The 458,262-nt window shown below is 43.8% G+C and overlaps 5 protein-coding genes, 3 long non-coding RNA genes and 1 other non-coding gene across 21 annotated transcripts; 5 read left to right on the top strand and 4 right to left on the bottom strand.

Moving 5' to 3' along the window:
• Positions 1-59,826: 59,826 nt before the first annotated feature.
• NPAS2 (neuronal PAS domain protein 2) lies at positions 59,827-233,937 on the top strand. Of its 9 annotated transcripts, none has more exons than XM_072742972.1 (22): positions 59,827-60,023; positions 72,575-72,658; positions 147,743-147,796; positions 169,359-169,507; positions 176,071-176,162; positions 180,924-181,013; positions 191,400-191,520; positions 192,540-192,653; positions 203,372-203,490; positions 204,187-204,269; positions 205,027-205,133; positions 207,450-207,597; positions 209,760-209,844; positions 212,964-213,105; positions 213,603-213,712; positions 215,866-215,955; positions 219,532-219,678; positions 224,990-225,187; positions 227,174-227,364; positions 227,650-227,742; positions 230,539-230,713; positions 232,542-233,937. In XM_072742972.1, exons 3-22 carry the CDS (start codon positions 147,765-147,767, stop codon positions 232,710-232,712), a joined length of 2,457 nt encoding a protein of 818 aa, XP_072599073.1. In that variant the 5' UTR covers positions 59,827-60,023; positions 72,575-72,658; positions 147,743-147,764; the 3' UTR covers positions 232,713-233,937. The 9 variants fall into 9 exon arrangements, 7 of the variants coding, with proteins under 7 accessions (XP_072599073.1, XP_072599071.1, XP_072599070.1 ...); XM_072742970.1 differs by lacking the exons at positions 59,827-60,023; positions 72,575-72,658 and adding exons at positions 75,081-75,196; positions 75,381-75,440; XR_011998034.1 differs by lacking the exons at positions 59,827-60,023; positions 72,575-72,658 and adding an exon at positions 75,589-76,205 and having other exon boundaries at positions 232,542-232,972; positions 233,214-233,937.
• On the bottom strand, positions 230,989-238,281 carry LOC112915153 (uncharacterized). Its single transcript, XR_003234010.2, has 2 exons — positions 237,896-238,281; positions 230,989-233,140 (listed from the first exon to the last, which is right to left on the bottom strand). It is a non-coding gene; the product is annotated as an uncharacterized lncRNA (long non-coding RNA).
• Positions 238,282-238,316: 35 nt separating this feature from the next.
• On the top strand, positions 238,317-246,893 carry RPL31 (ribosomal protein L31). 2 transcript variants are annotated; one of them, XM_025992432.2, is made up of 5 exons: positions 238,317-238,424; positions 238,834-238,940; positions 244,930-245,055; positions 246,410-246,522; positions 246,824-246,893. In XM_025992432.2, exons 2-5 carry the CDS (start codon positions 238,834-238,836, stop codon positions 246,853-246,855), a joined length of 378 nt encoding a protein of 125 aa, XP_025848217.1. In that variant the 5' UTR covers positions 238,317-238,424; the 3' UTR covers positions 246,856-246,893. The 2 variants fall into 2 exon arrangements, with proteins under 2 accessions (XP_025848217.1, XP_072599075.1); XM_072742974.1 differs by having other exon boundaries at positions 238,399-238,596.
• A 932-nt stretch (positions 246,894-247,825) lies between these two features.
• Positions 247,826-360,548, bottom strand: TBC1D8 (TBC1 domain family member 8). Of its 3 annotated transcripts, none has more exons than XM_072742964.1 (20): positions 360,283-360,548; positions 317,713-317,868; positions 298,024-298,142; positions 293,251-293,479; positions 290,502-290,742; positions 280,879-281,086; positions 279,117-279,311; positions 277,919-278,095; positions 276,372-276,522; positions 273,846-274,060; positions 272,747-272,864; positions 269,986-270,271; positions 269,093-269,222; positions 268,848-268,946; positions 268,101-268,169; positions 261,894-262,134; positions 261,039-261,104; positions 250,835-250,924; positions 250,346-250,443; positions 247,826-248,923 (listed from the first exon to the last, which is right to left on the bottom strand). In XM_072742964.1, exons 1-20 carry the CDS (start codon positions 360,407-360,409, stop codon positions 248,462-248,464), a joined length of 3,477 nt encoding a protein of 1,158 aa, XP_072599065.1. In that variant the 5' UTR covers positions 360,410-360,548; the 3' UTR covers positions 247,826-248,461. The 3 variants fall into 3 exon arrangements, with proteins under 3 accessions (XP_072599065.1, XP_072599066.1, XP_072599067.1); XM_072742965.1 differs by having other exon boundaries at positions 317,758-317,868; XM_072742966.1 differs by lacking the exon at positions 317,713-317,868 and having other exon boundaries at positions 360,283-360,547.
• LOC140596014 (uncharacterized) lies at positions 254,846-270,628 on the top strand. The gene is made up of 2 exons (XR_011998037.1): positions 254,846-255,591; positions 267,173-270,628. It is a non-coding gene; the product is annotated as an uncharacterized lncRNA (long non-coding RNA).
• Positions 360,549-360,665: 117 nt separating the features above from the next.
• On the top strand, positions 360,666-408,305 carry LOC112915324 (uncharacterized). Of its 2 annotated transcripts, XR_003234043.2 has the most exons (5): positions 360,666-362,209; positions 363,982-364,041; positions 364,211-364,322; positions 378,017-378,816; positions 406,822-408,305. It is a non-coding gene; the product is annotated as an uncharacterized lncRNA (long non-coding RNA). The 2 variants fall into 2 exon arrangements; XR_011997785.1 differs by having other exon boundaries at positions 363,982-364,322.
• Positions 408,306-412,191: 3,886 nt separating this feature from the next.
• Positions 412,192-427,562, top strand: CNOT11 (CCR4-NOT transcription complex subunit 11). Its single transcript, XM_025992431.2, has 7 exons — positions 412,192-412,909; positions 415,520-415,684; positions 421,826-421,978; positions 423,538-423,740; positions 424,596-424,798; positions 426,295-426,391; positions 426,479-427,562. Exons 1-7 carry the CDS (start codon positions 412,387-412,389, stop codon positions 426,674-426,676), a joined length of 1,542 nt encoding a protein of 513 aa, XP_025848216.2. The 5' UTR covers positions 412,192-412,386; the 3' UTR covers positions 426,677-427,562.
• RNF149 (ring finger protein 149) lies at positions 426,118-457,982 on the bottom strand. Its single transcript, XM_025992766.2, has 10 exons — positions 457,409-457,982; positions 445,945-446,195; positions 444,781-444,849; positions 440,991-441,073; positions 438,789-438,885; positions 435,402-435,597; positions 432,009-433,360; positions 431,072-431,216; positions 428,668-428,807; positions 426,118-426,653 (listed from the first exon to the last, which is right to left on the bottom strand). Exons 1-7 carry the CDS (start codon positions 457,863-457,865, stop codon positions 433,317-433,319), a joined length of 1,197 nt encoding a protein of 398 aa, XP_025848551.2. The 5' UTR covers positions 457,866-457,982; the 3' UTR covers positions 426,118-426,653; positions 428,668-428,807; positions 431,072-431,216; positions 432,009-433,316.
• Positions 430,880-430,994, bottom strand: LOC112915427 (small nucleolar RNA SNORD89). The gene has a single exon (XR_003234066.2). It is a non-coding gene; the product is annotated as a small nucleolar RNA SNORD89 (small nucleolar RNA).
• Positions 457,983-458,262: the final 280 nt, after the last annotated feature.

Below are 458,262 nucleotides of genomic sequence, written 5' to 3'. Positions count from 1 at the left end.
ATACCATGCAAACACTAATTATAAGAAATCTGGAGTGGTTCTATTAATGTCATACAAAGCAGACTTCTGAATAAGGCACACAATCGATGAAAGGGAATATTTCAAAAGGATAAAAGACTCATTTTACCTAATAGCCTTTAATACTAAAGAAGATTTAACAACACTAAACATGTTTGTACTCAGAGATTTGGAACTGTACTGGACATATCTTCCTGCATGAGACAACATGAAAAGTTGGATAAAATATATGAAACAGTGGTCTTCAAGGCAGGCAACAAAGGACAGTAGTTTCCTGAGAGACAGGAAACAAATAGGGTAAACCCCATAACTGCCTCATCTACAGACCTTGGTGCAGGGATAGGGAGGACAGGTGGAGCCTGGTGGCTCACTGAATGGAGGACACAGAGCTGATGGTCCAGAGAGATGAAAGCAGCTGGAGATTACAGGACAGAATGCCAGAGAAGAGAGATTGTATGAAGAGAGAACTCCAGAGATCACAGAGCTATCCATATGTCAAAACTTTAAAAACTGTACCCTTGGGAGCCTTGTGGCACCCCTCCCTGCTCGGCAGGGAGTCTACTTCTCTCTCTCTCCCTCTGCCTCTCACCCCACTCATGTTTTCTCTTTCTCTCTCTCTCAAATAAATATTTAAAAAAATAAAAAACTGTACACTTTATATGCACAATTACTGCATGTTAATTGTAGCTCAATAAAGCCCTTTCTTAAAAAAAGATAAGGACATATGTGAGCAATTTCATGCCAATAAATTCAAACAGCATAGATGAAGTGGACAAATTTCTTGAAAAACACAAATATCAAAACTGTCTCCAGAAGAGACAACTGAACAATTGTATATGTATTTAAGTAATTACAATTGCATAATTGCTGCATTTGCACAAAGAAAATTATAGGCACAGATGACTTCACTGGAAAACTTTCTGAAACTTTTAAGGAAGAAATACCCCAATTCTACCCAATTTTTTTTCCAGAAATTAGAGGAAGACATACTTCCCAACTCATTCATGAGCCCAGCATTACCCTGATACCAAAACCATACAAAGGCATTACAAGAAAAGAAAATGCGGACAAACATCATTCATGAATATGGATTCAAAAATTCTTAAGGAATCTTAGAAAATCAATTCCAGCAAAATATAAAAATAATAACACATCATGCATGACCAATTGGGTTTATCCCAGGAATGCGTGTTTCCTTTAACATTGGAAAATCCATTAATGTAACTCACTATATCAACAAACTAAAAAATTAATGAAACCAAATAGATTTAGGAAAATCAGTTGACAAAATTTAAAACCCACTTATGAAAAGTCTCTCAGCAAGGTAGAAATAGAAGAGAACTTCCTCAACCTTATAAAATGCATCTCTGAAAAACTTGAAACAACTAATACCATCTTGAGAGTAATGATGGGTAAAGAGTCTGCTTTTCTCCTAAGTTCAGAAATCTGATAGTGTACCCTTGTGCACTGCTTTTATTCAACATCATACTGGAGGTCATATTCAACGTAATAAGGCAAAGCAAAAAAAGATACAAAAGGCATATCAGATTGGAAAGGAGGAAATATAACTCTCATTATTTGGAGACAATATATTTGTGTACAAAGAAAATCACTAGAATCTGCCAAAGGAAAAAAAAAAGCTATTAGAACTGAATAACTGATTTTAGCAAAAGCAAAGGATGAAATTCACAGGTCAATAAACAAAGTGAATTGTATTTCCATATACTAGCAACAAACAATTGAAAATTGAAATTTTAAAACAATACGTTTAGAGTATCACCAAGAAACAGACATAGTTAGGGATAAATTTAAGTAAAATATGTTAAAGAAATATACAGTGTACACTATAAAACGTTGCTGACAGAAATTAAAGAACACCCAAATTAATGGATAGTTGTGCCATATCCATGGGAAAAGATTCAGTATTATTAAGATGTCAATTCTTAAATTGATCTATAGACTCAAAACAATCCCAATCAAATTCTCAACAGACTTCTTTTGTAAAAATTAGGTAATGTTGAAATTCATATAGAAAATGCAAAGAATCTAGATTATCCCAAGAATTTTGAAAAGGAATACCAAAGTTAGAGTACTTAATATTACCCAATTTAAAGACTTATAAAATGTACAGTGATCAAGACAATGTGGGTATTGGTGCAAGAATAGTTATATGGGCCAGTAGAGCCAAAAAATGAGTAGATATAGACCCACATGTCAATGGATTTTTAACAAAGGGGCCAGGATAATTCAATAGGAAAAAGAGTTTTTTTCAACATACAGTATTAGAACAACTGGATATTCATATTGGAGGGAGGGGAAAGCTCATCACCTTCCTCCCAGCATAAACATATAAACTCAAAATAAAACTCAAAATGTATTGCAAACCTAAATATAAAAACTAAAACCATAGAGCTTTTAGAAGAAAATATTGGAGCATATCTTACTCATTGGGAGAAGATAGTGATTTCATAGACAGAACAATATCTATAAAAGGGAAAAATTATACATTACACTTAATCAAAATCTAAAAATTTTCATCAAAAGTGACCAGTAAGAAAATAAATAGGCAAACTGCAGATTATGATAAAATCTTAACCTTTATCTGAAAAAATACTTATATCCAAAATAAATGAAAAACTCCTGCAATTCAGAAATAAAAATAATTCAATTTTAAAGAGTGGGATTAAAAGATACGAATATACATTTTATAGAAAAGATACACAGAGGTGCCTAGGTGCCATAGTTGGTTAAGCATCTGACTCTTGGTTTCGGCTCAAGTCATGATCTTGTCATGAGATCAAGCCCCACACTGGGCTCTGTGCTCAGTGTGGAGTCAGCCTAAGACTCTCACTCCCTCTTCCTCTGCCCCTACTTCCTGCATTCTCTGTCTCTCTCTCTCAAATAAATAAATAAATCTTTTTTAAAAATCCAAATAGCTAGTAAGCTTATGAAAAGATGTTCAACATATCAGTAATCAGGGAAATATATCACAGTGATAGAGCAATACACATCCACTAGAAAGGCTAAAATAAAATAAAAAAAAGATTGATAATACCAAATGTTACAAGGATGTGGAGTGTGGCAGACAGACTCTAACATGGCCCTCAGTGATCCCTGGTTCCTGATGTTCATGCCCTTATATAATCCCCTCCCTTTAAATGTGGGTGAGACTTATATGGGTGAGCAAGGGAACGTGGCAAAAGTGATGTGATATCACTTTTGTGTTTGCTTTATAGATTATAGCTTCTATCTTGCTAGCCAACTATCTCAAATGGCTATCTCCCTTGCTATATTTGATGAAGTAAGCTGCTATATGAAGAGGCCGATGGGGCAAAGAACTGAATGTGGCCACTGGCCAACATCCAACAGTTGCTGAAGCCTGACAGCCCACAAGGAAATGATTCCTGCCAACAGCCATATGAATTTGGAAATGGATCCTTACCCAGTTGTGCCTCTGATGAACCACAGCTCTGGCAACACCTTGATTGCAGCCTCACAAGAGACCCTGAAACAAAGGACTCAGCTAAATGATGCCAAAATTCTTGAACTGCATCAACTGTATGATAATAAATATGTGTTGTTTTAACCCTCTACATTTGTAGTGAGTTTTTATGCATCAATAGATAACCAATAGATGGACTGGAATTGTCACACAGTATGGTGGGAGTGTAAAATGGCATAACCATCTTGTAAAATAGTTTGATAAATATGCACTATGCTTACCCCAAGACCCAGCAATTGCACTCTAGGTATTTCCCCATGAAAATAAAACTATGTGTCCAAACAAAGGCTTGTACTTGAATACTCATAGCAGCTTTACACATACTAGCCCACAACTAGAAACGATCCAAATGCCCATCCATAGATGAATGAACAAAATGTGGAATATCCATACAGTGGAATACTACTCAGTAGTAAAGGGGGATGAACTAATACATGGAACAACATTGATGAATCTCAAAACATCATGTTGAGACAAAGAGGCTAGACATAAAAGAATATATTATAAGGCTCACAAGACTGCCTTAGAGGGATGATTACCATATTCTATATCTTGGTTACAATGAGTTGTCAGAATTCATTGAGTTGTTCACTTAAAATTGGCATGTTAATTGTATATAAATGATTCCCCTGTGAAATTGATTTTTTAAAAATAGAACTCAAAATGGATTAAAGACTTACACATCAGACCTGAAACTTTAAAACTCCTAGAAGAGGAGCAAAACTTCATGACATTGGCCTTGGCAATAATTTATTGGATATGACACTAAAAGCACTGGCAAAAAAGCCAAATATAGACAAGTGTTATTGCACCAGACTAAAAAGTTTCTGCACAGCAAAATGAATAATTAACAGAGGAAAAAACAACCTACAGAATGGGAGAAAATATGTGAGAACCATGTATCTGAAAAAGGATTAATATCCAGATTAAGGAATTCCTAAATAGCAAAACAACCAAATAAACCAATTTTTTAAGTGAACAAAGGATTTAAATGGACATTTCCCTAAAGAAAATGTACAAATGGCAAATAAGTGTATGAAAAGATGCTCAACATCATTAATCTTCAAACACCTGTTAGGATGGCTATTATTTTTTTAAAAAGTGATCATGAGGATGTGGAGAAACTGGAACCCTTGTGTACTGTTGGTGAGGATGTAGGATGGTGCAGCTACTATTGAAAACAGTATAAAGGTTTCCCAAAAAATTAAAAATTGAAATGCCATATGACCCAGCAATCCTACATCTGGGTGTTTATCCACAAGAATTGAAATCAGGAATCTTGAAGAGATATTTGCACTTGTATTCATTGCAGCCTTACAATAGCCAAGATATGGAAACAACTTGAATGTCCACAGATAGGTGAATGGACAAATAAAATATATATATATATATATATATATATATATATATATATGCACAATGGAGTATTATTCAACCTTTAAGGAAAAAGAAAAGGAAATCTAATAATCTGCTACAAAATGGATAAACCTTGAGGATATTGTGCTAAGTGAAATAAGCTGTTCACAGAAGGACAAGATACTGCATGATTCCACTTATAGGAGGTATCTAAAGTAGTTAGATTCATAGAAGCAGAAAATAAAATGGTGGTTGCCAGGGGCTTATGTAGGAGGGGGAAATGGAGATTTGACCAATAGGTTTAAAGTTTCAGTTATGCAAGATGAATAAATTCTAGAGATCTGCTGTACAACATCGTTCCTATCTTTAACAAAACTGTATTGTAGCCTCAAAGATTTTTAAGAGCGTATTTATATTAATTGTTTTTACCATAATTTTTTTAAAAAAATAAGTCTTAAAACAGGCCATTTGCCCAAGCTATGACCATAGACTGGTTAGATGTGCCTTGGCTGTGCAAGCCTGGGACCCTGGATTTCTTTCTCCACAGCACTTTTCACACGTTTGTGTCATGGATTTTCAGTTGTGAGTCTTCTGCTCTATAACATAAGCTCTCTAAGCTCAGGGATCTCCTTGGTTGACTTACACAGTGCCTGGCCCAGAGCAGGCATTTGTGGAATAAATATACAGATTTTTTAAAAATTTTGTGGAGTTAATTGAAACTGTATGAAGTTCTGCCATTGTGTGGGCTCAGTCTGAACCAAGGTATTATGTGGTCTTCATAAAATTCTCCATTGAAGACTATGCATTCTGCTCTGAGTTGCCCACAGACACGTTTCTGTGCCAAGTTCACTTTGATGGACAAGTGTGATCAAAGTGTGATGCCAGAAGTGGCTTAAACTAAGTTAAGAAAACCATCTCCTCAGTTTACTTCTGTCTGGGCAGGCCACTCATCACACTTGATAAGTCCCAGCCCTGATTAAGAACAGCTGGACTGAGCTTCTTTTCACATTTCAATTTTAGGGAATTGAGAGAGGTTCTCACAGTTTTCCCAGGAAGAATTAGTAATCCCTTCTTCTGTGACCTCCCCCTGCTCCCCACCCTGAGCTTTTTGTTCTTTCTTCTATTCTAACATTCAGACTATTAGAGTGTCATTATTGCTTGTATATCTGACTCTGTAGTCAAGTCTGATCTCTGTAAAGGAAGAGTGAAAATCATCTTTTTAGCACTCATTTTTTCATGCATTTCAACATTTCTGAGTGTCTGCTGATTGGCTTGCATTGAATGGACATATGCCTAGTACAGTTTATTGATTGCATAGTGGACCTTCAATAAACACATGCTCTATTCGTCTCTGTGTCTCTGGTGTTAGTTTTCCCCAGTCCATTGGAAATCAAGGTCGGTAACTTTCAGAACAACAGTGTCTCCTGGCCTGCCCAACGTGCCCGTACAACTAAATATAATGCAGTGATTTTTTTTAAAAGATTTATTTATCCATTTGAGAGAGAGAGTGTGTGAGTGAGGGGGCAGGGAGGAGGGAGAGAATCTTCAAGCAGACTCCCTGCTGAGCATGGAGCCTGAGGCAGGGCTCAATCTCAAGACCCATGAGATCATGACCCGTGAGAACATGACCTGAGCCAAAAACAAGAGTTGCACACCCAACTGACTGAGCTACCTGGGCGCCCCTGCAGTGATTTTTAAATGATGCAAAGGAAGACCCTGTAGCAGCAACACCTAGCTGCTTTCTGAAAATCTTCCTCTCCTTCTTGTAATGGAACCCAGATTTTCACTAGGGCACATTACCACCTATCTGAAAGGCTATATTTTCCTCAGACTCCCTTGAAGCTACATTTAGCCATGTGATTAAATTTTGACAAATGAAATGTAAACAAAATTTTTATGCCAATTTCAAGATCTCTTTTTTCCTATTTATGTTAATTATATTTTTAAGTCATTTTAATTCCAGTTAGTTAACATACTGTATAATATTAGTTTCAGCTGTACAACATAGTAATTCAACACTTCCATACATCACCTTGTGCTCATCACAAGTGCCCTCCTTAATCCTCATCACCTATTTCACCCATCGTCCCACCCACCTCCTCTTTGATAACCATCAGTTTGTTCTTTTTAGTCCAGAGTCTCTTTCTTGATTTCTCTCTCTCTCTTATTTTTTTCTTTGTTGTATGTTTTGTTTCTTAAATTCCACATGTGAGTGAAATCATATATTTGTCTTTCTCTGACATTTCATTTAGCATAACACTCTCTAGCTCTATCCATGTCATTGTAAATGGCAAAGTTTCATTCTTTTTTCTGTCTGAATAATATTCCAGTGTGTGTGTGTGTGTGTGTGTGTGTGTGTGTGTGTGTGTGTATTCCTTATCCATTCATCAATTAATGGACACCTAGGTAGAAAATTTATTTTAGGAAATAATAGCTGAAAAATTACCTAATCTGGGGAAGAAAACAGATCCAGGAGGCACAAAGAACTCCCATCAAAATCAACATAAGCAGACCCATACCAAGACATATTATTATTAAACTTGCAAAATATAGTGATAAAGGAAAAATTTCAAGATCTCCTTAAAGGAGAAATTTCAAAAAATTTCAAGAAATCATGAAATTTCAAGATTTCCTTAAAAGGAATGAGCATTCCCTTCTCCACTCTTGTCTAGCTGCTACCTGGAATAAAGATGTGATCATTGAAGTTTTAGCAGCATTTCTAGACCATGAAGATAGACATCAAACTTTGAAAATAATCGACTGATGATCTGGAGGTAGCCTGGTTTCTGAGGACTTAGTGAAACTCTCATGCCAACCTTGGACATGCCATGTCCAGCCTTTTTTTCATATTAGATGACAATAAACTTCTGTAATTGTTGTAACCATTATTATTCGATATTTCTAAAAGGACAGCACCCAGCCAGGAATGATGCCTATATTACACCTTTAGACCTTTTCTCTTTGACTTAAGAATCATGTTTTTAAGTAAATGCACTACAGAGGCTTGTGATCAAGTCTGGAAGGTTCCCTGCAACCTGAAGTATGTGTAAATGAGGGAAAAAAATTCTCAGATGGCAGAATAAAGAGACATACATTATGACAGGCTGACATCTATTCTTTTTCTTACAACATGATATTTCATTTATTTTCTTTTTTAAATTTATTTTTTATTTTAAATTCAATTAGCCAACATATAGTTATATATTTAATATATATTATAATATATATTGTATGTATATAACATTAGTTTCAGATATAGAGTTCAGTAATTCATCAGTTGCATATAACACTCAGTGCTTATCACATCATGTGCCCTCTTTAATGCCTGTCACCCAGTTACCCCCTCCCCCACAACCCACCTCCTCTCCAGCAACCCTCAGTTTCTTCCCTTCCCCAGTTTCCCTTCCCTTCCCCTATGATCCTCTGCACTGTTTCTTATTATCTTATATGAGTGAAATCATGTAATTGTCTTTCTCTGATTGACTTATTTCACTCAGCATAATATACTCAGTTCCATCTGCATCGATATAAATGGTAAGATCTCATCCTTTCTGATGGCTGAATAATAGTCCATTAATATATATATATGGTATATATGTGTGTGTGTATTTATATTTATACACACCACATCTTCTTTATCCATTCATACATCATTGGACATCTCAGCTCCTTCCACAGTTTGGCTATTGTGGACATTGCTGCTATGAACATTGGGGTGCAGGTACCCCTTCAGAGCACTACATTTATATCTTTGGGGTAAATACCCAGTAGTGCAATAGCTGGGTCATAGGGTAGTTCTATTATCTAGCTTCTTGAGGAACCTCCACACTATTTTCCAGAGTACCTATACCAGCTTGCATTCCCACCACCAGTGTAAGAAGGTTCCCCTTTCTGCACATCTTCACCTACATTAGTTGTTTCCTGACTTGTTAATTTTAGCCATTCTGACCAGTGTGAGGTGGTATCTCATTGTGGTTTTGGTTTGTATTTCCCTGATGCTGAGTGATGTTGAACATTTTTTTATGTATCTATTGGCCACCTGTGACATCTAACTATTGCTGTAAATGTCATCCTGTTATGCTTAGGGCACAATCCTCCTTCACCAGAACCACAAAGCTCTACATGATCAGCTCCCTGCCTTTCTCCAGTATCCTCTCATTGTTCACATGGCTCCTGCCACATTAGCTCCCTTGCACATGTTCCCTCTCTCTCTCTCTCTCTCTCTCTCTCTCTCACACACACACACACACACGCATAATGCTTCAAACCCAGTCCCACCTCAGGACCTTTGCACTGGGTATCCCAAAGCCTGGAGTGCTCTTAGAGTCCTCAGATCTTCACATGACTGGCTCCTCCTTGTCATTCAGACTTCAGCTTTACATGTCACCTTCTTAGAAAGGGCTTCCTTGATGTGTAAAATAGCCCTACATGATATTTTCTAATTTATGTACTTATTTATTGTTTACCCGTCACACTAACTGAACAGAATTTTGACAAGTCACTTTATTTACAGTATTCACCATTGTATCCAAGAACCTCAAACAATGCACATGCCTATTTGTTGACCACTTGTTGACTGAGCAATACTGAACATGAAGGGCCTTCTCCCTGGAGCAGCTGCTGCTCTGCTTTTGCTCATCCCTACTTGGCTTTCTGTTTTAACACATCCTTTTCTACATCTCAAAAAAAGTACTTTGTGCCAAATGGAGCAATTTCTTTTAGGCCTAATTTGCATAAACCAATCATTCTGTAAAACCTGTATCTAGACACTAGCTTATATAGTACTTTGAACTGTCATAAATTATTTAAACGGCAATAATAATCCATTTATAAGATTCTTTCCTGAGACTAGTTTTTAAAGAGTGGGGGATAGATAGAATATGAGAGCCTTGGTTATCTAAGGGGAAGTAGCACCACCAAGGGGAGAAAATACACAGAAAGAGGAGACTGAGGTACATAAAGTTTCACTTAGAACCTACGGCTTCACATAGTCTTTTAGCTGAGGTAAAGGTTCAGGAGTATAGGACAGAGATCCCAAATATAGTGGCCTAAATAAATCTGATTTGATTGATAGTTCTGCTCTGCCAAGGCATGGGCGACCCAGCCTCCTTCTACATTGTTGTTCTGCTATCCCTAGCACATTGCCCCCACTGCTAGGGTCCATGATGACTCATCACCAATTCAGCCCATGGGAAGATGAAGAGGGTAGGCCAGAGGGCACTCCCTGCAAAATGCTCATACTACCTCCACTGACATCCCATTGGCCAGAACCTGGTCACGTGGCCATCCCCTGTTGCAAAGGAGGCTGGGAAGCTAATCTCTTTTTTTGAACAGCTGTAAGCCAGACACAAATCAGGGGTTCTACTAAAATAGAGGGAGGAAAGGAATACTGAGGGATTACTGGCAGCTCAGCCCCACACAGTATGTCTTGGTTGGAAGGGTTTTTATGAACAGCCCACATAAGCAGGCTTATAAAAATGGCACATAAAATAAACCCATTCACATTTTTCTACCAGTCCATGCTTTCCTGGGAAATCCAAGTGTGGCAAAATAAAGAAAAGCTAACTGCTTTTCCACTCCCCCAGCTCCTTACTGTTCACATTGGCCAAGTAATGGAGCAGCACATTGTCAGGCTTTCCCCAGGTATTTCTGGATATAGATGACCAGGTATGGCAATTTGAATGTCCATTCATCCACAAATCCTAAAGTTACAGGTGAATGGAGAAGCATGAATTAATGATCTAATGTTTTATTTTCAATACAGTATGAAAGTTTAAAATTAATATAAATATTAATCACATGTGTGTTTTAAATGGTTAAATAAGATAGACATCTTCCCCATTTTCATCTGATCCCGGAGCAGCAGCACCACATGGCTGGTTGGCCCCTTCCTCATTCTAGGCTGGAATGTTAAGTTTCTTTCAGATACATCCATATATTTTCTTCTTCTCTGTTTTTAGAGCACAGTAAGGATAAAAGCTGCTTCAGGGGTGCCACAGGTCTGTGTGGCTCCAGCCTGGGAGCAAAAAGGCAGCTAAGTGAGGATGTGAAGGTCGATGGGGAGCCCAGGAACAAACACTGCCATCATGTTAAATGATCCTTCTTCCTTCCTTGGGTTGTCAGTTGGAACAGCCTTGGTGCCTGTAAGCAACCACACTGGATCCAGTCATGCCTCACACATTTTTAATAAATGCTGAAAATCTCTCCCAGAGCTTAATTCAGGTCAAAATGTGTTTGCTTCCATCTACCATAAGGGGACCAGACTGGGGCTCAGTTTCCTGGCCAAAAACGTATTTTTCTTTGAGTTGTTACTTGACTCCCTTAATCTGCAAGACACATTCCACCTTTGTAGAACTCAGGATAAAGGAGGGGATCACTTGAGGCTCCTGAAAACTGAAAACTGAAAAGCCTTTGCTGGGACTCACTAGACCCAACAAGCAGATGGTTAAGCAGCTGTCAAAATCAGCGTCAACTGGAACGCAATGATCTCTTTTTTCTTTTCATCCTCACATTCGTTAGGCAGCTATTCTGTGCCAGGCATTATGCCAAGCACTGCTGAGACCACAGAGGACTGACAGACCCAATCTTGCCCTCAAGAAGCTTAATAATAGGTTTTCAAAGTCAAACTCTACCCACCTCCACTCCCATTCAATTCAAATTTGACTGAATTGAGACTAACCCCTTTGTTCTTGGTTATAACCCAGCCCCACAGGCCTGTGAAACTGGCTGCTCTGTTCCTTGACCCCCAAAATGGTTGTCCTCCAAATAGCCCAGAACTGAGAAGTTTCCCAAGATGCAAGACTTTTAGTCCTCAAAGCAGAACGACCAGGCAAACCAGCTGTGTTGGTCACCCTAGTTCAAAATGAAACTTCACTTATAAGGAAGGAAAGTAGAAGTATAGAAACTCAAAGCAGCTTCTTACCTGGCCTACCATACAATTCACACAAATAGGACTTTCCTCCCACCATAGCTGTGTTCACACACAAACATAATAGAATGCAATTTTGTAAGCTGTAATCCAGATAAAATAGACTTCTGGTGATGGCTGTAGACTGACCACTTTCCCACTACTGGTCCAGCACACAGTATGTCCTGGTGGCCTGACCCACATGCCCCTACCCCCGGTTCCCCTCAATGTTACTTCTGTCCACCCTCCACACCATTTTAGTCCCAGGGCTGTAAGATCATTCCAGACCTCCAGAGAGTTGTTTAAATGGTGTCCTCTGCCTGTCCTGCCAGCTTTTTTTCAGACATCGAGTTCATTTCTGTTCCTGCCTTTCCCACTTCATCTGCTTCCATCACTATATCCACTGCCCCTGGGAGACACTAGGGGGCAGTGGTTAAGAGCACAGGGTGTAGGAGTTAGATTCTTGGAGTTTTCTATATTGCTTCTTTCCAGTGGGCAGTTGGGCAAATTAGGTTCTTCAGGCCTCAATTTCCTCATCTGGAAAATGAGAATAATGACATCTATCTAACAGGTGAGACGATCCATCTACATAGAGAGTGACACAGGTAATCAAGCCCTTAACTGGTGTCAACACTCTAGTATATCCATCCATTCGTTTACAAGCCTTTATCCTTTTGTTCTTATATCCTTAGTGCCTGGCACTGAGATGTTTGTTGAATGAATGAAGTGTGCTAAAAAGATGAGGGTTTGAGTTCTTCTAGAATTGGCTTTTGAGAACATTCTCTTGGTAACTTAGGGAATCTGTAGAAGTGAACAGGTTGTGCCCTTTTCAGCTCAGAGGGGTGAGTGACAAGGACATTCTCATGCTCTGTACATCTAAAAATGAAAAGCAGTTTGGAGCATGCATAAAAAAGCTCTTCAAAATAGTCACTTCAGCAGTTGTACTTCTAGGAATTTACCCCAAGGAAATTATCAGAGATTTATACAAACATTTACACAAGTTTTAATCACAGGTTGTTAATAACAGTGTTGCTCATCAGAGTGAGAATTATAAATAGCCTAACTACCCATAGTGGTTGGTAATTAAATAAATATGCCCATGAAGAGGAGCTATATAGTAGAGTGATTGAGAACCCAGGTCCTGAAGCCAGACTGCTTGGGCTCCCTTCTGGTCCTGCTACTTACCAGCTTTGCTATCCTGAGTATGTAATTAACATTTCTGTGCCATACATCCTCATCTGTAGAGTGGGGCTAAAATGCGGAATATAGGTCTGGTATGTATTAGGTCTTTTTTTATTAAGATTTTATTTATTTATTCATGAGAGACACACAGAGAGAGAGAGAGAGAGAGAGAGAGGTAGAGACACAGGCAGAGGGAGAAGCAGGCTCCATGCAGGGAGCCCGACATGGGCCTCGATCCCAGGTCTCCAGGATCAGGCCCTGGGCTGAAGGCAGCGCTAAACCACTGAGCCACCAAGGCTGCCCTGTATTAGGTCTTTGATTCAGGTTAACTCCATGATTATTTTTCTACTATGGAAATTCATATTTTAGAAGGTTCATGACGTAAGAAAATTTTCACATATACACAATTTTTCTAAAACAGAATACAAAAGAAAATATTAAGCATAACCCAAATTTAAATTCTAGACTGTAGCTTTTAGAACCAGGGTAATATATATGGTAACCAACAACAGTTATCTCTGGGCTACAGAGTTATAAGTAACTTTTTCTTTTCTTTTACTGCTTTTCTGTGTTTTCTGCTTTCTGCAATAAATAGTTTCTGGCCACATTCATACTAAAATTATGAGGTGGGTAGCATAGTGACCCTCAGGAAACCTTGAGCTAGGGAAGAGTACCTAAGTCCTAGTCCATGCTCCATCAGCCAAACCAAGCACCAGAGTATTACTGCAAATGCTCAGAAAATGTAACTCACTAGGAACACGCCCTTTACAAGTAGGCCAATATCCATGCTAAATCTAAAGAGATGACTGCCTAGTAAAATGTAAGATGTAAATAGGAACCAGAGTCACCTAACATAAAAGACAAAATGTCCAGAATATGATAGAATTATCACCCATCATATCAAGAACCAGTAAAATCTCAACTTGAGAAAGAAAAGACAATGATCTGGTGCCAACCTCAAGATGAATCAGATGTTGGAATTATCTGACAAAAATGTTAAAGCAGCCTTCATAAAAATGCTTCAACAACCAATTACAAACTTTCTGGAAACAAATGGAAAAAACTTAAAAGCTCCAGGGAGAAAAAACTGTTAAAAAATAACCAATGGAGATTATGCTACAGGAAAATACAGTAACAGATATAAAAAAGTTTCTAGGTGGCCTCAAGAAGAAAGTGGAGGGGATGGCAGATTAAATCAGTGAACTTGAGGACCAATCAATAGAATTCATTAATCTGAACAACAGAGAAAACACTGAAGAAAACATACATGAAAGAGCCTCAGGGAGATGTAGAGTAGTAACAAAATATCCAACATTTGTATCACTGGACCCCCAGAAGGAAAAAAGAAATTGAATGGGAGAAAGAATGTTCAAAGGAGTAATAGCTAAAAACTTCCCAAATTTGTTGAAAGACATTAACTGACAGATTCAAGAAGCTGAGACATCTCAAAGTAGGATAAATCTAAAGAAATCCATGCCAAGACACATGACAATTTAATTGCTGAAAAGTAAAGAGAAATTAAAACATCTTGAAAGCAGCTAGAGAGAAATGACAGATTACTTACTGGAGAGCACCAGTTTGAATTTTGTATTGAACTGTGGAGGCCAGAAGGGAATGTCACAACATTTTCCAAGTGCTGAAAGGGAAAAGCTATCAATCATGAATTTCATATCTGGTAAAACTATCCTTCAGTAAGTTTAGTAAGAAAGAGGAAATAAAGACATTCTCAAAGGAAAACGAAGAGAATCTGTCACTAGCACACCTACACTTTAAGATTGAATAATGGAAGTTCTGCAAACAAAATGATAAAAGGAATCCTAGCACATTAAGATGGGGGAAAAGAACGATGGAAATCACATAAATATGGGTATATGCTATATGCAATAAGCTATCCTTCTCCTTATGAGTTTATAAATCATATTTGATGATTGAAACAAAAATAACATTTGATGCTCAAGACAATGATATTTAAAAGTGCAGAAGGTAAAAAAAAAAAAGTGCAGAAGGTGGGGCAGCCCTGGTGGCTCAGTGGTTTAGCTCCACCTTTGGCCCAGGGCATGATCCTGGAGACCCGGGACCCGGGATCGAGTCCCACGTCGGGCTCCCTGCGTGGAGCCTGCTTCTCCCTCTGCCTGTGTCTCTGTCCCTCTCTCTCTTTCTGTGTGTGTGTGTGTGTGTGTGTGTGTGTGTCTCAGAATAAATAATAAAATCTTTAAAAAAAACTGCAAAAGGTAAAAGGAGTCTAAAAGGGAGTAAGATTTCCTCATTTCACCTGAAGTGGGTAAATGTTAGTACAATAACCACAAAGACCACTATGAAAACAATACAAAGAGATACACTAAAAAATGCAATAAAACCAAATCAACATAGAATCTGTAAAAAAAGTTCAAGTGATCAAACATGAAATCCATTAAAAATCCTGGTGATGACAGGAAAGAAAGAAAGAAAAAACAGAGGAACAAGAACCAGAGAAAACAAATAGAAAACAAATAATAAAATGGCAGAGTTAAGTGCTAACATGTCAATGATTAGCTAAAATGTAAATAATCTAAATGTACTGATCAAGACAGATTGGCAAAGTGGACAAAAAGTCATGACTCAATTATGTACAGCTGATAAGAAATTCACTTTAAATTCAGCATAGGAGGAAACAAAGTTGAGAGTATGGAAGGGACTTGCTTTGAGTCACACAGCCAGTTGGTGGCAGAGTAGGGAGTAGGATCTGGGTCTCTTTGCCTCAACCCCCTAACCCAGCTCAAAGCCCCTGATCAGTTCACCCTTTTGTCTTTTTGTTTTGTTTTGTTTTGTTTTGTTTTGTTTTGTTTTGTTTTTGAGAGAGAGTGCATAAGCAGGAGCAGGGAACAGGCAGAAGGAGAGGGAGAGAGAGAATCTTAAGCAGACTCCACACCCATGTGGAGCTTGACTCAGGTCTCTTTCTCATGACCCTGAGATCACGACCTGAGACAAAATCAAGAATCTGACACTTAACTTACTGAGCACCCAGGTGCCTCCACCTTGTCAATTCTTGAGGCACACTTCCCTGGAATATATAGCATGGGTGGGGCATGGGAGATGGTCCTTTACCTTTAATGAGAATTGAAGTAGAGGAATGTCATGCATGAGTAACCTGGCTGTAGCTCTCTGGGATCATCCTGGAGGTATCATACTGCTGTTGGATTCATACCCTCCTTTAGCCCCTAACTCTGCCCCTATAATCCCTAGATCACTTCAAGGGTGATGGTCCTAAGGTGATAGTCTCCAAATCGAAGCAGATGACCATCTTTCTGACTGCTAAAATTGCACCTCATTGTGTGATGTTGACAAGGTGTCACCACCACCTCTCATACAGGTTGCAGGGGAGATGTGGAATTCCAATTTCCTGGTCTTGCCCTCCCTGTATGGTTACAGGGAGAGTTTTGCCAGGGAGAAGAACTGGAGATGAAAGAGCTATTTTTAGGAGAAAGTTGTAGGCAGCCAGCAAGTATGAGGTTTACAGAAGCTTCCAGGTGAATAATCACATGCCTAAAAGTGTAGGCAGTGGACCTGGTAGGTGGCAGCTTCTTAAGATACTGCAGGCTAAGAAGGTGGAAAAGAACTTTCTGGAGTTCCTTGGACTCTTAGCAGCTTCCAGGTGATCTCCTGAGAAGCTCTGGCTCCAAAGCTGCAGTCTGAGACCTTTGAGAGTAGTTTTTCTGTCCTCTTCTAACTCTTCCACTAATTGTAAAAGCCCCAATTCTGTACTAAAACTCTTCATTTTTGCATCTGTGACTTCTGCTTTTCTGAACTATGGACTACTGGTTCCATTCACTAAGTGTTTCCTTATTTCTTCCTTTTTGACTCAAGGAAGTATTCCATAGCCATGCAATATGTGTTGTTCATTCAAACGTAAGGAAAAGTGATATGGAACCTCTAAGAAGAAGCTTTAAGAAGCACTGCACCATTCACCATGTTCCTTTCCCTGTGCATGCCCTGATGGAGTCTGTGTCATCCACACCTCCACCACTGACCATCATTGGATATGCAGCACAAGTCAGAAGTAAATGTGATATATCACTGAGGTGTGTCCACAACATAACCTTACCTCTCCTGATTGATATAGAGATAAGCCTAGACCATAGTGCAGACATTTCACTTCACTGTATGGTTATACTATTTGAATATGGCATATCATTTCAAACTATAGCTTGAATGAAAAAACTAAAAGGGAGTCTACATCTGCTAAAAACAACAGCAACCAAAACAAAAACACAGTTTCTCAACTGTCTACATTTGAAAGATTGGAAGTTTCAGATTTGTGAACCTTTTTCCTCCATTCATTCAAAAAGTATTTCTTATGTGACACTTGTGAGTCAGGTAGAAGGGTAGATGCAAGGAATAGAAAGATGAATAAGATATAGCTCCTATTCTTAAAGGCCTTGTTATCCAGCTCTGCAGATGATGTACAATCAAGTCAAAGACAATTTGATTAACATGGAAGGAAAAATATTCATTCATTTCTCTGGCATCTGTTATACACTAGCTCTATGTGAGCCATTTTATGTACTTTATCTCATTTAATCCTCACCATAGCCCCATTAGTTGGGGTTATGATCTGAGTATTAGACTTGAGGAAATCAAGGCTGAGAGAGGGTAAGCAACTCATCTAAAATTACCCAGTTAGTAAGTGTTAAATTCAAGCACAGTTGCCTAAGCTCTTTTCAACACTCATGGCATGGTAAGTGTTAGAACAGAGACATGGCCGTGGTACCAAAGAAGCCAAGAATGGTTATATTGCTATTCTGTATTTTGGGGAATGTCAGATCAGAATGCTCTTCCCTCAAACTAGCTACAAATAGCCTTGGTACAAGAGAAAACCTTTTCTCCTTAGGATTCCCAGAGGTTCCCAACCCTTCAAGGATGAGTACCTGGGATACTAGTTCCTCCTCCAGGGCCATGTGTGTCTAGCAGGAAGGAAGAATGTAGAGAGTGGTCCATACTCCTGAGCAAGTACAAAGAACATCTTGTCTGCATTATGCTTACTAATGCTCCAAGGCAGTCAGGGCAGGGTTATCCTCATTTGCAGCCAAGGAGAGTTTGCATAAGATCAGTGAAATGACTTGCCCCTGCACCTCTGCCCCCAGGCTTAAACCAGAAACTGCTCAAAATAAAGTTTCCATCATGGTATATACAAAGCACAGAGGGTCCTTTGCTGGGCTTCTGTGTTTTCTTGGATCCTTCAGGCATTATCTGTTAGTATTTAGCTAAAGAATCAGAAATGTGCATCATTTTCACCAGAGAGAGGGCCACAAGACTCATGGCTTCCCATTTTCAAGTCCTTGGGATAAATTAGTGAGTTGTAATGCCCACGTGTTGCATGGTCCAGATGAATGATGGCAGCCTCCAAAACTCTTTTAAGGCCAAAAGGAGGGGGAAGCTTGTGCTGTGGAAAAACCTACTTATGCCTATATTGTAAGCAACTTTCAGGGTCCTTTGTAATGAAAATAGTCTTTCAGATATTTGGGATATGGTTGTTGCAGCATGATTCCAATGTCAGTAGATTTGCTTAGCAATGCTATCATATTTGCTTTTCTTTTCTGTTTGTCAAGAAGCTGAAGAGGAGGAGAGTTCTCCTCTACTGACCTAGGGATTTCTCCAGAGATAGTTTGGCAGCCCCTTTTATTAAAGGTTGTTAACTGATTTTAAAACAAAACAAAGCAAATAAAAAATAAAACCTAGGTTGTTAACATTTGGTAATCCCCAGTCTCCAATCCCAAGAGTAGCCTCCATTTATTTTTCTTGTTCTGGTCTTATGATTTTTCTATTTTTACTATGCCCTGTGAAAATAAAACACACTGGAGTTTTAACAAGACATCAGTTTCCAGTATATAGTATTGGTGTGAAGTTTTACTTCATGGTTCTTTGTATTTTCTCTTGGTTTTCCTAATATCTCTTACAGCACCATATGGACTGCATTTATCACCTTTTCTATCTGTTGTCTCTGATATTTTAATTCATAATCAGCAAGCTCTGCAAAAAGAAAAAAAATGTCAATTTATAAAAGTTGTTTTATCCAAGTCTATTTTAATTTAGTTAAGTATCATCCTTTCCAGTTTTCTCAGATATTCTCATCTAGGAATTATAAGAAAGGGCTAAATGGAGTATAATTTTATATTTGTGAGTACATACCATGTGCTAGGCACTATAGCAATAAAGATGCTTTCAATTGCAATAATAGAAAACTCAACTCTAAATGGCATAAACAATAAAGAATGCTTACTATCTCCAATCATAGAAGTCCTAAAGTAGGATACTTGAAGTTAGCCAATTTAAGGATTCAATGACATCAAAGCCATCCTCCCTCTTTCCCATCCTCCCCCCCCCTTGCAGTCATAATATAACGGGCTTGTTCTCAAGAGGGCAACACCCAATAGAAAAAGAGATTGACTCTTCCTTTGAAGCTGTTCTTATGAACAAGGAAGCCTCTCCAACAATATCCCAAGCAGATATTCCCTAATACACATCAGCCACAATTCACTTCCAAGCCTACACCCATCATCAGCAAGAGTGGGACTAGCCACTTATCCTGGGGTGGTCCTGGCCTCCTAAAGTCAAAAGATTAGCAGCTGAATCAGGAGGAAGAGAAATATATGTGAAGGAACAATCTGGAAGGACTGCTATACAACCTATTTCACTTTGTCCCCACAATAATCCTATGAGCTAGCTATCATCATCCCCAGTATACAGATGGGAAACTGAAGCCTAGGAATTTCAAATTCTTTGCCTGATTATCCATACATAGAATATAATGGACCCAGTGAGCAAGAATTTTCCTCCCAGTGAATTCAAACTCAGTTGGAACCATTTCACATTCCAACTTAGGGTGACAATGATTCTCTGTTTTGGATAAGACAAATTTAGTTTCTACAGGTAGAAAGCTTACAGTGCAAAACCCAAAACCTACAGAACTTTTGGGTTGAGAAGGATTTTTCATATTCCATCTACAGGGTTCAAATAAGTGGTTTTGACCATCCACCCTGTGTGACCCACCACCTTGAAAGCTGCTAGATACGCCAAGATGAATAAGATGTTGCCTCCACCAGCAGGACTCACGGCCTAATAGGAAGGAGAAAAGTATACAAATAACAATGCCATATGATAGAATTATGGTGAATGCCAAGAGAGAAGTACCCAAAGCATTAAGGGAGTGTTCAAAAAAATTGAAAAAGGAAAGAAGGAAGAAATATCTACCATAAAAGATTGTCATGAAAAAGGTTGGGTTCTAGCAAGGTGCCTTATAGATAACGTTCCAACAAGGGTAGGTGGAAGAGAAGTGGATCACAGGATGGTGCCCTGTGCTGGATCAGTAAACTGCAGGCCATCTGGACAAAACATCAGGAAGTTATATTTGATTGGAAGATAGGAAACAAGTTACTTTTTAAAGCAAGCTTGATCTTGAATCAAAGAGGTTTTTTGTTTGTTTGTTTGTTTACAGAGTTTTAAAAAATGATAGTTTTTGATCAGATGTGGCATGATCAAAATTGCATTTTATAAAGACTAATTTGGCAATAGTGTACATAGGATGTTTTGTGTATCTGTAGGGATGCTTGGTGTGCAAACAATAGAAAACCAAACTCAATATGACCTTTCAACAAGGAATTTGTTATCTCATTTAAAAGATGCCTAGAAAGTTTGGTTGTTCCAGGGTTGGTTATTTTAGCAGCTTTCCAGCCAGCTGCTCTCCCATTCTCAGGATACCAACACTGTACCCAGGCAGGGTAGCTCTCCTTGAGAAAGGGGCTGCAACCATTCACAATCATATATAATAACATCCAGAGGAAGAAGAGACAATCCCTTCTTGCTGTTCCTCTCAGGAAAGAAGGAACCACTCTCTGAAGTCTTTCTCTTTCATCTCCTGATATGGAAAATGGGACCACCATGACTGGTTTTACCCAATTATTAAATACCGCTGGGACATAAGGAAAGATATCTCCCCAAAACAATTAGGAATTTGTAAATACGGATGAAGGGAGGAATGGATGCTAGGGAGACAATAAATAGGGCCTAACACATGTTCCATAGGGAGGAATCTGAAGCAAAAGACCAGCTGGAAGGCTATGGCCCCATTCTAACTAGAAATAATAACTGCTTAAACTGAAAGTCCTTTTGTTCTTGTATGACATATGATCCCTGGATTTATCATATTCTCTGCTAGATCATCTTCAGAGATAGAGACCTCTCAACCTCCCGAGGCTATCACATTCCATTATTTAACAACCATTGGTGTTGAGCCAAAACTCCTGGCTCTTTTTCAGAGGAATGGTTTCCAAGTCAAGAATTCCCCTTATTGTATTTATGCAACTGAGGTTTGTTTTTTTTTTTTTAATCTTAAATGATCTTTACTTCTGTCTTCATAAAATGTAGTATCGTTGGTTTCAGTACAACATTCCAGCCTGATCTTTCAACAACTACTCCATTGTATATAGGCATTGCAGTAGGCACTAGGGATAGACAGATAACTAAGGAGCTCACAGCCTCGTGGGGAAGTGGGTATAGAACAAGTAATTACACACCTACTATGACAACGCTATGATATGAAGCAGGGTTACACAAACTGGAGACTCTAGACCTCCTACCTCAGAATCCTATGGGCATTTGTTAAAATCACATATTCTTGCCTTTCCCACTGTACTAGGCATGGAATCTAGACAGGCAGTATTTAAAACAGCATTCTGATTGATTCTTATGCATGTTATGCTGGATACCTACTAAGAGATTGCTTGAACAAAGAGACACAAAGGGAGGATGTGAATGTCTGGGACTCTTTGAATAGTGAGTCTGTCCTCCAATCATGACTCATCTTTCCTGGCTTATGAAATTTGCAAAAAGAGTAAACAAACTTTCACACCATCTCTCAAGTCCCCAAGGAGAGCGTTGACTAGGATAGACCTGCAGTGAGCCCCTCAGGATGTCACAGAGCCATAAATCAACGCTCTAGTAGAGTGGTCCAAGCAGCAGCAAATGCACCTAACTGTATGATTATTCAGACTGCAGTTTACCATGTTATTGTGAAAGGAGCCACAGGAAAGAGTGTTAGCTATCTGAAGCCAAGACTGATGTCCCATCACTTTTTGTGCCTCAGACACTCTGCTTTTGATTCTATGAAAAAGAACCTTCTTTTGGATTTTCCCTGACCCTCCTTGACACTTCTTGGTTAAGTAGAGACTCTGACTAATACCAGAAAACTAATTTCTTTGGCCTTCACATTGGATATTGGGCTGGGGAGATGAAAATCCAGTATTTGGGCTAATAAAAAAATCTACTGTTTGAACTAAAGAGAAACAATATTGCTACTATCCTGGTCCATCTGGCATCTGTCACCCGTACAGCCACGTCACCTCCTAACATCTGTCCACCCTCACCCCTATCATCAATTATCTGTCAGTGGTCAGAAATGGCTCAGTGTGAAGGCCCCCAATAACTTTCCATTGCAAGCATAAAAAAAGTCAGACCTTTGAGATACCTTCAGGGTTCATCTGGCCTCTATCCATTCTCTCACCTCATTTCCAACCACTCTCACCCTCAGTCACTAAGCTCTAGCCACACTGACCTCTCTACACTTTCATCTAGGGTCTTTGCACTCTCTACTGCCCTACTCAGAACATACTCCCCCAGATCTTGGCATGGCTGGCTGCCTCCTTCTCATTGCTCATGGCTCAGTTCTCACCTCTTTGGCCTTCCCAGATCCCCTAGCTCTGACAGCACCTGGCATATAGGAAGCCTGCAGTATGCATGCTGAATAAATGAGTGTAAGAATTACTATATAAGCACAGGTATGGGGATCCCTGGGTGGCGCAGCGGTTTGGTGCCTGCCTTTGGCCCAGGGCGCGATCCTGGAGACCCGGGATCGAATCCCACATCAGGCTCCCGGTGCATGGAGCCTGCTTCTCCCTCCGCCTGTGTTTCTGCCTCTCTCTCTCTCTCTGTGACTATCATAAATAAATAAAAAATTTAAAAAAAAAAAAAAAAGCACAGGTATGTTTGGAGACATATGGTAATCCTTTCTAGAGTTTGTTAAAAAGATGACTTGCTGATGATATATGAATAGAGGGGCCATATACTTTCCTCTTCATACCTAGTTATTCAAGAGTGAAAGGAAGATATCTTTATGCCAGACCACAGCAATAAACCAGGACTGTCCCAAGCAAATGGAGATATATGGCCACCCTAAATTATAGATAATTATGAGTTCAAACAGTGCCTTTCTTCCCTACTGGATGATAAACCACATGAGGGCCAGGGGTAAGCACAGTGTGTGGCACATGATAAGTACACAAGAAATATGTTGAATGAATTGAATGAATGAATTAATGTATGAATGAATGTAGTATTATGCAATCTTAAAAGGAAGGAAATTCTGACACATGCTACAACTTGGATGAACATTGCAGATATTACATTAAGTGAAATACATCGAATACAAAAGGACAAATACTGTATGATTCCACTTACATGAGGAACCTAGAGTAGTCAAAACCATAGAGACAGAGAGTAGAAGAGCGGGGTTGGGGTAGGGTGGGGGGTAATTATTGTTTAATAGTTACAGAGCTTCATGTTAGGAGACAGAACAAGTTGTGGAAATGAATAGCAGTGATGGTTGCCCAACAACGTGCGTGCATTTGCCACCACTGAATTGTACGCTCAAAAACAGGTTAAAATGGTAAGTTTCACATTAGGTACGTTTTACTGCAATAAAAAAAAAAATAGGGAAAAATGTACTTTGTGTTGGCTGCCTTTCCTAGATCACTCCCTCCCCACAGAAAGTTTACACTCAAACCCTAGTCTCTCAAAACAAACAAACAAACAAACCCTAGTCTCAGTGCCTGCTTTCCAGGGAAGCCAACCTATGACAAGGCTCATAAACTACAGAGCTTGGATGAGAATCCTAAACTTCAAACCCAAGGCTTCAGTCACCAAACTCCATGATCTTTAGCTCTCCCCTGTACAGCATCAATAAAATAAGCTCTATCAACTAGAAGTCAGCATTTGAAGATTTTTTTTCCCTTGGCAGCCCTTATTCTTTGCAGCACCCTTACAAATTGTAAAATGAATCTCTTTGTGTAGTAGAAAATAAAGACATAACATACACGTTTTATTACCAGAACCTAGTTTGCAACCACAGAGTTCCATGTGACCCTTTGTCTGTAGCTGACTACTCTTCCTGGAATATGCTAGGAAGAAAAGGATGTTTATTTACTTTTTTTATTGGAGTTCAATTCACCAACATATAGCATAACACCCAGTGCTCATCCCGTCAGGTGCCCCCCTCAGTGCCCATCACCCAGTCACCCCCATCCCCTGCCCACCTCCCCTTCCCACTACCCCTTGTTCGTTTCCCAGAGTTAGGAGTCTCTCATGTTCTGTCTCCCTTTCTGTTATTTCCCACTCATTTTTTCTCCTTTCCCCTTTATTCCCTTTCACTATTTTTTATATTCCCCAAATGAATGAGACCATATAATGTTTGTCCTTCTCCGATTGACTTATTTCACTCAGCATAATACTCTCCAGTTGCATCCACGTCAAAGCAAATGGTGGGTATTTGTCGTTTCTAATGGCTGAGTAATATTCCATTGTATACATAAACCACATCTTCTTTATCCATTCATCAAGAAAAGGATGTTTAAAAAGGTTCAGAGACAAGAATTTTACCCAAGCTGTGTGTGGATTTTGAACTTTGTTTCTTAAATTTATTTCAGAAGCATTTAAATTCTAAGCATTGCAAAACTATCTCCAGGCTTCCTTGAGAGAAACATAGTATCTGTTACTTTCTCCCCAGAGATGAGGCAGTCCCTTGGCCATTTCTACCCTTATACCTTCTGATGTAAACCAAAAAAAGCCTGGAGAAAAAATATCACTCATTCAGTCTCATGGGTTCTGACTGAGAACAGCAATGTGCAAGCACACCTTCTTTATTATCCTTGGAATCCTCTACAGATCACCTATTTTGAGATTTTAAATCTGTGGTCTTCAAATCACGAGTACCAACTCATGAGTAAATCATCATATCATTTCTTTTAGTGAAATGGAAGAAAATAGAATGGGAAGCATCAGGGTATACAGTGCTGTAACATGAAACTTGCCTCATTTACGTATGCATTGTAATTGGACTGTTATAAAATCTATTTCTTATTGTAGGTTTTGAGAGGGAAAGGAATTGAAAGTCACTGTTAAAAAGTAAACCCTTTAGCTCCATTAAAAAAAAACTTTCTACATCATTTACTCTGAGTATCAAGTATTTTCACCTATCTCTGGATCCCCTCAGTTTCTCCTCAGCTTTTTGGCCCTACATTGCCATCATTTCTTTCCAAAAAGAGTGTAACTGTGCTCCAGCTGCCCTTCCCAGCCTTCCTAGATTGTGTCCACTTCCAAAACAATGAGTCATTGACTCAAAAAGCAGCCTATTATTTCAGCCATGCATATAAACAAACGCCACTACCAACACCCAGCTCACTGGTTCAGTGTTTTCATCTTTCAGGCATTTGTTTGGCAAGATGTTGATATAGCCACCATTCCCTGCCACCAAATAAATGAACTGAGAGGTCAAATTACATATGCCATCAACCATAATATATTAAATGAAACATCATATAGAGATGAGTCTCCTCACCTCTCAGAAAAAGTTCATTTCCATATAAGTGTGGAATAAAATAAAACACAAGCACTTAGGGAGCCATAGCCCAGAGAATTGGGACAAATTTTGAGGTCAGCCTCTTGCAATGCCATTTCTTTGAAAGATGAGCTTTTGAGAATCACTCTTCCTACAAGGGGTCACATAGCACTTAGCAACCGCCTTGGCCATCCTCCCCCATCTAACCCCTCAGCCCCTGCAAACCCCACTTCTTCTTCTCTAGGTTAAAATAACCACTTGTACTGAGTGGTTGTCTGCTCCCTACAAAGTAAAGTGAACATGAAGTTGCTCAGTGTCATTTCAGCAATTTGGGCCTGACTTCAGCCTAGCCTGTGTGTCAACACTGACTGAATCAGCCAGCTAACAGGTGCATCTGTTTTAACTCCAGGCATTGTGGTCACAGTCATCAGTGCAGTACAATTCCAAAGAGAATTAGGGTGGGGATTGAGGGATGGGATGCTGTTCCATCATTCTTAAGACTACTATAGCACTCTTTGTAATGTTATCATTATTGGACATGTCACATTCCCTCTACTATCTTTGAACTCCTTGAAGTTTACTTTACTCCTTTTACTTTAGCAACTGGTACATTTAGCAGGTGAGCATTCTGCTTGGCAGTGAATATCTTATCATTCCCTTGATCCTGAGAAGATTGAGGCCCTTTACTATAGATTCTTGCAGGTTCCTTCCTTTCTACCTCAAAAGACATCCATATCTCTACCACTGTCACCTTGTCACCTTGACAACCACCTGCATTTAATGGCTTTAAGTGCCCATCTTTCCTTCCCTTGACTGCATTCTCAAAAATCATACATATCCTACAAACTATTTCCAGTAGTCTCTGCACAATGCTCTTCTGACTGAACTTCCTGGTGTTATTTTAACATCAGTGTACACTCCTCCCACTTAAAACTACAGCTTCTTGTCTCTGAAGCACTTGGATTTCTGGATTTTCTTCCTCCCTCTAGAAATGCTTCTTTTCCCTTCCCTGGCTCCCTCTCTGCCTTTGCCTAGGATATAGCCATTTCTCACATTCTCTTCTAGACACTGTTTACCCCCCATATTCATTTCATAATTTCATTCATTCCCATAGTCTAGAACAAAGGTCAAGAGACTATATCCGAGGCACCTGGGAGGCTTAGTGATTGAGCATCTGCCTTTGGCTCAGGGCATGATCCCAGGATCCTGGAATCGAGTCCAACATCAGGCTCCCCACAGGGAGGCTGCTTCTCCCTCTGCCTATGTCTCTGCCTCTCTCTGTGTGTCTCTCATGAATAAATAAATAAAATCTTTAAAAAAAGAGAGAGAGAGAGACTACATCACTCTAGCCAAATTTTACCCTCTCTTAAATTCCCTCAACTCCTACTCCAACTCCAGTTTTTAAAATAAAGTCTTATTGGAACATAGCCATCTTACCCATTTACATGTTGTCTAAGCTATTTCTGCATTACAATGGCAGAGCTGCTACAGTGACCCTATGGTCTACAAGCCTAAAATATTTACTCTCTGGCCCTTTACAGTAAAACCTTGCCAACCCATGCCCTAGACGCTGAACCATGTCCAAATCCACTTTGTTCCCTGGTCTTTACTCATGCTCTCCAGACTCCTATTTCAATTGCCTGCTGCACCCTTCCATGGGATTCCCACTAACATCTCTAATCCAAGTCCCACACTCTTCCTCACCAAACCCATTTCTGCACTAATTTGTTCCAATTGGTGGCCTCATCTAGGACTTACCTGTGGTGAAACTGAACCTTTGCAGCCAATTTATGGCCTTAGGGCTACGGAGCTATGAAGAGCTCCCAAGTTAAGTTTCAATAGTATCGATCATAGGCATTGAATTGGTTTTACATTTAAAAATCAGTATGACAGGGATCCCTGGGTGGCGCAGGGGTTTAGCGCCTGCCTTTGGCCCAGGGCGCGATCCTGGAGACCTGGGATCGAATCCCACGTCGGGCTCCCGGTGCATGGAGCCTGCTTCTCCCTCTGCCTATGTCTCTGCCTTTCTCTCTCTCTCTCTCTCTCTGTGACTATCATAAATAAATAAAAATTTTTAAAAAACTTAAAAAAAATCAGTATGACGCTCAGCATAATACACTCCAGTTCTATCCAAGTTGAAGCAAATGCTGGGTATTCGTCATTTCTAATGGCTGAGTAATATTCCATTGTATACATAGACCACGTCTTCTTTATCCATTCATCTTTCGATGGAGATAAGTCAATCAGAAAAGGACAATCATTATATGGTCTCATTCATTCGGGGAATATAAAAAGTAGTGAAAGGGATTAAAGGGGAAAGGAGAAAAAATGAGTGGGAAATATCAGAGAGGGTGACGGAACATGAGAGACTCCTAACTCTGGGAAACGAACAAGGGGTAGTGGAAGGGGAGGTGGGCGGGGGGATGGGGTGACTGGGTGACGGGCACTGAGGGGGGGCACTTGATGGGATGAGCACTAGGTGTTATACTGTATGTTGGCAAATTGAACTCCAATAAAAAAATATACAAAAAAAAGAAAAAAAAGAAAAATCAGTATGACATTAGCAAAACAACCCCCCCAAGCAACAACAACAACAAAAACAACAAAAAACACTTGAATTCAGTTCCCTTTTCCTTTCAAATCTGGCTCTCAATTATAGTGCTGGCATACTCACTTTAAAGTGGTGTCTCATCTCCATGACAATACAGGAGGCAAAATTCCATAAACATGACACTCTGTTCTCTCCATTGACCCAAACGCAATCAGTCATTCTGCCAACATTTAAGTGCTACTTTCCTAACTTCTGTTTAAGTAGCTGTAAGACTGAATTAGATATTACTGAAGAAAATATAAAGACCAATATGTAAACAGTATCACAGTCAATTTTGTTGTATATTTCACTTTTTCTATCCCCCAGCTCCCCACAAGAATAACCTTCTCAATTTATAACTTCTGAAGTTATTGGAACAGAATAGAAATGTTTGGCCTATTAAATTCTGCAAACATACCAAGTGAACCTACCAAGATCTCCTTGGCAGTGTTCGGAGTTCTCTGTAAAAACTCTTTGAACTTTGCTGGCTCTTTAGCAAAAAGGATGTAGAAGACTTTGTAAGCATTAGCAAAGACAAAGAGAAACAGTTGCTTGCTGTTTGATTTGTCCTTTCATCTGTCAGATTCCTGGGCATCTGCTATTTGTCAGACATGTGTGCTGGGTGCTGGGGATGCCAAACGAATGACACCATGGAGCCTCCCCACACCTTTAAAAGTGTGATAGAGGGCTCAGTGAGTCTGCTCACTTTGTCAAATGCATGGGGCCACAGAGCAAGTGATTCATAATATTTAAGGAATGTGTCAAGGTAGGAATGACATTCCCTGGATACAATCTCCCATCAGTTACAGAAGGAAGGAGGTGACTTTTCAAATGCGCGAGGTAGGACATATGCTGCATTATTTCTCAGTCTATAGAGTATAGGCTGGATAAAATCCCAAGTCTTGTCAAAGAATGATAATATTCAAGAAAGGGGTTTAATAATCAGATTTCTACACACAGGGACTATATCATCTATATTATACTATGGCAACAGTCTTTAGCTCCAACAAGCTCTAGTTTATATTTGAATGGTTGTAGTTTCAAAAATGGTCATAGTTTCAAAGCACTATAAAATATGTCATATCTTTTTTTGAGAGAGAGAGCATGTGAGCTAAGTGGGGACAGGCAGAGAGAAAAGAAAAAAGAGAATCTTTTTTTTTTTTTTAAGATTTTATTTGTTCATGAGAGACACAGAGAAGAGAGGCAGAGACAGGCAGAGAGAGAAAAGCAGACTCCCTGTGGGGAGCCTGATCCGGAAAGAGTCAGTCCCAGGACCCCAGGATCATGACCTGAGCCAAAGGCAGACACTCAGCCACTGAGCCACCCAGGCATCCCAGAAAGAAAGAATCTTAAGGAGGCTCCACACCCAGCACAGAGCCTGACATGGGGCTCCATCTTACCACCCTGAGATCATGAGCTGAGCTGAAATCAAGAGTTAGACCCTTAACTGACTCAGCCACCCAGATGCCCCTGTCATATCTTTCTTCCATTCAATAAAGCTGTGGACCATGTATTTTCATCTCCATTGTGTAGCTAACTAAACTAGCCACTGGGAAGTTTAGATGAATAGGAGTATACCTCTGCCCCTGTGTCCATAAACCTTGTAACCTGAATTCTCCAAGGCCCCACAGAGTTTATGAGTGAGCAGGGAGCTGCAGTCCTCATTTCTGGCCCAGGGTGCTGCTGGATTATTCTAGAGTCAGCACTTTCTCTCTGACTTTTAAACTTTGAGAGAAGTACATTAAAAAGTAAACAAAAGAGACCTCTTGATCCCATAGGAAACTCATTCTCTGTTGCTGGTCAGCGGGTGCTAGAAGGCAGAGGAGAATGGAAAGGAAATAATAGAAGAGTTAAGCAGCCACCAAAGCTCCAGCATTGGGCTCCTTCAGGGAAGAGAGCTTCAGAAGAGGCTGATGTTTGCACCTCAGCACATCTTGGCCAGAGAACAATGGGCAGGAAGCCCTTCAGCTCATAACTCAGGCACAGGCTGGGGACCATGCAGGCAGCTCCCAACAGCCTTACTCTTGGCTTCCTATTCCCTCTCTTCCCAAAGGCAGTCCATTCTTTGGCCTTTTTAACCTTACCCCAATTTAACATGTTGTCCCAGAATCCAACCCCCTACTTCCCTGCATAGAACAATCAGAGGACCCTCCAACCACAAAGCTCAGTGAGGACCCAACAGCCCTGCCTATCTGACTGTGGCCATGTCTACCCAAGGTTGAACACACCAGGGTCAGCTGCCCAGCCATCTTTCTTGGCTAAATTGGCTGACCCACACACTAAACTGGGAACTTTCCTGAAAGTGGAAAACCACTTCATCAAAGATAAATGACAAAGAACCTTGTCTTTGTGGTGCAGACCTCTGCCAGAAGAGAAAGAGCAAGCAGTGATGAACGTCTCCCATGGGCAGCCTATTGGCCAGCACTGTGGATGGGTCTCTTGGATTTTCCATGCATACAAATAAGAAGCCTGCTCAATGAACTGGTCACTTAAGTAGGTTTTTCTGTCTGTGGAGTTTCAGTTTAAAACACCAACAAAGCCATCTTCAGAAAAGGTTCTCTTGTATTTATCTTTTCCAATTCACTTAAATTAATTAATCTGCAATTGTCCTCACAGCTGTGTGATGGGGGAGAGTTTCTAAGAATTGAGTTTCTTCTAAGAACATGAGCTTGCTTGCTTATTTGACTTGCCAAATGCAGCAAGGGAGTATTTTCTCTACACTTTCCCAAGATATATTACAGGGCTACTAATTTATTCTCTGTTAAATTAGGCATCTCTAACTTGAGAAAGTTGTTACAAAATGAATAGAAGAGAGAAGCTTGTGATCATACTCTGTGACCAGAGTTCATTTGAACTGTTTGAAACTTTTAACAAGATCCACCAGAATTTTAAAAATAGGAATAAGCGAATGATAGAGATGGAACAGGAGATGATTCTGCTCCCAAAAGAGTGGGGTTTTTTTTTTTCCCCACTTTCAGGGACAATCAGTAAACAGATTCCACCTTACAACACTCCACCAGGCAGAGTCAAGTTCACTAATTCACATGGAAGGAGAAAATAAGAAGGTAAGATCCTGGCTGAACCAATGCCAAGCCACATTATCAATGGTTCTGTAAGACTGGAGCTGTTGTGTCAAGTCCCCTCCACAGAGGAAAGTAGTTAAGAGCAGGGGCCCCAGAGCCAGGCTGACAGGATTCAAGTCCCAGTTCCACTATTTAACTTACCTCTTTGTAATTCAGTTTCCTCCTTGGAAAATTAAGATAGTAACAGTATCACTCCCAAGATTATTGTAAAGACCTCTTGAGTTAATATATGTGAAGCTGTTAGAAAATGGCCAGTAAACCATGTATGTATTTGCTAGTATTCTATGTACATAGTAACAGAATAAGATAATCAAGTATCTGCTAAGAAGGGGTATTCTGAGCCTCTTGTGCATGTCCATGCAGACATGACACTGCTATTTTAGAGTTTTAGTTATTTTTTTTGAGTATTTAGAAACAATTTTATTTTTTAAAGAAGAATAGTCATTGAATTGGTTTGGGTATAAATTTACTTTATTAATTCTGTCCCTTCATAAAAAGTATGAGGAATTTTCAAAAGGTTTAAATCATCTGGGTCTAAATAATAGAAAAATTTTAGGTTCCCATTTTACCTAATTTTTCTATTTTATTTGGCTTACATGTGAGAAAATATTTTGAAGCATATACTCCACAAATTAGTATCAAGTCTGGGATCTTTTTACATGGCATAGCTTATTGATTTTATTTTCATTAGAACAGCATATCGGTCCACTAGAGAAAATGTAGAAAACTCAGATAAGTAGGTAATAGAAAAGAAAAAAAATAAGCTTTAGTACCAGCTTCCAAAACAATTACCATAAATATTATATCTCCTGCCAATATTTTTCCATATATAGAATTGATAACTTTTATTGTTTTTACACAAGAATTATAGTAAATGTAAGATTTACCATATTCCTCTTTTTCTTTAACCTTAGAGCATAGCATTTTTGCATACCAGTACCCTGCTTCAAATCCTGTCTCATAACTCAGGATTTAGTGGTGTCTGTTCTATTTCTGCACGGAGATCTCATCTTTCCTTTAGTCATGAACAGGCAGCCCAGCTCCATCCTCTAGATGTGTATAGGGGGAAACATGCAGGCTTAGGTATAATAAAACTAGGTTAATAAAATGTTATCTTTAGAGTTCTCAGCACCATAATGCATTTATTAACATCTCAATATATGAGTTCAATTATAAACATTCATGCTGTTTTTAACCAACTGTGATAGTACTAATGTCCCAAGTGGGTCAATCCCAGTGGAGGATTATATTGATTAGCTCTGACTGCCATAGCAAAGTACCACAAACTAAATGACTTAAAACAATAGAAATTTATTTCCTCACAGTTCTGGAGGCTAGAAGTCCAAGACCAACATGTCAGCAGGTTTGATTGTTCCTGAGGCCTCTCTCTTTGGGCTTGTAGATGGCTATCTTTTCCCTGAGTCTTCACATGGTCTTTCTTCTGGGTGTGACTGTATCCTGATCTCCTTTCTTTATTAAAAACAAACAAAAACCAGTCATATTGAATTAGGGCCCATCTTATGATATTATTTTAACCTAATTACCTTTTTAAAGACCCTATCTCCAAATAGTCATATTCTAAAGTACTAGGGGTTAGAACTTCACCATATGAATTTGCAGGAGGGACACAATCCACCTATAACAAAGATATATTAGATCACACTATTGCAACTATGTGTTTGTTTTAACAGAGGCATACATTGCTTTTTAGTGATATCAAGTGAGATCTAGAACAACTGAGAGCTGAGACTGTGTCTTAAGTAACTTTTGGCTGCTAAGATCTCACCACAGTGTTTGGCACTTAATAGGTAACAAAAGGGAGAAGTAAAGTGGGGAAGAAATTAAGTGCACAGACTAAACACTTTATCAGTCTGCTCAGGCCTTCAAAGAGGAGGGAAGCTAAAATTCCATTTATTTATTTTCTAATTCAGCACCTAACTTTATCCCCAGCTATGAAAATGAACAGTGACTTATTCCTCCAGAGTTAGGGTGAACTAAAACATATTAGATCTTTTTTCAGTTTGAGAGAATATTTACTCTCTTTATATGTACATTCAAAGACATTTTCTTACATGAGGTTAGTTTTTACAAAAAGCAGGGAAGGAAGGAAGGAAGGAAGGAAGGAAGGAAGGAAGGAAGGAAGGAAGGAAGGAAGGAAGGGAGAGAGAGAAAATGAAAAAGGAAAAAACCCAAAAGAGTTATTTTCTTTTATAGGTTTCCCCCACACACACTCTTGTGACTGTTAAGAGTGTAAGTATAAGGTTCACACATATTATTCCATTTAATTCCACCAATAGCCTAGTTGGATAAATGCTATTCTCAACATTTTGCCCTAGAGGAGCCAAGGTTCAAAGAGGTGAAGGTATTTGAACAAATCGCACAATTATTAGTGGCAGAATCAGATCTGAACTTTCATCTTCCAAACCCAAGTCCAATACTAATTCAACTCTATTCTTGGTGCTCTACCCCAAGTAGAGATTCACATGTTGGGTTCCCTTACATCATACCTTGAAGAACAGTAGGAAGTTGGGGAAGAATACTAAAATACAGGATATGAGAATTGGGCCCTACATCAAATTAACTATGTTACTCTGAACACATTAATTTCCTGTTACCCTGAGTTCTCATCTGAAAGAGGATGTGTTGCACAATGTTATTTTTAAAGTCCCATTGGTTATGTAAAATCATATGATGGGCAAAAAGGGATTTTGCATAGTGCTGGTGGAGTAGTACCCTGAAATATGCTTGATAATTCTTTCAATTAACTTCCAACAGATGTGTGGGCCTTTTGCTATCTTTGATGTGGCTATCACCACATCAAAGATAAGCTTTGCCTATTTGATATTTTTGCCTCCATTCTTATGGATCTTTGTGAAGGAACTTGATATAGACTTTGAATGGACCTGCCTGTAGTTTTAAAGAATTCTCTCCACTATTAATTTAACAAACACTTATTGCACACCTGCTATAGGCCCATACTGGACCAAATAGGGAATATAAAATCATGGTTGAAAAATTATTCTAGCCTTTAAACCTTGCCATTTAGTAGAGAAATAGAAACAGCTATGTAAAGAAATAACAGATAATCTTGACTTCTGGAATGTCAAACTGAAGAACTCAGTAAATGTGCATATCCATCAAAACAACTCAAATACTCTTCAAAGTGGTTAAAATAAACTACTTTAGAACTGTAAACATAAACCAAAGGCTCAGGATGCCTGGGTGGCTCAGAGGTTAAGTGTCTGCCTTTGATCCTGGAGTCCCAGGACTGAGTCCCATATCAGGCTCCCTGCATAAAGCCTGCTTCTCCATCTGCCTCTGTCTCTGCCTCTCTCTGTGTTTTTCATGAATAAATGAATAAAATATTTAAAAAAAATTTTTAAAAACCCAAAGGCTTATAACAACCTGGGAAGCATTCGTTCAGGAAAAAAACGCTGATGAACTTCAGTAAGAACAGCAGTGTGTTGTTGACCTATTCCCATTCTTTCCTTGACCTGCTCCCATCCTTCCTGCCCCAGCTCTGTGATGACCCTAAAAACTAGCAGCTTCACAACTTCAGGAGCTGTGAAAACCAGCAACCTTGTAGCGACCAGAAGGAGCAGACCATGTTTGGAGCATGTCAAAAGTTTAATTCTTAGAGCATTGTCACTATTTGATCTCTTTCAGTGTTCTGGAAGAAACTCGTTTATAGTGGTTGTTTTTTCATTATCTGACCTAATATACACTTTGTTCTGTGGTAAAAGCATTTGTTGAAAATAATCAGCAGCAATTGTTTAACATTGCAGCTGCCTGAGGCTTCTAAGCCATTTGTAGCAAATAAGAGCTGGGTAAAAATTTAAAAGGAAGATCTGGAGCAGGATGTCTTAGAGGGGGTTGAAAAGTTGTGAGAGGTATGAGGCATTCTATTCTTGGAGATCTAGAAGCCTGCACACATACCTGGGTCTGTGTACATGACAAGGGAAGACCTGCATTGGTCCCAGTCTCTCAGCACTGGGTGACCTAGAGTTCTTACACAGAAGGAAGTAAAGAGTAAGGCAGAGTATTAAACAATATGAATATTAAAGGCATGCCCCATCGCACACACAGCCTCTTAGTAAAGTGTAGAAAACATAATAGTTCAAAGCACTTAAGGGAATTTCCCATCAATCTTTGGCTGACCATGAAGCTAAGCAAGCAGAGACTTCAGTGACCAGACACTAGAGAGAATACAGACTTTAAATAATTATTCTAAGAAAGTCACTACAAATATAAACAGTAACAACAACTGCAAACAATATCAACAACGATAATAAAACCTAGGGAGGGGAGTAACCTGATTTCCAGAGTCATCAAATTGTATTATCTAAAATGTCCAGTTTTTCAATGAAAGATTATAAAACATAAAAGGAGATAGAATATGGACCGTGCATGGGGTGGAGGGTAGGGGTGAAGAAGTCAATAGAAGTGGACCCTGAGGGATCCCTGGGTGGCGCAGCGGTTTGGCGCCTGCCTTTGGCCCAGGGCGCGATCCTGGAGACCCGGGATCGAATCCCATGTCGGGTTCCCGGTGCATGGAGCCTGCTTCTCCCTCTGCCTGTGTCTCTGCCTCTCTCCCTCTCTCTCTGTGTGACTATCATAAATAAAGAAAAAAATTAAAAAATATATATTTAAAAAAAAAAGAAGTGGACCCTGAAGAGACCCAGATGTTGCATTTACTAGTCAAAGACTTTAAATTAGCTATTATAAATATGTTCAAGAACTAAATGAAACATGTCTAAAGAATTAAGGGAAAGCAAGCCAATTATGTTTTACCAAATAAAGAACAGCAATAAAGGGATAGAAATTATTCTAATTCTGGAGTTCAAAAGTACAATAATTGGAAATGTCAAATTCACTAGAGGGGTTCAACAACACATTTGAGTTGACAGAAGAAAGAATCAGTGAACTTGAATAAAGGTCAACTGAAATGATCCAGTCAGAAAGAAAAAATAATGAAGAAAAATGAGCACAGCCTCAAAAACATATGACACGCCATTAAGTACTTTCATATATGTATAATGAGAGACCTAAAAGAGAGAGAGAGAAAAAGGAAACAGAATACTTGAAGAAATAATGGCCTAAAACTTCCTAAATATGATGAATACACAAATCTGTTCAAGCAAGAAGCTCAATGAACTCCAACAAAACAAAGTCAAAAAGATCCACATCTAGACACATTATAATCATACCACTGAAAGACAGAGAATCTTGGAAATACCAAGGAAAAACTGATTAATAATGAGGACAAGAGATCCTCAATAAGATTAATAGCTAACTTCTCATTGGAGACCATGGAAGCCTAAAGCATTAGATGACACATTCAAAATGCTGAGGATGGGGAGGAAGGAGGAGAACTGTGAGTCAAGAATTCTGTATTTGGCAAAACTATCCTTTAAAAATAAAAAAGAAGTTAAGAAACTCCAAAATGAACAAAAGCAGAGAAATTCATTGCTAGTAGACCTTCCCTGTAAGAAATAGTAAAGAGAGTCCTTCAGGCTGAAATAAAGCATAGTAACTGGTTATTTGAATCCACACAAAGATATAAGGAACACTGGTAAGGGTAACTGCAAGGTAAATATAAAAGAGAGAATGAAGTATTTTGTATCTCTTTTCTCCTCTTATCTGATTTTAAAAACAGCGCCATAAAATAATAATTACAAAACTGTGTTGGTGGGGCATTTGGGTGGCTCAGTCAGTTAAGTGTCTGCTTTCAGCTCAGGTTATAATCCTGGACTCTGGGGATCAAGCCCCACATCGGGTTCCCTACTCGGCAGGGAGTCTGCTTCTCCCTCTCCCTGTGCTCCTTCTCTCTCTCTGTCTGTCTCCCACTCACTCTGTCAAATACATAAATGAAAGGTTTTAAAAATCTTTTATAAAATAAAAAAGCCAAAACTGTGTTGATGAGCTTAAAATACATAAACATGTAATGTGTATGGCAATAATACCACAGGAGATGAGGAGTAGAATGGAGCAAAACTTCTGGATACTATTAAGATTAAGTTAATAGTAATATGAACTAGATTATTTTTTAAGTTAAGATGCTAATTCTAATGCTCTGGGCAACAATTAAGAAAATAACCTAACAAAGATTATCAGAAACAGTAAGTGAACTAAAATGGTACACTAGAAAATATATAACTATTTAACACAAAAGAAGGCAGAAATAGAATAATAGAGGAAACAAGGCATTAGAAATAAAACACATACCAAATGATAGCTGCAAATCCCTCTTATCAATAATTACAGTACATTTAAATATCTTTTTAAAAAGGCAGATTGGGAGAATGGATAAAATAACAGGGTACAACTATGCCCTGTTTATAAGAGACACACTTTAGATTCAAAGACACAATTAGATTAAAGTAAAAGGATAGAACACATGCAAATAGTAACCGAAAAGATATGAAAAAGGTGGGTTGGAAGCACTAATACTAGGTAAAATAGACCTTAAGACAAAAATTGTTATTAAAGACAAAGAGGGACATTATAAAATGATAAATTGTCAATTCATTAGGAAGATTATAAGTAATTATAAATGTATATACACCTAAGAACAGAAAGGAAGAGACTGCAACAAATGATAATTGAGAGAGACTCCACTTTCAGTCATGAATACAGCAATTAGCCAGAGGTACACAACAAAATAGAAGACATGAAGAACACAATAAACCTACTAGACCGAACAGATATCTATATAGCAATTTAAAGTATACATGGGACATTCTCCAAAATGGACCATATTCTAGGCTGTAAAACAATCCTCAAAAACTTATAAAGACTGAAACCATACAATGTATATTCTCCCACCATGTAGTGGTGAATTTTATGCATCAACTTGACAGAGCTAAGTGATGCTCACTAATAGCCTATAAAACATTATTTCTGAATATGTCTGTAAAGGTGTTTCCAGAAGAGATCAGCATCAGCAGACTGAGTAAAGAAGATCACTTTCATCAATGTGGGTGGTATAATCTGACCCTAATCCATTAAGGGTCAGAATTAGAACAAAAAGGTGAAGGAAAAGCACATTCTCTCTTTTTTTCCCTCTTCAACTGGGGTTTGTCCATTTTCTCTTGCTTGCAGACATTGGAGCTCCTGGTTCTCAGGCCTTTAGACTTGAACTGAATCATATCACCAGCTTTCCTGGTTCTCCAGCTTGCAGATCACATATTGTGGCATATCTCAGCCTCCATAATTGCATGAGCCAGCTCCCATAACAAATCTCTTATTTATCTATTATATCTATGTATTGATCTACCTATTTAGATACATCCTTCTCAGGAGAACCCTGACTAACATGCACTGTAATGGAATTAAATTATAAATAAGTAACAAAAGGAAAATTGGGAAATTCACAAATAATGTGGAAATCAAGCATACTCCTACATATATTCCCAAGAGGAATGTAAACATAAAGCCACACAAAAATTATATATGAATGTTCACAGCTATATTATTTATAATAGCTAAAAAGGTGAATCATCTTTAGCCAACAACAATAGCCCAATGTTCATCAACTAATAAATGGATAAGTAAAATACGTATATCCATACAATGGAATGTGATTCAACAATAGAAAAGAATGAAGTACTAATCCATGCTACGGCACATATGATCCTTGAAAACATCATGCTAGGTGAAAGAAACCAGACACAAAAGACCACATTAAATGACTCCATACCTATGAAATATCTAGAATAAGCAGACCTATTGGGAAAGAAAGCAAATCAGTGGCTGTCTAGGACTAGGGATGGGGAAACGGGGAATGACTGCTAATGGGTGTGAAGTTTTTTTTGTTTGGGGGGTGGATATAATAAATATATTCTATAATTGTGGTGATGGTTTCCCAGCTTTGTGACTATACTGAAAGCCATGAACTTATATTATACCTTAAATGGGTGAATTTATGACATAAAATTACATTTCAATAAAGCTGCTAATAAGGGAAGGAAAAGAGACCAGCAGTCTCTGTGATAAGAATGAAAAGGTGAGGAGAAGCTAGAGACAATATTTGACTTTCTGCACAATTTTGCCTTGGGCCAGCCTGGCTTGGAATTCTATGTCAACTGTCTCCCTGCCTTCATATCTACATCATGTCATCCCCATCCTGGGTGGGGGGGAGACTTCTTTCCTTTTCCAGAGGAAAAAAAGGAACTTGTCTCCTTTTCCAGAGGAAAAGAGAAGTAGTTGAGGTTAGAGCTGGTTGGAAACCAGCAGGAAAGGCATTCCAGGCAAAGAAAGGAGCCATATTGATCAGTGGATGGAGCCAGGAGTAGAGTGTGTCTGAGAGAAGGAAGAAGGATGGAAGTATGGCCAGGAGCAGGAAGAGGAGAACTTGCAGAGAGAAAGAGCCCTGGAGGCCCCCTGAGATGTGCTGAGGAGACACCGTTGTATCCTGGTTTCCGGGAAGTCAGCACTGGGTCTTAACAAGAGCATCAGATCTGGTTTTTGAAAGCTCATCTGGGCTTCAGCATAGCTGACAGAGCAGAAGGGTGGAGGGGTGGAGAGACAGGAATAAGGGAGTCTTGCTAGAAGCCAGATGCAATGACCCAGGAGGAGAGAAAGTGGCTGGTCTATCCTAATGAAAAGGCAGCATGAGAAAAATTCATTCTTTTAATACAGGCATCCATGTATAATCTAAAAGACTGGGGCTCTGGCTGTCAAAAGGTGGTGTTCAATCCTGTTACCCAAAGAGTGCATCATTCCTCTGATAAAAAGATTCGAGAGTGGAAGCTGTAATAGGAACATAACGAGCTGAGAGAGAATGCACTTCTCCAAATCCCCTGAGTCATATTTCACTGGATACATTTAAAAGTTCTATCATTAAAAGAAGTTTAAATTCTGTGATGGAAAGAAATGTCATTTTCATCACTGCTTTAATGGAAAGGCTCATCTTAGAGGTGGGGAGATGCTCAGACAAATGGAGGAAGGAGCCTTGGCATCCATAATTAGGGGGGTGGGGATGAATTCCTATAGGCCTGACAGCTCTAGAAGGCTGTGGTGTGTGTTCCTGTGGAACTGCTTCATTTCTTTTGCATTTGCTACATGTTAAGTAGATCATGGACACTTGGCAGTGAATTAAGTAGCATTGTGAGAGTTAATGAACTTCCGTTGGTCAAACAGATAGCATTGGGGTCAAAAAATAAAAGACATTATCATCCTTTATGAAAGAGTTCCAGAGAAATTGTAAATTCATTCTCAAGAGCCCCAATGGGAATTAACAGAAGCACTCTACCTGAAGTTAAGCACAAAGATGGAGTTCTGATGACTTTGAAAAAAGGCAATCAGCTGTCAGGAAACAAATACTGCTAAATGGACTGTATGCTTTCTTTCCAGGTGAGGTCGCAGGACACTGGAAGTTGACGCATTGGGAACTATGATTTCCCTATAAGAATCCTTCCAAAGAGGATCATCCATCATAACCACATTTTTATTTGTTATGGCCAGAAACAGAGAGCCATTAGAATGACTTTAAGAAATAGAGGAGTTATGAAAATATCATAATACCATCTAAACTATTTTAAGATGCTTGCCATGTGCCAGAAACTGTGTGAAGCCCTGTAGGACACCATTAAGGCCTTACAATGATGCCAAGAAGTTGACAGCATTACTCTATCCCACAGCTGGGGAGATTAAAGTTCAGAGAGGTTAAGGGGCTTGCCTCATCACTTTGACTCATCCCTGCCTGCCCTCACCCAGAATCACTACAGCCCCACTGCTAGCCTGCCCTGTCTCTTAGGGCCCAATTCCAAATTCCTGTGAAGAGAATCTTCTAGGTCCAGCTCATCTCATCCTTTCAAGCCAGGATCACAGGTCAGAACCCCCTGGCCAGTCAGTGCTAATCTGCCCTTGTGGCAACTGCTCTAGTCCAGTCAGTGAGGCCAAAGTGGGGCCCCATGGAGCAGAACGTTGCCACCTAAGCAGCCACAGCAAGGCAGGCATCCACAGTAGGGTAGGACGGACACCCCGTAAAGCAGAGAGTGGGCAGGGCAAGCAGAGATTAGCTTCTGGGGAGCACACCTGAAGGGCGGAGCATTCCTCATCAGGACCTACTTGGCAGATCCAGGCTCCTCCTCAAGAAGGCACAAGGACTGAGAAACCACATGATCTGTTGATGAGCCAGTGGCCCAATGACCCAGGAACAGTGCTATTGAGGAGAATCTATCACCAGTCCTTTAACCCAAACTCAGCAACTCCATTCTATTACATCTTTTCCTCCATTTACTCAGACCTACAACTGCAAGTCTCCTTCTTCCTGGGCCTCCAAGGCTAATCATGTCTATTTTTCAATTCTTCCCAATAAGTATCTCTGGATTCCATACTTAATCACAAATCCAGGCCTGTATCTCAAGCTGCATCCCTTGAACATAGAGTGTAGAGTAGTACCACAGCCATCACAACAACTACAGAGTTGTGAGGAAGGACTATTAGAACCCCCTTATTGCAGATAAGAAAACTGAGGCCATGAGAGGTGAGGGAGCTTGTCCAAGTCACAGTTCAGTAGCAGTAGACCAGCCCTCCCAGCAGATGCTCCTGTGCTCTCAAACACCCACCTGAGAGCTTACTGTGCACAAGTGCTTGGTAGAGTGAGGGACATGGTAGATGGGGCCTTGTCCCCCTAGTAAGAGACACAGAGATAAAGTTCTAATTACAAATTGTATGGAACAGGGGTTCACCAAGCAGGCCTGAGGTTGCTCTGCATGGAAAGCCCACTTGCAAGCTTGGGCCTTGGCTGACCTTTGAGGTCTCGGCTCCAGGAGTATCCCTAGTCAACAGTTAGCTGCTAAGGGTGGCTCCCTGTACCTCCTCTGTTTGTGCAAACAATGCAGTTTATGCACCTGCTTTCCTCCTGGGGGTCTGGAATTTTAGTAGGTGCTAGGCAGAGGATGCACATGTGATCAGGCCTCAGAAAAAATCTCGGGTGCCGAGCCTGTAATGGATTTCCCTGAGCAGAAGCATTACACACATATTGCTGCATTTTTGCTGCTAGGGGAGGTTGTGCTCCGTGTGGCCCTCATCGTTGGGAGAGAGTGGGAGGAAGCCTACATACAGGCTCCTCCAGATTGTACTTGTGTCTTCTCCCCTATGACCCACGTGTGTATCCTTACTCTGTCACTGTTATAAGTCTTAGCCATGGGCACAACTATGTGGTAGGTCCTGTGGGTTCTTCTAGCAAATCTCCAAATGTAGGGAGAGCCAACACACCAACTATGACACCTGCTATGAAGACAGAACACAGGTGACCTGGGAGACAGCAGAGCCCAGTTGATATGGGGGCTCTGGAAAGACGCCCCCACTCCCACCCCATGGGTGTTCTCTTTCAGCAGGCAAAGAGCAGGAGGAACAAGCTCCAGACAGAGGAGGAGGGGCTGAACAAGGTCCATCATGGCGCAGCCCCATGAACCAGGAGGGCTGGTGAGATCAGAGCCACAGAGACTGCTGGAGTGGCCCTTGGGTCCAGGTGCTAGACTCCATGCCAGGCCTGCTGGCAAGTGACTGCCAGATGTTAGCAGGTGAGACACACAATCAAGTCCCTTTTTTCAAAAATCATTCTGGCTGCCACGTGGACAATAGATCGTTAAACTTAAGTGGTGGAAGCAGGGAGAGCAGCCAGGAGGCCACTCACCATCCTGGTGACACAGGATGACTCGTAGCCAGGGACTGAAGATGGGCTCAAGGAGCATTTTACAACAGTTGTGGCCCGCTCCCTGTCTCCCCAATACCCCGGGCTTAGCCCAGGCCAGGTCCCTGCCTGCCTGAGACCTCCTGTTGAATCCCCACCCCCCAACAATCCCCTCGGCTTTCCGTAACCCACCAGCACGTGATACAAGGTTACTGGCTGTTGCTTCTCAAAAGTATTGTCCTTTATTCTGACATTTTGTTCTTTCTATATTTTTTTGAAGGGTGTTACAATATCTTTTCATTATAAAAGCACAAGAATAATTGATGGGAATAGTGTGTGAGAGTGTGCGCACATGCACGGATACACATGCACATCCTTCCATGGCAAAATAAAGTTGGTAGCCTGCTTTCCTTCCCATCTTAGCCATACTGTAAGAAAAGAAGTGGTCTGTGAAATCCAGAGGTCTCTGGTGACCACTTCATTGGGGGCCAAGTCCAAACAGCCCTGCAGGGGGCTCTCCACAACCTACCCCAAACCCACATTTACCTTCCAGCTCCTGTCTTCCGGCTCCCCTGCCCACCATTCCAGCTCCCCAAGGCTGTCCCACCAACCCCTCCTTGCCAGGCTGCCTGAGCCCTCAGCAATCTCCTTCTCCTACCTCCTTCCTCTGACGGATGCCCTTCTCCTCCCATTGGACTTTTTTTTTTTTAATTTTTTTTATTGGAGTTCAGTTTGCCAACATTTAGCATAATACCCAGTGCTCATCCCACCAAGTGCCCCCCTCAGTGCCCATCACCCAGTCACCTCACCCCCCCCCCCCGCCATCCACCTCCCTTTCCATTGGGCCAGTTTAACCTGTCCTGCATTTCTACCTGCTGCGAAACCTCGAACCCTCCCCTCCTCAAGGCTGGGACCCAGACTCTCTGCCCAGCCCTCAGTGTGAGCTGAGGCATGCCTGGGCCTGGCCGGGCGGATCGCAGGGGGTGGGCGGCCTCGGACCCCTCTCTGCTGGCTCTGCCTCATGCTGTCTGGGTTGTAGTTGTCTTGCCCTTGGTTAAAGCCAGGAGAAGAAATGAATTCAAAGCTTTAAAAGCAGTATTCCCAGGCTTTGAACGGTAAGGCAAGCAGTAATCACTCCTCTTTGTTATCTGAGTGCATGATCCTAGAACCAAGAGGCCCCTTGCAGAATTACAGGGAAGTCGGTGCACAGCAATGAGGAGAGGATACCACGGACCGACTCTACCTCTCACCGAGCTCTCAGAACACAGCTGCAATGATTCTAGGCCAGTAGAAATAGTTCTTTGACATAACTGTAGTTATGCAAGCTATAATAATGATACATTTCCTTAAAAACTCAGATTTCAGGGTATAAATAGATTGCTTTCAGGGGATTAGAAAAAAGCTTCCCACATAGGGACTACCTGCTCCCCAAACAAAGTATATCTTGGGAGCTCCAATCTTCTCAAGTGCTACGTCATTGTCCTAAGCAAAAAGTTGTAAAAGGTCGGGGGGGATGGGCAAAATAGGGGCAGGAGATTAAGAGGTACAAGCTTCCCATCGTAAAATAAAGTCACAGGGATAAGTAGAGCATAGGGAATATGGTCGATAACGTAATAACACTGTCTGGGGACAGATGGTGACTGCACTTACCGCGATGAGCATTGTGTAATGTTGTGTATGCTGTACACCTGAAACTAACGTAACCTTGTACACCAACTGTACTTCAGTAAAAATAAATAAATAAGCAAATAATCGAGCCATCAACAAGCCAGCGCCAGGTTGTATGCTGCAGAAATATGGATTGACTTGTAGTTGAGGAGAGAATAAAATAATAGTAAACCATGTAAAACTAAATATTCTTAAATTATTCTGCAGAACTGATGAGGGAGGAAGATACTGCCTTGTAAAAAGAATTTCCATCTAAATAGGAACCACAGGATAGAAAATGAAGAAGTTCATGGGGCACTTGGGTGGGTCAGTCATGTAAGCCTCCAACTCTTGATTTCAGCTCAGGTCATGATCTCAGGGTCATGGGATGGAGCCCCTCATTGGGCTCCCTGTTCAGCAGGAAGCCTCCTTCTCCCTCTCCCTCTGCCCTTCTGCCTGCTGGTGCCCTCTCTCTCTCTCTCTCTCTCTCACTCACTCTACACTCTGTCTCAAATAAATAAATAAAATATTTTCTAAAAAGTTATGCCAAAAATCCACACAAAACAAATGTGCAATTAAATGGATTAACAGAGGATGAACACCTGGAAACCTTCACCCTACTCCTTCCCATCTCCCCACCCTGGGGAAGGGGTAACTCTCTCTAGAAACACAGGCCTCTTTCCTCATTCTGCTCTCTGCCTCAGACCCTGCAGCCAGCCTTGAGCCTGTTGTTTCCACCTCCCATGACCACACTCTAATGAATGCTCAGCCCCTCAGGCCTTCAAGCTCTCCTCATTATTGAGCCCTGCAGGCTGTTCAGGGGGGGCTCCAGGGCCATGTCTCCCACCTGGATTCAGCCAGTGGGAGATGGGGAGAGGAGAGCAGGGACATGTCTTCGGCATAGTTAGGGGTCTGTGGCAGTAGCCATTTCTTCCATGCTCTTGCTCCCTAAGAACGGGCCTGCTGGGCCCCCAGACTCAGTGATACCACCTTCTCCTTTCCCTCTCCATATGGGAATGGTAGTGGCTTCCCACCTCCCCACCTGGTTTGCCTCCTCAGCTCCTCTTTGGCTCCTGTAATCGATCTCAGCACCCACCCCACTCTCTGTTGCTGATGGATACGATGGACCCGCACCTCTGCCCACTCTTGGCCTCAAGGGTTGCTTCACTCCCGCCTCTCAAACAGAGGTAGGTAAACATCCATCTGGTTTGACTGGGACAATGATACTTTGTACACTGGCCCTGAATACTTATTCACAGAAGCCTCATCATCCTCAAAACTATCCTGGTAATTGATGTGTACTTCATTTTCCCTATAGCAGCCAGAGGGATCCTTTAAAAATACAAACCAGGTCATGCCACGGCCCACTGCTCAGAAGCCTCCAAAACACACCCATTAGGATAGCTGCTATTAAACACAGACACAGACACACACACACACACATACACACAAAAGGAAAGTAACAAGTGTTGGTGAGTATGTGGTAGAGAGTAGAATGGTGGTTGCCAAGGGCTGGGAGAGAGGGGAGTCAGAGTGCAATGGGTACAGTTCCAGTTTTGCAAGATGAAAGAGTTCTGGAAATGGATGGTGGTGATGGTTGCATAACAATGTGAATGCACCTAATGCCACTGTCTTAAATTTGACTAAAATGGTACATTTTATTATGTGTATATTTCATCACAATAATAATAGAAAAAAAACTTTCAAAAGGCTTTCATCAAAAATTAAATAAAATCCAAGAGCAAAACTGAGGCCTGCAGGGCTTGCCTAGCCAAGCATAGTCCTACCCACCCCTCCTGCTGTAGGCCATCCTCATGTCGGTCTCCTCTTCCTGGATCTCACACCTATCACATCTTTCCTCACACCCCTCAGTCTCTGCAGAGACATAGCCTCCTCAGAGAGGCCTTCCTGAATCACCCTCCCCTCTTTCTTGCTTCATTTTTTTCTGAGTTGTGTAAGATAAATGATAGGTGTTAAAGGAGTTTAGGGATAGGTGAGGTGGTCAAGGGCAGCTGAGCCTGTCATGGGGATCTCCCCACACATGTCCAGGGTGAGGTGGTAGAAAGAAAGAATGAGAGTCAGAGGGAGCAGCTGGGAGGCTGTGGGGCATGTGGTCACTGACCTGCCTCAGTTGAGACTAAAAAAATCACTTAGAACATAACAGACACCACTCTATGGGTTGTCCATCTGGCTTCATGATCTGGTTTCTCCATATAGCCTGCCACAACCTGCTAAATAAACAGCTTTAAGTCCTATAGCCAAAAATGTCCCCCCCTCCTCCCAGTGAGCATGTGTACCCTTATAGGCTCGATTCTTGGAGGAAGGAAAGGGAGAGGGAGAGAAGCTGATATCCTAATAAGAAGAGGTCTGGGACATAGACCCAGGAAAGGTTGGAAGGATCTGGATCACAAGGAGCCCATGGCAGCTCTTCAGGAAGCCATGATTTCTGGCAAAAGTGAGCATCTGTTCACTACCATTCTCTCTCACACTGGAGTATTGCCAAGAGACCACGTACCCTCATTGTCAAGGTCAGGCCAGCCATACCCTCTGAGCTACTCAACTCCAAGGACAGTAAGTTTTGATCATCCCCCAACTGACATCTATCAATGTGGTCCTCTGGAGTCAGCCTCCCTTCAGATCTAATGACTAATTTGAACCACAAAGAAAATAAGAGGGGAACCTCATATTGAGCCAGGTGATGTTTGCTTAACATCCAGAGGTACAAACAGCTCGACTACCAAACACCGAAAAGCAAGCTGAAAAAGAACAATCACAACCACCACTGCTAAGCCTTCCATTGTGTGCCAGCCACTTTATATCCAGGTTCTCTAAATTGTGCGAAACCTTGAGATGTGAGGATCATCGATGCTTCTTTACAGATGAAGATACCGAGGCTCCCAGGGGCTCATGATCCCGCTTGACGTCTTTCTCCAGGGCCTTTTTTCCTTGCTCTTGCTCATCTACTGGTCTCATGATGAAGGCCACTTTATTAAATCACGTGCCCAACCTGTGGGTTAATCATATCCACTAAAGCCCCAGCGTTGAATATAAAGAGTGACACCCTCCACCCTGCTGCTTTAGAAATACAGATGTTGAGTGTGCTTGGCTGGCATAATCTTGTCAGGTTATTCAGAAACTATTCTGCGTGTGTCCTCTTGATGTCTGTTTTTGCTTACAAACTGCATACAGTCATTAGGACAAATTATTTTACGGCCCTTGTAAGTAAATGACATATTCCCAGTAATGAGAAGTAATCTGCTGTCATCACTACAATGCAGCACTCCTCCCTGTGATCTTGGTCCCTTCTTCCTGTCTTAAACTGTTCAGCTATAGAAAGATTCTTCTTCAGCTTCAAAAAAAAAAAAAATCAAGTTGATATTTTGCCGAATTTGAATAGCAACCAGAAAAGAAGGTCAAGTTTTAAAAGAAGCAACACGGGAGGGGATTGTAATTAAATCTGCTCTGGGCTGGGTACAGATGATTCATTTCAAGTACATAGCATTCTGGAAAGCACGTGACCAAAGGTATTTTTCTAAATAACCTCAAGTGCTAGTCGAGTTATTCTTTAAATTGCATGCCAGCGACATCTCCTAACTGGTATTTCACTTGGCAGGCGCTGAGCCACCGCCACAGCCTGGATTTTCCTGCAGGCAGAGCCCGACCTTGTTTTGACAGTCATTTCTGCTGCTTTCTGCTTCTGCCTGGAAGGATCACATAGTTGCAGAGGTCTGGGGAGGGATGCGCTTGGTGGGTTCCAAACTGTCAAAGGTACTGCTTGGGTACAGAGTTCTTCTCTGTGGCCCAAGAAGCTGGCCCAGGGCCCTTGGGGTGAACACTGCAAAGCTTTAGGTTTTCTCCAAACAGTGGCATCAGTGAAATTACATCTCTTCCAGGAAGCTTCCATCAAGACAATTAGGAGACCCCCAGGCCGCTGTCTTTTGGAAACCTCATTCCAACAACAACAGTTTGCCACCCACCCCACCACTTCCAACATCCAAATGGTTCCCAAAGCTGCAGTCAGTTAAGCACACTGTGACTCTGCTCTTGGGAGAGGCTAGATCCTGGCATGATGATGTGACCCAAGTTCAGCCCATCAGAGCCCTTTCAAAGCCAGGCTCTCTATCTTGTGATCCACATAAATCGGGAAGCTCACCAAGAAGACAGAGAGAATTAATAAAATTTGTAAAGAGGAGGAAGACTCAGGTCAACTCAAGAGAGAGTTCTGATGGTGTTCTGGTCCCCAGTCTCAATTTTCCTTGAAACCCAGCTACCCTTAAATTCTCCAAGACATCAGAATAGCCTTAAAATTAATTTCTAGGAGCCTGGGTGATTCAGTTGATTAAGCATCTGCCTTCAGCCCAACTCCTGATCTCGGGGTCCTGGGATCAAGCCCTAGTCAGGCTACCTGCTCTGGAAGGAGTCTGCTTCTCCCTCTACCTCTGCCCCTCATCCCTGCTCATGCTTGTGCTCTCTCTCTCTCTCTCTTTCACTGTCTCCCCCTCCTTGATCAAATAAATAAATAAATAATCTGAAAAAATTTTAATTTCCTTTGCCCTCAGACTAGTTTAAGTGGGGCTTCTGTCACATGCAACCAATGTCACCTGACTCCCTTCACTCACTGTGAGGTATGGAATCTCTGTAACTGCATTTGGTCTACCTGGATCAGCATCTTGTTTACAGGTGGGCTCACTTTAAGAATGCTTGATTTATTAGAATGCAAGTAATGAAGTCTGAAAAATTAGTAAGTATTAATACCCCTAAAAGAATTACAAAATTTATAAAAACTTACTTGAAGGGATTCTTTCTTTTAAAAAAAAAGTTCTTATTTATTTATTTGAGAGCGAGCACAAGAGAGCATGAGCAGAGGAGAGAGATAGAGGGAGAAGCAGACTCCCTGCTGAGCAGGGAGCCCAATCCCAAGACCTTGCGACCATGACCTGAGCCAAAGGCAGACACTTAACCAACTGAGCTACCCAGGCACCTTGGAAAGGATTCTTTTGATTGCAGTTTGCCTACTGCATTAAAAACATTCTTCTGGAAACAAAGTGTCCATCAAAAGGACTAGCAAAATAAGTGTTGATGCACCATATGTGATAGTTTGTAGGGCCACCATAATAAAATACCATAGTCGAGGTATTCTTAAATAATAGAAATTTATTGTCTCATCGTTCTGGAGGCTAGAAGTTCAAGATGAAAGCATTGGCAGGGTTGTTTCTTTCTGAGAGCCACAGGGGAAGGAATTCTTCTAGGCCTCTGTTCTTGGTTTATAAATGGCTATCTTCTCCCTGTACCTCTGAATAACATCCTTCCTCCATGTGTGTCTGTCTCTATGTTCAAATCTCTCTCTTTTACCAGGACAACAGTTATTTTTGTCCCTAATGATCTCATTTTTACTCCATTATCTCTATAAAGCCCCCATCTCCAAATAAGGTCACATTCTGAAGAAGAACTAGAGGTTAGGACTCCAACCTACTTTTTTGTGTGTTATGGGAGGAGAGGACATAATTCAACCCATAAGCCCACACAATGGAATACTACATAGGCAGGAGGTGTGCCTGCATGTTCCAAGAGCAGAAATCTCCACATGTTATATGAAAAAGCCAGTCTTTACATCTGTATATTCTGATGCCCCTGTGAACTATGCATGTGTGTGAGTGTGTATGCATTGATGTGAACAGTTACATACATAGAGGTGTTATCTTTAATTTATGGAAGACATCAAGAAAAGTTCATGAAGGTTACTGTTTTGAAGAGAGATGTGAAAAAAGGAGAAAGACTTTCACTTTCCATTTGTGCTTTAGGGACTATTTCTGTATTGTCTGAATCTCATGTATGTATAAATACATAAATATGTTTGTGTAAACATATATGTATCTATATATACACATATATACACACTGTATATATACACCATATATACACACTTCCTTTCTTTCTTATACTTTTCTGTATTCTGTTAACCATGTAAGCTATTTCTTGTCTTAAAGATATAAGTTGATTTATACCCCAGTTCTTAGGAATAGATTTTATATGACAAACAAGACCTACATTCTGTGTATCTGTCTGTACTTTTAAGCTCTTAAAAGGTTATGTTTGTTCTTACCCACATTTGTGGTGCTTTGCACAATTGGCTGGGAAATCAAATGTTTTAGAGGCAGTGGTGGAGAGAGTGATGGTGATGATGATGGAGAAGAAAACAAGATTAGTCATGGCTTGGAGGTTGGCTAGAACTTCTTCCTTAGACAAGGAAAGACTTTTGCTTATATACCAGAGAGTCATCAGGCAAGACCTTGGACACACCATGGACTTTTACTGCATTCTGTTACCTGTGGTGGTTTTGTAGGTCCAAGAAAAAATGTCCTTGGAAGAAATGAGAAAGTTGGGATCCACTGCCCTACTTTTGCTTTTAGAGCCCTCTCTTTTGATCAGTTTTTAAAAACCCCACTTCCAGAAGAAAAGTAAGCCCTAAAGTCCTGAATATAAATAATGCCTTTCTCCCCTGTGCACCTAGAATGGTCCTAGATAGGTACTGCTCTTGAAAACACTGAAGGCACTCCCCTTGTGCTCTGTAGGGCTTAATTCTCTTGTAGAACTTGGTTGAAATTCTCTTGCAGAACTCCGCTGCCTCCTCTCAGTGACCCCACCCCACGTAATTACATATCTTCTAAGAAGGAGCCAGGACTCACTGTGGCCAATATAACAAATAACAGCCAGGCCAGACCATCTGGAGAGTTCCAGCCTCATCCAGAAGGTAGGTAGGTACCGCCTGGCACATCAGTTCTGGGACCTAGAATCTAGCCTCTGCTGCCCCAAATGGTAGCCATATGGCTATTTGCACTTAAATTTAAATAAAATTTAAAATCAGTTTCTGAGTCACCCTAGCACGTTTCAAGTTTTGGGTAGTCACCATACTGAACAGCACAGCCTGGAAAACATTTCTATCATCACAGGAAAGCACAGTGGTTGTCATATGGGCCCAGAAGTATACCTGGAGGAGGTCCTTGCTCCAAACTCCTCCAGTCCATACAGGGAATACCTGAGAACATCTAAGAGCACACCACGGGATGAGAGCTACATACAACCTATTCAGAAATAAACAAGTAGTTCAACAAGTTTTTGAAGCTCTAACAAGACCTTTTTTGGTGAAACATAAAATACTTTGGAAGACATGAGTAGAAGGCAAAGATATTCATTCACTCACTGATTCACTCATTCATTCATTTGTTCATTTTTGGAGTTCAGTTGCAAAGGGTTGAGTTAATTATATTCCTCAGTTCATGGAGCATTGCCACCACTGCCTAGAAGAGGTGCCACTCTTGTTTATCTTATTAATTCTCTTTCATCACTTTTCCACTAACCTTACATGACCATTCTATTTAAAATGTGTGCATTCTGTGGAGTGCAGTCCGTTGAGCATGTGACTCTTGATCTCAGAGTTGTAAGTTCAAGCCCCATGTTGGGTGTAAGATTATGTAAAAATAAAATCTTTTCTAAAAATGTGCATACTTTGTTTGCAGGGGCACCTGAAGGCCAGGCATATTTTGTGTGTTTTGTGTGCATGTGTTCTATGATGCTGTTGTTTCTCTCATTCCGTTTGTTTTTTCACTCATCACTCTATGGTAGAAGATACGTATGGACAGGCCAGTGAAGAACAGAACTTCCCTGAGGATGCAAGGGTGAGTCTGAGAGCAGAAGCAGGTGCCTGAGCTTCACTTCTTTCCATGGTTCTCTTCCACCTGGGACCTAGCCTCCCAGGCACACAACACAAGTGCTCACCTGTCTATGAGCATGCGTGGATTGTTGGGCCAGTGATGATTTAGGTCAGGTTATTGTACAGCTTTTATCAACCCCCCTTCCCATTTTGGTATTTGGTTTCCTCATCTTGTTTTTTTTTTCTTCCTGAAGAGAATTGTCCCCCAAGCCTGTCCCATGCTATGCCTGTCCCATCCCAGGTTCAGGAACAATCCTCCTAATCCTGCTCTGATTCTGTGACCCAGGCTTTGGAATGGAGTTACTGATTTATATAAGTGCTTCTACCACTGACTGGCTCCACTGCAGTCAACTGAATTACTGTTTACCAACATTAGGTGTCCCTACCTGAGAGAAGGTGATATTTCCCTGCTCTGTTGGGCTCAGGCCCTGCTGTGTGACAGTGGCCAGTAAAATGTGAGCAAAAGTGGCATATGTTATTTTGGAGCACAGGCTATAAAAGCCACCAAGCTCTTTGCCAGGTAGTCCTTTTTCCTCTGCTTTGATCTCAGAGTAAAGATGACACAGTAGAGCCACTGCCAACACATGATGGACATGGGTGGAAAATAGACGTTTGTTATTGTAAGGTACTGAGGTTCAGGGCTGTTTGTTACTGCAGCATATCCTTGTCTAGCCTGTCTGGTACAACTTCCAAATCTGAGTTCTTACCTTCACAGCCATGCAAGTGCTATTGTTGCTGCTATTGCTAATAGGTAATGTTCACTGAGCACCTGTTAGGCCCCTTATATCGGACTAGGCTCGGCTCTTTAAACACATTGTCATGTTCAGTGCCAGCTCATATTTTATGACCACTTCACAAGCGAGGAAATGAAATATTAGTTTGCTTAAGTAAATTGCCCAAGGTCACAAACATAGCAGAACTGGTTTTGAACATAGATCTGACTCTAGAGCCCATGTTCTTAAAACTATAAGTTATGCTACTCAAATTTCTTTCAAGACTGACAACATATCTTTCTTTCACCAGTTTTCACCATCATCCCAAGGCATCTGATTCACACCTCCTAGCAGCAGCCATGCCTGGGTACCAACCCCTCCTCCAACCCTGCTTTCAGACAACCGTGGGATACTAGGACTCTTAGGCTCTGCCACCCTGTCCTCCCTGTCATTTCTGCATCTAGGTCTCTCCTCAAGCCCCGTCTTTCCCTGCACTTGCACAACTTCAGCTGGGTTGTCCGGCTGCTGACCAACACCAGCCTTCACACTGCCCCACCTTGTTTCTCTCCCCCAGCTCTCCTTCCTCAACCATCTCCTACATGCGAATAGTTTCCATATTCTGTTCTGTGCCAAACCCACCTCTTTTCTCTGTGTAGAGTGTCACAGAAATTCCACGAGATTCCATTATTTCAACTATTGTTTCCATGTGAATGCCTCCTAAACTGGCATTCCACCCTGACCTCACTCCTAAGCCCCAGTTTTGCTTTGCTGCCTCCTGGAGTCATTTTTCTGGAGGCATAAGATCAGTATCTCCAAAAGGAAGCTCACACCATACACCCACTCCCTCTCCACTCCTGTCGTCTTCAGTTCTAGTAAGGTTTCTGCATTGTCTCCATTATTGTTCATTCATTTGCCAAGCATCTACTGAGCACGCACATTCTCTGAGCCCAGGGAGAGGCTCTCCTTGGTCCCTCTCCCATCCCTCACAGCCTGCCTGCCACCAGGTCCTGCTGCATCCAGCCACTGCCTTCAGACCACACCTCCTAATCTTTGATCATTCTGTTCTTTTAAAAGGAATGCTGTCCACATGTGCAAACAAAATAATTTCGGCTCCCCCTTTCAAAAGGGAAAATCTGAAGTCAGAAGTACAAGTCTCTGCTGAAGAAGGAAATTAACTTTAAATTAAAGGGAAATCATGAGATAAGTCACTTAAACTGAAAAGCACCTTATTTGTTTGGATGCTGTGCTAAAGTTTCTTTAGCTTACTTTTGAGGAAGTCGTATGTACAACCTAGTGATTCACAGAGCTTTGTTTAGCCAAGTAAGCAGTTTGAAACAGAGGACTTCAGATCAGATTAAATGCTCTATTCACCATCATGAGTGACAGATTTTCTTCTGTTGTATATTTTTCCCCACTCAACATCAAGTGATAAGGACTATCTCACAATTGTTCTTTACGACCCCATGTTTACCTGCCTGAATCAGAAATCCTATTGCTATAGATGTAAAAATTCATGAGACATGCTTTAGTTAACCATGAAAAGTCATAAAAGGCAATTTACTAATTTTTTTCTCTTCCCCTATACCTGAACTTAAAACAAACCTACTGCATATTTTTTTTCTTTTTCTTGCCTAGGGCTCATACTGTTATCCTTTTATTTGCTAAAATCTTCAATTTGATTTCCAACATTTGAAACTGCCCCTTTGCTCTCTTCACTGTGCTTGGGCACAACTAAAAGCCCCCTTGCTGTTGTCGTGGGCAGAATGGTGTCCCCTAAAAAGATATGTGGAAGCACTAACTCCCAGTACCTGTGAATGTGACCTCATTTGGGAGGGTCATTGCAGTTGCAATCAAGTTAAAATGAAGTCATGCTGGATTAGGATGGGCCTAATCCAGAGACTGGTGTCTTTATGCAAGAAGAGAGCGATTTGGACACAGAGATACTGGAGAGAATGCCAGAAGACAGCAGAGGCAGAGATTGAGCCGATGCTTCTACAAACAAAAGAGCTCCAAGGATTGCTGGCAGCCACCAGAAGCTGGAAGGAGCAAGGAAGGATCCTCTGCAAGTGTATCAGAGGGAACATGGCCCTGTTGACACCTCAGTTGTGGACCTTGGGCCCCCAGAACTGTGAGAGAACCAATGTCTGCTGTTTTCAGCTCCCTTCCCCCACCTCCCTTGTGCTAATTTACTATAACAGCTCTGGGAAACTCACACCGGTAGTTGATTAACTAATACACTAACCTAATGTGCCACACAAAGGGTTCTTAGACACTTCCACCCACCCTGCCCCAGCTCTCCAAATCCCACCTGACTTTCCAGACTCCGCATAAGACCTGCCTGTCTCCTGGCAGTCGTCCAAGTTTGCTTTGCGTTCTGGGCAATCAGGGATTTGTCAACTTGAGTCATTTCCCCAGATGCCTCAAACAGATGAGAACGGTGATCCTATGTTTCTGCCACCTTTCCTGGGCAGTGGGAAAAGATACACCCTCCTCCTGACCACCACCTGGGGGTGGGGACCACACCCCAGGGCCAGCAAGCAGCATTTTGCACCGGGCCGGGCTGTCAGGTGGCCTTCTTTTTGACTGGCTTCCCCAGGGGGCCTCGGAGCCTGTGGTTCTAGTGTCCATCTCTCCCGTGGAACAATGCCACATCCTCCTCAGGAGCAGAGAGGAGCAGGGTGGAGCGGAGGGTCAGGGGAGAATCCTTGCAGAAGGGTGGGGGGATGTGGCATGGGGAGCCAGCCACTGCTGGGCACACTTCCCTCGGGGCACAGCACGGTGGGCCAGGATGTCAGGGTGATGACTGAGGGACAGGGAACCCTTGGTAATGGTCGGGAGGAAACATCCTGCATCTCACACTGTGTTCACTGTTTTTCTCTCACTCGCATTAATACAATCTACTCCTGGCCTGCAACCATCATTATTGAAATACAGAGTGCTGGGATGCAGAGCAGAGCAGAGAGAAGGAGTCCGAGTCCAAGTACTCTGAGCTTTAGAGATTGTCGCTTGAAAATGATCATCGACCTGCTTTCTGCCTCCCGAAACTGTGCGGGCGAAACCAGACACTGCAGGTGAAAAACGCTTCGTAGGTGTAGGATGCTCTACGCAGGTTCGCAGTTATTTATGATCAGTGTTGCTATCCATCTGTTAATTAGCTGAAGCTCCTCAAAAGCAGGAATAGTTTGCTAGGGGCGCAGTGCAGGGCCTGGCATTCAATACGGAGGATGCTGCACAAATGAGTGAATTTTGCTCAAGGATCAACTTCTCCAACTCCCATCACACAGCCTCTCACCATGCCCCCCAGCTGAACCTTCTCTTTCTGCACTTGGCCCCTCTCCTAGGAGCCTGGCCCTTCTCAGGAGCCTTTGTCCTAGCTAACGTCCGGCCCTCTGAGGACAGCAATACAGGATGTAGATCCACCCAGGGCCACCCACCCGCTAGCAGACCTTGGGCAAGCCTCACTGTCCTCTTCTTCATTTTATTCACCCATTCCATGAGGGGACAGGCAGGAATCCCAGCCCAGGCTGAGGGCTGGCATAGGCAATGTCAGGGAATATTCATTCTCCCAGACAGATGCTTCATAGCGTCTGACCTCGTCGTGGGCCAATCAGTGTGTTTGCAAGTTCCCTGGAGCGTCAACTCTCTATAGGCATCTTGCCAATTGGCCCCATGTGGCAAATAAAAAGCATGTGTGCAATCCTGGCCTGATTCTTCCAGCTACCCTGGCTTTGTTAAGGTAGAACAATGGAATAACAATGCCGAGTTGTAAGATCTCAATTGAAAAATGCAACATCTTACCAGCCACACACTGTAGTTGAATTAACGCATATGAATTTATGTAAAAATGCATAAAATCTGCATGATCCCTTCCCACAGGCGCGCACACACATGTACATATATCCCTCACCTCACCTCCATTCACTCTTGTTCATATCTTTGTGCCAGGAGAATTCGATACGTGGGAAGAGAACCTCCAACTCAAGAGTCACAAGACCAGAGTTGGGCTCTGTGCTGCTCTGTTCCTTTAAACACGTCACTTTACCTCTCTGGGCTTCAGTTTCCACCTATAAATTCCATCTATAAACCTATGAATTTCCATCTATATGTTGACAGTAATCAGATCTAACTCACAGGATGGTTATATATGTATTACAGATGCAAAAGCATAGTAAAAATATATCACCATTATCATTTGTCTCTTTCAAACATATTCATAATTCTTTAAAACCTGGTGATTTTTTTTAACCCTGTTGATTTTTATGAAAATAAAGATAAGTAAAGAAACCATGAAAATAAGTAAAGAAACCATGAAAGGAAGAGCTATACCATCACAATATGGCTCTCTCAAGCTCTACATGGAAACAAACAAGACGATCTCGTATGTTCTACTTGAGACCCTGAGGCGGCACAAACATGGCTCCAAGCTTGGAGGAGAAGCAGCTGCTACCTCCCCAGAGCCAAGACCACGCAGAGGAGAAAATGAAGAGAAGGGCACTCCAGAAGCCTCCAGATCCCTTGGGAAGGGGAGAAAGGCCCTCTCCAGACAGAAGACTCTACGGTCAAGCTGTCCTCTGACCTCCCTGCAGCACTGCTTGTGAGGTCGGCCTGCAAGGACACTGGGTGGCTAGGGAGGCGCTGGGCTAGTTAGACTCCTTCAGGCTGCCGTGACCACTGACCAATCTCGGCTTCTCCACCAACCAGTTTATACTGAGCTCTCCAAGCTAGGGTCTATGTGCTGCCAAACGGAGCTGAAAGTTGTTTCATTTGGCTCATCCCCCCCCTTCCCGCCCACCCGCCCCACTGTATTCTGGTCTGTTTCACACGTGGTAGCTACTCAACCTCCATCCCTACCCTATTCTAACGCGTCTCCCTGCAGGGAAGGAGCTGGAAAGCAACAGTTTACATATCCCACGCTCATTGGCAGCCGGGTGTCGGGGTGAGACTTGGTACCTCCACATCAACTGGGGGCGCAGGCACTCGGATTCTGAATGGAGGTACGCGGAGAGAAGGTACACCCACTTGCAAGTACCAGGCGAGGCAAAGGTGGCCTGGCTCTGGCCGAGGCAGCATCTCCCTGGCCAGGAGAAAGGCATCCGCCTCCTCGGCAGCCTGACCTTGCGGTGTGATTTTGGACATTCTTCCTGGGAGATTATTGTGTAGCCTTTCTGCGTCTGTCCCCAAATTCTGAAGGCAAGTTTTATCCCTATGTAAATATTGTTCTGCTTCAACGGAGTAGGTTCTGTTATCTACAACTGAGAGAGCCTGGACCAAGGCAGTCAGTCACATTTTGCTGTTCCCTGAGATAAAACACACCCTTCGGCGTGCCAGGGAAGTTCTTGCTTAGAGAACCATCCTAGGAATGTTTCCGTGAAAGCGATTTTCTTATAACCTGGCATCAGCAGGTTGATACATTGACATGTCTAGTGCCCAATGTAAATAAATATAACCAAACCCTAAAAAAAAAAAATTTAAAAAGCATCATTTTGCCTCAGCCCTCAAGCCCTCCAGAGTTTAATTGGTGGAGACAAATAGGGAAGCAAAGATCACTGAAGGGAAGGGTTGCACAAAAGTGACATCTGAAAAGGCAGGTTTTCATTTACCTTTTACCTTAGGTAGTCATTCAGGCTCTGACACATGTATCGTCACTGCCTTTTACAAATGAAAACTCACAATCCTAATGGGGAGGAGGTTGCAAATCATTTTAGGCATTCATGTCAAACATCATCCGCATTTGGGTTGTTTCCAGAGCTAATACCGTTCTTAGGATCATCTGTATTATTTCTATTAGGTCCATAAATATAACTCCTCCTATGAATACCACCCACGGGAGTGGAAAAAAAACAAGTGATACTAAATAATTTTGGTAAGATTCTTCTTTGATATTTTTAGGAAAAGACATTTTGAATTTTTAAGTTGTGTGAGACAGCCTGTTGTCGGGCAGGGAAGAGAGCCTGTTTGCATGAGAGTCATCTCTGCATGGAAAACAGGGTTTCTATCCCAGGCCTGGCTGCATCTACCCTGGCAACGCTGACGCACAGAATGTTATTGGAATTGGAAAAGGTAACTTGGGGAAACTCAGTGCTGGCGTCTCTGAACCACGAGAATGACAGGCCCATTGGGTGCCCTTGCATCCATGTCCTCAGCTCCCCAGGAACCCAAAGCCGCATTCGAAGAGACGAGGTAACCATGGGGTTGGGCACAGAGACATGTCTTTTCAATATGAATAAAGAGGAAAGAAATAATGGCTTCCTCTCTGAAAACTTAACTGGTCTTATGGATTGAAAACTGGACCAAATTCTGCTGACCGTTAGGAATTTCATCTTAAAAATTGCCAAGCCACTAACAATCATAACAGAAAATTACCATATGGAAAAGTTATCAACATGTCCTTTTTGGAAGCAGAAAATCACTGCAATGTTTTTAAGTATCAAAAAAAAAAAAACCATTCAACATGTTTCTGGGCATTTTTCCTCCCATTGGGGTGAGAACAGCATTCCCATTAACAGCAGAGTGAACTATTCATGTTCTCAGAAGTGGCAATGGGCTAATTGCAGATGAAGGACATAAATTCTGCTCAAGAGCCCAGGCACGGCTCCCACGCCCACGCAGCGGCCCGCTCCTTTGGTTCAGGCACTCGGATGGGAGCATTACTTTTTTATTCCGGAAGCCCTAGTGGGTAGTCCAGGCCCCACACACGAAGGGTCTGGATAACTATTATTTTCCAGCACTTACTGCAGCCTTCTCCTCGATCCAACTGTGAGGGAGTGGGAGGTGCAGGCAGTTGTAGGGTGTGTGTCAGGATTTGAGTCGAACTTTATTTATTTTTTTTAATTGGCCTTTTTCTCCTCTTTCTATGGCTACAGCACCCTGCAGATTGCTTTGATCTATCTTTGCAGCTATCATAGATTGAGAGTCAAAGTGTGCTACTGAGGGATGTCAGTCAGAAGAGCGATGCCGGCTGTGATGACAGGCCTGGTGATGAAGGCACAGCCCCCAGGCCCCACCCTCTACACAGAATCCCAGCGAACAGGTGGGTGTTCCAGCATCTCTGTGGGGATGTGGCCATGACAGCCAGGGGCCGCAGCTCTGCTCCTCTTGTTCCTGCATGAGTCCCCATTTCAGTTGTGTGGAAATGAACGTGTGCAAGATTCCCCTGTTCTTCCCCCCTCGGGGCTACAAATATAGCTGGGAGAGAGGGGCGTGGGGCAGATCTGGAGGCCAAAGCCACAGTGGGGCTCCAAGCTGAAAAGCTCTTCCACTGGTAGCTCAGAGCAGACAGCAGATAACTGGTGTCTGCTGGCAAAGTCCTGCCCCAAAAGTGAGTGTCTCAACCCCAGGTACCAGCTAGGGGCTGCTGTGCTGGGAGCCAAGAACAAAGCCTGGGCTGCAGTCCATCCAAGAACACCACTTCCCGGGGCCAGGAAATCCTGTCTTCCCTGCAGCCCACACAAACTTCTGCCGTTCTAGGTCAGTGATTCCTTAACCGTAGTGCTCAAGGATTCTCTGAGCTTGAAACGGGCAGCTCTTGCCCTTTATTTCTTTCTGGTGAGAATTCAGCATCTATTTTATGGGGGGACAAAAGGAGAAAGGGGGAAAGGAGGGGTAGGAAGAAGAAAGAAAAAGAGAAAAAAACGGAAAAAAAAAAGAAATGAAATGAAATGCAAACATTTGCTGCTGTTATAGGAATATTAAACATACGTCCCCAGGATGAAACCACTGTCTTCTGGGATAAGAGCCAGAAGTCATTCCCTTCTCAGAGCTCTTCTTGACACCTCACTCCAGAGAAACATCCAACCCTACTCCCTGCTTCCCCTAGCCACTAGCACCTGTCCCCTGCTTTATCACAGGTTGAGTCCCCTGTGCACTTTAGCTGTGGACCAGCAGTGACTCCTCTAGTCTCGTCACTTCCGAGCAGATGGAAGAATTCACATCTCTCTGCCCACAGCAATCCAAGGAGACTGCCACAAAGAAATCAAGGAAACTAAAAGACAGTGTTCAGCATTGATTTTAAAAATATGTGTGCAACACCCACTAGGATGGCTATTATTAAAAACAACAACAACAAGTGTTGATGAGGATGTGGAGAAATGAGAGCCCTTGCACATGGCTGGTGGGAATGTAAAATGGTACAGCCTCTGTGGAAAACAGGATGGTAGCTCCTCAAAAAACTAACCTTAGCATTGCCAGATGATCCAGCGATCCCACTTTGGGGTTTGTACTCAAAAGAAGGGAAAACAAGGTCACAAAGAGATACTTGTACATCGGGTTCATAGCAGCATTCTTCACAACAGCCAAAAGGTGAAAGCAACCCAAGTGTCCATTGATGGATGAATGGATAAATAAAATATGGTCTATCCATACAATGGAATATTATTCAGCTCTAAAAAGGAAAGAATTCTGAACACATGCTACAACTTGGACGAACCATGAAGACATCACGATAAGTGAAATAAGCCAGCCACAAAAGGATGAATACTGTGTGATTTCACTTATACAAGACAGCTACAATTGTCAGCTAGACCGGTGGATACCAGGAGCCAGGGGGAGGGAGGGAGAAGGAGTTGTTCAATGGCGACAGAGTTTCAGTTCGGGAAGATGGAAAGCGTTCTGGAGCTAGATGGTGGTGATGGTTGCACATTAATGCCACTGAACACTTAAAAATGGTTAAATTGGTATGCTCTGTGTTATGCATGTTTTACCATAATAAGAAAATATGTATATATGAATATATGCATTTGCATTTGGATTTGGGTGGTGAGAAATCTTTAGCTGGGTCACTGAGCAGGAGGAATGGAAGAAAGCAGGAAACCAGAGGCCTGACAACCAGCCCAGGGGGCCACCCCCCCCACAGACAGAGCATAAAGGAAGAATTTCCCCATCCTCTCTTTATAGACTCAGGGAAGTTAAGTCACCACCCAGATGAGCCAGGTACTAAGTGATGATATGGTGACAATAGGACCTGAAGCCAGGCTGGCTTGCTTCTAAAGCTCTTGATCCTGCCATAGGCTATACTTGTCCCCTCCTGCAAAATAGATCACCTCTTCTGAATCTTCTTGCAAAATGTACTCAGTCTTCGACATTTGCATCATCTCCCTAAGGGCTTCCTGAGTTCAACTGCATTTTTACTGAATCAGTAGTCTGTGTGACTACAGGCCCCAAGCTGTGCAGTGCACAACCTGCACAGCTGAATGCCAGACCTTTTGTTAACATTGTACGATACTTAAGAAAAGTAATAGAATAGTTCAGCAACATGTTAACAGGATTCCTTTACTGCAGAAACTTCTCTGGTAGAAAACAGGACCTGTTTTAAATGGCTTAGACTTAGGACAGGCAAGCTTGGATGACAAGGGTCAGAAGGAAGGTTTGAGGAGATGCCCGAACAAGCAATGCCACTGTGCGTGTCTACACAGATGTGCTGCACAGTAATGGAATGCTCCTTGGCATCCATGCATACATTTAGATTTGGCATGAAATGCTTCAAGTAGCCTCTTGTACCCCTTTGTCCTACTCACACCCTCCACTTGCTTTTCTTTTACTCAATAATAAAAGCAGGATTTAAGTGCTGCTTCAGGGATGTGTGAGTACATTCATTGGATCTCAACACAATCTCCAAAAATTCACAATCTGCCTCTATCCAAATCCTAGCATTAGCAAATCTGCATATGGATGGCCTCCACGATGCCAAATGACCCTAGCAGTGACCTCTGTGGAACCAGACATGAAAGGGACATTGGACCACAGCTCCTCTTAAAAGGAAAATGAACCTCCCTGGAGACAAATAAAGGAATAGATGTCATGCAGAGGTTCATGGGCTGGAAGGATCAGGTGGGCTGATGCTCTCAAGCCCCCCCACCCCCCAACTACAGGGGCCTGAGAGGAGAAAGGAGTGAGCGGTCTGGAGTAGGGAAGTTGTCCCTGCGGGAAATCAGGGAGCAGAACTTGCAAGGGGTGGGAGGGGGCAGTGGAGACTAAGCCAGGTACACCTCATGATACCTCCTGGTCTACTGAGTACATAGTGGATGACACTGAGAGTATCACTTAGCCTCCCGGAGCCAGTTTCCTCATTAAAAAAATGGAGCAATATGTGCCTCAGAAGGTTGTTCAGTGAGCGTTCAGTGAAAATGTACGTAACCCCAGCGCATCATAAGAACTCAGTAGTTCCTAAAATGGGCTCCAGGTCTCCTTCACTCAGACAATAATCATGTGTGCAGTACTCAGGTCTGTGTACTGAGTACTGTGCTACAGAGGGAGTATAGCCCGCTATGTGTCTGCCCCTGAGGATGCTGGAAGAGCGTGTTTAAACTGAACAAACCCTAGAATCCTAGCTCAGTGTCTGGGATATAAAATGTAAGCTCTGGTCCACTCAGAAGGCCCTGGAGAACACGGACTGTTTCCCTCTTCTTCCAACAGGGCATTGACTTATACACAAAGTGTCCTTTCTAACTGGTTCAGGAAAGCTAAAATGGTCAATACTTTTTTTTTTTTTTAAAGGAAGTTGTTAAATAAAATGTTTCACTTCGAGACATAGTATAGCTTACAACCCAAAGCACATGAGGTTTAATTTAAGACCAGACATTTAAGTAGAAGGTACAGCAGGGAAAGGCTGTGAATTTTGCATGTGTTGGATGCCTCTCTCCCACTGCTTAAGTTAGGACTCAGGAAGTTCCCTTTGCCAAGTAGGCAAATGGGGTATATGAGGCTGGAGTCACCCACCAGGCGGCCAGTGGCTGATGGGGTGGGACCAGGACTCAGAGTCATGAGGCTGTGTGGTAGTCACAGGGGGAGATGTGAGGTCCAAGCCCTGCAAGCAGAGTTGATTTCTGTTCCTACATCCAAAATAACCTTACATTGATACACCAGCTTTAAGGTATGATGCCATATAAATTGAAGAAAGAATACATTCAATTATACAATTATATGTAGAAAATGATGCATCCATAAAATATACATATGCATATACAGATATGTATGTGTATAGAGAGAGACAGAGGCATAACAGCGAGGAAGGAAAGATCACTTCTGGCAGAAGGATGCTGGGGCAACTTCTTGAGAGTGGTAACATATGAGCAAGGCTCTGCGGGGGTTGGGGGAGAGGATTTCAGCAGACAGAGCAGGAAGGGAAAAGCAAAAGCAAAAATTTGATGTTGGGATAGTGTAAGTCCCATACAAGGAATGCACGGTAGGAGTCAAGGAAAATAGACCAGAAAGCTAGGTTATGGTCAGATTAAGATGGATCCTGAGAATGCCAAGGAGTGTGAATTTGATTTGGTGACCACTGGAAAAGCTCCTAAGTTGAGACCAGGGTAGTTATAGAGTCAGAGCCAAGGGATAGCATAGCTACCGGCAGGGTTTCTAATCACTCTCAGGGAGTCATGGGGGAGCAGCAGGGCTGTGAGGGGCAGTCAGGGGGCTCAAGATGGTGGCTATTTACCAGTCAGCACAGAAACATTTTAGTATTTCAACCACTGTGTGGCTGTACCAGTAGTGTACACTGGCTTAGTATCAGGCCTGTCAAGGGGCTCTCTAAACCCACTGCCTTGGGCGTATGTTTCAATTTCCCCAAGATGACCTGTTTCATTAATGCATGGAAGCCTTTCTTTCCAGGCCCTTGGGTTTCATCTTCTTTTGTTCAAGTCCCTTGTGAAATCCACTTAATGAAGTTCATAGCAGGGAGTTGTGAAGTCCTTCCTTACATTGCAACTCTGCATTCTTTTGCTTCCACAGTTCATATCCTGTGGTTAGGTATGGCCAGTTAGAATGCTAGTGACCATCTCTAGTTACGGCTGAACTGCAGAAGAGAGAGACCGTGGAATGGGAAGGAAGGGATGAGTGCAAGCAACGTTAGGAAGCAAGGATCCAATAGGATTCAGTCACTGAATGACAAGGGAAGATGAGATAGAGAGAGTTCAGAGTTCAGCTATTAAGCTCAGGTAACTGGAAGAAAAGTAGCAGCATTAATAGGATTAGGAAAGATGGGAGAATGAGCTGGGGTGAGGGAAAAGGGAGGAGGGATTAGATTTGATTTAATTTAAATCAAATTAGTTTTAAACAAGTTAAGTTGGAGGCATCCAAATGGAAATACCAGCAGGCAGTTGGGAATGTGGAAGAGAGGTGGGAGAAGCTGTCAGAACCAGAGATAAAGATTTGAAAGACGTTGGAATGAAAACCAAAGGACTGGATTTGTGCAGGAAAGAGGAAGCCAAGCAAGAGGCTGAAGATAGTATCTGGGGGACCTGCTCACTTAGGACGTAGCAGGAAGGAGTGAAGGAAGAAGGAAAGGGGAAGGGTATGGTAAGGAGAGGAGGTAGGTCAGGGCCTTGGCATGACGGAAGCATGATGCTGAATGAATGAATGAGGCTCCAAAAGGGAAGAACTGGGCAGATATAATACTATTAGTGGGGGTTTCTTTTTCTCATTTTTTGTTGATGTCACTCGGGCATAACCGACATATAATTAACCCATCCGTAGTACACTATTCAATGGTTTCTAGTGTGTTCCCAGAGTTATACAGTCATCACTACAACCAATTTTAGAGCATTTTCATCACTCCAAAAAACCCTGTACTCTATCCATCACATCCAAACCACCATGCTCCCCATTGTAGGCAACTATAATCTACTTTCTGGGCTTCATATCTTCAGTTACTGGTCTTTTTTGACTGCCTTCTTTCATTCACATGATGCTTTCAAAGTTCAACCATGTGGTAGCATGTAGCAGTACTTCATTCCTTGTTATGGCCAAATAATATTCCATAGTGTGAATATGTCCCATTTTGTGTAGTCCATTCATCAGTTGATGGACATGGGTGTTGTTCCCGATTTCGGCTCTCATGAATCATGCCACTATAAACATTCATATACAAGCTTTTGTGTGCACATTTGCTTTCATTTCTCTTGGATATATACTAAGCAGGGGAATTGCTGGATCGAATGGTAACTCTATTTTTTACTTTTATAAGGAACTGCTGGTCTGTTTTCCAAAGTGACTGCATCATTTTACATTCCCACCCACCAGCAGTATATGAGGGTTCCAATTTCTCCACATCCTCACCAACACTTGTTATTTTCATTTTTTTGTTTTGCTTTTTTTTTTTTTTTTTAACTCTAGCCAGCCTAGTGAACGTGGTAAGGCATCTCGTGGTGGCTTTAATTTGCATTTTCTTAATGACTCCTTATGTTAAGTATCTTTTTGTGTGCTTTTTGGTCATGCATATATCTTCTTTGGGGAAGAATCTATTCAGATCCGTTGCCTATTTTAAAAAGATTTTATTTATTTATCTATTTATTTGAGATTGAGAGAGCACAAACAGGGGGAGTGACAAAGGAAGATGGGAACCAGGCTCTCAGCTGAGCAGGGAGCCTGAGGCAGGACTCCATCCCAGGACTCTGGCATCATGACCTGAGCCAAAGGCAGATGCTTAACTGACTAAGCCACCCGGGGTGCCCCTCCTTTTCCTTTTTTAAAAAATTGGTTTACTTGTCTTCTATTATTGAGTTGTAAGAATTCTTTATATACTCCAGATAGAAGTCCCTTACCAGATATAGGACTTGCAAATATTTTCCCCCATTCTGTGGGGTGTGTTTTCACTTTTTTGAAAGTGTCATCACAAATTTTTACTTCTGATGAAGTCCAGTTGATCTATTTCCCCCCTTTGGTTGCTTGTGCTTTTGGTGTCATATTTAAGAACCGTTTGCCAAATCCAAGGTCATGATGATTTACCCCTGTTTTCTTCTAAGAATTTTATAGTTTTAACTTTTACCTTTATGCATTTGATCCATTTTAAGTTAATATTTTATATAATGTGAGGTAGGGGTCCAGCTTCATCTTTTGGTGTGTCTCGGTGCCATCTGCTGAAAAGACTGTTCTTTCCTTCATTGAATTGTCTTGGCATCCTCCTCAAAATCAGTTGACTATAGATGTGAGGGTTTATTTATAAGCTCTCATTTCTATTTTCTTAATGTTTTATACTTGTCATCCATGTACTATTCTAGTATTTGTATTTTTATGTTAGAGTACAAATGACCTGTTGACCAAGGTCAGTGTCGTTTTCCTTAGACTACTAGCTACCCTGCAAACAATGCTGACCAAACCCACCTTGTGGCCTTTTAACTTAATGTCCATCCCTGCCAGCTTCCTCTTATGTGAAGGCCACAGTTAGGCCAACTGGCTCCCCACACAGCTGAAATCACCAGATTTTGGCTCAGTGCTATCATTTGCCCTTGGCCAACCTGGACTCTGATGAAGAGAGAAATGAGAACAAGTTAAAAGATAGGATGATAACATTTTATAGCGGTTCATTTCCATGGAGCAGGGCAAGTGGGGAGTAGGGGAGAGAGATGGAGAGCAAGAGAGAGGAAAAAGGACTAGAAGGCACTGAGAAGAGGAGAAGGAATAAAAGGACAATGGGGAGAAGAATTGAGGAAGGTAGGTTATTAAAGTTCTTATCAATCATTTGTCTGAGTGTGCCCACAAGTCAGCATCAGTGTGGGGTAGTCAAGGTGCAGACTTGGGCAGCAGAAAGATTAACGTCTCAAGAAAAAAAAAAAAAGAAAGAAAGAAAGACTCATGTCTCCATCCTTACTCTGCTCCCTGCTAGCAGTGAGAGCCGTACAAGTACTTTAACACCATTAGGCCCCCATTCCAAGATCTGTCTGTCGAAGGGGACAGTAGGAAACTGCCTTTGGAGGGAGCCTGCAAAGATAAAACAAATTCCTGCATGCTTGCTCTTAGCCTAGGACCTGGCACAGGAGGAGCAATAGCATTAGCTCAAATCATATGAAAGTTGAAGTACCTCCAACCTACATCATCACCAACTGTCTAAATCAGTGGTTTTCAAACATAAGTATATTAGAATCTCCTGAAGGGCCTGTTAACAGGTTGCTAGTGCTCATCTCTAGAGTTTCTGATTCAGCAGGTCTGGGTGGGGCTTGACAATTTCCAGTTCTAAGAGGTATCCAGGTGATGCCAATGCTGAGGCCTGAGGAACACACACTGAAAACCACTGGTCTCAATTTTTGAGGGTCAAGAAAACAAAATGCTATCCATTGGCGTCTATAATTCTCAAGTGAAAAAGGCTTTTAAAAAAGGCCCAGGTAGTCAGTCCCAGACATAGACTCTGTGAACCATTTGAACCTCACTAATATCATCAAAAGGAAAAGTGACTTTAATTACAAATTTCTGGAATGTAAGAATACAGTCAAGCCCAGTTGCTATTGTGAAAGAATCTCTTTCACTTGAAGGATAACCCCTCATTTGCTTCGAAAGGAAGAACGCTGCAGTGATAAGTAGCAGCACATGTGTGCTAATAACATCAAGACAAGTTGTCTGGATTATAGAATCACGTTCACTGTCAATGAAAGTGTTACCCTGGAGCCATTGAGAAAAGCTTCTTTATCACCCAAACCTCACAACAAAGCATGCTAATAAAATAATTCTTGCCGATATGGGAAATGCGTAGTCTGTTGCCTTCTTGGGAGGAGCTATAAATAGCTCCTTGGAAAATGTTTTTCCATAATTAGCTTTTCACTTCAAGTGAACTATGTGTGATGAATTTCATATCACTAAATGTTCTTCCTGGGCAAAGTACACAGTAGGTTATGCATTTGCTAGTCTAGAAACAACTAATCAAATAGCATTTGAGCAGAAGTCCGAGCGCTCAAAAAAAAAAAAAAAAGAGAGAGAATTGGAAACCACTTTGGGGATGCCTATTTGAGGGCCATGTGCTCTTACTAACAGACACATGTAGACACAGTAAATTGCCTCTTCTTAGCTGTTACAGGGGACATGAGCTAAGAACAGCCAAAGACAATGGCCACTTGTGTGTCAACCCAGCTGTCTTTCTGCCCTGTGCTTAAAGCATGCTTCTCGCATTCATTGGAGAGGCGCATGTCTCAACAGCTTGCCTCCTGTGCCTTCGTGAATGCAGCTAGGAGCAAACACCTTACAGAGCTGACGTGATTTCTTCTACACTGTATGTGTTTTCACTCTGACTCGAAAATTGCTTTCAAATCCTCTCAACTAATTGCAGGAGCTGAAAAAACCCCTCCCATCCTTCTGGCAAATTTACAGCTCACCCATATTTGCATCCCTGGAACCTTCCCCTCCACCCCCAGCTCCCAGAACCCCGTACACAAAAGACTTCCATTCCAGTTTTCTAGTGCAGGGAGTGCACAACACCAGTGTTTCTTCCACATTCCACAGCTCACCCAAGATGGCTGTTAGTTTAAGGTGGAGTGGTTTGAATACTTCCTTGGAGCACTCACAATCTGAGCTGAGTATTGCCCCCCCCCCCCAAATAATCTGGTTCCAATGAGAAAGACTAACACCCCCAGCTACTACATTAACCAGAAGCGTGACAGAGATATGAGCTTCCTCGCTGGGTGGAAGGTGGGGGGGGGGTGCTGCACTGGTCCCACTCTCATGGGCCAAGAGGGGGGGCGGCGTGACCAGCACCCAGACTTTCCTTTTCTCCACAGGAGCTGGTTCCCTTTCCCAACCCCAGAGCCTAGAGCTGGTTTGAACATAACATAAGTTTACAAAAGGACACTCCCATCCCACTATCACTAAAGTCCAAACAGTGCCCTTGGCGGGGTGCCAATAAGCCAATAACACACATATTGACCCACTGACTTTATTTCCTTCTATGAATTGTCAGGACCAAGCGTTGCTCTTTTGCCAACTCCAATTCTTCATCCTGGAGTGCTATTTCGAGCACTTGGAAGATAGCCACCTCAGAACGGAATAAAGATATTAGTAACTGGGGTACTGAGAGGGCCAGAGAAAATGGAGACAAGAAGTATGAGGACATGGCGGGCCATATGCTTTAGCATCAGTTCTTATCCAGCAAGAGCACAGGAAAGTGAAGGATGCCTCCCATGCCTCTGATGCCTCCAATAGCTTTGTGTCGTTGGCATCAGGCACAGCTGAGGGCTGGAGTGGGCGGGAGGGAGCATGGACTTGGCAGTCTTTGAGGATCAGACCCTGCTCTGCCATGTATTTGCCAAGTGACTGAGGGCACCTTGAGCCTCCCTCAGTCAGATTCCCTGTTACCTGGAAATCATAAATCTTTTTTTTTTTTTTTTTTACAGGGCGGTACAAAGATGAGATGAGGTAATGCAAATAGCTGGCATGTAAATATTAGATGAATGTTACCTTCTAGTACTGCAAACATGATTTACTAAAATACCATTTTTTAAAAAAAAACCTCTTATGCAGACAATGGAATGTTATTCAGTGCTAAAAAGAGATGAGCTATGGAGCCATAAAAAGACATGGAGGAAACTCAACTGCTTCTTACTAAGTGAAAGAAGCCAATCTGAAAGGCTGCCTACTATGTGACTATATGACATTCTGGAAAAGGCAAAACTATGGAGACAGTAAGGAGATCGGTAACTGGCAGGGGTCCGTGGGGAGGATGAATAGGTGGAGCATAGAGGATTTTTAGGGCAGTGGAAAATACTCTGTATGATACCTAATGGTAGATGCAGGTCCTTATGCACTGTCCAAACCCACTGACTGCACAACACCAAGAGTGAACCCTAATGTAAATTACGGGCTTTGGGTGATAATGATGTGTCAGTGGAGGTTCAATGATTGTAACAAATGTCCTAATCTGTTGGGGGACGTTGATGGTCTGGGAGGCTGGGGAGAGGGAATCAGGGAATATATGCCAACTTGGTACTTCCTGACCTATTTTATTGTGAACATAAAACTGCTCTAAAAAATAAAGATTTGTGTTTTTTTTTTTAAGATTCTCTTTAGAAGACAAAGAAATAGGACCTAAAATCAAAATTCATTATTAGAGGAAATGTACATAAAGGGCCTTCCTCAGGGAGCTTAAAGGAAAGATTATTCTCAAGTGCCCATATCGTCAAGTCTTACCACATCTGTTTCAGATGTGTGTGTGTGTGTGTGTGTGTGTGTATACTGCATGTGTTTCAATGCATGCACATTCACATGTATTATTTTCTCCTATGGTTCCAGAAGCAATGCTACTAACTGGTGGGAACTGGCTGAGGCTTTGGGGCTTTGTCACCTCCAGACTGCTCCAGCCCACACTTCCTCCCCGGGTCCTCCACACCAATTTTGTAAGGAAATCTTACTTCATTCTTTGGTTTTCCAACCACATGATCTAATAGGCACAGGTGCCAAGTCTTCACCCTACCAGGCGGGCGGGCTACACAAGGCGTTGATTGTCTCCTGGTAACATCCTCAGGCCCGCAAGGGAGCCTGCCACAGTGAACTAATCACTGCGAATCACCACCCTGCACTTTCACCCTGTGGAACTTCTGCAGAAACAAAGTGTTCAAATTCCAACCTGATATTTCAATCACAAGGTGGATATTCTTGAATCTTCCTTCTATAGGCGGCCATTAGTCCTGGACTCTGAGTCATTTGGTCTCTGGTTACCAGGCTCTGAGGCCTCTTCTTCATCTTTATACTGACCCCTCTTGCCCTTCTGTCTCAGTTGCAACGGTTCTCTTCCCTAATATGATGTTACCCTACTTAATGGTGCCTGCCTAGTCTTGTGTTTTCTTTCTTTTTTTTTTTTTTTTTAAGATTTTCTTTACTTATTTATGAGAGACATAGAGAGAGAGGTAGAGACATAGGCAGAGGGAGAAGCAGGCTCCCCATGGGGAGCCTGATGTGGGACTCGATCCCAGGACCTGGGGATCATGACTTGAGCCAGAGGCAGACACTGAACCACTGAGCCACCCAGGTGCCCCTCTTTTTCTTTTAACTGGAAAGTGAAAACTGCTACTTAGAGTTAAAAATCCATAAAGGAGCTTCTGGACACCCCTTTAAAAAAGAAAGAAGGCCCTCTATCCTATGATTATTCAGAAAAACTGTGATGATGTCATCTGGCACAGAATTGTTCTTGTTGTCTATCCTAAAGTTTCTATTTCATTTACTGACTATACATACCTAATATGGGCCCCACGCCTTGAGCTAGTGCTGTAATAATTGGAATAGCCCACACATTCTTGCCTGTATGTAGCACCACATATGGACACCTATAGTGTATGTATTTTGAGACTTTAATTGGCTAAATGTTTTAAATTAGGGTAGGCCACAGATTCAACTTTTGTGATGGAAAAGAACTCCCAGTTAGGTTGCAAAACTGAATTGTTTTGTTGATCTTCAAAGATCAGTATAATTGCAATTTAAAATTTTGATCTTCCTCTCCATAAATTTTGATTCTTTAAAAAATATCTGAGGTCCCTGGATACACCATTGCAGCATTCAATGAGTAAAGCCAAGTTCTTTTAAAGTACTGACTACACGAAACTTGAGAATTTCCCCAAATTGGCAATGTAATTTTGAAATGGTTCTTTGCCCATGCTGCCCATTTCAAATATTGTGGAGCTTATGATCTAGTTTGACTTTGTTATCTAGTTGATGAAAAACTCTAGCATCAATGTCATCTCCTTCAAGAAGCCCACCCTGATTCCTTCCTTTGAACCCGCATGGCATTTTTGTCCTTTGCCACTAGCCCTATTTGGCCACATTTTATCATTGCCTCTACCCTGTAAATCCTTCTGGTACTGAAACTACCATAAACTTTCCCTTGATCCCTCACAGGCCAAGCCCAGCCTGACTCACGGAAGCCATCAACAAATGCCAATAAAAGGAACTGAACTGTCAAATGCATTGAAGGAACAGAAGGTAAACTTTCCACTTTGACTCTCTACATTTTGGAGGGAAAGGCACATTCTTCTGAGGACCCCGCCTCCCCGAGTCCTGATTGGATTCCATGCTGCAGACTCCACTTCCCATTCTGGTCAGACAGATGTCCTACCCAGTAGGATTAACACTAGGAGATGACATGGAGTCTGGAATGAGTGCAACAACCATATATATACATATACACAACCATATATACATATATCTACATCATCTCCATTATCAAAAGACAGAGACCACACATTTGGTAGGATATCCTCTGAGCAACAGGTAAAAACAGTAGCAAAAACATTTGTTGCTCTGCAGAACTACTTGATGCATTATTACTGTAGGTCACTACAAATAGATCACTTAAGAATTGTTCAACTAGTTCCCAAAAGGGAGGAGGAGGGAGTTGGGATCTCTTTCAAAGCAAGAAAGGAAGGGAGGTGGCTTTAAAGTCCACACTGAATCAGGTTAAAAGCACATAACTTTATTCTTTAGTAGATATTGGGACCATGCTTTAAGAGCAGGGCAAAGCCTTCTTGCCTGAAAAAAAAACAAAGCCAATAAATAAATAAATAACGTAATTAATTAAAGTAACTCTTTTTCCCCCCTTTTGGAAAGGGAGGGACTTCAGAACCATCACGTGCCAAATGCCTCCTCCTCCTTGAAAAGCCCTCCAAGTCAGAAAAGCAAGCCTAAGAATAACGGCTTCTCTTAGGATGCTCAAAGTTCCTTGCAGCTGATTATTTTTCAGGAGGAGAATTAGACAAAAATAATACAAGTGGGAAATAAAGAGAATGACCTACTTTAGTGGGGGGGGGGGGAAGGAGCTCCGTGTGAGCGTTTTGATCTAATTGACGGTGTGGGGTTGCATGCCCAAATAAGGCGCTGTTGGTCGGGTCTGCGCGGGAAGAGGGCCTATCTTGAACTCGAGCGGGGAGAGGATAAAGCGAGGGCCCTGGAACTGAGCGGGCAGCGAACCCCGGCGCACTGGCCCGGCTGGTGTTCGGGGGAAGCGCCCTAGGAGATTCCTTCTGGCCACAAAACCAAGTATGATGGACAAGGACTGGCGGGGGCGCCTTCCCTTCCAGGGCCACTTGCTGGCATGTGCGAGGGACCGAGGGTCCTCTGAAAGGGCTGCCGGGGCTCAGCCCTGCGCCAGGCGCTGTACCAGGGGGATGTTAGGGAAAGGGTGACTTCCCGGGGGCGGGCGGGGGCGGGGGCCCGCTCCCCTCCTCTGGGCCTCCCTCCGGGCGCCTCCACGCGGTGGCGGGAGGTCTGCGAGCCCAGGGCATCCCGGTCACCGCGTCGGGCCTCGGCGGGACACAGGCCCCGGGCCCTTCCCCCCGCGCTGTCTCGGGGCCCCGCCGAGTGCCAGACCGCGGCTCCCGGCCCCGGGCCCCCGGCCCCCGGCCCCCGGCCCCCGGGGACGGCGTCGGTGCTTCTGTCTCGGTTCGGCGTCGGTTGCGGGTTGCGGGAGCCTCACCGAAAGCCTCCCTGTTTGCTCGCGCGCGCGCCGCTCCAGCTTCTCCTTTTCTTGGATTCTCGCCTGTCTCCTCCCACAGAGGAAAAAAAAAAAAAAAAGGTCACGTATGTTTGGAAAAATATGTAGGTCAGTGGAACATTTCCTGCACTGGTGCAAAAGGAGAGGAGGGCAGCGGGGGAGGGGAGGGGGAGGCCGCGCGGAGCTCCGAGGGCGCGCTCCCGGCCGCAGCCCCCTCCCCGCGCGCCGCTGCCGGGGGCGGTGGGCGCTCCGCCGAGCCTCTCCATCCTTGACCCATTTTCCCGGCCGGCTACGTTCTCCTTGGCGGCAGCGCGGATTATTCCTCCCCAGCAGGCGCTGCGGTGCCCCCCGAGCAGCGCTCTCCGGCTTCTCCCCAGCCCCAGGGGCCCGGCCGCGCCCGCTCCTGGGGCATCTCGGGGGTCGCAGCGCGGAGGCGCGCCTGTGCCGGGGCTCGCAGTCCGCGCGCAGACCTGCCCCGCCGGGCGGCGTGGAGGGCACGGCCGTCGTGTGCTCGCCCCCCCCCCCCCACGGGGCCGCGGGGTGGCAGCGGGCCCGGCGGGGGTCTGTCCTGGCCGCCCCCGGCGACAACTTGAACGGGACTTCGGCCGGCGGCCCCGCGCCCGCCCGCGCCCGCCCGCGGCCAGTTCCCCTCCAAGCACGCACACCCGCCGCCCGCCGCCCGACCCCGCGCCCCCCGCCGGGCCCCGACCCCGCGGCCCCGCGGCCCAGCAGAGGCGGCGGCCGCCCGCGCCGCCCAGGGGAGCTGGGGTCCGGGGCCGCAGCGCGCGAGTCCCAGGCCGGGTCGGGCCGAGGCCCGGCGTGCGCCCGGGAGAGACCCGGCAGCAGGAGCGGAGGGAAGGAGGAGGCGGCGAGGGAGGAGGAGGCGGCGGCGGGCGGGAGGCGGGAGGCGGGAGGAGGGCGGGGGAGGAGGAAGAGGCGGCGGCGGCTCTCCCCACCGGCTCTGCGTGCGGAAGAGTTTGCCGCGCGAGCAGCCGGCCTCCCGCAGGAGCCGAGGGACCCGCGCGCCGGCGGCCGGGCAGCAGCGGCCGCGCAGCTCCGAGACCCGCGGCCGCGGTGGCGGCGGCGGCGGCGGCGGCGGCAGCGAGAGCAGCGCCTCCCGCCGCCGCCCGGGAGGAGCTCGCCGCGCCCGCTCGCCGCCTCGGCTCCCAGCGGCGGCGGCGGCGGCGGCGGCGGCGGCGGCGGCGGCGGCGGGAGGCGCGTCTCCCCGGCCCAGTCCGCGCCCGGCCCCGCGGGGTCGCCCCGGCCAGCTCCGAGGTAAGGGGCCGCGCCCGGGGACGCGGGGGGCCCGCGGCGGGAGTCCGCGCGCGCGGGTTCGCGGGACCCGGTCACCTGCTGGCCGGCGCGGCGGACGCGCGGGGCCGCGGGGGGGGGGGGGGCTCAGGCGCGGGGCTGCGCGGCGCGGGGTCAGGGGCGCGGGATGCGGGTCCCCGCCCCCCCGGGGCCCGCCGCCCGGGACGCCGCAGCTGGCGGGACTGCAGGGGCGGCCGGGCTGGTGTCTCCGTGCGCGTCGCGCCGTAGGCAGCGGAGGACGAGGCACCCCGAACCTCAGCCTTTGGGGAGCTCAGAGGGTGCCGTCGGGGCGGCTAGAGGCCACGCCGAGGTAGCAGCCTGGAGGGCCGCCCGTGGCCTCCCCGAGCCGCAGCGCTCGCCCTGTCCAAGAGCGGGGAGCGGGGAAGCCCCGGAGGTGCGGCGTGCGCGCCCCGGGCCCGCGACCCCCACCCCCCGGGTCCCTGGGTCGGATTTGGCTCCGGGCCCGACCGGGAACCCAGTCTGCCCCCTGCACGTTTGGAGGGCGCGCAGCCCGGCTCCTCGCTTCGCCTGGCCGCCGCTCCCCAGCTTGGATGCCAGCGCGCTGTTTTGCCAGGAGGCGTGCCCCCTCCCCGGGGCCGCCCAGGGAGCCCGACCTTTGACCTTTCCGTGGAGCTGCGCGGGGTCGTGCACCAGGGGGAGCGGGGACAGGTGCCAGGGAGCTAAATTAAAAACCCCGCGCCTCTGCCTGCGGCTCCTTGACTGCTCGAGGTAAGAAAGTTTGTTTTCAGCCCTGTGATTCATAAATAATCAGTAACCAGCTTTGGAGATTAAGCAAGATGGAAACCTTAAAAATACACACACACTTCCAGAAAGTCTAAAAACTACCATGATTGTATCCGGGAGGCTTTAGTTCAAAAAGTTTAGAGCCCTGGGATTCAACAGGTGTTCAGAAGGGGTCCAAGAGGGGAGAGCTCTACGTGTTTGTCTTCAGTACCTGCTGCTTTGGTATAGTGCCCCAAATTCATTAAATTGGTTGGCCTGTTTCTTTACAGGTAAAATATTGAGTAGTTGTTAACGTAATCGGCAGAGAGGAACTGGTCATTTGTGATCATTTAGAAACCAAACCTTCTTTTCCTTAATAGGAGGGTTTTCCCTGTTTGGACTTTCCAGATAATTGGCTCAAAAGCAGTTCCTGGCAAGATGTAGCACTGTCCACGCCTCTGTCCTAAGACTAACTTAGTACCTGACCAGTGAATTGACCAACTGATTATGGCTTGCATGAAAGCAGAGCTGCCCTTCTTGGGTGGGAAGTGCCAGTTCAAAATTCAAGGGCAAGTACTAGGTCTTTCTGTCACAAAGATTTCCTTAAAGAGAAAGCTTAGCAAAAATAATCCCAAAATGTATTTTAAGATAACCCCCAAATAAATATAGCGTTTAAAGGTGTTATTCTGACTAGGGCCACTATTTTTTGCAAAAGCAGAAAATAAATTTTTTAAAATCTGTGTTACATTACACAGCTAAGCCAGGACCCATAGAAGTATTGGCATTTCTCAGCAGTCTTCTTAAACACTTAGTTAGAAATAAAGTGTGCAACATAAAGACATTCAATACTTGTCTTCCATCTCCCAGAGCTATGCGGGAGTGTGGCTTAGAAGAATTGTAATTGTGCTGCTTTTAGCCATTTTCGTCTTGGAAATCGATGCTTCTATTTATTTGCTGATCTGTCCCACTGTGTGCAACAGCAGAATTGGTTATATCCTTACTACTCCCCAGAGTGACTCCTGCGGAGGTGAGAGAAGGGACTTCATTCTGGAGGAAATAACGTTGTTAATAAAACGTTGCCCCCCAAAGAGTTAAACGTGCCAAGAAAAGAACCAAGTGTGGCTTTATTAATTAGTGTGATGAAAAAAATTCCCTGATATGATGAGAGTGTTCAGATGGTGACAAAGAATTCATCTCTGTGTAGGAAACAATTATTGTTTTTAAGCACATTTGGTTCTTTTAGGAGTTTGGGTCCTTTTTCAACTATTTCTGGCTGCCTAATAATGAAAATGATAAAAGTAATGAAAACGTTAAAAAAAAAAAAAAACAATGACCCACATCATGTGATGCATGCCATTATTAAGTTGAATTTATCGTATTTTTTAAACTATCTTAACTCTTGGTAGTCTTTATAGCTGGCTCTTCACCCTGCCACTTGTTTCAAGTCACAAATTAGTGATTTGTTTAGATTAAAATAACACTATATGCATATCTTTTTGATATCATCACCTGTATATGTTCATTTTTTTGAAGTCTTGCTTTTGAACCTTAAGAACCTGAAGAGCTAAAGTCCTTTTACTTAACTGTTATTACTGCTATGTATCTTGTCCTTCACTTGAAAAGTCAGTTTCTCCATTGTGATCGGGACACTGATTGTCCCATGCGGATCCCATGTAAGCAGTGACATCTCTTTCCCAAGAGAGGTCAAATTACAAGGTGTTGAAAATAGCCCAGTGACTCAGTATTCTTGGCTGCTTTACGCCGATGGATTAATTGGCTGCATCGTAGAAGCATCTAATTGAGTTTCACATTTAAATAGTGGAAATGATATTTGATGCATTATTTGCTTACACAAATGTTTCATTAGCATGTTCCTGATTATCATTCTATTTGTAGCAAAGATGGGAGGTCAGGGACTGCCACGTTCATATTCCCCACCTCATCTCAGCCCTGTGAGGCTTTGTTCATAATAGATGCTCAACAAAGAGTGTAGGAAGTGAGCTGAGTTGTCGATGAGAGTTATCCAGAGGTTAGAAATTCGTGAATGCTAATGGAGTACTTAACTATGAGTAACTCAAGTTTAAATCTGATGATGGTGAATAATACCTTACAGCACTAAGTAAGGACTTACTGAATGTGAACACTTATTAACAAGAATTTCTAAATGCAGGCATTAGCTAAGGCACTACTGTTGCTCGCTGAATTCTTGGACATTGGTGACCACTTGGCATTGTAAGCGAAGTCATCTTCTCGGCAAATTGCCTCCAAGATCACTTGAACTTCTATGGATCATAAAACAATGTGCATCTGATGATGCAGAATAGAAAGGAGAGAGCTTAGCTTCTATGCTGGTGTGAAAAAACGTGTATTAAAGAAGGTGAAGATGCCAAAGATTGTGTCTCAAACTTCACAGTGCATGTGATTTCCTGGGGACCTTCCTAAATGCACAGGCTTACTCAGCACATCTGGGTTGGGAGCCAATATTCTGCATTTCTCACAAGCTCCTGATGCTGTGAAATGCCAGCAAAGTTCTGGAATACACTTCATTCCGTTTAGCCTTTGTTTGCTGAGCACCTACTACATGATAGGCCCAGGTAATAGGAAAATAAAGAACATGGATCCTCTCTGCCCTTAAGGAGCGGACAAGATATGGAAGAGAGAGAGAGAGAGAGAGAGACTTTCTAGTCTGAAAATGAGTTCCTTGACCAGAGAAGGGCCCAGGAAAGGAGATTTTCTGGTAGGGCTTCCACATTACTGACCTTGACCTCTAGCTAGTCTCTTTTGAATGGAAAGCTTTGTGATTTTGCAGAATGTAAAATGTGGATATTGAAATCAGACAGACCCGGCGTAGCAACTGGCACCCTGCTCGGCTACTGTGTGACTTGGAGCAACTTTTTTAATCTCTTTGAGCCTCAGCGCCCTGGTCAGAAAAATAGTGGGAATGCTGCTTACCTGGTCAAGGTGGGAGGATTCCCAGTAAAGGACACATGTTAAGCTTAACAAAAGTGATTGTTTTTATTACTGTCGATGGGAAAGAGGGGGCTGGTAGGCAAGAGAAAGAAGAGGTTCCTAAAATATTTTTTCATGTAGCTCACCAAGTAGACACTCGATTTGGCTCACCAACAAACCCAAGGCGCACAGTAGAGAACCAGGCTGGGGCTGGAGGGTGAGCAGCTGCATAAGTTAATCAGATGCAAGACGGAATTATCCAGAGCATGCACATCTCCACCCTTCTCCTGCAGTGCCCTGGCTTCTGTTCAGCCATGGTGATAACCCTTCAAGCGGCATATTTACCTGAGGCTGTTCCTGGTGCTTAGCCTGTAGTTTCCACAGTTCAAAACCAACTGGTATTCGTGCAATCAGTCACTCCTTAAAAATATGGTTCAGAGGGAAGGGCAAGTACTTTCCTCTCTGAGAGGGGCCTTGGTGCATTCCGTGGCAAGGCACTTTTAAGGAAGGATTAAGCCATCAGTGAGTCCTTTCCAGGAGTTACCTGAAATTAGTGCTGGATGTCAGAAATCATCAGGCAGGCGTTTTATACTTGATGCTCTGAGATGATTGTTTCCTCTTGACATCTGGGGAAGGTGGCTATTCCATAGCAGTGGTCTCTATCGCTCTGATCTTCAGAAGGGTCATCTGGGTGACACAAAATACTCCAACATTGCTCTACTTTCATATATATATATGAAATATATATGAAATTCCATTTATTATTTGCAAAGGAGACTTTACTGCTACCATTCCTGCTCCGTGCCTCCCTGCCTAAAATAAACCTTGAAAACCAAGTTGTCAGGGAATGCCAATGGGCGTTTTATGTGCGGGGGAAAGAAAAGTAGAGGAAAGATTGGAGCCAAGGAAGCCCTTGGAGGGGTGGAGGGGTAACAAGGGAGAGAAAAGAGGGCAGCAAGCATCCAGAATAGAGGTCAGAGCAGTGGCAGGGCCAGAGGGTGCGAGGTGGGAGCCAGGGACCCAACTTTGTGGACTGCTGCCTTGTGGAAGGCCATAGAGGATTTTGTTCTTGGGTCTTTGAGGGTTAGCCAGACTTCCAGTAGGCACAAGCCTAAAGGAAGGCAAGTGACAGAGCTGAGAAGCCTCATTCTTCCCTCTTCTGAACCAAAAATGGCACTGCACAATTTCACAAAGGGTATTTGGGCCCCTTGAAAGTCAAACTATGGGAGAACAGGAGAATATATTTTAAACTATTATTTTTCTGTTACAAAAGTATATTTAATTATTGGAAAACATAGAACAAAATGAAGAACATAAAGATTACCTGCAAATCTCAAGGTGTATTTCCTTTTAGTCTTTTTTCTGTGCATTACATATCTGTTTAATGTTAGATCTAAAAAATCTCAAGTGCCTGGCTGGCTGTCAGTTAGGTGTCTGACTTCTGCTCAGGTCATGATCTCAGGGGATCTAGCCCCAAGTCTGACTCCTGCTCAGTGGGGAGTCTGCTCATCCCTCTCCCCCTTCCCAATACCTCTCCTTCCCCACCCCCAAAGCGAATGCTCACTGTCTCTCAAATAAAATATTTTAAAAATATGATCTTGTAAAAAAATATACATGATCTTGTAAATATTCAAATAATCTAGGCTATCTCTAGTAAAAAGATGCCCCTTGCAGCCTGTGCCCTGGTTGTGCCTGGCAGAAACCTGGTTTTGCTCCAGAGTCTACTGGGTTCCCACCTGTCTCGGGGCTAAATCCTGATTGGCCAAAGCTACCATGGCGGGCCAACTGTCCTCACCAGTGATGGCTCAGAGTGAGCATGTGGACTTCGTCCTGACCAATAAAGCATGATGGTGGGCCACTGGGAAGCTTCCCGGGCCCTTCAAATGAGGCAAGGTGGGGGAGGCAGCCTTCTTCTCCTGGTGGTGCAGTACCTGCACGTGGGCAGCGGTCAGCCCCCAGGGCAGGCGAGATTGGGTCCCAGCTGACCTGCCAAAGAATGTAAAGGTGAAGAATTGGCCCCCACAGTGCTCTTGACCTTCTGAATTAGGCAACAAGGAGTCTCTGCTTTGGGGTGTTTGGAAGATCCTGAAACTTTCCTGATCACTTAAAGCAGGTCAAGTTAGGTTTCTGTTAGTTGTAGCCAAAGGCATCCTAATTGACATACCCCATAGCTCTTGATGCTTCTCAGGAGATGAACCATCGGGGAGTAGTCTGCTAGTCATTTTCCCGTGCACTCACATATATACCCATATATGTAGAGTTTTTTTATAAACAGAACTTACTCCATGCATTTTACATGGGACTTTTTTGGGGTGTCATTTCTTACAGCCACTTTATTCTTTTTAAAGGCTACGTAGTCATACACAAATGTACAATTTATTTAACCCATTGTTAAACATTTATTGTGCTGTTTCCACTTCCTTCATATTATAGTCCATGTCTTAACTTCCTTGTTTATATATCTTCAGGTACAGACCAAGTTTTTCTAAGTCAAGCATGAGTAGGAGGAAATTCCTGAGTAAAGGGGCACACCTGTTGGTTGGGTAGATGTCACCAAATGGCGGACTCTGATCGCAGTCTCCATGCCCCTTCCCACCTGCCCACCCATGTCTGAACCAGCACCATACATTACCAGTCTCTTGAATCTCTTTTCTGTGTTTTCACATGCCTGATGTCATACCATTTATACTCTTCCATTCTGGTTGTGTTTGCCTTACTCTAAACATAGGCATTGCCCTGTGTCATTAAACATTCCATGTAAACATAATTTTAATGGCTACATGATAGTTCATGATCATTCCTGGAGTGTGGTTTGTGAGGACACAAGAGAGAATAATTGAAGTTGAGGCTCTCTGTGAAAACTGGGTAGACATCATCAACCTTGCAGTCATCTTGAAAGAGTCCTGAAAATGGTATTAGGAGACATACCCCTTCAGTGATCTATTTTCAGGAAAACTCTGAGGACATGGCCTTCCAAACCCTCTCATCCAGTCAGATGGCAGGCTGCCCCAAGCATTTCTAAGAAGCTTTACTCTTTCTGGGATCTGTAGGGTTTATACCTTGACAGACATTCAGTCTCTGAATACACAGGAATCACTTAAATATTTTGTGAGAGGTACCAGGATAGCTCAGTCAGTTAAGCGCCCGACTCTTAGTTTCAGCTCAGGTTGTGATTTCAGGGTCATGAGATCAAGCCCCGCATCAGGCTCCACACTTAGCACAGAATCTGCTTGAGATTCTCTCTCCCTCTTCCTCTGTCTATGCCCCTCTTGCTCATGCTCTCTCTTTCTAAAATAAACAAATCTTTAAAAAAAACAAATATTTTTTTCATTGCCTGACATATAGCTGAAATGTAAGTTTGTTGTAGTCTTTCTAATTTTCCAGGCCTGCCAGAGAAGACAGGAAAGCAAATGGGATACGTGAAACTCATAAAAGATCTTCATCACATTTTTTTTTCTCCTTAATTCAGAGAAGAAAATCTAACGTCTCTAAGAAGTTCTCCGGGAATGGGATAATTCCATTTCCAGTCTGGGGCCTGATCATTAGTCCTCTCTGTGGGCCTGTAGTCCTTTTGGGGTAGTTTCACTAATAGCCCATCGCAGTGAGATTCAGATCTGTTGTCAGTGGATAGAAAAGTCCAGTATTTTTTTTGATTTCAGAGTGATATAGCTTCACTTTTCCCCTGTTCTGTTGTGCAAAGTTAAGAGCTCTTTAGAAATAGCACGATAGGTATACATATGGCAGTGTGATGCTCAGCCTGCCTGTTGACAGCCGTGGGGGGTGGCTGGAGAAGTGTTTCTGAGGAGGTGGGTGGAGGACAGGGAGGAGCCCATCCAAATTGCGCCTTTGCCACATCAACACTTTCCTTTGTGCCGTCTATGAAAGACGCAGCCTGCAGTGCAGTTGTTGCCAAAGATGCCTGTTTTCTGAAGATCATGACCTAATGAAACTGAGAATTGTAAAACCCCGTTTTGGTGTGTGCTGGGGCCTGGAGTGGGGGCAGGCGTGTCATATGGAACGTTACTGAGAACGGGACCACCTCAAGATCCAGAACAGAGATCACTGCTGAGCTCACCAAGGCTTTCGTGGTCAGGGAGGATTTGATTTTTCTGGCTTCTCCTCCCTTCCCCTTCACAGCGATTGTCGGAGGGAGAGATGCCTGCACAGCAGATTTGCATGGCAGTTTTGAAGAGGTTTTATGATCTCTCAAGTTAGAGAACTTGTTTCTATTTCCAATCCTGTGTAGCCCTTGGCTGATGATCATCTCTTGGATTTATGGCTCAGGACAAACGGGTTTCATTTGAGGTAAGAAAGCTGCTTGTTTGGGAGCTGCTTCTGGGACTTTCCCACACGCTTACACTCTCGGCCTCTGACTCGCAGCTCCCTATCCTGAGTGGCCAGGTGGCTGCAGTCCACCTGGTCCTGGGATGACAGGAGCACTTGTCACACTTGTCGCAGAAGTGCTTCTGGAATTGATGGCTCACTCCCACACATGAGGTCTACCAACCAGAGGAGCTGGAGCTCGGTGTCTGCGGGTGGCAGGGAGAGACACAGCTCATAAAAAACCCTCCACCCGTAGACTTTTCTTCTTTACTTTCATCGCCACCACTTTTGGAGAGGTGTCTGGGGAAGCACAGAACCCCTTGATTTAGAGTTCTACGGGGCCTTGATGAACACAGCCCTCTCCCTTACTTTATACATCCCATTCTTCCACCTTCTTTGCTGTCATTAACCACCACCCCTGCCAAGCGAGCCGACTCTTAGCTCCTGGCACCCTGCGTCCCCCACTTGATCTCGAGTGAGCCATGGGGTATGCCTTGACAGGGCCCCAGCTGCCACTCTGTGTCGGTCCGGTCTTGGACATGGACACCAGAATCTCTGCCCTTGTTCACGTGTGTGTGTCACTCTCACAGCGAAGCCCAGGCTCAGGCTGTGTCCGTGAGCGCCCCTGTATCCCTGGCACCCCGGGGGGGCAGGTGCATAAGTGTGCAAAACCTGCTGTGGAAGGGATGATGCAGGAACCTGTACCTGCTCCCTGCTGCCACACAACAGATGTGACCCCCTCAACAGTGTCTAAGGAAACATGACAGCGCCCAGCTCCCTCCTCAGGGCCTCAGAGCAACGTGTGTCTGCCTCCCCACCTGAGGACTGCTCCTCAGTGATCTTGGCCTCCGAGTTCTTTAGAAACCTGCTCCAGACACTCACCTGGGAGGTTTCCTGGCACTTGCTCCTCCTCAGCCAGGGCCTGCTGTGGTGGCCACACAACTCTGGGGGTGCCATTCATTCCCCCCCCAATCCATGTGCTGTGAAAGCAGCCAAGCTCGGCAGCCAGGTGCCTGGCTCTACTTTGTGCCACATGCGTTTGGATTCAGGCTGTTTGGTGTATGTGGAGTTATGCAGCAGGGAGAGTCACAGACTCTTCCAACTGTCCGGTGGGTTTCTTCTCTCTTTTATCTCCCGGGGACCGGGCGAGTGGCATTCTCTAAGCACACAATGGGACTGTTGTAGCTAACCCGCTCCGGAGACCTGCGGTGGCCCCTTACTGGCAAAGACCCGGGAAATAGTGGGGGTGCCTAACGAAAGAGAGAACATGCTTAAATTTTTAAAAGAAGAACGGTTCCTTTTGTGTTCCCAGTTTCTGTGAAGTTGTGCTGTGTTTGCAGGAGTTAGCTGCTCCGCACGGGCAGCCGTTTAACCCCCTGCACAAGATCTCCTGTTTCTGCCTTGCCGTGTGTCTAAGTATGTTGCTCTGTTAGGCCGCGGAGTCTCATTTCTCGGTTTGTGCTGCTGGGGCTGGTATCATTAGGATGAACTTACTTGGGGCTATGTTTGTGTTTTCTAGCAGCTTGGGTTTGGCGGCTCTTGTGTATATTGGAGCCTGTTTATATGAGATAGCTGTAAAAACACTCAGCCGCTTCCTCCGGTAGGGCAGCGTTGACCTATGACCTGACTTTAAATCATAGTATGTGATGTGCCAACAAGCATTTTAAATGGTTTGATGAAGACAGCTTGTGGCCTGTAGCAGGAAGCCCTGGCACCCTGACATGGTCGCCATGGCCAAGTGACCTTGGCAAGTCACAGACACCCCAAAACTGAGTCTCTTCAACCATAAAAGAGAGGTATTAATACTAAGCAGTGAAAATTGAGAGGAAAGACTGTCCCTTACAATGAAAAGTACTGCCACTATTTTTATCACTCACTGCTGGGACTAGCTCATCCTCAGACTCCCCACACAGCCACCATTTCCACCAGTAAATGCCAGCCTCAAGGTGATTTCTTTTTGAATGAAGTACCCGCTTTTTTTCTGACAAAGCGCATGCTAGCAATTAAAGACACAATATATCCCAGCATTCTCTTGAAAGCTAACATCATGGGAAAAAGTGAAATACTCAAGCTATAGAAGCCAAACCCTTACAATGTCTTGGCTGATGCTTGGGGTTGCACACTTTGCTTTCAAAAGCTTTTGCCATTTACGGGAACAAAGTAGCCTGATAACCTTTTGTGTCTGAAAATTCAATCTAAATCTAATAGACTCTGGTTATTCCCATGGATTCTGAAATTTTATGGGATGTATGGGGCGTCTCACTGTGATAAGTGTGACATGTGCTATTTCTTACGACCTCTCATTTTTTCTAAAGAGGGTTGGCCTACGGAATTAGGGCTCAGCTCTGACCACCCTGGAAGGATCCTGTCACTTTGCTCCTACATCACAGTCCCCTAAGGAGCAAGAAACACCTGACTTTCAGTGGAAATAGGAGTTTATTCTTTGAATTGCACATACACACACACACACACACACATACCCTGATTCTGGTTAATAAGTTGCTTTTGCGATAGAAGGAAAGGACATGCAATGGACTGTATATTTGTGTCCTCTTAAAAATCATATGTTGAAACCCTAATCCCAATGTGATGGTATTAGGAGTTTGGGCCTTTGGGAGGTGATTAGGTCATGAGGGTGGAGTCCTCATGAATGGGAGTCGTGTCCTTACAGGAAGAGGTTGGAGAGCTAGCTAGCCCTGTCTCTGCCGTGTGAGGACACAAGAGGAGGCCCCCATCTGCAACCAGGAGGAAGATCCTCACCAGGACAGTGCTGGCACCCTGTTCTTGGACTTCCAGCCTCCAGAACCGGGGGAAATAAATGTGTTGTTGAAGCCACTCGGTCTGTGGTAATTTGTTACAGTAGCCAGAACAGACAAAGATGGGACCTCAGTGATCACCCGGGACGGCATGGCTCATGTTTTCCAAATGAAAATGAGAGGTTCTGAGAGCCAAGGGGCCTCTCCCCGCTCCCAGAACCCGCAGGTCCTGCAGCCAGGCAGGACTGGGGCCCATTCCCGAAGGTTCAGGGCTTTTCTTTCTCTACTGAGACCTGAGCATGTTGCCTCTCAGACTGCAATCCAGCCACTCTGCAAGAATGAGGCTCCCCCTGGCCTCAGCCAGTGCACTCACCACCCAGAAATCCTGGGAGGGAACACTGTGGTCCAAACGGCCAGCTACCCCCACGCACACGCCATTGTCTTATCTTGCTGCGTGTGCTGCTCAGCTGCTCTTGGACATGAGCACAATAAGATAAGGAAGCCAGCGCCCAGGGGCAGCCAGGAACAGGGAGAAACAAGCACAAGGCTGGACACAGACTGTCCACTTTCACTTCTGGAACCCACTCACTCTTGTAGGCACTGACACCCGACTTTCAGATAAACAGAATGAAAGCACAGAACTCACTCGTGTGTGATGAAGAATGAAATGCCTGCGTATTTGAACAGCTTCTGTGGGGCTTCTCATGCGTGGGGGCAGAGGCCACAGTGGGACTTCCCCACACATCTGTTGTCCTCTAGCTTTGTCACTGCCATCACTCCTTGGCCATCCCGTTGTCATTTTTCCATAATAAATTAGGGCACAGGAAACATCTTTAGGTCTAGGGGTCAAGGAGGGGCTGCACTCACCTGGCACTGTCAGGCACCTTAGCTCATTTGATTCGACAGCAACCTCCGGAGGGAGCATTTTGGTTCCCATTTTACGTACAAGATACCAAGGCTCAGAGACGTTAAGGGACATGCATGGGGACACTCCGAGCAAGAACTTGATGAATGTAGCCCTTTAAAGAAGGACCAAAAATAGAACAGCTAGTTTTTGTTTACTTTTTCTGAAACGCCGCTTCCAAGAAGATAGGATGTGTATAAAGCAGAGTGAGCATCTGAACATGACTTCTGTAGCTTCTGCGCCGTCTCGAGCCGGGGTTACTGTGCGGGGCCTGGGTTCGTGCTGGGGTGAGAAAGCGGCCCCGATTTGGTGTCTGTTTTTAACGCAGCCCTCAGGAGGAGGAGGCTGCGTGTCAAAGGCCGCAAGAGAGGCAAGCTGGCAGGAAAATCATTTTTAGGGCAAAATCATTATTCTGTTCCTTGCCGTCTTTTAGTAGCTAACCTGCTTTTCAAAATTATTTCTTTAGCTGTAATAAGGACTGTTAAATCAGGACACTCCTTACGTCTCTCCTCATTTTCTCTATAGTCAGATATATCTTTCTTCAGCTGAGAGCACCAGAGAAGTCAGCGAGGGGGGGTGCGGGGGTGGGGGAGGTGGGCGCCATGTAGCACCACACTTGTGAAATATCGGTTCACCTGAGTGTCGTCAGCCCCTGAGACCTACAAAACCAGCAGCTGACTAGTTTCTGGAGAAGCCTCCCAGAAGTCAGCCGGGTTCACCTGAAGTGTGTTGTCCCACCTCCTTCCCCTCCACACACAAGTGCAAACGTCAGCACTCAGTATACATCAAGGAAAACACGTGCAGGCAAGGTCTTGAAGAGTTTTGAATCACGGGGTTTGACTCCTGGGGAGGTGTGTGCCAAGTGGCCCCCCTCCCTCCACCAGCTTGGGACCTCTGTGGGCCGAGCTGCTGGGCTGTCTTGGGGGTGAAGCCTCGAGGGGCCCTGTTAGATCACTTGTGTCTTTGTCCCGCTGCTCCCACCTCTGATGGAAACAGAAGCAGAACCCCAAATGAACATCAGCAAGACGATGTGATCTGCCCGGTGGCTGGCAGACACAGGCACACACACACACACACACACACACACACACGAAATCAGATTTGTTCTAGCACATGGCTCAGGTTGGTACCACACCCACACCAAAGAGGTAGGATTAGCCATCCAGCACCTTCTCAGAATGAGTGTTACACTGACCCAATACATCTTTTTTTTTTTTTTTCTGTAGAATCCTTGAATAATGCCTCTCTTAATTATTCTGGGCTGCATATTGTTTCAAAGAGTTCTAAACATGAACTGATTTCAGGACAGTTTTCCAGCTATGGCGACTTATATTTGTGCCTTGGACGACGATGATGAGGGATGATGGGGTTGGGATTGCTCGTTTTTTTGTGGCCGACCATGAATTTCTATGGGCAGGAATTAACTATGATTCAAGGGGCACTTGAATTCTGATTATGCAGATAGGCTGTCCCGGGTTAATTCCCGTCTTGTTCCGGTCCACACACCGCAGAATGAGCATGTTTTCCTGGTTCTTCAGGCTTGCATTTTGCTCCTAGCATGAAAGCGTGCCCCCAGGCTACAGGAGTAGTGCCAGGGTTTGGGAGGAATGGTACTGCCCAACTTTCTCAGATGGGGAGAAGTGTGGTTGGAAATATGGAAGAACTTTGGAAAGAATATGAGGGGAGGTCTATAAATCATGAAATGTGGTGCTCCTCTTAGTTCTGGGGCAGATTTTTCAGGAGCCAGAATTAAAACCAACAGTTCCTTTGAGGACCTTAGTGCAGTTTGATTGGTGGTGCCATTTGTATTGCTAATTCTAATAAATTATGATGCTCGCAGATACCAGAGTCATTCAGCTAGTCCCTATCCTTCCAGAACTTATTACTGTTCAGGGCAAACCTCATATCCCAAGATTTTTTCTAATCAACATAGAAGCCTGAATTAACTTGAATTCAGGCAGAGTAGATCATTGATTCTGATAGCTTGGGCCCATAGTGGATCTATTTTATATTCTGTCTAAAAGGCTGTCAAATGCCATATTTTACCAAAGTCCTGTTCTTTTTATTATACCTAACTACGGATTGCCATTCTTAAGATAAAAAATTTACATTTTCCTTTTGCAGTTTCCTCTTTTGATAACTATCAAGAAACTTCTGGGGAATATTTGGGGTTAGCTTCCAATCTGATTAAAGACAGATCCTCAGCTTTGATTCTTAGGCCGAGTCTCCCCAGGATGTGTCCCCCGGAGGAGAGTCAATGCTGTGGAGCTGGAAGAGAGCTCAGAGGTCAGGCCACCAGAGCCATCATTTCACAGAAGAGGAAACTGAGGCTTGCTGGAGGCAGAGCTGGGCACAGAAACATGTCTTCAGCCTCCCGGCACGAGGTCATCATACACCCTTCCCCATGCCTCCCCTTACCTGTCTTTTGATGTAGGTGCTGATCATTTTACAAACAGGAGCAGGACTGTAGTTGTGAATTAAAGGACAAACACTGTGTATTTCAAGTCCCCAGATGGCCACCATTGGCTTAGCTTATTTTTATGATTCCCATAAGGTGGAACAATAAACATTGAAAATTTGCTTTTCCTGATCATATGCACTGATTTCACTTCTTTTCCTTGAAGATGAATTTGCATAGTCAGTGGGTTGAGATGGAGAGACCAGTGGCACCAGGACCGAGGGACCCCTGGTCTAGCCCCTTTCAGCCATGACAAAGTACCTGACCTCTCTGCGTCCCCTAGGAAATTGAGAATACAAGACCCGCCTTCCAAAAGGCATTTGTGTTATGATCAAATGAGATAATTGAGGGTGAACATATTCTGAAAACTATTAGTGCCTATAAGAAGTGCAAGGGGACAAGTGACAAATGACAGTCTGATTCCATTGTAGTTTTAAAAATGGATAAATGAAAGGACTGATCTGTCAAATCGGGGGCCTGGAGTTCGGCTCCTGCTCTACTCCTTCCCAACTGTGGAGCTTAGGAAAGTTGCTGAAACCTGGGGCTTCCCCATCCTCCGCTGTCAGCCAGGGGTCTGGTCATGCCTGCTTCGTGCTGCTGCCCTGAGAATTCACCAACAGTGCACGCAAAGCCCCTAAGATTGTGCCTGATACTCGGTAAGCAAGCAGGGTCTGTTCCTTATCATGGTTAGGTTTTCTTCCATGAACGTTTATATTCCTGCCAATTATACCCAACCAAGAAAATTGTGGAGAAAGTGTTAAAAGTTAAGAGAAGGAAAGCAAATACATCCCTGGGTGGCTGGGATGGTGCTGTGGGGCTGCGTAGGGGGATGGCCAGCACCAGTGACCAGCTGCTACGTCCATTGATTGAAGGTTAGAACGTTCCATAGCCAGACTGATCCTGCAGAAACACAGACACACACACATACACACAGTTAAGCCCCAGATGCCAGGGAGACTGGAGTGCCCTCTGCTTAGGTCTGTACTGTACAAAGGGAGAAAGCCTAGGCCTTGGACACCTGTCTAAGTTGTAAAAACCCAGACACATGGGACTCTCTGACTCTTGGAGCAATTTTACGTTCAAAAAGATCAAGGTTAGAAGCCAGGGTCCTTTCCATCCCATCTCCAAGGAGCAAAAGTCGCTCTTCCTCCTTTCTGGATGAAGAGAGAGAGATACAGCTACTCCTGTCCTGTGCATAAGCAGAGAAAATCCTTTGTTTTCCATCCCTCATCTTCGAGGTGTAGGCAGCACTCATGTAGAAAGTCCCCATAGGCTCTCATCACCTTGCCCCAGGTCTGGGTGTGGGGGCCAATGGGGCAGCGTCACTGGCTGTTGGTCTGGTGTGAGTGCCAGTAACAGAGCTGCCTCGTGTTTTTGCAGCATTCACATGCGTAAAGTACATAACCGTGCAAGCAGGCAACATCCAGACCCTGCATGGTTTGACAAACTGGCCATGTAGCTGAGCACATCATGGTGCCCAGAGAAACCCATGTCCCATCTCTGTGACAGGGAACAAGGGAGCAAGGTTGACGACACAGCCCATGAGGGACATTGGCAGGACCAGGAAGCTCCAGGCAGCCTTATCCAGTGCTCCTTCTTTTAGCAAAGACCCCCCAAACATGAATAAACAGCTAATTTTTACAAATTGTAGCTGGAAAAAAAACAAACAAACAAATTGTAGCTGGATCCTTTTACAGAAGCGTACACTCCTAATGAAAGGACTCTGTCCCAAGCTGTTCCTGAAAGAAATGGAGAATGTTGGCGTCTCCTGGCATTTCCGCTTCTGATCAGCCTCATCTGAGAATTTAATCCATTTTCTGATCAAAGTCCAAAGTCTCTGTTTTGCTTGAGCTTTAATCATTGGCTGTAAAGACTCCCTGCTATTGCACACACATATTAAAATCAGGTTACAGCCAAACAGTGATTTGGTTCTGAGGGCTGGGGGGTTGGGTAAGGAATACACATCTGAATCGGCAATGGGTACTCCCAGGTCTCAGGTAAAAGTTAACAATGTTTTCAGCATATTGGGAATATTTTATCCTATATGCTGAATTTTCTGTAGGCTGAATGCTATATGTGAATTGTTGAAATGGCCCTGACCTGTGTTTTCTGTTATTTTTTTTTAACACTTAAGCAAAAGAAGAAAAATAATTTAAATTCAGATGCTTTCCAAACTCCAGTATGAACTTTCACTTCTTTTTGATTAAAAAAAAAAAAGTTTCCATTTCCTTTAAGGAAGTAGATGATATTTGTGAGGCTGACTGAAGGATCTATCTCTTTATAAGGGAAGTCAGTGAGGTTTTGAAAAGGACTTATGTATGAAGGAAGCCTGCTCAGGACTTCACCTGTAAGTGAATTGTTCAGAGGGATTAAAAGATGAGAAGATGCTGGGTGACATCCCATACTAGAACTAAGGAATTCCAGGCCCTGTGTGCCCCCTGTGCCCCCCACACCCCCAGGTGCCGGATGCCACTGAGGGCCGGATGCCAGGGGAGGGAGCTGGTGCTTAGAGGGGCCGCAAGGCCTTTTGCCTGGGATGTTTGGGACTCAGGAGCTCAGAGCAGCCACCATTTGGATGATTCTCCTTAACCATGTATTTCATACTCAGAGCACCAATTTTCAGAAAATGAGAAGGATACATAAACATAAGGATACATACATAAGGATACATAAACTCTACCGAAAAGTTCACGTTTCTTTTCTCCCAGCCACGCAGAGGAGCCTGTGATTATGAAGTGATTTCCACATAATTCCCCTTTGGCTCTACAAGTGTAGAAGGTGTAGGGTATAAGGCTGACATGCATGGGCTGAGGGTGCCTTTTGAAACAATCCTTAATAACATATTGCCTCTCCATTGAGCTGTTAGATTGATGAGTATAGGGGAACTTTCGGCTGTTCCAGATCCAGATCAGTGAGTATTCACTATTGATGCTGTCCAGGCAAGTCATGTATGCTAATTGAAAGTAAGAAGAATGCTTTGTAATTGTAAATGCACAATGTAATTGTGCACATTGGTCTTGTGTAGGTCTACCTTTTCCCAGAGCAGTGGTTGATTCTTTCAACAAAGATAATTTTCTAAAGATTTTATTTATTTATTCGAGAGAGAGAGAGAGAGAGAGAGCAGAGACACAGGCAGAGGGAGAAGCAGGCTCCATGCAGGAAGCCTGATGTGGGACTCAATCCCGGGACCCCAGAATCATGCCCTGGGCCAAAGGCAGATGCTCAACCACTGGGCCACCCAGGTGTCCCCAAAGGTAATTTTCTTCAGACCACTCTAGCTCAGGAAGGAGATAGAGGCAAGGATGAGGAAGGCATGAGCAACACAGGACTGTGGAAATAAATGAAGGCCAGCCAGAAGAGAACCAGTAAAGGCTATTTATGCAGAGCTGACTGTAACGAGGGAGTCGGCCATCATCTCTTGCGTTTTGGTGGAGGCTCAGAGGCAAGCAGAGGAGAGGTGAAGCTGTACAGTGGAAGGGGGGAGGCCCCCAGTGTGCCCTAATTGGAGACTGTCAGCATGGGGAAGTTGGAGGTGAGCTCAAGAATGAGGAGCATCTGTGATCGGTTAAGGGCATATGCTCAGCTTTCTCTAGTAGTTCCTAAGTTAGTAGTGGGGGGGTGTTGGAAATTCGGGACGTTATCCATTTTTACTCAAGTTCTGGCCATTTGGGGCTGATTGTTACCAAGGTTGTTGGTTGGCATTTTGGATTCTTGCCAGTGGTGGTGGCCTGACGTCCTGCAGGCATGAGATAGCAGGCTGGCTTCCTGGGCTGGTTACTGTAGATAGCACTTGGCTTCCCGGCCAGGTTGCAGTCAGAGTTCTGTTTCTGCATATTCTCTGGCCACTGCTTGTTTGTACATTTAGTGTCTCAGTACCAACATAGCGCTGGCCGAGAATAAACAACAGACTCAGCACCTGTCAGCCTGGGAGCTACTCAGGCTGTGTTGCTCCCCATCAGGTGGCGGGCATTGAGAGTGCTCCGGTGGTCGCTGGCAGGGCCCACCCTGCCACCGTCCGTTTTCAGCTGCGCACTTGGTCATGAGGCGCACAGGCACTGCAGCATTTGGGTGCAGAGAGCTCCTGATGCCTTCCTCCAACTTGGCACATTAGCACTTGTTCACATTAGTGAACTCCTGGTCTGAGGGGCATACTGTTTTATTGGGCAGGGAAGCCCATCCTGGGTTTTAGTCCCATTTTTGGTAGTGACTGGCTGTCTTCATCGCCCAAGGGCTTCCTGACAGTGGAAGGTTCTCATCCGTCTCATGTCGCCCCTGCTCCCTGCCTTGACATGGCAGAGGGTTTCCTGGCCAGGAATGGAAGATTTCCCAATTGCTCTGAAATTTCTGTGGTAATGTCCTTCTTCAGTCATTTTCTTGACACCCACCGGAAGTTTGATGTCACAGCCTCCCTGCCCCGGGCACTGTGTCTGGCATGAGGCAGTGTTTGTGGCAGCCTGGTGCCCATCACTGTGGTCCTGGCAGCCCCCTGGGGGTTCTTCTGAAGGTGGTCCCCACCCCCGCCATGCCCTAGTTTATTATTTATGTGTCTATTGTGCGTTTAACATCATTGATAGTCAGAGGAGACACTGGAATCTTTTATTTTTCTAGAATTCAAGAAAAAAGTTTTCAGAGTTTAAACATTAAGTTTTACACAAAACGTGTCTAAAGTATCTAAGTTTATAAATAAACTCTAAAAATATTATGTAGGGTTTTGAAAGACATCTGCAAGTTTTGAAGAGGGGATGGTTTTAAACAGGCATTTCTTCTCTTGCCTTTGTGTGTGTTTGCACTTTTAAATTAAATGACATCCTCTGAGTGTAGGAGTTAAGTCAAAGCTGTCAAGATTTTTTTTCCATCCTAATAACAACCCTTGTGCCATTGACTACCAAGAATAACAATGAGCCTTTTTTTAAGCTAAAAAAGAGTATTTATTTTCGTCACTGAAAGAACAATTATTCGTGTCCTTAAGTTTTTTAAGGTATTTTTATGAATTCTAAGAATAAGCCAGTTTGAAGTTCAACCACACAAAATAAAAATGCCTCATTACTGAGCTTTCCACCTGAAGTATTTAGGTTGGTGGGTCTTGGCCTTTCAATAATAACAGATAATATTTAGTGATGACTTTTGTGTGTCTTATGCTGTTGGAAATGCAATAACTATATTAACCCATTTACTTGTCACATTATCCTCACTTTATAGCTTGCACACTGAGGCCTAAAAAGTTTTAACCCCTTGCTCAAGGCCGCACAGCCATGATTTGGACCTGGATCATCAGATAGCCACCTTTGGCCTATATTGACTCTAGAAGGTTCCACTTGCATACTGGTTGAGGCATTCAGTTTCTCTCTTATTTCCTCCTAAAACAAATGCTTGGAAAGAATGAGAAACATTTACTATATGTTTTTATCTCAGAACCCTTCAGGCTTCTGGAGTATAACATACAATGATGATCATAAGGCTCTTCCCCAGACTGTGGCCTAAGCTGTTGCGGATAAGGCCAGCCACTGCTGCTGATCTGCTCTGCATAGTGCTAACTCGAGAAAAGACAAGAGGAAAAATAGGAGGAGGATGGTGGTAAAAGTAATTTATGATTATCTTCTGATCTTGTTTTTGTTTTTTTTTTAATCTTTTGGTTAAATCTGTTTTTAGCAGACTTACTTTTTTTTTTATTGCAGTAAAATATTTAACACCGCTGAGCTGTCCACTTAAAGATGGTTAAAATGGTCAGGTTTATGTTATATGAATTTTACCGATCAATTGATAGGAAGAAAAAAAATTTATTTATTTATTTATTTATTTATTTATTTATTTTTAAGATTTTATTTGTTTATTCATAGAGACACAGAGAGAAAGAGAGAGAGGTAGAGACAGAGACAGAGAGAGAAGCAGGCTCCATGCAGGGAGCCCAACATGGGACTCGATCCCGGGTCTCCAGGATCACACCCCGGGCTGCAGGCAGCGCTAAACTGCTGCACCACCAAGGCTGCCCGAAAAAAATTTTTAAATCCAAGGAGCTGATGGGCAACTCCACAGCAAGGCATGAGGCCCATAGGATGCGCGGGTCTCGTTGGCAGGAACAGAGTGAGACTTTCCCTAAAGTGTTCACATTCTGCATTGATCTCACAAGGAATCAGAAGGCCTCAGCAGGATATGAAGACCTTCAGAAAGAAGCCAAGAATAGTGTGGAAGTGCCTCCTTTTGGTGCAAGTAGTGGCTGATTTCGTGACTTCAAGGACCACTTTGGTTCCTGCTGTGTTTGGGGAGTGACAACTGTAGATGAAAACGCTGTGAGGATAGGCCCTCCTGTGCTGGAGAGGAGAAAACATAGGATTGATGAAGAAGGGGGTCCCTGATGCATATTTTTAAGTTTGATGGCTCTAGTCTCTTTTAGAAGTGAGTGTCCTCAAGGACTTCTCTCTGCAAGGAGGAAGCACAAGCCCAGAGAAAAAGTTGCACAGCACTGAGAGCTGAGATGCATGACTAGGCCCAGGAAGATTTAGCCGGGTTCATGTTTTTAGGAGGATTATCATGGATTTTGCAAGAATCCTGGTGACAAAGTCCTGTGGGTTCTTGGATCCCAATTTTTTTTTCCCACAAGCCCTTTTTTTTAGGGCTGTAGTTTTTAAGGATATTCTAATGTTCTAGAAGAAATACCTGCATCAAGGGGTGCCTGAGTGGCTCATTTGATTAAGCATCTGCCTTCAGCTCAGGTCATGATTCCAAGGTCCTGGGATGGAGTCCTGCATCGGGCTCCCTGCTCAGTGGGAAGTCTGCTTCTCCCTCTCCTTTTGCCTGCAGCCCCTCCTGCTGCTGTGCATGCTCTAGTTTTCTCTCCCTCTCTTTCTCTCTCTCTCTCTCTCTCTCACTCACATAAATAAATAAAATATTTATAAAGAAGAAGAAGAAGAAGAAGAAGAAGAAGAAGAAGAAGAAGAAGAAGAAGAAAGAAATGCCTGCATCATGCTTAGGAGGTAATGCTCTGAAGAGTTCTTATAGCAACAGGGACGGGTCAATATCTGGATCAGAACTTGAGTTTTTGCCACTCTGGGCTCCAAGGGAACTCAAAACGGATTTAAAGAAGGAAGAGATGGACAGTCAAAAGGGAATTCGCAGAACCTCAAAAGCCCTGCACAATTTGGCATAGAGCTCAGCCAGACCACCATAACGTGGTCACCTCTGTGTCTAAAGCCTAGACTCTTTCTCAGAACCATCCTATTGAATGACAGGAAGAGACACATGTCATCACAGGTGGAAAAGTGATGCTTCTGCTTCCATGTGTGGGTGTTTAAGAGGTTACCTGCATGATCAGAAACTACGGAGCTGGAGATACCTAAAGAGGACATTTCTCTCTAGTCAGAATACACAGATCTAGAGCTGGAAATTATTTTAGATTTGACATTTACGTTGTCAAGAAACTTTCCCATATGTCCAACAAGACTTTCCGTTTAACTTCAGACTGGTAAAAATAGTTCTATTTGAGGGAAAAGCTCCTGTTGTTACTGTCTGTCCCGAACTGCCCTGACACTTGTTCTCTGCCTTGAGCTGCTTTGCCATGAGTCCCCAACCCCCTGGCATGGGGTCCAGCCCGTGTATGGCCAAGACACGTAAGTACACAGGGCCCACTGTGGCGTGTCACCTGACAGCGTTGTCTGCATTGCAGTCTCAGGAGCATGGGATTCTTGTATGTTTGAATCTAAGTGTAACCTGAGTTGAGAGACTCAGTGGAGAGAGGAAGGTAGTCTGTTTCCTTCTCCAAGTACTGTTCCTTGAGCAAGATGCACTTTTTCCAAACAATTCTAGAAGCATTTATTTTAGCCAATGTGGCAGCTCAGCTTAAGGCCAGCTCTCCTTCCTCTGGTTTAGATGGTAGTTGGGTATGGGAATGAAAGTGGTTAGGAGACCCTAAATAAACTAACACTTCCTTGCTTAATTATGACCACTTATCAATCCTGGAAAGGAAAGGATGGTGGCCAAGGGGAAAGGAGAAGGAACACAGTTGCCAGTGGAGACCAGGTAAGAATCCCAGCTCTGTTGCCCATTAGCTATAGGAATTTGGGCACCTGGTTTCATGACTCTTAGTTTCAGTTTGTTTCCTCACAGGGGATTGAAATTAAAATTGTTGAATTCTTTTTTTAAAAGACTTTATTTATTTATTTGAGAGAGAGCATGAGCAGGGGGGCAGAGGCAGAGGGAGAAGTAGACTTCCCACTGATCAGGGAGCCCAATGCAGGGCTCGATCCCAGGACCCTGGGATCATGACTTGGGCCAAAGGCAGACATTTAACCAACTGAGCCACCCAAATGCCCCTAAAATTGTTGAATCTTTAACTTTGCTGTAAAGCCACATTGTGGAAGTCTTCAGGTAGCAGAAGTTTTCTCAAAGCTAAAGTTGGTGACAGAGATTTTGAAAAGCTGGAGAGAGGTAGGAGGGAAGGAGAAGAGAGAACATGGCATAGATCTGCCCCCAAGGCCCCACTATCTGTAAGAATTTGATGTAAGCTAAAAGAGGCCCCAAAAGTTGCTGACAGAGGGAGACATTACACTGTAGTGTTGGGGAAGAGTTGTAGTGTATAGTGTAGTTAGCCATTTTGAAAAACAAAATCTAAAATTTTACATTTCACTTGATCCTAGAAAGCCAGCTCAAATTCCAGATAGATTTAACAGTGATTTCTTTTAAAGTAGAAAATAGAGAAAGAAACATTTGTGAAACTTTACTCTTAAGAATTTTCTGTAGAAGAACAAAAGTTGCAAAAGAAAACACTGACAGATTTGACGTAAACTTCTGTGCTTCATAAAAAGGCCATCAAAATGTAAAGACTCTCCACCTGGAGAGGATATTTGCTGAAAAGAATGAAATCTTCAATGTAAGGAGAACTCTAGAAATGGTCTTTATAACTAAGGCTCTAATCCAGAATTTCTCCAATTCTGGCCCAAGAATCACTTGCATCAGAATTAGTTAAAAAGGTAGATCCCCATCCTTCACTGAACATTTCCACCAATTCTTCAGCACACTGATGGCTGGGATCCATTGACCCACTCTGGCAGAGAGCATTCCTTCCTGTAAAGGTGCAAAAGAGAAATGACATACAGTTAGCAGGAAAAATGATTGGTCTCCTGAGAAGTTGAGGTGATGCAAATACACATGATGAAATAATTTTTCATTAATCAAGTTATCAAAAAAATCTTAAATGGTAACTCCTAGGGATGTGAAACGTGCTTTCCATGGCATTTATGGTGGTATGTATGAGGAAAGCCTTTTGTAGTAGATGTCAAGAGCCCTTGACATCTTCATTCTCAGAGCCCCATAATTCTACTTTCAGGAACTCTCCTATAGGAATAAGCCCAACTGCTAACCACAGTGTTTGTATTAGCAAAAAGTTGGAAACAGCAGTGTCTGAAATGCTTGATGTGGTCAAATAAACCCTGAGCAGCCACTGGCTGGAATAATCTATAGTTCTTAAAAGTGTTATTTCTAGAGACTACAGAGTAACACAGGAAAATGCATATAACATTGATTGAAAGAAGGGCCATGCAGAGTTGTATCCACAGCATGACTTCAACTACATATAACGCACTGTACTTAGGAAAGGGAACACAAAATGTAAGGGATGGTTGTCTTGGGTCATGAATCCATGGAAGATTTTAAAGGTTTTTATTTAAATTTTTTTTAACTTATCTGAGTCCTCCAGGTTTTTGAATGACTATTCTAATTTATATCGGGGAGGTGGGAACATACTCAAAAATGATCTTCAGTGAGGGAAAAGAAAAGAAAATGATGTCCTGCTGCAGGTAGGTTCTGGGGGAGGAGACTCAGGGAGTCCTGCATTATGTCCGGTGGTACTGGCTAGGTGGGTCTGGTTGTGCTCCCAATTTTGAAGAATTGGGCAGGGTGGATAATTTGCCTTGGGTTCCTCAGCAAGGAAGAATTTTTGGAAACCCTGGGAATGAGTACCCTGGCCATTTTGAGGCAAGAATTTTTCCCATGGGACTCTACCCAGCAGTCTTAAAGCAGGGCCTAATTTGACCAATGTTTGCAACTTCAGCTGACCTAGGGCGACCCATTTAGACCCACAAACCTGTCCTCTTGCTGGAATAAGGAAGAAGGGACAGTGTGATGGGACAGTTTGAAGAGGGCACCCAAACTGGTATGGTTGCAGAGAGATGGGAAAGGCTGCTCCCTACCTGAGGGCTCCGCACTCTTCTTGGCAGCCGAAGTAGGATAATGAGCAAAAGGCAGGAACAAATCTCTGTGGTCTGCACTCTCCAGAAGCGTCAGACCTGATGGGTTCGCATTAGTTTCCTGGCAAGGGAGTTAGTTAGTTAGTGGGTAAAAAAAAAAAAAAAAAAAAAAGAAAGAAAGAAAAAAAGAAACCACTAATGTCTCAATATGAATTTCACTCATTATTTTTCCATATCACTTAAAAGATTAAGCACACTGAAGCATTAATTAGCACGCTGAACTTCCTAAGAGGAGCAAGAATCATTTGAGCTGTGAATTTTAATTACCTATCTTGTAAACTCCTTCGAGGTAAAGAAGCCCTGTCTACTTCCCCACAGACTTTCAAGGGGACTCCTTCAGGTTTCATAAGACTACCCATTAGGACTACAGTGGGCATTCTCTCTCTCTCTCTCTCTCTCTCTCTCTCTCTCAAATAAATTTTTTTTAAAAAAAAGTGAGAAGGGGGATAGCATCTGGGTGACTCAGTCAGTTAAGCATCTGCTTTCTGCTCAGCTCATGATCCCAATGTCCTGGGATTGAGCCCCATATCAGGCTCCCTGTCCAGCCAGGAGCCTGCTTCTCCCTCTCCCCACTTGTGCTTTCTCTCACTAGCTCTCACTCTCTCTCAAATAAATAAATAAAATCTTAAAAAAAAAAAAAAAAGATGACAATGAGTACATTGTTGTGGGAATATACCAATCTACAGGCACCTGAAGGGACCGCTCTCAGTGTCTGTCTGGAACTTGCTCAGGTGAAACCAAGACCGAAGCTTGGGGCAGAATTGATTAAGTACTTCACTTAATGATGAATCTTCAGTTTTTGTTTTTTTAAAAAATTACATAGAATGTAAATTTAAGTTTACATTTATCAGCATTCTCTCAGTCCATCATTCTCTATGATGGGGTCTGGGATGGGTTCGGCTTTATTTACACAGTCTTCCAAGGGGGTGCTCAGCAGGGCCCTAGGTAGCCCTGTCCTAGGTAAACATGTGCACTGTCATGCTGGGAAGATCCGTGCAGATTCCACACATATGCAGAGGCCATGATTGTCATCTTGGCGTTTATGACCTCAGGCCTGGAACAGTGTCCTTTTGTGCTTGGTTGCTTCTAAAAGGTCAGTGCTTCAGAATAGGTCTTTCATACATTTCAGAAGGAGGCCAGGGAGACCCTGTAGTGCCAAGACAAACTCGTGGCACCATTCTGCTTCTCCAGGCAAGATGCATGAAAGGGGAAATGGAGTAAGACAGTAGACACATGGGGAGAACAAAAGGGGAACCACAGGCTCCAGCAGCAAGGTGGGGCAGCTCACCTTTCTGGCACACATCCGTCCCCCAGATGGTGGGGTGAGGGCAAAGATCTGAAAAGCTAGTGGTGACCTGAGGAGGGAGCAAAAGCTAACACAGCACAGAAGAAATTTAAAAGCTGCAAGCCCTGCCTTTTGGGGATGGCCAGTGGGCCCTCTGCGGCCTGGTAGGCCGTCTCGGAGACAGCCCTGAGGCATGTCATGGGAGAGCGTGGCAGTGGGCTAGGCTTGTGGCTTGGATGAAATCATGACTCTGTCTAACACAACTCAGATTAGCCTAAGCAAATCAGAGAACATACTGGGAGAATATTGAATAGATGCGGCATCCACGGAAGAGGGATCCACACCAGGGCCTCAGGGCTTGGGGCTAGGGTTTTCCTTTGCTGCATGGTCCCATCCTGAAATAAGCTCTCCCTGTGATGGGAAGAGCCCCCAGATCACACCCTGACACCCCGAGGGGAAAGAGAAAGCCTTTTTCCCTGGCCTCTCTAAAGCAGTCCTAGGGCAGGATTCTGACTGGCCTTAGTTGATCACTGCTGTCCTCTTGGGCTACTGCAGTGGCATGAGTAACGTTTGGGAGGCCAGAGTCACGTGCTCACGCTGGGAGTCAGGTGACAGGCACTATGAGTGACAGCCCTGTTAATGTGACAGGAACCCAGAGGAAAGAAGAATAGGCTAGAATAACTGAAGCCCACAAAGAGGTGCACTCCAGACCTACTGCTGCCTTGATGAAGCTCATTGTGAGGACGTTCACTGTCAGTGCTTCCAGGCCTGTGCCGATGGGGTATGGCCAGTGGCCGCCCGTGGCGGCCAAGAGCCTGAAACGTGTGGAGTCCAAAAGAGGTGTGCTGTAGCTGAACTTCAAGATGTAATAGAAAAAAAAAAAAGAATGTAAATTATCCTACGAATAATTTTTAAAACTGTATTACGTGTTGAAATGATCATATTTTGTATACATCCGTTTCGACCACATATATTGTCAAAATTACCTTTATCATTTTACCTTCTTTTTAAAGATTTTATTTATTTATTCATGAGAGACACACACACGGCGGGGGGCGGGGGGAGAGGGACAGAGACACAGGCAGAGGGAGAAGCAGGCTCCATGCAGGGAACCTGACGTGGGACTTGATCCCGGGTCTCCAGGATCATGCCTTGGGCTGAAGGCGGCGGTAAACCGTTGAACCACCCAGGCATCCCCATTTTACCTTTTTTAAAGTGCCTTCTAGACATTTAAAATTACATATGCAGCTCACATTTTATTTCTCTTGATGGTACAGTTGTAAACTGGGTTCGTATTTCTATCTTGGGGGTATTCACATAGCAAAATACCAGTTGATCCTTAAGTTTACTAAGCCAATGGATCATGTAGTTTTATTTTCCTTGAAACTGTCTCCTGAAACTTCATTGTGTGTTCCTTGTTTGAATGTAGGGGGACTTTAGGGAGTAAGTCATTATTTTCCCTTTGTGATTTTGAGACAGAAATCTAGTTCGTGGGTGCCTGGGTGATGGGCACAAAGGAGGGCACTCAATGGGCTGAGCACTGGGTCTTATATGTTGGCAAATTGAATTTAAATAAAAAAAAAAAAACTAGCTCATCTAAAAAGGCCCAGTCTTGGGGAGCCTGCGTGATTCAGTCAGTTAAGCATCTGACTCTTGGTTTCGGATCAGGTCATGATCTCATGGGTCATGATCTTAATGGTCAGGACATCCAACGGCATGAGCCCTATGTGGGGTTCTGTGGGGTTCCATGCTCTGCAGGGAGTCTACCTGAGATGCTCTCCCTCTGCTCCTCCCTCTACTCGCACATGTATGCATGCTCTCTCTTTCTTAAAATAATCTTAAAAAGAAAATTGCTAGCGTTCTGAGTTACTTTGTTTTAGCTTACAAATTATTTCTGTACCTCCTTTGTTGACTCACCAAGCAATCCAGATGTGAGAAAATGTTTCAGAGCTTAATCAAAGTGGGAGCTCTTTGCCCACCTATGGTCCCATGCTTACCTCCCTCCATCCTTCCATTCTTCCATCCCTCTATTCAACAAGTGGTTACAGCCTCTGGTATGTGCTATGCACTGGGCTGGGGGTTCCTGGGAATGAAGCAGTGAGCCAGCCAGGCTGTTCCCCAAACTGGTGGACCTGGCAGTCAGTAGCAGCAGCTTCCGCTTGCCTGAACATCTGGTGAATCTGTGGGTCTAAACCAATTTCCCCAAAAACTCTTGCAGGAAAAGCACAAGGCCTAGTATGGAGAGTCTGGGGATAGTTCAACTTGAATGGAGAAGGTGAGGACACCAGCAGGGTCCCCTCTCAAAGGGCTCTCTGAAAACCCCTGTTAAATCACCCTCCTCTTTCCAAACATGCTTTAGTTATTATGTCTTCCAGTAATACATTTTGATTAGCTGGATTACAGCTAAGATCCCTACTTAATCAAGCAAAATTAAGGAGCTTTTCCTGAAATTGACATATTGAGAGAAATACATCCAAAACCAAACCAAAAGAAAACAACAAACAACAACAACAAAAAATGGGTCCAGCTCTGTCTGGCTCCTCAGGAATGCTTTCTCTAGGTCAGGCATTAGGCTTCAGGTAAATCTCCCCATGACGTGCAAATACCCAGTAAAAATGAGGCAAGACTGGAAATTAGTTCATTTGGTTGGGTGATGAGAATGGTTTCATTAAGCTGTTGCCCACTTACATGAGCAAAAGCTCCCAATGCTGTCTGCCCTTAATGGAACTAAATTAGTGAAGACTTGAGGTGTAGGAGAAAACAAAGAAAGAAAACATTTCCCCTCTCTTCTCCTTCAAGACCATGTGAAATTGACTTTTTAAAACTCCATGTTTTTGAGAGGAAAAAATTAAAAATAATAATACTCAGCAGAATTGAAACCACTTAGCATGCTCTGAGTACAGCTCAGTGTGGTTCCTACTTGCTCAACAGCTAGGAAATCAGAAGCTACAAAGAGAAAATGTATACGTGTGGGGGGAGGGATGTTCAGAATCATAAATAATATGAATCAAAAGGAAGCCTCCGTGTGGTCAGGGGAGGACCGAGCCCTAAGGAGAGGGAGACATTCTGTCTGGCGGTTGGATGATTGAACCCTCCCCTTTTTGGTTTAGTTATAAATCATTAAAAATTTCAAAGTGGGCAGTAAGAAGATGCCTGGTTGCAGAGCAGAGCCAGTGCTGGAGAGTGATGGGGTGCATTGTTGCTGGACTTACGGTGACCTGGGTGGAAAGGACAGGGTCATTCCTGGAAGTCCCCTTGAGCTTCTGCTCATTGGAGACATTCGCTAAGCCTGACCGTGTACTAAGTGGCACAGACCTAGAGATGAAAAGCTCAGCCCGTCTTCCCAACAAACTGGCTGATGAGAGAGGCAGCCAGAGGGCCATCACTTGGTGTGACAGCTGCCCTGGGATGCGGCCAGTGGGCTTCCTGGCCTCATGCTTGCCAAGGTAGGACAGGCCAGAGCAGGCCACAGGGGTAGGTTGGTAAACTGCAGGCGGAGGTCCCTGGGCTTTAGTTTCAGGGTGGGTTCTAGTATTGGGAGCCCGCTGCCTCCCCGGTGGAAGCTGGCCAAGTCAGATATGATCATGTGCTCTTGAGTGCCCGGGTCGGAGGCCACTCAAATGTTCCTGGCACCTGACATCTGCTACAGGTGGGTCATGCTTCACTCTGCAATGTGTTTTTCCTTCAGTATTTTCCAGGTTTCTTTACTTTGTGCCATTGAACAACCACTCATGCATATTTTCTTATCTATAACATGTGGTGTCCCTTACACCGTTTTTTTTTTTTTTTTTTTTTTAGAACTCAAGCTGCCTTTCTCTCTGTGTTAAAGTATAAGCATGTTGCCCTAATGCAGTCTATTTAGCTGTTAGCGGTTACAGGTGAACTGGAAAGCTGGTTCTGAAATGTCCTTCCCTTTGGGAATCTGGAAGAAAAAGTTGGTACTCAAAGGAGGAAATGATGCCATTTTTAAGGACATGTGACTTGTTCAGTGTTGATATGTTGGCACAGTGGGCCTAGAAAGAGGTGGGTATTAGGTTACCTCCAACTTGCCTCCAATCGAGGTTTTTTTGCAACCGACAGTACTTGTCGCCATAAAAGCCACAGATCCCCTGACTCAGCCTCTGGGTCAGTGCTGTCCACATTTAAAGACTATGACCTAGGGACACCTAGGTGGCTCAGTAGTTGAGTGTCTGCCTTTGGCCCAGGTCGTGATCCCAGGAGCCCTGAGATCTAGTCTCACATTGGGCTCCCCACAGGGAGGCTGCTTCTCCCTCTGCCTGTGTCTCTGCCTCTCTCTGTGTGTGTCTTATAATTTTTTTAAAAATAAGACTCCAAAAAAAAAAAAAAAAAAAAAAAGACTGCAGCCTAGGGAAAGCGAGACCTAGAGAACACAATTTGCCAGGTATTAAGCAGTAGCATAGCAGTGGTTATACTTGAACGTGGATCTTGTCTTCACTGAATATGGTCTTTCTCCCTTTTGTCCTCTGCTTTGTACCTTTAAAGACTGCAGAGAAAAACACAACTTCCACGAAGCTCTCCTGCTTGTATTAATTACTTTAATTTCCTCTCTGAGCAAAGCAGGCTCTGTCAAACCAAAGTGTAGTTATGTGGGTATCTATTTCCGGTTCTTTGCATCTCCCCTTTCTTTACAGAAAAGGCTGGATGGAGGCTGTAGGGGGTATGGAAGAGTCAGGTGTGCTGGTCAAGGAGCAGTTGGGGAGAATGTGGTGGGGAGCCGCCAAGATTGCACATAAAAATTAATCACAGAAAAAGACATCATCCACAGCAGAGCTCACAGAAGGTCCCAGGGTGACTATTATGTGAAATTAATTAGTACTTATTTAACTTTTTTTAATCACCTTCTTGGAGCTATGAAAATCATCCTAATTACCTCCATCACTTGTTTTAAGTCATTACGGGTCATTATTTTACATGTCAGTGCGCTCATTCGGTCCTGTGCGTGTGGATTTGAATATTGCAGTCCCTTCACCTCTGTGGTAGTTTTTTGGCATGGTGACATGTTGAGAAGAAGGAAATAAGGTTGGCAAAATCAAGGTCTCCTGGAAAGGAAGATGCTGGAGTGAAATAGTTGTCAGTTATGCTGAGACCAGCTCACCAGAGACGGTTGCTTTTTTTTTTTTTTTTTAAGATTTTATTTATTTATTCATGAGAGACACAGAGAGAGGCAGAGACATAGGCAGAGGGAGAAGCAGGCTCCCTGAGGGGAGGACCCCAGGATCACGCCCTGAGCTGAAGGCAGATGCTCAACCACTGAGCCACTTAAGTGTCCCCAATGTTGCTTTTTAGTAGCATTTGTCCTCCGGATAATGGGAAGACAACGAAGGTGTGTCTATTTAAGCTTTTTATTCTAAGCATTTCAAACTTGGAGGAAAGTTGCGAGAACAGTACAGCTAGCTTTTGTATACCCTTCACTAAGAATTCCTGTTCATATTTTATCACCCTTGCCTCATCACACTCTATTTATATCCATATTACTATTTATTTTACCAACGCATTTGAAGATAAGTTGCTGATATGGTGCTGAAGGACCCTTTCCTGTATATCCAGACTGGGCAGTCATCAAAATCAGGCAGTTAACCTTGGTGCAGGCTTTCCTTCTAATCCTCAGGGCCTTTAAAATGTTGCAGATTTTCCCTCTAATGTCCCTGATGAGTCTAGAGTCTAGTTGTCTCTCCCATCCGGGACATTTCCTCCTTTTTCATGACCTAGACATTGTGGAAGATCACATGCCTTTTACTTTATAGAATGACCCTTCATTGGGGTTTGCTGATATGTGCTAATGATTAGATTCAGATTGTGTAGCTTTGGCAGGAACACACCGTGATGTAACATATCAAGACCATGCTGTTGATGAGTCCTATTACTAATGATGTTAACTTTGATCACTTGGTTAAAGCAGTGTTGCCAGCTTTCTCCACTGAACTGTTCTTTTCCTCTTAATAAGTATTAAAAGATATTTTGAGGCAAGATAAGTATATTGTTTCTCATCAAGCATTCACTCACTGGTAGATGCTCACTCACTAGATGCTTCTTGCTTAAAATACTCATTACTCTGGTGGTAGCCAAATGCTAAGGATGGAGTTCCTTCATCCCTTACACATGTATTAGTTGGCCATCTACTTGAAGGAGGAGCTTTCCTTCTCTACCATTCCTTCCTTCCTTCCTTCCTTCCTTCCTTCCTTCCTTCCTTCCTTCCTTCCTTCCTTCTTTCCTTTCTTCCTTTGGATCAGTTTGAGTCACAGATTCCTCATTTATTCCATAGGTTATAATTATATTTTTGGCACTCAGACTGACCCAAGAGTCCGTTTGAGCTGGTTTTTGACATGTTCCCATTACTCTTTGAGCACATGTTACTTCTGTCACAATACTTTCTGTCCAGGCTCATCCTGTCCTTTCCCTGCTCCAGCCCTGGAATCAGAGCAGTAGATAAAAGAGCCCTGAGCTAGAGAGTAGCCTGATCTGATTGACATTTTTAAAATATTTCTGTGGCTGCCCTTGAGAGCATTGAAGGGAGAGGCAAGAGCTGAGTCAGGGAGGCCGTTTCCCATCCCATGCAGATGAGAGGTGAGGGTGCATTGAAGGTGGATTTTGAAGCTGGATTTGAGTGTAATGGTGGGATGTAGGGGGGCCGAGAGGGAGAATGGAGGTGTCCTTTCCTAAAATAAGGAAGGCAGGGGAGGGGATGAGCAGCCCTTGGCAGGATAATCACAGGTCCAGTTTGGGTCTGTGAATTCGGGAGTTCTGGGTCAGCCCAGCAGCAAAGACAGGTAGACACAGGAGTCTGGAACTCAGGAGAGAGGTCTGGCTGGAGATCCCTGAGAATTATGAGGTTGCACCACACATTGGAGGGCCTCTTCTACAGGTTTCGAATCCAGCCCTATGGCTAAAATAGCTTGTTCTGCTTACTTGCATCCTGCCTTGTTTTCATTTTGCAGCTCTTGGCAAGCACTTGGCATTTTCACACATATTTCAAAGCTTCGGGGCAAGTTTTCTGAACTGGCCCTTGATCCATTATCAAGAAGGAGGCATGTAAACAGATTTCCTCTCTGCAGTACCCCACAACCACCCAGCCCCAGTAGACCAGGGAAGGTGTCAGCAGTAATTGCCACACATTTTTTGGGTTAAGGGGTTTGTCCTACACTACGCATATGTTAAGAAAAGAAGAAAGAATATGTGTGTCTTTACATGTACATATACATGTGTGTGTAGATATACGTATATAGTACTTAAAATGTCTGCTGTTAAAAAATACATTATCACAACGTTAAGATTGACAAGGGAATTTTGAAAACAGAATGTAGATTAAAAAAATACATGATAAGGAGAACGTAGTCCTGGCATTGCCACAGCCCATCAGATGGGTAAAAGGAACAGATTAGAAGAACACATACCAACCAAGGACGGCCAGTCAGAACTGCTGCCAAGTAGATGCTTGCACACAAACGCACAGTGCTTTTGTCACCCAAGACTTGCTCCTCAGACAGACCATAAACAAGGGATCTGGCTTTTGTGCGTTAAGTTCAAACATCTTAGTAGATATGGATGTCGTTTGTTTTGGCATTTTTGCTAATGCTTTTGGAGTTATTTTTGCCTCTAAATCAAAAACAGCTGCTTTTACTGATGTTAATGGGGCTGCTTTTAACTTTTGCTTTTGTCTGAAAAGCCAAGTTGGGAGCTTTCAGTGCCTCTGCCTTTCATTTTGATTTTAAATCTAGGACTGGCACTAACCATGACCTGGCATTGGGGGGTGGGGGGGAAGAAAGCCAAAGCCATGCCTGGTGGTGCTGTCCAAGGGGCGTATGCAACACATGGCAGTGGAGGGGCCATGGTGATGTAGTGTTCACCTCACCAACTACTGTCCCGATGCTTCCCTTATTATAACCTTCTTGGATCCTCGGTAGACTTGAGGAGGAGGCTTTAGGGTTCGCTTTCCTCCAATGTTTTACAGTTCCCATAGGCATATTTTTTCCATTTTGGTTTTTGATTTTTTTTTTAAAGGTGTTTTTATGTAGTCAGTTTGGCTGGAAGATCTATGGAGAAAGGTACAGACAGTGCTCAACTCTTTTTTTTTCTTTATTGAAGTAGAGTTGACATACAATGTTATATTGGTTTTGGGTATATAATACAGTGATTGGACACTTCTATACATTACTCAGTGTTCACCAGGATAAGTGTGGTTACCATCTGCCACCAGACAATGTTATTACAATATTATCGACTATATTATCTGTGTTACTTTTCATCTCCATGACTTACCTATCTTAGCACTGGAAATTTGTACCTCTTAAACCCCTTCATCTATTTGGTCCATTCTCCTACACACTCCCTTCTGGCAACCACTAGTTTGTTCCTTGTATTAATGATTTCTGTTTGCTTTTTCTCTGTTAGTTTTGTTTTTTTAGATTTTACATATAAGTGAAATATGGCAGTCATTTTGGTCTAACATTTCATTTAGCATAATATCCTCTAGTTCCATCCATGTTGTCGAAGATGGCCAGGTCTCACTCTTTTTATGGCAAAGTAATATTCCATTGCATATGTGTGTGTGTGTGTATATACATATATATATACACACACACACACATATGCAATGGAATATTACTTAGTGTATATATATATATGTATATACACACACACACACCACATCTTCTTTATCCATTCATCTATCAAAGGACACTTGGGTTCCTGTCATATCTTGGCTATTGTAAATAGTGCTGCAGTAAACATAGGGGTGCATATATCCTTTTGAATTAGTATTTTTGTTTGCTTTGGGCAGATACCCAGTAGTAGAATTACTAGTCATATAGTATTTCTATTTTAAATTTTTTGAGGAAACTCCATGCTGTTTTCCACAGTGGCCATACCAATTTACATTCTCACCAATAGTGCGTGAAGGAAAAAAAAATAGTGCATGAGGGTTCCTCTTTCTCCACATCTTTGCTAACTGTTGTTATTTCTTACCTTTTTGGAACTATTCTTTACAGGGCATACCCATGCACAGATCCCATTTTGTGTCCTCACCATACTAAAAATGGCAGCTGTATGGGACTCATGAGACTCTCTCCTTACACTACCTTTCATTAGCATTAGTAACAGCTGCTTGTGGAGTTGTGAGTAAAGCGGCGTCATAGGGTCACAAAGGAGTAAGCCCAGCCTTGTTTTGGGGTGGCATCCTCTCCAATAAAGAAGAATGTGTGTTCACATCTCTGTCGGGGACCGTAGCTCGTGCAGAACAGTGTAAAAATAGCAGCCAGAGGTCTGTCTAATAATGCCTCCGAAAGCCTACCTTGAAAAAATGTCGCCCAAAACAAGAGAGAGAGAAGAAGGGCTAGTTTGGAGCTAATAAACACTCACCACAGTGAATGTTTATCCCACGTGTTTGAGTGCCACACATAGGCAATGCAATTTTGCTGGTCAGTCACACTAGTTTTATGCAAGCAGAACGGACCACAGCTGCCAGACGAGGCTCTCTTTTCCACATTTGGTTGGTCGATTGGTTGATTGGTTGGTGGTTGGATGAGAGGCCCATGTGGTTACCCACCAACCCCTTCCTGCATTACTGATTGTGTCTCAGAGGGAGAGACTCTGGTAGATAGACAGAAGCTCTTATCAATGTTGTGCTGCCTGAGGGCCCACACACCTATATTTCCTGTTCAGCGGGTTGTTCACCTTTTTCAATGTCCTCAAGGGATGTGAAGCCCAGCAATAAGCTTCGAATGGGGGAAATATATCTGATGGGTCAGAATTGCATGTGAAGGACTTTAAATAGCTTTTCTTTCCCCTCCTAGTCTAAACACAGGAACGGGAAATTGTGGACACCAGAGAGTTGCATATTTAAATACAGCTGGACTATTTTTGCACAATGGTGAAGAAATGGTTTTTCGTGCAAATGTTTTATATCTTTGCCATTTTGACCATTCTTATTTTATCTCTTCCATCTGTGAGCTCTAATAGCTCCTATTATGTATATAATTCATATAGAGCTCCCTAGACTTCATTTTGGAGTGTGATTATTGCTGTACATTTCTCCCTTATACACTATATGCTCCTTGAAGGCAAGCTTTGGACCTAAAGCACATCTTAATTTTTCCACACTGCCTAACCTGAGCTGACCACGATTTACCACTGAAGAATTCCATGAAATGAATGAACGAAAACATTTCTACATCAACTCTGGTCTATTGTGAAAATGGTATAGTGAGATGTCAAGATGGGATATGCATTGCATCTTGAAATATCAGAAGCTAGATGCTTAGTGGGAATTCAGTTGACATAGAGTATTACGATTTAGCATTATATTTCTTTGGAAGTTATGAATAATTCAGAGCACATAGGGGATACCTTTTATCTTTTCTGGCTTGTTGATTTTTGTGTAGTTATTGTGCTTAATAAAATATGAAAAAGAGGACAGAGGGCTCATCTGAATGTCAGCTCAACATTCTGTGGTTATTGTTTTAGTAACTAGTAAGTTACCTTAAATCCTAGGCCCATTCGGCCATTGTGGTAAAATATTAGGAGTATATCTAAACTGCTTATAAATTTCTTTGATATTTTCTAAAATATTGTGGTATAATAAGATTTTCTGCTTCCTAAGAAGATATAAATAAAACCTCTACAGCACATAATGGTGATGAGTTGGAAGTTAAGCTCCCCTCTGATCAACCAATGTTTCCCTAGAACAAATAACTCCAGGAGAACCCAGCTTTAGAACACATGTGGGAAATGTCTGGCTTTAAAATTATGGAGCCATTTGTGAAGCATAAGGCAAATGACATTGAAAAAAGGTTGCTGGGGCACCTGGGTGGCTCAGTGGTTGAGCATCTGCCTTTGGCTTAGGTCATGATCCCTGGGTCCTGGGATCGAGCCCCATGTCGGGCTCCCTGTTCAGTGGAGAGCCTGCTTCTCCCTCTTCCTCTGCCTGCCACTCCTCTTGCTTGTGCTCTCACTCTCTCTCTCTCTGTGTCAAATACATACATACATACATACATACATACATACATACATGTATAAACAAACAAATAAAATCTTTAAAAAATTATTTTTAGTTTTTAAAAAAGAAAGAAAAATGGTTGCCAAGTCATTTATACTTGTTTGCACATCTATTCAGCAAAAAAAAAAAAAAAAATGGGGCACAGCACTCCCTTATTTTTTAAAGTGACCATGAAGTGTTTCAGGGCTTGTCCCCAAGGATATGGTAAAAATATGGAACAGTTATTCGCAAACTTTATGATCTCAGGATCCCTTTACATTCTTAAAAACTAGTGAGAATTGCAAAATTTTTGTTTACATGGCTTGTATTTATGGATATTTACCACTGTAGAAATTAAAACCGAGGAAAATTTAAAATACTTATTAGTTCACTTGAAAATAACAGCAATAAACACATTGCATTTTACCCTAAAAACAGTTACCTATGTTTCCCCAAACAATACAACTTAGTGAGAAGAGTGGCATTGTTTGAACTTTTGCAATTCTTTTTAATATCTGGCTGAATAGAAGGCAGATAAAACATGTTAGCATTGCCTAGGAAACTCCACTGTATATTCTTGAGAAAATAAGATTTTAAAAAGACAAATAACATCTTGGTATTACTGTGAAAATAATTTTGGCTCTGTGGACTGGCTGAAAAGGTTATGAGCACCCCTGGGGTCATCAGGCCACATTTTGAAAACCGCTAATACAGACTAATTAGTTGAATCAGGATATTCTTGGACATAAGACCCTGAACCCAGCTAAGAATCTATTCTCTGTGCCAGGACATTGGCAGTCCCTGGTGAAGAAGTGTGTTTTCTGTCTGTCCAAGCTGACGGGATCCTTTGGACAGACTTTCAACCTTCCCTCTGTATTAGGGACAAAACCTGGCCTCCTGTCTGCCTGGGGTATCTTAAGAAGGCTCCACTTACCTGCTGTTGTGTTCACACATACTTTCTTCTATACTTTCCTCCCCTTGTCGTGCTTTGGGAAACTCATCTGATTCACCTGGTTCTGTGACCACTGACTACTGACATGTTCTGCTTTGAATGACACCTTGGTTCAACCTGGGTAACCTGGTACACTGATCAGTACCATGACACTAAAATAAGAAGGCAAGCTCTAGGACAAACAGGACCCTAGTAAAACCCAATCTGTTGATACTGTGTCAGAGAAGAATTTAGGAAAGGGGAATTTCCTAGTGCTTTGTGCTATTGACTGAATCCTCAACCCAAAAGCAGGAGGTCATGCTTCCACTAGACTTAGAAACAGAAGCTGCTCTGTCTGGGAAGGACAACTGCTGACTCTGGAGACTCCTGCTTAGACCAAGACTAGGTAAGTTCTAGAAGACCAGACCTGGAGCAGTGCTACAGAAGGAGACCTTGAGCTGTCTCTAGTTAAAACTCAACATTCTAAGTGCTTGCCTAGATGTGACCCTAATTTCAGCTTATTCCTGCCTCTTCACTGACTGCCTCCAGCCTGTGACACAACCCCCAACCCGACTCCCTGGTGTAGTCCTCCACCCCCTCATTGGTGTTCATATTCAGCTCTTCCCCTTATGAATGGACAGTTTCCTTCCTCTTTGCCTGGCACTGATCTCTGCTGTGTAACCACAAATTCACCTGGAGACTAGCTGTGCCATTAGTCAGGGCTGAAACATTGGAACTAGAGTGAACAGTGTGACAGGTTGGGACCAGAAGGAAGAGAGAACAGTTGATCAGTACAAAGGACTCCTGGCCATCTTCTGCCTTTTTTCTTGGACACTCCTGACATAGTTTGTCAAGAGCAGGCCACTCATGAGTCACTTGTTTACTGTGGAATATCATTCCCCTCCCTATAAGAAAACTACCAGGGAAGTAGAACTGAGTTGATTTTCCTTTTATCCGGCCCCCTTCTGCTTTTCCCAGCAGGCTTTATCCTTATCAGCAGGCCCAGATATTTCCATCAAGGCATCTCTTTGTCAGCAGTTTCAGATAGAGTTAACCTGGCATGTCAAGGTTAACACAGATGCTGTGTGCTTTTTTTCTGAAATATCATGTCCCAGCCTGAATGAGGATGGTTAGGGGACTCTACCAAACAGAATAGACACTACAAAATATTCAGAATTATTACAATGCCACAAATAAAGGCAAGAGAACATCTCATAGCAGTGTATCATCTTTGTTTATTTATGCATCCCATCATTTACAAATATTTATTGAGTGTTGTTATGTGCCAGACATTGATTGATAGAGCTGTAAACAAAACAAAACAAAGATTCTTACTCTCGTTATACTTACATTCTACCCAGTAACCAGTCATCATTTGTCCAAAATTTTGGAAGAAATAAATCTTTTCTCTAGATTCTCAGTGGTCATATATAGGTTGATGTAGTTTCTTGTTTTCTGTTGGGGAGATGTCCAGGAAGTTGAAGTGAATGAGGAAACAGTGCTTGTTCTCCTTGGTGACATAAGGCACACCAGTCTAAAGGCAAATCATTTACAGATTATTTTGTAATCAATGTAATACCTGGTCACTTAACAACAGTTGGATTTGAAATGGTTGTTCCAATCTTTTGTTAGGAGCATTGAAAAATAGCGTACTCTGACCTAAAATAACAACTTATTAGTAAATATTTGCTTGCTGTGTGCTTGAAAAGATTGTTTATTCTTCCGTTATTGGTTGCAATATTCCATATATGTTCATTATACTGTGCTGTTCAATTTTATATTTCATAACTAATTGTGTTATTTCATTTATGAAGTAATATTTCATTTATGAAGTAAGATTTTTCAGAAATTTCTGATTGTGAAAGACAAGCTGTTAGTTTCCCTTCATTGTTCAGGACATTTCTTGCTCTATATATTTTGAGGCTGTATTGTTAAGTGCATACAAGTTTAAGATTATGTTCTCTTCCAGGTGAACTGAAACTTTTATACACATTTTGTGACCCTCTCTTATTTCTAGTTATGCTTATTGCCTTAAAATCTACCTGTGTGACATTAATAGAGGTACACCTGATTTCTTTTTTTTTTAAGATTTTATTTATTTATTCATGAGAGACAGAGAGAGAGAGAGAGAGAGAGAGGCAGAGACACAGGCAGAGGGAGGAGCAGGCTCCTTGCAGGGAGCCTGATGCAGGACTTGATCCCAGGACTCCAGGATCATGCCCTGGGCTGAAGGCAGGCACTGAACCGCTGAGCCACCCAGGGATCCCCCACCAGATTGTTAGTATTCAGCTGGTATTTGCTTTTCCTCCTTTGATTTTTAAGTTTTCTGTTCTTACATTTTAGATATGTCTCTTATAAACATAATTTGCTAGATTTTTATTTTTTTATTTTTTATTTTTAAAGATTTCATTTATTTATTCATGAAAGATATATATAGAGAGAGAAGCAGAGACACAGGCAGAGGGAGAAGCAGGCTCCACGCAGGGAGCCCAACGTGGGACTTGATCCCGGGACTCCAGGATTACGCCCTGGGCCGAAGGCAGGCGCTGAACCGCTGAGCCACCCAGAGGTCCCCTAGATTTTTTAATATTACATCTGATCATTTTTTTTAAACTGGAGAGATTAGTCCATACATTTATTATGGTTACTGTAATACTCTAATTTATTTTTAATCATTTTATATTATACTTAGTATTTGTCATACTTTTTAGTTCCCTTTTTTCTGCCCTTCTGCCTTTCTTTGGATTCTTCTTTTTCTCTTGCTTATATTTTCCCCAAATCTGAATTTACAATTTTTTTTCAAAGATTGTTTTACGTACTTCTACACCCAGTGTGGGGCTCAAAATCACAATCCCGAGATCAAGAGTTGCTTGCTCTATAGACTGAACCAGACAGGCGCCCCTGAATTTATTATAATCATTATGTCTCTTGATTACCCTAGTATTTTAACATGAACATGTAACAGAGTTCTATAGTAATATTTTTCTTCTTCTCCCAAAACTCAGGGAACTTAGAATGATTTATTACTTACATACTATCGTTAACTAGTCTTTTGGTTCCATCTTTTTTGCACCCTCAATTAGTCATTAGTATTGTTTTGTAAAGTGCAGTATCTATTTTACCATATCTTCTCAGAACTCCCATCTGGAATAATTTCCCTTTGTCTGAATGATATCATTTAGAATTTAGTTTAGTGGGAGTTTGTTAATAGAAATTCCTTTTCTTCCTTCATCTGAAATGTCTCTATCTTAATTCTTAAAAGATATTCTTATGGGGTATATCATTCTAGGATGATGGTTAAGTTCCCTCAGGACATTGAAGTTATTATTTTCCTGTCATCTGGCTTCCATTGTTATGTTTGCAACGTCTGGAGCTAATCCAGTTGCTGTTCTTTTTTTTAGGTGATCAATATTTTCTCTGTCTGGGTATATTTAAGATTATCTCTTTGTTGGGGTACCTGGCTGGCTCAGTTAGTGGAGCATGTGACTCTTGGGTTGTGAGTTTGAACCCCATGTTGGATGTAGAGATTACTTTTAAAAAATCATCTCTTTTTCTTTGATAATCCCCAATTTCATAGCAATTGTCTGTAGGAGTGGATACATTTTTATTTATTCTGCTTGCGGTTGTTGGGCTTCCTGAATTTAAAGATTCATATTTCTCATAAACTTTGGAAATTTTTCTTTTGAATATTTCCTATTCCCCATTCTCTTCAGTATCTCTTACTGGGACTCCAGTTTGATATGTCTTAGATCTCTGTTAGACTATACTCTGTCCTCTGTGTCTCTCACAGTCCCTTACTTATATTTTCTATCTTCTTGTCTATTTTGCAATCTGGGTAGTTCTTCAGGTCTTCTTAAGCTTTACTGATTCTTGCTTTATTTGTGTCTCACCTTAATTTTAACAAGTCTATTGAGTTTTAAAATTTAACTGATTATATGCTTGTTTCCTGTCAAAATGTCAAAATTGGTCTTTAAAAAAACAATTCCTTGTTAATTTGAAGCACCTTATTTATATCTTTAAACATATTAAACATACTTATTTTATGATTTATGTGTGATCTTTCCAGTATCTGAAATCACTGTGAATCTGATTTCTCTCTATATTGTTTCTGCTAGATCTAGTTCATAGTGTCCTTTTTTTGCACATTTTGTGAATTCTGACTGGGCTTCTATTCCTTGGAACTTGATCTGTAAAAATTTTTGAAGCCTGGATTAAGGTTACTTTCCTCTAAGTAGGATTGGTATTTTCTGCTGTGTACCTGAGTACTCTCAACCTGAAATCATTTTAAATTCTCTCTCATTCTCTCTCAAACCACACAGGTAGAATTTGGGCCTGAAATCTGTGTGAAGACCATCTTGTGGTTTTGACTATATGGGGGAGACAGTTTTTCTCCTTGGGTTGAAAAAGTCACATTCCTTCCTGTTCCTTCTGTGTGAGCAGGTTTGCTTCTTAGTCCCATTTCCACCGAACATAGCCCTCCTTTGAGATCTCAGCTTTACGAAAGGGTCCCCTATGGGACTCCCCATGAGGGACAAGGTTTATCTCTTCTTTCCGCCTCTTCCCACACAGCATCCTATCAAAGTTTAGAGTCACCAGAGTTCGCCTCCTAGGAAAATCCAGCTCCATCTTGCTTACTCTTATCTTAGGACCTCTACTTCCACTCTGTGTTTGGCCTTTGCAAACTAACCAGCTCAGGAGCAATTCAAGTGTTTTCTATTCTTTTATCTTTCACTTTTAGTTGACTTCATTAGTAGGTTGTCTAGGGTATCTGGAAGTAGAACCAGATGCAGTTAATTAAATGGTCTGTAGGCTAGAACATTTGACGGCCAATGGACCTCATTTTATTTCTAGCAGATGCCACCATCTCTGTTCAGCTCCTCAACCAGGGATAGTATGGATAGGCCTCATCTTCTTCCTTGTCCTTTGTGGTCCACAAACACCCCCAACTAGCACTATCATGTGAAGGGCTATACAGATTCCAACAAGTGTCGTTGTGGCAAAAGCTGATGTTTCAGATGTCTCCAGGTGACAATTCTCATGAGGAGTTGGCCCTTCCCCTTTTTGCCTTTGAATTGAGCTGTGTGGCCTTTAGTGGCACCTTGGACTTTCTAAGAGTCACATCCTGTATCATTCAGGCCTGAGGTCAATGACTCTTGAACTCTCTTCCAGCAACCATCTCCCTGCTATGTCTGGGTGTCCTACCACATTGCCTCAAGCATCCTGTTGCCTCCTCTCAGCACCATGCTCTAAGGCAGGGACCAACAAACTACAGCCTGTGGGTTACATCTCACCCATGGCCTGTTTCTGTAAATAAAGTTTTATTAAAACACAGCCATGCCCATTTGTATTTCTTTGGCTTTTTTTTTTGTTTGTTTTTAATGTCACGATAACCTACCCAACAAACTGAAAATATTTACCATCTGGCCCTTTCAACAGTTTTTTCAGCTCTGCTCTGTGGCCCTACACTAGGCTGCTCACCCCTACTTTGACTCCTCCATACAATATCCTATATCCATATGTTCCCCCCTCATTAGCCGCACTCATAACCTTACCAGCTCTGGCCTTGCTTCACTGACAGTTCCTTTCTTTCCTCAGCTTGGTTAGCATTTAATCTTTGAAACATAAAAATGTAGCTATGATGTTTAAAGAGAATAACTTGTCCTAAGAAACCCTCACTTAATTAAGTTATACACTTAGACAGTCACTGCTTTATTAGGAACGTTCCTCCACCCTGGAGTAGGTCTTCAATGCCAGACTTTTGGGGGGAAGACAGGTATCTTGCCTCATCCATTTACATGTTCACTGCAAATACACATTTCAAGAAGCAGACATAGTTTTGTAAATAAAACAACAAACATTTAAAACCACATTTTAGTGAAGTTAAATAGCATTTAATGGCATCAGACTTCTTCTAAAGCAGTATCTTTAACAGTGAAGAATTAATTTCTACTCAACATTGTCACCACCAAGCATGTCTGTCTTGCAAAAGAGGTTCATCAATATGCTTTCTCTAGCTGAAGGACCATGGCCTCATGGTCAGGAGTGTGGACTGTGGAGCTAGACTGCTTAGGTGGCATTCCACACTCTCCCACTAACTGGTGATCCTGGGAAAGTCACTTGGTTTTTCCACACCTTGGTTTCCTCATCTGGATAAATAGGCCATTGGGTTACTAACATAATACCATGAGATAAAATATTTTAAAGTACCTAGAACAATGCCTGGAGCCTAAGAAGCCTTCATGTTATTTAATCTTTTGACCTTATTTCCTCATCTGTAAAATGGAAACCAAAATAACAAACTTTTATTTTGTGTGAGGAGTAACCACAATAGATTTAAAGCACCAAAACAGGACACACCATAGAAGCTTAAAAAAATGGTAGATAGATGCCATTTTCTGGGGTTTCATTAACATTTAGTACATATTTCCCTTTCCCTGATGAGGCTCTCTACAAATTCCTTTTTTAAATGAAATGGTTTCTGGAAATATCTAGAACCTAGTGGCCATCCAGGATGGCGGGCCTTCCATGACTGTTTTAGGCTTGTTCTGCTGCTAAACACTTGATGAGAACTCAGAGAGGCTTGTGAGTATTCTCTTGTCTAGCAACTCTACTTAACCTAATACTCAACCACCACTTCCAGGAAGCCTTCCCTAATCCCTAATCTCTACCACCTTGGTACTTCTATGGCTCCCTATAAGAACTGTCTACTGAGACAGGGAAGGAGTTATTCATCTGCATATCTGTTTTGACTGACAGGTTATATTCCATTAGGTTCTAAAGACCTACTGGATCAGTGCATAAAAAAATTAATAAACAGAGGCATTTACAATCTCTTTGAACACACACAATAAAGATATCTATCTTAAGAATTTTGCAGTATGGTTCATTTTCTCAACACAATATTAAATCCCATAAGAGTACTGCATAAATATATCCCCCCTTTTTTTAAACATGTCTCCAAATTGCAGAGTTAATGGAAACATGCGCACAAAATAACACCCGCGATATATGCCAGCTCAGCTATGTTGGCCTTTAAGAACTCTATCTTCTCCTATTCTTTATATTTTGTTCAAACACCATTTTCCTTTTGAATGCCATCTCTAAAAATATTTTAGAATTATGATACAATAAGATGTTTAATATAATAATTCAGTGGATATTTGTTTGATGAGTGGATTTGGTCTAATAAGCAAGGCTGCCGGACCTATGCAATGGAGTGCAAATTAGCTCAGAAACCTCCCCCAGGGCAGCCCAGGTGGCTCAGCGGTTTAGCTCTGCCTTTGGTCCAGGGAGTGATCCTGGGGATCTGGGATCGAGTCCCACGTCAGGCTCCCTGCGTGGAGCCTGCTTCTCCCTCTGCCTGTGTATCTGTCTTTCTCTCTCCCATGAATAATAATAATAAAATCTTAAAGAAGGCCTTAAAGGCAGATAATGGCTTCACATTTCAATGAATCTGAAAAATGGAAGAGGCTTCTGGTGGCTTTTTTTCAGAGAGCAGTTTTAAATACATAATCGACTCTCAATTGTCAAGCAAGAAGAGACGAGTCATGGAATAAGACCCACCAGTGGAATTAACGAAGATTAATTATATTTGAATTTGCAATGTACTCAGCAACCTGCATTGCCTTGCACAGGCCAGAGGTATGGTCTCTGCTTCAGCAGAGAAACTCAGAATTCTTCGACAGTAATTATGATCTTAAAAGAAAAAAAAAAAAAAAAGAAGGAAGACATGGGTTTTCTGCAAGCTTTCTTGCAGCCCTGGGCTATGATCAGGGCAGGACATGATGGGAACTCAAGTGCTTTTCACCACAGGGTTTCTCCTGTCTTCTGATGTGGGGTGCTGGGATGCCGGGTTTCAAGCCATAACTCGGAGAAGGGAAGGTGGGCCCTTGCAACCATGTTGTGGACCTCCCAATAGATCATTTGTCTATTAGATTTGCATGTATTGAAAATGAGTGTGGGATCCTAGCCTTTTCAGCAAGTTGAAGGGATTTTTTTCATCGTTTTTAGAATCAAAAGCTTAAGGACATGTGCTGTATACATAACTAGAATATTACTCAGCCATCAAAAGGAAGAAATTTCTGACAGATGCTACAACACGGATGAAACTTGAAGATAGTATGCTAAGTAAAGGAAGCCAGACTCAAAAGGACAAATATTACATGATGTCCACTGATAATAAGGTCCCGAAGGTGGTCATATTCATAGAGACAGAAGGTAGAATTGTGGTTGCCAGGGGTCCGGTGGAGGGGAGATGAGGAGATAATATTTAATAGGCAGAGGGTTTCAGTTTGAGAAGATGGAAAAGTTCTGGAGATAGATAGTGGTAATGGTTGCACAACATTGAAAATGTCCTTAAAGCCAGTGAACTGTTCATTAAAGATGATTAAGATGGTAAAATATTTTGGTGGTAATGTATATTTTACCACAACTTAAAAAAAAAAAAGCTTAAGCACATGCATGACAGTAAGGGATCATGCAGATGTAATTGTGAAACCTTATTATGTGGGTTCTCGGGGGTGGGGGAACAGGACAGCCCCTTCCCTGAGGTCAGACAGGCTCAGACCCTGGTGGATCCTGGAAGCAGACAGCTGGTTGAGACTTGAAGCAGGCAGGGCTGCTTTCTGCTGGTTTTGCAGACTGGAAGTCATTTACTCTGGCATTTTTAAAAATTCCTTTTTAGTTTTTATTTTTTAATTTTTATTTATTTTGAGAGACAGAGAGAGAGAGAGCACATGAGCAGGGTTGGTTGTGGGGGAGGAGCGGAGCGAAGAGGAGAGAGAATCTCAAGCAGACTCCCCACTGAGCACGGACCCACCCCCCCAACATGGGGCTCCATCTCGCAACCCTGGGATCATGACCTGAGCTGAAATCAGGAGTCAGACGCTTAACCGCCTGAGCCATCCAGGTGCCCCTACTTTGGCACTTGTAACACAGACTTAAAGCTTATGAAATCTGCCAGTGGGCCTGGTCTCAAGGCCCAGATTAAGCAGCATGTACTTTTTTACTTAAATGCAGAACAATAGCAGACAGCATAAAAGCTTTCCCAGGGCTGTTTCTCCCCTGAAGTAACAAAAAGGAAGATGGATGGGGGAAAGCTCCCACATGGAATCAGATACCACAGAAAGCACATTTCAAACCGCGTGATATGAGTGCACAGGGAAATGGAGTCAGGTGAAAACCGTGTAAAGGGCAGAGAGTTCTGAAGTAAGGGCTCTTATGCTATTTTTAGTATCAAAAATGCTGTGAGTCCTGTTACTCCATTACACTCCAGCGAATCAAATTGTTTGCCTTTCTCTACATTTACCACTACTAATTGTTGTGTCTTATTAAATCAGAGCAGGCCTGCCTGTGAGGCAGTGGGCATCAGTGGACGGCCCTACTGTGGGGTTAAATGGGCACCACCCCCCTCGTTCTTTTATACCTCCCGCATCCCTGGCATTTGGAGCGACACACTGGAATGACAAATGCATTTCAGCATTTCTCCAGGGTAGACAGGACAGTTGCACATGTTGAACCGGAGCACTTGGCGGTGCTGTTTTGAGGGACCAGATGCATTGCATCAGCCATGGCTTGGCCCTCAGGCCTGCGGTGAGGGGCACCTTCCATTGCTCTCCAGATGCATTCAGTGTGGTCTCGGTGCTGCCTTCATGTCTACTAGGCCCCCCAAGAGAACCTGAAATCGGGTTTCAGTCTCTTGCTTCCGGACCTGGCCTTCCCAACAAGGCTGTGTGTCACAATCTCTGAGGGGCCCAGGGGTCTGTATTTTAGTGGCCCTCCAACTAATTCTGCGGCCCAGCCAGATTTGAGAAGCACAGCCTTAACCAGTTATTTTCCATCAGTGGTAGAGAAAAAAGAGCTCAAATGTGAGCCTGATGCATGGTGAATGAAGAGGGAGGAAGCTCGAAGCTGGACTGCTGTCACTGTTAGCAGTCGTTGTGTGCATGCTGGCACCAGTAGCCCTGGTCTTTTAGGAAAGCTGCACCTCACTAAAATCCATTTCTCTGGCTATTTCATCTGCCTGGAAAAACAGAGCAAAAAAGGGTCACAGAGCATTGCATGCTGAGCTCTTAAGAAGGCAGAGAGTCCAGTGGGCCCCTCACCTGCCCTGACTCTTACCCCAGACATGCAGGTGGAGGTGGTCCCTTCCTCTCAGGTCCTCAGGGGAGAAGTGCTGTGAAGAGTGGGAACTGTAGCAGCCTGAGAGGCAGGTGACCCCGGTGACCAGAGAAAGGACAGACAAAGGAGAGAAAGCTGATGGAAGAACCAAAGAGGTCTGGTGTTCCAGGGGCACTTGACTTTGTACACTGTCCACTCATCAGAAGTCCTGTCCCTGGACCTCACTGATCATGCTCATCAGGGTGAGTCTGAGCCATCAGGAAGAGGTCATGTTCACTCTGTTGAGGCCGTCAGGGAGGTGCTAGATCCAAATAAGAGTAGCTTGATCCAAAATGGGTAAAATAAAATAAGAAAACTCTCTGGAACAGTTTGTTTCTGGGAAGAATTTGCTTTCCTACAGGGCTGAGTACTTAAGGACTGGCCCAACAACATGTCTGGTGTTCACCAGCCTCCCCTTCCCTTAGTTGGGCTCTGCAGCAACCCCCACCATGGTTCCATGGGGACTCTTTCATTTGAGAATGCCTGTGAGTATTGTCACACCCGTTTTATGCAGCCCCACACACTCATTTTCTGATACTTTTGCATCCTGCAATTATCATCCCAACCTTCAGTGGCAAATTAAATATGACACAAGTCTTGGTTTAAGCAGCTCTTCCTGACATACTTTCTTAGGGAGCCCCATCAGTTTGCTATGCAGCTTTATCTTCAACTAATGAACTCTTTTGATTTCATTCCATGAAGCACCTTGTAAGAACCGTACAAGACCAGGGATGAAGAAAACTAAAATTCTTATATGCATGGCTGACACAAAGTAGAATATATTAAAAACTCTTAGCAGACTAATGATTTCAGTATTTATAAATTCCTTGTACTATAGCCAAACCAAGAATACTGTGTGCTTGTAGGCCCTCTGGACTCCTCCATTAATTGCAAGAAGTGAAGAGAAATCACAGTTACCCAATGTCCATGAAAGGTTCTTTGGCAGCGGCTGAGCTGGGCTGCCTGTGGCAGAAGACTGCCTCCAGGAACTGGGTCAGTGCATGTGGCCAGGCAAGGGTCAGTGGCCACCTGGCTCCAGCCCCCAGGGTAGGCTGGACAGGAGGAAGAGGAATGTATAAGAGTGTTCCAGGAGCTCAGTAAAGAGATCTGAGCAAAGGAGATGGGATTCCCTGATCTCCATGTCTCATCAAGAAGGCTACAGGCCAAGAGGAGACAGGATCACCCCTAACAGAATGGGCATACTTTGGAATAGCTGAGAACCTAGAAAGCCAGCAGGTCATCTTTCCAAAGTTGGATAAAAGCATGAGAACATTCCACAGCAACAAGCTAGAGAAAAACAGCTACCTGTAAAACTGAAAGAAGAAAGGCATAGAGTATTTTGGCTGCCTTGTTTGTTCTTTAAAACAAAAGATGAGGGGATCTTCAGTGGCTCAGTCAGTTAAGTGCCTTCAGCTGAGGTCAGGATCTCATGGTCCTGGGATCGAGCTCCACGTCTGGCTGCCTACTACTGTAGGCAGTACATACAGTACAGTCACTACTGTACTAACACTACATTTACCAGCAACTTAAGCATTTTTGGGATAAATTCAGCTCTGCCTACTCCACAGGGAGTCTACTGCTGCCTCACCCTCTTCCCTCCCCCCTCTTGTGTGCATGCTCTATCTCTCAGATAAATAAATAAAATATTTTTATCTTTCGATGGACACCGAGGCTCCTTCCACAGTTTGGCTATTATGGACATTGCTGCTAGAATCATCGGGGTGCAGGTGTCCCGGAGTTTCATTGCATCTGTATCTTTGGGGTAAATCCCCAGCAGTGCAATTGCTGGGTGGTAGGGCAGGTCTATTTTTAACTCTTTGAGGGAATAGAGGGGAAGGGAGAAGAAATGGGTAGGAAATATCAGAAAGGGAGACAGAACATGAAGACTCCTAACTCTGGGAAACGAACTAGGGGTGGTGGAAGGGGAGGAGCAGGGGGTGGGGGTGACTGGGTGGCGGGCACTGAGGGGGGCACTTGACGGGATGAGCACTGGGTGTTATTCTGTATGTGGGCAAATTGAACACCCATAAAAAATAAATTTATTAAAAAAAAGAACAAATATACTGAAAAAAATAAAAATAAAAACTTAATGAAAATTAGGAAAATTTAAAAAAATAAAATAAAATATTTTTAAAATAAATAAACAAATAAATCAAAAGATAGCTTTAGCCTCATCTGCAATGGCCTTGTGTGGTCATTAGGCCCAATAAGAATATTCACTCTCAGTTATCTGCCAACCAAATCAAGGTCAATTCCCTGTTTTCTTTGCAAGAAAAGTTGGCTAATTTTGTTGATGTTGATTTTGTAGATTCTCGTTGATACCCAGCTGCAAGGGAGTGATGTTTACTTGTTTGAAATTTATCCAAGTTCAAATAATATAACCTAGGCTTTAAATGTTACCACTGATTTTTTTAAGCTATCTGGGGATATTTAGAGGAAAATGCCTTCTAAATCTTTTCATGAAAGTGCAGTGGAAACTATCTCTGGGGCACATATGGGTAGATATGAATAATTTGCTTCACATAATATTTAAATATTCAAGACTCAGTGGATCACATTTTCCCTTTTCTTCCAAATGTCTTAGATTTAGAGGTGACCCACTGGAAGGCATTCGACCTCAAATCCGAGGCTGTAATTATGTTCTTGGAATCAGCTTTCTCTGACCCTCTTCTCTCCCAAATTCAGTATGGCCTGGCTACAGTGAGCACCTACCTCCAGAAATGCAGGACCCACACGAAAAAGAACAAGACTATCATGCTTCATGTGACGTTGAACGCTTTGCAAAAAGCATTTATATTTTTTAGGTTAAAAATAATCATAAATACAGAGCAAGGTGTGTGCTACTACAGCAGCTTAGGACGAGAGGCCACAGACCATATGCCTGAGTGAGCCACTGACCACCTGTGCTCACCAGGTCTAGTCTGGCCACAGCAGGCACACCCCGCTCACTTCCAAAGACGGCGTTTCAAGGAGGCTCCTTAACGATCAAGTGGAGGGAGCAACTGAGGATATTTGGCCTTAAAAAGACATGTCTTTGGGGGGACAAGATCACCCTTCTCTGATACTTGAGGGCTGATTTCATCCCTACATTGGCTTTAATAAAAAGAAAAAAATTTTAATGGAAAGTAACAAGACTATGGAGAGATTGGAACTCTCGTATATTGTAAACTGATACAGCTGCTGTGGAAAAGTCTGGTGGTTCCTCAAACTGTTAGATGTGGAGTTAGCATATGACCCAGCAACTCCTCACCCAGGAGAAATGAGAACATGTGTCCAGCATTGTTCACAACAGCCAAAAGGTGGAAGCAGCTGAAGTGTCCATGAATGGATGAATGAATCAACAAAATGTGGTGTAACACAAAATGGAATAGTATGAACCCTTAAAAGGGAAGGGAACTCTGAAACACGCCCGCATGAACGAGCCTTGAAAACATTTCATCTATGGGAGAAGCCTGAGACCAAAGGTCACGTGTTGCATGATTCCGTTTATTTAATTTATCCAGAACAGGCAAATCCATCGAGATGGAAAGGGGATTGAGGGGAATGGAGAGCAATGAGTTAGTGGGTACCAGGGATTTCTCCAAGGTGATGGAAAAGTTTTGAACCTAGAGACAGGTGGTGGTTGCACAACCTTGCGAATGCAGTTAACACCGCTGAATTGTACACTTTAAAATGGTTAATTACATGTTCAGTGAACTGCACTTCAATTTTTAAAACGATCAATAATCTGATAGGTTTTTAAAATATTTTATTTATTTGAGAGAGAGCACTAGCGGGAGCAGGGGGAAGGGGCAGCGCTGAGCAGGGAGCCCGATGCAGGGCTCGATCCCAGGACCCCGAGATCATGACCTAGCCAAAGGCAGATGTTTAACTGACTGAGCCACCCAGGTGCCCCTAAAAATTGCAATAATCTAATCTGAGCGCTGTCGTTTTGGACAGCCCCTGAACACAGCAAGAAGAAATGAATAGAAGCCTCAGGTGGGGATGGGGGGGAAAGTGGTATTTTGGCTCAGTAGGAATAATTTTCTAATGAGTTCAACTAACAGGAAGTAGAAGAGGCTGCTGGAGACCGTGGCATGTCCCCTCTCCCCTCTGCATGGAGGAGACTTGGCCAGCACTGGATGGGGTGTCGTGGGTGGCATACAAGCCTATGGCAGTGCTTCTCCACCCTGGGTACCTCCAGAAAAAGGCTCCCGGGTGTCCATCTGCCTCAGGTGGAAGCGGTGCCTCTGGTATCCCCCCCGCCAGCCCTGCACCCCAACAGGCACTTCTGTCTATGACAGTGGTGCCCTGCACGCCCCGCCATCCTCACTGCCCAGTGTGAGCGGTGCACCCACAGCTTCCGAGTCTCCCGGGCGCTGGTTAGCAATGCAGGATCTCAGCCCCTCCCCAGACCTACCAAATCAGAATCCGCCCTTTAGCAAGATCTCTGGGTGACTCATACATTTGAGGGTGCCAAACACAGCTGTAGACCTTGCTTTACAAAACACTTTGAACTGCTTCTTTCATTCTATCTCCTGAACAATCGGGAGTCACTACCAGGGCAGGTGACACATTGTCGCTGTTTGCCAGGAAAGGAAGTTGAGGCCCAGAAGGCTTCACTCCAGATACGGCTGGCAGTGCCAGTCTCGGGGTGCCTAATCCAGGGCCCCCTCCACCGGGCCCCGAGGCTGTTTCCTTCATGTCTGACTGCCTCCCCACCTCCCTCCTGCCTTGCACACAGCCCAGGTGGAGTCAGTATTCGATATGCTGAGGCGGGAGAGACGAAGGATGGTGGAAATGCAGGGCCCCCTTTGCTGTGCAAATTCTCAGTTGCCAGACCCACCTGAGCTTCCCCGGGCACGCTTTTGTTTCCTGATCTCACTTCAGATTCTACACGGTGTTCTATGCTGTGATTGTGGAAACCCCACGGAAGTAGGTACTGGGGAGTGTGGGAAGGAGGTTGAATATACATGGTGGCTCCCCCGAGGTCAGGAAGGGTGGAGACAGCACAGGGATGTACAAGGGAAGGAGCCCTTGGATGGGGGGATGGAAGAGCCTGTTGTTTCTGGGGAGCAAAGGGACAGGTCCAGCAGGCCGCCGTCTAAGTACCAATACTCCTGGTTTTGGAAGTATTGTTACTAGCATGACCAGCCAACACCAATGAAACATTTTTTAGGCTGTGTGACCTTCTTAACCTTTCTCTGCTCTGGATTCCTCATTAGTAAAGTGGGGACCTGTCCTGTGGAGCCCAAAATGGAAGAGAAGAACTCTCCCACAGCCTGGGTGATGGGCCAGCAGAGTGCCCGGGGTCTCTTTCCTGCAGGAGCTCACTGAAAATCTCTATGGCCCTACAGAGCCACACCTTTCACGTAGTGAAATGTGAGAGGAAAGTATGGCTGGTAGAGGGAAGGTCTGGGAGAGAGCCATGCTGGCCACTGAGGGCACCATGCTTCTCCTATATGCGCCTTACACTTAAAGTGCTTTGCCCCAAACATGTGAATTTGCAGCAGGGCTTATTTGCCAAGTTATCCTTTGGAAGTCTACAGGCCCTGGGTGTTGCAATGCTTGGTAAAACCAGGAGCTGGAAGATCAATCAATAGAATAAGCAGTGAAGAACAGGCAGGGTCTGAAATCTCAGAATCCTGGCTTTCTCCTCCCCATGTTGGTGGCATCCAGGATCAACAAGCAGGGACAGAATGGGGTCTCATTTGTCCACTGCTGGGAGGTGTGGGTACAGGGTACTTCCCCAGGTTGAACCTACTGGTGGGGGGGAACAGAGACAGCGGAAGACCCATCCTGGCCTTGGGGTTTATGCTGGGTGGTTCCTCACTGCTCAATGCCCTTACTGCCATTTGCTGGCCCCTTTAGAAAGAAATTTTATTTTGCAATAATTATAGATTCAAAGGAAGTTGCAAAGCAGACTGTATTCCATGAACCCAGTTCCCCCAGTGCTTACATCTTAGCACCAGGAAGTTGATACTGGTACAATGAGTGTGTATAGTGCTGTCATTTTACCACACGTATAGCTGTGACCAGCATCACCTGTTCCCTTGAATTTTTTTTTTAAATAGCTCTGAGATCCTCACCAGCTCCATCAGGGCTGATTCCCTGGTGCTTCCCTGATGTCAGGAAGGAGCTACCGTGCATCTCAAATGGTTGACATGTATGCTAGAGCCGTGTGACACGGTGACCCTCTATCTCGCCTGTACGAAGTCTCACACACGCACACAGACTCTCAGACTTTCTCTATGGAAACTTTGAAGTGTTGAGCACACAGTTCCTATGGCCCATTCCCTCCTGGCTGGGAAACGGGAGGAGCCTGTTCTGTTACCTGAATTCCTTTTTAAAGGAGGAATCAGCATGAAGTCAGACCATCTTGGAGTAGAAGTTGCTGTCATCTGTAAGAAAAAGAAACTGAGGGAACCCTGGGTGGCGCAGCGGTTTAGCGCCTGTCTTTGGCCCAGGGCGTGATCCTGGAGACCCGGGATCGAATCCCACGTCGGGCTCCCGGTGCATGGAGCCTGCTTCTCCCTCTGCCTGTGTCTCTGCCTCTCTCTCTCTCTCTGTGTGACTATCATAAATAAATAAAAATTAAAAAAAAAAAGATTTAAAAAAAAAAGAAAGAAAAAGAAACTGAGCTAAGCAATGGGCCATGGCTCAGAGTCATGAGTGCCCTATACTTGCAAGCATAGATATGCATCCTGCAGGACACCACAGTCAACAGTGGACTGGAATCAAAACAATTAGAAGAATTTGCATCCAGAATCCACAGCACAGACAATCCACAAGTATTGTCATTTTACTTCTTTAATATTAACTTTTGGAATAGAAGGGTTAATTTTTTTTTTATAACTGACCCCAGTCCAAAAAAAACAAAGGACTGCTGGGGTCCATCAGGACTGGATGTTGTCACCACTGACTGTGTTTATGCCAGGCTATCAGCAAACTTGGTCACGGGCAGTGCCAAGCAAGGTCCTACAGGGTCAAGAAGGGTTCATATTCTAGTCATCCCCAGCTGAGAACATCAGCACCTGACAGAGACTGGAAGTCATGTCTCTGCAGAGAGGCAGGTCAGAGCCACACGCAGTAGCAGCATCAACCTGAACTTCAGGTAGCCACACGTTCTAGGACATTAAGGAATTAGGTACCCATGGTTAAGATAGCACAAATGGCCCTGATTTGTCACCATGGCACAGTCACAGATGGACAATGCTGTGTTGTAACCAGGGTTTCTCCTCCAATGGGTTCTTACCACCTTTCTTCACCCTGCCTCCCTATCACATGTATGGACACCTGTGCATGTGGTTCTCACCTAGAAAAGAAGATGGGTTAAGGTAACCGTATTTGAATAGTTGTAAGATCTCATTTTTATATGACATTTCATCATTCACAATGTTATTTCTTATTTTAACCAAAGGAAGAAGCCACAGTCCCAAAACAATAGTGATTCTCAAAGTCACCCAGCTGGCCAGTGACAGAGTGAACGCTGCAGTTCACATCTTCGGATTGCACCTTCCCGCTGATTAGGCCCCATCACACAGAGCAGTCTTCCTGTCTCACCCCCGGAGGGTGATGTGCAGCCCTGAGGCATTTTGTGAATTTGTGGAAAGAAGAGCATCTCCTAGCACAGGGAGCCCAGCTCTGGCCTCCTAACTCATCATCCTGACCCTTAAAAGTCCCCCAAGGGCAGGGCAGGTGCTTGAGAGAACTTGATCCTGGTTCTGAGTTCTGGTTTCCAAACCTAGATCTGTGGCTACAGCTCCATGGGTCATTATTCAAGCTGCTTGCTTGTACCTGAGACCACTCTATTTTTCAGTGTTTTAAAGTTTCTATGAAGCTGTTCTTCCTGAATTAAATTCTTTTCCTTTGTCTAAACCCAAGTCACACTCTCAGTCTTTTTGTGGCCATACAAGGGCACGTAGGAATTTAGCAGAAAGTAAACCAAGATAAGAGACAAAAGAGACAACAGTAAGAGGACACCTCTAATGTGGAGGTGTTCTCCTTGCCCCTGGGATTCTTGGTCCCATAGAGGTGTAAATCTTACACCTGTGTTGACATCTTACCATGTTGCCATGCAACAACATATGGGAAGGTCATGTGCGTGAACATGCACACGTGTGCACGCACACACATACATACACACATGCATTGTTAAAACCTCACTTGTGATCATGGCTAAGAAAGGCTGTAGTGTTGTTAATTTAATTTTTTATAACCTCCAAATATTTGCAAACTTAGGGCCAGAGACAGACCTCTCCCCAGAGGGAGCCGACCCAGTGTCATTCTTACATAGTAGTGAACTTGGCTTCTACTCTGGAGCAAGGCATAATAAACACTTTCAACCACATGAAGGAGAAAAAAATCTCAAGTGAATAATGAGAGCATAGGTAAAGAAGAGAGAAAATATTTCTAGGAGAAAGATGGAGGACTTAATACTTCTTATTGCCATTTTATTTTTAAATCATATATATTTAATTTTATGTATATACATATACATATCATACATGTGATAAAGGGCTTGACTTTACTTAATGAAAAGTGGTCTAAGATCCTTTTATCTTTTTATTCTTAAGGAAGGAAGGAATGAATTGCAATGAATATACATTGCTTCTCCCTCAGAAAACAATGATAACATTTGTAAATGTTTTCATTCAAACTAGACATCTCTCTTTGTTTTATTTATTTGTCTGTTGGCTTCCTTTTGCTTCAAACAAGTTTTCAGAAATGAAATTTATGTGTTTACGTTCACAACATCCAAAAATGTTAGTGTGACCTTGGAATGATTATTTAGTTTTGTTCTAAAGAATCTGGTAACTTTTTCTTAGACTAAAAAATTTAGCATAGTCTGGGGATTGAAAACTGCACGATTTAATTTAGGTAAAGATAAGAATGTAACACCACTAAATATATAAAATTACTTAGTTATCTAAGCAAGTAAATCAGACATGCTTTGAGATGCTGTGGCTGCCTTGAATTAATAATGCATTGAAGAGTAGATTTGACTAATGTGCACTCAACATATTTTAACATTTCACTTTCAACCTTGTTAAATGTGGCTAAAAATGTAAAATTAATTATTTAAAACCGTAGAAGGAATCCAACCTTTCCCCAATTTTACCCCAAATTACAAAGTTTAAAAAAAATTGCAGTTAGTTGTGGCCTAATGGAAAGCAGGTGTATGATACTCTGTTAAGCAGACTAATTGGTGGTGATGAGCTTTGCATTGCAGAAGGATCATTAGTGAGGGTGGGATGCTGCACTCCTCCAGCGCGTGGGCCCTGAGCCACTCACACATTTAAAGTATGATTCAGTTCACAGAAATGTTGTTTATCACCAGCTCTTCAGGAAAATACTGTTATGCAAGCTGAAGTCCCTTAGTACAGGAACCTTTTGGATTGCAAGGGACGTTTAAAAGGACTTGCTTTGTGGGTTTCCTGGTAGCTGGTAAATACCTTTGCAATTTAAAAATAAAGCTAATTGATGTCCATAATTAGTATCTGTTATTTAAATGCGGAATAGCACCTTTTGAATGGCTCCTAGGATTGACAGCAATAACAACCACCGGAGCTAACATTCCCTGAGCCCACATTTGAAGTGTTTTACAGGTGCTGTGTCCTTAGGTCTCAGCGGCTCTGGGAAGGTGAGAGCCCCTGGCAGAGAGAGGTCTAGTAACTTGCCTGAGGTCACTCAGCTGGTGAAATAGCAAAGCCGCATTTTGAACGCAGGATCTTCCTGCACTGTTGTTGCCTCTTTGCCAGCGGATCCTCATCTCTGGTTTTGGCTCCCAGGGCACAGCTCCGTGCTAAGTGAATGTGTGAATGAAGCCTTGAGGGCCAGGAGGAGGAATAAAGGAAGGAAGGTCTGACTTGCAAAGGCTGAGGGATGCTCTTGCTGCTTTTTTGTTCTTGAAAATGCTAAAGAGAACATTTTTCAGATAAGGTTGTTTCTGAAAGAGGATGGGTGAACATTCCCAAAGCCGTGCGTTTTTAGATCTGAATGTTTCTAAAAGGTTTATTGACAACAGCCTGCGATACCTTTGTCACAGAACTTAAATAAAGGGGCACCTGGGTGGCTCAGTGTTTGAGCGTCTGCCTTTGGCTCAAAGTCGTGATCCGGGGGGCCTGGGATTGAGTCCCACATTGGGCTTTCCGCAGGGTGCCTGCTTCTCCCTCTGCCTGTGTGTCTCTCTCTGTCTCTCATGAATAAATAAATAAAATTATTTTTTTTTTAAAGATTTTATTTATTTATTCATGAGAGAGAGAGAGAGAGAGGCAGAGACACAGGCAGAGGGAGAAGCAGGCTCCATGCACCGGGAGCCCGACGTGGGATTCGATCCCGGGTCTCCAGGATCGCGCCCTGGGCCAAAGGCAGGCGCTAAACCGCTGCGCCACCCAGGGATCCCCCAAATAAAATTATTTTTAAAAGAACTGAAATAAAGAGGAAACAATGTTGAGCATTTTAGAAAAAAAGCCCTTTAAAAATCATACATATCTGCATTACAGATTGTCCCCCGCGGCCTGGCCTGGGACATAACGCCTATGCTCTGTTGAGAAACTTCTCTGGGATCACGCCCTGTCCCCCATCACCCCCTGCTCCGGGGGCACCAGTGAGCTATTTGAGGTTTGAGCTAGGGGTCCTGTCCCTCCTGGGAGTCCCAGGTAGCAGGACCTGTCCCCCTGGGTACCCCGCATCATCCTCTAGGTTGGTGCTAGGCCCTCCTAAGAAAACCAGATTTCAGACATCAGCTCCTGGAAGTAGGTTAGATCACCTGGGCCTCGGGGGAATTTCCCTCCTCGTACCTGGTACTTTGTCCAGCTTCTGAGCCCAAGAGGCCCAGGGGGGTGGTTTTTCTGTCTGGACAGCTGGAGGCTGGACCAAACATGGGGAAAATAGGAACAGTACAGTGCCTCCCCTCCAGGATGAGGTCCTGGGCCTACGGGTCCTGGCCTCACTCACCCAAATCTGCTTGTGCCCCCAGCAAGCATCCTGTGATCACGGGGAGCCATGGACGTGTTGGGGGAAGAGACGTCAGGTGGAGAAAGCCCCCGGGCCAGGTGGCAGCGCCACCATTGTCCACAGTGTTCTCGAAAATTGTCAGGGCAGGGCACCTGTGCAGGTGAAACAGCTTATTTCCCCGCAATAAAGACATGAATTGATTTGTCTTTGAAGGCAGGTAAGTGCCAGTGGGTGTCAGTCCACACTGTTCTTTTTTATGCAGCTTTTTTTTTTAAGAACCAACTCTCCAGCTTTCTTTGAATTTTCCTCATTACCTGGGTCCCCTGGCTGCCCCCTGGAGGCTGGCCCGAGCCACCCAGCCTGGGCTGTGAGCCGGCACGCCCCTCTCTCCTCGGACAGCACATCAGTAGCTCATCACTGTGCTCGGTGCTGCTGAGCTGACCTACTTTTCCTGTTTGCCCACAGCAGGCTAAGCCTGTTTAGCGTTGTCCAGAGGGGCTGGGCCGAGCAAGGAGCTTTCTGAGTCGTACAGATGGCAGTCTTCTGGGTGAATGTGGTTTAATCTGTTTGCCCTGTTTTCCATTAGTCTAAAGGGTTAGGGCCCAGCACCTAAGGTGACACGGGGACAGGGTCCAAGTGCAGGGCATCCTGTGTCCCAATTCAGCCTGTCTCCTGGAGATCCTGCGGCGTGGTGAATTATTGCTGGGATCCAAGGCTTCTCTCCAAACTTTAAAAACAGATTTCTAAATGGAAGCTCTTTGGCCATGTACTTCCTTACTGGGAATGTGTACTTAGCCCCAGGAACCTCTGCTTCTGAGATGTAGAGGGGATGGGAACTATGCTTGCCCTCCTCAAGGGGGAGGAATCTTCTAGTGTGTTGGGGAGGTGTGGGAGGCAGGGGTGACCAGCTAAGGCCAAGGCACCACAGAAATAAACAGAGCTTATGATGAGGTGAGGATGGCAGAGGTGAGGATGGGAGTGGAACCTTGGATGGGACCAGAGCTCCAGAGCTGGAGGGATGAAGAAGATGGTGTTGCCAGTGTAGATGTCAGGGGATGGGGATGGAGGAGGGGGCAATGTGACTGGGGTAGCAGCTCATCAATCCAGGGCTGAGCATGGCTGACATACTCAGGAACATGGAGTATGCCCTCTGAGCCCCTCTGAGCTACTGGTGCACAATCTCCCCAAAACGCACACATACATTTACTGCTTTTAGTCTTTGCTGAGATATTGCTGCATTGCTATTTGTGGGCGTAGGATAGTGTCTGTTAGAGTTGTTCAGGGAAAAAAATCGTGGGATCAGATAGGCATGATTAAATAAGCTGACATATGAGAAAGCCAGAAGCTAGCGCTTTATCTTTTTCTTAACTCCTGTATTTGTGCATAGCAAAATGCCTCACGAAAGGTGTCCTGGGCCTGCCCTTCCTAACAGCAAAGACCTGATGGAACCGTCCTCACCGTGGGGCTTGTGTCTGAAACTCTCCTGGACACCCCAAAGCCACCACCTCCCAGGGGAGAGTCAGGCTAGTGTGCAAATTGTGCATTTCCTGGGGTCACTTCATTAGATATGCATAAGAGGCAAGAACTCAGTCTTTGTTTTAAAAAAGAAAAAATAGACTTCTCCTACTTTCTCTTGCAGTTTCTTCAGTGTTATCAGGCCAGATGGGAGGAGAGAGATATTCCAAAATACCTTTAATTTACAACATGAATATCTGAATGTACAAAATGTGGAAACCAGAGATTTCTAGTCCTGCCAGGGCAAAACCCAATTGGCCTTTGAATGGCATGAAAGTCAGGCCTTTTTGGACCAGCTGACAGCTTTCCGCTTGCTTGGTGAGCAAGACTGTCGCAGGCAGTGATTGTCCCACTGCCGGCCAAGGTCTTCCTGGGGGAAGTGCTTCGCGTCCCCTCTCTCAGGTGGGCTGGGGGCTTCCTGGTCTGTGCTTGTGTCTCCTCTTCCCGTGTAGGGAAGACCTCCCAAAGGAGGCAGGCCTTTCTTCAGACTCTGCACATTCCAGGTGCTGTGTGTTTCTGGAAGAGAAGATGGAAGGTGGGCATCTAGTTAGAGAGGGAAGGACACTAGTCTATGTTGGAAATCGCCCTCCAACCAAAGCTGGTGGGGCATCCAGAAATGGGACTGTTTCTACAGAACATTCCTGTAGTGGCTGCCTTATGTCTCATGGATGGAGCTTGTGCACTAGAGGGCACCCCCCCCCCATCCGTCTGCCCTCCCTAGTCAGGACTGCTTTCCACTGGCGGGCAGGGGCTGGACCTCCCCTTGGGATGCCCCCTTGCTAGGCCCCTGATGACATCAGAGACTGTGGCTCATCTGTGCGCTGCCTGCCCGCAGAAGCACACGCGGGGCACAGCACCCATGAGAGGAGCAGGGACCTCGAGTGGGCAGAGAGACCCTGCCCGAGACACGAGGCCACCCTCTGCTCAGACAGCTCTGGGTGTCAGTGGTCAAGGCCTGTTTCTCTACCCTGGGCATCAGATACCACCAGACTCATGTCAGGGGGCGGGGGGCAGGCCTGTCCAGGTGACTTGGATGGACCTGGCAATGCTCCTCACGCCAGAGGAAGGCCCCCCAGGCCAGCACCCGCCTCCCCTGGGTTGGGGGGATTACCTCAGCCCAGCTGGACCACAGAGAGCCAACGGCAGGAACTCAGCGCTCTGGCTTCACGGATACCTGTGAAGAGTGAACACGGTCAGCACAGTCACCAGAGGGTCTCACAGCACAGAGGGTGCCCCCGGGGCCTCTGGCAGCCCTCGAGCTGGGCCGGGGCCCGCGGCCCCAGCACGGGGGGTGCCATCAGCCCCTGGCTCTCCGCAGCCAGCGGACTGAAGCAGTCTATGTTCTTATTCACCATTATTTGAAGCCCTGATACGAAACCCCAAATCTCCCAGCCCGGATGTCCAAAACAAGCCTGACTCTTCCTATTTCGAGGACTTCTTTTTCTTTGGCTCTCCTTGCAAGCTGGAGCACAATGAGGATGAGTATCCCCAGGCCAGAAGGAGCGTTAGGACCGGTTACGTGCTGGGGAGCTGCTGGCTGGAGCAGAGTTTCATGGATTCATTTTGGTTTGTCTGTGGCAGCTGATGAGCGGTTCTCAACAAAGGCTTTCACTGACTCAGCTCTGGGCATGACTCATAAATCTCTTCCCCTCTTGCTGATTTTTATAGGGATCTATTGTCCACACCCTGACCACACACTGTCCCCCCTCCATCACATTTTCTAGTTGACTCAGGTTTTCACTGTGAAGCCTAAACTCTATAAAGCGGCCCTCCAAAGGGAATCTTGAGTGCTTGGAACATAACAAAGGTTGCAAGAATAATATGCCATGTGAGGCTGACCCTAACCTCCAGGTATCGAGACGATTTTTATTTTGGAAGCTCTTTGCTGACCAAACGATGTCATTGTCTATTTAATAACGAAGTTTCTAACTTTCTCTAGCCCCTCCTTCATTGCTATGGCCCTGTTCCCCTGAATAATGAATCATCAGACCCTTGCAAGGGGGACTCATGATTGTAACCAGCAGATAGAGCCTCAGTGCTGACCATTGGAGGAGCTTCTGGTATGATTTTCGTGCATTCATGGCAGGTCACTGAGGTGGGGGGCTCATCTTGGTGATTTCTGGGAACTGGGCCCAGTGAGGCCCCCAGCAAGGTTCAGGAGGCCTTGCTGCCAGGGTGCCAGGGGGCGGGGACTTGCCAGAGTGGCCAGGGTGAAGGAGGGACCTGTCCACCTTGCATTTCCCAAGTCGATGATGTGCCAGGATGTGGCGAGCATTTCTCAGTTGGAGGGGAATTGGGACTGCAGGAGCGGGCGGCGCTCGCATTTTCACTGCCCGTTTCCTTTAGAAAAGCTATTTTTTTCCCCCAGCAAATGATTCATTGCAACCAAAACAACATTCCCGGGAGAGGAAGAATTAAAATGTGGAAGTCATTTCCTAGCCTCCCCCAAAGGACAAAGGGACACCAGTAAGCATGGCAGTTCATCAGTGGCTATTTTTCAAAGCCTTTCTGTTTCTTAAGTATAATGAGGAAAAATCGTTACCAAGTTCTCACGTACAAGATAAAGATGCTAATCCCAAACGACATGAGGTTCCCTCACCAGGGGCTGACTGGGAAGACAGGAAAGAACCCCCATCGAGGGGAAATGCATGTGCTTGCTGTTGCCCCTTTTGATTTCAACAAATTCTTGGTTTTAATGCTTTCTCTTTGTGATGAGCTAAATTCACCAGCTTTGGTCAGTATGGTGGAGAGAAATACTAGGATTCTCCAGCTAACGTGGGTCCAAGACTCAAGCCATTTCTCAGCCGGTTTGAAAGTGTCATGATTTCATTATGTAAAAACAATGGCCTTGCCACCCAACAGGCTTATAATAGTCACTTGGAAGAAAATTCAAGATGATATGGAATTGGCTGTACAAAAAGTTAAAAAGTGGGGATCCCTGGGTGGCTCAGCGGTTTAGCTCCTGCCTTCAGCCCAGGGCCTGATCCTGGGGTCCCAGGATCGAGTCCCACGTCGGGCTTCCGGCATGGAGCCTGCTTCTCCCTCTGCCTGTGTCCCTGCCTCTCCTCTCTCTCTCTATGCCTATCATGAATAAATAAATAAAAATCTTTAAAAAAAAAAAAAAAGTTAAAAAGTAAGACCCTGAAGAGGAAGGCTGAGTAGTGATTCTTTCTGGCTCCCAACCTGTTTCTGCAAATAAAGTTTTATTGGAACACAACCACACCCATTCATTTACATATCATCTATAACAGCAGAGTTGAGTAGCTGCAGCAGAGACGGTTTGGTCCGCCTCTAAAATATTTACTAGGCAGCTCTTTACAGAAAGAGCACTGCCAACCCTTGCGTTAGTAGAATAACATACTTCCCATGTATATTGCATGAAGCCTTCTCTGGAGACCCAGTCCTTGGGGGTGTCTCTGTCACCTAAGGGTGTATGATTCCTTCGTCTCCTGTCTCACTGCTGACACACGGTGGGACCCGGGGCAGACATGCCATGAGAAAACAGCCAGGCTGCCGTTTGCTGATCCCTGTTCACCAAGGGCCAGAGTTGCAGTCCGTTGTATAGCAGTAAGTGGCTGTGAGAAAGAATGTTCCAGAACCCTTAGGGTAGAAATTTCACCAAGGTAATGAAAATGTCACTTGCACACTTCACTTCTGTTCTCCGGTTCGATTAAGGTCAATAGCTATTTCTTGAGGACATCCTCGGGCATTCTGTTTGTTCCATTCCCTTCTCTCCCTCCCACCCAGCCTGACAACAACCTAAGTCTCTGCTGAGTTACACTGGATGGCTGGGGCAGGCTCACCACTCCAGGCAGTGTGTGTGCAAGTCTGTCTGTCTTTCTGCTGTGCCTACACACACACACACACACACACACACAATGACTGGTAGACACAAGAACAATAATCCCACTCTACTCAAAGGCATTTTATTTATTTTTTAAAGATATTTATTTATTTATTTATTTATTTATTTATTTATTTATGATAGAAAGACAGAGAGAGGCAGAGACACAGGCAGAGGGAGAAGCAGGCTCCATGCCGGGAGCCCAACGTGGGACTCGATCCCGGGATGTCCATGATCCTGCCCTGGGCCAAAGGCAGGCGCCAAACCGCTGAGCCACCCAGGGATCCCCTGCTCAAAGACATTTTATAGGCTTAAGTACCAGTTTCTACGGCTAGCTGCTGAGCTGGTTATCATTACTGAGAGTGTGATTAACAGTAGCTAGACATTTCTGAGGACTTATGTGTGCCCAGGGCCTGTGCTGGGGGTTTCTCACTGATGCTCTCATTGTCTTCTTGTCCCCGCACGATGAAGGAGGCCCTGCGGGCTTCCCCACCTCACAGGAGGGGCACTGGGGCTAGCAGCACGCCTACCTGCCAACGGTCACAAAGAGCTACAAAGGGCAGAAGCAGGGTTTCAGCCTGGGCCTGACAAGTGCAGGCCTCCGCTGCCTTTGCCCCCTCCCGGAGGCAGATGCTAACCCCTGTGTGTCCCACTAGCCTGCCTGCTGTGGCAGCGGGTGTGGCTCTCGGCTCCGTCCCTGGGGGCTTCCCGAGCCCAGCCAGGGCTCACTGGCCTCGCGTGCTTACATCCTCCAGCTGGGCTGCTTCCTGGGTCCAGCCCAAGCTGCTTTACCCACCGCATCCTGCATGTTGGTCTCCACAGTCCTGCTTACCGGCAGCCACAGGTGGTCTCCGGAGGTGCGACAGGGGCACCCATCCGTGGGTGCCTCTTGGCTGGTAAAATAGTCTCCCCATCAATACAGCCCTTCCTTTCTCTGGTCAGGAGCACCTCTCAGAAATGTTAGGCCTGTGTGGCCCCATTCACCCTGCAGTGACCTTCCTGCTGTGCAGAGACCATGTTCACAGAACAGTAAGGCAGAGAAGAAGAAAGGATGGGCCTGGAGTCAGCTGCCTTAGCAGAGGCTCAGGCCCCCAGTGGGAACGTAAAGGCTAGGACAGTTAGGGGAGGCCAGCATGTGATGGAGAGGACCCCCCTGGAGGCCTGAGCTGCTGGCAGCACGCTGGGCCCTGCCTGCACACGTGCCTGCTGACATCCTTCTCCTTTATGGCCCACGCCATCTCTGCCTGATGGATGCCAGCCCCACTTTAGCAATGAGGGAAACAGAAACTCTCACCTGTGCCAATGTAATTCTTTCGAGAATTGCCACTGTCCTCTGAGGAACTCTCTGTCGCCTCTCTGATCAGAACCTCCAGTGCCTTCCCATTCACTCAGAGCAAAAGCCAAACTTTGTCCAGTCTCCCTGGTATGTATCCCCATGGCTCCTTCCCTCAGGTCATATCTCAAACATGGTCTTACTAGGGAGGCCTTCTGTGACTCCCTAAAATAGCAAGAGTAAGTAAGACTCCAGCCAGCCCAGTACAGCACTCCCTACCCCTGCCCCCACCCCGCATCAACTCTCCTTTATTTTTCTCCACAGAAGTTATAAGCAGTTGACAGTGTTTGCTTATTTATTTGCTTGTGACTTGCCCCCACTCCCCTACCCAACCCCCACCCTCTAAGCACCATGAGAGCAGGGGCTTTGCAGGTTGCCCTAGCACTCAGGGAATACCCATTGAATCACTGAACATCATGTTAGTGCTTCAAGGAAGCCACTCCATTACCTCTTCACAGAGAGAAGCCGAGTACATGGATCAGAGACCTCAACATGGTTACGACTCAGTTTTTCCCAAATTAGATTCTACACAATCTAGATTCAACACAATCCCAATCAAGGTTGCAGCAGGCATTTTTATAGAAATTGACAATGTAAATTCCAAAATTTGCAAGGAAATGCAAAGACCTAGAATAGCCAAGAATCTTAAATAAGAAGCACAAAATTGGAAAGCTCACACAACATTGCTACCAAGAATCTCTATAAAGCCAGAGGAGTTGAGATAGTGTGGAACTGACATAAAGATAGACAAATCCAAGATGCCACAGAGTTGGGAAACAGAATAAGTTTCCCTAAACAGCAGGTTAGCTGTCTTCAGATAATATGCTCAATATGTTTCCAGGTGAAGTGCCTCTAAGTTTGAAGCAATGGCTCCGATTGTCAATCTGATAAAAGCTCAATAATTATGTATCCAACTCTAAAAACAGAGAAGATAGCATATTCATTGTACTTTTTTGAGATTGATAATTGGATCTACCACTTTAAATTTAGCAATTCTTCATTTGGAAAAGGACTATATGAAAATTGAAGAAAAATATTGCACATGCCATGTGTAAATGTAACTAACATGCAGTTTAAAGATAAGTTTAAGGTACCTGGGTGGCTCATTCGGTTGAGCATCTGCTTTCACCTCAGGTCATGATCTCAGGATCCTGGGATCGAGCCCCACATCAGGCTCCCTGGTCAGTGAGGGAGTCTGTTTCTCCTTCTGCCCCTCCCCCCACTCGTGTTTTCCATCTCTCTCTCTCTCTCTCTTTCTCAAATAAATATTAAAAAAAATAATAAAGCTAAGTTTGGCACTACCTTAGCCAGGTAGTTAAGGCCAATGTTATAGGGATAGATGCTGTTAACACCCTTGACATGATGTGATAAGAATGGCACTTTACCCCTGTAGGCTTCCTCCTAAAAACCCATATGCTCAATCTGACCATGAGAAAAAACATCAGACAAACCCAAACTGAGGGAAATTCTACAAATCCTAAACAAGGAGAGTCTGAGAAACTCTCACATCTATGAGATGCCTAAGGAGACACGATGACTAAGTGTAATGTGGTACTCTAGATGAGATATTGGGACAGAAAAAGGACATTAGGTAGAAACTAATAAATATTAATAAAGTGTGGACTTTATTTAATGATGTGTCAATGATGTTCATTAATTGTGACAAATGTACCATACCAATGTGAGGTGTTTATAATAAGGGATACTGGGTGCAGGATATGTAGGAACTCTCTGTAGTGCCTTTGCATTTTCTGTAAATGCAAAATAATTCTAGTTTATTTCAAAAAATATTTATCCTGTATATCTGCATGCTGCCGAGACCCTATAGATAGATGGACCTGAATAAAGATTCTGTAAATATATGTATAGGATCACAGGAGACATCTGACAAAAATGCCAATACAATTCAACAGGGAAAGAAATGTCTTTTCAATAAATGACCCTGAAGTAACTGAATGTCCAGATTGGAGCAAGGAAAAAAAAATGATCCTTGACCATTGTTTTACACCACACATAAAATTTAATTTGCGATGGACTATAGATCTAAATGTAAAAGCTAAATTAATAAAGCTTTTAGAAGGAAACAGGAGAATTCTTCATGACACTGAGGTGGCAGAGATTTCTGAGGACACAAAATCACTAACCATGAAATTAAAAATTTATAAACTGGACTTTATCTGTTCACCAAGAGATACCATCAAGAAAGTGCAAAGGCCAGCCACAGACTGGGAGAAAATGTTCACAAATTGATCTCTAGATCTGGCAAAGTTCCATGGGCAGAAGAGAGAAACCTCTACAAACCAGTACAAGGAAGACAAATGGCCCAATTTTTAAGAAAAAAAGAAAAATAATGGGCAAAAAAACTTGGACATCTCACTGAAAAAGCTATCTTGGTGGTCAGTAAGCACATGAAAAGATACTCAGTGTCATCAATCATGAGGGAAATGCAAATTCAAATCCCAGTGAGATCCCACAACACACCCGCTAGAATGACTAAAAGTAAGAAACCAATACCAAGTGTTGGCAAGAATGTGGAACCGCGGGAACTCTCACATGCTCCTGGTGCAAATGTAAAATTGTGCGGTCACTTTGGAAAACAGTTGGCAGTTTTTGATAAACTAAGCATATGGCCACCCTATAATATAGCAATTACACTCCTACCTGGGTATAAACACCCAAGAGAATGAGCACTTATTTCCACCAAAAGACTTAGGTCTAACTTACACTGGTGATGTTAATTTTGACCCCTAGGGAAGGTAGTGTCTGCCAACCGCCCCCAGTTATAAAGTTACCATTCTTCTTTGTAGTTAATAAATATATTGAAGGAGATACTTTATGCAGATATCCTGAGTCTTCTCAAACTTTTGCATATTAATTTCAACATCCATCAATGGATCTTGCCTGCAAAAATTATTACTATGGGGTACTGATGTGATTTTCTATTTCCTATATTCCTTTTACCTTTATGAATTGGAGTTGTTCTGTAAGGGAGATCTGTCCCCCTCCCCAACTGCCCATTGATTTATCCGGTTAATGATTTGTATCCCTATGGACTCAAGAAGTTTCTTCTGTAGGTTACAGTCTATCATTACCGACTTTGTGACTTAAATAGTTCCAAGAATCTTCTCTGCTAGTCTCCCTTTCCTCAGCCTCTAATCACGATTGTGTTATTATTTCTTGAGTGTTTAGTTCCTAGATGCAGATGCTTATACTTCAAATTTGGGGAAATGTAAAAGGTTTCGAAAGGTTCCAAATAGTTTGTGTTCCAGAAAATCCAAGAAACCCAGAACTGGAGGAGCCTCTCATAAATGAACATTACTGAGTATCCTTCCTGTTCCACTTCACACCTTTCCACCCTCCTCTGTACCCGGGGCTCCCCCATACGGATGATATCATGGGCCCCCTGCCTCACCCTTCTGGGTGGTGTATCCAATAGGCAACACCAGCGGGACAGGATGGGCAGAGAGTGAGGTGAGGTATTTATTCCCTTGACTCCCCTCTTAAAAGGTTTCTTCAGGCTGGCTGCATCCTTCCACCAAATGCCCCCTACCCTATAGGACACACTCCTTCCAGATTTGGGAAACTATTTCCTTTTGATCCATTCACTCTCAGGGGGGTTAACAGCTCAACTGATACTAACCCTAGGTAGCCACACCATCCCTGTTGGTTACCCTAAACCCCACCCACACCTTTCTATCGAAGTCCTGTCTCCTGTTGGGACTTTGACTAATAGATCTTAGAATATGTGGTTGTCCAGGGGGGAGGTTCTATAGTATCCCTCCATTATTCACTCTGGGGGTTAATCACATCAGCAGTTATCTTCTCACATCCATACAGAATCTTCTCTGCCTTCACTTAAGCTCCATGTTCTCTTCCCTGGTTCTGTGTGATCATGAAAAAAAAATTTTTTTTTGCTCAAAATCCTATGCAATCGAGAGGAATAGGTGCCGTCTCTTAAACTTCTCTACTGTTCCTTTAACCAGACCTCACAAGAAAGATTTTCTTCCCTTTCTTTTGTGCTTTTGGGCCCTAACTTCTCCACATCATGAAATAAAAGGATGGCTCAAAAATGAGGGTAGGGGGTACAGCCACGTTCCTAGCAGCACTACTGGTGGTAGTCAAAAGGTGGAAGCCACTCAGAGTGCATGGACAGATGACGGGATAAATAAAAAGTGGTATAAACACACAATGGAAGATTATTCAGTCTTTTTTTAAAGATTTATTTATTTTATTTATTTATGATAGACACACACACAGAGAGAGAGGCAGAGACACAGGAGGAGGGAGAAGTAGGCTCCACTCTGGGAGCCCGACACGGGACTCGATCCCGGGACTCCATCCTGGGACTCCAGGGTCGCGCCCTGGGCACTAAACCACTGAGCCACCTAGGGATCCCCAAGATTATTCAGTATTAAAAAGGAAGAAAATCCCCATACACGCTATGATGTGATAAATCTTAAGGACGTTATGCTAAAAGTGAAATCAGCTTGCCACAAAAGGACAACAGTAGTTGTCCTGTATGATTCCACCTGTGTGACAAATGTAGAATAGTCAGATCCATAGAGACAGAGAGAGTGGTGATGGCAATGTCTAGGGGAGAGAGAATGGGGAGTCAGTGAAGGATGGACAGAGTTGCAGTTTTGCACGAAGAGAAGAGTCCCTCAGATGGTGGTGATGGTTGCACAAGAGCAATGCACTTAATGCCTTGAACTGTCCACTTAAAAGTGATACGTTTTATGTAATGTGTATTTCACCACAGTTGTTTTAGTATTAAAAAAAAAAGATGGAGGAGCCTGTGGGTGGCTCTGAGGTCATCTCAGGGTCCTGGGATTGAGTCCTACTTTGGGCTCCCTGCTCAGCAGAGAGTCTGCTTCTCTCTCTCCCTCTGCCTCTTTCCCCCTCCTTATGCTTGCTCTCTCTCTCTCTCTCTCTCTCTCTCTCTCAAATAAATAAAATCTTAAAAAAAGGCCCATGAGGAGGGCATGGGAGACAATAGGCTCAGTGACAAGACAGTAAGGATCTGAGTGTGGAGCCCCTGTGGCAGGTACTCCTGGGGAACTTGGCTTAGGTGTCTTCTCATCACACACCTGCCATTGAGCAGAATGATGTAGACAGGGGTCAGGTGACAGGAATCAGGCAAGGGAACGGGAGGGATAGGGGAGAAGAGGAAGTGGGTATAGGTCATCAAGGTTTCATGGATTCAGGAAATGTTTAAGGACAAATATAAAACAGAGAAGACGTGGCTGATAAAGAACAGCTATTAGTCACTTGTAAATTTTCATTTATGACTAAGCAATCCCAGTAATCCCAGTAATTGCAGGATTCCAGAACCTCAGGAAAGCAGAGTGAAGTCCTCATCCCTCCCTCAAACATGCTCTGCCCAGGGGCACCTGGCGAAGGCCTTGGTTCGGCTGGGTGCTCGCTCACGTCCTGCTCACATGGGCAGCCAGCACGTCCCTGGGAGCACAGATCTGGGGTTGTGCATCACTAAAGAAGGTGACACCACTTTTTTCGCATCTTAAAACTGAACAGATTCCACCTGGAAAGCATTAAGCACAGGCCTTTGTGCAGATGAATTAAAACCCCATTTAAATTACGCTGCAAGCCTCAACTCGGGATGGCCGTGCCTCCCGAACCTATCACTAAAGCGAGGCTGTGGGTGACTGAATGGAGCAGGGTGTGCGCACGCTGAGTGTGCGCGTGTGGAGCTGCAGAATTCTCCCTCCTTGTCGGGCTCCCACCCATCCCTATGCACCTGTCGGACCCACATCACAAAACCAGTTCATCTTAGACAGAGATACGTGTGCCCCATTAAAAAGTATCTGCTACTTGAAGTTTCGAGGGTGTCGGTGCGGTCGCAGAGTGTTGGTTTGGGCCTCCTGACTTCAGACCCTCTGGGAAGAGAAGTGTGTGGGCACTGGTGACTCAGCTCTTCCGGGGTCCCCACCCTGATCCCACTCACTCTGCCCCCTCGGCCACCACGGCCTTCACCTCCAGTTCCCCCCGCAGGCTCTGGCCTTGTGGGCCACCCTCAGAGTGTTTCTGCTCCCAGTGCTGCCTGGAGGGGGCGTACCCCAGACACGCGGGACTGTGGGACACGTGTGAATGAAATAAGGAGTCAGAGCCATGGCTCTGAGGCGTGAAGACACAGGCCTGCGTGTGGCAGAGGAACCCGCATCTGTGGGCCTTAAGACATCCAGCCAGCCGCCCGGGAGAGTACAGGCTCTGGGCAGTGAGGGAGTCTCTGATGCCTTTGGGCTGCGAGAACATTCCTGGATTGTTATTTAATTTTTCGCATTTGTGTGCCTTGACTGTCTAGGGAAGTGTAAATGCCTTGAAGGACTATGGATTGTCATATTTTGGGGCCCCGTTTCTTCCTGGCTGCATGTAAGCGGGGTTTGTGTATTTGAGTGAACAGATGTATAAATGCGGTCCTTCGTAATGTCATAGGCACCTTGCAGGTTAAGGTCTGAGATAAACAGACACTTCACTGAGCTGGATCTAGACAACAGTTGTCCAAGTGTGATCTGGGGATCCCTGGGGGGTCCAGGAGGTCAAAACAACTTTCCTAATATTAACACATTCTTTGCCTTTTTTGCTCTCGTGAATATAGTGAACTTTTCTAGAAGCTCCTTGACATCTGATGATTGTACGGCCCTGATACCTAATGGAATGAAGGCTCGCATATTTAAGATTTCTCACTTTAACCCACATACACAAGAACTCTTTGATGTCCTCAGTAATTTTTGAGAGAGTAAAGGGTTTTACCGGAACCAGAAAGTTTGAGAACCTCTAGGCTAAGTCTGGGGCGGGGAGGAGGAGGGGGGCGTTAGATAGGACCAAAATGATGACACCTGGATAGACCTAAGAAAGGTCTAGAAGCAGACAGTAATCCTCTGTTTTTTTTTTTTTTTTTTGCAGGAAAAACTGCATAGAAAATCTAATGGATGAAGATGAGAAAGACAGGGCAAAGAGGTAAGAAGGAGCGGCTTTCCTGCCTCGGTGTGTTCCATGTGGTCTGCCAGGGTCACACGTGCTTGTCCTCACTCAGCGTGGATGAGAACACCAGCAAGACAGGCCATTGGGGAACATGCTTTTGGTATCCGCCATCCATGAAGTATAGCAGTGCTCTACTAAAAAAAAAATAATAATAATGTAGACCAGCTCCCTCAATTTTCTTCCTTATCCTGAAATTCCTCATTGTCTGGGACTTGCCAAGTGGCTTATATTTTTCACATGTTTGTATATTAACCTTGGTGACCTGGGTCTCCTTTCAGAGGCCACTGAAGTTTACTGCTTTTCCAGCACAGAGACTGCTTGGTAAGGCAGCCTGACTGGAGCCAGGCATGACTGGTTTCAAATCCCAGCCCCACTGTGGCAGCTGCCTGGCTTTGGACAATAATAGGAATCCTCTTTCCCATACATTGAACACATAGTAATCATCCCCGTGCGATAAGCACTTCCATGTACCCTGCCTCAGTTTCTTCATCTGTACTTGGAGATCCCACCCCTTACGCCATTGTGGTGTTGGCCAGAAATACTAGCTCGGTAGCTGGCGTGTCAGAGCTGTTTAACCCAATCCTTGCTTATTCCTTCACTGGGCACCTACTGAATACCTACTGTGTGTAAAGTGGAGTCATGAAGTTGATAGTTTGAAGGTAAAGAGCCGTAGAATATTATCAACATCACACAATTCACCCCTGTGGGCAGTTATTGTGCTAGGCTTCAGGGAAATAAAGGCGACATGAGGAGGACACAGGTGAAGGGAGGTGGTTGGTAGGTGACTACGGACCATCAGGCTGCAGGTGACAGGCCCAGCAACAGAGTGTGCTCTCTGGGGAAAGCCTTCACTCACAGGCCCAAGGACGAGCCTTCTTCCTCCATATGATCTCTGCTTCTGCCACTGTGTGTGTGTGTGTGTGTGTGTGTGTGTGTGTGTGTGTGTGTGACAGGACCCTCAGTCCTCTGCAACGGGCCCTCAGACGGCTGCAGAACTGAAGGGTTTGCCCACTTCCCTTCACAGCACCTACTGCCTGGTTGTCGCTTACAGAATCATCCACTTGCAAATGGAGAGGCCCTCAGAGGTCCCCCAGTTCGGTGTCTGCCTTTCATGTCACCTGTTGGGGGGAAAGGGTGGCAGGCATGAGAACAAATCCCCAGCCACTCCAGGCCTGCTGGATGTAAATCTGTGGGGCACAGCAGGAGTCTGAACTGCTTGTTAACTCCCCAAGTATTTCCTTAAAGAAAAGTCAGGGAGCAGGGTAGATGGCCAGAGGTGTGGGTGAAACAGGTCAGCCAGGAGCAAGGGTTGTTAACACTGGAGGGTCAGCACTGGGGGTTCATCAGACGCTTATCTCTACCTGTCCATGTTTTAAAATTTTCTCAGGGCCTGGGTAGTGCCATCGGTTGAGCATCTGACTCTTCATTTTGGCTCAGGTCATGATCTCAGGGCCATGAGATCGAGCCCCACGTGGGGCTCTGAGCTCAGTATGGAGTCTGCTTGAGATTCTCTCTCCCTCCCTCTCTCCCTCTGCACTTCCCCACAAAAAGAAAAGAATTTTCTCTGATAAAAATCTAAATAGGCAACAATTCAAATAACACCCCCAATTTATTTGGAAGTAACATGCCCTTCCCTTGGCAGTGGGAAACGGGGCTCCCCACAGTGGTGCTCTCAGACGTTAAACCACAACCTCTAAGGGTTGCAAAATCCACGTGGTCCCAAGTAACAAGTGGGTGAACAAGACTAGCCCAGACCAGACGAGGTTGGAATCTTCCTGCCCTCTCTCATGGGCAGGCGGACTTCCAGTTCTTTCCTCTGGGTGTTTGGCCTCTTGGTCTCCTCGCAGGTAGCTGTGGAGTGGGTGCAGGGGCAACACCAGCCCAGTTGCAGCTCGTGAATTCCAACAGACCCTTCCCACTGTCACCTTCCACTTCCTCACCTGTAACACCACACAGCCATTTCTGTCCTGCCCTCCTCCAGGGTTATTTTGGGAATCAGCCACAACATACACAAAGAAGCTCCTATGTGTGTGTGTGTGTGTGTGTGTGTGTGTGTGTGTGTGTGTGTGTGTGTGAATTGTTACATGTATGTAAAAATGTAGGACACAGGGCCCTGGATGGTTCAGTTGGTTAAGTGTCTGCCTTTAGCTCAGGTTGTGATCCCAGGGTCTGGGGATTGAGCCCTGCGTTGGGCTCCCCGCTCAGCAGGGAGTCTGCTTCTCCCTCTCCCCCCTGCTCATGATCTCCTTCTCTCACACACATTCTCTCTCTCTCAAATAAATAAAATCTTTAAAAAAAAAAAAAGGAAAATGCAAGACACTAATATATTGACAGGGTATTCTCATTCTCGGCAACATGAAAAGATCAGCGGCTGTGCGGCCTCTGAGCCCTAATCCTTTGATGCTATGTTCTTTTCTCTGCATTATCACATATCATCCCAACATCCCTCTGAAGTGTATTTCACTATTATTCCCATTCTACAGATGAGGAGAGGAAGGCTTAGTAACTCATAAAACATCATAAAGCTCTAACAAGTGGCAAGTGGAAGTTAAATAAAGGCTTCCTGACTTCAGACTGTGCTTACTCCCAGACCATAAGCACACCCCTTCACGTAGGGACTGACCAGTCTCTCTGGCAAGCCCAGGTGGACAGCTATGTCGTGCTGTGATTTTGGAGTCAGTGGGAGTCTGCTGCTACCATCCTCATCTTCAGGTCACCTCTCTGCCCCCCAGTCCTAGCCCTGCCTCTACTGCACTGCTTACCTCAAAATCCAGAGATGAAATGCTACAACACTCAGGGGTCACCAGATAGAGACATCCCAACAAAATCTCTGCTAAAAGTCCTTAGAAATAAATCAGGTCATACCCAGTTTCTTTCCATTCATTCCCACCCCTGTTTGCTCTGAGCTGTGGGTACCCACAGCCCCACATTGCCTATTCGGGATGTGTGCCCACATCTGGGATAGTGAGGCTGCTGGCCAGCCCTCACCCCCTCTTGACCTCAGATAGGGAAACAGGTCTAGAATGTTTGGTAATACCCAGATCTGTTGCCAGAATACCAGCAATAATGCAGTAGCCTTCATAACACTTGGGGAGAAACCAGGACAAAATGACCCACTATCCTAAGATTATATCCTTTTTGAAGCCTCTAACTCTAGCAGGTTTGGTAGCAGCATGGGAGGCCCTTCCCCTAATCCCACCTAGAGGCCTGATAGGAATAGTTTTCACTCACATGATGGTCTTTTTTTTTTTTTTTTTTTTGATGAGATTAGAAATGCTCGGCTTCAGCTCAAAAACCCTCATTGTCTCCAGAAAACACGCGCTGTGTTGGGCAAGGTTTCCAAAGCTTTAGGGAATTCATGGTTTGTTTGGATTGTTTGATCGAGTATTCTGAACCAGGACACAGTTCCACTTCTGTGAATTTCCGTGTAAATCCAGTGAGTATTGAGTGCCCATTGTGTGTCAGGACTATTTGCTGTTTTCTTTGGGGAAGATGCAAAAAACATGGTCCTTGAACTCAAAAAAGGAAACAGTTTGAAGGAGAGACATTTGGAATCCCTAGATAATGAGGTTCACAGCTGACCATTTTGGGGTCCAGTCATACATACACATGTGTTTCTAATTCTGGCGTGACATAGTTTTTGTGTGTGTGTGTGGGTGGGGGGGTCATCCAGGAAGCGGTGCAGTGGGCAGGAAGTACATAGCTTAGAATGAGACAGGCCTGGCTTAGACTCCTGACACTTACACTTTCTGTCCTCAGATGAGCTACTGCACTTCTCTTAGCTTCAGTTTCTTCCTCTGCCAAATGGGGGTGATAATAGTAGCAACTTCTTTGTAGGGTTATGGCTGGAACTAAATGCAGCTGTTTGTAAGCCCCCAGCACACTGCAGAGGACACAGCAACACCAAGGTGCCTGGAGCACTCGCTGTGGGCCTGCAGCATTTTACATGCATGAACTCTGTGATCATCACAGCAGCTCTGCAACCTAGGGTTTTGGGTTTTTTTTTAAGATTTTATTTACTTATTCATAAGAGACAGAGAGAGAGGCAGAGACATAGGCAGAGGGAGAAGCAGGCTCAATGCAGGGAGCCCGATGCGGAACTTGATCCCAGGACCCCTGGATCAGACCTGAGCCAAAGGCAGACACTCAACCACTGAGCCACCCAGGTGCCCCTAAAGTTGAACTTCAGTGGGAATCCCAGCACTACAACCGAGAAGCCTATACGTGTATGAACCTTTGAGGAAGCAAGCATTGCAAAAGGAAAAGCTTTAGCCATTGGGAGGCTGCTCCTTTCTCCTGGTTCCCCCAGGGGTAGTTTATCAATGTGGACCAATGACTGAGACCATTCAGTCGCCCTCCCATCAATATTTGTTAACTAAGTCAGGTACTAAGCAAGTGGAAGAGAAAGAGGAGGGTACATAGCATTACTGTGCCCTCAGAGGGCTTTGGGCAAGTTAGAGAGGCATTCTGGAAAACAAGCATAAAGGAGGAAGCACATCCTGCAGGGTCTGTGTTGAGCAGAGCCGGGATGCTGATCAGGATTCATAAGCTCTATTTCTCAGCCACATGCTCTTTGGTGGAGAGGAATATGGTGAAGAGGAGGAGACTGACCTCATCTTATTATTTCATTTCTCTGGTTGTAAATTCTGTAGCTCTGAAAGGAAAAGCTGGTCCGATCCATTGAGGAGGACTCCAGTTCCGTGCACACTCCCTGATGCCCCTGGGTGCGGGCTCGGTGCCGAACGAGAAGGCTGGCCTTGGTCTTGATATGTCGATGTTTCCAGCTAGAGCCGATAGTGCTAATTCTGCTGGGATTTTCTTTCATAGGCTCTTGACTGGGAGTTATGCACATCATTGTAAGCCCCGACGCAGGGAAAATATGGCAGTAAAAAAATGTTGAGACTTCCTTTCTGCTTGTTTTATTTGGTGATTAAGGCAGCAGCAGGCATTACAAGAGCATAGAGGTATCAGGACACACGATTCATTTATATTACCCCGTAATTTCCAGATGAGTGATTCTGTATTCCAAACAAAGGGAAAAAGTAGAACCGTACTCGCAAGCAGAATGCTAATTCCTACTGTGGCCCAGTAAACAGCAGAATGGAAAAGAGGCCTCCCTCTCTTCGAGGCTCTTGGCTTCTACCCTGGTGGGGTACTTTGGTCGGCTAAGAATTGTCAGAAGGAGAATTGTGTGCCTGGTAGGCTTAGAAACTTGGGAAAGTCTTAGCTCAGGGACACCCAGAGAAGTCTGGAACCTCTCTGGGAGCATCTGAGGCGAAGAGGAATTCACCAAAAGCCCTTTCAGTAATTTCACTAAATTTTGAAAAAGGAAGGTCAGAAGTCCACCATTTTGAAAAAGCTTCTTTTCTGCAGGAAAAGCTAAATATCCCTTTGAGAATTTCAGTGACAAGTTGCTAAGGCTTGCGCTCCCGTGAAATTCTCCCTGTGTGACTGTTAAGTAAGGCTCACTAGAAAATGAGGCCAGCTTCCCATTTGGCCTCGACATTTTCTGATAACTCTGGTTAAGAGTAAAGATGTCCCGGTTACATCTCAGAAGAAAAGAAATCACTGGCCGAGCTCAGCCATCCCACAAATGCTTCGCCAAGTCTCTGCATTAGAAAACATACTCCAAAATTCTCTGTGAGATGAGGGCAGCACCAGCCTGACCCATCTGGCTCCACGGGGGGTGGCTTTTCTCTCCGGCATTCTCTCCTTGAATCGAGCCCCTGAGCTCAGAGGTGTCTCTAGCCCCCACCATCTGGGTATGCAGGAGGCTGCCCGGCTTATGGACATGAGGAGGTGTACACCTGTCTCGAGGACCCAGGCCTGGGCACAGCAGGGGACAGCTGATCTTAAATGGACTTTGCTTTATGCCTTAAAGGGAAAAATCTGAGGAAATGCCCCCCCCCCAAACAAGTTTGGGCCATGCTCTTTACTTTTTCTCCCTTTCGGAGAGTTTCAGGGCTCCTTAGCACATTAAAAGTGCTAAGATGGCGATTAGCAAATAGCCCAAAATCTGTTCCATTTTATGGAACTGTGAATTTAGAAAATTATCTGGGGGAAAAAAAACCAAAATCAGTAACAACAAAAAATAACCTTCTCTGGCCATAGTCCTTTTTTCTCTAAGTAACTCTTCACGACTTTCCATGAAGACCTTTTGCCCAATACTGTCTTATATCAACTTTACTTGCATCATTTTTGTGCATTTTCTTACATATGAAAAAGCACCAAAATAACATTTGAAAAATACTGAAAGGTATAAAGAAATCAACAAAGCTCATTTATAATCATCACTACCTAGATGTAGGCACTGTTCATATTTTGGCATATTTCCCATCTCATTTTTCTACCACACCCATCAAACTTTAACAGGAATACTCCCACAGGGTCCCTGTTAATGTGGCTGACCAGACTCCCAATTTATTCCTCATGGAAGTTCACCTTTCACGGATGGGACTGTCTTAATGTGGAAGATATTTAAAATTTATGTCATGCCCGTGAGCATTGCCTTGTTAGAGTTGCCTCTCTGGATGTCGACAGTGAGCACCTACTTGATCTCTTTCAATTCTACAAGAAACTCTGAGTTCCTTTGTCAACCACTCCATCTGTTGCAGGTACCCTGAAGACTTTTGTGAAAATTTCACAAAAAGTGCTAATCCTGATAAGCACTCTCAGACAGGTTCATTTTGCCTGGTTTATAAGACTCAGGTTTGAGAGGCCTGGTCTGCATGCTGATCGGTTTCTGTCCCATCCTATAATGTGGAACTAGTTAGCTGGGTTTAGACACACCAGAATTTCTGCTCTAGAAGAAATCTTGGGCATCGCTGAGTCTTTGCCGTAGGCACTAACTCTCCTGGGTTGTCTGTTGCTGTGTAATGAGCCTCTCCAAAATGTACAGGATAAAAGTGACATCATTCATTTGCCCGTGGATCTTCAACTTGGGTGGGGCCTGACAGGGAATGCCTGTCCCTGTTCCCTGTGGTCTCAGCAAGAGCAGCTCAAAGATGGTGGCCTGGGTGGGGGCACCTGGGTGACTCAGTCAGCTGAGCATCCACTCTTACTTTCTGCTGGGGCTCTGATCACGTGGGTGATCAGATCAAGCGTGCCTTGGGCTCTGCGCTCAGCAAGGAGTCTGCTTGAGATTCTATCCCCCTCCCCCTTCCCCCACACGCATGAACACACGTGCTCTCTTTCTCTAAGATAAATAAATCTTTAAAAAAAATGGTGGTCTGGAACCACCTGAAGACATGCTTACTCCCATTAGTGGCTAGTGGTTGATGGAGGCTGTCAGGGAGACTGTGGCTTTCCACATGGAGATGTGATGGCGACCTCACAACACATGACTGGGTTCCAGGGCAAACATTCATGGGCGAGAGAGCCAGAGGGGAGCTGCACTGTCCTCTTACTACCTGACGTTGGAAGTCAAGCAGTTCCTTGTGCTGCATTTTATCCCCCAGATGCAAGTCACCAAGGCCAGACAGCCCATACTCAAGGAGGCTGGGAGGTGGGAGGTGGAGGTGGGGATTAGAACTCATCTTTCAATGGGGGGAGTTTCGGAAAAATTTTAATTCTCTCGTTTGAAATCACCATGTCAATGTCCTCACTGTTTTATTAGAGGAAACAGGCCTGTGGAGGTTGGTGTACTTGCCTATTCTCTCCTGGCATAGGTAGCAGAACCAATATGAGAACTTCTGGAGATTTGTCTAATGCCCCTTAAGCTAAGCTGTACCATTCTGATTCTCTGCTACCCCAACCACTCTTCTTCCAGGGGTGACTGTAAGTGTGAAAGTAATATGCCTCATGAAATGCCTTAGCTCCTCACCGTGGAGACTCTCTGTAGGAAAAAGTTACTCTACATAGAACTGAATACTTACAGACCTATTGTTATACCTATTACTCAAAAATTTGGCTGCTCTAGGTAGCAAGGGCAGCCCACTAGTGCTTCTATCACCAGTTCTAGCCACTGGTTTCCAATTCTATTGGTTAGCTTTTGATTTTTTCAGCTTTTACTCCATTTGGCCAACTAAAGGCGATTCAGAGAACATCTTCTGTTTTCCCTCATCAGCATGTTCCATCTACTCAGTTAACAAAACTAGACTTCTTGGGGCCAGTTTAAAAGATGGCAACCTCAGAATTCAACATCAGGTAGAGATCCTAGTATGGAAGTGTGTCAGATGTTATGGGTAGCATCTCACTGGATGCTTGAAGGGCTTACACAGAAGGCACCACCAGCCCAACCTGTCTGCACATGAAGTAGATTTTTTAAAAGATTTTATTTGTTTATTCATGAGAAGGAGGCAAAGACATAAGCAGGGGGAGAAGCAAACATCCCTCAGGGAGCCTGATATGGGACTTGAACCCAGGACCCCGGGATCATGATCTGAGCCAAAGGCAGATACTCAACCACTGAGCCACCCAGGTGCCCCTGCACATGAAGTAGATTAAAAGTAGATTAAAAGAGTCCACTCATGATGATAGTATTTTTTTCCTCCTTTCACTGACTTTATTTTTATTCCTGATCTAGTTCACAGATCAGGAGTTCTGATACAGTGATTTTTCATTTTTTCCATTTGGGAAACAGGATTTTTGGTGACATATAAAATTCACCTGCATCACTGTTGTGTGCCTTTGTGAATTTACAGAGGACTGAGGACACAAACCTACAGGAACACATCTACATTCACTTGCATGCTCAAATTCCCCATTCTGGCCATGAGGCCTCTCCTAGGAGGATGCAAGATCAATGTCTTCTTTCCTGGTCTGTGCCATAAGCTTCTCAGAAGGACCTGCTCCCCATCCAGCTACAGCTCTCCCTCATCAGTAGCTAAGTGTAAAGCCCAGTCTTGCACACTCAGTATGCCCACCTGTGATCATCTATCTCCTCACCAAGAAGGACGGGAGAGAAGCATTGAGCATAGTTTATATAACATGCCTCATGAAATCCCCCAACAGAAGGGCCTTCAAAATTCCACCTATAGGAGAAATGAAAGAGGGGTGTGTTTTTGTGTACCTGTGTACATATGTGTGTTCCTCTTCTGCAACACTTGACTTTGAAACCATGGTCCTCTCCGACACCCTTTCTGCAGTGTCTCCTTCCTTGAGTTCTCTTGATAAGCAGGGTCACCTCATAAGAATGCCAGCTGCGGAGCTAAATCTCACTTAAATTCTAAACTACAAGTACAGTATTCCTGTGGAATTCCAGGGCTCTGGGAGCCTACACCTCTGCCCCTCACCGCATGTGCCCCAGCTAGGCAATATGGGTCCCCAAGTTACCCTCAATGGGCAGGAAGAGTAGTTTTATTGGCTTAGTAAATTCTATGTTGAGATGCGCTATAGTTTCCTTTTGATGCTTCTTTAATGCTAGCTCATTAAAGTGATACAGTCATGCCAAAGGAAGGAGGACCTGCCTAATTCATCTGTAATCCTCCTTGTTTCCCAAGAGCCACCCAGAAAAATGCTTCCTTAAGAATCTATCATTAACTATTGTCTAGCTCTCCCCTATATACTTCCCTGTATAAGGGATCCTGCCATCAGGGCTTCAGAATTTATGTTCCTCCTTTTTGATTCCTATGGGTCTTTTACACACTCACTAAAAAAAGGTATGAAAAGATATATTGATGTTCTGGAATTGGGTAAGATGGAGTCAGCCTACTCCATCCTGTCCACCACACTGAATAGAGTTATAAATGGGCAGATTATATGTAATAGCTATTTGAGAACCCTGGAGAGTATATAGTAGGAGGCAGACTAGAAAAGCATCAGAATTTGAAGTACCACTGAACTGGTATTTTCTTCCTTCCAGTAATCCCTAACCTTGACTCAATGCAGCTAAAACCACAAGTAGAAATCTGTGCTGATAGAGAGAGGACCCAGAGAAGCCCTCTAGTCCTGCATTGGGAGTAGGAGCAGATTGAACAAGGGGAATCTGCCCTCTTTTGTTCTTTTCTCCATGTACTTGTACACTGTAAGCAATCATGTGATAGCAGGAGCAACAGCAACATCAGGGATCCATAAGAAACTTGAAATGTTGAGGGAAAGGAACTTATCTCTCTGAATGGAGGAACTATTGTTCTAAGAGGGTGGGATGAAACTCATGCTTCCTTCTTCCTATCTTTCTACTACATGGCCCCAAATGAAGGTGTAGATGTAAAAAGTGTGAGACAAAGCAGAATAAAACAAAGAACCAGCTTTCTGGCCAGAGGAACAAAAATGGGGCATGGAAACCAGAAAGTACTAGGCAGAGATCTGAGAGGAAGGAGCTCAGGAAAGAGACCAAATAAAGAAGGTTATGAGATCCTGAGCCTACCACCAAACTGAATATGCATGAATCTGACCTTAAATTGCATCCCATAGACTTTCAGATCTGAACTGTGGGGTAAACCACCACCCAAGGTCCAAGACCAGCCACATGGGACAAATCTAAGTAGCACCATGGATTTCTTATCAGAAACCATGGAAGCCGGGATGCCTGGGTGGCTCAGCGGTTCAGCATCTGCCTTTGGCATGATCCCGGGATGCCAGGATCAAGTCCCACATCGAGCTTCCTGCATGGAGCCTGTTTCTCCCTCTGCCTCTCTCTCTGTGTGTCTCTTACGAATAAATAAATAAATCTTAAAAAAAAAAAAAAAACCTTGGAAGCCATCTGGTGATGACACAGCATCTTTTTAAAGTTGAAAGAAAAGAACCATTAGCACAGAATTCTAGATTCAGTAAAAATATCCATCAGAAATGAAGGTAAGTGAAGACATTCTCAAATGAAAACAACAACAACAAAACAAAAAACCTAAGAAAGTTTTTTTTATCAGTAGACCTGCTCTGAAAGAATTGCTAAAGGAAGTTTTTCTAACAGAAAGGAAATGATACCAGATGGAAACTTGAGATAAGAGATATAATGGAAGAGTAACAGAAATGGTAAATACCTGGCTACATAGAATAGATAGTCTGACATTTGGGAAAAAATAACATAAGCTTATCTGATTCAGTGCGTGTAGATGTAGTGCATAAGATAACTGCAACATAAAGGGGGAGAGAATATAGGGAATTAAATGGAATAGAGTTTCTACATCCCACTTGAAATAATAAAATATTCTAAGTTTTTATATTATAACCCTTTGAGTAATTACTAAGCATTATACAAGGTACTGTAGTAAATAAAAACACAATTGATAAATTAAAATGAAATGCCAAAAAAATATTTTAACAACCCAAAAGAAGGCAAGATAGAAAAAATAGGAACAACAAAAAGAATAAAAAAAAAAAAAACCCAGATGGTACAATGATATACCTAAACCTAAACATATAATTACATTAAATGTAAGCATTCTAAATATGCCAACTAAAAGTGATTGTCAGAATGAATTTTTTTTAAGATTTATTTATTTTATTTATTTATGATAGACATAGAGAGAGAGAGAGGAGAGAGAGAGAGAGGCAGAAAACATAGGAGGAGGGAGAAGCAGGCTCCATGCGGGGAGCCCGACATGGGACTCGATCCCCAGACTCCAGGATTGCGCCCTGGGCCAAAGGCAGGTGCTAAACCGCTGAGCCACCCAGGGATCCCCTGAATGAATTTTTTAAATGACTTAACTATATGCTGTTCACAAAGTATTCACTTAAAATATGATGATATAAGTAGGCTCAAAGTAAAATTGTGGGTGATGACATACCACACAAACAGTAATGAAAAGAAAGCCAGAGTAACTATATTAATACAAAATAAGGTAGATTTCAGAGCAAAGAAGATTACCAGAAATAAGGAATGACATTATATAATGAAAATGAGTCAATTTACCAAGAACACATAACAATTCTAAATGTGTATACACCTAACAACAGAACTTCAGAATGCATGAAGCACAACCTAAAGAACTGCAATGAGTCTTTAATATGCTTATCACAGTAATAGAACTAGTCAGATAGAAATTTAGCAAGGATATAGAAGAACTGAAAAAACCATCAACCAAAAGGATCTGCTGAACATTTATAGAACACTCCGCCCAACAATGGCAGAATGCACACTGTTTTCAAGGACCCATTGAACATTCACTAACCAAATCCTGCTTCATAAAATAAATGTAATGAAATCTAACTGAACTGAAATTAAATTGCAAACAGAAAAATGGCAGCAACAATATCTCTAAAACTGGAAATTAACAGTATGGCTTCTAAGTAACTCAAAGTTTAAAGAGGAAGTCTCATGGAATTTTAGAAAATATTTTGAACTGAACAAAAATTAAAATACAACATATCAAAATTTGTGGGTTGTATCTAAAGCAGTGCTTAGTGGGAAATCTACAACATTAAATGGGTACACTGGGGAAGAAAAGGTCTCAAATCAATATCTAAGCCTTCACCTGAAGAAACTATAAACCATAGAGCAAAATAAATTCAAAGCAAAAAGAATGAAAATATTAAGAGCATAAATCAATAAGAGAAATCTCACAGAGGAAGACATGGACATGGCCAACAAGCACATGAGAAAATGCTCTGCATCACTTGCCATCAGGGAAATACAAATCAAAACCACAATGAGATACCACCTCACACCAGTGAGAATGGGGAAAATTAACAAGGCAGGAAACCACAAATGTTGGAGAGGATGCGGAGAAAAGGGAACCCTCTTACACTGTTGGTGGGAATGTGAACTGGTGCAGCCACTCTGGAAAACTGTGTGGAGGTTCCTCAAAGAGTTAAAAATAGACCTGCCCTACGACCCAGCAATTGCACTGTTGGGGATTTACCCCAAAGATTCAGATGCAATGAAACGTCGGGACACCTGCACCCCGATGTTTCTATCAGCAATGGCCACAATAGCCAAACTGTGGAAGGAGCCTCGGTGTCCATCGAAAGATGAATGGATAAAGAAGATGTGGTTTATGTATACAATGGAATATTACTCAGCAATTAGAAACGACAAATACCCACCATTTGCTTCAACGTGGATGGAACTGGAGGGTATTATGCTGAGTGAAATAAGTCAGTCGGAGAAGGACAAACAGTGTATGTTCTCATTCATTTGGGGAATATGAATAATAGTGAAAGGGAATATAAAGGAAGGGAGAAGAAATGTTGGGAAATATCAGGAAGGGAGACAGAACATAAAGACTCCTAACTCGGGGAAACGAACTAGGGGTGGTGGAGGGGGAGGAGGGCGGGTGTTGGAGGGGAATGGGTGACGGGCACTGAGGTGGACACTTGACGGGATGAGCACTGGGTGTTTTTCTGTATGTTGGTAAATTGAACACCAATAAAAATTAATTAAAAAAAAAAAAAAGAGTGAAAACAGAAAAATTATAGTGAAAAACCAAAACATGATTTTTTAAAAAATCAATAAAATTGATAAGCCTTTTGCAAGAATGACCCCAAAAATACATAAATTACCAATAGCAGGAATAAAAAGGGAAGTATTATTACACACCCTTCACACATTAAAGGACCATAAGGGAATACTCTAAACAACTGTATCCACATAAATTTGACAACCTAGATGAGAGGTACCAATTACTCAAAAAACATAAGGTACCAAAACTCCTGCAAGATGAACTAGAAAGCCTAAAGTGTCCTATAACTAATAAGGAAATTGAATTTATAATTTAAAATCTTCTGAAAAAAAATCTCAGACCCAAATGGTTCCACTGATGAATTCTGCCAAACATTAAAAGAAAAAATATCACCAATTCTATACAGTCCTTCCCAGAAAGTTAAGAGGAGGAAACACTTCCCAACTTATTTTCTGAGACCAGCATTACCCAGAAAATACACAGTACAAGAAACGAAAATATATACATACATCATATGTACCTATGTGTAAAATACATCAAAACCCCTGGAGTTTTTATCCAGGGGTTGTAAGGGTGTTCAGCATTCAAAAACCAGTCATTGTAATCCATCAAGGTAGCAGGATAAAGAAGAAAAACCAAAACCACATGATCATATTCAAGGAAGCAGAAAAGGTGTTTGACAGAATTCAACTTGTATTTTTGATATAAACTCTCAGCAAATTAGGAATCAGAGAGAATTTCCTTAACTTGGTAAAGAGTATCTGTAGAGGAATCCCTGGGTGGCTCAGCGGTTTAGCGCTGCCTGCAGCCCAGGGCGTGATCCTGGAGACCCGGGATTGAGTCCCGTCAGGCTCCTTGCCTGGAGCCTGCTTCTCCCTCTGCCTGTGTCTCTGCCTCTCTCTTTCTCTCTCTCTCTGTGTCTCTCATGAATAAATAACTAAAATCTTTTTAAAAAGGGCATATCTATATAAAACCTATAGCTGATACACTTACTGACAAAAGACTGTTTTCCCTTCTAAGATGGGAAATAAGACAAAGGTATCTGCTGTCATCACTCTGTTCAATGTCATACTGCATGTCTTAGCCAGAGCAATAGGAGTAAAAGAAACCAAATGCATGTTGATTGGAAAAAAAGAAATAATGATTCCCTTATTAACAGACGACATGTTTGTATATATAGGCCCTCCCAAGACACTTAGCAAAACAAACAAATAAAAAACTCCTGTAACTAACAAGTGAATTTAACAAGGTCACAGGATACAAGGTCAACACACAAATCAATCATCTTTCTGTAGGCTAATGTGAACTATTAAAAACTGATATTAAAAATGCAATGCCACTTTTATAATCAATCCAAAAGAATGAAATACTTAGGTATAAATCTAATAAAACATGTGAGACACCTACTAGAAAATTGCAAAATAGTAGAAATCAGTGATGACCTAAATAAATGGAAAGATTGTGTTTATGATTGGAAGACTCAACAGAATAAAGATATCAAATTTCCCCCAAATTGGTCCATAGATTTAAAGCAATTCCAATCAAAATCCCAGCAGAACTCTGTAGGAATAGACAAGTTGGTGGTAAAATGTAATGGAAAGGCAGAGAAACTAGAATAGTCAAAAATAATTTTGAAAAAGAAGAATAAAGTTGGAGGGTTCACATTATCCAGTTTTAAGACTTATTATAAAGCTATATGGTACTGGTGGAGGAATAGATCCACTGGTCAATGAGACAAAATAGAAAATAGAGAACCAGAAACTGACCCACATAAATATGACCAACTCATTCTTTACAAAAGTAATCCCATGTAGAGATGCCTTTTCTTTAGTGATATTGCAAAAATTGGACAACCCTATACAAACAAATAAACTTCAACCTAAACCTTACTTATTATAAAAATAACTAACTCAAAGTGGATCATGAAATGTAAAATGTGTAGAACTCCTGGAAGAAAACACAGGAGAAAATTGTGGCCTGTGATTGGGCAGAGGATTCCCAGACCTGACACCAACAGCACAATCCACAAAAGAAAAAAATTGCTAACCTGGACTTCTACACAATGAGAAACTTTGACCCTGTGAAAAACACTATTAAGAGAATAGAAAGGCGAGCTGTGAGAAAATACTGACAAATCATATGTCAGACAAAGGACTTGTGTCAGAATATGTAAAGGATGCTCAACACTCAACAGTAAGGAAACAAAACCCCAACTTCAAAATGGGCAAAAGACATGAACAGATGCTTCACCAAAGAAGATATACAGATGGCAAAAAAGAGAACATCATTAGCCATTAGATAAATGCAAATTTAAGCCCCAGTGAGATAATACTGCACATCTCTTAGATTAGCTAAAATGAAAAGTACTGACAATATTAACTCCCCTTGAGGAGAAAGAACATCTGGATCGCTCCTACATGGCTGGTGAGGGGGTAAGATGGTAAAGCCACTCTGGAAAACAGTTTGGCAGTTTCTTATGCAGCTAAACATACATTTTCCATATGACCCAGGTTACTCATTTCAGAGAGCTGAAAACTTGTGCTTACACACACACAAAAGTTGTACACAAATGTCTACAACAGGTCTCTTCATGACCACAAAAAAAAAAAAAGGAAAACTTGAAATTTCTTCACAGATGATTGGATAAACCACCTGTGGGACATCCATACGATAGAAAACCAGTGTTCAGCACTAAGACGAGGAGGGTACTGATAGGCACAGCGACCTGAATGAGTCTCAAAGGCCTTCTGTGGGTGGAAGAAATCAGGCTTGGGGGTTATGTGCTGTGTGATTGTGTTTATATGACATTCTCCAAAAGAGAGGGCACAGTGATGGAGAACAGGTGGGGGGTTGCCAGGGGCTACAGGTGTGGAGAGAATGAAGAAGATTTTTAGAGGGAATTCTTCTGTCTTTTAGTTGTGATCATGGTTACATGAATTTCTTCATGTGTGAAAATTTCTAGAACTGTGCCCCAAAGAAAAAGTCAAGTTTACTGTGTGTTCATTTTGAGAGTAAAAATTTTAAAGGTCTATATTGTCAGCATTACTTGTCCTTTGACCAATGAAATTCAAGTGAGGCTCCTTTGCCTCTGATTCCCAACTTTCTCTCCTGTGCTCCTCACAATGAGTTTGGTTAGTACTGAGCTGAGGAGCACAGCCCCTAGCCATGCAGGGCACTGTGGTCCTGTGCCCGACCACCCTCACTCCTCCTTCCAGTCTCTGCTCACTTCCCCCTGCGTTGGGTCCCTCTCCTCTTTTTCCTGAAGTCCTTACCCTTTCCCTCCCTGAGACTGCCCATCAGCACCCTGTCCTGGATTCATCCAAAAGCCAGGACCAGACCACCTGTACTGGCATTTGAGACTCTCTTCTTCTTGTCCTCTCTCTCTCCCCTTACTTTCCCGCATGTTCCCAGCTGTCCTGTCACACCTGACCACTCGGCTCTTCCTTGGCTCATCCCCCCCCCCCACTTGCCCACCCACCCCTCCAGGCCACCTTGCCTCAGCCCCTTCCCTGAAGGCTTCCTGGACTACCTCGCATGGCTGATCTCCTCCCCTTGTGAACTCTCCAGCAATTTGTCTCAACTTGTCACCTAACCCTTATCACATTGCACCTGATGTAGGAATTGCATTTCTTCCTCTAAACCCTAAGCTTCTTTTTTTTTAAGATTTTATTTATTTATTCATGAGAGAGAGGGAGAGACACAGGCTTCCCTGTGGGGAGCCTGATGCGGAACTCGATCCCAGGACCCCAGGATCACACCCTGAGCCGAAGGCAGACGCTCAACCACTGAGTCACCCAGGTGTCCCTGACTCTAAGGTTCTTTTAGTTGGCCTTTTTTAGTTGATTTTCTGCAGTATTTTTCCCTGAGCACAAATACCATCATCCTGTTAGCATGCAATGCCATTTTTTTCCTGCAGAATGTGTTCAGTTTCTATGCTGTCACCTCAAGCAGCCAGATTTGTCATTCTTAGTCCTGTGTTCCCAGAGCGCTGGTGCACAGCTCCATAACAGATACCTCATGATGGTTCTGAGGGAGCTGCAGGAGACAGGAGAGCACACTGCCTCCCGGTACGGGCGCCCAAGCCAGCCTGCTCTACCACTTCCCAGTCATTTGACTTCAGGGAGTCATACATCTCAGTGCCTCAGCTGCTTCATCTGTGAAATGGGAGTAGTAGTATCTTAAAGGGTCATTGGGAAGATTAAAGTAATTAATATATACATAAAACATTCACAATAGTGCCTGTTACATAGTAAGTACCAGGCAAATGTTATCTCTGTGACCAATGTCCCTTGAGGAACACTAGAAAAGATCCCCTGGGGCTTTTCAGCCCTGCGTTCAAAACCAAAGGGTCAAGCTTGTATCAATCTGTATTTAAAACATACACACAGACACAGACACACACAGACACCCCTTCCCTCCCAGCCCTCCTCTCTTTCTCTCTGCCTCCCCCTCTCTCTCCAATTCAATAAGAAGACAAACAACGCAGTTGAAAAATGGGCAGAAGATTGGAGTAGACATTTTATAAAAGAAAATATATGAAATAGTAGTAAACACGTGAAGGGGTGTCCAACATCATTAATCATCAGAAAGAGGCAAATTGAAACCACAATGAGAAACATCGCAGTGCCTAAAGTGAGAAGAGACTGATGGTACCACGTGTTGACAAGCATGTGGAGCAACACAAACCCTCATAGGTGGCCGGTGGACATGCAGACACGGGACAGCCACCTGGCATAACAGCATGGCAGTATCTAACCATGGTGAACATATACTTAGAGTATGAGTCAGCAATTTCACGCCTGTGTATTTGCCCAAGAGAAATGTGTTCCTGTGTCTACCCAAAGACACGGATGTGAATACTCAGAGTAGCATTATTCTCAATACCCCTGCACTGGAAACAACCCAGGGAACACTAGTCAGCCGTCAAAAGGATGTTAATACATGCAGCAATGTAGATGCATCTCCAAAACTTAATCCAATGTACGTTAAAGACTATATGCTGTCCGATTCTATTTATATGAAATTCTAAAAATGTCAAAACTACAGTGACAGCAGATCATTGGTTTCCTGTGGCTGTCATTGACGGTTGATCAACAGCAAAGATGCAGGAGACTACCTTTCAGGATGAGGGAACTGTTTCATCTCTGGCTGTGGTGGTGGTGACACAATTACCAAAATCCATCAAACTGCACACTTAAAATGGATGAACTTGTCCAAATGTAAATAGTGATGTAACAGAAAAATCAAACCCAGAGGCTGATTAAGTGTCTTTCAGCTGGTTGTCCCGGTGCCTTCTGTGTGGTGTCTCCCCGCCTGCCAAGACGACCTCCTCATTGGAAATAAGGTCATTTGAGGCTCATTTTCTTTCTCTTGCCTCAGAGCTGCAGATCCAGCTGACATTGACCGATTTCCAGTGGGCACCATAGTGTGTCCCAGGCGGAGGCTGATGGAAACAAGCTTGTGTTTCTGTCACTAATGATATGAGCCTTCATCGTATCCTCTGCCAGGCCATGTTGGTTGTCATTACACCCATTGAAGAAGAGAACAGAGTAATAATGAGCTGGGTGTTATCGGCTCACAAATAATTTATAATGGGCAAACTAGGACAGGAACAGAGCTTTTTTTGGCTAAGGAGGCTGCATGTCACTCTTTAAAATCTAGGCCAAAAAATTATTTATAATGCATAGACAGTCACTCAGAAAGTTAAAAGGTTCCTTTCTTCTCTCCTGTGTGTTTGAACATGATGCTTTTTACCCTCGATTCACAAAAGGCACCTTAGCATCTTCCTTGGACACCTGCATTTCAGTCCATGACTCTGAGAGCACATATATGAGGGTGATTACTTGGCTAGGAATGAGGCCCTTGTAGAAACCCCTTAAGGGTGTCAGGTCCTCAGGGGTGCCTGGATGGCTCAGTGGTTGAGTGTCTGCCTTCAGCTCAGGTTGTGGTTCCGGGGTCCTGGGATCAAATCCTGCATCAGGCTCCCCACAGGGAGCCTGCTTCTCCCTCTGCCTGTGTCTCTGCCTCACTCTCTGTGTCTCTTATGAGTAAATAAATAAAATCTTTTTTTAAAAAGTGTGTCAGGTCCTCCCCCAAATCCAAGAAGGTTAGAAATGAGCAGAAAGTCAGGAAAAGGAAGAGATCTTGACTGTGGGGAGTGACCACACACTTGAGGTAAGCTTTGAAAAATTGCCTTGGGTATTATCAGGAAGGAGCCCAAACCGAGATATAATCAGCAAAGGATGGCTCTTCAACAAGTGTGTTGAAATAAAGGCAGGTCATGTGTCCTTAGGCAGAGGCAAGCAAAGTGGTTATGACCACCATGGCATCTAAGAAGAGAGTATTTGCATTGTGACCCTTGTTTGCAGGGGCTGTTTGGGGAAGCAGAATCCTTATTGACACCGATACCTGTAGATATGGATACCTACCCCAAGGGAGGTGAAGCCCTCTGAGTTATCTTAAGCCACCAGCACCCTGTCCTGACTACACATTGGCCAATAGCCTCCTGATAAGTGATTGGCTGCCCCGGCTACCTTGATGCCAGGCCCCAGCGTACCTAGAGCAGTAGGTAGACCACATTCAATGGGCCCCACAGCTGTGGCTCCTGCTCTCTCAATGAGCTGATGTGGAAAAAGTCCATCCTGGGTGAAATGAGAAAGGTGAGTCAGCTCTTGATCACTTTTGACTAAGATGACTGTTGATAGGGACACCTGGGTGGCTCAGTGGTTGAGCATCTGCCTTGGGCTCAGGTTGTGATCCCGGGGTCCCAGGATCGAGTCCCGCATTGGGCTCCCCACAGGGAGCCTGCTTCTCTCTCTGCCTCTCTCTGTGTGACTCTCATGAATAAATAAATAAAATCTTTTTTTAAAAAAAAAAAAGATGACTGTTGATAAGGGGCTTGTCCCGTGGAGCTCAGAGCCAGCCCCCAGGGTCTGTGGTGTGTCATTAAAGATCAAGACCTCTAGAGTGGTGCTGCTTCCCAGAGCTCCTCAGGCTGAGGGCAGGCTTCCTGCGATGCCTGCCCCTTGTTGGGCTATCTAGTAGAGAGGCCTGTGTAGCCGTGTGCTCCTGTTCTGGTTCCCAAGGATCCCAGGCTTCCTCAGAGGTCTCCTCCCCGCAAGCCAAGCAGCTCTACTTTGAGCTCTGTATAGATGTGCGGTGTAGTGTGTCGTATTTTAAATAGACTTTACTTTTTTTAGAGTACTTGTAGGTTTACAGAAAAACAGCAGAAGGTACAGAGATTTCCCATCTATCCCCTGTCCCTATGTACGGATGGCCTCCCTGTTATTAACAATGAACCTACATCAACACATCATCATCACCCAGAGTCCATAGTTTACGTTAGCACTCACTCTTGGTGTAAATCTATAGGTTTGGACAAATGTAAAATGATGTGAACCCACCAATATAATATACAGAGGAGTATGACTGCCCTAAAAATCCTCTGTACCCCACCTATTCATCCATCCCCACTTCAGTCCCTGGCAGCCACTGATCTTTTCACTGTCTCCATAGTTTCGCCTTTTCCAGAATGTCATATAGTTGGAATCATGCAGTATGTAGCCTTTTCAGATTGGCTTCTTCCACTTAGTAATATGCATTTAAGGCTCCTCTATGTCATCTTTAAAAGGGTTCATCTGCTCTTAGCAGCTTGACAACCATACGCCTCCCCTGTCATACGTTGGCCCTGGGTCGAGCACGGCTTGCAGACGGTTTTTTATCGGGTGTGCCTTGTCTTCCCAGAGGATGATGAGCTCCAGGGCTGGGGCCAGGACATATGCCCTGTGTGACACTGGCTCTCTGCCAGACACTCCAGGTACCTGGTTTCCCCTTGTAACTTGATACCAAAGGCTGAGTGCTCTGGGTTGGAGGGGACGTGGTTAGAGCCTAAGGAAGGGCTATCAGAGCAAAGCCCTCTGGGCTGCAGGCATGTACGCAGCATGTCATTTGCTCTCTGAAGGTTAAAGCTCCGTAAAGTCAGAGTGAGCAGCATCTGGCAATGGAGCTAATCTGTGTAAGATTTTGCATCTGAGTCAGAACTTACTTATTAACACTGTCTGTCTTTGTGGCCAAGAGTCTAGCAAAACATTTTTCTGTCCCCATTATTCAACTCTGAAATGTGGTGAATGTTACTTTCCCTGAAAGAGTTCTGATAAGATGATCACAACAGAGCACAGTCTGATAGCAAATACTTCCATTTCACAAAAAGCCTTTATGAAGTGGAATATTCTAGTAACCTGTGTGTTCCGTGTTTACAGAGCTTCTCGAAACAAGTCTGAGAAGAAGCGTCGGGACCAGTTCAATGTTCTCATCAAAGAGCTTAGCTCCATGCTCCCTGGCAACACTCGGAAAATGGACAAAACCACCGTGCTGGAAAAGGTCATTGGATTTTTGCAGAAACACAATGGTAAAGGTTATGCTTCTCTCCATTTTTATTCCATTCCTATCCTTTCATTTGGTGATGACATCATCAAGCTGGTCCTATGCTTGGTTCTCTCTTTCCAGCAAAGCCTGATTTCCTCAGTCACAGGCATTTTCTTGCAAAGACACTCCACCCTCTTTAATAGCCCACCTCCAGCAGTTTTGGGAGAGGACGTTCACTTCCCAAATTGCTTTATTAGCCAGAGGAGAGAATCCAGAGAATCCTCACAGGTAGCACCCAGCATAAGTGGAGTGGCATTAACAGTGGGAGTGTCTTGATTAAAAGTGTCTACAGCAAGCATTTTTCATGCAGCTTTGAAGAGATGCAATGCCCAAGAATTCATTTTCCACTGGACTGAAGTGGGCTGGTTTCTCCAACCACCTTCACAATGGCCTCTGAACTCCTTGGTCTTCTGAGCTCCACCATGGAAAAATTAAATTGAAAATCAATCATCTACTTACTGTCAAATCCATTTTTTTATTGAGATATCAGTCGTGTGCCATAAAATTCACCATTTTAAAGTTTAAACTCAGTGGTTTTAGTATATCCAAAAGGCTGTGCCACGGTTAACACTAATTTTATCATCCCATAGATCAGTCACTCTCCATTTCCCCTCCCTCCAAATCCTGACAACTACTCAACTGCTCTCTGTCCCTCTCTGTTTCCTATTCTAGGCATTTCATACAACTGGAACCATCCAATAAGGTCCTGGAACCTGGTCTGGAACCAGACCTTTTGTTTCTGGCTTCTTAACATTCATATTTTAGCAAGTACCTGTATTTCACTCCACTTTATGGCCAAATAATACCTATTGTATAGATAAATCATATTTTGCTTATCCATGTATCAGTTGATTCTCTGGGGTTGTTTCCACTCTTCAGCTGTTATGAATAATGCTACTAGGGACCTTCATGTACAGCTTTTTGCATGGATATATATTTTCAGATCTCTTGGATATATATCTAGGATTAGAATTGCTTGGTCCAATGGTAACTCACGTTCAACATCTTGAGGAACTGCCAAACTGGTTTCCACAGTGGTTGGACAATTTTAGACTCCCAGCAGCAGTGTATGAGGGTTTCAATTTCTCTACATCCCCACCAACACTTGTTATTGTCTGGTTGTGGGTGTGTGAGTGAGTGAGTGAGTGAGTGAGTGTGTGTGTGTGTGTGTGTGGTGTTTATTATAGCCTTCCTAGAGAGTAGGAAGCAATATCTCATTATAGTTTTGATTTGCATTTCCCTAAAGATTAATGATGTTCAGCTTTTCATGAACTTATTGGCCATTTGTATATCTTCCTTAGAGAAATGTCTATTCAAATCTTTTGTCCATTGTTTAATTGGATTATTTATGTTTTGTTGTTGAGTTCCTTACATATTCTGGATACTAGACCCTCATCAGATATATCATTTGCAAATATTTCCCAGACTGTGGATCGCCTTTCACTTTTTTACTGATGTCCTTTGACACAAGTTTCTAAGTCTGAAGACCAGTTCTCTTTTTTTGTTATCGTTGGTTGTGTGTGTCTTATGTTCCTATCTAAGAAACCATTGTCTAATCTAAGGATATGGACATTTACATCACCTATGTTTTTCTTTTAGAGTTTTATAGTTTTTAAAAAGAGTTTTATAGTTTTAAGCCATAGATTAAGCATCAAGCATACAAGCTACAGGGTGAGCATTTAGGTATTTAATCCATTTTATTTTTTTGTACATGGAGTAAGAGTCGAAATTCATCATTTTGCATGTGGATATCCAGTTACCCCAGCATTCCTTTCCTTTTTATTTTTTTTTAATTTTATTTATTTATTTATGATAGTCACAGAGAGAGTGAGAGAGAGGCAGAGACATAGGCAGAGGGAGAAGCAGGCTCCATGCACCGGGAGCCCGATGTGGGATTCGATCCCGGGTCTCCAGGATTGCGCCCTGGGCCAAAGGCAGGCGCCAAACCGCTGCGCCACCCAGGGATCCCCATTCCTTTCCTTTTTAAAAAAAACTTTTGAATACTTAGAGAAAATATATAAATAAAAATTGTACAATTAAATTACTTGTCATACTGTATATTAGTAAACACAGCTCAGAAACCAACCCCGGGTCAATAAATATAAGCTTCCCCAATAGATGCTCCTTCCTTCTATCTACTTCTGCTTTCCCCAGAAGTAATCTCTATTTTGACTTCTAATACTAGAGGTTGGTTGTTGGGACCTTATTCAGATGGAATGATATGTTATGAACATGATGCTTATGAGGTTAATCTGTGTTCTTCTAGTGTTGTGGCTGGTTTGTTTTTGTTGGTATATAGTATTTCTTTTTTTTTTTTTGGTATATAGTATTTCATTATATGAAGTTACCACTTGAGTCTATCCTTGAACTTATGTCTTTCTCAAATAACCCTCTTTCCCTTTTACCTTTTTCCCTCAAACCCTTTTACCTCTTAGCATTGACCACCCTGCCCCACTGCTCACTTATGGATGGTACAAAAAAATTGAAGCAGAGTTAAGAGCGTTCAGGAGATATTAGCAAGCAAGAAGAGCAGAATTCTTTTTTTCCTTAACTATGACACCAAACATAATAAAGTCAGAAGTGTCAGGTTATTGAGGAGATAATTACGATTCTTCTGTGCTTACAGTGATGCTTCTCTTTCACGGAACGTTTTCCTAGACAAGATGATTTCATGGAAGAGGGCACAGCTAGGACATTAGAAAGTTTCATTATTCTTGTTATTCTTTTATTATTTCTTTAATAATTGTATATACCTATTAAAAAGATGACAGTAATGATATATCCTCCTTTTTTTCCCAAAGCTGTCCAGAGGAGTGTAAAGAATATGTTAATTGCTTTTGTTAAAAGTCAGGGAAGAACAATCAAGCAAGATTGGAGTAAAGTGTTGCAGCAGTATTCAATTGCCACAATAATTTAATCAGAATGATTGTATTTCCTAAATAATGATTTAGCTAAGTGAAATAGCAGGTTGGTTCGATTACCAAGATATTTTGTACAAATTACTCAAACTAGGTCAGTGCCACTGAGAAGCAGGACAGCTGTTAAATAGGACAGCTGGGATCAGGTTCATCAGTGTGACATTTATGCTGGGCTCTGTCCGCTGCAGAATTACAGAATTGTCAAATTGGGACCTGGAAAGGATCACTCAGCAGAAATGCAGCCTCCTAACACCAGGAGCGCCTGTCTCCATCTCACCTTTTTTTTTTTTTTTTTTATAAGACTAAGGCCTACTTTGCACAGCTCCCTTAAACCCAAGCCTGATCACCTCTGGATATCACTCACCCTCTGTGATTTTATATCCCAAAGAAAGCAGAAAATTCGTGGCAGATTTTATGGAGAAATACCAAAATTTGGATTAAATTTTTTAAAAAATATGTAACTTTAGTTATAATCCAAATGGACATGAACTCCATAGGCATCCACAGTAGGGCAGAGAACAGCATTATTATTCAGGGCTCACCATGAGCCAGGGAGGCATTGTTCTAAGGACTCTTGTATAATAACACATGTGAGCTGCATAGCAGCTCCCCTTAGTTTCATTTCACAAATGAGACAACCAAGGCACAGAGATATTAGGCCACTCACCCGAGTCACACAGCCAGGGTGGTGAATCTATATGAGGCAGTTTGCCTCCAGAACCCAAGTTTTAATACTATACCATACTGGTTTTCCACAAGGCACAATTCATGGGGCTCTTATGGATGTTTGTGCTCTAGCTGCCCATTAGTGTAGCCATTTAGACTACTGGTTCTCAACCTTGGCTGCCCATTAGAATCACCTGAGGAGCTTTTAAATACATATAACTGGGTCACACCTCAGAGACCAATAAATCAGAATACCTAGGGGTGGAACCCCAGTGGTGAGCTGGAGCTGGCTCATCTTGGCTTGCAAAAGATGATTGTTAAATTTTCAGGAGTTTTGCAAGCCAGATGACAGCTTACAATCAGCCACTGTGGGAGTATTTCCCACCATAGAAATGGGAAAGCACTATAAATCAAGGTGCTTTTGTTTTGTTTTGTTTTTGGTAGAGATGGAGAGCCTTTTACTGGCACACTACTGGGAGAGGTACAAGCGTCTTATTTTTAAAGCTCTCCAGATGATTCCAGTGTGCAGCCAGGGTTAAGAACTGTGAATTTAGACATGTTTTCTGCCTTCCTGATACAGGAAGACCACATGATAAGAAAAGATGATTAGTTCCGGATAGGCATTGTAATTATTTATAATAACTCTTTCCTCAATAATCTCTCAAGCATCCCCATTTTCCCAGCTTGGGAGATAAACCTTGACCTTGGAATGCATACCTATTCTTTTTGAAGTAATCCAAATCAAAATGAGAACCTGACCATGGTCCTTTATAGATAAATTCTATGTCATCAGTATCTGTTATAAGAGAGAAATCCCTAAATTATGTAAATAACAAGGTGTATTGTACATTCTTATCCACACCCATTTAAATGTTACTTCTACAGGGCCAGGCTGACCTGCAAGCTTTCTTCTTCTTGTGTGAATCTCAAATGGATTTAATGTGATTTTTTGCCAGCAGCATTCATGCCCCTTCAGTCTGTCTGCCTTAGTGGATAGGGGATGGGGTCATGTGGAGAAGCTGCAATACAAAGCGAAGTATCTGTTGGACAGGGTGACCCAGCTTGGTAGAGAGTTTCTGCCCCATTTTCCAGACTTTCCTTTGACCACATATAGCCCAAAGACATACTCCTCCTTGTTCACAAACACCAGGAATGATTGGGAGGTGAGCACTCTAGGGCACAACTGCAACTTACACTACAGTAGAATTTTGGAGTTCAGCTGTTAATTGTAATGTTTTCCTTCAAAAAAAAATGCTTCTAGGTGGTTTCACTTCCCTTACTAGTTAGAAACTACTTCACCACATCTCTTTGCTGATCCTGCCCTATCACCTGTCGCTTGTGATATTAGTCACATCAAATGCCAGTGGAGACATGATTATAACACTAAACTTTATTTCCCAGTTGAACATTTTTTTACTTAAGACATTTTATCTAATATATATGTATTAGATATTAATGTGCTGTGAAGTGAGCCTTCACTTACAAGGACTACTATCAAATTGTTGAAATACAAAATGAATGAAATGGCTGCTCTCAATATCATTATGCTGGTGTTTATAAAGAATCTAAGTCATACTAAATGATCTAAAAGTTACTTACAGAAAAGAAATGGGCCTTTTATTTTCCTTTACTGTTAAGTTGAATGGACCACTATCTAAATCAACTTTGGACTGTGAGGAGACTCTTCTCCTGGACAACTCATCTACAGCTTGATCCTAATGATCAAAAGAACAGTACACATGAGTTTGTGTGTTGGGGGAAGGGGGAGAAGATTTATGGCATTAATTTATTAACATGGTCTTGCTAGATCTCTTTTCTAAGTGATCAGACTGCAGCAACCATTTGAGGAAATGAGAGTTTCACCCTCTCTTGCCTCAGCTGGCACCCCAGAATCAGCGCTGGCCCAGAATTGTGTATAGCACCCTGCCTCTGCTTCCCAGGATGCATTTCACCTTGTACAGCCTCTGGCCACAGTGGCAGGAACATCTTGTTCTTTCAGAATCTGGGAGGAAGAAACCATCCCAGTAGCACCAAGAAGATAATCCCTAAAGAAACCTCTCACTAGATCCAGTGGAGCAAAAAGCTGGTTAAGATGGAGGATAAGCTGAAGGAAAAAAAAATATCTGACACAGCATTTGAGCTATCTGTAAGAATCTTATCAGAGACACTTTAGTAATAATACAAAATACACTTTCAAAAATGTGAAAGAACTTAAGGAGTAAGTTCTTTAAGGAGTCCTGTGTATTCCAACAACTATTGAATTAACGAACATGAATAACATCTTTTGTACAAGGTAGTTACAGAAACAAGCTAACTATAGACCAATCCAGAAAAGTCTTGGGAAGAATAAATTCTGACTTTAAAAGCAACTAAGTAACATGTTATTTGTCTAACACATTGTACATCAGTACCTGGAAATACTGAAAAATAGTTTACATTCTGCATAGACACAGTCCGTTATTTACTACAAGCCGAAGATGTGTCTGGAATTTTGAAAATCCCGGATCTCTTAAGTATTTTGCTTTGCCTTGACCAAGAAGAGGCAGCTTAGGACTGTGTCCTACCATCCGGGTCTTTGTTCCCATTGCCTTGCTAGATGGCAACTGCCGATGGTGGGCTTGGAGGCGTAGAAATTCAAGGGCATTGTGCCACCTGCTACTGGCAGGCACTACGGCCACACAGAGGGTGGAGCACTCTTCTCCTGAAGCCTCATTAAAAGGGTGTGGAAACATCCAGAGACGCCTTTAAGCCCATTACATCCAAAGTTCCTAGTCCTTAGAAATCAGGGTAACATATTTCCTTATACTGGCTTCTTTAAACAACACAGGAGTTTACACAAAATTACATAGAAATACATGTGCTTCATTTGTGTTCTTTTTCGTTTGTGAATTCTAAGTCCAAGGTGCCTTTGAGTATAAAAGTTTATTTACGTTTTTTTTTTTTTTTTTTTTTTTTTTTGTAGAAGTCTCAGCGCAAACGGAAATCTGTGATATTCAACAGGACTGGAAGCCTTCATTCCTCAGTAATGAAGAATTCACCCAGCTGATGTTGGAGGTGAAATGCACTTTCAGATTAGCTTAATTGGTTGCAAATCAAAATGTGGCTGCTTGTTCCAGATAAGATAAGACCCTGTGCCCCGAGTAAACAACTTTTCTCGACCCTGGAAAGAGGTCTTGAAACAGACACTCCTTGAAGCTCTGCATGCTGTTGCTTATTTTTTGGCTACTGAATTTGGCAATATAAGCAAGAGTCCCCAAACCGAATGGGAGTGTGTGCTGTGGCTGTCATGACACCAGGGCGAGCCCATTCTTGGTCTCCCAACTAGAGGACACCCAGTGGGGCACCTGGGAGGGACAGGTGCAGGTAGGTAGAAGGAGGGGAAGGAGGGAGGAAAAATTAAGTCTCTGCACTGCCTTTTTGGCTCAGAGTCTCCTCTTTAGAATGCAATGATTATATGACTCTGTGTTTCCCCTTAGTAGAACACATTTTGAAAACAAAAGCCTTCTTTTAAAGTTAGGCTTTTAACTCGAGCTCCTATTATATCAACATAGCATGTGGGTGTCTACCGTAAGTGACCCTGTGCCTCCCCGCCCAGCACACGCCCTTTCTGGGCTGGGAAAGATGCTCACGTTTCTTCCTCTAGAAAGTTAGGTGCCCACACCCATCTGTGGGGCTCTATTTGTGGAAATCTGGCCGAGATGGGCCAGTGGCCTTCTTCGGTGTCCTGTGTTTACATTTGGGCGAAACCCATCTGTACGGATGAGGGTGAGTCTCTGCAAAATCATGTGGCGGTGTGCTCTGACTTCACAACTGAGGATTAGGCTGCGAGTGTATGGACATGAGCGTGGAGGGAGAGAAGGTTCCAGATGTGGCACGTCTGGGCCCTTGACTTAGAAGAGGAAACCGGGACAAATGAGTTCAGTGAAAGGAAGTTAGACGCTGGCTGCTTGTCAGTGGTTCCTGGCAGGGTTTTTGGAGAGTGGCTTCTTTCTATACTCATCTTAGGTGCCTGTATAAGACTGATGTAAACTTTAATTTACATACATTAACTATGCAGAAAACAGAAAGTACTGGAGTAAGAAAATGCCAGAATGAAGATGTCCAAATATTATGAAATATAAGCGCATTAATGAACATTTGCATAAAATGAAAGATACTTAAATCTACATGTGAACTATATTTAAAGAAAATACAGAACTTTCTCCAGAAGCAATGCATTTTAAGTATGTTAAATTTAGACCAGCTTGTGAAATATAATGTTGAATTAATGCATCATTATGCTACTTTACATAAACCATTTTATCTTTTAATTCTTAGGGACAGTAGTTAAAACGCATAACCCTATAGCATCCAGCCTCTTTTTAAAAGCCTGTAGCACATCCTTCTTTTTTATTCCCCCTACTGAGTTTCAAGATATCAAAAATGTTTGAGGAAACAAGACTTTTATAAAGTTAAAAATGGATACATGTTTGGGCTGAAAGGCAGGCCTGAGATTTGGGAGACTGGAATTTCTAGAAAAAGAAGAGTTTAGATTTCTCTGTGTATTCTTTGTGCACTTTCCCCTGCTCCCAGTATAGACTCCTTGAAGTGAATCTGAAGGAATCATGCCCAATGAGTGAATTAAGCCTGAAATTAAGCCTGTACAACAGCAGGCCTTCTGGGCAAATTGCAGCTTTGAGGAGCCTGGAAAACCCAACGACGAGTACTTCTGATTTATCTGTTTCAAGCTTCTGTTCCAACCTGTTGCTCTTCAGTAGACACAGCCCTGGTGATGAGTAACTAACTGCACCTCCAGTATCTTCTCCCAGATGGCCCGGGCCCTTCAAGGCCCCCACAGGATGATGTTGTCATCATTTGCCACAAGGCAACTTCTTACTTGTGTGTTTCGTTTTCCAGCTCTGCAGCCTCTCTCTCCCTTTCCAGAGCCATTTCAGGGACTGTGAGGAATTCAGAGGCCATGTCTTGGCAACCATGAGGTTCTCTTTTTAAACCAGGACAAGAACCCATCAGGCCCCTGGGTGCTGAACCACTGGTGCCCTCTGCATGTGAATCCCTCCTCCTTCTCTCTTCTCTCAGAAAGTCCCCAGCCCAGAGTCCAGGAGGACACACATGGTCTTGGGGTTTGAAAGAACAGAAATGACTTGGCTGCAGACCGGCCAGGCAGGTACAGGGCCAGCGGGCAGAGATGATGGCTACGAACCTCTGAACAAGTTTGCTCAGACAAGGGGGAAGCTCTCGTTGACTGGCCGTTAGGAAGCTTGTAGCATTTCTTCTGAAGTATATTCCAGAAAGCTACAGCCATCCTTTCTCTTAGCCCAAAGGTTGTTCCTCAGCAGCACAAGAAGCATCAGCATCAGGAATTGGCAGAAAGGCCTGTTTTCATTTCTTTCTCGTGTGTGGTGGGTATAAGATTGGGGCTGTTATGACATTTTTGGTGTCCCCAAAGCTGCCGTCACTTAGAGACTTTGCATTGAGTCCCTCAGATGGTGCTGATGGGACCCTCTAAAACCCCAGCAAGTGTGCTCTGAGCAGTGACTCAGCGCCGCTCTCCTGCATTTAATGGGAAACGCCGATAAGCTGATGAAAGTTATCTTCCATCTATAAATACCTTCAGCTCTTTGACACCCACATGCTTTACAAATCCAAGAGGGGCTCACTGAGCAAAAAGATCATTTATACTCCTTCCTTTTCCCCAGTGTTCTGTCCTGGTTTTTCCAGAGGTCCAGCTGACATCCCCAAACACACACACACACAGCTCTTAAAATTCACCTCCAGGAGTGCCGCAAATGTGACGGAGAAAAAAAATTAGGGAAAGAAACAAAAGGTACCAAGATGTACCTCTGTGTTCATCATAATCTATAAATCTCATTCAAGAGTTCTCAACCTCAGCCCTATTGACACCTCGGACCTCATCATTCTTTATAGGGGGGTGTCCTGTGCATTGTAGGATGCTTCAAAGCATTCTACACCCACTAGATGCCAACAGCACCCACCCCAGTAGCGACCACCAAAAAGTCTGCTGGCATCATTAGGTGTCCCCTGATGGGGTAGGAGGGTGCAAAACTACCCCCAGTTGAAAACCACTGATGTAACCCAAAAGGGTGAGGTACACTTAAGAAATATGCTTTAATATGCTTTAAATGCTGCAATAGGTAAGCATAAAATAATAAATGACCCTAGTGTTCGTTTTCCTGGTAAAGAGAGCTCCTCCCATTCTGGCTCTGTGCTCTTCCTGCGCAATCAATGGACCATTTCCGGTTCCTGTTGCAATGCACTTAGCTGCACCCTCCTAACTGAAAGAATTAGTGCCCCTTTGGCCGTGCAGACCTCCGGTAACAACCTGGGAGGATCTAGCTGAGTGCATACAAAACGTTTCTAAGCACTTATTTCAGTGCGGCTTTTTTTTTTTTTCCTTAAAGCAGAAATATTCTCACATTTGAAGATGATATTTCAAAGATACATACAGTAAGAGTAATAGGTTTACAGTAACTGTCCACCTGAGCATATTACTCCCTTGGAGATTCCTGTTCCGGTGGGTTGGGCTTGTTTTAATCTTTGCCATCTATTGCAAGGACCGTATAGCCTGTTGCCAGGATGACCCCATTCAGGCTGAATTGCATCATCTGAATTTTAGAAATCGGCTTTCAAATGTGTCTTATGGAAGCATTGTGAGCAACCAATAAGGAATCTAAAAACAAACCAGTGAAAGTGTGAGAAAACAGGGACAGCCTACATCCTTTCTTTTCTGTCAGAAGCACCTAGAAATATTACTCAGCCATTAGAAATGACAAATACAAAAAAAAAATAAATAAATAAATAAAATAAAAATAAAAAAAATAAAAAATAAAAAAAAAGAAATGACAAATACCCACCATTTGCTTCGATGTGGATGGAACTGGAGGGTATTATGCTGAGTGAAATAAGTCAATAGGAGAAGGACAAACATTATATGGTCTCATTCATTTGGGGAATAAGGAAAATAGTGAAAGGGAATAAAGGAGAAAGGAGAAAAAATGTGTGGGAAATATCAGAAAGGGAGACAGAACATGAGAGACTCCTAACTCTGGGAAATGAACAAGGGGTGGTGGAAGGGAGGTGGGCAGGGGGTGAGGCTTCTGGGTGACGGGCACTGAGGGGGGCACTTGATGGGATGAGCACTGGGTGTTATGCTATATGTTGGCAAATTGAACTCAAATAAATAAATAAATAAATAAATATTAAAAAAAAAAAAAGAAGCACCTAGAGCAACGTGCCTCACAGTAGACCTTCAGTAAGTAACATGAATGTTTTTACAAAACAGCTCCTTCAGGAGGTCTTCCTCCTGTGGCGATGAGGGTAGGCAGAGGCCGACCCTGACTGACTGTTGTTAATGGACCTGTTAGGTTCTGTATCTTCTGATAAATGTTTACTGCTGTACTCAAAGTGATATTGGGGGCCAGGGGATGGGAAGCATAAAATATCACTGACATCTTTTTCATGGGAATTGTGATATTTCTGATTCAGCCCAATGGGATGCTTATCATTAAAACTACTTAGGTCATTTCCATGGCTAAATTGAGTTTCAGGATACCAAGAGGTCAGATTTTCCAGGGAGCCCTTTAGTGCTTCGAGGGAAGCACTCTGCCTGGGCAACACAAATTCTGTGTACGAAACCGTTCTGTGTGCAAAGTCGAAAAGTGCAGTGAGGTTCTCCATGGAAATATTCTAAGAATTACAAAATAAAGTCAGGGTCATAAGAGGGGATCCTTTGCTTCAGTGATACCCTCCTCCATAAAGGCACCACTAAGGAGCCTTCCACTGTTGGATTCTCTGCAGGCCCTGGACGGCTTCATCATCGCAGTGACGACCGACGGCAGCATCCTCTATGTTTCTGACAGTATCACGCCTCTCCTTGGGCATTTACCGGTAAGTCTCTGCTTCTGCTGGCCTTTGCCAGTGAGCATCACCATCTCATCTTGAGAACCACTCAGATCCCAGATCAGGGGGGGTGTAGGTCTGAGGGGGTCGGTGTGTAAGAAGGGTGCAGGAGTGTCCTCCACAAGGCCGAGGCCAGGGTCCCCAAGCCTTCTAGAGGAAGGGCAGGTACAGGAATACGCTGTTCTGGAACAAGCAAGGCACCAAGATCTCGACATGCCTAGACCCGACAGGGGGACGTGGGTGCAGGTCCTTACCCTCTGTGCCCTAGAAGCTGGCGAGAGAGTCCTGGCACAGTTAGTAGATTGTAGAGCCTGTACAGAGGTGGATGGATATCCTGCAAAGGGAAAAGCCAGCCTGCTGGGTCAGCCGAGAGCCGGTGGAGGAATGTGCAGCAGGTGGCTGAAGATGGGATGTGATTTGGGGATCCCTGGGGACATGTCTGAGATTGCAAGTAGGTGGTGACACTTAATTGTAATAAAGGATCTGTGCCAGGGGTAATAGGGGTGTGGGGGTGCAGAGGAGAGTTGAAATTCTCTGGGGAAATGTGGATAGACCAGGGAGACCTTGAGGAATGAAGAGGTTGTGGGCAGGAGGACAAGCTCTGCCGTCCCAGGGGAGACAGGTAGAGGCTCAGAGGCGGGGTGGGTGCTACTTGACAAAGGGCCTCCTAGATGCTCCTCCCTCCCCTTCTTCCTCCTTCTTTCCCTATCGTCCTCCTCTCTGCCTCTCCTCCTCCCTCCCACACTTCCTCCTCTCTGCATAAGCCTTGTTGGCACCCTGGTCACCCCCAGTCAGGAGGAACTGGCTCACTGAGCAGTACCTGGCTGCTGAAGGAAGGTGGGGAGTCCACCTCTGGAGGTCCCTCAAAGGGGTTTGGCCAGCCTTCCATTTCATGGCACACTATTATTTATTCCTACAGAGCGTGACCTTGAATGACAGCTCTACCAGGAGCATCCAGATGGGGATTAAACCTCCTCTCTCTCTCTCTCTCTCTCTCTCTCTCTCTCTCTCCTCTGTCCTCCCCAGAAGCCCCACCAAACCACTTAGCCCCTCCACTCCCCACTCCCAGCACATCGGTGGATAGGTAGCCGGCGGATGTAATAGGAAGGGCAACCTTATTCCTGGTTCCTGTACGAAGGAAATCCTGGGCCTGGAAGATGCAGGAGGACCATGGCCTCCTCTCTGTAACCACACCTGCTGGGGAGCAGCATGGCCTTGCTCCATGAGCAGCTGGCCTTCCTTGGGGTGATGAGCCCAGTTTGCTATTGGCCCAGGACTCCACATTGTCCTGGGGTATGCTTTTCCCCAGAAGCTACTCCCCATTGCATCGTTTCTGCAGATCATGCTGTGTAGAGATCAGAGCCACTGTCCACAATTTTCCTTTGCTGGTCACTGTGTGGTGTAGCCCAGAAAAGCAGTCTTTACCTTGCTAGGCAGATGCCTTTGCGTTACCCCCGTTACCTATCCAACCTTTGTTTTCAGCCCACTCCCTGCACTATCTCCAAGGTGCATTAGATTTAGGACATTCCCTCTCCTCCTGAAGCTGTCAGAGAGGCTTGTTCTCAGCCCCAAGGAGGCAGGGAGCCCCGGTTTTGCCTCAGTTTTTTTGAGGCCAGAATAGTGATGAGGCTGATACAAGGAACACAGAAGTGACCCCATCGAATCAGCCTGGCTTTCTTGAGCTGACTTGAGGTGGGTAAGGAAGGAAAAGGTGATGGGGTACTTCTTTGGAGGAGTTTGTGTTTTGTCTTGAATGGACAGGACTGGGCCACGACAGGCGCTGATTGAAAGCAATGACACGGAGCCTCATTAATGACCTGGGAATGAGATGCAAGAAGAGCCCAGAGCTGTTTGAGTAAACAGGATTTACACTGTTCTGCTTTATGCTCTTGTAATTATCTGGTGACCCAGTTGCTATACATGGCAGAGGGGACTTAGAAAGTGAGTTGGGAATTCTGATTTGAAATTACAGAGCAATTTAGGACCACCTTTATGAATTATTTTCTAACTCTGGAAGGATCAGAAATTATCCTGCCTCTAGCTTATCAATGCTAGACCCATGTGAGTCCTGAGTGCCTTTATGGAGACCCACACCTAGACACACATAGAGTCAGCCTTTAAGCTCCCCAGTGGAGGTGAGCCCAGGATGGACAATCCCCAAATTCAACTTCTGCTTACTTCTACCTCATTTTATCTGGTTTTTACCAAGAGCGCCACCTTCTCTTCCTTTCTTGCTTAGCATTCACTGGCATCTTTGCTCTCATATATGGGCAAGGGCGATTAAGGATGGAAACTTCCCTGGTATCCATCAGTAACCAGCTGGTTGAGCAGGGGAGAGGGGTTAACCTATTAGAGGTTAATACCTCTATCACCTCTACCTTACAAAGGAGGAGACCCAAGGTGGCCTAGCCAGTGAGGGGCAGAGCAGGGCTTAAACCAGGTGCAACTGCTTGCAGAGCCCAAGCTTCTTACCACTCTGCTCTGGTGTCTTCCTGATGCCAAGGATTTAGGTTGCTGTTCGGGAATTCTCCTCTTGGTTTAATTCACTTGTATTTGAACTTATTTATTACTCAGCATGAGCCCAGGACTTGTCCATGGATGATGTAGCCATTTAAAAGTCCCATGTGAGATTATTCTTCCTTAAGGGTTTGCAATTTTGTTCAGAGATTTCACCTGTCAAACCATTAGAGACTAATAGGAAAATAGCTCAACATTTATTGAGCACTTACAATGTACCAAGCACCATGAAGGGTCCCTTACATGAGTTCATGTGTGTAAAGTACTTAGAATAGTACCTGGCACAGAACTAGAAGAGTATCACATTTGCTGTCCTTATGCTGGAGAATTATAATTCTTAGGAAGAGAAGATGGAGAACTGAAAGGTAGTGATCAGTCTTCTTGGGACAGATGGCCATTGAAGGAAGGCACGTCCAATGGAGATGCAGTATGGGCAGAGGGCAGGAGGCTATGGGTCCCAGCAGCGGTTCCCCCTGTTGGTATCATAGGCTGGCCTGCCGGGGGTTGGGTCCCACTGCCCCTTGAGTGGCCTGGGACTGGAGGCCCATCATTGATTAGGAAGGTTGGGAGATAAAAAGCGGCAAGAATTCCTTTCTTTTTTTGAGATTGTCAGTCTTACTGTCTCTCTGTTTCCTTCCACCTACTAGAAACTCAGACATGGCAAAAGCTCACATGATACATTTTTGTACAGCAACTTTCTGATGAAATATTCTAGAAGTTTCTTTACCAATTTGATAGAAAAAAGAAAATAGCTCAAAGCAGGAAATGATTTTAAGACAAAGTCAAAGCTTTCCTGTGGTGGTGACACCAGCACATTTCGGTGTCTGGAATTAAAACAGGCAGCCAAAGAAGAAATGTGGGTGTAGCGGATGAGCATGCAGATGGAAAACCAACGGCTAAAGGGAGCTTCTGGGATGAAAACCTTCCAGAAAAGATCTAAGGGACTAAGTCACATGCTTCCAAGGGACTTGGGAAAAAATATGGCTGAGGCAGAACCAAATGAGAGACCCAAAGTAGGCATAAGCTGTATTTCCTTTTTGGACTTTTGTTTGAGTTTCTAAAGAATCTAACTTCCCAGATCACTGTTTTAATTTGTTAATGGTTGCAGGGTTTGCTTAATATACTGTGCCTGTACCCAAGTAGAAGTCCTACCTCTGGCCCTGAGTAGAGACTCAATGTGCCCAAGTGTTTACTGAATAAGTGGCTGAGTTCATAAATGGAGCTGCTACCTCGAGAGCAATTGCAAACAGCTTGGCAGGAATGGAAAGTGCCTCAAAAGTGAGGAATATGGGCATGGACAGGACCATTTATCCAAAGGAAAATAATCTAAGGCACAATTGATTATAAAGATAGAGAAATCTACAGACCAAAAAAATACTTCCAGGGAATGCTGGTTCTCCCAGCAAAAGCTCCAGCAAGCAGTGCAAGATGAAAGTGGAATAAAGGGCCAAGTCCCCATGGCAAGGGTCACAGCAGGGAGAGGAGGTCACCAGAAAGGAAAGATAGAGGTGACACAACACAGCAGCAAGTCCACGAAACACCTTCCAGAGAACGCCACTCTGCCCTTCCTTCCCCACTCTGCCCTCACCTGCCAGAAGAGCCCACCTGACCTGGGGCATCTGGTCAGAGGTGGCTCTGGATAGGGGCCGAGCTGAGGATTGCACAGCCTAGGAGGGGTGTGGCTGCATGCAGCTTGGAGTTGGCCACAGGTTAAAGGGGTCCGGGTCACCGGTTAGATTTCCTTTTTATTTTAATGTGCCTTTTGATTTTTATAAAGCATGCATATAAAAGTGTATAAAAAGCATACATACAGTGTTTAAATTAATAATAAACTGAGCACAAACGTACAGCTGGCTCTCACGGAGGTGAAGAAACAGAACACGGCCAGGACTGTAGACGCTCCTGTCTGTTCTTTTCCCATCACACCCCACCTTCCAGCCAGAGAGGACCGTTTTCCTGGCTTTTGAGATCATTGCGTCCTTGTTTTCCTTTGTAGTTCTACCAACGTTTGATTCGTTGCTCAGCCCTATAATTGAGTATTCCCTTCTGGTAAACTAACGAAAATAGAGTCATTTAGGAAATGGACTCCTTTTGCTCGACATTGTAAGATCCATCCATCTCACACTGTTAGCAGTGACTATCACAGGTTGATTTCACTGCTGCCTCATGTTCCACTGGGGGGATGTGCTAAAATTTCTGCATCCGTTCTAGATTGGAACTCTTGGAACGGGCTTTTGTGGATGTGCTGCATGTGTTTCCTGATGAACATTTCGCAAGCATCCCAAAGAGAACTCTGTAGAACGGCCAGATTGTAGAGTAGGTCCCGCCTCACGGGCACCAGGTGACACCAGGTTGTTCACAGTGGTTGCACCAGTTAACCCTCCACCAACCGAGCTGAGAGTTCCAGGCACTTCATGTCACAGAATGAGGATTGCCAGGCCTCTTCGTGTTGGTCAGTTTAGTGCGTGAAGGCACCGCGCAGAGTGTTAACTTGCTTTTCTCCCAATTGCTAATGCGATTGAGCGTCTTTGCCTAAGCTTGTTAGCCATTTGGATTTCCTCTTTTGTGAACACAGGGCTTGTTCGGGTATTTTGCCATTTACTACTGGACTGTCTGGCTTGTTTCTTGTAACTTGTAGGCATTCTTCCCACGTTCTTGACCCTAGTCCTCTGTCGGGTACTATTTGAATTGCCTCCTGCTCATTCACTCTGCCTTGGGGATACAGGTTCGGCTAAAAGGCACAGCACCCAACACCAGACACATGAGCTCGACAGCCTGGCAGACGAGGATGCAGGGCCACCCGGGGCTGCACCCTGGAACAGAGTGAACCAGCAGGGGCTGTGAGAAACAGGCTTCATAGTAACAAGAGGGTGGGGATCCCCCTGCTCCCCATGGGGGTGAGATTGGCTTATTTGGATAATTCTGCAGACTGGAGGGGAGCTAAACCCACTACTAAGGGATGAGCAGGAACTGTGCCTGTCACCCTCCATAAGGGATTGTTCAGCTAAGGGACCTCATCCATGGGGGCAGAGTATGAAGGAGAACTTTCAGTTGGGCCCGTTGAGGCCGTCCCGATTTTGCTGGGTGACAAGGCAGCATTTAATACTGAGCCTTAATTTTGGAACCTACAGCATGATTTATGCGTTACAAATATATTCTCTCATTTTGTGGCTCACCTCTCCCTCTCTAGGTTCTTCTCATGAACAGAGACTCTTTAGAGTTGGCACTTTTGATATTCCTAACCAATTCTTCACTACTTCGAGGTCAAAGGCACTCCCTGTACTGTCTTCTGAAAGCATTAGTGTCGGGCCATCAGTTTGATTCTGAATCTAAATTGCATTAAAGCATATCGGGTACGCCTCCGACTTCCTGTCCCTGTAGGGACACCGAGGCCCTGACTGCTCCCCCGAGCCCACTCCTGCCTCTTCTCGGTCTGACGCTTCTCCAGGACTTCTCACTGTGGCCAACGCAGCTCCAGCCAGAACTGCCAGGGCCCTTTCGGGGTGTTACCGACAGAGTGTCCCCCTCAGCCTACTTCCAGCTCAGCCGGGCGGCTTCTGTGTGCTCCTGTGGAGGCTCACTTAACTTTGCTGGGTACCACTGAACGGGTGCTGCTGGCTCCTCGGGAGACAGGACAATGCCTTGCTGTGTCCCAAGGCACTTCCAGATCATCCCCGGGGTCCCCAGGGGCGCAAGAAGAAACAGGGGAGATGTGCGGTTTGGAACTAGGACAGGCCTTCACAGTGGAAGTATCCTTGGTAAAGAGTCTTGAGAAAGCAAGCAAGGACACATCAGTAAGTTGGGGCGGAGGAGCGTCTGTCTCCAACAGGTAGATGATGTTCCCGACCCTGAGGTTCAGCCGGGGAGACGGCTGTGGATGGCACACCCGCCCCCCTGTCTCTCTAATTGCTGTCATTTTAATAAACAGAGCGCAGCTCATTCAAGGGACCGTTCGGTTGCAGATGTAATTTACTCCTCTGGAAGCACAGGGTTTACATTTCCAAACTATCATTGTTTGTCTTGGTTGTCGACACATGGAAATGGCATAATAGTAATATAATAGGGAACACATAGGGAGAGCTTGTGGGTGCCAAGCACGGCTCTGAGCCCTTGCCGGGCGGTAACTCATAATCCTCACCCGCCCCCACCCCCCATCCCAACCAGCCTCCATCCGGGCTCCTTTATGTGATGCAGAACCCAGAGCCCGGGCCGCCCCGTCACCCTGCTCTCTGCTCTACTCAGGTCAGGGGACGGGGGCTTCCAACTGACTCCCCGGGAAGAGGCCATGGAGTGCCTTAGTCATCCTTCTCTTGTATCTGCAGTGTCTTTAAGAAGAAGGGCGACTGTCATCTGTGAGCATTAGTCATCAGCTAAACAACTAAAGGGAATGAGCTTAAAATAAAACCAAGAACATCAGAAGGAGCTTGGAGAGAGCCCGAAGGAGAAAATGCTAGCACAGGCCAGTGAGGGCTTGGCACAGTCTTCGCCAGCAGAGGTCAAGCCCGGGTGCACTGGAGCTGGGAGGCCCTCCTTTCCGTCCTCCTGTCCTTCCTGTGGCGGCCCCTTCTGCAAGGGGGAGGGGGCTCGTCTGGTTCCGTGGGCCTCTTCCCAGGGTGAAGGCGGAAGCCCTCAGTGGACGTCGGGGGGACCGTGTTGTCCGTGACCTGTTCGGAGCCTCCGTGCGCGTCCCATCTCCCTTCCCCGCTGCACGGTGCCTGCGCAGACCGACCATCTGGAGCCTGGTGGTGCCCTGGGCTCCGGCCCTCGTCAGGCCGGGAGGCACAAGCACAGTCCTGCCCTCCCGACCCCTCCGGCCCCAGCGGGCCCGGCCCCCGACCCCACCCCAGGCACACAGGACAAGGCACTCGCTCCTCTGCGGCCTTCTGAGTTCTCGCCTCATTGCCCTTTGCAGCACCTGCCTCCATCGCTCCCTTCCTCCCCTGTGATGCTTCTGTGCGTCTGTCTAGAGTAGCCCGCCAGACTACCCTGCCTACAGTACCCTCCCTAGAGAACCCTGCCTACAGTACCCTCCCTAGAGAACCCTGCCTACAATACCCCGCCTAGACTACCCTGCCTACAGTACCCTCCCTAGAGAACCCTGCCTACAATATCCCGCCTAGACTACCCTGCCTACAGTACCCTCCCTAGAGAACCCTGCCTACAATACCCCGCCTAGACTACCCTGCCTACAGTACCCTGCCGAGACTATCCTGCCTACAGTACCCTGCCTAGAGTACCCTGGCTGCCCTGTAGCCACCATCTTGCCCCTCAGAGCCTGCTCAAGGACCCCCGCTGTAGGACTCATTCCCTGGAGCCTCTCTGTCCTCGTGTTTGGATTCGGTACACCATGCTGTGTTCTAGGGGTGCCTTGTTCTTAGTCCTGTTGCAGTGTTTGCCATCCCCTTCTTTCAGCTAGTTGATGCATTTTTCTCAAAGGCCAGAGCACCACACGATGATGGCAGGCACACGGGTGAAGAAGGCTGTGCGTAAATGAACAAGAACTTTTGTTTGAGAACTTTTGTAAATGGTTCCTAAACACCTGATCACACTGAGTGTTCATTGAGTGATTGCTATGTGCCCTTTGCCCAGAAGCTCATGCCACCCTCACAGCTTCCTCTTCTTTTGGTTGAAGTAAAGCACAGTCCAGAGGGGACAGAGCTTTTGGTCCTGACCTCCGGGGCTGTCTCCCCTTGCTGTGACACAGGCAGTCCCGTCTGGGCAGACCTGCCTTCCACCAGCAGTTACAGGATGGCAGGACCAGTGCAGCAGGGGGCTTCAGAGCCACACTCGTGGGTGCTTTCTCAGAGGCAGTGCCTTCAAAGCAGGGACCTGAAGGATATATAGGGGTCAGCAGAACACGAAGAGAGGTGTGCATTGTCCTGCAGCCAGGGGAAGGCCCGGAAGGAAAAGCAAACTTGGCAAACTGGAGAAGAGGAGGTTTGGAGGGTGGGTAGTATGGAGCCTCAGAAGTGAATTGGGAGGTTCAGGCTTTGTCTTGGGAGCATTTGGCAGCCAAGAGACAGTTTTGTTTTTTTGAAGTAATATCTACACCCAACATGGGGCTCGAGCTCACGACCCTGGAGATGGAGAGTCACATACACGATGGACTAAGCCAGCCAGGCACTTCCACCAATAGACAGTTTTAAGCAAGATGGTGACCTGACCTGCTACAAGGCTCCTTCTGGCTGCTGGTGGAGAATAGGTTGGACAGGGACAAAAGTTGACAAGGGAAGACCCGTTTGGTCAAGTCATTTCCCAGATAAGAGATTATGGTGCTCCAGACTGGAGGTTGAGGCCACGGAAATAAAGAGAAGCGAGAAGATCTGAGAGACTTTGAGGGAGCGGTGTGTCACAGCACTTGGACATTGTTTGGATGTGAAGATGAGGGTAGGAGGGGGAGAAGCTGAGGATGCCACCAGGGTGTCTGGTATGGACAAGTGACCAGTTGGCAATATAGTAGGTGGGATCATGGAGCATAGGGAAGGAGGAGGTATGAGTGTAAAAGAATGATGTTGGGAATGTATATCAATCTCTGGTCCCCAAGGGGCACACAACAGAGAGTTGTCTGGATATATAAATTTTAAGAGTGTATAAGATCACATAAGAGTGTTTAAAAATATGGGAAAAGATGAGGTTATTGAGGGAGACTGAGGAAGTAAGACATATCCCCATCTTTCTCTCTCTCCTCTGTCAACTCCCACCTGCACTGGTGAATATGGGAGCCACTAGCCACAAGTGGCTTTTTAAATTCCAATTAAAATACAATTTAAATGAAATACAATTCAAAATTCAGTCTTCATGGGATCCCCGGGTGGCGCAGCGGTTTGGCGCCTGCCTTTGGCCCAGGGCGCGATCCTGGAGACCCGGGATTGAATCCCACGTCGGGCTCCCGGTGCATGGAGCCTGCTTCTCCCTCCGCCTGTGTCTCTGCCTCTCTCTCTCTCTCTGTGACTATCATAAAAAAAAAAAAATCAGTCTTCAGGGGCACCTGGGTGGCTCAGTCAGTTGAGCGTCTGACTCTTGGTTTCAGCTCAGGTCATAATCTCAGGGTCATGAGATCAAGCCCCACATTGGGTTCCCAGCTAGGTGTGGAGCCTGCTTGGGATTCTCTCTCCCTCTCCCTCTGCCCCTCTTCCTGCCATGCATGTGCTCACTCTCTCTCGCTCTCTCTCTCTCAGAAATAAAAATATAAAAAATAAATTTAATTTTAAAAAGTCAGTCTTCAGTCATACCAACCACATTTCAATGCTCATAGCCATGTGGCTGGTGGCTTTTATAAGGGACAGAGCACATTATAGATCATTTCCATCATCACAGACAGTTCTGTTGGACAGTGCTATGTCTAGATTCAGTGTTGTATTTTGCATCCACAGTGCCCAGGCACTCAGAAAAAAAGTACAGCTCCTTTGGGGAGAATTCTAAGAAGTAAACAGGTGTGTGTTTGCTGGCCTAACAGCCAGAAAAGGAACCCTTTGCATTCCTCAGGGCCCTTCACATGAACAAGTGGGCCTGACTAGGGCCCCTCACTGTCCCGGCCCAAACACAGGGGTGTTGGCAGGTGGGGGTCCTCCGGGAGGCATTAGGACTCTCACCATGGTTGTCTGACTTAACTCTTAAACTTCTTTCTGGGGCCCATCGGCAGTACTGTAGCACATTTGCCCTGAAGCAAGTAAAACATCTTAGATTATAATTCAGGATTACAGAGTGATAGATTTGAGTGTCTTCACAGGAAAATGGATCTTCAACTTTTCATATCAGACACCAGTTCTAAATTGTCTTCAATGTTCAGTTTGGGCTTTTGCTTTTGTTTTTCATCCTCGTTGAGTATGTACCTTTGTTCTTTATTTTCTTTTTCAGTCAGATGTCATGGATCAGAATTTGTTAAATTTCCTTCCAGAACAAGAACATTCAGAAGTGTATAAAATGCTTTCTTCCCATATGCTTGTGACAGATTCCCCCTCCCCAGAATACTTAAAATGTAAGTTTAACTTTACTGGTTTTACAAGATATAAGAATTTTACTTTTGAAAGGAGGTTAGAATGAATTAAGAAGGGAGGACTAATTTTAAGAACAATTTTCCTTGCGACTCAGAATATTTCCAAGATCCTTAGAGGTATATTTTAAATTTAAAGCTAAAACTGGAGTTTGGAATATGTATGACATTTAACTTCTCTGTGGAAAATTTGAAAGCACAGTGCTTAAGAATAAGAATTTGTTTTTGCATGTAACACAAGAAGTTCTTTTTTTTTTTTTTTAGACATGAGACAGTCTTTTGGTAACAAACAATGCAAAAATCAGTGCCCAGTCTGCTTATTTTAGAGGACACTGTAATGCCAGATTTGTATGATAACCAAGTAACCAACTGAAAACTGAATAATTAGGTCAAAACTCCAAATTCTCTTCTCCTGAGGCTGTCATCTGGTTATTTATATACGTTTGCAGTTTTTATGGCATTGTAAAGTTTTCCTCAAAATTGGCACCCTGGATGGAAGGCCAGCCTTGGTGGCTGCTGAACCGTGTGTCCCTTAATGAAGCACATATGTTGACGGAGGTAGTATGAGTGCCTTGCACTTACTTGTCCAGGCTTTGGTTCATCTTCCATGAATAATTTGTCCTGTTGTACATCTGATTTTACTTCAAAGCAACGTGAAAAGATTAAATTAAAGAGAGCAGCTCTATATGAGCAGCTTTATTTTAATACACCATATGAAAACAACCGGAACTAATCAATGCCGACATAACCAACCACAGACATCTGTGAGCAAATTAAGACTAATTGGGCCCAAGTACAGAATGCACAATATCTACATAAACTATGGGGGGAAACCCCCTGTTCTGCAGAGGTTATAAAATCACGTCCAAAAGTCAGTCGTAATGAGAGAAATATCCTGGCCGTGTGTAGACGAAAGCCCAGGAGTTACACAAAGACACAACTTGTTTAGTCTAGAATCTATGTTATATTCACGTTCCTTTTCTCTTTTTCCTTTAACGGCCCAGCTGACAACGATTTAGAGTTTTATTGCCATCTTCTCAGAGGCAGCTTGAACCCAAAGGAATTTCCAACTTATGAATACATAAAATTTGTAGGAAATTTTCGCTCTTACAACAATGGTAAGCTTTAATTGTCATATAATTGCGACAGTGTCTTTTATCATGCAAACGTGCACATGGGGGCATAAGAATCACTGAGGGAGGAGGAGTGAGAATATGTGCTTTTCATATTTGCATTTAGATTTTCATGTTCCCAAGATGTGTTTTGTGCTCATAAATGTTATCTCCCGTTCAAGAAGAACACACTCCCACACTTGTTTATGCCGGGGCACTAAGTCCCACTGAAATGCACTTTATTCATTTATTTATTTTCAGGCTGATGGAATAGTTCTGTACTGTAAGGAACAACTTACAGTTAATAAAGAACAGGCTCAGCCTACACACAGCCGAACAGGGCTTCATTGTGACATGAAGATGCATATAACCTTGGTTTCTGCATCTTTATTCTCCTTTTTCCACTACTGCTGTGAGCATGCTTTCTTGAGTCTGGTATGCAGGTCTTTTGCTGCCTCTGACCCTAATGCAGAGGAAAGGGCCATTTTTTGATGAGCCAGCAATCCACATTGGTGAATTATCAAGCAGATTAGCCAGGCAGTAAAATCTTACTCTCGGAAATTACGCAGATAACTAATGGTCCGAACCCTGGCTGCACCTCTAAACTAGACCTACACCCTCAGTTTCACTTTTGACCTGGGGAAAATGGGAATGCAAGCCTGATGCCCCACCTTCAGCAGTCTGAGCCCCCGCACCCAGCCCCACCAGGAAGCCCAGCACAGGCCTGTGTTTGGTTTGCTCCACACTTCAAACCTCAACACAGAACAAATCACTTTGGATGATCTAACATTTCATAAAACCACAAAGATGCAGGAAAAAATGGAAGGAAGTGTTGACAGGGATGGCAGAAAGAGAGGAAGAAAGGAGAGCTATACCAAAGGGAAACCAACAGGGGAAGATAAGGTACCAGGGAGTTGATGACAGCCCCCAATGGAGTCCATTTCCCCACCAAATTAGTCCCAGAGTCTCCATTAGAACTGGCCAACATAATGGCCCCAAGTCCTAATGCTGAGGCTACCCGGGATCTTCCCTTCACCCTAAGACGATCCTCTGTTGTATGTTGCTTGCATAAATATACATGCTTTTATTCAGAAGGCTCCAAGTAGATGCTAAGCATGTTGGTCCTGCCAATGTGATTTTCAAGCCTTGTTCAGGGTTTATGCCTGGATGATGGACTCCATGGCCAAGTTGGGGCCCTCTGGGAACCTACCCAAACAGGGTTCAGTGTTCCTGAGTGGTTGGAAGTGAAGAGAAGTCAGCTTTCACCAGTGGGGCCCTAAATCTGGACTACAAGGGAAAAGCCAAAGCCAGACCATGCCTAACCTGACTCATCTGAAAGGTTTTCCTAAACCTCATGAGATAAGTGTTTCATGAACCACATACCTAAGCAAATGGTAGCTGGTCGGGCTACCTAGTTAAAGAAACTAACCTAAGAGGCACCTCGTAGAGGTAGAGCACCCAACATGATGCCAGCCCTGGAGCAGAGTACACTGGGTGAGGTAGTTTGTTAAAATGCAGATTCCAGTTCAGGAGATCTGAGGGTGGGGCTGGGATTGTGCAATTGGAAAAGCACCTTGGGGTTTTGGTGAAAAGGGGTCATGGACTTTGAGAAACACTGCCCTATTGTAATACTAAATGCCATTCCAGAGGGATTCTAATGGTACTCCTCCCACTGATGGCACTCCTTCCAACAGCTTCATCCTTGAATCAGTAGGAGCAATGGTTTGGAATTTGCTTAAAATGTGCGCTGTGGCCGTCGTGCCAGCTGTCAGAATAGCAGAACATCCCTTGTGGCTGTGAGCGAGGAAGGGAAAGGCACCCTGGCCCCCAGAGTGCCAAGACTGTGGGAATTATGGGACACTGCTCCCACGTGTCCCCATGACAACAGCACACCACTTAATTAAGGAACCGACATGTGATTGGCTGGTGAGCAGCAGTCGCATCCTTTGTTAATTTACATTTCCACAACTCTCCCTTAAGCTGCTGCTGAATATCACTTTGAAGCTTCCTGTCACTTCTCACATTTTAGAGGGTTTCAAGGAAAGAGGCAGGCTTCATTGTGAATACCTGGGTTTTTGTTGGTTTTTTTTTTGTTTTGTTTTGTTTTTTTTAACTAGCAGAGCTTTATCTTCACTCCAAGTTGAGACATTGTTTGTTTGCCTGAAAGAATGTGTGGAAATTATGTGTGATTTTTTTTTTGAAACTGTTACTGCTATAAACACACAGCACTGAAAGTGGAAAATTTAAAACCAAGAGTGCCAGAGTGTCTTTCTAGAGCCTGTTGAACAAACCAAAGTTAGGGGGCTTTCTTGAGACAAGAGTCCCCAAATGTAATTGTGGAAAACTGAAATATAAGTCTCACTTGAATGAAAATAGACAACAACAAATGTCAGAAACGAATGAATTTCTAAGATGGAGCCCTGTGAAATCACCTACGTTCAATAATTTTTGAAATTTTTGAAAATAATTTTTTTTTCACAAAATCAAATTCAAATTTGATTTTGTAGGTTTAGTTCTCAATAAACATTAAGCAATGGGTTAATGAAAATAGCGCACCTTAGGAGGACTTCCTAAATCCCAGGGCCTGGGCTCTGTCTTTGCGTTGATAATCTCATTGAATCCTCCCACCAAACTTATAAGTGGTACTGTTGGCACTGTCCCATCTAAACAAAGGAGGAAGCTGATGCTTGTGAGAATCTGAGCTGCACACATGGGAAATGGGGAACCTACACTCATGCCTGTTCTAACCCTGAGCTCCGACCCTTAACCCCAGTGCTTTGCTGCCTCCCACAAATCTGTGTTGAAATTAAACATGTAGATGCAGCGCACGGGCCTGTCCCTGCCACCTGGCATGCTGTTGGTCAGGATGTCCTTACCTATGCACATCAGATGTCCTGCAGCCATGTACCAAGCTGTTTTAAAGGTACCCAAGCTTTATTTTAAATCAAATATGGTGAGACAGACAGAAATGGAAATGACTGTCAGGAAAGAAGAGGCTTATACTCATAGATCTCTCAAAACAGGCACAGCACACCATGGAGGCCACATGGGAAAGCACTGGGGAGAGATCAGGAGGCAGAGTGAATGGGAGAAGACATGGGCAAGAGCCTCTAGTGTGATTTCTGTGGAAAAGAATGAGCAAGGCAGTGGAAATAAACAGGCTTCAGTCTGACTAGTTTGAATAATTTTAGTGGGCCCTTGGGTAGAGGGGCTGTCTCTAGTTGTCAGATACCTGGGTGATAGGGGCAAGTAGCTGGTAGCCCAGAGTGTGAGAGACCCATAAGGAGATGATAGGAGTGTGGGTTCTAGAGGGGTTGATTTGCCTATGAAAGGTGCTCTGGAAGGTGAGTCATTGACTGTTTCTAGGGATTGGCCAACTCTGAAAGGAGCAGTTCCTCTAGAGTCAGCAAGGCCCCAAATGTCAAAGTATCAAATACAGAAACAAGATAATGTGGTTTGTACACAAGCCACTCCATGCAACTTCCCTGAGTTCCCAGGCATGGCATACATTTGAAAGCAATATGTAAAAAAAAAAAGAAAGAAAGAAAGAAAGAAAGAAAGAAAGAAAGAGAAAAAGAAAGCAATATGTAAAGTATAGAAGAAAACGGACTATGAACATTGGTTTGATTTTAATAGAATACCTGCTCACTTAAAAGAACTATAGGACTATGTATGAAAACCTACTCTAGCCCACTATCAGGAAAAGTTCTATCATTTCTGTAGAGCTCTTTAGGGAGTGTGGCCTGGTTCATTCTTAGTTGATGTCAGGAAGATAAAAGGCTCTCATCTTTGTAAATAATGGAGTGGAAAGGACAGTGACCCTTACTCATCTGTGAGCTTATTGCACCCCTTCCTGGGCCTATGCAGTCCTTACCTGGTACATAAATAAGGCTCAACACAAGTATGTTGACCTAGACTGAGGCTTAGCCATCCTGGCCCTACACGTACAGGTGCTAGGGGACAGAAGCAGGATTCAGACCCAAATTTTGACTCACAAGGAAATCAGGGTTCTTCCTGAGAACTGATAATAGAGCTCTCCTTGACTGACCCCAAAGCCCACCTGGAAATAGAGTAGTGGCTTCTAGAAAGGCCCCCACTACTTCTTGAGCCTTTAATCCAAAATGAAGATGAAATCCACTTTGGTACGTGCCAGGTAAAGTGGGACGTGTGTAACTTCCAGTGGTTTGTGAATTGTCTGCACTGGAAGGCCCAAGCAACCCTGTGTGGTCATTGTGTGGTCATCTTTGGCCTCCACTTGCCCCCCCCCCCCCATTCTGTATCCCCTACCCCCATTGAGTTCCTTAATTGCCTGGGCTCCCTGGGTACTCCCTCCCCAGTGACTCAGGCACCCCCACTAGGACTGTTCCTGACGAACTCTCTTCCCTGCCTCTTGTTCCTTTGATCAACCAGCTTGCCTTAAGGCTGCTGGAAGCATGAGCTGCCACTCAAAAACCACATCTATAGGAACCTTTGGGCCTAAAACCAAAGGGCAAAAAGGGAAACGTGTAGGTTCCAGGGCAGGAAGACAGGTGACACTGATCCAGAGAGAGATTTTGGTGACCCTTAAATCACATAGACAAAGACGCCATCTGCTTGCCTGCTAACCCAAATAACTGCTCAGAATATGTCTGGCTCTGTCACCGGGATGAGTAGACCCAGTTTGGAATTCAAAGTGTGGAGAGGAATAAAAGCACTTTGCCCCTTTTCCCTTGTTAACGAGATTAAACTCTAATTGGACATTTCTAGACTCCCCAGCCAATTGTGTCATCTTACCCCTTTACCTCCAAACCTCTCCATTCATCGTGGCTGTGCAGACATGGCCACTGTTGCCCCAAGTACGTCAACAAAATGGAACTTCCCCTGCTTCAATATTTGCACATCTTGGTCACTCCTTAGGGCTTCATCATTTGCTACAGATGTTCAAGGGAGAGGAGACAGAAGACAGGATTTCACATCTTTCACCTAGATTTTTTAATAAACGTGAAGAAGTATGTGTCAGGAAATGGGACAAGAAAACAGCTTTCCTAGAACTGTTTCACTTTAGGACAGTTTCTAACCAAGTCCATGGAAAGCTTCCTGAAGGAATCTGAGCTGAAATACAGAACTACATGTCTCCTCCTCTTCCCATAAAAAAAGCCTACTCTCTGATCTTGGTCATGTGCCCTGGAGATTCAGAGAGGATTCCTGGTGGGAGCAGCCCCTGGTCTACCTCTACTCTGCACGTCATTTCCAGAATAGGGGTGAAATGACCTGACTTTATTCAGAGCTATATGTGTCTCAGAACTGATTTTTTTTTAAACCCCTTGGACAAACACACAGTTCCAAATTTTTCCTTCTCCAGTTATATAGAGGAGCCCCTGGGTTCCTCTCTCAACGCCCACCCATGGTCCCATCCCACCCCACCCCCACTTTTCTGGGAAAGGAACTGGCCAGATGAGTTTCAAAGGCATAATGAACAGGCTTTGCTTTCAGGGGTCCTAACAAACAGGTTGCAGGTCCTGAAACATAAGTTCATGCCAGGAAGAAGGCAATCCTCTATTTAAGCCCTTGTTCCTCCCCCAGACTTGGATTTAAATGTGCATCTGACTGAAATCCAGAAAGCAGTATTTCAAAAGTTGCTGGTGTGGTTCCAAATAGGTCACCCTCAGCAAACATTCCACTCTGGGCTTTCCAGAAACCACACACCAGAGTATAAAAGTCTCCCTGCCCTCATTTTACCTATCTGCCTCTAACCACACAACCAGATTTGAAATACTGGCAGAAAGGGAGGCTTTTCAGCTTACGACACTGGATTCCGTATGTTCCGTGGGATTTCTGTAGGTTGCCTCGTTTTATGGCTTTGGGGGTTTTGTTTTTTGTTCTCCGGAGCTGAATTGAGATTTCTCAGTTAGGGGAACAAATCCATGCCCGCCAGACCTCACTGAGAATGGAGACGTTGAGTTTAGCACAGGAAGGACAGCTTCGGGGAAGGAATGTCCCCTTCCGCCCGTGCACAGGCCCCCAGGAGCAAGAAGCAGAGTGTCCCCTCCACCCCGACGAGGAAGTGCCACATCCCTCTCTGGCAGCGGGCATTGCTGCCAAATTAGATTGCAGAGGAGTTAAGATGGCAATAAAGAACAAATTGCTACCCAAGGGCATCGTCCTGCCTGAGCATCTAGAGTCCACACCGAAATGGAGCAGTGAGGAATGGTCACACATTTATCAGACACGTCCCCCTGCCCGTTTCAGCCTGCAAGCAGGGCTCTTCTGTAGAGGTTGTGCAGTAATTGTGATAAAACTGTGCACAAGACGTCCACTTGGAGGACAGGGGGTGGCAGCCTGTAGGAAGTTCACTTCCCTGAGCCTACGAATCATCTGGCCCTGTCCACACCAACCATCTGGCGGATATCTTGTCAACACCATTACAACCTCCTGGCCCCCCAAAATACTCATTTTAATTAACGCCAAGGGGAAGAAGAAATATTTAAGCAAGACATAGATTTTCCGGGCTGAGTCATTTTTTCAATCCAGCAAACTGCAAACCCTTAGCTTTTCCGTGTGGCTCTCAGCTTCTCTCCAAGCTTGTTCTTTCTTTCCGATGCCAAACAGAACCGGCAGAAAGAAACCCAAAAACCCGGCGGGATTATTTCTCGGCGGGCTGTTCTAAGAACCCGGTAACCCGGCGGTTCAGAACCCATCAGGTGACGCGGATCGTGCTGTGCAGAGACAAGAGAAGCGCCTGAACAGAGGGCTTAATGAGCGGGAGGTGACTTCTCGTGAATGTGCAGGAAATGATTTTTTTCCTTCACAGCCCAATGCTCTAGCCCAGACGTTTTGGATATTTATCATAAATGGGATTTAAGAATGTTTTTCTTCCCTTAGCAAGCCTCCTCCCTGATGGTTGCACGTCTTCCTGGATACCTTTCGGCTTTGAATTTGCGTTTGTTCCAGGAAGTGCTGAGAAAGCTATTTGTCACTCCCCGTGTGCACGATTCGTGTGTTTTCCTACAGCTGTTGCAACTAATTTATCATAAGCAGGCCATCTCTGATCAGAATGCTTAATTGTTTAGGCCTGATGACTGCACCAGTACTGAGGCACAGTCGGTACCTCTCTTTCCTTTTGTTTCTGCGCCTTTGCTGTGAGCCACGTTCACTACCCCACCTCGCTGCTTCTCTGTCCTTTCCTACCTCTTTGCAAACACATCTCACACCACCCGAGGCCTCCCGGCCCCCTCGGTCAGCCTATGTTCTTATGACTGACTCGGGAGGTCACTTTTGTCATCAGACAGACTTGGAAGCCGACCCCAGGGGCCAAGCGAGACAGACTTTAATCACTCCTGTTCTCTCAAGAACCTCGGGGCCCTCTCATGTTCCTGTTCGGAATCCCTAGAGTGCCAGCCCGAGGCAAAATTCTTCCAGGGTCTCTAAAATTAGAGGCTGTGATGAAAGGTTCAGGAGCAAAAAGGGGCTCCCTCACCCCGATCCTTTTAGTAGGAAGACCAAAAGCAGACCATCATCTTGCAGCTTTCCAAGCTTGAGGCTCACCTGTGCTGTTCTCACAGAGTGGTGACTGGTGCTGATGATTTGCAGCAGACCCTGCCCAGGTCCTTCTGACCTGGGTAAATGTACTGATAGGGCGGTGAGCAAGCCCAAGTGCCAGTGGGACCCCGGGCCATGCTCCCTGGGCACCTTCCCACAGTGAGCCAGTCGCCAGCAGCACCAGGCTGGGCCACCTGGGGTCTCATGGCCTGTGTGTTAGGCGGGATCAGAAGGTGACTTCCCCAGCCGGGTCTTAAGCTGTGGTTTGGATGTGCAGTGGAAGGTCATCTCACCAGAGACACATTCAGCAAACACACATTGAGCACCTGCTGTGTGCAAGATGCCTGCTCAGAGCGGGAGACAAAGAACTAGACCTAGTTCCTGCCATGGGGAAACCTATCTCTTTAGCTTGGGGCAGGCGGAAGATCAATTTCAAGTAAGATGACCCTAGGAGCAAAAAAATGTAGCAAGAAATCATTGCTTTTATCTGTGGCATGCGTGCTGTGCGTGTGTGAGTGTCTTGGAGTGGTGGAAGAAAGAAGTCTGAAAGACTGAAGTCTGAAAGGCAGAGACCTGATAAATAGGGCTGTGCCGGCATCGACCGATTAATCCTTCCAAGAGGCTCGGGAAGCCAGCTGTAATTAGATATGTTTTTTCTATTACTTAAATTGAAACAACTAATTAAATCCTTAATTAATGTTTTTTAACTACCTTGGGATAAGAAGTGCCAGAGAAGTTATTCTAAGTGCTAAATATTACCATGAAGTCCCAGGGAGCAGGTTGCTCCTGTGTTGACTCTGGAATCTGCTAGGAGGTTCCTGCTGTGAATAAAAGTCATTTGAAACAGAGTCGGCAAAATGTTTCAAGTATCTTCTTCCCCTTGACTTCCCCCAAGGTTTTCCCCTTGGCCTGTGTTAAATCTTTCATCCTTGATTTACCATCACCTTTGATCAAGCCCTCTGCTGCTTCTGGTCTGGGGGGAGAGGGCTCATTTAGAAGAGGAGCTTGCCTGGTTCTGGAGCCCTCTGTAAAGTATCTAGCTTCTCCAGTGCAGGCTGTAAGCAATAATGAAATTTCCCCCGTGGGGAGCATTTTCACCTTTAAAACCTTAGCAGCTCTAAAAGGACTGATAAAACTGCATTGGGAGGCAGCCAGGCCAGCAGTAAGCTCTGCAGAACATTCACTTAATTTCCATGGTCTCTGCCCCTTGAAGAAATTGTTAGGGGCTGGGGTTTCCCTGCCCTGTGCTCCTTCTGTCCCTCTGCCTTCCTCATGGTAAATCACTGATGAAGGAAGGCACTTATTGACAGAGACCATGGATCATTCCAGCAAGGCGCATGATTTAGAGACAAATGAGAGAGACTGTCTTAAAATTCCCCAGAAATCCTCGGAAGTTTGCTTAGAAGGCCTAGAAAAGAGTAGAGAGGATTTTATTAGGTCTTTATCCGGCAGGTGATGTCTCTTGGATTCAAGCTGAGAGGATGTTTCACATCTGGGAAATTTGTTAATATCTTTTTTTATTATGCAGATGTTCACATCTGCAGACCCCTCCCCACCGTGGGATTGCTTTCGTTTCCCCTGGTGAGTGCCTTGGCTCACCCCACTCATTAATCTGCAGTTGTCTAAGCCAGCTAATGACAGATGTAAAGTCTCTAGGGACCACTATTTCCTACTTTGCCCCCTTTATATTCATGTTTGGAAACATTTATATTAATATTTATGTGAATGCATTCGGAGAATATGCTTGGTAAAATGAATTTATTCATGTAAGTGGATAGAAGACCACATTATAGAATCACTTAGAAACCTACGAACATATAAAACAAAAATTATTGGAAAGCTAAAATCCAAAGAAAGTCTTGCAGATTTCATTTTAGAATGCATTTCATTTTCTGTTGCTTTATATGTGCTCAAATTGGAAAAGACAACTATGTTTAAATCTACAAGTTCAGAAATGTATTTAGAATTCAGGATCTAGTTCAGGATATAATCAACTACATTTGAAAAAGAAAGAGGTAGTATAGATTATCTAGCATAATGATCCTCCACGCCGGCTGCACGGTAGTAAATGTGGGGAGCTTTTAAAAGTGCCAGTGCCTGCGCTTCACACCCAGAGTTCCTGAGTTAGCTGATCTGGGAACGGGGTCTGGGCAGCTGGAGGCCACGTAGCAGTCCCAGGGAATCTGGTGTGTAGCCAAGTTCGAGAATTCCACATACATGGTCCACTGACTTTTCTCATACTTAACAGGGTTCTTTTTCCCACTGAGCACGCTCCATCTAAAATAGCAGAATTGGTCTTTGGCCCAAAAGGTAAAGCAGGTCACCACAGTTCACCGTGAAGCCAAGTCTGTAGCTCCCGGGGAAGATGGCAGCTGAGACCAGCTGGCACCTCCCTAGAGGGAGCACGAGCCTTGAACAATCCTCTGTCTGCCCCATGAGAACTCCAAGCTTGGAGTCGGAAGACCTGGGCAGAGTCCTTGCTCCGTTGTTACTTCTCTGAGTGACCGTGCTTAATGCATGTGGCCTTTCTGGGCCTCAGCTGCCTCACCTGTAGCATGAGGAAAGTCATGCCTTCCCAGACTTCCCAGGGAGAATAATAAGGCACTTGTGAACAGGCCTGTCCCCTGTGCAGAGCTACAGAACAAGCAAGTTTGTGGTGGACACTGTGCCTCTGGGGATCACCCTGGGATCCCAGGGGCCACCCTGGATCACATCGGCCAAGCCCAACACCAGCCTGGCTCCTGATGTGGAGTTTCAGGGTGGAAGCCCTTGAATCCCAGGTGTGCTGTGCCAGGACCAGGGGCGGGTGGGGGGGTCAGCAAACACCAGGGGCCCATCAAATCAGAAACTACGCCTGACTGTGGAGCCCACCCCGGGGTGAGAATGCAGGCCCTTCCTGCAGAGCGAGGCTGCCTTCTATTCCCAGCACAACAGTCTAAGTGGCCGTAGGCTGCTGGAAACGAGAGGCAGGGTGGTCTGTCGGCTACTCGGATTCCAGCTCTGTTCAGCTATATTACCCCAGCAGCCCTGGCCCCCCACTTCCTGCAGGTACTAGCACCACCCTGACCCAGGTGTCCTGTGGCACGAATCAAGTGAGTGAATGTTCTTGAAGCCCTGAGCTGGTGCTGGCTGAGAGTGATGCCAGGTAGGGGTCAGCTGCTGTGCCACACAGGGCTAACCTGTCTGTCTGTCCTCTCCCGCCCCAGTGCCTAGCCCCTCTTGTAATGGCTTTGACAGCACCCTTTCAAGACCCTGCCGGGTGCCGCTAGGAAAGGAGGTCTGCTTCATCGCCACCGTTCGTCTGGCAACACCACAATTCTTAAAGGCAAGTATCTGGGGGAGAATTTGTCATGTGGCAGTAGTACAACTGAGTCACGCTTAGTTACAGTGAATTAAGCATCTTCGTGGAAAAGAATAAGATTGCAATGACGTTGTCACTGACTTTGAAAAGTTGAAATGTCTGGTTCCATACCTGTGACAGCCGCACATGCCCCTTGCCCCACCTCTGGTTTCCTTCCAGCTATTTTGCTGGAAGGCAATGTCAGCTGCCACTCAGCCTGCAGAAATGCTCCTCTGCAGCTCTGTAGACCCTCCTACCTTTCACACCAACCCTAATACCACTCAGGGCAGGCCGAGGTGAGGACCAAGCGTCAAAACCAAGGGTTTGTCCGTATTCTCTCATCCGTGATTGCTTTAACATCCGTGGCATGAATGTTGAGTTAAATTAGTCATTCAAATTCAGATGAAAAGCCTTTTTCCACATGTTTACCACACTTGTAGATAATGGGAAGGGAGTGGTGTGACATTTTGGCTCTTAGGTATTTTTCCCCAGCTCGTGAAATAAATTTAGTATCAGCTAATACTGAAATTAGCTACAGATGATGAGTTTCAGTCCAACACAACTTGGAGACTGGCTGTAAATGATTTTAACTTCTGTTATCCCTCTACCATGAGTTCTTGAACAAACCTAGGGTGAGCATCTGGCACTCCGAGCAACATTTTTTTCCCCCTTCTAATACAGGAAATGTGCATAGTTGACGAACCCTTAGAGGAATTCACTTCAAGGCATAGCTTGGAATGGAAATTTTTATTTCTGGATCACAGGTTTGTGAAAAGAAAAACATATTTGGGTTGGGTCCTTTTCAAGTGTTTGTTTGCATGAGCCAGGCTCTCCTTGGGAGAGAAAAGTCGGGCCTGGTCCCTTCGAGGAGAGGGCTTTCTGGCAGCAGGAAAAATCGTTCCTAGCCAAGAGTGAGGTGGCTTCCCTTCAACTGCAAGTTGTCCATGGATATGTTCTTTGTTTGGGTCAGAGCATCTCAGGAGAGCCAGGTGCCACAGCCCGGGGACATCTTTGGGAGACCCACACCCCCACCCCTTCGGGACCCTCTCCAGTTCCCAGGAAGGCAGGAGCAGATGGGAGAGAAACTTTTCATCTTAATTTCTCTCAACACCCTTTTGTCCCTTTCATTCAATCTTCTTTCTTCTATAACATTTTTCACAGTTGAAGGATGAGAAATCTCCCCTCACCACCCTTTAATTTTTTTATTACGCTTTGGGGTTGGACTGACCCAGTCTATAGCTATTTTTAATTGTTCAGTCATGATAAAGTTTATTATCATTTAACCCAGGTGATGTCAGTAAAACCGAGTATCTAAATGCCAAAAAGCTTGAGCACTTTGGAAGACACAGCCTCTCTGGTTTGAACCACTGTGAAACCATCTTCCTGTCCTCCTTCTTGAGAAATGAGGCCTCTGTGTTGATTGTTAAGTGTGCCAACTGTACCCCCTCTGTATTGAGGTGTTGCCGCGGTGAGTCCGGGCGGGTACTCGCTCTCTGATGAACTATCCCCATTGTTTGGCAGAGCCCCTCCGATCATAGGATACCTGCCTTTTGAAGTTTTGGGGACCTCGGGCTATGACTACTACCACATTGATGATCTGGAGCTCCTGGCCAGGTGCCACCAGCACTGTGAGTATCGCACACCCAGCCCCAGGCCTAAAGGCCTCCAGTAGCCTCCACAGGAGCCCTGACAGCAGGGCCCTGGGGCCCTGGAAGTCTGCTTATTATCTGGTTTCTTTTGAAGGAGGAAGACTGTATTCTCTGAAATGATGTAGGAGCGTGGTGGAGGTCCTTATGTGGTTTGCCCCTGGGTTGTGCTTTCACCTGGAATTGACTTTGCTCTGCCTCCTCCTACCCCCCAGCACCTTCCAGCACCTTCCAGCACCCCTTAGATATGCAAGCTATTTTAATCCTACCTAGGAAAATAAGATGATGATGGTCGTTTTTTCTAAGTTAATGCTATACATTTCAAATACTGAATTTACATCACTGCTTTTTGTCAACTGACCTATATTGGTCGCCAAGCTAGAGGGCAGAGAGCTAGGCCCAGGACATAACGATGATCAGAATCTCCTTGCTGTTCTGCAGGAGCAAGGTCTAATGGAAAAGCAGAAATAGGTGACACTATAGGATGCTGTCCCTGCATTGGAGGGGACGTGCTCAGGATACTGGGGGGCTTGCCTGGCTGGGGGAGGGGATCAGGGGAGGCTCTCTGCTGCAGAAGATAAGGGGAAGGGCACCTGGGTGGCTCAGTGGTTGAGCGTCTGCCTTGAGCTCAGGTTGTGATCCCGGGCTCAGGTCCCAGGATTGAGTCCCCAGGGAGCCTGCCTCTTCCTCTGCCTGTGTCTCTGCCTCTCTCTGTGTCTCTTGTGAATAAATAAAATATTAAAAGAGAGAGAAAGAGAGAGATAAGGGGAGCTAGACTCATGATGTGGGAGGGAGGGAGAATTAGCATATCTGGGTTCTCACTTAGCAAGAGGAGTCAAGAATTAACCACTTACAGCCGTATTTTCAGTGCCAAGTCCTAGCTTTAAACAGGAACTTTTGTAGTCATACTGACTTATGGATCCTGACACATGAATTGACCACTAACACTATATTTTGAGAGACGTGCCGTCTGTCGTGCCCTTGAGAACTTTCTCTTCTCTGCTCTTCTCCTCAACGGAAGACAAGGCTCGAGTTCCATCAGGATCCCCTTTAGAATCTGAGGCAAATCTTTAAAACTTGAACCCCTTGCTCCACAAAGGGTGGTCCTTGAGCAGCAGCAGAGTCATCACAAGGGGTGGGTTAGCCTTGTAGGCTCTCAGGCCTCTCCACCAGGCCTGCAGGATCAGAACAGCCATTTTGACAAGCTCCTCAAGTGACTCGTGGGCACCAGGAAAGTTTGAGAAGCAGGGTTACCTCAAGCCTCGGCTGCATCTGACCCTTCTGAGGGAGCAAGTCCATCCTGGTTGTAGAATTACCTTCATCTTCTGAAGGACTTGCCCCAGGGCTCAGGCTAGATCTTCTCACTCTGGAGCTCGGCTTCCCACCTCTTCAGAGATCGCCTTCTCTGAGGCAGTGGCTCCCTTTGTAGCTGTAGTTTTCTAGCTGTGATATCTGTTAACTGTTTGCAGAAAGAGGTGCTAAACTCCAGCCACCAGGGCAATGAAACCCAAATTGTCCTCCCCTAAACCCACAGTCCCTCCCAGCCTCCCGCCCTCCAACAGCCCTGGGGTGGTGAGGCCTGAGGTGGAAGGCAGCTGGAGCTGACTCCCGCATTCAGGGCTGTGTACACTCAGCATGAATTGCTAACTGACGGCCGCACGATCCCTCCAGAGGTTGCAGGCTGTCAGGTCTATTTGGGGCCTAGCTCTCCCAGTATCTGGATTGTTTCTTCCATCCTTGGCTCCTGCAGCTCCAAAGACAGGTCCACCTGCGGTGGACAAACCTGTCCCCCTTTGTCACTAAGCTCCAGTTAGGGAATCTGCCCTTGTCTGGAGCTCTTTTGAGCCTTTGAGCATCTGGGGAAGCATGCAGGTGGTTCTCCCATGATTTAAGAATTCAGTATTATTTACCAGGATCCTGATAGTCACTTAAAATACAGCATACCCGGGGAAATCAACAATGTTGGGCACTGGGTTTGTGTGTGTGTGTGTGTGTGTGTGTGTGTGTGTGTGTGTGTGTTTAAGATTTTACTTACTTATTCATGAGAGACACACAAAGAGAGAGGCAGAGACATGGGCAGAGGGAGAAGCAGGCTCCCTGCGCAGAGCCCAATGCAGAACTCGATTCTAGGACCCCGGGATCACGACCTGAGCCAAAGGCAGGCGCTCAACCACTGAGCCACCCAGGCGTCCTGGGCACTGTGTTTTCAAAGGCTTATATTTTTCACAGTAATTTCTGGGGGGAAGATCATTTTCATATCAATGTTTGCTACATGCAGACTCCGTTTTCTGCTAACAGTGATGCAGTTTGGTAAAGGGAAGTCCTGTTGCTACCGGTTTCTGACCAAGGGCCAGCAGTGGATCTGGCTGCAGACGCACTACTACATCACTTACCACCAGTGGAACTCCAAGCCCGAGTTCATCGTGTGCACACACTCGGTTGTCAGGTGAGGGCTGGGGCAGGGAGGGTGGGCAAGGCCCCTGACCGCTCAGATGGAGCCCCCACTACCTTGGTACTCTCAGCTGCTGAAGAGCAAGCAAGCCCTGAGCTCGAATTTTTCAGCAGGCCCGAGCTGTACCCTGCAGGTCACAGAATAGTCTCCAGAGCTCAGCTTCCTTCCAGGTACACAATCATCTCTGCTCCCCCTGCCCGGTGGTGGACTGAGGACTCAGGCCCCTCCACAAGCTTCATGCCCACTTTCAGGCTGCCAACATGTGACTTAGTGATTTACTGCTTCCCTAACCTCCTTCCACATTTTCCCCTCATCTCCATTCATCCCCCAGCCTTCCCTTGTCACTGTTTTGAAAAGAAAATTAAGGGGCTCCTGGGTGGTTCAGTGGGTTAAGTGTCTGCGTTCAGCTCAGGTCATGATCCCAGGATCCTCAGATGAGCCCTGTATTGGGCTCCCTGCTCAGCAGAGAGTCTGCTTCTCCCTCTCCCTCTGCTTCTCCCCCATGCTTGTGTGCTCTCTCTCTCTCTCTCTCCCCCTCCCCACCCTCCCTTTCTCCCTCCCTCCCTAAGACTTTATTTTCTTCTCTCTCTCAAATAAATGAAATCTTAAAAAGGGAGAGAAGAAAATTAAAATTTTACATCTAAATAACTCACAGACCTAGTCCCCTTTATTTTTAATACATTAAAAACCCCTGCTGGCAACTGAGGCAGTGATGGGAATAGAGCCTGGCTGCGAGTGGGAGAGGGTTCCAAGCAGTTCCCAGTGGCCTTAGGGAGCCCCCAGCTCAGGGGGGATAAGCAGAGCTTCCCGGGGAAGCTGCATACCCAGCATTTCCTAGATGCGGGCTGTGTAGGGTCACAGTTCCAAAGGTAGAGGAGAAATGTCATTCATGGGGTTTTTAACCCCTGACTGCAGAGATTTTAAGGACATCAATCAGTTTGAAACTGGTCTAGAGAAGAAGAACTTGTGAGCAGAGCAAAGAAAGAAAGGTTATATATAGTGTAGGCATGTATGTATATATGACAGATAATAGGTGGGTAGATATATATGTACACATAGATGCTATACATACTGCATTTTATATGTGTATACATCAAAGATAGATGATAGATAATAAGTAGGTAGGTGGGTAGATAAATGGAGAGATACCATGCATACATACATGCACACACACATGCATTTATGCAGTCCACAAGCAAATCTCTCTTATTTCAGTAAGTGGGGAGAAATGCTGGTCTTTCTTGCCAGTGACCCTGACCATCACACTGCATGCCACTCTCAGGGACTTGATCTTGGCTGCTCACCACCCCCTGGCACTTCAGCAGCCAGTGGTTTCCGATGACAGGCCTGTCCACCTACTGCCACCCAGCCTGGGCCTTTGCTGCCAGGGAAGGCTGGACGTCATCAACATTTTGGTCTTCAGACTCTGCCCTTGACCCTGCTCTTTCTCTCCATCCTCTACCTCCCAAATCTTGGGAATCTACTCTCAGAGAAAGTAGGAAGTAAACTAGTGAGTAAATAAGGTAACAAGCATTCCAGGGGCCCAAGAGCCACTGTCACTTCCCAAAGGCCCTCACCCAGCCTCTACCTCCACTCATGAAGCAGAGGCCACAGCTGGGGCCCTGCAGCCATCACCACACTGAATGGATTTACCCATGCTATTTTCAAAGTGGGTCCACAGACTAATCAGTACTCTGGGTCTGGATCTAGATTTGTTTGAGAGATAATGTTCAAAGGTTATAATTACTAGAAAAGTCATGTGTCACTTCCCTATGCACAGTCCAGACTGAGTAGGTTTTGAGAAAAGCTTCTGATCATTCAAAGGCCGAGGCTTATCCTGTAGATGAAAATATGTTTCTAAAGACAATTACGTTTGGAAGTCTCAGGGCATGGGGAGAAGCTAAGTAAAGGAGAAAGGGAATAAAAACATCCTGGAAAGGAAAATATTTTGAATATCACATTAGAAGTCACTCTGGTGGAATTTGGGCAGAGAATGAAACTCCTTCCTCAAACAAGTGATCAGACGAGCCTCCTTCGGGGTGACGATTCTGGGGTGGGTGTCACGTGGGGTACCTCGATGTATCACACAAGCCCTCTTTGCTGTTGCCATCTGGAATGTCCCACCTCCAGCTGTGGTCTCTTGATTTCCCGATCAGTTATGCAGATGTCCGGGTAGAAAGGAGGCAGGAGCTGGCTTTGGAAGACCCGCCCCCTGAGGCTGTCCATGCTTCGGCACTAAAGGTATGCTGATCCCCACCAGCTGGCCAAAGGCGAAGTTTGCCTAAGTAAGCTCTTCCATGAGTTGCTATAATAAAAGTAGTAATATTTGTATTTGCTACACTCCCAGTACCATTCAGTACATTTCCTGGGTGCTCACTTGTTTACCATCATGACATTCCTGTGAGGCAGGCACTGTTATTTTCCTCACCCTTCAGACGAGGCAGCGCAGAAGCACACACAGGATTTAACTTGCATACCTGAGGGTCCTGAGGGTTAGAACTCACAGAGCTGTATAGGAAACAGACTCCAGGGATGCCTGGGTGGCTCGTGGTTGAGCATCTGCCTTCGTCTCAGGGCATGATCCCCAGGTCCTGGGATCAAGTCCTGCATCGGGCTCCCCACAGGGAGTCTGCTTCTGCCTCTGCCTATGTCTCTGCCTCTCTGTGTCTCTCATGAATAAATTAATAAATAATCTGAAAGAAAGAAGAAAGAAAGAAAGAAAGAAAGAAAGAAAGAAAGAAAGAAAGAAAGAAGAAAAAGAAAGAAAGAAAGAAAGAAAGAAAGAAAGAAAAGAAAGAAAGAAAGAAAGAAAGAAAGAAAGAAAGAAAGAAAGAAAGAAAGAAAGAAAGAAACGAACAAGTGAGCCTCTGGACTCAAAGCATGATTTAGCAACTTCCTATCCTTATGAAAGTGGCTATAATGAGTCCACTTGGTATCTCTCCCAAAGATGAAAAGCTAGGGGCTTATTCCTTCATCCCATTGAGGTGTGCAATAATGTGGGTGCCCCTGTCCTTCTCTTGGGCTAAGTGCTGACGTACTGCTTCCAGGACCCAGGCCTCCCACGAGGAGACTGCCCATCATACACGCCCCATATTGTCAGTCACAAGCTGCACGTTCTACGTCTGTGTCTGAAGGTCAACAGCCATGGTGGAACCAGCTTTGTGTCAGGGAGCTCTGCTAGTGAGGGATGTTTCCCTTCACAAAGCCTTACCTCCGACCCTCCTCTGCACTCAGCTCTCAGATCCCCTCTAGCCAGGCTTTCCCCATCTCTGTCCTGATGTGTCAGACAACTGGAGGGAAACGTGCAAGCAGACCAGAGCCCTGTTCCTCAAAGGTCACTCTTCCAGCAGACAGATATGTTGGGAGAAAAAGAAAGAGAGTAAGGAAGGGAGGGAGCATTGTATTTCTTCAAAGCCAAGAAGCTATCCATTATAAGATCCACCATTATTTATCTCCCACTAAGAAAGAGAAGATGCTGTCGCCAATCTGTGAAATAAGGGTTTCCTTTCATCAGTTGGAAGACACATCCCAATTTCTGATATGTCAGAAAACATAGGGGAAAGCGTCTCTTATATTGGCGAAATGCGGTTCAAGTTCCAGGCTGCCCAGGGACCTAGAATCCAGACACTTTGGTCAGAAGCTGCCGCAGCAGCAGTAATACGATGAAAGCATCTCTGGTCCATGAGAGTTGAGTTGGAAGGAAGGAGAAATCCCCCATAAGGCCCAGAGAGCAGTCAGTGTCTTTGGCGAGCCTCCCCTGCTGGCATGCTACGTGGCCGTGTGTTCCATGGTGATCCATCACCAGCGCACTGGTACGACACACCTGTCATTGTTTATGGAAGCGTTTATTGCTCAGCTCTGTCATATAATGCATCGTGTATCATGTCCGAGAACAGAACTAAGCTGTCCATAGGCAGGTGTTAGACACACCATACATCACGGCTCGCGAACAGGCATAGTGTGCATCATCCAGTCAGAAATCTGTTCTGGAGGTTTCTGATCCTTTGAGAATCCTAGAACCCAGTGGAACTTCTCATAAACATGCACATGTGTGTAAACACACAAATACAATCTCAGCCCGCCCCCTTTTAAAGGAAAAGCTCTGGAACAATGCCTTTCAAACTATTAGTGCTAATGGACAATTTGTTTAATTTCAAATCTGTCACTGACCGATGCTTTTGTGAAATGCAAGTTCCCATGCTTGAGTGTGATGTGCACATGGCTATAGAAGTTTCTCAGAGCTTACTCTCACTGCCTGCACATATTTCTCTGCTGACCAGGAATGTGCAATTTGCAAACAGCCATGGGCCAAGGACCCCACTCTGAAAGGTGTATCTAGGGGAGACTCTGACCAAGCAGCAGAGCCTCACAGTTGACATTTAGCACAGCAAATCCAGGCACATCCTGTGATTCTGTTTTGCACAAAGGACCATAGGTCACATATCAGTCATTTCAGCCCTTCTCAGGCACATACACAGCATCCACCCTCCGGGGAATCATGACTCAAAAGACAGAATAGCCATATAGACTCACACCCAGAGATTTAAGACCAATACCATGGGACATAGAACCTAGTGGATGGCAGGAACATCACCATCCTACTATGACTGGATAGGAGCGTGGCTTGGGAAAGCAAACATTATGTTTCTTCTTTAGCTTAAAAATTATCCTAACCCCTGTTTTCTTACACTTATGACACTAAGGAGGGCAGGATGGAAGGACCTCAGTGTTTGGAGGTCAAAGTTGCTTTCTCATCACACAATACTTGAAGCAGGGGCATCCTGGGATCCGGGATCAGTTAGGATCCAGGAACCAGTGGACAAGAGATCATTGACCCTTTGCCTATTCTCCACTCCAGGGCCCTGAGGCTGCAGAGGAGAAGCAGTGGGGAGACCGTGGTGGGAGGTGCTCTGAAGGGTCCAAAGGCATCTGTTTCATTGGAGTGTTAACAATCCAGCACACTAGCACCCTCATTTCTAGAACTTGCCTCTTCTCTCCTTCTGGGAAAGCCAAGATTCTGGGCAGTAAGGTGACAGTTTTAAGGAAAAAATAAAATGCAGCATCAGTTACGAAAATCTACAAAATCCAAATCCAAGGTGAGGAAGCGTAACAGATACTGCTTGTATAAGGCCACAAGCCTCTCAAAGATGCCTGGATTACATATATATATACATATATTCTACCCAGATATGTCAGGATTTATTTCCAAATAGTTCTGATCTTTCTCCCTACACCCTCCAAATTTTCCCTCCTAGCTAGAGAAGAGCTAAAGTCACATAATTCATTCCCATCCTCTCGATGCTGAAATATGGATTGCATGTGTGTGTGTGCACGCGTGCATGCATGCATGTCTGTTTCAGGACAAGGGCTCCAGCCTGGACCCTACGCAGCACTTTAATGCACTTGACGCTGGCACCTTGGGCCTTAACACCAGTCACTCACCATCGGTGTCCTCCAGAAGCTCCCACAAATCCTCGCACACGGCCATGTCAGAGCCCGCCTGTGAGTATGCCGACATGGATGGCAAGGGGGTGGGCGCCCCATGGGGGGCCAGGGCACAGGGGCCCAGGCCTGAGCAGATGGGGGCGGTCCCTGCCCACGGGGTGAAGCTGCCTTGCAGTTGGTACTCTTTCTTGCTTCCTTTCCCGCTGGCTTCCTGCCTTCCACCTCTCCATGTGCTGGAGCCGCAGAAAGCAGGTGACACGCAGGCCAGCTAGTCTGGCCGGGTTTGGGTGACTCTGGTAAGGTGTGAGGTCAGGCAGTTGGTTGAACCGGGCGGTCATGAAGCTTGGGGATGGTTTGCTGGCGTCTCCCCGCTCCCAGGTGAGGTTGGAGGCTGATAGGACTTCTGTGCCTCTCACTCGGCTTCCGTTCATGCTGGCCTTCTTTTGTCAACCAGGCCCTTGTTACGTGGACACCATAGTCATTGTTCCCTTCTTTTGATAGGAAAGCCGTTTAGTATGTGTGAATCAGGAAGGTGATCGGTTGCTTTCTTCCAGCCACCCCGAGCAAGCTGATGGCAGAGGCCAGCACCACGGCTTTGCCGAGATCGGCTGCGCTGCCCCAAGAGCTCCCCGTGCCAGGGCTCAGCCAGGCAGCCACCATGCCGGTACGTGTGTGACTTTAAACTTCTCGGCCGGGGGTGCCACAGCGTGGTGGGGCTGACTAGGCCACAGGACAGCGTGCTGCGTCTTCCCAGAGAACTAGTTGTATGTAGAGATTGAGAGTGTAGGGTGGCAGGCAGGGGTGGGAAGCTAGGTAATTTAAGTGGCCACCAATCTGAAACATTTTTGCTCCAAAATTAACATGAATGTTATACTCAAAGAATGCAAAATCCAAAAGAGTTTTAAAGATTAAGCTGGAAACCTCAAACCAGGGATCACCCCCACCTCACCCCGGAGTCTCTGAGGATACACAGGATCCTTCCATTTGGGCTCCTGTTTCACTCCAGTGAAAATGTTTGAGATGTCTGTGTCAACAAAACAATACGTCTGCATATATCAGGCTGATACACACCAGACCTCTCCAGAAGGTCAGGGAAGGAGTGGCCTTCTAGAAAGCTTGCTGGCTATATGAAAAATCACTGATGTACAGTTCTCCAGGTATCTCTTGCCTCATAAGGGGTCACCCCAAACTTAGTGGTGTAAAGCAACAGTCCTTTCTCACGTTCATGGGATCCAAACAGAGCATAGTGGGGCTGACTCCTCTCTGCTGCCTGGTGTCGGAGACCTTGCCAGCCTGGCCTGGGGAATCCACATCCCAGGTGGATCCGCACTCACCTCTGCCACCTGGGCTGGGCTGGGCTTGCTGAAGGCCACCAGGCCACCCACCCTCGATTCACACGGGCCTCTCCACACCTGGGAGCTGAGCTTCTCCCAGCACGGCGACTGGGTTCCAAGAAGAAATGTCTGGAGAGGGGGCTTTCCAGGAGAGCCAAGCAGAAGCTGCATGGCTTTCTATGACCTAGCCTCGGATGTCCCACCGTGTCACCTCTGCCATTCGTCTTGGGCAGAGCGGCCACAGGTCACTCACAGAGATGGGCCTAGACCTCCACCTCGGGATGGGAGAAGTGTGAAGAATTTCAGGGCCTGCATCCAGGTAGTCCCCCAAATACCTCACACCCATCCCTCACTGGCATTTCGGAGATGGGGGTGGATGTGCCACCTTCCTGCTTGCTGTCTCCCTGATAGTTATGCACTTGAAAAGCTTGAGTGACATGTTTTATTTTCAAAACTAGCACGACAAAGGCCACTTTCTTTCTCCCCAACCACCTTTCAACAGGCTCATAAACCATGAACCCCATTCTTTTGGCAGTTAGCTGTCCAATAAAACTACCTTCTGCCACTGATGGAAGCACGGTCCTGGTCCCTGCCGCTGTGGGATGCAATTGGGAGAATCTGAAGCAGGCTCTGGGTGTCCCTGTGCTTGGGGTTGCTCACTCAAAATTAGGCCCCCTGCTGTCACTTCCTCCCAATGTTGTCCAGGGTAACACTTCCCATTTGGGCTGCTTTCTGGGGTCCCTAGCGCCCGAGGACAGTTTGGAAACAACTTCAGAAGAATCCCTTGATTTTGCTTTTAAAACTCTCACTAGTCCATGAAGCTAAGTGTTTTACCTCTCGGGTCTACACTTTGTCTCGCCACCATCCCCCTGCCCTGTCCCGAGTGATCAGGAAACAAGGTCTGTGACTTAGCTGACCTCCCAGGAGTGTCTCGACTGGATTCCAGGCAGGGTCTGGTGAAGTTGCACCAGTGTTCACCGCCTGGAGGAATTCATGGACATATATATATGCATGGCACTAATGCATGTCCGTCTGCATTAGTGTTGAGCAGAAAGCATCGGGACCACACGCAAAGCCAACACCGGTTATTAGCGCAACCCCATTCATACTGCTCAATGACACTGCTAAGAATGTATCAGTTTGGGAGAAGAGCTACCAAATCCACCAAGAATGGCATCTAGGACAGAAGGCAAAGGAGGGGGAGTGGAGCAGAGCTGCCAAGCATGATGAGGAGGCATCACGGACCCCGAGGGACCCTAGAATCTTACTCAAGAGCATGCTGCACCCTTCACCAGCCATGGGTCAGCTCTGACTCCGTGTCCTGCAAGGGCAGCAGCATAGCCCACCTTCTAGAAGTGAGCTCTTCACTCTAGCGCGGGAGGGCCTCCTTTAAGCCAGAGAACCCAGCTGACCAAGGATGCCCACATACCTCTGGAATGGCCCAGAAGTTTATGTGTTAATAGAGGCCCCCTCTCTTCCCCAGGCACCCCTGCCGGCCCCATCATCCTGTAACCTTACACAGCAGCTCTTGCCTCAGACCATCCTGCAGAGCTCCCCTGCCCCCATGACACAGGTGAGTCTGGGACCCAGGAAAAGAGAAACCTGGTGGCAGCACTTCCCCACGATGTAATGCCTGCCTGGTACCCTCTGAATGTGGGGATGCACTGGTGCCTAAGTAAAGGTAAACCAAGATCCCAAAACAGGAAACATTTCTCCCAAGGTGCCAGTAGGACATGTCAAGCTATGAATTCTCTCCTATACGTGTGCGTCTGGCCACTGTCCTTTTCTTAATCTTCATTCATCTCTGTCACTCTTCCATGTTCCTCTTACTTTCTATGACTCCAGATTGGTTGTGTTATTTTAGGAAAATTTAAATTAGGCCAAATGTCATAGGGAGACTGCAAAATTGTAAGAGCTGTGAGTCCAGTACTATAAATACCACATTTGGGTGGTTTTTTGCTTTTTGTTTTTTGTTTTTTTTAAGGATCATGGCTTTGCTGACTAATTGCTTCTTATTTCAGCAACATTTAGTGAGTTGCTACTCGTATCAGGCAGTGAGCGAGTGTGAGGGGCACCGAGTGATTGGAGCACACTCCTTGCTTTTAGTAGGGCAGGATTCAAGGGAGGGGCAGGCATAGAAAGGGACCGACCTCCATGGCAGGGCATGTGTGTTTCTTTCAGAACCTGTAAGAAAATACCCCCCACACACACACACACCCCTGGAGGTAATGCCTAAGCTGGGCCTGGAAAAATGGGTAGGAGGTTGCCAAGTGGAGGGTCCACAGGGAAGAGGGCGTAGGTATGGGCTTCAGCAGGGAGCTTTGACAGTATGCACCATGCTTGAGGCCTGGCAAGTGGCTGAATGAAACAGCGGTCATTCCTTCTGTGGCTGAGTAGGGCAGTGGAGCTGATTGGCATTATACTCCACTGAGGCCAGCCTCTGCTTTTAATCCCTTCATGGGCTTTTTAGCTTGGTTGTCCTCTCTGGCCCCAAGGGGGTCACAGGTAGCCTTTCACCAACACATGCCCCTGGCCGAACTCTTGCCAAAGTGTGGACTCGGTGCAAACCTGTCACCACTGATGAAAACTCTTCCACAACATACGTCCCATTAACAGTGGTCTCAAATGCCTTCCTAGAATAAGGACACCTGCTAGCACATGCTCCTCGCTACAGTTAGGCTAGAAGGATATAAAAATTACTCATCCAGAGTCAACTAATTAAAATCGTCTATATTCATCCTCATTAGGAAAAAAAAAAAATTCTCCTCGAATTTCCAAGGCACATTTGGTATGAAATTAGTAACTTTTTCAATCCAAAGGCACATAAAAGGAGAGTCCCTCTAACTTCTAGGTCTTGCATAGTAGCAGAATTTCTTTGTTTTATAATGCATAATGATGTGATTAAGGACTTCTTCAAGTTCTGATTTTGCATGTGTCAAACACCAGTTTGATTAACAATGAGAGTTCTTAGTCTGTTTGGCATATCACAATTAATAATGACCACATTCCTGAAGATGTTCTTGCATAATGCTGACCTTTCAAGTCAGTCAGTTTTTTTCATACCTGCTCCGTGCAAAACAAGGGACACTCATTTTCTCTCTTCCTGTTCACCCATGTTATCACCCTAGCCCCCTATCACAAAAAGGGGGAAGAAATAAAATCCAAAATCTGAGAAATGGTTCCCTGGGTAGCTGGTAGTTTTGCTTCACACGGTTTTTCTAAAATGTCTGTAAATTAGAATAAATGTCTTTATCAAAAAGCCCATGATCAGGAGACTCATGCCTGGGTGTCCTGTAATGCCTTGAGAAAATCAGAATAATGCTGGAAGTGACTAACACTTATGAAACACAGTGCCGCCCCCTCCCTGACTGCCCAGCCTCTCCCGTTTCCCTTTGGAGCCACCTGGGCAGCCCAGAGCCCCCTCTCTACCGGGTGAGCCAGACGTAGCTCCTGACTTTGTAGAACCCACCGCGGAAGCTTCTGTGTTGTGTGTGTACGTGCGTGTGTTCAATCTCCTACCTGCTAGAACTCATTTTCGTTCTCAATCGAATTCTCTTTCAAACTCCCAGCTCGGTGTTTTGATTACTTACATTCTGCTGAGGGATTTTGTGATACAGTCTGGCATAGCACAGGTATTTTTAAACTCGTGTTTAACAGCAGAACTTTTTCTTCTAAATGAAGGCTGAAGCCAGAGCTGCTCTGATTGAGGTGATTTGGGAGGCAGGGGAGGTGTTGCTGGCAAAACCTCTTGGCCTCGTCCCACTCCTGAGACTCTGGATTCACATTTTGGCCCCTAGCACCTTCTAGCTCTGTGATCTCAAGCGAGTCACATGCGTGACATGGTGTGTGATGTGAAGAATTAATGTCCTGCCTCTGCTGGCCTGGGGCAGTGACTGGCAGGTGTGGGTCTCCGTAAATGGCAGCACCCACCTTTATTATCCGTACTGGCTCTTTTTATTATTTCGCCGCTGTGGTCAGTTACTCCATCCTTCAGTGTATCCCAGCTATATCTGAAATTCTCCCAGCCGCCTTGCTCTTCCGTGTATGGGAGGGCAGAGGGCAGGGGAAGAGTCTCTGGAGGGGTTTGCAAAAGACGATGGGCAAGAAATGGAAAAGGGAGATTGTTGGGATAGAGATTGAGGGGAATAAAGGTTTTTTTTTTTAAAGGAAGAGGAGAGGGGGGGTGGAGGAAGGGAGGGAAGACCCAGGCCAGCAAACATAAGAAACAGGAATTATTGAGTGCCCCAGAGAGCCCAGAGCAGAGTGCTGACCTCACCTGCCATGACCTGCCATTCACGTTTCCTGCAAGGAAACACCTTATGTCAAGGTGGACAGGTAACATGGGGCAGAGATCACCTGTAGAATCTTCCTAAAGCCAACGTCCATCCCAGGAGAGTGGTGAGAGACCGAGAGAAAAGGAAACTTGGCACTCTCCTGCAAAGCAGTCATCCTGTCCCTCCTCTAAGGTCACCCTCTGCCAGTGTTACCCTCAGGACAAATGTCAGGTGATAGTACTTAGTTCTTTTGTGCACAGACTTCTAAGAAGGTCACAGCAGCAGCCGAGCCTGGGGGCATTGAGGGTGGGTGGTAGGCCTCCATGCCCCCCCCCCGCCCCCCCCCCGCCTGCCAGTTAGGAGAGCAGGGCCCCAGTGAAATGTCAGAATCAAGTTCATTCGTGAATTGTTACAGAAGAGCCCTGCCTGCCAGGATCAGATTCAGGATAATGATAGGATCCCAGATTGCCTGTGAACTGTCACCTGCTCTCCGATGTACTGCTTTTGACATTTGTCTCCAAAATCATTTGTCTGGCTAAGCAAATTTGGAATAGCATTTGGTGAGCCCTGCTTACAAAATCACGTCCCGATTCTGTGGCCCTCCCGGACTGCCGTGCATACAGTACGTTAGACCTGCAGTTCCAGTGGGCCTCAGGAAAGCCCCCACAGGGACCCCTGGAATGCCTGGCGCCCACCCAAAGCCCTCATGCACTGCTGAGCTCCCCAGCGATGAGTCACTCAGTAGGGACACCAGAAAGGGTGGATAAGGGAGCGGAAATGAAAGTGGGCAGGGCTGCTCAGTACAGCAGCAACATCTGTCTGTGAGGCTGAAATCACTCTTTCATCTGGTTGTATGTTTTGACTCCACCTTCAAGTTCTCAGCACAGTTCAGCATGTTCCAGACCATCAAAGACCAGCTGGAGCAGCGGACACGGATCCTGCAAGCCAACATCCGGTGGCAGCAGGAAGAGCTCCACAAGATCCAGGAGCAGCTCTGCTTGGTCCAGGATTCCAACATGCAGGTGATGCCCCTTCCTGGGCCAGGGCCTGCCATGGTCTCTGTCCTCCCCGCCACCTTGTGTCACATTTGTCCATCCTTCCTGGGGGGAGCAGGACTCCCACCAGAGTCCCCCTGTACTGCCCTAATGAGTCCTGCATACTAAGCATATTGAAATCTCCAACACCAAGTACAAGGACTGAATCCCACCTTCTGCATCCCCAACTCCTGGCCAAACATGCACATCACATGACACCCTCCCCATTTACCCCTCTCTCTTTTGGGCACATAATGTCTACACATCCCCTGCGTTTTCATTCATGAGTGGTGGTTGATTGTCCTGCACTACTGCCGGCCTCCCTCCTGCGGGCTTATAAACTCCTAGCGCCTGTATAACTGCCCCGCTGCTGGTGGGGGATGTGGATACAACCGTGCTGTTGCCTCTCATCCGAAGCATTCATGCAGGCAGATATGGGAAATGATGAGATCTGCACCCTGCACCGAGGGGGACAGCAGAGGGAGCCTGGGGGCTGGAAGTCAGCACCCTGACATCTCCGGGCCACCCCATTTGTGGCAGGCCGGTTGTGGCACTCTGCATGGTCTGACAACCGCAGCTTTTAACCATGACACCCTGCCCTGGATGTCGCTTCTCTGAATCCTTTTGGAAGATTGCCTTTGGAAGGAAAGCTGTATATATATATATATTAGTTCTCTTTCAAGGATAAACGATTTTTAACAAATTTCACTTGTATCAGTCCAAGACTGTTCTTCCCAAGCGCACTCTTTTGACCCAGGCTCTAATGGTGAATGTAATTCCAGCTCGCCTTGGAGTCCGCCTCAGAGCTCTAGGCATTTGCACCCTCCTTAGGGGAGCAGAAGGAAGCAGGAGAGCCCCTTGGGCCATAGGGCTGGAGCCCCAGGGGCCACGGGCAGCCCCCGAGCAGGCGCAGCAGCCAGCAGGTGCGCGCTGAGCTAACGAGTGATGGGGCTGCATTGCTGGGCAGTGGGAGGCACCTGCTGCCTGCCCTCCCGCCTCCCAGGCACCCCCCCCCCCCAGGTGCTGCCCCTGCTCACCCCCCACCCCCCCTCAGAGGGCCCGCCCACAGCCGGCCGCACCCACAGGGGACCGGGGAGAGGACCACAGTGTTTACAGGAAAAGAAATTGAGTCATCGTGGTGTCAAAGTCCCCTTTTACTTATTCCTTCCCAGCTGTAATATTTTCTCACTGATCCAGGGCCCGATTGGCAGAACTTGCCTGACTCCAATTACTTGAATGGAATTTTTACACTAACAGGAAGGGGGAAATTGAGCCAGAAACTGCTAAAAGCAAGGTAGGCGTATGAACATCCTCCTCAGAGCCCGGGCTTTTCTATTTCCTGCCTTTTCCACATTCAAGCTGAATTCTAAAATAACAGGCAGCACAAGGTTATCTCTTTCACTCGTTTTTATGAAGAAGTCTTATTTTTTTCCCCTCGTGACCAATGCATTCTGTGTCCCCCCTATATTCCAACAGGGCACCTGAGTTTTGTAAGGGTTGATGTGGAAATCAAGACCTCCAGTGTGTTCCTTCCCTGTTTTCATTCTTGTGACCTTATCTTTGCAGTGGGATTTTCCAAAGAACATGGAAATCCACAGATAGTCCAACCAGAGAACAGTTCCTCCAGCAGTCTGCCTTCTTATAGTTTTACAAGTTTACAGATTTAAAGAAATACATTCCAAAATGTTTAACTAAAATGTGATATTCGTTTTTTTTTTAAAAAAAAAAAAACGGCATGGTTTAAGCATAAAGAACAAGCAAATAAAAATTACTCCACCCCTTCCCCCAGAAAGGTAGGAGTGGGGAGGAGAGATTAAATAAGAATGGCAAAACGTTGATAATTGTTGAAACCTAATGATAATATGTGGGGTTTAATTATGTCTCTATTTTGTGTATTTCTAAGGTGTCCTGTGATAAGTAAGTATTGGTTAAAGTAGATTAGAATAATGAAAAACCACATGTGAGGATAAGATTGGTTTATTCATAAAAATTAGAAGCTTTTTTTTTTCTCTAATAACTTTTTCTCTTTAAATGTGGTAACTGTTTTTCTCAAACTTTGTATGATGTTGACCCCGGTGGCTTTTAAGAAGTCATGTTCCTAAGCCATAAAATCCTACATTATTGTGGATAAATCAGAGGCATGGATACGCACAGCAGCAAACCAGGATTGTCCCCCACAAAATCCTTTACCCAAATGTCGGTGGACTTTCCTGCTTGACTTCAGTGCCCTGGAACTTTCATTGAGCCTATGTGTGCATGTGATGCTTGCTGAGTACGACTGGAGGAAAAATATAAAGATGGGGTTATGAGGGAGAAGTCCTCTAGGCTGTTGGTGTTTGCTCCTCGGTGGAGTCATGAAGGGAGCCACTTGGGAGAGCTGTTCTGGGGAAAGGCTGTTGTCACCCCCTGCAGTCCAGAGAAGGATGCCACTTGCTCTCTTTTTGAGAGTATGTGCGCCCTCTACTGGCTACTCAAAGAAATGCCCGGAAGGGCACCTGTAGCAACAGCATTTGAGTTCCTTGATTAGTTGTTTCCTTTTTTTTTTTTAAAGATTTTATTAATTTATTCATGAGAGACGCAGAGGGAGAGGCAGAGACACAGGCAGAGCGAGGAGAAGCAGGCTCCCTGCAGGGTAGCCTGATGCAGGCTTGATCCCAGGACCCTGGGATCACGACATTAGCCAAAGGCTCAACCGCTGAGCCCCCCCAGGTGCCCCTTGATTACTTCTTTCAATCATCCATCTTTCTTAACTTTCTTCCATCAATCCACCCATCCATCTATCACCCATCATTCCTTCTTTCCATCTATCCACCTATGCATCCATCCATCCTTCCATCCATGCACCCACCCTTCCTTCTGTGCCTTCATCCATCCCTCCACTGGCAGACACCCATTATGTATCCACCTCTTGGCTAGGCACTGTGGGAATACAGGGATAGGCAGGAAAGGTAGAGGATGCCTTCTACCCTCAAAAGGCACACATCAGTGAGCCAAAGTAGCAAACCCAGCAGTCTCTGACATAACATGAGCAGAAATAATTTGCCCTTCTCTGAGCAAAAGCGTCATTTATTTATTTATTTATTCATTCATTCATTCATTCATTTAATTCATTTATCTCTTAGACAGTTTCTATATGCCCTAAGAGGCAAGAGAACGAAGAGCTCCTTTTTTCATTTTAAATATCGTTACTAACATTGATTGATTGAGCCCTATGTCTCAGAATAAATCTCATTTAATCCTTTAAGAGATATGTGTTGTTGATGTCAGTGTTTTATTAATGAGGAAACTAAAGCTTTGAAAAGCCATGAAAATTGCCCAAGGTCACACCAGTAGCACATGGTGGGGTTGGAATCTGAACTAAGCTGTGATTGAAGCTACGTTATACTGCCTGTCATAAATAAAGGTTGCATTTACTTGAAATCTAATCAGAAGGTAAATTGTACCCTACCAGAGAAATGTATGTTGTGTAATTTGAGTGTTGAGTTTTTGCTGAAGTGATGAAATGTAGGTCACCATGTGTGTTATAAATAAGCCATATTATAATAGGTAGCTGGGAACCCATAAAGTGTCAATCCCCCAACGGAATCTGTGATGATGGATACCCAGAAAATTCTTCTTAACTTCTAAAGTGACAAAGGGCTCTCATGCAAAACTTCTCTGATGGAGGTGGGGTGTGACTGGACAGGAGGGAGATCGGGGGTGAGGGAGGTGGTGGGAAGGGCACCAGGTGGGAACCTGGTCCAAGTCAGCCCCCCACCCACCTCGGGCCTCTGGGAGGCAGCTCAACCTCATCCATGGGGCACACGCTTGAAGTGACTGATCCCGAAGAGCTCCTGCAAGTGTCTGCTTGGTGTGGTTCTACCCCTGCCTTTCCATGATCACTCTGTCACTCGGCCGGTGTGTGTCCGTTCTGTGCTGGTTTGGAAGTGGTACTGAGCTGAGAACGGGAAGGGGGGTTAAAACCCCAGATGCTGGAAGGAAGAGGGCCTCCCTCCTAAAGGGCTCAAAGCTGCAGGCCTAGAAGGCCTAGATTCTTGCTGCTTGGCAAGAATCCAATATATTAGATAATGTTAGTTTTCAATGCCCACAGGACCTTTGGTTGAAAGAGCTGGTCTTAGGTTTAAATTATGATAAAAAGTATTAAAGTTGTTCTTCTTAAGCCTTTAGAGTCAATTTACAGATTACATTTCATTTACAAATCTACTAATTTGGTCTAAAAGTAGCAGTGCTTTTACTTTTTTATTTATCTTCCGTTAATTTATAAATTTAACAGAATGTAAATAATCAGCATTATCTACAAAAGCCATTAATCTGCAAGTTCATTATATCTAAATCCTTCAAACATTTCATGTGCCTAACATGGCAGACATGTAAACTTAAGAAGTAAAATCTTTGTAAGCACTTAACCAATTTCTTTAAACCAAATACACCGGGGATGCCTGGGTGGCTCAGTGGTTGAGCATCTGCCTTTGGCTCAGGGCATGATCCTGGGGTCCTGGGATCAAATCCTGCATCAGGCTCCCCTCGGGGAGTCTGCTTCTCCCTCTGCCTGTGTCTCTGCTTCTCTCTGTGTGTGTTTCTCATGAATAAATAAATTAAAATCTTAAAAATCAAATACACCAAACTTACAAATGAAGTAGATCAAGATTCTCATAAACCCTCATTCTATAAACTTGATCAAATTCTCTTAAGCCTTTCAAATGAAGATTGCCAGGCTAATGTATCACATCTGCCTTTCTGGGGATGCAAAGTCACCCAATTAATGGGAGTCACCTAATTAACCGGGTTGAAGATACCAACCACAATGTGGGTTCACACCTGGGTCAGTGGCCTGGTCCTGCTGCCAGGATGGTGCAGCCTGTGGCACAGGTTAGCCCACCCTCTGCCACCGTGCATTCCATTCACGGGATATTTCTCTCTCCTTATAAGAAACTGATAAGCCAGCCCAGACTCTATACAAGTATGTCAAGTTTTTTATAAGTCATCCGGGTCTAAGCATCTCTCATACTATTAAACCTCCATCACTGGCCTGTAACATTCTTGATGCCAGGGTCAGTGTCCCGCCAACCCACTGCTCCATCTCCAGGGCCCTTGCCCTGTGCTTGTAGCATCACAGCACCCCATGTCCCCATGTTGAGTGAATGACTTCTTTCCAGGCAGGTCAGAGAGCAAGAAAGCTGACCTCTTGCCATGGATAGAGAATACGAAGAACGTGCAGACACTTTGAGGTGCAAAGGCAAACTCCTGAAAGTGAGGGCAGGTGATCCCCACCTTAAAGGCACTCCTGTTCTGCTTCCAGATGTTTCTGCAGCAGCCAGCTGGCTCCCTGAGCTTCAGCAGCGCCCCGCGGCCTGAGGCTCCACAGCAACTCCAGCAGAGGTCGGCCCCCGGCTCCCAGTCCCAGCTCGTGGCCAGCCCTCAACTTCCAGGGCAGATGGCCTCTGCCCAGGTGGCCAACCAGCACCTGCTCAGAGAATCCAGTGTGATATCAACCCAGGTGAGTGTTCTCGCCTTCACACACAGACCCGGGGTACTCGAGTCCTGCAGTCTCCCTGAACCAGACACCTACCGAGCCATTCCTCTGGGACCAGGGCTGGATTATGGTGGGGAAGGGTTTTCCTTCCCTTATTCTAAGTCACTTCAAAGCCCCACGTTGTACTAGTTTCCTCCTGTGTCTTGTTAATATGTTAAAATACCTCAAAGGTATCCTGCCCCTGAAACATTCAGCTTTGATCCTGACCAGGCTTGGAGGGAGATGTGGACACCCAGACACTCACACTGACAGCCATTTATCCCCATGTGTGTCCTCAGGCCTCATCTTTTGCTCCTGATTTTAACCAGTGTGAGAACACAGGCTATCCACTTCTGCTCACTGCCCCTTCCCTGGGGCCAGCATATTCCCTCCCAGTCCCCCAGATTCCCCCCAAGCCCCTCCCTCATAGCCATTACCACGTCCTATGAGCCACCAGTGACCTGGCAATCTGACAGTCACTGGTCAATAAATGGCACTTGAATGGAATTCACAAGTCCTAAGCTCCTGCTTCTGGAAGATCAAAGGTTAGAAGGCAAGATATGGCCTCTCCTGAAGCCTCCTATTGGCATATGTAACCATGGGTCCACCATCCCCCAGGGGAACAGAGATGAAGAAGGCCGGTCTTGACTCCAAGGAGTGTCTAGTCCCACGGGGCCACTGGGCGTGTAAATAGATAATGTACAACGAAATGCAGAAAAAGTACACATTTCAGAGTTTGGCCCATCTTCACCCAGACTTAAGGGTTTTTTTCTTTAAAACGCAGCCTTTTGCTTCTAAAGGTCAAGAGAAAAATTAATGAGGATAGCCAAAAAGAATCTGGGAAAGAAAAAGCTGAGGCAGGACCTACACTAACATTGAAAGATTCCATAGATGCTCAGAGAGTTAACAAACCATGGCACCGTCATATGAATGGACAGTCAGCAAAACAGTGGAAAACCCAAGAAGCAAAAGTCCAAGCTCTTGCCCTCATTCGTTTATGATTTCACTCAACAAGTATTTGTTGAATGCTCACCGCATGCTAGCAGCACTAAGTTCTAAGCACTGAGGGACAGCAGTGAACAAAAGAGAAAAGGAGAAAAAAGAAAAAAAGGCATCTCTGATCCAAGTCAGGAGAGAGAGAGGCAAACAAGTGAAGATGACCACCTGCCAAATGGTGATGCGGGGACATTGGTCAAGGTGGGGGATGGGCTGGAGTTTTAAATAGGTGGCCTTCAAATAAATAAATAAATAAATACATAAATAAATAAATAAATAAATAAGTGGCCTTCTCTTTGAGAAGATAATATTTGAGCAAGGACCTGAGGGGATGAGAGAATGAACCATACTGGTATTAGGGGGAAGAGCATTCCATGTGGAGGGATCAGCCAGTGCGAAGGCCCCGAGGCAAGTGTAGTCCTGGTGACTTGGAGAGAAACAGCAAGGAGGTCCACGGGTCTGGAGTGGAACTGGTGAAGCAGAAGGTAGTTGAGCTCAACGCACATTGCCCTTGCCTGCTGAGAGCCTGACACTGTTCTGGGCCCACAGGATTTAAAGAATCCTTGAGGTGCTTATGATCCAATGGAAAACAGTCACAAGGGGATCCCTGGGTGGCTCAGCGGTTTAGCGCCTGCCTTCAGCCCAGGGCGTGATCCTGGAGTCCCGGGATTGAGTCCCACAACGGGCTCCCTGCGTGGGGCCTGCTTCTCCCTCTGCCTGTGTCTCTGCCTCTCTCTTTCTGTGTGTGCGTCTGTCATGAATAAATAAATAAAATCTTAAGAAAGAAAGAAAGAAAGAAAAAAAGAGAAAGAAAGGAAACAGTCACAAGATCAGAAGAGTTTTTAAAAAGGTGGGTTTTAAGTTAGAGGAAGGGCTAAGGTGGGTAGAAGAATGGGCTTCTGGGGAGGGTTCCTGGAGAGATGAGTCCAGAGTTGAGTTGAAATTTTACCTTTCTCATTAACCCCATTGCTCCAGGGCCCGCGGCCGATGAGAAGCTCACAGATGATGCAGGGCAGCGGCCACCCGGTGAGCACCCTGACGCCCCAGTTCAGCAGCGCCGCGGCCGCGCTCCCGCCAGCTCTGAGCCTGACCACGCTCGCTTCTGCCTCCCAGGACGGCAGCCAGTGCCAGCCCAGCCCAGACTTCAGCCACGATCGGCAGCTCAGGTACAGAGACGGCCCTTGTTTAAAAGACGGCCGAGGGGCGGCTTCACGGTGACCACTTGGGCCTCCCCGCTGCTGAGGGTGGAGGCAGAGCTCAGGGATCCCAGCCAACAGAGTGGCCAGACGTGGGGGCTCGGGTGGCCGCACTCCCGTCCTCTGAGAGCAGAGCGGGTGCCGCGGGGACGGGGCAGCCAGGCGCGCCCAGCGGGCCGGCAGGTGCTGCCGTCCGGGGCTACGTAAGGTTCGGCGCTGATTCAAGTTTCCCGTTTATCTCCCCGCTGCTGCAAGGCTGCTGCTGAGCCAGCCCATCCAGCCCATGATGCCTGGGTCCTGTGACGCGAGGCAGCCCTCAGAGGTCAGCAGGACTGGACGGCAAGTCAAGTAGGTGGCCCCGGGTGGAGGGAGGAGGCAGAGAGCACTGAGTGCGCTGGGGCTGGCGGGGGCCCATCGCCCGGACCGCAGGCGCTTCTGGTGCGCGTCGCGCTAAAGGCAAGGTCACAGTGTGCCCACGCCCTTTGCAAGGACACCCCCGGAGCTCTGTGTGTCAGCAGTCCATGCTTAGAACAGGAGCTGGAGGGAGAGTTCAGTACATCCCCCGTCGTCCTCTGCAGACGTCTTAGGGGTCCTTCCTCCTTGGTGATACCCCAGGTAAATGGAGCCTGGTCCCCTTCCCCAGGGCCCTCCCGTGGCTCCATCTGAGAGCTGGCTGGCTCTGTGGTTCTGGCGCCGAGCCACCCGAGTGTGACCCCCTGCACATGTGGGTCCTCCCCTCCACCCCGACATGTGACCTTCTCCTTTCCCCGGACTCTTAGCCGCTTGCAGCCCCCACGTCCAGAAGCAGCTTTGCTCTCCTATTACTTTCATTACTCGGCACAACCAGTGCTGGAAGATACAGGAGCGAATACTAGAGAAGCTACTGGAAAATAGTTCCTGGCTCTTTGACGTGAGGCCGAAGTAGAGCTGTCTCACCGACGTCTTTCTTGTATAAACACCGGTTGAGTGTGTGTCAGAAGTTCGCTGGGACAGTGGCACCTAATGAGGCCCGGCACGCCCCCGTGCAGAGGCCTTGCAGCCACCCCTGGGACAGGCCCCTAGACGCACTTCCTCCTGGGTCCGCCTTCAACCAGCAAAAATAGAAGCAGCAGATGGTCACTGAACATTTCTGAGGGGCCAGGGCCTGTACCTTTAACCCCGATGAAAACCCCGTGGGGGGCGAGACAGGGAATGTGCGCTTTGGGAGGCCGCCTAGCGATCTCTGATGGTGCTCTCCCTTACACAAAGAACCTGGTTACGTCATTTTCCGGAGATGCTTCAAATGCAGTGAACTAGGCAAAAAAAAAAGGGGGGGGGGGATTCTTTGCTCTGGAACTCTAACTGCCATTGTTGGTCAACCCAACAATTCCTACCCTCCCTATCTCCTCTGCCGTCTCTTGGAGAGATGACCTAGTGCCCCATCTTGTTACAAATGGCACAGAGAGAAATGACATTTCCAAAGGTGTAACGCAAAATGGACTTCTCTATAGTGTCTTTAAACATCTGTTCCTAAAAAAGAAAAATTAAAAAAATAAAAAAAAAAACATCTGTTCCTAGTCTGCACTCCTCCAGAGCTTTCCTGAATGGCCTTCCTCTGCTTCTCGTTCATGGCCCATGATCATCAACACCTCTGTTCTTTTTTAATTTGCTTAATTGTGGTAAAATATGTACGTAACAGAGATTTTACCATTTTAACCATCTTCACGTGTACAGTTCGGTGGCATTCGCCATCACCGCTGTCTTCATCTTCATCTTCTGAAGCCCTGAACCGCATTACACGCTAACGCCCCGTTCCCTCTACCCTCCAGCCCCACAGTCTGCTTTCTCTTATGAATCTGACTCCTCTAGGAATCTCATCTAAGAGGAGTCCCACAGTATTTGTCCTTTGGGATTGGCTTACTCCACTCGGTGTAATGCCCTCAAGGTTCATCCATGCTCTAGCATGTGTCAGAATTTACTTCCTTTTTAAGACTGAGTAATATTCCATCATAGGTATATACCATATTTTGCTTATCCATTTACCTGCCATTGGATACTTGGGTTGCTTCTACTTTTTGGCTATTGTGAAGGACGTTGCTAGGAACAAGGGTTGTACAAATACCTGCTTGAGTCCCTGCTTTCATCTTCTCTGGGGTATATACCCAGAAGTGGAATTGCTGGATCGTATGGTAATTCTATGCTTCATTTTTTGAGGAACTGCCATCCTGTTTTCCATAGTGGCTGCACCATTTTACATTTCCTTTTTTTTTTCTTTTTTTTTCTTTACGTATTTTTTAGAGAGAGAGCACGAGGTGGGGAGGGGCCGAGACAGGGACAGAGAGAGAAATCCAAGCAGGCTCCATGCTCAGCACAGAGCCCGACTTGGGGCTCCATCTCACAACCCTGAGATCATGACCTGAGCTGAGATCAACAATCAGATACTCAACCAACTGAGCCACTCAAGTGCCCCCCATTTTACATTTTTATCAGTTTACAAAGGTTGCGATTTCTCCACATCCTCATCGATACTTATTATTTTGTTTTTGTTTTTGTTTTCTCATGATAGCCATTGTAATGGCTATGAAGTAATAGTTCATTTTGATTTTGATTTGCAGTTCCCTAATGTCTAAGGATAATAAGCATCTTTTTTTTTTTTTTTAATGGCTCCTTGGCCATTGATATCTTTTTTTTTTTTTTGAAAGAAATTGTTCAAAAGAAATGTTTTGCCCATTTTTTTTTTTAATTTTATTTATTCATTAGAGGCAGAGACATAGGCAGTGGGAGAAGCAGGCTCCCTGCGAGAAGCCTGATGCAGGACTCGATCCCAGGATCACAACCTAAGCCAAAGGCAGACACTTCACTGCTGAGCCAACCAAGCGCCCCTGCCCATTTTTTTAATCAGGCTACTTTATTGTTGTTTTTTAGTTGTAGGATTTTTTTTTTTTTGAAAATTCTGGATAGCAATCCCTTGTTAGATACATGATTCACAAATATTTTTCATAGGTGGCCTTCTCAATCCCTGGATCGTGTCCTTTGATGCACCAAGGTTTTTGATTTTGATAAAGTCCAGTCTATCTGTGTGTCCTTTTGTTGCCTGTGCTGTTGGTGTCACATCAACACCGTTTTCTTAAAAGTGTTTTCTCTTTCCCCCATGTGACCAAACAGGTATCCACAGAGCCAAGCCGTGTTTCAAAACGCAGACATGCGCACCACCAGCAGCAGCACCTCGCCCCCTGTCCTGCTGATGGGACAGGCAGTGCCCCAGCCCAGCTTCCCCGCCTCCCGGCAGTCACCCCTGCAGCCCGCACAGGCCCAGCAGCAGCCACAGCACTTCCTGCAGGTGGGTGCCACCACACACACACACACACACACACACACACACACGCTCGGGCACAGGGCCCACGCCACAGGTCAGGCCTGACCAGCCTTTCTTTCCCCCCTGGCTTTCAGAATGGTTCTAATACTTGGTTCTGAAAGAAGCTCCAGACAGAGTTGCATTTGAATCTTTCTAATTTATGAAGTTTATAATACTTACAGTTTCCAAAGCCTAGGTATATTTGGTATGAGAAATTTCGACCCAGCTATTATGCCTCATATGGTTATGTGCTCAAAAGATCCAGCTTTAAAAAGTAATTTTTATTATGGTGTCCATATTTTTGAGAGCAAAAATCAGACACCAATCACGGTCTTTGTCAGACTCTGTGTAGGTGTGTTTATACACAAAGTCTTATACAAATGCAAATTAAATCATGTTTAGTTAAAGATTCATTGAACTTGCTTGATGAATACAATAATGTGGCACAAAGGTGGGACTTCCCAGGAAAATGTGGCGCACGTTTATAAGTGGTGACTATTTCCTTTAAGAAAGTGCCAAATAAGCTAGAAGGAGGCACGGTGAGAGCCAGGGGCTCGTGTTCAGATGGGACAGAAGTGTCTGCTCACGCTCTGGCCTTCCCTCCAACATATACCAGGAGCACCCCTTCCTGCTCCAGCCCTGACCCTGTCTTTTGCACATCCCCCTGGTCTCCTGTCCCTACCACAGGGCTGAGCAGGGCTTTTCCTTCACTCTGCCTACCCTGCTAGGGCACCATCAAAGCCCCAGGAGAGTGTTGTGACTGAGACATTTTAAGGACAGTGGGATAAAGATGAAAAGAGTCATCCTTGAAGGTCTTGAATGCAATTTAATTCCAAAGATGCTAACCCATCTGTGATACACTTTTCAAAATTCCCTGGCCTCGGGCATAGTGGCAGTCAACTCAAGACGTCAGCTTTGCATATCTTGTCATTTTGCAGGACTCAAGTGATTTCATATGGGCGCAGGTGAAATGAGAAGGCAGGGATGGCCTGGGCAGACTTAGAGGTCCCCTGAGCCTTTCTTCAGCCCTGGCAACAAACATGTGTAGGCCCTGTTCCTCCAAGACATGGGGCTCAGAATACACAGAGCATTTGGGCTTTCTCGCTGGCCTCAGGGGCCTCATGGGGCAATGTGGGGAGATAGCGGCTGGGCTCTGGGTTAGTGCCAAGTGAGAGCACTGAGGCTGGCAGCCTTTGTACGGGAAAGTCCCGAGGTCACCTGCTGCAGAGCCAAAGCCCTGTGGATGAAGTAAATGGAGAGGAAGGGACAGTGCTCCAGCAAGAGTGGAGGGGCAGGTGTGCCTGGGGTGCACTGGGTGGTTTGGATGGGGGAGAGTCCATGGATGGGAATACTGGGAGATGGGACTGAAGAGGCTCCAAAGTTAGGGTGTGACCAAGTGAAGTTTCTGAACTTAAATTAGTATGTCCCCCCTGTAGATGCTGGCCAATGGTCATATTTGAGAGTAGTTACAGAATCAGGGACCGTGGTGAAAAGTATGCAGACTGTAGTCTGTGTGTTGGGTGTCTGGCCTGTCAATTATCTGCATGTGGTCTCAGGGTCCCACATCCCAAAGGCATGCATAGATCATGTGACCCTTTTAGGAAGCCACACCCCAAAACCTGGTCCCTGGCCCACTGGCCCAAAGGAACCCCCAGCACTGGCAGAGAGCTTGGCTTCTGAATTCACAGCCATCTGGCAGGGCTTCGGGCTCCTTTGTTCCCCACGCACCCACCCCCAAGGTCCTGCCACCAGGAGACACTCCCCTCCCCAAGCCATGGAGGGGAGGCCCACAGCCTTTATCTTTTCTTTCCAGGTACAGGCACCAAGCTCTCTGCACAGTGAGCAGCAGGACTCGCTCCTTCTCTCCACCTACTCGCAGCAGCCAGGGACCCTGGGCTACCCCCCACCCCCGCAGCCCCCACGCCCTCCCCGAAGGGTCAGCGGCCTCTCCGAGTCCTCGGGCCTCCAGCAGCCACCCCGGTAGTGCCCTGGCGCCTCAGCCCAGGCACAATCAGCTTTAACCAATGGACGGACCATGGGGGTGGCCAGAGGAATTGGGGAGAGGAGTTTAAACCCTCGGCTTTTGTGCACACTGCATACATTTCAGAACTCCTGGAAGCTAACCGTCTCCAGAGAGCAGTGGCTGGCATGTGGAAAGTGATCAGGATACTGGCCGTGTTTCCCTTGCCTCTGTTTCTCGGGCACACTCTACAGCCAGACTCGGACAGGAACCAAGGGCCCCACGTAAGTGTCGTTACTCAGTTTACTCAGCAGATGGCACGTCTCGCTGCGTCCCTCCCGAGAGCGCACGGGTCCCTCTAGCCGGCTGTGGTCTGTCCACACCTGCTAGCTGCTGGCCTTCACTCTCTTGATCCTCTTTCCTTGGCATTCGAGAAGCACTGGGTCAGAGATCTGTTGAAGAGAGAGAATAAAAAGATTATTTTTCATTATTTTTAAATGGCTGTTTTTGTTTTAATTTGCACAGCTGCACAGAGGAAATAACTTAGGCACTTTCAGGTTTTAAAAATAATAAGGTCTCGTGACTTCACTTGGAGACAGCGGGGAACAAAAAGAGCCCACCAATCTGATGGCAGAGCCGGTCGGCAAGAACCAGGCCGCAGACCCCCGCCCTCTGGCCTGAAACCTAATGGAAGGCGGCCCTTCCTGGTGATTAGTGTTTCCCCCACATATAACACTGGACTGTTCCTGTTTACTTCGTTGATTGGGACTGCAGAGGCGGCCTCAAAGCAAAGCACAATCACAGCAGCTGATATTCTGGAATTCTGTTGAGACAGAACGGGAGGAACAGGTGTCGCGAGCCAGACAGGCCCGTTGGAACTCCAGGTCCCCAAGGAAACCCCAGCAGGCGCCGGCCCCTGAGTCAGAATGCTGCATCTTTCTACAGATCTTTCATGAGGAGACCGAGGATTGGATTGTCCTTTTCAAAATGCACTTTGCTTTTTTTGTATGTTTTGTTATGTTGAGATGTTTCTAAAGAAGAGATTTTATGTAATTAAAAGACGAAGTGTAGTGAATTGTACAGCTGTTGTAATAATGACCTATTTCTATATAAAATAAAATTGTATGGATTATGTGTAAATTATTTTGTATCTGAGACACCAATTCCTTTCCCAGATATAAAAGTATAAAAGTTTTCTCGTGTTTTTCTGTGAGTGGACATTTTGTAATAAATTAACAAATTTGTACGATTTCCTCTGGAGGCAGTTTCTGTCCCTTGTTATATATGCATGCATATATCTTTTCTTCATTTTTTTTTTAAATTTCAAGACGTTTCTAAGGATAGTTGAAGGTACAGAAAAGGTGGAAGCCAGCAATGAACAAACCAGGTAATGGCCTTGGGTTTTTTGAGCTGCAACATGTACACCAGCCCATCAGGGTCCTGACCTGCATGATTAAAGGTTGTGCCAGAGAAAAGCAGTAGTTCACTGTGAAGATGACAGCGCAACAAACAGAAACAGAAGCAGCTCCTGGAAACATCCCAGTCTGGTAGACATAGGGAGTCAGTGGAGATGACGGAGACCTTCTGCATCAAAGCAGTCCCAGCCCATAATTAAAGTCACCTGGGCTGGAGTTCATGGGCTCCAGCTGCCAAGCAAGCACTTAGAGATCAGTGATGCATGTGGGGCGTGTATGTGTATGGGGGGGGGGGGATAATACACATGTTGTACTGATGGGGGCAGATATAACAGCAGCATCTAGGAGGTTTCTGCCAACTATAGACATGCCCCCTACTTTCCACGAGGCTTCATTACCATGATGTGAGGATGCCCTGGCAGTGATGGAGAATCACTGAGATGGTGGTGCTCAGCACAGCCTTGCCACAAATGTTGGTCCAAGAGAACAAAGTTCTTTTCCTTGTTCCATCGCGGTAGCTCTGTGCTTCTACCTGCTTCCCTGTGAAGTTCTATGACAAGGATCTCTGTTCTATGACAAGGATCACTCTTGCATGGCATGAGAGGCTATGCATACAATATCATCAAAAAGGAGTTTCAGTTTCACACACTTGTATTCCAGAAAAAAGGTAAGTCTAAATGTTTTGCATGCATTTGGACCATTTGTTCTTTAAAGGAACCAGAAATGAACCCTCTGTTTATTTATTCATGTATTTATTTATTTAAGAGAGGGAGAGGAAAGGGGTGCAGAGAGGGTGAAAGAGAATCCCAAGCAGGCTCCACGCCCAGCACAGAGCCCAAGTCCGACTCAATCCCACAACTCTGAGATCATACCTGAGCCAAATTCAAGAGCTGGATGCTTAACCAACTGAGCCACCCAGGCAGCCTATTGACCCCTCTTATAAAACAAAAGGTCTGGAGGTGCCTGGCAAACTCAGTCAGTGGAGCATGTGGCTCTTGCTCTTTGGGTCATAAGTTCACACCCCGTGTTAGGCATGGAACCTACTTAAAAGGAAATTGAAATAAAAATGTAGAGGCTGCTTTTAGGCAAACAGTCTTGAGCAGTGGAAAGTAGAAAGGGCGTATAGTGACCTCCTGGCTGAATATAGGCCCATCAGGTGACCCACCTCAAAATATCCAAAGGCCCTAATTACCCAATGGGCTACTTACCAAAAAGAAAATTTTCATACATCACCATACCTCCTCCCCTTCTCTCTAGAAACAGCCTCCACGCAATACCTCATTGCAGACAGCCTTGCCTTTGCTGTCCTCCCCGTTGCTCCCTTGTCATTTATTCAATAAACTTCTCTTTTGTTCTTAGGCGAATCCGTGCCTCTGGCTTCCACAGATCATCACCCCACATTTGGGAGCCCCCATCCAATCAGAAGACACCACCACATTTAGACACCACAAAAGAATCTGTGTGAAACTCTATTAAAATAGTAACTGTTTTGTAAATTCAAAGGTTTAGAAATTTGATCTTTCTGTAATTGTATTTTAATTGGCTGTTAGAATCCTAAGTGAAACAAGATTTTTGATGGAAACAGCATATTCATTGTCCTAGAATTTTCTAGCTGGAAGCCATCAAAAGAGGGTGGAGTATAGCATGCTACTAAATTTAATTCAGCATTGCTTAAATCTTAGACATGTTCAGAATCTGGATAAACTCAGAAAACTCTTTATTGTGCAACATTTCTTTAAACCCACATAACAGCAGGGGAAGTTTAATTCCTAAGCTTTTGATTCATTTAATTCGCTCATTAAAAGGTTGTTTTGCAATCCTTTTTTATTTCCAGAAAAACCATGACCTTTTTCTTTGGAAAACTGTAAAGTCTTGGCTCATGAGAAGCAGCTGAAATGCACTTTGGAATACATGAGTTTTGGAATGCTGCTACTGGACACATCTTCCTTTAGCACCTGCCTTCTGCACCACCACACCCCCTTCATCATAAAATCTTCCCGGGTTTTTCTTAGAACCGACCAGCTTAGTCCAGCACAAATCTGACCACCCAAAGGACCCTCCAGCACTTTAGGGTTTGTGCCCCCTTGGGACTGGGGCCTTCTTCCTTGCTGCCCCCAGAGGGAAGCATTCAGATCCTGTCTCTTTTTAAGGTAAAAAGACATGGGACAGAAGTGCAGCTAACAAATACTGGTGACTTAGAAAGAACACAAAGTTCATCTTAAAGGTGGTCTCTGGGAGGCCAACAGTGACTGGCCTGACCCCGGAGGCTTGGCTGGGAAGAAGCTGGAAGAGCTTGCAAGGCTAGACTAAAACAGGAGAGCCCTAGCCAGGCTGATGATAACCAGTCCTTCACACCAAATGGTTTTTATTATTTGTCTGTTCCACTTTTACTTAAAGCAGCATAGCCAAGAGGGACGTTTTGTCGATTCCCACTGGAGGGGTCATTTGCTTGAAATTTCACAACTTTTGAGATACAAGAAGATCCTAAAATGTTTTGGAGAAAATAATACAGATCACAAAGGATGACACATAACACTCAGTAACCACACTGAAAGAAGATAATGGAGAATGCCTTCAAAACACTACGGAGAAATTATTTTCAACCTGAAATTCCATACAGGTCAAAGTATTAATAAATTTGAGGGTTGACAACTCTCAACTTCCCTGTCTTATGCCACTAAATGGTGTGCTCCTGGGAAGTAAGGGAGTTCATCAAGAATAAAGAAAACACGGGTCCATGGATCCAGGTGACTGTCTTACAATCCCCGGGTTGGTGACAACCAATTAGGTCTCTCGGAAGCTCTATAACGATCCCTCTGGGCACGTCCTCAGGGGTCCATGTCACCTCTCACATGGTATCTAAGCTACTTGTCCAACCCAACTGCCAAGTGCTTCCTGAGATCCCTTGCCTTTTGTTCCCTCCCTACGTCTCCTCCCAGCCTTCATGCCCCAAGCGACAGCATAGGGGGAAAGCCACCATCCCCATACTCCCGTACTCTGCCCTCATCTGCTTGCTTCCTGCTCCCCATCACTCCAGTAGTCAAAGTCGCTAAAATCACTGATCCTCTCCTGTTTGGAGAACCTAATGGGTACATCTCAGTTTTTGCTTTACTTGAATTCTGTAGCATTTTTTTTTTAATTCCATTTATTCACGAGAGACAGAGAGAGGCAGAGGGAGAAGCTGGAAGGCCCGATGTGAGGCAGAGGCAGACGCTCCACCGCTGAGCCACCCAGCCCTCCCCAACTCTGCAGCATTTAGAACTTATTGACCACTCTGGCTTCCTTCTTACTTAGAATATTTTCAAATAAAGTCCTTTGCTACTGCTCTAATGACAGATTGCTAGTGTCTTCCACCCCTGCCCCCACACCTCTTAATTGTAGTGAGTCCACGCTGGTCTTCCCTCGCCAAATCCTCGTGATTTTTACCTCCTTGCATCTATAAAACCCTTTTGCTTCTTTCTAATCCCGCTGCAACTGCCTTAGTTCGGGCCCTCCCGATCCGTCTTTCGACTAGTTTCCACCGCTACTGTCTTGGCCCCCTGCTCTTCCTCTCTTCTTCACAGTGTAGCTGAATCCTAAAACAAATCGGATCACGGCAGTGCCCTCCGGCTAATTTCAAGGATTCATCACTCTCACACTGCAACTCTCGGCCTGGGAGGCCCTAGGAGGCCGCCCCGCTGCAGGCCGTCCGCCTGTCTGGCCGCACCACCTCTCTGCCCGTCCTTGGGCGCAGCGCAAGCCCCCCTGCTTCCGCCCCCGCCCCCGCCCCCGCCGTGCCGGGCCGGACCCGACCCTCGGGAGGCTCCACGGTCCAGGACGGCAAGCGCTCGGGCTGCGGCGCATCCCTGCTCGGCGCGGGCACCACGAGGCCGCAGGTGTCTCCGACTTCCGTGGGGCCGCCATCCAGCCGCGGCTGGGCGCGCCGCTTCAGCGGACGGTGGCCAATCGCTGAGAGAACAGGAAAAACAAAGCAGCGCCTTCCTCCCCGGGCCCTGTTCCCATCCGGCAGGGGGCCTGGCTCTTAAGTCCTCCGAAGGTTTAGGGCAAGAGGCGAGAGACGCGGCCGCGCCCTCGCAGCTCGGAGGCGGGAACTAGGCGGCTAGAAGCCGGGGCCGAGAGCGCGGCGGAAGTGCGCAGCCGCGGCCCGCCCCGGCCCCGCCCCGAAGGGCGCTCGCTTTCCCCCGGGCGCGCGCCGCTGACGTCACAGCCCGGCCTCTCCGCTTTCCAGCGCCTCCAGGCGACCCGGAAGTTGTACTTGCGACGCCGCTTTCCCTCTCCCACAATACCTCGCGCCCTTCCTTTCCAACTAGGGCCCGGCAGAGTGAGTATGGGCGCTGGGTCCCGGCCTCAGGAATCTGGTTCCATCCTCGCTCCGCATTGTGCTGATCGGGGCAGCGAGCCTTCTCGTGGGCCGGCCCGGGACTCCGCGTTCCGGGGGCACGGGAGTGCGCGCCGTTTAGGGCCTCCCGGAGCCTGGGAGGGAGACTGGCCAGGTTTAGGGGAGCCGAGCTGCCGGGGTTTCCGGGGCGGGAGCACCTGAGGGGCGCGGAGGCTTTGGCCGCGGGGTAGCCTGCTTGGCTTTGCCCAGCCCTGGGGCTCCAGGTGCCGGGCCGAGCCCTCTGCCCCCGGAAGCGGCCCGAGGGTGGCCGCGTGAGGCCAGGCTCGGGAGGAGGGAGGACTTGGCCCGTGTCGGGCTCCCTCCGCTTGAGCTTCCTTGTCGCTCGGTTTAGATGGCTCCCGCAAAGAAGGGTGGCGAGAAGAAGAAGGGCCGTTCTGCCATCAACGAGGTAGTGACCAGAGAATACACCATCAACATTCACAAACGTATCCATGGAGTGTGAGTATCCCCGCGGGCGGCCGGGTGCCGAACTCCGGGCTGTCGAGTGGTTCAAGGGCTAGGTGGTCTGGAAATTAGTCGTTTCTATTTCAGGAGCCCGGATCTGTATTCCATGGCCCCTGTGTAAGGCTTATAAGGTTTAAAGTATAACCCTCGGAGGTGAGTGGCTGGAAAAATGAGATTGATGGAATGGTATTGGGGAGAGCCAAGTGGGGGGAACTTGGTGGGGATAAAAACCATTTCACTCTGCTTTGCAATTGAGTCAGCCCGGGCGGGCTGAAGGGTAAAAGGTGTGTGTAGGAAGGAAAGCAAGCTTTTAAAAATGTCTCTAGGTTCCTGTAAAGCTAATCAGTTAGCTAAAAAGTGTCTCCAGCTCAAGGTGTGAACACTTCGAGGAGATTACGTACCAATAGTGGCTGAGTGATGACACCAGACGTGAGACTTCAAAAAAAGAAAAGGAGAATGTACCCGTGGAGTCACGGGGCCGTGTTTGTGTGAAGGACACGTGGCTGTTGTGGGTGTGTGATGTACAAGAACATTGGGAATGGTTTTGAATGTTGTAGTTCTTGGGGTTATTTGTCTAGGGTTTGGTTTTTAGTTCTTAATCTAAGTGAATTTTTCCCTCTTACTGCTGAGAATGGAGACCAAATCTTTTCTTGAATACTGTTAATAAGAGTATTTTTTTAAAGAGATAATGTTTGTTAATTTTACAGCCTACATCTAGAAGCCAGCCTGTTTCCTCCCCCGCCCCCCCCCCCCCCCCAACTGGTACATATGTGACTTCCCTCTTTGGCTTCATCACATCCTTGTAAGGGGAGAGAAAGTAATGGTAAAGCTAAAAGAATAATTATTTCGGTTCAGTATCCATGGATTCAATTTGGGAAAATCTTTTTCAAGTAGTTCTGCCAAGGTTCTAAACCAGATTATGATCCTCAAGTCTCAACTTGGACCTTCAGTAAATTTTCTTCGATTCTAAAGTTGACAAGATGTTTCAGTGGGCAGAAGACAGCAGAAGCAAATATAGAACTGAAATAAGTTGACTGATTCTAGAGTTTCAGGCATTATTGAGATGACATTTTCACACTGATCTTTAAATAGAAAACAAAATTGAAAAAAGCTGGAAGGTTGCTTGGCTTCTAAGTATTGTCTGCTTTCCATGCTGTAGAGTCTGTCACCAGTATTTCTCAAAAATCAGACAGTGTTCTACCGTGGAGCCTGTTAATGCCTAAACACTAGCAGTCTAGCATATCAGCTGGTCAGGTTAAAAATAGAACTTTAAAATCAAGACCAAATTTTAATTGAACCTCCTATAGACTTTTCATGGAGCCCCTTGTTTTGCTGCCTCCTTAATGTCCTGCTCTTGAGGACCAAGTGTCTAAAGTCAGAATTTTCGATATTAAGCTCCTCCAGTTAGTAGAGGAAAGTGGTTATCTAAATTCTTGGGCTGAGTTACAGTCCATGCCTTTTGGAAAAAACACCACCTTGTTAACTGGTTAAGGTAAAGACCCACACGAATTCTGTTCCCCTTAACCACCATTCTCTAAACTAGTATGACCAGCAACCTAGAAACCAGTAACCTGGAACCAGACTGGTTTAACTTTGCACCCTGGAAGTCCTGGACCAGGGCTGAGGGGTGGCTGTGAGTAGATGTGTATGCTGGTGAAGAACTTTCGGGAAGGCCTAAGTGTATGGAAACAACTCTGGATTCTGGCTAATAGCACCTTCAAACTGTCAGTGGATAGAAGTGAAGTCCCCAGCATTGGACATTCTGTCCAAAGCCGCCTCAGCTAGAGAATCCAATAGAAATTGGCCCAGAGAAAAGTAATGAGACCTAGTCAGTCGGTAACCCTGCTTTCCATTTCCCAATTTTGTACGTATATACATCAAAGTTTATGTTTCTGTCTCCCTTTTTTAACTTTAAATTTGGAGAACTGAATGCACAACCTACTAATAGTAAATGCACTTTCAGGTAAGGAATACCCTGTTGCTGTTCTTACATTGGATAGATTTTGAAATAGCAGTGGACTTAAAAGATGATGTGACAGGTGGGGAGGAGCGCTTGTAAACACTTGGAAATTTTTTTTTTCTTCTGGGAGGTCTGTATCAGAAAATGCTGGCAGTTCAGAAGTAAATGACCAAAACCACAAATCTCTCCTTATAGGATACCAGCATTCGTGTTCTAAGAAGATGTCCTCTCAGTTCTTGAGCAGCAGCCAGTTCAGAATCAAAGTGACCTCTCTTGCTGGCATTCCATTTGAGGCCAGTCAGACCTCCTCTGCGTGGGGAGACCCTGATACCTGATGTAATGCAATACCGGGGGCCTGCAAGTCAGTAGAGACCCAGGAAGGAATTGGAAGAGTTGAAGAGATTTTTATTCTTTATTAGAGATTTTTTTGTTCTTTATTACCCTGGAATTCCAAGCCATGCGTTATAAGGCTTTTAGTTGAGAGGAGATGATTACCGTTGAAGCAGACTGACATCTGTCTTTGAATATTCCTTTATTACTTGCCTGAAGTACACTTTTTTCACTGGTGATTGATGTGGTTACATTAATAATATGAATTCTTAAGGAAGAATGTTTATTTGGTTTGACAAATGGAATACAGTACTTCTTGGTTTTTTCATCTACTCTTTAAATCTGGACTCTTGGGATAGTCACTGTTCCAGAATTAATAGTGGGAGCCACTACAGAAAGATTGGGCATAAGTGGGGTTATTGCCATGCCATGGATTTCTCGTGTGATCTGTGATGCCATTGCAGTAATCTCTGAGTCTCTTTGAAGGCACTGTTTTGTTTTTTAAGATGTTATTTATTTGAGAGAGAGAAGGGAGGTGGGGAACAGATTCTCTGCTAAGCAGGGAGCCCAATGTGGGGATCATGATCTGAGCTGAAAGGCAGAGGCGACACTTAACCAACTAAGTCACCAGGCACCCGAAGGTAATGTTACCTCAGGAAAACTAATTTTATGAGGGATTTAAACGTGTAGTAGTACCCACATTGGGCCTGGTACTTCAGCACTGCATTCTCAGCCAAGGGTGGGCCATGTCTCACCTGAGGTCTCTGAGATGACCTCTGGGTCAAAAATCCAGCCTTTGTGCATTAATGCTGTTTGGGAGTAAACACGTTTCCTTTCCTGATTTTGGGAGCATATCACCACTTAACTGTATTCAGCACATTCCTGGGCTCTGCAGATTGATCAGGAAATCTGGAGACCTATCTTCCTAATTCACTTAGTAAAGGAATTTAGATACAAAATGATAAAAAGTGTCAAGTGTAAAGTCAGTCACTGGGTGGAAGGGCATGCTGTTTTTAAAGACCACAGGTGGGACGCCTGGGTGGCTCAGGGGTTGAGCTGTCTGCCTTTGGCTCTGGGTGTGATTGCCAGGTCCTGGGATCAAGTCCCACATCGGGCTTCCTGCATGGAGCCTACTTCTCTCTCTGCCTATGACTGCCTCTCTGTGTGTGTCTCATGAATAAATAAATTAAAAATCTTAAAAAAAAAAAAAAAACGACCACACAGGTGATGGGACATTGGAAAAGTGTAGGTGTGAAACAAGTTTTTCAGGCAACTTGTGCTTTGTTATAAAACCCCCAAATGAAGACCTGAATCTTGGCTAGTTCTCAGTCCTCCTTTGATATGTAACAATTGACAGTTAATTGTTCATTTTTCTTTGGAAATGTTTTCTATCATTCAGTTAACGTTGAAGACCTGCAGGACTGTCTGTCTTCCGTCTATGCCTGGTAATAGCAATAGGTCTTAGGGCCTCAAGCATCCAGCTACTATTAATGTGGGTATTTGTTTAGGCATCTCAGACTAAACATGGACACCAACCAAACTTCTAGCTTTCACTTCACCCCTAACTTTCCCATTTCTCATGTGGCTTTCCCTGTTTGTCATTGTCAAGTGAGCATGTTCTGTTGACTCTGCCTTCCACAGTCTGACCAATTGTACTGGTCCCAGCACCACTCTCACTTGATGGTTACAGGTAGCAATCCCTGCTCCTTCCTTTACCCCCAAGCACCTGGTCTGTTCTCAAACCCTCCGTCAGCATCCCATCTTTTTCAGATTAGAAGCCCAACTTCTTGGGCTGTGCCTTGGTGGCTCAGTGGTTTGAGAGTCTGTTTTTAGCTCAGGTCATAATCCCAGGGTCTTGGGATCGAGTCCTGCATCAGGCTCTGTACAGGGAGCCTGCTTCTCCGACCTCTACCTATGTCTCTGCCTCTCCTGTGTGTCAACATGAATAAATAAATAAATATCTTCTATAAAAAGAAAGGCAGGGTAGCCCAGGTAGCTCAGTGGTTTAGCGCTGCCTTCGGCCCAGGGCCTGATCCTGGAGATCCGGGATCAAGTCCCACATCAGGTTCCCTGCATGGAGCCTGTTTCTCCCTCTGCCTGTGTCTCTGCCTCTCATGAATAAATAAATAAAATCTTTAAAAAAAAAAAAAAACAGCAGCAGCCACCACCCAACTTCTTGCTCTGATTCCACATGAGCTGGCTACTTTCTTAATCATACTAGGCATGTACCTAATTCAGGGTAGCTGGTTTTACTTTTTTCCTTCTGCCTGAGTGCTTTTTTCAGATAACGAAATGGCTGCTTTCGTGATCTACAAACATGATTCCCAGTGTCTTCTTAGCCATCTTTTTTTTTTTTTTTTTTACAGTTTTTATTTATTCATGAGACACACAGGCAGACACCTCGCCAGAGGGAGAAGCAGGCTCCACGCGGGGAGCCTGATGCAAGACTTGGTCCCTGATCATGACCTGAGCCAAAGGCAGACGCTCAACCACTGAACTACCCAGGCATCCTTATTCTTGGCCATCTTATTTAAATCTACATTTCCTTTCCCAGTGTTTCTTCTCTCTTCCCCAGTTTATTTTTCTCTATAGTATTGGATACTATCTCCCGTACTCCCATGTATCACCTACGTAACCTGCCTGAATAACAGGATTTTGTCTGTTGTACCTACTGCTATTTCAGGCATCTTTTATTTCTAGGTTGTGAAGTGTTTAAGTGAATTGAACTGAGCTTGCTTGATAGGTTCTAGAAATAGCAAGGGGGCTGGTGAGGGTAGAGCAAAGGGAACGGGATACAGTAAAAAGAGGCAGAGTGGGGTGGGAAGGCAGTCATTTGTAAGCATGTGAAGTCACTAAAGGTTTTAGAGCAGAATTAAGTCACTCTAGCATGCTGTGTGTTAACTTTTATTGGATTTCATAAAATTCCATCTTAACAAAAGTGGAGCACCTATTATGTGCCAGTCCCTGCACTGGATTACAGAGGTGAATAGTTGACCTGGCCCGTTCTTAGTCTTGAGTGGTGGGCACCTTTTTACACCTGGGTCTCCACCCCCTGCCATTCCCTGCCCCAGAAATGGCCTTCACTTATCCAAATGCTTAACCATTTTATTTCAGCCTATACTAAAGTCTTGTTTTTTCATGTTTTTAACTAAAAAAAAATGAAATTCAAATGAATTTATATACCTTCATGTAAACAACAGGTTAATAGTATTTAACTCAGAGTTGGAACAGATATGAGTTAATGACCATGCCTGATACATGCCAGGAACTCCGCAGAATTAATCGTTGTCAATAGGAAATGTATACAATTTTAGGTCTACCCCTTTTCTTTAAGCCAAGACCAAATTAATAACGAACCTTTGAATTAGTACTGATCTCCAAAAACCTGCTGTGCTTAAGATAGGCCAATCTATATTTGATCTGAAGACATATTTATAGTGTGTATTTTATATTCAAGCATATCCTATCATTAGGATCATATACAGAGCTCTTATCCCACATTACTGAAAGTGGAGTGTATTTTCTGTGTCCCCAATATTAATACTAGTTGCTGGGCATTACACAATGGGGGAAAGGGGAATATTCCTTCCTTAGGGTTTGGTTTAGATTTTGTTCTGTGAAAATAGGACAGTGTGTTACACATTTCACTTAACTCTGTGCTTATTTAATTCATATATTTACTTTGACTCTCAGGGGTTTCAAGAAGCGTGCCCCTCGGGCACTCAAAGAGATCCGGAAATTTGCCATGAAGGAGATGGGAACTCCAGATGTGCGCATTGACACCAGGCTCAACAAAGCTGTCTGGGCCAAAGGAATAAGGTGCAAAAGTTACTTATGCTATAAACTTTTTTTATAAAACTTTTAAAATTACACTAGCTTAACCAACTCTGCACCGTCTGTGTGAGTTCGGTAATTAGCTAACGCGTATGGAAGGATTTCCTTAAAATGTGGTAATTACTCAAAGGGTGGGATGGCATTTGCAAGGAAGTCCTTTGTGGATTTGAATGGAGACCCAGATGATGGATCCAGCACTGTGAGGATTGGGTAAGAGCATTGCATGAAGAGAGAACAAATCTGGGTATGAGCTGGGAACAGGTTGGTGAAGGTGGAGTAGAATAAGTACCTTGAACAGTGAATGAGAACAGAGGGTTAGGAAGGGGATAGACCCTATGTATGGTATCTTGTAGGTCATGGCGAAGAGGCTGAATTTATCTCCAGACGTAATGGGAAATCGTTGGCACAGTGGTTTTCAAGAGTAGGCAGTTTTGCCCAACCTCCCCGGGGTGGGGGTGGGGGAGCGTTTTTGGTGTCACTGCTGGGGGTTGCCACAGGTCAAAGGCTCTGCTGCATATCCCACAGCACGCAAGGCAGCACCCCTACAACACTTATCCAGCCCAGTTGTCAATAGTGTCAAGGTTGAAAAGCCCTGCTTATAAGCAGGAGGATAAGTTTTACTGTGGAGGATGGTGTATGATTCCTGGAATAGACCTAGGTAATGAGGATGCTGGAGCAGGGGGAGGAGGCTGTCTGCATCTGGTATTTCAGCCCTGCAGTGCTGGCATTGAGCATTCTGATAGAGGAGATATATCTGATAAAGGAGTGGCCAACAAGATCCCTTAAGAGGGTAAGGGGGGGCAGGGACTGTTGTCACAAAAGCCAAGAGGAGTGCTGAATTTTGAAATGCTTTGTGTCTTCAGACCAATAAAAGGAGATAGGCAACTGTAATGTTGCTGTGCTTGGGTGAGAGGAGAGGCTTATGTGCATGAAGTAGAGAAACTGAAGAGGCACTAGTCTTCTGTGTTCAACATAGCCTGCAGAGTGATGTTTCTGCAAACTTAAATTGAACAGACAAATCCTATAACCGAGATGTAGGTGTTGGTAATAGGAGGCAAAAGACCTAGCTAGCATATTTGGGGCTGTGTTTCTGTGTTGGTTGAGTATCTGTGGTTGCGGCCTGCTGAGACAGATACACAGCCTGAGATGGTATCATTTAATGTCCACCTCTGGGTATGTATATGTTCCAGGAAACTGATAAGTACCTGTCGTGCCTGATCAGAATCAAATAAAGGACAAAGCATATTAGAGATATGGGGATAGGAGGTGTCCATACTGTTGGTGGCTATTTTCTTGATAGGAGGCTTTGGCTTTAGCATCACGTTTATATTTTTCTTAGGAATGTTCCATACCGTATCCGTGTGCGGTTGTCCAGAAAACGTAACGAGGATGAAGATTCACCAAACAAGCTCTACACGCTGGTTACCTACGTACCTGTCACCACTTTCAAAAGTAAGTTTTACTCCATCCTACAAAGCTATTAGGAGTAGAAAAGCATCCTTAGCCTCTTTTAGAACTCGAATTCCTCTATCCCAGCAAATACTTAGATGCCCAGCATCCTTATAATTGGAAAAGGTAACGGACATAATAAACCTTTGTGTCATGGTGTGGGAAAATGGAGGAAGATACAAAACAGGTCCCTATCTCGTTGTAAAAAGGTCATGGGATACTAGCCTAAACCCTTCCAGTAAAGGTATTTGGAATGTTAAGTATGAGGTGTATGGAGGTTGACTGGCTGTCCCTTCTTTTGCAGATCTACAGACTGTTAATGTGGATGAGAACTAATCGCTGATTGTCAAATAAAGGTATAAAACTGCTCCATGTTTTGGGTTTCTTTTTCTAGTTGTAATTTACAGTTGACTCCCAATAGCATGAAGGTTAGAAGTCCTGATTCCTACAGCCTCAACTATCTAAAACTTAATAGCCTGACCCATAAAGTAAGCTAGAGAAGAAATGTTATTGAATCACCTTGCTCTTATAAAAAAAAAAAATCCACATGTAAGTGGACCTATGCAGTACAAGAGTCAACTATAATCTTTATGCAGTTCCCAATTATATAGGATCTTTTGGAGAGCTTCTCCTAAATGGCATGCCTGTGCCCCTTCTCCCCAGCCCTTAGGGTTTCTGAGTATTTGGGTAGAATCTAAGCAGGTTCTTCTAAAGGTGTTTTGGAAGTACAGCCTGGCCTGGGAAAAAACCTTTTAGGTTTCTGAGACATTAGAAGTATACTGTTAATTCTAAGGAACATTTTTCTGGAGACTAGCATATAGAACTCAATTGCCATCAGCCACTTTTCACATTGAACAAAATATAAATGATGCAATTGATAGATTTAATGAAATAAATAGAGTAGTACGTCTTAAGCTTCTGTTTATATCTGTAATGTTTGTCAAAAGGTATAGAAGAGCCTAATGACTGGTTTTGGTAATCAGATTATAATTTATATATACAGCTCACCTTTTTAATCCCAGTTTACATGGAACTGAAGCTCAGATTTAAAAAACTAAATTCAAGCTGAAAGCAAGGTGTCACAACAACTAGATTTATCAATGTTTATGCCCCTGACATACTGAATGTTGCTATAAAGAAGTCCCTCTTTTTGAAGCCCTAGGGGTGATGGTAGTACACAGCACAGTGGGGGTTGAGGATCACCCACTATATTTTGCACTATTCACTGAGAACATACGGGGGAGGGAGGTAGTGGTAAGAGATACCTTTAGACACAAGTAAGTATAAGCTATAAACAAGGACCAAGTCAATACAAAAATTTCTTATTAAAAAACTTGGAGGCCAACATTGAAAGCATGGTTTGTACACAACATTTTTGGAAGAACAAAGTGAATACAACCAAATATATTAAAATGGTTTCAATTACCAGCATTGAAACAAAATTAGTGCAAAAAAAGCCAAATACAATTGCACAGATAGTGGCTCTTGGATCTTGAAAGTGAACTTGATTTGTGACCTCTCCCATTATCCAAGTGAAAAATGAGAGCTTGGGCTTTTGTCTGTGGTTGAATATAATACATTGGACTCTTCTGTTCCATCTGAGACAAAATCATACTAGCATCATAGCAGAAGTGCCCTGAAATTTCAGCAAATCTGATAAAAGTGAGATTGCAAGTCACAGCATCAAGGAAACTAATGTATGGATACCCTAGAGCACTGGTGATATCCAACTAGTTCTCTTCAAGAATAAATAGAAATGCTTGAGGGTTGCTTGCATCAATTCCCCTGGCCACAGCTGTGGCTATCACGTTGCTCACCCAGGTACCCAGCTTATAAAATAGACTCAAAATGAATTAGACTAAAATCTGGATTTTAGGGTTGACGACCCACAAAACTGGTCCGTGCTTTGGTATGGCAGACTGCTCCACAAACTGCTCTCTTGCTACAGGTTACTCAACTGGAGTTCAGGCTGTGATGGGCGGCTCATTTCAAAAGTTTTGAGACTGTACTGATTGATCTTGGCATTTTCAAGTTTGGATTTAATGTCCAGTGGCTTTTCAAAAAAGTTTACTAATGACTGTTCAGTCAGAAGTGAAGCTAAAATATGTTCAAGGGAGACAGTCCAGTCCCCTTCTGCCTCTTGAGGAAATGTCTGGGGATCTTGGGCAATTTTCCCAGGGTTGTTGTCTGCAAAAACAGAGTCCTGCTCTGGAGAAAGAGCTGAAGCCCGCAGCTCCTCTCCACATTCCTGGGAGCAGCTTCCAGAGCTGCTACTTCGCTGCCCCACTTCCCCAATCTGCAGCAGCAGAGTGGTTACTGTGGCGATGGCTTGATACAAATCATTTTCTTCTGGATCTTCATGGAACATACTATACAAAGTTTTACAGAACTGGATAAATTCTCTCTGGAATTAAAAGAAGTATATATAATAGCATAACCAGTATGGAAGTATACTGCATTTTTTTTTTTAACTTCATACTAAGTTCTTAGAGAAAACCACATAGTACTCGGAAGCAAATTATAAAAGTAATTTGCCCTTCAACTCTGAGAACATAGTACTAGCTAGTTACTCCAGGGAATGTCACCACACACTTAGAAGTGTGCAGTTTGTCAACACAGCTATTCAGAAAGGTGCACCCTAGAGCACACACACACCCTTTAACCTAGCAGATCAACTTGTAGAAATGGATCCAAAAGCTATTGAGATTTGTTTATGTTTCATCTAGAATTTACAATAGAAAAAAAGAAACAGCTTAAGTATTATGATTAAACAAAATTATGGTTTGTTCATCTGATGAAAATATAACCAGTAACTTAAAAGCTGTAAAATAAAACTGATACATGATTTTTCAAATTATATCCACACTGCTGCTCAAATGGAGAATCCGTATGTAATCTGATGAAAGACACTTTCAGTGAGGTTTATCTACATGATCACTCTAGGAACAGGGACGTGGTTGAGAAGTAATGTGGGAGAGCTGTCCCTGATTTTGAAGTATATGAAAGCAAGGTGTAAAGACAGCCTCCTTTGTTTTATAGTTAAAATTGATGTCACATATATCAGAATGTCAGTACTGGTAGCTCTGGGTGATGAGATTTGACTTTTTTTAATTGAGGTATAATTGACCAACAGCATTGAAATGTAACTATATTCAAGAGATAGAATGAAAATTTGAAAGTGAACTCCTCAACAAAGTAGAGCAACACTTTTGAAGTATTCCAGAAAGTGTGAATCCCACATATTCTGTAATCAAATAAGACCAAGAAACACCATGCTAAATTCCTCTCTTGAAGGCTCACAGTACACATCAGAACCAAAAATAAAATGCCTTAATAATAAAGGAACTCAAAGCCTACATTTCCCAAACCTTGGGAGGAATCTTTTTTCAAATAAAAACCTAACGCCATTGTGGCACTTCAGTGTATTCTAGATACTGCCCAAAAGTTTTGAAGAGCCCTATCAGTACTGTATATTATATAGCCAGTGTAATCTTTAAGAAACCAAAAAGAAAACAGTAATCCCTTCTAAGTGCCCCCTACCTCACCCCAAGTGCTGGAACTCTAGGAAACAAATCTTGGCAACCTAGGTGAATGAGCAGGATATAAAAACTTGAAAAATATGTGGCACAGCCTCCTGTTGTGAAGAGTTTAGAATATCTAGTGTATCTGGATGGATCACAATTTAAATATTTCCCTTTTAATCACAATGTTCAGCTCCTGGAAGTTACCAGATCCTTTGATTTAGCTTTGGAGATTGAGAAGCCCCAGCTTAACTCTGTACACATCATTTGGCAAAACAGTTAACTGCACAGAATAAGATCCATACCTGGCTCATTTTGGGCAGCTCTTTCTCAGTTTTATCTTTGTCTTTGGTTAAATCCTTAATCATCTGCTTTAGCTGTTTCTGATAATCAATTGCATCACCTGGAGACAGGAAATAATACATATTTGAGGCTAAAATTCAGTGAAAGCAAAAAGGAACATCTGTAGAACTGGGTGGTGGGGAGGAATTCCACCAAGCAAATTCCACACACAAACTGAAAACAGATTACCCTGGAGAGTTTGTTCTGTAACTGACCGCAAATGGAGCATGGTGGCTGGGTGCTTCTTGCTACAAGAGAATCCCTGAAACCTTAGCCAAGAGGAGTAAACATGGTGGTAGCGTCAAGGGGCAGTCACCCAGTACCCTGCAACTTGAAAGGTTTCTAGCATCTGAAAGCAGCGAGCTGTTGATTCACCAGAGGGAGGGACTAGGTTAAGTTCACTTCCAAGAGCTATGAAATCCTGCTAGAAGATAATGAAAAGAGGTACCTACCATTTGACTTGCCAAAAACCAGGGGTCTTGACGTTGACAACAGTGGATTCTTTAATGGTGACTGGCTGTCTCGATCATTTTCAGTGAGTGCTTAAAAAAAAAAAAAAAGTTGAACAAATTACTCCATCTTAACCCAAGCTGACAATTAATTTAGCTTTTTATGTAAGAAAGGACTAAAGGCTAAGCCAGCAGCCTGTGAACGGCAGAGTGCAGGGACTGTGAACCCAGGTGTACACCAAGCACTACCTGGATACAAAGAGTAAAAGAAAACATCTTACAGACCAGGTAATGCCTTTTTCCTGATTTATGTAGGCAGTGTTTTAATTAATGGATACAAATTCATAGGATGTTGCTGATACTGACCTGGAAAAATGTATGTAGTAAAATCCTTTTCTAAAACTTAAAATACATGTATGTATATACATATAAATTCTAGAAATGTATAAGTTTCTGGATTGGGGGTTATTTTCAACCTCAATGGGATTTTTTTTTCCTATGGTGAGCACATACTGCTATACTTTCTAAATTTCTAACAAAAATTGAAGAAAACTACTGAGCCCAAAGCATTTTATCATTACAAGTTTTCTTGAAGTATACAAAAATACAGTCATACCAGAACCTTTATTTTATTGCTGAAAATATAAAATGGCAGAGCCCCTTTGAAAAACAGTCTGGCAATTCGTCAAAAAGTTAAACACAGTTACCATTTGACCCAGAAAATCCACTCTTACAAAAGGAAAGGAAAACATACCCACTCAAACTTGTACACAAGCACTGTTCATGAGAGCCAAGAAGAAGTGGTAACCCAAGTGTTCAACTGATGAATGGATTAGGCCATACCCATCAAATGAACTGTCAAATTCAGTTATAAAAGGAATACGAATATGCCTAAGACATGCCACACATGGATGACCCCTGAGCATGAGGAAAGCAGCCAAACACAAAATGTACATTACATCATTCCATTTACATGAAATATCCAAAGTAGGCCATTCTATAAAGACAGAAAACAGGGCAAAATGAATGGATTGGGAGCAAAAGCCAAAGGGTATGGACCTTTATAGGGTGATGAAAATTTCTAAAATTGTGATGGCTGTGTAATTGGAGATTTTAAAAATCATTGGATTGTTTTACATACATTTGAAATGAATGTATTATGATACGTGAAGTGTATATCAAAAAGCTCTTACAAATAACAATTACAAAGGATTATGGACACAAGATCTTAAATATTTGCTAGTAAACCACTCAGAATAAATTAAAGGCAAAGGCAAAACTCAGTTGTAATCCAACAAACATCCCCAAGGTGGCACCAAAGCTTTGATAAGCTATCCTCCTTCCTACTTAGGAGATTGGTTTCCCGTGTTTAGGGGGTAGGAATTGTTTGGGGTTTTTCTGTAACTGATATTGTCATTTTTCCCACATTGTACAAAAATTCTACACAGTGGCACATGTGAGCATCCACTCATTGAATAGGAGGAAATTTATAAACCCTGGATGGTCCTTGGGGCAGTCATAATGGAACAGATTTTTTAGGTAATAGCTGCTACATGTTAAGAAAATACTGGGTCCCTATGCCTCAGAGAGATGAAATGTATACATGGGTCACTAACAAAATGCTCTAACAGAAGAACCAGTACAACCAGATGTCATGGGACCATAGAGAAGAATGGTTTATTCAAAGGAAAGGCACATGTCCAGAAAGGAGACAGGTCAAAAATCAACAGTGACAAGGAGCAAGAAAGGCCAACCAACCACACAGCAGCATACTTTCCAACTTTTTTGCAATCTGGCATGCAGAAACCACCACCCCAACTGGATACTAGAGAACAGTGAAAGAGGCTTGGAGCTCATTGAAAAAACTCATTCAGAATGTTACCAGATATTTATGGTCAGAAATATAAGATACAATGCATTAAGAGAAAGAAAATGTTATTTATAGGCAACCTTTTAATGTACTTTTCGACCTCTCTAAATGAGGTATCTGAACTTTCATAAATGTAACTTTTTACATTCTGATGGATGTATAATTTGTAATTCGACTATAAATGAATTAAGAGATATTTCTATTAAGTTTTCATTGTGTCTCACTTTGAGTACTGCACAAGTTAACATCTCTTGAAGGACTTATATTTGCTATCTCAAACTTGCTTTAATGTGGTATCACTTCATCGCTTCAATAAATGCCACCAACAGGAAAGTCTCTTCTCTATTCAAGGGCTTTGATGAGTTGGTGTGCATAGGTTTCATTCTCTATCATCACCACCACCACTGCTATCTTTGTCACTCTCTAAATGGGATTCTCGTGGAGGGGAAAAGCCAGTTCTGGGTCTTATCTCTGGTAGAAGAGTATACACACTGCTTTCAACACAATTTGGCCTTCAGATGCAGATGAGACACTACAGTCATCAAAATAATACCATTCATTCTATTTTTTCTTGTAAAAGCAGAATAGTGCCTTCCTACCCTTCCACAGTGGTTGAAACCAATCAAATTACAGTATTTAGGTTAATAGGAATTCAATATATCCAAATTTTTGGTAGGAAAACCAACTAAAAGTATCCAACTTGAGTCTCTGATATCTACTCTAAGAAAATCACTTGAGATGTAACAAGTACTGGATGTGGGGATCAAATCCATTTTCCTGGTGGCTTCTTAGCAATTTGGGTAATACCAGGGATCTTCAACACTCAGCTCTTCTAAAATGTTCAGTGCAATATTACAATTTCACAGAAGTCTTTGAGAGGTGTGTAGTATTCTACACTTCTCATATTTTTCAAAATCCTCTTTTGCATCTTCAACTGCAATCTGAAGAACAGATCTGTCTAGCTTAAGTTGTCCATCACCGAAGTGAATGTGCCTGGTAGAATTTCTGATGTAGCTGATATCAGCACTTTCTAAGTGTTAAACTAGAATGTAATCTTATCATTTTCATGTGTCCTGTGAAAAGCTGACCTTTGTAAGCTTCCTTGGCATGTCATCCATTATCAGAATCATTATCTCCTCCAACTGACTTTCCATTCTCTGAGAGAAGTACTTGATCTTGGCTAGATTCATCATATTCATCATTTGGTTCATTTGTTCCCAGTGCACTTGGTGAACCTTATTCATGTATGCCATTTGAACCATTTCCATTAATAAATCTGGTCCTTAAAGCAACGTAGGCATCCTTTAGTTTCTTGGATTCTAGTAGATATTTTGACATGTTGGCACATTCTCAAAAGCAGGAGATGATAGAGTGTATCTTCAGTATTGTTTCTTAGTATAATCATAAGAAACAGCTAACCAAAAAGTGAAGAACCAATATTGTGAGTATAACCTGAGTGCCACACAGTGGTCATCACATGTTGAGTATCTTTATTCCTCTTGGTGGTTTTTTTTTTTTTTTTTTTTTTTATTCCTCTTGGTGTTAATTTCAAACACATAACATCCCATTTCATAATACTGATAAGGTTTTCATCCAGGGTGACTATTCTGTGAAATCTATGCTTGCATAAAACCATTCCTGTCATCTGATCTGCCAGTACTCTTGACAAAGGAGACAATGTCATGCAAATATTCTTGTGTATTTCCAATTGGACTGCATAAGTTTAGAAAATGGACCCGTTCTAAGTAAACAAATTTCAAAAGTACATTCTTTTATCATAAGTGATGAAATATTTTGTCAAGTAACAAAACGGATCAAATGATACCGAAATCTTAGAATACTCAGGACTTAAACTAGTTTTCATACTATTATTTATATTGAAATGTCTCTATGTAATTCCTGATTAGGACTTTTAAATAACGACCTCTTCAAAACAAACAAGCTGTCACTATTAGTGAGAACTGTTTGGACAAAAGGTTGAAGCAAGTGTCATTACCAAGAATTTGAATGGCTCAAATTTTTTTTAAATTTTACTTAAAGCATGCATAATCAAACAGCTTCTCCCTTACTGACAAATGTAATGTTGAATTTTTTTGGCTACATTGATTGGACTTTTTTTTCTTTTTCTTTTTTTTTTTTTTTAGATTTTATTTATTCATGAGAGACACAGGCACAGAGAGAGAGGCAGAGACACGGGCAGAGAACAGGCTCCATGCAGGGAGCCCAATGTGTGACTCGATCCCAGGTCTCCAGGATCATGCCCTGGGCTGAAGGCAGGCACCAAACCGTGAGCCACCCAGGCATCCTGGATTTTTAATCTAATTAATTTTTTTTACATCAAGTATTTCAAAATAACAAAGCTTTTCCTCTTTTGTACACAGATACTGCTATATTTGTCCATAGTTACACTTCAGGATTCAAATTCTAATACTGGCTAAATATCACTGATAATGTATTTATAACCTCATTCTTGGTTGAATTTTCTGTTTGAATCCATACTTTGTTAGCACATGTTTATGTATTTTCATGTGTCCTTTCAATTTTCAGTTAAGTCCATTCAGGTTTTCAACATGAAATCCTTTTTAAAATAACTATTTTTAACCAAATGGCAAACTGGAATTATCTGTAAGATTTTTCCTTTTAATTCCACTTCTTGACAAAACTCCAACTTTAAACAGCAATGCACTTTGGTGTATATAAGGCTTCAAAAAGAAACCTATTTCTTCACATAAAGAACAGAAGACTGGAATAGCTCAAATTTTCTGAGATTCAACACTTTAAGATCATTCATTGTGGATCCAGACCAGCAGGACCCCCTGTGGAGAGCTGCTCTGAGTATTCCTACATCTGAGCATTTCTGGGAGGAGCTGGTGACATAAAGCTTGTCTAGGTATGCTCTTTTACAGAAAGCCTCCAGTGCCCAATCTGTGCTCATTTACCATTTCTAATACAGAGCTCTCGGTAGCTTGCTCTGGTGCTTCTTTCTAATGAATCTAATGTTCTTCCAGGAAATTGTCTTCTGGGAGTCCAATTAATATAATTAACTGAGCAAAATGGCCAATATCTGTAGATGTATCCATCTGCAGTGAAAACTCCTGATTTAATAATCTTCTGGAATACTATTCATCCCTACGTCACCTGATATGGCATCAAATCATCTGGACTATTTTTCTATTTCCTGTGCTAAACAAACACTCTTGCAATCACTATGGAGCCAATAGAGAGAGCTCTTTTGGAACTGTGAGGCCCTGGGCTTAGCAGTTCCTTGCTTCCTGAGCTGCATCAGATACCTTTGTAAGCAAGCTACAAAAGTCCTTTGCCTCCCATAATACCCTTGCAGAGTTCCAAGCGCTCTGCACAAGGTGGGTGTTTGAGGTCAGGTGCTGTTGTGCTTTGTTTGGTACTGTGTCTCCCTCATCTGGCAAATGAGACATTACTCTTTGCACATACAGATCCAAACTTGTAATCTTCAGTATACTTCCTAATTAGCCAGTTTGATTTTTTTCCCCTCACTAGTGTGTTTGACCCACCTTTGCTCAAAAAGTTATTATGATGAGCAGTAAATACTTATTAGAGAGCTATAGGTATTGTGAGTCTTCATGACCTTAGCAAACTAATGTCTAAATTAATGTCTAATGCAGGTTTCACATCTGCATTAAGACTTTTTTTCCTTTAACTGCATCAGAAATTCATATGTTAAATATAGGTAAGCAAAATGATAGATCAAATCTTAATTTCCACTTAACTTAAAATTTTAAATTTGGAGCCATAAAACAGAAGTATCATAATTCCATAAGTTCAAACAAGTTTTCTTTTTTAAAGATTTTATTGATTTATTTATGAGAGACACAGGGAACCAGAGACATAGGCAGAGGGAGAAGCAGGCTGCTTGCGGGGAGCCCAATGCGGGTCTTGATCCCAGGACCCCCAGATCAGGACCTGAGCCAAAAGCAGATGCTCAACCACTAAGCCACCCAGGCACCCTCAAAAAGTTTTTTAAAAATTAATTTTCTGGGGGCTCCCTGGGTGGCTCAGCAGTTCAGCACCTGCCATTGACCCAGGGCAGGATCCTGGAGTCCCAGGATCGAGTCCGGCGTCAGGCTCCTGGCATGGAACCTGCTTCTCCCTCTGCCTGTGTCTCTGCCTCTCTCTCTCTCTCTCTCTCTCTCTCTACCATGAATAAATAAATAAAATCTTTTAAAAAAATTAAAAATTAATTTTCTGAAGCAATGAAGGTCTACAGATGTCTTTTAATGAACTAGTTAAAACATCTTTTAGAAATAAACTTGTAATTTAGAAACAATTCAATATTAAGTTAGATCAAGAATCAAATATCAATCTCAAGTGGTAATATCAAAAGCCAGTAAGTTTCAAGAAATATTACACTACAATCAAGTGGGATTTATTCCCAGGATTCAAGGCTGGTTTAATATTCCCAAATCTATTGATATGTCACATCAGTAAGGATAAAAACCACATGATCATTTCAACAGATGGAGAGAAGGCATTTGACAAAGTACAACATCCATTCACATTATAAACTCCCAACAAAGTAGGTCTAGAGGGAACATACTTCAACACAATAAAAGCCTTATATGAAAACCCATAGCTAACATCATACCCAATAGGGAAAAACAGAGCTTTTCCCCTAAGATGAGGAACAAGACAAGGATGACTACTCACCGCTTTTATTCAACATACTACTGATTGCTTCACAGCAATTAGAAAACAAAAAGAAATAAAAGGCATCCATATCAATAAAGAAGAACCGAAACTTTCATTATTTGCAGGTGACATCCTACTATATAGACACCAAAGACTACTAGAACTGATAAATGAATTCTGCAAAGCTGTAAAACACAAAATCAGTGCACAAAAATCTTTAGCATCCCTATACACTAATGATGAAGCAGCAGAGAGTGAAATTAAGAAAACAGTCTCATTTACAATTGCACCAAAAATAAGATACCTAGGAAGAAATTTAACCAAGGAGGCAGAAGGCCTCTATTCTGATAACTATAAAACATTGAAATTCAAGACGACACAAAGAGAAATGGAAAAACACTTCATGCTCATTGGTTAGAAGAATAAGTATTGTTAAAATGCCCAGACATCCACAGATTTAATGCAATCCCTATCAAAATACCAACATTTTTCACAGAACTGGAACAAACAATCCTAAAATTTATATGAAACTACAAAAGACCCTGAATAGCCAAAGGAGTCTTGAAAAAGAAAAAACTGGAGGTATCACAATTCTAGATTTCAAGTTATACTACAAAGCTGTAGTAATCAAAATATGGTACTAGCACAAAAGTAGACACATAGATCAGTGGAATAAAATAGAAAACCCAGAAATAAACCCAGAATTATATGGTCAGTTAATCTTCAACAAGAGAGAAAAGGATATCCAACAGGAAAAAGACCTTCTCTTCAATAAATTGTGTTCGGAAAACTGGACCACTTTCTTTCACCATACGCCCACAAAAAAACTCAAAAATGGATTAATGACCTAAATGTGAGGCCTAAAGCCACAAAAATCATTGAAAGGAGAACAGGCAATAATTTCTCTGAGGTCAATCATAGCAACATTTTTCTAGATATGTCTCCTCAGACAAGGGAAACAAAAGCAGAAACAAACAATTGGGACTACATCAAAATAAAAAACTTCTATATAGAGAAGAAATAATCAGCAAAACTAAAAAGCAGTCTATGAAATGGGAGAAGATAATTGCAAATGACATCTGATAAAGGGTTAGAATCCAAAATATATAAAGAACTTAAACTCAACATCCAAAAAAATAATAATAATCCAATTAAAAATGGGCAGAAGACATGAATAGACATTTCTCCAAAGATTTCCAGATGGCCCACAGATATATCAAAAGATGCTCAACATCCCTCATCATCAGGGAAATGTGTATCATCAACACCAGAGTGAGTTATCACCTCAAACCTGTCAGAATAGCTAAAATCAACAACACAAGAAACAACAAATGTTCACAAGGATATGCAGAAAAAGGAAACCTGGTACACTGTTGGTGGTAATGCAAACTGATGCAGCCACTGTACAAAACAGTATGGAGGTTCCTCAAAAAATTAAAAATATAACTACCCTATGATCCAGTAATCGCACTGCTGGGTATTTACCCCCAAAATACAAAAACACTAATTCAAGAGGATACGTGCACCCTATGTTTACTGCAACATTATTTATAATGGCCAAACTATAGAAGCAGCCCAAGTGTGCATCAACTAATGAATGGATAAAGAAGATGCAGTATACACACACATACAATGGGATATTAGTCATAAGAATGAGAGCTTGCCATTAGTAACATGGATGGAGCTAGAGGGTATAATGCTGAGCGGAGTTAAGTCAGAGAAAGAAAAATACCATATGCTTTCACTCATATGTGAAATTTAAGAAACAAAACAAATGAGCAAAGGAAAAAAAGAAACCAAGAAACAGACTCTCAACTATAGAGAACAAACTGGTGGTTACCAGAGGGAAGGGAGGATGAGTGAAATAGGTGATGGGGATTAAGAGTACACTTAGGAGAAACACTGAGTAATGTATGGAATTGTTGAATCACTGTTGCACACGTGAAACTAGTGTAACACTGTATGAAAATATATAAAAAATAAGAACTCCATCTTTACCATCTTTGCAATTTTTCTATAAATCTAAAATTAACCCAAAATCAAATGTTCATTTAAAAATCAAGAGGAGAGGGTGCCTGGGTGGTTCAGTTGGTTAAGCATCTGCTTTCAGCTCAGGTCATGATCTTAGGGTCCTGGGATACAGCTCCATGTCTGGCTCCCTGCTCAGTGGGGAGTCTGCTTCTCCGTCTCCCTCTGCCCTTTCCCACTGCTCATGTGCTCGCTCTCTCTCAATAAATCTCTCAAATAATAAAATCGATATGAAATAATTGAATGAAATAAAATCAATCATGTTCCGTTCAGTAATACTAGATATAGATGATAATTGTGAAGAGTGACGACAATGACAGCAAAGGAATAATTATGCATATCTTCTGTTAGTAGGAAAACATTTGTGAAAAATAAAGGCAAACTAAAGACTAAAACTCACTAATTTAAATTGGCACAAAAGGCAAAGAACTTCACTGATGCTAAGTCATTTGCAGGAAAGTAATAATGAGCCTGTGGGAAGGTGGGGCAAGGTGGCTGCTACAGAATGCTCCCTGGGGACACTGCAGAATAAATGCCAGCTCAATTCAGAAGGTGTACCCAGAAAGCCACAAATGATGTCCAACTTTTTTAAAGATTTTATTTGTTTATTCATCAGAGACAGAGAGAGAAAGAGAGGCAGAGACACAGACAGAGGGAGAAGCAGGCTCCATTCAGGGAGCCCAATGTGGGACTCGATCCCGGGACTCCAGGATCATGCCCTGGGTGTGAAAGCAGACACTCAACCGCTGAGCCACCCGGGTGTCCCAATGTCCAACTTTTATAGAGGTGTTGGTTATAACAACCACCAGGATCTCAGGGCCCTAAAAACTTCTTTCCAGGGCACCTGGGTGGCTCAGTGGTTGAGCATCTGCCTCAGGCTCAGGTTGTGATCCCAGGGTCCTGGGATCAAGTCCTGCATCAGCCTCCCCACGGGGAGCCTGCTTCTCCCTCTGCCCATGTCTCTGCCTCTCTCTGTGCATCTTTCATGAATAAATAAATAAAATCTAAACAAGAAAAAATTCAAAAACCACTTCCTTCCTAGTCTCCCTCATTGGGAAGTTTTGTCAGCAGTTCCATCCAACACTGGCACTGGGGATCAGAGACCATTTTGGATTACTAACCCACCTTTATGACTTTCAAAGATCCAAGGACTACCTTAAGATTAATGCCAAGTATAACCTCCTAGGTTTCAAAATAGATTTCTTCGTTCCTGGGTACCACTGCTTAAACTTCAGGGAAGCATCGTCTTACATGCTGGATAAATGAAATGGCCCTTCAAAAGAGTAGGTTTAAATAACCATCTATTAAGGCAACCAGAGTCTGCTTCCCCACACATCCCACAGGCCGGTGGTTCTCAAACTGTGGTCCTTAGAACCAGTGATCCAGAAACTCTGGAACGGCACACCCAGGAGCCTGGTTTTAACAAGCCTTCCAGACAATTCTGATGCATGCTCAAGTTTGGCAATCACTGCCACAGGCCATACGGTACAGTACTGAAAATTTGTTACCAGCAACCCCAAACTAGAAACATCCGTTGACGTAAGTCTAAATGAAATTTAAAAACAGAAGAACTTCAGAGTAGTGCACAAGGCTTACTGGGTCAAAGCAGAACAGAATTGCCATTTTCTTCATAGATTTTCTTACCTGGAGGGATATGAAGTCTGTATAACAGTTTGATTTTCTCATTCATTTCTCCATTATACATCACATCTACAAAAATAAAAAGAAATAAAAAAATATAAAATAAATATATATATGTGTAAATAAATTAAAAAAATAAAAAAATATACCAAATGGTCAAAGTATATTTGCAGTGACACAAACTCACTGTGGGGAGAGAAGTTAGTGCAGGCAATACTTTCACCCAGTACTTTCCCTGCCCCTACCCCCAGACACATTGTGTTTGAAATGAAAATGTAAAGGGTCACTCTTGAGCTGCAAGATAACCTCGTGAATCATTACTAGCCTCGTGCCTTCTGAAAGACTTTAATTGCACGTGCAAGAGTTAGGAACACGTCTCCTGACAGGCCACAGCATACCCTGAGCGCCCGAGAACCAGAGCGACAACCCTGTGTAGGCTGAGAGCTTGGGCCCGTCTCACCCTCCTTCAAAAGGCATAATAAAAGTAGTCCTGAGAGGAGCCCGCAGAGGGGTTTTTAAAATCTCAAAATTGGGGCAGCCCTGGTGGTGCAGCAGTTTAGTGCCGCCTGCAGCCTGAGGTGCGATCCTGGAGACCCGGGATCGAGTCCCACATCAGGCTTCCTGTATGGAGCCTGCTTCTCTCTCTGCCTGTGTTTCTGCCTCCCTCTCTCTCTCTGTGTGTGTCTCTATGAATAAATAAACAAAATCTTAAAAAAAAATAAAATCTCAAAATTGGGTCAGGCCAGTCCCAAATATGTTTCCATTGTGTGGCTCTGCCTTCCACCGCCCACCTGTCTCATGTTCACAGACTCCCCGTCCCAAATAAAGTCACTGCAGAGGAGACCCACAGAGTCATACCGAGACAGCTCACAAATGATTTGAATTCAATCAGGTGGTCCATGTTGTCATCCAGGAGCCTGAAAGTCCTTTCAGCCAGGATCTCTGTGTGGGCCCCACATGTCCACGGTGAGACAAGCTGAAATAAGTGTGCAAACTGCCGGGCGTCTATGCGGTACTGCTCCGCGTAGGGCCTGCTGGGGTCATGGCGTGGGGCCATGGGCCTGGGCTGCTCCCAGTAACAGCTCATCATGTGTTCTCTCTTAAAAGGAGAGGGAGGGAGGGGGAGGGATCTGTGAAAGATGCTGGCACCTGTGGGGGGCTGCACGCTTACAAGCAAGGTTATGTTGGCCTCCTTTTAGGACTCACTTGACCTCGTACAATATGTATTTGAATAAGCAATATTATATAACATGAACAAATGAAAAAAATTAAAGTACTTACAATCTCATTACTCTAACCAGACACGTAAAAGACCTCCCATGTTATCTTGTGCTTCTTGCCCAATACATACTTTTGACCTCTTTTTCTACAGCTTTTTATTGTAGCAAACTGTACCTAACCAAACCTACCATTTTAAGCATTTTTCAATGTGCAGTTCAGCAATCATAGTTTTAATTCTAGGAGACTTAACTTTTATTCTATTTTCTCATCAAATCCCATCTGAAAATGGGAAAGTGCTAGACATATCTACAGAATACAGGAGAAACCAGTAGCACCGGTTGCCTGTGGGGAGGGAAAGTAGAGGTGGGAACTCACAGTTAGGACCAAGTCTTTTTACTGCAATACTTTCTTAGAGGTTTTGAATTCTGAACCACATGAATATATTAACAATTAAAAAAAAACTGGAAGTAAAAAAAGAGAAAGAGAGGCAGAGATTTCCAAGTCTCGTGAATACCCTGACAACTTGAGCAATCAAAACAAAACTGGCCCTTCACTAAGCTTCGCCTCTATAGGACACATCTTACACATGCCCTAAATCATCTCTTGGGACATCTCAACTCACTGAAATAGTTTCCCAATGACTGCAGGCTTCTGCACAATTCCAGTGTCCTCCACTCATATGGGTGGCACGGAAACAAGTCCGGATGCTGAAATATGTAAGCACAGATCCTTGGAGGAAAACCAAAATGCCATTTATAATTTTACTGTCCTATTTGTTGGCAGGCAGGTTCTTCAAGGAGCCTTCGCAGAATTGTGAAAAATAGCACAAGAACTTTTCAGTGTGAAATAAAGGTCTAATGAATTTCCATTTCTAAAAAGCCAAGATGCACTATGAAATTCCATTGTATCTTTGCACATCCTGTGATGCTAAAGACACACAGAATCCGAAGAAAACTTATAATAAATAAGCCAGAGACTGATACAACCAGTTTACACAAAATTCTATGGAAAAACAAACCAAAAAAAAAAAAAAAAAAAAAAAAGACCATGGATATAAGCAAGTGATACAAAGAAGAACACAATTAGCTGTACAGTCTTCCACCCTAATGGATAAACAAATTTGGATTAAAATAAAATGCACATTTCTACAAGACTAGCAAAATTGTAAAAGATGCATAAGTACTGGGTGGGTGTGGAGTGTAGGAAATGAGCACTCTTAGACTCATCAGTGGAACTGAAATTTGAAAACTCAAACACACTTTAGCAATATAGGCTACAGTGTAGTCTGTGCATCCCTAAGGAACCCATACTACAGAAACTGCAGCACGGGTGTCCAGGTAAAGGTACCTCGGCACAGCACAGTTTATAAAGCAGCAGCAAACTGGAAACACAAATCTGTCTCAATAGGTAAATGGTTAAGTAAATTACAGTTCAGCCCTACAATGAAACTGTACGGCTGTTTTGTTTTTTTTTTAAGATGGATGTATTTATTTATTTATTCATTCATTCATTCATTCATTCATTCATGATAGACAGAGAGAGAGAGGCAGAGACACAGGCAGAGGGAGAAGCAGGCTCCACGCCAGGAGCCCAACGTGGGACTTGATCCCGGGACTCTAGGACCGCACCCTGGGCCAAAGGCAGGCGCTAAACTGCTAAGCCACACAGGGATCCCCTGTACGGCTGTTTTTTCCTCTGTTATGGGAGGGGGAGTGGCACCTGTGGGGGGCTGCACGCTTACAAGCAAGGTTATGTTGGCCTCCTTTTAGGACTCACTTGACCTCGTACAATATGTATTGGAATAAGCAATATTATATAAAATATTGGGACTTGATCCCGGGACTCTAGGACCGCACCCTGGGCCAAAGGCAGGCGCTAAACTGCTAAGCCACACAGGGATCCCCTGTACGGCTGTTTTTTCCTCTGTTATGGGAGGGGGAGTGTGTGTCTGAGAGAGACAGTATAAAAGGAAAAAATCAGGAAAGATAGTCACCAATTTGTTAATACAAATTACCAGTACAAGGGTAAGACTGTGGGTGCAGAGAGGATGAGAGCCTTTCATTGTTTGCTTAAGTTTCTTCTTTTGGGGCACCCAGGTGGCCCAGTGGATGAGTGTCTGCCTTTGGCTCAGGTCCTGGGACTGAGTCCTGCATCGGGCTCCCTGCAGGGAGCCTGCTTCTCCCTCTGCCTATGTCTCTGCCTCTCTCTGTGTCTCTCATGAATAAATGAAATCTTAAAAAGTTTTTTTTTTAAATGGTAAGAATAGGTATATTTTGTGATTCTTAATTAAAATTTGAAAATAAAAGCCTTAATGAGAACATAGAAGCAAGTAAAATATCATTAAAGAGACTAAATGCTCTCTAGGGCCTGATAATTTGCCAAAAGTGAATGAATTTAACTGATCATTAAAAATAGCACGTTTATGGAAGACATAAGTAACTTGTAGGTCTTCAGCATTTTCAGAAGTATTCTATGATGCCGAGTATGTATTATTACTGTTCACACCTTACTAAGATGAATGATGCTATTTTCTATTTGAGAGAACAGGAGACAGACGTCACAAATCCAAGTTTATGTAATTTGAAAGATTGCTTGACAACACGGATGGACCAGGAGGGCACTATTGCTCCATGAAAAGTCACACAAGAAAAAAGACAAATGCTGGGGCACCTGGGTGGCTCAGTCAACTAAGCGTCTGCCTTTGGCTCAGGTCATGATCCGAAGGTCCTGGGATCAAGTCCTGTATCAGGCTCCCCGCTCTCTGGGGAGTCCCTTCTCCCTCTGCCCCTCCTCCTGCTTGTACTCTCTCTGTGTCTCTCTCTCCCCCTCTCAGATAAATAAATCTTAAAAAAAAAAAAAAAGGACAAAAACTATATGATCTCATTTATATGTGGAATCTAAAAACAAAACAAAACCCCCAAAGAGATCAGCCTTGTGGCTCCCAAAGGCTGGGACAAGGACGGGGAAACTGGATGAGGTCGCCAGAAGGTACAAACTTCCAGTTATAATCAGCCCTGGGGCAGCAACGTACAACATGACGAGTATAGTTAGTTAACCATTATGTGATATATATATTTTTTTTAAGATTTTATATATTTACTGATGAGAGACACACAGAGAGAGAGGCAGAGACACAGGCAGAGGGAGAAGCAGGCTTCATGCAGGGAGCCCAATGTGGGACTCGATCCGGGACTCCAGGATCATGCCCTGGGCCGAAGGTCGATGCTCAACCACTGAGCCACCCCAGCATCCCCGCTATGTGATGTATTTGAGAGCTTCTAAGAGAATGGATCCTGAAGTTCTCATCACGAGGAAAAAAAAATTTTTCTTTGTAGCTATAGGAGATGGATGCTAATTAAACTTACTGTACCAGTCATGACAATAAATATAAGTCATATTGTAGGCTTTAAACCTTCACAGTGCTGTACGTCAGTTATATCAGAAAAGCCGAAAGGAAAAAATTGCATTCAAGCATTAAAAAGATTCTATAAATTACCAAAAAAAATAGATTTTATTAAAGACCAACCACATTGTTCATCCTGAATAGGAAAGACTATGTAACGAAGACAGAGCTAGTTCTTGTTAACACAGAGTGATCGTACCTGTTCATTCCAGGCATAGGGAAGGATGCAGTTAAGTTAAGGAACAGAATCCTTACTAATATTTATAAAACAATGGCAGGGTATCTCTTTCCCTGGAAAAAAAAAGGGGGGGGGGGCAGCCCAGGTGGTTCAACGGTTTAGCGCCGCCTTCAGCCCAGGGTGTGATCCTGGAGTCCCGGGATCAAGTCCCACATCAGGCTCCCTGCATGGAGCCTGCTTCTCCTTCTGCCTGCGTCTCTGCCTCTCTCTCTCTCTGCCTCTCTCTCTCTCTCATGAATAAATAAATAAAATCTTAAAAAAAAATGAAATCCTGATTGAAAAAAGCAGAAGTGAGGGTGTGTAGGTGGTTCAGTGGTTCAAACATCCAACTCTTGGTTTTGGCTCAGGTCATGATCTCAGGGTCGTGAGATCAAGTCCCACACTCAGCATGGAACCTGCTTGAGATGCTTTCCCTCTCCCTCTCCCGTTCTGTTCTGTTCCTCCCCCCTACTCACACTTGTTCCATCTCTCTCAAATAAATAAAATATAAAAAAAAAAAGACGAGGAGTGTGTGTAAACCCAACTAGAGAGCATTCATTATACCCCACAATCCTGAGGCAAGTATTACAATGCATGGAGTCAGACTGTGAAAGCAAAGGAAATTCAGAGCAGACCAAGAGGATGGAGAGAAGGGAGAGTCTGGCAGGCCTCTCACATGGGGCAGGTGTGGACTCTGGGCCTGGAAGGAAAGTACCAGAGTGAGTACATACAGCGGGCTCTTCGGGTTGTATAATGGAATCAGATACCATGATTGTGATGCTGTTTTACTGGAATTTCCTTTGGAAGTGTATCTTTAAAATGATAATTGTATTTATAGTTTTTAAGCTTCTATTTATAGTTAGTCCTACATAAATAAGAGAGTTGTAAAGCTAACTACAAATAAAATTTTATTAAGTATGATGATACTATTCCTAGGAACCATATCATTCCTAGGAACCATATCATTCCTAGGAAAGACGGAAATAGGAAAATAGTTAGCTCTATCTTCCTTAAATACTCTTTGTATTAAAGATGAACATGGTTAGTACTTAATGAATTTTATTTTTATTAGTTTAAAGCAATCTTTTAAATTCTATAAATTCAGATTTGTGACTTATTCTCTCAAACTGAGAACAGTAAGCCCTAAATAAATGAAATACTTTTCATGCTGAACACATCTGTCTACCTGTCTTTGTGTTTGTAATACTCCCCATTTTTCCTCCTTGAAAATCAAAGAGAGGTGGGGGTTTCTGACACCAGTAACCTTTGACTTCTTATTTTCTCTTCGTGCAACAGAGGAAACTACCAAAGCCAAGAGGTGTTTACAGAAGACACAGGACTAAGCAGTCCTCAACATACATCCTGCTTATTGAGCACGAGGGGTGCCAGGACTCTACTAAAGCCAATGGCCATTTCAGTGACTTCAGGGGGAAATGTGCCACAACAGATGCGCGCCAGGGTCAGACAACCTCTGGTGCTCTGCTTAGAAGTCCTGGAAGTGCTGCTTATTACTAGTTCCCAGAGTTTGGCAGTCTGAGTTCAGAAGGGACAGCGGCTCAGAGTCCTCACCAGGAAGAGCTCTAGAAGCCAGACTCTGGACTTGGTTTCTGCAACTGTTCCTTCCCCTCTTCACTGCCAGGGTATCAGGAGTGGGCCAGTGTGCCTGCTTCCCTTCCCCATTTTCATGTTTCAAGCAAGGATAGTCCTAGCAGAGCATTTGAGAATTTTCTTTGCTGGGTATTGTAAGTAGCAAGACCTGGGAATCCACCTAAATATCCAAATATGAGAAATATGGGTTAGTATATTTAGTATTACCAATATGATAGCTTATAAGGTTATTTTAAAATGAGTCAGACCACGTGGCAGCATGGAAAAGTGTTGATAAGAACGTTGAGGGAAAACAAGTTAAAATAGCACATGTACCAGCCAAATATAAAAACACGTCTACATGTATTATGAGTGGGATGACGAGTCATCCATCACCAAGTAGAGGAGGTGGGAACATCGGTAATGGTTGGTGTTGCACCTGCGAGGGCCTGGGAGCTCTGTGCAGAGCCCTGAAGATCTGGTTGGCAGCACCGAGGGCCCTCAGCAGAGCACAGCTCTGGTGTGTGAGCTCCCACCCAACAGGTGCGAGGCTGACCCATCCAGCCTTCTCCCGCCCCGGCAGGCTGACCACACGGGCTCAGGCCTGTCACTCCCTCCTCTTCCCAGAGTTTCCTACCTTGAACAGGTCATAGAGTTCCTCCATGTCTTCAGGAAGGATGGAGACTTCCGGAATAACAACGCGGAGCTTGAGGAAAAAACGAACAGCAGTGGAGTGAATTCTCCGCCTGCACCAGGGAGGATCAGAGGGCACGGGGGAGCTGTTCCTGCTCATCAGGGACACCAAGCGTGGAGTCCTGTCTACCAGAGCAGTCTGTTCCTTTCTGACGCCACCACCCATTAGGGATACTTTCTCAAGACCCTCAGCCATTCCAAACCACAGATCAGCACCTCAGGACAGACGTGTAAGCCCTGATGGAAGTCAAACTCTAGCCAAGGCGCAGCTTGGCAGGAAGTTCCTCCTGAACAACCACTATTACTGCAGGCCTTCTGTGCTATGCATTTTCTGTATCATACCTCACGTAATCCCACATGCTGGGTATTAGCATCCTCATTTTACAACTGGGGAAACTGAGGCTCACAGTGGCTACATTGTTCACAATCTGTCTGACTCTAAAACCCCTGTTTCTACACCAGGTCTCCATGCAGGACAGGAGTAGGCATTCTTTATTTTTTAAAAAATTTATTTATTTTTAGTAATCTTTATACCCAATTTGGGGCTCAAACTTAGGACCCGAAGGATCAGGAGTCACATGCTCTTCTCACGGAACTAACCAGACACCCTAAAAGCTGACATTCTTATAAGACCAACAGGAACAGAGCCCAGGTTAGTACCGGACTGCCATTCTGACAAGCCATGACTCACCACGTTCTGCTTTGTGGTGTCTTCGTGGCCCTGGAGAACCCTGATCCTGTGCTTACAGCGCAGGTGCTCAATCTGTTCCACAGACTGGTCTCCAAACTTCTGCAGAGAAACAAGGACTCACTCGGGCACAGAATCCCTTTTTGCATACAGAGGAAAGTAGCAGCAGGAGGGAACCTCCCTCAAAATCCATCTGTGAACAAGTTTCCAAGAGGTTGAGGGGGGGGAATGGGGCCGGGCCCAGTTACCTCATAGGAGTCCCGGATCAGGTCGGCAATGTCAGTCACAGGGTAGGGCTCCTGGTCATCAGAGAAGAAGGCATGATGGCTGCTGACTGGGGGTCCGGGGCTGTCTTCATTCTTAATGTGATCTAGAAACCTGAGCACACAACCCACCACTGAAGTACTGGTTTCCCCTCACCTGAGCACCCACCACACCCACTACCTTCACAGGGGCCATGGGACACATCAGAGCACTTTCAGACACAGCTCATTTGTCTCCAAACACTAGGAGGAAGTCAAGACGGCAACCACTGTGGTCCTTTAGAGAAAAGGAGACATCCCTAAAGCCAGACTTGTTGATCTGGGGTCCATGGGTAGCTCTGCAGGGATCTGGGTCTCTCTGCTGAAGTAAATACAAAGTTCTGTGCATATGTGCCATGGTAAGCTTCCACCATATTCCAGAAGGGAAACTTCCATCTGTCTTTCAACTTGCCCTCAACTCCAAGAGCTGAGGCCTCGTGGGGCTTTTCTGTGATGGCAACACACCAGTCCCTACACAGTAAGTATCTGAAACCTCCAGCTGGCCACCTGAGACCACCATTTCCCAGTGCCTGCCCGCCCCACTCAAGGCCACCATGAGTGTGTATCTCCTCACAGAAAAGCACGGACAAACTGCTCTCCCCTGTATCCTCTCTCACTTGCTGGGGAGGAGCCAGGAACACGGCACTCTTCACCACACACGCAGGCAACACCGCCACCTGCCTGGCTGGCTCTGGGGGGACCATGACATGACAAGTGGCCCAGTGAAAGGGAAAACTGCACAGTGACAGGCCTGCTGGGCACCTCCTGCTGCGTCTACCTGTTGTCTATTTTGCAAAGCCCACGATGGCCCTCCTCACCTCCCCCTTTCATGAGCCCACCTGCTGAGGACCATGAGGGCCTGGCCATCGTCCTTGCTGCTGCAAAGGCCCTGGGCGTTGGCTTCCAGCACGGCCAGCCCTAGCTGGAAAATGGCTTTGATTCCATCGTAGAAGAAGCAATCCACAACGCTCACCGCGCTCTCCAGAGGCATAATGCTGAGGAACAGAGTCAGGAACCAGGAGAGAGAGATGGACGCAAGGGCTGAGAGGTCGTTCATGTGCTCCGCCAGCTCGGGGAGGTGCTCCTTGATGAGCTCCTCAAAGACCGACTGGTCCACCTGGGCCCCTGGAAAATACAGGCCACAGAGACTTGGTTGGGGAGGGATTCAAGCTTTCTAAAGTTAGCCTGAAACTGAAACTGAGGTGAATAGAACAATGAACAAGGAGTTCAGAAGAGGACTCGCACTAAACTGATGTTTGACACTGCCTAGAGTGTCAAATTCAGGGGGGAAAGGATACTATTTTCAAAAATTAATTCTTAGTCGGGGCACCTGGGTAGTTCGGTGGTTGAACATCTGCCTTCAGCTTGGGGCGTGCGGGATGGAGTTCCACATCCGGCTCCCCACAGCTTCTCCCTCCGCCTATGTCTCTGCCTCTCTCTGTGTCTCTCTCATGAATAAATAAATAAAATCTTAAAAAAAAATAATGCTCAAATGAACACCTGAGTGGGGGCAGGGGAAACCTCAAGTCCTACTTCACATCATATAAGGAAATGCATTTGAAGTGTGTCATAGGCCTAAATATAAAAGCTAATACTACAAAGCTTCTACAGAAAAATACAGAAGACAAAATTTCTTAGGACACAAAAAGCACTAGCCACAGCAAAAATTATAAATTGGACTTCATGAAAATCAAAGACTGGTATTCACCAAAGAACATTAATAAAATAATAATGCAAACTTCACACTCAGAAAATACAAAGGTCTTGTATTCAAAATAACAGCCCACGCAACTTAGTGGTCAGTAACCAATTTTTTCTTCAAATAGGCAAAAGATGTGAACAGCCACATCAAAAGAGACAATAAACAAAGGGGCCAAGAAGCACAGAAACATATAATCAATATCACTAATCAAATAAATGCCAGTTAAAACCACCATGATAGATCCCTCCCTACCCACCAGAATGGCAAAAATTAAAAAGACCATTCTGAAGGCAAACAGAGACGTGCAGCATCTAGATCTCCTACATTGCTGGCATGAGATCCGTGCCTGCACTATGCCTGCTTTGAAAAACTGATAGTTTCTTATAAAGTCAAATCCATCTCTCCTATGACCTAGTGATTCTACTCCTGGGTACTCAAGAAAACAGATAATCTTTATTCAGAGAGACTTACACAGGAATGTGTTCTGCAACTTCACTTATAATAAGACACTGGCAACAACGCAACCTCTACCAACAATAGGTGGTCGGATAAACACATCGTGGTATGAGGGTTCGGTGAAGTGCTGCTCGGCGAGAAGGAGCCAAGAACTGACACACCAGCAACCTCATGTGGGGCGTGGGAAGCCAGACACAAGAGTATGATCTCAATGATTACACGGATACCAAGCTCAAGAACAGGCCACGCTACCCTGTGCTGATAGAAATCAGTACAGGGGGTTGCCTGTTGCAGGGAAAGGGGCAGAAGGGATCTCTGGGGGTCATGGCAGTGCTCCACCCCGTGTTGGGGTGGTGGTCACACAGGTGGACATGGTACCATGGACATTCTGCCGGTCACAAGGGACCGTGAGGTGTCCCAATTGATGGTGGACTTGGCAACTTGCATCATGAGCCTGAGGCTCCGATGATTCCGTGCTACTACGGTGGGCAAGGTTAAACTGCCTCCCACAGCATAAAGCTGAAAGGGAAGCAGGCTCATTACTCAGGCACATGGAGGGAACCAGGGAAGACAGTCTCAAGCATACCAAAAGGCCACCGAAAGGCCACCAAAGGCACCAAGTGACCGCATCCTTCCCAGCCACCCCCCCCCTTATTCCCAGTGGTCATCACACTCCCTCAGCTCTTTGGACCCCAGTCTTCAGAAGGGTGTTCCTCCTACCTTGCCCTACCTCCAGTCCTTTGTCAAATTCCGTCTCAAATTGGTTCTTTTGTTTCTGTTCCCACTGCTAATTTTAGGCCATCTCCAGGAAGGAGTCTTTCTGTCTTCCTGGAAGGAGTCTTTCTGCCAAGCAATCTTTTCTGTCATTTTGTCCACTAGGAGGTGCTCAGCCCCAGGGATAAGGGAAATTCAAATCAGCCACAAACAGAACAGGGCACCAGGTGGTACCTGAGTGCTGTGGGGTCACAGGTACGCCCAGAGCCCGACAGCCACACATGTGCCTTCTCACTTATCAATATGTGCAAGGGGAAGTGGGGGTTCCCAGGTCTGCCCTTCAGGTCCAGCCTTAAGGGCACTGCTCTTGAGGGAAAGGGGACATCTGTCTGCATGAGCCCCTTGGGTACTGAGGGCAAGACCATCCTCCCTTTCTAGGCCACAGTATCAGTGAAAGACTGCTCTGTTTTTCACCATCCAACCTGTTTCCTGAAACTAAAATTTTTCTTTTCAGGTGACCTTGCTCCACCATTTTGGCAGAACAGTGCAGAGAGAATCATACTAGTTAGTTTTGCAAATTCAAGAGCCACACAGGGTTTATACAGAGACCAGCAGAGTGCACGGGGGTTGATTTCTTAACAAGGACTAATGACAAAGGTCTTTGCCCAGGCTCTGTTCCTGTTCCCCAAGCACAGAAGCAGGAGAAGAGGAGGAAGAAGACAGTTTACCAATGACTCGGTGGTTGAAATAGTCTGGGAGCATCCTCTCACACACAGCGACGAGCAACCAGAAGGCCTCCTCCTCCTTGGCATACAGCAGCAAAACAGACGTCAGGATGTTCATGGACTGCACAGGGATCACAGAGGAGGGGCTGGTTAGTGATCAGACCACGTAGACCACACAGACGTTAAAAATCACACGAGCCAAGTGGTCCACAAAGTCAAGACTGTAGATGAGAGACCCAGTCGAGCCCAGCCACACATGTTTATCAACATGGTCCCCACGAGACACCCAGGCTGAGTGACCAGCCACCGTTCCGTCACTGTCCCCATCTAGTAATGCTGGGCTTAGCTGTGGTGCACGTCTCAGGCTCGGGCAAATCCAACTACTCTGTGTGAATGTTCATACACACACACACACACACACAAAACATTCACACATTGATTTTGCTTATTCACAGGAAAACAAAGTTCAAGATCTTCTATTTTCGAGCAGCAGAAACTTCTCTACCCCAGTCTTGTGCTGGGGTGGGGGCAGGAGTGTTTAGTTTACCGGGTTTTATTTTGCGTGTGTTTATCACATCCCTGAGTAAACTTCCCGAGTAAACTCAACAACTGCTCAGACAACGTCTTCCCTCCACTAGTGCTTCCTGAAAGAAAGGGATCGGCCCCAAACATCTTTTTTCCTCCCCAAATAGCACTGATATTTTTTTTTCTTTAGCACTGATATTTTTTAAATAATCCCTGTAACATCTGTAGAGATCTAGAAAGATAAAGCTCCACAGAAGCATTACCAGTGCTGTCATACAGTGGAGGCGTGGTGGGACGGTGAAGACAATCCATCCTGCCGTGGACAGCGACTCATCACGTGCACTGCTCTTTTTGGGCACTGAGCAAAGTTTCTAATCTCAAGTAATCGGCCTGTTTGACTACAGGAAGAGGACTCCTTTGGCCTTATTCAATACATTCTTTAAGGGAAGAGACAAAGCACAGAGCCTTCACACAACAGTCCTCGGTACCAGACGGCCAAGCACAACAGAACCCGAAGCCTGCGTGATCGACACGACACATGGACTCAAAGATTTCTGCTCCTCACTGCAAGCCTCACCTGGCAGTACCCAATCTTGGGGTTCCGGTGGGCATAGGCCGTCAGGACTCTCCTCAAAGCAGCAATTCCTGTTTCATTTTGGAAAGCGGGGTGCTCCGGTAAGGAACGGTGCAGATCCCGTTCTATCTCCTCGGTCACCAGGCAACATTTTCCCATGGACTCCTCCACCAGATTACCATAGTAACCGGGATGCGAGGCGAGATCGGTGACGGCATCTAAGACGATATAAAAGTAATTTTTTAAGGGGGCAGATCAGCAGGAGAGAGTCAACATGGGAAAGGCACTTATCCTGCCGGAAGCCCTCAATGGCGTCTTGTTACTTGAGGGACATATAACATTTTGGGACCACACACAACCAAAAGGACTTCATTTCCACCAAAAAAAAAAAGAAAAAAGAAAAAAGAAAAAACATGGCTTTTCTAAGAATAACCTTATAGAGTAAGAGAGAGAGAGAAACCGCTCATACCACAAATAGTTGTATTAATATGCTTTCAGTAAGCTGCATTCACTAGTAACAGCAAGAGTGGCTATATGTGTATACATGTACACATAATTTTCATATATCACTTCAACAGGAAATTAATGAACGTATATATGCAAAACACAGCAGAAGGTACACCTATGTATAGTAATTAAATAAGTATCGAGAAGCCAACAAGCACCAAGAAGCCAACAAGCTGCCAACAAGAAACTCTGAGGCCGGATCCGGATATGCAGGTGGACCAAGCACAGCCTACCCAGGCCCCTGACAGGCAGGGGACATCAGGAGTGGGGTGTCAATAGCACGAGAGGATCCCCTTCCCTCATCAGCCAGCACCAGGGCCCCTGTGGTTCTAGCAGGTGTCCCTGTGGGGGCGTGGGGGCGGGCGGGGCTCCAGGATTGAGGCCAGCCACACGCAGGGATATCCCAGGCAAACAGGGCAAGCAGAAAGGGCCAGCTCTGCCTATAATCGCTAGTGAAAACTTTTAAATTGCAGATTGGGTTTAGTGTACTGCCCTCAACTCAACCATCAGCCGCTGTGACTCCCTGTCATGTCCCATCAACAATCACCCTGGCATCCCCCCGCTCCATATGCACCGCTTAATAGTAACAGCTGTCACTCATCACGCGCCAACCTAAACCCCACAGCAATCTTTTCTGTCAACACTATCACTTGAAAGATAGCCCTTTATGAACTACCTTTTTTTTTCTTAATACAGTGTGTGTGTGTGTGTGTGTGTGTGTCTGTGTGTGTTCATTAGAGAGGCTGACTACAAACCAGTGTCATTACCAAGTGTCACTTGTTAGGTGTGTAAGGCAGGTCATGTTACTTTCTTCTCTTGTTCCTATTTTCAATTGTGAGAAGAAATTGTTCTCATTAAAAACAAAAAATCCAGAAAACGTTTTAATTTTAAAAAGGCCCATCTTGCTGAAGAAACAAGCCAAGAGGCAGGGGGACACAGCATACGAAACAGATGAGCGGTGGTACGCCCACCAGTTAATCCCAACCAAGTACATGCCAGCAAGGAGGTGGGAAAGCAGGAAACATTTATCTGGGCTCCCTGGGCCAGGGAGGAGCTGGGCTGGCTGTTTGGGGGCGACTGGAAGAGGAAAGAGATGACTGGGGTGAAGTTCCAGCATAAGCAGACGTGAAGGAGGAACATAAGAAGTGTGCAGGGAGAAGACAGGCACCCAGGCTAGGCCTCCAGGGCAATCGTGTTGACCTGAGCAAAGCAGGGCCACCAGGGGAAAGCAGACCTCCCTGCCATGCCTCAAGCGGCACCCTGACGGGAGCAGCAAAGTCACACCACTGGACGACAGGGCCCTTCCCCTCCTGCCCTCGAGGCTCCACCTCTTCAACTGAGCCAGATGAAACGTCCACTCGCTGTGGAGCCGTTGCTCGGCACGGCTCTAGAGATGTCGGTCCCTGTCTCTGCCCACCCTCCAGTGCCCTGATGAGGGACTCCCAGACATCACCAAAGAGCAGCAGCACAGCAGAGGGACAGTCCCGGGGCCCGAGGCCAGACAAAGTCATCACTGACAGGATCAGGTGGCAGAGGAGGAGAAAGGACAGAAATCTCTGCAATTGTGCCTCCTGGGACACTGAGCATCTTCCAGAGAGGAGTGATGGATAGAAAGTATACTGAGGGATTTATTTCAACGCCACTGTGAGTGAACAACATGCAGAGGTGTTTGTTTAGTCTAGTTCAGAGTGTATATCCTAGGAAGACACTTCACTCCTAGGAGGTTCTTTACAGGGTTCTCAAGACTATGTACAGACTCCAAGTGGTTTCTAAAGGAGAGGTGATCACATTGGCCAGGGCACGCTGACTGAGGACACCGCAGCCCAGGGGCCTCAGGCACCCGGACCCTGGTCCCCTGGCTAACATGGTGAGGGTTCAGCTCAAGTTCTCGGCTGGGAACATTGCAAGAAGAACCCAAAGACAGAGGACTTGTCTGCACATACACGTTGTTCGGATCTGGGCCCCTGTTCCTGTGTCTGCTCCAGAAATGACATGTGGCCTAAAACTACCAGAAATGCTTACCTGAGAAAAGCAGCCAGAGTTTGCCACGTAAAGATTCAGGAATGCCCATTGCTACAAGCTTCCGGATCTTCTCTGTGCGGAACATACACACAGTCCTGCCATATTCCACAAAGTGGTCGTTCCACAGGCTTATTTTTATCTGTTCCCTGGACTGGAAATGGAAATCTCATTAATGTACTGGCGCCTCCACTCTAGCCCGTCCACAATCCACAGCAGAGGGATGCTGCCTCTGCGGGCAGAGGAACCAACAGTGACAGGCACCCGGTTCAGCAAATATTTTGAAAATACTTCCAGGCACAGAGGATGTAAAGATGAATAACAGAGCGCCAGCCCTTCTGGAGTTCAGAGCCCAGCAGGAGCGTCTACACAAATATAAAGCCATTTCCTTGGTAGGGTGATAGTAAGAGTGTATTTGTCCGAATACTCAAGCCCAGAGCAGAGAGGAGGATGGGGTGGGAGTGGGGGAGGTTAGGAAAAGCTCCTCAGGATGTGGACGCCAAGCCACCTGTTGCAACACAGGTGAGCTCAGAGGGCAAACAAGGGCAAGGGCAAGGGTGGGGGGATCATGATTTGCCCTGAGCTCCGGGATAGCCAGAGGGAAAACTGAAACCTGGGGAAAAAAAATCGCACAGTTCTTGTTATCAGAAATGACAGATACCATTTCTCTAGGTAATTAAAAATCCTTTAAAAGTATCCCTAGATGATAGGTGTTCATAGTACCTTTTGAGCAAGATGTTTAATACACTTTTCATTATCTGCATTCTCCAGTAATGCGAGAAGCTTACACATATATTCATATTCTCACAGGTTTAGTCAAGAGTTCATTGAGCTTCTCTGTGTAAATCATATCAGAAGGTTCTGTCTTGAATGAATAAAGCTAACAATCAATTAATTATACAGCAGCCATTAGGCCACAAGACACAGCTTGGGATAGTTATGCCCAAGGACACCCCTGGCACGCATGACCCCAATTCAGCCTCCCTCCAGCCTGTCTTTTCAGAGTACGATTTCTAGCCTACTATACATGACCGTTCCCTCAGAGTCTCCCTACAAAGAGGACGAGGGTAAGCAGATGTAACAGAAATATCTTTAGTCCAGTAAAACTACAGCACAGGAGACCTTTTGTTCCAGGAGAGAAACAGGCAATACTGTAAAAGGAGCCTCTACAGACACCCCTGGGTAAGAAGAGAAACACCACAAGAACCCACAAAGGACAGCACTGATGGCTCTCCAGGTCACATGGCCAAGAGCTGTGTCACAGAGCCACTTGGGGCAGGTAGGGAAAGCCATGTCCTTGGTCATACAACCACATCTTCCACTATGTGCCCAGACCATTGGCATCAGCTGATTCCTTCCACTGCTGCCAATGAGGAGGGAGGGGGCACCAGGCACTGGGGCTGCCTGGCATCCGGCACCACACCTGCTCTTCCGAGGTCTGCCGGGTTGGCACTAGCCAGTATGCAGCCCGCAGCAGGTTGCACACCTGGGAACCTCCACCTGGGCTAGCCCTGCCAGGGGGCCCATGAAAACAGAGCCATGCCACCTACCATTCTCGAGTCAGGACTCTGGCTGCCCGACTGCTGGAGGACAGGTATCAGGGCCTCCGGGTGGAGCTGCGGGCTCTTCTCTTTTTCACTTTCCTCACTATTTTGAGAGGACACCATTTCGAGATCCCCAAACTTGTGGTCACTGCACAGGCTTGTTGAATGAAACACAGGTGAAGTCTGCAGAAGGATTAGAAGAAAAAAAGGGAGGGAGCTAGAAGAAAGTCATTACTTGTGGAAGAGTCTTTGTTTTGCCTTTGGAGGCATGAAGATAACATACTTCCCCTTCTGACATGGAGCTCGACAAGGGGCTCAATCCCAGAACCCTGAAATCATGACCTAAGCTGAAATCAAGAGTCCAGCATCTAACTGACTGAGCCACCCAGGCGCCCCTCAGGTCACATACTTAAACATGCCTATCTATGACTCAAGGGAAACAGACTAACATTAGCCCCAACAGATATGATCCTCAGCAAAGACTATGACCCACACTGCTTTCACAGCACACAGAGCATGAGTCTAAGAGGGGGCCAGGCAAGCACCGTTTCTTGTATGCTTCCAGAACTAGGGATAACCATTCAGAAAACAGCTCTCAGGTACTGAGAGGTACTAGTCTTATCCCCTTTCCTCTCTGTCACTGCATGGGTAAAAAGAGGTGAAGAGAGAGAGTGATGGGTGTGAGACAGCAGGAGAGGAGGCGCCAGCAGATCCAGGTCTGTTTTCCAGCTGTCCAACCTTAAGGACAATGTAACTTCTCTTTTAACAAGTTCCATCTGCCCCCAAATAACACCCCCTCCAACATCAGGGGGGAGGGGCAGTGACCCCGGCAGATCGATACCCCCATCAAACCCTCTAGCCTGGGAGGGGTGCCCTGTCAATCCTTCTGACATGTGTGTGTACCCCACCAACCTCTCTAACATATAGAGGGGTGCTCTAACCATCAGTTCCCCTAACCTCTGGTAAGGGGTGCCCCATGAACCCCTCTAACCTGTGAACAGGATGCCCTGTTAGCACCTCCAACTGCTCTTCTGCTTGGGACACCCTCTAACCTGTGTAGCACCCACCCAATCCCCTCTACCATACTTTTCTCCTACCCAAGTGTATCATGGTCATGTGCACTCCCTTTAGAGACCACTGCCCCGGAGGAAGAGAAAAAAGAGATCTTCAATTTACAGGATCCAGCTGTTTCTAAGGACCGTACCATGTCTTCATCTTGTGAGGTGTCATAATGCACGGGGTGGTTGGCATGCACCTGCTTCAGCCTCATGAGCAGGCTCTCCACCAAGTTATCTCTGTCCTTCAGCTCGATGAACTGGAAAGCCATCTTGCTCCTGATGCTGACAATGATGGGGTTAGGGAGCAGGCTTGTGTCCTCCATCTTCTCAATGCTCACTACCTGTTGCACAAAGTTATACACAAGAGGTCCAGCCAGAGAAAAAGCGCAGCCATTTCAATTACATATTTAGAAAATATCACCAGATAGAAGGCAAAACCAAACAACTGCACTAAAAATGCAAATACAGAGCTTAAAAATGTTCAAGGCAGGGGCGCCTGGGTGGCTCAGTGGTTGAGCATCTGCCTTCGGCTCAGGTCATGACCCCAGGGTCCTGGGATTGAGTCTCGAATCAGGCTCCCTGCTCAGCGGAGAGTCTCTTCTCCCTCTGCCTAGGTCTCTGCCTCTCTCTCTCTCTGTGTCTCATGAATAAACAAATAAAACTTTAAAGCAAACAAACAAACAAAAAATGGCCAAGGCAGTGTATTCACAGTCGTTGAAAGGTAAAAGCAACTCAAGTATCCATCAACAGGTGAACGGAGAAACGAAATGCGATCTATCCACATAACTGAATATTATCCCACCTTAAAAAGGAGAGAAATTTTGACACATGATACAACACAGATTAACCTGGAGGACACATGCTAATAAGTTAAATAAGCCAGTAACAAATGGGAAATATTATATGATTCCATTTTTACGAGGGACCTCAAGTTGTCCAATTCAGAGAGAGGAGGTAGAGTGGTGGTTGCCTGAGGCTGGAAGAGGAAGGATGGGGAACTAGTGCTTAATGGGAACAGTTTCAGTTTGGGAAGATGAGGAAGTTCTGGTGATGCTGGCACAATACCGTGAATGTATTTAATGCCACTGAACAGTAGCACTCAAAAATGGGGAAAGTGGTAAATGTCATATAAAGGTTACAACAATAAGACAACTCTTGGATTTCTTGCTCCGTGCCTAAGTAAGAATATTTGTAAAATGAAAACATCTAGGAAATGACATGGAGGGAGAGCACGTAAATGAAAGATGTTGAGTTTTCCCAAAGAACAGTGCTCAGAATTTGGAGGTCCTGACGGGAAACAGAGCTTAGTGTATGGTCACAACAGACATGCCCTGAAACCAAAGGACTGAGCTCGTCAGATCTGGAAGCAGCCTCCGGTTGCCCTGCATGTCTAGGAACAGACTGCAGAACTGTACAGTAGGTACAGATCTGATCCATAGTAAAGGAAACATTTTTTTTTTTAATGTTTAACTCAAGTCCCAGGAGAGTAGAAAAGCCAAGCAATCTGACATTTTCAAAAGGTGATGCTTTTTTGTCAGCTGCCTTTTTTCTTTCCCCTTTTTTGTGAGTTGCAAGGGGTAGAATCACTCCTAAGAGCTGCTGGAAAAAGCTTTAATAGCCGGGCATGGACTTTCCTTAACAGCTTTATCAATAATGAGGGGACGAGAGTGCTTTATTCTCACCAATCACTTCTAGGCAAATTTCAGGTCATTGTAGCAACGACAGAAAAAGCAACAACCAAATGGGTACTGGCCAATTTGAGGCCGTGCTTCCCTCCAGAGCCCATCCTGAGCCAGCAAAACCCTGCTGGGTGAGCAGCCCTGCCTGGACCGGTCTCATGGTGACCGATGACCATGGGCTCAAGGACAAAAGGCGAGCTCAGGAAGCTCTCGCCGGGGCTGTGGCTACCTCTCTGAGTGGGAGGATGACATTACAGCAGCCATCCTCCTTGCTGGCAAAGCAGATGTAACGGTCAGAAGTGAACATCCGCCCCACGGTGTGACAGCGACTGAATGGCGTCCAGAGCGAGCAGTCCAGCACGGCGTGCAGCTTCTCTCGCCTCGGCAGCCTGAAGAACGCCCGGAAGAACTCATTCTGTGCTCTGGCTTCCAGGTCCCTGGCAAAGGAGGCAGGGAGAGAAGAAAAAGAGGCAGAACTTGAACAAACACACCAGTTTACAAAGAAAAATCTTGTGAAACCAGCTGGAACAACCAGGTATCCAAGAGCATGAGCCCCTCCAGGTCCTGCGTGGGGCATCAGCACACACCCCACTTCACAGCTGACCTTGGGGACGTGTACTCAAAGCAGAAAGGGTTGCCTCTGTGCAAGAGTAAGATGCCAAACTCGCAGACCAAAATAGATGCTCCTTCCTGGTTTGAGTAACATTGTGAATTACCATCAAACAAGTAAGTGATGAATCACTGAGCTTTACCTCGAAACTACTAATACACTATATGTGAATTAACTGAATTGAAATTAAAAAAAAATTTTTTAATTGTCTAAGAGCCAGTATTAAAAAGGCATATAACAACAAGTGTTAGCAAGGATGTGGAGAAACTGCAATCTTCATGCACTGCTGGTGGGAATGTAAAATGGGGCAGCCAGGTTGGAAAACAGTCTGGCTGTTTCTTGAAAGGTTCAACATGGAGTTACCACACGACCCTGCAATTCCCCTCCTCGGTATAGACCCCAGAGAAGTAAAAACGCACGTCTGCTCGAAAACTTGTACCTGCATGCTCATAGCAGCGTTATTCACCATAGCCAAGAACTGGCAACGAATGACTCAAATGTCCATCAACTGCTAAATGGATAAACAAAATGTGACAGAGCCACACAATGGAATATTACTCAGTCATACAAAGCAACAGAATACTGACACAAGCTGCCACATGGATGGACCTTGGACACAGGACGAATACAAAAGACTGCATACCGCCTGATTCCATTTATATGGAATTTACAGAATTGGCAAAACTCATAAAGACAGAAAAATGGATTCATGATTACACAGAGCAGGAGATAAGGGGAGAAGTGGGGAGTGACTGCTCATGAGTATGGGGTTTCTTCTTGGAGTAAAGGAAATGTTCAAAACCGATGGTGGTGAGGGTTTGCACCATCTCTGTGACTAAATGAAAAAAAAAACCCACTGATTGAGACACTTGAACAGGGTGAACTGCAAGGTATATGAATTACAACTCAAAACAGCAGTTTAAAAATTGAGATCTGTGCTGGGCATATAGTAAGTGCTAAATAAACATTAGCAATTATTACCTTTAAAAAACAAATCCAAGTGGCACCTGCGTAGCTTAGTCGGTTAAGCATCGATTCTTGATTTTAGCTCAGGTCATGATCTCAGGGCCGTGGGATGGAGCCTCATGTTGGGCTCCGCACTGGGCATGGAGCCTGCTTAAGATTCTCTCTCCCTCTCCCTCTCCCCCAGCTCTCTCATAAATAAATACATACATACATACATACAAGCAAATCTAAGTAATGTATCACTGGAGAGAAGCCCATCAATGTCACATCAGGATGGACAGTGGAGAATGGAGGAGAAATCCTACCCCAGGGAACCCCCTCCCCCCATATCCTGAGTTTTGGCTCTAACAACTCGTAAAGCATGAAGGCAGCCAAATCATGTTCGCAGATACTGATGAATTTATGTCATACCCCAAAATTCTGGTAGAAAAGAAATTCTACTGTATGGAGATAAAAATTTTTCTTTGCCACATTATATAAAGAGTTCTTTAAATTTGTCTGATAGAATTAGCATTCTGCTCAAAGTAAAGAATATGAACTCTTGGCTTTCTTATTAGCTGTGTGACCTTAGATAACACTTCACCATATCGCATCTTGACACCTGTAAAATGGAAATAACATGTAACCTTTCCGCTTCAAAAGGTGAACAAAAAATGAGGTCCACAATATTGAAAAAGCAGATTAGAAATTGCATCTACATTATGATCCCACTTATATAAATTCTATAAAATCTGCAGAAAGTGATATGTAAAAAAGACCTTGTATAAAATGTTAATAGTAGCTGACTCTATGTAGTAGGATTTCCATTTTTCATTTTTATTCTGTTTAAATTTTCTACCTGACCACGTATTGTTAGCTTTTTAAAAAAAATAAGGTAGTTTCTTTTAGGAACACAGTAACTCTTAAAATGTTGTATTTATATGCAAGGTATTAAACGCTGCAACCTGAGTGATCTTGCAGACGCGTTCCTTGCCCCCCCTCCATCACCAGGGACAGGCTCACACTGATGCCCCTTCTGCCCCAGTCCATGTTCCCAACCTGGTCCTCATTTTCACACCATCACACAGTCATCTTCCCAGAACACCCCACACAGGGATGAGGGAGTACTTGGAATTTATTAGCAAACCCTCACAAAGATATATGCATGTCCAGAAAGTCCTCTGGGCACAGAGAGAAATTAAACAAATTCTACGGATCAAGATGGGTCCAGTATTGCAGGCCAAAGCTACACTTCCTTACCCTGCAGTACTTGATATTTCACAGATGGCTGTTTCCAAAGGAGCCTGCATGTCCTCCACAGAGGAGCTGGGAAAACACAGGAAAGTACTGTGAATGCTCTCAAAATTCACGTACTACGGGATGGAAGGCAAGGCCCTTCAAGATCACCCCAGTTCCCCAAAAGCGGCCCTATATGCTGTGCATTTACACTGGAAGACATGCTTGTCCTCAAAGTATGCTGGCCGTGCTGGCTTTGGTGAAAGTACAGCCAATGCAGCCTACCTGCACGTATCTCACAGATGTGGGGTCCAGCCACCACTGAATTCACCTGTTGTCTATTTTTTTTTTTAAAGATTCCACTTATTTATTCATGAGACACACACAGAGAGGCAGAGACATAGGCAGAGAGAAGCAGGCTCCACACAGGGAGCCTGAGGTGGGACTCGATCCTCGCGCTCCGGGATCATGCCCTGGGCTGAAGGCAGACGCTTAACAGCTGAGCCACCCAGGTGTCCCAACTTTTTGTGTTTACTTTGCAGCCAGCTCTTCAATTTAAGAATAAGGCACTCAGTTATCTGATTTTTCTATTCTGTGCACCTGCTGCGCCAGCCAAGCGCTCAGTTCAACCACCTTCTCCATGGCTTCTGAGCAGCCTGGGTATAGTATACACCATCTCCATTCTCCTTTCTGGGCTGTTCTCTGTCACTGTAGGGGTCTGTCTCTCACACATTCAGCAGCCAAAGACCAGTGACCTCAAGTTATAAAGAGGGGGGCACCTGGCTGCTTCAGCTGGTTAGGCTGCCAACTCTTGATTTCAGCTCAGTCATGATTTCAGGATCCTGTGATGGAGCCCATATTGGGGTCCACACTCAGTGGGGAGTCTGCCTCAGGATTCTCTCTCTCCCTCTGCCCCTCCCTCCACTGGCTTGCATGTGCTCTCTCCCTAATTTAAATAAATAAATCCTTAAAAAAGAAAGCCAGCAGGAAGGACTTTCCTAAATCATCTTCCTTCCTTAAAAAGTCCTCTTCCAAAAAAAAAAAAAAAAAAAAGTCCTCTTCCAGTTCCACCTCTAAACATGCATTATACATATAGATGTGGTATTTACCTTTCTAACATAACTGAGATGAAGATCCAGTAACTTGAGACAGGAGTAGTACAAGATCTGTTTCAAAGCAGGTGGTAGTTTTGATGCTAAAAATATCAGCTCCTAGCTTTGCGCAGTGGAAAAAAAAAATACCAGCTCCTCTTTCAGAAGAACACCATAAACAAAGCCCACTAGTCATATTTTGCCTTTCGGACCTTTCAATACTTACTAAATGCTTCCACTTTTGCTCCATAGAGATGCCCAACAGACATGAGTCATAATCGACCATTCAGAAAGCAGGCCTGGAAGCCACAGCAGAAGCACCCCTATACAGCCCCAACATTTACCAACCACTGTTCACCTTGCTGGTATGCACAGGCCAAAGCAATTGCTCCAAGAGAAAGCTACAGCTGAGAACAAAAGGGGACGGTGCCACAAATCCTGCTGTCTTAACACATGCCATCATGTGAACCTGTCGCCGTAGGAAATAAACGTGGGTTCACCAGAATATGGAGCAGTCATACCAAGTTTGTTGGTAAAGCTGCAATTAACATGTGCAATCCTGTGTGACAACCATGTGGAAAATTCTGAACTACATGCACACATTTAAAAATTCACACTTAAGGGGCACCTAGGTTGAGTGCTCAGGTCAGGATTTCAGGATCCTGGGATCGAGCCCCGTATTGGGCTCTCTGCTCCGTAGGGAGTCTGCTTCTCCTTCTCCCCGTCCCTTGTATTCTCTCATGCTGTGAGATAAATAAAATCTTAAAAAAAAAAAATCCACACTTAATTCCTTAGACCCAAGAAATGAAGGGATGGGGTAGTTCTTCTGTTTCTCTGTGAACCTAGAATTAAGATTTTCCCCTCCTAGTTTAGGTACAGATGTATCAAAAACAGGTTTCCCTCTCTTTTCCCCTACAACCTTTAAAACACTTTTGGGAAGACCCATGTCAGGCCTTACATGCCACGGTAACCCTCCCTCCCTCATGTGATGCATCCCACACACACAAATCTACTGTGTGTCAGCAGCTCAAAACTGCTCAAGGCCAAATGCTGCCCCAAATTCAGACTATGTGGCAGACTGGGGCAGGTGGGCTCCCCCATTAGCTCCGGGGGTGAAGATGTCCCCCTGTGCCCTAGACAGGAGGCCTCAAGCACCATTCCTGCCCTTCTGGAATAACTCAGTCCCTCTTCAGGCAGTATGCCCCCTAAAGACACATACAAAGATTCCCAGGCATTCTTAGTTATATGCCCACAGACCCACCCCCAACTCAAGTGAAACTGTGAGAAATACCAAGAGCCACCAATGTAGAAACAAGGCAGAAAGATCAGATAAGCATACTTTTCTTCACACTGCAATCCTTCAAATGTGTGTGTGCTCGAAACTCCTATCTTCTGCCTTCCCCCAAGAGCACTAAGGAGACAGAAAGACAACCTGGCCATGAAGAATCCTACATAGAGTGAACACCTGGGTCCCCTGGGTGCCACAGGGGCACGAGGGAAACCCAGCCCTCAGACGACAGGCAACGGTGTGCAGGTAGACTCGGCTGGTGCCCACAGTGCCCCCGTCTCTGAAAATCCATCCACGGAGCCCCAACAGACCAAACCCTCAACAACACTGGCAGGAGAAGGCTTTCTCACTTTCTCACACTCACATCTCCTGCCTTGTCCTCTGCCCTCCATCCGCCGCCCCCTCACCCCCCGAACAACCTGGGCAAGCACAGACAGCTGGGGCGCTGCCGGGTGGGGAGAAGCAGGCCTTCCCTGGGAGGCCGGCGCTGTCCCGGGCTGCACAGGGAGCCCCCAAGAGAGGCCGACTCTGAACTAGCTCACAGGGACGGAAAGTCGAATAAACTACAGAGCTAGCCTGGGCATTCTTCGTGGGGGCACAAGAAGAGCCGGAAAGGGAGTGAATCTGGGCAGAAAAGGCTGAAGTCAGTCTCAAAAGTCAGACTGGGAAGCTAAGAATCAGCCAGGCAACAGGGGGGAGGGCTTCTTACTGAAGATACCTGTGCTCCAGGCAGCCACTGTTCATCTCTGGATCCCACAGAAAGAGCTTCTGCCATAGGAAAGAGTCTCCATTTACTGCACCGCCTGAACTAAGTTGTCCTCCAGCGCTTTTCAGCCAGTCAATACAGATTTCAGTGAAGAAATTAATTTTGATTTAGTGAGGGATGCCTGGGGGCTCAGTGGTTGAGTGTCTGCCTTCAGCCCAGGGCCTGATCCCGGGGTCCTGGGATCGAGTCCTGCATCGGGCTCCCCATATGGAGCCTGCTTCTCCCCCTGCCTGTGTCTCTCCTGAATAAATAAAATCTTTAAAAAAAAATTTTTTTTTATCTTGTGAAACCCATCACCTCTCCAATCTCCCACCCCCAAAATAGCTGGCTACGCTGTTCTCAATCCATCCCTCACAACTTCACAACTGTTATTTGTAAATTTCAGGACCAATCAATGTATGTGCTCCCCCCACCCCCCAGAAGTCCCTTCAGCAGTCTGTTTCCCTGCCCTCCTGGATTCTGTCACTGTACCCCAGAATCCCTCGTCCAGGCCTTCCTCTGCAAAGTGTGAGCTGAGCCAGAGGACTCCCCCGTCCAGCCAGCTCTACCTCATCTGACTCGGTCCTGCTGCCCAATGCACCATCCCATCCTCCTGGCTACCACTGGAGTTCCAGCCTCACTGGCTCTGTCCCTAAGTCCCATGGGAGTGAGCATAAGCAGCCATCATGACTAATCCATAATCAGATGGCTCACCATGCTAAGTGACCCCAAGAGCACCTTTCTAAAGCTGTTATCTAGGAAGGGAAGTGAAAATACATCAACAAAAGGGAGCCTGAGGAGCATTCCAGCACTTCTGATTGTACCCTTTGCATCAAGGGACTGTTTTCCTCAACTTTAAAACCTGGGCTCTCTTGGCAGGATGTCAAGTTGACTGAGTCATTACCTGTTTATGTCCACAAGCCTATGTCTCTATGACAGAAAGCTACACAGGAGACCCAGCGAGGAACTGGTAGGCAAAGACATGCCTTTCACTTTTGGAAGAAGTCACTCAAAATGCAGTGACCAGCAAAACACACCACAGATCAGAATCTTCCCATCCATCTCGAGGCCAGCCCTCAGAACCTGGGGGGCCCCCTGCAGCTCCACCGCTGGCCACTGCCAGGGCCCCATTTTATCCTTTTCTCTCTCCCTTCTCCTTCCTAACCGTCTCCAGGAGAGAAAGTGGAGGAGGGAGAGCTCTGTATAATTCATCTGAATTCTGGAACATGCATGAAGACTGCCTATACTGACGGATTTTCTTCCAAAATGAGTGATTTTACTGAAGGGTCCTAAGTGCTACAAACCTGCCACCTGCTTCTTCTTTCCTTGTTTCTACTCCAAACCACAATGCCACATCTAGATGTGGAGCCATGAAGGAGCATCAGGAAATCTGTGAGAAATTACCTCAAATCCCAATGTCCATGGAGCTGACCAGAACACACAAGGCTATCAGCCAGCCTCCTGGTCCTAAGACCCTGGCTGCAACTCACACAGGTATACATTGGTGCAAAACCCACAGAGGAGGTAAAAGCTTTGCTGGGTGATTTATAGGAGCCTGTTAACAACTCCTACAACTGAGACCCGTTTTTTCATTTTAAACCAATCTGTCAGCTGGACTAAAAGGACTCAGATACCAAAAGACTACAGAGATATCTGAAGATATATAGGAGAGCAGGGCTGCCATTGTGCTGGGTTGTCTTCTCTGGACCTAAGATAGAGCCAGAGATGGTAACGGGAAACCTGGCTCAGGCGGAACAGGGAGGACCGCAGGATAGGGAGTCAGAAGACCCAAGGGCAGCACCCCAGGGCTCCCCTTTTGTAAGGAAGGGACAAGCAGCACCACCCCCTCTCACAAAGGAACTGTCAGATTACGAGGACACAAAACCAAGTGAACTTCATTGGAGTCTCACCAAAAAGTTCATTTTTTGATTTTCACCTTACTTGTGACTCCACATGATCAATTTATAACATATGTACACAACAGAGGCTCTAAATTCTTGCTGGATACCTGCAAACTACAAACACACTGCCATTTAGAGACCACTAATTAGACACATGTTCTCCCAGATGTTAGAGAAAACAGCAAACGTGTGTAAGGAATGACAGGAATGTTACAGTAGATTAAAAGAATTTTTTTAATGACGAGACACAGAATGACATGGAACTACTACATAATGTTGCAATTCTACTCCGAGGTGTATGTCCAAAAGATGTCAAAGTAGGGACTCGAAAAGATATTTGCACATATACATTCATAGCAGCATCATATACAAGAGCCACGAGGTGGAAACAACTTTGCATCCATTGATGCACAAATGGACACACAAAATATAGTATATCCATGCAACGGAATGTTACCTAGCCTTAAGAAGGAAATTCTGGAACCTGCCACAACATGGACTAATCTTAATGACATTACACTAAGTGAAATAAGCCAGTCACAAAAAGACAAATACTGTATAAGTCCACTTACATGAGGGACCTCAAGTAGTCAAACTCAGAGACACATTATAGGGTGGCAGCTGCCAGGGGCTAGGGGAGGAGGTAATGGGAGTTATTGCTTAATGAGGAAAGAGTTTCAGTTTTGCAAGATGGAGAGTCCCAGGGCTAGATGAAGGGGACAGTTGCACAACAATGTAAATAAATGTACTTAACCTTTTATAACCGTATGGTTCAGTGGGATTAAGGTGGCAAATTTTATGTTACGGTATTTTACCACATTAAAATTTTTTTCTTAAATGTCTAGTAGTGTTCAAATAGGAGTGGTGATTCTATATTGATGTCAAACATATCTAGCCAAGACAGCACTTGATAGATGATTTTGTTTCTCAAAGGATATGTATTAATTCTGCAGTTACCTGGTCTGAACCACCAAGTCAGAAATCATAGTCAAGCTCAACTACCACCATTTAAATTTTATATAATAAAGCTGAACTTCTTTAAAGTGATTAATAATTCAAGCAACTGCCTCAGATATCCCCACGACTAGCATCAGTTTGGAGCAAACCGATAATTAAGAAAGTTAACTTACCGTATTACTAAGGCACATTTTCTTTCTTTTTTTTTTTAAAAGATTTTATTTATTTATTCATGAGAGACACAGAAAGAGAGGCAGAGACATAGGCAGAGGGAGAAGCAGGCTCCCCACAGGGAGGACTCAATCCCATGACTCCGGGATCATGACCTGAGCCAAAGGCAGACACTCAACCACTGAGCCACCCAGGTGTCCCCTGAGGCACATTTCTAATAACAAACTGGTACCAAAATAAATCTATGGTCCTAAAAACTTTTTCTACAAAGCAATTTCATATGGAAATAGAAAATGCTTTAATGTTCACTGGTAAAGCACAGTGTTGAATGGAATTATATCAGGAAGCTATCCATATTACATTTCCTAGAAGTATTATAAAAAATCAGTTTTATTATAAAAATCAGTTTCAAAATATCTGAAAGAAAAGCAGAATTGGATCCAGAAATCAAAGTCAACTGTATTAGAAAAAAAGAAAATTAACACTCATGGGAGCATGGGTGGCCCAGCTGGTTGAATGTCCAACTCTTGGTTTTGGCTCAGGTCATATAAGGATCATGGGATGGAGCTCCACACTGGGCACCTCACTCAGCACAGAGTCTGCTTGAGAACCTTTCCCTCTCTACCTCCCTCTGTCCCTCCCCCAGCTCGCTCGCTCTCACTCTGTCTAAAAGAAATGAAATCTTAAAAAAAAAAAAAAGCAAACCCTCACTATTAAAAAAATAATTAACAATTACTGCCTATTATTATGTCACAATCAAGACTAACAACCCAGGAAAATGTGCATTATGCCACAAGGGAAATTTAAATCTAGAACAACCAAGACTAAGAAAGCACATGTAAATGAAGGTGGTGGCATATGAGCCACAGTTCCGTGGGTGAGGAACAACCGGAACCGGAAACTCTTACCTCTTGGTGATCTGGCTCGGCTCCTGCAGGCCTGGGTCCAGGTCGAAGACCTCATTATCCAGCAGCCTTCGAAGCGTCACATCGGCCAACTGCTCCATGATCTTGAACACCTCATCGAGGTTCAGGAACATGGAGAAGTCACGCTCCTTATTCTGCGTGGTGATTCGGATGGTATCCGTCAGAAAGACGTTGGATGTTCTTTCTAACTTCTGGATATCAACCCAAGGGACTACGAGTTTCACTAGAAGAGGAATAAAAAAAAAAAAGGCAAATACATACATTACCCTAACATTTGAGCCAAACTTAAGTGTATCAGCAAACAAGAGTCCAAGGATTTCCTCAAGCTGAAATGCAAAACCAGAGCAGGAAAGAGGAAGCACAAAGCTCCTTGACAGCTGTATATCAGAACCCAACTCATGTTCGACAATTTTCTTAAAAGAGTTAAGTAAAATCTTTCAAGTTGCTGGCTACTGCACACAGGCAGGGGACGTCATTCTGAAATATCAGGTTAATAACATGAGAACTTCTTCAAGAGTATTTAAACTTAAATATTTGCAAAATATGCAAAAATTTCTCAATCTACATAATTTCTGGTTTCAAAAGCAGCATTCATGGTGTAAGCTATGAAAAAAGTGCAAAAGAGGATTATTCATGATCTCATTTAGAGAAACAAGCTTAACATTTAGACTGTGTCAAATGACAGTCTTAGAAGACACAGTACAATTTCTATGGAATTCTTTTTAAAGTAATACAGTACAAGCAGTACATTTTATAAACAAATGTTCTATTCTGGGAAATGTTTCCAATACAGTGGTAGCAAGACTAGCTAGCTTGCTAATGCAAATGGAGAAGAGACACTATAACAACTTGAAATGATAAATGTTATCAAATACCAGAAATTATTTCTTTTTTTTTTAAACTTAGCATCCCGACAAAATTTGGTTTAGTAACTGTGACTGATCAATGTCAGAAAATAACTCATTGTCTTTTTCAAATAAAGGAGGGGATCATTAAGTGTTTCTTTCTTTCTTTTTGTTTTTAAGATTTTATTTATTCATGAGAGACAGAGGGAGAGGCAGAGATATAGGCAGAGGGAGAAGACGGCTCCCTGCAGAGAGCTCAATGCAGGACTCGATCCCAGGACACTGGGATCATGCCAGAGTCACCCAGGCGTCCTTATTAAGTGTTTCTGCTTCTACCATTTCTCTCCATTTTTTGAAATAATGTTTTTAGTGCTTCAGTAACTTAGAAGACCACATATCTACATCAGGCTTGAGAAGAAGCTTCTTCAGCTACATTTAGTTGCTTTCACTGAAGTCTTTCATACAAACACATTTTAGAATCTGTAACATCAGCTTTCATTTCATTAAGTGTCTACTTTAGGAAAAGCCCTGCACTTAAGAAGCTCATTCAAATAGGGAAAACAGGGATCCCTGGGTGGCGCAGCGGTTTAGCGCCTGCCTTTGGCCCAGGGCGCGATCCTGGAGACCCGGGATCGAATCCCAAATCGGGCTCTCGGTGCATACAGCCTGCTTCTCCCTCTGCCTATGTCTCTGCCTCTCTCTCTCTGTGACTATCATAAATAAATAAAAAATTTTTTTAAAAGTTTAAAAAAAACAAATAGGGAAAACAGACATGTAAAATAAGCAACCACTAACTTGACAAAATCTAAAACAGAAACACAAACATGGTGCAAATTATAAGGGGACCAGGGAAAGTCCCCAGAGGTCATAAAAATGTGAACTGATTTTGAGGGGTGAACAGGAGTTTCCAAATAGACACAAGAATGGGGAAGGGAAGGAGAAACCAACATTAAATTGGAGAAGCACTGCAGAAAGTACAAGAATAAAGATGGTCAAGATTAGGTCAGAGCACAGTCCAAGGGTGGGGAAAGGCTATGTACAAACGGTGTTTATACTGGAGCATCAGAACTAAAGCTGGAAGCATGAGAAAGAGAAGTGAGGACCCTGTGCAGGAAGCTGTTTCAACACAATTTAAGAGGAGCCCCTCCCACTGGTTCAACTTGAAATAAAACTTACATGCAGGAAGAAAAAATTTATGTATACAAAGGCATACATCCACTTAGTTTATACACGCACACAGCTTCCATTCTGCATGGGTGCTTGAAACAATATCTGGTTCCAAAAGAAGATTCAGTGGGAAGGACTTTTTAAAAATTCAGCATACAATTGACATTTATGGCTTTTCTTTTTTATCTTGGAATTCCATCACCTACCACTGCGATGGGCAGCGGATAAATGTGTGAAAAGTTAATCACCGCCTAGATCTCAAGAGGACCCAGGTGAAGAATTCCCTCCCATTCCAAGGAACAACTGTATATCCTGCTCCTCTTTTGGGAACAGTCATGACCTTCAGGGTGGGAACGTTTTAAATGCCTCTCCCCATCTTAAGAAGCAACAACACATTCCACTCTTATAGAAGCCCTGGGCCATCGGTGCTGATGATGTGTTTTCAGAGCAATGCGAAGTAAAAAACCTTCAGTAGCTCTGTGAAGTGAGTGGCACAGAAATGTTGAAGGCAATAGAAAACAACAAATTCTCACAAAATCAAAGCCCCTTAGTGGTGGTAGGATAGAGAAACACAATTGTCTGCACACATCATTCGAAATTAAGTATCACTCATTATCACTCAACTACTTATTTGAAAGTCCTTTCATCTCGTCTGAGGACAGCACCGAGCATCCCAAGGGTCAGCGTCATCTGCAAGCATCAGCACGAGCCTCACTTACGTTCCTTGCCCAGGAAGAAGGAGTAGAAGCAGAGGTGGTTGATGCTGAGGTACAGCCAGCCTTGGCGGGGAACCCGGCCCTTCCAGCAGCAGCAGGAGTAATAGGTGACCAGCTTCTCCGCCTCCGGGAAGTTGAACCTGGCCTCGAATTTCACCAAAGCATCTCGGAACTTCTCGGGCTCTTCTTCCTGCTCAGCAAGCCTGCTGCTTGTCTCCTCCGCGATCAGAGCCTGGCACGCAGAAAGATTTGTAGCACCTGAGGCAGCTACACTGCCCACCAACACATCTGCTATAGCTCAGGTCATGATTTTCAGGGTCCTGGGATGGAGCCCCGTGTCAGGCTCCCTCCTGAGCAGGGTGTCTGCTTCTCCCTCTCCCTCTGCCCTTTCTCCTCTGTCCCTCCCTTGCTCACTCACTCACGCTCTCAAATAAATAAAATCTTACCAAAAACAAAAAACAAAAGACAAGGGGAGGGGCAGACAGAGACGGGAAGGGACTGCCAAGCGCAGGCACCTGAGGCAGCTACACTGCCCACCAACACACACCAGGGGTCGAAGAGGGTGGCCGTCTACCACCCAGAAGCACGGCCATGGCGGGGCGGGGGGGACAGGGGGAAAAAACATAGGATCAAATCTCTCACTTGGCCACTAACTAACCAGCCCTGAGGCTTTGGTCAAATTGCTGACCTCGAAGCCTGAGTCTTCTAACCAAGTACCTCTCCCGGCTCTCCCTACAGGGACAGGATGGTCAAACTACTGGCTCAAGCGTGAATCTGATGCACCAACCTTGAAGAACTACCCAAGTTGGAGTTACACGTTAACCTTTTTAAAAAAGCTAATGAAGGTCTTCCTCATTTGGCTCAAATCTCTTTTAAGATTTTATTTATTTATTCGTAAGAGACACAGAGAAAGAGAGAGAGGCAGAGACACAGGCAGAGGGAGAAGCAGGCTCCATGCGGGGATCCTGATGCAGGACTTGATCCCAGGACCCCGGGAACATGACCTGAGCCAAAGGCAGACACTCAACCACTGAGCCACCCAGGCGTCCCAAGGTTCAAAACTTGTAATACAAAGCCAACAGGTGCCTGACTGTGTGATATCTGACACCTTTCACTACCACTTAAACATTCTACGGTCTTCTAAGGTAGAAAAGAAGTATGTTGGTCATGGTTATAAATATATCCAAAGCACTCAGGTGCACAGGGAGGGAAGATAAAAAAGAAAGCATCTGAACATACAGCTGCATTACTAACAAAAAGTAACAGTAAGGATCCTTTCTAAATCTAGCGTAAGGCTGCAAAAGTGCCTAGAACATGAGCTTGTGGCCTGTTCCTGAGGGGTCACAACTCACTGACGAGATCAGAATTGATTCCCCACAACCCTGTATTTTACGAAAGGCTAGGTCCCTTAAGACAAAGCCACTTTGGGGGAACATGGGTGGGTGGCTTAGCCAGCTAAACATCTGCTATAGCTCAGGTCATGATTTCAGGGTCCTGGGATGGAGCCCCGTGTCAGGCTCCCTCCTGAGCAGGGTGTCTGCTTCTCCCTCTCCCTCTGCCCTTTCTCCTCTGTCCCTCCCTTGCTCACTCACTCACGCTCTCAAATAAATAAAATCTTACCAAAAACAAAAAACAAAAGACAAGCCCACTTTTTTGGGCCTCTGGCTGGCTGTCAGTAGAGAACCCTTGATCTCAGGGTTGTAGGTTCAAGCCCCATGTGGGGTGTAGAGATTACTTAAAAGTTACTTTAAAAAATAAAATCTTTCCAAAAAAAAAAAAAAAGATGAGGCCACTTTTGGGGCATAGTTACTAGTTTTATAAACTAGTTTATAAAATTACCTGGGAGTTACTATTTAAATAAGATTTATTAAACGAATCTGGTAAAATTTCAAGTGCTTTTCATTTCCTTCATTATGTTTTTCTTCTTTTCCAAATTTAACTTAACCAGACATTATGAAATAGAGTTATAAGAAAGATGAATAATTTTCAAAGCATATGTAACATACAAAGCTCTGGACCAGGAGGCGTGAAGGGGATTTTAGGAAGGCTCTACAGCAAAGAGTCGTGGAAGCAGAACACAATGCACCAGCTCCAGATGCAGTCATGACAGTGGCTGTATAGACTCCTGACTTCTGTGGATCACAGGGTCTGTTGATAAGCACAACTCCAAGGACAGAGGTTTCTTTAAAGCTTTATAGAGTGGCCAACTGCTAAGAATATGAGTAGGAAAGCCCCAATTCCAAATTCCTTTGTATCTTCCCAGAGGAAAGGGAGAACCTACACTTCATGGTGGCCCCAAAGGTATAACTGCGTCTCAGACCCCAAGAACTCCTCCAACCCTAGTCCCTGCTCCAGGCCAACAGCCTCCCTGTGACTATTCTTTGTATGTTTAAGATTTTTATTTATTGGACAGAGAAAGGGAGCACAAGCATGAGGAGCAGCAGAGGGAAAGGGAGAAGCAGACTCCCCACTGAGCAGGGAGCCCGATCCCAGGACCCCAGAATCATGACCTGAGCCAAAAGCAGACACTTAACCCATTGAGCCACCCAAGCACTCATGGTTTGTTTTTATAAAGGCATTTCAGTTCTGATGTGCAGGGATCAGAATGCACCATTCCAAACTACACTACTTTGGCATGAGGATTATTATGAGCTGTAGACAACTGAAAAACAGCAGGCATCAAAAGACTCTCCACCCTCCCCCACTACTTGCCTAAGGACATCAATACCCATTGGTGCAGGTGCCTCCCTCTCCTGTGCCAGGAAGAGGAGGGTAACTCTAGACCCTGACCAGCACGGAGAAGAATCTACACAACAAACCTCACAAAAACAGCCCTTCCTCTCTTCCTTTCATTCCCTTACATTTACCTTCCCACAGTTGGCCACCCCTGAAAGCCTCTGTCTTGTCCCCTCTCTACAAATGCATTGTTCTTTGTTGAGATGCTGTATAAGCCCCACAATCTAACCACCCCTCTGAGATACTCATCACTGAGTTTCTCCCATGTGTATGCACACTGTGCATGTTGATCAACTGTTTTTCTCATCAATTTGACTTCTGTCGGTTTTAATCTCAAGGCCATAGGAGAAGAATCTAGGAGGGTAGAGGAAAAGCTGCTTCCTCCTCTGCAGCTTTCCTAAGGCCACTACAGCAGAAATGAATTTCCTTCCTCCATATTAAAAAAGAGAAACCCTAAATCAAAGAGCCACCACAACATAGGTGAGACTAAGGAGAAGAGAGGTTAAAAGTGTGAAAAATAACTGAAATAGGCATTTCTGCAGCTAAGCCCCAATGCAATCTGACCCAGGGAACCAGGCTAGTCCATCAGACCAGGCAGAGAGGTAACCCACGGGGATGGATAAGTCCCTACCACAGTCTACGTCCACCTGCCAACCCCACAGGCCAGAGGTGATCCCAAGAGGCCATCAGCCAACACTGCTATGCTGCCTGGGCTCAGGTTGCTACTTGGTGACATAAGAGTCCTGATGCCCAAAGGAAAAGAACAGGCCTGTTTTATCCCTCTGAAACCAAGAATTCACTTTGACAGCTTTACTAAAAGCTGAAGTACTCACCGTGTTAAAAAAGGCAAACTTTTCTTTTAATTAAAAAAATTTTTAAAGATTTTATTTGTTTGAGTGAATGAGGGTGGGGAGGAAGGGAGGGAGGGACGGAAGGAGAGAGACAGAGAGAAAGCACATGAGAGAGAGCATAAGCATGGTGGAAGGACAGAGGGAGGGGAGAAGCAGGCTCCCTGCTGAGCAGGGAACTCCATGCAAGACTCAACCCCAGGACCCTGGGATCATGGCCTGAGCTGAAGGCAGATGCTTAACTGACTCAGCCACCCAGGTGACCCACAAAAGGCAAACTTTCAAAGAAAAAAAAAAATCAATGGTTTGGGGTATTTTAACCCTCAGGGAAGAAAACTGGATTACAGGCTAAGGTGTTGAAGTGTTTAATAAGGGTTATTTTCTTTTTAAGATTTTATTTATTTATTCATGAGAGACACAGAGAGCAAGAGAAACAGAGACACAGGCAGAGGGAGAAACTGACTCCATGCAGGGAGCCCGACGTGGGACTTGATCTCAGGTCTCCAGGATCACGCCCTGGGCCGAAGGCGGCGCTAAACCACTGAGCCACCCGGGCTGCCCTTATAAGGGTTAAATTCAAAATGGGAAACAGTCTCTCCCTGCCTGGTGGGACTTTTAAAGCATTGAGTACCAATCATGTTGTTGCAATGACAGTTATAGAAGATGGAACTCACAGGAGATATTAACAGTTACCCCCCAAAATATTCCTGTCTTGCCTTCTCAAAATGTAATTGGTTTTAATTCCATTTAATCAACATATTTTAAGAATAAACAGCCACTTTTAGGAAGAGGAAAGTGCCAGGTCCAACAAAATAGAGTGACAAGCTATCACAACTGCAAAAAGGTGGAAATAACGAATTTAAGGAATCAAGTAACATTTCTGCTCTGCAAAAACAAATGTTAACATTTTTTTTTCCTGAGACAAGAGAGGACCTTCAATACTGTGAAGGAGAACAAAAACTTGAGCCTGAGAACGAGGTACAGATTTTCCAATTTCAGGTGTACTTTGCCAGATTGCAAAGGTTGACAGGTGACAAGTCCAACTCCATGGACTGTGAATTAAGCCAAAACGTTCAGTTATGGTAGAGAAAACTGTGCGAGTCTGATCAAAAATGCTGCAGGCTCAAAATGTCATATGGAAGTTGTAAGCAAGATGGAGAATTGGGGAGAAGCATTTCAATCAAGGACCTACCTTTACCTTCCCTTTGACAAAGCTGGCAATGTCATCTTTATTATCAAAGACAGACAAAGTATGAAGGAGATTTTGCTCCAGCCAGTCCCAATGCTGGTTTATTTCCTCTAATGTTGCACCTAGGTTAGAAGAGAAAAAGATACTGAGATTAAAAGGAACTCCCAGAACATGAATTCATTTTCCAAGTATCATGAAACCTGTGTTTGTTATTAAACATTCCAGTTTCTCACATCCTGGGTCACAGCAGACAAGGAAAGCACCTTCCTTTGGAGTTGTAGTGTCCCTCACACCGCCTGTCCACTGCCACATCGATGAGCCAGGGGACCAAACAGGTTACCCTTGGGACTGCTGTGTGGACATCCTGCCTGCCTTGCTGATGCATGGACTTCCTACCACATCCACTCAAGTGACGGAAACATTTGTAATTATGCAGCTGGTCCAGGGGAAACAAGCCCCCCAAAGCAGGCCAATTCTCAACAGTCTCACATAGTTTTTACCCTGTGAGAACAGGAATCTCTCAAGAGGGACCTCAGCCCTCTGAGGGTCCCAAAAGAAAGAGCTTCCTGAGACAGCTCTACTGGTTGCCCAAGGGTGTTGCCACTCACAACAGGCATCATTAAATACAACAGCAACCACCTTGGGAATTTCCAGGTTTACCAGTCTACACTTTATATCATTCGCAACAATATTCCTTAAGAACGCACACAAAAGAACTTGTATAGTCAATGTTAAAAATGCACATTAAATCATGTATAGTAGGTTAATTTCTTTCAAAGGCAGTTAAAAAGAGATCGTCCCATTACTGAAGCATTAAGCAACACATTACCAAAAAGCTTAGGTATTTTAGTATTTTGAGGAGTCTCCTAGTACTTTCCACAGGCAATGGGCACCTCGGCACACAGACCATGCCAGCTCCCAGTGAAGGACCCAGCACAGAGCAGGTGCTCGATAAAGTCCCCCAACTTGAAGCAAGCATGGTCCTGGATAAGAAAAGGGACCTGGGCATCAGGTATGTGTACTACAGAAATAGATAAATGCACAGCTAGGACCAGATTTCCCAAATGGGAAGCAGATGTTCTAACCTCAAGGGCTACCAAACATCAGTTCAGAATAAGCTCGCCAATGTGAGAGGCATAATGCTCAACAGAACCATGTACCACATACACAAAAGCCAGATATGCATTTTGTTAACACCAAACTTTCTGTATGCTGTTTGCAGCTCTCTTCCCTGTAGAGTATAGATGCATGTAGCCCAGGCATAAAAATGCCAGCCAGAGAACTCACTCCAGACTTGTGCATTTGAGGGGAGTATAAAGAACATCCGTGTTAGGACTGTTGTTCTGAACGGACAGTTTGGGGAGGAGTCATTAGAGCAACTGAAGAGAATTATTCATAAGGAAAAGTGAGAGTGAGAGAGGGAGAGAGAGAGAGAGAGAGATCTAGTCTCTTTTCCTCTTCTTCTAAGGAATCCCATCATGGGGGCCTCACTCTTAGGACTTTCTCTAAACTTAATTACCTCCCCAGGTCCCACCTATAAATACTACCACATTCGGGTTTAAGCCTTCAGTATATGAATATGGGAAAGGAAGACACCATTCAGTCCACACCAACCAGTGCTGGTGCCCAGCTGTTCATCAGCCCTATCTCCCAGTCTTGCTCTTTAAGGATCAACAGACCAGAGATGCAGCCATGTGTGGTTTAGGAGAGCTAGCTCTGGAGAACCATGGTCAGGATCCTCTCACTGTCCATCCCCCTCCCATCCAGGAGGCCCTTGTGGTGGTGGGAAAAACCCTGGCCCTCAGGCTCTGCATTCTTCTTGTAAGAGGGAAAGATCCTTTTAAAACAAAATCAAACCGAGTTATTCCAGGCTCCAGAGCATGACTCTTGTGAAGCTTCTGAATGTTGTCTACCTGAACTCTGGCCCCTCAAGGTCTGCTTGGTTCCTCACATTCAGGGCTGAGGTTTGCCCACCTCTGGCTTAAATCTTTGCCCTCTGGTGTTTTCCAATGGCAACGATGTAGATGTCAGGCACAAAACCACCTCCTATATCTGGGAAGTCAGCCATGGTGTCTTCCTAGGGGTAGACGGCACATCACACCATCTCAAGAGAGTCTTCGTATCTTCACTAAAGCCAATACACTTGCACAGGGGCCCTGGGGATCCCTGGACCTCTGCCCTTCTCTTTAAGGTTTACACTTTCTAGATCTTTGTACTTTATTATCATAATAAAACCAACTTGTGAGATTTTTTTTATGGCAAGGAATAAATGGGAAAAATTACCCTCACTAGACATCAATCTTTGAGGGTATTTTTAAGACTCATTTATTTATTTTAAAGGGAGAAACCATGTGAGCAGGTGAGGAGACAGAAGGAGAGAGCATCTCAAGCAGAGTCCCCACTGAGTGTAGAGCCTCCGGGGGGGCGCTCAATCCCAGACTGAGACCATGACCTGAGCCAAAATCAAGAGTCAGATGTTCAACTGACTGAGCCACCCAGGTGCCCCTTGAGTATGTTTTCAGGACTTCTTAATTTTTTAAAAAAAGAAGAAAAAAACTCACCTTGGCAGAATGAGAAAGAACAAGAGAAGGGAGAAGACTCACCTTTGTGTCCTTTCTATTCCAGGGACTAGCTCACTTCTGTGTAATAAAGACTTCTAAATGAGGAAATGGAGGTTCAAACACTTCTCCAAAGTCATACGTACTGAAGGAAAGGCAAAAGCAGAGTATGAACTCATTCTCTATAACCTTGAGGTACCCTGGGGTCCTCTTGAAATAAGCTGCATTTCAATTTCAAAGTAACATTTACATAATCCTTAGGTCCCTTACTTCCTATGGCTTGACACTAACAACAAAAACAAAACCTCATTTTGTGTTTGCACTTTGAAAAATTCCAATTTCCTGCGTGTATCATTCTGGATGACACAAAACAGGTTTCCATTTACCCTATTAAGCTCATAGGGCCAGCACAGTTCATTCTTAAGGATGACGTGCCTGTTTAGCTGTTAACTGATAACCAAAGACACCATGAACAAAACTATAAACAAGCTCCCAACACAGTGTACCACACGGAGAGAAGACCTGAAATGAAGTCATCAAAAATTTAGGCTTTAATTCTTTTTAAGAGTCTTCTATCTATGAGGAGGAGCTTATGACAGGGAAAGAGAATACTAAAACGAAACCAAGCCTACATCTTGAGAGAGAAAACAGGCACACACATAAAACTGTGTCACTGAGTTACAGTAAGATTTCATTACAATCTCCCTGTTCCTGAATATAAGACATAGCTGTATGCCTCTCCCAGCCAAGACAATCGATATGATGAAACTTTTCCACCCTACTGTGTTCCATTTCCTACAAAAGTTGCCAAATGACAGGGAAATTTTCCAAACTATAATTTCCTCTGCAGGGAAGTCTTATGATAGACTTCCAAAATACCGTAAATCAGTGCAAACCACTACATGTCCTCAGCCCCAAAGGATTAAAGAGGAAAGTCACTCAACAAATCTCATACACCAAAGTTCTAAGCCTACACCATAGCCAGGTTTCCCAAATTACACAAAGTAGCTCATCAGAAAATAGCCTTCCAAAAAATGAAACAGGGGCACCTGGGTGGCTCAGCTGATTAAGCATCTGCCTTTGGCTCAGGTCATGATCCCAGGGTCCTGGGATCGAGTCCTACATCAGGCTCCTCATTCAGTGAGGAATTTGCTTATCCCTCTCCCTCTGCCCCTCCCTCTGCTTGTGCGCTTTCACTCACTCTCACAAATAAATAAAATCTTCCCAAAAAATTAAAATTAAAAAAATAAAAAATGAAATAGAAAAGAGACTACATGGTACTTTATAAGGGCAACCACTGGCTTGTAAAATATTTGTTAGAGGTAAGCACACACACATCAATATTCTTCTGTCTACGGGTCATGCTCAAAAAACTCTGGAAAGCCACGACATTATGGACATACAAGTGGTGGGAAACGTAAAGAGAAAATAAGAACAGAAGAGAGTAAAACATCTTCATGATTAGACTGGCTTAACGTAATATGATTTAATGATAAAAATGATTAAAAAAAAACCCTACAAATTAACAGCATAGCAATATTCTCAGGCCTTCCAAAAACCAAGACAGAGGAGAGCTTTCATTATGGACTTAAATGTGTCCCTCCTATAAATGTATATGCTAAAGCCCTAACCCCCACTATGACCACATTTGGAAACAGGCCTTAAAGGAGTAATTAAGGTTAAATGAAATCATAAAGGTGGCACTGGGATCTGAGAAAACTAGTGCTCTCTTAAAAGGAAGAGGGGTGCCTTGGTGGTGCCAGTGGTTCAACATCTGGCTCTTGATTTCAGCTCAGGTCATGTTCCCCAGAGCAATGAGATCGAGTCCCAAATTGGGGTCCACACTCAGCATGGAGTCTGCTTGAGATTCTCTCCCTCCTTCCCCTTCCCCTTCTCCCTCTGCCCCTAACCCCTGACACACTCGCTCACTCATTCTTGCTCTCTTTTTCTCTCTAAAAAATAAATAAATCTTTTTTTTTTAATTGAAGAAGAGGAAGAGACACCAGGAATGTGCCACGTGAGGACACAGGGAGAAGATGGCTGTCTGTAAGCCAAGGAGAGGGCTTCAGGAGAAACCAACCCTGCCAGCACCTGGACCAAGGACTCTCAAGCCTCCAGAACTGTGAGCAAATAAACGTTGGGTTAAGCCACCCAGTCTGTGGGTTTTTTTGTTATGGCAGCTCTAGAAGGCCAATATAGCTGTTTAAAACCAAAATTTATAGGAACACTGTGGATTTTAACAGAAGTCCAACTGGCAAAATTATACCTTGTCTTATTAAGGCAAAATAAGATTTCTACCGTTACGGAGTAAGACTTCTATTTCCTACGAAAATTAAAGGTCAAAGGATCTTAAACATTACCCTCACAAGAAGTCAAATCGGACTTATAAATGCCTATACCAAACTAAAATACAGTACTAGAAACCCCAATTAACCACAGAGCAACCAACAGTGCTGATTTATAAATTACCAACTATAAGGACAGCCAGAGGTGGGAGGCACAGGACATTTTCTGGATTCTTAGCATGTTCCCAGGCATTTTGTTAGATATGTCATGCACTTGATATTGTTTATCTTAATAAAAAATAGCACAAGGTAAGTGGTACTATTTTCTGGGTAAGAAAACTCAGAGCAGAGAAGAGCCAAGTTCAAGGCTGGTTCTTCTGGCTTCTAAGGCCTCACTCTATCCTAACACACAGTAGAGATGGCAGCCTCGGGAGCTGGGCAGGCAGCTCCCAAGAGCTGAGTCACTTTCAAATTCACACACAGTATTTATTCGCTTAGGTTTTCCCCAGAGATATTTTCAGGAAATAAAACAAGCATCTCATTGTCTATACCTACAGCCTCTGCACGAACACAGCCATAAATAACTTGATCCAAGCTTCAGTTTCCAAAAGCAACTGCTTGCTCTGCTTAACAACTGTCCGACCAAATTAAGGGTCTTTTCCCAGCCACCTAAATCCTAATTTACAATGAATGGACATTCCATGTGTGCAGTTCAGATCTGTTTCTTTGAAATAGTACATTTCTCCTCCGTCCAAACACTAAATGTCTACCACCAAATGCTTGGGCTAAAAAGCCATACAGACCACAAAGGGGCTAATTAAAAGCAACACTGCCAAGACGGTGTCTTTTCTAAATTTCACTCAACACTCACCCTACACAGAGTAACTCAGAGGCAAAGAATTTGAGGGAAAAAAAAAAATCACAAATGAGCAGGGGAGAGGGTTGAGCCAAAGCCTTTCATTTTCAGAAGCCACACCCTCTTCACGTGAACATTCTAACATCTGATCCATGCCTGAAGCAGTATCCTCACAGGAACCTGTGAAAGTTCAATATCACTATCACATCATGACTGACCGTGTTTTTACCCACGTACATCTCACTGTATTGTTTAAGAAATTAAATTTTAAACATTTTTATGTAATTTATTTGACCTTTTCTGCCTTCAAATTAAGACACTGAGTCCCTAAAAGTACTTGCAATAAGTGAAAAACTCAATCTTCCTGACACTGGAAGTAAAATAGATTTTTAATTTATAATTAAAATAATCATTTAAAATGTCCTTCTTTTAGTACCATTAGAAACACTTCTCAGAATTAGAAGCAAAGGTGTAAGAAAATCTGACCATTAACCAAAAGGGGGGGAAAAATCAATAGAAACAACCAGAAAGGACACAGATAAAATAATCAGCAGACAAGGACATAAAACAGCTATTATAAATACACTTCAAGTGTTCAAAAAGTAGAGGAAAGCAGGAGGATGGTGAGAGACCAAATTAAAGATATGAAAAAAAATCTAAGCGAAACTTTCAGGGATGGAAAAACAGTGTCTGAAATCACAATTAACTGGATAGGATTAAAAGTAAATTACACACTGCAGGGGGAAAAAAAGTAGGGAACTTGGACACAGTGATTAAAAACTAAAACGAAAAGCAGAAGAAAAAGGATTAACAAGAGAAGTAACATCATCAGTGAGCTATAGAATAGCAGCAAGCAGCTTTCTAATTGGAGTCCCAGGGGAAGAGGGTATGGGGCCAGGAGGACAGAGAACAGAAAAATATGTATATATTTGAAGAAACAGCTCAATTTTTTCTCAAGTTTAATGAATACTATAAATATCCAAGAATCTCAACAAACTCCAAGCAGAAAAAGTATCAAGAAAAATCACATGAATGCACATCTAATCAAACTGCTGGAAGCCAGTAAGGAAGAAAAAAAGATAATTATAAGAGCAATAAAGAATGATAGATTTGTCAGAAACAATGCAAGCCAGAACACATAGAAGAACAGCTTTAAAAGTATTAATAGGAAAAAGCTAACTCACAGGTACATGAATAAAAGGAGTGAATTCTTATATAACTTGGGAATAATAAAACCTTCCTAACCATGCCTCAAAATCATAAAGTGTAAAAGAATGACATTCTAAATCCTGCTATGTTACATGATGAGATGAGCACTGGGTATTATACTATATGCTGGCAAATTGAATTTAAAAAAATTTAAAAAACCTTTGCAAGGTAAAAAACACACCAAAAGCAAAGCCCCACTAAAAGATATGACAAACTGGAAAAATATTTTTGTAATATCATTTCTCAGATAAAGGACTAATATTCCTAATATTTAGACAGTGTCTAAAAATTAAGGGGAAGAAAAGAATCACCTAAGAAAAAATGAAGCAAAGGGGAAGAACAAGGAGATTCTGAAAACAGCCCTCAACATAAAAGATGCTAGACTTCCTCATAATACAAGGACAGCAAATGAGAACCACACAGAAACACCTATGAGGTTGGCGGAAATCCACAAGTTTGACAACAGATCCAATGATGAATCAGGGAAAATAGGTACTTTCATCCATCACTGATGGCAATTTTTTTCATTGGTACAAATCCAATGGAGGGAGGGAAATTTAGTAATATCTAACAAAGCTTCATATTCATTTACTAGAGACGGGATTGTGGGACTTTAAGGGTAATCTATCCCAACGATTCATCAGTAAAGGTACAAAATTACTCATCAGGTGAATTTATTTATTCACTGAAGCATGGCCAAGGATGAAAACACCACAAATGTCCATCAGTAAAGAACAGCTTGAATAAACTATGGTACTTCTACATAATGAAAAATAAAACAAAAACAAAAGAGAAGATAATCTGGACTCTGTGATATGGGATGATTTCCAAGATTTGTCCCTAAGTGAATAAAAGCAAGGCATAGGACAGAATATACATGATCTTTGTAAAAGATCCTCCTAGTAAAAGGAGGATTCGAGAATGTAGAGTATATTTGTAAAACAAAACAGTAGAAAGCTAAGCTAGAAAAAGTGAGGTGTCCCTATGGCAGAGGGAAGGAGGCAAAAAGGGGATAGCAGTGAAAGCCTGGCTTCTCTACACACACCTTGTTTGTAGATTTTATAGGTTTGATTAAGGAATTATAAAAGAGTTTTCCTTTTTTTAAAAGTTAATAAAGGAAAAAAAATACTGAATTTAAGTAAATTGATTTATCAGGTTATTAAAATGATTATACAGAGAAAACAGCTCTTTTAAACAATGCTAACTATACATCCATAGTTAAATATATTCTAAGGCCAAAGAGAGCTGCCAAAACTTAAATTTAATTCAGTATTCTTATTAATACTGCTGTTTTTTTAGAAATAGTATCTATGTGGATGTGTGAGATAGATAATAACTATGTGAATATTGTTAGAAACCAAGATTTTCAGTATATAAGAGAAAAACACAAAATCCAAGCTAAGTTATAACTGTGGTTTTACAGTTGAATTAGAAAGATTAAAGTGAATTACATTCACATTAATATGTGAATCACTAGGGGTGCCTCAGTGGCTTAGTCAGTTAATCATCTGCTTTCAGCTCAGGTCACGATCCTAGGGTCCTGGGATTGAGCCCCACATGGGGCTCACTGCTTAGTGGGGACCCTGCTTCTCTGTCTCTCTCTGCCATTCCCCCCAATTCATGCCTTCCCCTCTCTCTCTAGCTTGCTCTCTCTCTCAAATAAATTAAAAAATATATATATGTGAAACCCTAAATCCTACTTCTAAACTAATCTTTATTTTTTTATTTTTTATTTTTTATTTTTCTAAACTAATCTTATACTATATGCTAACTTAGAATTTACATTAAAAACCTGAAACATAAAAAAGTTTATATGAACTCATGATTTTTCTTTTTCATAACACACACTTCTTAGCTCATACTTACTGCAAAGCCTTAGAAGCGGTGACAATCTAGTAACAATGAGCAACCCTATACCCTAGACCATGCCCCTTACATACCATCCTCCACTAAAAGGAACCAGGGCCACTGAAGAAATGCCGGACCCAGACAGAAGGAAGAAAAGGCACAATATGAACACTCAACCTTTACTGGCCAGAAACCCGGGAAGCACTCAAATGTGATTGGGAGCAGGACCAAATGCCAGAAGCCATAGGAAAGTGCTCTGAGGGGCAGATGAGGGCACAATCTGAGTACCACAAAGGACCACAATTAACGGACACATGCTGGGTTTATAAAAACTGGTTCCCAGTGTTCACCGTATAATCCTTTCAACTTCCTGTACTTTGAAATTTTTCATGATAAAATATTGGGAGTGAAAAGCACTTTAAACTTTAAAACGATGCTAAAAAGAAGAGGGAAGAAGAAGGGGGGTAAAAAACTGAAACAATTCACTTGTCACCAGTGCAGATCTCCAGGGCCCCAACGCCTCACACTAATGACAGGTCATTAAAGGGCCAACATCAGCATTCCCCTCTTCCCTTTTCTAAAGGTACCATGTTCTCAGGGTGACCACGCAGCCTCAGTGAAGGAGTTCAAGTTCTGTACAGTCAAGCCCAAGCTGACAGGTGTCGAAGAACAGATGAAATGGGGGGAGAGGAGAAATCACTACTTTGTGATATATAGAGAAAAAGCTAATAGGGCAGTGCTTATAATGGGTCAAACCACTAGATGAAAGATTGATGGAGATGAAGGCAATGAAAGCAGCCACGTGAACTCATTAACTAAGCATCACTAGGAATAAGACATCCAGGGGAACCATGACTGCTGAGAGGACACAGAATAAAAGATACGGAACAACCTATCCAGTTGTTTGGGGTTTTTTTTTTTTTTTTTTTTAATGCTGAATCTAAATTTAACTGAACGTTTTGAGTTTTTTTTTTTTTAAAGATTTTATTTATTTATTCATGAGAGGCACAGATAGAGAGGCAGAGACATAGGCAGAAGGAGAAGCAGGCTCCCTGTGGGGAGCCCGATACGGGATTTGATCCTAGGACCCCAGGATCACAACCAGAGTGGGAGGCAGATGTTCAACCACTGAACCACCAATTGGTGGCTGAACATTTCTAAGTACCTTGTAGTTTGGGGGACATACAAAGGACTAAGAAAGGAGCTGAGCTCTACCTTGAGGAAAGAAACAGAAGCGTAGGGTACAGGACATTCTACATAAAAACTGGCCGAATTTCTTCACCAAACAAATGACTTGGGGAAAATAAGTGTGGTCGGGAGGGGGAATGAAGGATTTCCTGACTAAAGGAGACAAGAGACACACACAACCTTCAAATGAAGTGTGGTGGATTAGAACCACCCAGATCTACAAAGGACTCTTAAAGCAAAGAGTAGCCCTGGTTGGAATGCACCAGTGACACCAGAGTCCCAGTTAACTCCACTAGTTTAACAACGCCTTTGCAGGGGCAGAAGAATGGCCACAGATTCAGAGATTATTACTAAAATACGTAGAGGTGAAATACCAGTTTCTAGGATTTGCTTTAAAATACATTGGGGCTGGGGGGAGCACCTGGGTGGCTCAATTGGTTAAATGTCTGCCTTTGGCTCAAGTCGTGATCTGGAATCAAGCTCCGCATTGGGCTCCCTGCTCTGCAGGGAACCGGCTTCTCTCTCTGCCAGTCTCTCTCTGGCTCTCATGAATAAAAAAAAATACAATCTTTAAAAAAAAATAAAATACATCAGGGGGTGAGGAGAAGGAGGAGAGAATAAGAGATAAACCAAAGTAGGCAAAACCATGATCCCAAGGCATTTATTTTCTGATCCCAATGCATGGGCCTGTAAGAGGTCATTACACTGTCCTCGCTACTTTGGGGTATGTCTGAAAATCTTCATAACGAAAAACACTTTAAAATCCCCTTGTTAACAAAAAAGTCATTGACTTCGATAAACTGACCTCCACACTTAGGAGGAACACTTTGTAAAAATCACACATGAAAGCAGAGCAAGAAACAAGGGTGAAGGATTTCACACTCCCTGAATTTCCTTATTATTTTTTCAATCAGGATCACTCCCAGCCCCAGGCAACTCAGATCATTGGGTTCAGCATAGGTCTGAGAAGCCAGGGCAACAGCAAGCCCTGAAGCAAGCCCTCTGGGAGGCAGACAGCTTCAAGGCATAAAACCAGCACGAAGGGATTAGGACAAAACATAGGCCAGAAAAACCTGTGAAAGAAGGAGTGCTCCCCATGCCACAGAGTCCAGAGGCTTCCACTCTCATGCTCTGCCTTCATTTTCAATCATTAAGGAATCATCTAATAAAAACTCATTCACCAAAGTCATTTTATTTTGAAACCCATATGTCTTGGCCAGTCTCCTCACATCTACTAAAACAGAAGGGATGAAACCAGATGTCTGCCAAGATCCCCTCCAGATGGTTTCCTTTTTTCCAACAGGTCATGCTTTGCGCAAATGTTAGGCAACAAGGAAGATGACAGAGAAACCCAGCTTCACACCTTTAGATCTTATAGAGGTCATATTTATTCTTAAGTATGTCAAGTAACAAATCAGGATTTAGGGAGGAAGAGACTTCATGCGGAAGAATTATCTCAAGAGGGAGAAAGGGAGTGTGTTGCCACTGAGGGTGGGGACTGTGGCTACCTGGAAATGCAAGACCATGGGGCCTGCCAATATCTACCTGGGTTAAAAAGCATTTTTTTTAAAGATTTTATTTATTTATTTATGAGAGACACGGGGGTGGGGGCAGAGACACAGGCAGAGGGAGAAGCAGGCTCCATGCAGGAAGCCTGATGTGGGACTTCAACCCGGGACCCAAGGATGACACCCTGGGCAAAGGCAGGCGCCAAACCGCTGAGCGACCCAGGAATCCCCTAAAAAGCATTTTTTAAATAGGACTTTTGACCTTCAAATTTACGAAGTCTAAAAGTTACATGCAGGATTTGTCTGCTTTTTCAAATCATAAGCAACATCCCTAATGGACAAACATCTTCAATGAGTTTAATTATTTGAGCCTAAGCAAAATTGTTTTAAAAAGTAGGAGCCTGGTGACAGAAACTCACCAAATGAAAAGAAGCATTAGCCAAGGCACGCCTCAGCCATTTCCAAGTGGAAATCCCACATGGAAAATGCCAGCTAGTGTTGTCCAAGGAAATCCCAAGCAACTAAGAGCAAATATAACAAGTCACAGTAAGTCGCCTCCGAGTATGCACCAGAAAAAAGTTCTAACTTTCCTCCTGCAGGGCTACCTCCCAGATTTTCCTTGAAGTGCACAGTGAGTTCTGTTCTTGAAAAAAGATCTGGCTGGCACTTCCTTTGCTGCCCTGGCACAAAGTTCACCAGGACACTAATCTGATCCACCCTGGAACATTTCCTCCCATAATAAAATTCTCTCTCCAAAGACAAAGCAAACAGTGATGCAGAATACAAGAAACTAAAATGCCAGCCATGGTCAAGGGCAGAGATAAGAAAGAAATAAGAATACTGAGAATGTTCTAGCAGGACCTGTGCCTGAGCCACCCAGTGAGGCACTCCAGACACAAGATGTGGCCCTGGCAACTTACTAAGCAATTTATGCCTTGCTTCCTCCCTCTCCAAAGTCAGTAATTATGCCTACCTATACACTGTTGAGAGGAACAAATGAGGAAAGTTTGTGCAAAAGGAAAGAATTTTTTAAGCTAGAAAGCCTAACTCCTGTGATTCACAATTCTTAAAAAAACATGCTTCACATTTTCATTAGCAAAACTACTATAGCTTCCTTTAATGACCTTGGAAATTTCAAAGTCATGTATTTTTTTCATTTTCTAAAGTGAAAGTATTAAAAAAAAAAGGAAAAAAAAACTTATTTAAGATTTTATTTACTTGACAGAGAGACAGAGAGAAAGAGAGTACAAAAGCATGGGGAGCAGCAGGCAGAGGGAGAAGAGGCAGGTTCCCCCCAGAGAAGGGAGCCCACATAGGGCTCCATCCCAGGACTCTAGGATCATGACCTGAGCCAAAAGCAGATGCTTAACCTACTGAGCCACCGAGGTGCCCCTTAAGTTTTTTCAAACTACACATTTAACCCCTCCCCAGATACAGGTATGCCTCTGCCCATACAGGTGGGTATCTACCTTTGGTCTGCTTGAAATTCTCTACACTCTACCGGTGTAAGGTGGTATCATGATGCTTGCCCATTTTCCTGCTCTCCCTCATTTCACTCAAAACCATGGCCTGAAACCTCGTTAAGAAGGTGAAAATTTTGTACTAATACTGTCACAAACAGTCACAAAATATTCGGGCACTCTGGGGTCCAAACTCAGATCTGTGAAGACATGAGCATTATTAAAAGATGGTCTATACAAAAGTTTGACGACTTCCTCAGAAAGCTCCTGCTATCTTGGCCATGTTTCGCCCTGGCTGTCTCGAAGCAAGGCAATCAAGTCCTCTTTCAGTAACCAGAAAAGACAATCCACCCCATAGCTCAATTAATCAATGTTACAAAGAGTCCAATTATTACATAATCAGTTTAACTCCTGGAACGATCAATGCAGATAATCCAGAGCCTTTTCTGTTTTTTTTTTCCTAGGTCCCCAAAACAAGGCAAAGACAATTCAGTCTTCCAGGCCATGGTAAAGAATAACATACGTGTCAATAACACACCAACAGCACTGAGAGTCACCTACCAACAGGAATATGAAGCAACATATGGGTAATTCACAGCTCAGACTTTTTTATGTTTAAAGATTTTATTTATTTGAGGAGAGAATGCACAAGCACAAGTGGTAGACGGCAGGGGCAGAGGGAGAAGCAGACTGCTCGCTAAGCAAATAGCCTGACGTGAGGCTCAATCCCAGGACCCTGAGATCATGACCTGGACCTAAGCCAGACGCTTAATCGACTGAGCCACCCAGGCGCCCCTAGCCTGGACTTTTCAACTGCCAAGAAAGTACAGGCTGAGACATCAGAAGAGACACTCCAACAATTTCTCCTTGCTCCTCCAGGGCCCCCAAAAGCCCTTCATGCTTAGGTGTCAATGCGGTCCGAAGCTGACTCACCCAAGGCTGGAGCCCTGGACTACTCAGCTCTTCCCTCCCCTCCCCTCCCAACCCAGACCAGGAATTGGCTCCTGAGATGTGACTCTCCTGGTTCCACTCACCATGTCCTTGATTTATTATTTTTTCTTTTTTTTCCCTTGATTTATTTCTATTCATGTGCTGATCACTAGATCTAATTTCAAAAATAAAGGAGACATGCAGCCCTCTTGGTTATGCAGTCCTAAAATGAACAAAATTCTGACACCTGCTACAACACAGACAAACCCTGAGGACATTACACCAGTCACAAAAGGACAAATATGTACAATTCCACTTCAAGGACACTCCTAAAGAAGCCAAATCCACAGAGACAGGAAGCAGAATGGTGGCCCCCAGAGGCTAGGGACAAAGGAATGGGACTTGGTGTTTGAAGGGCACAGAATTTCAGTTTGTGCAAGTGAGAAATTTCTGGAGATGGATGTGGTGATGGCCATACAATAATGTGAATGTACTTAATGCCACTGAACTATACACAAGAATGGTGAAGATGGTGAATTTTATGTTACATATATTTTACCACAATTTTAAAAAATGGTTTTTTGGGGGGTTGTTTTGTTTTGAAAGATTTTATTTATTCATCAGATAGAGAGAGAGAAGCAGAGACATAGGCAGAGGGAGCAGCAGGCTCCCAGCAGGGAGCTTGATGCAGGACTCAATCCCAGGACCCTGGGATCATGCCCTGAGCCGAAAGCAGATGCTCAACCACTAAGTCAGCCAGGCATCCTTTGTTTTGTTTTAAAGCAAGATCCCTGTTTTGCAAGTTTTTCTACTGCTCAATGGTCCTGGACGCTTGTTTTACAGTTTCTGACCTAGGGCCTTGCCCGGCCATGGAATATCCCTGCCCTGATTGCAGAAAGGACCAAGAAGTGTTATATAAGATTGCATGCTCCACCTTCCACTCCTTAGGTACCGGATGCTTAAGTGCTGAGCCCATTACCTTCTTTGACTAACAGACTACTTACTCATATCTAAAGCAAGAGTCCATACTGGACCACTGTGGCTTATTTGCTTGCCTACTATTTGCTGCACACCACGCTCTATCCTGGACACTGGATAACTTTTATCTTCATTAGAGGACAGATTTAAAAAAAAAAAAAAAAAGTTAAGTAACAGCACTGATAAGTGCTGGAGGGCTCCACCAGCAGAGTGGGGTAAGTAGTCGGGGCGGGGGGAGGCGGGGCCGGGAGGAGTTTCTCAGAGGGGGCATTTGGGTGTCAACCTGAAAGACAGGGCACAGTCCTCCATACCTCTCTCCTACACAAGCCCTCACCACCCTCTCGCCATGCATCTTTTATCCACTGAGGTCAGTGAGGTTTATAAAGCTTTGAGATTCGTTGGTCCATGTAAGTCAAAAAATAATAGCAACTTATCGCTTAGTCCCTTCAAACCACAAATCCGCTGCCAAATAATATTGTTCACCCAGGGGATTATCTACCTTGCTCTTTCACCTCTGCTTAAAAACAAACAGAAGGAAGGAAAGAAAGAAGAAAATTCTTCTCAAAAGCTCTCCTATAGTCTCCTCACGCTGCCGTGCAAATAGTCAAAAATCAAATCAAAAGTGGTTCTTGCAGGCTACTCTTCCTGTTCCTGCCCACGTCCTGGTACCGCCCAGGCCTTTCCTACAGTTCTTCTTTGTGCTTTATCTGAGATTTAAAACCGGGGCAGGGATCCTTTCTCAATGCTCAAGACACAATAAAATATTAAATATGGTGAGTCAATATCACAGCACAGGATGCCCAAGTGACTCCCAGAAGAGGCCTAAAGATCTCAATCAATACCACAAGCCAAGACACAAATACCCTCCCCGTTCTTTCTCCCCTAACCCAAGAAAAGCAGCGCTGGAAAGAACCACTGCATACACAGGGGACTTCCTGTGGGCAATACAGCTGAGGAACGTGCAGCATCTGCAGACCTGCCATGGGTCAGGTCCAAGGCAAATACTCAGCCAAGTGGAAACTAAACAAAGCAGATCCTGGCTCAAGAGAAAGAATATTCTAGGAATTCAACCTTCTCAGGATTGCACTGTTTGGGCAGGGGAGTGGGAGAAGCAGGTAGAAGCTGCCGCAAACTTCACAGCATGCAGTTCGGCATCAGAAAGTGCATCCCCCTGCTGCAGAACTTCCTTACTATGTGCTCATCAAGGATCTTGCCGCCTCTCACTTCCCTACTCTTCATTCCAGCTCTACCTGCCTCCTCTGGATTGCTCAGTGTATTCCCCAGGGCCCCGTGAACACGAGTGGAGGGAGGCTCCTCACCCAGGAACCCCCTCACCACCCACAACACTAAGCACATGTCTGGTATGGGGCAGGCACTCAACATTTCACATGAATGGACTTTGGGGATTGAGAAGTATCCTGAAATATTTAAGTGTCTGGATGTTCATTTAGGTTTTTAAATACTGAAAAATTAGAACCAGTTAAGTATCTAATAAAGGACTAAATGAGTAAATTAGTCTACAGCCAGAAGGTTGAGGGCTGTGCAGCCATAAACTTGCTGTGGTCCGAAAGTACTCCAGGAGTCCCAAATGGCTACTGTAGACCTCCTGGACTACACAGATCCAGGAACTGAGCAGGGTCCCAGCTCTGCAGACTCCCCAGAAACCAATCTAGTGAGACAAAACTCCAGACATTCCCATCAAAAGCCCCAAACCCAGAGCAAGACCAACTATCTGGCCTGGAGAGAAATCGGAGAGAAAGAGAAAGGGACAGGGTCTTGCTGCATCCCACATCCAGCCCAGCAGCACACCTGTCCTCTCTGCTCTATCACCAAAATACTACTCAGAAAGTTCTCCTACACTGGTGCATATACTACAGTGTCAGCCTTAGATGACCATGTCCAAGCATGAGTGGGATGCAGAGCAACAGCATAGCAACCAAGCCAACACCTGACAGAAGAAGAGGATAAACAGAGGCGTACAAGGTGTTCAAAAGACAAACTGTGTCCTAGAAGAAACCCTCAAGGAAGAAAGGGAAATCCTCACAAACACTTCATGCTCCAAGACATCAAGGACATGAATTCAGGAAAATAAGAGTGCAAAGAGGAAAAGATGAAACAGAAAAAAGGGGAGAGGAGCTATCCAAGAAATGATGACCAAAACACAGTCAAATGAGGGGTGCCTAGGTGGTTCAGTCGGCTGAGCCTCTGACTTGATTTCAGTTCAGGTCACAATCTTGGGGTTATGGGATGGAACCCCGTGTCAGGCTCCACACTCAGTATGGAGTCTGCTTGCAATTCTCTCTCTCCCTCTCCCCCCCAGACCCCACTCATGTGTTCTCTCCCTCTCTAAATAAATTAAATGTTTAAAAAACACAGCCAAATTAGTAGGTTAAAGCAGCAAAGTGTGGGATACACAGCAGAAAACTGAATTACTATCTTAGAGGAAAGGATACTAGTTGAAGAGACAGATAAAAGCATAAAGGATACTAGCTGAAGAGACAGATAAAAACAAGAACGAAAAGCAGACAACAGCTATCCAACAGAAAGTCTCTGAGGTGGGGATTCCAATAAATGGAACATTAGGCACATTTTTTTTTAAAGATTTATTTATTTATTTGTGATAGACATAGAGAGAAAGAGAGAGGCAGAGACACAGGAGGAGGGAGAAGCAGGCTCCATGAGGGAGCCCGATGCGGGACTCGATCCCGGGACTCCAGGATCGCACCCTGGGCCAAAGGCAGATGCTAAACCGCTGAGCCACCCAGGGATCCCGATTAGGTGCATTTTTAAAAATACACATAATGAACAAGAAAATTTCCTGATGTGATTAAAGAAATCAAAAGCATACTGAAAAAAAATGAAAAAAAAAAAGCATACTGAAAGAGCACACTGAATTCCAGAAAAATCTAACACAATGTGTTCAAGGTAGTAACAGATCACAACCAAGTTACTAAACTACTTAACCTCAAGGATACAGACAGTTACAAGTGCAAAAAGCACATCACCCACAAGGGAGTAAAAAGGAGGGGGGAAAAAAAAAGGCCAGCCTCAGATTTCTCCCATTGCCTTGTTAATTACAGGAAGACCCTGGAGCAAGCTCTGGATGGCCAGAGACTATTATACCCAGCCAAGGTGTCAGTCATTCAAGTCCAAAGCAAGGGACAAACCCTTGTAAATGTGAGACAATGGGAGAAGAAAACAGGAATCTAGGCAATCAAGAGATGAGCCAAAATTAGAGCCCCTAGGTGGCTCTGTCAGTTGGGCACCTGAGAGAGAGAGAGATGAGCCAAAATTAAAGATTCTGTATTAGGAAAGCCATACCTGAATAAAAGCATTAGATCAATTTAAGTAGAGGACAGAGCCAAAGAATGATGGACAGCATGACAATGGACAGAATGAAAAGTACAACATGAAGTTAATAATAACATGCTTTTAAGTGAGAAACCAGAGAGGAAGGAAAAAGAGTAAAAATGCTGGCACCTTGGCAACCCCCTAGGCTGGGGAATAAACCCATATAGTCAGAATCACAAAACTGCTTTAAAAAGCCACAATCCTAACCTTGTGATGCTTTCACAAATCTCTTCCCTTAACCTTTAATGAACCCTTTAAAAAATAAGCTCTTAAGGAAACATTTATTTTTGAAGCTTAACATTTCTCTGGTTTTACTTCAACTTCTTGCTTAGTTGAGATCAAGTAAAAGCAATACTTTTGTTACAAAATAGCACTGTCAATTATTAGCATTGTAATTATTTTATTACAAAATAGCAGGTTCCATTTTCACAAAGTACAAAGGTACTTTTGTCTCCAAAACTATCACTGTACCTGCCCTAAATGTAGTATACAGTGGTCTCAATGAAGTGAACCCAGTGTGACCAGAGGTTACTTTGAGCATCTAGGATATGGGTAAGAGACATTTTCTTCCTTGTACTTGTCAAGTATTGATGGATTATACTGAATATGTGCCATTTTTATGATTTTATACTAATACAGAAGGATCTGTCTTAACTAGAACAAACTGGGGGGAAAAATACCAAGATGTTATGTTAGCAGTGCTTAGAATTGTAGGGTGGATATGGTAAAAATTTTCTTCTTCGTACTTTTCTGTATTCTCCAGGAAAAAATATCCAGCATTGTTAAAGAGGGTGTGGTGATGCTGGAAATTTATGGTAGCTAATCAAGTGTTGAGAGAGAAAAACCAAACTAGAAGCCTCGACATGTATTAGCACAGGTACACAGAAGAGTGTATCAGCACTGATAAGAGGGTACAGAAGATTTCCTGTCCTTCTCTCTTACCAACTTAATTTCTGAAAAGTGAACATTTACAACTTGTATAGTTAAAAAGACACATCTTGCTTTTGTTTCTTAATAGAAGAGGCTTCTCAGATGGAATGATTCCCAGTCCCTGAGATGCTGGCATGGCAGGCAGAGCATCAGAAAATGCAGGTGGATTAAAACCCCAGATGAAGAGGATGAGGGGATTTCAAAATTCCCATGGGGTGGAGCAGTCCAGTGATGCTGCACAAATGTGGAACAAGGGGGTGAAAACTGCCCTGAGTCAGACACAGCCCTCAGACACTACCCAGGACGATGTTTTTTAGGTCAGAAACAAAATTAAGGAGGAAAGGGCTCCATTCATACTCAACAATATATAGCATCCTGGAACAACACACCACACGAAAGCCTGGCATGCCCAAGCTAAGGTGCCCAAGCTTGTAGCCTTTATATGCTTTTGATGGCTGGAAAGAAAAAGAAAAGAGCTCATAAAAGCAGATGAGTTTCTAAAAGGAGTTACCTTCAAGCTTCACCAACATGCAGATACTCAGCATGCTTAGACCTTAAGGTTTGGAATATTCCAACTGGAACAAAACTCACCAGTGGCTATGGCCCAGTAAACGTCTGATCCACTCAGTAACTCACCACATGCTATGGGAGAATAAACCTGGGACCCAGGCACTTGAAGGAGAATTCGAAATGGAGCGACCCGTGCATTGGAATCCAGCACTGCATCCAGAGCACCTACCAGGCGACCTTCAAAAGAAAAAAGAAAGTGCACCTCTGAGCACAGGGACTGACCAGCTGCCCACTGCCCGCACACAGTTCAGTTGGTGTCTAAACATGACACGAGAAGGCAACAGGCTTGGGTCCAGTTCTTCAACTCACCTCTCAAGAGCCCGAGATCCATGAGGCCCAGAGCTCTGGCTACCCGGTGCCAGATACCCAACATCTGGAACAGGGCCTGACATTAACAGGCACTCAGTACATATTTGCAGAATCCAGTGACCAAGTGAACAAGGGACCCCAGAAGAGTCACCTAACTTGTTTGCTTTCCTCAACATCTTCAAAACAGAGGCAACATGACTCTGTAAATAAGAGCTGGGGATCTGTACTCAGAATGCCTGACTCGAGTCCCAGCTCCCCAATTTTCAAGCTGTGTGATCTTAAGCAAGTTACTTAACTTTTCCATGCCTTGTAAAATGGAATAATCGCTGTATACCTACCTCATAGGGTAATTGTAAGAAATAATGTATGCAACATTCAAAAAGTCTTAGACTATCACCTGGATGTAAGAAGCACCATTATTATTTTATCATCATCCCCATGGTGTATGAATAACCCCTGCCTACTCCAGAAGGGGACTGTGAGCAGCAAATAATATACTGGAGTCCTTCACAGGCCATAAAAGCATACAAAGTAAAGGTTTACCATTCTGTTGTCATGAATATCAGCATGAATCCACAGCAAACACAGAAACACACCCACCCACACAGCAGGTGGCAGACGATTTCATATTGTCCCATTACTGGTAAAAGTGTTTGCCAAGCTTCCACACTGTAAAGTTACTCCTTTTTCCCTTCATAATTAACAAGTATGCTGTGAAGTACTTTGAAACTACGTTCCTCATTAAATTTTCAACTTTTTTATTTCTATCAGTATGGTTTCATGTTCTCCTGCTTTATCCACTCTGGCATTACAGGTATTTTGATGTTCACATTGTCTCTGACAATGAGTAGCCAGTGAGAGCCCCTTCAAGCTGGCTTCTGTGTCCTTTGGACATGTCCTCATTATTCTTTCTACTTTCTGGCATGATCAAATCATCCCAGTTCATCCTGTATTTTTCCTGCTTTAGCCCTGGAATCAGCAATTTCTCCAAGAAGCCCTGGTTCATTTAGTGAAGAATGGTATGAAAAGCCAAGATCTAGGATGCTTGGGTGGGTCAGTGGTTGAGTGTCTGCCTTTGGCTCAGGGCGTGATCCTGGAGTCCTGGGATCAAGTTCTGCATCAGGCTCCTGGCAGGAAGCCTGCTTCTCCCTCTGCCTGTGTCTCTGCCCCTCTCTCTGTGTGTCTCTCATGAATAAATGGATAAAATCTTAAAAAATAATAATAATAAAAGCCAAAATCTGGGAGCCAGGTATACTTACTGCTATGAGGGTGCTTGCTCCCAGAACCTTTCAGTGGTCAGAATTTGGTACCACACGTACATGTGCGTATATGCATATGTGCATGGGTATATATATATGTATTTACATACATACACATAAGTACACATTAACATTATTTTTATATTGATTTTATACATAAAAACTGAGCTCACATCAGTACCTCCAATTGCAATCCACTACCTCATCGTTCATTCCCATTTCATTCCACATTTCCAACTCTCTTCAACACCAAGGAACCTGGTTTCCATTATTCTTAATGTATTTACATATCTAATCAGTCCTCCTGTTGCTACCACTGTCCCCTTTCTGACAGATGCCCTCTTCACCCTATTCAGGCTCCAACTGCCCATCCACCCCACCCATATAATCACCTTGATCTGTCCCAATTAATGGCTTGAGGGGAAGAAGGAGAGTGTGTGACTTTTTATAGCAATTATTCCTTAGGCTGCTCAGAATTTTTACCCCCTTACTGGTTTGCACTTGACTTACAGATAATTGAGGGGGGCTGAAAGCTGTCAGATTAAGGGGGTGCTACTTTAACACAGAACCTGCACAGCTGCTTAGGGGAGCTCTGTGATTAAAAACATGGGTCGGTGTGGGGGGGGGTAGGGTAAAGTTAAAGATGCATTTGTATAAGATTGATAAACATGCCTGACTGTCAAAGCTTGGAGGGAGGGAGTGATAGGGAAGTGGATGGACCCTAGAAAGGTGCTAAAAACCCCACCTGTTCTTCATGTAGATTTAGCACTTCCCAATTTAAGTGATCTGTTGTAGAATCCGTATCTAGTTTGCTAATAAGAAAAACCTGAGCAACAAAAAGAAGGAAGTGAGAAGGGTGGGAAATAACAGCATCACCACAACACAGAAAGCAGTCGTTTTTATCAGAAAGAGTGATTTTTTTTTTTCCTCTTCAACTCAGGAGGCTTTTGCAATGGTCCGGGTGTCTTATACCAACACAACCAACCTGGTACCAAACTTCAGCTGCTGGGAAGGTGGGGAGGGAGCAATGAAGGGAATGGGGGGCAGACAACGACTTCTAGTTTTATCTCTACCATGTAAAGAATTTGGAGTCCTCACTCCCATCCTGACAACAAGAAGCTGAGCAAACTGAAAACCAGGGGCTTTTCTGGGACCCATCAAAGAACTAAGGTCACAGGTCAAATCACAACCCAGAAATCTGGAGAGAAGAGACAATTCAAAGTCACAGCCAAGATCTGCTTGCCTGACACAGAAGGCACCGGGGCCATTACACCAGTAGGAACACTTAAATGGTGGTTTTGACAAGTTGCTGGAGGCTGAGTGCAAACTAACAGGAGAGTAAGAAACTCCTGGTGGCCACAGTCTTAGGGGGCCCTAAACCCGTATGGTTTTTACCACCAGGTTCTTGCTATGAAAAGCCAGGAAAAATCCCCACATGCTTGCCTAGGGGAAGGGAAGTCATCACAGTGACGGGTGCTCAGAGCATCCTACATAACACAGGCCTGCTCTCCAGGGGAAAGACTTTTCCAGAACTTTATCCTAGCTAGGGGAAGGCCATTTCTGACTTCAACTCACCTCAATCCATCTCACCTAAGGAGGGGGTGAGAGGAAGAGAGAGGCATCCAAGAAACACTGCTAAAGAGTACAACCCAGGGACACAGACTGAGATTTCTCTGATAAGATTTACAGGGTGCTTCTCCCCATTCTTTATCACCATATCAACAGCTGAAGAGCTGGAAGACTTCGATTCCACGTGAAGAGTTCAGGGTTTTGGGGTTTCTCAGTGTTTAAGAAATCTCTACACCCAACATAAGGCTTGAACTCACAACTCTGAGACTAAGAGTCCTATGCTCTGGGGCACCTGGGTGGCTCAGTTGGTTAAGCGTCCAACCCTTGGTTTCAGCTCAGGTCATGATCTCTGGGTCATGAGATGGTATACACTCTCAAGCTCCTCCTGCCTCTGCGCTCTCTCTCTCTCTCTCTCTCAAATAAATAAATAAAATCTTAAAAAAAAAGAATTAAAAAAAAGAAAAGAAAAGGCCATGCTCTACAGACTGAGCTAGCCAGGTACCCTGGAATTCGTTGTTAAAGCAGCCCAAAGACAGACCAAAGCAAGGACACCTAAGGAATCTGAGAACCTCAGGCACCTGTAGCTACAGCACACAAATACAGCCCAAGTCCTGGTCAGAATCACATAGAACTAAGAACTATTTCTTCAGTTCTTAGTACTCCATACATCATGTCGGGCTTTCAGAAACAATTACAAAGAATGCTGAGAAGCAAGAAAACAGTCTGGAGAGACAAAGCAAATATGAGAGAATGAGCCTCATGTGTGACACAGACAAGATGCCCGACCAGTCCTATCAGAATCACCAAATTCATTAAAAACAAGGGAAGTCTGAGAAACTGTCACAGCCAAGATGACAACCACATGGGAAGTAATGTCCTGAGAGGTGACCCCCGGAGCAGAAAAAGGCCAGCAAAACCTGTATAAAACATGGCCTTTACCAAACTATCACCACATTCGTTTTCTACTGCTGCTCCAACAAATAACCACAAACAGTAGCTTAAAACAAAACAAATCTATTATCTCATAGTTCTGTAGGTCGGAGGTCTGATACAGACCCCACTAAGCTAAAATCAAGGTGTCAACAGGCACATTCCTTTCTGGAGGCCCAAGATGAGAGTCCCTTTGCTTGCCTTTCCCAGCCCTGAGTGGCCACTCACTTTATTTGGGTCCGGGCCTCTTCCCCCATCTTCAAAGCCAGCAACACCAGGGTGAGTTCCTCTTCCACTTTTGAAACCCCTTATGATCACATTGAGCCCTCCTGCTTAATTCATGCTCATCTCCCTACATTAAGATCTGCTGGTTAGCAACCCAATTAATTCCACCTGCACACTTAGTTCCCTTTTGCCACAGAACCTAACATATTTACAGGCTTAAGTCATAGTCTGCCCATCACCATAATCCATCAATATCTGTTCATTCACTGTAATAAATACACCATACTAATATGTCAATAGTCAGAGAAATTGGGTATAGTGTCTAAGACAACTCCCTATACTGGCCTTCACCATGTTTCTGTAAATCTAAAACTGTTCTAAAAAAAATAAAGTTGAGTTTCTTTTTTTTAAAAAGTGACAAGGGGGGCAGCCCCAGTGGCACAGCGGTTTAGCGCCGCCTGCAGCCCGGGGCATGATCCTGGAGACCTGGGACGGGGTCCCACGTCTGGCTCCCTGCATGGAGCCTGCTTCTCCCTCTGCCTGTGTCTCTGCCTCTCTCTGTGTCACTCATAAATAAATAAAATCTTTAAAATAAATAAATAAAAAGTGACAAGGAAAGTCAGGTCAGTCAGCATCCACTACAGACAAGGGCCCTCCACTTCTGCACAAATACAGACTGCCCCTTTTCAGGAACTCCAGGAACGGAGGAGCTCTGAATCCAGGATAAACCAGAGCACTCAGGGTGGAGCTAACCAAAGCACAAACACAAAAGAAATGGCAGACAAAGAGCCAAGATGGTAGAGAAGATGCCAAGGTGAGACGCAGGTCGGTGAGAGTTCGCAGCAGGAAAAGCAAAATGAGAAATGAAAAAATCAGGAAGGAAAAAGCATCCTTAAATCTCTGCTGAGTGGTGAAGGAAAAAAAGATTTTCATGGCAAAAAAATGTTCAAACTCATGAGAAAATGGGGTATGATGTCCACAAATGTCAAGTCGGTCTAAGAGAAAAATATATACATATATATGCAGCAATAAAGTAAATATATGGCAAAACGTGTACATAAAGCTCCTAACAACAGGGTATGTAGCCCTACTTATCTGTCTTTTTACTTTATTTTTTTGTAAAGATTTTATTTATTTATTCATGGGAAACGGGGGTGGGGGGGCGGGCTAGAGACACAGGCAGAGGGAGAAGCAGGCTCCATGCAAGGAGCCCGATGTGGGACTCGATCCCAGGTCTCCAGGATCATGCCCTGGGCCGAAGGTGGTGCTAAACCACTAAGCAGGCTGCCCTTATCTGCCTTTTTATAAGGAAGCTGAAGATAACTCACATGGATGTCTCTGAAGCAATATTTATTTGCCAGGCTCAGGTTCATTAACAAGACAAAATACTGGGGCACTGGGTGGCTCAGTGGTTGAGTGGCTGCCTTCAACTCAGGTCGTGATCCCAGAGTCCTGGGATCGAGTCCCACATTGGGTTCCCCGCAGGGAGTCTGCTTCTCCCTCTGTGTCTCTGCCTCTCTCTCTGTGTCTCTCACGAATAAATAAAAAAATTTTTAAAAAGACAAAATACTGAAGCCTTACATCTAGGGTCTGTTTTCTCACTAATCCTTTGGCCACTCTGGAGGGAGGGATGAAGTAGGCAAGGCTCTGAGCAGTAGGGACCACTGGCCTCGCCAGCTGTAGCTCCAAAGCAGGCCTCCTCTTCCCCTGCTCTTGGGTCTATTTAAAGACAGGGTAAGGATTATTTTCAGAAATGCTCCATCATCCACAAACCTACACTTCTACCTACATTCAGACTGACTCGGCTCTCCCAAGCCCCACTTGGCGAAGTCCTCACTCTGTCTCCATGAACGAATCCCCCCAAGTGCAGGGCAGCTCCCATGGAGCACGCTGGCCTGCCTTCTGCAGCAGCTCCATATGGCTCGTCTGGCTCTACAGGAAAACCCTCCTGGCGGCTCACGGAGTGCAACTCTCCTATTTTTAGGCTATTAGAATAACAACTCTGGCTGAGATAGATGTCGAGTGACAAGTTTTATAATTAGGGCCCAAAAGGGGCCTGTGAATAATTTGCTTCTAAGTGATAATGCTGTTCTTTCATTCTGGCTGGGTTTCATGCACATGGATGGTACCAAGTTCAAGACAAAATGGCAGCTACTGACGTGGGACAAACAGGGACACTTGGAGAAGCCTGCCCACTGCCTCCTCGTTTATATAACCTCTGTGTTGAGCCTGGGACTTAACCACAGGCAGCAGTGACAAAGTGCTCTGCTCTTACCAGTAAGAGCACCCTAGCACTTAGCGTAGTAAAACCCATTTTTTTTTTTTACTTTTATTTATTTATTCATGAGAGACAAAGAGAGGCAGAGACATAGGCAGGGAGAGAAGCAGGCTCCCTAGGGGGAGCTTGACGCAGGACTCGGTCCCAGGACCCTCGGATCACTGCCTGAGCTAAAGGCAGACACTCAACCACTGAGCACCCAGGTACCCCAAGTAAAACCCACTTAAAACACAGCAACACCCAGCCCCCATGGAAAGCATTTTCAGGAAAGTTAAAAAACAGAAAACAGTCTATTTTTTCCCCTGCACTGAAGAAAACAGGTCTTCCTAATGGTGTTGGGCTTAGAATAGACTTCAGCAGCCCCAGGAAAAAAAAAAAAAAGCTTTTACCCCAATAAAGAGCTTCTCATGGGATCCCTGGGTGGCTCAGCGGTTTAGCGCCTGCCTTTGGCCCAGGGAGTGATCCTGGGGACCCAGGATCAAGTCCCGCGTCGGGCTCCCCGCATGGAGCCTGCTTCTCCCTCTGTGTCTCTGCCTCTCTCTCTCTGTCTCTCTCTGTCTCTCTCTCTGTGCCTATCATGAATAAATAAATAAAATCTAAAAAAAAAAGAAAGAGCTTCTCATCATTATCCACAAGCCATGGACGTGACGGCACGCCCACAGTGCACCGCGCTCAGCACGATAATCCAGTTGGGAAACTAATTTGGTCCAGAGCTCTGTCTTCATGTTAGGGCTGTTTGGTTTGGCTGCTATCACTGTCTTAGAGACATGGAGGGGGAGCAAAGAACCAGAAAAAAGGAAAAAAACTTTTATTTGTGAAAAGTAGTAAGTAACCTAAAAGGTCACATGAAGTCCTTTCTGCTATCTTTGAAAAGAGAAGACAAATGTTGGGAATATGTGCATTCTCAACAAAAGAGCTCTAACTATTCAAAGTCAAATTCATAATCCAAATAATTAGATTCCAGAGTTGTTGGTTTTTTTTTACAAAGCATTTTACATAATTCAATATACCTCTTACTGTGTGTTCCTATGATTCCCACAAATCTCCACTAACCTAAGAGATGATGGTGCTATTTTGAGAGTGCAGTCAATCGGTGGGCAAAGCCACAGGGTAACTGAATCATGCAGGAAGCTCTAGCGCCAGCCCCCTGATGAGCTCTGTCTTTATAACTCAGTGGATAAGACAGCAGCCACGTGCCCATCATGGTGACAGGAGGAGCCTGCCAAATCTCCATGAGTCTGAGCAAGTGAAACTCCAGGGAGGAGAGCTTCAAGGGCACTGCAAGGGAGGGATCCTGGCCCTGGTTTTTGAGAACAGGATGGGCAGCCCCCAGGCCCCCACCTCCCAGATACATGGGAACAAGGACAGCCACACAATGACCCTTTGCCTTCTCAAGAACCAAGAGATGACAGCCAGTAAGGGGGCTACCTCTAATCAGCCAGGAGGAGTTACAATGTAGACTGTCCTGTTCACCCTGGACTTAAGGGAGACAGAATTCTTTTTGCCTTCACTCAAAAGTTGTGAAAATGCTTCATTGGGAACAGAGTTTCTGTGTTCCAAGATGAAAAGAGCTCTGGAGACAGTGGTGGCTGTGCAACAATGTGAACTATACACTTAATACCACTGAACTGTATGCTTAGAAACAGTTGAGGGGCACCCGGTGGCTCAGTCAGTTAAGCATCCAACTGCTGATTGCGGCTCAGGTCATGATCTCGAGTGGTGAGATCAAGCCCCATGTGGAGCTCTGCTTATGATTCTCTCTTCTCTCTGCCCCTCCCCACATTCTCTCTCTGTCAAATAAATAAATAAATAAATAAATAAATAAATAAATAAATAAATAAATAAAATCTTTTTTAAAAAGCAGTTCGGATAGCTAATGTTCTATGTATTTTACCACAATTTTAAAAAGTACGGATTGATGGTAAAAGAAAAAAAAAAACTACGACAATGGTCAAATGTCCACAATTGGGCTCCTAAATTAAATATAAAAACTTTTCCTAACTCCATTCCCCCAAGTGATGAATCATAAATGCATTTGAACATAAATGTGCTCTAGGTCCACACTGGTGAACCGACACATTATTCTTGGCTCCATAAATAATCCTTGGATGGGGACCAAGCCGTGTGCTTTGGCTCAGACCAAACATAAGGATCCTGTCATAGTGAACCTCCGAGTAGGGTGATGTAATGCTCAAAGTGCATGACAATAAGAATCCTACACAAAACACCATCATGACAGCCAATTCCAAACAGTGATAGCCCTGCTTTAACAGACACATGTTGCTGTGGATATAATGAACACTATCTCGAAAATTTTCCAGTATTTCTAGGCACTTGACTATCCAGTTATCTGGTCTTCTGGTATGATGATTACATAAAACAACTAAGATTAAATTCTTTCAGTGCAGGAATGACTCAAGGCTATAAAATGAAAGGTAAGAGGCACAGTGAGAGAAAAAACCAAGAATCAACAAAGAGGTTGACTTTAAGACATGATACCATCTCCAAATGAAATGCTGGCCGCCAGGGGCATCTGGGAAGAATGGGGATGGCTATCTGCTCCACCTCCACACTTCCAAGCCCAGCACAATCCGGGGTTGCCCGGAGCTCTTCCCTGAACACTGATGTGTCCTTGTTGGCCTCTCCCAAAGGCTATCAGACCCAAGTGCTCCAGGACCATCTGCTCATCATCCTGATGGTTCTAGCCCCATGCTAACCTGTCCTTCCCATTCTGTTCAGCTCTTTCCAGATATCTGTCACCCTTTCTTTAGGACATACAAAATGGTATACATAATTAATATGAGTTTGCAGATAAGTATACACCCATGAAACCATCAACATTATCAATGCCATAAACATGTCCATCAATTCCGAAAGTTTCCTCCCACTCTCTTAACATATAACGCTATGGTAAGAACATTTAACATAAGATCTACCCTCTAGTAAATATTTAAGTATACAAAATTGTTAACTATAGGCATTACACTGTACAGTGGATCTCTAGGACATGTTCACCTTGCATAACTGAAACTTGGTACCCTCTAATTCCTCCCCATTCTTCACTTCCCCAGCCCCTGGCAACCACCATTCCATTCTCTGCTTCTATGGGTCTATTTTATTTTTAGATTCATCATCTCATAAAAGTGGTATCATGTAGCATCTGTCTTTCGGTGACTGGGTTCTTTCATTTAGCATAATGTCCTTGAGGTTTATCCACTTTGTTGAAAATGGCAGGATTTCCTTGTCTCTAAAGGTACTGCCACTCATTTTTTTTTTACTGCCACTCATTTTTAATCCTGAATGTTCCTCATTCAGATTCCAGTAGCCCCATCCAATGAAGACTAGAATCATCCCACTTGTTTTGACGTAGAAAAAAAAGGCAAAAAATTATGTTAGACTGACATATCAAATGTGCAATCAAATGTAACAGCATCAGCTATACTCCCTTGCCAGTTTCTGCTACTTCAAAAGAACCAAAGTCCTTTGGCAAAACATCTCTGAACTATCAATTGTGTTGAGAAACTATCTGCTTCGGTCAAGTCTTTAAACAGCCTGGTGCACTTTGGTCCCTGTTAACAGGAGACGTCCTGTTTGAGACATGATAATTTATCACTTTTGACATCCCGTGTTGAACAAGACCAACAGGTGTTACTTATACTCCCAAAATCACATTAAGATAATCAGTTATAAAGAATACTTTCCCAAGGATGCCTGGGTGGCTCAGTCGGTTAAGCGTCTGCCTTCTGCTCAGGTCACAATCCCAGGATCCTAGGATCAAGCCCCACATCGGGCTCTCTGCTCAGCAAGGACCCTGCTTCTCCCTCTCCCTCTCCCCCTGCTCGTTCTCTCTTCTCTCTAATACATAAATAGTATCTTTTAAAAGAAAAGAATATCTTTTCAAAAAATCTTCCCTAAAATAATACAGTTTAGTCTCAATTTGCCCTTCTAAAGCAATCTGGTTTTTTCCTTGATCACAAAACAAATACACATTTTGAAATCTATAAAACCCCAAAGAATGTTTATCTCTTATCTTGCCACCTGACAATAACCCTTGGTATATGCCCTTATGGCCTCATTTCTAACTAGTCACAGATAAAGACTATTCTGTGCCCACATCAGGGATATCAAAGATTGGAAGGGGAAAACAAGGCTGAGCATGAAGTCCAAAGAACTGTCCCTTCATGCTCAGAAACAGTTACAGAAGGGTTGTTAAACTTGTTCAACAAGACTCCTATGTGGTGCACAAACCGGTTTACCAGCCAAATTTCATCAAAAGCAACCTGCTGCCCGATAGCACCCGATGCTGTTACAGTTACAATTTTACCTCCACCTCACCAACCACACTGTTGTTTAATGGCCCTGTACATACTTAAAGGCAGGAAATGGAGCTTAGAGGCATTGGAGGATTACAGAAAAATAAATAAGGTAAGGCAATAGGGCTTCCTTTGCAAAATGGAAATCAATATGAAAGTCAAAAGGGTCAGTGAAGCAAGACATTTTCACAGACTCAAGTTCAAAATGAAAGACAGTACTTTGCTGGTTCCAGCTCCTTGCATGGAAAGAGCCCCCTGGGAGCTTATAAAACTGCAAACAAGTCTTAAAAAGGATGAGTCTGCCTGTTTCATCAGCTTACCAAGCTACATGCATTTCAATACAGCAACTCATGTGCAATTTTTAAGACATTTTCAGTGAACACCTACACTGTGCCAGGCCACTGTGGTTTGATTAATCCTTCCCCAGAAGTTAAAACACTGTCCTCATTTCTTAACTGCAGCCAGTGAGGAGGCCACAGTGGGTTCCATTCCTCTTGCGAGTATACAGGTATACCAAAAGAGGTCAAGCTTAGCACACTACGGTTTGACACAATTATTTACAATACCCTTTACCACCTGGTAACAAAGCCCGTATTTCGGGCTTTGGTTTCAACATTTCTGTCCTTGATAACAAGTCTTTTAAGCTATCAAAGTACAACTAATTTGCTATTACTAAATGTTAAATGTTGATAATCCACCGAAGTTTCTTACTTTAAATGCATGTACAGGGGGTTGCCAGGGGAAAGGCAGGGATCCTTTATCAGTTCCCAGCACCTGGAGTACCTGGCTCCTGGTGTGCCTTTAATAAATATTTGGTTAATAAATCTTCTCAGTAAAATGAAATCAAAGAAGACGGTCCTTTGAGTTTACTTGGAAGAAATTATTTTTCATATGCTACAAGCAGCTGGATTCTGTTCACTGAGGATTCTGATCTTGAAATCCGATTACTCAGTCTGCCATCTGCTACTCTCTTTCAGAGACCTGCAACATATCAACAACTGTATGGTTCTGTTTCAGAACTCCACTAATCTTATCTTAGACGAGGCAGGAGGTAAGTGTTTCAGTAACTAAATTTATCTCAGAGATTAAGTAGATTTTATTTTTTGTTTTGTTTTGCTGTTAGAAGAAAGCACACAGCACAGAAGTCCCAGCCTGTCCTAAGTACGTACTCTGAAATGCTGAGCCCTCCCTTCTAGAAGATCAGACAGATGGTAATATAACCATTAATTCAGGAATGGCAGAAAAAGGACAACAGGGCAAGCTAGAGAGGAAGGAGAACATTCTACCTCCCCAAGAACAGGTGCTCCAACCCATGGAAATAAGGAAGTAGATTTACTCCTATGGCTTATAGTCAGCCTTCCCCATTGGGTGACACTACTATAGACCCAGTCTGTAATAAGCCACCATCTCATAGAACCTGTTGTCATCTTCAGGTCCTAAGAAAGCCTTAGCCATGTGCACAGGTCATGATAGGGTCCAAGGCAGAATCAGGGAAGAAAGGGACAGAGAATAAAATGACAGCTTGCCCCTGTCTCTACGGCTGTCACACATTGTGGGAAGGGTGGTCATCTAACCCTTTAGAAAATGTTTCTTTCTGAACCCAAGATGCATATCTACAAGGTCCATGGACTGAGAACCAGTAGGGAAATGCAAATTTGCAGTCAGTAGTTAGGGAAAAAAAAATCTAATAAAAGTAAATTTTAATAAGATCAAATGGAGAAGCTTTAGCAGCTGCAATTTACTTTCTTGGACTCATGGACAGCTCTTTATAACAGGAGTTTTCTACTGGGAATTCTGATCTTGAAATCTGACAGTTCAAAGCCTTCCTCACTTGGGAAAAGCTGCTATAGCCTTCAAGACTCTGGATTCCTGCAACAAGCCAGTGCAGAGCACTCGTTGGCAAAACACTCTGACATTTATTCTGCAGACATCCACCCCACAGTAATGATGGAACTGGGACATCTCATGACTTGGCTCTTCTGTTCAGTGCACTTTTTGTGCTGAAGAGGCTGGCCACCAGCAGAAACCAAGTTAGGTCCTTATCACATAAGGCTGAGGACACAGGAGGATCCCAAGAGACAAACAACTTTTAGCAGGGTGTTGGTTAGCCAAGATCTAAAAGGCTTCTCTTTATATCATTTAAGAGGATTTTAAGTTGTGAGAGCAGTAACAGTGGAAATAAAAATAAATGTAAGAAAAATCCCACCAGTCCCACCAGATCAACAAATCAAACTGACTTTATGTTTCTGTGTTTCCTCCTGGCAAATGGATGATATTTATTTCACAGAGAAAGGTGAATGTGTAGCAAAGTAATATTTTAGTTCTCAACTGGTCTAGAGCTGAATAATGTCCCCAATGCCCTGAGAACGCCCAGAAGACTCATAGACTCCGTGCAGGAGTCCTAACAGGAAGCCCCAAACAATCCTCAGTTGATCTAAATTAGGGAAGTCATATATTCAGGAGTCACAAAGTCCTGAGTTCAAATCCTGACTTTGTCCCTTATTAGCTGTGTGGCTTAGATAAGCATCCTCACCTCCATCACCCTGTTTCCTCCTATGTCCAGTGAAGTCTGCATGGATGTTGAAATATGTGCAGAGTACCTGGACCAAATACCTGTTATAGACTGAGTTGTGTCCTCCCAAAAAAAGATGCTGAAATCCTAACCCTTAGTTCCTCACAATATGACCTGACCTGGAAACAGGGTCTTTGCAGATGTAATTAATTATAATGAGGTCATACTGGGATAATCTGAGTAGTATCCACATGAGAAGACAGCCATGTGAAGACAGACACACAGGGAGAATTCCATGGGACGCTGAAGGCAGAGATTGGAGCTGCACAGCCACAAAGAATCTCAAAGATTTCCAGCCATCACCAGAAGCAAGGAAGAGGCAAGAAGGGATTCCCCTACAGTCATCAGGGAGCTTGGCCCACTAACTTCCTGATTTGGAACTTCTAGACTCCAGAACTATTGTTCTGTTGTTTTAAGCAACCCAGTTTGTGGTTCTTTGTTACAACAGCCCTAGGAAACTAATGCACTGCCCAACTCAGGGAGACTTCCTATGGTCCACGTACACGCACATGAAGAGTAAGAGAGCTTCCAATGTACAACATACAACAGTCTTTCTGTACCCAACATGGATTTCATAACCAAGCTCTATGTACTAACTGTTAACATTATTTATTTTACCTATTGCCCTAGCTTGTCAATAATCTAAGTACAGGAAAAGACAAATTCAGGGAAGAGGCACCCATTCATTCAAAGTCTACATCACTTGCTTAGATGGAAAAATATTAAGACTTTAGAAGATTAAACACCTTAAAATTCCCCTGAAAGGACTCGTATCAAATATGGATCAGTAAGAAAAAGATAATACAATGAAATTAGTATATACAAAATACACAAATAGGCAGTTTGCAAAGGATTACCCAATAAACACATATTAGTGATTTAGGAACTGCAAATAAAAACTACAGTGGAATACCACTAACTATACACCAGATAGCTAAAATTTAAATAGAATACCTCACAATTAAAATTTAAATACAGTTTAATGACTCAGAACACCAAGAGTTACAGAGGATATGAAGTAGAATTTTCAAACACTGCTAGAAGGAGTGGAAAAGTGGCACACTCAAGCTGTATTTCTACAGCTGAACATACAAATAAATGTCTCATGAACTAGCAATTTCATTCCTAGATACATCCCCAAAAGAAATGCATATGTGTGTATTACCAAAAAAGTCACAGGATGTTCACAACAGCAGTATGGATAACAGTCCAAATCTGGAACATCCCAGAGGTCAAAAATAAGCATATTACATGGCAGCCCGGGTGGCTCAGCAGTTTAGCGCTGCCTTCAGCTCAGGGCCTGATCCTGGAGACCAGGGATCAAGTCCCATGTCAGGCTCCCTACACGGAGCCTGCTTCTCCCTCTGCCTATGTCTCTGTCTCTCTGTCTCTCTCTCTCTCTCTGTGTCTCTCATGAATAAATAAAATCTTCATAAATAAATAAATAAACAAATTACAAAAACAAAAGTGTGGAACGTATAGAATTGCTCTTGCCATGAAAATGAATGAAGTAATGCCACATGAAAAACATGGATGAATTTTGCAAACATTGTATTAATATTTCATTCCAATTTTAGTATATGTGCTGCCAAGGCGAGTACAACACTATTATAGTATAAAGAAGCCAGCCACAAAAGTCATTGATTACATTTACATAAAATTTAAATACTGGCAAAACTGATATAGGATAAGTCACAAGTAGGAGCAGTGATTGAAAGAAGGACTTCTATGCTACCTCTTGATCTGGGCAGTGGTTACTCAAATGTGCTTGCTTTGTGGTTATTCATCTGGTTTGACCCTTATAATTTTTGCAATTTTCTGTCTATAGCTTATACTGAAACAATAAAAGTTTATTTTTAAAAATGAAAAAGAAAAAAAAAAGAATTTCCCTCTAAGGGGAGGTGGGGGAGAAAGTCTCCTGCATGGAAGCTGGTGGAGCGTGAGCTCTTGATAACTTCCTTGTGATCAACATGAACACAATGCTTATTCGAAGAAGTTCCTACAATAGCCAAAGTTACAGCTACCGTGGTTCACATTGGTCACAGAGTCACGCTCAGGTGAGGAACAGGCCCACTTCAATGTGGGGGGGTAGGGGGCTTTCACTGCTGCTGGCACATGGCCAGGCCCCTAGGCCCCGCACAGACACTCGAGTCCTATGGGCCTTCTTGGGGCCCGGCCTGGGCATTTCTAAGAGCCCTCAAGGGGTCTCACGTGCAGACAGGTGGAGGGCTGCTGGCAACACATTTTCCAGTTGCTCGTTCAAATCCTTTCTACTCCACAGAAACCTGCAGGACCCCTCACATGAAGACCCCACCAGCCAATGGGCCTGAAGGGACAGGGAAGCAAGGAAAGTAGGACACAAACTACTCTACTCAGATTCCTTCATATCAGTCACCTGGTGCTTACCTCCCTACGGACTGAGAAGCCCACATGTCCTCTCCACCCCATGTGCCCCATCTCCATCTGTCATGTTGCTCCCTTCCAGTCAGCCTCTGAAGAGACCCAAGCCCCTCCATTCATGTTCCTGACTCCTTTCTTCCTGGATCTGCTTGCATCAATGACCCCTTTTAAATCTCTGAAACAGCTACCTGAGTGGCTCAGTTGGTTAAGCATCCAACTTTAGTTTTGACTCAGGTCATGATCTCAGAGTCATAAGATCAAGCCCTGTGTCAGGCTCTACACTCAGCATGGAGTCTGCTTGAGATTCTCTTCTCCCCCTCTACCCTCTCCCTTGGCCCCTTCCCCCACTTGTATGCTCTCTCAGATTGATAGGTAGGTAAGATAGATGATAGATAGATAGATAGATAGATAGATAGATAGATAGATAAAAACAGGTGTTCCCTCCAATCTTTGGCTTCAATGCAGAGTAGTCTGGGGAGCTTCCAAAATATCGATGTCTGGGCCCACCCCCAGAGTCTGGTGTAATTGGTCTGGGGTGCTGCCTGGGCACCAGCACTCTCACAGGCTCCCCTGTGATTCAGCTGGGCAGGCCAACAGAGAACCACCTTCCTAGGATCTTATCTTTCTCCCGATTCCTGAAGACTCTTGACCTGCTATTTTGCCCTTGAGCTGCTGGTTTGTTTCAATACTCTCACCTTGAAAATTGCAGAAAAGTGAAACACACTTGCCACCCCCCTTTCTTCTTTACCCATTCCATCAGGCCTCCATCCAGACAATTCTTCTGTCGGGGGTCCTTGAAAGAATAACCACCATGCCTTTGACACATCACTCATTCTACTCAAGCCTTAGTTTTCTTATCTGTACAATGAGGATAATAATTCCCCCGCACTGGTCATGGTTTATCACCAGATAAAACAAGGTGACATACATGAAGATGTCTCTCTCCACAAAATGACCCAAGTGGGCAAAGGACTTCTGGCTGCCCCTGGCCTCCCTGGTGCCTTTGTCAAGCAGGGGCTTGTCCTCATGTTCAGGGAACATCCCTGACTCCTGCCATAGCCAGCACGAAGGGGACAGAGGGGCAGGAGGCTCTATCATCTGAAAGCCAGATGGGACTAGCACGAAAACCCACACCTGCTGAGGGCCACCCTGACCCTTCTTAGCCACTGCTCCCAACGCAAAGCATCTCTCACACACCCTCAAGAACAGGCCTTCCTAGGCTCTGATCTGCATCTGTCTACCTGTCCCACACATCTCAGGATTAGCCACGCGTTACTCTATAGGTTCTCAACCCTACCTGAGCACTGGAATCACCTGGAGAGATTTCAAATCCTAATCCAGGGATGCAAGAGGTGTGTGGTGTGGCCTGGGGTAGGGGCTACTGAGAGTTCTCCAGGATCCTGAATCACGACTTCTGACCTATTATTTGCACAATAAGCAGGGGCCTTCATTATCTGATGAAGCTGCTAAAGAGAACAGCAAGTGAAGGTAAGAATAAACCAATCCACAATAGCCAAGACATGGAAACAACCTCAAGGTGCATCAACAGATGAATGGATAAAAGACAGGGAATTATTATTGTATTCACACACACACACACACACACACACAGAGGAATATTATTAAGCCAAGAGAAGTAAGGAAATCCTACCATTTGCAACATGGATGGGCCTTGAGGGCATTATCCTAACAAAGAAAGACAAACACTGTATGATATCTCTTACATACAGAATCTAAAAGAAGCCAAACCCATTAAAACAGAGTAAATTGGTGGTTACCACAGGCTGGAGGGTGGAGAAACTGTGGAGACGTTTAAGGGTACACACGTGCAACTAACAAACAATTTCTGGAAAGCTTATGCACAGATAGTGATTATAGTCAACAATACTGCATTATAAACTTCAAAGTTGCTAAGAGACTAGATCTGGGGAGTTCCCACCAGAAAAAGAAATAATAATTATGTGCCAGGATAGAGGAGTTAGCCAATACTACAGTGGTAATCATGTTGCAATTTATAAACATATTAAATCAGCACATTGTACACCTTCTACCATATTATATATCAATTACATCTCAATTTTTAAAAAATTAACCAATACATATTTAGGGAAAAACCACCTGTCAGTCTCCTTAGTAAAATAACTAAATGCAAAAGCACAGAAGGCCCATGCAAGAAATGCCAATCTCAGCAAAAACACTGGATAAGAAATAAAGTCCCAGGAAAGCTCTAGACAGACCCAAGGACACAGTGGACAGCTGAGCCTTACCTGCCATGGTAAATACGTGGCTTGCTGTCTGCTGTACCATGGCAACGTGGTTCCCAAAGATGTCAATGCTGCCACTGCCATCAAGACCAAGCACAGCATCCAGTTTGTGGACTGGTGCCCCACTGGCTTCAAAGTGGGCATTAATTACCAACTTCCCACTGTGGTACCCAGTGGAGACCTGGCCAAAGTGGAGTGAGTTGTGTGCATGCTGAGGAACATCACAGTCATTGCTGAGGCCTAGGCTGGCCTGGACCATAAGTTTGACCTGATGTATGCCAAGCATGCCTTTGTTCACTGGTATGTGGGTGAGGGCATGGAGGAAGGAGAGTTTTCTGAGGCCCGTAAGGACATGGCTGCCCTGGAGAAGGATTATGAGGAGGTTGGTGTGGATTCTGTTGAAGGAGAGGGTGAAGAAGAAGGAGAGGAATACTGAATACCATTCCTTCCAGCCCTGCAGCATGTCACACTCAGACCTTTAGCTTCAACGTTAGCTGACAGGCATTAAAGCTTTCTGATTAGATTGTCTTCAATTTTAACTGTGATCATGTCTTCTCCATGTGTGCCTGTCACTTTTTCCATTGTGTCTCAAAGTAAAGGCTTTAAGAAAGAAAAAAAAAAGGTTGTGTTACGAACCTAACACAAGCTTGCCCTCTACCAGGGTATGGGCTAAGGGCATATGGTCTTTGGAAAGAAGGCATTCAGAGGGGCATGTGCGCACGCGCGCGCGCACACACACACACACACACACACACACTTACATGTGTGGAAAACTTCTGAGTGAGGCCATTATGCCTTACAGCTCAGAAGCGGATACCTATTATTTTTTTTAAGATTTTATTTATTTTAGGGGCACCTGGGTGGCTTAGTAGTTGAACACTTGCCTTTGGCTCAGGGCATGATCCCAGGGTCCTGAGATCAAGTCCTGCATCTGGTTCCCTGCAGGGAGCCTGCTTCTCCCTCTACCCATGTCTCTGCCTCTCTCTATGTGTCTTTCATGAATAAATAGAATCTTTTAAAAACAAAGATTTTATTTATTTTAGGGAAAGAGAGTGCACACAAGCAGAGCAGGGTGGGGGATGGGCTCAGAGAGAGAGGGAAAGAGAATCTCAAGCAGACTCCACACTGAATGCAGAGCCCCACCACAGGGCTCCATCTCAGGATCCTGAGATCGTAACCTGAGCCAAAATCAAGAGTCAGACACTCAACTGATTTTAGCACCCAGACACCCTGCTGATCCCTGTTATTATAGGGAAATGCTAGCAATTCATTGAAGAGTTTTTAATTTTTTTTTTAACTTCTTAGCCTTTTTGAAATTCAGCAATCCAGAAATACTGAACTTACAAGTCACATGCCACTGACCAGCCTCACCTAACAGAGTCTATGGCAGAGCAAACATCCATCTGTCCTGATGGATACAGTAAAGCATCTTAAGTCACCAAGGGGCTCTTTTGAGAGCCTCTCTCAAGTCAGAGAAAAACAATTCCAAAGAGCATTACTGACAAAATACAAAGCAATACCCCTGTCTATCCTTTATAACAGTATTATCAGCCGCACCTATGGGAATACAAGTCATTTCAGTCCCCCCACCCTCATACCCATCCCCCGCCTTGCTGTGGCTATTGTTACTCCTGTCATCAGCTAACACACATCACACATACAGCATGTGCCAGGGACTCCAACAAGCTCTTCCCACTCACCACCTCTGTTCAAGACTCTCTATGCTGAAAAAAAAAAAAAAAAAAGACTCCCTATGCTGGGGTGCCTAAGTTGTTAAGAACCAACTCTTGATTTCAGCTCAAATCATCATTTCAGGATTGTGAGATCAAGCCCTGCATGGAGCCCTGCCATGGGCAGATACAAAACTGCATATATATAGGAGCTCAATTACATAAACAAAATTCATGGATAAAGCTAGAAAATCAATCCAGAAAAGTTACCTGTAGGATTTGTGTTTTTTTCTTTTTTTCCCCTATATTTTTTCTAATTTTCTATAATAAGATTGTGGGAGAAAGCCTCACCACAAAATGTTTTTTAATTTTTTTTTAATTTTTATTTATTTATGATAGTCACAGAGAGAGAGAGAGGCAGAGACATAGGCAGAGGGAGAAGCAGGCTCCATGCACCAGGAGCCTGATGTGGGATTCGATCCCGGGTCTCCAGGATCGCCCCTTGGCCAAAGGCAAGTGCCAAACCACCGCGCCACCCAGGGATCCCCCACAAAATGTTTTTAATGCTCTGTTCTCTAATTTAAAGAATTAAATTACAACCAGAAATAATCTTTTTTTATACTATATTGACTGTTAAGTCTACATGACAAGGACAGCCAGCTCTTGTTGAGTATTATGTAAAATTGTACACAGAACCAAGATGCACTTTCAGACTAGTCAGAAGCCCAACTGTTAAAGGCTTTAAAATAACTTTTTTAAACAAAACAGAAACCCCGGATTTGGAAGATTGGTCCACCTGTGTTCTTCTCAGTGCACAGCTCACGTCAGCATGCTACAAGCCTTTCGTGGTAGTGCCAAGTGGTGGCTGAAGTGTAAAATGTGTTTTGCCACAGCCAGGAATAGAGACTTGCACCGCAGTGTGTGTCGGATGAAACATCAGACCCAGCAGCAGTGTTAACGTGGGTATGTGAGTTGCAGCAAGTGAAAGGTGAGAGGCACAGCAGAATGTCAAGGCAGCACCCATGTTCACAAGAACACAGGTCAAGGCCTTGCGAACACACAAAACAGAGCAAGAGTCAGAGATTGACAGAAGTGCAAAAGGCACGCCAGCAAAAGGTGTGAGAGCCAAAGTACAGCATGACGCCACAGCACTGATCGGCGGTAACTGTTGCTAAGGTGCTGAGCGACATCCTGGAAGGATTCAGAGTAGGCAGGACTCTGAACCACACTGGGATCCACTGCGCTAAGTGTAGGAAGCATCTCAAGCATGCTCCAAAATCAGGGCAGAAGGCCAAGTAAAGTATACACCTCATTCTCAACTTGTCCCTTCACAATCTCTGAAAGATTTGTGCTTTTGAGTTTTGTTTTTCTAATGCTGTCATCCTAACCACTTCACCCTCCCTGTGTGGGTGTTACACTGTCAGTGCTGCAGGTCTACCTTATAAAAGAGAGAAGGATTCATTGCCTCAATAGACAACTAATAGTTTAGATTTAAGTGAGGTGCTCACAGAGTTCTCCACAAGCCAAGAGAACACATTTCTCCCCCACGGCCATGGGCCCTATATCTACCCAGCACTCACAAATATATGGTCAGAGGCTGCCAAAACCAGCAAGAAAGAGGAGGGAGAGGATTCACTATAATCTCCAACAATAGAAGAATAACTCAACCCTTTTTTCCTTTCTTTACTTACACTTAAAATACTTTCATCATTATATTAATGCAGCATATAAGTGCTAGTGTGTCCAAGAAAAGTTCATTCAATATTCCAAGGCTCTATGAGAAATGCTTTCAAATTCCCTAAAAATAATTGCTATAGAATCCCAAGAGGGTTGTTTGCAGGCTAACCAAGATTTAAAAACTACCACATTTCTATTCCCCAAATCCATAAGATTCACACTAAAAAACAAATCTTCAAATTTAAGGAAAAACTTCACGTTAGTTCAATATATATTCTGAAGGGGAAAGAACAGATCTGGCAAGGGTTCTAAGTAAACTCTCAGCTGACAGAAGGTGAGCAAGGGTTATTCCCCAAGAGAATTCACTAAAAGCAAGACTGAATTTGAGGATGTGGTCCTTTTTTTTGGTACACAGCCCAGGACTACCAGCTGCCAGTAATACTTGCAGATTATTACTTAGGAAGCTGGAAAAAAAAATCCTATAATCAGAGAGTCACGAAAGGTCAAGTGGGCAAAATTCTTCATCATTTGGAAACATGGCAGGACTTCCCTACACACCAGGACGGGACGAGTACTCCCCTACATGGGCTTGTGAGCAGAGATTCAGAGCCCTCACCTTGTCAAGGAAACCAAGCTCTTTAATACACAAACTATCTCAGAGATAAACAATACTGATCACCAAGGAATACATTCATGACATTTGTGTGTGAATTAATTTCCTCTGAGCAAATGATATTTTTATGCCTGTTTAAAAAACAAGTGGTCTCCCATGACAGATGCATTCATTATCCAAACAATCGAGCAGCCTTCCGGCCACTCCTCTGTCCAAAAGCCAAGAAGCGCAGTCGGCAACACAGCACCTCTGGAGCCCACGGGGCGCCCAGGGCCAGGGTTCAGATTCTGAAAACAGACTCCCACATTCCTGAACCTGCTATTCACAGCCACTCCCTCTCAAGGGTGGACAAAATGAGCAGTTAAAAAAATTGTAGAAAATGTCCCATTGTCCATGTCTTCTGTATCCAGACCTGAATAACAGCATTTTTACAGATTTATGAAGCTCCTGCAAAGTCAGAAACTTGAGAAAACAGACACAGAGATTTAAAAAAAAAAAAAAAAAAAAAAAAAGCTTCCTTGCAGAAGCCTTATTTCCACAAAGCAAGGGAGATTCTAATCTATTAGAATTTCATTTATTTTAAAAATCCTTATTTGTTTCAAAAAAAGTCCTGCCTTTACTTCCAGTAATCCTCTGAAAAAAGCAACCAAAACCACAAGCACTCAAGATCAGAAATAAATCATGTCAGGCAATGTTTCCTGTCTTTTTACACCTAATAATAGTGTGAACTAGCTTGCAGATATGAAGTACAGCAGCTTTTATGGTGCACCACTATGACATAGAGCCCAGAGTTTTAGGGATATCTAAATGCATTGTTTAAAAATGATCACCTAAAAAAACTTTTATTTTAATAAAATAAAAACCATCACCTTTCCCTAATACTAGAGTCAGGCAGAGTAACCAGAACACGTATGTTAAATTCAGAAACATCTCAAAACCTCATGTGAGTTTTGTTTTTTAAAGATTTCATTCATTTATTTGACAGACAGAGCCAGCGAGCACAAGCAGGAGGAATGGAGGAGGGAGAAGGAGAAGCAGGCTCCTCACTGAGCAGGGAGCCTGATGTGGGGGCTCGATCCAGGACCCCAAGATCATGACCTGAGCCAAAGGCAAATACCTAACCAATTGAACCACCCAGGTGCCCCCTCATTTGAGTTTATAATTCTTCCTTCATCCATCAGACATTTTAATTGCTGGCATTAATTACAATAGTTAATTAATTACAGGTAACAAACTTGAAATCCATCCTCTTCCCCTTTAGACACTATTAGGTTATAATGTCTTGAAGGTAAGAATTGTCTACCACAGCAACTCTGCTGTGCACATATGGACTTTCCATAAATACTTGTTGAGTGCTGCTGCTGACTGATCAGTTTTATAGAAAGGAAAAGTGGCCGCACTCTGGTATCAATACTTGACAAATCAGATGGCCATATCAACCTCAGTTTGCCAAATGAGGATACCAAGTGGCCTACATAAATCTTCATGTACAGATTGAGATAAAGCAGATGAAAACACTATGAAAAGTACAATATGCAAAAGTGCTACATTATTATTGCAGAGTAATAAGCAATAATTTTTTAAAAAATAGGAAGTTTGGAAGAAAAAGGCATTATAAGCCAGCTGTTCTTTCTTGGGGAAAATGAACACTGACAATTGTAAATAATAAAGACAGACAAGGTCAATTGCAGACAATGATCAAGTCTCGAGGTGGGCACAGCAAGAGCCTTCTTGTCTAATTCTCTGAAGACAGTTCACTATTTCTGAGCAAGCAAAAATGATATCCATCGCCCCTTCTACTTTTTCATCCTCCTGTTTGCTTCCTCTCCTCTCTCAGATTAGAAAGACTCTCCCTATTCACCTGCTAGATGTGGCTAGTCCCAAAGACACAGGAACTAGAGGGTTTATTCCTCAGAGGTATTTGGAATTCTGGGTAAGAGCCAGAGACTTGGCACCCAAACTGGTAATAGTAAATCTTGGACCCAACCTGCCCCTAAAGAAGCAGATCTTGAAATGCCAGAAATTCTCAACTCACTTCACACACCACAGAGGGGATATTCCACCATCTATGGAGAATAGGCTTGACCATGTAGAAAAGAAAGAGCTCTGTAGTCAGAATGACTTGGCAGGAGGTAGGGAGTGGGGGGTGGCAAATGGGTAAAGGAGGTCAAAGGTACAAACTTCCAGTTATAAAATACATAAATCCTAGGGATGTAATATATAGTATGGTGCCTATAGTTAATAATACTATATTGTAGGGGCACCTGGGTGGCTTAGTCGGTTAAGCATCCAACTCTTGATTTTTGGCTCAGGTCATAATCTTAGGGTTGTGAGGTCCATCCCTTCATCAGGCTCTGCACTGGAAGTAGAGCCTGCTTAAGATTCTGTCCCTTTCCCTCTGCCCTTCCCTGTTCACACTCACGGTCGGTCTCTCTCTCTCTCTCTCAAAAAACCAAACAAAAAATAATACTGTGTTGTATATTTGAAAGTTGCAAAGAGTAAATCTTAAAAGTCCTATCACAAGAAAAATTAATGTGTAACTAAGTATAGTGAGGAATGTTTCCTAGACTTATTGTGGTGACCATTTCATGATATACACATATATCAAGCCATTATGTTGTGCCTGAAGCTAATATCATGTTATATGCCAATTCTAAATTTAAAAAAAAGATGACTAGACACAAACAATTCTTTGAAATTGTTGACCTTTTAAAGCCACAAGTAACCAAAGAGATGAGAGCGACCAGCCTGCTCATTTGACAGGTAAGGAATCTGAGGCTCAAGGAGGTTAGGCAAATGACACAGGGGTCACACAGCACCAGGAATTAACTGCATATATGAAACTGGAGCCCAGCTCCTGAGTCCTACCTTAGGCTCTTCCCACTGCTGCTGTTTCACCCCTCACAAGCGGGGACCACCACATACCCTCACCTACAACTTCCAATGATTCCAGGATAACAGGGGCAGATAGACAACTATTAACTAAGCACTCTGGCTATCAAGCACTATCCTAGTACTTTAGATCCTTTTTTATTTGCTATCATAATTACAAAATTTGTGTTAGTAATAGCTCCATTTTACAGAAGAGGAAACTAAGGCCCAAGGTCATACAAGCAAGAGGAACAAGATTTCTCTCCTTTTATACCTCCTAGTAGTCCTATCCTTTTCCCCAACAATACCTAAAGAAAACTAGATATAGATGTAATTGAGAACATGGTAGAAAAATCCACTGAAACCAAATTCACCATAAGCATTCCACTCTGTACCTTAGCTCTGAAAAACAAATACACATGAAATCCAAAACACAACTTAACAGTAAATCTGAAAATGTTTAACACAAATTCTAGTTCTAGTTTTCTCTAATGAATTGCAATGCACCTCTAAACCAGCTTCAGTTCTTCTCTTCAGTTCTCCACTCGACCCTAATGGGAAGAGAAACAAAGGTCTCCAGAGCTAGGCTGAGGGTACTCAGGAAGCTGGGGACCCAGGACCAGGGTCACAGCCCCAGCAAACTGAGTACAGTCCTAGCCATTCAGTCAAGTCCAGAGAGGCCAGAAGAAACTGGGAACCAGATGCAAAAATCAAGAGTCTCCTCAAAAATTAAATATAGAATTACCATATGATCCCACAATCCCACTTCCAGGTATATATCCAAAAGAACTGAAGGCAGAGACTTGAATAGATATTTGCACACCTATGTTCATGGCTGTATTATTCACAATAGCCAAAAAGTAGAAGCAGTTCAATGCCTATCAATAGATGACTGGCCAAGCAAAATGCAGTCTACACATGCAATGGAATTCAGCTTTAACAAAAGAAGGAAATTCTGACACAGGCTACAATATGGATGAACCCCGAAGAAGACACACCGAGATAAGCCAGTCACAGAAAGACAAATACTGTATGATTCCATTTACATGAGGGACCTAGAGCAGTCAAACTCATAGAGACACAAAGTAGACTGGGGGTTGCCAGGAGCTGGGAGGAGGGGGAATGGGGAGGCTGTGAGGCAGAGTTTTGGTTTGGGAAGATGAAAAAGTTCTGGAGATGGATGGTGGTGATGGTTATATAACAATGTGAATGTACTTACTGCCACTTAACTATACACTTAAAAATGATTAAAATGGGGGCATCTGGGTGGCTGTCGGTTGAGCATCCAACTCTTGATTTCCTTCAGTTCAGGTCAAGATCTCAGGGTCCTGTAATGAGCCCTGCACTGTAATCTGCTTGTCCCTCTCCCTTTGCCCCTTCCCCCAAGCTCATGCACATGTGTGCACTCTCTCACTCTCTCTCAAATAAATGAATAAAATCTTTTTTAAAAAATGGTTAAAATGGGGAGCACCTGGGTGGCTCATTTGGTTGGGCTTCTGACTCTTCATTTCTGCTGGGTCCTGAGATCAAACCCCATGTTAGCCTCTGCCCTCAAGAGGGAGTCTGCTTGAGGGTCTCTCTTCCTCTCCCCCTGCCCCTCCTCCAACCTCCCCACACAGGTGCAGGTGTGTTCTCGCTTTCAAAAATAAATGGGTAAATCTTTTTTAAAATGGTTAAAATGGGAAGTTTTCTGTTTGATATTTTTAAAAATCTATTACTTAAGCCTTTTAAAAACAAAATAAAACAAGGTCTCAGCACATGCCAGCCAGCACAAGACAAGGGGGAGCAGATCTGGAGGGAGCTAAGCCAGGCTCGGGCAGGGCAGCCATGGGAACTCCTGTTTTAAGGAATCCCTGCACCTTTCTGGAAAGGGCTAAACTCAACCAAGTGAAAACAGAGCAAGAGCATCACTGCCTCAGAACAGTCAGGCTCCTCATGTGCAAAAGAAGGAATATTGCTAGCAGTCTCCAAAATCCCAGCTTCAACATTCACTCTGCTGTCACCCTCAGAGGCATGACAACTGGGAGTCCCAGCAGTGGCACAGAGGCCATCCACGTGACTGGGAGACTTGAACCCACAGCTGCTGAGGTTATTTTTAAATAGGAAAATGAGTCCACTTCATTCCAGTCACCTACAGAGGGCTGCTGAGTGGCTTCATGGAAAGGGAGAGATCAGGGGCACCCAGAACACCGCAGGAGCCGACTGTGCCAACACTTCCAGAGCACAGGAGAGCTGAGCCCGAGGACAGTGTCCATACCCCAAGGCAGAGCCTGGAAGGGCCCCGAGCCAAGCTGTGCTTGCAGGGACCCCACGTGCCTCGGTCCCTGATGAGGAAAAGGGGTCAGAAAGACTTCAAGGGGCCAGAAGCTACTCAATTCTTCTGGCCCTGCCATGGGGCTCATAGACAATGTCCTTAAAGGCTGGCAAGAACCTAAAATATAGGGCTCCAGGGCTCTAACCTACTGGACTAAGTATTTCAGTTTTTAAGGGCAAGGACTCCAAAAGCCAATCTCTTACGTTGTCATAAAAACACAAAATGTTTTAATGAAGGAAGTTTAAAATGAAGCTGACATATTTAAGAGGACTTGCGGTGCACACTTGAGAATTCTGGTCCTAGGTTAATTACTACAGTAGGTAATTACTAGAATCGAATCACTCCAGATTAATTATCATAGTAGAGTAAGTTCCCTGAGGGGCGGACTTTGTTTTGTTCACTGCCTGGAAAAGAGCTAGGCACACAGTAAATACTGGCTGAGTCAATCTGTTTTCCTAGCTTTTCACTCTTTTGAAATTCAGCTGTTTACTGACCACAACCAAGGCCTAACCCAATACTGTAATATATACACGATATTAAAAGTTTGTTGTTGTTGTTTTTTAATTCATAAGAGACACAGAGGGAGAGAGGCAGATAGGTAGGCAGAGGGAAAAGCAGGCTCCCTGGGGGAGCCTGATGCAGGACTCGATCCCAGAACCCCAGAATCATTTTTTTTTTTAATTTGTTTGTATTTGTTACAACCTCTTAAAGCAGAATGTGACTTGAGCACTACACATTTCCACTCACAAAACTTGTGGAGTTACTTCTTGAACAGCTTTACAACATGCCTAAGGAGGCTTAGAATTTCGCTACTCTAAACAACGCTCTTTGGAAAACAAGCCCTATCCGTGGCTACTCCCATCCAGTTGGTTCAGTTTCACTACTAGTTTCTAGAGGCCTGGTACATGCAGTTGAGAACTACAAGGGACAGAAGATTTAAAAAGTAGATCCTAGAAGGTGAAAGTTGTTTTAACCAGTATTTCTTCTTTTACACATCAAGGTACAGCTCAGAACACCTCAGTGACAAAAACCAAGGCAGATGCTTAACCTCTGAGCCACCCAGGAGGTGCTCCGATATTAAAAAGTCTCACGTGAAAGTCACTTACAGTTTGGGGCAGGTGGAGAATATGCAGATGCACCATCTGCCCTGCTGCACATGACACCTGGAACCATGAGAAACCCCAACTCTTTAAAAAGCAGATTACATGGGGCACCTGGGTGGCTCACTCAGTTGAGCATCTGACTTTTGATTTTTGGCTCAGGTCATGATCTCAGTATCATGGGATCAAACTCTACCTTGGGCTCTGTGCTGAGCATGGGGCCTGCTTGAGGTTCTCTCCCTGATTCTCTCTGTCCCTCCCCACCCCCCACCTCCCCAGCCCCACAACACCCACCCCTCATACTCTCTAAAGAAAAAAAAAAGGGGGGGTTACAAAAATGGTCGTTTCAATGAGAAAAACAGAGGGTGCTTAGTTCAGACTCACAATAAGTTATTTTTTTCTTGCAGAAATTTCCTGAAGGTTTCTTTAACTTCTAGGTATAGTTTACATTTTGTTATTACCAGCTAAATATACCTCTATCAAAGTGGAGAGTGCTTCCAGGTTCACATTTACAGCTATTCATCTTTTTATTTGGAATTAACTTCAAGCTCATAGAAAAGTTTCAGGAATTAAAATAGGACAAAGAACATTCATATACCTTTTGCCATGAAACAGATTTGCCTATTGTTAACAGCGTACCCTGTTTGCTTTATTTTTCACTCTCTCAATATGATAGTATATAATTATACACATACTTCTTTTTTCCTGAATCATTTGAAGGGAGACCTATTCCCATGAACAGGGGTATTCTCTTACAAAACAACAGCATCATTATCAACCTCACACGTGGTACTTTCATGTCCCATTCGTATTCTAGTTTTGTCACTGACCTGACCTTAGCATGTTGGTAGCAAGTTTCCCCTTATGGTTCAGGACTCATTCTAGGGTTGGGCATCACTCTTGATCATGTCTCTAGCTTCCTTTAATCCTCAGCCTTTTTTGTCTTTTACTGCTGACACTCTGAAGACAAAGGTCCTCATCCCCTTTTTTGGTTTTTGACAGTTTTGATCAACTGAGTTATTCTTAGTTTATAATAAAAAAAACATGCTAAAAAAAAACATGCTTACATCTGAAATATCTTTATTTAAATTCATAGATTTTTCCACACATTTTTAATCATTTGCTCTGTACTTAAAATGTACATCTCTTTGGAGCTGTGATGGGGAAATTGTCCAATTTATACAATTCTGATTCTAAATACAACTTTTCAGGAATGTATATGGCAATATAATACAAATAGCATATTAGAGCATATGTTCCCAAAGCTTCTGCAATTATGATCTCTTGTGGTGTGGGTATATCTGTCATTCAACTCTCTCTCTGAGATTCTCCCTCCTTCCCTCTCCCCATTTCTATCTTACCCTCCTTTACCCCCACGCCCTCCCTCCCACACACAGACTTCCTAATGATCCTTCTAGTATAAATGGATGCTCACCTATGGAAACTCTGGTCTTGAATCTTACCAAGATTTCAGGCACCATCAACATGTTTCTGGCTTTGCCTATAGTTAGGGTTTCTGCAAGTTTCAATTCAAAGAAAGCAAATAAGTGTACTATTCTATGGTTCTAACTTAACTTTTGAAAAGAAATACAGAATACTCAAATCCAGCTTTCCAGGTCATACAGGAAGTTAAAAATCACACAAGAAAAGCAGCTTTTACAGTGGGATACAAATCCTATTGAAGAGAATTTTCCAGTTCCAAAAGAGGCTCTCCAACTCTTGTTCTTCAAACCTAAAGGTTTTTATTTGGATAAATGAAGACAAGCAAAAGGCAAGGCAAAACAACACCCATTTAGCGCAAATCTTTTCACTGCAAGCATCAGAGCAGTAGACATCAGAACTCTATCTCCAGTGAATGAGACCATCAAACTCACCGAACAGCAATTCCCAAATTAATATGCCACAGTGTAGTATGATCACTCTTAGCTTCACTTGGCCACATAGCCGGCTCAGGTACTTTACTTCAACTAGCAAGTGGCGGTACAGTAGACACACATCTCATGTTTAACTTATCAAATTAAAAAAAAATTAAAAATAAAATAAAATAACTTATCAAATTCAACAACATGCACTGGCCAGAACACAGAGGCAAAACAACTGCTCCTGTGGACCACCCATCAATCAAGGAGCATGGGGCAGGCGCCAGAGGCCCCTACTTCCCAGGAACTCCTAGTAACGTGAGCAGATTACAAGAGGACCCTGCTGATTTTAAGATTTTTTTTAAATTTTTCAAGCAATTTTTGTCCTTCGTGTTGATTTTGGAACCTAATACCCATATTAGGAGGCAGCTCCATTTTATCAAGATTAAACAATATCCCCTTTGAAACCTGAGAGTCTAAACTCTCCTTTATTTCAAAAACATAAGGGAAACTAAAGGTTAAAACAAACACACACAGGAAGGTGCATGCACACACACACACGTAGTTTTACTAAAACCTAATCTCTCTAGCCAAATCCTTGGTATGATTGAATCCTTAATAGATGGAAGATGATGAGCTATACATTCCTAAAGCAATCTTAATGCCTTGCTTACATTTTACATTTATTTTTCATTATATAGCAATATAACATAAACTCAAAATCCAACTTTAGCTCACTCTGCTTCCGGGGTAGGTGCAATATCCAAATCTCTACCTGAGATTGAACAATGCTGTTTCTTCCTTTTAAAATTGTGTCTGTCGTGCAAATACTGCTACTCAAGTGAAAAAATCCAGAGGTTCCTTCCAAATCTTCATCACTAGGCCAATCCCATTTTTTAATAAAGATTTCATTTATTTATTTGAGAGAGAGAAAGAGCACACGCACATGAAATGAAGGAAGGGGTAGAGGAAGAGAATTAGACTTCCCGCTGAGCAGATAGCCTGACACAGGGCTCGATCCCAGGATCCTGAGATAATGATCTGAGCCAAAGGCAGACACTTAACAGACTGTGTCACCCAGATGCCCCTAAGCCAATCCCATTTTAAGAATATTAATACATTTCCTTATTAAAACATCCCTGTAAGGGGCACCTGGGTGGCTCAGCAGTTGAGCATCTGCCTTTGGCTCAGGTCCTGATCCCAGAATTCTGGGATCGAGACCTCTCCCTCTGCCTATGTCTCTGCCTCTTTCTGTGTGTCTCTCATGAATAAATAAGATCTTTAAAAAAAATTTTTTTTAAATAAATAAATAAAACATCCCTATATCTCAAACACTGGGCTACAAATTTTTTTAAAACTCTATTGAATGGACTCAATAATTCACAATAGTCAAACTTCCCAATCTTTGTAATTTGCTGAAATTATATTTAAATTGTTCTAGAAATAAATTCTATTGTTTGAATCCTGGTAACATTATTAATAACAAAAGACTATTTACATAGTCAATACCCCAGACAATATAGTTCAAGGGGTATCCCACATACAGGCACCTCAACATGGCACCAAATGCCAAGCAAGTAACAACCAATTTTTAAATCACCATCATTTCCTCAAAGAATTTCTCTTGGCTGGTGACACCACCACTGTCCAGTGCTGAGCCAACATCCCTGGGATCCATTTAAGTTAGGTCATCCTTTTGGTGGTCACTTACAGATGAGGCATTTTCTTAACCTTATTTCCAAACCAGAATTCCTTGGAAATTGTATCCTGACAATTCCAGTCCTTGCTCACCTGCATGCCTTACAGACTTTGCTGACCTATTTGAATCTTACCCATTGCCCACAACAAGGCCCAGCAGCCCCTCCCCAAGTCCATACCGCAGAAGCAGCTTTCAACAGACCCTCTACCATTTGCTGACAAATAATGTTTGTAATAACCACCAAAAAACAGCCAAATCCCACCCTGATAAAGCTGCCTTCACATGCACGCCTCCTTCTCCCCAACCCTTCCACTCCTATACCATGCCTACCTGCACCCAAACTGCTCTCAGTGAGGGTGCCAATGTCCCACCAGCCTTTCCCATACAACACTGCAGAGTCCATCCAGTTTCCCTCCCTGCTTCTTGAATACACTTTTCTCTTGACCTCTGGGAAATAACACCCTGCTCATTTCCTCCTATTCTCCTGACCACTCCCCCATCCCCTCTGTATTTTCCTCCCCTACAAGCCTTTCTAGACAGCTCACAAGCACATCAAACTGAACTTGCCCAGACAGCTCCAAGAGGCCACAGAGCTCTTGCACATGCTGTTTCCGCTGCTCAGTCTCTTTCCTCCGTGTTTTACCCAGCTAACACCATCCTACACACCCTGCAGGTCTTAGCTGAGATCAGAGGTCCTCAGAGAACTGCTTCCTGACCTCTTAGGGGTATTCCAACCTCTGTTATTCCCTCTCACCACTCATGCGCCCCCTCCCCTGCACTTATCACCATTTATAATTCTGTATTTCATGGTCTAATAATCACCACCACTAGCTTTTTCCATCCCTCTAGATGATAAGCTTCATGAGAAACCTGGCATTGTTGAACAAAATGTGCTTTTGGCTTTTTCTTATATATTTTTTAAGATCTCATTATTTTTTTGAGAGAAATTGAGAAATGGGTGAGGGGAGAGGCAGAGAGGGAAAGGCTGACTCTGCTGAGCAGGGAACTTGATGTGGGGCTTGATCCAAGGATCCTGGAATCATGACCTGAGCTGAAGGCAGTTGCTTAACCAACTGGGCCACCCAGGCACCCCATTTCTCTTCTTTAAATACTAATAAGTAAATGGATTTTGCAAACATATCTAGAAAATATAACAGTTTGAAGTATAAAATCTTCCACTACCATAAAACTATAATAATTGTTTTGCAGGTTAAGAAACTGAGACCCCCAGAAGGAATGGGTTAGTCACAGAACCATGTCTTTTGGGGCTAGGTCAGAGATAAAAAACTTGTAACTCCAAACTGATTTCCTCTCTAGAGAAAAAAAAAATATATAGAATAGCTATCTTTTAATTTCAAATAAAAGTACCTGACAAGATTAGATGCATTTCTGAAAATAGTTCCCAAGTCTCTGTGAAATTGACACACCCCACACATGCTAGACATTTTGAAGGCTAAATATAGTGTATGGAGAGGACAGATATCTGAGGCATGGGCAATCTAAGAGTAATCGTGGTCCATGAGGCAAGAATGTAACATCACTTCAATGCCTCTCCTTATCCCCATTACTCATACAGAGCTGGTAACCAGAAAAAATGCCAAGCTCTCCCAAATTTTAGATTCAGTCTACATTTTATCCAATTTCCATGTGCATGTAAAGAAACAGGTAATTCCACAAGGCTCGGTGAGAAACACAACAGCCCCTTTACCCCTCCCAACTCTCACTTCCCAGCTCCCCAAAGGCAACCACTTCCAATTCTTAACTGATTCTTTTTTGCATTTACCTCCACATCTCTGAAGAACACGTTTGCACTACTATTTCTTACATTTTTAGTTGAGACATTCACTGGCAGCTTTCAGAAGCAGAGTGTTTAGTTCCTTTTCATTGACCACCACCACCACCTTCTAGCACTCATACTTCACTTAGGCTTGGTTAGATCATGAGCCAATATTTACATTATTATAACTATGTGAACATTACTGAGAGCTGAGCTTTGTAGTAAAACTGTGACATCTGCCCAGCCTACATAACTTTTGGTTTTCCCTGGAGTTCACAACTGCCCCAGAATTCTTGGCTGATTTAGCTTTTTATGTATTAGTAAGTTACCCATGGGACACCTGGGTAGCTCAGTTGGTTAAGCATCCTACTCTTGATTTTTGGCTCAGGTCATGATCTCAGGGGCATGAGACAGAGCCCTGTTTCAGGCTCTGCACTGAGCATGGAACCTGCTTAAGATTCTCTCTCCCTCTCCCTTTGCCCCTTCCCCACCTTGCACGTGAATGCATTCTCTCTAAAGAAATAAAAATAATAATCTACCATAATGTGCAGACCTTCCTTCAACATGTGCAAAGATGTTAGGTGCTTTATCAATCTCTCTTCTCCTAGGAGCTGTCCTTGCAGTCTCTCACCCCGCTCCAATCTGGAACAAGAGATCTCTCAGCTATCATCTCAGGATTTCCCTTCAATCACCATCCTGGAGATTCCCTTTTAAGGACTTCTTTTTAGGGGCACCTGGGTGGCTCAGTCAGTTAAGTGGCTGCCTTTGGCTCCTGTCATGATCCCAGGATCAAGCCCCACTTTGGGCTCCCTGCTCAGAGGGGAGTCTGCTTCTCCCTCTCCTTCTCTCCCTCTGCTCCAAACCCCCGGCTTGGGCTCTCTCTCTCTCTCAAATAAATGAATAAAATCTTTTTTTTTTTTTAAAGACTTCTTTTTAAAAAAACTGCCAACTCTTGGGGGGGAAAGATTGTACACTTCACTGCATGAAAACTAAGAATGTTGGTTCTTCAAAAGACCCAAAATGAAAATAAAATGTTCAGTCACAGAGTGAGAAATGTTTTAATACTTCAAAAAGGATAAAGAACACATAGATATATGCGCATGTACACACACACAGAGCTCCTAAATTAAGAAAAAGACATTTCCCCATGCCTTTGAGGTTGCAGAGCCATGTGATTTGCTTCAGCCAATATAAAGTGAATAGGGATCAGGCCTGGCTGGCTCAGTCAGTAGAGCATGTGACTCTTGATCTCAGGATGGTGAGTTCAAGCCCAACACTGGGTGTAGAGCTCACTTATAAAAAATAAAAATAAATAAATAGAAGGGATAGGTGTCACTTCCAGGCATGAGCTCTAAAAACCAGCATGAGACTCACCAAATTGCTTTTCCCTTTACCATGTAACCATGGAAGCATTAGGAAAGAGCCTTCCTCCTAATGGACCTCTCTGAATGCCTACATGAGGAGAGAACCCTGGGGACCCACACTGGATATATACCATGAGGGAGAAACAAACTAATGTGGGTCCACGGAGATGTTGGCATGTTTGTTACAGCATAACCTACCCCATTTTGGCTGATACATGCAACAAGGTCACTGACAGGTATATTCTCTGAAGAAAGTTTCACACATATGAACATTATACAAGAATGTTCATAGAAGCAGTATTTGTAATACAACAACTAGAAACCCAAATTCAACTGACAAAAGAATGTGTAAATAATGGATTACTACCCATCAGCAAAAATGAATAAATGTGGCTACATGCATCAATAATGGTTCAATGTTAGAGTAAATATATATAGAGACAGACAGACAGAGACAGAGAGACAGAGAGAGAGAGAGAGAGAGAGAGAGAGACAGCGAACTGGGATGTGGAAAAACAAGCTTCAGAAAAAAACAGTATTATTCCTTTTATATAAAGTTATAAAAGCACAGAAAACTCAACAATGTATTTATTAGGGAGAGGAATAGAATCAGGAAAACACACAAGAGATCTCTTAAACATTGCAAATATTAATTTTTTAATAACAGGCAGTGGGTATTGTATTACTTATATATTATACACTCCTATGCACATGGAAGATTTCGTATTTTAAAACTTCAGGCAGGGACACCTGGGTGGCTCAGCGGTTGAGCATCTGCCTTTGGCTCAGGGAGTGATCCTGGAGTCCCAGGATCGAGTCCCGCATCAGGCTCCCTGCATGGAGCCTGCTTCTCCCTCTGCCTGTGTCTCTGCCTCTCTCTCTGTGTTTCTCATGAATAAATAAATAAAATCTTTTAATAAATAAATAAATAAAATAAAACTTCAGGCAAACTACAATCCTATTTATTTTTGAATGTCCATTCTATATCAGTAACTACTTGTTCAGAATAAAACCAACCACAGAATACAGTAGTACCCTTTCCTAAGGAGAGCTTCTTTGGGGCTATTTGGCTGTTGATTTTTCCTTCCTTTTTTTAAAGTAAAAAGCAGGAAGCAGAAAAATAAAATCTGGTGGAACAACAGACCCACCAAATGTTCAAGAATATTAATGACTCAACTTTGCAGAGCTGTGTCAGTTGGCTGGTGATGTACTAGGGAAATCATTCTGGGTCTGTATAGGATCATTTACATAAAGGTTACCAACGGGCAGTGCTAACAGCTGGGCTGGCGCAGCTGACAAACTACTGCTAGTCCTTACAGGCATGCAGGGTAGGCGTGAGAAATAGCAATGACACTCTATATTATTTATTCCTGTTTTTTTGCATAATTCCTGTTTCCAGGATGATACAAAACATCTCTCAGCCTCCAAGGCTCACACCTATCAATTTTACTTGGACATCCATGTATTTGCTAAGTATTTACTGAGTGCTCCAGCGAAAGAAACTGTTCCAGGGCTAAGGACACAGTGGGGAGGGATACAGACCTGGGATCTCCAACCCGGAGCTCATGGTCTGGTTCCCTAGGAAGTGATAAAGCCATAAAGGGCCACATCATGGCAAACGGTGGTGAGTGCTACAAAGGAAAAGCAGGGGTGGGAGGGTGTAGAAGAGGTTCAGTCCAATGCAACATCACCAGGCAGTGAAGCTCAGGCTATGATCCGAGGGGTGGGAGAGATCCACCTGACAAGCTGGAGAGTCTGTGCTTACAAGGAGAAAGAGCCCGAGAGGTGGTGCAGAATAGCTCATACAACACCCAAGCAACTGTTTAAATATGCTCAGGGCTGATTTCAATACAAATGATTAAAGTTTTTAAAATTAGGGAGGAAATCTGTTCTGAAAATATGATCAGATTTACTACTTACATTTAAAATAAATTCCTCTCTAACCAATGCTGCCAGAATATAAAATCAAGATCATAAAATCCTACCCCTTCACGGCTAATAAATGAATTCTTTAAAAGCTCCAAGCCTCTCAATCATTTTCAGCTCTTCCTAAAGAGTTCCAATTAGGCTGAAATGGCTAGCCTCCGCTACTGCACCACCCACACATTTGTACCTCACATTATTCCTCGAGGGACACAGTCTCTGCCTTGTTTGATTACCTAATTACAGTGCCCTTATTATGCTTTCATTAAATGCAACTGTTGGAAACCCCAAAGCTTTTATTAATGGCTTATGAGCCCTTAAAAATATATCTGTTATTTTACCTGTATATCTGTATTGGAAGATACCTTCCAATTTATGCTCCTAAAATCAAAGTACTCCCTTTAGTTATGTTTCTTCCTTACTGTGTTTTTAGAAAACAAGACCAAAGCATGTAAGACTCTAGAGCCAATATTTGGGACGTTTACACAAAGCAAAGACTGCCTGGTTAAACCAAAGAGTTTTGCTTTTGGTGAAAATAAATCCAACAAATTCAGGGGCATCCAGCTGGTTCAGTCAGTAAGGTATGTGGCTCTTAATCTCAGGGTCGTGAGTTCAAGCCCTACAGTGGATGTGGAGCCATTTAAAATAAATCTTTAAAAAAATTTAAAATTTTAAAAAGCAGGCAAAAACCACTGACAAATTCAGGTACCTGAGCAAGACTACAGCCAATGTCTGATGGGCTAGTCAAGAAAGGCAGCATCCAAGCTGGACTTCACCAGTTTCCAACCTTTCAACAGAATCATTCTGAGCAAGGCTAGTGACCCCACATGAATCCCTGGTGTCAGTTCCATATCCCCCAGACATTGGGACACTGTTCCAAAGATAGTAGACAATTCACTCCGGGCACAGTCACTCACACTCAATGCCTGGAACACCAAGGCGAAGTTCCCTTTATTTACTAGGATTTAACAAAGGATTTCAAAGAAGCTCTGTAAGCAAATCCTGCTAGCACAAACTGCTATTTAAATATTTAACTTTCCAATTACACTCCTTAAATACTGCAGTTAATAGGGGCGCCTGTGTGGCTCAGTTGGTTAAGCATCTGACTTGGGCTCAGGTCATAATCTCAGGGTTTTGGGACTGAGTCCCGCATCTGGCTCCCCACTCAGCAGCAGAGCGTCTGCTTCTCCCTCTCCCTCTGCCCCTCCTCCCACCCACTCACTTGTATGCACCCTCAAATAAGCTCCTTAAACAAATAAATACATGTATACATACATAAGTGTGGAAAGAGGTGTTTCCTATATCCTTCGCTACAATGCAAACCTCTTTTATTCCAAGAAGCCCTTTCATTAGTCAATTTTTTTAAGTGTTAAATTTCCTTTTTTTATGAACCTACCTATGAGGGGTAAGTCCAGCTAAGCCCCTCATCAAGTTTTAATTCTAAACCTTGTTTGACCTGGAACTCTTGTGCATTACTGGTAGGAACGTAAAATGGAACCGCCACAGTGGAAAACAGTTTGTCACCCTCTAAAGTAAGCTTCCTTCTTGTCCCTGTCTTGAAGCTGTTACACCTAAGGCTTAAAGAAACTAAATAAACTAGCACAAGGCCTCTCTGCCCAGATTTGTAACCAACAGACTTATCTTGACTCAAAGTCCCTATTTCTCACTACACTGTACTTCCTCCCGTGACCCTGTTAAGCTACTGAGGAATTTGTTAGCCCCTTACTATTATAAATCCAATGACAGGAACAGGGGCTGAAGGTAAACATTCGGAAAAGGAGAAAACATCGAGATTTTCTTCAAATTACAATTTCTTAACTGCCAACCTCTTTGGAAAAAGAAATACAAGATTATACAGGAACGCACGTGATAGAACACTGCAAAATAAGATCCTTCAGCGGGGCACATCTGAGTGGTGACATTCAGTCTTTAAAGCTACATTTGTGCTGCTCATTTTAGAGGACAGAAGTGGTGTAAAAAAAAAAAAAGAAGTGGTGTGTTCAGTCTGCACCTCCCAAATGCTGACTTCTCCCGCTCAGTTCTCCCAGAACGGACTCGACTTTCATAATATTCCTATATCCCTGAAACTAATGTAACATGTGTGTCAACTACATTTCAATAAAAAAGTGAATAATAATAATAAAAAAATATTCCCCAGGGCTGGAGACTGTATCCAAGTGAATACTTGTATACCTTGACTTCCTCCCTTCCAGAGCAGCAAAATCACTCCTGTCCCAGGAGCCCTGGAAACATGTGAGAAGACTGTATTCAGCTATATCATGTTCTAACCGGAGGAAAAGATCCCTCCCTCCCACCACTGCCCCCAAGCCCTGGATTTCCTTCCCCAGACAGGTATGAGGGGGTGGTAACAGGCCACCTGAAAAGGTGGTGCCCTGATCCTTACCCCTGAAAGAAGGGAGCTACAAAAAAAATGGCAGAAAGAGGTCTGTTTCCCATCCCTCCCTCCAGCCTTCCACAGTGGTCCGACTGCCAGGGAAACAGGAAGCCCAGAAGAGAGAGGCGATGTTCCTGTCCTGTGTGATCAGCTCAGCCTCGGTCAGAAAAGCTGACCTCCGCTCTCACCCAACTTTTAAGAGAAAAGTAGAATCCACCATCTATGCATGTTATTTGTCCACACATTCATCTTACAAACATTTAATGAGCATATACTATGTGCCAAGCACCATCGCAGGTAAAATATCCACCCTAATAGAACAGACAATTCAGCATGGAGAAACAATGAACAAAATGAATAACTATTCTGTGTATTAGAGAAAGACCTATGGAGAAAATAAAGCTGGAAATGGATATAAAAAAAACGTACGTGTGTGTGCGTGTATGAATTAATAGGAAGATTAATTATAATCCTCAATGAAACAAAACCTATTTCTGTGGGCAATTTTTAAACATGTCAGATTAAATGCCAATGGAGAATTCCTATGTTTAAGCTCCTATAATAACAAATTCAGCATCACAATAAAAAAAACACTTCATTACCATTCCCCTACATTTTATTTCCAACCCCTTTTTTATTTCCAACCCCTCTTAACCATTTCTACTTGCTTCTCTCCAAAGAAGTCTAGAACCAGTCAGAATATGCATATTAGCCCTTATAAGTTTTAAATCTTTAAAATAAATTGCTAAAAATCTGCCAAATTATGATTCTACATATTCTGAAAACCACCACCACCATGAAGCTGCCCTCTGTGTCAGGCTTGACTTTACAACACTCATAATTGGTTGGGTGAGGATCAGCCCACTGGTGGATGTGGTAACTCTGGGTTGCTCAATCAGCACAGCTACGGTTAGTTGCTTCCCAGCTAAATGCCTGAAGGTAAAGTGTCCAGCAGCCAAGGAGATGTCACACTTTCACAATCAACAGGAGGTTCTGAGTCCCCCGGAAATAAAGCAAAATGTCATGTGTCTTTTTGTGGGGTATTGGGGGGTTGATCAGACCACCTTTAATAAGAGCACTGTGGGGACGCCTGTGTGGCTCAGCAGTTAAGCGTCTGCCTTCAACTCAGGGCATGATCCCAGGGATAGAGTCCTGGGATAGAGTCCTGCATCCCTGCAGGGAGCCTGCTTCTCCCTCTGCCTCTGCCTCTCTCTCTCTGTGTCTCTCATGAATAAATAAATAAAATCTTTAAAAAAAAAGAAAATTGTGAATACTCACTGTAAGCCCAAACCAAAGTATATGCCAAGTAAGTACAAAGCCAAAGGTATGATAACATGAGACCTGCTTGATTTGGGAATGTAACAAGGAGGGGAAGTGTATCATCTTGAGTTCATTGCAAATAGACTCTAGAAAAAGAAGTGAGGCTCTCCGGAAGGGACGCTGACTTCAATCTCTATCAGGCACCATATCTGAGGCTTTGCCTAGCTTGTCTGGACCCGTTTCCCTTGCTAAAAGGTGAATACCCTAAGTCTTTCCAAGGCAGCCACAAAAACACCCCACACACTGTCAACTGTGCACTGAATTAAGTGATAAAAACACCTGCTGGGTAGATGTTTCATATGTTCCCTGTTTCACAAACCTTCAAACCCTGTCCTCATCCTCTACTAAAGGAGACAGGCCAGGTACTGTACTTAACATACCAAAAATTAAGATACACTGCCCTCAAAAGACTGGGAGGACAAACCCCTCCCCTGGCCTCTTAGCCTCTGACCGGCCTCACAGGGCACCACCAAACTTGATTTCCCAAGAGCTCTGGCATTAAGTGCCACCAAGCTGCTCAGGGACACACCAAGGCCTCAATGGCCTCCTGCCTCCTACACTAACTCCCTCTCTCACAGCTTAAAAGCAGCTCCCAGGGCAGGCCTACCTGCTGCCCAACCAGTCCCCACTACTCACCATCATCACTGGTCACCTCACCACCCCCTTTCATCCAGATTCCTCGACTACCCCATCACTCTTCCATCCAGAACGCCACCAGGTCATACCCACTCCTTGAGACTGAGTAAAATCCATCCTCTCATGGAATCCAACTGTCAGCTTTCTCACCTTCCAAGTCTAAAGTACAGGAAAGGTAATTCCCCTTGCAGTGAGTTGTTTCAGGACCTACTGATCACATCTCTCCACTAGACTTTACTCCAGGAGGACCCGCCCCTCCCCCCCCCCCCCCCCCCCAAGAATAAGCCAACACTGGAGTCACCAACAGTGAGCCTAGGCACCCAAGTTCAGTGTCTTGACCTCTCTCTCCAGCCTTGGTCTCATACTTCACTCTCAATAGAAGGAGGGATGTGATGGAAAAAAAAAAAAAAAAAAAGATCTAAGGTCTCTTTTAACTCAAATTCTAAAATTTGGAAATTCCATATAGATTCCCTAGACACAAATGAAAAAGGCTAATTAACTGTTCCTCCATTGACCCATTTAAACAGGTGGCCCAGCTATGGAAGCTGGCCTCAATTTTTCCAAATGCTTGATCTTCGCAGATAGTAACTTTTAGAAAAAAAAAAAAGAAAAGCTTTGTTTTTCATGAATTTTACAAGCCTGAGTCTTTTTCCTTCTATCATCGCTTGGAAGAAACACGTGGGGCAGGGGGGGTAACTGACCTGCTCGATTTTGCTACTAAGATCCTAAGCTTGGCATTGGCACTGCCTCGGTTTCTCCTCCGGGGGGGTGGGCAGACGGTGCCCGGCCCGCCCTGCCCTCTCACCCCGCGGGCCCGGCAGGCCCCGGCCCGGACGCCACCTGGAGCCTCGGGCGCGTCCAGATGGCCGAGTCGGGGCGGCCCGGGCGCACCCCGCTGTCACCTGGCCCCGCACCACGGCCTGCGCTCCTCCCGGGGGGCCCCTGCGGTCCCCTTCTCCTTGGATTCCTGAGCCACGCCGGCCTCCACGCGGTCGCTGGGCCAGGGGGCGAAGGCACCTGCCTCGCCCGCAAAAACGCACGAGCCCGCAAGTCCCTTCTGCCACGACCTCGACGGGGGCTTGCAAGAGAAACCCCGGAGAAAGCAAAACAAGCCCGAGGCAGGGCCGTCCCGGCCGCGCGTCTCCCACGACATCGCCACCTGCGAGGCGCCCCGGGCTGGGGGCCGCGGGCCCGGCGGGGAGCGAGGTCCGGGGCCCGGCCCGCGGCGCCCGCCCGCGCCGGCGCGCCCCTTACCCGTGAGGCGGCCGCCCCCCTCGCCGTGCCCGCGGCGCCGCTGCAGGATGAAGTAGCAGCTGCTCTTCTGAGTCACCCAGAGCTTCAGGGCGTTCTTCAGCAGCACCTCCTCGGGCTTGAGCCACATCGCAGCGGCCCGACCGCGCCCGCGGGCCCCGGCTCACATCGCCCCGGCCGCCTGCCGCGCCGGGCCGAGCCCGCCCGGGAGGAAGCGGCGGCGGCGCGGACCGCAGCCAGCCGGCGTCCTGCGCTCGGGGAGTCCGGGGAGCGCGGCCGGCGCAGCTCGCCGCTCGCAGCCCGCGCAGCCGCGCAGGCCCCGCCCCCGCGCAGGCCCCGCCCCCGCGCCCGCCCTGGGCCCGCCCCCGGGCCCGCCCCCGCGGCTCCGGCTCCCGCTCCGGCTCCGGCTCCGGCTCCGGCTCCGGCTCCGGCTCCGGCTCCGGCTCCCGCTCCGGCTCCCGCTCCGGCTCCCGCTCCCGCGGCGCCGCCTGGGCTTCCGAGTCCCGGCCGCTCCGGCGCACAGTTCCGGAGTGGAGGGAGGAAGTCCCATCCCTGCTGCCAGGTCCCCCTCCTCCCTCCGCCGCGCTTGCGGGGAGCGCCCCGACTCTTCTCCTCCCTCCGCCCGTCCTGGGAGGCAGCTCGGGACCGCGGGGCTCGCCTCCCCGCGCCTCACTCCGAGAGGAGGAGGAGCGAGGGAAAAGGACATCTTGTTCTCACAGCTGCAGGTTGCCCAACCGAGGGCATTTATTTGTCTTTTGGGGGGAGCAGAGTGCACGCCAGAAAACCCAGGTGTGTTTGGAATAACGTATCATTTGGCCTAACAAGGAACGTTTTTGCAGATAGCCAAAAAATAGCATTAAACATTAAAATCGATTATTTTCCGATTTTTAAGAATGCTTGGCCCACGCCTTTGATGCTCTCACGAGGGATCCGACAGAGCTGCTGGAGAGGACCCTGAAGTGAAGCACCAGCGCAAACTCAGGCTGGACGCCCTCCCGGGTGCATTAAGGGCCGCCTGCGGGTCCCACCGCAATGAAACCAGTCGCGTTTGTCCTAAGAGAATTAAAAGACTGGGAGATACAGAATAGGTGATACCAAAGAGGAGCTCTAGGGAATGTGGAGACAGGATCTTAAAAATGAGTATTTGCTCAAAGCTGTTGTAGAAACAGACACATGGCAGCTGACCTTAAGCAGGCTGGTGGCCCTCCTAGTAGTGGCCTCAGAGAGGCAGTTAACTCCAACACCCCTAGCAAAACTCCCATCAAAATGGCCCTCAGGTTTTGACAAAGGGGTCCCTGAGAAAATGGGACTTAATTAGGACAGAATTGAAAAGTACAAGTAAATCCCCCGCAGAACACGTGGGGACTGAGTGATACTTCTCCCTGGAAGCCAAGGAATCCATTTGCAGAGGATCAGAAGGGGCCAGGTCAGAAGCCTGCGACCTGACCAGGTGGGCTAAGAGCCATGGCAAGAACCCTGAGCCCACCCGGAGGGCAAGGGCATCTGTGGTCAAGATCCCTGGGTGGCGCAGTGGTTTGGCGCCTGCCTTTGGCCCAGGGCGTGATCCTGGAGACCCGGGATCGAATCCCACGTCGGGCTCTCGGTGCATGGAGCCTGCTTCTCCCTCTGCCTGTGTCTCTGCCTCTCTCTCTCTCTCTGTGACTATCATAAATAAAATAAAATAAATTAAAAAAAAAAAAAAAAGAACTGGAAGACCACCACTGACAAATATCCTCTGAGTAAAACTGAGGAAGGAAGTCAACTATAATCAGGGAAACTTGGTGCACTGGAGCATATAGAGCGCCCAGGGATGGCAAGAAAATACTCCTTCAAGAAACAGCCACTGGGACCTCTCTCTCTGGGACAGGCTGCCAGGCCCTGGAATTGCAGAGAAGAATGGAAGATGGGCCCTGCCCCGATGAACTCACAGGTAGGCAAATAGGCACAAAGCATAGTGGGAATGGTGGTGGAGACAGTGGGGATGCACAGAATGAAGTGTCAGTTCCTCAGCAAAGGGGACTGAGAAAGCTTCACAGAACAGTTACCTGCCTGGGGCTTGGGAAATAAATATGTGTTTGCCACCACACAGAGATGACAAGTCTTGTAAATGGATCAGTACATATGACATTGTGGTTTAGGGCATGGGGGATGCAGCCTGCAGAAGTCAGCCTCCTGGGCACAGAGCAAGGCAAAGAAGGTTGGAGAGGAGATCTGGAGGGGTGGAGAGGGGATCTGGAGGGGCCAATGGAGAGTATCTCACATGGTGGTAACAACATTCTACTCTTGCTCATCTCTGGATATGTTCATCACTTTTTTTCTTTTTCTTTTTTTTTGTATTATGGTTTAAATTGCGTCCACCAAAATTCTTAGGTCAAAATCCTAATTCCCAGTACCTCGGAATGTGACTTTATTTGGAAACAGAATAATCGCTGATGTAATTAGGAAGTCACAGTAAGGTTATAAGGGAGGGACCCAATGCAATATGACTGGTATCCTTATAAAAGGGAAATTTGGACACAGACATGCACACAGAACACCATGTGAATTTTGGAGTTGTGCTTGCTGCCACAAGCCAAGGAACTACCAGACGTGGAGCAGATCCTTCCCTAATACCCTCAGGAGGAACTAACCCTACCAATACCTGGATCTCAGGTTTCTAGCCTCTAGAACTGTGAGACAAGTTCTGTTGTGTGGGGTTTTTTTTTTTTTAAGATTTTATTTATTTGAGAAAAAGAGAGAGAAATCACCAGAAGGTGGGAGGACAGAGGGAGAAGCTGAGAAACAGGCTCCCCGCTGAGCAGGGAGCCCGATGCTGAGCTCCATCCTGAGACCCTGGGATCATTACCTAGGCCAAAGGCAGATGCTTAACCAACTGAGAACCACCCAGGTGCCCCCAATTTCTATTGTTTTAAACCACATGGTTTGTGGTACTTTGTTATGGCAGTTCCGGCAAACAAATACAGCTGGCTCCCTACACCTGTCTACACCTGTTCAGTAGCAAGTCTCTTGAACCAATCTGAGTTGGATTCTGTTTCTTGCCAGGACCCTGAACTGGTGCCTGGAGTGGCCCCAGGAAAAGTTCCTCAGTATGGAATCCTGCCTGGATTACTCACCCATTTGTGCATGCTTAGGGAGCAAAAGAAATGTAGTAATCTGTGGCACGCAGAGGCAGCAAGATACTCAAATCAGCACTGCCTGTAGTACGAGGGGCAGATGGAGGACAAGGCTTTGGGGGCTTTGCTGCTGTTGCACTTGATTGCTATAGCAACAGCGATAACTAAAGAGATTGCAGAGCCAGATGACTGTTTCTGACTGCCTTAGAGAGTTTGTTTGTTTATTTGTTTAAAGATAAGCATGAAGCATTAAATTCCCATCTCAAAATATAGATGTGGTGAAATCAAAAGAATCCGCTATCCAGTGTAGCCATAGGGCAGACACGGGTCATGTTCAGATCTCAAAAACAGTAGTTTGGGTTACAGAATTATTGGAAAGGGTAAATGCTCTACCTCGGCAAGTTCTCTTGCTACAATTAGTGATAAGGAAGTAGGGCCATAGACTTGTGATGGGAATATTTGGATGGATGCAGATGAAATGATAATTTTATGCTGCAGTGGAGGTGTTAGCTAATGCTACAGTGGCAATCATATTACAATATAAATGTATCAGATCAATTCAGTAGTCCTCTCTTTCCCTCTGTTTCAGTTAACTGCTGTCAACTGCTGTCCGGAAACAGATGATCTTCCTCTGATCTATCAACAGAAGGTCAATGTCATTCACCTTACTTCATCTCATCCATGAGCATTTTTTTTTTTAAGATTTTATTTACTTATTTGAGAGAAAGAGAGAATGCCCACACACATGAGGGGAGGAGGGGCAGCGGGAGAAGGAAAAGCAGGCTGAGTGGAGAGCCTATCAAGAGTCTTGTTCTCAGGACCCTGAGACCATGACCTGAACCGAAGTCGGATGCTTAACTGACTGAGCCACCGGGTGCCCCTCATCACATGAGCATTTTATCATCTCATATCATCACCAGAGGAAAAAGGGTGAGTACAGTATAAAAAGATTTTGAGAGACCACATTATTTATATAACTTTTATTGTAGTATATTGTTATAATTGTTCTATTCATTTTTGGTTATTGTACTTAATCTCTTATTATGCTAAATCTATAAATTGAACTTTGTAATAGGAAAAACATGATGTACTATTACAGATTCACTGCTGTCCATGGATTCAGGCATCCACTTGGGGACTTGGAACATATCCCCTACAGATAAAGGGAGACTACCATATGTTGTACACCTTCAATTTACACAAAGTTATATGTCAATTGTATCTCAATTTTTTAAAAAAGATTTTATTTATTTATTCATGAGAAACACAGAGAGGAGAGAGAGAGAGAGAGAGGCAGAGACAGGCAGAGGGAGAAGCAGGCTCCATGCAGGGAGCCTGACGTGGGACTCGATCCTGGGTCTCCAGGATCACGCCCTGGGCCGAAGGTGGTGCTAAACTACTGAGCCACCTGGGCTGCCCCTGTATCTCAATTTTTAAAAAAGAAAGAGGCAGAAACTTGAAAAAAATAGAATAACAGAATTAGAATAGAAATTAATAAAATTATCCCCAAACTTATCAAAAAAGTTATTATAACAAATGTGTAACAGAGAAAGCAGATAAATCTAAAAGTTAGATACTGAAAAATTAATACAGTTTCAGGACGCCTGAGTGGCTCAACAGTTGACTGTCTGTCTTTAGCTCAGGGAATGATCTCAGGGTCCAGGATCGAGTACCACATTGGGCTCCCCACTGCCTATGTCTCTGTGTCTCTCATGAATAAATAAGTAAAATCTTTAAAAAAAATTAATACAGTCTATAGAAAAATTGATCAATAGAAAGGAAAACAGGGAAGATTCAAAATAGAGCTTTATAAATGCAAAAAAAATAGACATCACTGCAGATTCTAGAGTTACTGAACAAAAAATACTACTATATCATTAATGATAATTTAGGAGTGCCTGGGTGGCTCAGTAAGTTAAGCATCTGCCTTCAGCTTAGGTTATGATCCTGGGGTCCTAACATGGAGCCCTACATCAGGCTCCCTGCTCAGCAGAGTCTGCTTCTCCCTTTCCCTCTGTCTCTTTCCCTGCTTGTGCTCTCTATCTCTCTCTCTCTCTTAAATAAATAAATGAAATAGTTAATAATAATTTTAAAAGCTGAGTTTCCAAATCTCAAGCCTCCCTTGCCAACAGAAGCAACATTTCCCTATGTGAGAAAATTAGCATTCACTAACATGAAGAGCTTTCAAGACTTCACCTGAGGCGTTTGTCTCCTATGTAAATGCCTATTCTCCTCAAAACCTGCCCACATGGCACCTCACTGGCTCCAGGCCCATAACAAGAGTAAACTCCCGTAGTCCAGAATGATGATTACAAGGTCTGCTGGAGTGGGAGTAGAAATAGATTTCTACAGCAAGGCAGTTGGAATATCTTGCCAATATGTATTGAGAGAAAGCTGACAGTCATATATGGACATGGATTCTAAAGAGTTAAACCAAGGATAAGATATAAGGTTGGATTCAGCAAAATTTATGAATAAATATGCACTCACTCAAGACTCCTGATGTAATGTGTCATAAACAGCATCTGTGGGTGGCTCTAAGGTTTGATTCCTTAGTTTATTGAAGCCTGGATTCAACAATGGCCTATAATAAATGAGGTTGAGATGCCAAAATTTCCCTAGCATATTACAGACTGAGAAAAGAGTCTGTAGATTCAGGAGATAGGAATGTTTGAGTAGATATATTATGTGCAACCTACTCAGCTACCACCCAATAAACACACACTGTGCTTCTTCATCAAGACATTAAGAGATGTAGGGAATTTTTCTTCTATTAATGGCAGTTAAAAACCACTATCCTGCTGAAAACAATCATAGAAGCTGGACAAAGTATAAAAACAAATCTGTTTCTTTCCTTTTTTTTTTTTAAGATTTTTATTTATTTATTCATGAAAGACACAGAGAGAGAGGCAGAGACACAGGCAGAGAGAGAAGCAGGCTCCTTGCAGGGAGCCCGATGTGGGACTGGATTCCAGGACTCCAGGATCATGCCCTGGGCTGAAGGCAGGCGCTCAACCACTGAGCCACCCAGGTGTCCCAACAAATCTGTTTCAGTTCATGAAAGCACTACTATGGAATCAAGGTCATGTATCTGGGGAGGTAAAACTGACATATAATCAAGTCCTTTCCTTCAAAGTATGTGCTGATCCCCAAATTACAGCTAGGAGATTAAGAAACCAAGCACATCTTCTGAAAGTTTCCAGGTCCAAGGAGACAAAATTGAAGTCGGGATCCCCAAAGTGTTATATCCCCAGAATAGAGAGGAACCAGAAAAAGACAAGACTCCACAAAGACTAGACCTGCTCAGCCCACAAAAGCATCTCAATGCCTAATTAAGATTAATTTTTTTATGTCAGAGAGAGAGAAAATGTGAGTGGAGGGAAGGGCAGAGGGAGAGAAAGTCAGCCCAAGCTGACTCCCTAATGAGTGTAGAGCCCAACACAGCGCTTGATCCCAGGACTCCAAGATCATGACCTGAGCTGAAATCAAGAGTCAGTTGCTCAACCTACTGAACCACCCAGGCTCCTAGTGCCTAATTAAAATTAAGATCTCCCCCAACCATAATTACCTTTCAGGAGCAAAAGTATATCCTCCCAACAGATGGTAACACCATCCACAGCCTCAACTTTTTCTATGATCTTTCATACACCATATTCAGCACCAATATATTACCAGACATAATAGGAAACAAGACCACAAGACTAAAAATCAAAATGAAAAAGGAATAAAATCTATTATAACAAAGTAGCCAGACATTGGAGTTGCCAGATACAGAGTAGGATTATAGGGATCCCTGGGTGGCACAGCGGTTTAGCGCCTGTCTTTGGCCCAGGGCGCAATCCTGGAGACCTGGGATTGAATCTCACATTGGGCTCCCGGGGCATGGAGCCTGCTTCTCCCTCTGCCTATGTCTCTGCCTCTCTCTCTCTCTCTCTCTCTCTCTCTCTCACTGTGTGCCTATTGTAAATAATAAAATTTAAAAATATTTAAAAAAGGATTATATATAAATTATAAGTTTAAGAATTGAGATAAAAATAGAATTTCAGCAGAAAGCTAGAAAATATATATATATTTTAAGATATCAAATGGAGGGCAGCCTGGGTGGCTCAGCAGTTTAGCGCCACCTTCAGCCCAAGGCGCGATCCTGGAGACCCAGGATTGAGTCCCACATCAGGCGCGCTGCATGGAACCTGCTTCTCCCTCTGCCTGTGTCTCTGTCTGTCTCTGTGTGTGTGTGTGTCTCTCATGAATAAATAAAATCTTAAAAAAAAAAAGATATCAAATGGAAATCTTAGCATTGAAAAAGCACAATACTTGAAATTAAGCATTCCATAGGTGAGTATAAAAGTAGACTACACAAAGTTAGAGCATTAGTGAACTGAAAGATTAATCGAAAGAAAATAGCCAGATATTTCCCCCAAGAAGATAGGCAAATGGCCAATAAGCACATGAAAAAACACTCAACATCATTAGCCATCAGGGAAACGCACTTCAAAACTACAATGAAGGGACCCCTGGGTGGCTCAGTGGTTGGGCATCTGCCTTCAGCTCAGGGCGTAATCCCTGTCTGGGGATCAAGTCCCACATTGGGCTCCCTCTGAGGACCCTGCTTCTCCCTCTGTCTATGTCTCTGCCTCTCTCTCTCTGTGTCTCTTGAATAAATAAATAAATAAAATCTTAAAAAAGACTACAATGAAATACCACATTGAACTCACTAGGATGGCTGTAATTAAAAGACAAAAACAGAATAATAAGCATTGGTGAAATCTGAACTGTCAGACATTGCTGGTAAGAATTTAAATGGTGTAGTTGCTTTGGAAAACAGTTCTCAAAAAGTTAAACATAAAATTACCATATGACCCAGCAATTCTGTTCTTAGGTATGTACCCAAGAGAATTGAAAATCTACATTCAAATAAAAAAAAAAACTTAACATGAATGTTTTGAGCAGTAATTATTCATAATAGTTAAAAAGTGGAAACAACCTAAATGTCCATCATCTGATGAATGGGTAAACAAAATGTATATCCATACAATGGAATATTATTCAGCCATAAAAAAGAATAAAGTAATGGCACATGCTGCAGTTCAACATGGTTGAATCTTGAAAGTCACTATGCTAAATGAAAGAACCTACTCACAAAGAGCCATATATTGTATGATCCATTTATATGAAATGTCCAGAATAAGCAAATCTATAGAGAAGGAAAATAGACTAGTGGTTGCCATGGGTTGAGGGGAGAGGGGAGTAGGAGAAATGAAAAGTAACTGCTTAATGGATATGAGGTTTCCTTTGCAGTGACAAAAATGTTTTGGAAAATAGGATGTTTGCACAACATCGTGAATATACTGAAATCCACAAGATTGTACACTTTGAAAGGTACAGTGGATAGCAATGGAAATGATTCTTGTCCAAAGCAACGCAAATAAACTTTGGTCAATAGGGATGCCCCCCATCAAATATTAATCCATTTTGTATCTATTAGCAAATTCACTTCAACATTCCTGACAAACATCTATTTCTGTACCTATTTATCTGTTCTTCACATTCTCCTTTGAACTAGTCTTAACATCTTACTGGTACCATCATTAATCATGGAGTTGAATAAAATTGTTACTCCATGTTCATTTTGTGTCTACAATGAGAGTCATGCTTTTAACTTTTTGAAAATTATACTTTAGTGGTAAGAAGAGGGACATGACTGGCAGGATGCTGAAATTATTTCATCGTAGCAGAAAGATGGAGAATGGAAAGAGAAGTTAACCTTCAAAGATACTTTTGCTCCCCTACAGAGAATCCAAATATCCTGCTAATTATACCCTCCTGGCCCCCAAAAAAGATGCTACTTCGTCTAAAACCCTTGGCAAAGTCCACCTGGAGAAATAGGCCTGATCTCCAGGACATGTCTCTCCTCTGAGAACATCCAAACCCCAGTGACCACTTCCTCCTCACCCTGACTATCTGAGAGAAAACATAAGGACACAGACACAGAAGCATGCCCTGCCTTGGAATGGTAACCATTCAGAGATGAAAGTACATCTTCATTTAAAACTTGAGTAACAGTATTTGCCTATGGGTTAGGGTTAGGTTAGAGTTTGGGTTAGGTTAGGCTCAAGGTTAGATTTATGGTTAGGGGGCAGCCTTGGTGGCTCAGTGGTTTAGTGCTGCCTTCAACCCAGGGCCTGATCCTGGAGACCCGGGATCAAGTCCCAGGTCAGGCTCCCTGCATGGAGCCTGCTTCTCCCTCTGCCTGTGTCTCTGCCTCTCAGTCTCTCTCTCTCTCTCTCTCTCTCTCTCTCTCTCTCATTCTCTCTCAAATAAATAAATAAAATCTTTAAAAAAAAAAAAAAAGATTTATGGTTAGGGTTAGGGACTTAGCTGTTAGGTAAGACTTAGCTGTTAGGTAGGACTTAGCTGTTAGGCCAGAGTAGACATGGGTTTAATAAGAAACACCAAGAGTCTTTTTTTTAGTAGAAGTGTGAAACTGCTTTTATGAGTCTGTCCTTGTCAGCAGTTCCCCTCTTTGGGTAGTACTGATCCAGGACCCTGCCTCTGTATTCACAGGCCTGACTCTTATGTCCCATCCACATCTGTACAGTTTGTCAATGTTAGCCTTTTCTGGCATCGTATCTTACCCCTTGAGCTTTTTCTCACACATACAAAGGTGGAATAATTAAAAAGGAGAAGAAAATGGGAAAGAAAACTGAATATTCTCAGACTTACACTTGAAGCCAGAAAGAAATCCTAATGTAACCCATTTGATTTCTGTTCACCATTAATGCTCTCCAATTCGTAGTAGAATCAGCATTTGTGTTTTCTGTGTCTATTCATTTCCAGTTAGTTTCTAAATGTAATAATTTTCATTTTTGCATTGACTTCATTTCTTTAATCCTTGAAACAATATGTCTTTTTGAAATTATTGATTTCCTTTTGAGCCCTACTTTCATATTCTGCTAGTCAGCTTTACTTTTGGCTCACATTTCCAGCTTTGTAACTTCTCCTAGTCATGACTTTGTGTTTCCTCTTATAATATATGAGGAATAATATGACTGCTGTGAGGGCAAACCTGTGACCTAGGGCATAGATTCTTGATCTATTAATGATAGTGATATTATTCCTCATATATTATAAAAGCAGAGGCCACTGGACCAATTTTTCACTTCTAAACCCAGAAATGGGGACAGCAAGTCACAAATAGCTGACTTATCCATATTGAACCACTACTGAAAGCAGACCTTAGTCAATTTGGTTATACATAACTAGTAAGTTCTTTTTGGTAAATGTCACTGGTTTGAGATAAGGGAGAATGTTAGATCTCCCCCCAATCCTCATCTTAAGAAAGGTAATTTGTTAAAATGGAAGCAAATCACAGACCAAATTTCAGGGTACATTCAAGCATGTATTAAAGATTCATTAGAAGGGCACCTGGGTGGCCCAGTGGCTGAGCATCTGCCTTCCATTCAGGTTGTGATCCCCGGGGTCCTGGGATTGAGTCCTGCATCAGGCTCCCAGCAGGGAACCTGCTTCTCCCTCTGCCTGTGTCTCTGCCTCTCTCTGTGTGTCTCTCATGAATAAATAAATAAAATCTTTTTAAAAAAATAAAATAAACATTTATTAGAAAGAGAGCCCAGGGCTCCTGGGTGGCTCGATCAGTTAAGCATCTGAGTCTTGATTTTGGCTCAGGTCATGATCTCAGGGTCATGAGATTGAGCCCCACATTGGGTTCTACACTTGGTGTGGAACCTGCTTAACATTCTCTCTCCCTCTCCCTCTGCCACCCCCTACACATACTCCCTCTCTCTAAAAAGATAAAAGAGGGATGCCTGGGCTCAGCAGTTGAGCATCTTCCTTTGGCCCAGGATGTGATCCCAGAGACCTGCATTGAGCTCCCCGCCCAGTGGCCTGTTTCTCTCTCTGCCTCTGTCTCTGCCTCTGTCTCTGTGTCTCTCATGAGTAAATAAATAAAAATCTTTAGAAAAAGAGAAAGTGAGAGTGAGAGAGAGAGAGCCCAATATAGTCCTATACTTTTAGGATTATACTTTTAGTTTTATAAGCTCTTGAAATCATAGATCTCTAACTACACCTGGCATTAAATGTTAACTCAAGACAAATCACAGTCATACCCCAGAAGTAATTTCCTCATTGGCATCAGGTAACCAGAATTCTTTGAGTCAAAAGTTGGACATAGGAATGTTTAGTTCAAGCCTTACATACCCTTCTAGGGGGTGAGAGGTGAAGGGCTCACTACATTTTAGCCAACTCACCTTCTCAAACAAAATAAATTGCACCAATAAAATCATTTTTCTAACAACCATTGGGCTGATTAGCAATTTTTCTACTTGCTGATTGGAGGGAAAGATAGCTGGAGTGTGGGCATTTGATTATATGCTCCCTAACTGCCCCTAGAGTATGTATTCACATTTAGAATTAGAGTGCCTGGGGCAGCCTGGGTGGCTCAGGGTGTTTAGCGCCTCCTTCGCCTCCTCAGGGTGTTTAGCGCCCAGAGTGTGATCCTGGAGACCCGAGATCGAGTCCCACATCAGGCTCCCTGCATGGAGCCTGCTTCTCTGTCTGCCTTTGTCTCTGCCTCTCTCTCTGTTTCTCGTGAATAAATAAATAAAATCTTAAAAAAGAATTAGAGTGCCTGATGCTGTCTCCAAAGTTTTTAGATTAAAACTGACTAGTACCCACATACATGTCACTTTATAACCCATATTAAAGTGTATTAAAGTAAATTCCTGCCAGTACACAACTGCCATCTGTCTTCCAGGACTCATAGGAATCTATGGCTCAGTGGCTTAGTTAGAATACAGTCTATATAAGCTCCCTCTTCAGGGATTTGTACAGCAGGAGGGTCTGTGGTACTCCCTTTTGTAAAGACAGTGCACAGATCCTTCTGTAATCTAGGGCAGTTCATCTAACCTCTGCTTGCAATTTTTCCCATGTCTGTACTTATATAAAGAACATTAACATGTTTGGCAAAAGCCCAACAAAATACAGTTAGTGTTCAGCTCTTTAGAAATCCCCTTCCCAGGGACTGTGCAGGCTCAAACAGATCAGGCTCTTCTCCCTGGAGAAACAATGCACAAGAATGAGGCCTAAAGAGACAGGAGAACTAGGGAGGAAAAATAAATCTTGAAGGGTTTTTTTTCTTAGTTCTTTTTGATCTCAAAAAAAGTTATAACCTGAGAAATTGTATCAAATGGCAGTGCTTATGAGTCTGTACATGTGCCAAGGAAAATTACACAATTAGGAAATGTACAAATGAGCCATGCCCTGTTCCAAATTCTTTCTCTATTTTACAACCAGTTTGTTTCATTTCTTTATAAGATAGAGTACCTATACTAATGACCTCCACAAAATAGGTGGTCCTTTATTTTACATCATGATAATATTAAATCAAGGGACAAAACTTTGAAACACTCTCTAATTAGTACTGAAAGATTGCCGATCTGTAGCTGATCTAGAATATGAATTCTATTTCAATAATAAGCTTTTTTTAAAAGACTTTATTTATTCATGAGAGACACACAGAGAGAGGCAGAGACACAGGCAGGGGGAGAAGCAGGCCCCCTGCAGGGAGCCCAATGTGGGACTTAATCCGGGGACCTTGGGATCATGACCTGAGCCAAAGGCAGATGTTCAACCACAGAACCACCCAGTCATCCCTCAATAATAACCTTTTTTTTCCTAAAGACTATTTATTTATTCCTGAGAGACACAGGCAGAGGGAGAAGCAGGTTCCATGCAGGGAGCCTGACGTGGGACTCGATCCCGGGTCTCCAGGATCATGCCCTGGGCCGAAGACAGCGCTAAACCACTGAGCTACCTGGGCTGCCCAATAATAACCTTCTTAAGTAGAAAGAAGATTTTGATAAATTAAAAGGATCTTTTTAAATTAGAATCTTCCCAAGGTGGGAGCTACACTATTCTTTCTGAGGACCCAGGATTTAGCTTAAAAATGGTGTGTGGTTGTTATTGTTGGCATATTCAGCCGCCACCAATAAGATTTCTGATTGATGACATTACTTTATGAGGAAAACCCAAAAGACTCCACCCCCAAATTGCTAGAACTCATACAGGAATTTAGCAGAGTGGTACGATATAAAATCGATGCACAGAAATCACTTGCATTTCTATACACTGACAATGAGACAGAAGAAATAAATTAAGGAGTTGATCCAATTTACAATTGCACCAAAAACCATAAGATACCTAGGAATAAACCAAACCAAAGAGACAAAGGATCTGTATTCAGAAAACTATAGCACATTCATGAAAGAAATTGAGGAAGACACAAAGAAATGGAAAAATGTTCCATGCTCATGAGTTGGATGAACAAATATTGTTGAAAAGTCTATGCTACCCAGAGGAATCTACACATTTAACGCAATCCCTATCAAAATACCATCAACTTTTTTCACAGAGCTGGAACAAATAATCCTAAAATTTGTTTGGAACTGAAAAAGACCCCAAATAGCCAAAGGAATATTGAAAAACAAAACCAGGGATCCCTGGGTGGCGCAGCGGTTTGGCGCCTGCCTTTGGCCCAGGGCACGATCCTGGAGACCCGGGATCGAATCCCACGTTGGGCTCCCGGTGCGTGGAGCCTGCTTCTCCCTCTGCCTGTGTCTCTGCCCCCCTCTCTCTCTCTCTCTCTCTCTCTCTCTCTATCATAAATAAATAAAAATTAAAAAAAAAAAGAAAAGAAAAACAAAACCAAGCTGGTGACATCAAATTCCAGACTTCAAGCTCTATTACAAAGCTGTGATCATCAAGATAGTATGGTACTGGCACAAAAACAGACACATAGATCAATGGAATAGAATAGAGAACCCAGAAATGAATAGAGAATAGAACCCCAAATAGAATAGAGAACCTCAACTCTATGGTCAACTAATCTTCGACAAAACAGGAAAGACTATGCAATGGTAAAAAAAAAAAAAAAAAAAGTCTCTTCAACAAATAATGTTGGGAAAACTGGACAGCCACCTGCAGAAGAATGATACTGGACCATTTCCTTACATCATACACATAAATAGGCTCAAAATGGATGAAAGACCTAAATGTGAAACAGGAATCTATCAAAATCCTAGAGAAGAACCCAGGCAGCAACCTCTGTAACCTCAGCCATAGCAACTCCTTGTTAGACACGTCTCCAAAGAAAGGCTAAAGGTACTATTGGGACTTTATCAAGACAGAAAACTTTTACAGCAAAGGAAACAGTTGATAAAACCAAAAGACAACCAACAGAAAGGGAGAAGATATTTGCAAGTGACACATTAAAGGGCTACTATCCAAAAATCTTTAAAGAACTTATCAAACTCAATACCCAAAGAACAAATAATCCAATCAAGAAATGGGCAGAAGACATGAACAGACATTTCTCCAAAGAAGACATACAAATGGCCAACAGACTCATGAAAAAATACTCCACATCACTCGGCACCAGGGAAATACAAATCAAAACCACAATGAGATACCACCTCACACCAGTCAGAATGGCTAAAATTAGCAAGTTAGGGAACAACAGATGTTGGCAGGGATGCAAAGAAAGGGAACCCTCTTACACTGTTGGTGGGAATGCAAACTGGTGCGGCCACTCATGAAACAGCTTGGAGGTTCCTCAAAAAATTGAAAATGGAGTGACCCTATGACCCAGTAATTGCACTACTGGGTATTTACCCCAAAGATACAAATGTAGTGATCTGAAGGGTTACCTGCATCCCAATGTTCATAGCAGCAATGTCCACAATAGCCAAACTATGGAAAGAGCCCAGATGTCCATCGACAGATAAATGGATAAAGATGTGATTAAAGATGTTATACACACACACACACACACACACACACACATACACACACACACACCGGAATACTACTTAGCCATCAAAAAAAATGAAATCTTGCCATTTGCAATGACACGGATGGAACTAGAGGGTATTATGCTAAATGAAATAAGTCAATCAGAGAAAGACAATTATCATATGATCTCACTCTTATGTGGAATTTAAGAAACTAACAGGATCACAGGGAAAGGGAGGAAAAATAAAGGACAAAATCAGAGAGGGAGACTCTTAATCATAGGAAACAAACTGAGGGTCGCTGGAGGGGAGGATGGGGTAACAGGGTGATAGTAAGGAAGGCACGTGATGTAATGAGCACTGGGTGTTATATAAGACTGATGAATCATTGACCCCTGCCTCTGAAATGATTAATACAGTATATGTTAATTAATTGAAATTTTAAAAATAAAATAATACAATAAAAACTCCTATTCTTAGATCTAGCCTTTTCAACATACACTTAGAGAAATTAAGACATTTCTTTTTTAACTGAAGCAAGTAAGCAGAAGAAATTAATTGGGTTTTATCCTTTCCTATTCTGGTCAGAGGTGCCTATTAGACTCAGTCAACCAAGCAAAATGCTTTCAGGAGAGCTTTCCAGTCTCACAGAAGACCCCAGTCTTCACAGACATTACGAAATAAATGGGAATAAGACCAAACCTTAAAAATGAAGCTTGAAGGCAGAGATTTCCCTTAGAATCTATGGGAAGACAAGATCCTTCCTTAGGTGAATGGGAAAGGCTTCCCATTCCCGTGTTAGCTGGAGCTGGGACCTGGAAGGTGGGACAAGGAAAACAGACAAAAAAGCTGGCCTGGGGAAGGCCTTGCAAAGCTGGACAGCTTGAGAGCAGAGATAAGGAGACTACTACTCTCTCCATCCCATTCATTTGACAATTAACAATATATTACCTCACTGCATTTATTTATTATCTCTTCGTGTATGTTAGTCCATTCAGGCTATCACAAAAATACCATAGGCTAGTTGGCTTATAAACAGCAGAGATTTCTCTCCCATAGTCCTGAAGGCTGTGAAGTCCACAATCAAGGTGCTGGGAAGACAGCAATCTTTCACTGGGTCATCCTGTGGCAGAAGCAGCAAGGCTGTTTTCTGGGGTGTCTCATTTATATCGGCACTCATCCTATTCACAAAGCTCATGACCTAATCACTTCCCAAAGGACCAACCACCTAATACATCACACCAGACTCTAGGTTTTAACATATAAATTTGTGGGGGAAGGTAGATAAATGATTCAGTCTATAGCATTGTGCTTTCAAATGAGATTGTCAGTTCTTTTGGGTTGCCAGAGTTATGGGAAAAACAAACAAAAACAAAAACAAAATGTATTCCAAAATGCTGATCCTTTGCTAGTGCTGCCAAAACAAGATATCACGGACTAGCAGCTTAAACAACAAAAAAGATTTTTTTTCTCATAGTTGAGGAAGCTAGAAGTCCAAGATTAAGGTGCTGGGAGGGTTGGTTTCTTATAAAATTTCTCTCTTTGATTTGCAGATGGCCACCTTTCCACCGTGTCCTCCCTCACACGGCTTTTCTTCTTTGCACCTATATCCCTGGTGTCTTTTCCTCTTCTGATAAGGATGCCAATCATATTTGGTTTGGGCCCTGCTGTATGACATCATTTAACCTTAACTACCTCTTGAAAAGTTCTATCTCCAAATATAATCACATTCTGACATGTGTGGGAAGTTAGGACTTCAACATATGAATTTGGGGTGGGGGAATGCAATTCTGTCCTTAACACATGGTAAAAACTCTAACAGGACAAAACAATACATGTTGAAAACCATCTCCCATCCACCCCACCTTCAGTCCCATGTCCTCAAACGCACCTTATCATCCATGTTTTATATGCCTCTGGTGTAAGTTCTTTGAAGGTTGCAACCATATGATGCCATTTTGACAAAAAGGAGAGATGGGCCACTTGCTCAGGCCTGCAGGGCGGGGGGAGGCGGTGAGCCCTAGAACTTACAGGCCAGCACTGCACCAACCTCTACCCTCCTCCGAATGCATAGGGGTGCATAAGAGGAGTGCCTGCTGTTTGCTGAGAATGCACCTTCTGAGTGTGGCTCTAGACAGAGAAGATGGAAAGGAACCACAATCATCAGATCTAATTTATCATAGAGGGAAGGGAGAGAAAGGCCAGAGAAGCAAAAAGACAAATGAACAACGATCAAATTCTGTGATCTGGAGATTTCCTAAAGTATTTCAATCTAGTAGACAAAATATGATAGTTACTATATTTACATTTTGAAAATCCCTTTCATTTGTATATATGCATAAACTTTTTTTAGTTTTTTTAAATGACTGCCTTATAAGATATAATTCACACATCATAAAATTTACCTGTTTAAAGGACAAAAGCCACCGGTCATAGCGTATTTACAAAGTTGTACAGCCATCCCTACTGTCTAATTCCAAAACGTTTTCATCAAATTATTCTGAAAGAAACACTGTACCCATTAGATCATTCCCATTCCCCATTTCTCCCAGTGCCTGACAAACACCAACATAGGGAGGATGGGGAGGGGCAGAGGGAGAGGGAGAGAGAATCTTAAGGAGGCTCCACACTGGGCCCTCCATAGGGCTCAATCTTACAACCCTGAGATCATGACCTGAGCTGAAATCAAAAGTCAGACACAACCGACTGAGCCATCCAGGTGACCCACACCAATCTTCTATAGAATTGCCTATTGTGGGCATATTATATACATGGAATGATACAATATAATGCCTTTTCTGTCTGGCTTCTTTCAATTAGAATAGTGTTTTCAAGACTCATCCACATTGCAGCACATTAATACTTCATTTATTATGGTGAGTATTATTAATAGGTGAGTACATACCCCATTTTGTTCACCTATTGACCAGTTGATGGACATTTGGGTTGTTTCCATCTTTTAGCCCTATAGATAATGCTGCTATGGATCTTCATATACAAGTTTTTTCGTGGGCACAGGTTTTTAGTCCTCTTGGATACATACTTAGGACCACAATTGCTGTGTCAAATGGAAACTGTGTTTACCTTTTTGAGGAACTGCCTGTCTTCCACAGCAGCTGCAATGCTTTATATCTCTTTGAGCAATGCAAGAGGGTTCCAATTTTCTATACCTTACTAGCACTTGTCTCTGTCTTTTTGATTATAGCCAATGTGGATATGGTAGTAATATCACAATGTGATTGATAGTCATCGTGAAGTGGCATCTCATTATGGTTCTGATTTACATTTTCCTTTTTTATATGTATGTATATATTTTTATTGTGATTTACATTTTCCTAACGGCTTATGATGTTGAGCATCTTTTCAAGTGCTTATTGTCATTGGCATATTTTCTTTAGAAAACTAGTCAGATCCATTGCCCATTTTTAAATTGGACTGTCTTCCTATCTTTGACTTATAATAATTCTTTGTATTTTCAAGCTAAAAATGTCTGTATTGGTCTACTTGGGCTATCAAGACAAAATGCCATGGAACAGGTGGCTTAAACAACAGAAATTTATTTTCTTATTGTTCTGAAGGCTGGAAGTCCAAGATCAAGGTGTCAGCAGGGTTGATTTCTGGTAAGACTTCTCTCCTTGGCTTTCAAACAGTGTCCTCACATAGACGTTTTCCTCTGTGTGCCCACATCCCTGGTATCTCTTCCTTTTCTCATTAGGACATCAGTCATATTGAGTTAGGGCCCACACTTACGATCTCACTTAACCTTAATGACCTCTTTAAAGGCCCCTTTTTACATACAGTCATATGGGGGCTAGAGTTTCAAATTTGAATATGGGAAGAGCACAGTTCAGTACACAACAACATCCATTATCTGATGTATGATTTATAAAAGTTGTCTCCGATTGTGAATGTCTTTTCACTTTTTTGATAATGTCTTTTGAAACACAAAAGTTTTTCTTTTTTTTTTTAAGATTTTATTTATTTATAATAGTGAAAGGGAATATAAGGGAAGGGAGAAGAAATGTGTGGGAAATATCAGGAAGGGAGACAGAACATAAAGACTCCTAACTCTGGGAAACGAACTAGGGGTGGTGGAAGGGGAGGAGGGGGGGTGGTGGGGGGGAATGGGTGACGGGCACTGAGGGGGACACTTGACGGGATGAGCACTGGGTGTTTTTCTGTATGTTGGTAAATTGAACACCAATAAAAATTAATTTATTAAAAAAATTTTATTTATTTATTCATGAGAGACAGAGAGAGAGAGAGAGGCGGAGACACAGGCAGAGGGAGAAGCAGGCTCCATGCAGGGGGCCTGATGTGGGACTCAATCCTGGGATTCCAGGATCACGCCCTGGGCCAAAGGCAGGCGCCAAACTGCTGAGCCACCCAGGGATCCCAAGTTTTTCATTTTTATGGTGTCCAGTTTATCTTGTTTTTTTTTTTCTTTTTTTGTTGCTTATACTGCTGGTGTCATATATAAGAAACCATTGCCTAATTGAAGGTCACAAAGATTTATAACATCTGTGCTTCTAAGAGCTTTATAGTTTTAACTTGTAGATTTATGTTTTTGATATAGAGTTCAATTTTGTGTATGGTGTGAGGTAAGGACCCGACTTCATTCTTTTGCATGTTACATATCTAATTGTCCCAGAACCATTGGTTGATAAGGTTATTCTCTCCCCATTAAACTGTCTCAGCACACCAGTTGAAAATCAATTGACCACAAGGTAAGAGTTTATTTCTGGACTTTCAATTCTATTTCATTGATTTATATGTTTATGCCTATCCCAGTAAGTACTACACAATCTTGATTTTTGTAGCTATGTAGTAAATCTTGAAATCAGAAAGTATGAGTTCAGTTTTGCTCTTCTTTCTTCAAGATTGTTTTTGCTACTTTGAGCAAAAACTTCTTGCCTTTCCGTAGGAATTTGAGATCAGCTTGTCAATTTCTGCAAAAAACTCATCTGGGCTTTTGATAGGAATCACAATCACATTGAATCAATAGATCATTTTTGGTACTCTTGCCATCTTAACAGTATTAAGTCTTCCAGTGCATGAACGTGAGATATCTTTCCACTCACTTCCATCCTCTTTAATTTCTTTCAACAATATTTGTAACTTTCATTAAACAAATCATGCACTTCTTTCATTAAACTTATTCTTAGGCATTTTATTGCTTTAGATGCTCTTCCAAATGGAATTTGTATGAACATTTTGAAATGGAGTTATATTGCTGAATGTTTATGGGAAGTAGACTTACAGTTTTAAAGGGAAAACAATGGTTTCGTTATAGCAGCGATCATTAAAATGTCCCTACAAAGTTTCCCCATTAGCTCTTCATCACTTTGCTCTCACTTTCCTTTCCTTTCTGCCCACTCCTTTGCCTGAATGCACTCACTTAAGACATGCCTGAACAAGCTCTAACCAGCCTCCCTAAGGTGAACAAAAGAAAAAGGAAGTGGAATAAAGAAGCAAGGAGACCAACTGTTTCTATTTGCTCAACAGCTGCCAAGGGAGGCTTTTTTCCCCCTAGCATCGTGCACACAAACTGCACTATCTATGACGTTATATCCCAAGCTTTTTCCTTGAAAAAAAAAAAAAAAAAAAACTATGGGACAAAATTGCCTACATGGAGAAACATGCTTACAGAAGCCAAGGACTTTCTGGGATTTGCCTCGATGCTAAATTATCCTGGTGACTATTAATTATGGCTAAGGCTCCCTTCAGGCATAAGAGCAAGGCTGTGATCCATGGAGCCCTTTTCATAGACCATGGAACTCACTGCCCTGTAACTTACACCTTTTCTCTGTTAGAGCTTGCTATGTACAGACCCAACTTCTGGACTTAGAGGTTGATTCCTTTGGCTTGAGACATTTAGATTAAAAATTGATTCTCTCTGGGTTGGGTTATTTAGTAAACCTTTAGAAGTGGGGGCTTGGGGGTGATTGGGTTTTTTTTAAGATTTTATTTATTTATTTAAGACTGAGAGAGAGCATGAGTGAGATGGGGTGGGAAGAGGGAGAGGGAGAAGCAGGCTCCTTGCTGAACAGGGAGTCCAATGCAGGGCTCACTCAATCTCAGGACCCTGGGATCATAATCTGAGCTGAAGGCAAATGCTTAACGAATTAAGCCATCAGGAGCTTCTAAAAGTGTTTTATGGCTGGGTCTATTTACCTCTCAGATCAAGTCTCTAGAGCATTATCTGAAGAGAAGAGGGCAGGACATATCCAACCATGAACAGTCCAAGGTGTCATTCTTCTATGTTCACCAAAATTCCAACACTCAAAATTTATCTCTCACCACTCATACAACTTCAGGGAAAGGCCAGGCAAGCTTGTGGGTAAGGGAAAAACAAAACCTCCTTTTAAAAAATTCCTATAGGCACAAATTGTCAAGATTTTTTTCTCAGTGTTATCTCAGGTGAGTTATATTTGTCCACTAGAGTTGTCTAAGGCAACATCCTGTCCAGGATGTTCCCAAGATCTCTCTTTTAGTGGGCATATTTTGTAGTTTTTGTCACTGGAAGGCTAGGCTTTATCTTCTTTGAAAATCATAAACATAACATTTTCATGTCACTAATGGACAAGCTATTTCTTGAGAGTACTTTCTTTAACTGGACACCCAGCGCAATGGATCCCAATACCCTCACAAGAAGTGCATGGCTTTAAAAACAGAGCCGTGGGAGGTTCTTGCTTGATCCAAAGACACAAACTTCAAACTTGGCCCCAGGGCTTCTGATTCACTGCTCTCTCCTCCCTGGGAGATGAGGAAGAAAGAGACAGTCTGCGGAGTGAAAAGCTGGCTCCCTGGGGAGGCCTGGGAAATTCTGAAGGGTCTTGGACATGTGGGAGGTTAGGTGAACTCAAGGACCTAGTTTTCTTTTCAGATGTCCCCATTCTGATTAAAGTCGTCATTATCTACAGGGCAGAAACTGCTGGCTGTCCACCAAAAAATGCAGTCCTCCCTTCTCCCTGGACTCAAGGCTAAGCACATTTCTCAGATTCCCTTACAGCATGGAGTGGCCGTGAGACCAAATGCAGAAGTAAGCAGCAAACATGGAGGCCAATTCCAGAACTGGTCTGTAAAGTCATTCCTCTTGCCCCCTTCCTTCAAGCTGAATGGCACCAACCAGGGCCTCTTTGGAAATCAGGTGTGGGAAATGGTGAAGGGACCATCAGCCTAGGCCTCCTAGTGACTGTGTGGAGCAGTCCTCCTGCTAACCCCTGTGTGGACTATCAATGAGAAAGATGTATGTTTCTGCTTTGAGCCATTGCAAGTTAGGGCCTCTTGGTCACAGCAGTTTATCCTTTTAATCAAGTCAGCAACATGCTACTTGTGACTTTTTAAAAAAGATTTTATTTGTTTATTCATGAGAGACACAGAGACACAGACAGAGAGGGAAGCAGGCTCCCTACAGGGAGCCTGATGTGGGACTTGATCCCAGGACCCCAGGATCACGACCTGAGCTGAAGGCAGACCCTCCACCGCTGAGCCACCCAGGCGCCCCTACCCGTGACTAACTTTTGTTGCTTACTCTCCTTGGTATCTCTTAACCTTCTCCCCTCTCTACGTCCATTGCCATTCCACTTGGAGGCCCTAGTTTGTCACCTCTTATGTGGGGCATCGCAACAGCCCCTAACTGGAAGACCAGGGCTGTGTGCACACCTCACCGAGAGCCAGAGCCCCGTACACCGGCCCTCCCTGGCTCATCGCCTTCACACTGCCATTCCCTCAGCCAGAAATCCCCACCTACCTCTTCCTCTCTCTCCCTCTGCAAACTCCTCCTCACTCCCAGCTTCACAGGGTAGCTACTCCAAGGCCTGCGACTCCCTTGCATGGCTGTTGCTGTTCCAGCAGCTCCCAGAGGCAGATCTGGGTTCTCGTCACTTCTCTCCCCAGGCCCAGCCCAGTGACTACCCCCGCAAGCATTTAATAAATGATCTAGGGATCTCTTGGTGGCTCAGGGGTTTGGCACCTGCCTTAGGCCCAGGGAGACCTGGGAGACCTGATCCTGGAGACCTGGGATCAAGTCCCACGTCGGGCTCCCTGCATGGAGCCTGCTTCTCCCTCTGCCTGTTTCTCTGCCTCTCGCTCTCTTTCTGTGTCTCTCATGAAAACATAAATAAAAACCTTAAAAATAGGGATCCCTGGGTGGCGCAGCGGTTTAGCGCCTGCCTTTGGCCCGGGGCGCGATCCTGGAGACCCAGGATCGAATCCCACGTCGGGCTCCCGGTGCATGGAGCCTGCTTCTCCCTCTGCCTGTGTCTCTGCCTCTCTATCTCTCTCTCTATGACTATCATAAGTAAATAAATAAAAAATTTAAAAAAAAAAAAAACCTTAAAAATAAAAGTAAGAATAAATGACCCGTGGGTGGGGGAACAGTCTCTAAATACTCCAGCGTCCCTCTCTCCCCCATTTGATGCCACCGTCTGGAGTCAGGGCTGTCTCATCTAAGGCTGTCCCTCGGGCTTTGGCCCCTGAGCCTGCTTTCCTTCTAATGCCACAGGCTTTTTCTGCCACTTCGAGGGGCACAAACATTCACACCACAAGCAATCAACAGATTTGGAGAGCTTTCCGTTCACAGCTGTTGAGCCGTGGACATTCCCCCAGTCAGGGTCACCCTCGCTCCCGCTCTGGTCTCAGTTCCTCAGCTCCTCATTCACTCGGAGAAAGTGGATTGGAGTAAAAGGCAAGTGTGACTCCAAGGAAGGCCTGAAATGTGGGGTTTTCCCCTCGGGGATGGTTTCCTGTCGGGGATGGTGGTCCCCATGGACAGGAAGCCGTCCAGCCTTTAGGATGGCCTCCCACGTCCGAGCCCTCTGCTGAACACCCGGCCGGCCAGGGGCCTGTGAAATAGGAGGTTCCTCATCTCTGCCCGCAGCTCACAGAAAGTGGGGAAAGGTCTGCAGTGAGCACAGTGCAACCGAAGCCTGCTGTTCCCCCCCCCCCAGAGTCCTTGGTACACATGGCGCTTTCACCCCACAAGGGAGGAGGCCATGGTGACAGGCCACTCTGGGCTTGAGGAAGGACAAGGACGACCTTATTCTGATTGCATCCCCCATCTTGAGCTGGGAACCTCCTGGGAAGATGATTAGCAATGCCTCCTCCAAGAGAAGAGGTGCCCCTGGTCTGAGCTGCTCCACAAACCAATGAAGAGAACCAAGGGCAAACATTTCCTATGGCTGACCTACACCTGAGAATGTGCCCCCTCTGATTCATCAAGAGGCCCCTCCTTTTTTTTTTTTTTCGATGTTAGCAAGAAGTTGTTCCCAGATGGAACACCCATAATCTGTTTTCCCCAGATCCAGAGTTAGGTTGATCACTTGTGGTCTGTGACAAATAACCAGAAAGAAGTAATTCAACAAACCAAACTCACTGAACATAAGCTCTGCATTTATAGAAAAGATATACTGTGAAATTTTACTCACTTTCTAAAGGATTAGTGTTAGCAGAACATCTCCAAGTAGTATTCAGAATGTAGAAATGACCTATAGTCTTTGCAAATCAGTCAACTGATGTCTGCATGGTGGGTGGTAAGAGCAAAGGTCAGGGGGACCCCTGGGTGGCTCAGTAGTTGAGCATCTGCCTTCAGCTCAGGTCATGATCCTGGGGTCCTGGAATCGAGTTCCATGTCAGGCTCCCTGCAGGGAGCCCACTTCTCCCTCTGCTATGTCTCTGCCTCTCTGTGTCTCTCATGAATAAATAAATAAAATCTTAAATCAAAAGAGGGGGGCAAACCTCAGGAATGGAAATCAGGAAACATGTGCTCCAGCTCAGCTCAGGTCTGCCACTCATCCTGATTACAAGGGATTCGTAGCCTTTCTGTCAGGTCATTTGCTTTTCTGTTTATCCAGGACCTTGTGAGTTCTGCAGGCTGTGTTCTACCCTTAAGGACTGGTCTATAAATAAATAAAATCTTTTAAAAGCTGGGTTGGGGTGACAGCCCGGGTGGCTCAGCAGTTTAGTGCTGCCTTCAGCCCAGGGCCTGATCCTGGAGACCCGGAATCGAGTCCCTGCATGGAGCCTGCTTCTACCTCTGCCTGTGTCTCTGCCTCTCTCTCTGTCTCTCATGAATAAAATAAAATCATTTAAAAAGGGGGGGGGGCAGTCTAGTTGGAGACTAGATGCAGAAGGATGCCCTGACACTCAGTAATGTTGTCCAGGGTCTTCACCTACCTGGCAAAGCCCACACAGTGAGACAGTTCAAATCTTTGGAGGGAAAACAACAGTAAGCTTTGGGCTTTGCTCTCTGATTTATTGTGAAAGCATTCCTTGACCTCCTTTCTCTGCCTCCTGACCTTCAAGTATTTCAGTGCTTCCCTGGGCATTTCTTTCCTCCTGAATCTCTCATAAAAGCCTTAAATGTTGAATTTCATGGTCATTCTAAGGTTATATGCAGGATTATCTTCCTGCCTTCCTTTGGCTGGTGCTTAATTCTGTTTTGGAGGAATACTAGCTTTCCCTACTTCCCCCACTGCACACAACACACAGACAAAAAGACATTTGCAGAATCATCAACATTTAATGATTCTGCTGAAATTGGTCTCCTCGGATGCAGCTAATGGAGAATGTGTGTCTGCTTTGAGATTCCTGACCGTCCCCAAGGCAGCTCCGGTTCTTACCTGCCCCCTTTATCAAATCTGGCCATCAGATACCATCAGATTGATTTCACTTGGGGCCCTTAGGCGAAGGAAACAATCAGAACAGGTTGGCTGAGGGTTTAAGGTGAGCTGAGAAGGGGCAGCCGCACTGGGTCAGAACCTGCATGGGTTTCAAGGCCCCTCAAAAATGTTTCAGTCCTGGAAAGAAGCGTTTTGGCCTCCAAAATATGAAGAGAAAATAGCAAAAGCAAATTAATATTTATTTTTAACACCAACTTGTTTTTGTTTTTTTCCAACTTGTTTTTTTTTTTTTTTTTAAGATTTATTTTATTTATTCAGTCAGAGAGCGAGAGAGAGGCAGAGACACAGGCAGAGGGAGAAGCAGGCTCCATGCAGGAAGCCCAACGTGGAACTCGATCCCGGGTCTCCAGGATCACACCCCGGGCTGCAGGCGGCGCTAAACCACTGCACCACCAGGGCTGCCCTCCAACTTGTTTTTAAAAATCTTTATTTATTTATTCATGAGAGACAGAGAGAGAGGCAGAGACACAGGCAGAGGGAGAAGCAGGTGCCTGTGGGGAGCCTGATATGGGACTCGATCCCAGGACCCTGGGATCATGACCTGAGTTGAAGACAGGTGCTCAACTGTCTGCCTGCTGAGCCACCCAGGCATCCCTCTAACACCAACTTGTAAGATCTTTAACATTTTTTATAGCAACGTGCATTTGTTATGGAAGATGAGTTACCTGAATGTGTCGGGTGTGGTGTGGCAGGAGGAGCCTGGGCCTGGACAGTGTGAAGACACTCAGGCCGCAGGAGGTGACCAGGGCTGCTTGCAGCCAAAGAAACCAGGATGCACACATCTGACTAAGGTCCTTCTCTGAGGTATGACCCTGCCCTTGAACAAACCTTGAGTACCTCCTGCAAGTGTGCACTTCAGGCACCCCTCATCTCTGTCCTGGCTCTAGCTTTGGGTCTATGAGACACCTCGGATCCTTAGCATAAATTCTCCCTTTTTGCTTAATCTTGCTTGAATTGGTCTTGGAACTTGTAAATAAAACTCTCAGGGCAAGAACCTGGGCCCCATCCCCTTTCCACAACAGGGCAATCTACAGATCTTCCACAACTTACAATGGGGTTGCATCCAAAAAAATCTATCCTAAGTTGACAATATACTACGTTGAAAAGTTATTTAATGCCCCTGACCTACTGAACATCATAGGGTATCAGCTGTTTACCCTCATCATCCTGTGGCTGCCTGGGAGCTGCCACTGGCTGCCCTGCCCACCATCATCAGAATATTGTACCAGACAAGGCTAGTCTGGAAAAGATCAAAATTAAAAATTTGAAGTATGGTTTCTACTGGGTGCCTATCTTTTTCATACCATCATAAAGAAAAACAAAACAAAATCCTAAATTGAACCATTGGAAGTTAGGAACCATCTATAGTTACTTGGTTAAAGAAAGCAATAAATATTAAAGCTTTCAGGGCAGCCCAGGTGGCTCAGGGGTTTAGCACCGCCTTCGGCCCAGGGCGTGATCCTGGAGACCAGGATCGAGTCCCACGTCACACTCCCTGCACGAAGTCTGCTTCTCCCTGTGTCTGTGCCTCTGCCTCTCTCTGTGCCTCTCATGAATAAATAAATAAAATCTTTAAAAAAATAAAATAAAGCTTTCAAACCAGCCTCCACAATAGGCTGGTTTGGGATATCTACTTGAATAGTGCTTTTGCTGGAATCATCCACTTAGGTAATTTGTTGTTGTTATACTATAACAACTTTGTGTTTATCATGTTTACTATTTAGGATCTGTCTCTTTCTGCTAAGGTGTAAGTTTCAAGCAAGGTGTGAATCTATGTTTTCATCATTGTTTTAGCAAATGCCCAATGGATGCTCAATAAATATGTCTTAGAATAATAATAAGCACAGTCCTGCTAGAAATACCCAGGTCTATTAGCACTCCTGCTATTAAAATACCTGCATTGGTGGGGCAGCCTGGGTGGCTCAGCGGTTTGGTGCCTACCTTTGGCCCAGGGCATGATCCTGGAGAGCCAGGATCGAGTCCCACGTCGGGTTCCCTGCATGGAGCCTGCTTCTCCCTCTGCCTGTGTCTCTGCCTTTCTGCGTGTGTGTGTGTGTGTGTGTGTCTCATGAATAAATTAGTTAAATCTTTAAAATAAAAAAATAATAATAATAACTTCATTGGGGCACCCAGCTGGCTCAGTTGGTGAGGCATGCAACTCTTGATCTCAGGGTGGTGAGTCTGAACCCCCCTGTTGCGTGTAATTTTATCATTTCTATCCCATAGGACAGAAATGACTGCCCAAAGTCTCACAGCCCAAAAGTGACAGTACAGAACCAAGAGCTTGGATCTCCCAGCTCAGTATCTTTCTGCAACAGCACACAACCTCTTGTTTTTAATACCTGTGATGAGGCACTGGGCCAGAACTGCTTTTCCCTCTGCTACCTGACAACACAAACACATTACAGCAGGCACACAGTAACTAGATGATAGAGGGGTTGGCATTCCTGTCCCCACGCACCAGCAACACAGAAGCTAAACAGACCCAAGGACTGTGGCAATCAGTTTTCTTTCTACTCTGATCATTAGAACAGGTGTTACTGGACTATCCTAAAGTTATATCCTGTACCTGAGAAGAGGGGGTACCCCAGGCAGTTTCTAAGATGAATCACATTATTTTCCCCCCCAAGCTCTGATTTTCCAGATTTAACGCCTTCTTTGATTAATCAGCCTCCAAAATGTTTTGCCCCAGCTAGCAAGATTTTGCCCTGGACAAAATCGGATCCCCTTTTGACAGGTAACAGAAGAAATTATCATGAATATTCAATAGTGTAGCATTTTTGTTACCTGAAACCCCTATGGTCTAGCATGGGGAAAGTCAAGACAAATCTAGGACAGGCTGATGGTGTGTGTCCAACTCTGAGGCTGCCCAGCAGATAGATCTTTGGGTAGAATCGGGGAGAATTGGGAATGGAGGCGCTTGGTGAAAGCATCAAGACAATTCGGGGATGAGCTGAATTGACTAACAGACCAGAGTGACCCTGTTCACCAACGCCCCTGTGAGAAAGTTCAAAGTACTACCGAGTTGTGATTATCTCAGAATATTTCCATTTTTTTTGTCATCCAAAATTTATAGAGGCTCTCAGCATACCAACATATATATTTGGTGGTCAAGGTATGAAAAGTAGTTAGAAATAAGATGTATCAGTAAGATGAAAACTGATAATCCAGCCTAAAATTCCTTCTATACATGCATTTTCCCCCTTGTTATCCAAAAAAGCTGGGAAAATCTAGATACTTGACTTTTGAAAAGCTCTGGGATTACACAAAACTAACTCTATAGGTACTAAAATATAGATGGTTACCCTAGGAATGTAAAATTGGTACACTTGGAGAGGTTTGCTTCAAAAAACAAAAACTCCCTGATTTGTCACCACAAGGGGATGATTTTTTTTATTTTTTCAAAGAAGCATGCTCCACAGTCTTCATTATCTGAGCCGGCTGGTCAAGACAAACTCTAGCTGTGGGCACCCTCAACTGACGAATAATTTGGCATCGCTTCAAGCTGACATTCTTTAAATGTTTTTTCAACATTTTCTTAGTGGGGGCAGAAAGAACAGATTGTCTACTAATAAAAACTGTATACCTTTCTTTATGTTCATAATAAAGGATTCATTATATGCCTGCAAAAGACAAAAATGCAGCAGATAACTAAGGAGATGATTTTATTTAGGCTATTGCAACAGGAAGAGCATTCACTGGTGAGAGATGCCTCCAAGTATAGGAAAGAAGCCTTGGTTTTATGGAGGCGAGGAGACCAGGGACTCACCCACCAGGCCTATGCTTCAAGAGAAAAAGTGCACATTAAGTCTTATCTCAGTCAAATGTAGAAAGGCAGTTCTTTGCGATAACAGTGTAGGGGCCCAGGGCAGGCCACCCCATGTTGGACCACTTTGGCATGAAAACTATTTTGAGTTTTAAAATGATCCAGGGGATCCCTGGGTGGCTCAGAGGTTTAGCACCTGCCTTCGGCCCAGGGCGTGATCCTGGAGTCCTGGGATCGAGTCCCAGATTGGGCTCCCTGCATGGAGCCTGCTTGTGCCTTTGCCTCTCTCTCTCTCTCTCTCTCTCTCTCTCCCTCATAAATAAATAAAATCTTTTTTTGAAAAAATGATTGAAACCCAGCAAATTCAGGAAAAGCTCTTTACTGCCCCCCTTAATTGCCTGAAAAGAATTCATATAGAGGACCTGCTCCAGGAAGGGAGCTATCACCATAGATAACTCCATCATACTATGAACTAGGTGTGGTAGACAGGGAGGGAGGAGAAACCTAGCAAGGCCACTTTGATCAAAGTCCTCTGGGCATGCCTGGGTGGCTCAGTCCATTCAACGTCTGACTCTTGATCTCTGGGTCGTTAGTTTGATTTCAGCTCAGGTCTTGATCTTAGGGTTGTAAGTTCAAGCCGCACATTAAATTAAAAAGAAAAAAAAAAGTCCTCTGTGTCCTGTTGTTTCTCAGAAGCCCAGCAGACATGTGTTTACCAAACATTTACTCTGTTTCATCTTACTGTGAATTATACTCCTCTTTGAAGTCCCAGACCCCTACCTGCTTCTCCTTAGTTCAGGATGACATCTAGACTTCATTTTGCCCGATTGTACTTGGAATTTCCATGTCTGTGTGGATTTCCTGCACATACGAAATTGGTTAAATCTTGGGATCCCTGGGTAGCGCAGCGGTTTGGTGCCTGCCTTTGGCCCAGGGCGCGATCCTGGAGACCCGGGATCGAATCCCACGTCGGGCTCCCAGTGCATGGAGCCTGCTTCTCCCTCTGCTTGTGTCTCTGCCTCTCTCTCTCTCTCTCTCTCTGTGTGTGTGTGTGTGTGTGTGTGTGTGACTATCATAAATAAATAAAAATTAAAAAAAAAAGAAATTGGTTAAATCTTCTGTTAATCTGTCTCATGTCAATTTGATTCTTAATCCTCCTAAAAGGACCTTGGGGTGGGGGGGGAGGACAGGAATTCATGCTTTCCAGAAAAGGTTAGCTATTTCCCAGAACACAAGGGTGGGGAAACTTTTTAGCCAGAGCTGCTTTCCAGGAGGATAGGGCTCAGGTCAAGTTCTACACTGGCAGCATTGGAATTTTTAAAGAATTGTCTTTCACATCACCATTTTTCTGTTATTCATTACTACAGAGCATAAATCATTCACACTCACACAGTTCTGCTCAGATGATGTTTACGGGCTCTGTCTTCTGGCTTGTGTGTGGCAAACACTTCCCTACTTTGCCATGGTTCTTGTTTTCCAGTTGTTTTTGTTGTTATAGTTTCTGGCAAAAATATCAAAGAGTTTATAATTTAGGTAATAAAATAAATCACTCATCTCCAGTTATCATCACTAATCCAGGCATTATTTTGCCTGGCATTATCTTGTCAGATGGTTAGTCTCAAGTTCAGGGCTGGGTCTCTTGTACACAGAACAGTTATCCAGATGTACCATGCAAAAGTGCTCCAAAGTGATATGTTGGTGCTGCTGAGGAATGGTATGCTGATTGATATTGGGTTTGGGTTTTTTTTTCTCCTCTTCAGGGCATTTTGGTAGTTATATGAAGAGTCCCGTGTGGAATTAATGAGCACCCTACTTCCCACTTATTCTAATGATTTTTAAATTATTATGAGCTATATAATTTATGAACCATAAAACACACCCTTTTAAAGTGTATAATTCAGTGGTTTTTAGTATATTCACAAAGTTGTATAACCACTACTACCATCTAATTCCACAATTTTTATCACTTTTAAAAGACACTTGTACCCATTAGCAACTATTCTCCATTCTCCTGTTAAGAACAAAAATTGAACTGAGTTTGAAGACCTAATTGGTTTTATTAAATGACTCAGGAGTTGGGAGGCATCCCATCTAGCAAATAGGAAGGAGCTCTGAGGAGTCGCACAAAATGGATTGTTTTTGTAGGAAGGAGGGTGGGGCAAGGAGTTATTAGAAAAAAAATATTTCAGGTGAGATCACTTTCCTTACAGGGAAGACCGTGGGGTCTTATCATGCAGTTTACCACATGTTCCTTGGTTGGGGAATGGATCAGGCCCACATGATAGATTACCTCATTGGTACTGACCCAAAAATTCCTGACTGACCGGTTAAGACTACATTTATGGGGGAGGTTGAAACTATAATTAAATCCTAGTTTGCTGTGATGGGGGCAAATGATTCAGTTTGGGACTGCTTTTTAGCATACCACTCCCCTCTATCTCAGGCTCCTGGCAACCGTTAACCTATTTTCTTTTTCTATAGACTTGTCTATCCTGACATTTTGTAAAAATGGAATCATATAATATATATAGTTTCTCTTTGTGTGTATTTGGCTTCTTTCACTTAGCATATTTCAAGTTTCATCCCTGTTGTAACATGTATCAGTACTTCATTTCTTTTTATTGCCAGAGTCTTCCATTGTATGAATATACATATTTTGTTTATCCATTCATTAGTTGATGAACATTTGGGTTATTTCCACTTTTTAGCTATTATGAATAATGCTGTTATGAACATTCCCATACAAGTTTTTGCACAGGCAAGTTTTCATTTCTCTGAAGTATATACATAGTAGTAGAATTGCTGAGTCATATGGTAATTCTATATCTAGCTTTTTCAGTAACTGGTAAACTGTTTTCCAAAGCAGCTACACCACTGTCTTACATTCTCAATAGCACTGTATGAAGATTCAAATTTTTCTACATCCTTGCTGACACTTGTTATTGGCCATCTTTTTTTGGTATAGCCATCCATCCTAGTGTGTGTGAAGTGAATCTCATTGTGGTTTCAATTTTCCTAACGACTAAAGATGTGAACATCTTTTCCTGTGCTTTTTGGCCTTTATATATCTTCTTTGTAGAAAGACCATTCTCATTTCTTAATTAGATCTTTTGTCTTTTTATTGCTGAGCTGTAAGAGTTCTTTATGTACATTGGATACTAGTCCCTTAACATATGTAATTTGCAAATATGCTCACTTTTCACTTTTTTGATAGCATTCTGTGAAGCGCAAAGGTTTTTCATTTTGATGAGGTTCAGTTTGTCTATTTTTTCTTTCATTGTTTGTGCTTCTAATGGTGATTTAGTGCCACACAGACATTCTTGCCCTGGGCAACCAGCTAATTGGCATCCTCTTGATCTGCTCCAGGCCAGGGCCCTGAAAACTTTGAAAAATATTTTATGAAATATGTATCATTATAATTATAGTCTTTGTCTTTCTCCTCTAAGATGGTAATGATGGCAGCATCCAAACCCCTGAGGACTGTCTTAGAAACCTCCAAAGACACATCATGGGACAAAGAGGTGCCACCTTTACCTGCTTGAAGTTTTAAAAAACTATTACCATTTTCAATTCTGTAATGCAGTATTTCCCCCAACTGGATTTTGTTTTTAAAGATTTATTTATTTATTTTAGAGAGAGAGAGAGAAAGAGAAAGCAGGGAGGGGTAGAGAGAGAGAGAGAGAAACTTCAGCAGAATCTGCTCTGAGCATGGGGTCCAATGCAGGGCTCCATCTTAAGACCGTGAGATCATGGCCAAGGTGAAACCCAGAGCCAGACACTCAACTGACTGTGCCACCCAGAGGCCCTTCCCCCAAGTGGATTTTTTAGAATATTCTTCCGATGAGACATCTGCAGAAAAAAGACCCTATGCTCAGGATGCCTGGGTGGCTCAGTGGTTGAGTGTCTGCCTTCGGCTCAGGGCATGATTCTGAGTCCAGAGATTGAGTCCCGCATCAGGTTCCTGCAGGGAGCCTACTTCTCCCTCTGCCTATGTCTCTGCCTCTCTCTCTCTGTCTCTCATGAATAAATTAATAAAAATTTTTTTTTTAAAAAGACCCAGTGGTCAAATAAGGATATGTCAAAACCCTGTAGGAGATTCACACTCATGTTAGAATAATAAAATCGCTGAGAAGTTCTGCAATAAATAAGTCTAAACTAAATTTTTTCAAATTATTTGAGCAAGAAATGATTAGAAGCAAGAAACTTAATAAGTTTTTGAACAAGCACACATTTGGATAGTCAGGAAAGGACTGGCTATCCTATTTCATGAGAAATAGGGACCTAATGCAATGAAAGTGTTAACATTCATATCAGGGTGAGCCCCAGGGCCATCCTCCCTCCAGTAGCCACACTATCTAGAACACATGGCCTCCATAATAGCCAGGGAAGGAAGAGAATGGAAGAGTTTCATTGCTAATTTTTTGTGGGATGGATATTCCCCACAATGCCTTGGCCATGATGGTCTCATCTCTCAAGATACAATGTGATCTCTCTGTATGCTTATGAGGAAATGGTTTGATGACATATAGTACTATATGTACCAAATACTTTTTGGAAACACTGCTCAACTTGATTGACTGATAGGAAGAAACCCCTGAGAGCAAGCACTGTGATCTCTGCTCCTGGACCACCTCCCGAAGGCGAGGCGCCATCTTGCCTCAGAGCCCAGCCCTCAGTGGAGAGTCAGAATGGGTATTCTGACCTTGCACTTACATTGCCATCAATCATGTGTATTTCTACCAAATCAAACCAAACCAAACCAAACATAGGGAACATTTAAACAATAACATGACAAAAGCTTTTTACATTTTTATTTCATCAGAGACAAAATTTGACAGGAACAATTGAGTCGATGAATTTAAATTGCCCAACTGAAAATCAGGTCAGTGGGATTACTAAAGGAAGAATATGGCTCTGTATATGAACAGACAAGCAGAATGCTGAAAAAACAGCCAATGCTTTAGTACAGCCAACCCATAGCCATTATTATTTAGTGTCTGGTCATATAACAAAAATAGAGGAGGGGGGAATAAGGTAATGCTAGTGGTAAATACTTGATGTTTTCCCAGAAATAAAACTAGATCTTAGTGTGGTTTGTACATCAAGAGACATTGTGGGCTCCGTAGTCTAAGGACATAAATAGCCTGGAAGACACGTTAATATTTTACACACAAAAATCAATAACTCCTCACTGAGCGCACATGATGTTTTTATGCTTCATTAAAGTATATTTAAAGCCTTTTCAACATCAAGTGGTGTTGCAAAGGAGAATAAGAGCTACCGAGCATGTGGCAGTGATAAAGAAAGCGAGGAATAGATAAATAAAAAGGATTAGGAAAGGTGCTGCGTGTGCCTGGAATGTGAGGTTCCTGGGAGGGTCCCCTAGGGGAAGAGCAGGCCGGGCACAGCCCGCCCAAGGCGGGGTCAGCCTCCCGGTGCTCTGAGCTACTGCCGAAACCAGCCTAGGGCCCACCTGACAAAGGTGGCTGTGGGAGGGTGCAGGGGCCCAAGGCAGGGCTGCCTGTCAGCACCCAGATGAGAGGCAAAGCTTATTTTGGATGCAAGGTGGTAACAGGAGCCAAAACCTGGCTCTGCCACTCGGTGACCCCGTAGAGGTCACTTACTCCCCAGCAGGGCCTGCTTGCTCCTCAGTGACCGGGATTACAGTCAGGCCTGGAGGTAGTACCGTCAGTTCCTGACGCACAGTGGGCCCTCCAGGATGGCAGCCGCCCTGTCTATCCGTCTGCCCGCATTTCCTTTGCTCTCTTAGCACCCCTATTCCTCTCTGCCATTCCTTGCTCCCAGCGCTCCAGCCTGAAGTCAGAGACTGCTGGTTCTCTCCTGGCTCCCCGATGAGCAACCAGAGCAGTCTCTTCGAGAGCTTTCCATGGCTCAGCCTACTCAGCCGAAAGCGAGAAACATTTCCTTTTTCACCTGCTTGAGCAGTTGTGAGGATTAAACACGGTGATGCATGTAAAGCTGAACACGCTGCTGGGCACAAGCAGACCCTCATGGAGGACTTGTGCTCGTTATTTCATTGCCTGTGCAACCGGTGGTCCCAAAGCTAACAGAAGAGGGAGTTTCAGTGGGGTGGTGGCGGGTGCCCAGTGGGCCCAGGAGAGAAAAAGGAGCATTGAGAACAAACATGTACCACGTGGTCAGTGTGGGTGGCGTCCTTCCTCTTTGGCAGAGGGCAGCTGTGGGGAGAGTAGATGGGCCTTCCAGATGCTTCACTGTCTTTTCCCTGGCACTGCACACGTGTAGCACGTGTTTGGGGTTAAAAGTCATATTGTAGCTGAAATCTGATTGGGCTCCCCAGACCTCAGGCCATGTTATACAGCCATACCTTTTAAAAAAAACTCCAAACCCGCTGAAAAGCATCCCCCGAATAATATAGATAAAGTTTCAGGGAGAGGAGAAGGAAAATGTTCCACTGGCATCACACCAGCAGACATTAAAAATCTGCCATAGCCTCTCTCACCTGCCTTCCTAACATGCTCACATCTCTCTCTCTTTTTTAAGATTTTATTTTATTCATGAGAGACAGAGAGAGAGGCAGAGACACAGGCAGAGGGAGAAGCAGGCTCCCCGCAGGGAGCCCGATGTGGGACTCGATCTTAGGACCCTGGGATCACACCCTGAGCCAAAGGCAGACTCTCAACCCCTGAGCCACCCAGCTGCCCCTCACATATCTCTTCTTGTCCAGCCCTGCCTCCAGCACCTCTCCCACCCTTCTCTTCAGCCTTCCTCTCCCCTTCTGCAAATTCTTTGCACACACACCCCCACACCCGACCTCCCCTCTCTACACCTCTGCTCATTTGTGTCCCCATCCACAGCCCTGCTCAGAAAAACAAAGCTCCCACCTCAGGCTACACCTGTAGGAAGGGAGAAAAGGAGAAATTAACCCAAGGGTAATATTTCCTAATCACAAAGTAAATATAGGGGATCCCTGGGTGGCGCAGCAGTTTGGTGCCTACCTTTGGCCCAGGGCGCAATCCTGGAGACCCGGGATCGAATCCCACTTCGGGCTCCCGGTGCATGGAGCCTGCTTCTCCCTCTGCCTGTATCTCTGCCTCTCTCTCACTCTCTCTCTCTCTGTGACTATCATAAATTAAAAAAAAACAAAAAACAAAGTAAATATAAATTCATCTTTAATAGTTTTTATATTATGCACATTTCCTAAGATTTCTTTTTCTCCATCCTAGTAGCAAAGTAGCAGGAATGAAAATCCCCTGTCCAGGGATCCCTGGGTGGCGCAGCGGTTTGGCGCCTGCCTTTGGCCCAGGGCGCGATCCTGGAGACCCGGGATCGAATCCCACGTCGGGCTCCCGGTGCATGGAGCCTGCTTCTCCCTCTGCCTGTGTCTCTGCCTCTTTCTCTCTCTCTGTGGCTATCATAAATAAATAAAGATTAAAAAAAAATAATAATTTCTGTAAAAAAAAAAAAAAAAAGAAAAAGAAAATCCCCTGTCTGGTTAGGGAAATGTAATTTACTTACTACTTCTCTCTGACATGCTCTCAGCCTGGAGAAAACACTCTAGGAATGTCTAACATGAAATTGAGTTTTCACTTTGTTTTGAGGCTCAATAGCCTAGTAAGGAAATACAGAATTGAATTTTATGTAAGATACATTTTCCTAAGGACCCCATTCATTTTAAAATGCATGTAATTCAGAACTAATAATGGTGGGTATTTTTGTTTAGCAACTAAAGTACGTGGAGACACAATTCTCCCTGGATCTTGCACAGCAAGTTACTGATTGCCTTTCTTTTCAGATCATCTTTCCAAGGATCTGAGTATAATGAACAGCCTGGGCAAAGGGTAGGTGTGTCTGAAGGTGTCTTTCTCTGTAACAAAGGTCAAACATGCCTGTTGTCTGTTATAAAAGACGTAGGTTCCACGAGCTCTGGCTCTTTCTGCAGTGTAACCCACTATGGTGCAGCTGCCACCTGGCCGTCTCCATGTTGCCCTGGGAGTGGGGGTCTGGGAACTGGCACAAATGCAGCTGGTCTGGTTGAAGCCTTTGATGTGAGTGTTGGGGAAGGTCGTCAAAAGGGCATGACCCGGGCAGCCCGGGTGGCTCAGCGGTTTAGCACCACCTTTGGCCCAGGGCCTGATCCTGGAGACCCAGGATTGAGTCCCACGTCAGGCTCCTTGTGTGGAGCCTGCTTTTCTCCCTTTGCCTGTATCTCTGTGCCTCTGTGTGTGTGTGTCTCTCATGAATAAATAAATTTTTTAAAATCTTAAAAAAAAAAAAAAAAGGGCATGACTCATACTTGACCTGTGAGCAGGATCCCAGCACTTGGAGGCTTCCTACCCCCTCCACTGTCCTTGGAATGTGGGTTCAGCTTGCATTTCCTGCTCGGAGAACACAGCCTTGAGATAGTGATGCAGTGCTAAGAACACCTGCACGGTGTACGTGGCTGAACCCAGTTAAAGTCTCTATAAACTTTTAAGATTTGGTGGGTGGGTGTGGGGATCCACCATCGTGTTATACCAAGTCTCATTTGTAGGTTCCCTTTTTCATTAAAACTGTCACCTACCAACCTGGAGCGGCCTGCCTCCTTCTTCCCTCTCTCCCTGCCCTCCCTATACAGGATCTCAGATGACACCTAGGAAGCTCCAAGAGGGTTGTGAATCCACCTATGAACAATAAGCCATCCTCTATCTCTGATCCAGGAGTCTCCTTCTTTAGCCTGGGTGATGCACTCCCAGGAAAACGCCAGTAAGCACAGTTTGTGGTTCACCAGGCTCTCCAGCTCCAGCTCTCACACATGGTGTGTCCAAGGTCTCCCTTCTTCTGACCCCAAGAGTATAGTCTGTGCTGGACACAAGGTCACTGATGACCTGAGCCAACACCACAGGGCCATGCTGCGCTCTGAGTGGGAACTTCAGTGGAGTTAACACTTGTTCTGGTTTAGTTTTACTATATTTCAAAGGCCAGTGGACTGGTCTCTATTACATTTGGTACATTTTGCTGTTAAAAGGAATTCTGTGACTTAAAATGTTCTCTACCTGAAGGCCATGCCCTGTCACTGCAAATGAGTTAGTGTGGGGAGGTCATTTATCCTCAGCGAGATAGAAAGGAGAGCAGGAGATGGAGCTTGTGCCCTGGGAAGTAGGGAGATGGTCTGTCTTCCTCTGCTTCCCCCCAGCATTTTTCATTTAGAGAGAACTAGACAAAGGCTGCGAAGAAATACGACTTAAAAGGAATTTTTAAAAATATTTTATTTATTTATTCATGAGAGACACAGAGAGAGGCAGAGACACAGGCAGAGGGAGAAGCAGGCTCCTCACAGGGAGCCTGATGTGGGACTCGATCCCGGGACTGGGATCACTCCCTGAGCCAAAGGCAGACGCTCAACCGTTGAGCCACCCAGGTGTCCCTAAAAGGAATTTTTTAAAAATTAGAGGGACACCTGGGTGACTCAGTGGTTGAGTGTCTGTCTGCCTTTGGCTCAGGGCGTGATCCCGGGGTCCCGGGATTGAGTCCCACATTGGGGTCCTGTATGGAACCTGCACAGCCTCTCTCTGCCTGTGTCTCTGCCTCTCTCTCTCTCTCTCTCTCTCTCTCTCTCTCTCTCATGAATATATAAGTGAAATCTTAAAAAAATATATCTTCAAAAAAAGTAAAAGTAAAGATAAAAGGTAGTAAAATATTGGTTTCATGGTTAGCTAAGGGCATCAGCTTTCAGGCTTTGGTTGGCGACATCTGACTAGATTCTAATGCCACCTAGTGGTAATGATGTACACAATCTTTGAGACCAGCCTCCTGGACTCAGCCTTGGAAACACTCAGGAGCTTTAAAACAAAACAAAACCCTGTATTTTCAGCCCAAATACCCAGAAATTCTGACTTAATTGGTCTTGGGTGTAGCCTGGGATGTCAGGACTTTTTAAAAAGCTACTGAAGTGATTGTAAATGCAAAACTAAGGTTGAGAATCACTATCCTAAAATGAATGAGATCTTTTACTCTCTCATTCATTCATTCCTTCATTTGCTAAGCAAATATTTATTGAGCACATATTTTGTGCCAGGTACTCTTCTAGGTCCTTGGAGAGTAAGTAACATACTTAAGATCCCTGTTCAAATGGAACATATATTCTATTGAGAGAAGAAAGACACAAATCAATAAATAACATCAATAAACATCAAGAACATCATCAGGCAATGATGAGTATGGTGCAGAGGCTGAAGGAGGGTGATGGCATGGAGACTGGTGGGTGGCTACATCCCTCAGGATCAGAGAAATCTCTGGGAGAAGCTAAGCATGAAAAAATAGGAAGGACCTGTCTCTTCAGATGGATAAAAGAGCAAGTGCAAAGGCCCTGAGGTCACAATGAGTTGGTCTGTCTTCAGGACAGAAGAACAGCCAAGGTGAACAGAGCACAGAAGGAAGGGGACAAACACCACCACATAAAGTCAAAGAGTTGATCTATGTAAACTAGAGAAAGGAGTTAGGGTTTTATTCCAACTGCACCAAGAAGTCACTGGGCTATTCAGCAAGGTCATAAATGAGCTATAAGCCTAAAATACTAAGAACTTTCTTTCATGTGTTTTAAAATTGAGGGTTTTCATCAGATTTCTCTAAAGGGTATCATATTCGAGACTTTTCTATAAGTAGTGGGTGGATATGTTATTAAAGTTGAGTATTCTATATTTATTACATTTTAACTTAAAAGCAGTGTTGGAGGAGTGCTTGAATGGCTCAGATGGTTAAGTGTCTGCCTTTGGTGTGGGTCATGATCATTGGGTCCTGGGATCAAGCCCCATGTCAGGCTCCTGGTTCAGTGGGGAGCCTGCTTCTCCCTCTGCCTCTGCTTCTCCCCCTGCTCATGCTCACTTTCTTGCTCTCTCTCAAATAAATAAATAAATAAATAAATAAATAAATAAATAAAGCAGTGTTGGGCAGCCTGGGTGGCTCAGCGGTTTATTGCCACCTTCCTTCAGCCCAGGGTGTGATCCTGGAGACCCGGGATCAAGTCCCACATTGGGCTTCCCTGGATGGAGCCTGCTTCTCCCTCTGCCTGTGTCTGTACCTCTATCTCTCTCTGTGTATCTCATGAATAAATAAATAAAATCTTTAAAAAAATAAAAAATAAATAATAAATAAAGCAGTGTTGCAATGCAGAGGTCTCCAACACTCTTGGGTCCAATCATTTGCTAGGACTCCTAGAACCCAAAAAAGTGGTTATACTCACAGTTACAGTTTATTACGGAGAAAGGATACAGGTTGAAGTCAGCGGAGGAAAGAGACACGTGTGTCCAGGGGACAACAGGGACAAGGCTCCACGTGTCTCTTCCGTCACAGGTGTGCAGACCACCTGCTCTTCCCAGCGACAGTGTGTGGCAGCACGCACCATCTTGCCAACTAGGTGCCTCTTATTACAAAAAGTAATGAATCAAAAAAAGGCAGTATAGTTATCTAAGTGTTATCTAAGTAAGACACAAGGTTCCTAAAGACCAAAAGAACCAGCAGAGTCCAAAGTGGTTGTCTCCTTGAGGAAGAACGTCCAGGGAGGAATAAGCCCAGGGACAGATGTTTCTCCATGATGAGCCTGTTAGAACTATTCCATCTCGCAAACTCTCGATTTGGTAAAATAAAAATCAACTAATGGCTTAACAAATTAGAAAGAAGGTGGTGAAAACTTAGTTATGTTTTTAAAAATTGTAAAAGGATTTTTTAAAATAAACCATTTTCAATGTTTTAGAAAAATGTAAGAAATGTTGGAAGATAGACGATATCCAGAAAATGGTTCTGGGAAGGAAACATTGACAAATGGAAACAAGTAGTATCTATGTGACAGAAAAGTTCTGGCATCATTTTGATTTGAGTGCTATTTTTAAATGCTATGTTTATGGACTTGAAAAAACTTGATGGCTTTCCTGGCTTCCTTTGCAACATCAGGCCCTTGTTTTTTTTGCAAAAGGCAGTCGGTTTCAAGTTGTTTTCCTAGAGCCTGTGGGATGATGGAGGCAGGTCCAGGCCACCTATAGGGTTTGTCCAGGGGAGGCAAAGTGAGTGGGGCCCTAGGACCAACCACCCCCCCCACCTCCACACACCCCCACTCCCGCTTTGATCAGAATAGCTCTCTAGGCAGATTTACATGATAGGTGTTCTCAATAGGATTTCCTAGGAGAGGGGCGACCTCTGCAGGTAAAAATCTAAAAGCGGGGCCAGAGTCAAGTCCTGCAGGAATCCTGTGCTTGAGGAAGGATTCTGTACTGAAATTCAGAAATATCTCAGATTACCACATCCCTAGGCACTGAGTTCTTTGTTTGAACAGCTTGTGCTAGATTTGGGGATGGGGATCTGGTCCACTTCAGCCCTGGCTCAGCAGCAGCAGCAGGTCCAGTGCTGGACATTTGGGTGCTGGTGGTCTCCCGGGTTGGCAGGTTCAAATGGTCAAATTACAGATGAGTGAAGGAGTGAGGGGTTATGGCTCTATAGGGCCTCCTGGTCACAGGATTGGGACTCTCAGGCATTCTTTGTCAGCAAACCTTCGTTGGACTACAGTGGGCCAGGCGTGCCCTGAGAGCTGTGCATCCAGTGGTGAAGCAGGGCATGCCTCTGACTTCCCATTGGGCGGTCTACATGATGATACAGACAAGTATAGAACATTGTCCTGCCACCTGTCTTCATCTGTGTCCCCTAGGGCCACTGTCCACATTTCCATACCCTTCCCTCTACTGCAGGAGGCTGGTATAGCCTCTTGTAGGCCATATCAACAGCTTCCCTGAACCTCTGGCTTCCATTTGGGTTTGCTCCGGCAGGAGATCTGAGTGGGCAAAAGAGTATTTAGGGCATTTATTTCCCAGCACATATCAAGAGCAGCAATCCTGTATGACTCTTTCCTTCTGGATTCTGGCAATCTTTCCTTCTATTTGTTTCTTTGGGCCTGGAGATGGTAACTACTCCACTGCCACCAGCCCTGGGTTTTGCACTGTTGCTTGTGACTCCCCACACCCCACGGAACTCTTCTACAGTTATGTAATTTGAAATGACATCTGTTTCCTGTTGGAACCTTAACTGAAGCAATTCTGATGAGTGCAATGTTAGGCACAGAGCCTAGCACTGAGTAGAGTATATCTTGTTATGAGGATGTGTAGAAGAGGTTGTGTAAGACAGGAATGGTGGGGTGAATTTTGTTGTGTTCTGACTTGATTGGCTGATGTGACATTAATAGGTAGTCATCCTGTGGTTTGAAAGCCCATCAGCTATTTGGATTGTCTAAAGCAGGGGTTGGTGAATTACCATCTGGGGCAAATCTGCCTGTTTTTATAAATAAAGTTTTATTGGCAGGATGCCTGGGTGGCTCAGTGGTTGAGCATCTGTCTTTGGCTCAGGTGGTGATTGTGGGGTCCTAGGATTGAGTCCCGCATCAGGTCTCTGCCTCGCTCATTCTGTGTGTCTCTCATGAATAAATAAATAGAATCTAAAAAAATAAATAAATAAAGTTTTATTTGGCCACAGCCACACTTCTTTATTTACATACTATCCATGGCTGCTTCTGCACCATAAGAGCAGAGTTGATAGGTGTGATAGGGATTATATAACTCACTGAGCCCAAAATATTTACTATCTGTCTCTTTACAGAAAAAGGTTGTTGATTGATCCCTGGTCTAAGGCAGTTCTCAAAGTGTGGTCCATGGAAGCTTGGGGAGTACCTGAGAGCTTTTCAGGAGGTTAAGAAGATCACAATTATTTTCATAATAAAAGCAAGACATTATTTGCCTTTTTTTTTCTTTTTTTACTGCATTGACATTTGCACAGACAGTGCTGTAGCGATGCTGGGGATAATTGCCAGTACTTCTGCGCCAATCAAGCCTACAGCACTAAGCTCTTCTAACAACTGTGGTCTTCACTGCTACACACATACTCATAGTAAACAAAGGGACTGGGACAAATAAAAGCCAGTTTCAACTAAGAATGTCCTTGATAAAGCAGGAAACATTACTAATTGTATGAAATCTCATCCTATAAGCACATTTCTTCTTAATATTCTGACAAAATAGGATGTACACAGAAGGCACTTCTGTTAAATCCATAGTTATTTCAAAGAAATTTGAATTTGCAATTTGCTTGAATTTGCACTGAATTAACCTTTTTTTTCATAGAACACCATTTTTGCGTACAAGTGTGATTAGCAGACAAATTATGGCTATTCGGAGTCAGGTCCTTGGCAAATGCTTTCTTGGAAATAAATGAAGTAAATCTGATACTTCAGATAGGAAAGGAAAACTACTGGTACTATTTGTTGCCAATGGCAAAATTTGAGCATTCATGTGAAAATTAGAATTTTGTAAAACTTGCATCGCCACTGTGAGCTTCATGGCTTTCCAATACTTAAAATACTTTTCTTATGAAATCAGTGATGATATTAATAAATGTGATTTTTTTTATATTGTGTAATGAAATGTGTTAACATTTGGAAGATCTTTATTATCACAACGAACAGCATTTTCCAAATAACAAATGTATAATCATCCAAAAATCATCCATGGCAAAAGGTCTCCACAGTGTGCAAGCTAGACTGGCGGATTTTAAAGTAAACAACTATGAAAATTCATTGGTATGGTTTCAGGTATCAATGTGTTTTATAAAGAGCCTTTAAGAAACTGTAACTTGCTGAGTTTTGGTGTTGTATTGAAGAATCGCCAGAATTATGTAAAAAGGCTGTAAACTACTCCCTTTTCAACTAAATATCTCAAGCTGTACTGTCTTCATATACATCACCAAAACATATTCCAACAGGTTAAATACAGAAGCAGATATGAAAATTAAGCTGTCTTCCATTAAGCCAGACACTAAAGATACATAAGGCTACTCTCTTCTCTCGACATGTGTTTTGTTATTTTCACTGTTATTTTTAAGTGAATATCTTAACATTTTATCAGTCTCAATTTTTAATATGGTAAATTTTGAGAGATATAATCCATATAAACAGAAGCTTCTTGGGGTCCTCAAACATTTTTATTTATTTTATTTTTTTAAAGATTTTATTTATTTATTCATGAGAGGCATACACAGAGAGAGAGAGAGAGAGAGAGGCAGAGGCAGAGGGAGAAGCAAGCTCCATGCAGGGAGCCCGATGCGGGAGCTGATCCTGGGTCTCCAGGATGACACCCCAGGCTATAGGCGGTGCTAAACCGCTGCGCCACTGGGGCTGCCCTATTTAATTTAATTTATTTATATTTTTAATTTTATTTAATTTTAAAGATTTTATTTATTTATTCATGAGAGACACACACAGAGAGGCAGAGACACAGGCAGAGGGAGCAGTAGGCTCCCTGTGGGGAGCCCGATGCAGGACTCCATCCCGGGACTCTGGGATCATGCTCTGAGCCGAAGGCAGACGCTCAACCGCTGAGCCACCCAGGTGTCCCTCCTCAATCATTTTAAAAAGAATAAAATATTTCTGAGTCCGGTAAATCTGAGAACAGCTTGTCTGTGATAGGGAGAACTGGACGCTCCTGGACAGCGAGGTAGCTTTTGGAAGATGGAGAATGCTGGGCAATCTAGGAATCCCAAGACCTGGATAGGCATGATTTTTTAAAAAAAAAAATGTATTTAAATTCTATTTATTCGTTAACATACAGTGTGTTATTCGTTTCAGGGGTAGAAATCTAGTGAACCATCAGCTGCATGTAACACCCAGTGCTCATTCCATCAAGTGCCTTCCTTAATGCCCATCACCTGTCACCCCATCCCCTCCCCACCCCCTTCCAGCAACCCTCAGTTTATTTCCTAGAGTTAAGAGTCTCTCCTGGTTTGCCTCTGGATGGGCATGATTTTAAATGTCACCGGGGCCAGGGTTTTGTGTGCTAGGCACTGTGCCAAGGCTTTATGGTCACTAACTTATTTGCGAGAACCCCCTGAAAGTTGGTACTATTAGCCCTGTCCCTCATAAATGCGAGAACACATTCAGAGCTCCCCTCACGAAGCTGGTGACTGGAGTGGGTCTCGAGCCCCGCCAGCTGGCCTCGGGTCTCGTGTTCTTAACCGTGACTCCGTGCTACCCCGGACGCAAGGCTGTTCCCTTTATGCTCCTTTCCCAATAGACTGAGATCATGACAGTCCTGTCTCGCTGTCCGCCTCCAAATGCCAAAGGACCTGCCCTGTAGCTCATACCTAATTATCCTTGGGCATGAGTTCCTGTTCCTGTACAATTATATGCAAACAAAGGCAAAGGTCTTGGAATTATCTACAACAGGGAAATGAGAGCAATGGCCACTTGGTTCTTCATTCGTTTCCCCTTTTGAGCTTTTAGCTTACAATTTACAATTTGTTGCTGCTTTCACTGCCGTTGTTGCCATGAATGAATGGCACTGCCAGCTCTCTTCAACAGGATCGTTTATTGCTGAATGAACAAAAGGGGTGTTCATAGGTTGATCTTTTTCTTTGGAAGAATTTAGAAATGCTTGATACCCGATTTCATGTCCCATGTGTTGTGTTGAGGTCATCGAAAGATTAAAGTGAAAGTTTAATTGGAGAAGGTAAACAGTGAAGCCAGTTTCTTTTTTTATTTTTTTAATATTTATTTTTTTATTTTTTTTTTGTTTTATTATTATTTTTTTTTTATGAGAAGCACAGAGAGAAAGAGGCAGAGGCATCCACATGGGACTCGATCCTGGGTCTCCAGGATCACATCTTGGGCTGAAAGGGGCCCTAAGCCGCTAAGCCACCGGTGTTGCCCCTGAAGCCAGTTTCATGCTGAAAAATCCACAAAGATTTTTTTTTAAGATTTTATTTATTTATTCATGAGAGACACAGAGAGGCAGAGACACAGGCAGAGGGCTGTGGGGAGCCCGATGTGGGACTCGCTCCCAGGACCCCGGGATCATGACCTGAGCCAAAGGTAGATGCTCAATCACTGAGCCACTCAGGAGTCTCAGAAAGATTAATTCTTTAAAAATAAACCCAACTTAGGGCATCTGGGTGAGTCAGTTGGTTAAGTGTCCAACTCGATTTTGGCTGGGGTCATGAGGGTCTCCGGGTAGTGAGATCGAGCCCCACATTGGGCTGTGCTCAGCATGGAGTCTGCTTGAGATTCTCTCTCCCTCTACCCCTCCTCCCGCCTGCACATGCCGGCTCACTCTCTCTCTGTCTCTCAACAAATGAATATAATCTTTTTGTTAAAAAACAAATGAACTGAACTTTTTTCTCTTCTTTTTCAGGATAGGTAAGAGGACTCAGGGAGAGACCCAGAGAACAGCTTCCTTCCCTGTGGATTTTCCTTGTTACCCAGAAGGGGAAACTGAGGCTCAAAGCGGTCAACAACTTGCCCAAAGGTACAAAGCAGAGGAAAGCCTAAGCTTTGCCTCATCTAGCCTAAAAGCTCCTCAAGGGCAGGGACCTGGTCTCACTCACAGTGTAGCCCCAGCTGGGCAGCGGGCGCACAAATGGGCTTGGCAGGTGTCTGTGAGCTGCTCCACAGCAGCAGGGCTTGAACTGGACTCTGAAGCTAGCACTTACCTACCTGGCTTCCTGCTTTTCTGACATTGTTGGTCAAGTGGTTTGAATGCCCTGAATTGAGAAGAAAGCTCAAAAAATGTCTGACCACAGGCAGAATATGAAAGGGCTTTGAGGGAGAATCACAAAATGGAAAGAGCTTTCTGATGCTACTGTATTCACAGGAGGTGACTATTCAGCTCATGAGCAGAAAACTGAAAGTTCCCACTGAAGCTGCCTCTTTCTGTTTTGCCTCTCTCTGTTTTTTCTGAAAGAACCACACAAAAGGGCTAAGAAAAACTAACCACAAGAGCTATGAGGCTACACCACGGGGAGACTTAGACTGTTTTGCCTCGTGTTTCCTGGAGTTCCATGTGGAAAGTGGATTGAAGCAGCTGTCCACAACCTGGAAGGGAGCTAGCCACGTCTCCCAAGGCAGAACAAAGTGGAAGGGACATCTGGCATTCCTTTCAGTTTGGGAAACGCGAGACACTCCTGGAAGAAACACATCAGCAGGTGTTTGAGTAAAAGAGAATAAATCCCAATCATACACTTACAAGTGATGTTTTCTGTCTTTCAATAAGATTTTTTCCACCTTAAAAATAATGCATGTCTATTTGGAAGTCACATGAATGTAAAGAGAAAAACAGGTATCCATCTAAAGAAAACCACTGTTACCACTTTAAGTGTGTGTGTATACATACATACCACCTTTATTTGCTTTTGGCATTGAGCATTACACCATAGGAATGTTGCTATATATTTTTTAATATTTTTAAACTTATTTTTAAATAATTGGAAGCCGACTTAAAAGAAAAAGAAAAAAGAGGTGCCTATCTGGCTCAGTTGATACAGCATGCAACTTTTGACCTCAGGGTCATGAGTTCAAGCCCCACACTGGGCGTGGAGCCTACTTAAAAGAGAAAAAAGGAAATAATTGCAGATTCACAGGAAATTGCAAAATAATACGTGGGGAGAGTTCCCATGTACTCTTCACCCAGTTTCCCATAGTGGTAACATCTTGCATGACTATAAAACATAATCACAACTAGGAAATTAGCACTTTTAGCACTTACAATGTATGTGTATAGTTCTGTGCAATTTTATCACCCATGTACACTTGTGTAGCCTTCACAGTTACCATACAGAACTGTTTCATTAGCATCACATCCATCTCTCTGCCTCTCCATCCCAACCACCACCCCTAATCTCTGGCAATCATTCATCTATTTTTTAAAATATATATATATTTATATTTATATTATTTATTTGTTTGCTTGTTTGTTTGTTTATGAGAGAGCACGAGGTGGTGAGAGGGGCAGAGGGAGAGGGAGAAGCAAACTCCCCACAGAGCAATGAGCCTAACATGGGGCTCAATCTATGGACCCTGAGATCAAGACCTAAGCCAAAGTCAGACACTTAATCAACTGAACCAGTCAGGTGCCCCCAAAGCAAGAGAATTTCTACAAAAGGATGAAAACAGATGCAAACATCTGGCAAGAGTTTAGCTCAGACAGGAAAGCCAAATGTCCATTGACCTCAGCTACCTGCAGCTCAGCAAGGAAGCAGCAAATGTCCTGAGAAGTCTCTAAGCCAGCGTCATAGAATCCAATTTCCAGCAGCCAGATGCCCTCTTGCTGCACCACTTTTGTCTGACCCCCAACTGCAAGGCTCACTCTCCTGAGAGAATAACGACAACGCAACAGGGATGAAAGAAATAGAGAAACTATAAAAGACAGACCCAAGAATTCAAAAAAGTATAGCAACTGGAGGACACTTTGTATAGAGCAAATAGTTCTTTATGCCTAACTGGCCCTTGTCATCACTGTATCAGAGCATCATGAGGGCAGGGTTATATTGTGTCTGTGCACTCCATCCAAAGAGAGGGAAAGGTGATCCATTTTAGAAAGAATTTATATCCGTTTTGGTGGGATGTTTGGACTATATGGTAAAGTCGGTTATTGTAAAGGATGAAGTGATTCTCCAGTAGGGGGAGGGTGATTCTAGACCGCAAAGACAGTTATGGGGCTGGGGGGGGGGTGGCTGACCACGAGGTCATCAAACTTCCTTAAGCATTAGGAGAGCAGGGCTTTATGTATGTATGTATTTATTCATGAGAGACACAGAGAGGGGCGGAGACACAGGCAGTGGGAGAAGCAGGCTCCCTGCGGGGAACCCCAGGCGGGACTCGATCCCAGGACCGCGGGATCATAACCTGAGCCGAAGGCAGATGCTCACCCACTGAGCCACCCAGGTGCACCTAAAATAAAATTTAAGAGGCAGCCTGTGAAAGGACACTCAGACCCTCCTCTGTCCCCCTGAAACCTTCCTGTGACCAGTACCCTCCCTGTACTGGGAGGTAAAGAGACACCCTTATCATCAGAGATGGGACATTTAGAGCCGAGAAGGCTGTACAAAGGCCGCTTGTTACTTTTTACTAATTTACTACCCCACCTCGACCTCTGTGTCCAATTCCTTACTCACTGAAGCTCCCAAAGTCATTTTCTTTGCCTTGTCAGTTCCTCATGCATTTATTGTCTGTCTGAAAGTATGAAAACTGCCTGCCTTGGTCATTTCTTTAGGTTTCAATTTATTATTGGGCCTCAGTGCCCAAGTAATAAAAATTTGAGGGTTTTTTTTTCTTCCTGTTAATCTGTCTCATGTAAATTCAATTATTAGTCTAGTTGGAAGAACCATGGGCCAAGGAAAATTTTTTCCTCCCCTCAGGCTTACTGAGTTGAATAGAATCCCCCAAAATTCGTGTCCACGTGGAACCTCAGATTATGACATTATTTGGAAATAGAGTCTTTGTAGGTGTAATTGAAACTGCTTAGGGGATCCCTGGGTGGCTCAGTGGTTAAGAGCCTGCCTTTGGCCCAGGGTGAGATTCTGGGGTCCCAGGATCGAGTCCCACGTCGGGCTCACTGCATGGAGCCTGCTTCTCCCTCTGCCTGTGTCTCTGCCTCTCTCTTTCTCTCTGTTTCTCTCATGAATAAATGAGTAAAATCTTTAAAAAAAGAAAATGGTCCTACAGAACGAAAAGTATTTAGCTCTTTTGGTGGTGGTGGTTTATATGTTCAAATATTTTGAAATCTCTTAAAAAATAGTAAAAAAAAAAAATATATATATATATATATATATAGAAGGCTAGCTAATGACAAAGCACAAGCTGATACCCAGCAAACACCCCCCACCTCCCCCTCACTGTGGGGCGGCGTATGTGTGACATTCCTTCTGGAAGCTCCCAACTGTCTTATTGTTAATGTGGTGCTAGAGGGAAAAGTAACCTTAACTTGACAATGGCAAGGCCTCCAGTATCCGTGAGTCTTCTTTAGCGTATGAAAGCCCCTTTGAAACCTCCCTTTCCTTTACCTCCCCCAAGTCCCAAGTATATAATTAAACACCCCTCAGAACCCTGGTGCAGCAGCTCTTTCTGCCCCACAGGTCCTGTTCCTACGCTTTAATCAAACCACCATTTTGCACCAAAGATGTCTCAAGAATTCTTTCTTGGTCCTCTGCTCCCGACCTCACCCCACCAAACCTCACCTGCGTTCCAAAACTACATATTTGTGTATACATATGTATATGTACATACACACACACACACACACACAGCTATTACAAATAGACCCCACAATGAAAAACGGCTCAAATACAATAAGGTTTATTTACCATAGTAAAAAAAAAAAAAAAAAAAAAAGAATATTTTCAAGTTAATTCAAATCAGTTTCCCAACAGTCCAGGTGTAGCATACGCACGCTGCTGTGAGAAATGTTTTGGGGCCACCTGGGTGGCTCAGTCAGTTGGGCACCCAACTCTCGATGCCAGCTCAAGTCTTGATCTCGAGTTCCTGAGTTCAAGTCATTGTTAGGCTCTGCTTAAGACAAAAATAAGTGGTCTTGGCAGGACCTTTCTAGCGGGTAATCTAGCAGTAAATTGAAGAAGCCTTCATGACTGGCACACTGGTGATCCAGCCATTTCTCCTCCTTCAGTTTGGTTTGGAATTTACTCAACTAGGGACGTCTGGGTGACTCCGCGGTTGAGCCTCTGCCTCCGGCTTTGGGGCGTGATCCCAGGAATCGGGATCGAGTCCCCCATCAGGCTCCTAGCAGGAAGTCGGCTTCTTCCTTTGCCTGTGTCTCTGCCTCTCTTTCTCTGTGTGTCTTTCATGAATAAGTAAAATCTTAAAAAAAAAAAAATTACTTAACTAAATGACTCTTGAGCTGCTAGCATTGTTCAGCGCAGCCCGGCTTTCCCAAACGTGCCCGCCCGGTGGGAATCGCTGGAGAAACCCCCTCGGTTCCTGTAGGTCCAGGGAGGGGCTGGGCAAGTCTGGGGAAAGCCGCTGGGTTTCAGCCCGGAGTCACCCGGGCGGTATTTTTGTTTTTTTCAAACCCGGACCGCCGTCTTCTGGGGCTGGAACCAGCGCCTCAGGGCAGGCAGGATTAAAAAGTTGCACAATTTTGTTGAGTATTTATTGGAAACATTTTCTCAAAACCCCGTTAACATAACCATGTACAAAAACTCAAGTGTAATAGGATTGCATTTGTGCAAAAAGGATGGTAAGACATTAACTTTGGCTACGAGAAAGGTCCTCGTTCAGTTAGTCGCATTTTTTATTTTTATTTTTTATTTTATTTACCCACGCATGAGAGTGTGTACACACACACACACACACACACACAGAGGCAGAGCCACAGGCAGAGGGAGAAGCAGGCTCCATGCAGGGAGCCCGACGCGGGACTCGATCCCGGGTCCCCAGGGTCACGCCCTGGGCCGAAGGCGGCGCTGCACCGCTGAGCCCCCGGGGCTGCCCCAGTTACTCGCATTTAAACACTTTAAAATCATGAAGAGTCACGTCCGTTACGTTAAGAAACTTATGTAGAACCGCAGGCGCATTTCTGCAGACGACGCCGCGGCTCCGCTCCACCCGCACCGGCCCGGCCCGGCTCCGCCGCGGGGGCTCCGCGCAGGTCCGCCTGGGGTCGAGGCGCAGACCCCGCCCCCCGCGCCCGCGCCCGCGCCCGCGGCAGGACCCCCGCAGCCCGAGGCCGCCGCCCCACTTCCGGCCGCTTCACCCCGCCCCCCAGCGTCTCCGGATCCCCTCCGCGGCCTCGCTCCCCGGCCGCGCTCCCGCTCCGCGCTGCCCCTCCGCTCTGCCGCGGCCCGGCTTCCCCGACGTGTTTTGTTTGCGACGCTGTCGTGTCACAGCGTGCTTTACGGCCGTGGGGACGGGGCGAGCCGGCGCCAGGGCCGCTGCGGCCGGGAAGCGGGGCGGGCGGGCGAGGTTGATGCCCGGTGGCGGGGTGAGCGCGGCGTCTGGCCGGCTTCTCACCGCCGCGGAGCAGAGGGGCGCCCGGGAAGCGGCGGGATCGGCGTCCAGGAGCGGCCCGGGAGGCTCCGGCTCCGGCAGCGGCGGCAGAGGCGGAGCAGGCGGCCCCGGGCCGGGCAGTGGAGGCCCGGGGGGCCCCGCGGGCAGGATGAGCCTGACCCCGAAGGAGCTCTCGAGCCTGCTGAGCATCATTTCGGAGGAGGCGGGCGGCGGCAGCACCTTCGAGGGCCTGTCCACCGCCTTCCACCACTACTTCAGCAAGGCCGACCACTTCCGCCTGGGCTCGGTGCTCGTCATGCTGCTGCAGCAGCCGGACCTGCTGCCCAGCGCGGCGCAGCGCCTCACCGCGCTCTACCTGCTCTGGGAGATGTACCGCACCGAGCCGCTCGCCGCCAACCCCTTCGCCGCCAGCTTCGCGCACCTGCTCAACCCCGCGCCGCCCGCCCGCGGCGGCCAGGAGCCCGACAGGCCGCCGCTCTCAGGTACGCCCGCGGCGCGCCGCTGCCCGGAGCCCAGGTGTGCGCTGGGCAGGCTTTGGGCGCTTTCCGCCTGCGCCCGGGCGAGCTCGGCCGAAGAGCGGAGACGCGGTAGCTGCCCACGGACCCGGGGCCGCGGCCCCGAGCGTTAGCCCCCCAGGCGCACCCCGTTCTCGTGCAGCCCGCCTGGCGTGTGACTCGGTCGTAGCTGAGATCCTCTGCTCCCGCGTTGAGGTGTCCGTCGACCAGATGAAGTCCAGAGCCCGAAGAGGTTGTCGGGCCGAGATAGATACCAAGCGGTGTTTAATGGTTTGGCAGCCGCCTTCGTCGGTCTCTTGCGTGTCCCGCCCTGGATAATGGGATGGGCAGAGGGTAGAAGGTCGTCGCAGATTCGCGGCCTACCTTAGAACACGCAGGACTGCTGGGCATTACGTAAAATGTAGATTTGTGCAGTGTCGGTGAGATCGGATCAGTGGGTTTCATTCGAGGCCGCCTTCTTATTTAGTTATTTATATTCATTCATTCACTAATTCATTCATTCATTCATTCATTCATTCATTCATTCATTCATCCAAAGAGATGCTTTATGAGACTTGACTTTGGGAGAAGGCTCAGCCAGGAAAGGAGAAAGGCACAGAGGGGGTGGTGATTAGTGAGACAAAGCCCCGTGTAGTGGGGGAAGCAGACAGAGGTGGGAAAGTGTGATCTTCCGGTACTAGACCGTGGGAAAAAGAGCACTGTCTAGGTAGGGGTCACTATACAGAGTTAAAAGGTGAAGGCAGTGGGTTTTGAGGTAATACCAAGAAGTTTTTCGTGGCACTGGAGGGCTTCTACCCTGTAAGCTAGTTGGAATTCATGCTTGGCATCTCCTCTAGATCTAAAGCATCTCGTGGTTGGTTTATTACGCTGCTCTTATGTAAGAGGAGCAAACTTTGTGTAGGATGAGATGTCCTTAGGGTACTCGTACCCAAGGAGGCTTTCATTAAGTTTGAGAATGCCGGGAAGGTAATGCAACATATCTTGGGAGGCCTAAGCCCACCAACCTAGGCCCCTAGCAGACAATGGGGACAGCGTGGGATTTACTCAGAGAGCCCTTTGAATTCTGAAGGCCAGCTCAGGCAGGGGAAGGATGACTTAGGTCCTTTTCAAATGCCGTGAGCCTAAACCTAGATTCAGACCATAGACTGCATTGTAAACACAAATCTGTCCGGGGAGGACTCCATGGATAAGTTATTTTACCTCTCTGTGCCTCAGTTTCTTTATTTGTAAAATGCAGATAGTAATAATTCCTAGCTGGTAGGGTTATTATGAGAAATAAAAGTATTTACAATAACTGTTAATCACTATTATCATTACTTTCATTAAAGTAAGGATGGTGCTTAAATGGAAAACAGGGAATATCAATACCGGGGCTTGTACTGTATGTCTAGAGTGAGCATCTAATGGATATATTTTTAAAGTTTTTCAGGTGATTCTGACGCAGAGGTAGGATTGAGAATATATCTAGATGTAAATAAGACAGCTTCTCTTCACTCAAGAAGCTTGAGGTCTGGTTGAGGAGACATAAATGTAGCCATAACCCAGTGGAGTAAGGGTTGTACTAGAGGTCACATACGAAATGCCCAGTGGCACAGACGACCAACCACCTGTGTGGCTGGAGAGGTTCTTAGAGGGAGTGAGGTTTTTGCTGGATCTTGGTTAGGGGTGGGATACGGGGTGTATGAGGGAAGGGTGTGGCCCTGTCAGGTGTTTTTAAAGAACTGGGTATATTGGATGTTCTGAAATCAGCAGTCTGAGAACCTGGGAGATTTTGTGTAACTGGAGTGTAGGATATGTGGGTTGGAGAGGAGTTCGAGAGATGAGATTAGGAAAGTGGGTCGGAACTAGATTATGAAGGATCTCATGGTGCAGAATTTGGGGTTTAATTCTGTGTAAACAGGTTAAGTAATGTGAGATTCGTACCTAGAAATATAACTTAAGTGGTAAGTGGGAGTGTGGACTGTGGGTGATAGGTGGGCAGGAGTCCAAACTCCGGGCTGGGAAAGTGAGGAAGGCTGTCCTGGAGTCTAGACAAGAAAGGAGGGGAGATGAAGATGAGGGAACAGAGTCTGGCAACAGTGCTGCTGTGGGACAGATGAGGCTTGTTGAGCAACGGAACGTGACAGAAAGGAACAGCAGTCAGCACTGGGGGAATTTTGTGGCTGTACTGTGCACTGAAGCAGGTGTGACATGTGTACCTGTGCTGCTGAGGCTCCTGGTCTCTTCAACTTGTACAGTTGCTCACAGAAGCAAGGGAGAAAAAGCATTTCTGAGCATTAGCTTTTTATATTTGCTTTTGCTTGCATGTTTAAGCTTTAGCCTTTGCATGTTGGATACAAAGCTTTTAATAGTTAAAATTTTAAGTTTCATTTTTGATATTGCCACAAATCACAGAATTTCAAGTGGTATATTTAATTGCATTTTCATAAATGTATATATTTGGTTAACTGAAACTTAAATAATTTTGTCTTTAAAAATATGAGTGGAAATGGCAAGTAGCAAATGCTAATTTTACCAGAGTCAAGTTAATTTTTAAAAATAACCATTGGAGAAATTGTTATACATTTTTGTTTACAGGATTTTTACCTCCTATAACTCCACCAGAAAAGTTTTTTCTTTCCCAGCTAATGCTGGCACCCCCAAGAGAACTATTCAAGAAGACACCTCGACAGATTGCATTGATGGACGTTGGAAACATGGGCCAGTCTGTGGATATTAGTGGGCTTCAGCTAGCCTTGGCTGGTAAGGAGCAATCAGTGGTTTGGGTATTCTTGTGTAGTAGCATTAGGCCTTTTTTTTTTTTTTTTTTTTTTTAAGGGTCCCCACTTAAAATGAAGGTCTTTGTAATTGTGCTAAAAGCTTCATAACTTCCATGAGAAACGTACCCTCAGTACTGGATCCTTGCTAATGTGGTATATAAATTCATTCTGAGTTTTCACTTGAATTGATTGCTTTTTCAATTTAACAAGAATGCTGGATAAAACTTAGTAGGTTTAAAAAAAAGTCCCTAATGTCAAAGTGATCTGCAGATTCAGTGCAATTTCTATTAAAATCTGAACAATATGTTTTGCAGACATGGAAAAACCCATTGTAAAATTCATACGGAATCCTAGGGGACCCTGAGTAGTCCACATGGTTTCTCTTGGCACCCTTGTTGAAAATCATTCTACCTTATATGGAAGGGTTTATTTCAGGGTTCTCTATTCAGTGATCACTGCTTTGTCTGTCTGTATTTCACTTCACACATTTGCTTACAGTAGCTTTGTAGTAAGTTTTGAAGTCGGGATGTGTGAAAGCTCCCCTGTCCTGCTGTTTCAAGATTGCTTTGGCGCCTTCTATGGGACGCATATAAATGAATGAATGGGATCTCTTGAAGCAGAAGCCTGTTGTGATAGAAAATAGGAGCTTTCTTGACCTGGATGGTCAGAGCCTCTCTGAGTAGGGAAGGTAGAAGAGGCACCTTTTGCTAGACTGCTCTGAGAGTGATTGATTAGGGAAATTCTAATATATGGGCAAATTTGTGAACCCTTCACCTTGTGACTGAGTGGGCTGCAGTATTAATTTTGACAGTCCCCCATCCTTCTTACTAGACTTAATGCGTCTGTGACATTTGGTTTCTTATACAAGGTGACATCGTTCAATAAACTGCTTTTTCCTTGGAACATTCCGACCCTCACTTTTTAACTCCTGAGTATCACATTAGAACAATGTTTATTTTCTGAAATTGAGAAATCTTTTTAAGACTTTTAAGGTTGAAGGTATGCAGAAATGCTACAATCTACTCACAGAAATAAAATATGATTATTTCTTGAAAGATTGTATGAGAGCTGGGTACAGAGGTGTGACAGGCAGTTTCAGTCATTTTACCTTCAGAAGGGATATATATTCTGAGGGCTTTTGCTTTATATTCAATAACGTGAGAATCAGATCTGATCTCCCTTGCAACTTCGGATGACTTGAGTTCGACTGTGAGAAAGTTTTAAAGTATATCAAGCCCAGAAAGGAATATATGCTAGAGTTAGTCTCGAGAAAGCTTGGCAAAATGGCTAAACTTGCTGTCTCCTACCCAGATTGAAGATGTCCTAATCCATGCATTTTTACAAATATCAGGGGGAAAAAAAGTGCTACACTTATCTTCTCTGGAGCTGGCTACACACAAATTCACCTTTGCAGAGGCCTGCAATTCATGTCTTGCAGTAGGATCTATGGACCAGAGGTGTATTTATGGAGGATGCAGTTGCATTTTTTTTAACTTTAGATAAACAAGCAGACAAGTTATACAAAAGTAACTACAAGGGGCATTTTTTTTTTACCCTATTAACAATGTCAATATTTCAGAGGCTTTATTAAAAATTCCAGATAACCTGTACTTGTTATTTTACTACACATTGTGCCAATTTAAACATTTTTCCTATATTTTTGTCAAGAGTATGTTCATTTTCTGTACTTTAGCTAGCAATAGGAGAAAACAGCATCTTGGGATGATTTTAGTTAGAATTTTTCCTATTAAATGAATGAAGTTGAACATGTTATAGATACAAGGCATCTTTCATGTCTGACAGTTTTTCCACTGAATCAATGTTTGTTTGTTTTTTATTAACACTGATAGTTCTTTAAGGAATCAGGAATTTAGCCCTGTCTTTTCAAAATTACAAAGTCTGTCTCCCTCTGCCTATGTCTCTGCGTCCCTCTCTGTCTCTCACAAATAAATAAATAAGATCTTTTTTAAAAATTACAAAATCTGGGGATCCCTGTGTGGCTTAGCGGTTTAGCACCTGCCTTTGGCCCAGGGCGCGATCCTGGAGTCCCGGGATCGAGTCTCACGTCGGGCTCCCGGCATGGAGCCTGCTTCTCCCTCCACCTGTGTCTCTGCCTCTCTCTCTCTCTCTATCATAAATCAATCAATCTTAAAAAAATTACAAAATCTGAAATATGTAGTTTCATAAAATCTGCATGTGTTAAGGAATTATAAAGTGACCCTGGAGCAGCATCATCTAGGTTAAGAAATATGTTTCAGGAGTCTCCTTGTGTGTTTCTCTTACTAGCTGCTCCCCTTCTCCCCCATTGCTAACCTCACTTTTGTGATAATCAGTATTTACTTTATCGCCCTCACCTTTATATATGCCTGTAGTTTAACTTTGGATGTTCTTCAACTTGAGATATATGTGGAAACATCTGTGTTCTTTTGGGTGTTAACTGTAAAGTGAATCCATGTTGATGAATTGTAGTGGTTGATTTTCATTGCTGTTGTGACATTCATACAATGGAATATCAAGTTCTCCATCCATTTTACTTTTTTTCTTTTTTCTTTTTTAAGACTTCACTCACTCATGAGAGACACAGAGAGAGAGGCAAAGACACAGGCAGAGGGAGAAGCAGGCTCCATGCAGAGAGCCCGATGTGGGACTCGATCCTGGGCCTCCAGGATCATGATCTGAGTGGAAAGCAGGCGCCAAACCGCTGAGCCACCCGGGGAATCCCCTGAGCCACCCAGGGATTCCCCCCATTTTACTATTAATGGACATAATGTTGCTATGTACATTCTGGTAGTACATGTGAAAATATTTTTTCTAGGGAGATAAGCAAATGTAAAACTTCACTAGCTAGTGGCAGATTGTTTTCCAGAGTTGCTGTGCCATGTTTCATTCCCATTAGCAGTGTGCAAGTTACCTGACATTCTCTGCATCTGATGATTTCAGGCTTAATTTTTGTCAGTCTGAAGGGTATGTAATAGTATCTTGTGTTTTGACTGATCCCCATACTCCCACCAGTGAGGTTGAACTTTTTTTTTTTTTTTAAAGATTTTATTTATTCATGACAGAGAGGGGAGGGGGCAGAGACACAGGCAGAGGGAGAAGCAGGCTCCTTGTAGGGAGCCTGACGTGGGACTCCATCCTGTGTCTCCAGGATCACACCCCAGGCTGAAGGTGGCGCTAAACCGCTGGACCACCGGGGCTGCCCTGAACATCTTTTCAAAGGTTTATTGGCCATTCAACCTTTTTTTTTTTTTTTTTTTAATTGGTTGTTGAAGTCAGTCCATTTTTTTTTAAGGCTTTTTTCCCCCCAAGATTTTATTTATGAGAGAAAGAGAGAGAGGCAGAGACACCAGCAGAGGGAGAAGCAGGCTCCATGCAGGAAGCCTGATGTGGGACTTGATCCCAGGACCCCCAGGATCACAACCTGAGCCGAAGGCAGATGCTTAACCGTTGAGCCACCCAGGCGTCCCTGTTTTCATGTGTCTGTTGGTCATCTGTATATCTTTAGAGAACTGTCTGTTCTGATTTTCTGCCCATTTTTAAATCCTTTTTTTTTTTTTTTTGGTGTTGTAGGAGTTATTTTGGATATTAACCTTTTACCATATACAGAATTTGTAATAGTTTCTCCCATTCAGTATGTTTTCATTTTGTTAATGGTTTCCTTTGCTGTATGAAAGCAAGAGGGGAGTAGCAGATTCCCAGCTGAGTGTAGAGCCTGCCATGGGGCTCTATCCCAGGACCCTGGGATCATGACCTGAGCTGAAGTCCGACACTTAACCAACTGAGCCACCAGGTGCCCCTATGTATATATGTATGTACTTAGTAGGTTCCAAGCCCAATCAGTGTGGGGCTTGAACTCACGACCCTGAGATTAAGAGTCCCATGCTCTACCAATACCAACTGAGCCAGCTAGGCTCGGTCTTGGTTTTAGGCTCTAGGTCTAGTTTGTCTTGCCACCCAACTTTTTTTCCCCTATCCATCTGCATGGGATATCTTCACTTTCAGTCTATCTTTGGGTTTGATGTTTGTGTCTCTTGTAGGAAGCATATAAATAGGTGTTGTCTTTTTACCCAGCTACCCTATGCCTTTTGAATTAAAAGTAAATGGGCACTTAATTTATTTTTAAAGTAAATATTCATTGATACATACTTTTTGCCATTTTGTTGTTTCCAGGTGTTTTTGCAGCTCTCTGTTCTTCCCTTGCTCTCTACCCTTATGTTTGATGACTTTATTTAGTGTTAGGCTTGGATTCTTTTCCTTTTTTCTGAATCTCTTCTAGATTTTTGACTGGTGGTTACTGATGTTCGTATATAATATTCTTTGTATATACCAGTCTAAGGTAATGGTTAAGTTTGAATACATTCTGAAAGCACTATATTTTTACTTCCCCACCCAACACCCTGTGTTCCACATTTTATTTTTTTAAAGATTTTATTTATTTATTCATGAGACACAGAGAGAGGCAGAGACACAGGCAGAGGGAGAAGCAGGCTCCATGCAGGGCCCGACATGGGACTCGATCCCAGGTCCCCAGCATCACGCCCTGGGCTGAAGGCAGGCGCTAAACTGCCGAGCCACCCAGGCTGCCCCTCGTAAGGTTAGTTTAGTGGTGGTAAACTCCTTTAACTTTTGTTTGTCTGATAAACTCTGTCCTTCAGTTCTGAGTGATAACCTTGCTGGGGCAAGTACTCTCATGTTTTTTTCCTAGCACTTTGAATAGATCATGCCACTTTCTTCTGACCTGCTGTTCCTGCTGAAAGAACATCAGATAGCCTTATGGGGTTTCCTGTGTAACTATGTGCCTTTTCTCGCTGCTTTTAAAATTCTTTTATCTTTAATTTTTAACATTTTATTTATTTTAAAAGATTTTATTTATTTATTCATGAGTGACACAGGAGAGAGGTAGAGACATAGGCAGAGGGAGAAGCAGGCCCCTGTGGAGAGCCCAATGTGAGACTCGATCCCAGGACCCAGGATTACACCCTGAGCCAAAGGCAGACAGTCAACCACTGAGCCACCCAGGTGCCCCAATTTTTGACATTTTAATTATGTGTCTTGATGTGGACCTTCTTGGGGCTATCTGCTTCCTGTACCTGGCTGTTTCCCTGGTTAGGGAGTTTTCAGTGATTATTTCTTCAAATATTTTCTGCCTCTTCTTTTGAGTTTCCCTATAATGCAAACATTATACTTGAACAGAAGAAATTCTTTAACCTAGCCTCATTTAAAAATTTTTTAGTATTTTTGCTGCTCAGCTTGGGTGCTTTCCTTTACCCTGTCTTCCAGATCACTGATACTGTCTTTATCTGCTTATCTGCAGTTGATTCTCTAGTGTAGTTTTCATTTCAGTTGTTGTATTCTTTCCAGCTCTGTTCTGACTTCATTCACTTTTCTCTCTAGTGAGGATCTTTATGACCATTACCCAAACTCTTCATCAGGTAGATTGCTTATCTCATTTCCTTTAGTTTTTTGAGGTTTTGTGTTGTTTTTTTATTCAGAACATATTCCTCTGTCTCATTTTGTCTGAGTCTCTCTGTTTTTATGTAGTAGGTATGTCAGTCAAGTCTCCTCATCTTGTAAATAGTGGCCTTATATAGAAAATGCCCTGAGGGGCAGCCCGGATGGCTCAGCAGTTTAGCACCGCCTTCAATCCAGGGCCTGATCCTGGAGACCTGGGATCGAGTCCCTGCATGGAGCCTGCTTCTCCCTCTGCATGTGTCTTTGCCTCTCTCTCTGTGTCTGTCATGAATAAATAAATTTTAAAAATCTTTTAAAAAAGAAAAAAATAAAATGCCCTGAGGAGCCCAGTACTTCAATCCTCCTTGGTCACAAGTACCAGGCACTGTAGGGGTATCTGTTGTGTGGCCTGTATGTACCTTCCTGTTGTGAATGGTCTGCAATGGCTCAGGGTGCTCTAAGGGGTAGGAGTGGCCCCCAGCACAGCTGGCTGAGAGGCCTGACTGTAGCTGCTGCTGGCTGCTTGATTTGTAGTTTTTGGAAAAAAACAAGACGATACAAAAACATAGATTGAATCTTGCCTTTTGTTTATATTCCCAATTAGTAGCTTGTCTATTCTCTTGCCCTGTGGTACCCTCAATTTAAAAATATCTCTTATTTTATCCTTTTTCAGAACGTCAGTCTGAATTGCCAACCCAAAGTAAGGCTAGCTTCCCTAGTATTCTCAGTGACCCGGACCCAGATTCTTCAAATTCTGGATTTGACAGCTCGGTTGCCTCTCAAATCACAGAAGCTTTAGTCAGTGGACCAAAGCCGCCTATTGAAAGTAGGTACATACAATTTTATGTACTTGGGTTTTATTTTACCAATACCCTGAGACCTGGTTTTCTAAAGCAGTTATTTTTTGTTGCTCCCTAGACTTGAATTCAGTGAAAAACCTCCTAGCGTAGAGGAGGTCGGTTTAGTTTCTTCTGTAATAAAATTACATACCAAATTTTTTATTATCAGCAGCATTCTGGAAGATAGATTTTACAAAAATGAGTCTTTTGTAATGTATTACCTTTTTCTTTTTTAGTGCTTTATTAACCTTAACCATTACCTTCTCCCTTGTAAAGTTTTACTAATCTTATAGTTCCTAATTTACTTTAATTCAAAGAAAACACCTACTGAACATGAAATCCGATAGCTGCATCTTTTGGTTTCACGGGCTTCTGTGTGGTTTTAATGATGAAGGCATGCTTTATGCTTAAGAATAAGGAAAATGTTCTCCAAATTACAGTGTTACCATGAATTTTAAACTTACATGACTTTAATGCCATTAACACATCTTTGGCAGAAATGGGCTTAATAACTGAGGTCTCATCCAGTCACAGGTGTGCCTGAAGGCCCATGGCACATGCTGATTTTTATTTAACATTTGTTTAAGCACAACTGTGTTGCATGAGCCACCAGAAAGGTATGTGAAAACCCCAATCAATTAGATACTGAATCTAGCTAACATGAGGCATCTGTACTTCACGGAAATGTTTCCTTTATCACAGTAGTAGTGCTTCTTATAAAATGTCAAAATTTTTATCTTTTTATAAATACTCTGAAAAGAGATTGAGATGCTAGTCCTGGTGATAAAAATGAGAGAGAGGATAGTTCAAGATAAACTGACGATTCTTAGCTAGAAAACCTCAATAAACTAGTCTCAAATTTGGCATGGGCTAGGATCCATGATTGGAATAGGCCACCTTAGGGCCCTGTGTGGAAACCAAAATGAGGTATAAAAATCCCAGCCAGTATTTATTTTAGTGAGTTTTTAAACTTAGGAATCAATGTTGTTTCAGAAAATAGTTGGAAGTATTGAGTCACTGCATTTTCTTGTATAGTTTTATGAACAGGAGTACGGGATTTTTGAATTAGGGGATTTATGAAAGTCTCTGGATTCATTTGAAAATGTCAAAAGGCAGCTATACTTTTCTGTTTCCTGCCATTTCATGAAATGCAAAAAAAAAAAGTTACAAATAATAGTGGTCTCTGAATAAAAATAATGGTAACCAAGAGTAGGATGAACGAAATCAAACAGCATTTCATTTTTCCCATAAGAACTTTTACCAGTATGTGAAGTTGTATCCTTTGCTTCTGAGTGGTGATCATGCTTTAATTAAAAATTGCCAGATCATGGTAGTGCCTTTCTCTCTTGAAAAATAGATTCGGTGTGTAGCATAATGATGTTCTATTAATATTTCGTTTTGTTGGTATTCTGAATAAAACCCTGAATTTCTAAATCATCTCTGCCTTGGATTTTGAAGTCTTGAGCATTTTATCATGTTACCTTTATAAAGATGTGTATAGATGTTAGCTTACTAAATGAAACAAATATTCCCCTTCTCATTAAAGGCCATTTCCGCCCAGAGTTTATTCGTCCACCACCTCCACTCCACATTTGTGAGGATGAGCTGGCTTGGCTGAATCCAACAGAGCCTGACCATACGATTCAATGGGACAAATCAATGTGTGTCAAGAATAGCACTGGTGTGGAGATCAAGCGAATAATGGCCAAAGCCTTCAAAAGCCCCTTATCTTCTCCTCAACAAACACAGGTATTTATTTATTATAAGCATTTCTTATCTTTAGTCCTCCACATTAAGTGGCCAATAAAATGACCCTGTCAACAGGAGTCAGCAGTAGGAAGGGTCTTATATCCAAGGAGTCTTGGATCTCTGAATCTTCGTTCTGCTTCTCCAGTTCTGGTCATTTTACTCTGGTGGGGAAAGACTGATAATTCAACATGTATCAACTCTTATTTGAACCATTTTGACTCTAGGAGAGGAGGGGTAGGATAGATCTCACTTTTGATCCTGTGATTACAGTGTTTGTAGTTCACTTTGTTTGCTAGGCCATTCCTGAAACAGTTCACTGTGGTATTTGCCAGTAGGGAGGAAGTGTGGAGAATTTTGAAGAAAAAGTACTTATGTTTTTGAAGAGAACTATTTGAATTACATAGTTGAGTAGGACCTGAACTACATCATCCTGCAAAGTGAGGGACTGCAACAGGGCAGCTCTCCCTCTTCCCTTCCTGCTTCTCTCCTCAAGCATTTGTTCTCCACCTGGGGCTGTACTCTTGTTTCTCCTGTTCCTCAGTTCTCTGTGGTGTGTGCTTTTCTGGAGAGCTGGTTGGCAACTAAATTATTTTTGGTTCTAGCCGAGGACAGAAAAAGTCTACAAAGGAGTTAAGGATGATATCGTTATATAATCCAGACATTATATCCAACCAGACAATACCAAGTTTGGCTTAATGCCCAGGAGGAGAGATCATTAGCATATTTGTAAATAGTCTTTGCAGTTCAAGACATGATTATAATAATGGGTTTGAAGGAAGAAATTTATGAAGTTGGTTCAATGCAGACAATTTTTTTGACTCAAAAACCTCTTTTTAAAAATTTGATTGTATTTAGCTCCTGGGTGAGTTGGAAAAAGACCCCAAACTCGTTTATCATATTGGCCTCACTCCAGCCAAACTTCCTGACCTAGTGGAAAACAACCCCCTAGTTGCTATAGAAATGCTGCTGAAGTTAATGCAGTCAAGCCAGATCACGGAGTATTTTTCAGTCCTGGTCAACATGGACATGTCCTTGCATTCAATGGAAGTTGTAAATCGGTAAGTGTTTATACTCAATCAGATGTGTGTGTGTGTGTGTATGTATGTGGGATATAATATAGATGCTGACTGGCAAGAAGGGAAAAACTTGCAACAGACTTTAAGGCAGGGATTTTTTTTTTTTTTTTAAACCTTCTTGAAGTTCTGCTAAAGACCATGTCCATTTAAGCTTACCAGCCAGTGGGAAAAAGCCTGGCTTTGCCTGGCTGGAAGCTGGGTGATCACAAGTATGTGTACAGGAGAGTGTTCTTTTCAACCTTACTTTCTGTCACTGGCAAAACTGTTACCTGCTTTTTGAAAGTATACTTCACTTCTGCATTCTCTGCTCAAGCCTTTCCCCTTCGGTGAAGACTCCCACTTCATTCTGGTTCAGTCCTTGGATTGAGCTACCTCTGAGTGCTTGCTTCTTCCCCCTTCACTACATTCTTTTTTTTTTTAATTTTTATTTATTTATGATAGTCACAGAGAGAGAGAGAGAGAGAGAGGCAGAGGGAGAAGCAGGCTACATGCACCGGGGGCCTGATGCGGGATTCGATCCCGGGTCTCCAGGATCGCGCCCTGGGCCAAAGGCAGGTGCCAAACCGCTGCGCCACCCAGGGATCCCTTTTCACTACATTCTTAACAGCATTATTGTCTTCACCAGATTTAGTCCAAGAATAACCACATCTTTTTTATCAGTATTATTGTTTCTAGAGAATAAAGGACAAGGTCTGCTTATGCTCCCCACCCCCCATCTCAAGTGACCACACCACTATTCCTTGGAGCACTAGTTCCTCAGTGCCTTATGGAAAAAGGTTCTGCAGTCACATTTCTTTTGGAAATTCATACTATATAGTTAGCATAGTATCCCTTTATCTGAACATGGAATTCCTATCCCACAGAATCCTTTGGAAAATACCAGCTTTCCTTTACAAGATTCTAATATGCCACCATGCCTTCTGTCTGGATCTCTACCACCAGGTTCCTAAATGTACCACACCAATCCCAGATTCCAAGATTTTTCCTCCTAGCATCCACTAGGTTATAAGGAACACTTCTAGGTTCCACTTCCTTTCAAGGCTTTTCCCATATTTTCATTTATACTGCTTCTTGCAAACCCCTCATTTTAGCATTTAGCTATATATATAGTGTACTATTCACTTACTAAACTATACCTCCTTCTCAGATATACCATCTTGCATATAGCACTTAGGCATAATCGGGGTTTAGTAAATGTTACTTATGAGAGCTTGAAGACCATTAACTGAATTATGATTCAACCGAGGACACACAGAACTGTTTTTAAAAAAATGAGTAATTACCATGTGTAATGCTAAGTATAGACTTAAAAAATGGAAATCCCCTTTATTAACAAGCAGAATGGCTCAGGCTCATTTACATAAATATGTTTACAACTAGGTAACTGATCCTAAGTTAGAAATAAGTAACCATAAAATATAAATTTCTCTTTGGTTAACAGTGTTTAACAGCCCTAACTTTTTAACTTTATGAAACAGACTAACTACTGCTGTTGACCTACCTCCTGAATTTATTCACCTTTATATATCAAATTGCATCTCTACTTGTGAACAAATTAAGGACAAATACATGCAGGTAAGTAACAGAAATTTTTGTAATTGTAAATTTTATAAATACCTGCCAAGAAAATGGATACACTAAAACTGGCTTTCTTTTTTTCAGAATCGTTTGGTTCGTCTTGTGTGTGTCTTTCTCCAGTCCTTGATCCGAAACAAAATTATTAATGTGCAGGACTTGTTTATAGAAGTGCAGGCATTCTGTATTGAATTCAGTAGGATACGAGAAGCTGCTGGCCTTTTCCGGTTGTTGAAGACATTGGATACTGGAGAAACACCTTCTGAGACCAAAATGTCAAAATAATACCTCATCAGAACCACCATGTTCCTTGTTCAGCTGTATTGTGACTTAATTTTTAAAAACTGTTAGAACCTTGAGTGGATTGCTTGGCCTAATGCATATAAACACCACTTTATCTACTTAAAGCAAAATTTTCCTTTCCTGGATGACTCACTCCTGGAGATGGATTTTTGGTAAGAACTTGGAAGTGTCTTACTGGTGATTAGGAGTAAAGGTTATCCAAAAAATTACTGCAAGACAGTAGATAAGGTCTTTAGCACTGTAGAGCAATGTTAAAACACAAGTTATAGGCTACCAATAAATCAAGAATCCAGTTTTCTTAAGGTTCTTATATTAAAGTATTTAATGAAAGTAAATGAAGACATTAAGAATTTGTCATACTGCCCTTGAGGTGAAATCAGCTGAATGTTTTGGAATCAAGTGGCAAATAGAAGTTTGGTCCTTCAACCCATTTATGCATATAGTCCCTTATTTCTCATTAAGCACAGTCTGAACCAAGGACATGCTTCTAACTCAATCCTTTCTTGTCATGGGGACTTAATAGACAACAAAAGACATGCATTTCTTGGACCTCTTACAAACATGGGAACTCTTAGAAACCTTCTTTTGAGACTACAATAGTTGATATGGTTTTCTGGGTTTTTTTTCCCCCTTAAGATGTTTGTTCTTCAGTTATCAGTCTAAGATAGTTACTTTTTTGTTTTAAGGAAAACTATTAGTTCATGCTTTGGGAGATAGTATCACCACTGAAGAACTGTCATGTCAAATCTCTTCCTGAGTGGGAACTGTACCTGCTGCCTGTGATGGGGCAGATGGCATCGTGTGGGCTGTTATCCCTCATTTAACTTTGGACAACAGTGCCTTACATTAAAGTTTTTTATGAACTATATTATCTGATGTGTATTTTTTACTTGAAGAAACCATGGAAAATTAGTTTACTGAGGTTACTTCCAAAGCATATTCTTTATAGGGAAATAATCAATTCAACAGGAGTTACCTTCCAGTTTAGCCCTCAGCAAAAGTTAAAGGGAAACCAAGCCTAGTGATTTTTAAGAGGAACATAAATAAGTTCTAATCTTACAATATTGGCAAAACAGCAGTACTCTTAGTTCTTATGAAATTAAGAGATTTGTAAATAACTTGCTTAAAGGAAATAACCCAAGCCAGTGTAACAGAGGAATGCCTTTAAACATACAAAATGCTAGCAACAACCTTGATTTCTCTCCATACCTAAAAGTAGACATCACTGTTTTACATACTTGGTTTGGGAAAAGAAACCGTTCATTATGCAGATACTTTTTTGGAATGGCGGAGTTGGGACCACTGTTGGAAGCAACCCAAACTCAGCTCCGGGACTGTTGATTCTCTGACAACCTCAAATTCATGGCCAACAGCACTGTAGCTTGTGCCTGGACAAAACTTATCTAACATGTATTTTCTCGATAAGGCTGATAACAGCCTTCCTGGGCTGAGAACAACAGATAACACTATGCTTGGGGGCCATTTTAAACTGTGAAATCACTAAGGTATAAAATTTTAGAAAATATACACTGTGGAAAAGGACACAGTGTTGACAATTTGGGAGCTGAAACAAGAAGGCAAAGTGTCCTTGTCCTCTCATTCAACCTCAACTGGAAGTGTGTCAGATGCCTCAGAATTTTCACCACACTGTATGTGTCCACAAACTCAAAAGCACTGCACATCCTGATTTTGGGGTTACAGATAAATTTCAGTAGGCAAATTTACGAACACGGACTTTGCAAATAAAGAGACTGAGTACTGAGTACTGCTAATCATTTCAAGATCACACTATTGGTGTTTACTTGAAAGAGAGAAGATTTAGAAGTCTAAATTGCTTACAAAGAGTAGTAATAATATTTAGGGAACATTTTATAAAAAAGTCAGGTTTACATTTACAACACCAACAAAAAGTTCTTCATTAAATATTTTTAAAAGTAGAAGAGTAAAAAAAAAAATAGTAGAAGAAAGTTTACCTGAAATAAATTATAATCCTGGGATTCAGTTAACTGTAATCAACTTTTAAGTGTAGTTCAATATACTGCCATATTAAAAACAACACATCTTGAATTCTCTGGATTTTCTGAGTTTCTAGCTGTAATATCTTCAAAATCACCTGTTAAAATGACAGTATTAAGTTACATCTTAGGATAGAAATAAAAGATCGTTCACAAAGAAATGAATTGGGACCCTAAGCTAAAACTGTTTCAAACAGCTTAACTGTTTATACATTTAAACAACTTTAAAGAAATGGTTATCATGCACCTTTCTTACAGAGTACACACTTATACAAACTTTTTTTTTTTTTTTTTTTTTTTTTTTTTTTTAAGACTTAGAGTGAGAGAGCAGGGGGAGGGACAAAGTCTTAAGCAGACTGCTGCAGTACAGGAAGCCCAACTCAGGGCCCAATCTCATGACCCTGATTATGACCTGAGCCAAAATCAAGAGTTAGATGCTCAACTGACCAATCCACACAGGCACCCCTACTGCCACAAACTTAAGCAGCATGTACCACTACTTAATACATTCTGTAATGGTTTACATTCCCAAGAATAATAGATCCCATACCTATTTTTTTTTTTTTTTTTTTTTTTTAAGTAGGCTCCACGCTTGGTGTGGAGCCCAACACAGGGCTTGAATACAGAACTCTGAGATTAAGACCTGAGCGGAGATGAGATGAAGATTTGGATGCTTAATGGACTGAGCCACCCAGGTGCCCCTCATGTACCTATTTTAAATACTCTGAGTAATAGCACCTTCATATAATATATTTTTTAAAAGATGTTCTTTATTCATTTGACAGCACAAGCGGTGGGGAGCAGCAGGTAGAGGGAGGAGAGGCAGGTTTCCCCACTGAGCAGGGAGCCCGATGTGGGGCTCAATCCCAGGACTCTGGGATCATGACCTGAGCCAAATGCAGACACTTAACCAACTGAGCCACCCAGGCACCCCATTAAGATAACATGTTAATGATATCTGGAAAATTAATGCATGGCCAGAACTTTAATTCTTTAAAATTCTTGCACCCTCTACCTACTAAGACATTTTGTTGGTTTCACTTTAATCTGTCTGTTCTTACACAATCACTACTGTTCTAATTAGGAAATCTCTAAGATGCTTTCAAAAGCACTTATAATCCTGGGACCCAATACCTATGCAGTCAAAAGCCCACAGAAATACTGGTGTTCCCAGGCTTCTCAGCCTATACTTCATCAAAAAGAAGGGACTTTTTTTTATTCTTAATATGATCCACATACCTTCTTCAATTTACAACTTATTTTATACTTACTCTTAGAATAAAGGTCAATCTCTATCTGCATGGCTAGTGATGATATTGTAGAAATTTCACTTTTATAACTAGAATTACACCTTAGCATTTTTTATTTTATTTTTTTTTAATTTTTATTTATTTATGATAGTCACAGAGAGAGAGAGAGAGAGAGAGAGAGAGGCAGAGACACAGGCAGAGGGAGAAGCAGGCTCCATGCACCGGGAGCCTGACGTGGGATTCGATCCTGGGTCTCCAGGATTGCACCCTGGGCCAAAGGCAGGCGCCAAACCGCTGAGCCACCCAGGGATCCCACACCTTAGCATTTTTTAAAGTGAAATGCTTGTCTTTTTAAAACTTCAAAAACGAAATTAACTGGGAAAGGTGTAGGTGGCTTTTCTAATTAGTTGTTGCATCACAGAAACAGCACAGGTTATACAGAAGATTCACTGGCTCAGGCCAGCATCCTGTGCTTTGTAAATCACAAACTGCGCTGAGCTCAAAGAAACTGCTTTTAACCAAACATATAATTACTTCAAATTCTAGTTAGTAGCATACACATACTGATTTAATCTCAGCCTTCACTGAGCAAATAAATTTTAATGTTCTCAAAAGAAGAGATTTGCCAATTAAGCTATCCTCTTGGGGAATTTGGTTACCCTAGGTATTTCATCCAAGTGGGAACACACCTGTTCTTGAAAGTCTATTATTTTATGGTTCTGGCAGTCCTGGACTCAGCAAGTATACTGTAAAGTATGTAGAAAGGTATTTACTACTCAGTTAAGGCCAGATGTCTCAGGTTCGCCAGTTGTTGTTTTTTTTTTTTTTTTTTTTTTTCCCCGTTAAAAAATATCTGAGCCCTTTTTGGGAGGACTCCTCTTGGAAAGACTGCCCAAGTGCAAAGCTTCAATTCTGATGTTACTGAGGTCAGACCAGTGGTTCGCTTCCGGAGATTTTGTCATCGTGCACCCCACAGAGAGCAAACTGCTAATGGGCACACTGCAATTCGGCCTTTTATTGTCATCACTCCTCAGTGACTGCAGTGAACAATCTCTCAAGAAAAGCTTTATATATTGAAGATCCCCAAAACATCAGCAAGCAAGGAGGTTTACCTGCCCAAGGTGCCGTGTTTTTGTGCCTCCTCCCAGCCTTTGTGGTTTTCCGGTGGGAAACCCAGAAGCAGCTCCAGGTAGGCAGCAGATGACAGAGTGCTTCACATTCAAGGCCAAACTGCGTCTTTTACACGCTGACCCGTGACTTTGAAAGGTAAAAAAATGTATATTGTTTCTACACTATTTGTAAACAAATGGACACTTGTGGAAGGAAAATGATTACTGCCATAAATAGTATGACTAACCTTAATCAAACCACTCTGGTTTACTCCTCCTTCATTACATTCCCCATATTCCAAGTAGCATTTCATCAATTTTATGTCTCAGCAAAACTTCTGCTAATATTTGACCCTTCTCTATCATATTTATTTCTATCTAAAAAAAGCCTAACAAAGGAAACTTTTAAAGTGCTGCAGTTTTCTATTTTCTCTTGATAATTCCTTTCTCTGCTATTGAAGGAGAGAGATGGGACTATTTCTAGACATGGGACCAGACCACTACAATCCTTCCAATCTCTTATATTTATAGTTTAGTGTTAAAATTTTTAAATGAAGGAAAGCTATGTCTGATAGCTAATTAAGACATTATACTTCTTAAGTATAAAAAACAGTGTGTTTGATCTGTTACAGTATTCTTTTTAAAAGTCTACTTCATTGGATACCAGAAAGAACTGCTAATTTTTAAAGCATTTCTCCCAAGTATGTATCTTAAAATACAAAGAGCAAAAAACTTACATGGTACAGAATCAAAGACATACTTTTCCATTCTCAATAAACCACAGAAGGCAGAATTCAACGATAATGGCTATTATGGAAACCTACTTTGAGGCTGTTAAATGAGAGCTCAAAGAAAGTTTCAGTAGCTCCTCAAATTGAATCTGGCCAGAGTTTACTTCAGTTAAATGAAAAAAAAAAAAAAGAGGTAAAGTAAAACTCACCAAGTATTCCACTGTGACTGGCTAGAATCCAGATGCAACAGTTTGGGGGGAAAAAAAAAACTATACACAACTTAGATGCAGCTGTAAAATAAATTCTTTAAATTTAAGTAATTCTATTTTTCTCAATAGGCATTTATTTTTACTCACAAAATAAACATATACACAGCAACTAGCTTAGAAACAACAAAGGACAACAGCTTCAAGTTTAAAAAAACCTCTCCCTCACCCTCCTCAACTTCCACCTCCAAGAAGGGAAAGGAGAAGAGTGTGTGTGTGTGTGTGTGTGTGTGTGTGTGTGTGTGTGCTTAATCACTTTGGAAAACTTAAGAGCGCAGTCTTCAAAAGCGTTACATTAACCTGACCTTTTCACTTACAAGAACAGCTAAGATTAAAAAGGAGAGATGATTACACAAGGTCATGATTATTAAGTCTGCTTTAAATCAATCAAAACTGCTTGCTTATTTTGTAACAATGATCAAAATTCTCCATCTATCCCCCTTTTAATTATAAAGATAAAATCGTAGTTGGAACCAATATATTCATCATTTCCAAAAGTCTCAGTCTGCCTATTCTATCTCCTTAAGGCAATGAATTTATTGCTCATGTGTGATGCAGAATCTTAGTTCTATTTGTAGAATAAATGGACAAATTTCCTTCTCCTTTAGGTTGTCACAAGAAATTAAGAATTAAAAAGGAAAAATGCAAATCCTAAAGTCATCTAGTGCTTTTCCTATAATTCCAAAGAGAAAACCAGAAGTATTCTTAGGTTTCAAAGTCTTTATCTGATAACATGGAGGTTCAAGAAAGCTATAGATTTCTTTCATCTCATTCACAGGTTTAATGTTCTAGAAAAGTCTTTCCTCCAGGGAAAACTCATGATCAACTACTGAATTGAATTATATAATTCCAATTCCATTAGTCTATATTCAGTTGCTTAGCCTAAACTATCCTTGAGAAAGAAAATAATCCTGTTTTCACAGTACCGTAGCAACTAGTCTACTATTCAGAAACTCTCCCCCACCCCATCCCTTTTAGAGTGCCTTCCTAGTGGTCTCTGTAATAGTCCAAAGCAACATACTGTTTATCATAAATGATACATTTTAGTATATAAATATATTAAGACTAATCAAAATGTCTCTTTAAGAATAAAATATCTTAGCCCTTTATATATCAAATCAGAACCTGAAAGGTAAAAGGATGTACATTATTTTCAAATATACAAACTATGTGCTAAAGTTAAAAAAAAAAAAAAAAAGTCCTTTAATTCAAGCCAAAGCTCTGTCCATGATGCAGTCACCAGGATGTGCACTAGGAGATGGGTCCTCCACGTTGAAGGTCACTCCTGCCCGTTTCTACAGCGAAGCGACAAAAGCCAGTGTTAGTCCCTCAGCATATTCTAAACTTTAATTACACTAACACTGTGACTACATGGATGCCCTAAGTTAAGAAACAAATTACAGAAAAATTTAAATAAAATTTACATATAAAAATGGCAACCCATTCCAGAAAATCATGAATAATATACAAGTATGTTTCTCATATATAGTATGAGAGGTTTTCTAGTATTAGCCTAAACTCTGATCAGCATGGTGCTATAAAGAAGACACAGTCTTAGTTGGTGGCATTAGTGTAGGTTTTCAAAAGTAAACCAGGCAACTATGATGACGATGATGGTGTCACTGCTCATGAAAACAATGAGCATTTACTGGGTTATAGCTGTGACCCAAGAGGTCTAGGATGTTATTGTGCTCATTTTACATATGATTAAACACAGGCACAGAGAGGTTAAACTATCTTGAAGAGGAATTCAACAACAGACAGACTGGTATTACTAGGAAGAGTAGCACGAAATAATTTCAGCACTAAATTTCTTACAGTAATAGAATACTTCCTTAAATACAGAACCAAATATTTGAACTCACCTAAAGTCAGAGCCAAGGTCAACTAGATAACAGAAGGAGCACTCACCAGAGAAACACTCTCCAGCGAGCAGTGTACCACTAATAATTTGCATGTTTTATTTCTAGTTGCTCCTAAGAGCCCAGTAAATGTTTTCTCAACTTAAAGGCATACTATATACTGGAAGTACTAATGTCTGCTTAAAAGAACTGATTTCTCCAATTTAGTATTTCTCAAATTATATTGGTACAATGATAAAGTAGAAAAGAACAGTATTATTTAAATTACCTGTCAACCTACTGGTGAACAAATAGTTGGAAATTTAAAAAAAAAAAAAAAAAGGACAAAAAAAAAAGAAAAGGAAATAGCAAGTAAGCAAGGGTGCATGCAATGGCACATGCAAACACGCACAGAGGGCCCAGCTTCAGAAGGAATCTAACATTCTGTTGTTCTATAATCTAGCTTACTTTTTCCACTTTTACTTCAATGCATTATTTCACATGGTATCATCTTAGTTCTGAGAGAGGAGGAGAGACGCTGAGAAACCAATGTACGACAGGTAAAAAGAATGCACGAAAAAGTAGGGGACTGCTTTTGAAGGACATTTAGTCAGGACAAGGCTCCTTATCAATCTTTAATTATCTCAAGGGTGGTCAGGTACTAGAGAAAGGAATTCAGTTTCTTTTCTGGAGACTGACGGCAATGGCAAAAATTACAGTGGTATGTACTTGGGCTCAATTTGATGGAATCCCTCAGGTGGTTCAGTCCCAGGAGGAGGCTGGATGCTCCCCTTCTCTTCCACAATGTGGTCTTTTTCCTTTGGTACCAGTTTAAGTTCTAATATTTCTAGCTATCTTTACATCACAGATCCTAAACATGTCAAACACAAAACTGATTCAGTTTGAATAGCACTGATTTGGAAAATATGCATCCTCTTCTCGTAAGGCCAAATTCAAAATTAGAAACATCAATCCTTCCCAATCAGAATAACCTGTAAATTAATTCAATTGTAATAAAAATTCTGGGGCAGCCCGGGTGGCTCAGTGGTTTAGCGCCGCCTCCAGCCCAGGGTGTGATCCTGGAGACCCAGGACCGAGTCCCGTGTCGAGCTCCCTGTGTGGAGTCTGCTTCTCCCTCTGCCTGTGTCTCTGCCTCTTTCTCTATGTCTCTCATGAATAAATAAATTCTTTAAAAAAAAAATTGTAATAAAAATTCTAATGGTGTTTTCTTTCACTTGGCAAATAATTTGATAGAATCATGTACCTACCACATAAAAAGAGCTTCACACATCAAGAGAAAAAACAGGTTACCTAACATTGCATAAGTGATATTCTCCCCATCCTTCAACACAGAAAAACATCCAAAAAGGTATTTGTCAAAATGTTAAATGGTATTTGCAGGTGTGGGATGATGGTTTTCACTCTTCCTTTATGTTTTTCTGCATTTTCCCCCCCAACTAACATCATTTTGTTTTATGACCTGCAAGGTGCTTACCTAGTAAGGCTGTGTTTTCACTTGCATCTTCTTTAAAACTGGCATCACACTGTGGTGCAGAATCACTAGCGGAAGACGATGGCAAACTGCTCCCCTCGCTTCTGTCATCTTGTAAAGTAATACTCAAATTTGCAGCCAAAATGCTCCCAGGGGTAGATTCTGGAGCAGGTGTCTCCTGCACATCCTCAAGCTCTCCCTTGAGGAAACAAAAGAAAATACTTTGTCTGAGTAACACCACCAAAGCTTACCTGTCATTTCATAACCATTACTCATGATTCCTACAAAGTATTTATTTTTATACACAGAATATGGCAAGAATACTAATATCTTGAATGAATTACTTCTCAGTAAGCAGCTTTCCAAGACCTAAACACTGTTCATTTGAAAAACCGCGTTTCCCCTGATGCAAGCAATGCCACCTTTTAAACTTTTTAGGGACCGAAAGTGAAGCTTTGTCCTCGCTTCCTGGACAGATGTGGTCAATCAGCCTGGCTGTGGTGGTGTTTGGATGACTGCTCCTAACTGCCCTGTCTTTCCTGCAGGTACTGGGGTGTTGGGGAAGAACAGTGTCTGACAACAGGGGGCTACAGAGAGCATGTGGTTCACCTAAAAAGAATCAGCTGTGGCTCCCTAACGATGGTGTCTATCAGCTACTAGTCTACCTCTAATGCCCCCATCTGCTGCGTTCAAGAAAAAAATAGAATAAGGAAAGTGACTGCCCCGTTTCCAACGGAGGCTCATCCAGTACCTTTCTGATTAATGCCAGAGTCAGAGCCACATGTGAGAGAGGAAACCACTGGTGAGGTAACCTAGCAAAGGAGGGGTGATGGTGGGTTCACAGAGAGCGTGGGCTTCACGTGAGAACACAGTGCTGGTTCCACCTCCCTCCCCGGGCTCTCGGGGCCCCGTACTCTCACTGCTGCTCCATGCAGTTTCAGAACTGCCCTGCTCCTGAACCACATGATACACAGCTTCCTTCTCACTGGTAAGTAGCTGAACACCCTTAAAACCTAATACCAACGCACCAAGCCACAAATTGAACTGAGTTGCTGTAATGTCCAAACTCCCAACCAGCGTACCTTCATCTGTTTTCCTAGTTACCAAAACACCCACCAAATTTAACACCTGCCGAGTCTCAAAGCGCACATGGTCACACCCTCATCTGCAATATACTGATCTGTCACACAAATCCTTTAACACCCAGCTCAGACTCCTCTCATTAAAAAACCACCCTCTTATCGTCCCACTCCATGTGGCAGAGTAAATTCTTTTTCCGAGCTCCACGGCACTTCAAACATACCTCCTTTGCAGCTCTGTGCGTGGGTGTATGCCCTGGCCCCCACGGTCCAGAAACTGAAAGCCCACAAGCAGAAGGGCTCTGTTTTACTCATCTTTGTCTCCCCAAGTCAAGTTCCGATCTAGCACCTGAGAGAGCACTCCTCGGGTACATGCGTGCTGAATGAATGAAAACGACAGTGACAAATGGTGCATGGAGGAGGTTGTAGCTGCCAATGCAAGGACCACCTCTCAAGTCCACATGAAGGACTGATGGCAGCCCTCTCACCACAGCTGTTTTCCTGGGAGTGAGAACTAGTTACCAAACAGTGTGTCATAACTGTCTACAACCCAATGCAGGAGGGGCAAAGGGACTCAAGAAAATGGCACACTTGTTAATAATTGTAAAAAGCAACTAAGGGCAAGACAAGCTAATTTCTTAAGAGTTTGATTTAAAGTCCCTATAGGTTTCTGTTCTTCAAAAAAAGAAATCACACTTTCTGGGGACATACTAGTCAAGCTTTCTGAAATTAACAATTCTAATAAAGTAACCCAACCTGATACAAAATGAAGAATCTTCATTGTTCATGTATGAAATATATGCCTGAAGATTCTCTCCCTCTGCCTGCCCCCGCCGCCCCCACTCGTGTATGCATGCACACACACACTCTCCCTACATGAATCTTAAAAAAAAAAAAAAAAAGAAAGAAAGAAAAATCTAATTCACAGAAAATTACAGTGGCAATCAAGGCAGCAGTCTCTGAACTATTGTTTTAAGACTCTCCAAACTAGAAGGTGAGAGGACACCTTGAGGGCTTCTGGGGCTATAAAGTGCATGAAATGCTTATCACGGAAGACCTCCTCGTGGTTTCTAACTGTATCATAAACACTATTTAAAAAACCCTAAAAAAAAAAAAAAAGTTTAGCAATAAGAAAATTCCATGATATTTAAATTACTTCTTCCAAAGATCTTTATTTTTTAAAATATTTTACTTATTTTTAGAGATTGAGACAGACAGCACAAGCAGAGGGTATGGGCAAAGGGAAGGAGAAGCAGACTCCCTGCTATGCAGAGAGCCTGATGTGGGACTCAATTCCAGGACCCTGGGATCATGACCTGAGCTGAAAGCAGATACTTAACCAACTGAGCCACCCAGATGCCCTTCAAAAATCATTATTTCAAAACTATTTACTAGTTAATCAAGAATATTTTAAGACATTAATATACAAAAACTGTAAAAACAAAAATTTTAACAATCTAGAAAAATCCATTTTTTTTCTTCTATGTCTCCCCCTTTTGAACGGGATTATTAGTTAAAAGCTTGTACCCTGGAATCAAGCAAACTGTGTCTGAAAGAACGTTCCCAAATAACTAGCTGTGTGACCTTCAGTGAGCTGCTTGGCTTTTCTTTTAGTTCAAGTTCCTATTTAGTAAAATAGGGAGAGAAACAGTACTTACCTCCTGAAGTGACTATGAGGGTATGATGTAATAATGTACATCAGGCCCTTAGCACATGGCAGGCTACTATTAAGCACCCACTTTCACTCTGCCCTCATGTCTCTGTTTTGGGAGGAAGGTCCTACAACCACCTAAGTACCACAAGCCGATGGAGCAAATTCCACACAGGACCAATTTCCCCAGCAGGACTTTTTTTTCCCCCAGCAGGATTTGATTTTCAAACCCAGGAATCTGAGACCTGGTGTCAAGAAGTGTTGGCTTCAGTTTCCTCATATGTAAAATATGCATCTTGAGCCAGAAAATGTATGAGGCTCCTTTCATTTCAAACATTTGTAATTCTCATTTATATGAAACTGATGAGCATATATACATTCTACAGGGCAGCGTAACAAAATACATTGCTCTAAGCAATTACAAACTCTCTGGGGGGAACATCTAGCATATCATCTACAATCACAACGGCAGTAGAGTTCATAAATTTTTTGGAATGTCTTAAACATTCATTTTTAATCAGGAGGAAAATTTCTTCAGGGAACCACAAAGATGTTTGAAGGAACACTTAGTCCATTCCTCTTGCCTCTGGTCAGTAATGAAATTGAATCGCTCAGGAAGAACTGGGGCAGAGATTGAATATAAACAAAAATGTAACAAACCCAATATCCCAGGGCTTTGATGACATCAAGTTTACACATTGGACACGTGCGGTGATCCAAAAGCCATGGGTCAATGCATATTCTATGAAAAATATGCCTAAAAAAATTAAGTATGTGTTAATGTTTTAAAATAAATGTTTATATCTTATAAAGGAAACAACACATTCTACTAACTCATCTTCTCAATACAAGTAAAATGACTTCAAATCAACATTTTATTTTCACTTACTCTATGTAATTATCGATTCTACTTTCCATGTTAAACAGAATCTGGAACTTACAGGGAAATTTTCCCTTCACTCCGCAAAAATAGCATGGTTTATTTTCACTTCATGCTAGGTTGTATTTTTCTGTGCCTCTGTAACTTACTTTCGAGCCTTGTGGGAATAAATATAGCATAAGAAAACCAGAAGTAAACTAATAATAATAAACTGAGAGTATCTTATATAAGTCCACGAAATTAATGAAAAGGAAATACAGCAAAATATAAACAGATCATCTTTGGGTTTTCGGTTTTTAAAAAAACACTTATTTTCTGTCTTAACATATTTTTGTATACTCTACATTTTTCTATAATGATCACTTTCAGAATTAGAAAAAGAAAAACTGCTTATGTATTTCTTTCTACTCACTTATGGCTAACTTTGCCTTCTATATGGTGAATCTGTTTTCCGCAAGAATGAAGATGAGTCAGGAAGAGTGGGTATAGGACCCATGGCTCTATACTAGCTGTGTGATGTGATACTGGGACTCTGAACTAGTTGCTTAACCTCTGCACCTACACAGCAGGCTATTCTCAGCAGCAAATAAGTAACATGTTTACAACAGTGCTGAGCACAGTAAATACCGAGTTCCTCATTCATGCTGTTCTATGAAGACCTTTTCTTCATATGGAAGTCTGTTAGTGCAGTTAAAAACGACAGTACGTAATTATATAACATAGTCTAGCCCAGCTGGTCTTCTGATCTTTCCATCCTCAAACTGAAATGAAACTGACCCAGTGGAATAATTTTCACAAAAACACAAAGGAAATAGGTTGGCTTTATTGGGAAATATTGTTAAAGCATGGGAGAAAATGAGGGGAAATAAGTAAAAAACCCCAGATCAGGAGATCAGGAAATGAGCATAAGCAACACTTTTGTTGACGGTAAAGGACAAGACCCAGCAGGGCAGATCTAGTGTTGCAAAGGAAATGAGCCTCAGGCTGTTCATTTGTGCTGCATCCCAAAGCATCATTCTTAAGTCAGAAAGACTAGCCCTGAACCATCCTAGATAAAAATTGTTTTCTATTTTAAAAACTTTCCAGAGGACACACTGAGTCTAATTTATTAATAGTACCCACCAAACCAACCTCAGATAGAAGCCTGTAGACTGAAGTTAGCTATCTTTATTCTGGAAACTTTTGTTATTCTGATGTTCATTTGTTCATTTGTTTTTTCTACAGAATTACTGAAAACTTAATCTACTACAGAGTATTTATATACATACTACTTATGTAGTACTTATGTAGTATCATAACCATAATTACATATCAATTTCTGACCTGCTTCTAATAGGTTGGAAACATAATTAAAATTGATCAGGCTGAAAGCATATTATAATTTCTATACACCCTTCTGATAAAAGCCATTCTTCTAAATGGTTATCAGTTAATCAAAGTATCCCATCATTAAAAAAAACAGAAATCCCAACTTCCCACTGCTAATGCAAAACCCCTCTCACCTAAAGTGAGAAATTCTTATTTTGCAGAACTCCCAAAAGAACTAAAACTAAGGGTGTAAATAATAGCAAACCACTGCCCTCTCTGACCCACTCTCTCTGCTAGCCACTTCTCGCCCTTTCCCTAGGGTCCTCACGAGTCATGCTTCAGTATCCTTGCTCCCACACAGTGTACATTTTGCACAGCCAAATATATGATGGAATTCCCAGGAACGAAGCCTTGTTTCAGACTAAAGGCCAATCCATGGCAAAGATCTATATAACAGGTCTGCCTTAGGACCTGCGATCGCCTAAGCAATTTTAAAGTAATATAATCCAGGAGCCTAGAAGGCCTGAAGCTTTCTTCCTAAAGGATGAGATGATCACAAGATCATTACGCGATAGCAAGATCCTCACGTCATAAAAGGACGCGTTAACACTTTTGTCAGAAACCTGAAACTGATCTAGTAATTTGTAGCATCTCGGGAAGGAAAAAAAACATACTTGCACGGCAGAATTCTGATAATGTCCTTTACTTTAAAATTTTCAATACACACTGCACAGTTTTCAGCATCGACATCAATTCCCTGTAAAAACGAAAGAAAAAAGTTCACTACATCCTTGCTACATGGTCTATGCTTGATAAAACTCACAACGTCCTGGATAAAACAATAACAAATTCTGTACTACAAGGGTACAACCAGGAGCTAAACACAATCTCTACTTAGTATTTACTGTTACCACTGTCCAGAGATTATTTAAGGAATCTAGCTGAAAAGGAAAAAATGTCATTGTCTACCTAATCAGACACAGTTTTTAGATAATAGGTAGTATTCACATTTTAAGGGTTGTAGAAATACAAATGCCTACTGTACTATGATAAAAATTATTTTTCATATATAAAACTTATAGAGAATATCCAGTAAGTTTGGATTTCTAGAATCATTTCTAGAATCATTAAAAACAAAGAGTACTTTCACTATAAATAACATAGTTACAACTTGCAAATGAGAAAACACAAATGGTTAAATATCTGAAAATACTCCCCTCACTAGTAATAAAAAAATTATGGATTAAAATAAATTACCATTTTTCATCCATCAAATTTAACAAAGGTAAAAAGAAATAAAACTTGCCAAGGAAGAAGTCCTGTGACAAAACTTCCACTTCTAAGAATCCATGGGTCATCAACCTTTTTGGTGGTATGTGTCTTTCCTCCATTCCCCTGGGTACCCCCCACAGGAACCACCTGGCCTTATCCCATCAAACAAAGCAGGCACGGCCAGAATGGTCATCTGACCCAAGACAGGCCAATGAGACGCTCTTTGATTCTGGGATGGATTGAAGAACTACCAACCAGTGTCTGCAAGTAGTTCCAACTTTAGCAAGTATATTTTATGGGAACACAGCTATCCTGTCCTTATATAATTATTTTAAAGATATACTGAGACATGTACATCACTTGTTAGCAAGCAAGCAATAAAAACTGATTATTGTTATCAAAGACTGTATTAAAATTCCATTAACAATACTTAAAATTGTATATTGCCGCTAAAGTAAATATCATTTATCATATGCCATACAAAAATGATGAGATAATTTTTAAAGTCCCTACTGGCTGGTAAGCTTACCCATTACTGTGAATGAGTCCATAAGAAAAGAAAAACTAGAAAACAAATACCTGGACAAGTTCTCTAGAACTGGACAAGATGTAGATTTAAAAAAACACAACATTTTCCTGTATAAATTTAATCGGAATCAGAAAATCCATGTCTATGGTGGCTAGCTGGCTTGATCAAAGCACGCGACTCTTGGTATGGGGGTTATGATTTCGAGGCCCACATGGGGTATAGAGATTATTTAGGAAATAAAACTTAAAAAAAAAAATCCATGTATGTATCTCACGGACCATTTAGGGATCTTTTCTTAACCATTATTTTGACAACTTTCAAATATAGTCGAATCACGTTTTCAAAAATGTTCTGTACCAAGAAATGCTCTGGCAGCATGACAGCTCAGTAGGTTAAGTATCTGCCTTCACCCACGTAATGATCCCAGGGTCCTGGGATTGAGCTCCACATCGGGCTCCCTGCTCGGCAAGGAGTCTGCTTACCTCTCTCCCTTTAGCCCTCCCCTGTGCTCGTCATGCTCTCACACTCTCAAATGAGTAAAAACAAAAAAACAAAAACAAAAAAAACCCCTCTGTATAGGAAGAAAATACTATCAATTTACTTATGTTCTCAAAGACTCAATTCAGTATATTATTCATATAAATCTGTCTGCTCATATTTATAGACAGAGATTTTCTGCTACGGAGAAGACATAGTCTAAGGGGAACATAAAACTGTATGCTCATCAAGTAATGTATGCAATGAATGTAGAGTTTGTCACAGGCATTAACTGTGTGCAATGTATGTAGAGTTTGTCACAGGCATTAACTGGAGACTCCCTCTTCAAGGACCCTCAATGATCTGCACATCAGGTGCTAATCTCAAGCCATGACATGAGAAACTTGTTTTTTATTTTTATTTTTTTTTTTACTTTTTCTGTTCAGTACATCTTCATGGGAAGAAACCAGTACCCTGCACAAACTATTAAAATTCAACTCTTACTTCTGCATAAGGCATTAGGGAAAGAATGGAAGTCAATAATATAATTCCAAGAGTATCTTCATATTAAATACACTAAATAAACCATTAATATGAGAATATAAAGCTTAAAAGAAAATCAAAAGTCTATAATTTAATGAGTATTATTTCTGCTTTAAACCTTTAAGTTGATCAGAAGAAGGGATACATAAAATAAGTGCAGTTATTCTTTCTCTTTTTCGAAGGGGAAGTGGAGGGTGGAATAGATGAAGTCTCAACAATTTGGTGAGATGAAATGAATTTCAAAACAACAGAACCAACAAGTCAACACACTTATCAACATTTCAAAACACAGAAGGCAGACCATTAAAAAACTTACTACTACTGCATTAGCAACTGTTTTCCTCTTAAAGAATTTATCCTCTAAGAATCTGAGGTTCTGGACTTAGGATCAGTCCCATTCCCAAAATGCTTTAAAACTCTGGTATGATTTTGATCTTTTATGTCTCAAGCTGGCCATGTCAAAAATGTTTATTTTTTTATTTTTTTAAGATTTTTTTTTTTTAATTTGACAGAGAGTATATATAAGCAGGGAGAAAGCCAGAGGAAGCGGAAGAAGCAGGGAGCCTGATGCAGGGCTGGATCCCAGGACCCTGGGATCATGACCTGAGCCAAAGGCAGATGCTTGACCGACTAAGCCACTCAGGTGCTCCTAAAAATTTTTCTTTCTTTCATTCATTCCTTCTAAAGATTTTTTATTCATAAGAGACACACAGAGACAAAGACACAGACAAAGGGAGAAGCAAGCTTCCTTCGGGGAGCCCTATCTGAGACTTGATGCCAGGACCCCAGGATCATGACCTAAGCCAAAGGCAGATGCTCAATTGCTGAGCCACCCAGGTGCCCCCGTTTCTTTTCTTTTTTTTTAAGTAATTTTAAGTATATCTTTTCTACCCTTCTCTACAAATTACGATTTTTTTCTTCCGGTAATTAAAGGATCAGAGAGAATGGATACATAGCCTCAGATTTAACAGAAATGAATTTAAAGTATCAAAGGTCTATGGTCTAAGGGAATTTGAAGTTCTTTACCTTCCTTAGAGTCATCTGGGTTTTACCAACAGGTAGAACTTTTCTTAGGTGATGGACATGTCAGTCCTGTCCAGTATGGTAACAACCAGCCAATAGGGTCATTTGAGTATTTAGCATGTAGCTAGTGTGACTCAGGAATTGAATTTTAAGTTCAATTTCAACCATTTAAATTAAAATAACTGTACACAACTAATGGCTACCTTATCTGGTGGCACGGGTGTAGAAGGCTCTTCATATGTGCAACTGAATTTCTACTAACCCTTCTCTAAAATGAACATATGTATGCAAGTTAGTACTAAATCAAACTAGCCAAAATTCCACATGTTCAATAGGAGTTTAACAGGCTGGAAAGTTTTGTTTGGTCTTTTAAAGATTTTATTTATTTACTCATGAGACACACAGAGAGAGAAGCAGACATACAGGCAGAGAGAGAAGCAGGCTCCATGCAAGGAGCCCTATGTGGGACGTGATTCTGGCACTCTGGGATCACGCCCTGAGCCAAAGGCAGACACTCAACCACTGAGCCATCCAGGCATCCCAGGAAAGTTTTACTTAGACATATAAACAGATGCATACTGTAGTCTAAAGGAAACAAACAAAAACCGTGAAAATGTTACCTTTTCTCCATGCTTTACAGTATGAAGTGGAAGCTGGCCAATGATTTTCTTAGCTTCTTTCCTATGGCTCTTAGGTAGGAAAAATATTATTATCACTAAAAATTTTGTCATTATTTTAAAAAATTCATATACACTACAGAAAAAATTTCATTTAAAAAACAAAGTTAAATGACTACAATGAAAATAACAAACATTACCACTTACATCTTAATGTATAAAATAGCCATATTTAACTTAAGAGCTGTTTGATCAAGAATGTTGGTATAGTGGTGAGCATAGCTGCCTTCCAATTCTTATGTTTAAATATTGGCAAGAGAGTAGGAAGCTGAAGATGGGGGGAGGGATCCCACTGATTCATCTACTAATGCCTGTCTCTAAAACAAAAGAGGCTTTCATCTAGTCAGCAAGTTCAAGATATCCCAGAAATGACAGAGCCAGAAAGAGCGGCTTTTCAAGACAACAGGATAAGTGTGAAATTCAAAGGTCTGTGGATGCCTCTGGCTCTTCGACTGCCCTTCTCTTTGCTGTGACAGAGACACTGTCTCTCTGCAGAGAAATGGCATTGAAAGTTGTCCCACAATGGAAGCAAGGAAGCCCCTCCTACTCTGCTCCCTGCCTTGGGGCCCAAGGTTCTCCTTGTTTTATTTATTTATTCATGAGACAGACAGAGAGGCGGAGACCTAGGCAGAGGGAGAAGCAGAGTCCATGCAGGGAGCCAAGCCTGATGTGGGACTTAATCCGAGGACTCAATCCTGGGAATCCAGGATCACGCCCTGGGCCAAGGGTAGGTGCTAAACTGCTGAACCACCCAGGGATCCTCATCTCTTTGTTTTAAACACAGAACCAGGCCCACTCTACCAAAGGCCTATTTATTATTCGTTCATGTCTGAAAAAAGGGAAGGAGGATATTTGCGGGAGCAAAACATGCAAAAAGTGACCCCATTTAAAGGTATTCAATTTCCCACAGAACAGAAAATTCAATGTATTCTAATTAAAAAATTACTTTAAAAATTATATTAATTAAATAGTGTGAGCAAAAATGAAATTAAGAATATGGTCCAAAAAACCCCACAAAACTCTAATATAACTTCAGGGAATACATATGAGAAATACTTATGAACTATCTTTTAAAAAGCAAAGTTAACCAAAATTACAAACAATTACCTGACTTCCAAACTGTGAGCCATTGTATAGGAAACGCTGTATATAGTAAAATATCAGCCAGGCTAATGAGATAATCATCATGGTGATGAAGGCGATGGCCACAAATACCACAGACTGACCACTGATAAACTCCTGTACATGACGGGTGCCAACCTCTATGGTCATTTTGACTGCAATGCCTTTCTGCACCAGATCAAAAATTTCTCTTCCTTTTGGATAGCTAACCATAATGACCACTATATTTCCTGTTCCTGTAGGGAAGAACAGAGAAAGTCAATATGAAGAACGCAAAATGAGATACAGAGACAGGTAAGAGAGAAATATAAGAGTACTACAGCTTGTTCATTATATAACATTCAAAAACTTACAAAAAAATGTTTAATTTTCAAGGGAGACATAAGTTACCAAAACTGGTACCAAAAAAGAAAACAGACTGATTACATTAGAAGTGGAGTTAAGTCTCTAAAAACTACCCCCCAAAAAGTAAAAGCTCCACTCAATTTCACAAGTAAATTATACCATCAAAACTTTAACACTGATGGTACTAAAATTGTTCAACAGCAGAGTAAAAAAATTTTAACGTTCAAAAAATTATTTCTAGATAATAAAGCCAAACATGAGAATAAATCAAGAGAACGATACAGACTAATTTTACCTATGAATATAATATATAATAATTAAGCATGCCTATTAATCATATGGAAGAATCTGAGGATTTCTACTTTGATCACTATTCTTTAACACTGATCTAAAGGCATGAGCAGATATAATACAAAAAAAGATATATAGGAAAGAAGAGGTAAAACAATCAGTTTACATAAATCTATGTATAAATTAATGTAATAACCATAACATATCAATAGGACTCTTAAAGCCTTAAAAATGCTGTTTCTGACGTTCATCAGGAGAAAAATAATCATGAATGATCAGGAAGCCTTTTTATTTTTATTTTATTTTATTTTATTTTTTTTAGGAAGCCTTTTTAAAAGTAGAACCTAGACTAAGCTTTATAATTAAAGTAATTAACAGTGTGGTAGTAGCAAAGGAAGATAATCAAAATAATGGAATAGAATCAAAAGTCCAGAAATTAGACCCAAATATAAAAAAGAACTTAGTATATGATAAAACAGTAATCTTAAATCACGGGGGTAAAATGGATTATTTATAAAAACATGGTATCAGGAAAAAAAAAAAAAAAAAAAAAACATGGTATGGAGATAACTGGGTATTACCTGAAGGAAAATTTTAAAAAGCTGCATCCCTTCCTCACAGTTTATGGTAAAATAAGTTCCAACTAAATCAAAAATTAAAAATATATGAGAGGAAATAGAAAAATGAAAATTTTCCACATCTAAAAAACAGCAAAATCAAGGAATCAAGATCAAAAAAGCAATGGGGGGGGGGGGGGGGATACATGTAACACACAAAGAAAACAATTTCCTATAAGAGAAAGAGTAACAGAAAAAGGAAATGACGACAGTTTGCAGAAAAGACAGAAACTTTTCTTTAAATATCAGCTTTAGTGAGACAGAATTCACATGCCATAAAATTCACCCTTTTAAAGTATACAATTCACTGGTTTTTAGTATATTCACAAATGCTGGGCGGCGACCATCACCACAATCTTTTTTTTTTTTTTTTTTTAAGATTTTATTTATTTATCAGAGAAAGAGAGAGAGAGGCAGAGACACAGGCAGATGGAGAAGCAGGCTCCATGCAGGAAACCTGATGCGGGACTCGATCCCAGGACCCCGGATCATGCCCTAAGCTGAGGGCAGACACTCAACCACTGAACCACCCAGGTGTCCCACCATCACCACAATCTAATTCAATAACATTTTCATTGCCCCCAAAAGAAAACCTGTATGCCTCTGCAGTCACTCCCCAACAAATAGATTCTAAACACATGAAAAGTCATAGTACAAATGAAAACATTAAAAAGATCTTCAAGGGGTGCCTCGGTGGCTCAGTTGGTTAAGTGTCTGCCTTTGCCTCAGGTCATGGTCCCAGGGTCCTGGGATGGAGCCCCACATTGCGGGTTCCCTGCTCAACGGGGAGCCTGCTTCTCCCTCTCCCTCTGCAGCTCCCCCTGCTTGTGCTCTCTCAAATAATAAAATCTTTTTAAAAACCTAAACAAAACAAAAAATTTAAAAATCCTTTTTAAGACTTGTGATGGGTTGCATTTTGAAAACCGAAGTTGACAATATCCTAAATAGAAAATGCATTTAATACTCCTTACTGAACATCACAGCTTAACCTACCTTACCTTAAATAAGCTCCGAACACTTATAATAGCTTACAGTTGGGCAAAATCCTCTAACACCAAGCCTATAGGAAAATGCTATCTCATATAATTTACTGAATATAACACGGAAAGCAAAAAATAGAATGGTGGTCTGGGTATAGAATGGTTGTAAGTGTATTGGTTGTCGACCTTCATGATCACATGGCAGACTGGGAGCTGGGGCTGCTGCCACAACCCAGAATCATGAGAGAGTATTGTAGGGCATATTGCTAGCCCCAGAAAAGATCCAAATTCAAAATTTGAAGTGTGGTTGCCACTGAATGTGTATTACTTTCATGCTACCATAAAGTCAAAAAATTGCCAAACCATAGTTAAGTTGGGGACCATTTGTACCTATATGACTGGCAAAGATCAAATAGTTTTGATCCTCTATATTGGCAAGAATGAGCACAAATCTGCACTCTTGCACAATGCAGGGGGAGTTTATTATTACAATCCTGCAGGGAGGGCAATGGCTATCAAAACATGTTTATTTATTTATTTTCCTCAAGAAATTTAATGCACAGCTCTTTGATTCAGCAATTCCATGTCCAAGAACTTAATTGCACAGATAGACTTGCATATGTGAACAAGAGGTATCTGTAAAGATATTTGTTGTCAAATTTGTTTTCTCTAAGTTTTTGCTATCACAATCTAAACATCTATCAATAGGAAGAGGGTTCCTTAAACTACAATATGTGTACACAGATTGAGGTGACGACTCTATTAGTATGGACAGTACTCAAGAGGACAGAAGAGGAAAAAAGCAACATGTCAAACTATGTGGATGATAGATCCATAGTCACATCAATTTGGACTGCTTCTGGAAGGTGGCCCAGAGACAAGGGATCCTGATTGCGTCTGGGGAGAAGAGCTGCACACAGTAAAAAGTCTGTACCATGTGTGCATATTACCTCTTCGAAAACTAATTTTAAAAATATACATAAAGAATGTTCTCTGGCATCACTTTGAAACTGCATTATAACAATTTTATTGCAGAGAGAAACTTGATCTGTAGCAAATCCACTGTGACCCCCTGCCATCAGGATTTAGTTACTGAAACATTAGAAAGGGCACCCTTCTAAGGTGGCTCTTGCCTGGAGGTTGATCCTTTGACCCAGGCCAAGTGTCACTTAGCAAGAACTGTATTGGTTTCCCCACTCACACAGTCTGCCATGTCATCACTGGGGAGACACAATAAGGAGGAAGGCATTTCCTGCCTTCAGGAAAACAAACATCTAGAAGCTGAAAAACATAAGCACAGAAATAATTATTATGACAGTTATACCACTTCTAATTACATGGCACTTTATAAGCTGAAAGCCTTTTTCATAAACCTCTTGTGGAAAATTTCAAGCACACACTAAAGTAGAAAGAACAGTTTAATGAACCCCATGTGCCTATCTCAGTTAAAAAGTTTTATACAGAAAACAAATCTGTATCTATGCCACATCCACAGCTACATAAACCCTCCAGTACAGACATAATGCTCTTCGTGCTAATTGGGGAAAACCAACTTTGAAGCACTTTCATATTTACATCTCACTTGAATTATACAGGCCAAATTATCATTTTACAGATGAGGGCTCAGAAATCTGAAAAGAGTTGCTGAATGTCATATGCCACCTGGAAAAGCCAGTTCTAGGGCCTGAAGACCCAGCTCCCACATAGTATCTCTGCCCTGCCTTCCCCTTATGGGGGACCAAGGCTTCAGAGCCACACAGGATGGGTTCAAATCTCACTGTTACCCACTGTCTAAGTCTGAAGAAACTACCCTCTGTGAGAATATTTCTTCAGCTATAAAATGAGAATGAGAATTTTTCTATTTTGGACTATGGCTTATTTACTAAGAGAGGAGAATACAAAGAGCGACAGAAAATGAAGTGATAATTTTGTAAGAGGTGGGAGAGAACTTTTCCCTAGGAAGTGCACTTGAGCTACACCTTGAAGGACAGGAAAAGTTGGCTGTGAAATCATCATAAAAACATATTTAGGATGGTGAGTGATCCAATTTGGTTAGTGACTAAAATATAGTTGTCCCCCTTTTCATGAGGGACACATCCCAAGATCCCCCCCAGTGGATGCCTAAAACCGCAGATAGCACTGAATGCTGCTATGTATACTATTTTCTTTCCTTTACATAGTAACAAAGTTTAATGTATACATTAGGTACAGTAAGAGATTAACAACAACTAATAATAAAGTAGAATTATTATTGTTCTGTACAAAAAGTTATATAAATGTGGTCTCTCTTAAAGTATTTTGTACTGTGCTCACCCTTCTTGTGATGATGTGAGATGATAAAATGCCCACATGATGAGATGATGTAAGGTTAATGACACAATTATTATGACTTAATCTTAGACTGCTTCTAACCTTCTGACCTATGGTCAGAAGGACGATCATCTGCTTTGAGATCCAGGTTGACCGGGAGTAACTGAAACCCATGGATAAGGGGGATAACTACTGTATATGGAAAGGCATCTTGTATATCTCTTTATCCCCAGTGACTTACATAGAACCTGGCACACAGAAAGTGTTTAATAAAAATTTGTTGAATAAATTAATGAATAAATGAGAGGCAGAAGTCGAATCAAGATTAGAGAGGTTCCTGAACACCAAAATTTTCAAAGGGAGAGGCTACTAACAACACTGATTATCAGAGGGATACTCTGAACTGAAAACACTTGCATTGGGCAGCCTGGGTGGCTCAGAGGTTTAGCGCCGCCTTCGACCCAGGGCATGATCCTGGAGACCCGGAATCAAGTCCCAGAGTCCCACGTCAGGCTCCCTCCATGGAGCCTGCTTCTCCCTTGGCCTGTGTCTCTGCCTCTGTCTCTCATGAATACATTAAAAAAAAAAGAGAGAGAGAAACACTTGCATTATAAACTTGAAATTATTCACCTAGTAAACTAGAACAGTTCACTGAGTTAAAAGAAATCATGAAAAAAAAAAAAAAAACCTGTGTCTACGATGATGGCTAAACGATTTGCTATACTAATTATAGCAACAAGATTGCTTCTGGAAACTATTTTAAATTAATAAAACTCAGAATGAAGACTCATTCTATACCATGATTTGCTTTTCTGGAACATTTTTTGGGTTCAACTGGAGGCAGAGTAGCTGAGTAAAAATGCACTAGCTTGGAGTAGAGTCACTGTGCATACAACCTAGAAGGGGTATCAGGCACAAGCACCCCATTTGGCCCCACCCTTATCTCCTGACACGCTGCCACCTCCTCAGGCCAATCCTAGAGGGTCTATCACAGCTTATTTTCCATCTAAATAACAGTTTTTTCACAGTACACAAAAACTCAAAGACTCAGGAGAGAGAAGAGAAAGCTTAGGATTTTTCTTCCCTAGGCCTTAACACTCCTACCAGTCATGCTGATGTAAAAAAGGTCATCTTGTATAATCCCTCTCCCTCCCCCAAAGTATCTATACCTCTCACCATTAGACAGGAAAATATAAAGGCAGTTTATTTTTGTTCTACTTAGCAAAACGACTGTATACAGAGTACACGATGATAAACCTACTTGTCAAATAATAAATACCAAGTATAGTACTCTTTTAGCAAGCCAAATTATCCATAATATAAGGCTTTTCTGTGCCAAAAATAAAGTTGCATATATTTCCGTTTCCTTTCAAATATCTGTGCCCCTCTCACCAGTTGCTCAAAAACAAAAAAGTAAGAAATCCTGTCTTGGTCAATAGGTTCAAAATTCTAGAAATTACATGTGAGTCTAATGTACCATTTCTCTCCTTTCAAAGGAAACTATATAGATTTCAGCAATCTTTTGAAGGGGGTGGGAACTACTGAAATATTTAAAGTGGTAGATTAGATTTCTGCTCTAGAAAACTAAGTCAGGCAGCAACAAATACATCTTAGAATCCCACCAAAAGAATCCCATTAAATTTCAGGTTTTCTTTCCTTCTCGTAACTTCCAAACTCTCTCTATCTTCTGCCCCCTAACCTGGAAAATTCCTGGTCAAATCTTTAAGATTCAGCACAAGCTCAACTCAAGGCTTTTCAAACCACCCACTCCTTTGTGCCTGCAATGCATCAGTGCCTCTTAGATACAGCTCTAGCAGGTGTGTAAAACACCTACTAGAATTTCTTTATGAGTCTCTCTCCATCACTAGACGAGTACTACCTGTTCTTATTTATTAGTTCTTGTAGCCCGACATCATGCAGTGATGACCCACAGAAGAGTTTCTGCATGAATAAATCTACCTGAAAAAAACTGGCTAAGATATCTTCTTGTATTATAGTTGAAATACTCCAGTAAGGAAAATATTAATACAAATAGTACACCCAATAAGTATGCAAATGTCTCTGAAATTTGAAGGTATTATGCGAAACAAATGTTTTTATGGTTGGCTAGGGAGTGTCAGGAGGACACAAAAGCAAATGCAATTCTTTTCTTGGAATTTTAAACTATGTTTTGGATAATTCAACTTGCTCAAAAATATTTTATATCTGTTGAATATGCAACTCTTTGCAGGGCTCCTAAAAGCATTATTTTATCTCAGGGCTTCAGCCTTTTGCAATGCTATTCCTGCCCAACCCCCCCTTCCACACCCCACACACACTCAGAGACACCTTCTCTATCAATGTGTCCTTCAACACTCAATCTTTCTGGGAATCATCTTAGTTAATCCCTCCTTCTAAGGGTGCCTGTGAGATGCCATTTCTGTCTTCCTATAGCAGCAAAATACATACTTCAAATCCATATTTTTGGATCAATTGAGTATAGCATTAAACATCATCAAAAATTTATTATTCATAAAAAACTACTTATCATTGCTCTGCAAATGCAAAACGCTCATCTTCCTTAACACTAGGGACTTCTACCTCTTTGTCATCTCCCTCTACCCCAACTCTAGCCCCTCCTTCAAACATAGCTTTAAGCCTTGCCAGCACCTGCCACTCAGTAAACAGCTGTTAACAAAATGAACGAACTGAACTGTATAAAGAATGAATGAATCTATTCTTAAGAGGCCATACCAAGATTTCGGCTAAAGGATCATCCTACTTATTAATCGACAATAATTACGCTAAGGCCAATACTCTATAAAAGCTTTCGTTTGAATAATTTGACTTGTATCAATTTTTACTCATCTTGGTCAAACTAACTTCTAGTTACCCTTGCAGTGTCTACTTTAGAAGTCCTTCCTTTATGCTTCTTAAGCATTGTGCATGTAATTCCATCAAGGTCCAAACCATATTGTCTGGAAAGTTGTTTACTGCTCCCACCAGGTCAGAAACTCCTCAAAGGCAGGCAGGTGTCTTATGCATTTCTGTATTCGAGCAAGCACAATACTTGGCCCAAAGGGGCTACTCATTATTCTGTGTGCTAACGTAAAGAGAATTAACTATAATTAATAAACAGAGAATTAGTTTAACAGTCTGTATAGTTGTTCCGATAGATTATCTTAAAGTCATGGTTTTATTTTTAGAACCACAATAAAACACTGATTTATACCCAAAGTATCTTATACTGGATTTAATAGAGTCAAGCAACAGGCTTAAGAAAAACTGGAGAATTTGTGGGAAAAGACCATCATGATTCAATTTACAAGCAGCCACGTCTACCTACTTACAGAACAGTGCTACATAGGAACACTGAAAGCAAAGAAATCTGTGGTTTTTACTGCCTCCAGCCACATTCTGAAAAAATGCAAGAAACCTAACTTAACTGCATTCAAGGTTCTGTGTAACATTTTAAATTCAAGTATGTTAAAGCCAGTTTGTCTTCTGACTTAATTCCATTCATTCCATTCTTAATGCTACTCCATTCTCAAAAAGTCATGATACATTTATATTTATACCCTTGTCCCCAGGTGGGCCAAGTTCTGTGAAGGTCATTCCTTTCCATTCCTATAGTCACCATTACAGTATTGGGCCTTATACAGTTAGTTGAACCTTGAACACCACAGGTTTGAGGTGTGTGGGTCAACTTATGCAAGGATCTTTTTTTCCCAATACCGTTACAGTAAATGTATTTTCTTTAATCATTTTTTTTTAAATCCCCCTTTTTTAAATTTTTTATTTTTATTTTTTTTTATTTATGAGAGAGAGAGAGAGAGAGAGAGGCAGAGACACAGGCAGAGGGAGAAGCAGGCTCCATGCACCGGGAGCCCGACGTGGGATTCGATCCCAGGTCTCCAGGATCACGCCCTGGGCCAAAGGCAGGCGCCAAACCGCTGCGCCACCCAGGGATCCCCTCTTTAATGATTTTAATAACATTTTCTTCCTCTAGCTTTATTCTAAGAATCCAGAATACAATACATAGAACATACAGAGGATATATTAATTGACAGTTTATATTATTGGTAAAATGCCTAGTCAACAGGAGTTGACCATTAGCAGTTAAGTTTTGGGGGGAGTCAAAAGTTATACACAGATTTTCCACGGCTTGGGGGGTGGTTCCTCTAAGCTTTGTTTTGTTCAAGGTCAACTTTATTTCTACTTGGATCAGCCCAACACACTGACTAGAATCTCTGCAGGTTTTCCTCTAGTTAATCTACTAGTCACAATGTTACAAATTAATCTCCCTTTAAGTCAGTGGTTCAAAATACTGGATTATTTGTCATCACTTCTCCCCCTAGACATTTGGTATTCTCCAGAGACATTTTTGGTTGTCACAACTGGGGGAGTGCTATTGCAAGCTACTACGTTGAGGCGGGGGATGCTAAACATCCCATAGGGATCCCTGGGTGGCGCAGCGGTTTGGTGCCTGCCTTTGGCCCAGGGCGCGATCCTGGAGACCCCGGATCGAGTCCCACGTCGGGCTCCCGGTGCATGGAGCCTGCTTCTCCCTCTGCCTGTGTCTCTGCCTCTCTCTATCTCTCTGTGACTATCATAAATAAATAAAAAAAAAAATTTTAAACATCCCATAGTGGATAGGACAGCCCTTCCCACAACAAAGAATGATATGGCTATATATACACATCCCAACACCCCTCCCGCGCCCCCCCCCCCCCCCACACTGGACCTGTTTCTTTCTCCATTAAAATGGGGTTAAAATACCTACATTAAGATTGTCCAGAGGATGAACTGAGCTGCTGTATGGAGAGCACTAAGGCACAGTGCCTACCTACTGGGTACTTTCACACATTAAAAAAAATTGCTGGGATCCCTGGGTGGCGCAGCGGTTTAGCGCCTGCTTTTGGCCCAGGCACGATCCTGGAGACCCGGGATCGAATCCCACGTCGGGCTCCCGGTGCATGGAGCCTGCTTCTCCCTCTACCTGTGTCTCTGCCTCTCTCTCTGTGTCTCTTATGAACAAATAAATAAAATCTTTATAAATAAACAAACAAATAAATAAATGATTTAAAATAAACATCACTGAGGTGTTTTTCAGGGCCTGGATAAATTATGTCAATTACGAAAGCAAGCAAGGTGGCTGAATCCTAGTTAGAGCAAGTGCTATTAGCCTGGAAAAATGTTAACGTCATCAAAAACACACTAAACAGATTTAGAAAACTGGAGCTGACGTGCCTGCCACTGAAAAGAAAGAGTCCAAAAGAAGATGTTGTAGACTCAGAAGAGACTGCAAGGACCCAGAATCGGAGAATCCTGACACACTAACCTCTTTTCCTCAACAGAACTACTAAAACTGGGAAAACACCATCAACAGAATGTATTAGGAATGCTCTCTGAAATCTGACAAGGCTTTTCATTGTAGTTTTAGGGAAACATGGCTTGGGTACAACGACATTTGGTAGACTTGTGATCACTGGAATAACAGCACCAAACATGATGCCTTACCCAATGTCGTCACGTGAGAATCTGCTATTTCCTTTCCAAAACCACTTCCCTCTCTTGCAACTCAGAAATTCCCCCTCTACTACCTGAGGCTAACCCCTCCAAAGTACCTAACACATGGCCTTCTTAAAGACCTAACCCTTGCAGACCTAACTCTCTCTGGATCTCTTCATCACTCCCATCCCATCAACCTTTCTCTCCTAGATCTCTACATCACTCCCATCCAATTTCAATATGCCCTACCATCGTCCACCCTAACCCTCCCTTGCCCTGTAATATCTGCCCACTTCTCAGCATCTCAAGCCCTCAAAGTCACCTTCTTGAAAGAGTTGTTGTTCTAACAGTTTTCTCACCTCTCAATTGATTCCCACTCCCATCACTGCTAAAATAGTCCAAAACTAAAGTCCTTGTTTCTGTCCTCATTATAGTTAAGTTCTAACTTGCCTTTGCGAAATCGAAGCAGAATGAAAAAAGTAAAGGAAAAAGGATGTCTGACTTGCAGCAGCAGCAACTTAAAAAAAAAAAAAGACTTTAATCACAATAAATTCAAAATGAGTCACGTTCTTAGAAATTACAACAGAAATATGCTCACTCTGCTGGGTACTGGTCCTATAGCACTCGGATTTTCAGTTCTGAGGACGCCTTGCAAAATAAAACTCTTAAACTGTCATCAGTGCCTGAAGATGCAACCTGTTGCCCTGGGGAATAGGTGCGTGGGAAGTGTTGCCTGGCAAGGAGCAAGATCTCCTGAATGAACACAACCTGAAAAATTTCATCTGAACCCAAGACTCGAGGAATCGGATTGCCAGTAGGGCCAGTATTACACCCTCCCCTCTCTTGCAACTGAGAAACTCCCCCATCTCTTTAGATGAGAAAATCAGAAGGCATATCTGCACTTAAACCAGGTTTTCTGACTCAGAAGTTCGGAATACTCAAGACACATTTTATGGGGGGGGGGGGGCACCAGAGTTGGACCAAGCCACCCCTTCACAGGTGCCAGACCTTGGAGCGCACTTGGACGGAGCTTCAATTCCTACCCCACCTGACTTTATGAAATGATGAATGGAAAGGGACCCATGATTAATAATCATGAGACTTTCCACCACAATCCTCCCCGGGTGGGTTTTAACTTCTTCCGTCCTCCCCACGGCCCCCTGCAGAGGGCCCCTCCCTTCACCCGAAGGGCCCAAGGCGAAGATCTAATCTCTCCTGGAGGCCCGCCTACCTGCCAACGCAGCCCGGGGGGGGGGGGGGGGGCGCCGGCGCTGCCCCAGCTCCCCTCCCCGCCCCCGACGGCCCGAGGCCCCCAGTCGCGCCCCGGGGACCCCCGCCGAGGAGCCGAGGGCCGTCGGCCGGGACCAAGCTGCGGAGAAGCCCCGCCGCCTCCCCGCGTCCCCGGCCTGGGCTCACCCGCGTGGGACATGGGCGTGGTGAGGTTCCCGTGGCCCTCGTCGTTGTAGAGAACCACGGCAGACGCGTTCCTCCGCGCCGCCACCAGCACCTTCTCCTTGAAGGTGCAGCCCCCGCGCGCCACCAGGGCGACCCAGGGCGCGCCCCCCCGGCCGCCGGGCGCGGGCACGAGGAAGCGGGTGTCGGGCGCGCAGCCCTCGGGGTCGCGGTCCGCCGCGCGCGGGACGCCCACCACGCCCTGGGCGGCCTCCTTGGGCGAGCTGTCGCCGAAGCGGCCGCTCTCCGAGACGCTCCACACCGTGCGGTTCGAGCGCGGGTCCACGTACTCGGTGCTCACCACGGCCGAGTACCACTCGAGCGCCCGGCCCCGGGCCCCGGGCGCGTACAGGGCCAGCGCCAAGAGCGCCAGCGCGCCGCGGGCCCCGACGCCCGCCTCGGGCCGCCGCCGCCACGCCATGGCCCCGCCGCCGGGCTGCCGAGGAGGACGGCCTCCCGCGGAGCCGGGGGACGCGCGCGGGCGAGGCCCGGAGCAGGCTGGAGAAGCGGGCGCTCGCCGCCGGGCGGGGAAGAGCTAGGCCGGGCGGCGGGAGGGGCCGCGGCGCACGCGCACCTGGCGGGGCGGAGACGGGGCGGAGACGGGGCGGAGGGGCGTGGCCTTCCCTGGCCCCGCCCCGCCGGGACCCTGGCCCCGCCCCCGCCCCGAGCGCTGGTCCTCGGCCGGCGGCCCCGCGACCTCGGGGCGGGGGAGGGACCCCGCGGACGCAGGGACCCGGTCTTGCTCCACGCAGGGCGCGGTGGCGGGGGACCGTGCTCAGGGCCCCCCCGAAGGCGGGGGAAGTGACCGTCGGGGAAAC

This window comes from Vulpes vulpes, chromosome 16 (genome assembly GCF_048418805.1).
Source record: "Vulpes vulpes isolate BD-2025 chromosome 16, VulVul3, whole genome shotgun sequence".
Lineage (NCBI taxonomy): Eukaryota > Metazoa > Chordata > Mammalia > Carnivora > Canidae > Vulpes > Vulpes vulpes.
This window is presented reverse-complemented; position numbering and strand designations above follow the sequence as displayed.

Bases quoted from the DNA above. Each gene is read 5' to 3' on its own strand.
- RPL31 (XM_025992432.2), top strand. From the start codon at position 238,834: ATGGCTCCCGCAAAGAAGGGTGGCGAGAAGAAGAAGGGCCGTTCTGCC. The intron at 238,941-244,929 runs GTGAGTATCCCC...TTTGACTCTCAG, and splicing joins CACAAACGTATCCATGGAGT to GGGTTTCAAGAAGCGTGCCC. The intron at 246,523-246,823 runs GTAAGTTTTACT...CTTCTTTTGCAG, and splicing joins ACCTGTCACCACTTTCAAAA to ATCTACAGACTGTTAATGTG.
- CNOT11 (XM_025992431.2), top strand. From the start codon at position 412,387: ATGCCCGGTGGCGGGGTGAGCGCGGCGTCTGGCCGGCTTCTCACCGCC. The intron at 423,741-424,595 runs GTATTTATTTAT...GATTGTATTTAG, and splicing joins CTTCTCCTCAACAAACACAG to CTCCTGGGTGAGTTGGAAAA. The intron at 424,799-426,294 runs GTAAGTGTTTAT...TTTATGAAACAG, and splicing joins TCAATGGAAGTTGTAAATCG to ACTAACTACTGCTGTTGACC.
- RNF149 (XM_025992766.2), bottom strand. From the start codon at position 457,865: ATGGCGTGGCGGCGGCGGCCCGAGGCGGGCGTCGGGGCCCGCGGCGCG. The intron at 441,074-444,780 runs GTAACATTTTCA...TCGTTTTTACAG, and splicing joins CTGTAAAGCATGGAGAAAAG to GGAATTGATGTCGATGCTGA. The intron at 438,886-440,990 runs GTATGTTTTTTT...TAATTTTTTTAG, and splicing joins ATCAGAATTCTGCCGTGCAA to GCATATTTTTCATAGAATAT.
- TBC1D8 (XM_072742964.1), bottom strand. From the start codon at position 360,409: ATGTGGCTCAAGCCCGAGGAGGTGCTGCTGAAGAACGCCCTGAAGCTC. The intron at 281,087-290,501 runs GTAAGAGTTTCC...CTCCTTTGCCAG, and splicing joins CCGAGCCAGATCACCAAGAG to GGACCTGGAAGCCAGAGCAC. The intron at 269,223-269,985 runs GTGGGCTCATGA...TTGTGTGCTCAG, and splicing joins GCCCTCATGGTCCTCAGCAG to GTTTCTAGATCACATTAAGA.
- NPAS2 (XM_072742967.1), top strand. From the start codon at position 75,604: ATGCGGGTCCCCGCCCCCCCGGGGCCCGCCGCCCGGGACGCCGCAGCT. The intron at 147,797-169,358 runs GTAAGAAGGAGC...CCGTGTTTACAG, and splicing joins GAGAAAGACAGGGCAAAGAG to AGCTTCTCGAAACAAGTCTG. The intron at 191,521-192,539 runs GTAAGTTTAACT...TTAACGGCCCAG, and splicing joins CTCCCCAGAATACTTAAAAT to CTGACAACGATTTAGAGTTT.